The following is a 576,716-nucleotide window of genomic DNA, read 5'->3' on the forward strand; positions in this document are numbered from 1 at the left end:
GGTTTGTCTAGTCAAGGCTATGGTTTTTCCTGTGGTCATGTATGGATGTGAGAGTTGGACTGTGAAGAAGGCTGAGCACTGAAGAATTGATGCTTTTGAACTGTGGTGTTGGAGAAGACTCTTGAGAGTCCCTTGGACTGCAAGGAGATCTAACCAGTCCATTCTGAAGGAGATCAGCCCTGGGATTTTTTGGAAAGAATGATGCTAAAGCTGAAACTCCAGTACTTTGGCCACCTCGTTCGAAGAGTTGACTCATTGGAAATGACTCTGATGCTGGGAGGCATTGGGGGCAGGAGGAGAAGAGGACAACAGAGGATAAGATGGCTGGATGGCATCACTGACTCGATGGATGTGAGTCTCAGTGAACTCCCGGAGTTGGTGATGGACAGGGAGGCCTGGCGTGCTGCAATTCATGGGGTCGCAAAGAGTCGGACACGACTGAGGGACTTATCTGATCTGATCTGAATGCACTATGGCCCTGCAACACGTTTCAAGGAGCCATGAGTTCTCTAGGTAACAAGTCTAGCTGAAAATGCTCTTGACTCTGCTACCTATAAGATAAGTTTAAGAAGTATATTTACAACATAACATATTAACTGCTACCTTATTTTCTTAAATTATGGCTTTTGTTGATTAGATATTTCCATGAAAGTATTCACTAAGATACATGAATAAAACTAATTTGAAGCAATAAACTGTTTTTTTTTTTTTTTTTTTTTTAAATTAGTAAGTAGTATATAGTATGTTAGTCACTCAGTCATGTCCAACTCTTTGGAACCCATGGACTGTAGCCCACCAGGTTCCTCTGTCCATAGAACTTTCCAGGCAAAAATACTGAAGTGGGTAGCCATTCCCTTCTCCACAGGAATCTTCCCAACCCAGGGTCTGAACCCAGGTCTACTGCAGTGCAGGCAGATTCTTTACTGTCTGAGCCACAAGGGAGTCCCAAGTAGTATATGCTTGTTAGTAAGCATTATATAGGAAAAGTATAGGAAAAATAAAAAAATGCAAATCACCTTTAACACCTTTTAAACCTTATATATAAATTATTGAAAAACAATTGGAAATAAAAATTTATATGTTAGCTATTTTAAGTATGAAACAAAAATGTTATGTATTATTTTACTTATTATCGCATTGTTAACATGTCCTTTGACAGTAAGTGATCTTAGAAGTGAGAATATTTTTTAAAAATATTTTGGATGAAAGATCATAGATTCTACAAATACCCTGTTTAGATATTTAAGTTGTTTTTAATTTTTCTATTCTTATAAATTATGTTACAGCAATCACTCTTTTATAGACAGTATATCTTTCATATATCTATTATATAAATAGGTAGAATTGTAATATGCTTATTTTTCAATTACTCTTTATTTTAAACCATAATTGTCCAAAACTGCAAATCAATCCCTTCCTGCTTGATTTTGTGATTGTTGTATTTATCACCGTGAGTCCTACAAATAATTGTACCACCAAATGAAAATCTTATACATGTTTTCTTATTTAATATTTTGATACTTTTCTTAAGCATTCTTTTATTCCAGCTTAATATGACGTGAGGTTTTTCTTATAATATTGCACTGGCAGGGATTATTTGATGTTTTGTTAGTAAAGGCTACCAGTGAAGTCACTCAGTCGTGTCTGACACTTGGCGACCCAATTCTCCAAGCTGGAATACTGGAGTGGATCACTATTCCTTTCTCCAGGGGATCTTCCCAACCCAGGGATCAAACCCAGGGCTCCCGCATTGCAGGCAGATTCTTTACCAGCTGAGCCAAAAGGGAAGCCCAAGAATACTGAAGAGGGTACCTTATCCCTTCTCCAGTGGATCTTCCTGACCCAGGAACTGAACCAGGCTCTCTTGCATTGCAGGCAGAGTCTTTACCAGCTAAGCCACAAGGGAAGCAATGAAATCTATAGCCATAACTATTGAGAAGCCTGTGTGTGTACATATATATATATATGTGTGTGTGTGTGTGTGTGTGTATGTGTATATATATATATGCATATATATGCATGTGTAGTAAATATTATATAAAATATGTTTCCGTATATACATACTTCAGATGCTTACAAACTCACAGAACATTTCTAATAGCTATTGTTTTATAAATACAAAGATATGATTTCATTATGTACATGGAAACTATTTTATAAATCTAGACATGTTTCTATGTAAATTGTCCTTATATATATATATATATATATGGATGATAACATAAATAACATATTACATGTTTAGGCTTTAATTTTATTTATACCCTATAGTTAGGCAAACACATGCTTATTTTTTAATTCAAATTAATCTATATGAGCTGAAATTGGAATTTAAATTTTAAAATTATACAATTTATAAAACTTTAAATTGTTTTATTTGTTGTTGTTTAGTTGCTATGTTGTTTCCAACTCTTTGCAATCCATGGACTACAGCATGTCAGGCTTCCTTGTCCTTCATTATTTCCCAGAATTACCTCAAACTCATGTCCATGGAGTTGATGATGCCATCCAACTATTTCATTCTCTGTCTCCCCATTCTCCTCCAGCCTTCAGTCTTTCCTAACTTCAGGATCTTTTCCAGTGAGTTGTCTCTTTGTATCAAGTGGCCAAATATTGGAGCTTTAGCTTCAGCATCAGCCCTTCCAATAAATAACAGAGTTGATTTCCTTTAGGATGGACTGGTTGGATCTCCTTGCAGGCCAAAGGACTCTCAAGAGTCTTTTCCAACACCACAGTTCAGAAGCATCTATTCTTTGATGCTCAGCCTTCTTTATGGTCCAACTCTCACATTTAAATATTAGCTAAATTATTGTAATGTTATTTAAATAGTGCATGTATTATTTTAATATGTGTCAATAATTTAAAGCAATTAATGCAATTATTTTCAATGTATTTCTTTATGTGGGATTGAATTTTCTAAATTTTGTGCTTCACACATGGTTTGTGTTTAATTAATACTGGTTTCATTCCTTCTTTTTTTTTTTTTTTTTTTCATTCCTTCTATAGCATAATTTTAAGGCATCTCATTTACATACTTGAGTCTAATAGATGAGCAAATATCTTCACAACTATGGATTTAAAATTTCTACATATCATTTTATGTTTTGGACTAAAAATATTGTATGTTTTGTTTCTGTTTTAAAATTTAATTGGTTGAATTATTCATTTTTAATTAAGTCAATCATACTTTATGAAATGTGTCAGTAACTATTTACACTATTATTCTTTATTGTATTTCTTTGATTAAATTACTTTTTCTTTGAAAGTAAATTTAAGGGCTATCTCAAAGACTAGATTAAAGAACTAAATATTTTAACACAGCTTTCAGCAGTGCATTATTTTTCTTTCCAGGACTAATGCCTTTATTATAGTTTTTGAAACAACTTGTCACTTTTATATTGTTTTGACTCTTTTCAAAATGTATAATTGCAAAAAGTGAGTGAGTGAGTGTTAATCCCTTAGTTGTACCTGACTCTTTGCAACCCCATGGACTGTAGTCCACCAGGCTCTTCTGTCCATGGAATTATCCAGGCAAAAATACTGGAGTGGATTGTCATTCCATTCTTCAAGGACTCTTCCTGAACCAGCAATTGAACCCAGGTCTCCTGTATTGCAGGCAAATTCTTTAACGTCTGAGCCACCAAGGAAACCCCGATGGTAAAGCAATACTCCAATTCTATGAAGTTCTTGTTTACCTAGAAAAAGACAACTCAAGAACTTCCAGGAAGGGAAACTTGTACGGGAGATATCCTTACAACAATTTCTACAATCCATACTAAGAAAAAATTAGTTTCAGGGTCTTAATCTCTAGAATGCTAATATAGCAAATTTCTCTTTGGGAAACTTCCTGGGCGTTCTCAGTCATAGTTGTGTTAGTCCATCATGTCCAAGTCTTTGTGCCCCCATGAGCTGCAGCACTCCAGGCTTCCCTGTCCTTCAGTATCTTCCTGAGTTTGCTCAAATTCAAGTTCACTGAGTCAGTGATGACATCCTACCATCTCATCCTTTGTGTCCCCTTCTCCTCCTGCCCTCAATCTTTTCCATGATTGGGGTCTTTTCCAATGAGTCAACTCTTTGTAGCAGGTGGTCATTTACTGTGAGTGAGTGAAGTCGCTCAGCCGTGTCCAACTCTTTGCGACCCCATGGACTGTAGCCCACCAGGCTCCTCAGTCCATGGAGTTTTCCAGGCAAGAGTACTGGAGTGGGTTGCCATTTCCTTCTCCAGGGGCTCTTGCTGACCCAGGGATCAAACCTGGATTTCACACATTGCAGGCAGATGCTTTTCTGTCTGAGTCACCAGGGAAGCCCAAAGTCTCTCAGAATTGGGAAAGTTATTTACTATATTATGTTGCAATTTAGTTGGTGGCATGCTTTTCTTCTCCAGTAGAATTCAAGTTTCTCAAGAACAGAGAATGTATTTCGTCTTCTTGTATTCCTATGTATTTCTTCAGAAAAGTCCTTAATCTTATCATATTCAAAAAGTGCTGAATAAAGAAATTAATAATTGATTGAAGTAGAAACAACCATGTTTGAGTTAGAAAGGTTTTTCAATGACTCTATGTGCTGATTCTATACTACTTCCAACACATTTTCACTTTGTTGATTAAACAGCCCAAAGAAAGGCAATGCCAAAGAATGCTCAAACTACTGCACAATTGCACTCATCTCACAGGCTAGTAAAGTGATGCTCAAAATTCTCTAAGCCAGGCTTCAGCAATATGTGAACCATGAACTTCCTGATGTTCAAGCTGGTTTTAGAAAAGGCAGAGGAACCAGACATCAAATTGCCAACATGCGCTGGATCATAGAAAAAGCAAGAGAGTTCCAGAAAAACATCTATTTCTGCTTTATTGACTATGCCAAAGCCTTTGACTGTGTCGATCACAAGAAACTGTGGAAAATTCTGAACGAGATGGGAATACCAGACCACCTGATCTGCCTCTTGAGAAATTTGTATGCAGGTCAGGAAGCAACAGTTAGAACTGGACATGGAACAACAGACTGGTTCCAAATAGGAAAAGGAGTACATCAAGGCTGTATATTGTCACCCTGTTTATTTAACTTCTATGCAGAGTACATCATGAGAAACGCTGTGCTGGAAGAGCACGAGCTGGAATCAAGATTGCCGGGAGAAATATCAATAACCTCAAATATGCAGATAACACCACCCTTATGGCAGAAAGTGAAGAGGAAGTAAAAAGCCTCTTGATGAAAGTGAAAGTGGAGAGTGAAAAATTTGACTTAAAGCTCAACATTCAGAAAACGAAAATCATGGCATCTGGTCCCATCACTTCCTGGCAAATGGATGGGAAACAGTGGAAACAGTGTCAGACTTTATTTTTCTGGTCTCCAAAATCACTGCAGATGGTGACTGCAGCCATGAAATTAAGAGACGCTTACTCCTTGGAAGGAAAGTTATGACCAACCTAGATAGCATATTTGAAAGCAGAGACATTACTTTGCCAACAAAGGTCCTTCTAGTCAAGGCTATGGTTTTTCCTGTGGTCATGTATGGATGTGAGAGTTGGACTGTGAAGAAGGCTGAGCACCAAAGAATAGATGCTTTTGAACTGTGGTGTTGGAGAAGACTCTTGAGAGTCCCTTGGACTGCAAGGAGATCCAACCAGTCCATTCTGAAGGAGATCAGCCCTGGGATTTTTTTGGAAGGAATGATGCTAAAGCTGAAACTCCAGTACTTTGGCCACCTCATGCGAAGAGTTGAGTCATTGGAAAAGACTCTGATGCTGGGAGGGATTGGGGGCAGGAGGAGAAGGGGGATGAGATGGCTGGATGGCATCACTGACTCAATGGATGTGAGTCTCAGTGAACTCCGGGAGTTGGTGTTGGACAGGGAGGCCTGGTGTGCTGTGATTCATGGGGTCGCAAAGAGTCAGACATGACTGAGTGACTGATCTGATCTGATTAAACAGCAGGTGTTTGCTTAAAAGGATGAAATGAAATAGCTTGTTGATTTTATTCAAAATGTAAAAAGTTTCAAAATAAAAGGACCATTCACAATTTTAAAGAAAATTTACCTGGAAATAAGAATATTTAGCCTTGGTAGTCTGTGGAGTAGGGGAAACAATGAGAGGAAATTGTAGAATGATGTTTATTTAAAATGCAGAGAAACTTTTGACTAGTATCTACAGGAACATCGGTTTCTAGGGTCATCTAATTTGAAATATTCCATATTTCATCAATGATAACTATTCTCAAATGTCCTTAATGCAAGTATTTTCTCTAAAGGCGACACAATAGATGCTTTCCAGAGAATAATTAATTGCTCTGAGGAGTTATTTCTAGTCCCTCTCTTCTTCCTCACTAAAGTATGAAAAGTCACCTGAAAATTTTCAAAGAGTAGAAGTCACATAAGTTTTACAGTCTTCATAGCTCTATTATAAATAGTGAACCTTTTTCTTTCAGCTAAGAAAACAGAAGATGATGACTTAGAATACTTCTTTGAAATAAGTTGAAGTTCTTGACCACCAAAAGTCCATCTTTCAGTCAAAGTTTAAAGTATGTTTTAGAATATATGCAGGAAAAAAAATAGCAGGTATAGTTAACCTGTCATGGTTTCCCAAGAGAAAAGTTGTGTTTATAGAGTCGTATACTTAGAGTTTGCATTCATGTGAGACTCACAACACAGCAAGAAACAAAGAGTCATTAGGAGATCTTAAATAACCCTGCATTTTATAGTTTCCAAGAACATTGCTTAAAGGCTCAGCTTTCTAGGAACACTTCTTTAATTATTCTCTGATCCTATGACCCAGACTCAGTTTTATGCATATTTCTATATATTAGTATGGAAAACAGTATCATAGAGAACACAAACTCATAGCTTTACCAATCCTGTTCAGCTTCTTTTCAAACCCAGTTTACCACAATTCTAGGTGTATTCTAAATTCCCAGTAACTTAAATATTAACAGAGATAAAATTATAATAAAAAGTATGGGGAAATAATTAAACTATGGGAGAGACAGAAATTTAGAAATATTATTTTCAAATTCAGACCATCAAAGATATATCATTTTCCTCCTATTTTAAGTTCCAGGAGATAAAGTGACTCATTCAAGACCATATTTCTAATCATTTTCAAATGTAGAATACTTTCCTTGTTCAGTTTTTCACAATGCTGTGTTTTCTCTACTTCATTCATGTTTTTTTATTCCATCTATAGACTGACAGCTTTATAAATAGGGAATCTAATCCAGATCAAGCCCTACATGTCACTCAAACTCCCAGTACTTACTTTCCTGGTACTGACTGTAGCAGGACTCAGAACTGACTTTTTATGGAATAATGACAATGAAATTATTAAGATGTGATTCAGGCAGAGAAAAACTTATTTGAATCTTGGGCATGCAGTTAATAGAATCATAATGTTCTGAACTGTATGGGCATAAGAAGGAAAATATTAATGGTAGCAGTCACTTCCATAATTCTTATGAATCAAGCTGATACTTCTATGTATAAGACAAAGATGAAAGTATGTTGTTAAAATTTTTTCATGTATCATGCCTGTTAAGTACAAATGGAAATGTAATGTTAGAAAGAGTGATCTTCTGATTGCCAAAGATTACCAGTTTTATCTGGTTTTATCTGACCAGTTTTATATGACCAAGATAATCACAAAGGTGTGATCACTCACACTCACCTAGAGCTGGACATCCCAGAATGTAAAGTCGGGTGGGCCTTAGGAAACATCACTATGAACAAAGCTAGTGGAGGTGATGGAATTCCAGTTGAGCTATTTCAAATCCTAAAAGACGATGCTGTGAAAGTGCTATACCCAATATGTCAGCATTTTGGAAAACTCAGCAGTGGCCACAGGACTGGAAATGGTCAGTTTTCATTCCAATCCCAAAGAAAGGCAATGCCAAAGAATGCTCAAACTACCGCACAATTGCACTCATCTCACATGCTAGTAAAGAAATGCTTAAAATTCTCCAAGCCAGGCTTCAGTAATATGTGAACCATGAACTTCCTGATGTTCAAGCTGGTTTCAGAAAAGGCAGAGGAACCAGACATCAAATTGCAACATCCGCTGGATCATAGAAAAAGCAAGAGAGTTCCAGAAAAACATCTATTTCTGCTTTATTGACTATGCCAAATCCTTTGACTGTGTGGATCCCAATAAACTGTGGAAAATTCTGAAAGAGGTGGGAATACCAGACCACCTGACCTGCCTCTTGACAAACCTATATACAGGTCAGGAGGCAACAGTTAGAACTGGACATGGAACAGCAGATTGGTTCCAAATAGGAAAAGGAGTACATCAAGGCTGTATATTGTCACCCTGATTATTTAACTTATATGCAGAGTACATCATGAGAAGCATTGGGCTGGAAGAAGCACAAGCTGGTATCAAGATTGCTGGGAGAAATATCAGTCACCTCAGATATGCAGATGAAACCACCCTTATGGCAGACAGTGAAGAGGAACTAAAAAGCCTCTTGAAGAAAGTGAAAGAGGAGAGTGAAAAAGTTGACTTAAAGCTCAACATTCAGAAAACTAAGATCATGGCATCTGGTCTCAACACTTCATGGCAAATAGATGGGGAAATAGTGGAAACAGTGACTGAGTTTATTTTTCTGCAGATGGTGATTGAAGCCATGAAATTAAAAACGTTTACTTCTTGGAAGGAAAATTATGACCAACCTAGACAGCATATTAAAAAGCAGCAGATTAAAAAGCAAAAGATGTTGGCATCATTTTGCCAACAAAGGTCCGTCTAGTCAAGGCTATGGTTTTTCCAGTGGTTATGTATGGATGTGAGAATTGGACTATAAAGAAAGCTGAGCCCTGAAGAATTGATGCTTTTGAACTGTGGTGTTGGAGAAGACTCTTGAGCGTCCCTTGGACTGCAAGGAAATCCCACCAGTCCATTCTAAAGGAGATCAGTCCTGGGTGTTCATTGGTAGGACTGATGTTGAAGATGAAACTCCAATACTTTGTCCACCTGATGTGAAGAGTTGACTCATTTGAAAAGATTTGATGCTGGGAAAGATTGAGGGCAGGAGGAGAAGGGGACAACAGAGGATGAGATGATTGGATGGCATCACAGCCACAATAGACATGGGTTTGGGTGGACTCTGGGAGTCGGTGCTGGACAGGGAGGCCTGGCTTGCTACGGTTCATGTGGTCGCAAAGAATTAGACACGACTGAGCAACTGAACTGAACTGAACTGAACCAGTTTTAGGTAGCACCAAAATCTAAGTACTGTGTCTCTTGGGATCTGTGGGCTTTATTTGGACAGTTAAATGTTTATTAGAAGCTTTAGAATGCCTCCTGCAGCTGACTTCTAGAAATAAGATTAATTAAAGGAAATGACAAGGGGACACTCAGCTCTATTCAAACCAGGCAGTCCCAGAAATAAATATTTTGCAACAGCAGTGCCATCAATATTTTGGGAATACTTAGATATGTGTACTTACATGGCATTTAGTATGTATGTCCTCAAAGAGTATTTGGGGATATAGCCTTAGTAGGTAAGGAATTTTTTTCAAATGATAGGAAAATAGGCTGTAAATTTTCAGAAAGATATAGATTGATATCAGTTGGAGGAATTTGAACGATTTCATAGAGAACATGAAACTTGGTCAAGCTTGAAAGTTAAATAGAGTTTGGATAGATACAATGGTGATTCATTTCAGACAAACGTGGGGGAACACAAATATATAAAAGTCAATACATAAAATATTTTAAGATATATCATATAGACCTATCTCCATAGATGTATAAGTAGTTAGTTAAGAAGGGAGAAGACTGCCATCATTTATAATGTCACATGAAAATTTTATATCATTTCTTTTCAATTACATAGAGTGCTGGAAGAGGAAGAGATTAGGCATAAAATTTGAAACACTATTTGGGAAAGATGGGACCCACAGTAGACGGCTTGACTCTGGGTACTATATATTACTGAAATTTGAGCACATAGTCACCCTAGTCTTCAGTAGTGAGCAGAAAGAGATCACCTTGCAAACTTAGCGAAGCAATACAGTCTCAACAGAAGCTCCATGAGAGAAAAGAGAAGTGAGCCGCGTGCCCAGAGGCTCAGGATTGAAGAGAAAGGGGGTCCTTTGAGATTCACAATGCTCTTGAAGAACTTTTACAAAACAGGGATGCTAATTTTCATTTTGGATTTCCTAGGTGACTCAGCAGTAAAGAATCCACCTGCCACACAGGAGACACAGTTTCCGTCCCTGGGTCTGGAAGATCCCCTGGAGGAGGAAATGGCAACCCACTCCAGTATTCTTGCCTGGGAAATCCCACGGACAGAGGAGCCTGGTGGGCTACAGTCACAAATATCATTCTTTTGAGTCACAAAAGAGTTGGACACAACTTAGTGACTAAGCTACAACATGAAAATATTCAATTTACATGTCATGAAATGTCTCTAACTCTCCAACTGTCCAGTCAAGTCTGCTAGCCACAGAAATTGTGTGATGATGTTTTGAAGAAAAGGAATGTAAAAATATTGATTTCCACAATCAACTTTGTTCGGACCAAAGGAAGAGAATATATGCAAGAATTAAAAGTTCAGTCATATCAGGGGTTGTTTATCTTTGGTTTGGACAGTATCATGGGGTCGTATTTCAGGGAACTTAAATCGTTCAGGTGTTTGCTCTCTTTGCAATTAAAAATTCAAATTGAAGAATTTATGAGAAGAATGATGATACATTTAAAGCAATGTTCCATAGTAATCACAGCTTAGACTTTTGAAAGTTACTTTGAAACTTTCAACAAATAGAAACAAATAGAATAAATAGCTATTATATCTTTACCTTATTTTATTTTCCGGGAAACTATAATGTTTCTATTTTCTTCATTTTTTATTTGAGGAATGTTTCATTGAGCATCCTCTCTATCTAGAGCTTTCCTTTACTGGATAAGCTGGTTTTTCAGTACTTCTACATCTTTCTAATTGTATGATGCTCTGAGTCCCACATGATATTATAGGGCAACTGAATCAAGGTAGAGATGGACATATGTACTGTAGTGTTTAAAACATGTCACAGAGAAATAACCCAAGTTGATGATAACTAAATATGAAATTTTGATGAAAAAATAAAGATTTAAGACAATCATTATAAAAGCAAATAAATAAAAATTGGATTCACAATCTAGCACTAGATATATAAAGATCCCTGGCTCCACTAACTGTAATATATTAAAAATAATGATATGGCTTTTTAATAAGCTTAAGTCTAGTGTTGCCTTTATTAAACTCAATATTAGTAAAAGTAAAATCCATTCTATGAAAATTAAAAAAAAAATTGATGGTTTCTAATTGCTATAAATAATGTATACTCCAGATGTGAACTATTTACAGTTTGCCTAATAAGATACAAACAACTATTGACCATTTAGAAGAAAGCAATTTGAATTAAAATGTGGAAAACTAGTTAGTCATAGAGAAAGTTTACCACACATGTTTAAATCCATGGTTAGGTGCTTTCCTCCATTCTGGCTTTTTGTTTAAACTAGGAAGGAATTGGTTCTGTATTTGTTTGTGGAAAAACTTGCATACCAAACAAATGTAAGCAGATAACAGAAGTTGCACAAAACTTTACAAAGGAAAAAATGTGGGTATTTCCTAATACCAAATGAGTATGAGTTTTAAAAAATTTTAATTAAAAATGAAGATGGACTATATTTTGTATATTCTGTTTCACATGTACTTTATTCACAAAATGTTTGTTAATTCTTGAAAAATGTATATTCCAATTATTTGTTAAATATTCCTTGATGGCTCAGAGGGTAAAGAATCTGCCTGCACTGCAGGAGACACTGGAGACTTGGGTTTGATCCCTGGGTAGAGAAGATCCCCTGGAGATGGGAATGGCTGCCTACTCCAGTATTCTTGCTCGGAGAATCTCATGGACAGAAGAGTCTGGGGGGCTACAGTCCATGGGGTCGCAAAGAGTCTGACATGACTGAGTGACTGAGCACACTCACATACTGATTTAAGCACTGGAGAAATTAACTCAAATAACTTAATGTTTCCAAAAATTGTATAAAGTATTTGACATTTAGTATCTGATATTTATGATATGATAAGATACTCTTATTGTCTTTAATTAATAAACACTGCACTAAAACTTTGCCATTGTAACAACAATTTACCAAAGGACAATATATTGGATATCCCTACAAATCAAAATTTCATCTAATAATCCAAGTTTGGGGATTTACCAATGTACTGGAAACATTTAGACCTATGAAGTGGATACTTTTTATACATAAAGAAGAGTTTCTCAAGAAGAGATATTGTTTTAAAACCAAGGCAGTAGTTATATGGGAAGAATGAAATCCAATACAGAGCAGTGTTAAGATGTCAAGGAAAAAGTATGGTTTAGTGATGTGACATACACCAGAGATTAAGAATATGAAGAGGGGGAAAGGTCACTGGAATTAGCAAGAAGAAAGCCATTTGAGGTCTCTGAAGGATGTTTCAGAAGAATGATGGGCCTGGAATTTAGAGAGCAGGGGCTTTAAGGGGGCATGGATGACAGGACATGGCTGCGTGAGTGTCAATGAATCATGAAAGTGGATAATGGCAATGGAAGGGGGAGCAATTACATGAAAGTGACAACTGAGCCAAGTAAAGGTTTTCTTTCATGACTTTGCAATATCAGTGAAGCCTCAGAATGTTTAAATATACCCAGAGAAGAAGGGCTTAGAGGGAGAGAAAAAAGAAGAGACAGGCTGATGGGGACTCAAAAGGAATGAAGGGATCAGTTCAGCCTAAGGTTGGTCCTGATAAGCTGCTTCAGTCGTGACCGACTCTGTGTGATTCCATAGACGTCAGCCCACCAGGCTCCCCTGTCCCTGGGATTCTCCAGGCAAGAACACTGGAGTGGGTTGCCATTTCCTTCTCCAATGCATGAGAGTGAAAAAGTGAAAGTGAAGTCACTTAGTCGTGTCTGTGTCGCTTAGCGACCCCATGGACTGCAGCCTACCAGGCTCCTCCATCCATGGGATTTTCCAGGCAAGAGTACTGGAGTGGGGTGCCATTGTCCTAAGTGGACATAATCAAGTGTTGAGTAAGAGGAAATATTGAGGATGCTGAACCTAAGAAAAGGATCCTTTTATAAACTGCCTCAAAATCGGGGGCCTAATGAAACTTTGTACGGACAGTTAGGACAGGGTGACTAAAGCACGTGAGTCTTCTCCCTGATGCTGTTTTACTTCCTCTTAAAGTTCTTTGGAAAGTCCTCTGTGATTCACTATATCAATAACTCACCTAATTGCTCCAGGGATGGCATTTAGCATCCTAGCTCCTGAGTGGCTTATGATTCCTCTCATTGCCAAGGTTTTCACTGAAGAGAAAGCAACAAGAAACACTCCCTACAATCCTTTCCCATCTAATCCCACCAAACATAAACCGTCCTTTCCAATGCAAGGGAATCTAATCAGCAGAGAATCGAACATGACATTAAAAGCCTGGTGCCCTCCGCCAGCTATGGGGCTCAAGCTCTGCCTGGACCCCGGGCTAACCCCTGCTCTCCAGCATCAAGGAGAGCATCAAGCTCCTTCCTCTAGCACACTGTGCTTTCAAGCGCCGACACTTCTGTCTGCCTTTGCCATTCCCTTCTCCTGTTTTCTGGGTATCCTTCAGAAATGTGCTTAGTAATGGCATCCTAGAAACTTTTTTTTGGAAGTTTCAATCAGTTACTTATTTGGCATACAAGAACCTTTGTCCCCAACCAGGGATCGAACCTGCGTCCCCTGTATTGGAAGCACAAAGTCTTGACCACTGGACCACCAGGGAAGTCCCCCTGTAACGACGTTTTGACATCTGTTTATTTCCCCTAGACCTACATTTCAGAGGCTGTCAGTTTTCCCATAAGCTTTGCCATCTCCTTGCGATTTGGGCGAAAGGAACACAAATCCATTAAATACATAAAGAATAAGAAATAAGGGGAAAAAAAAGAAAATAATAATTATGACAATGTTAACTGTGCACTAACCACCTACACTTGCCAGGGCTGTATTTATCTATGTATAGCAGATACTGTATTGTTTGTTGTTGTTAGGGTGTTAAGTCATGTCAGACTCTTTGCGACCCAATGGCAGGCATATTCTTTACTCCTGAGCCGTCAGGGAAGCCTAATTATCACATTACTATATAATAATGCAAATAGCAATAAATTAAAAATATGAGTAACATAATTATGTATTTTTATGGTATAAACATGTATGTTTATATGTTAAAACATATGATGTTTTATTGTCTGCTTTGTATGTGAGTCATTGTCTAAGGAGTTTGCATACATTTTAGGCTTTAATCATCACAGTAACCCTATGACATAGAAGTTTGCAGCTTTATTTCACAGTTTAGGAAAATGAACTTGGAAAGGTTAAGAATGTTTGTTCAAAATCAAACAGGTAAGGTTAGGATCAAATTTAAATCCGAATCAAAGCCTGGGTGCTTAATGAATGTTCTACAAGGTCAGTGCAGAGACTTTTTCAGGACATCAGAAACATTATTCAATGTAGAAATATTTAAACTGTTCCTTTCACAGAAATCTGATTCGTGAAATGATTAAACAGCAGTTCTGCTGCAATGATTGTTTTAAAGACAGATTTCATTCTAACACCACTGATTTATTAGGGGACAATCTGAGCGTAACAGAAATTTTACCTGTGCTTATGTACAATTTAATTCATGAGAAACACAATATGAACACAGAAAACGGCACTCAGCAAAACCCAGCGCAATGGAAAACACAAACTGCACACGCCTCAAACATTTATGGGCTTTTCATCCACTTTCAGATAATCCTTCTTCTGTCTTTTCACAGTAATTCATGAGTTGCAGCTCTTTCCAACTGCGCTTCCACACGCATCTGGTCTCTTACAATGCACGGTGCCATATTTATTATACAAATTATGTCTTTCTTGGGGCTTCCCCAGTGGCTCAGTGGTAAAGAATCTGCCTGCAATGCAGGAGCCACAGGAGATGCACGTTTGACCCCTGGGTTTGAAGATCCCCTGGAGGAGGGCATGGCAACCCACTCTAGTATTCTTGCCTGGAGAATCCCATAGACAGAGGAAGATGGTGGGCTACAGTCCATGGAGTTGCAAAGAGTCAGACATGACTGAAGTGACTTAGCACATGTTTCTTAACTATTTAGAATGCATTAGCTATCAGTTTTATTAAGTTCCTAAAGTTTTTTAATGTTTCATCGATGATGTGTTTGAGTGCAGCACCCTGATTCCATTTTTCTCATAAGCCTACTGGGTTTTGTTATGTGATTTTGGACAGCGCAGTGATTTTAGCAACATGTATGGCTCATCATAGCAGAACTGGCTGTACTTCTTGAGTAAGTGATATGCAATGGGCTTGCTTGGGTATATGAGAGACTATTTTTTCCCCCAAAATTAATGGTCATTAGTCAATAGCATAAGCTACAGTGTGGAATTAGGAATGAAAAGTATAAGTAATCATAATACTTTCTATTTTGTTGATACACACTAAGTAAACAGCATACAAAACCAATTATTACTGACGTCTCTGAAAATGAAAGGTTGGCTAACATTGGTGAAAGATGCTATTTCTAAAAACCCACAGTAATTCCCTCCTACTCTGTCAAACTTTTAATTTAATTGTTTGTTTTAAAAGGCCAATGCTGGCATTTTTAATGAAATCTGTTTATTTAAAAAATAACACAGCTGTTGGTCACATGGCAAGTGTTTCATAAAGCAAGATGGGAGAAAACCTGCTAAGATTAAGCTCAGCCTGATCAAGATACCTTCCCCATCAGGTTAGAAGAAAACTTATTATTTAATGGGTAAAGGTCTAATACAATCTATAAGTGTCTATTTTATAGAAGGTCACATTCTGAGAATACTCACAGAATTCACACGTCTGTCAAGAGATACAAATGAGATTTGTATCCAAGTCAAGAAAAATGTACTTAGAATAAGAACATGATCTGCATGATTTCAGCATCTATCAGATTATCCTGTGTCTTTTGTCTTGTTACATCCACAAGATGGCATGAAGGTAGAGATGATGCTTGAAATATCTCACAGCCTATATGACAGAGGCACTGACCAGTCAGATGGATATCAACCCCGTTAAACAATCGTCCCATCCTGGTATGTGCTAGTAAACGTCATCCTCACTGGAAGAAAGGGAAGGGAAATGCATAGTTGGTGAAATAGGTGTCAGATTTCAAGCAAGCGCATACAATTTACCATAGTATATGAAAATCATTTATGTTTTCACAGCACTATATGCTGTTTTACTGCACTCAGGCTTCCTGGGCGGCCCTAGTGGTAAAGAACCTTCCTGCCAGTTCAGGGGACATGAGACATGGATTCCATCCCCGGGTCAGGAAGATTCTTAGAGAAGGGCATGGCTACCCATTCTGATGAATCCTACAGACAGAGGAGCCTGGTGGGCTACAGTCCATGGGGTCACAAAGAGTCAGGCATGACTGAAGCGACTTAGCGCAGGACAGTACAAGCTTTATTTTAAAAACATATTTGTTTTTTCAGGGATAATGTCTTATACTTTTTTAGTATATCTAGAAGGGAATGCTATCCTGATCCATATAATAATGTTTAGAAATGCCAAAGTAATCAAATCAACCATTGGTTGAGTGTTCATTACTCTAAGTGAGAACTGGATTAGATGCTTCATATGCATCACTTCTAATGACTCAAAACTCAGAAGGTAAATGTGAGTGTCCCCATTTTATAGGTAATAAAACTAAGTCCCCAAAAGGCCCATGGACTTGACTTGGGCCACAGTGTCAGAGAGGGATTTAAATCAATGTATGACTGCTCCAAGATCCTGTTAGTTCATGTCCAGCCTAATGCAAATATGTTTCATGTTGGTTGGATTGAATTAAATCTCTTCATTTCAAACTGACCTTCACAAAATCTACATTAGACCTATTTCCCAGATCAAGGGGAATTGTTCCAAGGCTGTCATTTAACACACATAGAGGATGAAACATTAAGAGACAAAAATATCTTTGTTTCTCAAATTGATTTACATATCAAAGCTTCTTGGAGAAGCCTGGAATAAACGGTTAAGTTTCTGGAAACTTATTTAAATCAACGTTCACATTCCTTGGAGAAGTTAACCACAACATTTTAAGGGGAATGTATAAGCATCGCGAGCTGGCACAAGATTCGTTCACATTTGTATGGCCAAACATGGCACCCATTTTTCCCCCATGACCTCACCAGAATTGTGGTGATCACACTGCAGAACTTTCTCATTTTAACGTTGTCATTCATCCTAGCTTTTTTTTTTTTCTTGCCTGGAAACTTTAAAAGTTTAAAGCTATTGCATTTATTCTGTGGACAATGTGCCTGATACAGATGTTTTGCATATGATCCTTTTGAAGTCACATTTCTTAGGAAAGGCCATTTACCTTGAATGACAAGTTATAGAAAAAAAAATGAATAAGCAGTTTTCAAAATACAGTATATAAGGAGGTAGCTTTGTGTGATGATAATAAAAAGAATTGTTTTAAGCCAGAATCCTAGAGAGTAGTCCTCAGCTCAGCTATTTTTTAGACGTGATCTGTTACTCCTATGGTTCAATTTCTACAATAATATAATATATAAAAAGCAAATTATCTCTATACTTTGAAGCACATGAGTTTTACACAAGTAAAAATTATATTAAATGACATACCAAGTTTCTACTAAGTGATGTAACTAACTTCAAAAGAGTTAATACTGTGAGAGTAAAAGTGAAACTATTAACTTTTTATAGTGCAGCTTAAACTACTTAATATAAAAATATAAGAAATTAAAGTTTGACAGTGAAAATGAGTTTAAAGTGTTATTCAAAATCTGGTAATGTATCACACAGAACTATGAAATAAGAAATTTTGGAGAAGAACCAATTCAACTCTTTCCTATTGACACTACAAGTATCTCCATAGGCTGCTATGAAAATATAATGTGTATGTTCTAGATAATGTGCCAAGATTTTGTATTCCATATGTATTATAAATTAGCCTGAAAGCTGAGATTATATCAAAGCTTTAAATATCTATTATATGAGAGTTAGGACATTACAAATTTTCTCATTACTTTGGATTTGTATAGCATATTCATAAAGCTGACTGTAAGAAACAAGATTTATCACCTTATAAAACACATTCAAATAAAAAACATTTTAGGTATTTATATCATTTTATTGTATTAAATTAATGCTTATAAAATAAAATAAGTAATAGTATATTACAAACTAATACATCTTTATTCAGGATTGAATATATATATGCATGTGCAAAGCTATACACATAAATAAGTCTTAAAAACTATAACTACTTTATTAATGTATATAAAAAAAATATTTAAGTTGATACATCAAAACAATATATGGAAGACAGAGTGTAAAAATTTAGAGCAATAATACATATTCAAAATTAAGTTGTTATCAGGTTAAAATAGATTGCTATAAATATAAAATGTTTTGTATAAGTTTCATGTTATACACAAAGCAAGAACCTATAGTAGATACAAAAAACATAAAAATAGGCTTGCTGTGCTGTGCTTAATACCATCCAATGTTTTTTTTACCCCATGGTCTGTAGCCCTCCAGATCCTCTGTCCTTGGAATTCGCCAGGCAAATATTCTGGAGTGAGTTGCCAAGGCCTTTTCTAGGGTATCTTCCCAACCCAGGGATCAAACCTGGTCTCCCACATTGCAGGAGGATTCTTTACCAACTGAGCCACCAGGAAGGCCCATCAATGCTGGAGTGGGTAGCCTATCCCTTCTCCTGGAGATCTTCCTGACCCAGGAATCAAACCAGGGTCTCCTGCATTGCAGGTAGATTCTTTACCAACTGAGCTACCAGGGAAGCCCCCCAAATAGGCTTACCACTACAGAATTTCAAAATCACAAAGAACCAGAGAAGAGATGAAGAAAGGAATTACAAAGTAGTTGGAAAATAATTCACAAAATGGCGATAGTAAGTCCATATCTATCAATTATTAAGTGTGAATAGACTAAATTTTCCTATCAAAGACATATGGTGGCTGAATGGATTAAAAAAACAAGACCAAATTTATATTGCCTACAAAAGATTCACTTCAACTTTTACAGACACAGGCTGAAAGGGATGGGATGGGAAAAGATATTTGATGCAAACAGAAATCAAAAGAAAACAGGGGTAACCATACTTACATCAGACAAAATAGATTCTAAACCAGAGACTATAATAAGAGACAAAGTATGTCATTATATAACAATGAGTCAATTTAACAAGAGTATAAGACATTTGTATATATTTACATATCTAACATAGAAACATCTAAATATATAAAGCAGATAATAAGGTACCTGAAGGAAGAAATTGGCAGAAATACAGTAATAGTAGGAAACTTAAATACTCCACTTTCAAAAATGAAAAGACAATTCTGACATAAAATTAACACAGAAATTTGGACATAACCTATACTTTATACCAGATGGATACACAGATATTTAGAGAGCATCATCAAATAGCGAGAGAATATAAAATCTTCTCAAGCACTAATGGAATATTCTCCAAGGTAAATCATACATTATGCCACAAAATAAGTATTAAGAAATCTAAGAAGACTGAAATCAGATCAATCATCTCTTCTAATTACAGGGATATGAAACTAGAAATCAAATATAAGAAGAAAACTGGAAAATTCACAAACATAAAAATTAAACAGCATGATAGAGAACAACCTATGAGTCAAAGAAGATACACAAAAAGTACCTTGAGACAAATGGAAACGGAAATACAACAAGCCAACCTTTACAGGTTCCAGCAAGAGCGGTTCTAAGAGAGGAGTCTATATTAATAAACACCTACATTAAAAAGCAAGAAAGAACTCAAATATGCAGTCTAACTTAACATCTAAAGGAACTAGGAAAAGCAAAACAAATAAAGCTCAAAGATAGTAGAAGGAAGGAAATATCAAAGAGTGGAAATAAATAAAGGCTAAAAGCACAATAAAAAAATATTAGTGAAATGTGTTGTCATGCAATTGTTAAGCTGTGTCCGACTCTTTGCTACTCCATGTACTGAAGCACTCCAGGCTTCCCCGTCCTTCACCATCTCCTGGAGTTTACTCAAACTCATGTCCATTGTGTTGGTGAAGACATCCAACCATCTCTTCCTCTGGCATCCCCTTCTCCTCCAGCCTTCAATCTTCACCAGCTTCAGGGTCTTTTCAAATGAGTCAGTTCTTCATATCATTCAGTTCAGTCACTCAGGATTGTCCCACCCTTTGCGACCCCATGAACCGTAGCACTCCAGGCCTCCCTGTCCATCACCAACTCCCAGAGTCCACCCAAACCCATGTCCATTGAGTCAGTGATGCCATCTGACCATCTCATCCTCTGTCGTCCCCTTCTCCTTCTGCCCTCAAGCTTTCCCAGCATCAGGGTCTTTTCAAATGCGTCAGCTCTTCGCATCAGGTGACCAAAGTATTGGAGTTTCAGCCTCAACATCAGTCCTACCAATGAACACCCAGGACTGATCTCCTTTAGGATGATGAACTTTAGGATCTCCTTGCAGTCCAAGGGACTGTCAAGAGTCTTCTCCAACACAACAGTTCAAAAGCATCAATTCTTTGGCACTCAGCTTTCTTTATAGTACAACTCTCACATCCATACATGACTACTGGAAAAACCATGGCCTTAACTAGATGGATCTTTGTTGGCAAAATGATGTCTCTGCTTTTTAATATGATGTCTAGGTTGGTCATAACTTTCCTTCCAATGAGTATGCGTCTTTTAATTTCATGGCTGCAATTCACATCATTAGATGTACAAGAAAAAAAAAAGAGAGAGAGAGAAACAGAGAGAAAAAAAGGGGATTCAAATAAATAAAAGTATGTGAAAGAAGAATTATTATAATTCATTCCACAGGGGAAAAAAAAAAGTATCATGCTGCTGCTGCTGCTGCTAAGTCGCTTCAGTCGTGCCCGACTCTGTGCGACCCCATAGACAGCAGCCCACTAGGCTCCTCTGTCCCTGGGATTCTCCAGGCAAGAATACTGGAGTGGGTTGCCATTTCCTTCTCCAATGCATGAAAGTGAAAAGTGAAAGTGAAGTCACTCAGTCGTGCCGGACTCTTAGCGACCCCATGGACTGTAGACTACCAGGCTCCTCAGTCCATGGGATTTTCCAGGCAACAGTACTGGAGTGGGGGTGCCATTGCCTTCTCTAAAAAAGGATCATAAAAGAGTATCAAAAACAGTTATACTCCAATCAATTGGACAGACTAAACAGATTTCTAGAAACATACAAACTACCATGACTAAATCGTGCATGAATATAAAATCTGAACAGGCCAGTTACTTATGAGATTGATTCAGTAATCAAAAACCTCCTGCATATCCACAAGTTTGGAAGCCTCAGAAACCATTCACCTTTCAGGCACCTGTGGTGCCAAAGAAGGTAGTTGGGAGTTTTCATTCTAGTTCTGGTTTCCTGTCCTTGTTTCAAAGATTAAGGAATTAGTCCTCTCCTGATTTCTGTTCCTATCCTGCTCTATCATTTGCCCATCTAAACCATTATGCATGCTCAGTCATATCCTACTCCTTGTGACTTCATGAACTGTAGCCCACCGGGCTCCTCTGTCCGTGGAATTTTCCCAGTGAGAAAACTGGAGTGGGTTGATATTTCCTGCTCCAGGGGATTTTCTTGACCCAGGGATCGAACCCATGTCTCCTGTGTCTCCTGCATTGGCAGGTGGATTCTGTTCACTGAGCTACCTGGGAAGTAATCTAAGCCATTTAGGGGCTGCCTTTTTCTCATACTGGAGAAGGAAATGGCAACCCACTCCAGTATTCTTGCCTGGAGAATCCCATGGATGGAGGAGCTTGGTGGGTTACAGCCCACGGGTTGCAAAGAGTCGGACATGACTCCACTTTCACTTCACTTCACTTTTTCTCATACAGACCCTTTCAATACCTGATCTCCTGGTTTGTATATTGAATATTCCTATGTCTTCAGCATCTTCCCAGAACAATCTCTTCTGGAAGCTTGCCCTAACTGGAACCTCACTCTCTCATAAACAGACTTTTCCCCAAAAGGTGAGGTTGATATTCATTTTGGTTTTAGATTATTACTCTTTTCCCCCTCTTTGCCCAATACAATGTTTATTTGAATTTACTCCATAAACACTCTCCTCCCTGTCTTTTCTTAATTGCTATCATTGACTATGTATTAATCACTCCCTTTCACTGTTGATTTTGTTTTTGCTCCCATCTTCTTTTCCACTGAATATCTTTTGATCATTTTCAAGGACACTAAGACCTTCATGAATAAAGCATTCAAAACTCATTTAGCATCTTGGCATCTCCTCCAAAACCTAACAATTTTAGCCCCTGATTCCCTTGATTATGCCTTAGATTTAATGTGTCAGAAAGCCAGACATAGTTGGATTTTTAATTTCAGATATTCTACTTTGCAGCCAGCATTTCCTATACTTTGGATTCAATTGCTCATTTACTTCCATGCCAAAATTATTTGACCTAACAACAGCTCTGATCCATTTTTCCCCACCCTCATCCATACTCACTGAAGTCTTCAAGAACTTGGTGGATGATCCTCCTTTTAAGTGGAAATTGTATCTATTGGATAGGAACTCCTTTCTCTTTTTGCTATTCCAATTCACGACCGTCTCTTCTTCCTTTGTGATATAACGCTCCCCTTCTGCAGAAATCCATGCGTCCTCTCCTGCTGTACCATGCCCTCCAGATTTTAAGAAACTCAGCTGCTTTGGTTTTATCTTTCAATTTCCTGTACCAGCGTTCCCTTACTTTCAATTGGCTATTCCCATTGCTTCTAAAGAGCTTTTCTAGGGAGTTTCACCTTTAAAAATCCTCAAATCTTTCTGAGGAATTTCATTTTTTTCACAGAATTCCTTTGTAGTCAAACTTTCAGAAAAACCCATCTCTTACTGTATCCTTGGTGCAATTCAATGAGGTTTCTCACCCATATTATTTAATGAAATGGCTTATGAATCCTATAATGTCTTTGCTTAAAGTGACATAATATTTAATTTAAATATATTAAATTATATGTAGTTAGGTTATTTTTCTTTATTTTTTGTCTATATAAATTCTTTCAGGACGTGGAACCAAATCTTTTTTGTTTATGATTATATCCCAGGACTTTGCCTATGAATAAATATTTGTTGAATGAATTAATGAAGTGGCCATATTAGAGAATATCATACAAATAGACAATTTTCATTTAAGTTTAGGATATATATATATTTATAAATGGAAGCAATACAGATTACAATGCTATTAAATCATTTTTATTATTATGGCTATGCTACACAAATGTTATTTTGTGCAAGTCAAGGGAATTTAAAATTTGGCTGTAAATTTAAGATCAATACAATAAAAACATTCTATAACACCTAAATTGTATTATCAATGTTTGTGACATCAAGAAATTACTTGTGGTCTGAATAGGCTTTCTAACAAGAAATACAAAGACCAGTAATCCACATTTCCTTGTTCCATATATGCCCTCAGGCTCCATACTGTCTCTTTCTGGACTTAAAGCCTGAATTTTATATTCATTTCAAATTGGTTTCATTCATTAATATATAACAACTTTACCTAGAAGAAATATAATGTGAGGGCAATTTAAAATTTTCTACTAGTCACATTAAAAAAATAGTTTTAAAAATTGAAATTAATTTTAATTAAATCTTCAATTTAACTAAGTATATGCAAAATATTATTATATCATCTTATAACCAATATAAATTTTTTCATATTTTCATACCAGCTTTTAAAAATCCAGTGAATATTTTATATTCATAGCACTCTCAAGTTGGATACTAAATTTTCATCTAAAATATAGAATTGGATTTAGATTTCATAAAATTTATAGTGAAACAACAGATTCACATTTTCACACATGGTTATAAGTATCCCATTAACTGAAGCGTTATTTTCATATTTAAATTAATTAAAGTCAAACAACAAATTCAGATGACTTTTCATACTAAACCCATTTCTAATGCTCAATAGTCCTATGTCACCAGTGGCTGCCATTTAAGATAGCACAGGTATAAAGAAATAATGGGTCATAATCCAATTACCTTTCCCTATGAGAGCTTATGTACAAGTGAATTGTTTTAGATTTTAAAATATGTATTAACTGCTTAAGGTGTATATGTGTGTATAAACAAACACAGAGTTACTCTAAACATCTGACACAGAGCAACACTCAAGTGGTAGCTTTTATTTCTATATTTTAAATAATTTCTCTTGAGCCTGGTGGAATGACAAACATTATCCTGATTTTATAAAGTGATTATGCAAGAGCTAGATGGTTAAGTTACCTCAAACTTCCACTGACATTTTTTTTTTTTACAAAGTCACTCAACCGAATAACAAGAAAAGCTAGAACGAGACTCCTCCATGTATGCTTTATTATCACTCATTATTACATCCACAGATACCTAATTCCACGTCCACAAGTGTTCATCAAGGGCTGGCTTTGTTCTCCTACGTGCTTATTGCTGTAGTGGACATTAGAGGAAAACATTTAAAACTTTTATTGAGGAAACTTACATATATGACTTGGTCCATTTCAAAAAGTACTTTTTTTTTTTATTAATTTCACTTTCCCTTGATTTATTAGGGGAAAAATCATTGGAAAAGTTGCACTTAAAAATACTTACTTGCTCATTAATGAAAAATGTTTTAAAACAACTTCTTGTGGGAAAAATCCAGTCTAGAAATAGAATACTTTTTTTCATATACCTGAATTGGCAAAAATTAGTTAATAGCAATAAATTGGGTTATAAGTCCAAGGCTGTAAAATGGCCTAAAATTGTGTATTACTATTTTTTTGGAACAGGAAATGGGAGGAGTGTGCTATACTGCCATGGAAAGTTAATACAAAGAAAGACTGAGAATGGGGCTTGGGGCTGCTTTAAGACATAATGTAAAAAAAAAAAAAAAAAAGAAAGAAATATACAGATGGAAAGTGTTTCCATCAATTTGATTAAATTCCTTCTAACATTTTGATTTCTCCTCAACATGTCATTATAAATTTCAGCTATTTATATGTAAATCTAAACATGTCAATAAGAAAGACCTGTATGGGAAGGCAGTAGATAGCCTGATAATACCAATTATTATGGGCTATTGAAAGACTCTCATTTCTAACTTGTCAGGTATGTGAAGAAAGGCAAGATGTTTAACTCTGTGCCATGTCGGGAAAGAAAGCACTGTTTAACTCTTCAGAGTTTGTTTTGGAGTACAGAATGGAATGCGTCCGGTTTGGGTGCAGTGGGATGACTGGAAAATGAGATACTCGAAGAAGCAGATGAAAGAGAGTTGAGGAAAGGAGAAGATACATTTTCTGTGATGTTGCTATGGGTTACAACTTATCCCTTTTAAAGTTCTTTGTGAGTTGTAAGTGGAGACAGGATTTTCTTTAATTTTTTTTGGTAGCTGAGTTGTCCTACTTGGGCTGTTTCAGGCTGAGACAAAACCATGCAGGGTTATTTATATTTGCTCACATTACATTCCAAAGTGTACGGTTCATGGTTTTGAACCTAAAATATCCAGATCCAAATGAAGACCTTCACTGTAAACCTAAGCCAAATACATGTGCCCTGAAACTGCCACGCTGTTGAGCTCCTCAGGAAACAGAGCAGGAATCAATCAGACAGGAGCCACTGCAGTTCTTAGAAAGTGACGTCAGAGACAACGTGCAGATGACACTAAATAGAAAGAAGGATTTTTGTAGAGAAAAAGGAGGCTTATGTGGTATTATGTGGGTTTACTCCACTGATGAAATCTTAAAGCCTTCCTGCGAAACTGTACATTGAAAATGAAGATTTCAGCAACTTCCTAGACACATGCTTTCTTAAGGAATGATAGGCTCTTTGGATGGAAAGGAATGGTGAATGGCTGCTGTGCTGGAATCGGTTTAAGCTTCTTTCAGACCTCGCCACCAAAGAGCAGACACCCTTTACTACTGCGTCTCCCGGAACTTGTGGTCCATCAGCATTCTCGCAGCCCATAGTAGTAGGGTATAATTGCTAATAGAAACTAGAGAAATTCAGTGGATTAAGAGTTATGTGACTCACCAGTAATGAATTAGCCAGTAAGTGCTGATTAATTGGTAGATAATATTAGCATTCCTGACGGGGGAATTTACAATGTTTACCTAAAGCGGAATGGGTTCATCCAAGGGAAAGGCGCCTATTACTGTTATAACCTGCTTTTTAGCAGCAGCTGCCTTCAAGTTACACTATGTACACTTTTTAAACATTTTAGCTTTGCAATTTTCAAGTAAAATTGTATGATTAAGTATAATACATAAAATAGATCACAGCAAACCTGCTCCCTGATTGAAGGGGGAGCAGGAAAGATTGCCTGCTGACCCTTCACTCCGTCTCCTACCCTTGCCCAGCATGGACCCACAGACACCTCCAAAAACTGCTTTGGGATCCAGCTAAGTACATCTTGAAAATCACAGCTCTAAACCATTCCCTTTTACTTTCCTGGATCCCAGCCAGTTGGTGCCAAATTATTAGGCAAAGCCCTAACTTCTCATTTAATAGACTTGTCTTCTGGGAAAGAGTCTATTTTTCATTTGATTACTTTGTGCTTTCACTAACTAAATGTCATTAATAGTTATAAGGTTACACAGTTGCTGAGTGCATGCTATGTGCCTGCCCATCTTCTAAACTCTGATCACAATATGTAATGAGGAGATGCAAGAGACACAGTTTCGATCCCTGTGTCGGGAAGATTCCTTTTAGTAGAAATGGCAATCTGCTCCAGTATTCTTGCCTGGAAAATCTCATGGACAGAGGAGCCTGGTGGGCTATAGTCCGTGGGGTTGCAAAGAGTCGAACACAACTGAGCGACTGAACACAAGTCTGTAAGGTAGGTGTTATTACTATTATTATCATTATTAATTTTCCAGTTTTCCAGATGAGGAAACTAAAGCTGAGGAACATTAAAGAACTTATGCAAATATATTCAAAGCATCGGAATTCAGCCAGGGCTTTGAATCCAGGTCTTCAGGTCTCCAGCAACCTCCTAGATGACCACCAGGTGCAGCTGTCACCTTTGTCATAGTTTGATACTCAGACAGTCCTTCTAAATTTCCAAATTAGAAAATTGATCTCTTCTCCCTATGCTGCTCTTTTTCCACCATTAATTTTATCTGAATATGCTCGTATTTATTCTTGAACATTCAATACAATTAGTCACCATTTTAAATGTAACATCAAGATACGTTAAAAACAACGTGGGTCAAACTGCTAGCTTAGAAGGTGGACGGGTGACTGCCATTTGCCTATCTTGATAAGCTGATGCAGAGAATGCTCCAGACTTTGCTTGGCCAAGGCAGGCATTGTTTGTGTTCAGCTCCATGATCTTTCGCAGGTTTCATGGGGAAAGACAACCATTTAGCAGATTTTTGCAGCCCCAGCAAAGCGTGCTAATCAGGTGCAGGCTGGGCTCCTTTCTGCCAACATGGAAGCAAGGTTTGTGAGTTCTCTGCATTCCGCAGACTCAGTGGAGGGCGCACCTGGTCTTAGTTAATTGGGTGAAGGAGTTTTGCCTGTGAGGTGAAAGGAATTAGTGACAGGTTTCCCATTCTCTCGACCCCCTGAGGTGGGATAAAAAGCATGACTGGCTCCCCCATTTTACAAGACCAGTTGGGGGAAGACATAATTAAGGGAAATATGGTGAGGCATGAGTTTTTCTCTTGTTTGGGGATGATAAAGTTCAAGTAACAAAGTTGGGTTAGCTGGCTTTATGTTTAATATTTAATTAGCCAGCAGTAGAGACAATCAACTAGATCATTTAGCACCACTGGGTTATAAATTTACCATTATGTGATTTAGTTGAGTGATGTTGAATAGGTCTTGTAAAGTTTATTGGAGTTCAAGAAAGGAAACCATCACACCTGGCTAGCTCTGACATAAGGGAAAGTGCCTTGTGGGAGCTGGTTAGACCTTCTAATATGATCAATGGCCTGATGTTACCCAGAAGAAAGAAATAAAAGACTTGACTTGGAAAGTGTGTTAATTCTTTCAGGTTATTTAGTATAATATAATGTACTGTAGAGTGCCCCAGGGTATTGAAAGAGTTAAACTCCCTGGACAAAATGAAGAATTACTCCCTTTTTCCTGGAAAGATCAGGCCTATATGTATAGAGAGAACTTTATTAGCAAGGATATTAAAATTGGTTTCACTGTAAGCGATTTTCCTAGGTTCCATTTCCGTGCCATCTGTCCATTTTTTCCTTACCAGGAAAAGCAATAAAATGTACACATTCACTGAAAAAAATAGAGTTTCATGGTATCCAAGAGACATTAAAATTCTGTCCTCTTGTGGAATATTTCTTGATCATTCAGAATACTGGCCTAACTGATTTCTAATATATCTGTCTCAAGTTATTCATATTTTATGTTAATGGTCACATAGCTAAACCAGGTAAAAACCATGAAGAAAACAAGTCCTATTAATATGAGCAATAATTGTCATTGAGAATACAAAATGTGATTATAGTTTGACATAGGAAGGCAAATCCCAACATATGAAACATGAAATAGGGCTGACCTTGCCTTTGTGGTCAGTTTATATTGAGGGAAAAAAAAATAAAGGCATTGAAATGAATAGGAATTGGGTCCTTCAAAGAAATACTCATAAGTTCCTAGAATTGGGGCCTAGTCACAATAGAAAATCATAGGTAAGAAAGAATCAAAAGATTCAATCAGCCATGACTTTTGACATTGCTTTTTGTTAATAAAACACCACCTCAGTGCAAGTCGATTAGGCCTTGAAACTTTCCCTCCGATATGTACCTCTGCCTGGATTTAAGTTTTGTTATGAAGCATTTTCCTGCACTTGTTTAACCTTCAAACTACTAGTACTTATTTTAAATTGAATAAAAGTTTTCAGTTGTACTTTTAACACCCAATCCAATATTCTCTGGTTTTGTAACAGGATCATATTAAGTACTGCCTCCAAGGAATTTGGCCCAAATGAAGACAGAAATCCGTACACATGTTTGGAGCTGGAGTTTTGACCTCTATATAATTTAGCTATGTCATTTCCTAAAATCTTGTGGGCTGGAATATGTCATCCTGTGATAGTAATAGTATTCTGAACTGAACCCTTTTAATGCACAATCTCAAATCATTTTTCAACGAAATAAAGAGCGTTACATGTGTTATTCAACAAGGGAAAGTCAAGGACGGGAAACTTAACTTTCCTTTCTGAAGCTGTTCTCTGAGTTGGAAATATTTCAAGGATAGTGCTTAAAATAACATAGTATTGATTTTTCTGGGCCATTAGATCACAAGTATTTTATCCAACCGCATGTTTCACACTTTACCAGAATGCGCTGGTATCTTATCTCTGCGGGCCTTTCGGGGTTTTAAAACTCACTCTTATCCATTATCTAATCTGATCTGCCGGACAGCCCTGTGTGCTGGTTGGTTTCTCTGAACCTGTTTTCCCTGGCCTAAGATGAGGATGAGTAGCTTACCTGAGTAGCAGTTACCTGGTCAACTGCTGAGCAAGCACAGGTCCAGAAAACAACTTTCCCTTGCATTGCACCCTCTGCTAGAACACTGAACCTGATGCTTGATTTTTCAGAACAATACTTAGAATACTTGGGTTTTTTAATAACATAGGAATACATGACTGTTGTCAAATATACAGGGAATATGAAGAAAAAAAAGGAATCGTCATCCTCATATGCCTCCATCAAGACAAAAATACTGTCAACGTTTCCTTTCCAATCCCTCAGCTGTACATTGTGGCATAGCTGACACAATGTTATATTTTCATTTCTAAGAGCTAATTATTTCCATGAAAATTATAACATAAGTGTAATACTGAAATATTAAAAACTTTTAAAAAATTCAATGGCAACTGATAACTGAATACATCAACATAGATTTCACTGGTCTATTTTTGGACATATAAAACTGGAGTATGATTACATAAACAGCTTTGTTCATATAGTAGAGAATGAATTTAGCATTGATTGCTTAGAATTTTCTAGAGTTATAGTTTTACAATTATGAAAATAAACATTTTATAGGCTCCTGATTATTAAAAATTCTCCCTAGTACAATAGTCTTTGTTCTCTGAAAGTCTTCATTTAGGTCCCAGTTCTAGCTCTTATTCTTATTAAGGTTAAGCAACTTAATCAAAATACTTAACTACTTTGATCTTTAGTTCTTCCTGTTTAAAGTAGTGATAATCACAGAGATCACAAAAGCCATTGCTTTGAGAGTTAGAAAATACAGATGCAGAACTTAGGATGATGCTGATAAGTATCAAAACATTGCAATAAATAGTATATATTATATAATCCTCTTGCACATATAAAGACAGTTAACATGCATTCCCCTTGATATCTCAGTATTTTCTATTGAATTAAGATATTAAATGGATATTTCATCTGAGTCCCAAGGAAAATAAAATAACATACAGAGGAATACTAAAAGGCATACAAACACTTATAAGTATCTCACCTATATAAAGAGGTAAAAAAAAATTGATATCTGATATAATCTCTCCATTATATCAAATTTACACATTTTTTTAAAAATTTTGATTCATCATTCTCTGTTTCATTCCTTTGCTCATTTTTTCTCGTTTGTTCCATTAGCATAGGAGATACAGACATTAAAAAGATAATAAGACAATATTAGGAACATCTTTGTAGCAAAATTTTTTAAAGTAGTTGAAATGAAAAATCTTATCTAAGTCACTGAAACTGTTTAAAGAAAAACTGAGAAATGAGAAAAAATATTCATCTAGTTTTTAAATAAAGATAGCACATTCTTTGTCAAATGACTTTTTTGCTTTCTCTCTCTCTTTTTGATAATCATCAGTAGTTTTTCAATATTAATCTTACCAAAGAACCAAGTTTTGGTTTTGTTGACTTACTCTTTTATATCTTTTATTTCACTAGTTTCTCCTATTTTTCTCCTAATTAACATTTTGTTACACATTTTTTACTAACTTCCATTTCGGTCAGAATTGTAATCAATATTATAGAAATACAAGGTGCAGAGAGTGTTAAGATCAAATCATATCATCTAATATTCTTAGACAGGAAATCCATGTATAATCTACAAAGTGTTTTTGCGTTGTCATTATTGTTTAGTGGCTAAGTTGAGTCTGACTCTTTTGAGACCCTATGGACTGCAGTCCCACAGGCTCCTCTGTCCATGGGATTTTCTAGGCAAGAAGACTGGAGTGGGTTGCCATTTCCTCCTCCAGGGGATCTTCCCAGGGATCGAACCCAGGTCTCCTGCTTGGCAGGCAGATTCTTTACCAGTGAATAACCTGGTAATATTAACTAATTGTATTAATTAATAAACTAAATGATTGATCTTTATTATTTAAGTTATCATCTGAGCCTGAGCATGTCAAGCACAATTGTAGGTGCAGGAGAAAAAGGAGAAATGACTTTTAATATGCAGAGACTGATAATCTTGGCAGTCTATTATTTCCTCTGACTAAAGGCCATATCTCACTTTAGGAAAAAACACTAAGTGGCTGTGGGTTGGAGGGAACCTTCTCACACAGTCTTTCTGGCAAAATTTTTTACTCATTTGTTTGGCAGAAACTTCGATAGCCTTAAGCAGCCCCATATTCATTGATATAAAAAGTGGCTGTTAGTCCATACTTCTTTACCCACTGGTGCAGCAAAAATTCACAGGCCTCACATAAATGTTAAATCAAAACTCAAATGATATCTGCAATCATGTACTTGGTTTCTGTTTCACCTTGAGTGAATAATCAGCTTCAGGGAACTTCCTTGACTGTCCAGCAGTTAAGATTCCATGCTTCCACAGCAGAAGACACAGGTTCAATTCCTGGGCAGGGGAACTAAGATCCCATATTCTGTGTGGCCCGGCCAAAAAAACAGAAATGTCAGCTTCAGTAATATAATTTTTAACACCATCATTTTTTTTTTTTTTAGTTTTGGAATTTAGATTCATGAATAACTTATTTCTAATGCCATATAGTTATATAAACAAGATTTACACATCTTTGTAATTTTATGGTTTTCAAACTCCTTCCCAAAACATTATAACATGGCATTTACTTGTAAGTAAATGTTTCCTGTTACTTGACTCAATATCTGATTTAGTAAATTCTTCCTCTACTTAATATTTAGGTCTTTCTTATAAGAGATAATAACTACTCATCTTCCTCAAAATACAACACATACTGTATTTCTTGGCATATATTTATTATTGATACAATAACAGCTTTTTTAAAAATCTCACCCCAAATTCTCCCTAAGTTTAGAGGACATTCAGATAATACTCTTATGACGACTTTTCATTCGTGTGTGTGTGTGTGTGATCATAGGTTTCTTTTGAAAGCGGTGGTAGGAAACGGAATGAAAGAATTCACTGTGGAATGTCGGCCCAACTGTGAATGCTAGGATACATATGATAAAGCTGCCTCACTTCCTTCAACTGACCCAAGAGAGTTTCTTCTGTGATAAATGTGGGAACATCTTAATGGACCAGTTTCTAACAACAAAAGAATGTGCCTTATTCTCTATGCCAACATAAGTGCTCAGAATAATCCCATGAACTTTTAAGTACCTTTTAGCTGACCGCCAAAGGCATTTCAAATCCTTGGACGAGAGGATTATAGTATTTTTCAACTCAGCTTCCTACTTAAAATGATGATAGTAATGGTAATGATATTCAGGAATCCCAGTTGACCCATAAAAAAAAAAAAGTTGAAATTATTAATAAAGGGTTAGGTGCTAAAAGATGGAAACTTAAATATGGCTACAAAGGAGAAATATAAACAGAGAAGTCATGATATCATATGAGAAGAAATACAGCTTCTTGCAAACAGGCCGAATTTGTGACAATATGTTTGTTTTTCTTGGTGTCAGTATCTTCAGAAAGCACTTTGCCAAATTTCCATTCTAGATCAAAGAAGGAAAAGAAAGCCACAGAGATAGTAGTAACAAGACTTGGAAGGTTTGCATGATTTCTCTCATGTGAGTTAAGATTATTTTTAAGAGTAGACACAATGAAGCAGATTTGTTATTTTTTTTTAAATGGAAAAGTTCTGCTTTATGCTGAGAGCTAATATTTCTAAGAAGCATTGTTGAATTTGGGCCGTACATATGAGACTGGGGAGGTGTTCCTGTCAGACTCTACACCACATCTTTTTTCTTTTTCCTTCAAACTGTTGAGGTTATGAGGGGCCTGAATACAGTCATGCAAAGAAAAAAAAATTATAGTAATACAATATGTAATAGGAACCAGGATCTTGGGATCCTTTAAGAGTTTGAACTTTTTACCCTTCTAACATTGCTTTTTCCCCCTCTTTCTCAAGATGTCAATCTATCCATTAATCACCACTAAATAATCCTCTGAGGATTATTTATAAAGATGTATGAGTGTATATGTGTGTGGGTTCATTTCCACTTGTGTGAACTGGATAGGTGGAAGACGGCTGAGAAAGCAAATGAAAATAGCAAATATGTTACTAAAATTTAAAGTCCAGACTTGTCTTTCTTATCTTTGTCTTCCCCTCCTTTACTTGGTAGTTTCCTAGTATTTAAATCTGTACCTTTTACTGAGGATGTCTGTCTGCACCATCACCACCACTCCACACATGGCCCATTGACCTCTAACCTTTTTATAACTAGGTAAGAGGGCAAAGGGGCGTCCCTCCTTGGGTCAGCGGTTAAGGATCCACCTGCCATGCAGGAGATGCGCCATGTAGCGCCGGCTACAGCCCGTGGTGTCCCAAGAGTCGGACACGACTGAAGCGACTTAGCACGCAGCGCAGAGGGCAAGAATACACCTGAGTAAAGGGAAAATGCTGTAAACATGTCTGGCACTCTAAATAGCAGTTCACTGGAATATTTGACAATGGGCCACATGCCACTTCCCCTGTCTTAATGTTGCTTGATGAAGTGATGCTTCGCTGGGGCTCACTTTCTTACCCATGCTGAGTCGTTTGAGTCCTGTCTGACTCTGCGACCCCGTGGACTGTAGCCCACCAGGCTCCACTGTCCATGCGATTCTCCAGGCAAGAATACTGGGGTGGGTTGCCATATGCTCCTCCAGAGGGTCTTCCTGAAACAGGGACTGAATCCGTGTCTCCTGCGTCTCCTGCGTTGCAGGCAGAATCTTTACCCACAGAGCCACCTGGGAAGCCCCTATCTTACAGTTCTTCCTTTAATGACAAGATGTCCCCATACTACTTAACTGACTTGCATTATGGAAAGTCTAGGTGGTAGACAACCTGCCTGCCTATGCCGGAGACATAAGATATGCGGCTTAGATCGCTGGGTGGGAAAGATGCCCTGGAGGAGGGTATGGCAACCTACCCCAGTATTCGTGCCTGGAGAATCCCATAGACAGAGGATCCTGGTGGGCTACAGTCCACAGGGTCACAAAGACGTGGACAGGACTGAAGTGACTTAGCACAACACACTGCTTGCCTGAATAAGCCTTTCTTCTCCCTCCTACCTTTCCATTCCTTGCTCCCTCCATGATACTTACACAAATAAGATGGATTTTACAAAATAAAGTAGGGTTAAAGTTTGGATGTTTGTAGTTTAAAATTTGTATATTTGTTATCTGGAAGGTGGTAGACATTTCTTTGTGTGTTTTACAATCTCTAATTATCATACTCATTTGATCCTTCAAATGCTAATTTTCACATGTGGGTTTTATTAACTTTTTTGTATTTTAAGTTCCCAACTTTGTTCAAGACATTTTGAAGCATTAATTTTTGACCTGGTTTATAGTTGTAATGCTTTACTTGCCAGAGGGGGAAAAAAATGACAAGCTTGAATTTTAGCATACAAACTAGATTTTTAAGTGTGATAAAAATTTCTTTAAAAGGTTTACTCTTATTAAGTTCCCAGTAACCTTAACAGTAAACACTTCTATGTTACCTTTCTGCATATATTCTTGACTCTCAAATTAAAAATTGAAATGAATCATAACTAAGTATTGCTATGAGGAAGGCATTATTTTTTTTTTAAACAATGTGCTCTCAGAAATGTTGGACAATCTCTGGAAACCTGTATTACGGTGAATCAATAACAGTATCTCATTTCTCACTCAATGAAACTTCTTTTCATTTTGGTGTTTTGTTGGTATTAAGGAATTAACCTTAAATTTGTCCTTTAATCTCAGTGATGGTTTCAGTTCAGTTCAGTTCAGTTGCTCAGTCGTGTCCGACTCTTTGCGACCCCATGAACCGCAGCACACCAGGTTTCCCTGTCCATCACCAACTCCCAGAGTTTACCCAAACTCATGTCCATTGAGTTGGTGATGCCATCCAACCATCTCATCCTCTGTTGTTCCCTTCTCCCCCTGCCTTCAATCTTTCCCAGCATCAGGGTCTTTTCAAATGAGTCAGCTCTTTTCATCAGCTGGCCAAAGTATTGGAGTTTCAGCTTCAGTGTCAGTCCTTCCAATGAATATTCAAGTCTGATTTCCATTAAGATGGACTGGCTGGATCTCCTTGCAGTCCAAGGGACACTCAAGAGTCTTCTTCAACACCACAGTTCAAAAGCATAAATTCTTCAGCACTCAGCTTTCTTTATCGTCCAACTCTCATATCCATACATGACTATTGGAAAACTATAGCCTTGACTAGATGGACCTTTGTTGGCAAAGTAATGTCTCTGCTTTTTAATATGCTATCTAGGTTGGTCATAATTTTCCTTCCAAGGAGTAAGCGTCTTTTAATTTCATGGCTGCAGTCACCATCTGCAGTGATTTTGGAGCCCCAAAAAACAAAGTCAGCCACTATTTCCCCATCTATTTGCCATAAAGTGATGGGACCAGAGGATGAGATGGCTGGATGGTATCACTGACTTGATGGACATGAGTTTGAGTGAACTCCGGGAGATGGTGATGGACAGGGAGGCCTGGCGTGCTGCGATTCATGGGGTCGCAAGGAGTCGGAGATGACTGAGCAACTGAACTGAACTGAACTGATGGGACCAGATGCCATGATGTTAGGTTTCTGAATGTTGAGCTTTAAGGCCAACTTTTTCACTCTCCTCTTTCACTTTCTTCAAGAGGCTTTTTAGTTCTTCACTTTCTGCCATAAGGGTGTTGTCATCTGCATATCTAAGGTTATTGATATTTCTCCTGGAAATCTTGATTCCAGCTTGTGCTTCTTCCAGCCCAGTATTTCTCACGATGTACTCTGCATATAAGTTAAATAAGCAGGGTAACAATATACAGCCTTGGTTTATACCCTATCGAAACAGTTTATCCTCAAAAGGTATACAGCACTTAATTATATCTTTTCATATTCACAAAACTAGCTTATTAGATAAACATCCCTTAAGCATATGAAGCCTCAATCATAGATTGAGGAAAAATAATAAAAATAAAGATCTACAAATTGTCAAGAGTTATGGATAAAAAAAGTGTTATTCAATTTGCTAAATTTAAAGCAACAAGAAAAGATGGTCATGTTGTTATCATTCTCAAATTGCAGTAAATATTGAGCTTACTGCAATTTTCTGACTATTTCAACTCCTAGCTACTACTGCTAAGTCGCTTCAGTCGTGTCTGACTCTGTCTGACCCCATAGACGGAAGCCCACTAGGCTCCCCCGTCCCTGGGATTCTCCAGGCAAGACACTGGAGTGGGTTGCCATTTCCTTCTCCAATGCATGAAAGCAAAAAGTGAAAGTGAAGTCGTTCAGTCCTGCCCGACTCTTAGCGACCCCATGGACTGCAGCCTACCAGGCTCCTCCATCCATGGTATTTCCCAAGCAAGAGTACTGGAGTGGGGTGCCATTGCCTTCTCCTCAACTCCTTAACTGTAATAATTAAAAAAATAAAATCTTCATATGCTGTGTAAATCACGTTGCTCAGTCATGTCTGACTCTTTGCCACCCAGTAGACTGTAACCTGCCAGGCTCCTCTGTCAATGGGATTCTTCAGGCAAGAATATTGGAGTGTGTAGCCCTTCCCGTCTCCAGGGATCTTTCTGACCCAGGAATTGAACCTGGGTCTCCTGCACTGCAAAAAAATTCTTTATCAACTAGTTGTAGCTATATACCCCAATCATCAATATGAAACCTGGTTTTGATATTAGGACCAGTTATTTTAAGTGGCCTCATACTATTTTAATGATTCAGTCCAGTTCATTCACTTAGTCGTGTTTGACTCTTTGCGACCCAATGGACTGCAGCACACCAGGCTTCCCTACACCAATCATTTTAATGATTAGAGATGTAATTTTTATCTGATTTCCAGGGAAGTAAATAATAAGGGAGTGAAATGATGAAAGTAATATATCTGTCTTGAAATCAGAAGTGTTAAAATGTTTAACTCTATAAAGCAATATAATTTGAAATCAAATATAATAATAAAAAAATCAGTTATAGCATATGTGGCTTCTGGATTGCATTCATAGATTCATTTTATGCATGAAACTATCCTCTTAAGTTTACAAATACATCTTGGGACTGGTGGACATCCACTAGAGCCTTACTTCCTTTGTCTTCTTTCTAATCAAATAAAAAAAAATAGCAGATAAATAAATGGAAAATATGAATGAGCTTCCCTCATAGCTCAGTTGGTAAAGAATATCTGCCTGCAATGTAGGAGATACAGAATGTGTGGGTTCAGTCCCTGGGTCAGGAAGATCCCTTGGAGAAGGAAATAGCAACCCGCTCCAGTATTCTTGCCTGGAGAATCCCATAGACAGAGCCTGGGAAGCTGTAGTCCCTGGGGTCGCAAGAGTCAGACAAGACTTAGTGACTAAACCACCATGACTGAAGATATTAGCTTTGGCTTTAGTATGGATATTTAGACTATAATTTCCTGGTTTTGCCCTCTTCCACACTAGTTTTGTTATTTGGGGATTATTGCAAATGCATAAAATTATACATTATTTAAACACATATGAACATAATTGACTTATAGAAGCAAGGGAAGGAAATAGATCACCAGCTTTGCATCAGTATGTTCCAATACCTACATTCTGTTGTATTCTATTTTTCCCTCTGGATAGACAGATCTCAACAGCCTGAAGAGAAGCATGTAGAGCTAATCATTTTAAGGGCATATTGTGCAATTGTGCATAGTCACATTTTCTTGAAATATACATTATTAGGAAAAGTATGCTGGTGGCGAATATTCAAGAGATTTAAGTTCTAGAGCAAAGGAATTCCCTGTTGGTCTAGTGGTTAGAATTCTGTGTTCTAAATGCCTAGGGCTTGGGTTCAATTCATTGACAGAAAACTAAGATCCCACAAGTTGTGGCATGGCCAAAAATAAAATATGTTCTAAAGTAACACTCCTGGACTTTACCTTGTTGATAATAGATAACTGTTTATATGATTATATTTTACTCTTAGGGTATAAAGCATTTTTTTATATACCCTTAGAAAATGATAAACAAATAATTAAGGCTGATTTCAATTATCTATTTCAATGAGCATACTACCTACATTCAGATCAGATCAGTCGCTCAGTCGTGTACAACTCTTTGCGACCCCATGAATCGTAGCATGCCAGGCCTCCCTGTCCATCACCAACTCCAGGAGTTCACTCAGACTCACGTTCATCGAGTCAGTGATGCCATCCAGCCATCTCATCCTCTGTCGTCCCCTTCTCCTCCTGCCCCCAATCCCTCCCAGCATCAGAGTCTTTTCCAATGAGTCAACTCTTCACATGAGGTGGCCAAAGTACTGGAGTTTCAGCTTTAGCATCATTCCTTCCAAAGAAATCCCAGGGCTGATCTCCTTCAGAATGAACTGGTTGGATCTCCTTGCAGTCCAAGGGACTCTCAAGAGTCTTCTCCAGTACCACAGTTCAAAAGCATCAATTCTTCAGCGCTCAGCCTTCTTCACAGTCCAACTCTCACATCCATACATGTTAGAAACTGACAAAAATACTTAAAGTACTTAATACTAAAAAACATATCTGTAATTGTAAGCATTCTTTACGGAATAAATAAATACGATAGTGCTCGATCACAAATAAAGAATTGCATCCACAATCTATATGATTTTTCTACATACAAACAGCCTTCAAATCTATAAACAAATTATCAGAAGTAATGATAGAATTTAGCAAGATAGGTAGATAGAAATCATAATCCAAAAACAACAAAAAAATTTCAATTGCATTTATATTTGAGCAAAAACTGAAGTAATTAAACATCATTTCATAATTTTTAAATTCTGTCGATTCAAACTCATGTCCATCGAGTTGGTGATCCCATCCAATCATCTCATTTCTGTCATCCCCTTTTCCTCCCTACTATAAGTTCAGTATCTACAAGTTCAGTAGGCCAATTCTAAATTGTATATGGAATAGCAAAAGTCCAAGCATAGTAAATATTTATTAAGTAATAAGAAAAATGTGACAGGCTTAGTCTTACTATATTCCAATGAGTATAATAAAGCCATAGTACTTTAAAGGTATGTTATTGACTCAGTTCAGTTCAGTTCAGTTAGTCACTCAGTCATGTCCAACTCTTTCCAACCCCATGGACTGCAGTGCACCAGGCTTCCCTGTCCATCACCAACTCCCGGAGTTTACTCAAACTCATGTGCATTGAATCGGTGATGCCACACAAACATCTCATCCTCTGTCGTCCACTATCCTCCCACCTTCAATCTTTCCCAGCATCAGGGTCTTTTCCAATCAGTCAGTTCTACCCATCAGATGGCCAAAGTATTGGAGATTCAGTTTTAGAATCAGTCCTTCCAGTTAATATTCAGGACTTATTTCCTTTAGGACTGACTGGTTGGATTTTCCTGCAGTCCAAAGGATGAGTCAAGAGTTTTCTCCAAAAACACAGTTCAAAGGCATCAGTTTTTATATCTGTGTCTCTTTTGCTGTCTCACATATTGGGTCATTGTTACCATCTTTCTAAATTTCATATATATGCATTAATATACTGTATTGATGTTTTTCTTTCTGACTTACTTCACTCTGTATAATAGGCTCCAATTTCATCCACCTCCATTAGAACTGATTCAAATGCATTCTTTTTAATAGCTGAGTAATAGTCCATTGTGTATATGTACACAGCTTTCTTATCCATTCATCTGCTGATGGACATCTAGGTTGCTTCCATGTCCTAGCTATTGTAAACCGTGCTGCAATGAACATTGGGGTATACATGTCTCTTTCAAGTCTGGTTTCTTCAGTGTGTATGCCCAACATAAACCACTACAATATTGTAAAGTAATTAGCTTCCAACTAAAATAAATTAATTAATTTTAAAAAAGCATTAATTCTTAGGCACTCAGCTTTCTTTATAGTCCAACTCTCTCATCCATACATGACTACTGGAAAAACCATAGCCTTGACTAGATGGACCTTTGTTGGCAAAGCAATATCTCTGCTTTTTAATATACTTTATAGATTGGTCATAGCTTTTCTTCCAAGGAACAAGTGTCTTTTAATTTCATGGCTGCAGTCACCATCTGCAGTGATTTTGGAGCCCAAGAAAACAGAGTCTCTCACTGTTTCCATTGTTTCCCCATCTATTTGCCATGAAGTGATGGGACCAGATGCCATGATCTTAGTTTTCTGAATGTTGAATATAATTTGATCAATAAAAGGAATAGAAGAAAGCTTAGAAACACAATCCATATGCATACTGAAACTTGAAGTATGAAAAAATGGCATTGTAGATCACAGAAAAACAATGAATTTTATTGTAATAACTTTGTGTAATAAAAGATGGAACTAGACTTAACATGGTGGTCATTTTACAATATATAAAAATACTGAATCACTATGTTGAACACCTGAAACTATTATAATATTATGCATCAATTACAATTCAATTAAAATGAATTATTTACTTTAAAAAGGACAAATCACAAAATTATATGAAAAAATGTAATTAGATTTGAAATTCATATCATACACAGAAATTTCAGACAGTTTTATGAAAAGCAAAGTTTAAAATTTTCGAAGAAAACCTTTAAAAAGTTCATGAATTTTAGGTAGAGAATAAGTTTAAAGGAAACATTGATTAATTTTACTAATTAAAATTAGGATCTTGACTTTGCTAATAGATTCTACCAAACAAATGAGAAAATAAATCACGTGTTTATAATGTTTATAGACTAAATATAAAAAGGATCAATATTCAGAACATGTAACATTTTCTACTATCAATAACAACAACAAAAACTACAACTGAATAGAAGAGGGGGAAAGTAGAGCAGATAATTAACAGAAGAAATAGCAAATGTCAATTAGCAATAAAAAGCATGTCAGGTTATTACTTTGTGATATCCCATTCAAAGCCTCCAGGTTAGCAAAAATCAAAGTCTGAAAATACCAAACCTTTTGACAGTATAGTGCAATGCATATTCATAAATTGCTGAGATTAGTACTTAAAAACAGAAACTATATAGTAATTTTGAAGATATATATATATATATATATATATATATATATGCAGCAATTATACTCTCATTCACTAATATGGACTAGAGAAAATCATTCATATGTACTGAATCACATGGAAAATTATTATTAGAAGCATTATTATAACTGAAAAAAAATAGAAGTCCAGCAAAATAATGTTGATTAATGAATTATAATACATTCACTAAATAGAATATTTTAAAGCAGTGAAAATAAATTAGAGCTATGTGTGCAAATGGAGCTTCCCAGGTGGCTGTAGTGGTAAAGAACTCACCTGCCAATGCAGGAGATACGAGACGCAGGTTCTATCCCTGTGTTGGGAAGATCCCTTGCAGGAGGTCATGGCAACCCACTTCAGTATGCTTTCTTGGAGAATCCCATGGAGAGAGGAGCCTGCTGGGCTACTGTCCACGGGGTCTTAAAGATTCGGATGTGGCTGAAGTGACTTAGTACATACATGGGTAAAAACATGTATAGGTCTTTAAAACTTAACATTGAATAGAAAAAGAATATTATAGAAAAGTAAATACAATCTAATTCCAGTTGTATAAAGTGCAAGTAGAACTGAACAATATGGCAGGGCTAGTTTAGATAGAGGAATTGGGAAGGGAATGAACACATAGGAAAAACAGAATTCTAAACATTCTCCCATTTAACTATTATTTTTTATAATTTTTACTTTAATTTTTCCATTAAAATTAATATAAATATATATGTTATGTATAATCTTTCTGTGCTTTAAATTATACTAATATAAATTTCAGAGTTAGCATTAACTCTCCTCCACCCCACTCTCCAATATGAGCACAGATGGGTGTTAATGTTGTAAAATGTGGAAGCAAACGTTAGTTTGTCACTTACTAGCTGTGTTAACTAAAAGAGGATATACAACATTTTGATAGATAAATGTAATATTACTTTCCTGCAGTGTTTGATAGGAAAACAAAATAGAATTTATATAATGCATGTAGCAGAGTGCTTCCAATATAACAAATGCTCAACTTCAGTTATATAATTTTAAAATTCCTTGGTGATACATTATACAAAGCTATTTTAAACTAGCTTACAACTTTGGTGAGATCAAATATTTTGAAGATCATTTTAAAGTGAGATTTGAAATACACTGCAGGTTGACATTGGTAGGCAAGGAGAGGAAGAACTTTCATCATGAGAAAGTAAATGTATTAGAAGATCTGAAATGAAATAAAGCAGAAAAGAGGGATGGAAAAATGGAGGAAAGAAGATTCCTGATTCAAGAGAAGATAGATATGAAATTTCAAAATCATAAGTTTGATTGAAAAGGAAGGCCTAACACAAAAAATAGTAAGAAAAGATGTTTGGGACCTGGTTGAGAAACTGGGTCGAATTCATGGCAGTAGAGAGAGTGGGACTTGGGCATAGTCTTTTGCTTTAGACTAGAATGTCCCCAAACCTGCAGCACAGCTCTAATTCGTGAGTCAATCACTGGGATGCTCCAAGACAGTCATTACTGAGGATATCACAGATGGCAGAGTGTACAGCATGATGCAGACAGTACCTCCAACAGGTGGTGCAGGAAAAACTGGGTGGCTGCACACAAAAGGGTGAAATTAAAACAGTTTCTCACATCACATATAAAAATAAACTCAGAATGGATTAAAGAGTTACGTGTAAGATCTGAAACCAACTCTGACACAAATTGCAGCCATTGTTTTTTGCATCTAGCTCTTAAGGCAAAAGAAATAAAAATACAATTAAACAAATGGAACTAATTAAATTTAAAAGTTTTGCATAGCAAAGAAAACCAACAAAATGAAAAGATTACCTGCTGAATAGGAGAAAATATGTGCAAATGATATGACTGATAAGGGATCAATATCCAAAACATAAAAACAGCTCATACGACTCAATGTGAAACAAACAAAAAAGGATTTAAAAATGGGCAAAAGAGATGAATATTTCTCAAAAGAAGACACGTAGATTGTCATCAGACAAATGAAAAGATGTTCAACATTGCTCATCATCAAGAATTGCAAATCAAAACCATAATGAGCTATCAGAATAGTAACATTAAAAAAGTCTGTAAATAGCAAATGCTGGTGAAAATGTGAAGAAAATGGAACTCCTGTACAGTGTTGGTGAGGATGCAATTTGGTGCAGTCATTATGGAAAACAGTATGGAGTCTCTTCAAATAACTAAAAATAGAACTACCATTTGTCCCAGCAGTTCCACTCCTGGGTATATATCGAAAAAATATAAAAACAATAATTTGGAAATGTATATGTGCCCCAATGTTCATGCTAAGCTATGCTAAGTCGCTTCAGTCATGTCCGCCTCTGTGCGACCCAATGGATGGCAGCCCACCAGGCTTCCTCGTCCCTGGGATTCTCCAGGCAAGAATACTGGAGTGGGTTGCCATTTCCTCCTTCAATACATGAAAGTGAAAAGTGAAAGTGAAGTCGCTCAGTCGTGTCTGACCCTCAGCGACGCCATGGACTGCAGCCTACCAGGCTCCTCCATCCATGGGATTTTCCAGGCAAGAGTACTGGAGTAGGGTGACCAATGTTCATAGCAGCATTATTTACAATAGCCACGATATGGAAGCTAGTGTTCACTGAAAAATGAATGGGTAAAGAAGATATGGCCTATATAAATATGGCATATTACATAAGCTATTTTCAACAAGATGCATGAATCCAGAGGATACTATGCTTAGTGAAACAAGTCAGAGAAAGACGAGCAGTGGATGTTATCACTTGCCCATGGAATCTAAAAATAAAGTGAGTCTATATCACATACAGAAGTGAGTCTATATCGCATACAGAAACAGACTCTATAGAGAATAAAATTGTGGTTATCAATGGGGAGAGGAAAAGAGGAGGGCCAAAACAGGTTTAGACAATTAAGAGGTACAAAATACTGTGTATAAAATAAATAAGCAGTGAGCGTATATTTTATGGCACAAGGAATATAGTGATTATTTTATAAAACTTTAAATGGAGCACAGTTTATAAAAATATTGAATAATTTTGTTACATACCTTAACTAATATAATATTGCAAATAAAAAATAGAAGCTAACAAGAAATCAAAACTTTATTGGAACAGGTACACACAGTCGTTATTTTCTAAATGTTTTTCAAATGTTTTTTCCTTCCTCCATCCTTCCCCCCACTCACTATTGCTCTCTCTCTTCATCTTTCTATATGAACTATTAACTAATTTTGACATTTGATGTTAAAGACTAGTTAAATGTTGATTCTCCCAGGGACAGAGGAGCCTAGTGGGCTGCCGTCTATGGGGTCGCACAGAGTCGGACACGACTGAAGCGACTTAGAGCAGCAGCAGCAATATTATTTGGGGAAAATAATTTATACTTAAAAATATGAGTGGAAAGTGCAATCAAATATTTCAATGAGCTTGGATATTTCAAAATTCAGAAGTTGCATATTATATATCATATATATAATCATATTTTATTTTGCATATTTTCCAGAAAGTTAATTGAATATAGTATTTGAACTTTATACTTTGCTTACCCCGTGCTTACTGATTTTAAATTGTTGATGCTAATTAACTAAAAATTTCTTAAAATGATTTGGTGTCTATTGTTTTCTTGTGATACTCTTAAAAAGTAGGGTTTGAAGCCAGTACTACAGTTCATGTAGCTTATTAGGGAGGGGTTTGGAAAAGGCGGGAATGAGGGGAGTAGAGAGTGAGACAGGGAAATAGACAAGCCAGTGTGAAGTCCTGTTGTTCTGAGCTGCAAGGATGTGGCTTCTCCAGGACCTTCTACACAAGTAAGTCTGGAAAAGAGGGACTTTTTCCTCTGTGGAAGAGAATAACTGGAGAATCTCTCCATCTGCTCCCAGTCCCCACTGACTACATGTGATCCCTGGATGGTGTTAATTCTCCCATTCCTAGCTGCACTTAGGTTTGAATTAGATGATTTTGTTTTGGAGAAAGCTCTGAAGCAGAATGTGAAAAGATTACAAATTTTGCTAGAGAAGTGACCCTTCTGGAGTTTAGAGCAGAAATGTCTCTTTCAGTATACATTATATATATATATATATATATATATATATATATATATATATATACACAGAGTAGAACTGCCTCTTGTAATATATATATGCATATATATATATATATATATATATATATATATATAATATAATAAATCCCAATTTTAGTACCAAGACATGCAGCTATTTGATTGCAACTGTAAAGTTATATAACATACAAACTAGAACAGACTCAAAAATTTTACTGTTAACACTGAATAAGTTATATTACCTAATCATGTAAAATAATGAAGATTGTCTTTGCTTTCATGTTTTCCTGTAATTCTCTATCTCAGCCTAAATCTGTTACTTTTTAGTTATATTTTAAAAATAAACAACATTGCTAATTTAACTACTTTGACACCTTGCTAAACAAAATATCTCTATGGAACAGAAAAGAGCTTGTGGCTTTTTTAAGTGTCTGCAAATGTAAAATAAGAAGCAAGTTACCCTCGTGAGGTTAGTTCCAGCAGCATGAGATCATAGTAAAGTGCCTAGTCACAAGATCACACGTCAAGAAATCCAAAATGCTTTACAAGTTACAGAGCTGGTTTCCAAGACTTGTGTTGGGGACCCATGAAGCAAAGAAATAGAAAAGATACTATTTTGAATAGTGCCTGTGTCCACGATATAACCACATGTATTCAGAGAATGAAGAAAATATATATTGTACTGGATAGAGACCATGAAAAGAAACACTAGGAAGAATGTTTATTTTTATCATGGACATATCAAAACAAAATACTTAGGACAAATATTCAAGCGGAAACAAATATTTTAAAAATAGGACTGTATGAAAAGACTCATAACTGTGTGCATCATACACAGAGGCAGAATACAAAGTCAAGAGCCATGACCAACAACCGCATAGGTGAAGCCAAACCTCAGCATTGCCTGCGGCAGACCAAAGCTGTGCCTTTGACTTGCTTGGTCCACACCAAGCTATTTGAACATTCTACCATAGCACACTAGTTTTTCTAATACAGAGAGAAGCATGTTCTATGTCACAGGTTGCTCTGAAGATTCAGTAAATTAGTATTAATAATATTAGCCACATTATTAGTGGTAAATATTCATCATAATAGTAAATTAATATTAAGATGATCCAGGATTTTTTTTTTGTTTATATTGTTAATAACACTTATTTACTGACAAAAGTGTCTTGCCTTGGGAGAGAAATTATATTGTTTCATTCATTAACATTTATTCTGAGAAGTCTGAGGTTTAAATAATCCATTTTTAATTTTAATAATCTATTTTTAATTCATCTCTAGATTCAGATGTATATTAAATTATATTAGAAGATGATAATTCTAATAGAGTTCAGGTGACTATATTTCTTCAGCTTTGTGCAAAGTATTAGAATATCACTTGCTTTTGTTACATATGAAGTGCTTTTGCTAAGTAAAAAAAAAAAAATTACCAAAAGTTTATGAGCTAAGAATTTTTAAAATGTCTTTGTAATTAGTGTGACTAATGATCATTTTGCACATTGATAAGGAATAATTATTGGTTAGCCAAAGCAACTAATTGAAGAGAAAGTTTGAACACCTTAAATAAATATATCTTTATTGTAAAAACTACATGAAAAATATTACCATGTATTGATATAGCTTATGCACTTTAAGCAAAAACATAACTTCAGAAGAGTATGGTTAGAATGCTCATTAATATTATTTAATGAGTCTTCTAATTTTAATTATTAAGAATAATTATAAAACTTAATAGACAATATTTTATCAATATTTTGAAATTCGTGATATGAAACCATTTGAGTTTCACATCCATTTTCATAGCGATAAGAAATTTCAGCATTTTATTTTAACAGCATAAAAGGAAGAGTGATGGTTTTAAAGAATGAATATATATTTGGAGCACAATTTAGAGACTTAGTACTCTGAAATCTTGTTAATACTTACAGATAAATTTCCTTCAATTGGCATAAAGAAATCATAAACTTTCTTTTGCCATTTGCTACCACCTACATGTGTGAATAAAATTTCCTGTTGAAGAAGGTATCTGAAAAACCTGGAGCAACCATTGAGTGTTGATCAATTTTCAGGTTAAAATCTGGGAAAATAAAATGTTCACAGAAGCCAATTCATGTTTCTATTTTAAAGCTTTTTAATATATCCTGTTTAAATTTTCAAAGAATTAAAAAGTTAACTTTTTTCATATTTCTTTTATTTTGTGTATCTTTTACTTATGCAAAATAAGAACACTTCATTCTTTCATGGAGCCCCAGAGGCACGCAATGTCTTTCATTTGTCCTGCTATGTGTACAGGTACCATTTCTCTGTGTATCATGATATGAAAAAGTCAGGGAAGCAATTCATTTGTTAGCAATGGCAATGAAGGTCAATTGTTTGAGAGTGATAAGATAAAAATATCAGATACATATGTAGCTGCATGCAGTTTGGATTGAAAGATGGAGACTTGGATTGTGCCAAAAATGATCAGTGATGAGGTAAGGAGAATTCTTAAACTAGTGGAACACTTGTGGGAACAAAAGAGAGAAGGAATCCAAGAGTCTTGGAAAAAGAGCAACCCCGTGGGAGACTGAAAGTATAAGTTCTCTAAGGTTTCAACGTTGTGTTAGGATACCTTGTTATGATAATCATGAATATGAACAATTCTGTCTTGGCACTATTCCTAGATGTCTATTTTTATGCTTAAATTCCATTTATCATATGTCTTTTTTCAGTCACTAAGTCATGTCTGACTCTTTGTGACCCAATGGACTGCAGCACTCCAGGCTTCCCTGTCCTTCCCCATCTCCCAGAGTTTATTCAAACTCATGTCCATGGAGTCTATGATGCCATCATCATCTAATCCTCTATCACTCCCTTCTCCTCCTGCACTCAATCTCTCCCAACATCAGTGTCTTTTCCAATGAATCAGTTCTTCAAATCAGGTGGCCAAGTACTGGAGCTTCAGCTTCAGCATCAGTCCTTCCAATGAATATTCAGGGTTGATTTCCTTTAGGATTGACTGTTTTAATCTCCTTGAGGTCTAAGGGTCTCTCAAGAGTCTTCTCCAGCACCAGAATTCAAAAGTATCAATTCTTTGGCACTCAGCCTTCTTTATGGTCCAACTCTCATGTCCCTACATGACTACTGGAAAAACCATAGCTTTGTCTATAAAGACCTTTGTTGGCAAAGCGATGTCTCTGCTTTTAATTTGCTGTCTAGGTTTGTCATAGCTTTTCTTTCAAGAAGCAAGTGTCTTAATTTTGTGGCTGCAGGCACTGTCCACAGTGATTTTGGAGTCCAGGATAATAAAATCTGCCACTGTTTCCAATTTTTTCCCATCTATTTGTCATGAAGTGATGGAATCAGATTCCATGATCTTAGTTTTTTGAATGCTGAGTTTTAAGCCAGCTTTTTCACTTCTCTTTTACCTTCATCAAGAAGTTCTTTAGTTCCTCTTTACTTTCTGCCATTAGAGTGGCATCGCCTGTATATCTTATTGTTAATACTTCTCCTGGCAATCTTGAGTCCAACTTGTGATTTGTCCAGCCCAGCATTTCGTGTGATGTACTCTGTATATAATTTTAGCAAATCTGTGCACCTAAATTCTGCCAGTACTCTTGGTGACTGGGAATTCTGAGTAGTGCTAGAAAAGTGTGCCATGCACAGTGAATGCAATTCATTGACTCTATATATCATCATAATTTAGCCCTTTATGTCAATCAGGTTTAAGGTGTGACAGATTCAGTGTGGCCACTCGCAGGATCACCTTTCATCCCTTTACAAATTTCCATTTCTTTTGTAGTACATTCAAGCATGATTGAAAAGATTTCTTTTCCTTCCAAAGAAATGAATTGACTCTCAAGAAATTTCATAAAACAGAACTGCAGAAAGTATAAAGTTTACCTTGAGACTTTGTCAAATTCATCTCTAAATTTCTTAAGTGTAAAGCTTGTGGCCTCACAAATAACAGAAACTGCATGTTTGCCAAGATTCCTGAAACCACAATTTAAGAATGTGAAAATTTTCTGATGAGGAATGAGAAGGCCAGTATTTGATCTTGAGATCCATCATGTACTAAACTTATATTTACAGGATTTCTCTCTGAATCTTTTCTTATCAAGTGTAAAATGGACATAAAGATTTAAGCCTTCTTTACATCTCATAGAATTTTTATACTGACCAATTGTCATAGAACATTTCAGAGTGCACTTTAAACTAACAAGAGCTTTATGAACATAGTGGAAGTACATATTAAATAATAAATGCCATGATCATTTCTTTCTTGTCAGATTGATTTGGTGTGAGAGATTTATATGGTAAGTAGTTTATTTTTAAACAGCATGGCTTCTCTGCTCTAAACTTACACAGCAAGGAGTTAAATCCCTGTATTTTTAACTTCACAAAAACTCAGTTTGTTGTTTGGACAATCTAAAGGAGCTTGTCAAATAAAAGGGAGTAGGCATCCATATAACATATAACTCAAGGTTACAAAAACAAAGTCACTTAAGAGATGTTTCTCCTGCCTCAGTTTTAGCCAAATCTCTGGATTAGGACTTGAACCTAAAATTAAGTCTGATAACGAATATGGTTTATTGGTAACATGGATAGTAAAACTCTCAGCTTGTGAGGCATTTGTGAATCAGTAAAATAACATATTTCAGATAACATAGTCCAGTGAAAAAGCCAAAACACCCTCCTTGCCACAACCTTCGGCAACTGTAAAACACAATCTGCAATAACAGTTAAACATTACAGTTCTCTGGGGATGTATATACCAATATATAAAAGTAAATGGGTCACTGGCTTTCCAAATGGGGTTTGCCTTTTGGAAAAGCAAAGCTACAAACTAGGAAACGTGCTAGCGAAGGGATCAGTCTATGCACGGGCACTGATGCACTGGAGTTTCTGTTTTGTTTGCCCAGAAGAAGGTATAACCTGGTATCACACAAGTGGCACCAATGTCTCTGTTATTAACTTATGGGGAGCAGAGGACTAAGTGACAGTAGCTTTATTAGAAATAATAAAGTTCCTTTCTTCTGGAGTAAGTTCTATAATTTAGTGTTATATGAGAATTTCAGGTTCACGATGATGTCAAGAAGTGTATCTTTGCTGAGACTTCCCCAGTGGCCCAGAGATTAAGAATCTGCCTTTCAATGAAGGGCAGGAAGGTTCCATTCCTGGTTCAGGGAATTAAGATCCCACATGGCACTGTGCAACTGAGCCTGTCTACCACAACTGACTCAACACAGCCAAAAATAAATTAATAAAATACATCTTCAAATAATAATAAAGTACACAGTTCAGTTCAGTTCAGTTCAGTCACTCAGTCATGTCTGACTCTTTGTGACCCCATGAATCACAACACACCAGGCCTCCCTGTCCATCACCAACCCCCGGGTTCACTCAAACTCATGTCCATCGAGTCGGTGATGCCATCCAGCCATCTCATCCTCAGTCATCCCCTTCTCCTCCTGCTCCCAGCATCAGGGTCTTCTCAATGAGTCAACTCTTTGCATCAGGTGGCCAAAGTATTGGAGTTTCAGCATCAGCATCAGTCCTTCCAATGAACACCCAGGACTGATCTCCTTTAGGATGGACTGGTTGGATCTCCTTGCAGTCCAATGGACTCTCAAGAGTCTTCTCCAACACCACAGTTCAGAAGCATCAATTCTTTGGCACTCAGCTTTCTTCACAGTCCAACTCTCACATCCATACCTGACCACTGGAAAAACCATAGCCGTGACTAGACGGACCTTTGTTGGCAAAGTAATATCTCTACATTTCAATATGTTATCTAGGTTGGTCATAACTTTCCTTCCAAGGTATAAGTGTCTTTTAATTTCATGGCTGCAGTCACCATCTGCAGTGATTTTAGAGCCCAGAAAAATAAAGTCTGGCACTGTTTCCACTGTTTCCCCATCTATCTGCCATGAAGTGATGGGACCAGATGCCATGATCTTAGTTTTCTGAATGTTGAGCTTTAAGCCAACTTTTTCACTCTCCACTTTCACGTTCATCAACAGGCTTTTTAGTTCCTCTTCACTGTCTGCCATAAGGGTGGTGTCATCTGCATATCTGAGGTTATTGATATTTCTCCATGCAATCTTGATTCCAGCTTGTGCTTCTTCCAGCCCAGCGTTTCTCATGATGTACTCTGCATATAAGTTAAATAAACAGGGTGACAATATACAGCCTTGATGTATTCCTTTTCTTATTTGGAACCAGTGTGCTGTTCCATGTCCAGTTCTAACTGTCACTTCCTGAACTTCATAAAGTTTCTCGAGAGGCAGGTCAGGTGGTCTGGTATTTCCATCTCTTTCAGAATTTTCCACAACACAGTCAAAGATTTTTGGCAGAGTCAATAAAGCAGAAATAGATGTTTTTCTGGAACTCTCTTGCTTTTTCGAAGACCTAGTAGATGTTGGTAATTTGATCTCTGGTTCCTCTGCCTTTTCTAAAACCAGCTTGAACATCAGGAAGTTCACGGTTCACGTACTGCTGAAGCCTTGGAGAATTTTGAGCATTACTTTACTAGTGTTTAAGATGAGTGCAATTGTGTGGTAGTTTGAGCATTCTTTGGCATTGCCTTTCTTTGGGATTGGAATGAAAACTGACCTTTTCCAGTCCTGTGGCCACTGCTAAGTTTTCCAAATTTGCTGGCATATTGACTGCAGCACTTTCACAGCATCATCTTTCAGGATTTGAAATAGCTCAACTGGAATGCCATCACCTCCACTAGCTTTGTTCATAGTGATGCCTTCTAAGGCCCGCTTGACATCTCCTTCCAGGATGTCTGGCTCTAGGTGAGTGATCATACCATTGTGATTCTCTGGGTCATTAAGATCTTTTTTGTGCAATTCTTCTGTGTATTCTTGCCACCTCGTCTTAATATCTTCTGCTTCTGTTAGGTCCATACCATTTCTGTCCTTTATCGGGCCCATCTTTGCATGAAATGTTCCCTTGGTATCTGTAATTTTCTTGAAGAGATCTCTAGTCTTTCCCATTCTGTTGTTTTCCTCTATTTCTTTGCACTGATCGCTGAGGAAGGCTTTCTTATCTCTTCTTGCTATTCCTTGGAACTCTGCATTCAGATGCTTATATCTTTCCTTTTCTCCTTTGCTTTTCACTTCTCTTCTTTTCAGAGCTATTTGTAAGGCCTCTCCAGATAGCCATTTTGCTTTTTTGCATTTCTTTTCCATGGGGATGGTCTTGATCCCTGTCTCCTGTACAATGTCACGAACCTCCATCCATAGTTCATCAGGCACTCTATCAGATCTAGGCCCTTAAATCTATTTCTCACTTCCACTGTATAATCATAAGGGATTTGATTTATGTCATACCTGAATATGGTTTTCTTGGTTTTCCCCACTTTCTTCAATTTAAGTCTGAATTTGGCAATAAGGAGTTCATGATCTGAGCCACAGTCAGCTCCTGGTTTGTTTGTTTGTTTGTTTTTGCTGACTGTATAGAGCTTCTCCATCTTTGGCTGCAAAGAATATAATCAATCTCATTTCAGTATTGACCATCTGGAGGTATCTACATGTAGAGTCTTCTCTTGTGTTGTTGGAAGAGGGTGTTTGCTATGACCAGTGCGTTCTCTTGGCAAAACTCTATTAGCCTTTGCCCTGCTTCATTCCGTACTCCAATGCCACAGTTCAATGGGTTTAAAAAAAGTATATATTTTTTCTGTATATTTCTTACTGGGAAAATAATTTGATTTTTATTTGTCATTATTTTAATGCTTGAAGGTTTATGTTCCTTTGTGGGTACAAGCTAAGTGTCTTCAGTTGTGTCCACCTGTTTGTGACCATGAACTGTGTCCTGCCAGACTCCTCTGTCCATGGGATTCTCCAGGCAAGAATACTGGAGTGGGTTGCCATGCCCCTCTCCAGGGCATCTTCCCAACCCAGGGATTGAACCTGCTTCTTCTGCGACTCCTGCATTATAGGCAGATTCTTTACCACTGAGACACTGGGGAAGCCATTATGTTCCTTAAGAAAATACCAAACACAGTAATGGTACATCATCAACCACAGATCCTAACTATGGATTATCAGTTGGAATATACAATATGTCAAGTTATTTTCTCCAGTGTTACCTATAACATAAGGTTATAATCCTAGTATCCCAAGAATAGCATAGAGAAGGATTCACACCATAGCTCTTGACTTGCATATGAAAGAGAAACCTCAAATCTGTGTAAACATTGCTGAGAGACAAAGGGAAGAGAGAGTGACAAGTTCATTTGGCACCCACCTGGACAATGGAGTATCAAAGTGCCATATGGTCGTTACTAAACCAATAATTATATCTTTACCATTGAATTTGGTACTTAACCATATACAGGCTTATTTTCACTTATATACATATATCCCTAGGGCTTCCAGCTGATGCTTATAGGACCAAATGGCCTAAAATCAATTGTCAAATATGAATGTCTTTTTACTTGCTCACAATGACACCAGCTGATCTAAGCACCCAGCTCTGCCATGAGAAACATCTTCAAGTTCCTCAATAATAAGATATGAATCTGCTCATGTTCTCAGATTTGTTTGACAAGACCCCTCCTGACTGCCTCTTCTGTCATTATAGAGCAGTGTTGATACTTCATCAGCAGAAGCATAGTACAGGCTGTCACTAAGATTTTTCTCCAGGATGAAGACTCATGTGTCTTCCTAGGGGCCAGTGTTTCAGACATGTTCTCTTTCCTCTAGCTGAAAATCCAAAGCCCTTTATTAAAAAAAAAAAAGATAGAAATTCTAAGAGACACATTGAGAGCCACCGCCTTATCATTCTCTAAATGCTATGTCACAATTTAAGCTCAATTGAAACACCCTGATTTACCAGAATCCTCCCTTTTTCTTCCTCTTCTACCTTCACCCTTTACTTTTTTCTTTCAAGATTTGATTTCCTACATTCAACTGGGCAAGGAACTTAAAAAATAAAATGAATCATATCTATAGGCATATTCAAAGTTTCTACCTTGTAGGAAGATAAGCTCAGAGGAGAAAAATGAGAAATAACGTAGCGCCTAAGACCACTGAGAAATGGACATTTAAAAACATTTCCGTAGTACGTTTGTTAACAAAATATCTTTACTACCTTAGACAATGTCCATTAATGAGTGTGAATTGTGCCTGATTAATAGTGACCTGAGTGTGTAATGTGAGTTTTCCCCAGAGAATTGTAACTTACCATTTCACAAAGGACATTCATTACGGTGATGATTTTCCTTATGGGGACAGAGTTTGAGAAAAGGCAGTAAATCTAATTGCCCCAAAACTTTCCCATATTTCACTGCATGCCAAAAGACATCACATCCCACCAATAATAATAATAATAAAGAAAGAAGAGAAAGAGAAAAGCAAAACTAATTCAGTAGAGTAATGTTTCATTTATTTTAATTTGTAAAAGAAAAACATTAATAAGAATGTGACATAGAAGCCTAGGAGGAAGTTTCCAGATAAAAGCATTTTGGCTAATATTTGAAAAAGAGGAAGACTTCTTGAGAGCTGTAATATTTCCAGCCCTAAGGGAACCTAAAGGTTTTTAGAAAACAAACATGTACAATGCCTCTCATAGGTTTAACAGCTACTTGAATGAAAAAGTAGGTTCAACAACGATGAAAAGGACAAGAGATTCAAACAATAATGAAAAGTTAGGTGGGGAGGGGGAAACCTTATTTTTTATCATATAGCAATGAACTTGTAATGTACTAGTAAATCTATCCTTGAAAGAAAATTATTAGTCACTTGAAAGAAAAAGTATTAGTCACTCAGTCATGTTCGACTCTTTGTGATCCCGTGGACTGTAGACAGCCAGACTCCTCTGTCCATGGAATTCTCCAGGCAAGAATACTAGAACAGGTTGCCCTTCCCTTCTCCTGGGATCCTTCCGACCCAGGGATTGAAACTGGGTCTCCCACATTGCGGGCAGATTCTTTACCATCTGTGCCACCAAGGACATGAATGATAAATCTAACAGTTTATGTAAAAGGATATAGTTCAGTTCAGTTGCTCAATCATGTCTGATTCTTTGAGATCTCATGGACTGCTGCACGCCAGGCCTCCCTGTCCAACGCCAACACCAGGAGTTTACTCAAATTCATGTCCACTGAGTTGGTGATGCCATCCAGCCATTTCACCTCCATCGTCCCTTCTCCTCCTGCCTTCAATCTTTCCCAACATCATGGTCTTTTCAAATGAATCAGTTCTTCACATCAAGTGGCCAAAGTATTGAAATTTCAATTTCAGCATCAGTCCTTCCAATGAATATTCAGGATTGATTTCCTTTAGCATGGACTGGTTGGATCTCCTTGCAGTTCAAGGGACTCTCAAGAGTCTTCTCCAACACCACAGTTCAAAAGCATCAATTCTTCGGTGTTCAGCGTTCTTTATAGTCCAACTGTCACATCCATATATGACTACTGGAAAAACCATAGCTTTGACTAGACAGACTTTAGATGACAAAGTAATGTCTCTGCTTTTTAATATGCTGTCTAGGTTGGTCATAACTTTCCTTCCATAGAGTGAGAGTCTTTTAATTTCATGGCTGCAATCATCATTTTGGAACCCAAAAAAATAAAGTCTGACACTGTTTCCCCATCTATTTCCCATGAAGTGATGGGACTAGATGCCATGATCTTTGTTTTCTGAATGTTGAATTTTAGTAAAAGGAAAAGGATTAAGATAACAATTTGCAAAGAATTAGTAAAATAGAATCATTTGAGATAATCAATATATGTATTTTAATAAGACAAGGAAATCAGAAAGGAAAGAGGAAAGAAAAGCTAAAGAATAATACGTATACAAGCTGGCTATAGGCACCCATGAAAAAATAGGATAATCTGGGTTAAATGCTGTCCTTAGGATACCTTATGTTTACAGGTCATAGCAATTATTTGCAAGTAACAACTCCTTTAGGTACCTGTATATATGCACTACTGTCTGCCATCATGGCAGGCAAATGTGAGTTTCACTCATCTGTGCATTTCTGAGCCCTGGAAGATACTCCCAAGTATTATTACACTGGCTCCCAGTTACCTCCCTTTGAACAGGGATGTCTGCCTTTCGTTACCCATTGTATCCTTAATCCTGTTCACAGTAGACATTCCATAAATATTTATGGAATAAGTAAAGAAGTGAATGAATCCTGGAATTCAGAGGAGTGGGCCATAAATGCCTGCATTAGTAATAAGACATGAAACCTAAGAAGGCTCATAAAATTAACTGAGTAACCTGTAATGTATAAATCTTGGTACTGTCCTGGTAGTGGACACTACCCATTTTAACAAGTAAAGATGAAAAACAAAGGAAATCAGTCTGTTAGTGTCCACCATATGCCCCACCACTTTATTGTCTCTTATGTTAAGAACAAATTAATATATAAATGAATAATTTAATTCCTACCTGAGCACTTTCTTCTCTCTACGAACGTCTTATACCAAAATTACATCATGGCTAGTGTGTATCTATGAATCTGTGCGAAATATCAGACCATCTTCCTAGAAGTCAAGCAAAAATATGATGAAACAAATAGGATTTGGAGGTGTAGATGAATGCCTGCAGGGGAGGAAAAGAGGTAAACGTCAATCTCCCTTATGCTAAAAACAAACCAAACTTCTGGGTGAGATTGATTGAATTATGAATCAACAAGTGAACAGACAAAAACCCAGCAAATACAGCTTGTAACATTGAACACTCAGTTCATTCCTTGTTTCCCTATTGAGTAGATCCCAAAACTTACAACATCAGCCTCTCGTGTCACAGTGTACCCAGCTGGCAGTCTGCTGGTCAGAAACAGAAGAGTGTGCACAAAGCTATCAATTCTCAGTTATACTATCCTCTTCCTCTCTTCCCTCCCCTCATCTATCTCATTCCTTTCTTGTCTCTGTGGATCAAACTGCAGCACATACACTTAGCAACTGACATAATTTTATTATTGATCCATTGACTTTAAGTACTGGGGCTACAGCTCCATTAGTAGCAGCAACTGGGTACTCCTCTGAGCCCAGTATTCAGAAGAGGAGACACTTTAGCCTTGACATGTAAATTGCTCAGAGGGAGGCAAGAGACTGCTGTATCCATTACTCCCATTATTGGACAATTTGTCAGCAACTCAGAAAGCAGAGCAGCTCTATTACAAGTCAAAGGAGACATAAGATCGTCCCCAAGGCAAGAGAAGAGGAGATGAATTGAAAGAAATTGATTTATTACTGGAGGCCAAATGACAAAATTATGAAGCAAAGGGAGTCCTACAGTCCTCCAACTGTAGGGACTGGGGAGGAAAAAAGTATGTGCATGCCCATAAATAGTGTATCTATGGAAATTTATTTTGTTTCATCCTCTATGTGTATATGTGTGTATTTTAATCTCCAAAGCATTGTTATAGAACTGGTATCAATGAAGGAGAAATTTGAAAGAAGTTTTTTTGATTCAGTAACTAAAGAAGTAGGTAAGATGCTTTTAGTTTGATCTTTAACAACAATGGCTACCAGCAGAATATCAGAGAGAATGAATAAAAATGTCCTGCTAAGAAGGTAACACACACACACACACACCATCACACACACCTGGAATAACCCAGTTGTTGTTACACTGAAATGCAAATTCTCTTCTCTTTATAAAGGAGCTCCTGTCTGCAAACTAGTCTGCTTGCTCACTCCTTGTTTTATCTGGCACTGGTCCCTGAACAAAAATCAATCTCCAATTCGTTTTAATGTTTAGTACTAAATCTAGAAACCGAATCCAAACATGGGAGTCTCATATTTATTATGGAAACTCTTTTATCTGGCTGGAGGGCAACCTTCTAATCAAGGGAATGAATAAACAGTCATTTACTTACTTTCAGGGAATAGAGGAGACAGCTCAATCTTCTTGAAGCCCAAGCAAACCAAAGGGGCTTCAAATTTGTAAGTCAAAGTATTAGCAGCTTGCTAATCTAGCTTGGCAATTATTAAGATGTAAAAAATTTAGAATTACTCTGTTTACCGATGGAGGTTACAGGTAGGAGCAGAACTACTTGATTTTCTTTCTTTGTGGAAGAAAAATTTCTAGTAATTGAGACAAATGCTTTTGGGACATGTATTCACTGAAGCTTTCATTGTTGATGTTTAGTCTTTAAATCCTGCATGACTCTTGTAATCCCAGGTACTATAGCCCACCAGGCTCCTCTGTCCATGGGATTTCCCAGACAAGAGTACTGGAGTGGGTTGCCCTTTCTTTCTCCAGAGGATCTTCCTGACCCAGGGATTGAACCTGCATCTTCTGCTTGGCAGGCGGACTCTTTACCACTAAGCCACCTGGGAAACCCCATGAAGTTTTTATACATATATATATATATATATATTCACTACCTAAAAATTGAGAGCGATGAGAGTTATGTTTTATTCAGTGGGAAATTTTAGGACTTCAAGCCCAGAAGACAGCATATCAACTAACCCTGAGAGAACTGCTCCAAGGAGGTGAGGGGAGGAACAAGGTTATATAGAAGTTTTACAACAAAGGACAGGTGCTGAGCATCAAAAGATTATTGTTCATGAAATGGAATAAGATATCCCAAGTTAAGGAATTCAGCATTTTCCTATATATGGGAAGATGCAAGTGTCAACTCACTGAAGTCATTACTTTCATAAATAGCTCAGCTATCTAGGGCCAGTGTCCTGTGTTTTTCCACATCCTGAGCTTCCTTGGGGGTCACCATAGGGAGTGACTGCAGCCCTGATGTCGGTGAGCTTGTAGGTATTTTTCCCCTTCCTGAGTGTCCCTAGGGCTCAGGGACTCACAATGGAGGGCTGGAATTACAGATGACTGTGACATCCTTGTTTACTGATATGGCAGGAAATATTCCATTTCTCTCTCTCTCAGGAAAGTATGTATATTTTAATGATTCTCAAATGTTCCAAAAAGTAAATAAGAAATTCAGAAACCTAAACAACAAAAGGATTTATAGTGTTACTTCATTGTATGTTCAGAGGTATGGTGTTCTGGTCCAGTTTAGTTCAGTTCATATGCTCAGTTGTGTCCGACTCTTTGCGACCCCATGAACTGCAGCACACTAGGCCTCCCTGTCCATCACCAACTCCAGGAGTCCACCCATACCCATGTCCATCGAGTCGGTGATGCCATCCAATCATCTCTTCCTCTGTTGTCTCCTTCTCCTCCTGTCTTCAATCTTTCCTAGCATCAGGGTCTTGTCAAATGAGTCAGTTCTTCGCATCAGGTGGTCAAAGTACTGGAGTTTCAGCTTTAGCATCAGTCCTTCCAATGAATATTTAGGACTGATCTCCTTTAGGAGGGACTGGTTGGATCTCCTTGCAGTCCAAGGGATTCTCAAGAGTCTTATCCAACACCACAGTTCAAAAGCATCAATTCTTCAGTGCTCAGCTTTCTTTGTAGTCCAGTTCTCACATCCATATATGACCACTGGAAAAACCATAGCCTTGACAAGATGGACCTGTGTTGGCAAAGTAATGTCTCTGCTTTTTAACATGCTGTCTATGTTGGTCATAACTTTCCTTCCAAGGAGCAAGTGTCTTTTAATTTTATGGCTGCAGTCACCATCTGCAGTGATTTTGGAGCCCAGAAAAATAAAGTCAGCCACTGTTTTCACTGTTTCCCCATTTCCCATGAAGTGATGGGACAGATGCCATGATAGTTGTTTTCTAAATATTGAGCTTTAAGCCAACTTTTTCACTCTCCTCTTTCACTTTCATCAAGAGGCTCTTTAGTTCGTCTTCACTTTCTGCCATGAGGGTGGTGTCATCTGCATATCTGAGGTGATTGATATTTCTCCCAGCAATCTTGATTCCAGCTTGTGCTTCTTCCAATCCAGTGTTTCTCATGATGTACTCTGCGTATAAGTTAAATAAGTAGGGTGACAATATACAGCCTTGATGTACTCCTTTTCCTATTTGGAACCAGTCTGTTGTTCCATGTCCAGTTCTAACTGTTGCTTCCTGACCTGCATATAGGTTTCTCAAGAGGCAGGTCAGGTGGTCTGGTATTCCCATCTCTTTCAGAATTTTCCACAGTTTATTGTTATCCACACAGTCAAAGGCTTTGGCATAGTCAATAAAGCAGAAATAGATGTTTTTCTGAAACTCTCTCGCTTTTTCGATGATCCAGCGGATGTTGACAACTTGATCTCTGGTTCCTCTACCTTTTCTAAAAGCAGCTGGAACATCTGGAAGCTCATGGTTCATATATTGCTGAAGTCTGACTTGGAGAATTTTGAGCAACACTTTACTAGCATGTGAGATGAGTGCAATTGTGTGGTAGGTTGAGCATTCTTTGGCATTGCCTTTCTTTGGGATTGGAATGAAAACTGACCTTTTCCAGTCCTGTGGGCACTGCTGAGTTTTCCAAATTTGCTGGCATATTGAGTGCAGCACTTTCACAATATTGTGTTTCAGGATTTGAAATAGCTCCATTGGAATTCCATCACCTCCACTAGCTCTGTTCATAGTGATGCTTCCTAAGGCCCACTTGACATCTCATTTCAGGATGTCTGGCTCTAGGTGAGTATCACACATTGTGATTATCTGGGTCATGAAGATCTTTTTTGTACAGTTCTTCTGTGTATTCTTGCCATCTCTTCTTAATATCTTCTGTTTCTGTTAGGTCCCTACCATTTCTGTCCTTTATCGAGTCCATCTTTGCATGAAATGTTCCTTTGATATCTCTAATTTTCTTGAAGAGATCTCTAGTCTTTCCCATTCTATTGTTTTCCTCTATCTCTTTGCATTGATCGCTGAGGAAGGCTTTCTTATCTCTCCTTGCTATTCTTTGGAACTCTGCATTCAAATGGATATCTTTCCTTTTCTCCTTTGTTTTTTGCTTCTCTTCTTTTCACAGCTATTTGTAAGGCCTCCTCTGACAGCCATTTTTGCTTTTCTGCATTTCTTTTTCTTTGGGATGATCTTGATTCCTATCTCCTGTACAATGTCATGAACATCCCTCCGTAGTTCATCCGGCACTCTGTCTATCAGATCTAGTCCCCTAAATCTATTCTCACATCCACTGTATAAGGGATTTGATTTAGGTCATACCTGAATGGTCTATTAGTTTTCTCCACTTTCTTCAAAAAAAGAAAAAATGAAAAAGTAAAGTATTGGTTGGTGTCTTCCCATCCAGAATGAGTAATGTCACACACACACACACACACACACACACACACACACACACACACACTGTGAGTCCTGGGTAAATCCAAAAGAAACATTTCTTATGTTTGCATCTTCATTACAGCCATTTCTTTATCCATATCAGTAGCCTCATTTGTGTAAACTTATTCACCTAAATTCAAATTGAATGAAGTAGAAAGGACTCTTATTCATATAGCACAGAAGATGTGAATTTGTATATTTACTGTGGTAGACACTGAGGAAATAGCATGCTTTGATGCGACCAATTGGACAGCCAGCTTTTTGACTTGAAGGTTCTTTCTGACATGGCTTTTATTTATGTGGCCATTTCACAAACCTAAATCAAACTAGTTCCACATTATTCTTACCTTCTCTGTCTTCTCAGATGTATTTCACTCAATGAAGCTGAAGGAGAAGTGGTGCTGGAAGGAAGATGTCTGTTTCATGCATAATCTGATAATGAAATAAATTCTAAAACTGGATGGCTTAGAAGGCACTAGAAGAAAATATAATCAAATGTTCCTGAAATGTCATGGTAAAGAAGAATGAGAAACAAAGCTTCAAGTTTAGAAGGCAAAATGGAGAAAAAAATGGTAGTACTGATGAATGGAAGAATAAAGTATTCCATAAACAAGTGTAGAGGTAAATAAACTTGGAAAATATTTGCAACATATGTTACTAATGTGGCATTGATACCTTTCATAGAATTTAAGCTCTTTAAAATTGTCTTTTTTTTTTTAAGATGGGTATCTCTACTATTATGTTTTCTATAGGATTATTATCTATGATTTCGATATACAGTAGAGGTCCTGCTGAAATCCTGAAATTGAAAAATCAAAAGTCACCTCCTAGAAAGTAGACAGGGAAACGTGGCAAGAATGAATATTATCAGTGCTATAGTTTAACACTGTTCTGGTTATGATAGCTAGAGTACAATGTATACAGATATCAAATAACCACAAGACACACTTTAAGTATCTTATACATGTATTTGTCAGTTTTACCTATTTATAAATCTGAAATTTTAAAAATCCTGTGAAATTTATTGTTTTTGTTTAGTCACTAAATCGTGTCTGACTCCTCAGTGTCAAGGACTGTAGCCTGCCAGGCTCCTCTGTCCATGGGATTTCCCAGTCAAGAATACTGGAGTGGGTTGCCATTTCCTTCTCCAGGGGATCTTCCCAACCCAGGGATCTAGCCCACAGCTCCTGCATTACAGGAGGATTCTTTCCTGCTGGGCCACCAGGGAAGCCCAAGGTGAAATGTATGCATAGTATTAGAAAACAATGCCTTTTATGATAATGCTCTTTGTTCCTTTGACTAATAGTTTGTGAAATTGAGTTTCTGGATCTCCACTGTGTGCAATGGCATAAGATATTCCCTAGTGGGAGTGTTCAGTCATGTCCCACTCTGCTATCCTGCGGGGTGTAGACCACAGGGCTCCTTTGTCCGTGGGATTTCCCAGCTAAGAATACTGGAGTGTATTGTCATTTCCTCTTCCAGGTGATCTTCCTGACCGAATCCGTGTCTTCCACATTGGCAGGAGGATTCTTTGCCACTGAGCCACTCTAGTAAAATACTTTACAACTCTATAGTGGTGCTCGCAGAAGCAAAACAGGAAGGGAAAATGAAAACCTGGTGAGGAATATTACTCTCCCTTCCAAAGTTCCACTGAAACTGAGTTGCCACCAGGTGACTTGTGGATCATCTCAGGGCATTGCAGCACATCGGCGTCTCAGAACCGGTCACGGCCAGTGCTTTTATGCACCCAGCAGTGGGACTTATCAAGTCCATCATAGCAAATGGTAAGTCCATGTTTTTGAGCCCATACGTAACTTTCACTGCTGCCACTATAGATATTTTGTTTATGTAGCCTTTGAACAAGCGGTTGAGTTGCTGGAGGAAATGAACTTAAATTCATAGAAGTACATACTGTCTATGGGTTTATGGAAAGTATTCTCTGCAGCTAGGGTCCACATGCAGATGTGTGTGTGTGTCTACCATTCAAATGAAACACAATTCTGAAATTCCTATTCAGAGCCCATTATGGCCTTCTGTTATACTGTTCCTTATCCTGAACATCCAGCCAAACATCAGTCATTGATCATGTCCTAATGTAAATCCAGGCCTGGGTGAGTATCTCTATGTAGAACAAATGGGCAGTGAAACATTCTGCTTAATATTCTGCCAGCTGGAAGGATCTTTCCCTTGTCTTTCAAGAGCAGCCTTGAGAGAGCTGGACTACTTCAGGAGTCATCTGCATGTACAGTCACCAGACCCAGCTTATTTTGTTTTGCAGTCTGCCGGGGACCAGCCCCGGCTGATCCAGGGTATTCGAAGGAGAGACGGCGTAGGCGAGGATCAGGATACAATAGCTTAATTAAATATTAATTAAAGATATAAAGAGTAATAGAATAAGGATAGCTCAGTAGGAAAATTCAGTGGAGAAAAGAGGCTGAGTAGCTTGGTTTACGCGGGAGACCAATAAAACTTCAAGACAAGAAGTTTGCACCACTTACGTAGGCCGCAGGCGTCCTTCCGTTCTCCCGAAGGAGAGGAGACACTGAGGCCTCCCCGGTCGGATCTTAGAAGCCCAGGCATAATTAGTAAGCATGGTGGGTTCCGCGCTCCAGATGGAGACTCAACCAGAGTGAGAGAGAGAGCGACATGGGGAGACCAGTATTTCGAGAAACTGATCCCAATTCTTTATTTTCCATGGTCTACTTTTATACACTGAGATGTTATGCAAAAGTCACGCGGGGTCAGCAGTCCTGACTTTTATCAAAGTCAGGTGCTTCATACAAATGTATACAGAGGTCTTAGGGGTGTTACATCATCTTCTGGCCAGGGGGGCCTGCTGACAATTTACGACCCTCTCCTTGTGACAGCGGTCAGTCAATCAGGACACTTATTTCTCCAGGGCTGATTAGTCTCAAAACAGACGCCACCCAAATAAGGTTACATTCCTACAGGGTGAGGGTGTAGTGGGTTTTAGTTAAGGAAAGAATTTACTTAGCCTAAGGTCTAACGTGATTAATATCAAAGGTTAATACTTATTCCTTCTATATATTCATTAATGTGTGTAAGGGCAGGGGATATGGAGACTTAGCAACAAACATTGGCTCAACAAATGAAAAACCCTTCACCAATACAATTTCTAATCAGCCCGTTATACTTATACTAATAGTTTTCTAACTTCTCTAAAGAACCCGTTTTTAGAGGGTTTAAAGCATCTTGTGCCTCTCACGGTTGGGAGGCTGTGAGCAATCACATGTGGCCGGACGAGCCTGTCAGGCAGGCTAGAGAACCTTCAGAGGAGTTTGTAGGTTAAAACACTCTTATCACGCCCAGGAATTATTATAAACTGGAGCTCTAAGTTAACTCCTTCTCCGAAAGAGGTGGTGGGGGACAGCCCCCTGTAAAGTCAGAGATGTAGGAAAGAGCACAAAGTAGTAAAGTAGGCAGGCTCTGGTTATGGGGGTAGATGCTCGAGGAGTTCCAGGGGGACTCCTGAGGCTCGATCCCGCCTTTGCGTATGTCGAGCCTCCTTCCTCATGACCTTTGTCACGGGCGGAGTACCTCACTCTGGCCCCCAACAGCAGTCGACTGTGAAGTCAGAGGAACTCCCTTGTAGATTTAGGAGGATATCAAGCAGGCAGTAACAGTGCTGCAGGTGGATACACAGGACGTTGGCTTCTCACGGAATGCCTTCTCTTTCAGGCTTGTCACCTCTGGGAAGAAGTGCCGGAGAGCAGGGAATGGATCTCCAATACTCATGAGGCTGTCAATGCTGTCTGCCTCAAACTTGGTTGAATCTCTTTTAGTCCCTTTCCCTCTTTATATTTCTTTATTCTCCTTCTAAGCAATGTGGCTTTTCTTTTCTTTTTTTTTTTTTAGTGAGTTTAAGCATTAAAAATCACACAGGTTATTTGGGAAGATAAGACCAATTTAGCAAACTTGGGGTTTTCCCTCAACCACACAGCTTCCTTTAAGACAAGAAAGAAAAGTCAATTATCTGCTTATACAGGACCAGAGAAAGTGAGAAAATATACAGAAGGAAACTTTAAAAAGGAAAAGGAAAGCAAAAGAAAAGAAAACAAAAAACTACAGGAGCAAGGAAGAAAACAGAAGAAGAGAAATTTTTTAAAATTACATTAAGCAGTATAACAAAACTTATTTGGCCACTTGTATTTTTATCCTTGTAAGTATAGCCATATTGCATTCCAAAGATGGTAGAACCAGAAAGAATCAACATTTAGCTATTTTTTTATTGTGTTACAATATAATTTCATCAACTGAGTGACACTATCCTGATGCACATACCGCTACATATGGCCTCTCATGTTGGGTCATGATACAGGTGTGAACTACCTGGTTTTTCCATTATGAATCAGCTATTTGCAAAACTATGAGACACTGAGAGAGCACCTGCAGAGAGACTCCTCCCAATTGTCAAGGCTTTTTAACCCCCTTCCTAAACATTTTTTCTTCTTCTCTCCTTAGTTACATCACGGTTTTCCAGGCCTCTTTGTTTAATGAAAGAAAACGTTCTGAACGGATTCACCCTGAACTGCTAGATGAGTTAATATTTATTTCTTTTCTGCACATGGCTAGAAAAGATAAGGCTTAGTCTAAAGTAAATAATGTTTACCGAATGGTAGAATTCACACACCACTGTGGTACTTGACAATGGCAGTAAGACTCAACTACATACTCTGAAGCCATTATCTGTTAGAAAGATGTGTTGAAAAGTCAAGTTCCTGGCAGAAGAGAAAGCTCCGTCTATTAAGCAATGATTCCCAGCAAGAGTTTCTCCAAGCTGTTAAATAGGTTTGGCTCTTTGAAAGCCTTCTTATAGTCCATTAGGCAGTGTGAGCATTCCCAGAGGAATAATGTTCACTGATGATCAATCGCATTGTTGATACAATTAAGATCCCCACAGCTAGGGACTTTAAATACCTATCGTTTTTTTTTTTGTCATTTCCTGAAATCCTGCTCTTTTTTTGTATTTTTCTAAGCGTAAGGTTCATGAAAAGGTGAATGTTAATCACAACATTTGAGAAAAATCCCTTAGCTCATAATGTGCCATGAATATGTGAAAAATAGGCTTAAACCACTGCCAAAAATGTTTTTTTGTGACTTTTTAGTTAATTATGATAACTTCCAGAAAAGAAAAAAGGGTAACTTTGAACTTCATGCCCTTTGTAAGTAAACTTGAGTCAGAAAATCTTGCTCTTATAAATTTTAACATTTTGCATTTTCATATTTATTAAATCATAACTTTGATTCAGTATTATTGTTTAGCATTTTACTATAGCAAAGAGTCTGGATAAATCCATACTTCATAAAAATCAGGGGATTTTTAATGTCTGAGGTACTTAAGTACTCAACTTGTAATTAATTAAAATAATTTGTCCAAATAAATAAAAGGAATGCACAGGGTGTCTATTTTTACATAATCTCCCTTTACTTTAAAATCTATTCACAATAGTACAACATCAATTTAATTTTCATAAACTGCCAAAGAAAATATGTCAAAAGTGATAATTCTTTTCAAAAACAGCAAAAGCACATGCTCAATAGTATTTGCATTTTAAATACTGAATATTCTATTTGTTTGGGTCAATAATTTGTCTTTTAAAGGGATTAAGATATTTAATTATGTTGATGAAATAACCTTATAAGAATGCATCTGACTAAGTAACAATTTTCAAAATAAAAATGATTAAATTGTGAGCTTTTCAACCTAACAAAGGCCATATTTATTTTAAAAAATTGTTTTTATATTCTCCAGGGGAAGCTTTGCTTAATATATGGAATTAAACTAATGTCAGCACAATTCCAAAATCAGTTATAATTTTTGCTTTAAATAAATTTTGAAAGTATGTGTGTAATATATTTACAGATTTTGGGTAATTGATTTAATTCTACTCTGGAAGTAAACTTCTAGTAAAGATAGCTTGTTTGTCCTTAGGTGGAAATTAGTTGAATGCATAATTTTTGCCAGCTTTTCAACAACTGTTTGGGCATTAGGTTAGACAACTTATCAAATGCTTAACTGTCCCAGGCTTCACAAAGGCTTTGGCTACTTCAAGGGAAAAACAAATACAGTAACACATGAAGGATAATCCATTACCCATTTTAGTCTATTGTTCTGGCTTTTGTAGGCTCACTCCTTGCCAACACCAACATAAAGGAACTTGAGGTCACCAGTGAAGTGCTGACAGGGAACAAATTGCCATTCTTAGTACCAGCGTGTACCCCTGTTTGTTTGCATACAAGGGTCCTATTCTGCCTCTTTCATGATGATTTCAAACCTAAGGTGGAATATAGGCTAAAAATACTGGAACGTGTGCAAAGAAGACACACCTTCAAAACAGTAATAAGCACAAAGCAAGTGTCCTACAGATGCATGAAAAATTATGTCTTTATTTGTTCGATATACCGTTGATATCTATTCTTATATGATATTCATCATACAAATATTATCACTAACTATTCACAATGCAGAGAAACAGTTCTTCTTTCTCAAGCCACACCTTTCTTTGCCTAGCATCGCCTCCCTCTTCAAAATCTGACATTTGATCTACTGACCTACTTTGCTGTTGCCATGTATGCAACATACCTATCCTTGGTTCTTCAGGAAGTATTTGGATTTGCTTAAAACCAGTTCAGAGAGAACTGTCATGGATCTCGTGGGTAAGATTAATTTTAGAGCCTGCTGGCCTCTTGGCCAAGTTTATTACTACTAATAAATCACACTTGGGCCACCCACCCGCTCTGTCTTCTCTCTTTTTCAGTGGTGTCCGGCAATCTTCTTTAGCCCTCGCTGTCATGATGTTCAAGATTTAAAAGGTCTTGCTCCTGCCTGATCCACTTTGAGAACTCCCATTAATTTCAGTGTACAGGTTCATACCTACACAGAATTCATCAAAAGATTTTAAAGTGTTAGCACAAGCTGTCAAGTTAATGGAATTTAAGCAGACTTCACATACAGGGAATTTAACAATATACAAATTAAGAAAAACAAATCCAGTCCTTGAGGATATCTTCTTCATATATATGTAAATTTTAAAGCAGTATTATATCATTTTGAGGCTTTTCTTTCATTAAAATTTCTAGTTATATGATGTGGCATCCTGTATTACATGAGGATTTCTTGTTTGTTTGTTTGAAGTACCGATAAATCTACAAAACTTTAGACTGTAAAGGAGATGGCAGTTTCTTTAGAATGTCATAAAGTAGTGTCAACGTTAGCAGCCTATACAACTCTGACTTGTTCCCTTTTCTGTTCATCAAGTTTTTAAACCATGTCTCCTTTCTAACTCCTAACATATTCTTAGAAAGGACATTTTGCCAGCCTGGACTTACAAATGTCAAGATAGTATCAGATACAATAATCACATATCCTTTATTTTTTTAAAATCTGCTGTTTTGGGTTGCCAATTCACCTTTTCCTTATTTTAGAAAGATCAATTGAAATCCAAATACTTTGGTCTCAAATTCATTAATTAAAACTCTTGCTTGCCTATGCTAAATCTACTCTGTTCATTTTTATAAGAGCAACCAGATACTATTTAAGCTAAACTAGCAGCCTCTTGATGACCACAACCACAAAATTAACAAATGCTTGCTCCTTGGAAGAAAATCTATGACAAACTTAGACAGCATGTTAAAAAGCAGAGACATTGCTTTACTGACAAAGGTCTGTATAATCAAAGCTATGTTTTTTACAATATTCATGTAGGGATATGAGACGTGGCCCATAAAGAAGGCTATGTGCCAAAGAATTAATGTTTTCAAATGGTGGTACTGGAGAGGACTCTTGAGAGTCTGTTGGACAGCAAGGAGATCCAACCAGTCCATCCTAAAGGAAATCAGTCCTGAATATCCATTGGAAGGACTAATGCTGAAACTGACTAATAATTTGGCCACCTGGTGTGAAGAGCTGACTGCTGATGCTGGGAAAGATTGAGGGCAAGAGGAAAAAGGGGCGACAGAAGATGAGATGTTTGGATGACATCATCAACCCAATGGAGCTGTGTTTGAGCAAACTCCGGAAGACAGTGAAGGACAGGGAAGCCTGGTGTGCTGAAGTTCATGGGGTCGCAAAGAGTTGGACACAACTGACTGACTGAACAACAACAAAAGCAGTATATTCAAAGAAGATAGCCACTCACCTCACTTTCTTTCCGCTTCTTCAACTCTAGAAGAGCCATCTTAGTGAATCTGACATACAATTCTTTTTTTCCAGTGATTGTGTGCAGATGACCTATGACCCACTGGTGCAGACAAAACTGGGGATAGGCTGATAGAGGTATTTGTGAATATTATAAGAAGGAGAGAGAACAGTGTGAAAGGAAGCAAACCTCTTTCCTTTCTTCTTGTCCTTCCCACTCGGGCATCTTCCTTCCTTGCTGGAAGCTTCTTAGTTGCTCTGGCTGTCTTCCAGCCATGGATGGAAGCACTGGAAATGTAGGAATAACAAATGGAGGAAAGCAGGCTTTCACATCCTCTACCTGGGGGCTTAGCCAGTCCAAGGAGGCTTCTGCTGTTGCAGGTCTTGCTATGCAATTTATTTGTTTGTGTTGTTTTATTGAAACCAAAAACATGATTGTTGATTCAAGGATATAAGCTTTACAGATCAACTAAGAACTGAGATAGTAAATGCCTCTATAGAGAAGCCCTCTGTGGGAAACTTTTGAATGTTTATGAAGCATAATGTAGGAGAAGCAGAGTGCTAAGAAATTAACTTTTCTCACAATACGTGAAGGCTGTTCTCCCAGAAGTCTATGACACAGGAGAACTATTCAAGTTGTGGCAGTCTAACATACAGAATCACTCACCCTCCTCCTGTGTGATGTGCCAGAAATTTGACTCATGCCTTGATTTTAAAATTCACCATGCATTTTTGTAAAGAATAATATCCATTGGTCTTCCTTGCTTGTCCATAAGCCAATTGATATTTTTATATTAGAAGCAGATTTCTTTTGGAATATAATCAAATGCTGTTGAATAGGCAGCAGGAAAAAGTATATATACAATGTATGAAAATATTTAAATATATATCTATATATATGAAAAATTATTATGTTTATGTATTTATGTCTAAATACACATGTCTATCTATCTATCTATAATTTTTTACATGCTTTCCCACCTAAATTTTAATCAGTCATAAGACAGGGCAGTAGATAATGTCTACAATTAATTAGGCATTTATAAACATATAGGCTATACATATGATACATATTTCAGTATTAGTGCTGAAAAGCTACTCTATCTTTTCTCAGAATTTGGTGAAGAGGGTTGAATATCTACATTACTTTGATAACCATCACAGGTATTTCTGGTGACTAGTTTTGAGAACTGCTTGACCTGACAATAGGAAATAGAGACCCAATGACAACCTGCATCCAGAGAGTCTGAAGTGCTGCCACTTTAGATTGTATTAATTGAAACATAAAAGTGCCCAATAAGAAGCGTCATTCTTTCCAGTGTATCAGATGAATTCTATTGCAAATAACAACAGATTCATCAGCTTCAAATGGCCTTCCAACTAGCCTCAGGATTCTTCTTATTTTCTTTATCATCTTGTTAGTTCCATATCATTTTCACTCCACATGGACTTAAATGTCTCAGTTTAGTGGCTTTCCAATTGAGAAAGTGCAATATTCAGAGCTATCAAAAGCAGGTCATTTCAGGGGTATGGCTGTTGGAAGGTTTCACTTATATTCCTCTAATCACTGAAGTATCAATGAGAGTGACTCCATGCTCAAGTGCCAGGAATCCTTCATCACTCTCCAAGACTGAGTCTATTCAGGGCAAAGCGAACTGAAACCCTGTCAGAGAAGAAAATAAGAGAGCTCATTATCATGATATTTGTCTCTGCTGCATCTAACTTGTCTTTGCAGATGGACCTGATTCATCAATTCTTTATACTCTTGTTCATGTTAGTTGTTTGAGATCATTTTTAGAATAAGGGCTTCAATGAAGGCCCTTGAGGATTATTCAAATAAATGGAAAGCTTTGGTTAAAATATTTTCTGCAAATACAGTAGATCCCTTTTATCTGCAGGGGATAGGTTCCAAGACCCCCATGTATGCCTGAAATCAGCACTGAACCGGGTATATACTGTTGTTTTTTTTTTTTTTCCCCCTATATATACCCAAGAATTGAACCTGGGTTGCCTGCATTGCAGGCAGATTCTTTACTGTTTGCGCAACCAGGAAAGCCTCATACAAACATACTTATGAAAAAGTTTAATTTATAAATTAGGCAACGTAAGCAATTAACAACAATAACTAATAATACAATAGAACAAATATAACACTACATTGCAATAAAGTTTACTTGAATGTGCTCTCTTTCTCAAAAATATCCTTTGTGTAAATGTAATGTTTTCACTAATCACTTATCCTCAGGGGGCGCAGAGGTAAAGAATCCACCTGCCAGTGCAGGAGACACAAGAGACACGGGTTCAATCCCTGGGTCAGGAGGATCCCTCGGAGTAGGAATTGGCCACCCACTCCAGTATTCTGGCTGGAGGATTCCAGGGACAGAGAAGCCTGGAGGGTTACAGTCCAAGAGGTTGCAGAGGGTCAGACACGACTGAGCACACAACTACAAGCACTGCTATGGTAGAGAGGTCGTAATTTTGCAGTTTGAGTTGTGACAGCAAAACTGGCATGAATTTCTTTTTCCTTGTTCACAATTTATTAGAAGATTAATTCTTATCATAGATCTTAGCAATGCCAGGATGCAATATTTGTCCTTATTAAGCAGAGAACTTTCATCTTTTCACTTAAAGTACTTTACAGCTTCTCTTTGGCTTATCTGAATTGCCAGTATCAGTACTCTAGTGGTTTAGGGTCATTATTAAATAAAATAAAGGTTTCTTGAACACAAGCACTGAGATAACACAAGAGTCCATCTGAAAATCAAAACAGCTACTCAGTGGCTAAGGCGAAGGACACCTAGACAAAGGGATGACCCTTATTCCGGATGGAGCAGAGCATCCCAGCACGAGATTTCATCAAGCTACTCAGAATGGTGTGGAATTTAAAACGCAGGAATTGCTTATTTCTGAAAATTTCCATTGAATATCTTCAGCTTGTAGTTTATAGGTGCATAACTGAAACCGGGGTAAGGGAAATTTTCGATAAGTGGGGACTTCTGTAAGGGTGGAACAGCTAAGCAATTTAAATGCAGGTAAACCAAGGAAGGCAGCTTTGTATGTGAAAGATACGGAGTCACTGGAATTAAATTGCTGGCAAATTAAGTTATTTATATTTTTCCAAGCTTCCATTCTTTATCTACAAAGCAGGTGAAAAGATATTTTTTGTTTTAAAGACAAAAAGTCTAACTACAAAAAAGTCCTTGGAAGGTGGTAAGTAAGAACACCATAGAAGTCAGCCAGTATCACTGTAATTATTAACACTTACTATGTTTTAAAATGATTTAGTACGAGTTCTTCAGGAAATGTGACTATCATTTGTTATCACTAAATTAATGTAGAAACCTAAATCTCAGTTCAGTTAAGTCGCTCAGTCATGTCCAGCTCTTTGCCACTCCATGAATCATAGCATGCCAGGCCTCCCTGTCCATCACCAACTCCCGGAGTCCACACAAACCCATGTCCATTGAGTTGGTGATGCCATCCAACCATCTCATCTTCTGTCATCCCCTTTTCCTCCTGCCCCCAATCCCTTCCAGCATCAGAGTCTTTTCCAATGAGTCAACTCTTTGCATGAGGTGGCCAAAGTATTGGAGTTTCAGCTTTAGCATCAGTCCTTCCAATGAACACTCAGGACTTATCTCCTTTAGAATGGACTACTTGGATCTCCTTGCAGTCCAAGGGACTCTCAAGAGTCTTCTCCAACACCACAGTTCAAAAGCATCAATTCTTCAGTGCTCAGCTTTCTTCACAGTCCAACTCTCACATCCATACATGACCACAGGAAAAACCATAGCCTTGACTAGACGAACCTTTGTTGGCAAAGTAATGTCTCTGCTTTTCAACATGCTATCTAGGTTGTCATAACTTTCCTTCCAAGGAGTAAGCGTCTTTTAATTTCATGGCTGCAATCACCATCTGCAGTGATTTTGGAGCCCAGAAAAATAAAGTCAGACACTGTTTTCCCATCTTTTTCCCATGAAGTGATGGGACCATATGCCATGATCTTAGTTTTCTGAATGTTGAGCTTTAAGTCAACTTTTTCACTCTCCACTTTCATTTTCATCAAGAGGCTTTTTAGTTCCATTTCACATTATGCCATAAAGGTGGTGTCATCTGCATATCTGAGGTTATTGATATTTCTCCCAGCAATCTTGATTCCAGCTTTAATCTAAAGAGACAAAATTAATTAGCATAAGATAGAAATAACAAAAGAATAACATATGAGCTAGGTAATTTTATCTGTTCTTGAAGAGTTCATCAAAAGTTCAACCATTATTCTGTAACATCATTAATGATTTGAATTCTCTGATAATCATTTTTTGGTGTTAAATAATTACTTTATGCTTCTATTTTACTCAAAATTGCTAATACACTTAGTAAAGTGTATTATTTTTTGAACTGTGGGGCACAGAAATATATGGAGAAAGATTGCCTAACCTCACAGTTTATAAACTTATAAAAAGCCTAAGTAATGGTTTTTATTTTTAGCAAAGTAAGTAAATAAATAAATAATAGGAGAGGCAAAAGTTAGATACAAACATGATAGAAGGCTTAGTGGGATTTCTCCCACAATTCAAAGAATCACAAAAGAAAAAGCAAATACTAGTGATGAATTAACTATGAATTGGATTCTTAGTAAGAGATAATTATATAGGGGATATTGTAGAAGATTTTGAATGATTAGGATTTGTACAACCATATTTGAGGTATGATTACAGGTCAGACAGAAAGATATGTGTGAGGATTAATAACTTCTGTAGTCACAAAAGCCCTTCCCATGTTCACTGAAACCAGACACAAAGGGCAAGAACAAGTCCAGCAAACTTGACTCAGGCTAGATCATAGGAACCCATCAAGGGTTAAGAGAAATGTTTACAGGGTAGTTTAAAGTCAGATCAGATCAGTTGCTCAGTCGTGTCAACTCTTTGCGACCCCATGAATCCCAGCACGACAGGCCTCCCTGTCCATCACCAACTCCCGGAGTTCACTCAGACTCACGTCCATTGAGTCAGTGATGCCATCAAGCCATCTCATCGTCTGTCATCCCCTTCTCCTCTTGCTCCCGATCCCTCCCAGCATCAGAGTCTTTTCCAATGAGTCAACTCTTCGCATGAGGTGGCCAAAGTATTGGAGTTTCAGCTTTAGCATCAGTCCTTCCAAAGAAATCCCAGGGCTGATCTCCTTCAGAATGGACTGGTTGGATCTCCTTGCAGTCCAAGGGACTCTTAAGAGTCTTCTCCAACACCACAGTTCAAAAGCATCAATTCTTCGGCACTCAGCCTTCTTCACAGTCCAACTCTCACATCCATACATGACCACAGGAAAAACCATAGCCTTGACTAGACGAATCTTTGTTGGCAAAGTAATGTCTCTGCTTTTGAATATGCTATCTAGGTTGGTCATAACTTTCCTTCCAAGGAGTAAGTGTCTTTTAATGTCATGGCTGCAGTCACCATCTGCAGTGATTTTGGAGCCCCCCCAAAATAAAGTCTGACACTGTTTCCACTGTTTCGCCATCTATTTCCCATGAAGTGATGAGACCAGATGCCATGATCTTCGTTTTCTGAATGTTGAGCTTTAAGCCAACTTTTTCACTCTCTACTTTCACTTTCATCAAGAGGCTTTTTAGTTCCTCTTCACTTTCTGCCATAAGGGTGGTGTCATCTGCATATCTGAGGTTATTGATATTTCTCCCAGCAATCTTGATTCCAGTTTGTGTTTCTTTCAGTCCAGCGTTTCTCATGATGTACTCTGCATATAAGTTAAATAAACAGGGTGACAATATACAGCCTTGATGTACTCCTTTTCCTATTTGGAACCAGTCTTCTTTTCACAGCCTTACAAATACCTATGAAAAGAAGAGAAGTGAAAAGCAAAGGAGAAAAGGAAAGATATAAACATTTGAATGCAGAGTTCCAAAGAATAGCAAGAAGAGATAAGAAAGTCTTCTTCAGCGATCAATGCAAAGAAATACAGGAAAACAACAGAATGGGAAAGACTAGAGATCTCTTCAAGAAAATCAGAGATACCAAAGGAACATTTCATGCAAAGATGGGCTCAATAAAGGACAGAAATGGTATGGACCTAACAGAAGCAGATGATATTAAGAAGAGATGGCAAGAATACACAGAAGAACTGTACAAAAATATCTTCACCTCCCAGATAATCACAATGGTGTGATCACTGACCTAGAGCCAGACATCCTGGAATGTGGAGTCAAGTGGGCCTTAGAAAGCATCACTACGAACAAAGCTAGTGGAGGCAATAGAATTCCAGTTGAGCTATTTCAAATCCTGAAAGATGATGCTGTGAAAGTGCTGCACTCAATATGCCAGCAAATTTGGAAAACTCAGCAGTGCCCACAGGACTGGAAAAGGTCAGTTTTCATTCCAATCCCAAAGAAAGGCAATGCCAAAAAATGCTCAAACTATCACACAATTGCAGTCATCTCACAGGCTAGTAAAGTAATGCTCAAAATTCTCCAAGCCAGGCTTCAGCAATATGTGAACCGTGAACTTCCTGATGTTCAAGCTGGTTTTAGAAAAGGGGGAGGAACCAGAGATCAAATTGCCAACATCCGCTGGATCATAGAAAAAAGCAAGAGAGTTCCAGAAAAACATCTATTTCTGCTTTATTGACTATGCCAAAGCCTTTGACTGTGTGGATCACAATAAACTGTGGAAAATTCTGAAAGAGATGGGAATACCAGACCACCTGATCTGCCTCTTGAGAAATTTGTATGCAGGTCAGGAAGTAACAGTTAGAACTGGACATGGGACAACAGACTGGTTCCAAATAGGAAAAGGAGTTTGTCAAGGCTGTATATTGTCACCCTGTTTATTTAACTTATATGCAGAGTAGTTTAAAGTACCCTTTGTCAAAAAATAATGACAAGTTTACAAGCTGATATGCATGCTAAAGAAGAGACACACAGTTTAAAGAGTACATAAACTGAACTACCTAAAAAATTTGAAAACTAAAAGGCAAGTTAGAAATTTGAAAAAAAAAAATTAACATATATAGCAGACACATTTCAGAATAAGTAGCTTTTAGAAATCAATAAGAACAACAAATTTTAAAAACTGCTTGGAAAGACAAAAGCTAAGTTTATCAATGAAAAAGTCATCAGATAAGCCATAAATATACAAATAACCACAAGAAAAAAATCAAGCTACAGAATAAACAAATAATGTAAAATAAAACGGTATAAGATAACTATCAAGTTGACAAAAATTTTTTTAATGACAATGAAGGTCCACAAAAAGGGGAATGTCACACACATTTAATGTAAGATGAACAGGTTAGGTAGGAAAATGAATTTGTTCTTTTTGAAACAAAAATGATATGTATCAACTGGCTCAACATTTTGCTCCTAGTCTGAGCAACACTGTATATACAAATTCATTCTAAGCAAATTATTATGTGTGCCCAAGAATGTTCATTATATTGTTACTTAATATATAAACTTGGAATTGTGTACAGTGGGTTTGAGGCAGGGCCATCAAGTATGATGTTACAGAAAGCAGCATTTTCCATAAACTATGATTCAAATACATAGTTTAGAACTTTTCAAAACAGTGGTTCTGATCTGAGACATTATTTATACAAATTATTGAAATATATAATGCAAAAGTAGGATTATATTTATAATCTAAAATTGATAATATGAAAATATATTAATAATGCATTAAATGAAAAAAGCAGCTTATAAAATAATATATATGCAAAATGCAAAAGTAAAGACAAATACACATAAATAAAGCAAACACACTATGAAAGTTTAAAAGTAGACCAAATAGCTATTTTTTTAAGATATAAGTGGTATATTTGTTGTTACATTTTTCTGCAAAATGAACATTTTATTCATGTTTCTTATGAGAACTACAAATGGATAAGGAGAGAGACAGCATAAACAATAAAATATTTAATTTTTTCTTATTACATTAAGGATAATATATGGAATGTATATGGCATATATATGGGATTAGGGAAAAATCACTTGGAATGGAAATAAGGATGTGGAGAACTTATAATAAGATGTTCTCTGGTGAACTAAAAGGAGTATGTAGATTTGAAAATCTGCAGATATAACTTATAATGTAAGGTTGTGAGGTTTTCCATAAAATATTCAAAAAATTCATTGAACTCCAAAGGCTAGAGGAAAACTTCAATCTATAAAGGTTTTTAAGAAAGTCTGTATACTTATATGTTGTCAGGCCAGCTTGGGTGAATACATTAAGTCTATTTACATTTTTAGAAGAAATGGAATTAGAATTTTGCATTCTTTGTTGCCTGAAAGGTTGACACTGCAAGTTCACCCCTCTGTCTGCGGACAAGAAGTTCTTGTTCAATCCAATCAGAGTCCAAGTTCTAATACCTTTGATGTAGTGGTGTCACTGAGGTGGAGACACTCATTCAATAAAATTCCCCGAGGGGATTCAATTAGTCTTCTCAGAAAACCCAAATGAAATTCAAAGAAGAATTCTCTAATTGTAAATTTAAATCCTACTGACAGGCTCCTCAACTATGAGAGGTCTTGGTTCTTGTGTTTTAAGATCATCACACTCACACTCAGTCTTCGAGTTCTTGTCTCAAAGCATTCGATTGTCTCTTGGAGTTAACTGTATTTGAATGGACATTTTTATAAGGTGATTACCTAAGGATCTTCTCTCCAGGCCTCACCTCAGAGACGCACACACACAACAGATCCCAGACAGTTTGAGTTTTCTTAATTCTAACAGCTACATTTCAGGGGGGCGGTGGGGGAGGAGGGCACGAAGAGGGGGAGGAAATGCAGAACAAACTCCTCTTTCAAGTGTGGAGAAATATTGCAGTGAAAACTTATTTTTGATCTTTCTCTTTACAAGTGCTGAAATCTTTTATTTTTTAATGGTGATAGTAAAACCTGAGCAGGAACACAAATTAATTTTATCATGGAGGAAATTACCTTGATCTTAGAGTAGTGTTCAATATACTATCAGGCAAGTGACCCTGGAGATATGGGACAGAAACGTTGAACAGGCTAAATTAAAATGCTAGCATTGGGTGGTTTATTAAAGCTATCTGAAACATATGCTGTGAGAATCTCAAGAAAGTGCATGGGGCAAGCTAGCACATGTAAAATACTTTACAGACAGAGGAGCAGGATGATAGGAATCCTGGGATGTACACTGTTCTCATATATATGAGAAGGTATCCTTTCTAGTAGACTAGAAGAGGATGCTTGGGGCCAACAAATTACAAGAGGTCTACCTGAGGGTTTCAAGCCCAAGGTGACGTGGTCATACCTATAGCTCACCAGTTAGCTGGCTGAGCAGCTCTGGACTTCACGCGCCTGTTGGGGAGAGGACGTCTAAGACGTCCTGATTATGATGCATCACATGTGCTTCTTGTGGATTTGCTAGATCATAAGTGTTCAATACTTTGGTCAGCTCATGTATGTTTAATCCCTGGTCACCATTTAGCGTCTCTTACATCTGGAGCCTTATATATCTTAAGATTATTTTGTATTCTATGTATATTAGGTATCATTTTTTTCCTTTCATCCTTTTCTGTGTTCACATAGATGCCCTACTCAGCATCTGCTTTATCTGTTCAAATTCATCTTATGAGTTTCATCAGATCTATCTGTTTTTTTTTTTCCTCAACAGCAAGCTTGAATGTTGTCAGGCAATACAACATATGCACATTATGGATTAAAAATCATATTTTTATTTCTAAATGTTGAAATATAACACAATTTTTCTTAAAAAAATCTAAGAAAACCCTTAAAATATAAGGGAACCATATTATACTGTAATCTTTTTTTTTTTTTTTTTTAAGTTGGCCACACCACATGGTTTTGGAATCTTAGCTCCCTGAACAGGAATCAAACCCAGACCATTGTCAGTAACAGTGTGTATCCCTAACCATTAGCTTCCCTGATAGCTCAGATAGTAAACAATTTGCCTACAGTGCAGGAGACCCAAGCTTGATCCCTGGGTGGGGAAGATCCCCTGGGGAAAGGAATGACTATTCACTCCAGTGTTCTTGCCTAGAGAATTCCATGGACAGAGAAGCCTGTGATCCACAAGGTCATAAAGGGTCAGATATGACCCAGCGACTTACAAACCACTGGACAGCCAGGGAGTTCCCCATACTATAGCTGTTATAGCTCAGTTCTTTCTTAATTGCTTTCTGCTAGACAATAGAATATCATCTGGTGGAAAAAAAAAAAACAACGTTGCCAGAAAGTATACAAATTCTCATTAATTTGGTAAGTTTATATGACTCATCTGAACAATTCCTACAGTTATATATACATGCATATATACATGCATACAAATATAAATATGGAAGTGGGTTATTCAGAGCTGCTTTCAGATGTCAGTTTAATCATGCCTTTTTTCCAGGCTTTACAAAGTAATGCAATAAGGCTCACATTATGCAGATCACAAACGTATCAGCTAAGGGTGAATGGGGGAAATGTCAGAATACACTGAAAATGATTATCTGTATACCTCTACAAACATTCTCATAGCAACACCATACACAGTTTTAGAAGTGCTATATTTTAAAAAATATAATAAAATGAAAGAGCATGTGCTTGGACCCACAGTGATAATGAAGTCAGAAGGGTTCTGGTGTTGAAAACACCGAGGTCCAGGATTTATATTAAGAAGATGCAAAAAAAAAAAAGTCCATGATCTTAAACAATAGAAAAAATTCCAATGATATTATACGATATGTAGTGGATATGTAACTATGTCATCTTCATGTTTGAATATTTACATAATCAAGTTAACCAAAAATCTTCCCTTTTTGTATTTCAATAATGAACCTGAGGGATGCCTTTGAATGCAACTGCAGTTCAGTTCAGTCACTCATTATGTCTGACTCTTTGCAACCCCTTGGACTGAAGCACACCAGGCTTCCCTGTATAGCACTAACTCCTGGAGCTTGCTCAAACTCATGTCCATCAAATCAATGATGCCATCCAGAAAAATAAGCTTAAAATCTAACAACAAAGCTGTTTTAAGTGTAATATGTGATCATTATAGAACTTAATAATAATTAAAAAAAATAATACTTATCAAAAAAGTGTCACCATGCATTATAACTGTCAGTGTTTCACGGTATTTCCTAAACCTTTTTCTGAACATACTTACATTTGCATAATTAGTATCAAATGTATATTTACATACATATGTATGTGTACATATGTACTCACTTCTCAGCAAGTAAAACAACTAATAATTAAGTACATTTTATGCAAAGACAAGGCCTGTACACCACCCCAAGAAAAGAAAAGCAACAGGAAAATGGTTTAATTAACACTTTAATACTGTAAAAAATATTGCAAAACTCCATTTAATAATTTATGTAAGCAAAACAGTGCTGCCTTCGTAAATTTATCACTACCAATATGATTTGATTAATATTTTTTTCTGGATAACTTTATATTATACGCTGGGCAAACAAAAGTTATATTAAAATTTTACTAAAAGTGGGAAAATAAGTACCAATATATTTCAAAATATATTGGCAAATAAATGAGGAAACAGTGGAAACAGTGACAGACTTTATTTGCGGGGGCTCCAAAATCACTGCAGATGGTGACTGCAGCCATGAAATTAAAAGACACTTGCTCCTTGGAAAAAAAGTTATGACCAACCTAGACAGTATATTAAAAAGTATAGATATTACTTTGCCAACAAAGTCTGTCTAGTCAAAGCTATGGTTTTTCCAGTAGTCATGTATGGATGCGAGAGTTGGATTATAAAAAAAGCTGAGTGCCAAAGAATTGATGCTTTTGAACTGTGGTTTTGGAGAAGACTCCTGAGAGTCCCTTGGACTGCAAGGAGATCCAACCAGTCCATCCTAAAAGAAATCAGTCCTGAATATCCATTGGAAGGAATGATGCTGAAGCTGAAACTCCAATACGTGGACCACCTGATGTGATGAACTGACTCATTTGAGAAAACCCTGATGCTGGGAAAGATTGAAGTGGGAGGAGAAGGGGATGACAAGATGAGATGGTTGGATGGTGTTACTGACTCGATGGACATGAGTCAGTAAACTCCAGAAGTTGGTGATGGACAGGAAGGCGTGGTTTGCTGTAGTCCATGGAGTCACAAAGAGTCAGACACGACTGAGCAACTGAACTGATATTTCAAAAAAATTATACTAGATACTTCCAGAAAATTCCAGTAAATAAAACTGCTACTGATAAGACATGTTCTGTATCTACATGTTAGATATATTTTTAAAAAGTATTAGAAAATATCCTGCAACCTCAAGCAGTTACATCAGTCTCACCAAAATTCAAATAAAAACTTTATTGTTTTAATTTTAACCACAAATCAAGTAATAGCAACTCTGAGTCCCTCTATATTAGTAATTAGATCCTTCTTTGATTCCACTTTTTTCTTGTTCCAAACTGTTAGCCTCATGCTATACATCCACTTTTGTCCCTGAAGTGTGTAAAAAGTGCCTAGAATTCTCAGTATCTTCCAAAAACATGCCAATATATACTTCATTATGGGAGGTATAAATATCAACAAACATTTAGCTGCTCAAAAATAAATACTTATATTTTCAAACTGACAACACATGCGATTTGGGTGTAAAACAGAAAGGATGTATGAAGTGTAAGTATCATCCCATTTCCATTCAGGAGTCTAGAATAATCAGTATATCCAGGTCAAGGATTACTCTCTCTGGCTTTTGGCCATGAAGCAGTTCTGAACATCATTAAACCACATAGTTCCTAGCACGACTTCCAGTGTCTGCTTTAAGAAGGTTCAGAGATGAAAAAATTCAAACCGGGGTCTCAGAGGCAGAAAGGGCAGAGAGAGCTGTGACCAATGATTCACCAATGATTCAAGTGGCTATGCCTGCTTGTCAGTCACTGACTGAGTATCAAGAATTGCCCTCACATATATTCAGAAGGACTCACAATCTGGATGTTTAATTAGCCTTTCAAGTCTGCAGGATTGTGTTTAAAACTGCACAGGACTTCCTCAAAGTTTTCTAAAGAAGAAGGAATTTTTCTTATAAATATGGAAGGTATAAATCACCTGTAATGCTTTCTAAAGAACACCTCCAACAAATGCTACTGTAATTCCAAAGTGATATTTCCAGTAATAAAGTACTTGACAAATGAACCAGGTTGAAACATTCAGTCTGCTTAGAATGTCAGGAAGTTAAAAGTGAGATGTACTCATTTGGTTTGCTCACAGAAAAACAACAAACATTTATCTCCAGGTATGACACATTCATTGGTCCAACTCTCTTTCATGCCAGGCCACACCCCCATCTAGGTGTTGAAAGGTCATTAGTGAAAAGAAATAGAAACATTCCCACCGATTAATGATACTGAAGAATGGGCAACTCCTCTTTACCTCTATCTTTCAGTGAAAGCAAATATTCAAACTAGGAATTTGTGGACCAAGAGTAAAAAGAAAGACCTAGTTAGAAGCATAAACTGAAATTAGAGTGGTTCAGTTCCCAAAGTACTCATATATGGCTACACACAAATCATGAAACCTTGAGAAAATGTAGAATTATGCAAATATCCAGAATCTGTACCCAGATTCCGTAAATGAGATAATTAAATGAGTCTATTGTTGAGTCTCTTTCTTCCTGTTTCTTTCTTTAAAAGAGCTTCAGTCCATACTAAGTCGCTCAATCAGCTTTAGCTGTTATGTCTAAAGTTGCTAGTGTTGAATTTTTTAGTGTTAATGTTGTTTATACTGCTTATATTCATAAGTGTCGTTTATGTTGAATTACATGGTTTTGCATGTTTGGAAAGCTGTGCTTTAGGGAATGGATTAGTTTCATTCTGCTGTCCAGTTTTTACAATCTAAATAAGCTCTGAAACAAGAAACATAATATAAACCTTCAGGAAATATGAGTAGACAGAACCAACATACCAACATACTGATGACTGGAGCCAACCTGATCTTAAATTGATGTGTCATGTGATTATTTTAATATTTTTTAATTGAAGTATAGTTGATATACAGCACTATACAAGTTGCAGGTGAACAGCATATTAATTCACAATTTTAAGATTATACCCCTTTTGTAGTTATCATAAAATATTGGCTATATGCCATGTGTTGTATAATACAGCATATAGCTTACTTTATACCTAAGAGTTTATTCCTCCTAAACTCTTGCCAGCCTCCTCTCACCTTCTCCTTAATTCTTGTTGTTGTTTATTTGCTAAGCTGTGTCTGACTCTTTGCAATCCCATGGACTGCAGAATGTCATGCTTCTTTGTCCTCCACTCTCTCCCGGAGTTTGCTCAAACTCATGTCTGTTAAGTCAGTGATGCCATCTAATCATCTCATCCTCTGTTGTCCCCTTCTCTTCCTGCCTTCAATCTTTCCCAGCATCAGAGTCTTTTCCAATGAGTGGCCAAAGTACTGGAGCTTCAGATTCATCATCAGTTTTCCCAATAAATATGCAGGGTTGACTTCCTTTAGAATTGACCGGTAGGATCTCCTTGCAGTTGAAGGGACTCTCAAGAGTCTTCTCCAACACCACAGTTCAAAAGCATCAATTCTTCAGCACTCAGCCTTCTTTATGGTCCAACTCTCACATCTGTACATGACTACTGGAAAACCTTTGCTTTGACTAGACAGACCTTTGTTGGCAAAGTAATGTCTTATTTTTAATATGCTGTCTAAGTTTATGAAAGCTTTTCCTCCAAGGAGCAACTGTCTTTCACTTTCATGGCTGCAGTCACCATCCACAGGGATTTCGGAGCCCAAGAAAATAAAGTCATTCAGTGTTTCCATTTTTTCCCCTTTTATTTGCCATGCAGTGATGGGATTGAATGCCATGATCATAGTTTTATGAGTGTTAAGCTTCAAGCCAGCTTTTTGACTCTTCTCTTTCACCCGCATCAAGAGGCTCCTCAATTCCTCTTCATTTTCTGCCATTCAAGTCGTATCATCTGCAAAACTGCGATTGTTATTTCTCCCAGCAGTATTGATTCCAGCTTGTGATTCATCCAGCCTGGCATTTTGCATGATGTGCTTTGCATATAAGCTAAATAATGAGAGTAACAATATACCACCTGGTTATACTCCTTTCCCAAGTTTCAAACAGTTGCTCCATGTCCAGTTCTAATTGTTGCTTCTTTATACATTCATATGTTGATGGACACTTCATGCTTCCATATCTTGGCTATTGTAAATAAGGATGCTATGAACATTGGGCTGCATGCATCTTTTTGAAATTTTTTTTGTGTTTTTTTCAGATATATGATCAGGAGTGAAATAGACGTTTTCCAAAGAGGAAAAGCAGATGGCCAACAGGCATATGAAAAGATGCTCTACATCATTAGTCATTGTAGAAATGCAAATCAGAATCACAAAAAGATATCACCTCACAGCTATCAGAATGCCTATCATCAAAAGGAACACAAATAGCGAAAGTTGGGGAGGATGTGGAGTAAAGGGAACTCATGCATTGTAGATGGGAATGCAAATTGGTATAGCCACTAAGGAAAAGATTATAAGGGTTTCTCATTATTCCAAAAATAAAACTACCTTATGACCCAGCATTTCCACTCCTGATCATTTCAATCTTTACAAATATAGGTATACAAAAGTCTAAGAGAGTCTGGTATTGAGTCAGGAACTATGCTTATGTATACTCTATTAGTTGTCGAGAAAATGGCAATCCTTTATGTTGGTCTTTTTTATAAATACTAGTATTGAATCATTACAACTCAAGGTAATTGAAGACTCACAGTTACAATCAAGGCTCAAAGAGCAAAGGCGCAGATGACTAATCATCATTGCTGTACAGGACAGTTACATTCTGTCCTGTTGTCAGCATGAAAAAAAGCACCAGACTATGAGTAATATTTACACATTTATTATTTTTATTGAGTGCTTTCCTAAGATTTGGCTTTATATTAGTAGTTAATAATGTTGGGGGAAATATGGATGGTACAGTTTCCCATCAATCAGCTTATAAACTTGTTAGAAGAAGGTGTGTTTAAGAGACTGACATCATACCTATTTCAGGAAAAGAAAATTGAAATGTCATTGTTTACTGGCCAAAGAACACGTCTCTGCTGTGTTTTTAAAAATTTTTACTGGGATAAATTAAACTGTTTAAGAATATATTATCAAAGGTAGTGTGTGTGTTTGCTGTGCTCAGTCATGTCTTACTCTTTTGCAACCCCATGTACTGTAACCCACCAGGCTTCTCTGCCCATGGGATTCTCAAGGAAAGAATACTGGAGTGGGTTGTCATCTTTTCTTCCAGGGGATCTTCCTGACCTAGGGATCCGACCTGTGTCTCTTGCATCTCCTGCATTTGCAGGGGCATTCTTTACCACTATCCTACCTGGGAGGCCATCAAAGGTTTTGGATTTATAAAATGGCTAGAATGATTTAATACAGAATCTATTTTAAAGCAGGAAGAGATGCTAAATAAAATATTTAAAAATGTGTGTGTGTGTATATATATATATATATATAAATATATATATATATAAATATATATGCATGCTGATAAATAAAAGGGTAAAAGTGGAAGTAGTGAGTGATGGATTTCCTCTTCTTCGGATCCAAAGTGACTGCAGATTGTGACTGAAGCCATGAAATTACAAGGCAATTTCTTCCTGGTGAAAGGTTGTTGTTGAATCACGCAAATACACCAGGATTCTTGGCCCCCGGAGGAGAAGAATTCAATCTGGGGCCAAAGACGAGGCTTGATCGCTCAGAGCTTTTGTGTAATAAAGTTTTATTGAAGTATAAAGGAGATAGAGAAAGCTTCTGACATAGGCATCGGAAGGGGGTAGAAAGAGTACCCACTTGCTAGTGTTAACAATGAGGTTATATAATCCAAAGAATGTCTGGAGGTTGTAAAGACCTCATCAGACCTACTCCCATAATTTACATTTTAAGATAACAGAAGGTTGAATCCAAAGACTGTCCTTAGGCAGGGTACATTATTGTTATATAATCCTAAGGAATGTGGAGAAAGAAAAAAAGTTTGTCCTTTCTTCCTCCTTGTGAATTCCAGACCCCTCTTTCCTTGGGGACCCCTAGACTCCCTATCAACCTGCGTAGGAACTGACTCTCTCACTGGCAGGAAGGAGATGACAAACTTAGACAGCGTGTTGAAGAGCAGAGACATGATTCTGCCGACAAAGGTCCACATAGTCAAGGCATGGTCTGCCCAGTGGTCACCTACAGTTGTGAGAGATGAACAGTAAAGAAGGCAGAACACCAAAGAATTTATGTCTTAGAACTGTGGTGCTTGAGAAGACTCCTGAAAGTTCCTTGGATAGCTAGGAGATCAAACAAGTCCATCTTAAGAGAGATCAACCCTGAATATTCACTGGAAGCACAGATGTTGAAGTTGAAGTTCCAGTGTTTTAGTCAGCTGATGCGAACAGATGACCCATTGAAAAAGTCCCTGATGCTGAGAAAGATTGAGGGCAGAAGGAGAAGAGGGTGTCAGAGGATGAGATGGCTGGACGGCATCACTGATGCAATGAACATAAACTTGGGCAAACTCCAGGACATGATGAGGGACAGAGACAAATGGTGTGCTGAAATCCATGGGGATTCAAAGAGTAGAACATAACTGGGCAACTCAACACCAACAACAAAATATGCAGGCATGTATCTCCTGCATTGGCAGTCAGGTTCTTTACCACCAGCATCACCTAGGAAAAACCAAGTTTGAAAGTAAGAATTATGTCTTCAAGTACAAGAAACAAAAAAGAAATCTCATGGCCAGAGCAGATAATGTTCAATATGAGCAAGTGGGAATCTAGGGTTTTTATCAATCTCAAAACTAGGCTCACTAAGCTATGGATATAATTGTTGCTATTGTGTACACATTCAACTTTAAGCAGCCTTTTTCATGCTTTATGACTTAATTTTATTTTGAGATTAGATAAAACATTTTCATGATTCAAAAGTCAAAATTATTTTAAAAAAGGGCCATGCCAAAGAATGGTCAAACTACCACACAACTGTACTCATCTCACACTCTAGTAAAGTAATGCCCAAAATTCTCCGAGCCAGGCTTCAACAGTACACGAACCATGGACTTCCAGATACTCAAGCTGGTTTTAGAAAAGGCAGAAGAACCAAAGATCAAATTGCCAACATCTGCTGGATCATTGAAAAAGCAAGAGAGTTACAAAAAAAAAAAACACAACACATCTGTTTCTGCTTCGTTAACTATACCAAAGCCTTTGACTGTGTGGATCACAATAAACTGTGGAAAATTCTTCAAGAGATGGGAATACCAGACCACCTGACCTGCCTCTTGAGAAACCTATATGCAGGTCAGGAAGCAACAGCTAGAACTGAACATGGAACAACAGACTGGTTCCAAATAGGAAAAGGAGTTCATCAAGGCTGTATATTGTCACCCTGTTTATTTAACTTCTATGCAGAGTACATCATGAGAAATGATGGGCTGGATGAAGCACAAGCTGGAATCAAGATTGCCAGGAGAAATATCAGTCACCTCAGATATGCAGATGACACCACCCTTATGGCAGAAAGTGAAGAGGAACTAAAAAGCCTCTTGATGAAAGTGAAAGAGGATATTGGAAAAGTTTGCTGAAATCTCAACATTCAGAAAACTAAGATCATGGCATCTGGTCCCATCACTTCATGGGAAATAGATGGCGAAACAGTACAAACAGTATTAGGCTTTATTTTTCTGGGCTCCAAAATCACTGCAGATGGTGATTGCAGCCATGAAAGTAAAAGACACTTACTCTTTGGAAGGAAAGTTATAACCAACCTATATAGCATATTCAAAAGCAGAGACATTCCTTTGCCAACAAAGGTCCATCTAGTCAAGGCTATGGTTTTTCCAGTGGTCATGTATGGATATGAGAGTTGAACTATGAAGAAAGCTGAGCACTGAAGAATTGATGCTTTTGAACTGTGGTGTTGGAGAAAACTCTTGAGAGTCCCTTGGACTGCAAGGAGATCCAACCAGTCCATCCTAAAGGAGATCAGTCCTGGGTGTTCATTGGAAGGACTGATGCTGAAGCTAAAACTCCAATACTTTGGCCACCTGATGAGAAGAGTAGACTCATTTGAAAAGACTCTGATGCTGGGAGGGATTGGGGGCAAGAGGAGAAGGGGACGACAGAGGATGAGATGGCTGAATGACATCACCGACTCAATGGACATGAGTTTGGGTGAAATCCAGGAGTTGGTGATGGACAGGGTGGCCAGGCGTGCTGTGGTTCATGGGGTCACAAAGAGTCAGACAGGCCTGAGAGACTGATCTGAACTGAGTCCTCACTCTCTTCCCTATGCCACTCTACTGCCACAGGTAACTGTTTTCAACCATTTCAATAGTCATTGACTTACACTTCCTACGTGTATGTATGCATATACATAGACAGTTGCCCTTTGAACAACATGGTTATAACCTGCAGGGATCCATTTATCCTCGGATTTTTTTCAATAGTAGATACTACAGTACTACATGATCTGTGGTTGGTTGAATCCAAGGTCCTAGGGACAAGAGTAACCAGGGATATAGAGCCACATATACTCTGTCAAGTTATAGACAGATCTTCAGTTGTGAGTAAGTTGGTACCCCAAACTCCCATGTTGTTGAAGGGTCAACTGTATATATGCATATATATATATATATACACACATATACATATATATACACACACACACACACACACATATATATATATATATATACAGTGTATGTATATGTATATATTATTTGTGTGTATACACACACATGCATGCACATTTGATATGCATGGCCTTTATGTACACACACATGTGTTTGTGTGTATATATGATATGAAACATATTATATAAGTATCTGTTCTATTTTCTGAAATGCTTTCTCATTATTGGTGTTGAATTTTGTAAAAGTCATGTTCAGTGTCTATGAAGATAATTATATTTTTTCTGCATATCAACTGATGTGGTGAATTATATTATAAATTTCCCAATACAGAAATGTCATTGAATCAATACTGAAAATATTCCACTTTGTCATTCTATATTAATTTTATTATTACATTATTATTATTATGTTGCATTGATATTTATAAGTAAATCTGGTGTTTAGTTTTCATTTTAGTGAGCTACTTTGATCAGTTTTTAGTTTCAAAGCTATCCGTATTTTAAAATTGCTAATTTTCTGTCTTTTCCTATAATCTGGATTTACTTCAAATCATTTAGTCTTTGAAAGTTTGGTAAAATTCCTATGTGAATCCACCTATACTCCTCGTATTTTTATAACTGTGGAGTTCTATGATAATTTTATCCATTTGTTCTGTAGATTTTTTTTTCTAGAACATCATTCATTTCAAGTAGGCTTACATATGCATTTATAAACAACTTTATTTTATCTTAAATCTCTCATATACAGAATCTCATATGTCCAAACAATTTTAAAAGAGACATGAGCTGTTTTCCATATTTGTTTGTTAGGAATTTAAAATCTTAGAGGATATTATTTTTCAAATTATATTTATTGATTTTAAATTTCATATTTGAACATCATTTTTTGATTTTGGACACAAAGGCACACATTAAAAAATCACTTTGGAAAAGATTTAGGATTTAAAATAAGCTTCTACAAGTCCATTCAATAACTGCCAAATATCTTACTAAGCTGAAAGAAGAAAACTATAGGTCTGTATATTTATTCAGGGATCCTGACATTACCCAGAGGGCTACAAAACAGTTTTATTATAACACTGAAAATATGACTGTCTTTCCCTAATATTGTGTTAGAGATTGAAAACAGAATGACAGAGACCTTCCATGCTGAGGAAACGCTTGTAACTAATATTCATGTTAGACACCTGAGCCTGTCAGAATGGGGATGTTTTCAGAGCAATAGGATTGATATTGCAAACTATATGTCTACATACAGATGAAAAGGGCAACATAACGGATTCAGTGGTGTTATAATAGTTGGCAAAGTCCACTACATGAAGAAGTCATGTGCTGCCTTTTGTAAAATCTGGAGAAATGCTTAAGTTACCTGATTCAAATAAAGCACATAGAAAGTTAGAGGGATTTAGAAAGACACGAATGAGGCAGGGAGAAAAGAATAAAGAGAAACATTCATAAAAATCATGCAATTGCTCTCCAGTTCCTCTTGCTGCCTTTGCAAAGTTCTCCCAAGAAAAAAATAAGAATGTTACTCAACATAGGTAGGGCCACACTGTGCCCATCCCGAAAAGAAGAAAGGAGGAGCTCCTCCCATTATTTAATAGCCTGACAAATACTGTGGCAGAGTCTCCAAATCTAACAGGGTGGTTGTTGCTGTTGTTTAGTCGCTAAGTTTTGTCCACCTCTTTGCGACCCCATGGACCGTAGCCTGCCAGGCTCCTCTGTCCATGGGATTTCCCAGGCAAGAATACTAGAGTGGATTGTTACTTTCTTCCCAGGAGATCTTCCTGACCCAGGGATTGAACTCACGTCTCCTGCATTGCAAGTGGATTCTTGAGTGATGAACCACTGGGGAAGGTGAATAGAGTGGTTCAAGAGCCACAAGTTGAAGCTGGTTTAAGGAGACGGCCTGATTTACTACACATTCTGTTCTTGCTGGAAAACAAAAGCACCAAAGCCCTGCAAAATCTCAAGGGATGAAGTCTACAGAAACATGGAGCTCCTGAAAAGACGTGCTCCAGGTAGGATGCATCTCCAGGAAAGCAGCTGATGTTTGTGATTCTCACTCTAAGCTATACTTACGTATTTAAATGTATTGAGTCTTCCATCGAGAATTCAAAAATTTTCACATCACAAGAAGAGAGTTTACTTCATTACAACAAGTTTTCCTAACTAGCCAAAAGCTGTTAGTACTTGCTAAGATGCTTGCTCAGATAGCTTGGTATAAAAAAAAAAAACAAAAAACAAAAAACTGAACCCCCAAAGAGAAGGTGGCGCCCTCCTGAGTTGCCATCAAAATGAACAATAAAAGGGGTCATCTTTAACTCAGACCTGGACAGTCTCTCTCTCACACCCCTTTATCTTGCCTCTTTTTCATATGGAAAAAATATGTTGATGATTGCTCCTGCCTGTATTCTTCAAAGGGAGGGGGAGCTAAAACCTCATCCTTCAACACCTCCTTCACCCCAAAGGCATTCATTTATCTTTTTTCCCCTGAATTCTTTTCCTTTGGCATTCCCTTTGGGTCACTCTTTAACCTTTTCTTTGCCACCCATATGATTTAAGCAGTGTTCTAACATCCTCTGCAATCCTTGTTTAAGAATGTGTTTTGGTGCATTGAGTTTTAACTTTTTAAAATGTTTTTTATTTCATAAGACAGTGTTAGTACATTATTTGTGAGTATAGCACAACATGTGAAAAACTTTGCATCTATTCCTTCTTACCATGGACTCTAGCCCGCCAGAGTCCTCTCTTCATGTAATTCTCCACACAAGAATAGAGTGAGTTGTCATTCTCTTTTCCAAGGGATCTTCCTAACCCAGGGATTGAACCAGGTCTCCTGCATTACAGGTGGATTCTTGACTGTCTGAGTCACTAGGGATATCCATTCCTTCTTATACCTTGTGCCAAAGCTAAGAGCCAACCATTGATGGTGGTCTGCCATCCACTTAACAGGCATTTTACAACTAAAGGAGTTATAATGACTCCTTATGAAGGCTAAGTGAGGTTTTTCATGCAAAAATGTAAACCATTATTCTTGTGCTTTAAATAGAGGTCATCTTGTGAAAAGGAGATTTCCAAAACTGTAACAGAAGACAGGCTATAGTAAACATTTTGAGTCTAATTGGCTATAAGCATATAAGCATTTATAAAAAAGACAATATTTACTTGCTTGAGTAATCAGAGGAAATATCCTTAAGAAGTTGGTACAGCTATACCTGAAAAACATTGCTCTTTGTTTCCAGGCAAAGGCAAAAAAGTGAATGTTGCAATAAAGCCAATCACACAATTTTTGTTTTTGCTTTTCCTAGCACATATAGCATTGATGTTTATACTATATTTTAGTCTATTAAGTGTGCAGTAGCAATATGTCTTTAAAAATGCATACCTTAATTAAAAAATACTCCATTGCTAAATAGTATTAGCCATCATCTGAACATTTAGCAGGTCATGGTAATGATATCCAAGATCAGTGATCACAGCTCTCTGTAACAGATATAACAATAAGGACAAAGTCTGTAATAGTGCAAGAAATACCAAGCTGTGACACAGGGAGGAGAAGTGAGCAAATACTCATGGGAAAATGGTGCTGATAAACATACTTTATTTGGAGTTACATAAGCTTCAATTTGTAAAACAATGCAATATCTGTGAAAGCAATTAAGCAAAAAGGAGTCAAGTGCAGTATGCCTGTACATTCAAACAGATTCTATAAATCAAGATGGAAAAGAGATTTTCTAAATTTTTGAACAGTAAGCTGCCAAAATGGAACAAATATTGATTTTACCAGGTACTATATAGGCACATGTTTTGGTTAAATATTATTATCAACCCTATGAAGTGGCATAAATAATTTTGTATTGTATCAGGCTGAGTACAGATGTGAGCATTGAACCATAAAGAAGGCTTAGCACTGAAGAATTGATGCTTTCAATCTGTGGTGCCGGAGAAGACTCTTGAGAGTCCTTTGGACAACAAGGAGATCCAACCAGTCCATCTTAAAGGAAATCAACACTGAATATTCATTGGAAGGACTGCTGAAGCTGAAACTCCAATATTTTGGCTGCCAGATGTGAAGAGCCGACTTGTTGGAAAAGACCCTGATGTTGGGAAAGATTTAGGGCAGGAGGAAAAGGGGGCAACAGAGGATGAGATGGTTGGATGTCATCACTGACTCAGTGGACATGAGGTTGAGCAAACTCTGGGAGATATTACAGAATAGAGAAGCCTGGCATGCTGCATCCATGGGGTCACAAAGAGTTGGACACAACTTAGCGAATGAATAACAAGATGAGGCAAAGGGGATACCTGACATATAAGGTGTCAATTCCTAATAACCAACGGGCTTATTATTTGAAGTTGGTCAATGTGTGTGTGCTAGTCGCTCAGTCATATCCAAGTCCTCGTGACCCCATGGACTGTAACTTGACAGGCTCCTCTATCCATAGGATTTCCCAGGCAAGAATACTGGAGTAGACTGCCATTCCTTTCTTCACGGGATCTTCCCAACCCAGGGATCAAATCCATGTCTTATGTCTCTTGCATCACAGGCAGATTTTTTCCATCTGAACCACTATGGAAGCCCAAGTCAGTATTATTCACTATCTGTTTTTTTAACCAGCACCATGATATTTGGTTTTCCTCGTCTAAGCCTTCAGAACTGAAATAACTTCATATGTCTAGGAAAAGGACCAAGTGGGCAAAATAAAATCCATGAAAGACAATAGGATAATGGATTATATTTTGAAAAAACAATACAGCTATTTTGCACATTTCGCTCTGATATTAAGAGACTTTTATTGAGCAGGACTGCCATCACCCTCTGAATTAGGAACACATCATGTGATTTTCAAGAGCAAGCTGCACAGTTGCTTTAGGAGTGGGAAGGATTCTGACAGTGATTTTTTAGCCTTGTCTGTCTTTTACTGAAGTGTGTATTTCCTGTTTTCACAGAGAAAGAGAATGACATTTCCTCTTTTTATACATTTATTTGTCATCAGTTATATTTAAGGTTAATTTACCTTGAGAGCTGAGGAATCATATCTTCTGTAAGAAGAAAAGAATAAAAAAGGATTCTACATAGTTTTGCTATTTTCACAAGGAAATCAGCAAAAAAGCAAAGCTTTCCTTATATCAGTTTCATGGAAGAAAAGAAAAGTAGAAAATTTGAAGCTGTTGTATAAAATATTGAAGGAAATGTTCATAACTAGTTATTTGTGTTATTGTTGGACAGATGATCAAGGATGTCAAATTTAAACTAATAGAAGTTCAATTTTTTATATCCATTTGTGAATTATTTGTGAAGTTTGAGCAAAGAGAGCATTTTTTTTCTTTTTCTTCCTAGCAACGTATCAGCCCTAGAATGAATGGATTTCTGCCCAGACACAAGTGGGTCATTCAGCTGGTCAACAAGGATGCTTCTTATGAGAGCAGATTTTTTATGGGGACAGCTGTCTAGCAGGAAGTATATTGCCATGTGTTCTTTTTGAATTTAGCAAAAGACTGTCAAATATTCCTAGTAATGACCCACTTAATTTTATAGAGGGTACTTTTACATAAAAGTGTATTAATAATAAATATGGATTTAGAATTGAAATTACTATAAGTTGGTTTCAGACAGACTGAAAAATAAATATATACTATGTAATAAATGACAGCATTTATGTATTCACGTGAGCTGACTTCTATTCACTCCAAAGAAGCAAGTAACATTGAATGTAACTTCAGTTCCTAGAATCTCAGAATCCAAACCTGAAAAATACACACTTTACAACCATCCCATGGAAGAAATGTTTTCTGCTGGTAAAGGCAGATGGAGTAATAGAGTCATTTTTCCTTAGCTTGGTAAGAACCTTGCAAGAAGCAGCTTTTCTTAAGCTGTGGGGATATTTAACTCTCCAGTTTCTTTGAGGGGTAAGCATTGACTTTTAAAAATATGAAGTAGTTTACTGTGGTCTCACCAATGAGCAATGGCTATTGGGGGGAATGGACCCATCTCTTATTCGCAGTGGTTTCTAGTTCTTTAGGAAATCTAAGTTGAAGCTGTCATAGTATGGATATTAGCCTTCATATTATCCTAATATTTTATCCTAATATAGGGGCCTCCCAGGTGGCACTAGTGGTAAAGAACCCAGCTATGCATGCAGGAGACGTAAGAGATGCGGGTTTGATCCCTGGGCTGGGAAGATCTCCTGGAGTAGAGCATGGACACCTACTCCAATATTCTTTCCTGGAGAATCCTGTGGACAGGGGAGCTTGGAAAGGCTATGGTCCATAGGGTCATGAAGAGCTGGACATGACTGAAGTGACTTAGCACGCATCCTAACATAACTGATATCAGCAGTAAATACTAGCAAATCATTGGTATGGATTTGTTGAACTCCATGGTGGTAACAGAATCATCTACCGTGAAGAAGAAACAGATTCTCAACTTGCTATTTATTGCCATTCAAGAGTTTACACAGCTACTCATTTGAGATGAAGTGCCTGGGCATGCTCCTATCCCAGTGGAGTCACAGACCCACATTTATACCATGCAATACATCAGCTCACTGGCCTGACTTTGATTCAGGTTTTGATCCTTGGTCACTTTTAAAATTCTGTTAGCCATGAAGATGTGCTTTTAAAAATGTTAGAAGCGTGTGATAATATGGACTCTGAGTTTTATATCTTGTGGTCAGTTCTCAGATTCTAAAAAATGTTCTCAAGGGACAACAGTAGTGAAAACCAACGAACATATCAGTTGATGGTGTTAATTAGCCAAACATTGGCCATATACATCTCCCTCTTTCTGCTGTTCTCTCTTCTCCCTGATCAAGTCTATGAGTTCTTCATTTCCTGGCTAGTTCCATACAGTGATAGACCTTAATGCCCGAAATAGCCTGATGTAATTGGAAGGGAATAGGAGCTCTTTGCTACAGAGGGATCCAAGTTTTAGGCCAAGGGCCCATGATAAAGACAGATATCATTAGTGCTTTGGTGATATACAGTTTGGTGGACTGATCTGAGTATACTGCTCATAGGGTATACCATCACTACTTGCTTGACATTTTCTGTTTTAGAAAAAAAAAAAAAAATACCCTGACCTGGGAAACTTCAGAGTCCCAGGCAAACAGAGATGGTTGTTCACTCTAATTCTGAGTCTGGTCTATTAAATTTCAAAGGTATTTCATTTAGCTTCTGAAGAGTACAGCAGAGAAAGTCATCAGATCCTGCTGCAACTGATAGTTCTATGAAATACTGGCCCTTGGTTTCAGTGAAAGTGATTTCCAGTTGAAATGGGTCTGGCTTATGTCTTCCAGAACAAGACTGAATGGATAAGGTATTTTGCTAACAGAGATTCTTATTAATGAGTGAGATAAATAGAGATATAGCTATCTAATAAATCAAACAATAGAATGCTTGCTGTAGAGTAAAACTATGTAAATACAATGATGGCAAATAACACTAGTCTCAGAAAGATTTCTTAGTAACTAGCAATGGAGAAGGAAATGGCAGCCCACTCCAGTGGTCTTGCCTGGAGAATCCCAGGGACGGGGGAGCATGGTGAGCTGCCATCTATGGGGTCGCACAGAGTAGGACAAGACTGAAGCGACTTAGCAGCAACAGCAGCAGCAGCAGCAGCAATTGTAGTATGAAACAGTATTATATCGACATGTGATAGATGAGTTACTAATTCAAATTGCATGATGGTGATTGATAAGTTTGATGATAATCATGATTTTGAATCATTCAAATTTTCTTGCTTTCATAAAATATATTCTATCAATCAACTGAAATGGTTTCATTTGTTTAATTTTTGCTGTCTTTTTTTAAGGCTTTGAAAAAACCAAGAGATATGAGATACTCTCACTGATTTTCTCTTCACTCGTCATAGCCTAGAGAATTCTCCTGCTCTTTGGCAAAAATGTATTTACCATGTACTTTATTTTTGATCTTAAGAGAGTCTTGGTCTTCCCTGGTGGCTCAGACAGTAAAGAATCAGACTGTAATGCAGAAGACCTGGGTTTGATCCCTGGGTCGGGAAGTTATCCTGGAGAAAGCAATGGCAACCACTCCAGAATTATTGCCTGGAGAATTCCGTAGACAGAGGAGTCTGGCAAGCAACAGTCCATGGGGTCCCTAAGAATCGGACACAACTGAGTGACTAACAGTTTACTTTCAAGATGGTCTTATTTTTTATTTTCTTGTTTGTTTGCTTATTTTTAATCTTGAGAAAATACAGTATCTTGAATTTTTTACAGTAAAAAGCATATGATTTTTCTTAATGTTCTTATAGTTTTAAACTTTTTTCTAAAACCATTGTATTTTCTGTTCTTTATTTTATGCCTATATACAGAAATATAGCTTGAAAATGCAAGTTGCTCAAGAAACACTTAGAGCTGAAGTGTTTCTTACTTGGTTGAAGCCATATAAATTATTAAACATATCAAGGTGATGTTTAATAACTGAATAAAGATTACTTTGGTCATTTTGAGAAGTAGAAAAATACAATGCATTGAAAGGTAGGAGACATATATTCTTCTTCCAGATTGTATGAATATAAGCTATAGTACTTTACTATTTCCTCTCTGTTGAGAAATCTCTACTGCTGTTTTATTGTTTAAATAATAACCTAAAACAAGTAATATGTTAATATAAAATTCATGACAATTCCATTTGAAGGAAGCAAGGATTACCAATTTTAGAGAAGCTACATGCCATCACATAAGAGGTACAAGTACACATTGTACTGTCAGAGTGTGTAGATTTCAAACATAACTCTGCTACTACTGACCAGCAGCTCTATGGACTTTGGGAAAATGTTCAACCTCATTGTGCCTTAATTTTCTATCTTACAAACGAGTGTAAGCCTATCTCATAGGGCTCTTATGAGAATCAAAGCAAGTTAGTAAATGTAAAATACTTAGAATGGCACAGGCATAAGAAGAACTATATCTGCTAGTTACTATATCTATCATTTTGACTTATATCTCTCTTTACATTACAGTATTTTTGCCTCAAAAATCCCTTGAACTGGGGAACCTGGTGGGCTACAGTCCATAGGGTTGCAAAGAGTCAGACATGACTGAGCAAACCGGAAGTCAGAGATGGCCTGTTACATAACATGGAATATGTATGCCAAGAGTATGTGCATCTCCTACCTTTTTACCATGAAATTAAAAGACGTTTGCTCATTGGAAGAAAAGTTATGACCAACATAGACAGCATATTAAAAAGCAGAGACATTACTTTGTCAACAAAGGTCCATCTAGTCAAAGCTATGGTTTTTCCATTAGTCATGTATGGATGTGAGAGTTGGACTATAAAGAAAGCTGGGCACCAAATAATTTATGCTTTTGAACTGTGGTGTCGGAGAAGACTCTTGAGAGTCCCTTGGACTGCAAGGAGATCCAATCAGTCAGTCCTAAAGGAAATCAGTCCTGAATATTCATTGAAATGACTGATGCTGAAGCTGAACCTCCAGTACTTTGGCCACCTGATGCGAAGAACTGACTCATTGGAAAAGACCCTGATGCTGAGAAAGATTGAAGGTGGAAGGAGAAGGAGAAGACAGAGGATGAGATGGTTGGATGGCATCACCGACTCTATGGCCATGAGTTTGAGCAAGCCCTGGGAGTTGGTGATGGACAGGGAAGCCTGGCATGCTGCAGTCCATGGGGTTGCAAAGAGTCAGACATGACTGAATGACTGAACTGAACTGAACTGAAGTAAACTACATTTTTACATCCTTTGCTATGAGTTACAGAAATGCAGTACACAAAGCTGTTTATAAAATATCTTTAAAAGATAAAAGCAAATATCTTATTGTTTAATTATTTAAGAACTGTCTTCCAGTTACCATTATTAATGTAATAAATTTATTTTATTCACTAGGATCCAAACATGATTCTTTAATACAGTGACAAAAGGAGAATTATAACCAGTTGCTCTTTGTTGGTCAACAACTTGGTAAGCAGTGACTCAAGGAACAGACAGATCCCAAAGTATAAGCAAGTTGTCAACAAACGTATGCATCTGTGTGTGTGTGTCTGAATATAGCATTTTCCTTTTTTCAAGATGGAACACTTGTATGCCACTCAAATTTTTTGCTTGCTTGTCGTCATGTCTAAATATATAAATTAGTTTTATGCTTTCATTATATTTTTATTAATGACCACTATTTTTCCATCTGTAAAACAGAGATAATACCTGTTTCATAAAACTAATGGTTGAAAAGTTTGAAAGGGGTAATAAACATGAAGCAGCTTGGACAGAAACTGGCCTAAGAACAAATTTCCTCACCCATCTCCCAGTAAAAGTTCAGGACCTTTGGTTTATTGACTTGGGAACTCACTCCAGTATTTTAGAACCCACTGTGATCTTTAAGACCTTATTAAAATGTTCCCATTTTCTTCACACAAACATGGAAATTTGTTTTTAGACCACACTCAACTTTGAATTCCCATCAGGATTACTTTGAAAAGAAAAAATAATTGTACCTTGAACTTGCCTCAAAATTTGCTTCTGCTTTCTGCTTTTAACACTTTCTTCCCTCCATTTTCTTTATTTTCTATTAATAAAATATTCACAATACTCCTATTATTAGAAACAAAATTCTTAGATTTTCTGAAAAGTCACATCAGAGTGAATCCAGATTTAAGGAATTTGAAAAAGTGAGTTAGTCACTCAGTTATGTCTGACTCTTTGCAACCCCATGGGCTGTAGCGCACAAGGCTCCTCTCCCCATGGAATTCTCCAGGCAAGAATACTGGAATGGGTGGCTATCCCCTTATCAAGGGGGCCTACCCAACTGGGTCCCCCTCATTGTAGGCTGATTCTTTACCATCTGAGCCACCAGGGAAGGCCCAAGAAATTTGAATCCAGATATAAAAGATGTGCAAAAAAGATCCAGTGTTAGTAGAAGGACAGCAGCATTTAGATATGGGAGCCTTTCATTTTAGACCAATTAAATGCACACACAAGAAAACTTTCTACTAATATTATCTATGTCATAAAATTAATATATGAAACTTCCATTCCTACAAGATTCAACCTTCTGCTCTTACATGATCTTGTAGAAGGAAAATGATATTTAAAAAAAAAAAGTGTAGCTATCTAGAATTCATATTACAGAAAACTTAATCACAAAGTAAGTTATTTGTGTATCTTTGGTAGATAAATCAAAATCAAATAATCTTTTTGTAAAAGAAAATTTGCTAAATTCCTGCTGTTCTTGAGTGATCACCTCTCTGCTAACCATTTCTATCCACTAAGAGAATGTTTGTGAACTTAACGAGTGTTTAAGAGTAAAAAATAGCCTTTTATAGACACACACACTTCAAGTTAACTGAAATATTCTATCATCCAGAAAACAAACTCTGAATGGGCATACTTGGACGTTGTTGAAAGTTCTTGTTTTGACTACTTGAACTTTTCTAAGCAGTTGAATCAATGTTCCATAGCAGCATTTCTGTGGCACAACCTGGTTTTCTTCACGTTCAACTCAAAAGATATACCCTACTTACATTTAAATCTTGTTAAAAGATACATAACTCCCTGCTTAATGTTGTTTGCATAACAATTCTACTTTGTTCTGATGATGGTTTGTTATGTGCTAAGAACATGGTTTAAAGTTACTTCAACTCTTGGAGGAGCCTGGAAGGCTGCAGTCCATAGGGTCGCTGAGAGTCGGACACGACTGAGCGACCTCGCTTTCACTTTTCACTTTCATGCATTGGAGAAGGAAATGGCAACCCACTCCGGTGTTCTTGCCTGGAGAATCCCAGGGATGCGGAAGCCTGGTGGGCTGCCGTCTATGGGATCACACAGAGTCAGACACGACTGAAATGACTTAGCAATAGCAATAGCAATAGCAACTCTGTGGTGGTGAGTTGGGTTCAACTTCAGTATAGAGACAGATTGAAATGTGATTTTTTCCCCACATGCTAATAGTCACATTCCATCAGAGTTTTATTATTGTCACTGCTTCATTCCAGGAATAAAAGCAATTCACATTGCAATGGTGAATGGAATTGTTTCCTTAATTAATTCCATTCACCATTGCAACGAAAAGAATAAAATACTTAGGAATATATCTACCTAAAGAAACCAAAGACCTATATATAGAAAACTATAAAACACTGGTGAAAGAAATCAAAGAGGACACTAATAGATGGAGAAATATACCATGTTCATGGGTTGGAAGAATCAACATAGTGAAAATGAGTATACTACCCAAAGCAATTTATAGATTCAATGCAATCCCTATCAAGCTACCAACAGTATTCTTCACAGAGCTAGAACAAATAATTTCACAATTTGTATGGAAATACAAAAAACCTCGAATAGCCAAAGCTATCTTGAGAAAGAAGAATGGAACTGGAGGAATCAACCTGCCTGACTTCAGGCTCTACTACAAAGCCACAGTCATCAAGACAGTATGGTTCTGGCACAAAGACAGAAATATAGATAAATGGAACAAAATAGAAAGCCCAGAGATAAATCCACACACATATGGACACCTTATCTTTGACAAAGGAAGCAAGAATATACAATGGATTAAAGACAATCTCTTTAACAAGTGGTGCTGGGAAAACTGGTCAACCACTTGTAAAATAATGAAACTAGAGCACTTTCTAACACCATACACAAAAATAAACTCAAAATGGATTAAAGATCTAAATGTAAGACCAGAAACTATAAAACTCCTAGAGGAGAACATAGGAAAAACACTCTCTGACATACATCACAGCAGGATCCTCTATGACCCACCTCCCAGAATATTGGAAATAAAAGCAAAAATAAACAAATGGGACCTAATTAAACTTAAAACCTTCTGCACAACAAAGGAAACTATAAGCAAGGTGAAAAGATAACCTTCAGAATGGGAGAAAATAATAGCAAATGAAGCAACTGACAAACAACTAATCTCAAAAATTTACAAGCAACTCCTACAACTCAATTCCAGAAAAATAAATGACCCAATCAAAAAATTGGCCAAAGAACTAAATAGACATTTCTCCAAAGAAGACATCCAGATGGCTAACAAACACATGAAAAGATGCTCAACATCACTCATTATCAGAGAAATGCAAATCAAAACCACTATGAGGTACCATTTCACACCAGTCAGAATGGCTGCCATCCAAAAGTCTACAAGCAATAAATGCTGGAGAGGGTGTGGAGAAAAGGGAACCCTCTTACACTGTTGGTGGGAATGCAAACTAGTACACCACTATGGAGAACAGTGTGGAGATTCCTTAAAAAACTGGACATAGAACTGCCTTATGATCCAGCAACCCCACTGCTGGGCATACACACTGAGGAAACCAGAAGGGAAAGAGACACGTGTACCCCAATGTTCATCGCAGCACTGTTTATGATAGCCAGGACATGGAAGCAACCTAGATGCCCATCAGCAGATGAATGGATAAGAAAGCTGTGGTACATATACACAATGGAGTATTACTCAGCCATTAAAAAGAAAACATTTGAATCAGTTCTAATGAGGTGGATGAAACTGGAGCCTATTATACAGAGTGAAGTAAGCCAGAAAGAAAAACACCAATACAGTATACTAATGCATATATATGGAATTTAGAAAGATGGTAACAATAAGACTGTATACGAGACAGCAAAAGAGACACTGATGTGTAGAACAGTCTTTTGGACTCTGTGGGGGAGGGAGAGGGTGGGATGATTTGGGAGAATGGCATTACAATATGTATAATATCATATATGAAATGAGTCTCCAGTCCAGGTTCGATGCACGATACTGGATGCTTGGGGCTAGTGCACTGGGACGACCCAGAGGGATGGTATGCGGAGGGAGGAGGGAGGGGGGTTAAGGATGGGGAACACATGTATACCTGTGGCGGATTCATTTTTATATATGGCAAAACCAATACAATATTGTAAAGTTAAAAAATAAAATAAAATTAAAAAAAAAAGCAAACAATATTAAAAAAAATGGAAGAAAACAAATGGGGGTGTGGGAGGAAAAGGAGAAGAGCAAACAAAACACTCACCATAAAACTTTTCTGGTGTAGCTGGTTGACAATCTAGAAGTCACGTGTATGATACTTTTCATCAAGAACAGCAACTGTGCTTTTTGGCTTGTTACACTCATGTTTTGGGCTTCCCTGACAGCTCAGCTGGTAAAGAATTCACCTGGAATGCCGAAGATCTGGGTTCAATTCCTGAGTTAGGAAGATCCACTGGAGAAGGGATAGGCTACTGACTCCAGTATTCTTGGGCTTCCCTTATGCCTCAGCTGGCAAAGAATCCGCCTGCAATGTGGGAGACCTGGGTTCAATCCCTGAGTTGGGAAGATCCCCTGGAGAAGGGAAAGGCTACCCACTCCAGTACTCTGGCCTAGAGAATTCCATAGATTGTATAGTCCATGGGGTCACAAGGAGTTGGACACAACTGAATGACTTTAACTTCACCCTCATGTTTTCTTTGAAAACAGGTTTCAAGAGGTGTAATACTATGAAACTATTTATTGGGAGTCAGTTGAAATTCAGTTTATTAATTGAAAGCATACATATTCTTCTACATATTGAGAGGGTCCTTTTTCCATTTTCTTCTTTATGCATTATTTAAAATATATAAAGAAGGATGAAGGGATATAAACCCTTTAGTTTTCTGTTCAAAAAACCCCACTTTTGTCATATCTATAATCTTCATGGGAAAAGGAAAAAGATAGGTAGAAGTTGGAATCATATTTTTGCATCATAGAATCCCTTGCTCTGCGTTGAGTCTCAGAAATTACTTTAGAACTTATTAAAATCAGTAGATTTGAATGATCTCATTCCTTACCAAAGACAATGAACAAACCAGAGAAGAAATAAGAATTGAATTAAGCTGAGACCATGAACAAGGCCACATACACATTAATTTCATTTCTAATTAGCTCATCCTCTCTGAGTCGCAAAATAAACTGTTCTGCTTATTTATTTTCAGAAATGGGATTTCAGTTGTTTTGATGTTCATAAAATAAACTGGTGGCTCTGATGGTAAAGAATCTGCCTGTAATGATGGATATCCAAGTTTGATCCCTGGTTCTGGATGATCCCCCAGAGAAGAGAGTGGCCCACTCCAGTATTCTTTCCTGGAGGGCTAGAGGGCTACCATCTACGGGATCACAGAGTCGGACATAACTGAGTGACTAACGCACGCACATGGGGTTTTGTTTTGGTTTCACTTTGGGCCTAGCAAGGTATTATTTTGGGCCTAGCACAATAGCAAACAAATCTATTACCTGATTATGACCTCAGTAAACTACACTTATAATATATGTGGAAAAATAAGGTTAACAAACAGAACAAGTGGATAAAAACTGAACATCTGTTGAGTAATGTTGGTTAAAAGGAGTTTATGAGTTTACCAATAGTTGAGATCAATGTGCTTTAATATAGCAGAAAAAAAAAAAAAAGGAGATGTGTCCTTAAAATGAACTGGATTATAAGCAGAGTTTGACATAAAACACAGGATCAGGTGTTGATCTGAATGGGTAGACAAAGAAGCATGCTGGAGAAGGATTATTAATATTTAGGTAGAGCATGTTCCAATTGTAGGAAACTTTCCCTCTGATTATACTCCAAAAGTTAAAAGGAGATATTTGGGGAGAAAAATAAACTACTTTCTCTTTGGGATTACACAAGCAGACATGGGTTGGATTTTCTGAACAGAACCTAAATAACTAGAAATTTTAGTGGATAAAACAAACCTACTTGGCACTTGTGAAATGTTATAGTGAATCTTGTGCAAAAGAAAAATATACAGATGATAATCATGTGTGCATGATCCCAGTGCTCAAGACAAAATTTCCCTCTTTCCAAATTCTCAAAGGAAAGCAAATGAGAAAATGTATCAGCATGACTTCATTGCTTCATTGTAGTCAAAATCCTAAATAACAGTCCACTGTAGCATTTTAAAAATCAAATCTTTGCAAAGTTTGGGATCTTTTCCTAACATTACTACTAAATTCATCAGAGCACACCTAGCACCTCTCTTTGGCATGCAGTGTGCCCGGCAGTGTGGCCAAGAACCACTTTTTTGTGTGTGCTAATGTCATATGTCACATTTTGTGCAGCTGTCAAGTTCATAAGGTGGTTGGAATGAGAAGAATTTCATACTGTGATGTTCCTTTGCCAGTCAGAGACAGACTATACCCTACACGGAGCTATACATACAATCTCTTTAGTGTAAAATAACTAAGAGAAAGATGTGGGAGAACTCAAGGAGATCAAATTTTTATCAAAACACAGAGCCTTCCTAGGATTACATCTTGAAAGCAGTTATTTATTCCCAGCAATTAAGAAAAAATGGCGGGGAAGGAGTATAAGCAAATACCCCATCACAATGTACTAAGAAAAGAAATTTGTGTTTCACTGGTAAGTCAAAAGGACAGAGACAAGATAATTCAGTGCCTTGGATTGACATCGACCTGCAAAATAAGCTTTGTTTGGCTATGACAATAGAAAATTCAGGCTCCCCTGATGGTTCAGATGGTAAAGAATCCACTTGCAATGCAGGAGACCTGAGACTGATCCCTGGATAGAGAAGATCCCCTGGAGAAGGGAATGGCAACTCACTCTAGTATTCTTGTCTGGAGAATCCCACGAACAGAGGAGACTGGTGGGCTACAGTCCATGGGGTTGCAAAGAGTCTGATGTGACTTATTGACTAAATACATACATATAGAAAATTCACAGATTATGAGATTGTTTTATTTTTAATCTCAAGAAAGACAGCTAAATTGTAGTGAGGGTCTTTAGAATCTTGCTACTCAAAGAGAAGTCCATGGACCAGGACAAGAGCATTAATGAAAGAGATGGTTGGAAAGACAGACTGCCAAGAGTCTCTCAATACCTTCTGAATTTGTGTCTGCATCTTCAATAAATTTATCAGGTCAGTTATAAATTTTAAATACACCTACTTTAGAGGAGTAGGGGGCCTAAGAAGTGTGATTTACGTGATAGATGGTTTATGAGAACAGAAATCCTTAACAGAAAAAGAAGAGTTCTGAAAATTAAGTGGAATCATTAGGACTTTTCAGACGAACATGCCAGAATCCTCCAAGGGGCATTCAGAAGCTATTGTTTGGGTGACTGAGAAGGAAAGATCTGCAAGCTTCATAGGTTCACTGAAGACAAGTGAAGCACAGAAGAATTAAATGTACAAATTTATAAGTCAGATGTCAAAAAGTGTTAACCATAATATCAAGAGGTAACAATAATACCTATGAGTTCATCAGTCAGACATCAAACAAGAGGTAACAGTATATCCTGCTGGAGATATTAGTGCTAGAGAAGACTCCTGAAAGTCCCTTGGACAGCAAGGAGATCAAGCCAGTCAATCTTAAGGGAGAGCAACCCTGAATATTCATTGGAAAGACTAATGCTGAAGCTCCAGTATTTTGGTCATCTGATGGGAACAGGTGACTCATTGGATAAGTCCCTGATGGAGGCAGAAGGAAAGGGGTGACAGAGGATGAGATGGCTGGATGGCATCACCAATGCAATGAACGTGAACTTGGGCAAACTCCGGGAGATGGTGAGACACAGGGAGGCCTGTAGTGCTGCAGTCCCTGGGGTCACAAAGTATTGGATAGGACTGGGTGACTGAACAGCAAAAACAACAGCAATTACAATGGCAATGCAGGCAGCTACAGGGCATTTCCTGTAGTAAACTGAAGCAGATGTAAAGAGTTTTAGGTGAAAATTTGGGAGTCCCTGTCACTACTTTATTCAACAAATTTCTTTTAATATTATATGCTCTGGGCATTATGGTAGTTGTTATTTGTTAAGCAAGACCAAATCTACACCCTCCAGAAATGTAAAAGGCATTTGTTTTTAGGTCAGGGAAGCCATCAAAACCACAACATGGAAAACTCACCTGGAATAGAAATCCTATACAGGCTTCTAGAAGGCTTCCCTGATGGCACAGACAACACCAAATCTCCCTGCAAAGGAGGAAATCCAGGTTTGATCCCTGGGTTGGGAAGATTCTCTAAGGGAATGGCAACCCACTCCAATATTCTTGCCAGCAAAATCCCATGGACAGAGGAGCCTGGTGGGCTACAGACATGGGGTCTCAAAGAGTCAGAGATGACTGAGCTGCTAACATTTGGGCTTCCCTGGTGGCTCAGTCAGTTAGGAATCTGCCTGCAGTGCAGAAAATCTGGGTTCAGTCCCTGGATTGAGAGGATCCTCTGGGGAAGAGAATGGCAACCCACTCCATTATTCTTGCCTGGAGAATTCTTTGTTGAACAGAAGAACCTAGTGGGTTACAGTCTAAGGGGTTGAACAGGCTTCTGGGCACATGGCAAAGAGGATTTGTGAATCCCTTAGGGCACACATTTTTGAAAGAACAAGGCCACACCTGTGATATATAAATTATAATTGTGCCCCCATGCACACCTTGTATATTTGTATTTAGTTTGGCCGGGCTTCCCAGGTGGCTCAGTGGTAAAGAATCCACTTGCCAAGCAGGAGAAATGGGTTCCATCTTTTGGTTGAGAAGATCTACTGCAGAAAGGTATGGCAACTCACTCCAGTATTCTTGCTTGGAAAATCCCATGGACAGAGGACACTGGTGGGCCTCAGTTCATGGGGTCACAAAGAGTTGGGCATGACTTAGTGACCAAACAACAACAATTCAGTTTCACCATGCTGATTTGAGTCTTATCATCATTAGTTTTAGTTGTTTCCAAATCTGTATGTCAGAAATCAAAACCCAACCCCTAAGCTTTGGTAACTGCTAAGAGTGACCCCAGCAGCGATGGTTCTAATCTAGTCTTCCTGCATATTCCATTAGACAGAGTGAAATCTTTACTCACACTGGTCCTATAGGATTCCCTCTCCCAGAGATCTGACCTTGAGAATAAGAGGGAGCTGCAAGAAGGGCCAGACCTTGGAGACACTGTAAACTTGAAGATTTTGTGTGTGTGTGTGGGGGGAGCACCTTCCACCACACGTGTGGAGGGAAGAGAGTGGTCTGCAGAGAGAGAATGAAAGCTGAGAGCAGGAAGGAGCAGACACTGGAAATCCTGCAGCCTTTCTAATCCTGCTTCAATTCTTCCTTCAAGTTTGGCTTCACTCCATGCTTCTTGATTCCAAAAGAGAAACTCATCTTATGATGAATTTCCTCTCTTAAACTGTTTAGGTTAATCCCTTACATTATTCATTAGCTTTGCTTTTACTTGCAACAAAAGGCACCTTAACAAAGCCAATGACTAGCTGGAATGATGTTAAATCAGGTGACAGGGCCTCTAGGTAGAAAACCAGTACTGACCCCTTGGTAATGTTGAAGTAAACTTCCTCTTTAAAGATGAAGCTGTTATTAACTTTGACTGAATATATCAGGCTGTAAAATTTTACAGTCTGTGTTCACATTTGATAGTGGCTTCATGACTACCTCTCAACTCATTTGCAATTGATCAACATGAGGAAACCCACTTCCTTGAATGCTGCTCTTGGATGGTACAGGCCCAGAGTTTTGGAAATCTCTCTTTGCATCACAACTTGAGGGGCTATGTAAAGAGTGCATAATCTCAGCCTCATTCCAGTTACATTGAGTCAAAATTTTGAAGTATATTCTTTAACATGTCTATTAGATTATTCTGATTCAGATAATTCAGAGAACTTGTTTCTAAAAACATATTTTAAACTGTGGTTCTTCATTCAGAACTGGTCACAACATTATTTTGAGAAGCATGTTCAAGATAAACATGCTGAGTACCACCTCATACCTGCTGAACCAGAAATTTGGCCATCATCTATTTGCACAAGATCCCTAGGTAATATTGAAGCCTGCTTCTAGCTAAGAATGGAAGATTTGAGGCACTCAAGGGTAATTGATTCAGTTCTACCTTGAAGGTCGCCCCCTTCCATTGAGATCTATTTACTCTGCGACACCAACAGTATTTTATTTCAGTGTTCAGTTTCAGTGTTTAAATTTGTTCAAGTCTGAACTAGTCAGACTATAGCTACGTTCACCTAATTTAAGATAAGCATTTAAAACCCTGCCCTTCCTTTATCCTCTGATTACAGGTGCATTTTTTTCTAATTTGAAGGCTTGCCTACTACTGCAATTTCAATGGCAAATAGCTGGAGATGGAATTGACTTTAAATACACTCTTCATTTATTTACTTTTCAGTATGTCCAAGTTCTAAAGGCCAGAAATCCAGACTTCTCCAAACTAAAAGAAAATTGTATTCCTTCTGTCTTATTTCAGCCACTTGTTTGTTAGAATTTACATATCTCAAAATATAAACAAATTTTCTTTATATCAGATACTCAGATCAGAGCAAGAGATAAAAATCCACAAGCTTTGCTTTGCATAATTTAGCCTTTTTAAAAGTTTCCTGAGGACTACCAGGGTGGACTTCAGGGAATATACAATATGCACCAATTTCTGGAAATCTGTAAAGTTCACTGCCATTTGTATGCATAAATGGATATACCCTCTGTGGCTTTCTATTAGCACCTCAACCCATTGGCTTTTGGATAATGTAGTTTCAGTCATTTTTTTTAGAATTGACCTTTGAGGAGTTCCTGCTATAGATCTAACCTATAAGTCCATTATGAGAGGAATGGATAAAGAAGATGTGGTACATATATACAATGAAATATCATTTAGCCATTGGAGAAGGAAATGGCAACCCACTCCAGTATTTTGCTTGGACAGAAGAGTCTGGTGGGCTATAGTCCATGGGGTCACAAGAGTCAGATATGACTTAGCAACTAAACCAAACCGTTATTCACCCATGAAAACGAACAACATTGGGTCACTTGTAGAGACATTGGACCTAAAGACTGTCATGCAGAGTAAAGTAAATCAGAAATAGAAAAACACGTAGTTTATATTAACGAATATATGTGGAATCCGAAAAAAATTGTATAGATGATCTTGATTGCAAAGCTGAAATAGAGACACAGAATATCGAACAAAGAATCAATACCAGGGGAAAGGGGTGAGGATGGGATGAATTGGGACATTGGGACTGACATATATGCACTACTATGTATAAAATAGACAACTAATGAGAACCTACTGTGTAGCACAGGGAACTCTACTCAGTGATCTGCGATGGCCTAAAAGGGATGGGAATGAAAAAAGAGGGTCTGTATGCATTCTGATTCGTATTCATATTATGAATCATCCATATAACTGATTCACTTCACTGTACAGAAGCAACTAACACAACATTGTAAAGCAGATCAGATCAGATCAGTTACTCAGTCGTGTCCTACTCTTTGTGACCACATGAATCGCAGCACGCCAGGCCTCCCTGTCCATCACCAACTCCCAGAGTTCACTCAGACTTACGTCCATCAAGTCAGTGATGCCATCCAGCCATCTCATCCTCTGTCGTCTCCTTCTCCTCCTGCCCCCAATCCCTCCCAGCATCAGAGTCTTTTCCAATGAGTTAACTCTTCGCATGAGGTGGCCAAAGTACTGGAGTTTCAGCTTCAGCATCATTCCTTCCAAAGAAATCCCAGGGCTGATCTCCTTCAGAATGGACTGGTTGGATCTCCTTGCAGTCCAAGGGACTCTCAAGAGTCTTCTCCAACACCACAGTTCAAAAGCATCAATTCTTCGGCACTCAGCCTTCTTCACAGTCCAACTCTCACATCCATACATGACCACTGGAAAAACCATAGCCTTGACTAGACGGACCTTTGTTGGCAAAGTAATGTCTCTGCTTTTGAATATGCTATCTAGGTTGGTCATATCTTTCCTTCCAAGGAGTAAGCGTCTTTTAATTTCATGGCTGCAATCACCATCTGCAGTGATTTTGGAGCCCCAAAAAATAAAGTCTGACACTCTTTCCGCTGTTTCCCCATCTATTTCTCATGAAGTGGTAGGACCGGGTGCCATGATCTTCGTTTTCTGAATGTTGAGCTTGAAACCAACTTTTTCACTCTCCACTTTCCCTTTCATCAAGAGGCTTTTTATTTCCTCTTCACTTTCTGCCATAAGGGTGGTGTCATCTGCATATCTGAGGTTATTGATATTTCTCCTGGCAATCTTGATTCCAGCTTGTGTTTCTTCCAGTCCAGCATTTCTCATGATGTACTCTGCATGTAAGTTAAATAAACAGGGTGACAATATACAGCCTTGACGAACTCCTTTTCCTATTTGGAACCAGTCTGTTGTTCCATGTCCAGTTTGAACTGTTGCTTCCTGACCTGCGTACAGGTTTCTCAAGAGGCAGGTCAGGTGGTCTGGTATTCCCATCTCTTTCAGAATTTTCCACCGTTTATTGTGATCCACACAGTCAAAGGCTTTGGCATAGTCAATAAAGCAGAAATAGATGTTTTTCTGGAAATCTCTTGCTTTTTCCATGATCCAGCGAATGTTGGCAATTTGATCTCTGGTTCCTCTGCCTTTTCTAAAGCCACCTTGAACATCAGGAAGTTTACGGTTCACATATTGCTGAAGCCTGGCTTGCAGAATTTTGAGCATTACTTTACTCGCGTGTGAGATGAATGCAATGTGCGGTAGTTTGAGCATTCTTTGGCATTGTCTTTCTTTGGGATTGGAATGAAAACTGACCTTTTCCAGTCCTGTGGCCACTGCTGAGTTTTCCAAATTTGCTGGCATATTGAGTGCAGCACTTTCACAGCATCATCTTTCAGGATTTGGAATAGCTCAACTGGAATTCCATCACCTCCACTAGCTTTGTTCGTAGTGATGCTCTCCAAGGCCCACTTGACTTCACATTCCAGGATGTCTGGCTCTAGGTCAGTGATCACACCATCGTGATTATCTGGGCCGTGAAGATCTTTTTTGTACCGTTCTTCTGTGTACTCTTGCCATCTCTTCTTAATATCTTCTGCTTCTGTTAGGTCCAGACCATGAACTCCTTATTGTAAAGCAACTATACTCCAATAAATTTTCTTAAAAAGTAGTAAAAGCAACACAAGGATATGTACAGTTGACCATTTAACAACACAGACTTGAACTGTATGGGTCCATTTATATACAAATTCTTTTGAAGAGTAAATACGACCATAATACATAAGTGAAAACACCCTGATGCTGGAAAAGATTGGAGGTGGGAGAAGAAGGGGACCACAGAAGATGAGATGGTTGGATGGCATCACTAATTCAATGGACATGAGTTTGAGTAAACTCCAGGAGTGGGTGTTGGACAGGGAGGCCTGGCATGCTGCAGTCCATGGGGTCGCAAAGAGTCAGACACGACTGAGTGAGTGAACTGAACTGAACTGAACATAAGTGAATCTGTGAATGCAGAACTTAGGATATGGAGGAACCATGGGGCCAACTGTGAGCTATATGCTGATTTTCAACTGTGCTGAGTGTCAGTTCCCCTAACCCTGACACTGTTCAAGGGCCACCTGTATATACTTGCACATATGTAAGTGTGTGTTATATATATTTGTGGATGTGGGTTTTTCCAGCATTTTGTATTATGATCAAAACCAAAGAAAGAAAGAAATGAACAAGAAATAGCTGACCTACCAGTGAAGACGGATGAGTTGAACATTTTAGTATAATAGCTTGATGAAACAGTCCTGTGGCCACTGCTGAGTTTTCCAAATTTGCTGGCATATTGAGTGCAGCACTTTTACAGCATCATCTTTCAGGATTTGAAAGAGCTCCACTGGAATTCCATCACCTCCATTAGCTTTGTTCATAGTGATGCTTTCTAAGGCTCACTTGACTTCACATTCCAGGATGTCTGGCTCTAAGTCAGTGATCACACCATAGTGATTATCTGGGTCGTGAAGATCTTTTTTGTACAGTTCTTTTGTGTATTCCTGCCACTTCTTCTTAATATCTTTTGCTTCTGTTAGTTTCATACCATTTCTGTCCTTTATTGAGCCCATCTTTGCATGAAATGTGCCCTTGGTATCTCTAATTTTCTTGAAGAGATCTCTAGTCTTTCCCATTCTGTTGTTTTCCTCTGTTTCTTTGCATTGATTGCTGAGGAAGGCTTTCTTATCTCTTCTTGCTATTCCTTGGAACTCTGCATTCAGATGCTTATATCTTTCCTTTTCTCCTTTGCTTTTCACTTCTCTTCTTTTCACAGCTATTTGTAAGGCCTCCCCAGACAGCCATTTTGCTTTTTTGCATTTCTTTTCCATGGGGATGGTCTTGATCCCTGTCTCCTGTTCAATTTCACGAACCTCCGTTCATAGTTCATCAGGCACTCTACCTATCAGATCCAGCCCCTTAAATCTATTTCTCACTTCCACTGTATAACCAGGGATTTGATTTAGGTCATACCTGAATGGTCTAGTGGTTTTCCCTACTTTCTTCAATTTAAGTCTGAATTTGGCAATAAGAAGTTCATGATCTGAGCCACAGTCAGTTCCTGGTCTTGTTTGTGTTGACTGTATAGAGCTTCTTTATCTTTGGCTGCAAAGAATATAATCAGTCTGATTTCAGTGTTGACCATCTGGTGATGTCCAGGTGTAGAATCTTGTCTTGTGTTGTTGGAAGAGGGTGTTTGCTATGACCAGTGCATTTTCTTGGCAAAACTCTGTTAGTCTTTGCCCTGCTTCATTCCATATTCCAAGGCCAAATTTGCCTGTTACTCCAGGTGTTTCTTGACTTCCTACTTTTGCATTCCAGTCCCCTATAATGAAAAGGACATCTTTTTTGGCTGTTAGTTCTCAAAGATCTTGTAGGTCTTCATAAAACCATTCAACTTCAGCTTCTTCAGCATTACTGGTTGGGGCATAGACTTGGATTACTGTGATATTGAATGGTTTGCCTTGGAAACGAACAGAGATCATTCTGTTGTTTTTGAGATTGCATCCAAGTACTGCATTTCAGATTCTTTTGTTGACCATGATGGCTACTCCATTTCTTCTAAGGGAATCCTGCCCGCAGTAATAGATATAATGGTCATCTGAGTTAAATTCACCCATTCCAGTCCATTTTGGTTTGCTGATTCCTAGAATGTTGATGTTCACTCTTGCCATCTCCTGTTTGACCACTTTCAATTTGGCTTGATTCATGGACCTAACATTCCAGATTCCTATGCAATATTGCTCTTTACAGCATCGGACCTTGCTTCTATCACCAGTTTTAGAAACAGCAGAGGAACCAGAGATCAAATTGCCAACATCTGCTGGATCATCGAAAAAGCAAGAGAGTTTCAGAAAAACATCTATTTCTACTTTATTGACTATGCCAAAGCCTTTAACTGTGTGGATCACAATAAACGGTGGAAAATTCTGTAAGAGATGGGAATACCAGACCACCTGACCTGCCTCTCAAAAAACCTGTATGCAGGTCAGGAAGTGACAGTTAGAACTGGACATAGAACAACAGACTGGTTCCAAATAGGAAAAGGAGTACATCAAGGCTGTATTGTCACCCTGTTTATTTAACTTCTATGCAGAGTACATCATGAGAAACACTGGGCTGGAAGAAGCACAAGATGGAATCACGATTGACAGCAGAAATAACAATAACCTCAGATATGCAGATGACACCACCCTTATGGCAGAAAGTGAAGAACTAAAGAGCCTCTTGATGAAAGTGAAAGAGGAGAGTGAAAAAGTTGGCTTAAAGCTCAACATTCAGAAAACTAAGATCATGGCGTCTGTTCCCATCAGTTCATGAGAAATAGATGGTGAAACAGTGGAAACAATGTCAGACTTTATTTTTGGGGCTCCAAAATCACTGCAGATGGTGATTGCATCCATGAAATTAAAAGATGCTTACTCCTTGGAAGAAAAGTTATGACCAACCTAGATAACATGTTCAAAAGCAGAGACATTACTTTGCCAACACATCTCCATCAAGGCTGTGGTTTTTCCAGTGGTCATGTATGGATGTGAGAGTTGGACTGTGTAGAAATGTGACCACTGAAGAATTGATGCTTTTGAATTGTGGTGTTCGAGAAAACTTGAGAGTCCCTTGGACTGCAAGGAGATCCAACCAGTCCATTCTAAAGGAGTGATATCAGTCCTGGGTGTTCTTTGGAAGGACTGATGCTAAAGCTGAATCTCCAATACTTTGCCCACCTCATGCAAAGAGTTGACTCATTGGAAAAGACTCTGATGCTGGGAGAGATTGCGGGCAGGAGGAGAAGGGGACAACAGAGGATGAGATGGCTGGATGGCATCACCGATTCAATGGACATGAGTTTGAGTGAACTCTGGGAATTGGTGATGGAAAGGGAGGCCTGGCGTGCTGCAGTTCATGGGGTCGCAAAGAGTCGGACACGACTGAGCAACTGAACTGAAGTGAACTGAAGCACATAGGCCTCATGCCTCTCCCGTACTTCAGTTTACCCAGCTGCAGAAATTTATATATATACGGCACCCCACTCCAGTAGTCTTGCCTGGAAAATCCCATGGATGGAGGAGCTTGGTAGGCTGAAGTCTATGGGGTCGCTAAGAGTCGGGCATGACTGAGTGACTTCAGTTTCATTTTTTACTTTCATGCCTTGGAGAAGGAAATGGCAACCCACTCCAGTATTCTTTCCTGGAGAATCCCAGGGACAGAGGAGCCTAGTGGGCTGCTGTCTATGGGGTCGTACAGAGTTGGACACGATTGAAGCGAATTAGCAGCAGTATATATATATATATATATATAAAATAAGGATGGTAATAGTATTTATTTTATATGTTTGTTTGGCTTCCCTGGTAGCTCAGATGGTAAGGAACCCTCTAGCAATGCAGGAGATGGGGTTTGATCCCTGGGTTGGTAAGATCCCCTGGAGAAGGACACGGCAACCCACTGCAGTAATCTTGTCTGGAGAATCCCATGACCAGAGGAGCCAGAATATGGACTACAGTTCATGGACTCACTAAGAGTTGGACATGTCTGAGCGATTAACACTTTCACTTTATCTGTTTGTTATGGAATTAAAACTCGTAGATCAGATAGAAGGGAATCTATGTACGATGTGTATACTGCATTGGTCAGGATTCACCAGAGAAACAGATCTAATAGGATGGGAACACACCAACAGGGCTATTTATGATAAGAGACTGGCCCAAGTGATGCGGCGGCTGAGGCGTGCAAACCCACTGCCCTTTGGAGCAGGCCTGATAAGCAGGCTCCACCCACATGTCTAGGGCTCATCCTAGGAAGCTGTGACCTTTGGCCGACTCCTTCCTGGTGCCTCAGCTGGCACCCAGTGGCATCTGCCCTCCGCCTGGGACTTCTGTTCTAGGGTCACTTCACTCCTTTGCTCAATCTCTTACAAGTTCTCGGAGTAATTAAGGGTGTCCTATGTCTCCAGGCTCTTCCCAGGCCTGAAGTATCTGGGAATTTGGGCTCTTCAGTGGAGCAGCCAGTGCCACTGAGGCTGATGGTGCTGATGCTGACTTTGCCAGGTTGGCTCAAGGTGGTCAGAGGTGGTCACTTGCACGAGAAGCACATGGCAGGTGTGGTAGCCAGTGACACCTCCCTCTTCTGCAAGGCGGTGGCTGGGCGACCCTTGTGCAGCCCACCTGTGACCCTGTTCTCTGTGGCAGGTTGGAGACCCAGTATTGCAGACAACTTCAGAAGGCAGTCTGCTGGAGAATGCCCACTCAGTTGGGAAGGCCTATCTTTCTGTTTTATTCGGATCTCTAAAGGGTTAGATGAGGCCCACCCACATTACAGAGGGCCATCTCTACTCAAAGTTCACTGATTTCAATGCTAATCTCACACAAGAATGCCCTCCAAGTTGGCATACAACATTTACCATCACTCATGTTAAATACACATCGGATATTCTTTAATGTCACTCTCCTCTCAGTAAGCTAATGCCTTGGCCATGAAGAGGAGGCAGTTAGAAGGGTAACTGAGGTTTCTTTTCAAAATCAGGAGGAAATGAAAGACTGAGCTTCCAGAAGAAAAAACAAAAAAAGGTAAGGGATAGGACTTCAAGATTGGAATTAAAAAAAAAAAAAAAAACCTGGAAAAGGTTTTAAAAATCTAGAAATTTAGATTTGAGATTTTAGAATAAAAATAGAAGCAACTGAGAGGGAAGCATTATTACCAAAAATCTAGAAATTTAGATTTGAGATTTTAGAATAAAAATAGAAGCAACTGAGAGGGAAGCATTATTACCAGGAAGAAACCAGTGAACACATTTATTGAAGCTTGAGGGGGCAGGAATTACACTGTAGCAAGAGCTTGCCAGTGAGGCTGTTATTTGTCATTCATTTCAGCCCTCCTTGGACTCCTTATAAGATAAGACTTCTGGTCAAGGCCAATAAAAATATTAAGATTAGGATAACATGAACAATTTCATGGAATTGCAGAATAAAAAATGTCCTTTGAAATTAACATGGCAATTTCTGCATCAAATTCTGTCTTCACTAATCAACTGTAAATAACCATCTAATACAGTTCTGAAAATCAATATCATATGTTCATCATAGGAATTTAACACAGTGTATGGAATTAACAGACATTGTTGACTGTGGATAGAACGTGTAAGTGACCATTCGATATTATGAGTGATGCTTCTCGCCAGCAACATTTTCCCCGTGAATTCAGAAGCACAGACCCAATGCCTGCATTTTTCTCAGTTCCACACTTTGCATGAAGTTAGGCATAATGATAGTCGATCAAAGAATCTGTTGAATTCCTGAGGTAAAGCTGCCACAGTCTCTTAATTAGTATCTCTTTGCACAGCTCTTTCTGCAAATATGTATTAAAACTTTCCCCCTTATCGCATATGTGTTGCAAATTAATAGTTAGCAACTTCTCTCATGCCTGGAATTAAAATATATATCAAAGAGACTTGGTATTGAAATAGCAGAACGTCTAGCCAAATGCCCTGCTATCAATATGAAATACTGTTTCTGGGAGTATGTTCAGGCTGTGAAGATATTTATGAAGGAGACAACAAAAAATAATAGCCCTACTCTAAGTTAGGATAAAGAATATTATCTGGAGATTGGTTCTAGCTAAGAACTCCTCTCTGGAAATTTATATGAATGATTGAGTGAGTGTCTATCATGTGTTGTATACAAATTAATGCTGAGTTTTCAGAAAACATTATATCCATAACTAATTATTGCATGCTACATGTGATACACTTACATTTCATAAAACAATATGTGTAAACCAAAGCAAACAGCAAGGCGTTTTTGTTTTTTTTTTTTTAGCAATTTTTTCTTTTAAGATTTTTTGATGTGGGCCTTTTTTAAAGTCTTTACTGAACTTGTTACAATACTGCTTCTGTTTTATATTGTGGGTTTTTGGTTGCAAGACATGTGGGATCTTAGCTGCCTGATCAGGGATTGAACTTGCACCCCTTACATTAGAAGGCAAAGTCTTAACGATTGGGTGGCCAGGGAGGTCCCCAGTAAAGTGCTTTAAAAATGTGCATCCTCTTGAAATTTAATCCTCACTAAAGTCCCTGAAGCATCATTTTTTTCTCCAGCACTGAATGAGGAAACTGAGTCTTACAGACATTAATATCTTTTTCATCACTCCCCAGGTCTATCTACTTCCAAGGCCTGTGTATATCCCACTAGGCACAAGGTCAGAAAAATTCAAACCAAATTTGGTTTGCCATGTGTCTTTGTAAATAACGTTCATTCATTTACTCATCTGCAACTGCTTTTACACTACAAGGGCAGTCTCCTAGCTGCAACACAGATTCACGTGTACAGTGGCTGGCCTTGCCACATATATTTACTATCTGACCCTGAACAGAAAAGTTGTCAGAATCATGCACTAGACTGTGCCATCTGCTTCATGTGTGGGCTATTTTCAACCCCCAAAAATATCACTAGACCTTTCACTTGAGGCCATCAGTAAAGACAAAGAAATAAGACACAAGCCTCTATTTCAGTTATAATTGCTCAAACATCTGATGAATAAAGTTTATCCTTTTCTTCCCTGGGTTTTTGTTGTCAACAGAAGAAAGCAACTTTAATGAACTTAAATTGAAACACGTTTTTGGATAAGTTAATAGCTCCAGAATCAAAAGAAAGACCACAGAACAAAGCTTTTGAAAGTCAACAGCAGTGAACTGTGCCAAAGCCCTGGTCTCAAGAATCTTCTGCTTGGCCTGCTGTCATTCTGGAGGACTCCCAGGCAGCTCTCAGGTATGAACATTGCTTCTCCTCTCCATAGGACAGGCAGCAGGAGAAAATTCCCCAAACAATTCAAGGTTTAAGGCTTAGGCAGAGCATCTGAATATTCATATTTGGACAAGGTGACTCTTTAGTCACCAGGAGTACACACAAAGACTATGAATGTACATCACCATTTCCATCAGTGTCTAAAGATGGCTCCTCAAATCTGAGACCTATCCCAGTGCTGAGCTGAAAATTCAGTGCACGTGTGCTCAGTCGCTCAGTTGTGTCTGAGTCTTTGCCACCCCATGGATGGTAGCCCTCCAGGTTCCTCTGTCTATGGGATTCTCCAGGCAAGAATACTGGATTGAGTTGCCGTTTTCTCCTCTAGGGAATCTTCTAGACCCACAGATCGAAACTGCATCTCCTGCGCCTCCTGAATCAGAGGTGTATTCTTCACCACTGAGCCATCTGGGAAGTCCCATTCCCAGGGGTATCAGAGTACGTTCAGGAACAAGCATATCGCCTTCACTTGCACGTGGTTGCATATTACCATATTAGCTCCCTTCTGTGCTTATGTTTCATAATCCATTGAAAGTGAAAGTGAAAAGTGAAACTGAAGTCACTCAGTCGTGACCGACTCTTTCCAACCCCATGGACTGAAGCCCTCCAGGCTCCTCTGTCCATGGGATTCTCCAGACAAGAATACTGGAGTGGGTTGCCATTGCCTTCTCCAGGCAATCTTCCCGACCTAGGATCTTCCTGGGTCTTCCTGATCCAGGGATTGAACCTGGGTCCCCTGCACTGCAGGCAGACTCCTTACCATCTGAGCCACAAGGGGCTCAGTGTCTTCATTTTGGACATTAGGTTGCTTCAGGACATGCTCCCTTCACCTTGTTCCTTTTGCCAGAACTACCTTTAAACGATTACTCCATATTCGCTTGGCCATCACCCTAGTGGTGCCACTGGTCACCTCAGGGCCATGCTGCAGTGGTTCCACTCAAGCTGCTGCCTGCACTGCTAACCTCCCAGCTTTGTAGCATCCACTTACTGCTCCCTCTGGCTGCTGCTTTGGGATAGTTTGCTCCTAAAACCAGACAGCGTATTAAAAAGCAGAACCATTATTATGCCTATGAAAGTTGGTAAAGTCAAAGCTGTGGTTTTTCATGTATGGATATGAGTGTTGAACCATCGAGAAGGCTGAGCACTGAAGATTTGAAGTCTTCGAACTGTGATGCCGGAGAAGACTCTTGAGAGTCCTTTGGACTGCAAGGAGATCAAACCAGTCAATCCTAAAGGAAATAAACATTGAATGCTCATTGAAAGGACTGATGCTAAAGCTGAAACTCCAATGTTTGGCTACCTAATTCGAAGAACTGACTCATTGGAAAAGACCCTGATGTTGGGAAAGACTGAAGGCAGGAGGAGAAGGGGATGACAGAGGATGAGATGGTTGGATGGCATCACCGACTAAATGGACATGAGTTTGAGCAAGCTCTGAAAGATGGTAAAGGACAGAGCAGCCTGGCGTGCTGCAGTCCCTGAGGTCACAAAGCAACTAGCGTGACTGAGCGACTGAGCAACAACAGCAATACTTCTTTTTTCTGTTACCAAAGGTGACCATGGCTCATCTTCCCTCTCCCAACCCACTTTAAATCAGTAGGGAAAAAGAAATTATCTTAGTATAAAGTTTTTAAATTAAATAGCAAGCACCTACATATTGAGATTTAAAACTCGTAGCTTCCATATGCAACTTATTTTTTCTCCCTATATTGTGCACACTGTGTTCAGTGGCTAGACTTGTTTTGGTTCAAATAATGACGAGTATGTGACACTCAGATCCATTATTATATGCTGATCCTTAAGCTCTGTGTTTGATTCCAACTTGTATTGGCTTCTCTCCCCCCACTCCAAAAAAAAAAAAAAAAAAAGAATTCTTTTCAGAAGATCCTGTGATCCCCTCTTGAAAATCCCCCCTTATCATTAAGCTTCAAGTCCTGGAAAGTGTCTGAACACAAATAAAAACCCAATCTGCTGTACTCCACGTTCTTTCACTGGAAGTCTCCTTTGTCTCTCTGTAGATTAGTTAATTCAAATACACACAAGATGAGGAAAAAATTCCAAATCACTCTCCAATCACCATTCTCTGTTCCCTCAGTCAGGAAATTCTTAAAATCTCATAGTTACATTTCTCTTCTTTAAAGCTGGAATTCTTTCTCTCCAGACTTTTCAACACAAACAAAAGATTTACAATCTTTTCCATCTTTTATCTCTTCCTTCCACTTACTCAGAAATGAAGATTAAGAATTAAAAAGATAGCTAATCCTTAGAGACTTTACTGTATGCCAGGAATTCTTTTATACTCCACATATGACCATTTGAACCCTCACTACAGCATAACTTACGAACTAGGTGCTGTTATCACTAACCCCATTTTACAGATGGAAAAGTTAAAGCACACTGAGGGTATGTGTGACATAACAGTACATATTTGGTCTCTTGTCCCGGGTTCTGGGTAATAGTCTTCATCCCCATCTCCTGGTGCATAGCTCTTAAAATTTATTGTTACTCTGAAGCCCTGTATCTTTTTGTATATTAAGGACATGACTGCCAGCTCTGGGTTCCTGGATAGCTTCACACCTGGGTTGGGTGCCAGGGAAACTAACCAGTGATTATAGGGTTGGAACTTGCTGCACCCCCACTCCCAACTTCCAGGAGAGGAGAAAATGTGGAGTTTGAATTAATCATCAATGGCCAATGGTTTAGTCAGTCATACCTAAAAATTAAACCACGGTAAAAATCCTAAATGACAGGACACAGAAAGCTTCATTAGAAGGACTGATGATGAAGCTGAAGCTCCAATACTTTGGCCACTTAACGCAAAGAGCCAACTCATTGGAGAAGACCCTGATTCTGGGAAAGATTGAGGGCAAAAGGAGATGGGGACAGCAGAGGATGAGATGGCTATATAGCATCACTGACTGAGGGACATGAGTTTGAGCAAACTACAGGACATGGTGATGGACACAGAAGCCTGGCATGCTGCCATCCATGGGGTCACGAAGACTAGGACAGTATTTAGTGACTGAACAAAAAAAAAGCTTCTAGGTGGTGAGCATGGGGAAGTGGTGAGAGGTGGGCATGTCTGGAGAGGACATGGACACGCTGCGCCCCTTCCCCATACTTTATCTCATGCATTTCTCCCATCTGGCTCTTCCTGAGTTGTATCTTTTTTCTTTTTTTCAAAATATTTATATTCAAAATTTTTTTGTTTCTTTTTTAGTCAAAGTATAGTTGATGTGCAATATTTTATGTTACAAGTAACATAAACATGTACAATATACTAAGTCACTAGTTTTAAAGGTTATATTCCGCTCAGAGTTATTACAACATATTAGCTATATTCTCTGTGTTGTATAATATATCCTTGGAGCTTATTTATATTCCACATAATAGTTTGTACCTCTTAATCCTTTTCACCTGTTTTGCCACTGCCCTTCCCTCTCTCCACTGCTAACCACTAGTTTGTTTTTTTTTATCTGTGAGTCTGTTTCTTTTTGGTTATATTCACTGGTGGTTGTTTTTTTTTTTTTTTTTTTTAATTTCACATAGAAGTGATATAGTACAGTGCTTGTCTTTGTCTGTCTGACTTATTCCATTTAGTATAATACACTCCAGATCCATTCATGTTGTTGCAAATGGCGGAATTTTCATTCTTTTTGTGCCCAAGTAGTATTCGATCAAATATTCAATACAGTAGTATTCGATAAAGGACAGAAATGGTATGGACCTAACAGAAGCAGAAGATATTAAGAAGAGGTGTCAAGAATACACAGAAGAACTGTACAAAAAAGATCTTCAAGACCCAGATAATCATGATGGTGTGATCACTCACCTAGAGCCAGATATCCTGGAATGTGAAGTCAAGTGGGCCTTAGAAAGCATCACTATGAAGAAAGCTAGTGGAGGTGACGGCATTCCAGTTGAGCTATTTCAAATCCTGAAAGATGATGCTGTGAAAGTGCTGCACTCAATATGCCAGCAAATTTGGAAAGCTCAGCAGTGGCCACAGGACTGGAAAAGGTCAGTTTTCATTCCACCCCCAAAGAAAGGCAATGCCAAAGAATGTTCGAACTACCGCACAATTGCACTCATCTCACATGCTAGTAAAGTAATGCTCAAATATCTCTAAGCCAGGTTTTAGCAATATGTGAACCATGAACTTCCAGATGTTGAAGCTGGTTTTAGAAAAGGCAGAGGAACCAGAGATCAAATTGCCAACATCTGCAGGATCATCGAAAAAGCAAGAGAGTTCCAGAAAAACATCTATTTCTGCTTTATTGACTATGCCAAAGCCTTTGACTATGTGGATCACAATAAACGGTGGAAAATTCTGAAAGAGATGGGAATACCAGACCACCTGACCTGCCTCTTGAGAAACCTGTACGCAGGTCAGGAAGCAACAGTTAGAACTGGACATGAAACAACAGACTGGTTCCAAATAGGAAAAGGAGTACGTCAAGGCTGTATTGTCACCCTGTTTATTTAATTCTATGCAGAGTACATCATGAGAAATGCTGGACTGGAAGAAGCACAAGCTGGAATCAAGACTGCCAGGAGAAATATCAATAACCTCAGATATGTTGATGACACCACCCTTATGGCAGAAAGTGAAGAAGAACTAAAGAGCCTCTTGATGAAAGTGAAAGAGGAGAGTGAAAAAGTTGGCTTAAAACTCAACATTCAGAAAACATAGATCATGGCATCTGTTCCCTTCAGTTCATGGGAAATAGATGGCGAAACAGTGGAAACAGTGTCAGACTTTATTTTTGGGGGCTCCAAAATCACTGCAGATGGTGACTGCAGCCATGAAATTAAAAGACGCTTACTCTTTGGAAGGAAAGTTATGACCAAACTAGATAGCATATTCAAAAGCAGAGACATTACTTTGCCAACAAAGGTCTGTCTAGTCAAGGCTACGGTTTTTCCTGTGGTCATGTATGGATGTGAGAGTTGGACTGTGAAGAAAGCTGAGTGTCAAAGAATCGATGCTTTTGAACTGTGGTGTTGGAGAGGACTCTTGAGAGTTCCTTGGACTGCAAGAAGATCCAACCAGTCCATTCTGATGGAGATCAGCCCTGGGTGTTCTTTGGAAGGAATGATGCTAATGCTGAAACTCCAGTACTTTGGCCACCTCATGCGAAGAGTTGACTCATTGGAAAAGACTCTGATGCTGGGAGGGATTGGGGGCAGGAGGAGAAGGGGACAACAGAAGATGAGATGGCTGGATGGCATCACTGACTCTATGGACGTGAGTCTGAGTGAACTCTGGGAGTTGGTGATGGACAGGAAGGCCTGGTATGCTGCGATTCATGGGGTCACAAATAGTCGGACATGACTGAGCGACTGAACTGAACTGAGTATTCCACTGTATTAGTATATTTATATCTTATCTTCTTTAGCCATTCACCTGTATATTGGAAATCATAAATAATGGTGCTATGAACATTGGCGAGCTTTTTGAATTAGTGCTTTTTTTTCAGAAATATACCCAGACATTGAACTGCTGGATCATATGGTAGCTCTAATTTTAGGTTTTTGAGAAAATTCCATATTGTTTTTCATAATGACTACAGTAATTTACCCTCTTACTAACAGTGCACTAGAGTTCCCTTTTCTCCACATTCTCAACAACATTTGTTATCTGTGTTCTTTTTGATGATAGCCATTGTGACAGTTGGGAAGTAATATCTCATTGTGGTTTAATTTGTGTTTCTCTGATTACTAGTATTGAGCATCTTTCCATGTGCCTATTGGCCATTTGTATGTCTTCTTTGAAAAAATATCTAATCAGGTCTTCTGCCCACATTTTTAATTGGTTGTGTTGAGTTGCGGCTTTCCAGGTGGAATTAGTGGTGAGAACCTGCCTACCAATGCTGGAGACACAGGAAACACGTATTTGATCCCAGGGTCAGGAAGATTCCCCTGGCATAAGAAATGGCAACCCACTCCAATATTTTTGTCTGGAAAACTCCATGGACAGGGAAAACTGGTGGGCTATCATCCATGAGGCCTCAAAGAATCAGATGCATCTGAACACATACACACACACCCCCATACACAAGAGCTCTTTATATATTTGGATATTGACTTATCTGTCACATCATTTGAAAATATTTTCTTCCATTCAGTAGGTTGTCTTTTCTTTTTATCTATGGGCTCCCTTAGTTGTGCAGAAGCTTTTATGTTTAATTAGGTCTATTGTCTGTTTTGGGGTTTATTTCCTTTGTTTTGTAGATATATATCCAAAAAAATATTGCCACCATTTATGACAAAATGGTGGGTTATATCTTTTTATAATAAAGAAGTGATAAAATAAGTAAACTATCTTCCTGAGTTTGGTGAGCCATCTCGACTTGAGTGAGTCATCCAGCAAATTATAGAACCTGATAAGGGAATTGTGGCAACATCTGATTCATATCCAATTCAGACAAAAGCTGTGGGTGACCAAAGAATCTATTTATTGTGGTTGGTATCTGAGGGTAGGGTGGAGGCATGGATGCCTTGTGGCATGTGTAATGTGAGATCTCAAGGTAGGCAGTATCAGAATTGAGTTGAATTGTAGGGCACTCTGTTGTTGTATACAGAGACTTAGAGAATTGCTTGTCATGGGGAAACCTCAACATAGTTAGTGGCCAGAGTATTGAGAGTTGTTGTTGTTCAGTTGCTAAATCGTGTCTGACTCTGCCACCTCACGAACTACAGCATGACAAGCTTCCCTATTCTTTACTATCTCCCAGAGGTTGGTCATGCTCATGTCCACTGAGTCAATGATGCCATCCAACCATTTTATCCTCTGCCACTCCCTTCTCCTTTTGCCCTCAATCTCCCAGCATCAGGGTCTTTTCTAATGAGTCAGCTCTTCATATCAGGTGGCCAAAGTACTGGAATTTCAGCTTTAGCATCAGTCCTTCCAATGAATATTCAGGGTTGATTTTCTTTAGAATTGACTGTTTTGACCTCCTTGCTGTCCAAGGGACTCTCAAGAGTCTTCTCCAGCATCACAGTTCGAAAGCATCAATTCTTTGGCACTCAGCTTTCTCGATGGTCCAATGCTCATATCCATAAGTGACTATTGGAAAAACCATACCTTTGACTATACGGACTTTGTCAGCAAAGTGATATCTTTGCTTTTTAATACATTGTATAGATTTGTCATAACTTTTCTTCCAAGGAGCAAGAGTGTTTTAATTCTGTGGCTGAAGTCACCATTTGCAGTGCCTTTGGAGCCCAAGAAAATAAAATCTGTCACTATTTCCACTTTTTCCCCATCTATTTGCCATGAAGTGATGGATCAGATGTCATGATCTTAATTTTTTTGAATACTGAATCTTACGCCAGCTTTTTCACTCTCCTCTTTCACCTTCCTCAAGAGGTTCTGTAGTTCCTCTTTGCTTTCTGCCATTGAAGTTGTATCATCTGCATATCCAAGGTTGTTGATATTTCTCCCAACAATCCCGCTTCCATCCAGAGATTCATCCAGCCTGGCATTTCTCATGATGTCCTCTGCATATACTCCCCTGGTGACTCAGATGGTAAAGACTCTGTCTGCAATGAGACAGACCTGGGTTTGATCCCTGGCTCAGGGAAATCTCCTGGAGAAGGAAATGGAAACCCACCCCAGTATTCTTGCCTGGAGAATCCCATGAACAGAAGAGCCCCGAGTGCTGCAGTCCATGGGGTTGCAAAGAGTCAGACATGACTGAGCAACTAACAGTATACTATACTCTGCATATAAGTTCAGTAAGCAAGGTGGCAACATACAGTATTGAGAGTAGACTATGTAAAAAGTGTCAAGAGAAAAACAATTTGAGTGTTTTTCTTTCAGCATCAGATCAGATCAGATCAGTCGCTCAGTTTTCAGCATGGCACCATTTAAAGTCACGCTGTTAGTATATAATGGAGTTAGAAATTGAACTCATATAGTCTGACTACAGAGTGTAAAAACTATATTTACTCTTTAATAGTAGGTGATTCTCAAAGGCAGCTAAAGTTTATTTTTCAATTCCTTACTTAATTCACTATGACTTACTCCTTTTTCTTAATATTAGTGATGAGGATGTAACTGTTTTAATATTTTCATATGTTCAGTAATCAGTAAAGGATACTTCATAGCTATTTGATAAGTGCTCTGATTTATATTATTATTATTACTTTTATATGTTTTTATTTATATACAGGAATATTCTAAAATAAATTTCATTTCAACTAAATCTCATTGTTCTCCTTGAGCATTGAATTCTCAATGAATTCTCTAGAACATTCTTTTTCTCAATAAATATTTGTTGAATATATATTAATTAATTAGTACCAGTTGCTGTGCTATATGCTAAGGTTAAAAGGTAAAATAAGATCTGATTCTTGGCCATGTGACATAGACATATAGAAAACAGTGTAATCGAGTAAATGCTAGTATGGGTAAATTCAGAATGCTAGAAACATGGAAAAATGATTGCATATTTGGCTTCAATGGCATTTAGAGAAGCAGAGATTTTAAAGGTTGAATCATAGAGCTTTAGTTTCTATATGTGCACATACATATTCCAGTTTTTCTTTCCTGTTCCAAGACGATCCTGCTAATGGTACCTATAATCTCCGAGAATAACTAAAGAAAGATGGATTTGCTCTGATAATCTGTACAAATTGAAATATAATGGGTCAGTGTGTTGACTGTTTAGTATCTGTAGCCACAGTCTTAGGTTTTTTTGATCTTTGCAGCAAAGACTAATTGTCCTTTAATAGCCATAGAAAGGCTCTCTTCCATAGAGAATGTTCTAACATCTATTTCAGCTTGATTCACACTTAAGCTTTGTTATCTGTCCCTGCCATCGATACTTGCCTGCCTGACTTAATGTTGGGTGTTTTCTCAGCCCACCCTGGCTTCAGTTAAAGCTAATGCTTCCTCCTCTCTTGGCCAAGACACATTCTCATATACCACATTCTGTTATTACATCTTGTCCAAAAACATTCTGTTAATTCATTTTCAAGGGAGGGACCTCTACCGAGTAATTTCTGTGTGCTGCAGAAAATAAAGAAGAAAACAAAGTTCTGGTTTTTGTTCTCAAATATTTGAAATATGACTAAAAAGACAAAATTTCTGTTCAGTAAAAATCTGCAGAGCAATGCAAGATAATAAGTAGTCAGGTAGTAACATGTATGGAACAGTTAATAAGTGTTATAAGGAAAGCTTTTCATCACATCATAATCAAACCATTGAAAACTAAAGACAAAGGAAAAAACCTTGAAAACAACCAGAAGGAAGGCACTAGCTATATGCGGAAAATACTTTGAATATCAGTGGTTTTCTTATAGAAAACCAGAGTCAGAAGGAAATGGCATGACATGTATAAAGGGCTGAGTTGAAATTAAAGAAAAATAAGCCTAGAATTCAATATTATGCAAAAATATCCTTTGGAAATAAAATAAATAAGAGAGTTCATTGCCACGAGACATGATCACAAATAATTGATAAAGGAACTTCTTCAAGCAGTAAGGTAGTGATTCCAGAATGAAACTTGAAACCTCAAAAAAGAAGGAAGAGGAGCAGAAATGGTTGAGTATCTGGTAAATCTGATAAATTATTCTTATTCTCATAAATTCCTTAAAATTTTATTGACAGTTGCAAGTAAAGGTGAAAATATTTACTCATGGAACTGATAATGTACATATATGTAATATATGAGACCACTGTAACATAAAGGAGAGAAAGTAATTAAAAAAAACAGACTATATACGATTTTTACATTCCACTTTAAATGGTTAAACAGTGATTCTAAGCAGAATATGGAAAGTATGATTTTCATATTATAACTAGAGCAACCACAAAAATAACTATTCAAAGAGACGAAGTATAAAAAAGTACTAAAAAACTAAAATAAAACACAAAAAGTTCAAATAATCCCCAGGAAAGCATTAGGATGAAAAAACACAGAATAGTAAGAGAAAAACAAGTAATAAGATGGCACCCCTCAATCCAAACATATCAAATATTACATTAAATATAAATGATCTAAACATATCAATTAAAATAATTAAATTAAAATTTTAACTTTAATTTTTAAAGTTAATTAACATTAAATTAAAAATTAATTTAAAAATTAAAAATAAATTAAAAGACAGAAGGTGACAGAAAGGATTAAAATGGCTCCATTATATTTTTGTATACAAGAAACTCACTTCAGATACAATTATATAATAGGATAAAAATTAAAAGATAAAGAATACATACCATACAGATTCTCATGAAAATTTTCAGTGGCTACATTAATATCAAACAAATTAGACTTCAGAACAAGCGCTATTACTAGAAACAGAGAGGGATTATTGCAGCATTATAAAGGACTCAATTCACAAAGGACAGAATAGTCACAAACAATAAATGTGTATGCACCTCACAGCAGAAGCTCCAAATACCTGAAGCAATCTGACAAAATCACTGCACAAGACTTTGACAGTTTCTATAAAGTGAAACAAATTTAAACAGGACCCAACAATCCCACTCTTAAGTATTTATCCTAGAGAAATAAAATTTTATGTTCACATGAAAACCTGTACAAGGCTGTTTATGCCAACTCTATTCATAATCTCCCCAAACTGGAAACAATCCAATTTGACTAACACAAGTGAATGGATGAACAATCTGTGTACATCCATAAGGTGAAATACCAATCAGTATTTAAAAAGAATGAGCTGCTGATACACAACAGCTTGGATGAATCCCAAATGCATTACGCTCAAATGTTACACACTGCATGATTCCTCTTCTATGTCATTCTTGAAAAGATCAAGTATAAGTAATGAGGAACTCATCATTGGTTCATAGAGTTTGGAGGGAGGGAGAAGATATGAATGTAAAGTGAGAGCACAGGAAAGTTCTGGGAGGTGATGAAACTGTTTTAGATCCTAATTTTAATGATGATTTAATATGAATTTATACATATGTTAAAATTCATAGAAATATACACAAAATTAAATTAATTTCACTAAATGATCAGTTCAGTTCAGTCACTCAGTCGTGTCCGACTCTTTGCAACCCCGTGGACTGCGGCACGCCAGGCCTCCCTGTCCATCACCAACTGCCGTAGCTTACTCAGACTCATGTCCACTGAGATAGTGATGCCATCCAACCATCTCATCCTCTGTCGTCCCCTTCTCCTTCCACCTTCAATCTTCCCCAGCATCAGGGGCTTTTCAAAAGGGTCAGTTCTTCACATCACTATATGATAAATTAAAATAATAAATTAATAAAAGAAAATTCTAAGCACTGCTTTCAGACTTTTTCCAAACTTCTCAAGTTCATAGATTATTCCACCCATACATATACATTAAGGACCCATTATTTCAAATACATAGCTTCATTTTCTATGCCTAGATTCTTTTATGCTCTACCTGACAAATTTTGAAGTAAGTTTGGGGTACCTTTTGGAGAAAGGGAAAGTTTTGTAAAATAATTTTTCAGTCATGGGATGCTGGTAATGTTTAACATTCTGATCATGATGGTATTTACATGGGTGGGTACATTTTCTCTAAATTCATCAAGCATAAATTTAGAGAAAATGTAATGCATAAGAAAAGTTTGAAATGAAAAGCTTAAAACAAAATCAAAACTCTCTTATCCAGTATTTAAAACCTATGCAAAATATTAATTCTCCTGAAGTCTTCCCTGGTCTCCTGGAGAGCAATATGGCCATGCCTATGTCTCAGTTGTAAAACTTAATATATTTTATGATAATTACTCATGTGTGTGTGTGTATGTGTATGCAAACACACATGTATGTGTGTGTTTCCTTCACTGTCCAGACTGGAAATAGAACACTGACTCTTTCAGTTCTTGGCACTCTGCAAGCACATGTCTGTTACCAACAAGCATATATTCAGTGAAAATTGGAAAGAAAAAAAATGTGCAGAATCACTATGTCTAGGAATGGTCCACATTGGCCCTGGTTTCTTTCTCCTGGCATCTTACTGCTAGCCATTCTTTCCTAGCTTGAGCATATCAGAAGCTACATTATCAAAATAAGTACTTTATTCCCTTTCATTCTTTGCTTGACTACCAATAACACTTTGATCCACTTTTTAATGCAATGGAACCTGTCCCAGCCATATGAGAAATGCAGAGATGTGTCCTAGCAGAGGTACTTCCTAAGATTCTTGAGATGATATAAATGTTAGAGAGAAACAAAATGATCCAGTGCATCAGGAACTTTATGGGCAGAGTCACTGTAATACCTTAAGTTCTTTGCATTCTATGGCTTTCTTTAGAATAGACTTTTATTTTAAATGGTGAGTGGAATCTTGAGAAAAATAATTTATTACATATAATCATACCTGGAGGGTGAAATCATTGTGAACTAGTGTTGATAGGCTACGGCTTTGGTGAGACTATTGTAGTTGGTGCTACTACATAATTCTACTGGAAAATTTGGGTATGGATTTAACTTGCCTGCCCTTCCCTACTATTGATTTATGGTCATGATTACACTCTATAATATTTACTGTACTCATTTGGTGGTTTTAAGACCAATGATCGTGTTGACAATATTAATTTCAGTTGATATAGACAGTTTTAATTTCAATATTTGAATTTAACAGAGATGAACATTATATGTACTATTGTGGGCAAGAACCCTTAGAAGAAATAGAGTGACCATCATAGTCAAAAAAAAAAAAAAAATAGTTCAAAATAAAGTACTTGGATGCAATCTCAAAAACAATAGAATGATCTCTTTTTGTTTCCAAGACAAACTATTCAGTATCACAGTAATCCAAGTCTATGCCCCAACCAGTAATGCTAAAGAAGCTGAAGTTGGATAGTTCTATGAAAACATACAAAATTGTCTAGAACTAACACCCAAAAAATATGTCCTTTTTATTATAGGGGACTGGAATGTAAAAGTCATGAAATTAAAAGAGGCTTACTCCTTGGAAAGAAAGTTATGACCAACCTAGATAGCATATTCAAAAGCAGAGACATTACTTTGCCAACAAAGGTCCGTCTAGTCAAGGCTATGGTTTTTCCTGTGGTCATGTATGGATGTGAGAGTTGGACTGTGAAGAAAGCGAGCGCCGAACAACTGATGCTTTTGAACTGTGGTGTTGGAGAAGACTCTTGAGAGTCCCTTGGACTGCAAGGAGATCCAGCCAGTCCTTTCTAAAGGATATCAGTCCTGGGTATTCTTTGGAAGAATGATGCTGAAGCTGAAACTCCAGTACTTTGGCCACTTCATGCGAAGAGTTGACTCATTGGAAAAGACTCTGATGCTGGGAGAGATTGGGGACAGGAGGAGAAGGGGACGACAGAGGATGAGATGGCTGGATGGCATCACCGACTCGATGGATGTGAGTTTGAGTGAACTTTGGGAGTTGGTGATGGACAAAGAGGCCTGACATGCTGCGATTCATGGGGTGGCAAAGAGTCAGACACAACTGAGTGACTGAACTAAACTGGAATGCAAAATAGGAGTCAAGAGCTACCTGGAGTAACAGGCAAATTTGGCCTTAGATTACAGAATGAAGCAGGGCCAAAGGCTAACAGAGTTTTGCCAAGAGAACGCACTGGTCAGAGCAAAACCCTCTAGCAACAACACAAGAGAAGACTCTACACATAGACATCACCGAATCAGTTCAGTTCCATTCAGTTGCTTAGTCATGTCCAACTTTTTGTAACCCCATGAACCGCAGCACGCCAGGCCCCTGTCCATCACCAACTGCTGGAGTCTACCCAAACCCATGTCCATTGAGTCAGTGATGCCATCCAACCATCTCATCCTCTGTTGTCCCCTGCTCCTGCCTTCAATCTTTCCCAGCATCAGGGTCTTTTCAAATGAGTCAGCTCTTCACAGCAGGTGGCAAAAGTATTAGAGTTTCAGCTTCAACGTCAATCTTTCCAATGAACAGTCAGGACTGATCTCCTTTTGGATGGGCTGGTTGAATCTCTTTGCAGTCCAAGGGACTCTCAAGAGTCTTCTCCAACATCACAGTTCAAATGCATCACCGAATAGTCAATACTAAAATCAGATTGATTATATTATTTGCAGCCAAAGATGGAGCAGCTCTGTACAGTCAGCAAAAACAAGCCTGGGAGCTGACTGTCTCTCAGATCATGAACTTCTTATTGCCAAATTCATTCTTAAACTGAAGTAGGGAAATCCACTAGACCATTCAGGAATGACCTAAATCAAATCCCTTATGATTATACAGTGGAAGTGAGAAATACATTGAAGGGATTAGACCTGATAGAGTGCCTGAAGAGCTATGGACAGAGGTTCCTGACATTGTACAGGAGGCAGTGATCAATGAAATACCCAAGAAAAAGAAATGCAAAGAGGCAAAATGTCTGTCTGAGGAGGCCTTACAAATAGCTGAGAAAAGAAGAGAAGCTAAAAGAAAAGGAAAAAAGGAAAGATATACCCATTTCAGTGCAAAGTCCCAAAGAATAGCAAAGAGAGAGAAAAAAAAAAAAAAGCCTTCCTCAGCAATCATTGCAAAGAAATAGAGGAAAACAGGAGAATGGGAAAGACTAGAGATCTCTTCCAGAAAATTAGAAATACCAAGGAAACATTTCATGCAAAGATGGGCTCAATAAAGAACAGAAATGGTATGGACCTAACAGAAACAGAAGATATTAAGAAGACATGGCAAAAATACACAGAAGAACTATACTCAAAAGATCTTCACGACCCAGATAATCATGATGGTGTGATCACTCACCTAGAGCCAGACATCCTGGAATATGAAGTCAAGTGGGCCTTAGAAAGCATTACTATGAACAAAGCTAGTGGAGGTGATGGAATTCCAGTTGAGCTATTTCAAATCCTCAAAGATGATACTGTGAAGTACTGCATTCAATATGCCAGCAAATCTGGAAAACTCAGCAGTGGCCACAGGACTTGAAAAGGTCAGTTTTCATTTCAATCCCAAAGAAAAGCAATGCCAAAGAATGTTTGAACTACCACACAATTGAACTCATCTCACACACTAGCAAAGTAATGCTCAGAATTCTCCAAAACAGGCTTCAACAGTACATGAACTATGAAATTCCAGATGTTCAAGTTGGTTTTAAAAAAGGCAGAAGAACCAGAGATCAAATTGCCAACATCCGCTGAATCACATTAAAAGCAAGAGAGTTCCAGAAAAACTGCTACTTTTGCTTTATCAACTATGCCAAAGGCTTTGACTATGTAGATCACAACAAACTGTGGAAAATTCTTCAAGAGATGGGAATACAAGACCACCTGACCTGTCTCTTGAGAAATCTGTATGCAGGTGAGGAAGCAACAGTTAGAACTGGATATAGAACAATCAGATCAGATCAGATCAGTCGCTTAGTCATGTCCGACTGCTTGCAACCCCATGAATCGCAGCACGCCAGGCCTCCCTGTCCATCACCAACTCCCAGGGTTCACCCAGACTCACGTCCATTGAGTCAGTGATGCCATCCAGCCATCTCATCCTCTGTCATCCCCTTCTCCTCTTGCCCCCAATCCCTCCCAGCATCAGAGTCTTTTCCAATGAGTCAACTCTTCGCATGGGGTGGCCAAAGTACTAGAGTTTCAGCTTTAACATCATTCCTTCCAAAGAAATCCCAGGGCTGATCTCCTTCAGAATGGACTGGTTGGATCTCCTTGCAGTCCAAGGGACTCTCAAGAGTCTTCTCCAACACCACAGTTCAAAAGCATCAATTCTTCGGCACTCAGCCTTCTTCACAGTCCGACTCTCACATCCATACATGACCACAGGAAAAACCATAGCCTTGACTAGACAAACCTTTGTTGGCAAAGTAATGTCTCTGCTTTTGAATATGCTATCTAGGTTGGTCATAATTTTCCTTCCAAGAAGTAAGTGTCTTTTAATTTCATGGCTGCAGTCACCATCTGCAGTGATTTTGGAGCACAAAAATATAAAGTCTGACACTGTTTCCCCATCTATTTGCTATGAAATGATGGGACCGGATGCCATGATCTTCGTTTTCTGAATGTTGAGCTTGAAACCAACTTTTTCACTCTCCACTTTCACTTTCATCAAGAGGCTTTTTAGTTCCTCTTCACTGTCTGCCATAAGGGTGGTGTCATCTGCATATCTGAGGTTCTTGATATTTCTCCCAGCAATCTTGATTCCAGCTTGTGTTTCTTCCAGTCCAGCATTTCTCATGATGTACTCTGCATATAAGTTAAATAAGCAGGGGGACAATATACAGCCTTGACGTACTCCTTTTCCTATTTGGAACCAGTCTGTTGTTGCATGTCCAGTTCGAACTGTTGCTTCCTGACCTGCATACAAATTTCTCAAGAGGCAGATCAGGTGTTCTGGTATTCCCTTCTCTTTCAGAATTTTCCACAGTTTATTGTGATCCACACAGTCAAAGGCTTTGGCATAGTCAATAAAGCAGAAATAGATGTTTTTCTGGAACTCTCTTGCTTTTTCCATGATCCAGCGGATGTTGGCAATTTGATCTCTGGTTCCTCTGCCTTTTCTAAAACCAGCTTGAACATCAGGAAGTTCACGGTTCACATATTGCTGAAGCCTGGCATGGAGAATTTTGAGCATTACTTTACTAGTGCGTGAGATGAGTGCAATTGTATGGTAGTTTGAGCATTCTTTGGCATTGTCTTTCTTTGGGATTGGAATGAAAACTGACCTTTTCCAGTCCTGTGGCCACTCCTGAGTTTTCCAAATTTGCTGGCATATTGAGTGCACCACTTTCACAGCATCATCTTTCAGGATTTGAAATAGCTCAACTGGAATTCTATCGCCTCCACTAGTTTTGTTCATAGTGATGCTTTCTAAGGCCCACTTGACTTCACACTGCAGGATGTCTGGCTCTAGGTCAGTGATCACACCATTGTGATTATCTTGGTTGTTAAGATCTTTTTTGTACAGTTCTTCTGTGTACTCTTGCCATCTCTTCTTAATATCTTCTGCTTCTGTTAGGTCCATACCATTTCTGTCCTTTATCGAGCCCATCTTTGCATGAAATGTTCCTTTCGTATCTCTGATTTTCTTGAAGAGATCTCTAGTCTTTCCCATTCTGTTGTTTTCCTCTATTTCTTTGCATTGATCGCTGAGGAAGGCTTTCTTATCTCTTCTTGCTATTCTTTGAAACTCTGCATTCAGATGCTTATATCTTTCCTTTTCTCCTTTGCTTTTTGCTTCTCTTCTTTTCACAGCTTTTTTTAAGGCCTCCCCAGACAGCCATTTTGCTTTTTTGCATTTCTTTTCCATGGGGATGGTCTTGATCCCTGTGTCCTGTACAATGACACGAACCTCATTCCATAGTTTATCAGGCACTCTATCTATCAGATCTAGGCCCTTAAATCTATTTCTCACTTCCACTGTATAATCATAAGGGATTTGATTTAGGTCATACCTGAATGATCTAGTGGTTTTCCCTACTTTCTTCAATTTAAGTCTGAATTTGGCAATAAGGAGTTCATGGTCTGAGCCACAGTCAGCTCCTGGTCTTGTTTGTGTTGACTGTATAGAGCTTCCTCATCTTTGGCTGCAAAGAATATAATCAATCTGATTTCGGTGTTGACCATCTCGTGATGTCCATTTGTAGAGTCTTCTCTTGTGTTGTTGGAAGAGGGTGTTTGTTATGACCAGTGCATTTTCTTGGCAAAACTCTATTAGTCTTTGCCCTGCTTCATTCCATATTCCAAGGCCAAATTTGCCTGTTACTATAGGTGTTTCTTGACTTCCTACTTTTGCATTCCAGTCCCCTATAATGAAAAAGACATCTTTTTTCAGTGTTAGTTCTAAAAGGTCTTGTAGGTCTTCATAGAAACGTTCAACTTCAGCTTCTTCAGCATTACTGGTTGGGGCATAGACTTGGATTACTGTGATATTGAATGGTTTGCCTTGGAAATGAACAGAGATCATTCTGTCATTTTTGAGATTGCATCCAAGTACTGCGTTTTGGACTCTTTTGTTGACCATGATGGCTACTCCATTTCTTCTGAGGGATTCCTGCCCACGGTAGTAGATATAATGGTCATCTGAGTTAAATTCACCCATTCTAGTCCATTTCAGTTCGCTGATTCCTAGATTGTCAACATTCACTCTTGCCATCTCTTGCTTGACCACTTCCAATTTGCCTTGATTCATGGACTTGACATTCCAGGTTCCTATGCAGTATTGCTCTTTACAGCATCAGACCTTGCTTCTATCACCAGGCACATCCACAGCTGGGTATTCTTTTTGCTTTGGCTCCATCCCTTATTTCTTTCTGGAGTTATTTCTCCACTGATCTCCAGTAGCATATTGGGCACCTACTGACCTGGGGAGTTCCTCTTTCACTATCCTATCATTTTGCCTTTTCATACTGTTCATGGGGTTCTCAAGGCAAGAATACTGAAGTGGTTTGCCATTCCCTTCTCCAGTGGACCACATTCTGTCAGATCTCTCCACCATGACCCGCCCATTGGGTTCCCCCATGGGCATGGCTTAGTTTCATTGAGTTAGACAAGGCTGTGGTCCTAGTGTGATTAGATTGACTAGTTTTCTGTGCATATGGTTTCAGTATGTTTGCCCTCTGATGCCCTCTTGCAACACCTACCATCTTACTTGGGTTTCTTGTACCTTGGAAGAGAGGTATCTCCTCACCACCACCCTTCCTGACCTTCAACGTGGGATAGCTCCTCTAGCTTATTTAACTTAAATGCAAATTATATCATGTGATATGCCTGGCTGGATGAAGCACAAGCTGGAATCAAGATTGCTGGGAGAAATGTCAATAACTTCACATATGCAGATGATACCACCCTTATGGCAGAAAATAAAGAACTAAAGAGTCTCTTGATAAAAGTGAAAGAAGAGACTGAAAAAGTTGGCTTAAAATTCAACATTCCATAAAACTAAGATCATGCCATCTGGTCCTATCACTTTATGGCAAACAGATGGTGACTTCAGCCATGAAATTAAAAGACTCTTGCTCCTTGGAAGAAAAGCTATGACAAACTTAGACAACATATTAAAAAGCAGAGACATTACTTTGCTGACAAAGGTCTATCTAGTCAAAGCTATGATTTTTCCAGTAGTCATGTATGGATGTGAGAGCTGGGCTATAAAGAAAGATAAGTGCTGAAGAATTGATGTTTTTGAACTGTGGTGTTGGAGAAGACTCTTGAGAGTCCCTCGGACTGCTAGGGGATCCAACCAGTCCATCCTAAAGGAGATCAGTCCTAGTGTTCATTGGAAGGACTTATGTTGAAGCTGAAACTCCAACACTTTGGCCACCTAATACGAAGAACTAACTCATTAGATAAAACCCTGTTGCTGGGAAAGATTGAAGCCAGGAGGAGAAGGGGACTACAGAGGATGAGGTAGTTGGATGGCATCACTGACTCAGTGGACATGAGTTTGAGTAGGTTCCTGGAGTTGGTGATGGGCAGGGAAGACTGGAGTGCTACAGTCCACGGAGGCACAAAGAGTTGGACACTACTGAGCAACTGAACTGAACTGACCCCAGAAAATCACTATGTAGATGTGACCTCAGTTGAAAATGAAGAAGAAATGGGTTTGTAGAAAGCTATGTGTTTCTTCCCTTGTCCACAGGGAGGGAGAAAAGAGTTGATTTGTGGCAATTCTACTATTTGCATCAGAAATGGTTCCCTTTGACCTTTAAGTTCTATGCATCTACAATTTAATTTCCATGGAATAAACTTTTATTTTGACTCTCTCTATATAATAACAACAACAACAACAAAAATCAAAAGGATAAACTTTTTCAAATGAATGTCGACTCCCATCAACCTAAAAAGATCAGGTTAAAATGTATTAAACTTCCAAAGAATCTGAGCTATTTCAATAAATTTGATGAGTCGCAAACTGTAAATTTACAACAGAGGCTAGACTCATAATAGCCCTCAAGCCTTGATGGAATGCCTACAGTCAGTTGAGTCGCTCAGTTGTGTCTGATTTTTTGCGATCCCATGAATCACAGCAAGCCAAGCCTCCCTGTCCACCACCAACTCCCGGAGTCCACCCAAACCCATGTCCATCAAGTCAGTGATTCCATCCAGCCTTCTCATCCTCTGTCATCCCCTTCTCCTCCTGCCCTCAATCCTTCCCATCATCAAGGTCTTTTCCAATGAGTCAACTCTTTGTATAAGGTGGCCAAAGTATTGGAGTTTCAGCTTCAACATCAGTCCCCCCAATGAACACCCAGGACTGATCTCCTTTAGGATGGACTGGCTGGATCTTCTTGAAGTCCAGGGGACTCTCAAGAGTCTTCTCCAACACCACAGTTCAAAAGCATCAATTCTTTGGCACTCAGCTTTCCTCACTGTCCAACTCTCACATCCATATATGACTACTGGAAAAACCATAGCCTTGACTAGATGGACCTTTGTTGGCAAAGTAACGTCTCTGCTTTTAAATATGCCATCTAGGTTGGTCATAACTTTCCTTCCAAGGATGGAATGGCTACAAATTATGTAAAATTCTAAGCAGTTGAGAAATTCCATGCAGAGAGCAAGGACATGCCTTAAGATGGAATCACCTGTTTTTGTGTGTTAAAAAAAAAGAAGATGAAAATAAACGCTACTAAACTGGTTATAATGTATACTTTTTTTTAAATGATTGCTTAAAAGGAATAATAATTAGAATAATAATACTGAGCTTTTAGAAAATGTTTTTTATCTTCAAAGCATTTCACAAAATATATGTGGTTAATCCTGGTACCTAAAAGCAACTTGCTGAAATATTTTGCTTTACAGCAGATGCATTTCAGAAGATTTTGACTCATCTTTACATTTTCTTGGATGTAGCTCTTTATGTTTAAAAAAAAACAGTGGCTGCAGAAAATAAAATCTACCAAAGCCTTGCTTTTTAATGCAAATAAGCTTCTTTCTATTCTTCCTACAGGAAAGAAATGTTCAGTTAAAACTGACTATAAGCCCAATTCTGTTGAATCTTTGTAAGAAGGGTCATTTTGTATAGGACTGTGGTTCAACTGTTCTCTGTCTCCACTCAGGTCCAAACAAATAGAAATAGGCTTAAACGGCAAAGGGCTAAGTAAATATATTTTTAGATATATTTACTAATGTACAAGAATTCAATTCACTTAAGATAAAAATCTTTACTGAAAGTAGTCATTTAGTGGAAACTGAGCTGGAAGTTATTATTTTGATGGCATAGGATCCTTTTTCCAACTGCTTCTGGAAAAGCATTTTCAGATACAGCCAGCGTTGACCTTCCAGGAGAACACACAAATGTTAAGTGGAAGAATCAGGGTGGGCCTGCCTGCAGCAGACTCTGGGGTGGCAGGTGAACTGCCAGGTACCTCTGCTCGGGGTCGCATTCCCCTGCATTTAGTGAGACTCAGAGTTAATGCCTGTCTTCCAAACTGTATAGCAATACAAGACGCCAGCCCAGCACTCCTTTTCATTGGTTCCTTTCTCTCTTTTAATTTAAAAAGATGACAACAGCAATGAATGTTAATTGTTGAAAAATTAAATTTAGGGAGATAAATAGGGCAGAAAGAAAAGCGAAAATCTCCCTTTCCTCTATCACAGATGATGTTACTAAATTCTTCTGAACCTTCCCAGCACACCGATAACTTATTTAACAAAAACAAAGGTTCTTACTATACTTATATAAGCTAATATTTTACAAAACCTGGTATATAGCCTTATAACTTTTCATGAAAATATAAATTTATACACCACTGTTCTAATTGTTATAGGCATTTTATTTAATATCATTTACTAAATATAATGATTCTCAAATTTACCATCTCATAAAAATCACCTGGAGAACTGCTTAAAATATACAGTGATATATCCCTATTCCAGATGTACTGCATTAGAGAATCTCTAGGAAAGTGTCTTAAGAATCTTTATTTTAAACCAAGTTTTCCAGGTTATTTGAGAAACAGTGATTGAAGTTGTGTCTTGTGTTTCATTTAATTCCCATTAAAAAAATAAAAGAAAAGCTATTCAATATTTTACCTCTTCATCATGTTCTAGCCTAATTGTTTCCTTAATTTAAATTCAAAGAGATAGAATTACTCTCTCACACAGTACGGACATTTAAAAGCTTTTAGCATATATTGCCAAAGTATTCTTAATCAGGCTATCATACTTTATGTCTGCAACTACACATGTTATCAGAGCGGTTGCCAGGATCAAGGTAATTGGATGAAGGATGTCTGTATATATTCCCCCTGTGCTTCCAGAACAGGTAACGAGAAGGCCCTTCCATCCTCAACTCAACTGTAAGCTTTAACCTCTGCAGCTAGTCAAATCTGGGGAATGAATTCTAAGCAAGGCCAATTCATTTTGCATAAAGTGTCAGATATGTAAATTAGAAAAGGATTCTTTGTTTACTCCCCTCTTTTCCAAAATGTTAAAACTTTACATACTCAATGGTAAAGAATATGCCTGCAATGCAGGAGACAAAGGAGTCACAGACTCAGTCCTTGGGTAGGGAAGATCCCCTGGAGGAGGAAATAGCAACGCGCTTCAATATTCTTGCCTGGAAAATCCCATGGACAGAGGAATCTGGGGAGCTACAGTCTGTTGAGTCACAAAGAGTCAGGCATGACTGAGCATACAGGCACACAGTAGAATTTTGAAAAGTGTGACAATTCTTCTGAATCAAGCATCCTTTAAATTTGGTTACTGGTTAAGTAATATGGGGCAATTATTTAAAAAACAGATGTCCAGACTCACCTGAATCAGTGAAGGAGGTTTCTGGAAATTTGCATTTTTCTAAAACTCCATAGATATTTCCCATGCAGAACCAGGAGAGAAGACCTCTGCTGACCCACACTCCCAGTTTTGTAGATGGGAAAAACAGCCCAGGATAGTTCATTGTGGGACCTATGACGATACAAGTGAGTGACAAAGCTGTGATTAGAAACCACATTCCTGTCAGTGGATATATTGTGTTTTCTGGTACTTAACTGTATCTACGATTAGGTCTATGGATTTGTCAAAAAAAAATAGACACTCATTAAAATTATAAAAATGAAAGCTACTGTTTTACAAATTCATTTATACTTAGCTATATAAAATTTGATAAAGTAGCTAACCCTGGGTTAATAACCAATAAAATAGCACTTAACCTAATGCTTTTAGGTTTTATAATAAATATAGCTTACCTATTAAAGGAAAATAAATGTGAATATTTCAGAAGTTTATCCAAATATAAAATGTTTCACGTAACTGCTCATTTGTTTCTCCAAAGATCTCCTGTTTAAACTTTGTCCTTTGTCAATTTTTCTGAAGGTCTGTGAGAAAGCCTCATTGCTGTGCTAATGGTCCTTAAAGATTTTCTTTTCTAGTTATCCAAGTTCTTTCTCTAAACCTGAGCACACGCACCGATAGTGGAGACACCAAGAACAGGCAGAAAGAAGGGAACAGGAGGGCTTTAGAAGGGCATCCGATGCATGAAACATCAGTGTGTAAGTCTAAAATCTTGAAGTTTCTCTATTCTTGATTATGAAATGAGCTTATTCCAAGTGCAGGATCCCTGCTTTGCTTATTCTTCCTTATCTTTTATACTTTAAAATGTGTGTGACTCTAGACTGAATTATATTGCTTACGGTTTCCTAAACAAATATGTGTAATTTTTGCTCCAAGAAAACTCTAAAGTTACATTTAATCTGCATGAGCAATTTGACCCATTCACTTAGGATTACTCAGGTGAAACCTCTTTCTATTGATATATATCTCATTAATGTTATGGAATTTAGTTGCATTTCAATTTCGAGCCAATATTTCCATTACCTTTATCTTTCTCAAAAGATGACTCTTCCGAATTGGAATTTTTCATGGTTGACATCACTTGACAACCTACCATGCTCTTTCTGAGTGATATGAATGGGAATAAATAGCATTTTTTTTTTTAACACTGCAAAATGCCTCTTCAATGTTTTTTTGAGGAGAAACCAGTTTATTGTATGAATTTTCCAAAATTTAACTTGAGGGCATTGTGTTTTAATTTATTCAAGTTCAACTTTAAAAGAAAAATACTTTTATCAAGATTGCATGTGCTTGTGTGTGTGTATGTGTGTATATATAAACAGTATCAAGAAAAGAAACAACTTACTAAAGGAACTGATCCTTTATAGATGCATGTTTAATAATCATTAATAATTATTCTTACATATAGTATCTACTTCAGATAAATACATATGTACACATGAATTTGTGTATAAATGTAGGCAGGTAGAGTTTGCTAGTCATTGAAACTGAAATAAAATATTTTGAACACCTAGCAGAAACAGCTGTATCCAATTATCTAATTGCTCAAGCCTCTTAAATTCATTAAGTTAAAAACTGATTTCCCCTTTACCCCATCACAACAAAATTTACTTCTTGAGTTGTCAGTTTCCATAAAGACTATCATTATTGTTCACCAACTTCCCCAACACATGGAGAGTCATCAAGTACCTAAGATTTTAATGCTTAAGTTTCTCTCAAGGCTAGATTTTTAACTAATTGCATTCCATTGAGTATAAGTTTTATGGGATATTAATAGGTGTTAACCCCAAAAAGGAGGAAGAGGAGAAGGACGAAAAGAAAAAGAAAACATTCTGGGGTTGCTACATTTGGAGAATATTACATCATGCAATAAAATCCAAAATTCATTGAATCATAGAAAATGCAAGAGAGTTCCAGAAAAACACCTACTTCTGCTTTATTGACTATGCCAAATCCTTTGATTATGTGGATCACAATAAACTGTGGGAAATCCTTCAAGAGATGGGAATACAAGACCACCTTACCTGTCTCCTGGCAAATCTGTATGCAGGTTAAGATGCAACAGTTAGAACCAGACATGGAACAACAGACTGGTTCCAAATTGGGAAAGGATTACGTCAAGGTTGTATATTGTTACCCTGCTTATTTAACTTATATGCAGAGTACATCATGCAAAATGCCAGACTAGATGAAGCACAAGCTGGAATCAAGATTGCCAGGAGAAATATCAATAACCTCAGATAAGCAGATGACACCACCCTTAAGGCAGAAAGACAAGAGTAACTAGAGAGCTTTTTGATGAAGTTGAAAGAGGAGAGTGAAAACATCTGGCTTAAAACTCAACACTCAAAAAATGAAGCAAATAGATGGGGAAACAATGGACACAGTGAGAGACTTTTTTGGGGGGATTTGGGGTCCAAAATCACTGCAGATGGTGACTACAGCCATGAAAATAAAAGACGCTTGCTCCTTGGAAGAAAAGCTATGATCAACCTAGACAGCATATTAAAAAGCACAGACATATTACTTTTCTGACAAAAGTCTGTATAGTCAAAGCTATGGTTTTTCCAGTAGTCATGTATGGATGTGAGAGTTAGACCATAAAGAAGGCTGAGGGCAAACAAAATGATGCTTTCAAACTGTAGTGCTGGAGAAGATTCTTGAGAGTCCCTTGGACTGCAAGGAGATCCAACCAGTCAATCCTAAAGGAAAACAACCCTGAATATTCATAGGAAGGACTAATACTCAAGCTGAAGCTTCAACTTTTGACCACGTGATGTGAAGAGCTGATTCACTAGAAAAGACCTTGATGCTGGGAAAGACTGGGGCAGGAGGAGAAGGGGCAACAGAGGATGAGATGGTTGGATGTCATCACCGACTCAATGGACATGAATTGAGCAAGCTCTGGGAGATGGTGATGGACAGGAAGCCTGGTCTGCTGCAGTCCATGGGGTCACAAAGAGTCAGACACAACTGAGGGACTGAACAACAATCCAAGGATTTCTTTTAAATTTTGAAAAATATTCCTTCAGTTCAGTTCAGTTCAGTCACTCAGTCATGTCTGACTCTTTGTGACCCCATGAATCACAGCACGCCAGGCCTGCCTGTCCATCACCAACTCCCAGAGTCCACCCAAACCCATGTCCATCGAGTCGGTGATGCCATCCAGCCATCTCATCCTCTGTCATCCCCTTCTCCTTCTGCTTTCACTCTTTCCCAGCATCAGGGTCTTTTCAAATGAGTCAGCTCTTCTCATCAGGTGGCCAAAGTACTGGAGTTTCAGCTTCAACATCAGTCTTTCCAATGAACACCCAGGACTGATCTGACTGGCTGGATCTTGCAGTCCAAGCGACTCTCAAGAGTCTTCTCCAACACTACAGTTCAATAGCATCAATTCTTCGGTGCTGAGCTTTCTTCACAGTCCAACTCTCACATCCATACATGACCACAGGAAAAACCATAGGCTTGACTAGATGGACCTTTGTTGGCAAAGTAATGTCTCTGCTTTTGAATATGCTGTCTAGGTTGTTCATAACCTTCTTTCCAAGGAGTAAGTGTCTTTTAATTTCATGGCTGCAATCACCATCTGCAGTGATTTTGGTGCCCAGAAAAATAAAGTCAGCCACTGTTTCCACTGTTTCTCCATTTGCCATGAAGTGCTGGGCCTGAATGCCATGATCTTAGTTTTCTGGATGTTGAGCTTAACCCAACTTTTCACTCTCCTCTTTCACTTTCATCAAGAGGCTCTTCAGTTCTTCTTCACTTTCTGCCATAAGGGTGGTGTCATCAACATATCTGAGGTTATTGATATTTCTCCCAGCAATCTTGATTCCAGCTTGTGCTTCTTCCAGCCCAACATTTCTCATGATGTACTCTGCATAGAAATTAAATAAGCAGGGTGACAATATACAGCCTTGACATACTCCTTTTCCTATTTGGAACAAGTCTGTTGTTTCATGTCCAGTTCTAACTGTTGCTTCCTGACCTGCATACAGGTTTCTCAAGAGGCAGATCAGGTGGTCTGGTATTCCCATCTCTTTCAGAATTTTCCATAATTTATTGTGATCCACACAGTCAAAGGCTTTGGCATAGTCAATAAAGCAGAAATAGATGTTTTTTTTGAACTCTCCTACTTTTTCTATGATCCAGCAGATGTTGGCAATTTGATCTCTGGTTCCTCTGTCTTCTAAAACCAACTTGAAATCTGGAAGCTCACAGTTCATGTATTGCTGAAGCCTGGCTTGGAGCTCCCCATCAAAACTCATAAGATGACTAACCTCTCTCTCTTTTCCCTAAAAACCTTTTTGGTGTTATATTTTCTCATTTACATAATGAGACCCTGGTAGAAATAAAAATCAAGTCTAATTAGAAGTAAGCCAGCCTATGGTGGACTCTGGTCAAGTTATGGGTCTGAATTCTCCACATCTTAAAGACACCAATAATTTTGAGAACTTCTGCTGTTGACTAGTTTCAATGGATCTATTCGAGTGCTGCTGTCTTTAGGCATAATTGTTTTTCCAGATTTCCCTTGCAGTTTGCCAATTAATATGCCGTCACAGATTCCCTTCTGCACTCTGGGCCACACTTGGCTTTGTGCATTAGGTTCTGTGGTGTCGTTTCTTTTTCTTTTAAGAAGAACCCTTCTACAAACAGCCTACGCAGCTCAGTGAGCTTCCCTATGAATTTCAGGTGTGTATTTGAGGAATTTTTCCAGTTATACATTGGCTATACCATCTATCAGATGATCAGTGGTGGTAATCAAAGAGAGACCAAATAAAAGTATTGATTACTTATTTTACTGGTAGAGATTCTGTTATTCTTCAGTACTCATTCTTTCCTTCAATTAATTGAACTTTTCATTTTTTAGCTAAATACAAAGATTCTGAGGAACTGGACCATTTCCTTACTTCTTTTACACCTGGATTTTGTCATCTGATTTAGTTCTTGCCAAAGAGTAAAAATGAAAATGCCATGTGAGAACCCTTCTTATGACAAAAAACAGATGCATACGCTTTGTCTCCAATCCTGTATCCCATCATATTCTTGCTGGATAGAAATCAGATGAACTGGTGGGAGTTCTGGCCACCTTGGACTGTGGAGGCAAACACAGGGATAGAAGTTATACATGACAAGGAAACAAGAAAGAATAAGCCTGGGTCTCTGATTTCATTAGCATCATAGCAGTTTGGACTTTGTCAACAAGAAGAAAAGTAAGCTTTTATTTTTGCTACAGTTCAGTCATCCAGTTATGTCCAACTCTTTGTGACCCCATGGACTATAGCATGACAGGCTTCTCTGTCCATCACTGACTCTTAGAGCTTGCTCAAACTCATGTTCATTGAGTTGGTGATGCCATCCAACCATCTCATCCTCTGTCGTCCCCTTCTCCTGCCGCCTTCAATCTTCCCCAGCATCAGGGTCTTTTCTAATGAGTCAGTTCTTTGTTCACATCAGGTGGGCAAAGTATTGGTTTAGGCAACATTATTTGAAGATTTCTTATAATTTGCATTTATAACTAAACTTGATACACATAACAATCCAAAATATTTTCAGAAAATAATATTAAAGATGACATATATGAATGGAAGAAAACAGTTATGGAAGAAAGAGGAAAATTTCCATTCCCTATGCCTCACTATCACATTTTAGATTTTGATATGATCATTAATTTTAAGGTTGTATGAAAAGGGAAGTAAAGAGAAAATTATTTTTTGGTCATTCACTTTGTGTTATGCCTGTGAACTATGTCTTATATTACTTCTCTTTCAATAGCAAACACAAGTTTCTCTTGCAAAATAAATAACACATTGTACTACTGAAATCAACCTGTATTTTTATGGTAACATAATAAGTTTAACAAATCTCCACTATTGTGTTTTCATAGCTTTTCCCTAAAATTTTCTTATATTTGAGAATTATAAAATCTTCAAGGTAAAAAAAATCTTTGTCTACAGAATAAAATATTGGTTTAGATGATCTCTAAATGATTAAGCAATAAACACTGGTTAAAAATTTAGAGCACTTGACTCCATTTTATTATTGCATTTCTTTTCATGATTGTATAAAATATTAGAGCTAGAAGGAAATGTATAAACATCTAGGCAACTTTGAAATAACTTTGTTACCTGTAAGCAGTTGTAGTGATCTCTAGCTGATTTGTGTAGTCCAACTTATTTTTCTGGATGCATAGATTTCTTAAGAGGTATTAGTTTTTCCATATCTATCATGGTATGTGTCCTAGGCTTCATAGATTTGATGTTATTAATAATAACAAATTGAAAGTCACTCAACAAGTCTATGATGCTAAGACCTCTGAGTTACAGATTTGTTTAAATCTAATACAGCAATGCCCTTAGATAATTATATTTCTCACTAATTCATCTGCTGGCTTCCACTCTTGCCCCTGTAGTCTATACTCAACAGAGTGGTCATAGAAATACAATTAAAGCTGAAATCCACCATGTCATTTCTCTTCTAAAAATTTTCAAATGGCCCCTAAATTCAAAGGCAAACCCAAAGTCCATCGTAGGCTCATAAGATTCTACATTCTCAGTCCCCTCCATCACCCTGCAGTCTTCTTCTTTTACTGGTCCCCCCTCACTTGTGCAGCTCCAGGTTTACTAGTTTTCTCATCATTCTGTGAACCAAAGAGTTGGAGCCCCCAAAACTTTTCTGTCACTCTGGACGGCTCTCCCTCAGACATTCAGGTTAAGCGCTCTTTTACTTCCTTCAGGGTCTGTTCTAACACCAGCTTCTCAACACATAAAATATAATCCCTCATGTTCTTGGTTTTCCATTACCTTCTACTGTTTTCCCCATTGTTTTATAACCATTGTTGTTGTTCAGTTGCTAAGTCTTGCCTGACTCTGCATCGCCGTGGACTATAGCACACAGGTCTCCCTGTTCCTCACTGTGTCCTGAAGTCTGCCCAAGTGCATATCCATGGAATGGGTGACACCATGCTACCATCTCATCCTCTGCTGATCTCTTCCCCTTTTGCCTTCAATCTTTCCCAGCATCAGGGTCTTTTCCAATGAGTCAGTTCTTCATATCAGGTGGCCAAAGTATTGGAGTTTCAGCTTCAGTCCTTCCAATGAATATTCAGGACTGATTTCCTTTAGGACTGACTGGTTTGATATCTTTGCTGCCCAAGGGACTCTCAAGGGTCTTCTCCAGCACCACAAATCAAAAACATCATAATCATATGCTATAATCATAAAGTATACAAATTAACCCTTACTATTATTATTGTCCATCTCCTGCCTACTAAAAAAGTAATTTCCATGGGAATACAAATTTATATTTATTTGGTTTCCTGTGTGTCCATTCTTAGAACAGTAAGTTCTGTCTCTCTCCCTCTCTTTCATGCTCTATATAAATTCATCCCCAGTCTTAAGCTTCTGTGTAGAACTTGGTTTTAGTGAAGAAACTTTTAGAAAAGAAGTCTCAGTACATTTTGTATCTAAACTCTTAGAACAGAGCTTGTTAATTTTAGTAGACATCGCCTTGTGAGCTACAGTATCTAAAAATTGAGAGTGGGAGCATCCTGTAATTAAATGAGGAGAGATGCAAAAGAACTCATTGACTTATTTCCATAATTTCTCTCTCTTTTCTAGACAATGTATTTATTCTGTGTTCTAAGAATCTCTTGAAATGATTTTTTTCCCCTCAGTTACTTCCTGTCAATTCCCAGGTCAGTACTCTTGGTCACACCAATATTATATTGTGTCACCATATGTCCCCATAGCATCGTTCTGTTCCTTGAGCCAGCCATAACCATCCTATCTTACTGAGAACACTGTCTCATCAAGCCTTCTAAGGGTCTACCCTCGGTCTGTTTGGCTCAATATGACATTCCTATTGACAAGCACAGTTTTGCATATAGAATGCATGACAAATAAACATTGATTAAATGAATGGACCTCAGATCTGCAGATGACACCACCCTTATGGCAGAAAATGAAGAAGAAGTAAAGAGCCTCCTGATGAAAGTGAAAGACGAGAATGAAAAAGTTGGTTTAAAACTCAACATTCAGAAAACTAATATCATGGCGTTTGGTCCTATCACTTCATGGTAAATATATAGGGAAACAATGGAAACAGTGCAAGACTTTATTTTGGGGGCTCCAAAATCACTGCTGATGGTAACTGTAGCCATGAAATAAAAAGATGCTTGCTACTTGGAAGAAAAGCTATGACCAACATAGACAGCATATTAAAAAGTAGAGACATTACTTTGCCAACAAAAGTTCTAGTTGAAGCTATGTTTTTTCCAGTAGTTGTGTATGGATGTGAGTTGGCCTATAAAGAAAGTTGAGTGTTGGAGAATTAATACTTTCGAACTGTGGTGCTGGTGAAGACTCTTGAGAGTCCTTTGGACTGTAGGCGATGAAACCAATCCATCCTAAAGGAAATCAGTCCTGAATATTCTTTGGAAGGACTGATGCTGAATCTCCAATACTTTGGCCACCTGATGCAAAGAACTGCTTTATTGGAAAAGACCCTGATGCTGGGAAAGATTGAAGGTGGGAGGAGAAGGGGAGGACAGAGGATGAGATGGTTGGATGGCATCACCAACTCAATGGACATGAGTTTGAGTAAGCTCCAGGATTTGGTGATGGACAGGGAGGTCTGGCGTGCTGCATTCCATGGGGTTGCAAAGAGCGGGACATGACTGAGTCACTGAACTGAAATGAAATGAATGAAACTCTTACAAATAAACCTTTATTATTGTCTACCATCTGCTCCTTTTGACTTCAGTTTCTTCCTTGTTTCTTTCACCCAACATTATGCAGAAGCATCTTTTTTCTAAAGTGTAAATAGCATCCATTTTGCTTTCTTGCTTACTACCATTTACTGCCCACAGGAGGAATCCAGGTCCTTTAAATGCCTCCATATGATCCCAGACTTCCTTTACGGATTTCCCTCTAGTGATTCCATTCTACATCTCATATACTGTGGTCCAAGATGAAGCAGCATTTCTTTGAAAATGTCTATCCTTCATTTCCAAGCCTTTACACATTCTTTTGCCTCTGCCTGGAAGGTGGTCTAGTTATCTCCTAACCACAGTCAACTTGGTTTTGCAGGACCTTTGTGGTCAACTGATGGCAAACCTAGATAACATATTAAAAAACAGAGAAATCTTTTTGTCAACAAAGGTTTGTATAGTCAAACTTAGGGTTTTTTTTCCAGTAGTCATGTACAGTTGTGAGAGCTGTGCCATAAAGAAGACTGAGTGCCAAACAATCGATGCTTTTTTTTTCCAATTGTAGTGCTGAAGAAGACTCTTGAGAATCCCTTACACTGCACAGAGTTCAAGCCAATCAACCCTAAAATAAATCAACCCCAAAACTGAAGTCAGATGCAAACAGCCGACTCACTGAAAAAGACCCTGGTGCTGGGAAAGATTAAAAGCAACATATGAAGCGGGTGACAGAGGATGAGATGGTTAGATAGCATCATGGACCCAATGGCCAAGAATTTGAGCAAACTCTGGGAGATAGTGAAGGACAAGGAAGCCTTATGTGCTGCAGTCCATGAGATTGCAAAGAATCAGACCCAACTTAGTGACTGAACAACAAAAACAGACTTATTTATCTTGATTTTTGCTGTTTCACCCATTTAGAAGCCAATGAGGGCAGAGATTACTCATATCCATCCTTACTGTTGTATCCTTACTGGCTAAAACAGTATCTGGCACATAACCTATACACTACAAATGTTCACTGAATGAAGAGTGTAATCTGGTCTATTTGTCTACTGCCTCAACTAAGTAAGGAGCTCCTTTTGAAGGGAAGTGAGGATAGAACGGCTTATTTACTTCTCAATCCTTTCATCTAGCACATCATCACACATGACATACAATGAATAATGCATGGCATTTCTTTCATTTCATCAATGAAGTCCATATTCAAGACCCCTCCACCTTATTCATTTTATAGACTGTGTTTTCCATCATTACATTTTGTGTAGTTGTAATCATCTTTTTTTGTGATGTTTTATTGGATTTTCAAAGCACTAGGTGGAAGGGAGAAATTTTCATTTTCCTTTCAAAGTCAGGGAGATTAAGACACATTAGAAATAAGACCCATATTTAAGTCAGTGACATGGTTAGTATTGGAATCCAAAATGTACTTAGCCTAGAATCCCCTGAGTTACCCTTGTTTCAACGAATTACCCTTGGATAAATGTATTAGAGGAAAAATAAATCCTTTGGTTTTCATCAGGGAATCTATTTATTGATATCTGTCCTTTTCAAAGACAGAGGCATATGTAGGTTTTTTCTTTTTAATTAATTTATTTTTTATTGAAGGATAATTGCTTTACAGAATTTTGCTATTTTCTGAAATTTGTTTTCTTAAAGCAGAAAAGGAGAAAAAGTTCTCACTATAAATCTTTGACAATTAAGTTCATTTAAGAAGGCATGACAACTGGATGTCATTTTCTCAATTCAAATCACCTTAAGTTGTATTTAAAGAAAACAAAAGTGCACTTGTGAATGGATTCAATTCAAACATTTGGGGGCATATTTCAAAAGTTTCTTAGCAAGGAGAAACATAAAGATAGGAAATTAATGTTTATGAAAAGGGCCTAAAAACTTAGCACTCATTTCAGAACATCTTTTTTATGTGGGAGTCTGCTCAGAAGTCTTTTTTAAGTAAATATTTATGAAAAAACTCTCAAATTCCTAGATAAAAAAGCCTATTTATCCATAAAGCAAGAATCTTCATTTTGTGTGCACTGTTGCAGCATGGCAAGTGTAAGAAATGGGGAGAAGTTTGAAGTCAAAGGGGAATAGTTAGATTATTACAATCATTTAGGTGTTTAGCTTCATTCAGGCAAAATGTATTCATCATCCATATTGTTCATACGTATACCATGATAAGCAAAACAGACCCAGGCTGGGCCAGTAGAGGGCTTGGTGAAACTGACCTGCAATCCTAATAAGGTCTGATGGACATGATTCAAGGAAAGAAAATGTGTCACGGGCATACATGGTGGCAGGACCTAACATATGTCCCTAGACATTTGTTTCTTAACATATTTGAACCTTAGTGAAATGAAATGTTTAGCAGAGCTTTTCCATTTTGTATGCCTTTATCTGAAATGTAAATGGACACTTTAAAGTGACAAAACATTAAAATGCTAAATTAGACAAACACACACATGCACATATACACAAAGCAACTAAAAACAAATCTCTTATAACCTGGTTCTTTATTCAATACTTTTAATCCTGGCCCATTCAAGGTTTATCTAGTCATTGCTTCCAAAGTTGGGGGTAAAACCATGCATGAACTAATTAGCTTTAATGTAGGGAAAAAAATGAAATGAGATGGGCAACACCAGGAAAATTTTATTTAAAAAACATACTGTGACTTGTAACGTTTTGCTTCAAAATATTTTTATGTGAATTAGAAATAAACCAGCAAATGAAAGACACTTTATATTCTTCTCACTGTAGTCACTTTGGTCATTTCTAATTGATTCACCATGGACAATAAAAATTGAAAGGCTCAGTTTTGCTAGTGCCTCTCACTGATAATTTATTCTGCTCCCCACCAAAACCGAATTATTTTAGCTTACACACAGTTATAAAATGCCTTTTATGTTTGCATAATATTTTATTATAACCAATTTCCTCCCCTCTTTCAGTAAAGTCTAAATTTGGATGAACATTCTAAAACTTCTCCCATTACACATAAAAGCTTTTAAAACACAGTTTCCATTTAAAAGAATATTTTTTTTCCCCTTTGTAAGGGAGTAAGTTTGCATAGCTAATAGTGCAGAAATTCAGGGGAAAATAATTTAAATTTGCCTTGAAGAAATACCTTTAATTTTTTTCTTTTTCATTCTTGAACTTTTTGCTTCTTAAAAATTTGATGAAGCTGATCTTCTTGATAATGGGGATTAGATTTACAATTGTCCCTTTTGGTACATAGCAAAGACCCTTCCCTTCATCCAGAACACTCATTAATCACCCTTCCCTTCCCCTGTCCATGTCAGACTAGTTCTCCCCTAATCTTTCTGCTTTCTCAAGATCTTTGGTAGTCTCCTTATCTGTAGATTTTTCCTGTATGGCTGTCACCTAGTTGAACGCCTGCACAGGGTAAGTGCTCAATAAATAGTGGGTGAAAAGTAAAGATATAAATACCTGATGTTCTTATAATTTGAAATGATAACTACCTTTATTATTAGATGCATTGGTTTTTCAATTGATCTTTTATTTTTTTATTGGAGTATTATTGCTTTAGAATGCTGTATTTCTGCTGTACAATGAGATGAATCAGTTATATGCATACATATATCCCATCCCTCTTGGACTCAACTTCCACCCTCCCATTCCAACCCTATATGTCATCATACAGCACTGTGCTGAGTTCCCTGTGCTTTATAGCAGGTTTAACCGATATCTTTCATAAGACTAGAGCCCTCCAGCTTCTCCTTCCTAAGTTATTACCTGGAGTTACTCACAAGCAGAAATGAGAATCAAGAAGCATGTTTTTAATATACCTTTCTTTCATTATCTTAGTGTCTTGATTTACTACTTTCCAGAGCTACTGTGCTCTACGTTATTCTACTTCAGTCCCATTCTTTTCCTTAAAAAAAACTGTCTTACAATTCTTGAATTTCTCAATGTCTCAGTAGAACATTGATTATTTCATGTAGGACCTGCTATATGAATGTTGGGTTTTGGAAAAAAAAAAAAAAAGCAAAGACTTTGAACACAAATCTGGGCCTTTGACATATAACCTCTATAAACTTTGTCTACATCTATAAAATGGTGATAATTACAGAAATTCTGCAAGATTGCTGTGACTAGTAAAGGAGTAATGCATGTAAAGTGTCTAGAACAGTTCAGTCTTCTACAGTAGGTAATTGCTAAATGAAATTACTATTTTTATTATTAAAACTATCATCACCTAGAAAAGAATATTAAACTGATATCACCCTGTAAATTTGTTTTAAGAAGGTACTAAAATATCTTTACACAATTAAGTAACTGAATAGATGACCAAGACAGTCCTAGTTAATTGAGCGGGACTTTTGTGATTCCTAACGAATCCGAACGTATTAACACATACTCTATTCCAGCTTTTCTTAATCATAAAGCGTCCTTTATTTCCAACAGAACCTTTAAAACATTATATCCATTACTCAATATCTATCATCTGATTTACCTCTATTACCACATGGCAGAGATAGTTGAAGGAATATTTTTTTGTATTTCATTTGAAATTAAAGGGATTGAGGAATAAAAGGATATTCTGTAGCATCAAGCCTGCTCAAACCATAACATATCAAATAGCTTAAATAAGCAAGTTTCAATAGTACATTTGAAGGAAGCAACAAGATCAAACACAGCATTCTTCACTCCTGACGTTACAAGTACAGATGGATATGCTGCTGTCATGGGCACAGGCTTCCAAGTCTCCCATAGACTTACCTAAGATATAGAAAATATTTATTCTTGAGAGGGAAATCATAGATAGAAAATTCATTTTAATCTTGCAAATATTTAGTAAATCAAAATCTTTGCTGTAGTACTCATTGCTCCAAAAATTACCAATAATACCTAAAGAGCACTTGAGATTTACAGTTTGAAAAGATTTTCTATTTTAAATTAATGAAGTTTAGAAGACGAAATTGTAGAAGGAAATGGCAACCCACTCCAGTGTTCTTGCCTGGAGAATCCCAGGGACGGGGAAGCCTGGTGGGCTGCCATCTATGGGGTCACACAGAGTTGGACACGACTGAAGTGACTTAGCAGCAGCAGAAGAAGAAATATGTAGGAATGGAATAATCATCAATCATAGATAAATTAAATTAAAAAATTATACTGGATTTAAAAAAAATAATAAAACTACAACTAAACCACACCATTTACTGACATAGTTTAAATACAATTATACAAATATGTTGAAAGTAAAAGAGCAAACAATGTTATATGTCTACAACCCCATGTATCAGAGAAAGTAGGCTTTAAAGAAAAGCAATTATCAAAGCAAAAGTAAGAAATTACATATTGATTAAACAGTCAATTGACTTATATGCATGCATCTAATAATAAAGTTTCCAAAAACAGATTGTATGAATTTGCAGGGAGAGAGCAAATTAGCCAAGATGGCACATTCAGATGCTCTCACCTCTTGTTTTATAAATGATGACTATGTAACAGTTGGGATCATTCACAGCACTGCGCATGCACGGCCCGAGGTTCTCTCTTTGTCATGGGCTAGGCAGCACGCTCCTGTAAGCTTCACCACAAAAGCTCCCGCGGCTGCTGCATTGGGCGACACTGGAGTGACGTCATGATTATGTTATATGAGGTTATGTTATGGCTCTGTTGTGGTTACGTTGAGGGCTTCCCTGGTGGGCAAAGAGTCTTACTGCCAATGCAGGAGACTCGGGTTCAATCCCTGTGTCAGGAAGATCCCCTGGAAAAGGAAATGATAACCCTCTCCAGTATTCTTGCATGGAGAATCCCATGGACAGAGGAGCCTGGCAGGCTATTGTCCATGGGGTTGCAGGAGTCGGAAAAAACTTAGCAGATATCATGACTGCAGCGTCAGCCAGGAGAGAGACTTTGTTATGGCTGCAGTGCCAGCCAGGAGGGAATAAACACCTCTGCAGTTCCTACAGCTCCTCCCCCTCTTCTTCCAGCCTCTTTAACTCGGGTTTTGCCACCCCTGGGTTCAGCAAACAGTGCAGACAGCACGAACAGCAAGAACAACTGGAGTCTCAAACAGGATCCGCGTTACAGAATTGAAAAAGTAAAACAGTAAGAATAATCTTATTAATAAACTTTACCCAAGACCTAAGGAGATCCAACCAGTCCCTCCTAAAGGAGATTAGTCCTGGGTGTTCATTGGAAGGACTGATGTTGAAACTGAAACTCCAATACTTTGGCCACCTGATGCGAAGAGCCGACTCATTTGAAAAGACCCGGATGCTGGGAAAGATTGAGGGCCGGAGGAGAAGGGGACGACAGAGGATAAGATGGTTGGATGGCATCACCGACTTAATGGACATGGGTTTGGGTGGACTCTGGGAGTTGGTGATGGACAGGGAGGCCTGGCATGCTGTGTTTAAAACTGCATTTACCAATAAATGTATAACTTATAGGCATATTTTAAAAGAAGAAAACCTATAAGCCAATGATCTGAGGATTCACCTCAAGAAGTGAGAAAGTGCACAGCAAAGTAAACCCCAAGAGATGAAGGTGAATGTATTATTAAGAGAATTCTAGGTCTGCATAACACATTACCACAAACTGGGCAGCTTAAAACAACAGACGTGCATTTTCTCACTGTTCAAAAGGCCAGAAATCTCAAATCCAAGTATGGACAAGAGTGCCTCTTTCTAAGGGGTTCAGAGTTAAAAACTGTTCCATGCTCTCCCCTGGTGTTCAGGGGTTGCAAGAAACGCTTGTCATTCCTTGCGTTGGAGCCTCATAATTCCAATCTCCACCTCTGTTGTCACGTTGGAGTCTTCCCTTGTGTCTCTCTGTGTCTTCTTATAAGAATGCCTGTCACATCAGGTTAAAGGTCCACTCTATCATGCTGTCATCTTGACTTACATCTTACTTATATCTGCAAGACCCTCTATCTAAATCAAATCACATTCACCAGTATCAAGGACTGGGACATGAACATATCATTAGGAGGGACATATAATCCGACTCGAAACAGAAGGAAATTACTAAAAAACAGACCTTAAAGAATGTTTAACAAAACACAAACACACACACACACATAGAAAATTATCAAAGCCAAAAGTTGGGTTTTGAAAGAATCAGATCAGATCAGATCAGTCGCTCAGTCGTGTCCGACTCTTTGCGACCCCATGAATCGCAGCATGCCAGGCCTCCCTGTCCATCACCAGCTCCCAGAGTTTATCCACACTCATGTGCATCGAGTCAGTGATGCCATCCAGCCATCTCATCCTCTGTCGTCCCCTTCTCCTCCTGCCCCCAATCCCTCCCAGCATCAGAGTCTTTTCCAGTGAGTCAGCTCTTCGCACGAGGTGATATAACAAAGCACTAATAGGGCTCATAGATAGCCAAGAAGGTTGATAAGAAACATACACACTTTAATTAAAGTTGGAAGAACCTATTTTTTTTTCTTTTCCTAAATATATACTAAGCAAAAATGAAGATGAAAAATAAAAATGAGATCACTGTGATGTAGCTGAAAGAACTGGGTTTAGAAAGTATAGGATGAAGGAGTCGCATCTCAGACCCATGATTTATGAACAGTGTGAACTTAGAATAATCACTGAAATTTCAGGAATTTATCTATTTTTTCTCATTTGTGAAATGTGAGGAAAGAAGCATAACATCTCACAGTATTGGTTTTAATAGTAAACATAAATTACAACATCTTATAAATGTGAGTGGTAGCAAATAAACTTTTAACTGTGATGACTAGACCTACACTTCCAATTTGTCAATTATTTCCCTCCGATTATTAAGATACTGTCTAAATTACTACGTCATAATTCCAAAAGTTCCTTCTTAGAAAAATTTTGGTTACAAAGTAACTCTTTAATTTTTATTCTTGATTTTAGAATTCTTGCCAAAATTCGTATCATCACATTTAACTTTGATTTTAAGAATAAATACATTTCTATTTGCCTTTTATCTCCCTTCAATTTAGTGTATAAAACAATATCAAAATAGCATTTAATTAAAATAATCTTTTCATGTAAAACATTCTTAAAGAGAGAGAGGGAAAAAAACTAATTGTGACTAAACACAGGCTGAACTTATGGATAGAACACGGTCTGAATCTGATTCCTCAAATGATAGTTTTATTTTCACAAAGTATTTCGAGAACACATTCATTTGGGAAAAGATATGTTTTCCATTGAGATTTAGAAAAATAAACAAAGACATAATTCTTTACCCTAACCGCTGTATATGGTTAAGAAAAGTCCTCAACCAAGCATGTGAAAACATTGTTCTACAGCGTGGTTGCAAATAAAATGGCAAGAAAAACCACAGCAGGAGGTGATTTATATCGTGCGGAACAAGTCCAGGTCCACCCAGGGCCATAGTTTAAGCTCTCCGTGGCCATAAACGGACCCGTTGTGCTCCCATGCTGGGGTTCCGCATGAGGAGCAGGAGTTTCTGACTGCAGAGACCTGCTGAGCCCTCCTCCTGTGAACCGCTCGTCTTCTTACCTGAGCCCGTGGCCCAGGAGAAGGCAGGGAGGCATTCATGCTCAGTAAAAGTCAACCAAAAATCCCGGTGGCCTTTCTACTGCTGAGGATCTTCAGAGGCTGCTTCCAAGGCCTGTGACAGGAAAAACGAAGCACAACTCTTCCAACTAACTCATGCTATTTATACAGGGGAAATTTTTTGCCATGACTCCCAAAGGCCATCAGCCGGTGCTGTGATCAGTGTGACCTGAGGATCCATACAGTTCTCTTTGCTTTCTTAGATACGAATGCAGAACTTTGCCTTCCTATTCAAATACATCCAGAGCATTTTACTTGATGACCTCCTTCTTAAGGTTGAATAAGATAATATATTTATTTTAGTTTTGAGTATATTAAAAATAGCTAAATGACAGTTTAAAATTAATAAAAATATTGATCAGCTTCCCAGGTGGAGCAGTGGTCAAGAATTTGCCTGCCAATACGGGAGATGCAAGAGACACAGGTTTGATTCCCGGGTTGGGCAGATTCCCTGGAATAGCAATGGCAACCCACTCCAGTAGTCTTCCCTGGAAAATTCCATGGACACAGGAACCTGGCAGGCAACAGTCCATGAGCTAAGACAGACACGGCTGAGCAAACGCACACGTGCTCATCTTACATGACACGACCATATTTTCAGTTGTCACAATTTACCTCTAATAAAGCTTACCTCTATTACATTAACCAGATTTTTGTACTCTGCTTTAAAGCAGAGAGTGCCAACTTTGCTTTTATTCCTACATTTCATGTTTTTTTTTTTTTTTTTCCTGAAAGGTTATCTCTCCTTTGGTCATTTAATGTCTGAGACATCATTTTAAGATCATTTTGTCTTTTGTTTTTCAATAGCTCCTACTATGGCACCTAAAGACAATTGGCAAATAATGCATGAGAGTTGTGTAAATAAATGAAACTTAGTATTAGATATTTTGCATTTTTAACAAGGTCTAGTCTAGTACAACGTGAAATTAATCGGAAAATATTTTTTGTTGTAGGTACTCTAACATCACTTTTAAACATGTTTCTAAAACATTTCCATAGAGAATCACTTAACTGAGAAAGGATTTATATATATATATAAATATATATATGTATATATTCCAAATAATTTATATATATATAATATAAATTCTATATAAATTCTAAAGATTTATATTCAAAAACTTATACATACATATAACTTTAGAATATAAAGCCCATATACATATAATATAAAGTCCATATGTATATATGCTTATGTATACATACATATGGGCTTCCCTTGGAGAAGGCAATGAAACCCCACTCCAGTACTTTTGCCTGGAAAATCCCATGGATGGAGGAACCTGGTAGGCTGCAGTCCATGGGGTCACTAAGAGTCGGACACGACTGAAGTGACTTAGCAGCAGCAGCAGCAGCAGCAGCATGGGCTTCCCTGGTGGCTCAGTGGTAAAGAATCTACCTGCCAATGCAGGACACATGGGCTTGATCCTTGGGTCGAGAAGATTCCCAGGAGAAGGAAATGTCTTGACTGCAAAATCTCATGGACAGAGGATCCTGGTGGGCTACAGTTGATGGAATTACAAAAGAGCTGGACATGATAGTGATTAAACAACAGCATACATATACAACACACACATCCATTCTCCACTCATCTCCAGTAGCATATTGGGCACCTGCTGACCTGGGGAGTTCCTCTTTCAGTATCCTATCATTTTGCCTTTTCATACTGTTCATGGGATTCTCAAGGCAAGAATATTGAAGTGGTTTGCCATTCCCTTCTCCAGTGGACCACATTCTGTCAGACCCCTCCACCATGACCCACCTGTCTTGGGTGGCCCCACGTGGCATGGCTTAGTTTCACTGAGTTAGACAAGGCTGTGGTCCATGTGATCAGAACTTTTTGACTAGTTTTGACTAGTTTTCTGTGATGGTGGTTTCAGTGTGTCTGGCCTCTGATGCCCTCTCACAACACCTACCATCTCACTTAGGTTTCTCTTACCTTGGACATGGGGTATCTCTTCATGGCTGCTCCAGCAAAGCACAGTCACTGTTCCTTACCTTGGATGAGGGGTATCTCCTCACAGCCTCCCCTCCTGACCTTGAACGTGGAGCAGCTCCTCTCAGCCTTCCTGTGCCCACACAGCCGCCACTCCTTGGACGTGGGGAATACCAGAACACCTGACCTGCCTCTTGAGAAACCTGTATGCAGGTCAGGAAGCAATAGTTAGAACTGGACATGGAACAACAGACTGGTTCCAATAGGAAAAGGAGTACGTCAAGGCTGTATATTTTCACCCTACTTATTTAACTTATATGCAGAGTACATCATGAGAAATGCGGGGCTGGAGGAAGCACAAGCTGGAATCAAGATTGCCGGGAAAAATATCAATAACCTCAGATATGCAGATGACACCACCCTTATGGCAGAAAGTGAAGAGGAACTCAAAAGCCTCTTGATGAAAGTGAAAGAGGAGAGTGAAAAAGTTGGCTTACAGCTCAACATTCAGAAAACAAATATCTTGGCATCTGGTCCCATAACTTCATGGGAAATAGATGGGGAAACAGTGGAAACAGTGTCAGACTTTATTTTTGGGGGCTCCAAAATCACTCCAGATGGCAATTGCTGCCATGAAATTAAAAGACGCTTACTCCTTGGAAGGAAAGTTATGACCAACCTAGATAGCGTATTCAAAAGCAGAGACATTATTTTGCCAACAAAGGTCCATCTAGTCAAGGCTATGGTTTTTCCAGTGGTCATGTATGGATGTGAGAGTTGGACTGTGAAGAAGGCTGAGCACTGAAGAATTGATGCTTTTGAACTGTGATGTTGGAAAAGACTCTTGAGAGGTCCTTGGACTGCAAGGAGATTCAACCAGTTCATCCTAAAGGAGACCAGTCCTGAGTGTTCACTGGAAGGACTGATGCTAAAGCTGAAACTCCAATACTTTGGCCACCTCATGCGAAGAGTTGACTCATCAGAAAAGACCCTGATGCTGGGAGTGATTTGTGGCAGGAGGAAAAGGGGACGACAGAGGATGAGATGGTTGGATGGCATCACCGACTCAATGGACATGAGTTTGAGTGAACTCTGGGAATTGGTGATGGATAGGGAGGCCTGGCATGCTGTGATTCATGGGTCACAAAGAATCAGACATGACTGAGAGACTGAACTGAATTGACCTGATACATATATATATGTATATATATACATACCCCATAGTCTAGGAGTATATTCTAAATTCTGCAATGAGGGAACAATTTCTTTGAAATTTTATGATTTATTGTGTATCTGTACTCAAATTTTTTTTTTAATTTCTTTAGCTGAAAGCATATTAATAAATAATCAAAGGTCTTATAGGAGAAACATTTTTATTTTATGTATAAACACAGTATTTGGTTAAAGATCAATAAAATAAGTAGCTCACCATGAATGCAAGGAAATTAAAAATTAAAGTTCTTTTAAAAATGAGCACACATGCTATTTACTAAGAGCCTGTTTCTGTTAGGAGTACATCTATAGCTGTCTTTTGAGGCAGGTACTGTGATTATGTCAATTTCACAGATAAAAATCTGAGGCATATGGAGGTTAGGTAAGCTACCAAGATTAACCTGAATATTGTAAAGTGGCAACTATAATCACAGTTTAAGCCTTAACTGCTGTGCTTTACCTTCCAGTAATATAAATAAGGTCAGAGATAACAAATGAAACTTGAAACATAAAATGTTCTGCTATTGTAAATACAAATGTGATTTTAATTTGAATTTTATTAATTTTTAAAGTTTGGTTCGCATTTAATTTGCACTTTTATAGTTTGGTAAAGACGTAAAGATTTATATCTAGTGTTGTGTCTCTATATATTTAAGTAATATAAAAAATATTGTGAGCAAATATGTATCTATATTTTTCCTTTTAAATAAATCCACATATTTCTTGGTTCTGAAAAACAGCTGCCTGCATACACTTTTAAGCCACTTGACATGTCAAAAGTAAAAGTTACATGCCGTGTCTACTACTATGGTTTGTTTCTGTATATTTTTCATTTTATTCCATTTTTTGCTTCTAAGTCATAGGCATTGATGCTATATTTAACTCATAAAGACTTATGACAGCTATATTTCATGCAGATTATACCTTGTAAGAGAAAATAAGCTCCATTTTTGTTTAATGCTTTCTGCCTTGACTTCTACTGTGTGTGGAATTACAACTCTCACCACCCCTTCCCTTCCCCACCTTGTATGCTTTTGTCTAATATGACTTTTGACTATCCTTTTTATTTTCCATGATATGTTGTTAGATGTATTTTTTTGCTTTTGTAAGAAACATACAGTTGACTTTCGATTTCAGTCCACACAGAGGCTGTGCACTGACAGGGGTGCCGGCCTTCGTCCCTTTGCGCCATAGCGGACGTCTTTGCTCATCTCTGTATCACTCTGCCCAGGTGTCGTTTATAGTTTTGCTCCCTTGGTTTCTACAGCCTGACTTACGTATTATGTTCTCTTTGATGTTAAATTCTAAGTTGACTCAGAAAGAATCCAAATTCGGTTTCATAAACAAGAACAGAAGCAGTAAATGTTGAAAGCAAGATGATGACCCTCCTTTTTTCCTCTGACCTCCCTGTGTGAATGACTCATTTATCTAAATAAGTTTACAGGTGTGGATAAGGGAGGTGGGGGAAATTCCATGTGCTTTTGAGGCTTTGAAGTACTTGGAGAAATTGAGTCTTCATTATGTCTTATTGTCAGGCTTTTCCCCTGGGCAGAGTGGAGCAAATGTGACATTTATCTGAGAGTCTTTCCTGATAAATGCAGGATAGAAAATCTCCCTGTCCATTTTCTGGCGGCATTGATAGGCAAACTGCTCCCAGAGTATTGGCATGTTCTCTTTTGTTTTCATCAGGAAAGGACTGATGACAAAGCGAGGCAACCTCACATGTGTCCTCAGAGAAATTTCATCTCTGTAGCCTGATTCCTCTTAGCCTATTGGCATTAAGTGCCATGATTTCATCCCAACCCATGACTGCATCACTGTTGCAGAAATCCCAACAACTTCATCTAAAAGGTTTCTTAAAACAGTACCCTTGGAAAAATTATCATATCAAACAAAAACCCATCAGGAAAAAATCTCACAATCCATTTAAAGGGATTTAAGGGAATTAAACTAAGCTACATAATGAGAACAAGAATGTTCTATTTAGGCAGAACTAATAAGAGAAAAAAAGAGGAAATGTTCCATCTGTAAGAATTTATTCAAGGTTTCGAGAAACATGCTTATAATATTTAGAACTGATATTGCTGCAAGTGAAAGAAATGCACATCACCTGGTGTCAGAAAGTTAGAATTTAAGTACAGACTAGTATGGCTAATTCAGGTGCTCAGATTGCATCACCAGACGTCAATGTCTTTTCACTGTGGACTTTAAATGTTAACTTAATTTCCAGGTAATATCATTGCAGGTTGATCTGACCAAATTCCAGGTGTTTAACCCACTGGTTTCAAACCCAAGAAAAAAACATCTATTAACTAACAGACTTAGAAAATATAAAGATTAAGCATTGAGATTCAGTGAATTAATCTGGATTCTCTGTACTTCCAAGAGACAGAAGTTCCGGGACAAGGTGAATTGACAGATAATGAGGAGGACAAATCCCTCAGAAAGCCCACTGTCCTCTCACCAGAAGAAGAGGTAAGCAGAAGTCCTTCCTATAGTTTTAAAACCTATGGCATGAGTTCTTATAAATTATTTTAGTATTATTTTAATTGGGGGATAATTGCTCCACATTACTGTGTTGGCTTATGCCATGCAGCAGTGTGAATCAGCCATAAGTATACATGTGCCCTCACTCTTAAACCTTCCCTCCACGCCCCAGCCTGTCCTGGTTGTCACAGAGCACCATGCTGAGCTCCCTACAGCAGCTTCCCATTGGCTATCTATTTGACATATGGTAATGTATAAATTTCAGTGCTACGCTCTCAATTCATCCCACCCTCTCTGTGTCCAAAGTCTGCTCTCTATGTCTTCATCTCTATTCCTGCCCTTCAAATATGTTCATAAGTACCTTTTTTCTAGATTCAATATATGTTTTCATATATGATATTTGTTTTTCTCTTTCTGACTTACTTCACTCTGTGTAACAGGGTCTAGATTCATCTACCTCACCAGAACTGACTCAAATGTGTGTGAGTGTGTGTGTTTATAGCTCAGTAATATTTCATTGTATATATGTACCATACTTTATCCATTCATCTGTCGATGGACACCTAGGTTGCTTCCATGTCCTAGCTATTGCTAAGTAGTGCTGCAATGAACATGCGGATACATGTGTTTTTTTCAACAATGGTTTTCTCAGGGTGTATACACAGTAATGAGATTTCTGGACCATCTGTCAGTTTAATGCCTAGTTTTTTCAGGAATCTCCATACTGTTTGCCATAGTGTATCAATTTACATTCTTATCAACTGTGCCAGAGTGTTCCCTTTTCTCCACATGCTCCTCTTTAGCATTTCCTATTAGTAGATTTTCTGATGATGTTCATTCTGACTGGGGTGAGGTAATACTTCATCGTAGTTTTGATTTACATTTCTCTAATAATAAGTGATGTTGAGCATCTTTTCATGTGTTTGTTGGCCACCTGCTATTTTGTTAATATTATTAATTATTGTGTAATAGGGAATAACAAGTCTGACTTCATATCGAATCCCTTTCTTTAATCTTCGTATTCTATTGCTTTTGCTACAAGTTAATCACTGAAGGAATGTTGCTTACAAGCTTAAACTATACATAATGGCTGATCTCTGGGAACCATTCTTTACATATCTGCCATGTAAAGAATGTTAAGCTAAAATAACTTTATTTAGTCCATAGGAAACATCCTGACCAGGCCCACCTGTGAATGGCTGCAAGGAAGGAAGAAATTAACACATCCTTTCAGGAGTCTGATCAGAACCAGGACTGTATCCCCTCCCCTTTTAGTATAAAGGAAGCTTGAATTCTAACTCAGAAATGATGGCTCTCTGGGACATGGGTATACCATCTTATCAGTCTGCTGACTTTCCAAATAAAGTCACTCTTCCTTGCCCCAGCAACTGTCTCTTGATTTATTGGCCTGCTTTGTGGTGAACAATGCAAGCTTGGACTCAGTACCAACTGTATTATATAACTTCTTTTAACGAATTATCATTGGTATTTCCACTGTGACTTTTATTCCTATTTTTATTACTTATTTCATTGTTTAACTGATTTAAATGCCCACCAGTAGTCCTTTCATTTCACTTTGTTTGCCACTTTATATTATTATTTGCAGTTCTCACTTTCGCAACCTAGAGTAGGAATCCAACATTTTTAAAGGGATTTTGAAGATGATATATTCCCTGAAGCCTTTTTATTAAGCAAATATTTCTGTTACAGTTTTGTGGAACGTAAACTAACTTCAACATAATATTTATGCACCAAGTATATATTTCTTACACTATCCTACCTTACAACACTATGGAGGAAAAATAAGGGATGAAGTAATTCTGCCTTTTACCTTGTTTTAGCTGATTGGATCGAGGGGGATATTAGTTACCAGCTTGCCAGTGACCAGTGGCATTTCTTCATTAACGCTGGAAACAAAAGATTGTGGGCAGCTACTGGGGTAAGCTGTCATGAAGGTCACATAAAAGTTGGGTCCAGGGTCAGAGCCACGGCATAGCCAAGTGACACTGACTCCAAAGCTGTTGAAAAACAAAAACTATGACTATAAAATAGAAACTAACTGGTACAGAAAAAAAGAAAAAAGGCTGATGTGGATCCAGGAGAATTAAATACATGGTTGTCTTGTTTCTGGATATATTTCAAGTTTGGAAATGTGCAGCTTCAGTACTTTTCCATGAGATTTTTGTGTTGAGTCTTATAGTTCAAAAAGGTACTTGACTATAACAATGAGTCATTTTGGCTTAAACATCGTAGGCTTTTCTCATTATTTTCTGCCATCTAGTATTGCAGAGTCAAAGCTGAGATCAGCCTGATTATGTTGTATACATTACTATAATTTTTATCGACCTGAATTTTCATGCAAACTCTTTTTGCCTGTTAAAATGTATATGTTTTCCAAAGTGTATCAAGGTTGAATCTCTTTTTAGTTTATCATACTGAAATATATGGCAATTTTAAAATGTGTTCCTCTGTTATTTCATTTTTTTCTTGTTACTTTAGCTACAAGCATGATTATTACCTTTAAACCATATGTTCTGATCTCTTCTTCCTGTGCACATATGATTACCAATCTAAGAATGTCTTGTCTTTACACCATAGCTATTACTTTAAGTTACTTTTATTTGCATTCTAGGAAAGTGTTTCATGATTACACATCATGGTTTTAATTATTTCAGTGTCAAATTTTCTCTTTAAAGCTGTCAATGTTGTTTAAAGTTTTCTTATCATGATTTTAGTTTTATTACCATATCACAACTAAAATGTATTTTACAATTAAAATACTGTGCTCTGGAGAGGAACTTGGAGAGTATAGTTAATCAAAAAGTTAGAGAGAAGAAGAGACAGTTAAACAATAATGATGAATAGACTATGTTTACTTGTACAGAAATCAAGAAGCACTTATAATATCTAAAATTTCTAACATGTCTCTGTTCAGTCAGTATTATATTTTCTAAACTTGCAATCTACCTATTTTTGACTCTCCAAACTAAGAACTCTTTGACACATAAGCAAAAGCAGTTTTTGGTTATAATCACTTGATCTCTGGAATGAAGCTTGAATTTTTAGTGATGATGCTCAAGCATAACACACCACATTCCAGATGACCAAAATATTGTGCAAAATGAGTAATCAAATCACTTAATGTCATTAACATAGATTCAGAAAACACACACATATCAGCATCCTAAATACAGTTGACTCTTGAACAGCACAGATTTGAACTTCATGGATCCACTTATAATGGATTGTTTTCAGTGACTACACATATGCACTGTGAATATACTTTCTCATCCTTATGACTGTCTTAACCACATTTTATTTAGCTACTTTATTGTAAGAATACAATATATAATACATATTTGTTGTTGTTCAATATACAACATATGTGTTAATTGATTTTAATGTTATCTGTGAGGCTGCCAGTCAACACTAAGTTATTGGTAGTTAAGTCTGGGGGAAGTCAAGTTATGTGTGGATTTTTAACTGTGTGGGTGTGAAAAAAAGTGAAAGTGAAGGTCGTTCAGTTGTGTCTGACTCTTTGTGACTCCATGGACTGTAGTCCATGGAATTCTCCAGGCCAGAATGCTGGAGTGGGTAGCTTTTCCCTTTTCCAGGGGATCTTCCCAACCCAGGGATTGAACCCAGGTCTCCCACATTGCAGGTGGATTCTTTACCAGTTGAACAACAAGGGAAATCCAAGAATACTGGAGTGGGTAGCCTATCCCTTCTCCAGCGGATCTTCCTGACCCAGGAATTGAACCAGGGTCTTCTGCACTGCAGGCGGATTCTTTACCAATGTGCTCTCTGGAAAGCCCTGTGGGTGGAGTGAGCACCTCTAATTCTTCAAGGTGTTCAAAGGTCAACTCTATATGTTATTCAAACTCATTCTAAGTATACAGATGTGTAATAAAAGAAAAAATACATATGAAATAGCAACAACAAATATGTGGTCATAACTCAGTGAGTTCACAGTTTACAGGTGTAGAGTGATAAAACTAGCTTTAATGTTATCTTGTTGTTTAGTCACTAAGTCGTGTCCAACTCTTGTTATCCCATGGAATGCAGTCTACCGGGATCCTCTGTCCATGGGATTTCCCAGACAAGAATACTGGAGTGGGTTGCCATGTCCTTCTCCAAGGGATCTTCCCGACCCAGGGATCAAACCATTGTCTCCTGCATTGGCAGGCAGATTCTTTACCCCTGAGCCACCAAGGAAGCCAAAGTTATCTTCAAAATGGTAAACTGGAAATAGGAACAGAGAATGATAGGCGTACAGGATGAGGAAGATGCATTAAGGACGGGACATTATCTTCTGAAACAGTAAGCGGTTTACCGTGTGCTGTCTCTAAGGTCTTGACCTCTTCCATTACTAGTCCCTTTAATTATTCGGCGAGTGGTAAGTATACTTTCATTGTGTGTAAATGTTTACATGATCTCCAAAGTGTGATGAAATTGAGTTTCTGAAACTCTTGACTAGGAAGCGTCTAGGGCAAGATGGTACTCCTGGTCTGTGGCTCAGATAAGAATCTGGGATCTGTAAAATCCACATTATGGATTTATGCTAGTAAATTCAGAGGGTAGAGACTGCATTCCTCACCCACAGGCTTTCCATTTGTCAGCTCTGACAAGGACTGATCAACATATCCAATTTGCCTTCCTTCTAGGATTCTTATTTTAATCCAGAGAGAGATGCTGGTGTACAAGTGAGTGAATAATATAAACTGCGTGTATCTTAATTTGCTGATACCTGCTTGAACAATTTTATCTTTTTCATCTCAAGTTAATCAGTATGAGTAAGAATTAAGTGTGTGTAAACATGTTAAAGAGCGGAAAGAAATATAAAACTTATAATGGGAAGCCATTCCAGTAGCTGCATTAGAGAAATGAGGAGACACAATCAAGAGTAGAAATATCACAAGATAGAAGAGGAAATTACAACATGTGAATGCTGGCAGGCAGAGATGCACATATATAATACATGTGCATAAAATTTATTTGGAAAGTTACTACACCTTTTTCCTTCTGTGTAGTTACAATGTTTGTGTGGTTTATTGTATTTGGTGACTTTTTCTTAAGTTTCTAAGAAATCAATGTACTTTTTACAACAAATGCTATAAAGAGAAGTGGGTACAATAATGCGAATTTACATTCAAATTCTTACCCTTTTACTTACAGATTAGATAACCTAGGAGAATTTAACTTTTAAAGTAAACATTCTTATAGGATGTCCCTGGTGGTCCAGTGGTTAAAAATCCGCCTGCCAATCAGTGCAGGAAACAAGAGTTCAATCACTGGTCCTTGAAGCTCCCACATGCCACTGAGCAACTGAAGCCTGTGCATCCAGCTTGCTGAGCCCGTGCTCCGGGGCCCGCAAGTACTGAACTCTGCATATCCAGAGCTTACGCTCTGCAACCAGAGAAGCCACTGCAACCAGAAGCCCATGCATCGCATGGAAGACCCAGCACAGCCATAAACAACTAAGTGAAAATAAAGATTCTCAGACTTACGTCACAGGAAGAATTCTTTGAAATATTTCCTGTACAGTAACTAACAATACAGCTGGTAAATAAGAGGTAATCAATAGTTTTTTTTCTAAACAGAAATACACACATATCCTCACCACCACCCTCTCCACACACAAGCACACACCCAGATTTCCACTTCTCATTCCAAAAATCTCCTTTCCTATCTGACTTTCATCACTACGTGAAACCACTGCCATATGGAGAACTAACGCAGCTGGGAGAACTGCATTCTGATGCCTGCTCTTCTGCTTTAAAGCCATATTAAAATTTTAAAGGCATGTATTTGAATGATGCATATATTTGAATGATGTGGAGTCTTTGAGGTAAAGATGGTACTTTCAATGCAAGCAAGATAATCAAATCTCATCATGGAATCCTTTGATCTTTAATTCAAAAGAAAGGATTATTTTCTCTGTATTAGGGTGATAAAGACTCAAAGACATCCCCTTACACAGTAGTAACATGAAGAGGAGTCATAGAAGCAAAGGTGGTTAAATAGATAGGTTGGTAGGTAGTTGGCTAGATAGATGCTGAAATTAAAATTCTCATGAACACAGTTCCATATATATATATATGAGAATAATGAGAATTTTAATATATATATATATATATATTAGAGGAGAGTATCCAAATACAGCTCTATTCCAGAGCAGAGTTTGAGTATTCTGCAATAAAAAGCTGATTAAGTTTCTTATGGATACAAATGGCCCCAACTTAAGACGGTTTGACTTAGAATTTTTCAACTTCATGACGGTGTTAGAGTCCTATGAATTCAGTAGAAACCTTACTTCAGATCCTGAATTTTGATTTTCCCCTGCTCTTTGGATGTGTGTCCAGCATTCTCTCAAGATACTGGTCAGTGGCCTTGAACTAGAGCTACTGGTCAGCTATGTGATCACAATATTAAGCAGCTGATACACTGACAACCATTCTGTACCCACAGGAGCATTCTATTTTCCACTTTCAGTAGAGTATTCAATAAATTACATGAGATATTCAGCACTTTATTATAAAATAGACTTCGTGTTAGATGATTTTGCCCACTGTAGGCTAGTGTGCAAGTGTTCTGAGCACATTTAAGATAGGCAAGGCTAAACTCTGATATCCAGTAGGTTAAACACATTAAATTCACTTTCAGAAGATATTTCCAACTTATGATGGGTCTGTTGGGACCTAACCCCAAAGTAAGTGGAAAAAGAATGTGTACTATGCTGATTAAGCAATATCTGCCTCAAATCTTTTTGTTTCACACTTTGTTGCTGAAAAAGTGTACATATGCAAATACGCATATGTAAGCATATATATATATATATATAATATTTATGGCTCAGTCTAATATTTTAAATAAAAGTTTAAAACTTGAGACCTCTAAAAAGATAACATATCATTGTTATAAAAAACAGGTCTTAATTCCTTATATAGAAACTGAAATCTAAGTCTAGAAGTTACCATAATTATGTGACAATTTCCTAAAATCCAATAATCCCCTCATGTTCCCACCAAAGTTTGAAAACTGTGCTTTTTTTCTTGGAACACGAATCTTCTTCCAGAAAGCAAAAATCGTGACTAAATACAATTCAGATAAGTAAGAATTCATGAGAGCTTTATGCTTTTTACAGTTACTTTGAATTAAGGCAAAAGGGGCATCTGCCATAAGAACCATGGGTCGGGACACAATGCCCCAAAGCAAGGAGTGATATTCTGAGAACGGTGGGAGATCTTGTCAGAGAGTTGGTGTAAACACACTTCCTGATTCATGGTGTTCATCAAATGCTTCTCTTCCTTCTTCCACAAACTCAGTGTCCTCCTACCAAGTGAGTCATCAGATTCTATTCTGTTCCTAACTGATAAACAATAAACAACATAAGAACAACAGGTCTTTAGGCTGCTTTGAGCAGACACCAGACATCCCCAGCTTAAATACACAAGGCTCAAGGCTGGCAGATACTTACAAGGCCACGTCTTTATGGAAGTTGAATCAAAAGCAGAACCCAGAGCGGGTGGGGAGACCCTCTTGAAATTCTCACAGAAAAATGTTTCTTTTCTCAGCAGAGCGCTTAGCTTTTTACCATGGTTTCTTTCCGGCATGAATTCTTAAAATTCCCTTAATCTTCCTAAACCATTTAAAAAACATCATTTATTTAAATCTTCAAACTTGTCAGAGCAGGAAGTACTGTAAAGATATGTATGAAGGAAGTAGGAAGAGAAGTGTAGTGTGTGTGTGTGTGTGTGTGTGTGTGTACTTACGCTTGCGAGGGTAGCAAGTATGGAGAAGGGTCATCTGGTAAATGAAAAGCATGCAATTCAGAATGAAAGCTCCTGTCTTCTGCTTTTAAGTGGGAATATTTTACCATTGATCAGAGATGTCCATCTCCTAGACACGGGCCTTCCTTGCAATGTTAACACAAAGAAACTGGGTGTGTTGGTAGCTCAGTTGTGTCCGACTCTTTGTGACCCCATGCCTTCCAACATTAACATAAAGGAACTGGGACAGAAAAAAATCTAATGAGGATTTCAATTCTGAAATTCTAGGCTCCAAACATACAGATCTACAATAAACACCAGTGAAAACATGAGTCTGAATATACTGCAGGAGATAGGGAACGACAGGGGAGCCTGACGTGCCATGAGGTCACAAAGAGTCAGATGCAACTTAAAAACAGAACAGCAACAAAAGAGCATTTGACCACTAAGGTCTTCCAACAACTGATATCCTAGTATTTTCTGGTAATAAACAATGTATTAGCTCCTGTCTGAAGTGAACCAGATCATAGGGCTTGGGCAACTGTGCTTGCTGGAAACACACACCTTACTGCACACTGTTCTACTCTGTCCTACCCTATAATTATTTTTAAACAATACTGATGCAATATTTGGGCATCAAAGAAAATATAGACAAGCATTTTTAATCTGAGAGCCTTTACAAGCCTCCTTCCTTCCAGGGATCTGCACTTAGCTGAGGAGGAAGATCAAGACATGGAATGATGGAATTCCATCAACTGGTAGAATATGAAGAGTAGGAGATTCAGGGTAGAAATTTGGAACCAGAGAGACCATGGGTTGAATTTTGTTCTGCCACTCACTGCATGTGAGTTTGCCCAAGTTTGCTCATAGGGTTGCTATTGGGATTCTGTGAAATAATCTTTGCATATTGTTTCTTTACTTTCATGATCCTTGTAGATAGCAGAACAAGACCAAAATTTCTTGAATTAAATCAGCAAGAAATCCAACAAACAAAAAACAACCTTGTCTCCTCTACTCTCTGTATTTTCAGCAAATGCAAGTTTTACTGGACACATTGAACAGGCATGATAGCAAAGTAGAGCAGTTGGAACTTCCGATGGTAAAGAGCTAGAAGAGGAAAAAAGAATTATCAGGACCTTTTCACTCTAAATTCAATCAATACAGGTGATTCAATTTTCTTTATGGAAATACACACACACACACACCCATACAATACAAAGAATTTAATTCTGGTGAAAGCAAATATATGAGTCTTTTGCAAACTGATGGTCTCTCTGGAAGTTTTTACAAATGTTCTTCATTTTATCACTGTAGAAACCACAAGAGTAATTTTAAAGAAGGAAGCAAGGATTGACTAGACACACAGGTACTCTTAGATCTTGCAGTAATATACTAAGTGCTATTTTAATACATCAGAGCGTTAGCCACATGAGAAGGAGATTCTTGAATGCAAAATGACCAAGTGAAATAGAAATAAATAAAAGCTAACAGGACTTTAAAGACAATAAGGGATAAAATATCCTGTCCCGTTTATAGGTTTTATACATGTATGGTTATTTTATTCTTTTGTTAAGTAAAAGTTTTAAAAGCTGAGATAAAAACTGTTCTCCTATTTAGGGATCACTTCTCTTTTATCATCTGAAAGACACAGAAAGTAATGCTTAGCATCTGAGTTGCTCCTTTATTTAACATTGTAGAGTCTTCTCTGCAGAGTAGAAAAGCTTCTGTAAGCAACCTTAAAAATGAGGCTTTTGAGATCTCTTACCCACTGCAGTTTAGTTGGGATTCTCTGGTCTTTTAAGAGGTATGCTTCATGTCTTTGCATGTTATGTTGATCACAGTTTAATGGAGGAAAAAATTTGGTTTGATCCTCAAAGCTTCCATAGACTGCTCTGTCAAGCTGGGAAGCATATGAGTGCATAAATCTCTTGAACTTCAAGTTGGAGATCATGCAACCCCTCTAGGTTGCCATTGCAAGAAGTATATATAATGCATGTATATATAACACATAATGGGTGGTAGCAAAGTAGCCATCCTATATAATCTATTTGCTTTAATAGCTGAGGTCTCACACAAAAAATAAGCAGGAAAAAAACTATACTAAGTGCCTGTCATTTGGTATATTTTGGCATTATTTCAAAAACGTCTGTATAACAACAATAACAAAACATCTGATAGCTAATCCTATTTCCTCAGGTAAGTGATTGTGGCTATCCATTGCAGTCTATCTGCTCAGACTTGCAGGCACTGAATCATTTTAAGTTGAAAAATATGTTGAATGCTATAGTAATTCTTCTGTTCATTGATGTTTCTCCAGTACCCATAGTAATACTGAGAACAGAATAGGCATCCAACAAATATTTGAAAATTCATATATGTTAATACCTAATTTTTATAATCTTCCTTAATGCAGACTCTAAAACAAGCAAACCTAGTTAGATTTAATTCCTAGGTCTGACATTACCTTGGGCAAGTTACTGAATTTCACCAAGATTTCATTTCCTTATCTATAAAAAATGAAAACAAACCTCATCTCTTACGAACTGCATATAAATAAGTGGTGCTGTCCCAACTCAGTCATGGCCAACTCTTTGTGACTCCATGGACTGTAGCTTGCCAGACTCCTCTGTCCATGGGATTTTCCAGGCAAGAGTACTGGAGTGGGTTGCCATTTCCTTCTCCAGGGGATCTTCCCAACCCAGGGATTGCACCTGTGTCTCCTGCATTGGCAGGTGGATTCTTTACCACTGAGCCACTTGGGAAGCACAAATAAGTTAAATAATATCAAGCATTCCCACAGTACTTAAGAAAACAGTAAATCATCAGTAAGTTAATATTATTCCTTGCCTTTTTAACACTGTGTTGTCATCATCTGTCATTAAGTTAAATATTACTATTTGTCTTTTTAGCATCGTGTTGTCACCTATTAAATACATTATAATAAATATCAGATATAGATCAATATTTGTTTTTCTGGAAACAAAAAAGAAAAATAAGGAAAAACTACCTTTAACATGAAATTTTGATAAGATGTTTGCTAGTCTTCCAGTGAAAAGTAATTCAGTGTGTTGGCAAAGTTAATTTTTTGAATGAACACAAGTCAATATTTCTACAGAGAAGTAGCAGCACAACCTGATCCTCTCTAATGAATCACAACAAAAGAAAAAGTAGGAAATTTCAAAGTTGTACATTCAAACATCCTACTAGCATTTCCTCCAAGAAACAGTGATAGTTGTATAAGGAATTTTTTTAGAGTCTAGATAACCTCAAAATCTTTCCAGCACACGCTTGAGAGCCCACACAAAAGATACAGCTTATTTGTTATGAATGCTTAGCCTTATTTATCCAACTGGAGAATCTCTGGGATCTGATTATTTCCTGTAATCTTGTTTGTTCTGCAGTTAAGATCCTTAACTCTTAGGCAGAATATACAGAATCTTTTCCGAAATGTACTAGTGTTTGTCAAAATAATTCCAAATCTTTAATGTTAACTTTCCTTTTCTCTGATCAGTTTTGGTGTGTTTATATGAGCATCAGCTCACTAGCTTAAAATTAAATTACTTGTCTCAAGTTTTCATTTTTAAAATAATTGTTTGCTGACTTCTTGCATTTTGTACTTTACTCTTAGATGATCAATCACAGTGACAGGCAGGGACTTTTTCATCACCCTGGAGTACTTTGAACAATCAATTAAACAAGAACATAAATAGCAGAGCATGCTAGAATGTGTTTAAGTGTTTTCTTTTTTAAGTCAATGTGAATCATCTGATTGTTCATATAATGTGACTGTGTATTTTAAGGAAATAATTCATTTCCTGTTGCCTGCATTTCGCTATTCATTTTGAAGGCTGGAAATGGTAATAACTGACTTGCTTTCTTTAAGTTGAAGTCAGAACGATCACACTTGCAAGTGCAACAGTTCATGAAGAATGAACAATTTTTGTTAGTTGAGTTCTAAATTGATCAAGTGGAGACATAGTACATTTTAGTCCTATGCCAATGGACATTTATTTAGTCAGTCAGCCATCTTCAAATTTATCAGGCCCACGTTATGCCACCATATTTAAATTTACCATCCTTTTAGGAGAAATCATATCAGCACATTAAACATAGACATTTTCTTTTCTTTTTTTTTTTTTTTTGCAAACTTACTTGTAGAGGCATAGTCACAAAGTCTGAACTACATTGCTAATTTATCCTAGTTGATAAAGTCTTTCTGCTCTTTGTTAAAGGACTTGAAATTTGAACTTGCATCCATATTGTAACAAGATCCCCGAGTCTATCTTAATTCCCCAAGCATATATACTTCTCCCCAAAGCATTATCATTTAAAGAAAATAGTTTAACCCAGTGAGTTGCTTATATTTCAGACCCTGAAGTATTAAGTATGAGAACTTTCAAATCCAAGCTTCTGTGAATGGATTTTTACGCTATTTTGAGTCATAAGTGGCTATATATTGAGACTCAGCGTCTTGCCCCTTTTCCGTGTGTTTTTATGTAAATGCATTCTAAGCCTAATGTGTTTATAACTAATATTAAATGCCATGTGTTGGTCTTCTGTGCCATAATTAAGTACATCCATGCCTTCCGAATTTCTCTGGCAGCCATCTCCGTGTTCACTGTCCTCCAATCAGCTTCTGCAAATGTAACCACTTAAATCTGATCCCACTGTCTGAACCAGTTACTCAGATAAAAGGCAGCCAAGATCTAAGCCCTGCTCCGTGTGGGAGCCTCTTAGTGCGTTCCTCCAGAGTGGACATGGTTCCTCTTACTAGGAGTGTCTGTTCTTTGTTTCTTTCACTCATTCTTTATCTACTCCCATGTCTCCTCCTGGATTCTTGCAAGCTCTGTCTTAAGCAGGAACCAATTATGCAGAATTTAACCAAAGGCTTTCTGAAATTCAAACAGTCATAACATATGTACTGTCATTCTCAACACTGCTGGTACCACTTCAGATTGGAAAGGATGTTAAATAGGCAGATCTGTTTCTTAAAACTACATTTATCATTTCTGTCTTAGGCCCTGGGTTAAAAAATACCCATTACTGAGTCAACTTACTTTTTAAATTCTCAGTTATTAAGTATGTATTTGTGCTGTATGATGCTCAATGAAATTAACCAGATTTCTAAAAGCTTTACTCAATGGCTTTTCTTTGAATCACCTTTAGGCCAATGGACAATTCTGCTTTGTTCATTTTCCTTCAGAGCAAAAATGTGATATCAGCATGTAAGTCATGCAAAATTCTTACCAGCATGTGATGTCAGCATTTAAAAACCATTTAAAAAGTTCTGATACAGGTTTATATATTTACAGGACTCTCCAGGTTTTACTTATGACTACTCTTAGAAATAAGCTGGAGACTGGTATTAATACATGTTCTTCAATACAAGCTTAAGTATTGTATTAAGCTTGTTCCGTGGCACCCCATTATTCTATCAATGAATGCACAGTTACAGTTCATTTCATTCTTCACCATAGCACAAAGGCTTTATTTGGAATCATTATGGTGACTAAATTTTCTCGAGTTTGATTCAGGGACAGGAGTTGCAAGTGAGTGTCTTTTGGCATTGAGTATCCAACAGATTTCCCAACTACTGGCCAAGAGCATTGGTGAGCGCTTGATATGACTCTATGAACCCGAGAGACAGTGTCATATTTATTTTCATCTTCAAACAATCTTTTCAGTTGGTGTTAATTGATCTATTTTTCTCAGGTGAAAAAATTAAGATTTGAAAAAGTCCTAGCCATCCACATAAAGTCATACAGACAAACCATCAGAGCCTGCACGCAAACATCAGAATTATCTAAATTTGAACTACATTCTGAGCCAGTGAATATACACCACTCCAGAGAACATCAGTACAGACACACACACACATACATACATGCATGTGCATTTAAAGAAATCTCATTCATGAACTCCAGAGCAAGAACTCTGGCATTGAAATATGTATAATATCATATATGGAATGAGTCGTCAGTCCAGGTTCAATGCACGATACTGGATGCTTGGGGCTGGTGCACTAGGGCGACCCAGAGGGATGGTATGGGGAGTGGGGAGGGAGGAGGGTTCAGGATGGGAACACGTGTATACCTGTGGTGGATTCATTTTGATATTTGGCAAAACCAATACAATATTGTAAAGTTTAAAAATAAAATAAAATTTAAAAAAAAATAAATAAAAATTAAAAAAAATAAAATTAAAATAAATAAATAAAGTTGAAGGACATCTTGAGATTTGTTCTGAGTTGGCTACTATGTTTTAGTGGGAAAGGGAAGGCAATTAGAAATGAGGGCAGAAACTCAATCATAGGAATTATCATTGGTTTTCACCGGACAATAGGTTGAAACTTTTTTCCCAGGATGTAAATATTTTGGGGCTTGCAAACCATGATATAGTCTCTATTGAAACTATTCCATGAAGCAGTTGTAGCAAAAGTCAGCCACTGACCAGAGTAAATGAATAGGTGTGACCTGCTATGGCTCCCAGCGCTGACCCCTAGGCGAGAATACACAACATACTGTATTTTGTAATCAGGATGCAGGAGAAGGCACAGGAGCAAAGTCATCACATTAAACTTATTTCATAGATACTATGTTAAGTCCCTCAATCATGCTTTATGGACAGACTTTATTAAGAATAAAGACTTCACAAGGGAGCTCTGTTAGAACCAGCAAAGACCATGCCATGGCAACTAGGCTTCCATTATGGTGATGAAAACAGGTATCTGTGTTTTTGGCTATCTGAAGGGTAAAAAGAAGAGTGAACTTTGATGAATATAGAGCTTCTCATCTACTAACAGTATAACATTTGGTGTGAGCGTTTGGTAGTGACAAGTTCTGGAAGAAATTAGTCACACAGTTGCAAGAATCATTATTAGATTTTTGGAAGAAAGATAACCTGAATGTAATGTTCAAGGAAAGGATCCCACGTGGAGATGCAGAAGGTTGAATGGAAATATTAAAAATTAGACTGTGAAATGGTGTTTGACAGCAGGCCTTTAAAATGGACAAATTATAGAAAAAAAATTGATGTAAGACCCATACAACAGTAAGTTAAGAACAGTTATGATTAACAAAGGATTTGAATCACTTCTCTGGATTTCATCAAATAAGTAGCTCTATAAATAAGATACACCTTTTGAGTAAGTTATTTCAAGTGATACACTTAAAAAATATATGCATTTGGTCTTGTCCCTTTCAAAATACAGGTCAAGAATGAAGCACTTTGAGGTAGGAGAGGAAGACCAATGGGATTATCCTCATGTGACATTCACACATAAAAAACGTCCATGTGGCAAAGCTATTACCTAACAGCAGTCTCTAGAAACAGCTTCATAAAACCCCATCTTACATTTCCATTTCTGTGACCTCTTCCCCCTTTTCACCAAAGCAGACCTCTGCATGAATTAACTGTTGGTCAAGTAGTTGTGAATACCTTATAGGTTTCTCATTAGATTTAATTACTCCTCAAATATTGACTTTTGCCAGGACAGCTTCTGCATAATATGAATCCATAATGCATGGAAAAAAGCAGAGACATTGCCAACAAAGGTCTGTAAAGTCCAAGTTATGGTTTTTCCAGTGGTCATGTATGGATGTGAGAGCTGGACCATAAAGAAAGCTGAGCGCTGAAGAATGGATGCTTTTGAACTGTGGTGTTGGAGAAGACTCTTGAGAGTCCCTTGGACAGCAAGGAGATCCAACCAGTCCATTCTGAAGGAGATCAGCCCTGGGTGTTCTTTGGAAGGAATGACGCTGCAGCTGAAAGTCCAGTACTTTGGCCACCTCATGCGAAGAGTTGACTTATTGGAAAAGACTCTGATGCTGGGAGGGATTGGGGGCAGGAGGAGAAGGGGGTGACAGAGGATGAGATGGCTGGATGCCATGACCGACTCGATGGACGTGAGCTTGAGTGAACTCCGGGAGTTGGTGATGGACAGGGAGGCCTGGCGCGCTGCAATTCATGGGGTCACAAAGAGTTGGACATGATTGAGCGACTGAACTGAACTGAGTGACTGAACTGAACTGAACTGAATGCAGGAAAGGGATGATATTCCTAACATTTGCCTGACTTGACATTTATACACATAAAACCATTCAGAATTATTATTTTTGCGTGTGTGGGAGCTTAGTTTTATGAGAACATACAGATGTTTCCATTTCACCTAGAGAAAAAATATTTGCTATATAATATTAAAGATAGGACTTAATTAAACCCATCAGATGATAAAGAAACAATGCTACACTTCACATGACTTAACTGAAGCTTTGTCCTTGACCCTTTCCCCTACTCCCCCAGCACCCTGTGGGTTTCTTCCATGGCCTTTCCCCTCTTTGAAGTCAGTGGGGGCACTGAGCTTACAAAAGTCACCCAGAGTACAGAGGTGCACGAGGAGAAGGCTGTTTGACTTTCTGCCCTGGCAACGATGATGGGGTGGGTGAATTAGTAAGCAGAAAGAAAAAATTCTAACCTTGGTTCCAAATGCAAAGCAAGCATTTTTTTCTTTCTTTTTTTGAAGTTCAATATTGTTTTCTTTACTTTTTCTTTTTTTAATATTTTGTGTTTTTACCTTTGCCCTTCCTGTTTCCAACAGAGGTTGGAAGTACTTAAAACTCTTCAGAAAGCATGTTCTGTTGATATTTCTAACAGGGACTGGAACAGAATGTATGACTTATGAACTTCTCCCCCTTTGATGCAGTGTCACTGAGGCTGGAAGTGCAAAGCATGAATGTATCAGGCTTACATTAGCTCTCAGGGGACTGCCAAGATCAAGGAGTCACTGATGGGGATTTCAAAAGATGAATAACCCAGCAGACTCCTTCAGTGTGCATTAACACTCTCAATTAGGGGAGGGCATTAGCCGTGCTTTTCTTAAAGCAGAGATATTTAATGCACTTCTTTAATTGTACATGAGTTTCCACAAGTACCATTTCTTAAAATGCTTTGAAACCTCACAAAGAAAGACATTTTATAAACTCTTAATATAATGGCCCAGCACTACATCTTAATTACCTGTTAGTATTTATTAAACATAAAATTACTATTTTATTAAAATAAAAACTGATTGTCAATTAGAGAAACTTAATATATTACTACTTTGGCTAGTTAATAAGTTAATATCAACCTCTCCCTTACTTTTCAACAGATGAATAAAAATTTAATTACTGTATATTAAAAATTTCTGGGTAGTTTACTTTTATTGCACTATAGGATTTACTTTCTCTTTTAATTTTCTTTGAATTTTGGGGCCTACATCAATCCACCTGGTAACTTTTCTACCACATCACACAAAGACATTTCCCTTGGTTCTATGCCTGACCTGATAGATGGATTTTGACTATAACCAACTGAATTTATTGCAATTCCGTAGATGTTAATTGAACACTGTTCACATGTAAGAAATGAGGCTAAACCTTTTAGGGAATAGAGAAAGAGGCCCTAATGTGACCAACTGTGCTGATTTGCCCAGAACTGAGGGGCACCTGGGGATTGGACTTTCAGTGCTAAAACTGGAAAACTTCTAGGCAAACCAAGACAGGCATTTTACCCTAACTGAAGTCCTCTCGTTAGGAAACTTTCTCAAGTAGAAAAAGAAAATGAAATAAAAAATATATGATGTCATATTAACCTTTATTAGATGGCCAGCAATACAAATAGGTATATATTGGTTCTAAGTGACCAGAAAAGATGCTACTACAGTAGTTTTTGTTAATATTGATAATAATAATAATCATGACTTTACCATATCTTATTTTAATATAAAACTTCATAGAATATATGATACTTATGGTGCTGTCAGAATTCTGAAGTTCTGAGCAGTTTTAAAAGCTGCATTAAGTTCTCCTTAACTTAGGGCTAGAAATTTCCTGATGCTAGAAATGATAAACACTGAGATTATAAGTTCCCTATGCAATTCTCTTGGTACTGTTGCATGAGACACACAAGTTAATGCATCAGATAACAACTCATAAGATATTTCCATCTTACATATAGAAATACTGAGGCATAGGGCTAAGTAAGTGGTCCAAGTATGAAAGTATAAATGGTAGCCAGGATGTGAACGTCCCCAGTCTAGCTTCAAAGCCCAAGGTCATAACCATAATTACTACCTGCCTTCCTGCAGCAGCACTTGACTTTGGTGTTACAGTTCTTATTATTCAATTTAATTGAAACTTAATAATAAAGAGGGTTATCCCACTCCGATTGCTAGCACAGCGGTGAGGTTAGGTTTGAACAAGCTTTCTATAGCAATATTCACTCAATCAACATGAATACGAGCAAACTTCAGGAGACAGGAGAGGAGAGAGGAGCTTGGCATGCTACAGTCTGTGGGGTTGCAAAGAGTTGGACCTGACTTAGAGACTAAACAACAACAAGCCTAACGTCAACCCATATAACAGAATTTATTCACTCACCAAGTTATAAACCAAGTGGAGTCAGGGAATCAAAGGAATAAGGGGAAAATGGTCACTTCCTTGGCACTTACACTCTAACAGGGAGAGGAAATGTAAGTTTCGATTTGTTTTCTTTCGGATTCATTTATTATTTTTTTAAAAAAGCTGTGGTATCAAACAGATGTAAGCTTCATTTGAACAAGGAAAAAATACATAAGTAAACAAAGGGTTTCCACTCCAAAGCAGGTGAGCAAGATTTAGTGTTCCATCTATGCGATGTGCCTGGGCTTCCCCGGTGGCACAGATGGTAAAGAGTCTACCTGCAATGCAAGAGACCCAGGTTCAATCCCTGGGTCAGGAAGATCCCCTGGAGAAGCTAATGGCTACTCACTCCAGTATTCTTGCCTAGAGAATTCCACAGATAGGGGTTCTAGCAAGCTAGAGCCCAAGGGGTTACAAAGAGTTGCACATGACTGAGTGATTAACACTTTCACATTTTCACTCCTCAGTACCCATTCCCCTTCATCATTCAAGGGGAGGGGTGAGCTGGAACTGGGTTCTAACCAGTGTGGCTTAGGAATCATTGCTAGGGATTCTAAGGCTATAGTATCTGTGGTCACATCTGGGTAAATTAATGGAGAAAGACTCACAAATCTGGTGGGATTTGATGTGGGCCTTAAATCATAAGTAGCATTTCTCTGATTTTACTTAGGAAAGTAGTTTTATTTTGTGGGATGGTCAACAAGAAAAGCCAGCCATTTAACAAAATCAGGACATTTGTACTGAGAAATCAAGACCGAAAATGGTGTGAGGTTATAAAATGTCTTCCTTATAGATTTCCTGAAGAAAGAAAATAGCTAAAACAGGTAAATCAAAAGGAAGAAGCTGAATAGTCCTCAAGATAGTCTCAGTGATGGTGAAATTTTACTCTCACTGGGATGTAAAATGACAGTCACACAAGTCTTTTCACAACTTAAGTATAAATAATATCGATACCCTTAAACTATTAGAAAAATTTTTAAAATCGGTCAGATTTCATCTTATTATTTTAAAGAATTATAGAGTCCTATCAAACTACTTAGGATATCTAGATGGGAATCCACTTAAATGTATATAAAGAAAAAATAATGCAAAATACAGCTAAATTCTATGCCAAATTGGTGACATTTGCAGACTTCTGCAAGCTTTCAGAAGTAGGTAATGTGGTGGCATGGATATTTGTATCCTGACTACTTCTTTATTTAAATGACAAAGTCTCCATTACACACTCTAAAAACCAAGGTGTGCCATTCAAATCCCAATTTATGTATCTGGTCATTATCCAACCATAATCATCAGAACAGAAAAGCCAAGGATTTTAGGATGAATTATTATATCTAATTGAGTTCTATTTATTAATTTGAAGAAGATTAAATTAAGTAGAGAAGTACTTAAGAGAATTTAACTTGGATATCAATAATCTGATTTCAGAATATGCTGTACATATTTGACAATTTGAGAATTTGGCTAATCAGGATAAATGTTAATACTTGCAATTCCTTTTTAAGATGTGTTAAGTGACCAGTCAGGGCTTGGCTGGTGGCTCAGCTGGTAAAAAAAGAAACCTGCCTGCCAATGCAAGAGATACAAAAGATGGAAGTTTGATCCCTGGGTCAAGAAGATCCCTGGAGAAGCAAGCGGCAACCCATTCCAGTATTGTAGCCTGGGAAATCTACTGGACAGAGCAGGATGCTGTCCATGGGGTCACAAGAGTTGGACATGAATGAGCACTCTGGGGCCCGGTGATTAGTCTAACCCACTCCTGTATTCTTGCCTGGAGAGTCTCATGGACATAGGGCTGCTCAGAGTTGGACACAATTGAAGCAACAGCATGCCACAGCAAGTGATTAGTTTTGCAACTTTACATTGAAGTCCAGTAAAGTTTATACATATTAACAAATTATTTAAGAGAATACCATATTTCTGACGACTTCCCTGGTGGCTCAGATGGTAAAGAATTTGCCTGGAATGCAGCAGGCCTGGGGTTCATTCCCTGGGTCAGGAAGGAAGAACCCCTGGAGAAGGGAGTGGCTACCCACTCCAGTATTCTTTCCTGGTGAATCCCATGGACAGGTCAGTCTGGCAGGCTACAGACCATGGGGTCACAAAGAATTGACATGACTGAGCAACTAACAATTTTCACTTTCATATATATATTACATCTATTTAATTTACAAGATTTAATTTAGTATTTGGGACAGTTTATAGTCACTTGAATAATTTAAGTTCCTTAAAAGAAACTATAATCAATCTATAAATACTTTTCAAAATGAGAAGTATATTTAACAATTTTGTAAATTGGAAAAAAAAAAACTGTATTAAGGCATCTTAAGAGTGATTATTATCATTTGCCATACTTACTAATAGAGATGAAAAATAAAGCAGAACAAAAAACTAAGTTTAGGCTATGTAATATCAGTAAATTCTGAAAGAGATGGGAATACCAGACCACCTGATCTGCCTCTTGAGAAATTTTTATGCAGGTCAGGAAGCAACAGTTAGAACTGGACATGAAACAACAGACTGGTTCCAAATAGGAAAAGGAGTTCATCAAGGCTGTATATTGTCACCCTGTTTATTTAACTTATATGCAGAGTACATCATGAGAAACGCTGGACTGGAAGAAACACAAGCTGGAATCAAGACTGCTGGGAGAAATATCAATAACCTCAGATATGCAGATGACACCACCCTTATGGCAGAAAGTGAAGAGGAAATAAAAAGCCTCTTGATGAAAGGGAAAGTGGAGAGTGAAAAAGTTGACTTAAAGATCAACATTCAGAAAACAAAGATTATGGCATCTGGTCCCATCACTTCATGGGAAATAGATGGGGAAACAGTGGAAACAGTGTCAGACTTTATTTTTCTGGGCTCCAAAATCACTGCAGATGGTGACTTCAGCCGTGAAATTAAAAGATGCTTACTCCTTGGAAGGAAAGTTATGACCAACCTAGATAGCATATTCAAAAGCAGAGACATTACTTTGCCAACAAAGGTCTGTCTAGTCAAGGCTATGGTTTTTCCTGTGGTCATGTATGGATGTGAGAGTTGGACTGTGAAGAAGGCTGAGCACCGAAGAATTGCTGCTTTTGAACTGTGGTGTTGGAGAAGACTCTTGAGAGTCCCTTGGATTGCAAGGAGATCCAACCAGTCCATTCTGAAGGAGATCAGCCCTGGGATTTCTTTGGAAGGAATGATGCTAAAGCTGAAACTCTAGTACTTTGGCCACCTCATGCAAAGAGTTGACTCATTGGAAAAGACTCTGATGCTGGGAGGGATTGGGGGCAAGAGGAGAAGGGGACGACAGAGGATGAGATGGCTGGATGGCATCACTGACTCGATGGATGTGAGTCTGAGTGAACTCCGGGAGTTGGTGATGGACAGGGAGGCCTGGCGTGCTGCAATTCATGGGGTCGCAAAGAGTCGGACATGACTGAGTGACTGATCTGATCTGATCTGAATATCAGCAAATTTGATGTTGAATATTTATAGCAAAATGCGAACAGAAAATCCTCCCTGAGAACATCAATACTTATATTGGCACTAGGTAGGTGAACTGAATTCACTATAAATAAAAATACTTTCTGTGATAACTTAATAATCATGGAACAATTTAGAGATGGAGAGGTAGTTGCACTAAATAAATAAATAAAATGAATCGAAAGCTACTCTGCGATTGGACACTCCCAGATGACTGAGGGAAAGTTGATATTTTACCAGGTGTCATGCTGAGTTCTCAAGTGTCTTAGGCTTTGGACAATAAGGAATTGGAATTCTGGGGAAGTCAGGCTGAATATTGCTACAGGGAAGAAGTTTCTAAGGCTTAATGGACCCCTCCGCACCCTGCATAATGAGCGTCATTAACTGTCTTTCATAATTCTCATGCCACCTCTAAAAACAAAGTGATTGAGATATTTCACACGGTAATTAAGAAGTGGATGATGATTCTGGCTTTAATTTCATCTGACTGAAAAGTTATGGCACTCAAAACTGAAAGTAAGGGGGGGCCGAGTAGCTAACACTGCATTCGCGCTCAGCCTCAGGTGAGGAGCGGGGTTGGGTGAGGGCTGGTGTCTGCGGCTCATGTTGCCGTCATCCGTTACTCCTCACGGCGGCCAGCGGAGCCGTACTCTGTGATATTATGAATGATGGAATGGGCTCCTATCATTTTAAACTCGGTTGATAAGGAGATATATTGGGCTGGTTTTACTCAATAGCTCCGGAGCCCTCATCGCCTAATGGTATAATTTGACAGGCAAATTTGAAAGCCATTTTATTTCCTCCATAGTTTGGATCCCTCCGGAGGCAAACAAACCACACACTTTCGGCCTCCGCAGAGGCAAAAGTCCTCATTTGTGAGAGCCACATCAAGGCACCGGTTGGGGGTTTTCTTCAAAATGAAACATTTGCGGCCAGTTGACATTGCAGAAGGTTGGGTCGAGCAAACTGTATCAAGAGGGAAGTGTTTGCTGACAGTTTGACAAAAGTACATGTTGCTTTTGCTTTACCAGCGGAGAGGTTAGGCGTTACACTACCACTCCCAACGAGACCTTGGGGTATTGCCTAACTATCCATTCACAGCTTTCACGGTGATGAATGAGGTCTTAGCAGATGCCTTGCAGAGAGGGTTAAAGAAGAATAGATTCCTCATATGTCTGCCCTTTCCCCCTCAGATTGGCCCAGGCAGATGCTTAGAGACAGAATGGTCTGGGCAGTTTAATGAAACCCATCTGCTTTGGCAGTTAACAGAAAAGTCTTTCAGAAGCTCTTGGAAAGCAAAAGCAATTTAATTTTAAAAAGTCATATATAAGCATATGTTATTATATATTTTACACACACATATGCACATATAGCAAAATACGTACTTATTTACTCCAAGGATAAAGCTTTCATTTTCTGCAATCCCAGTTGGATGGATATATAGCTGTATCTACGTCCCTGACTACACAGTTTTGACATCAATATATGGTTGTGTTGATTGAACATAAAGGAAACTGAACCAATGCAAATCCAAAACATTTTTGTTAGGTTTGCAAAACAGCATAGGGAATTTTATAGCAAAACTTAATTTATTGAAAATATCTGAATATTCTGACAGCATGAGGTATCGAAATCATACTGAATGCTTCCTTTCTCACAATGCCTTCAAGACTGGTTTTCACATACATCTGAAATTGAAAAAGAAGGGGTAAAATCATTATTTCAGCCCACATCAAAAATCACAGGTGATGTCTAAAAGAGATTTATTCTATACACAGTAGATGTGACACCCTTTTATGCCATGTGAACTATTTTTGTTTGAATTCGGCTTACATAGAAAGTTATTTAGTTAAAAACATTTTCACTCATGTTCAGAATTGAGTATATTGTAAAATATAGATAAACATATATATTCATCATGTATACATATTTCCTCATGAAAGAATAAAACATCCAGAGAAATACTAGTGAAATTAAAAAAGCAAAAAGCATTAGTTTTGTTTAGTATTTACATATTGAAACTTACAAATTTTTGATACTTCATGACATTTTTTAAATAGTTACCAATAATGTGCCACTGCTGCCAGGCAAATAATATTTTTTTATAAAGAGAAATATAATGAGTTGATATATTGTAAATAAATTGAAATTTTAGGGAAGAGCTCTTAAACCAATTCTTATTTTATTAAATTTATTTTTTATTGAAAATATTCTTCATATAATGAAAGTCTTTTATGAAAAATGTTCAGTCCTTTCAAAATCATGGGAAACATTTTTCAAATATTTATGAAGGGTAACTAGGAGGCTAGCCTGGGGGTTATTTAATTTATAGCAAATACATAATTTTTAACTATTAAATGATATGCTTATTTTTCTTTATGAAGAAACAACTCATCAGTTTTAGAACATGAAATTTCATCTGCATTAAAGCATTAAAAAACAGTTTAATACCAAATAATTGAATTGAGAATTTCCATGCTAAGACAATTTGAATAGAAATAAATTATAAAAACTTAAGAGACCAAGCTGCTGCTGCTTAGTCACTTCAGTCTTATCTGACTCTCTGCAGCCCTATGAACTGTAGCCTGCCAGGCTCCTCTGTCCATGGGATTCTCCAGGCAAAAAGACTAGAGCGGGTTGCCATGCCCTCCTCCAAGAGATCTTCCTGACCCAGGGATTGAACTGGGGTTTCCTGCATTGCAGGCAGATTCTTTACTGCTGAGCCACCAGAGAAGCCCTCGGTTATCATAATATTTGTTTAAAACGGTGGTTCTTAAATTTTAGAATGCACCAGAATCACCTAGAAGGCTTTATAAGCAGACTGCTGCGCTCCACCCTGAATTTCTGATTCAGCTGGTCTGCAGTGGAACCAACCACATGCCTTTTCTACAAGTTCCCAGGTGATGCTAAAGCTGCTTGACCGAGGGCTATGCTCTGAGAACTGCATGCTTATGCTATCAATTTGATCTTTGAATGTGAATTCACTGCTACTAATAAAAGAATAAATATATGAAATGATAAGAAAGGAAATGTTCATAAAGAACTTTAGAAAGAAAGGAAAATGTTAATCATAAAGAAAGGAAAATGTTCTTTCCTCTGTTTGAAAATTGGCTTTTTTTTTTTGTTTGTTTTATTTTTTTGGTTTATTTATCTTCTTTTTGCTTGCCCAGCAACCCAAAAAGGAACCAGGAAATTGGAGGGGGAAACATAAAGAGGCCATGTATTTATATTTATAGCCATTGACCTTGAAGAGTTTTCCAAATCTCACTCAGCCTTCTTAAGTCGTGAAGCATTCTTTTCCATTGCTGTGACTTACTGAGATGTAATGGTAATTTTATATGGATATTGTATTGTATCCTTTATAAATTTTTATCATCACTTTACAACAGAACACACTTTGTATTATAGTGATAGAATGCCTTGCAAAAGCTCTCCTTTTTTTTTTTTTTTAAACTTAAGCAAGCATTATTTGTCTAAATTTGTTGGGACACTCTTAGCTCTCTAATTTGTTTCTGTTATAAATTAATATAAATGTAAACAGCCCTGGTGTTTCCTCTTCATGACAGGGATTTGTTGGGATAGTCACAGGAGGCTTTACTCTGCAAGTCTTGCAATAATTGCTTGCTGCTTCACTACCTGGGGCATCAAAACGAGGCATCATGTTTGGATAATAAGGACGTGCTTTCATATCTGGTCCACAAACCGGCGTAGCCTCCTTCTCAAATAAGAGCAAACGTGAGCCCCTTCTTCCTGCTTCTTCTCTGATGGCATCTGAACTTGAGCCCCATCACAAGAGGGTGGTTTTCGGAAACCTTGGGTCCTAGCCTAGCTCTCACAACATAGACACTCAACGGGAGGAGACAATATAAGAAGACCAAGCATCCTTTTTACATATTTCTTTCTTTAAAATGACCATCTTTTTCCATGTCCACCTCCCCTCTTTCTGGAAGAAGACTGATTTGATACACTCCCAGAGACTCATGCGTTGTCTGGGGATGCCCCTCAACATCTCAGAGATGTAGTTTCCTTCCTTGGGTGGCTCTGCGTGCACTCTCGCATGGTTTACAAATTCAAAAGGGAAAGAGTCCGTGGTGCCAAGTAAAAGCAATTCAATCATAATCAGAGCTTAAAAAAAAAAAAAAAAAAAAAAACTTGTTTGCAGTTAAAGCTCTTTGTGCTTCTTCAGCATCAGGCATAACCCCCAATGCCTAGTTATAGCAGGTACAAATCTCACTATACAACCAATGCCTAGAAAGAAAAAAAAGGCCAGTCTATAAAAAAGTTCACTCACTTTTAATTTACAGAATGTCTCACTGACTGCCTTTAAAATATTTTGTAAGCTGGTGAAGTTTGACAACATAGTTAAAGATGCTAAGTTCCTCATTGGCCTTATACATTAACTCCTGGCCCCAGGAAACACAATGGGGTTTTGAGGGAGTGTTTTGTATTAGAAAGTTTGTATTCATTCAGAAAGAATCTCCCCAAATTTTTCTTCCCAAAAATATATTTTAAAAGATTCTGGCAAATGATCATATCATTCAATATGTGTCATAGAGTGGTAGTTGGTCTGTACATTTCCCCCATGGATTCTCTTGTCATTTCGGTCCTTTGATGAAGTGCAGTTAAAGTCTCAGCAACTGTCGACACTTAATAGGAGAGAAGAGCATTTTGAGAGACCCAAAATTTTCACCATTGGGTCTATTTAGGGAGGCTGCACAGAGCCCTTGTTCCCATAATCTCCTACTGATTTCCAATGCAAATACTGCCAGCCAGGCTCATGGCCACAGGATTTAGTTGCTCACTTCACTGAAAACCATGTCAATGCAAATTCAGAGGATAAACCAGCATGCAAATCCCCAAGGCCTCAGCAAGTTATAATTCAGCCACAGTATTAGCAAAACAAGATAGCAATTATGCAAGAAATCAGCTGAAAGGTTATTTTTAATTTAAAAATTTTGCATCTTCACAGCTGGGAAAAATGAAACCCTGCCTCTTCTTTCTTGTAAAACCCACCCAGTAGAAGCCAAAAGGCATACGGTACATGATCACAGGCATGTTGTAAGATGAGTCACACATACACACACATGTCAACCTACAGTTACACAGACCGTTTCAGGAAGGGTAAAGAGACTAATGATGAGATTCAATTGTTTTATTTTCTGCCATTTTTTTAAAAAACTCATCTTTCAAAGATCAGAGCATAATTGCTGTCCAGTAATGAAAGAGAGATGTTTTAAGGTAATTAGCTGTCGGCAATTTTTTCACCCTCATTTTTGAACTTATCTCTGGTCTGACAATTTCTCTTCAATTCCACTTCTAGGTGCTGTTGCAAAGGTCACTTCAGCTGAGACAGGCAAAGACAGAGGTTCTATTTTTTCTATCAGTGTTAGGACGTATTTTCTGTTCAGAAAAGACCAGTGGTAATTTATGACTGGTAGAGCTATTTGGCATGATGGTAAGAAGTTTGCCTGCAATGCAGGAGACCTGGGTCAAGGGAAGATCCCCTGGAGAAAGGCATGACAACCGACTCCAGTATTCTTGCCTGCAGAATCCTATGGACAGAGAAGCCTGGCGGGCTACAATCCATGTGGTCACAAAGAGTCAGACATGATTGAGTGACCCTCACTTTCACTCACTTTTCTCAGTTTATTTCATCTAGGTCTGGAGAAATGTGCATGCGCTGTTTCTCTAAGAAGGCAGCTGTCTCCTGTACAAGATTCCCTCGGCACCCTGCATTACTCATGAGTTGGGAGCAAGCTAACCACGTGTCCCATTGCAGTAGTTTCAGGAGCCAGAAAGACAGGCACCGTTTTGGAAGGGGGAGAAAGGGTAGTTGTGTGGCTCCAATTAGGAATGGCTGGAGTTTAGGAAGGCAGAGAGCGGGCTTGAGAACTAAGGGTCATCAGCCTGGGTGAGAGTGCTGGGTAAACAGACAAGTTACTAAACTTTCGGATCCCCAGGTATTCTGCCCGAGGTGCCTAACTCCTGTTTCTCAATGTATGCCCAGTGTTGACATCACCCCAAAATCTCTGAATGAAAACCCCCTTTCAAGCAAAGTTCCCAGGTGATTGTAGTCATGTTAAAATTTGACAGTTCACTTCAATACCATACAGCAAGCCTCCCATAAATGATAACGTTATTAATTTACTTAGTACCGACTGTGCCCCTGATCCTATGGTGGGTTCAGTGGCTATAAGAGAAGCCAGAAACAAACATTGGCTTTTACTCCTGTAGTAGGAAAGACAGAATCTCCTAAATGAAAAGCCTAACTGCAGATTGAGATAAGTGATCTACAGGCATTGAAGGCAGCCTTATGACCGTAAGAAATTTACTTCAGCAGTGGTGTCACAGTAGCTATGTGTTGATTCTTAAAGTTTAACTCTGTTCACAGAGATCCCCTGTCATTCCTTCTTTCCCAGAGCATTTTGATCTTCAGATCTTATGTGCTAACCAGTTTTGTGCTTCTGAATGTACATTAGATCCCGTTAGGGTTAAACGTTCTCTTTCTCCTCCTTGGCATCCAGTCCTGGACTTCCAAACAACTGAACGCCCTGCATTAACTCAGCAGACAAATCACTCACTTTCTTTCCCAATAGAGATCTCTTGGAAAAGGGTATTTAGCCTGGTAGGGGCGACTGATCTCTTCACTATTCGGCACAGCTAGTGGAGCGTCTGCAGCAGCTCATAGGATTCTGAAAGGTCAAGCCCCCTCGCTGGACATGTTATATTATAGTCATTACTTTCCCTTGGTTTTCCTCCTTTAAGTACTGTTCTCAGGCTCCACTGAGTCTTGACCTGCCCACCTAGGACTGCTGATTCCTGAGTTACCATATCAAGAGTAATAGCTCAGCCACACAAAATTGCAATGAATGGAGAGACCCAGAGGGACCAAAACTCCAAAACAGGAAAATAGAAAAGAAGGAAGAATCTCAAAACTGCCAACCCTTGATACAAAAAGTATTGGTATTACAACAGTGACTGAGACTTATGGATCTTAATTACCACATCACAATATGTGTCTTCCAAAAACACTTGAATATTGCCATTAACTAATACTTACAGAGCACAGAGCATCTTATCTTGTTGGGGCTTGTTCACTCTGTTCAGCCACTTACCTTTAAAAGCAAATCTGACCAAATTGCTCTCCACTTACAGAGTTTTGAGAATTTCTGTTAGGGACATCCTTAGGGGTCCAGGGTTTAAGACTGAATTTCCACTGCAGGGGTGCAGGTTCAATCCCTGGTCAGGAAATTAAGATCCCTAATGCAGGAAAACTTGGACAATAAATGAATAATAAATAGGGTTTCCCAGGTGGCACAATGGTTAAAGAAGCAGCCTGTCAATGCAGGAGGTGCAAGAGATGCTGTCTAATCCCTGGGTCGGGAAGATCCCCTTGAGTAGGAAATGGTAACCCACTCCTTGGGAAATCCCAAGGACAGAGGAGCCTGGAAGGGTCACAAAAAGTCAGACACAACTGAGCACAAAACAGACAGGCAGAAATAATAATTAAGTCAAAGTCTCAATCAACTGGGAAATTCTGTAATTTAAAAAAACAGTTTCTATTAAGCAATGTGAACAAGGTTCAGTTGCCTACAAGTCCCATCATCTACCGTGGCCCTTTCACCTTGGATCGTATGCACCTACCATGTAGAGGACAGAGATTTCCAATATGTCTTATTACTCTGTAAATCTGAGTCTTTTATCACACTTATTCTTTGGTATGAAATCTACTTATTCCATTCTCTTCTTTTTTCTTCGAGAGTTATTCATATCTTCTTGGTGAGGTCTTCCCTGACTTCCTGAAAAAGAGTAATTAATTAGAAATTCCCAATAATGTTTCCATTAACACTTTTTTTACTCTTTATTTTTTTACACAACATACCATACACAAATATTTTTGAGTTTTTGCATGATTTTATATTATATTGTAGCCTCAAAAGCATATATCTAGACTTTTGAGTTGTTTATTCCCAGAGGATAATATAGGTGCTGAAGCATAGCATGCTCTTGGGGAAAATGTGTTCAGAACATCAGGCATGAACACTTGTGTCCATTTTAATAAATGAATGAATGAAGGAACAGGGGTTATGAACTGCTTCCATCTACAATTGAAAACAGAACAAAATTAAAGGCCAGATTCTTGCATATTGCTTGTTTTGTAATCGGTGCCGAAATATCTGTGAAATCAACAAGAAAACCTTATGGAGGCAGACAGAAAGACAAACTTGTGAGCTCTGAAATTGTCTCTTTTGCCAACAACAACCACACAAGTATACCAGGTAGGTACATTTCAAATCTTTCAGATCCAATGTCACATTAGGAAAATATTTTTTTATTAGTGGATCAACTTCTGTGGTTAAAGAGCAATTTGTAAATATTATCTTTTCAACTCAACTAATGTAGACAGGCTGCAAACATTACACTTATGCTCCAGAAGAGAGGCCAAGGGAGTGTGTGTGTGTGTGTGTGCGCGTGTGTGCGTGCATGTGTGCATGTCTGTTTGTCTTTGTGTGTATGTGTTGTGAACGGAAATCAACCTTTACTATGCTGAGTTTTCTCCAGCCTGTCTCTCTCAGAGCCTTGCTAGATTACATGAAATTTACCAAGACGGTCAGGCAGAGATCCAGATCAATCATTTAAATGACTCTCCTTCCAGGCTTCACACACTCTGTTTGTATAATCCTAGACACTAGTCAACAACACAATTTATCTCTATTTCTTTCTCTATCTCTTTAAAGAATCTTTTTTGATATGGGTCATTTTTAAAGTCCCCATTGAATGTGTTACAGCATTGCTTCTGTTCTCTGTTTTGGCTCCTTGGCCCCAAAGGACGTGGGGTCCTAGCTCCCAAACCAGGGATCAAACTTGTACCCCCTGCACTGGTGACGTCTCAACCACAGGACTGCCAGGGAAGTCCCTCCTTCTCCATTCCCGTATCAGTCTCCCTCTTCTCCTTTCCATGTGTGGCTTTCTACAATACTTCTTGTTCCCTGAATTGGGGAACAAACTAAAAAGTATAAACCATGTATTCTTCTCTCAGGGAGTTTGCAATTTAATGGATTACTAAAACTTGTTCCCTGTTTCAGTCATTGCTTCTTGATACATGACAATAATCACACACTCCAAGCTGCACGACAGAAATGCAAGTGTCAACATGGTCCTTATTATGTGAGAAGGGCTCCAAGGAATCACCTTCTGTGTGTCCTTAAACCCTTCAACAGAAGGACCTCATCTTAGCTTATCCAATCTCATTTCTTGTTATGTTTCAAAGGACTCCAGTTATTCTGTGGGCCTTATATTCTCACACTCACACAGCTCCTAATTCAGCTTTAACTCTAGTTCTTTTTTCTGCATATTCTACTTTCTCTACATACTCAAATTCTGCCCCTCTTTCGTGATGCATACCTCATCCCCACAAATAAACTTATTTCCTGATGATTCTTTCTATCCCTGAAGTTCTGGTAAATATTACAAAGGTTAGCATATAATTGCATATTGATTTATAGTGTTCTCTATTTGTTCGATGTATGCACACTTTATTTCCCCAAGGATGATCTAAGTTTACAGACTTTTACAAATATCATATCTTAAATTAGTTTGTATTCTCCAAAGGCTGAATAACACTTCTCGCTTAGGAGTTGGGATTGAAGCATGTTCATTGAATTTTCCTTTGCTTATTACATCATTTGCTCACAGCTCCACACCTTCATTCATATACTTCTCTATGCCTGGGGTTTCCTCTCTCTACCTCCAACCTTATAAGCACCAACTTGTTTGTCAAGACCCAGGGTATTGAAGTATTTCTCCTTGGACATCCCCAAAATTAATTTGCTTTACTTATATCCTCCTATGATACTATACACAGTACTCTACTTTAGCTGTAATTACATACCCTTACAATGTTAACATTTATAAACTTATCAAATTCATTGCTATCTGTATTAGGTTGAAAAATGACCCCCCCAAAGATGTCCACCTCCTAATCCCTGTAACTTGGGAATGTTACCTTATAAGGCAAAACACACACACACACACACACACACACACACACACACACACACACACACAGGAGGGGTGAGGTCTTGAAGATGTAATTAAATTAAAGATCTTGAGATGAAAAGTTTACACTCAGACTTAGAGAATATCTTTATACTTTTTCTTATTTTTTTCTATAACTTATATGGAATGTTGTAATCTTTAAAAGTTTTAGTTGTAATAAATAATGAAGTCAAATCTTTATGTTTAAATCAAATTTGAATACATTTAGCACAGTGTTTGACATTTTTATACCAGCTGTATTGCAGTGTTGATTCACTTAGCAGCCTATATTCTAAAACTTGGGAGGTTTTCTCATAAAGTAATTTATAACTCACAAAAATACCCTAGACTATCCAGGTGAGCTCTAACTCCATTTGTATCTATCCTTTAAGGAGGAGATAGTAGGGAATTGTAACACATATAAAGGAGAGTGTGTGCATGCGTGCTCAGTTGTGTCTGACTCTTTGCAACCGTAGGTACTGTAGCCTGCCAGGCTCCTCTGTTCACAGAACTTTCCAGGCAAGAATACTGGAGTTGGTTGTCATTTCTTCCTCCAGGGAATCTTCCTGACCCAGGGGTTAAACCTGAGTTTCCTGTGTTTTCTTCATTGCATGTGTATTCTTTACCACTGAGCCACTTGGGAAGCCAGGAGTAGGTGATGTGTATGCAGAGCAGATATTTGAAGATACTGATCTCAAAGACTGGAAGGACCCATCCAAAAGCCAAGGAACGACAGAAGCTATCAGAAACTGGGAGAGACAGGAAAGGGTTCTCCCCTAGCATCTTCAGATAGACCGTGTCCCCCGACACGGATTCCAGCCCAGGGATACTGACTTCAGACTTGTGACCTCTGAGAATATGAAAGACTAAATTTTTGTTCTTGAAAGCCATCTGGGTTGTGGTATTAATAATGTTACACTCGCTGTGGGAAACTAACAGGCCATCTCTTAAATTGCTCAAACTGTTTCTGATTCTTTTCTCTCTGCCCTACCTTTAGCACTATACTCTCTGCATAAAAATGCACATAAATGCTTACTGAGTTCCTACTAGGTGCAGGTGTGATGCTACATACTTGGGAATGTCGCCACAGTGAGGATTTTAAAGGCTGCATTTACTCTGATGATGTGTTACTTGTTAATATATCTAAACTGAAACTTTCCCTGAAAGTCCAGATTTGAATATCCAACTGCTTGTTGGACTTCTCCACTTGCATTTCCAAATGGTGCCTAAACTCTAAAGTCAAAGACACATAACTTTTGATAGATTCACTCCAGTTGTGTTCTCTGGATGTCACACTTCTGCTTTACTCTAATTTCCCACATCACTAACCAAGCTGCATAAAGTAAAAGCTTTTTTTCCTCTTCCCTCACCCTCCACGTCCAACCCATCTCAACAAATCCTCTTGTCCCTGCCTCCAAATTATATCCCATTTTCATTCATCTCTGTCATCACCACCATCACACATATCTATAGCCCTAAGTACAATAGTAGTCTCTGAAATGATATTCTTGCTCCTTCTGTTGTTCTTACTCCCTTTAATTCTGCATTCATTTTCCAGTATGTTCTTTTAAAAGAACAAAACAGGGAATTCCTTTTCGGTCAGATGGTGAAAGCTCAGTCCTTTCACTGCTACGAGCCCAGGTTTGATCCCTGGTTGGGGAATTAAGAACACATCCCTTCGTGGAATGGCCAAAAAAACAACAACAGCAAACCAGTTTGTCTCCTACCTAAAAACCCTCTAGTGCTTTACTCTTGCTCTCTTAGCTCAGGCTGCTATTATAAAATACCACAGACCTGAAGGCTTATCAACACAAGTTCTAGAGGTTGGGAAGTCCAAGGTGAAGGTATCGGCCAATCCTGTGTCTGAAAAAGGTTTTGTTTGTGTCTGCACAAGGTTGTCGCCTTGCTAAATCTTCACACAGTGGAAAGCAAGCAAGCTAGTTCTCTGTCCTCTTCTGCTGCTGCTGCTAAGTCACTTCAGTCGTGTCCGACTCTGTGTGACCCCACAGACGGCAGCCCACCAGGTTCTCCCGTCCCTGGGATTCTCCAGGCAAGAACACTGGAGCGGGTTGCCATTTCCTTCTCCAATGCATGGAAGTGAAAAGTGAAAGGGAAGTTGCTCAGTCGTGTCTGACCCTCAGTGACCCCATGGGCTGCAGCCTTCCAGGCTCCTCCATCCGTGGGATTTTCCAGGCAAGAGTACTGGAGTGGGGTGCCATTGCCTTCTCCGTGTCCTCTTCTGATGAGGGCACTAATCCCATTCATGAAGACTCCACCCTCAATTACCTCCCTAAGTACTCACCTCCAAATACTATCATATTAGGGGTTAGATTTCAACATATGGATTTTGAGGAGACAAAACGGCTCAGTTCATAACTGCATTTCAAATAAATCTCCAAATTGTTACCTCATTGCATGAAACGTATGTCTCAGATTTCATTCCCTGCCACTTTCTAGTTTGTTCATTATGCTCTAACACATGGCTTCATTTTATTTATTTTTTTAAATTTTATTTTATTTTTAAACTTTACATAATTGTATTAGTTTTGCCAAATATCATTTTAGATTTTCAGATAAATCTCACTTATACTTTAGCATCCTTACAATGGGCCTTGCATTTTCTGACTGAAATGGTGTATTTCCTCAGAATCATTTGCGGTCACATTATCATCATCTTTTAAATCCTAATGTTTAAAAGTTAACTGGTCCCTCTTCGGTACAAGAGCCAATTATACATCTTTGCACCATATTTGGCATGTTCATTTGCATATCACCCCTCGTTAAGATGTAAGCTTCATGGTAGAGGAAAACCCTCTCACTTTCACTTATCTCTATCACCAAGATCTAAATCAGTGTTAGAATGTCCGTGTTTAGCATAGAATGGTTTCTCAATAAAAATATCTATTGGAAAAATGGAATGAAAATATAGGAGACCATTGTTGTTACTGTTTAGTTGCTAAATTATGTCCAACTCTTGTGCCTCCATGGATTGTAGCCTGCCAGGCTCCTCTGTCTATGGGATTTCCCAGGGAAGAAAACTGGAGTGGGTTGCCATTTCCTTCTCCAGAGGATCTTCCCCACCCAGGGATCAAACCCAAATTTCCTGCATTGGTAGGTGAATTGTCTACTGCTGAGTCACCAGGGAAGCCCATAGAAGCCCATTAGCCATAATCAATTAATGCATAATCTACAAATTTGAATCTGAAAAGTATTCACATGTTACCAGTCTGGGTTACAGTGGGGGACCTTCAGCGGGAACTTACAAAATTATTTCAAGACTGCATTTCTTTGCCTCAGTTCGTATCGGAAGAACAGTGAAAACTATAGCCCAAAGCAGAGGAGGCCGTCTGTCTTTTAGGAAGTAACGTCTCCTTCTGCATGTCTTCAGTTTCAGGTTACACTGCTGTCTACCTCTACTTTTCCTTGTGCCCGGCTGGTCCTGCAAACCAGGCCTTCTGCCAATACTGCCACCTGAAGATGCTCTCTTATTTATCTGATTTTCTTGGCTGCTCGAATTTATCTGATGACCTTCACAACTCACAGTGGCAATCACCACGATGACTTCCCTGTGTTCATATTTTTGAAGATAACTGTCTAACATAAGCCAGGCCGCTGACTGCTCATTTCTCCACTCTGTGACAGTTTTCCACACTCACGCTGCTCCAGGTGAGCTCCTGCTCTTACAGAAAGTCTGTACCATGTTTCTCTGTCTTTTTGAATCCCTTCTAAGGGGATCTTGCCTCCTAGTCTGTCTGCTCACAAGAGGATCAGAGCTAATTACCAGTCTCATGTCTGCTTGTATGGAAGACATGGAAGTTTGTAAATTTGGCCTAATAATTATTTAATCATAGGACTTCCCCAGTGGCTCAGTGGTAAAGAAACCGCCTGCAATGCAGGAGACACAGGAGATGCGGGTTCGATCCCTGGGTCAGGAAGATCCCCTGGAGGAGGATATGGCCACCCTCTCCAGCATTCTTGTCTGAAAAATTCTATGGACAGAGTAGCCTGACAGGATACAGTTCATGGAGTCACAAAGAGAAGGACACAACTGAGCAACTGGACATACATTATTTAATTATTTTTAGGAAGCTTTTAAACAAAAAATATTATTATCTATGTATTCCTTTATTCCAACCTTGTTTACTTACTAGACCCAGTTTCTTTAAATACAAATTAATCACATGAGATATGACAAGTAAAAATGCTCAGTAAATGGAAGATACCACCATAGCTGGTGTTATCATTAAACAATTAACAAGGGAAAACCTAAGTTCTATTCTAATTTTTATATATCTTTCTGCAAATGCTCTGCAAATACAGTGAACTTTAACTGTGTAAAAAATCGTTTTTCATTTTCTCTCAGGGTGCCACAGCAATGATTTGAAAACAGAATATTCTGTTAGTCAAGAAATGATTCTTGTACATGATGTCAAACATCAGCTTTCATTTAATTACCTGATCAATATGCCTTTTGAAGTCATGCATGCATCATCTCACGTGCAGATTAAGATCATAGTTTGTGCCTACAGAAGGAGAGGAGGGCGAAAAGCAGTATCCAGCATGTGATAGCAATTTCCCTTTGATCACGTCAAAAGGAAGATTTGTATAAAAGACGGACTTGGTAGTTTACAAAGCACATTCTCTCGATTTGTGAATATAGTCTGTATTTATGTCCTTCATATTATAACACTGAAATATATTAACTACATCAATAAAATCTTATTTTTTCATACATAAACTGTATTTCAAAATAACATATGGGGTCAACAGTTCCTCTGGTTACTTTTGATTAATAAAGAAACTTTCATAACACATTCCTCAGAGTAAATTATATGTTTCAGGTCCATACCTTGAAATCTCTAAATTCCAAAAAAAGAAAGAAATCAGCTCTCAATTTCTAGGGATTAGTCTTCAAAAAATGACATTAAAGAGTTATATAAAAATAGGAATATATTTCAAAAATGATAACAAAAAAATCCAAGGGAGATGAGGTGAATAATTAGCAATAGGAAATATTGGAATTTCAAAATATAATGAATTAAATATCAGAAGAGATGAAATTTCCACTCACATTGATTTCAAAGGGATGTTTCTGAATTATGTCTTATCTTTGCTTTAAGAGTCGGCCATCAGCCACTGTCAGTGTTTAAAGGCTAAAGCTATCCTTCTAAACTCCGTCTGGGTGGATCTTAGCCCTTTGCCTCTGCCTCTGGATCTTAGACATTTCTCCACTAGGAGGGTGCCGTGGAATTCTAGAAATCCTTCAGGGCATAATACTGTCAGTCATGCAAGGAAACTTCTTCAAGCAAAACTATGATTTATTCTGCCCTCTTAGCTTAAGTTTTTCCATAGTCCTCCAGGGTCTTCCATAATTCTATACATCAAAGGCAGGACAAACCTATAATTTTGACAGCTGTGTTATTTCATTTCTAACCAAACACACTTTTTTTTCAAGGATGAGAAACAAAATAAGTTCATATTGTTTTTAAAAGGAGAATTGACATGCTTGGCTATGAAATATATAAGTCCCTCCATCCTGACATAGTATGGAGGGCAGCCGGGAGCAGTCATCTTCACCCCAACCACTGGAACTCACCCCATCACACTGCTGAGTTGCCAGAAGTTTCCCTCTGGTCTCACAGTTATTCTGGGTTGAAAAACTCTGTGGAAAGAATATTGTAGAGTGGTTAGGTGGGTAACCAGGCAATTAGCTGCCATGCTGCTCGCTGGATCAGGGATGGAGTTCCCACTCACAGGAAGACTGAGTGGTGAAGTCAGGAGAGGAAGTAACATTTTCAAGTAAACCAAGCAGAGATCTAGCAAGGACTCTGCACATTCAAATACAGCTCTGATTTCTTTGCAGTGGTTTTTTGACCAGCTCAATCCCAGTGACAGTCAAGCATCACACACCTGGACAATTCTCCCAGCTCAAACACCAACTCTTTCGTTTTCCCAATATCACCCATTGGATGTCTCACATTGCCATTACTCCTTTCTTTTGAAATACTATTATTCTTTTTATTATTGTTCCTCTCATAATACACATAAAAGGCATATTAGGAAGAGACCGTTCACTCATAACAACAACAACAATGAAAAAAAATAACATGCAGAATCAATAGCAATATAAATTAGTGTTCTCTTTTCCACAAGAAAAATGGGACTCTGACTTTAGAAATAACTCAGTCTGGTGTTTCCTCCCAGGAAAAGAAAGGATATGTTCACATTTATTGCAGGGGAAAAATACCTCTATAAGCAGATGATCCCTAAGGCAACAATGGAGAAAACAAGCAAACTAACAAAAACCAACTGACATTTCCAAGCAATTACATTTAAAAAATTGAATTTTCAGATCCTGTTGTATCTGTCTGGACAACCTCAAGCCTGAGTAATTTTTTAAACCATTCAGACTGAACTCTAGTCAAATTTTAAATTTTAATCAATAATAGTCATGAGACCACAGGTCTTGAACCTAAAAACATTTTCATTCTCGAAATCCATTACAATTCAAAGCCTTTCTTCTGCTGGTTCTATTAACTTGTAGTCCAAATTGTCATTTATTTTTTCAATCTTTTGGTACTGATGAAAGTTTCAAACATATCCTTTTCACATTTCTTCACATAAAAAGTGCCCACAAAATTGATTTAATATTCCTAACATGCATTCTTTTATCAAATGCTAAAGCTAAATGTCTGTATGCAGGTCAAGAAGCAACAGTTAGAACCCGACGTGGAACAACAGCCTGGTTCCAAATCGGGAAAGTATGTCAAAGCCGTATATTGTCACCCTGCTTATTTAACTTATATGCAGAGTACCTTATGTGAAATGCCAGGCTAGATGAAGCACAAGCTGGAATCAAGATTTCTGGGAGAAATATTAATAACCTCAGATATGCAGATGACACCACCCTTATGGCAGAAAGTAAAGAAGAATTAAAGAGCCTCTTGATGAAAGTAAAAGAGGAGAGTGAAAAAATTGGCTTAAAACTCAACATTCAAAAAGGAAAGATAATGGCATCCAGTCCCACCACTTCATGGCAAATAGATGGAGAAACAGTGGAAACACTGACAGACTTTATTTTTGGTTTCCAAAATCTCTGCAGATGGTGATTGCAGCCGTGAAATTAAAAGACCCTTGCTCCATGGAAGAAAAGCTATGACAACCTAGACAGCATATATTAAAAAGCAGAGACATTACTTTGCTGACAAAGGTCCATCTAGTTAAAGCTATGGCTTTTCCAATAGTCATGTATGGATGTGAGAGCTGAACTATAAAGAAAGCTGAGCGCCGAAGAATTGATGCTTTTGAACTGTGGTGTTGGAGCAGAGTCTTGAGAGTCCCTTGGACTGCATGGAGAGCAACCAGTCCATCCTAAAGGAAATCAATCCTGAATATTCATTGGAAGGACTGATGTTGAAGCTGAAACTCCAGTACTTTGGCCACCTGATGGGAAGAGTGACTCATTTGAAAAGCCCCTGATTCTGGGAAAGATTGAAGGCAGGAGGAGAAGGTGATAACAGAGGATGAGATGGTTGGATGGCCTCACCAACTCAATGGACATGAGTCTGAGTAAACTCCAGGTGTTGGTGATGGACAGGGAGGCCTGGCATGCTGTAGTCCATGGGGTTGCAAAAAGTCAGACAGGACTGAGCAACTGAACTGAAAGCTAAATGTCAAAGATATATAGCAAAATCAAATATGAATGAGTATAGCAATAGTTGAACGTGAAAGTTTTAGTTGCTCTACTGTTTGTAATCCCAAGGATGCCTGTGCTTATGGAATTCTCTAGGCAAGAATACTGGAGTGCATTGACATTCCCTTCTCCAGGGCATCTTGTCAACTCAGGGACAGATCTTTACAACCTGATTCACGAGGGAAGTCCATAAAATCAGTTCAGTGAAGTAGCTCAGTCATGTCCGACTCTTTGCGACCCCATGGACTGTAGCCTACCAGGCTCCTCTGTCCATGGGATTCTCCAAGCAAGAATACTGGAGTGGGTTGCCATTTTCTTCTCTAGGGATATTCCCAACCCAGGGATCGAACCTGGGTCTCCCACATTGCAGGCAGACAGTTTATCCTCTGAGCCACCACGGAAGCCCAATATAACTAATAGAAGTCAAAATTATCAATCCCATTGCATTCTGCCATGCTAACATTTTCTCATTTTTTACTTATGTCTGTGCATGCTAAGTTGCTTCAATCATGTTCAACTCTGTGACCTTATGGACTGCAGCCTGCCAGCCTCCTCTACTCTTCAGGCAAGTAATAGAGGGAGTGTGTTGCCATGCCCTCCTCCAGGGGGCCTTCCTGATCCAAGGATCGAACTCACTTTTGTTACCTCTCCTGCATTGGCAGGTGGGTTCTTTACCACTAGCACTAGCTGGGAAGCACCATTTCTATGCATACAACCCCCAAAATAACAAACGTGAGATTTTTAAATGTTTGCTTTATAATTTTATATATAATGAGTCTGCAAAGGAAATAAAACTATATATTGCGTTACAAGAAATAGACTTTGTGGAAGTGAAGTCTAGAAGCTCAGTTGCTGTTTGTGTAAAGAGCTTCTGGGTGACATAAGAGCATTGGACTAAATGATTTCTGTGTTTCCTTCCAGCTCTTGGGGTCTCTGATTATTATTAGGCATTTTGTTCATGTTTCTTTTTGGAGACTAGGGACACCATTTTCAGTTGGTGTGGTCTGTCTGTTTTCTCAGTTCAATTTATTCACCTTGTAAAAAGACACCATAACCGTACTGCCTTCACACCAGGAGTTTCTGTGAAAACACAGCACGTGGGAGTACTTTATGGACTAGAAACATTTTGCAAATCATGATGGTAGTTCTACATTCCATGCCATAAACTGGTACCAGAAAGCCAAATTTAGGGGTGAAAGTGTGTGGCCTTTACAGTCTAACTCAGACTGTCTTTATCGCCCCAATGCCACTGAGTCTGGTACCTAACTTTGAAAACAGGGATTCAGGTATCTACTTTATGAGATTATTGTGAGATAAAAGATGTACAGCTCTCATCACAAGAGCATGCACGTGATAAGCACTTAGTAAATGCCAGTGATGATTTTTGAGTACCCCTAGCTCTGTTGGGCATGCTTCTGGGCAGTGATCATGAAACAAAATTTAAGAGATAATAAATTTTAAAAAATTAATTGTAAGAATTTATTAGAGTGGCTATTTGCCAGAGATTGTTCAGTATCCCAAAAGGGGTTATTGTTGTTGTTCAGTTCCTAACTTGTGTCTGATTCTTTGCGACCTCATGGACTGCAGCACACCAGGCTCCCCTGTCCTCCACTCTCTGGGAGTTTTCTCAAATTCATGTCTATTGAGTCAGGGATACTGTCTAAACATCTCATCCTCTGCTGCCCTCTTCTCCTTTTGCCTTCAGTCTTTCCCAGCATCAGGATCTTTTCCAATGAGTCAGCTCTTCACATCAGGTGGTCAAGGCAGAAGTAAATAAAAGTTCTTTCTTTCTTCCTCTTTTCAAATGGGAAAGAACAGTATATAGAGGTCTTTGATCACCATTCTCAAGATACAGATACATTCTTTTAGGAGAGATGAAGATTGTATACTATTAACAGCCCATCAGACTTTTTTCCCTCACACTGTGCTTCCAAATACTAGCATTCCACAGGTGTTAAACAGGCGTCATGTGAGAAACGATCCTTTGATTTAATAAGTGAGAGGATGCTAAGTTAGACAAGGTTAAAAACATTTCTTTTCTGTACGTTTTTTCAGATATGTTAATTAAATGATGTGCATTATAAATTCTTGGAAAGGGAAAACAGTATACAGTGGTTTTAAACTACTTTTGGTTAAAATTATGTCATTAATTTGACTACTTATCACTGTTTCATTCATTGCCTGACATCTATTAACAGTATATACTCAGTCACTCTTATTTGAATGAATAAGTAAGACCCAGGCAGGATGAAGGGTAGAAAAGGCACTCAGACTAGCACTTGTTAAAAAGTGTCTTATTTTTGCAGCTCACAACACCTGAACAAGAAAATAGGCATATCTTCTGGGGAATTCCCAGGTGGCACTAGTGGTAAAGAGCCCACGTGATGATGCAGGAGACACAAGAGACATGTGTTCAATCCCTGAGTCAGGAAGATTCCTAGGAGGTGGGCATGGCAACCACACTCCAGGATTCTTGCTTGGGAAACCCCAAGGACAGATGAGTCTGGTGGGCTACAGTTCCTAGGGTCACAAAGAGCTGGACAGGACTGAAGTGACTTAGCACGCACGCAAGGTTAAAAACAAAAACACATCTTGACTAGAATATTAGTTTTAGTTGAGAATGGCGGTTTCGGGTGAGTAGATTTTCTATGATCTAGTTGACTTGCTACCCTTTAATAGCAAGAGCATCATGGATTGAGGGGAGGGAGTTCTTGGTTTCAGCTACAATTGCTTTATTTATGATAAATTATCACCCTTATCTTAGGACAAGTATACAAACATTATTAGTGATTAATGAAATAACCTACACAGCCCTTTAAATTATCCAGGCATCAGATACGATTCTGTGATCCTCTAATGCAGGAAATTGGAAGAAGTAGGCTACACTCAAGCTGAAGCAATCTTTCTTTCTGTTTGTTGTACATTTAATGGCCTTTAATTTCATCTGAAGTCATCCTGTTCCCATGATCTGGAAAACATCTGCATGGGGCACGCAGAAGGCTTTTCACGACATCTTCTGGACTCTTGAACAGAGTGCTGAGCGCCCTCTGAGAGTCCTTCATTCACGCTGCAGCGGACCCATCACTCTTGGCAGCGTTTCTTCTCCCCCTCCACACCGGGCAATTGCTTACACAGCATCAAGCCACTCTCGCCTTTACACCTTCTAATGTTTCCCTTTTGCCCTCAAATAAAGTTCAGACTTGCTTGCATGGCTTATGAGGCACTTCATAGTTATCTCCTAGACCCATCTCCCTACCTCACTTACTATGCCCCAGCTATACTGGATGTCTTTCAATGTCCCGAGTAAATGGATTTTTATCTCATCTCTGTATATCTGTCAGTGCTGTTCCCTCTGCCCAGAGCGGTCTGTTTCCCACACCCTGCTTCCTCCTCCTCTTTCAGGTCTCTTTCGATTGAGCCTCCAACAGAGACTCCACGTTGACTTCCTTCTAATTGGTAAGGAGCCCCTTCTATGAGTTTCAAAAGCATTCTGTTCTTCCTCCTAGAATCCATTTACCACACTGCATTCCAAACTGCAAGTGTACTTATATGTTCCTCTCATTAGATTTGCCTATTTTTTTTTACCTTTTTATCCATAGTCAATACCTGCTGCAGAGCAGTTTAATGTTTTGTTAAAAATATTTGTTGAAAGAAGGAATAAAAAATAATGTAGACATCATGTATCCTTTTAATAAATAATGGAGTACAGTGCCTATCTGTGTACTGGTTAAAATTTGGTAAACGTGGTGGGCAAAGTCCACAAATAAATATGTAACATAGAAAAAGCTCTTGGTGAATGCTTATAATAATAACAAATGTTCTGCAGAGGGAAATAGTGGTTGAGATGAGGATATGGTGTAGAATATCGAGCTATGCAACATCAACCTGGAAAAACAGCAAAATGTATTTTCAGAAAACAGGTACATTAAAAAAAAAGGCAAATTTCAAATCAAGAGAAGCCTTGAATTTGTTCAGAAGAACAAAGGGAATATAGTATTGAAGACGAATAAATAGTTTATGGTGTTTATTGATATAGGTTAATTGTAAGATATTAATATTATCATGCTATCTGATTACCAAAATACTATCCCTCTTCATCTTGGACACATGGTTAGACATTTTCCAGCCTCCCTTATTTTTAGGGATAACTGTACTGCTCCATGTTGCTCATGGACTAGGGGTAAACATGTCTCTTTCTGCTCCCGCAGGCTGAATGCACACTAGCATAAGAGGGTCATGGAGCCACGGCAAACAGCGAGCTGGGCTTCTAAATCCCTGGGGGGTTAAAATCTGCCTCTTGACCAAGAACACACACTTCAGGCTGATATGTGAACAAGAAATATTTTCTACATTCTAAATTTTAGAACAGTATGGTACAAATATTATTATAAACTTCAGGGTTTTTTTATTTTCAACTGCATACATTTTATATTTTCTTATTCAGACATCACAAAGACTTTACTTTTATTAAAGAAGTTAAGGTTACCAGGCTTTCTCTGCATATACAATTGACAGTACTTTTATTTTGTTTATATTTCTTAGGGGCTATACATTATCCAGAAGGAAAGAGAAGAAATAAACAACACTTAGAATATATAGATGTATTCATAGATAAATGTATACACACAGATGTAGTATAGATATCAATAGAGACTTTCAAGTAAATGTTAAAACTACATAATGATTTTAATATCCATTCAAGTAGTACCGAGATCTTACCATAAAGAAGTATATTGGAGACTTTAGCTGTCACACTTGGTAATCTACTTGGAATGTTCACCATCCTGAATTGATAATCCTAGACTGATCATTTCACCTAAGCCTGCAGAACCTTCCCTCCCTCCAACAGCTTTGCTAAACTCATCCAACTCTGAAGAATATAGCACTCATTATTTAAATCATTCCCCAGTGTACTAATAAAGTACATGATTTTATATGAGTATATGGCAGTGGGAACTTAAGTACTAACTGCTGTCCACTTTCACATTCTATATCATTTTAACACATAGAGGTGTTTAATTGGATTTGAAAGGATGATTTTTTCTCTATTAGGTTAAAGCACTTACATCTACTTGGCGTGCTTTGGAGGTGGGGGATTAGGAGTCCTGTAGAGATTAATTGCCATTGGAGCCTAGACTAATCCCTTGAAAAATCTAAACAGTACCAAGAAAAAAGGGAGAACTATAAAGTCCAAGCAGTTGAGTCTGGGCTGGAAAACTCAATTCTGCTAGTTTTTTTAAGATTAGGGAAAAAACAAACAAACAAACAAACAAACAAACAAAACAGAGAAACTGGAGAATATACATATAAAAAATAGGAATGGCTAATACTTAGCGAAAATATTCACACTTGAATTTGAACATCATATCAACTAGGCCAAAGCCGAGCTAGGGAAGACAAGCAAATCAGTGAAGAGGTCACATACTAAAAAAAAAAAAAAAAAAACTAAGTAAATAAATTAAAAATGTGATTTTTGTTCATTTGGATTTGTGACTATTCCATTCCCAAATCCTGACATAATGTTTACCATAGAAATGTCATTCAGGGATTTCCCTGGTGGTCCAGTGAGTAAGACTCCATGCATCCGATGCAGGGGGCCAGGGTTCGAGTCCTGGTCAGGGAATTTATATCCCACATGCCACAACTTCTTAAAGGCCCACGTGCCACAAGTAAAACCTGGTATAGCCAACTACATTTTTTAAAAATCAGAAAAAAAATAAAGAAATATAGTACAGCATCTGGTTGTAGTAGCATAGGTCAATGCAGAGTTCAGAACAGAACTGAACTAATGGTCTTATTGTTTGCTTGTTATATTTTAGAATATGCCTCACATGTTCAAATCGTTCTTGTTACTTAAAGAGCAGCTGAAATTCACTGTCTTTATGATTAGCAAGGTCGTGAAAATTATATAAAGCATACTACTACTACTATTACTAAGTCACTTCAGTCATGTCTGACTCTGTGCGACCCCACAGACAGCAGCCCACCAAGCTCCCCCGTCCCTGGGATTCTCCAGGCAAGAACACTGGAGTGGGTTGCCATTATATATATAAAAATTATATAAAGCATCCAAGGAGAGGGAGATTTTTTCCTAAATTCAAGCTACAGAAACTGATTAGAAATATAATCCCATCTATGTCCATACACAAAAATTTAATCAGAATAACACCCTAGCATCAGGGGTATAATTTTTTCACTTATTCAACTTAAAGATATGAGGGGCATAATTCTCCTAATAAGATAACAGTATATATCAACAAAATACAAAAGGCCCACTTTATTGCTGTGCAATTACGATAAACTCACTTTTTATTAATCTCCCACCTGAGGCACAGCAATAATTACTGATGTTATAGTACCCTCTCATTTAATAATTGAGGCAGCTGTCATACATATAAAGATGCCAGGAAAGATGCAAACATTCTTGTAACCTTGCTTATTAGCTTTGACAAGTATTCTTTTGCTGTAAGATTGCCACCATCACATTAGATATGATTAGATGAAAAAATAATTTCCATTTGAATGGTACGATCTATGTTCTTTCTTTATTAAAAGCACACAGAAAACTCAAAATGTACAATTGTGTTTGAATAGTTATTCATGGAATACAAGGCAGAGTTTACTTAAAAAAAAAAAAAAAAAAACTCAGTCCCTATTTTTACATCTCAATGTGCTGAAATGTACTGGGATTGAACATCTGTTAGAAGAGTTAGATAGGGACCTTGCAGCATTCTTCTCTCTTCTAAACTAGCTCACTGGCACTTAAAACAGAACTAAATAAGCTGGCTTGATTTGCTTTTGTCCCAGGAGGAGGATAAATTCTGATTACCCCTTTGAGAATGAGGCAAATTTGATCTGTCTGCAGCTAGGAAGTGAAGGCTACACACCATTCAGAAATTGTAATTCAGGTTCATGCTGCAAATACAGAAGAAGATGCGAAATAGAAATCTAAAAGCTTACTCACTGAATCTGAGGGACATTCATTTGGAAACAATAGCTAGAAACAGGAAGAGAGATAATATATTTCCATATTTGCACAAATGAGCTTTCAAAGTAGGTGCAGAAATGAAATGAATGATGTAAAAGAAAATTGCAGACAGCTATGACATGGGGATGAAATGAGTAGGGACCTTAGCAGGTAAATAAGAATAAGATGTCCTACTCTGGGCAAAGATATTAACATGTGCCTGTTGTCTACATCACAATCAAATGAATGGAATACATAGAACCTTTGACCTCTAAACTCTAAACTCAGTGAGGATTATTCCTGAATTCAGCATGTCAAAGCACTAGGAGAAAATAAAATGTAGTAGAATAAAGCCACCTCTTACAAATGCAAAATCTCAATTCTATGTTAGGCTTTTTCTTAAACTAACTTTTAGGTAAAAACTATCTGCTTCAAAAAGAAGACAAAATAAGATTAGAAATTTGAAATCCAAAGGCCATAGAACCTGCAACAGGCCAGTGGAAATCTCAAGTTTAGTCTTCTTGACATCTTTGCAAACGATAAGTGCTTCAGTTCAGTTCGGTCGCTCAGTCTTGTCCGACTCTTGAGACCCCATGAACCGCAGCATGCCAGGCCTCCCTGTCCATCACCAACTGCTGGAATCTACCCAAATCCATGTCCATTGAGTCGGTGATGCCATCCAACCATCTCATCCTTTGTTGTCCCCTTCTCCTCCTGCCCTCAATCCCTCCCAGCATCAGGGTCTTTTCCAATGAGTCAGCTCTTCGCATCAGGTGGCCAAAGTATTGGAGTTTCAGCTTCAGCATCAGTCCCAGGACTGATCTCCTTTAGGATGTTCTGGTTGGATTTCCTTGCAGTCCAAGGGACTTGCAAGAGCCTTTTCCAACACCACAGTTCAAAAGCACCAATTCTTTGGTGCTCAGCTTTCTTTATAGTCCAACTCTCACATCCATACATGACCACTGGAAAAACCACAGCCTTGACTAGACGGACCTTTGTTGGCAAAGTAATGTCTCTGCTTACTTTCTACCAATTTTGTAGTATATTTGTCTTATGATAGACTCCTATATCTATTTAATATTTTTATATTATTCTTATGCTAATGTTCCTTGTACATGGTTTTCTTCTCAGAATTTTGCTTATTTTATTTAAGTAATATCAATAAAAGTTGTGCTAATGAATGGTTTTATGGCAATAACATTTTTCTCAGGCTCAACTTTAAAACATGGGTTGCTCTTTGTGCCAAGTCACTTCAGTCATGACTGATTCTTTGCAACCCCATGGACTACAGCCCACCAGGCTCCTCTGTCCATGGGATTTTCCAGGCAATAATACTGGAGTGGGTTGCCATGCCCTCCTCCTGGGGGTCTTCACCACCCAGGGATCGAACACATCTCATGTCTCCAGCATTTGACAGGCGGGTTTTTTACCACTAGTGCCACCTGAGAAGCCTTAAGTTGCTCTTTAGTTGAATATTATAGTGAATTCTTTTGTAGCAAAAGTTGCCTCAAGTTTATCTTGTATGTAAGTTCAGATTTGTATATTCTAGGTTTGTTTAAAAATATTTCTATTGTGGTTGTAGACTTTGTATTGGTAGAGATCCAGGTCTTATAATTATCTCTGTATAGGATAGACCAAAGCCTTGTGTCTTGAAGGCTGGCCACAAAGCAACAGTCACAGCATTCCCTGGAAGCTGTTAGAAATTCAGAATCACAGGTCACACTCCAGGCCTAATAAATGAAAACCTATATTTTGATAAGATCCTCTATTGATCATATGCTCATTTGCTTTTGAGAAGCACTGTACCAGTCTGAAGAATTCTCTGTGTAACTTATTTAAAGATACATATGGTGCTAGGATGGCAGTGATTTTGATGGCATAGTGATGCAAAGATGGTGGCTCCTGGTGGTAATGTGATCACAGCAGTGGTTTTGGTGGCAGCAATGGAGTTGATGGAGGTGGTATCAACTTCCTTCCCTGGTCCCTCTGTGTAAAAGAAAGACCACTTCTATCACTTCGACATGAAAAGATCGTTAGAGAAATAATTAATGAAAATGAGAAAATTGTATTTACCAGAGACCTTATGGGGGGAATTTTATGCCTTTGTGGAGAAAATACTGATAAATTACTTGAAAGAGAGAAAAGGTTCCCAATGTTTATGCCAGAGAAGGAATAGAAAGGGTAGCTCTTGGTAACAGAGAATCTGAGGGCCAGAACTGAACCTGACACAGTATAGTAAGCTCTTCCCTTTTACCTTTAATAAATCTCCCAAATAAGACTCAGTTGCTTCCCTGAAGAAATGCTGAACATATTTGATTACTGTAGTCCTCAAGTGTGGATCCATTGCTAGGTTTCCCACTTTCCTGTAAGAGTTATTAACTTGTGTGATATGTCTTTATGATCCATCTCAGCCCAAATTACCATGAATATTTGGACTTGAAAACTTTTCAAGAGTTTTCTTCCTCTATCGTGTTTCTTCCTCTATAAAGGAACATAATACAGGAACACTGAACGCTTTGAAAGGGAGGGTGAAAGTAAGACCCTGGCTTTTGGATAACTTTTCATAAGCAATCAGCTCATCCCCTTTATCTTTTTAGGTCTGCGGCATTTCTAGGATGGCTTACTAACTCAATTGGATTAAGGTCGGGGGACCTGTAAAGAAAACGCAATCTGCACTTATTTCTGTGTTATCATCTCCCTCTGCCACACATACCATTGTTACTGTAAAAATGATGTGCTGGGAAGCAACTTCCATCAAAAGCTGTGTCGTGCGCTGTGAAGAGCTCTGAACGTGGCCCTCACCCCAAGCCCACCCCCAGTTGGAACGCCTTCCTTGGCTATCAACGCGAAGCTGTGATGTGTTTAGGAGGTCAGTGGGAGAGCCTAAAGCAGCATATTAAAATTGTAATTGCAGCTATTCTGTCCAGGAAGTTTCCCCGTTTGTCATTTATGAAGGATATGATAACAGATGTCCACAGGCCTTCTGCAACTCAGGTCTTCTTAAAACTCTGTGTGGACTATCACGTTTAGAAGGCAAAAGTTGCTGCAGCATCACCTCTTTAAGAGTAAAAAGAGAAAATCAGATTAAAATAAAATTGTCTTTATTTCAAAATTAAAAACAAATACAAACACCTGAAAAGGTGGGAGAATGCTATGTTTATCCTAGAAAGCCATAACTCATACCATCTTTAGGGGAAAATATTTCAGGGGGGGTTAATGTTCACAGTGCCTGTCTAAGGCAGGAAATTGAACTAAGTCTCTAGAGTCCCACTGTCAATCCATCAGGATAAATAAGAGGCTGCAATCCAGCATGTTCCAGATGAGAAGCAGGCCCGAGGCAGCTTCTGCCATATTTCATTAGCAAGCTTTCTGATCACTGGGTTATACCTAAGGAAAAACATGTATGTCACATAATGCAATGAAGACCAAAACAGGTGGTCAGAAAGAGAAAAGAATGCTCAGTCACAGTCTTCTGACTTCCGTAATTATGTGAAAAGATAAAATTAGAATAAAATATAGTCTATAATGAGTTAATATATTAACAAAATGTTTGACATTTTGTTTTCCAGTGTCAATGGATTAGAACATTTTAGTTAGAAATTTTTTTTTTCATTTCATAATCATTCATAATGTACCCTGTAAAATATATGTACTTACATTAAATACTTAGGGGGAGGCAGCAATAAAGGATCATAATCTTTGAGTCTTTCCAGTAGCAGAAGGGATTTGCTGTATAAAGTCTCCACTGAGATATCCACGCATTTGGCTCTAATCCCATGAAGCTCCCAGGTCCCTGCAGAAAACTCTTAAATAGATATTTTACTTGGCTATAATAGGTAAATCTTTGGTATCCTACTCATTTTTTTAAGTCCAAGTTTTATATGTGTGTGTTCAATATGGACAATATTTGCAAACATACTATTACAGTTATAGTATTACTGTATGTAGACTTATTGTGAGAAATAAATTAGCGGTGCTATTTGAAAAATCACATTTTAAGCTGCAAAATGTTGTTTAGTTTTATAAAACAAGTACAAAACCACACTGGATATTTCAGAGGAAGCCACATTCCAGTGAAAAAGCAGAGCAATAAATGGAGACCAGTTGTGTTCACATATATGGGGCAACCAACAGAATGCTAGAAGAACATTTAGAAATGTACATTGGGGACATATTACTAAGCCACAAATGCAAATGTCTGATGGTTTCTGAATTGTGTTAAAAGGAAATAAGCTAGTGATCACTGGCAAAATAGAGCTTATTAAAATAACTTTCAAGGGGCTACAAACTGACTTAGGAAAAAACACCCAGAAGTAGAAACGAAACAGTAAGTGGAACAGATATTGTAAAGAAGGCAGCCTCAGTGCAGTAAAGATCAAAAAGGGTAAATGGGATTTTTGTCTAAACAAGGGTACCTAAAACACAAAAGAAAGCTAAAAAGAAAAGATACAGATGAGATTTTCATTTCTAACCTCAAATTTTCCTGAGTATATTTCTAATGATTTTATTTTTTCTATTGATAAGAATTCCCAGTGACTGCCTGACACAGAAGTTCTAAGATATACACACACACGTAAGGCAATTAAATTTTAACAACTGGAAAAATTGTGCTGAAAGGACTGTTAATAATATAATAAAATACTTGAGTTTTTCTCATCCTCTGTGTGGTCCTCTGAACTGAAAATATTTGATGTGTTCTAAAAGACCACCCAGAGTTTCAATTCTTGCTTTTCTGACTGCTTCCTTAATACTGTTTACTTTTTCTTCAGTTTTTCCTGCTGTATTTGAATTTGGAATCCTTATATGTCTAAACATCACCATAAATTGGGACTCATTGAATAAAACGGCAGAGGTGTATATAAAAAAGCCAATTCTACAGGAGCCAAATTTTAATACAGTGCATAATTGAATGTAACAATAATCTATAAAGTATCATCTACAAATACGTTGTGTACCATTTATTGTACATCTTGATAATAACTTCTAAGTTTTTTAAAGTAATCATAGCAACCGATGTTAAAATCAACTCAGCCACAAATGATAAAGGACTCCACTGATCATTCTAGAGGTAAATTAATTAAGGATAACATACTCCCTTGGGGCTTCCCTGGTGGCTCACTGGTAAAGAGTTCGCCTGTGAATTCAGGAGATGTGGATGTGATCCCTGGTCAACAAGATACCCTGAAGAAGGAAATGGTAACCCACTCCAGTATTCTTGCCTGGGAAATCCCATGGACAGAAGAACCTGGCAGGCCACAGTCAATGGAGTCACAAAAGAGTCCAACATGACTTAGTGGCAAAACAACAACAGAACATACTTTATCTCCCTAAAGACAAAATAGAAATATTCACAACTACCTATCATAACTGGCAAAATCTTCAAGATATTTTCTAGACTGACTACTATCCAAAACCTAGTCAGTTGTTTAGCAACAAGAACATCACTAAGGTACAATATTTTCTTAATATAAAAGTGCCAATTAGTCCAATTCTGTTGTGTTATAGGTGCTTTAAGACTCCAGTATAAAGAATCTGAATTTGTCTCAATTTATCAAACAAATCAGCAAATGAAACCTTTGCAGTAGCTAAGGATTATGTTTGTGTCCTTACTTATAAATTCCCACTTCTGTGATACAGAAAATTGTTTCTATAACTCATTGAAATAGAGTTTAGTAATACATACTTGTCAGGACTACTGTAAATCTAGATAGAACCAACCAGCAATTTTCTTCTATTTTCAATTCTTTTGTTAAATATCTGATTTTTGAAGCTGAAGCCAGTAGCTTTAGAGAAAAAACAACTTTTAAAGACAAGTTTTAGACTCAGCTAATTTATATGCTTCTACTAATTTCCATGTGATAACAAATATATGATTTCAATTTTAATAAGAGATTTGAGAGTCTGGAAATTTTGTTTCTTCTGTATTTAAGTGTTATTCTGAGTTCTTTTCAGCATAGAGTTAAGCATTTCATAAGTACCAAATGTTGCTCTTGAGCACCCTAATTAACACATGCAAATTCCAATTGAGAAAACTTCATATTTTTATGAACTGAAATGCCTTTTTTTTTTTTTTTTAATTAAGAGAGAATGAAATCTTCCCAACTCAACTTAACCAATGTGAATTTAGTCTCAGGGAAAATGTACAAACAAATGTTTTTAAGATTTAACTTTTTCCAAAGGAAAATAAATTCTCTTATGTTAGTGTTAAAATTGGTGAGCAAGGGTGGACATGCTCTACTACATCCAACCAGTAAGAGAGTGTGAATCTGTTTATCACACTTGTGCTAAAATTGACAGGAACATGAATCAGAAATTAGAGGTTGATGTAGTTCCTTAATTGTTGCTTGTTATAATACCTACCTTTTTCATGAATTTTTTTTTAAAGAACAAAAATAGAAATAATAAAACAACAACAACAACTTTTCGTTCTAAAGTTTATCTCACACAAAACAACTCTACATTTTTGTTTGGTTTTGTTTTTATTTTTGGAGTAGGTCAGGAGTATTTTTGGAGTAGGTCAGTATTTTGGTCAGGAGGGGTCAAGGAGGAGCCCATGTTTGGCAACATGAACTCATCATGAAGGAAAGAGAATTTCTAGTTCGGTTATTCTCATCCTTCACTGCAGGCTGCTCCTGCCCAGAGTAGGCAGAGGCAGGAGCCTGGAGGTGGAGGGAGACGAGTGAGGGGAGAGGACGCTAGACTATCTCTTCCCCACTTCCTGTCCTCAGGTAGCTCTTCTGGGCGTGATTCCATCTTCCCTAAGGTCACAGCTCCCATTGTACAGGCCAGGGCATGGCCTCAGCTTCCAGTTCCAGTGGTGCTTTTCTCCTACTCTGTCCCACCAGTCAAGGCAGGGTGGTAACTTCCTGAGGTCACCTCAATATCTTTTGTTGACTTGTAGGATATGTTATAACTTGGTTAACCAATTTCAGTCCTGATTTAACTACTCAAATAATTTCTGTTCCCTTGCCAGACTCTACATAGAGCACTTTTCACATGTCTAATTTTTGATCTTGTCATTTCAGTATTACCTTATATGCTGTAACTCTCACAGGCTGGATTTCCATTATGTTTCTAATAGTAGTTAATTAACACTAAAGTGTTCCTTTATTACATCAATTGACATGAAAATCTTGGTGCTTGATATTTTATTTTAAAATTATGGTGGCATTATGACTCATTTACTCTAGATACTGGAGTTTTACAAATTATGCTTTATGCCTATATTTTAGGAAAGTTTAGCCTAAATAAATAATTCAAATGTATTGAGTCCTTCATTCTTCACCTTAGAGAATGGTGCCTGAGAGGTGATCCCTTAGGAGTCTTGTATTCAGTCAGGAATTTCAGTGATTCTAATACTTTGGCCACCTGATGTGAAGAGCCAACTCATGAGAAAAGACCCTGATGCTGGGAAAGATTGAAGGCAGGAGAGAGGGAGACAACAAAGGATGAGATGGTTGGACAGCATCACTGACTTGATGGACATGAGTTTGAGCAAGCTCTGGGAGTTGGTCATGGACAGGAAAGCCTGGTGTGCTGCAGTCCATGGGGATGCAAAGAGTCGGGCATGACTGATTATAACAATGCAGATTATAAGACTGACTAAATCTTCTCCCTAGAAATATCTGATTTATCTCAAAGAAACTCTAGTGCAAGGTGGATGGAATAACTCAAATAAACATAAACTTACAGGTGACTTAATCTTACAGAATATTTTCATGATCATTTCTATGCTGGTTTCCCAGTTCAGTTCAGTTCCGTCACTCAGTCGTGTCCAACTCTTTATGACCCCATGAGCTGCAGCATGCTAGGCCTCCCTATCCATCACCAACTCCCGGAGTCCACCCAAACCCATGTCCATTCAGTCGATGATGCCATCCAACCATCTCATCCTCTGTTGTCCCCTTCTCCTCCTGCCTTCAAACTTTCCCAGCATCAGGGTCTTTTCCAGTGAGTCAACTCTTCTCATGAGGTGGCCAAAGTACTGGAGTTTCAGTTTCAACATCATTCCTTCCAAAGAAATCCCAGGACTGATCTCCTTTATGATGGACTGGGTGGATCTCCTTGCTGTCCAAGAGACTCTCAAGAGTCTTCTCCAATACCACAGTTCAAAAGCATCAAAATTCTTTGGCACTCAGCTTTCTTTATAGTCCAATTCTCACATCCATACATCACTATTGGAAAAACAATCGCCTTGACTAGATGGGCCTTTGTTGACAAAGTAATATCTCTGCTTTTTAATATGCTGTCTAGGCTGGTCATAACTTTCCTTCCAAGGAGTAAGCGTCTTTTAATTTCATGGCTGCAGTCATCATCTGCAGTGATTTTGGAGCCCCCAAAAACAAAGTCAGCCACTGTTTCCACTGTTTCCCCATCTATTTGCCATGAAGTGATGGAACTGGATGCCATTATCTTAGTTTTCTGAATGTTGAGCTTTAAGCCAACTTTTTCACTCTCCTTTTTCACTGTCATTAAGAAGCTCTTTAGTTTGTCTTCACTTTCTGCCATAAGGGTGGTGTCATCTGCATATCTGAGGTTATTGATATTTCTCCTGGCAATCTTGATTCCAGCTTGTGCTTCCTCCAGCCCAGCATTTCTCATGATGTACTCTGCATATAAGTTAAATAAGCAGGTGGACAATATACTGCCTTGACGTATTCCTTTTCCTATTTGGAACCAGTTTGTTGTTCCATGTCCAGTTCTAACTGTTGCTTCCTGACCTGTAGGAAGGTTTCTCAAGAGGCAGGTCAGGTGGTCTGGTATTCCTATCTCTTTCAGAATTGTCCACAGTTTATTCTGATCCACACAGTCAAAAGCTTTGACATAATCAATAAAGCAGAAATAGATATTTTTCTGGATGCTTTTTTGATGATCCAGAGGATGTTGGCAATTTGATCTCTGGTTCCTCTACCTTTTCTAAAACCAGCTTGAACATCTGGAAGTTCATGGTTCACCTATTGCTGAAGCCTGGCTTGGAGAATTTTCAGCATTACTTTACTAGCGTGTGAGATGAGTGCAGTTGTGAGGTAGTTTGAACATTCTTTGGCATTGCCTTTCTTTGGGATTGGAATGAAGGTTTCCTAGTAAATGTTGCTATATAAGAAAGAATTGAAATAGTAGGAAAGAGCTAAGTGAAATCAACTATTGGCAGCTACTGTTATCTGAAAGAGGAAAGAAAAATAGAAAGGAAGAAGCGAGGAAAGAAGGAAGGAGGGAAAAGGTTAGAAAACTTTTAAAAAACCAAAGACAAACTAATCCAACTAATATCTATATATTGACAGATTAATCTAGACAAATCACAACACAAAATATTTTAACTACACTATGGGTTCTGCCTGGTGTTGGTTATCAGTCAATTCAGTGTAAGAATTATATTCTTACATACTTACTTTTCTCAATTTATATGAAACAGAATATCTTAATTCAGAATGCTCTTTCAGAACATAACAACACGTGAATAAAATGATACTACTTTGAGATGGTTGATGAAAGGCAGCAGGATGACACGCAGAGGTACTTGGTATGTTTGTATGTGCGTGAATCATCTAACATTTATCCAGACTGATAAAATTTTATGCTAAATAGTTTAAAGGAATTGAAGGATCCTATTTCAAATACATTAAAAAATCAGTATGATAAAGAAAAAAAACTACTGATATAAAATTACCCAATGCAAATATACCCATATGTGTTCAACATAAGTAAGCCTCATCAACATAAGTTTTGCTACTGATAGCCCAGAAAGAAGGAAATCAGACGGTTTGAAAATAAAATTTATAGAAATGAGATATCAAAACATAGCACCCTTTCAAAAAGCAGATTATTTCTCTTTGCTATCTATTGTAACACTCTATTCATTAAACCTTCTATTGCATCATGGGATAATACTGAATATGAAATATAACACATTTTATAGCAAATATACTATGAGACTTGTAATGGCAAAACTGTTCTTGTTCAAAAGCAGGACATCCATGAATTAGTGTAACATGTGGCAGAGTGAATACTCAAAAAAAGTTAGCAAAATTAAACTTTCCCACATTGTTAGTGATTACACAGGAATTATTATACTTTTTGTATTACTGTAGTAAACTGTATTTGTATAGTTTGATGTTTTCAATGAGGTTGTGCAATATGCCCTGATTGTCAGTATTTATAAACTCGATTTTAGATACAATGCATTTTAAGTTCTAACACCTCACAATTGGACTTCAAAATCTGCTAACAGAGCAATATCCTCTAATTTAACTGTTATGTGAAAACCAGAAGAGACATTAATGTACCAATTTGGCTGCAAATGGAATAAAAGAAAATATTTTTCTCTAAAATTTGGGCCTATAGGAGTATCAAAGATTCAGATCCAACATAAATAAGCTTACAATGAAGATCACCAACCCACAAGGATATTAGTCACGATAAGTGAGAGCAACAAAATACTAAAGGTCAGTTTAAAATATTGAAATGACCAGCTACAGGCTCTAATATATGAAATGTTTAATATAATAAAGATATAACTACAAAAACAACCAAATGAAAACGAGTATGCAGAGGAACAAAAGTTTTAGTATGTTAATGATGAGTGTGAAAAAAAAAAAGCTTCAATGCTCAATGCATGGGTTAACAGATTCAGGTTAAGAGAGAATTCATGAATTGGGAAAAGATGTAAAGAATTTATTTAGAAAGCAGTGAAGAGAATCAGAGTTATATATATATATATATATATATATATATATATATATAGCTTTAAGAGTTAGCAAGAATAGAATGAGCTTTAAAATATACAATAAGGACATAACAGTTTTTTCAGGTTGAAATTGGCAATTAAGTCCATGTAAAACATGTAGACTTTAATCTAGTACTATGTTCACTTTGAAGACCTAGAAAGAACACCAAAAAAAAGATGTCCAATTCATCATAGGCGATTGGAATGCACAAGTTGGAAGTCAAGAGATATCTGGAATAACAGGCAAGTTTGGCCTTGGAGTACAAAATGAAGCAGGGAAAAGGCTAACAGAATTCTGCCAAGAGAATGCACTGGTCATAGCAAACACCCTTTTTCAACAACACAAGAGACAACTTTACACAGGCACATCACCAGATGGTCAATGTTGAAATCAGATTGATTGCATTCTTTATAGCCTACAATGGAGAAGTTGTATACAGTCAGCAAAAACAAGACCTGGAGCTGACTGTTGCTCAGATCATCAGCTTCTCCTAGTAAAATTCTGGCTTAAACTAAAGAAAGTAAGGAAAACCACTAAGCCAGCCAGGTATGACTAAATCAAACCCCCTATGACCATCAGTGGAGGTGACTAATAGATTCAAGGGATTAGATCTAGTGAACAGAATGCCTGAAGAAATATGGTCTGAAATGCTGTACAGGAGGCAATGAACAAAACCATCCCAAAGCAAGAAGGCAAAGTGGTTGTTTGAGGAGGCTTTACAAATAGCTGAACAAAGAAGAGAAGCTAAAAGCAAGGGAGAAAGGGAAAGGCACACTCAACTAAGTGCAAAGTTCCAGAAAATACCAAGGAGAGACAAGAAGGGCTTCTTCAGTGAACAGTGCAAAGAAATAGAGGAAAGCTAAGGAAGGGGAAAGACTAGAGATCTCATCAAGAAAATCGGAAATATCCAGGGAATAATATTTCATTCAAAGATGGGCACAATAAAGGACAGAAACACTAAAGATATAATAGAAGCAGAAGAGATCAAGAAGAGATGGACAGAATATACAAAACTGTACAAAAAAGATCTTAATGACCCAGAGAGCCACAATGGTGTGATTACTCACCCAGAGCCAGATATTCTGGTGTGTGAAGTCAAGCAGGTTTTAGGAAGAACTGCTGTCAATAAAGATAGAATTTCAGCAAAGCCATTTAAAATCCTAAAAGATGATGCTATCAACATGCTGCACTCAATGTCAGCAAATTTGGAGAATCCAGCAGTAGCCACAGGACTGGAAAAATTCATTCCTTATCCCAGTTCCCAAGAAAAGCAGTACTAGAGCACGTTCAAACCACCAGACAACTGTGCTCATCTTGCATGTTAGTAAGGTTATGCTCAAAATCCTGCATACAAGGCTTTAGCATTATGTGAACCAAGAAATTCCAGATGTACAACCTGTGTTTAGATAAATCAAAGGAACCAGAGATCAATTTGCCAACATTCGCTGGATCATAGACAAGGTATGGAAATTCCAGAAAAAAAAAAAAAATCTACCTCTGTTTCATTCACTATGCTGAAACCTTAGACTGTGTGGATTATAACAAACTGTGGAGAACTCTTAAAGAGATGGGAATACCGGACCACCCTACCTGACTCCTGAGAAACCTGTATGCAGGTCAAGAAGCAAGTTAGAATCTTGTGTAGAAAAATTGACTGGTTCTGGATTGAGAAAGGAGTATGACAAGGCTGTTTATTGTCATCTTGTTTATTTAACTTATACAAAGAGCACATCATGAAAAATGCCAGGCTGAATGTGTTACAAGCTGGCATCAAGATTGCTGGGAAAAGTATCAACAACTTCAGATATGCAGATGATGCCTCTCTAATGTCAGAAAGTGAAGAGGAACTAAAGAACCTCTTAAAGAGGGTGGAGGAGAGTGAAAAAAATCTGGCTTACAACTAGCTATTAAAAAAAAAACTAAGATCATGGCATCCAGATCCATCACTTCATGGCAAATAGAAGGGAGAAACGTGGAAGCAGTCACAGATTTCCTCTTCTTGGGCTCTAAAGTCACTGCAGATGGTGACTACAGTCATGAAATTAGATGATTGTTTCTTGGCAGGAAAGCTGTGACAAACCTAGACAGTGTGTTAAAAAGCAAAGACAATACTACAAAGGTCCATATAGTCAAGATTGTGGTCTTTCCAGTAGTCATGTGTAGTTATGAGAGCTAGATCATAAAGATGGCTGAGCACCAAATAATTGATGCTTTTGAACTGTGGTGCTGGAGAAGACTCTTGAGAGTCTCTTGGACTGCAAGGAGATCAAACCAGTCAATCTTAAAGGAAATGAACCCTGAGTACTCACTGGAAGGACTGAAGCGGCAATAATTTGGCCACATGATGTGAAGAGTGATTCACTGGAAAAGACCCTGATGTCAGGAAAGATCGAATGCAGAAGAAGAGGGTGACACTAGATGAGATGGCTGGATGGCATCGCCAATGCAATGGACAGGAACTTGGGCAAACTCTGGGAGATGCTGAGGAACAGGGAAGTCTGGTGTGCTACAGTCCATGGGGTCACAAAGGGTCAGACGTGACTTGGTGAGTGGACAACAACAATGAAGCAACAACTTGGCAGCATAGCATCTTCTTGAGGCTGAAGGCACCAGAGCTACTCAAGTACCACGGAAAGTGGGGGCCACGTAGCAGTTATATCCTCTATTTCCCACTCACGTTACATATCATTCTAGTCACACAGGTCCTGACTTTTATGCCAGTGTTCCTGTAGTTCAAATAAAGGATCGTAACAGTCACCATTTTGTTAACTCTTTTACTTGCAAAATAACAATGCTAATGACAAGGAGGTTATTCTCAAGCAGGTTTCTATCAGCAAGAGCCTGATAAGAACCGTTCATGTATTTAATTGAAATTTCAAAAGAAATACCTTTTTTTTTAAAGAATGGGAAAGAAAAGTTTGGAAGGTAAAACAGCAAAAAAAAAAAAAATGCTTTACAAAACTAAATGAAGGACTAACTCAGAATTTATGAAACTGTCATTATTACAAGCAAGATAAATTAAAAGAAAAGAACAGCTAGAGATATCATGAAGCCCTGAAATAAAGAAATTTTAGAGAATAAGTAAATATTTTAAACAGCTAGAGGAGGAAACAATTCTCTGGAAACATTTCAGAGCAATCAAATGACTATATAAGAATGAGTCTACATCTGGGCTATTTTATATTTTATTTAATCTACCCGTTCACTTTGGTTTATAATAATTCTTGAGCTCAGGTCTGTACAGGGTCTAACTCTGCTTTTTCTTGTAAAGATGGATTTTAAAATTCTTTATTAATTTTGAAATTGGTTTGTCACTTTCTACCAGAAAAAATATATCACTGAGGTTTTTGAGCCCCTTTTTTAACTTATATTTTTAAAAGGTTATTCTGGTTTGCTTGTAGGGAACAGATTAGAGGGAAGAATAGAGTGGAGCCCCGTTTGGAGGTTACCACAGTGGTCCGAAAGAAGTTGATGAAGCATGATACAAAGGGTAGCACTGAGAGGGATACAAGTGAATGGCTTCCACTTAGGTCTTACAGTATTCAGAGATGGAGACTCGAGAGCATGGTTTAGGGCATTTGTGAATGTAAGTCAAAAGTGATGTCATGGGTGGAGATGTACATTTTGGAGTCACTAGACATATAAATGAAATCTGCATGAATCGGATATGATTATATAAAAGCAGCATGATAATTTAATAATTTATTATATAAATAATTAATTATATATAATAAATAATTATATTTATTATATAATAAATATTATATATAATAAATATAATAATAAATAATTAATAATTATTATTAAATTATTGGGGAAAGAGTGTTACATGCTATTTTGGGGGATGATAAGAGGCTAAATGAATTAATCTGCAAAGTAACCTTAGAGTTGGGTTTAAAGGCATGATCATCTGTAATTATAATGTTCTTTCCTTCAATCACCTCATTCTGTGAACCTGTTTAATCAGTCTGGGTGTATAATAAGCCAAGATGTCATATATACTTCGTGAATACATTTTACTAAGGGTGGAAATCAGTGCTAACTGAGTTGGAAACCTGAAGTGGTAATGGGTGGGGTGGGTGGCTAATCCTTAAATTAAAAGAATCATATTAAAGATGTAAAATTGGCTTCAGCTGAGCTAAAACCGCCAGGGCCTGAATTATAGAATCTCTCCTGTGTGTGTGTGTGTGTGTGTGTGTGTGTGTGTGTGAACAATAACAGTTGGAAGCCATTCTCTGCTTCATCCAGGAAAATAACATGCTGAAAATGTTAGCTCTAACAGTTTCCCAAGATGTAAGTAAGCATTTACAGAAAAAAGACTGAAAATTCAGTCATTTCATAAAATAGATTCATTTCTAAAATATTCAAGAAGAGAAAGAGACTAACCCCCTTTGACCCTTTCTAAAAAGCTGTTTATATGAGTGTCACTTGACAAGGAAGTAGAAATTATTAGCCATAAAATATTCATTCATTAGACATAAATTATATGAGCATGTCCCACATACACTATACAAATTCCTGCTTAAGGACCTCATGTGTAAACAATCCAATTAATAAACCTTGCTCCAATACCTTCCCATTTCCTAAGCTCCTAACAATTGTGAAGCCCATAATAAACATCATTTTTATGATCCTTCTACCTGCATATCTCATAAATGTCACCCATCATAGGAACAATCTCAAAGAGAGGGCATTCTTAATAAATAATACTGCAGGTCAGGTATTTTTCTAGTCCATTGGGCTGAAGTTCTGAGGGAAAGAAAGAAGTTTAATAGAGCTATGTTCTCTTAGACATTCATAAAGGCCAAGAATAAATCCACAATAATTACACTTTGGGGAGCTGTAAAGAAACACTTTGGTGCATATAAGGTCTACAGTTATAGAAGTGCCACTGAGATACCATATCCTGTTTGGAGAATTATTCAGTCACAGAATCTTTCCACACAGATGTCCCCAATAAATTATGAGTGTCATACCTTGTCTTTGAGTAATATCCCTGAAAATAAGTTAAAAAATATATGGAGGAAACTCACGGAGTTGAGGAGATAAAAAGAAAAAAAAGAAATAGTTTTGAAGGTGGATGAGTCAGCACAGGTTACACTGATAGACAGTCTATCATTTTAAGCAGACTATTAAAAATAATGCTTATTTTGTTTCTGGAGTGTACACAAGTCTGTGTACAATGCAGTGACACTTTCAAGAGAAGTAATAAGCCGGACTTGTATTCTGAGAGTCTACAACTTATTTAGGAAGCCCAAGATAAGACAAAGATAAAAATTCAAAACAACATAGGCAGTACCCTAATCTTTGAGTATGCAGCCGACTAATGGAGGTCTACTCCATAAACAACCTCTCCTAATTTCTTTATAAAAGAATCATAATTTATAGTTATTCTGTACTGTAACATGCCCTGTTGAAATATCCACCTTCTCAGACTATCTAGAAACTGAGAGTACCCATTTGGCTGATTTCTATTCATTGAGATATATACAAAAGCATCCTACATGGGTATCAAAGCAAGCCACTGTTTCAGTGATGAAAATGAGTAGATTCAGTTAGCAGCAGCATTTGGCCATTTGCTCTTTCTCTTCTCCCTGCCTGAAATGTAGAGCAGACTAAGAAGACAGGATGGAAAAATCAAAGAAACCTGCTACCCAAATGGCATTGTAAGCCATCATCTCAGCTATGGTGAGTCTACCTTTATTTAGACTTCTCATCATGCTAGGAAATGTAATTGTCTATTTGGTTAAAATTCAGATTGCTGAATCTACTCCTAACTGATAAATGTCATTAAAGTCAATACGTGAATCGTGACATTAATTGAAACTTCAGATTTGCTGAGCACTATCTCATTAATTTCTCACAACAACCTTACTGGCTTAAGTGGCAAATCCATTTTTCCAGAAGAGGAATCTGAGGCTCATGGAGCTTGTGTCTGTTCTGGGATCACACAGGTAGTTCATGGTATTTGTATTAGTATTTGTACCTACTTGCTTGACTGTATTACCGTACTTTATCAATTCAATAATAATAGAGGTTTCCTTCATATCTATTACCTAAATAATGCTACTTTCTGTTTTGTTTTAAATTTTTGCTTGTGTGGTTCTCATAATTCCATGAAATATTTAAACTGCAATATGTTACCTGAAGCTCACAATTGCATAATGGAAGTAAGATAATTTTTGCTATTCGTCTTCTACAGCCGTGGAAGTTGAGTTTAGAAGGTGACGAACCTGCTGAAGAAAGGGAAGGCAGAAGAATATGCAAATTTCATCCAGCTTTAACATGTCACCAAACCTTACATGGGTTACTTGAAATCCGTGCTTTTATAGGTCTCGTTTAGCAATTAACTCTTTACTTGCTCTCCTCGTTCCCAAGTAAAGATCTCTCTCCAAACCTGAAAATAGCTTGTTTAGGAAACTGAGTCTGTACTCTGAGGATCCAGCATCATGTTGGTTCCCTCAGAGACTCCTACAGAATACTGAAAAGGAGATTAAAGAGAGCTTTTCCTAGCAAGGACCTTTGGACCTCATGCCAAACGTATACCCCAAACTGATGAAATACGGCGGGGGGCGGGGGGCTCATCTGTGTGTATCTAACTACTGAATTCTGTGACACACTTAGATGCTTAGACAGAAAGTAGTGAGGACTGCAATGGTGCCAGCCAAACGTGCAGATAAAGGGGCCGGGTGATATCTGAGCACTGTCTCAGTTATGTCTAGGACTTTTCAAGGGGAGTCTGACGCCTGCTGGTGGTCTGCCTCACTTTTTCCACCTTGCCAAGTATGCTCAGTGGATTTGGAAAATGAAATATTTATGCACCATGTTAAGACCTGCCAGTCTGATGACCACTGTACCCCCTACGGAGGCACAATGTTGAATAAACGGGAAGGCTTTTATGCTGCCAACCTGCTGGGCGCCTTTCTCCAAGCCTGAGTCAACACACAGCAATGGTTACATGATATATTTGAATGCTTAGAGGATAGGGGTTATTTTTACCAGATTTATTAGGCAAGGATGTCTTTAAGGTCTTCCAACTTTTTGCATATATAATACTATATTACTCTAATTCAATAATCATTGATACATGCATTCTATTTAAAATCTAGATTAAATGAATGTTACCAAGAGGATCTAAATTTTGTGTTACTATAAATGCATTGGGAAAGCCCAATTTCACATAGTTAGAATAATTTAAAGCATGTACAAGCTTAAAGTAAGACAGACAGTTTGTATGAAGTGCCTGTGCTCCTTGGTCATTGCTTTAGTTTTTCCTTTTTTACTTTTTAAGAAAACATGTCTTTTCTGTTGTTTCTCAGTGGGCATCAAGAGCATCTGGAGTCAGTTACATTTATTTATGTTCTATTCTAACCAAAATGGCTTAGCTGAAAAGTATTTCAAAATTTATTTAAGGAAAAATAAAACTGACTTTAGACTCACATGCCAACTTTTAGCCCAGAGCAAAGTGTCTTGGCTGATTCCTAAATGAAATGGAAACACTGACAGACTCTTTATCCTGGCAGGGTTATAAGGATAACAGGTAAATACAATAGTTTGAGCTAATAATAGGTAACATTTTCCAGGTTTTGCAATTAAAGGTCCCTCACCACAAACAAGCTTTATAAAGTTCCTCCAAGAAAAGTTTGTTTATAAGATAAAAAAACTAAAAATTCAGCCAATTTTCCATTGCAATAAAATATGACTCTTTTTTTGGTTGTTTTCATATTGTTAGTTTCCCTTTGTATGTTTCACATTATTAAAATATGTGCTTTTGGATATTAGTCCTCTATTTAAAAGCAACTCTATAGGCATCAATAAAATGAGGGCATATAATTAGATATTATTAAATTTCCTTTTAGTGCAAGTTAGGTGTTTATTAAATCTTTTAAAAATTAATATTTTTATGAAATATCCCTTATCTCATTGGTTTCCCATATTACTTCAACTTATGATTCTTTAGTGTTTGTATTTAATTGCAATTTTGAACATGCTGGCATTGTAGTTTGTATTTATTTTGAAACGGTCTCATATTATTGTTTGTTTGTTTGGTTTGGCTTTAATTATTAATGTTTCTCAAGAAGAAATATTTAAAACCAGGCACGGGGTTGACTACATGGATTTCGGAGAGAAGAACAGTGTTTAGATCCTGGCTCCGACACTTCTGAGCTTTCCAATTGTCGGCACTGTTTGAATTTTTGAAATGGGAACTAAAATAGTAGCTAAATCAAAGGGTAAGTCTGGACATGGAAAGAGATAAGGGGCTTAGCAGAACTCCTGGCTCATGGCAAATGCTCTATAAAGCTTAGCTGTAATCATTTACTGTGCAGTTTATTTTTTGTCGGAATAGCATATAGGACAATTTCCCCTCATCAGGCACCGGTTAGCCAACTGCTATGAATGCAAGTGTTTATCACCAGTTATACCGAGCTACTGGTATTGTTACGAATTTCCATGCACATGAGGGTCCGTTTCTGGACCCTCTATTCTATTTAATTGATTAAACTTCTCTGTGCTTCTGCCGACAAACACTGTATTATTATGGCTTTATAAGATACTTTGAAATTTAATTTTACAAGTATCTGAGGTTGTTTGTTTTAAAGAGTGTGTGGGCTCTTACGTGCCTATTTACTTCTTTACATATATGTTACAATCTACATGGTCAAGTTCTATGAAGAATCCCATTATAACATGCACTGAGAATTCACAGACTATATAAATCAACCTGATAGAATTGGTGTCTTTTGCAATTTGATTATTTCATTGTTGATTGTTGATATTTGATGCTTTATTTCTTATTTGATGTTGTTGTCTTCTATTTATTTATATAAATACATGTATTTGGTTGGTGCAAACAAAACTGTGGTTTCAATTGTGAATTTTGTTATTGTATATACATACATATTTATTCATAAATGCATGTGTATGCACACATATCTCCAGTACTCTTGCCTAGAGAATTCCATGGACAGAGGAGCCTGGTGGGCTGCTGCTGTCCATGGAGTTGCACAGAGTTGGACTCAACTGAAGCGACTTAGCATGCATGCATGCATGCATTGGAGAAGGAAATGGCAACCCACTCCAGTGTTCTTGCCTGGAGAATTCCAGGGACAGAGGAGCCTGATGGGCTGCTGTCTATGGGGTCGCACAGAGTCGGACGTGACTGAAGTGACTTAGCAGCAGCAGCATGCACGTGTATATTCTTCTTTATAACTTCAAATAATATTTCTGTATGTTTTTTCATATGGATCATTTATGAAAGATTATTCTATTCATGTATGTATTTTTCTAAAAGTAATGCGTGGAATTAGATTTCCTATTTGTTGCTGTGAGTAGAAATTTAATAAATACCACTATTAATTCTAAATAAAATTATGTGGAGATTTTTGCTGTTTTGTGTGAGCAGTTATACTTTTTGCAATATTTATAATGTTTAGTAAAAACTGAATAAGAATGAATGGGAAGCATAATTTTCTTATTCCTGATTTTAAGAGAAAAGCCTATTATTTTAAAGCCTATTATTTCATTGCTATGTCTGTGATGTCTATGTTTAGTGGATATCTTTAATCTAGTTAAGAAAGTTTTCTATTTTTGCTTTGTTTCTTTTAAAAAAGAAGTGTAGAATTTTATGACTTGTATCTTTGCAGATATTGAAACTTATGGTCTTTAATCATGTAATTTGGTGAAATATATTTATACATTTTTCTAATATTCATTTACATTCATTTCTGAAATTGTTTCCTTGAACACACACTTAAAGAGAAGTTAGTATATATAAGTACTAGTCTGTGTATGAGGGCTTCAGTTCAGTTCAGTCGCTCAGTCTTGTCCGACTCTTTGCAACCCCATGGACTGCAGCACGCCAGGCCTCCCTGTCCATCACCAATTCCTGGAGTTTACTCAAATGCATGTTCTTTGAGTCCATGATGCCATCCAGCCATCTCATCCTCTATCCTACTCCTTCTGGTTTCAGTCATTCCCAGCATCAGGGTCTTTTCCAATAAGTCAGTTCTTCTCATCAGGTGGCCAAAGTATTGGGGGTTTCAGCTTCAGTCTCAGTCCTTCCAATGAATATTCAGGATTGATTTCCTTCAGGATGGACTGGTTGGATCTCCTCGCAGTCCAAGGGACTCTCAAGAGTCTTTTGCAACACCACAGTTCAAAAGCATCAATTCTTTGGTGCTCAGCTTTCTTTATGGTCCAGCTCTCACATCCATACATGACTACTGGAAAAACCAAAGCTTCGACTACACGGACAATTGTTGGCAAAGTAATGATTGTGCTTTTAAATATGCTATGTTGGTCATAACTTTTCTTCCAAGGAGCATGCATCTTTTAATTTCAGGGCTGTAGTCACCATCTGCAGTGATTTTGGAGCCCAAGAAAAATTGTTTCCCCATCTATTTGCCATGAGGTGATGGGATCAGATGCTGTGATCTTATTTTTCTGAATGTTGAGCTTTAAGTCCACTTTTTCACTCTCCTCTTTCACTTTCATCAAGAGACTCCTTAGTTCTTCCCTTTCTGCTGTAAGGGTGGTGTTACCTGCATATCTGAGGTTATTGATATTTCTCTCGACTATCTTGATTTCAGCTTGTGCTTCCTCCAGCCCAGTGTTTCTCATGATGTACTCTGCATATAAGTTAAATAAGCAGGGTGACAATATACAGCCCTGACGTACTCCTTTTCTGATTTGCAACAAGTCTGTTGTTCCATGTCCAGTGCTAACTGTTGCTTCCTCACCTGCAAACAGATTTTTCAGGAGGCAGGTCAGGTGGTCTGGTATTCCCATCTCTTTCAGAATTTTCCAGTTTGTTTTGATCCACACAGTCAAAAGCTTTGGCATTGTCAATAAAGCAGAAATAGATGTTTTTCTGGAACTCTCTCAATTCTTCGATGATCCAACAGATGATGGCAATTTGATCTCTGATTCCTCTGCCTTTTCTAAAACCAGCTTGAACATCTGGAAGTCCATGGTTCGTGTACTGTTGAAGCCTGGCTGGGAGAATTTTGAGCATTACTTTACTATCGTGTGAGATGAATGCAATTGTGTGGTAGTTTGAGCCTTCTCTGGCATTGCCTTTCTTTGGGATTGGAATGAAAACTGACCTTTTCCAGTCCTGTGGCCACTGCTGAGTTTTCCAAATTTGCTGGCATATTGAGTGCAGCACTTTCACAGCATCATCTTTGAGGATTTGAAATAGCTCAACTGGAATTCCATCACCTCCACTAGCTTTGTTCATAGTAATGCTTTCTAAGGCCCACTTGACTTCATATTCCAGGATGTCTGATCACACCATCATGATTATCTTGGTCATGAAGATCTTTTTTGTACAGTTCTTCTGTGCATTCTTGCCACCTCTCCTTAATATCTTCTGCTTCTGTTAGGTCCATACCATTTCTGTCTTTATTGTGCCCATCTTTGCATGACATGTTCCCCTGGTATCTCTAATTTTCTTGAAAAGATCTTTAGTCTTTCCCATTCTACTGTTTTCTTCTATTTCTATTGTTTTCCTCTATTTGTTCCTGAGGGCTTATCAATAAACAAAATGGACATTCCTTAACAGAGCTCACATTGATTCCAATTTTTTTAAACTTGAATAAGTCACACATTATAATACTAAGTACAATGAAGAAAAACCACAAAACTAATTTATCATCAACACATTGTATCATATATAATTTTTGTTCTGAATTTTTTAACCAGTATTTTGTTTAGGATATCTGTGAGCTCATGAATGAGGTTGACCTATTATTTTTCCTTTATTAGAGGGTTTTTGAGTGGATGAGATTTTATGAACCTTATAAAATGTGTTGTGGAGCTCTTTTAAATTTATTTTTGTATTGTATTACTTGCACAAATGACATACAAACAATTTTTATATGTTTTCTCCAATCAAGTAATGAACAATATTTCCCAAAATATATTTATTTATTCACAAAATGTGCAAAATGATTATCTCCTCTGTATGTCTTATATCATGGATTATAGTAATTCAGTAATACTTAGCATTTCTTAATTCAACGGATGTTATGGCATTGCATCTGTTCTTATTTTAAGCATTTTATTTTTATGTATCAATGCATAAAACAAAGAGAAATATTTTCTGGTATCAGTATTTATATTCTTCATAAAATTCTGGCAGAATTTTATCAAATTTAATTGTGATTTCTGCCAAGAAAATTCCCATCCTCACATTATTTTTGGAATGATCATCTCAATGCTAGACATGGCCTTGCCAAAAACAGAATCATGTAGATTATGCATTTAAAAACAGCATTTTGCTCTCATTTTCATGTAATTTTGTTACACAGAAAGGCAGCTATTAATATTTTTAAAACCATATTCCAATGTAATATCTTTCAGTCTACTGAAAATGCACATTTAAATTCTTGTTACAATGAATATATGATAAAACTATTAATCTTTACATACACTCTCATTTTTTAATCAACTATGTTCCATCTCTAAAAGATTTTCAGCTTAATAAAATTTAATAAAAATAATTGGAAGCAGAGCAAAGTAACTAGGATCTGATCACTTTTTCAACATATGTGAGAAAACTTAGTTATACATGTCTAAAAACTTTTAGACAGTTAAAAGATTGTGGTTAAAATAGATGATTTTCAAAAAAAGTGACCAATAATATAATATTGAAATTTCAAGTTTCATGTCATTTTATCTGAGTCAGCCACAGCATATTTATATTAATGGAGTCTTTAGGATAGTCTCTCTTTTCGTTTTTCCTGAAATTCATCTAGGATGACTGACATGTACATAACTTTAGACACATCCCGTCCTGTTAGTGGAGTATCTTCTGCTATATAATGGCCAAATTAGTAACTCTGAAGTCATTTCCTGTTTCCAGGCATTTTGCCTATTTTCTCAATAAATTTACTCACTTATTCAAATCACTGTTACTTTATTTTCATGTCTAATCACTTTCTGTTTTTTCCTGATAATTCTTTAAACATATATTTCTTTAACCGAAAGAACATTATACAGCAAAAGCACTTAACATAGAATTTGAAAAGAAAATTTAAATATGATCAACCTCACTAAAAAAATGTTATAATATTTAAATCTGTACTCATGAAATTTCTATTTCATCGAATAAATGCTTGGTATAATAAAATTAGTGGATCATTACACATTAATTTCTAATTTATTACTACACTCAAATTTTTGATTTATTAATTGCAAATGAAAATTAATTTCTACTTACCAATTCATACTACCACAAAAGTAACTCTAGATTTAAATTAAGAATTTGACAATATCATTCCAACACATGAAATAAATAGACCATATGACTGCATATCTAATGGCATACGCAGCCACTGTATTAATTCAAATAGAAGCTTTAAATAACCATTAACAGGCTTATTAGATTTTAAGTTTTCAATTAATTTTATTTTAAATATTTTTAAAATGTGGCAGATTTTCAATGGAGTTATACTATGCAAGTTATGCCTTTTTCTTGTAAATAGAAACAAAACAAAATATACTCTCACAATAGAACAAGACATTTTATTTTCTTCTGTTGACAAGTGTCCTAATGTACTGACTTATAAGAAAAAATACTGTATTTTCCAGAAAATTTTTATAATAAATGTACAAGTTCTCCATCTTTGGATTTAGCAAAATTATTACAAAACCAATTCCAAAGTAATGAAGAGGGCTATGATCTACTTAGCTGATTCTGCAGTGCGGTACACACCCATATGTAACCTGACATGAGCAGCTTGCCATGATGATTCATAGATGGTCTCTGCTGACAAATCCATCTACACTATTTCAGAAAAGTAGCCGATGAAATTTTCAATCTTCTGAATATATCATCAGAGTTATTTTGCATTGTTCTCTTTAATTTAGTTAAGCCACTCTCTTCCACTAACTTATAAAATCCAAACATCGCTTGTTTTCTCAAATTAAGAAAGAGATAGTCTTGTTTGGTTTCAATTGCAGAATCAAAGCACTTTAAAAACAAATGAAGCTAGTGTCTCAAAACTCAGAACTATGTGGTTTCATATGGCTCACTGATCCAATGCCATAACTTAATATAAAGTTTCATTTACTGAGCAGATGGCCACTAATGTTGTAGATGTGTTTATACATGCAATAGAACACACTGGTACACAGAGAATAAGCATGTCAGTATCCCTCTTGCCAAAGTAAAAGCTTTTTTTTTTTTCCTGGACCAAGAGAAAATTATTTGATCAAGTTAGCCCTGAGCAGCCTTGCTGGTTAAAATCCTGAAGTTACTATGAAAAGGACATCAGATTGTCAGTGGGGGTGAGGATTGAGAATGAAATTGCTGGTTCAGGACTGGAGGTATATTTAATAGCTTTTTCCTTTCTCATGTTCCATTTTTACTAACATGTCCTTCATAATCATTCAGTATGTCATTCAGCTTTGGGATTGGCATGCATGATGTGAAATGTATTTGCATTAACAAGAGGAGCAAAATAAAATATGAACAAAGAGCAACACAAAAAATGATGGCAAAGATAAACCAGCACTATGCCATAGAAAAGAAAGCTGATGTGTGGGTGTCAGTGTTAGTCCTTCAGTCGTGTCCGACTCTTTGCAATGCCATGGACTGTGGCCCACCAGGCTCCTACATCCACCATGGGATTTTCCAGGCAAGAATACTGGAGTGGGTTGCCATTTCCTTCTCGAGAGGATTTTCCCAACCCAGGGATCAAACCTGGGTCTCACACATTGCAGGCAGACTCTACGGTCTGAGTCAGCAGGGAAGCAAGATGGATATACTATTAGAGACAAAAACATTCAAGTCAACAAGATGTTATAGTAAACACATATACGTTGTTCAGTTGCTAAGTCATGTTCAGCTCTTTGTGATCCACAGACTGCAGCATGTCAGGCTTCCCTGTCCTTCACTATCTCCTGAACTTTGCTCAAACTCACACCCTTGAATCAGTGATGCCATCCAACTAACTCATCCTCTGTCATCCCCTTCATTTCCTGCCTTCAATCTTTCCCAGCATCAGGGTCTTTTCCAATGAGTCAGTTCTTCACATCAGGTGGTCAAAGTATTGGAGCTTCAGCTTCAGCATCAGTCTTTCCAATGACTATTCAGGGTTGATTTCCTTTAGAATTGATTGGAATGATCTCCTTGCTTGCCTCCTTGCTGATCTTTTCCAGCACCATAATTTGAAAGTATCAATTTTTCAGCACTCAGCCTTTTTTATAGTTCAACTCTCACTTCCATACATGACTACTGGAAAAATCATAGTTTTGACTATACATCACTTTTGTTGGCAAAGTGATGTCTCTAGGTTTTAATATGATGTCTAGGTTTGTCATAATTTTTCTTCCAAGGACCAAACATCTTTTAATTTCATGACTGTAGTCAATAACTGCAGTGATTTTGGAGCCCAAGAAAATAAAGTCTGGAATTGTCTTCATTGTTTCCCCATCTATTTGCCATGAGGTGATAGGACTGGATGTCATGATCTTAGTTTTTTGAAAGCTGACTTTTTAGCCTGCTTTTCCACTGTCTTCTTTCACATTCATCAGTTCAGTTCAGTTCAGCTCAGTTGCTCAGTTGTGTCCAATTATTTGCGACCCCACGAACCGCAGCATGCTAGGCCTCCCTGTTCATCACCAACTTCCGGAATTCACCCAAACCCATATCCATTGAGTCGCTGATGCCATCCAACCATCTCATCCTCTGTCGTCCCCTTCTCCTCCTGCTCTCAGTCTTTCCCAGCATCAGGGTCTTTTCAAATGAGTCAACTCTTCACATGACGTAGCCAAAGTATTGGAGTTTCAGATTCAGCATCAGTCCTTCCAATGAACACCAAGGACTGATCTCCTTTAGGATGGACTGGTTGGATCTCCTTGCAGTCCAAGGGACTCTCAAGAGTTTTCTCCAACACCACAGTTCAAAGGCATCAATTCTTCAGCGCTCAGCTTTCTTTATAGTCCAACTCTCACATCCATACATGACAACTGGAAAAACCGTAGCCTTGACTAGGCGGACCGTTGTTGACAAAGTAACGTCTCTGCTTTTTTGTATGTTGTCCAGGTTGGTCATAACTTTCCTTCCAAGGAGTAAGTGTCTTTTAATTTCATGGCTACAATCACCATCTGCAGTGATTTTGGAACTCAGAACAATAAAATCAGCCACTGTTTCACCATTTATTTGCCATGAAGTGATGGGACCAGATGCCACGTTCATCAGGAGGCTCCTAAAATTAAAACTAATAAATAACCTCACTCAAAATGCTACAATAAAGAAACTGGTAAATCCACTATTGGAGTGAGATATTTAAACAGATTTTCAGAGGTTATTCACAGGAGGAAAAAAAATTACATTTTAATAAGATTATAGGAGATCTGAACAGCAAAATTGGAATTTGATATTATATATATACAGACAAACATGCTCCAAAGAAAGAGAATACCCCTATGCTTCAGATCATACATGCAACATTTTAAAAAATTGATGTTATTGTAGGTCACAAATCTTCAATACATTCAGAAGAATTAGAATCATGTACAGTACGACTTGGAGAAGGCAATGGCAGCCCACTCCAATACTCTTGCCTGGAAAGTCCCATAGGTGGAGGAGCCTGGTAGGCTGCAGTCCATGGGGTCACTTGGAGTCAGACAAGACTGAGCTACTTCACTTTCCCTTTTAACTTTCATGCATTGGAGAAGGAAATGGCAACCCACTCCAGTGTTCTTGCCTGGAATCCCAGGGATGGGGGAGCCTGGTGGGCTGCCATCTATGGGGTCGCACAGAGTCGGACACAACTGAAGCGACTTAGCAGCAGCAGAGTATGACTGCTGTACTCTACTGGCCTTGAAATGAAAATCAATAACCAATATATGTGAAAAAATATTTATGTTGGAAAATGTATAAATGTTGTTCTGAATAATTCATGTATCATAGAAGAAATAATACTAAAAACTTGAAAATATTTAGGACTGAAATGTTTTAAAAGCATTTCCTATGAAAGTATATGACACAATTCAAATGATACTTAGAGGAAAATGTATGTTATCTACATCTTTTAGTAGAAAAGAAGTATAGTAGCTAGTTCTGCTACATGTGGGGTGGCTTTAACAAAAGAAATTTACTTTCTCATCTTGAGAAAATGTTAGCATGCTTAGTTTCCCCTGAAGTATCTCTCCTTGACTTTCAAATGGCAACCTTCTTGTCTCGCCCTTACAAGGTCTTTCTTCCCTGTATGTGTCTCTTCTGTGAGTACAAAAACCTCTTCTTATAAGGATACCATTCAGACTGAATAGTGCTAGTTTTTCAGTCATGTCTGACTCTGAGACCCTCTGAACTGTAGCCCATCAGGTTCCTGTCTGTGGAATTCCCTAGGCAAGAATACTGAAGTGGGTATCCATTCTCTTCTCCAGGGAATCTTCCCAACCCAGGGATTGAATTAAGGTCTTCTGCATTGCATGCAGATTCTTTACAGTCTGAGCTACCAGGGAAGTCCTCAGATTGAATAAGACCTTCCCTAATGGCTTAATTTTAAGTTACTCACCACTTTAAAGGCCTTATCTCCAAAATACAGTCACATTGTGAGGTACTGTGGGTTGGGGTTTCAACATATGAATTTGGTGGGAATATTAATGCAATTCAGTTTAAAATAAGAACATCTGTTTATTAACGATTAATGTGTCATATATAAGGGGCTTCCTTGGTGGTTCAGTATTACAGAATCTGCCTGATGTATATAATTACAAAACAATCAATAATACAACCAAAATAAGCAGAATTAAAGACAATAAAGAAAGGGGAAAAAAGTGGGACATAATACCAGAGACACATGAGAGGAAATCAAAAAAGACAAAAGATAAATTTTTGCAAAGACTAAAGAAGCAAAAATAAATAAACATATAGAATGACTGTTCAAAAAATACAGATGGCCCAAATAAATAATATACTCAACCTTCTACACCTGCAGGTTCTACATTCTTGAATTCAACCAAACTTAGATCAAAAATATATTTGAAGAATTACAGAACGTTCCAAAATAAAAGTTGAATATGCCACTCTGGCAACTGTTTACATAGCATTTACATTGTGTTAGTTATTATAGTGTTCTGGAGAAGGCGATGGCACCCACTCCAGCACTCTTGCCTGGAAAATTCCGTGGATGGAAGAGCCTGATGGGCTGCAGTCTATGGGGTCGCTAAGAGTCGGACACGACTGAGCAACTTCACTTTCCCTTTTCACTTTCATGCATTGGAGAAGGAAATGGCAACCCACTCCAGTGTTCTTGACTGGAGAATCCTAGGGATGGGGGAACCTGGTGGGCTGCCATCTATGGGGTTGCACAGAGTTGGACACAACTGAAGCAACTTAGCAGCAGCAGCAGAGATATTTGAAGGGTACAGGAGGATTTGTGGAGGTTACATGCAATTGCTATTCCATTTCATATAAGGGCCTTAAGCATCTGTGAATTTCGTTATCCTCAAGAGTCCTGAAACCAATTTCTATGAATACAAAGACCTGGCTATTACTAAGAATGAAGAAAAAAAGAGGAACAAAAAGTTATAAGGAGCTTCTTCCACCCAAGAACTTCGGTAAACTTCTGTTCACCTCAGCTCAGTCACTCAGTGATATCCAACTCTTTTAGACCCCATGGACTGTAGCAAGCCAGGTCTCCCTGTCCATCACCAACTCCCAGAGTTTACTCAGACTCATGTCCATTGTGTTGGTGATGCCATCCAACCATCTCATCCTCTGTCATCCCCTTCTCTTCCTGCCCTCAATATTTTCCAGCATCAGGGTCTTTTCCAATGAGTCAGTTCTTCTCATGAGGTGGCCAAAGTACTGGAGTTTCAGCTTCAACCTCAGTCCTTCCAATGAACACAAAGGACTGATCTCCTTTAGGATGGACTGATTGGATCTCCTTGCAGTCCAAGGGACTCTCAAGAGTGTCCTCCAATAGCACAGTTCAAAAGCATCAATTTTTTAGAGCTCATCTTTCTTTACAGTCCAACTCTCACATCCATAGATGACCCCTGGAAAAACCATAGCCTTGACTAGACAGACCTTTGTAGGTAAAATAATGTCTCTGCTTTTTAATATTGATGTCTAGTTTGGTCATAGCTTTCCTTCCAAGGAGTAAGTGTCCTTTAATTTCATGGCTGAAGTCATTGTCTGCAGTTATGTTGGAGCCTAAGAAAATAAAATCTCTCACCATTTCCTTTGTTTCTCCATCTATTTGCCATGAAGTGATGAGACCAAATGCCATGATCTTAGTTTTTTGAACGTTGAGTCTTAAGTCAGCTTTTTTACTCTCCTCTTTCACTTTCATCAAGAGTCTCTTTTGTTCCTCTTTGCTTTCTGCCACAAGGGTGGTATCATCTGCACTGTCTCCTACTAATTATCACTGAGGTTATATCTCTACATTTAAGTGAATCACTGCCTTCACTGGATAACTAGTTTAGATATTCCTACTAGCTTATTCCCAAACAAGTAAGTTATTGTAATACATTGTAAGATCTTATGTGTCACTATTTTAAACTAATTAGAGATAAGATAAAAGTAGTGTCTTTTTAAACAGCTCTAAACTCAGAGTTTGTCTTCTGCCTCCTGTAGTGTTGACTTCCCTGGTGGCTCAGATGGTAAAGCATCTGCCTACAATGCGGGAGACCTGGGTTCGATCCCTGGGTTGGGAAGATCTCCTGGAGAAGGAAGTGGAAACCCACTCCAGTATTCTTGCCTGGAAAATCCCATGGACGGAGGAACCTGGTAGGCTACTGTCCATGGGGTCGCAAAGAGTCGGACACGACTGAGCAACATTTACTTTACTTCGTGTAGTGTTGACAATTCCTATTTCCAAAGCCTCCCTTCCAAATATCCTCTTCAATTTTATGGATTAATAGAAAACTATCTCTTGATAAACACATCCCCCAGTTCTTCAGAGTGGAGAACAATTTCTTTCTCACTCCCTTCATAACTCATAGCCTGGGGGTGGGATAAGTGTCGGTTTTCCTTCCTTCTACATTTCAGTATCACTTTTTTTTTCCTCTTTCAATACCTCCAGCTCTTTTGAACTGAATATCATCCAATAAGAGCAACTGCTGTCCTTTCTTGCTCTAATTCTTTGACTTCCTTGATGTACTCTCTTGCTGAAGTTGTCATCACTGGGCTCCTAGTCAACTTTCTCCATCTTTGCTCTTACTACCATTCTTGGTGACGTCAACATATCTGATGCCCTGAATAATCCAAACAACACTCAGGGCTTAAATTTCCTTGACCTCCTCATGTCCAGTTGTCTATTAAAAGTGTTAAAGTGTTTATTGCTCAGTCCCTTCTGACTCTTTGTAATCAGTGGGACTGTAGCCCACCAGGTTCCTTTGTCCATGGGATTCTCCAAACAAGAATACCGGAGTGGGTAGCCCTTCCCTTCTCCAGGGGATCTTCCCAAACCAGGGATTGAACCAGGGTCTCCCACATTGCAAGTAGATTCTTTATCATCTGAGCCACCATGTTCAGCCCCCCTGGTCTATTGCTTCATCTTAATTTGACCATTATCAGGGCCTAGCATTGATTTTTTCATTGCTACCTTACTTTTGAAGTTTCAAATCTAATATTGAATTTTCTCACACCATCTCCGTCTCTTCAGGTGGCCTACTTTCCTCTTTTGCAACAATCCTTTTGCCCGATTGAGAAGCTTTCTCCACTGGTCTGCCCTAGTCTTTCTATCAACCATCCTCTCATGGTCATTAATTTCATTCTTTACTCAGATTAGATTCTGTGGAATATAATTTTAAAAATCCCTTGAAAATATTCCCAAGTCCCTTGACCCTTTTTGCTTCTGCTGTTCTTACCTGAAAACAGTAAATCTCTTTAAACACCTACATTTCTGGATCTGTACTTAAGCAATAATACATGGCTAGGGGTAATGTAAATCTAAGTTTACCAATCACAATTTAAACGTACCATCTCAAATACTGAGTATGCAATCTTGCTCCATTCTATTCTGTTTATACTGCATCTAGTGAAATAATCATTTTATACCTTCTACTCTCTCCTAAAATCTAAAATGTTACACCCCTCCTCCCACCAATTCAAAGCAATTGGAAGGGATCTATTTTACTTTATTCTTATTTTACAATCTTACTTGCATCTCATCTCACATTCTCTGTCTCTTCATTACAAAAGATGACAATTTGACAAGCTAGTCAAATTCCAAACTTTTCACTGGACTCTGTATTCCTTTCCTTCTAGCTTTATCACAGTCTTTTTGCTATTATTCCATTTCTCATCTACATCATGATTTTCTCCATTTCTACTGATTCATTCTCAGTGGCATATAAACACGCTCTAAGATTCAGCATTTTAAAAAGTGGCAACACAACTCTATATATGTTTAAACTCCGTTATATCTCTGATCCTCTTCCCAGTAAAACCTTTTAAAGTATGGACTATGATTGTTGCTCTACTATTTTTTCTTTCTGTTTCCCTTCCTCTTGATCCAACCAGATTTCCACATCCAACACACTGAAACTATACTAATTGAGATTCTCAGTAATCTGAATGCTGTCATATTTGAAAAGCAATTCTTTATCCTCATCATCTTTTTCTTCTCAGCAACTTTTTGATGTAGATACCCCTTTTCTATTTCTTCAACCACACTCTCTTGCATTTAGAGACACCGAACACTTCCATTTTTCTTAACTTTCGGCATCTTTCCGTCTTCTTTGTCTTGCACCTTCCAAAACTTCATCTTCTGTAGTCTAAATTATTTAAACCATCTCAGAACATTTTGATTCATCTTTAACGACTACATAATCTATTCATGCAGATCATCTACAATAATCTTGTTTGGAATATAAATTGTGCCATATCATTTCCCTACTAAAATTGCTTCCAATTACACATGAAGTTTAAGCCTTCTGTAAGGGTTTTGTCTAAGGGATGCTTGGCCAGATTTTATGACTTCCTCCAATTTTCCTCATCAATATCTCGGTATGAGGCTTCTCTGGTGGTTCAGACAGTAACTGCCTGCAATGCAGGATTCCTAGGTTTGATCTCTGTGTCAGGGAGATCCCCTGGAGAAGGAAAGGGCTACCCACTCATTATTCTTGCTTGGAGAATTCCACAGACGGAGGAGCCTAGTGGGCCACGGTCCAGGGGGTCACAAAGAGTTGAACGTGACTGAGCGACTCAGACACATGAGTATTTTTGGTTTAATCAATCATGCCAGATTTGTCCCTGCCTTATATCCTTTTCACTTTCCAGATGTCTCCAGCCTGGAAGCTTCCTCATCATAGCTTTGCCAGTCCAGCTTGTTTTCTATTTCAACCATAAGCTGTAATATTGCTGCTTCACAGACATCTCTTCTGAACATCCAAAGTAAACCAGCCTCTTCCCTCACCTAGACTGCACTACTACTCCATTTTCTGATCTTCTAATAGTTACTACTATTTCATAACATCTCATTTAAGATTCTTAACAATTTCCTGAGGTAAATATCATTGCTGTACTTATATGCATGACAAAATCATGATTCAGTTGCATAAATGAATTATCTAAGCTGAATATTTAAGCCTCAGGGCTCTTTTTGCCCCTAAGTCATTGTCATTAAAATTTGCCTGACTGATGCTGCAAATTAGATCACATGAAATTGCATACAAACTCACACACACGCACACGCACACACACACACACACACACACACAACACTGGCAGTTTGTCTTTTACTGTATGTCAACTAGCTTTAAGCCAATCTACTTCATCAGGAAAGTATGGGACAATGCATCCTGTCTTTGTAAATAGGAGAAAAGTTCAAACTTTGATCAGAACATTGTCAGTAATTATAATTTCTGGTTACTACTCTTTCAGACTTCAGCTACGTAACTCTCTTAAATGGTTGGGTTAAATCATTAACCCCACCTACACTGACTGGAGCTAGAGTTAGACAGTTGAAACACAGACCAAATTCTTCATGCTAATGTTCACATTCTTTGAAACTGCTTGAGTGTGGTCACCCAGGGTCCTGAGTATTCTATTAGTTGAAAAACGCATGTATGTGTGTATTTATAATATTGGGAGGTGGGGGGCAAGAAGATAAAGTCATGTGAAGAATTCAAAAGACCTCAACAATTTAGAAAACAATAATTATTTAAACAGGAATACATGGTTTCTCACACCATGTGTAAAACATTAAAAGGAGAAAGAAGAAAAGAGAATGATAATGGGTGTTGTGTTACAATGCAAGTATAAAATGTCTTGTTTCAAGAACACTTTTAGCAAAAATAAAAGGTGTTCTTGGTACAAACTTTCTAATTACTAATTGTGTTTATTTCTGCTTGTATTCGTGTTAAACACATTTTAAAATTTTAAAATATTCACAGTTGAATGCACAAATACTTACCAGCTCATGGTCTCTACAAATTACAAAAATGCTTTAGTGCGTCATATAGTTTAAATGGGTAGCATGCAACAATCTTTAGCCCTTTCAAAATAAATAAAATTTAATTCACCTTAAAGGTAGTTAAAGGGTTATGGGTTTTTTTGTTTGTTTGCTTTGGTGATTTTGTTCTCTGTTGTTTTTGCTTTAATAGTCACCTCTCTTTCTATTGGAAAAGTTCTTGCAGATTTTTTTTTCATATCAACTATTAGAAAATGTGGCAAACAGCCTTCTAAAATAGTTTACAGTGACTCATGTCTTCTATTACTAATGTCCTTGTCTAATATCTACCTGTTAAGGGCAGGCTGAGCCTAGTAGCTAGCTTTAAACAACCTGAAAATGGCAAATGTGACCGGGTATCACTTCCAAGATCAGACTACAAAAGCCAAAGACTTCTGTCTTGCTGGCAGTCATTCTTTTGCATGTACTCCCTCTGCTTATTCACTCTGATGAAGAATGCTTCCATGTGGTGAGATACTGGGAGCGACCTCTGGACAATAGGGAGGGAGAAACTTAGGCTCTCATTCCAGTAGCCTAAGAGGAACTGAAGTCTTCCAAAAACCAGCTACGCCTTCTTGAAAGTATATCCTTTCCTATTGGAGCCTTTAGATGAGATGGTAGCCTAGACTGTAGCCTTGACTGCAGACTTATGAGAGACTCTAAAGCTAAGATGTGCCTTGATTCCTGGAGTACAGCATCTATGAGATAATAAATGTGTTATACTTAAGCCAGTGTATTTTAGAGTAAATTGGTATGCAGCAATAAATAACACAGATAAAAACTTAATCAAAGAATAATGTGACTTCACTATTTCTATGACCAATCATAGCCAAAGTTGGGTTTTGTCTACTCCATCAACTCAGAGTCCATTTCAATCTACCCAGATAACCACAATGGTGTGGTCATTCACCTAGAGCCAGACATTCTGGAGTAGGAAGTCAAGTGTGCCTTAGGAAGCATTATTATGAACAAAGCTAGAGGAGGTGATGGAATTCCAGCTATGCTATTTAAAAACCTAAAAGATGATGCTGTTAAAGTGTGACACTCAATATGTCAGCAAATTTGGAAAACTTGGCAGTGGCCACAGGACTGGAAAAAGTCAGTTTTCATTTCAATTTCAAAGAAGGGCAATGCCAAAGAATGTTCAAACTAGCAGACGATTGTGTTCATATCACACACAATCCTTAGTTAGTAAGGTTACACTCAAAATCCTTCAAACTAGGCTTTGAACCAAGAATGTGAACAGAGAATTTCCAGATGTACAATCTGGGTTTTAAAAAGACAGAGGAACCAGAGATCAAATTGCCAACATTTGTTAAATCATAGAGAAAACAAGGGAATTCCAGAAAAGCATTTCCTTCTGCTTCATTGACTACATGAAAGCCTTTGACTGTATGGATCACAACAAACTGTAGAAAATTCTTCAAGAGATGAGAATTCCAGACCACCTTACCTGTCTCTTGAGAAATCTGTATTTGGAACAAGAAGAAGCAGAATCTTACATGGAACAACTGACTGGTTCAAAATTGGGGAAAGGGTACACCAAGGTATATTGTTACTGTGCTTATTTAACTTATATGCAGAGTAAATCATGCAAAATGCTGGGCTGGATGAATCACAAGGTGGAATCAAGATTGCTGGGAGAAATATCAACAAACTCAGATATGCAGATGACACCACTCTAAAGACAAAAAGTGAAGAGGAACTAAAGAGTCTTTTGATGAGGGTGAAAGAAGAGAATGAAAGAGCTGGCTTAAAACTGAACATTCATAATACTAAGATCACAGCATACAGTCCCATCACTTCATGGCAAATAGAAGGAGAAAATGTGGAAGCAGTGACAGATTTTGTTTTCTTGGGCTTCAAAATCATGGTAGATAGTGACTGCAGCCATAAAATTAAAGACGTGGGCTTCTTGGAAGGAAAGCTATGACAAGGGTAGACAGAGTATTAAAAAGCAAAAACAACACTTTGTCAGCAAAATCTATATAGTCAAAGTTATGGTTTTTCTAGTAGTCATGGATGGATGTGAGAGTTGGATAATAAAGAAGGCTGAGCACCGAAGAAAGGATGTTTTTGAATTGTGGTGCTAGAGAAGACTCTTGAGAGTCCCTTGGACCATAAGGTGATCGAACTGCTGCTACTGCTGCTAAGTCGATTCAGTTGTGTCTGACTCTGTGCGACCCCATAGACAGAAGCCCACCAGGCTCCCCCATCCCTGGGATTCTCCAGGCAAGAACACTGGAGTGGGTTGCCATTTCCTTTTCCAATGCATGAAAGTGAAAAGTGAAAGTGAAGTCGCTCAGTCGTGTCCGACTCTTAGCGACCCCATGGACTGCAGCCTAGCAGGCTCCTCCATCCATGGAATTTTCCAGGCAAGAGTACTGGAGTGAGGTGCCATTGCCTTCTCCGAAGGTGATCAAACTAGTCAATCCTAAAGGAACTCAATCCTGAATATTCATTGGAAGAACTGACAATGATGCTGAAGCTAAAGCTCCAACATTTTGGCTATCTGATGTGAAAAGCTGACCCACTGGAAAAGACCTTGAGGATGAGAAAGATTGAGGGCAAGAGGAGAAGGGGGCAACAGAGGATGAGATTGTTGGATGGTATTACTGACTCAATGGATGTGAGTTTGAGCAAGCTCTGGGATAGAGTGAAGGACAGGGAAGCCTGGCATGCTGCAGTCCATGAGCTTGCAAAGAGTTGGACATGACTTAACAACTCAACAACAACAGTCATGCTCTCATTTCCATTTCAATCCCCATTAACATTTACTTAAAATATTTCCATGTTTCCTAAGAGCTGTGTCCATCTCCAGACTGGTAGGTTCCATTCCAGTTTCTATACCAGCACTTCCCTAACTAATGCTTTCATGAACTTTCTGAAGGGAAAATTTATTTTATCAAATTAATTTAAGTTAGGCAGGGTTTTTTATGCTCCTCTGGTGAGTCATAACTGAAGTTGTAATATTTTCATATATATTTATTCACAAAAACAATTCTTAAATTATTTTGACACCAAGACTGAACTTTTTCTTCTATAGTTTTTTTTCTTTTAAACATTGGTAATATTTTATGGGATTAAATTGTACAAAATAAGAAAGCAAAAACATGTTTGATAAAAAACAATCCAAACTTCTGAAAGAATAATTTTCTTAAATGCACATTAAATCATGGCACTGACTTGTTTAAAACACATGTTTTTAGTCTTATGTTGCCTATAGAATAAGGTACAGAGAAAGAATGCAAATGAACACATGAATGGCCTGCCTCAGCCTGTGTCAGCTTTTCTCTGAGTTCTTTTTCTGACTCGATACTCTAATCTTCCATGCCAGCCTTACTAAACTCCAGTTAGTTTGCTAGCTGTTTCTTGGACTCAAGATTACTAGCTTCCATTCACATGTCTTCCAAGAGGAGACAGAACTCTTATCTGTATGCCTACCCCTGTTCCCCCAGTGTTCTGACAACTATAACTTATTTTTTCTAATCAGGTCAAATCATTTAATTTATAAAGCATTTACATAGCATAAAGGCTCTAGAAAACTGATTTGTTTCATTTCTGAGCAGGTTCTTCAAAAGTGGCACACATTTCAGGACAAATATTTACAGAAGTTAAAGGACATTGTATTTTCCTTCAGTATCCTTATTCCGCTGTTGGTGAAATCATTTCAGGTTTAATTACACTGAGAGTTTCTCTTTTCTTTTCTCTTCATTTCTTTTCTCTCTCAATTCCACTATCCCCTGCCCACAATACTTCTATCATTTTATTATATGTACTTCTTTGCCTATTTCTACTTGTGATAGACAATTGTCTTGAAGTCAGTAATGAGACATCCATTTTTGCACCTTCACAGTGTTTTAATAAACAATTAATGCTCAAATAACACAACATTAATTCATTCACTCCCTTACATCTTCAGTAAACTTTGATTTCTAAAATAAAAATCTCCCTGGTTTCCTTTCTGCAAGTGTATTGTTTACTTCCATATTTTATAATTGGATGCATAAATTGTTACATTTAAGAGTCTTAGTTCCCTACTGTCCTGTTTGGTCTTCCTTGTTATTTCCAGAGTGCTCTGATGTGATCGCCAGAGTGACTGACCTTGGTGATGTATTCTTCTTATAGGAATAAGAATAGCAACCTCTGCAATGACTTTATTTCATAAATTCATGAAAATGTTAAATATCTATGACTTGAATACCAGCAGGGCATAACAAATATCAATAAATACAAATACAAGAAATTTACATACATCATGTTTTGTTGACCACTGGCATTCATGTGTAGTTTTCACAAGTAAATTCTTTATCTAGTGTATGGATACATATTGTTAAAAATAATGATACTGCCTAGGCTATAAATTTTAAAATATATACATAAAAATAGAATTTGATGAAAATTTAGTGGGATAAATACTCATAACTATAAATATACTTTATTTATAGCTTTGATGACATCAATATTCATGAATTGTGAAACTATTTGAATTTTTATTATCTTACTAAATATCATGGATCTGAGAAAAAGACTGCAATGGCTATTGAAAATGTTGATTTTATACAATAGAACACAATATCATATGCTTTTCTTAAATAAATTTTATTATTTAAACCTCTATATGTAGTCCATGCTTCATCAAAATTTCATTTATTTTATTTTTTAACCAAAAGTAATTGCATTCAAAAGTAATTGTGGTTGCACACCCTGAATTTTAAATCAGGGTATGCAATTGCTCAAACACATCTTTATTAATCTTAATAGGAACCAATGCAATCAATACATTTTTGCCAATAAGAAATATGTTTGTTTATTCCTGTAGCATAAAAATAAGTGCTTTGGGATTTGACAGAGTCTTGGAAAGCATTTTCTGTATCCTGGTGGTTGTGGAACTATTTTGTCTTCAAAAAGTTGTCAAGATGCTTGAATAGCAGTAGCTGGCTGGCAAGAGGTCAGGTGAATATGGCAGATAAGGCAAAACTTCATACCCAAATTCATTCAACTTTTTTTTTTTTTAATTTCATTTTGTTTTTAAACTTTACATAATTGTATTAGTTTTGCCAAATATCAAAATGAAGTTGTGTGATGTGCAGTAGAATGCTGTCCTGGAAAAGAATTGGGTCCTTTCTGCTGACCAGTGCCAGCTGCAGACATTGTAGTCTTATGGGCATCTAACCGATTTGCCGAGCATAGTTCTCAGTTGTAATGGTTTCACTGGATTCAGAAAGTTGTAGTGGATCAGACCAGCAACAGACCACCAAACGGTGGCCATGACCACTCTCTGCTGTGGGAAGTGCTTTGGAGCTTCTTCTTGGTCCAACCACTGAGCTGGTCATCATTGCTTTTCAGATAAAATCCACGTTTCATCACAAGTCACAATCCAATTGAGAAATGGTTCATTGGTTTTTTGCATAGAATAAGAGAAGATGACACTTCAAAATGATGACTTTTTTTTTTTTTTCCAATCATCTCATTAGGCTTTTCCACCTTTCCAATTTGCTTCAAATGCTGAATAGAATGGTTGATGTTGAGTTTGGGGGCAACTTCTTGTGTAGCTGTAAGATGATCAGCTTCAATGATGGCTCTCAATTGGTTCTTGTCAACTTCCAATGGCCGGTCACTATGCTCCTCATCTTCAAGGCACTTGTCTCTTTTGCAGAAGGTTTTGAACCACCACTGCACTATATGTCCATTAGCAGTTCCTGGACCAAATGCATTGCTGATGTGAATTGTCTCCACTGCTTTATGATCCATTTTGAACTTGAATAAGAAGATCACTTGAATTTGCTTTTTTGTCTAACATCATTCCAATAGTCTAAAGTATATATAAAATAAACAGCAAGTATTAATTCATTAGTGAAAAGTATAAAGCAAGAAATGCACATTAAAATGATCTATAATGAAACCACGTTTATTTAAGAGTGTATTCCAATATCAAATGTCAAATTTCAACAATGCAAAACTGCAATTACTTTTGCACCAACCTAATACATACTCTTACATAAGCAGGAATAAAATTAGAACATGAGTAGAATCAGGAGCAAAAAGCTATTCACTCTTATGCTATTTCTATTCATATCCTGTTGCTGCATAATTTGCTAGGAAATTTTGACCAGTGTGTTTCTCTTGGAAAAACTGTTAGTCTTTGCCCTGCTTCATTTTGTACTCCAAGGCCAAATCTGTTATTCCAGGTATCTCTTGACTTTCTACTTTTGTATTCCAGTCCCCTATGATGAAAAGGACATCTTTCTGGGGTGTTATAGAAGGTCTTGTAGGTCTACATGTATGAATGTGAGAGTTGGACTATAAAGTAAGCTGAGTGCCAAAGAATTGATGCTTTTGAACTATGGTTCTGGAGAAGACTCTTGAGAGTCCCTTGGACTGCAAGGAGATCCAACCAGTCCCTCCTAAAGGAAATCAGTCCTGAATATTCATTGGAAGGACTGATGCTGAAGCTGAAACTCCAGTGCTTCAGCTACCTGATGCAGAGTGGACTCATTTGAAAAGACCCTGATGCTGGGAAAGATTGAAGGCAGGAGGAGAAGGTGATGATAGAGGATGAGATGGTTGGATGGCATCACTGACTTGATGGACATGAGTTTGAACAAGCTACAGGAGTTGGTGATGGACAGGGAAGCCTGGCGTGCTGCAGTCCATGGGGTTGTAATCATTTTGACAGAGCTGAGCAACTGAACTGAACTGAACCAAACAGAAGGGTAATTCCAGCAGAGCACAGGTAACAAGGGCTTCAGCGAGATGAGAACACACAAAAAAGGAGTAAAACTGACTAACATAGCTGGAATCTGAATAATTGGCGCTTCACTCTCTCTCCCATTGTAAGCAACCAGAAAAGCAGACAATGTACAAAATGATTGTTTCAACAGATGACAGAGAACAGATTCCTTAAGAGGAGGAGACAAAAGGCAACTTCTAAAATTATTTGACTTTTGCTTGATGATATTTACCAGACCTTAAAGGAAATCAGTCCTGAATATTCACTGGAAGGACTGATGCCTAACCTGAAATTCCAATACTTTGGCCACCTGATGCAAAGAACTGACTTATTGGAAAAGATCCTGATATGGGAAAGATTGAAGGCAGGAGGAGAAGGCAACAACAGAGGATGTGATGGTTGGATGGCGTCACTGACTCAATGGACATGAGTTTGAGCAAGCTCTGGGATTTGGTGATGGACAGGGAAGCCTGGCATGCTGTGTCATGGGGTCGCAAAGAGTCGGGCATGACTGAGCGACTGAACTGAACTGAACGAGGAAATGTTTATAGAACAGGACTAAGTTTTCAAAATCATGATTTTGATATTTTTCCTCCACTTTCAGAATACATTTTAACTGAACTGTTTTCAGTTTTATAAAACTATTTTTATACAACTTATGACAGCAACGTTCCTAGCTTATTGCAATAAGTGTCTGGCATGTGGAAAACCTTCTCTGATGTAAATGAATAAATTGTGCTGCCACATCATATCAAAGAGAAATAATCTAGTGGGACCCTGTCATTTAGGTCTTCTTAGCATCACTGATTCCTTATTTTAGAAATGACAGCCCACATTTTTGGCCAAATAGTCTCCCTTCTGCATTTGCACTATTCTTTATTCGCTTATCACAATGTCCTACTGGCATCGTTTTGGACAGATAACCCAAGTCAATTGTAAAACAACATCCTCTACACCATAAGAATGGAAAACATGAGTGGTCATGTAACTCCAGCATGTTAACCTGAGTCCCGCTTTGGAAGTTTCCTTACTGAAGGTGAGAGTGAGGCTTCTTTCTTTTCTCTGGTTGAGAGCTTCCAGTAGTCGTGTCAACTACTTGGAGATGGCCAATGGAACTAGGCCAGTTCATCTACAGAATAGGAGATGAGATGGGGAGAAAGAATTACATACAAACAATATCCTTCCTGAGAAAGACTGAAGGCAAAAGGAGAAGGGGGGTGGCAGAGGATGAGATGGTTAGATAGTATCACTGACTCAATGGACATGAATTTGAGCAAACTTTGGGAGACAGGGAAGCCTGGCATGCTGCAGTCCATGAGGACACAAAGAGTTGGACATGATTGAGTGACTGAAAGCAACAACAATATCCTTCAGCTCACAAGATCCAGTCATACATTTCCTGTTTAGTTGCTAAGTTTTGTCCTATTCTTTTGCGAACCTGTAGTCATTTATGGGGAGAAGGCAATGGCACCCCACTCCAGTACTCTTGCCTGGAAAATCCCATGGACGGAGGAGCCTGGTAGGCTGCAGTCCATGGGGTTGTTAAGAGTTGGGCACGACTGAGTGACTTCCCTTTCACTTTTCACTTTCATGCATTGGAGAAGGAAATAGCAACCCACTCCAGTATTCTTGCCTGGAGAATCCCAGGGACAGAGGAGCCTAGTGGGCTGCTATCTATGGGGTTGCACAGAGTTGGACACGACTGAAGTGACTTAGCAGCAGCAGCAGCAGTCATGTATGGATGTGAGAGTTGGATTATGAAGAAAGCTGAGCACTGAAGAATTGATGCCTTTGAACTGTGGTGTTGGAGAAGACTCTTGAGAGTCCCTTGGACTGCAAGGAGATCCAACCAGTCCATCCTAAAGGAGATAAGTCCTGGGTGTTCATTGGAAGTACTGATGCTAAAGCTGAAACTCCAACACTTTGGCCACCTCATGTGAAGAGTTGACTCATTAGAAAAGACTCTGATGCTGGGAGGGATTGGGAGCAGGAGGAGAAGGGCACGACAGAGGAGAGATGGCTGAATGGCATCACCAACTCAATGGGCATGAGTTTGGGTAAACTCCGGGAGTTGGTGATGGACAGGGGGACCTGGTGTGCTGCAATTCATGGGGTCGAAAAGAGTCAGACATGACTGAGCGACTGAACTGAACTGAGACTGTAGCCTGCCAACCTCCTCTGTCCATGGGACTTTCTAGGCAAAAATACTGAAATGGGTTGCATTTCTTTCTCCAGAGGATCTTCCCAACCCAGGGATCAAACCTGAATTTCCTGTATTGGCAAGTGGGTTCTTTACTACTGAGTCACAGGACCAAAAGCAATAATATCCTTCAGCTTACCAGATCCAGTCATACATACTTGGGGCAAAATTTACCCATAGCCTTGCCAGGTTCATGAACCACTGTATTTCTTTAATAAAATTACTTTTTAAAATTGACTGTAATTTCAATTTCTCATTCGCAACCAAAAGATGTCTTACTAAAATAAAAGGGATGTCTTGGGAGAAATGATTAAGAGTTGAGGGTGGGCATGTAAGAGAAGTGGGTGGGTGACTTAACAAGATGAATGTGTTAGACAAAGTTAGAATTCATTAACTTTGCAAATATCTATTCAAATAATTAAAGAAAACATTATATAAATAGTCCGAAAGGAGAATACATTTAAACTGGCTCAAATTTGACATGAGTCAAGGTGGTATCTCAGATTACTTGCACCTTAGAGATCTTATGTTATCATTATGACTGGGGGAAGCCTTTTCATGTGTTTCAGTACAGTTACAATTTTGATGTGTCTGCATATATTTTAAATCTAATGCAAATCATATAAACATAATACGTGAAAGAATTGAGAAATCTTTGCTTCATAAAACTATGTGGATAAGCCCTAGAAGTTGGATAAATGAAATGGAGTTAATATGAACAGATCTAAAGGAGTCTAAGGGGGTTCCTGGTGGTTCAGTGGTAAAGAACCCACCTGCCAATGCAGGAGATGTGGGTTTGATCCCTGGGTCAGGAAAATTTCTGGGGAAGGAAATGACAACCCACTCCAGTATTCTTGTCTAGGAAATCCCACGGACAGAAAAGTCTGGTGGGTTACAGTCCAAGGAGTAGCAGAGGGTCAGACCCAACTTGGTGACTGATCACACACACAATGGAGTATAAAGTAAGTAACACTGAATTGCACTCTGCTGCTGTTGCTGCTAAGTCACTTCAGTCGTGTCTGACTCAGTGTGACCCCATTGATGGCAGCCCACCAGGCTACCCATCCCTGGGATTCTCCAGGCAAGAACACTGGAGTGGGTTGCCATTTCCTTCCCAATGCATGAAAGTGAAAGTGAAGCCACTCAGTCAACTCTTAGCGACCCCATGGCCTGCAGCCTACCAGGCTCCTCCATCCACGGGATTTTCCAGGCAAGAGTACTGGAGTGGGGTGCCATTGCCTTCTCCGGAATTGCACTCTAGTCTCAGTTTATTTCTGAAATATTTTTAATTTAGATGCTCTTTCAGTTTTCAGTTACCATAAATAATGCTGGGAACAAGCAACCAAACAAGTAGCCCTTCTGCTCTCAGATATGCTAATCATGCCCCTGAGGTCAGCTGTTGGTACCTTCATTGGTTTGACTGATATTAACTGGCTCTATCACAGATCAAGGGCTTTGGCTAGGATAACATGGCTTTTTTCAGAACTATCTCTCCATCTCCAGCAGGCTAATCTGTGTTGATGCTCATACTGGCCAGCTACTGATAGAGAGGGGAGAGAAAGAAGTGGTGAGGGAGAGAAGAAAAGCATGTATTCTCACATTCTCTTTGGAATTACTCTCAGAATTGTCACAATATCCTCTACTCTGCATTTCACTGGACAAAACAGCACCTCACCAGCTTCAATAAGAAAGAAAATGGACTTCGCCTTTAATGGCAGAAGTTGCAAAGTGACATTGCAAAGGGCAGATATATAGGAGAGCGGAGAACTGGGGTCATTTCTGAAGACATGGGAGGGTCAGCAGATCTACAGAGATAACCTGGGAGAGAGTGTGTGTTTCTGTGTGTGTTCCAGTTTCTTAATTTCTAAATGCATCACTCTATGCACTTTCCAAGTGGCATAAAGTCATTATTGCCCAGGGATTATATTCAACCCTGGATTTCACTCAGTAGTTTTATAGGAAAATGAGTCTGGTTCATGTTAAAGTCATGAATTATTTCAAATTTAAGTAAAAATAATCTCCAAATTCTAACGAAGATGCAACTTATTTTGCTCCAGAGAATTATATATTTATTCATAAGAATCAGTTCCCATCTATTTCCGGAAGAGAAGATAAAAGTCTTAGTAAAAATTCTGAAAGTGAAAGTCATTCAATCATGTCTGACTCTTTGGGACCCCATGGTCTATACAGTTCATGAAATTCTCCAGGCCAGAATACTGGAGTGGGTAGCCTTTCCCTTCTCTAGGGGATATTCCCAACCCAGGGATCAAACTGGGGTCTCCTACATTGTGGGCAGATCCTTTACCAACTAAGCTTAATTGCCTGGATAAAGTGAATTTTTTAGACAAATTTTTAGGTTAAAGAAAAAATTATCACAGAGGGAAAGTAAATAATGCAAGCATCACATTATCCATCTGCAGCACTGGATGTTATAAAATAGCAGGATAACATCAAAATACTACTGAGACAAAATGACTGTACCTAAGAATCCTATTACTAATAGAGTATTGATGTCTCTATACATGGACATCACCAAGTGGTCAATCCTGAAATCATATTAATTATGTTTGCAGCCAAAGATAGATAAGCTCTAGATCATTAGTATAAATAAGACCTAGAGCTGACTGTGGCTCAGATCTTGGTCTTATTACTGCAAAATTCAGGCTTCAGTTGAAGAAAGTAGGAAAAAAGCCCCACTAGGCCATTCAGGTCTGACCTCAATAAAATCCCTTATGTGTACACACTGGAGGTGACAAGCAGATTCAAGGGATTAGATCTGGTAGACAGAGTCCCTGAAGAATTATGAATGGAGGTTAGTAATATTGTATAGGAGGCAGTGACCAAAACCACTCCAAAGAAAAATCCATGTTAAACCTCTTGAATTTGTACCAGAGATCCATTAAAGCATTCATTATGTTTCAATATTTCTCTTTCTATTCTTCACTTTGGATACTTTTTGATCTATATTTTTCTATTCTGTCTTCAAGAGCAGTCATTAATTCTTCTGCTATATCCAACATGTATTAGTCTTATTCAATAACTTTTCTTCCAGATTTTGGTTCCCTATAAGTTCCATTTTGGTTTTTATATATATTTTATTTTCCTTCTGTTATGTTGACATTCTCCTTTAAATCTTTGCACATATTTATAATCAATTTTTAAAGATATTTTTCTGCTGATTCTATTCTCTTTATCATATTTGGTTCTGCCCCAGTAAACAGAGTTTCTTCTGGTTATGGGTACCATTTTTTCCTTTTTGTCATATATACATATATTTGAATGAAGGGCACCGTGATTGTTACATTGCTTATTGTTTGGATTTTGATGTCTGCTTCATAATGAATTGAAGTCTGTTTTTATAAGGCCTTTATGTTTCTTGTAGATCAATGTGGTCCTTTTAAGATTCATTATTAAGCCTAGTTACAGTAGCATTAAATAGCCTTTATTCTAGAGCTAAATAGTCTTTTTTAAAAGGTGATCTTTTTGGGGTATCTACGAATAGTTCTAATTTATCAACAAGGCCTCTCTACTTTAGCTAAATGGATAGGAAACATTTTCCCAACTCTGTGTGGGTTCTGGGAATGTTTATCTTTTTCCTTTCCACCTCCACACATATCTTCATGTGACCGTAAGGGGATCCCTATGCAGATTTCTGAAGCTCTTTCTCTGAGTAGCTCCATCTGCTATAGTATTTGAGTTTGCAAATTCTAGCCACCTCTGCTTCCTTGACCTCTCATTTTTGTATGGCTGATGCATTCACCTTCAAATTTATTTGCCTTTAGTGTAGACTGAGAAGTGCTTCCAGGCAGAAAGCCAAGGGGATTGTAGAACTCACTTTGTTTTATCTTTTTCCAGAGATCACAGTCTTATTGGCTTGTTGTGTAGTGCCTGAAAATCTTGTCTAATTTTCTCTTTATTCATGACACATGGACTAGTTCAATAATGATGACTCTATCATAGCTGGACCATAAAGTCTCAGCATTTATTTTCAATGTAATGTGATAGGAGTATCTTGGCATTAATCTTATAAACTTTATATAAGTTATAAAAGTTTCTGCCTTTTTCTTGCTGTTCTCACGGCCTAATATTATGCTTGACATAGAGTTGGCCCTTAGTATATATTTGTTGAATGTGGGTGTGCACGCTCAGCTGTTCAGTTGTGTCCGACTTTCTACAATCCTTTGGACTATAGCCCACCAGGGTCCTCTGTCCATGGGATTTTTCAGGCAAAAATATTTGCTGAATAAATTATTTTAAAAAAATACTTATAAGAAAAAAGCAAAAATTCTTCACAAAAAGGACAACTGTTGCTTCAATGAATCAGTTGAAGAAACGTCTGAAATTCAAGTATGTATACTATTTTGCTTATTATTAATGGAATTGTTTATGGGAGAGTGACATGCATTATAATATGTAAAATATTTATATTAAGACCAGCGCTCTTGATAAGGAGTTTCAGCCACCAAGTGACATTTATACTATCAATCTAAATGTGTGTGAGTCCGAGAGTCTTAAGAAAATTGTTTAATTTTTAAACCATCATTAAAGGCTTATAATTACCTATTTTACCTAAGGACTTCCCTGGTGGTTCAGTGGTAAAGAATCTACCTGCTATTGCAGAAGACATGGGTTCAATCCCTCGGTTGGGAAGATCCCCTGGAGAAAGAAATGGCACTCCAGTATTCTTAAGTGGGAAGTATCATGGACAGAAGATGCTGGCAGGTGACAGTTCATAAGGAGTCCGACCTGACTAGGGACCAAACGACAACAAAATTTTATCTAAAGTGGGTAGAAATGCTCAAATACTCTCACTTCAATATGCCATACATAGTCACCATTGGTCTACATCTGCCCCAGATGAAACTGTCCTGTTTTATGCTTCAATCTCTAAGTTACCAAAGTTGGTCTCCCTGATAGAATAACCCTATCCAGCATATGAATACCATTTTGTTACAACTGCCAATTTCCAATTTAACCCTAAGAAACCTGGGAAACTCACATCAGAAATGGTTTCTTTGACTTCTGGGAACAATTCAACATTTGGCCACCATTATAGGAACCATTGCTAATTTATGTTCTAATTAACTTCCCAAGCCCATAATGATGGCTTGTTTTATTCTTTTTGAATCTCCACTCAATTGTTTGCTTTTAAGGATTGCTTGGCTTAACAGGGTAAGGAGCTAAAACTTAATTTTACTTCAGATAAATTGGTAATAAATATATCCTGTTAAGAAAACATTCTAAGAAAAGCAAAAGAAAATCCATGAACCTCAACTAGTAAGTATGCTGTAGAGGAAATTCCTATAATCAAGGATTTAAGCAAGCCAGCCACCAATTATAAATTTAGTTCCCACAGGGGGCAAACCATTTAAGATACTAAAGCCGTTCAGCTTTAAGACATATGGTTTCAACTTTTGATGCAAATCTAAAGGTGAAGCATTCAATTTGAATAAAAAAAGAACAAAAGATGTTTAAATTCAAAACTGTTCTTTGAAATAAAGTTACCATCTTTATTGTTTCTTTTATTTTATATTGTCCATGACTTTTTGCATATTCTTATAGAATTACAGAACTTTGAATGCAAGAGAATCTATAGAAATTATGCAGCACACATGTTCCCACTCAGGGTGCTTCTTGAAATTACAGATTTTGGGGCCTATCTCACAGAGATTATAATTCAATTTATCAGAAATGGTCCCATAATCTGGTTTGAAAAAATACATATAACTGAGTAGGAGCACTAATATAGATTAATTTTTCATTTTACAAATAACAAAACTAAGACCCAGAACAATTAACTGATTAGCTCAGTCTCTATGAAAGTTAGTAACAAAAGAAAAAGAAAAAAAGAAAAATGTGATTATTATCCTGGAATGTTGTATTCTACTCTAGAGTTTTTTCCATTGCTGAATAATCATTTTTTTCCCAAAAGGAAAAATAATATTTATATATTATTAAGTGGTAGAGATCCTTGAAACTCTCTCCTAAGTTTATGTCCCTTATGAAGCTATACTTTCTCTCCAGGGGATCTCATCCACTGTCACAGTGTTATTCCATATCTTTCTTTCACATCTGCCTCCAAAATTCTAGAACTACATCTTCAATTGCTTAAGTAACCTTTTTATTTTAATCAACTTCAAACAAAGCACGTGTAAAACTCAAACTTTTATTAATATGCAGCCAACCTTATCTGTCATTGTTCTCTATATCAGAAGTCACACTATCCATATACCCAGTTAAGCAAGTTAGAAGCCTGAGAGAGATTCCATATACTCTTTTCGGTTTATTGTCACACCCAACATTATCCTGTTTACAATTTTTCTAAGTATTGTTAAATTAATGAAACAAGGAAGCCAATAGACTCAAGTGGTTCCTATACCTTAGCAGTGTATGTAAGCACACCCAAACTCAAGCCTGTAAGTGCCTCAAGGTTAAGAAACCAAAATCTAAAGCCAATCAGAATAAACTTAAATTGATCATAATCTAGCTCCCAGACTTTGGGATGCCCCAAATAAATAAAGTAATCCTGCTATAATCAATCAGCATTTACCCAGGATAACTTCTTAATTCCTATTCATTATAGTCAACAACCCTCTCCCTTTGTACAACTCTTCAAAGCTCCTCTCTACTTCTTTAGACCAGATGCTTCTCTATTCATGATTCACTAAACAAAGCCAACTAGATCTGAAATGTAAATGTCTGTAAATTTTTTAACAGTGTTTAGCAAGTTTGTTCAGACCTTCCTAAGGCAGGACATAGATGGGTCCCCTCCCCCAACTCCCAGGGTGAGCTGTTGGAGTTTGTTTCCTGTGGATCAATTCTCCAAGATCAAAATAGCAGGACAATCAAGAGAGGACATTGGGCCCTGCCTGGGTATGAGGTAAAAGACCACATATTTCTCATTCTCTAAGTCAAGGAGACCTTCCTGACTACATATGCACAGAAAGATTCCTTGGAGGTAAAAAACGGAGGGGGAACTGTTAGGGGAAGCACACTGACTGAAACTGCCCACCCTGGCCAGGCACCGCAGTAACCATCTGCATGAGTTGCTTTATGACAGGAGGTCCTGGTAAGGAACATGGAACTAATAAGCCACCACCAACAGGAAGAGTTCAGGAAAGGTCAAAAGGAGACACCACATGTCCGACCACCTCCCAGAATCCTTCCTGCTGGCATCCATCTTGGCTGAACAAGGCATGTACCACCAGGAAGGACTCTGAGTCAGAATGATTGGCTAAAGACAATCCAGAAGCTAATCCCATCACATAAAACCCAAGACCATAAAAGAAGTGGCAGAGCAGTTCTCCCGGGTTCCCTTCCTTTACTGCTCTCCACCCAGGTGCCCTTTCCCAATAAAAGCTTTTGCTTTGTTAGCACATGTGTCTCCTCGGACAATTCATTATGAGTGTTAGGCAAGAGCCCAGTTTTGGGCCCTGGAAGGGGTCCCCTTTCCTGCAACAGAATTACCCTGTACTAACTGATGGCAATCTACCCATGAGCCTCTTCACCAGAATCCATCTAAGAGATGTGCACGCACACATAGGGGGACCCAGAAATATATGAAAGATGGACACAGAATTAAGCAAAGCGAGATGGCTGGCAAAAGGAAACCCAGAAGAAAAGCCCCATAAAAATGATTCCAAATGTCAGGAGAGCGAAACTCTCTCTCTGAATTCACTCATGTGTCTAGCCACACAAACTGTTCTCTTTTTCCTACTAATAGACACTTATTTCACTACTCTTCATCTTTGTGGAAATTCTTTTTGGCAAAGCTGAAGGGCTAGAGCCACTGGTCACTGGCCACTGGCCCAGGGCTAGGATTCAGCTCTCTCATTGCCACAGTCCCATCTCAGTCTCTGGACAGGATCGGAAACTCTACATCAAGTCTCTACCGGCCTAGTCTACCTGAGATCATTCCAAGCTAAGATCATTTTACTCATAGACAGCAGCAAGTGCTTTGGAAATGACTGCCTTCAGTGTTCCCTTCTTCCAATCATTCTTCACATTGTTGAAGATAAATCTTCTGAAAATGCAAATCTGATCATGTCAAATGCTACAATGTCTTCTGGTTGTCCTTGAGATAGATCCTAAAAATGTCACACTAGTTTATGTGGCCCCACTTAATTTATGCATACTTTCAACCTCAATATAATGCAGTCCTGTTTTTTGCTCTCTCTGTCCCAGTCATATCGGGACAATTTTTTGATCATCAAACAGGATTTAATAGAATTATAATTGTATTTGAGGAATAAAACTAATTTCCTCTTGTTAAATATTAATATGAAACTAACATAATTTAATTTGCCATTATTTACTTTATTCTCATTAATATCATTTGTAAGTTACCCTTGTTCTTGAACTGATATTTATTTTTTATATAAAGAGATAATCTAAATTCTAGTTGCACTGTTTTAACACTACTGGCACACTCAAATAGAAGATACTGTTTTTAAAAGATTATTTTAAAATAAGATTTGTTGATTTAACAAAAGTTCTTGAAAGAATGAAAAGAAAATTTAGAAAAACAACTTCATGTATTATACTAGTCTATTACAAACTTTACAAAACCATTAGTTTAGTTCATCTTAATAGTATGCAATAAAATAGTATGCAATTTGTCATTGAAAAATATTTGTCAATATACTATTTAAAACATTTAACTAACATTTATCAGGCTTCCCTGGTGGCTCAGACAGTAAAGAATCTGCCTGCAATGCAGGAGACCTGAGTTTTATTCCTGGGTTGGGAAGATCCTCTGGAGGAAGACATGGCAACCCACTCCAGTATTCTTGCCTGGAGAATCTCCCCATGGACAAAGGAGCCTGGCAGGCTACAGTCCACAGGGTCACAGACATGACTGAGCGACTAAGCACATAGCAGACATCAGCACACAACATTTAATGGTGGTGTATTAGCTTCTAGTGAATATAATAATTCCTACTAAAACTAAGTATTGTCAGTTGGAGTAGTAATGGTGTTGATATATAAAATGTACTGAATACTTCCTAATGCCTAAGGCTATGATACACAGTTTACATGGTTTATCTTGCTGGATCCTCATAACTATATCCAGATAGTTAATCCTATTCATTGGGTAAGTATATTAAAAATGCCTGTAGAATAGTAAGCGTTGCTATTGTTTGGTATTTATCTCTTTTGAGAGATGAGAAAAACTGCAGCACAGAACAGGTACGTTTTGGCCTATGGTTTAGCGAGGATTATTTCTTAGGTCTTCTAACTTCCAATGTTCTTTCCACAGATTTTTAACAAAGAAACACAAGCATGACATAAACTCTGACATTTACTTTTATCTTTGAAACTTGTTTTTCCCTTCTAGAAGCTTCCCCTTCTCCAGATGGCATCATCAGAACATGGCCCTGACCATTTTGAAGAGGACAGATGTTCCAGGATGTCAATGAAAGGTGTGTCCCTGGATAACAATTGTTAAAGTCCCAGAAATGGGTGCATGACCTAAAACACAGCACGTCAGAACCCTTTTACAGCATTAACTACGGATATTGGAAATGAGTTTGTCTTTCCTTCTGTGACTGCAGGTGCTGAGAACTTTGTGACTCTGGAGTGTCTAGGGGCTTTTTCATAGTATCCTGGCTAGCTTGTTTGAGAATTCAGCCAGTAAAAATAAAAGCTGTTTAAAATGATAGAGAGGTTTAATCCTGATGACAATTTTGGAATGTGTGTGGAGGGGGATGGGACAGTCTTTTTCTTAAACCTGTATGAGTTACATTTCAGTCTCTTTAATAGAAGCTCGGGTTAAAACACAGTTCCTTAAATAAAAATGGAATTGAAACAGATTCTTGTGGTTACATTTCTGAAATCGTCATACAATTTTCAGTTTATCCATTTCCCTATCTTTCCTCCTATCCTTCATCATGTCCTGTATTACTGTAGTCTTCTTTTCATCCCTTTTCTCCTTCCTTCCCTCCCTTTATACATGCCTTCTTTCTTTGTTGGTTTCCTCTTTTCTTTCTAATTTGAGGGGGCCCGATAAGTTACATCCATCTTTCCCAGGCCCAAGTTGTGGCACAGATCAGAGGCAGAGGGGGCAGCTGGATAAAGACAAATTCCTTTTAACTTTTGCAGGATTCTGTTTGCTGATATCCTGTAAAAGTTTTTGTATCTGTACTCCTGAGGGCTATTGAAGAAAGCTGTATTGTTTCATTGTTGCAATGCCTTTGTCTATAATCCTGAACTCCTAAACAAATTAAAAATGATCCCTGATCTTTTATTTTCTCAAAGTTCAGTTCAGTTCAGTTCAGTCGCTCAGTCGTGTTCGACTCTTGATGCCATCCAAACATCTCATCCTCTGTCGTCCCCTTCTCCTCCTGCCCTCAGTCTTTCCCAGCATCAGGGTCTTTTCCAATGAGTCACCTCTTCGTATCAGGTGGCCAAAGTATTGTAGCTTCAGCTTCAGCATCAGTCCTTCCAATGAACACTCAGGATTGATCTCCTTCAGGATGGACTGGTTGGATCTCCTTGCAGTCCAAGGGACTCTTAAGAGTCTTCTCCAACACCACGTTTCAAAAGCATCAATTCTTCAGCACTCAGCTTTCTTTATAGTCCAAATCTCACATCCTTACATGACTACTCAAAGAGATTCCTTAAATATATGATAGAATTAATCAGGTAAAACTCTCTGGGCTTAGACTTGTCGGAAAGTGTTTAATTATAAATTTTAATTATCTAAGTTTTTCTGGAGTACTCACGTCTTCTTCTGTCATTTTTCATAATGTGTGTCTTTCAAGAAATATGTCCACTTCATCCACATGGTCGAATATATCGCCATGTATTGTCCACAATATAAGTTTATCGTCTTTATAACATGTTTATACAATCTGTAGTATTTGCCCATTGTTTAACGCCCAGCTTAATATCCATAATTAGCACAGCTCTCCATTTTTTTTTGACTATTTTGTTGGTCCTCAACAATAGCCAGCTTTTGGTTTCATTGATTTTCTTTATTTTCTGCCCAATTTCTTTATTTCAGGTTTCTGTTCTGGTTTTTGTCTCCTTTCTTCTACTTTCTTTGAGTTTAATTTGCTCTTCTTTTCCTAGGTTAAGGTAGAGCTTAGATGACTGATTTCAAAACTTTCTTTTCCAATAAATAAATAAATAAAATAATTCATTTCTCCCTAAGCAATGCTTTCTTTGCATACTTCAAATTTTACATTTGGAGTTTTTATAAATGTTTTATAAAAACATTTAATACTTTTATTTGTATTTTTTTTGGTTCTGAGAGTTATAGGATTGTTGCTTACTTTCTGTATATTCATTGCATTTGTTTCAAGAAGTTCTACTATTGATCTGCAATGTAACACTAAGTAATTTCAATTATTTGAAATTTATTGAGACTTGCTCTATGGTCTAGAATACAGTTCAGAATATAGTCTAATATGTATATCCTTCAGTTGTTTGGTATGGTACACTATAAAAATTTTGATATAAAGTTGGAGAGCAAAATTCACATTTTCTCTCCATGTGTTCTCATAATTCTCAAAATGTCTAACTAAAATGGAATATTTATTTTTCTCTTGTGTTCCATAATTTTTGGTTTATCTTTCAAATTGTTCTTATTAGATCATACCTATTTCATATCATTTGTTCATAAATTGATCATTTTTTCATTATAATGTATACCTCTTTATCTCTAGTAAAATTATTTCTCTGAGCCAACTTTATTCTATACAGCTATAACTGCTATATCAATGTAATAATCATATTTTCCATTTTATGTCTATTTCATCATTTTACTTCTAATTTATATTGTTATTTTTATTTAAAATATAAACATGTCATATATTGGGTTGCTTATAGATAGGGTATAGTCTGATCCTGCATTTTATTCATTCTGACAATTTTCACTACATAATGTTTTAGGTCATTTAGATGCATTATAATTATAAATATGCTTGGATTTAATTCTACCATCTTGATATTGGTATCATGCATCTTTCCTTAATATTTCTTTTCCTGTATTATTTTGAAATTATTTTATCAACTTTTCATTGCATTTCACTCTTCTTTTAGCTGTGTGTATGTGTGGTTCCTCATAGATTTAAAACACATTTCACCCATCACATTCATAGTTGTATATGTCCCATCCTTCTTATATTACCATTATTCAATTTATTTTTATGTATTTTAAAACTCCACCAATAAATTGTCGTTAGTTTTCTTAAACCGGTCTGTTCTCAGAAATATTAAAACAAGCAAACAATCAAAAAATCTCAAGTGTAACACATGCTGTCTATGCTGTAGTGAAAGTGAAAGTTGCCCAGTCGGGTCCAAGTCTTTGTGACCCCATTGACTACACAGTCCATGGAATTCTCCAGGCCAGAACACTGGAGTGGGTAGCCTTTCCCTTCTTCAGGGGAGTTTTCCAACCCAGGGGTCGAACCCAGATCTCCTGGATTGCAGGCTGGTTCTTTACCAACGAAGCTATCAGGGGAGCCCCCAAGCTATCAGGGAAGCTCTGTGGTGTACTGTGTTTAATTCCAGGTTCCCATGAGGCTCCACCTCCTTTCAGAAGGAAGAACTTCCGTTTACAGTAGTTGTAGTACAAATCTGATGGAATCAAAATCTTATGTGTATTTGGCTTAATATGTATTTTACTTTTTTATAATTAAACTTCTTTATTTTTAATTGAAGGATAATTGCTCTACAATATTCTGTTGGTTATTGCCAAACATCAGCATGAATTGGCCATAGGTATAGCTATGCCATATCAAAATCAGATTGATTATATTCTTTGCAGCCAAAGACAGAAAAGCTTTCTACAGTCAGCAGAAACAAGACCAGGAGCTGACTGTGGCTTAGATCATGAACTCCTTATTGCCAAATTCAGACTGAAATTGAAGAAAGTAGGGAAAACCACTAGACCATTGAGGTATGACCTAAATCAAATCCCTTGTGATTATACAGTGGAAGTGAGAAATAGATTTAAGGGCCTAGATCTGATAGATAGAGTGCCTGATGAACTATGGAATGAGGTTCGTGACATTGTACAGGAGACAGGGATCAAGACCATCCCCATTGAAAAGAAATGCAAAAAAAGCAAAATGGCTGTCTGGGGAGGCCTTACAAATAGCTGTGAAAAGAAGAGAAGCAAAAAGCAAAGGAGAAAAGGAAAGATATAAGCATCTGAATGCAGAGTTAAAAAGAACAGCAAGAAGAGATAAGAAAGCTTTCTTAAGCAATCAATGCAAAGAAATAGAGGAAAACAACAGAATGGGAAAGACTAGAGAACTCTTCAGGAAAAGTAGAAATACTAAGGGAACATTTCATGCAAAGATGGGCTCGATAAAGGACAGAAATGGTATGGACCTAACAGAAGCAGAAGATATTAAGAAGAGAAGGCAAGAATACACAGAAGAACTGTACAAAAAAGAGCTTCATGACCCATATAATCACGATGGTGTGATCACTCACCTAGAGCCAGACATCCTGGAATGTGAAGTCAAGTGGGCCTTAGAAAGCAGCACTATGAACAAAGCTAGTGGAGGTGATGGCATTCCAGTTGAGCTATTCCAAATCCTGAAAGATGATGCTCTGAAAGTGTTGCACACAATATGCCAGCAAATTTGGAAAACTCAGCAGTGGCCACAGGACTGGAAAAGGTCAGTTTTCATTCCAATCCCAAAGAAAGGCAACGCCAAAGAATGCTCAAATTGCACAATTGCACTTATCTCACATGCTAGTAAAGTAATGCTCAAAATTCTCCAAGCCAGGCTTCAGCAATATGTGAACCGTGAACTTCCTGATGTTCAAGCTGGTTTTAGAAAAGGCAGAGGAACCAGAGATCAAATTGCCAACATCTGCTGGATCATCGAAAAAGCAGGAGAGTTCCAGAAAAACATCTATTTCTGCTTTATTGATTATGCCAAAGCCTTTGACTGTGTGGATCACAATAAACTGTGGAAAATTCTGAAAGAGATCGGAATACCATACCACCTGATCTGCCTCTTGAGAAATTTGTATGCAAGTCAGGAAGCAACAGTTAGAACTGGACATGGAACAACAGACTGGTTCCAAATAGGAAAAGGAGTATGTCAAGGCTGTATATTGTCACCCTGCTTATTTAACTTCTATGCACAGTACATCATAAGAAACGCTGGACTGGAAGAAGTACAAGCTGGAATCAAGATTGCCGGGAGAAATATCAATAACCTCAGATATGCAGATGACACCACCCTTATGGCAGAAAGTGAAGAGGAACTAAAAAGCCTCTTGATGAAAGTGAAAGTGTAGAGTGAAAAAGTTGGCTTAAAGCTCAACATTCAGAAAACTAAGATCATGGCATCTGGTCCCACCACTTCATGGGAAATAGATGGGGAAACAGTGGAAATAGCATCAGACTTTATTTTTCTGGGCTCCAAAATCACTGCAGATGGTGACTGCAGCCATGAAAATAAAAGACGCTTACTCCTTGGAAAGAAAGTTATGACCAACCTAGATAGCATATTCAAAAGCAGAGACATTACTTTGCCAACAAAGGTTCGTCTAGTCAAGGCTATGGTTTTTCATGTGGTCATGTATGGATGTGAGTGTTGGACTGTGAAGAAGGCTGAGCGCCGAAGAATTGATGCTTTTGAACTGTGGTGTTGGAGAAGACTCTTGAGAGTCCCTTGGACTGCAAGGAGATCCAACCAGTCCATTCTGAAGGAGATCAGCCCTGGGATTTCTTTGGAAGGAATGATGCTAAAGCTGAAACTCCAGTACTTTGGCCAACTCATGCGAAGAGTTGACTCACTGGAAAAGACTCTGATGCTGGGAGGGATTGCGGGCAGGAGGAGAAGGGGACGACAGAGGATGAGATGGCTGGATGGCATCACTGACTTGATGGACGTGAGTCTGAGTGAATTCTGGGAGTTGGCGATGGACAGGGAGGCCTGGCGTGCTGCGATTCATGGGGTCGCAAAGAGTCGGACATGACTGAGCGACTGAACTGAACTGAATAGCTATCCTGCTCCCTTTTGAACCTCCCTCCCTCCGTGTTTCACTTTTTTACCTTCATACTTGTGTGGTTTTAATGGATTCACATACGCATTTTTGTTCTGCTGTCTTTTGTCAGGCATTGTTTCTTCACACAAGTCATCAGGTACTGTTTTTGTTTTCCATATACATTTTTCTTTTTTCCTCTTGCTTAAGACTTTTTTTCCCCCAAATTCCATCAATTTTACTTTTTTAAGGCTCATGGTATTTTCTTTCTGTTTCTTTTCATTAGGGCTCATGGTGCTTACTTGGTCTGAACAATTACGGTTTTCATTGTCTTTAAAAACACATTTTACATTTATAAGTATTTTTGTCTTTCTTTTTGTAATCCCAAATATGCATATGTCAGACCACTTCACTTTGCAGTCTAATTAACTGAAGACCTTTACATTTTTCTCCAAACCATTCTATTTTCTGTAACTTTTCAATTTGGATGTATTCTATTGTTTCTTTCATGTTCACTTATCTTTTGTTCAGTGTCTTGTAAGCTCTTAAAACAAAATAGTGAATTTTCCATTTTAGATATTCTAGTATTCACTATGGGGCTTCCCAGGTGATGCAGTGGTTAAGAATCTTCCTGTCAATGCAGGAGTTACAAGAGGTGTGGGTTCGATCCCTGGGTCAAGAAGATCCCTGGAGTAGGAAACGGCTACCCACTCCAATATTCTTGCCTAGAAAATATCCAGGACAGAGGAGCCTGGCAGGCTACAGACTTAAGGGCTGCAAAGAGTCGGACACAAATGAGCATGCCCGCAACATAGAAATTCCACTCCATTCTTTATCAGTTTCTATTTTCCTCACATTATACTTTTGTTTTGCATAGCTTTCTTAAACATATTTATAATAGCCATCTTAAAGTCCTAATATGCTAATTTTGTCATTTCTGTACTTCTGAGCCTATTTCTACTGACTAAAGTTTGCCATGGTTCCTAGTTACAGTTTTTTCTTTATTCATAAATCCAGCATTTGAATGCCATTAAAGGTCATTACATTTTACTTATAGGTACACATAATATCACATTTGAGTATGTGGCTAATTCTATTCACTGAAAGAAAATGTTCTACACAAGTGCTTCCCAAAATAGCTGTGGTTAAAGATCAGGTTCCTTTTTCTCTTTTTATTATTTTTGAGTCCTTCACAGATAAGTACTTTTGTAAAATAAAGTGAAAATGAAATACTAGGGGAAAAAGGAATAAAAAAGATATACAAAGGACAAGATAGAATTGAGTAGTTCTAGCATAGTTCTGAAATTGTTGGCTTTTATCTCTTCAATATCGTCTTTTCTCTTCTCACTATCTTAACTCTTTCTGTAGCTCCAATTGAACATGTATTGTTTACTCATGTATTCATTGTCTTTTTCCTTCTCTTTTACATTTTGTATTTGATTTTAATATCCAGTATTTTTCACTTCCCTGGTGGCTCAGACAGTAAAGTGTCTGCCTACAAAGTGGGAGACCGGGGTTCAGTCCCTGGGTCTGAAAGATCCTCTGGAGAAGGCAATGGCAACCACTCCAGTACTCTCGCCTGGAAAATCCCATCAACAGAGGAGCATAGTAGGCTCCTACAGTCCATGAGGTCACAAAGAGCTGGACACGACTGAGCGACGTCACTGACTCTCTCACTCACTCATCCGGTATTTTACTCGTCTATCCACATTGTCTGTCAATCTTCTGGATTCCTAGTTTCTATGTCTTTTCTTATGGATTTGTGTTTCTCAGAATGTGAATTATATAAAATCATTTTGAGTTCAATAATTATACTTTATAATACATAACATATTGTAAATATATAAATTTCTTCCTTCAGAAATAATTTAAATTAGTCTCTGTTACGTGCCTGGATTCACTGTCCATCTAAATACAACTGCAAAACTTAACCATCACTGGCCTGCCCAGGTGAAAGGCAACTAGCTGTTATATTTTCCATATACAACCCTGGGATTTAGCTTTTGTCTCAACCTGCCAGCTTGCTGAAGAATATGTTCAACTCCTCAATTGCTTTTCCCAATAAGCAAACGAAATCAAAGTTATGTTGTGTGCTGATTTTAACCCTGAGTTCCCCACTTCTATAATTAGGTAGTAATTCCTCACTGTGTTACTATTCTTCAATGCATTGAGAAAGATTTTTCTTAAAAAGTTTATCCAGCTTTCTCTGTTGCATTCAGCCACAAGATCAGTCTCATATATGTAATACACAGTTATTTTAACAGAAATTCTAATCAGTTTTTAGTTGAATGCCCTTCTGATTCCAGGAATTCTGACTCTCCCTAGATCCAGGAGTGGGGAAGATGGCTGGAGCTAAATCAAGTAAGACCTCCATCTCGTTAGCCAGAGTAACTGTCATACCACTGGACACATGACCCACGCTGCTCCAATCAGAACTGTTTGCAGAATCCTTACTGGAAATGCTGAAACAGAAGTATTTGTATCCTATAAATGATGGTGTGTAGTTGTAATGGCTAATTTTATGTATCATTCTGACTGAATCAAAGAATGCCCAGGTATTTGGTTGAACATTATTTCTCAATGTGTCTATGAGGGTATTTCCAGAACTGAACTGGCGAGCTGAATAAAATAGGTGCCCTCCGTCTCTGCCATGTGAATGAGCATCAGCAAATCCCCTGAGGACCTGAATAGAGTGAAAAGTGAAAGAAAGGAGAAGTCACTCTCTGCTTGACAAAATGAGCTGGGATGCCGGTCTTCTCCTGCTCTCAGCCTTTTGGTCTTCAGGCATTCAGATTCAAATTGGAACGTACATCATCAAACCTCTTGCTCTCAAGCCTTTGAACTATCCCATTGGTTTTCTGAGTTCTCTAGCTTGCAGAGGGCAGATCATGGAATTCTCAATTTCCATAATCACATGAGACAATTCCTTATAAGAAAATATATTTTATATATTAATAAATGCACATATTTGCACATACAAGTATTATGACTATATATTTAACATGACTAATATGTTATATATATACATTATAATATACTATAAACAGAACCAATAGATAGATATAGATACATGCATAAATGTCTACTCAAATATAGAGATATAGATACATATTATATAGCTGTATGTATTCCCTGGTGGCTCAGATGGTAAAGAATTCACCAGCAATGTGGGAGACCTGGTTTTGATCCCTGGGTTGAGAAGATCCCCTGGAGAAGGGCACAGTAACCCATCCAGTATTCTTGCCTGGCGAATCCACATGAACAGAGGTGCCTGGTGGGCTACAGTCCATGGGGGTTACAAAGAGCTGGACATCACTGAGCAACTTAGTACAGCACAGCACATATATGTTTATATGTATCACAGTACATGCATCTCTATATGTGTAAATAACATGTCTATATATACTTGTGTATATAAATGCATGCATTTTAAAGACAACACATATGTATGCATGTGTGTGTGTGTTAGTTGCTCATTTGTGTCTGACTCTGTGACTCTGTGGCCTGCCAGGCTCCTCTGTCCATGGACCTCACCAGGCAAGAATATTGGAGTGCGTTGTCATGCCCTTCTCCAGGGGATCTTCCTGAACCAGGAATCGAACCTGGGTCTCCCACATTGCAGGCAGATTCTTTACCATTTGAACTACCTGGGAAGACCATATGTATGCATAATCATATATATACAGAGATACGTGTGGCATTTTTATATCTGTCTATATAGTCTGCATATATGTATCTACAGACATATCTATATATGTTTATATACTACTGTATTTCATATGTACATTAGATATATGCATATGTATGTAGATATATCTATACATACAGACATGGATAGACACACATTATCTATATATTTATATATCTCTATTATAGATATGTATTATAGATATCCATCTATCCTATTGGTTCTGTTTCTCTTGAGAACCCTCACTAATAGCTTTTGATACCAATAATGATTCTAGAGGAACAGAATCTTAAGGATGAGTTTCCTAAATTGCTTCTGCTGCTGCTGCTGCTGCTGCTGCTAAGTCACTTCAGTCGTGTCCGACTCTGTGCGACCCCAGAGACAGCAGCCCACCAGGCTCCCCCATCCCTGGGATTCTCCAGGCGAGAACACTGGAGTGGGTTGCCATTTCCTTCTCCAAGGCATGAAAGTGAAAAGTGAAAGTGAAGCGGCTCAGTCGTGTCCAACCCTCAGGGACCCCATGGACTGCAGCCTACCAGGCTCCTCCGTCCATGGGATTTTCCAGGCAAGAGTACTGGAGTGGGGTGCCATTGCCTTCTCCTAGAGTCTCTGAAATCAGCTTTCTCATGTGATTAGATTTAAATAAACTAAAAATAGAATCACCATGAACCAGTGATACCTTTACTGAACATATACCCAGAGAAAAATCATAATTCATAAAAAGACACACACACCCTATGTTCATTGCAACACTATTTACAACCACCAGGACATGGATCCAACCCACATGTCATCAAAAGAGTGATGGATAGAGAAGATGTGGTACATATATAATAGGATGGAAAATCCCACGGACGGAGGAGCCTGGAGGGCTGCAGTCCATGGGGTCGCTGAGGGTTGGACATGACTGAGTGACTTCACTTTCACTTTTCACTCTCATGCATTGGAGAAGGAAATGGCAACCCACTCCAGTGTTCTTGCCTGGAGAATCCCAGGGACGGGGGAGCCTGGTGGGCTGCCATCTATGGGGTCGCACAGAGTCGGACATGACTGAAGTGACTTAGCAGCAGCAAAAAGAAATGAAATTGGGTCCTTTGTAGAGGCATGGATGGACCTAGAGTTGGTCATACAGAGTGAACTCAGAGAGAGAGAAATGAATATTGTGTATGAACGCATTTATGTGAAATCTAGAAAAATGGTATAGAGACACAGATGTAGAGAACAAACATATGGATACCAAAGGGGGAAGGGGAAATGGAATGAATTGGAAGACTGAGACTGACATATATGCACCACCATGTATAAAACAGACAACAGTTGAGGTCACTACTGTAGAGCACAGGAGCACTACGCAGCGCTCTGTGGTGACTGACGTGGGGAGGAAGTCCAGAAAGGAGGGATGTATGTACACATAAAGCCGATTCACTGTGCTGGACAGCAGAAACTAACACAACGTGGTAAAGCAAGTATACTCTAATCCAAGCTGATTAGAAATAAAGATGTTAATGACTCTATTTCCAGTAGTAAAGAGATTGCTGGTAGCTCATGGTGTCACCTGGCAATGTTGATATGTAAACTACCTTCACTGGATATTCCTAATAAACCATTTCTAAGAAACAAGGTGTTGGATTAGTGTGTATATGATTCTTTGGAACATTTTTGGGGAGTTAAAGTGAATATATTGTTTGGCGGCTTGTTTTTATGTCACTGGACAAAAAAGTGGAAGAGAAGCATGAGGTTAGGGATTCAAATTCCCAATATAAGTATGAATGACCCAAATGCTTCTATGTGTACCTTCCAGGAGGCCCTTCAATATTGTTAAAGCGATTTTGACACAGTGAAAATTTAAAAAAAATGACCCATAGATAAAGCTTAAACTGTAGACGAGAAGTGAAAATTTTTCAAAGAAATAACATCATATCCCAAACAACCTACCTAAAAATAAGAAGTGTGTGATAAAATTTGATTTTTTTGTCATATGAATCAGTTAGTTCCCTTATTTTTTTAGAGTCAATTTACTTGAATTTCTGTATCTTGCTACCCAAGGTATCCTAACAGATTCAATTGTGATGCCCCTGAAATTGAAGGAAGAACACAGGACCCTGTGAAGTTAAATCTTTGACATATACAACAGACAGTAAAGAATGAGTGGTAGCCATCACTAAACACTACAGCAGAGATATCTTGAAAAAAGATCTTTTGATTAGGCTACATTGTCAACAGACTGTCTCTGGAGCAGTCAGTATGAAGGAATCATGAAATTTTGGTATTGTAGTTAGCCTGGATGGATTCATGGTTTAGCCATTATTCACTTTACAGATAAGAAAATAGCATTGCAGAGGATCTAAGTAATTCATCAAGAGTAACAAAACGGGAGTAGGATCCTTATTTTCATTTTTAAAAAAAAATCCATTTTAACTGAAAACAAAACATGACATATTTACTTAATCAGGATTTCTTACATTATTCATTTTCCTTTAAAATCAATGTTAGTCATAGATCTTAAATTTGTTTACATTTGACTTGATTTGCCTCTGTGTATTGCTTTCTCTGTATTCTCACAGTAAGATTTATCACCAGGACCATTCATTCCTTGGCTTGGGCCTCTTAAATGCTCACTATACTGTACATTGATGTGCTTAGATTAGTATCTTCAAATGTCCTTCAGAGTTTGTTCATTTTTCCTACTGTTCACCAGATATCTCCCCCCGCCATGTCTTTTTTTCTCATGGGGAGAAATTCAGCTCAGATTTTCTGCCTTGGGTCCTCCGAGAATCTGTTTCTGGTCTTGGCACATATATAAGGAATTTTATAAAACACTGTCTGCCCTTCAAAGAGAAAGGTGGGTTTAGATTGCAGCCAGCTGCCAAGTAAGAAATTTTAATTTTTTAACAATCAAGAGAAAACAATTCTGTTCTTTTTATTTGTCACTAGTGCTGCCACAGTGGTAGTGAAGTTTATTTTTTTTCCCTAAACTTTTGGAACTATTCTAATTGGTTATCCTGCCATAAAACACTGATTTTTTTAATCTTAATTGGGGGCATCATTTAACTCCCTATTTAGCTATAAATTGCAAGTCTGAGGATCAATTTTATCCTGGTACTAGTCCTTCTGGTGTGCAATGGGCCTGTTGCTCAGCCTGTTTTCTGAGCTGGTGGCCAGCCATCAAATCTCATTTGGCAATTTGAATAACAATCGAGACAAACAAGCATATGACAGAATCTCTATACCACACATTCACTTCTTGGGCCTCAAGGACTGTGAGGTTAGTGATGGATTACAAAATAAATACATAAAAACAAAAACAAGGAGTTAAAACCTGTTTAGTATACAAGCAAAGAAAAGCAAGGGACTAAGGGGAGATGTCAAAAAAGCAAGAGAGTTCCAGAAAAACATCTATTTCTGCTTTATTGACTATGCCAAAGCCTTTGACTGTGTGGATTACAATAAACTGGAAAATTCTGAAACAGATGGAAATACCAGACCACCTGACCTGCCTCTTGAGAAACTTATATGCAGGTCAGGAAGCAACAGTTAGAACTGGCCATGGAACAACAGACTGGTTCCAAATAGGAAAAGGAGTACCTCAAGACCGTATATTGTCACCCTGCTTATTAAACTTCTATGCAGAGTACATCATGAGAAACGCTGGGCTGGAGGAAGCACAAGCTAGAATCAAGATTGCCGGGAGAAATATCAATAACCTCAGATATGCAGATGACACCACCTTTATGGCAGAAAGTGAAGAGGAACTAAAAAGCCTCTTGATGAAAGTGAAAGAGGAGAGTGAAAAAGTTGGCTTAAAGCTCAACATTCAGAAAATGACGATCATGGCATCCGGTCCCATCACTTCATGGGAAATAGATGGGGAAATAGTGGAAACAGTGTCAGACTTTTTTGGGGGGGCTCCAAAATCACTGCAGATGGTGATTGCAGCAATGAAATTAAAAGACGCTTACTCCTTGGAAGGAATGTTATGACCAACCTAGATAGCATATGAAAAGCAGAGACATTACTTTGCCAACAAAGATCCGTCTAGTCAAGGCTATGGTTTTTCCAGTGGTCATGTATGGATGTGAGAGTTGGACTCTGAAGAAAGCTGAGTGCCAAAGAATTGATGCTTTTGAGCTGTGGTGTTGGAGAAGACTCTTGAGAGTCCCTTGGACTGCAAGGAGATCCAACCAGTCCATTCAAAAGGAGATCAGTCCTGGGTGTTCTTTGGAAAGAATGATGCTAAAGCTGAAACTCCAGTACTTTGGCTACCTCATGTGAAGAGTTGACTCATTGGAAAAGACTCTGATGCTGGGAGGGATTGAGGCAGGAGGAGAAGGGGACAGCAGAGGATGAGATGGCTGGATGGCATCACCGACTCGATGGACAAGAGTTTGGGTGAACTCCAGGAGTTGGTTATGGACAGGGAGGACTGGTGTGCTGCAGTCCATGGGGTCACAAAGAGTCAGACATGACTGAGTGACTGAACTGAAGTGAACTAACTGATGAGTAATACTGGACAACACCACCAATAATACTGGACAACAAACCACTAATATTGGATAAACTCTATATGATACTTAAGAAGAAAAATTGAGGCGAAACATTTTTATATAAATAAAATTTCTTAACTCTGTGACTTAGGTGTCACATCTCAGCACATGTATAATCAAATTTGAGGCTGACCTCTTCTTTGTTGCTGTTCAGTTGCTAACTCAAGTCTGACTCTGCAACCCCAGGAACAGAAGTACAGCAGCCTTCCCTGTCCTTCACTTCCTCTTGGATAGTGAAGTTTGGGAGTTTGCCCAAACTCATGCCCATTGCCTCAGTGATGCCATTCAACCATCTCATCCTCTGTGCCCCCTTTTCCTCTTGCCCTCAGTCTTTCCCAGAATCAGAGTCTTTTCCAATGAGTCAACTCTTTGCATCAGGTAGGCAAAATATTGGAGCTTTAGCATTGGTCCTTCCAATGAATATTCAGGGTTGACTTCCTTTAGAATTGACTGGTTTGATCTTTAAGATCTCTTCTTAGGATGATATATACAGAATTTTTTAAGTCTAAGCATATACTCTGTTGGATTGGGAGACACATCACAATCCAAAGGTCCAACATGGACTCAAGAAATGGCTTTTATTCAAGATGTTTGTGGGTTTCCCCACTGGCTCAGATGGTAAAGAATCTGTCTGCAATGTGGGAAACATGGTTCAATCCCTGGGTCAGGAAGATACCCTGGAGACGGGAATGTCAATCCACTCCAGTATTCTTGCCTGGAGAATTCCATGGACAGAGGAGCTTCCTGGGCTACAGTCCATAATGGTCACAAAGAGTTGGACATGACTGAGCAACTAAGACTTTCACTTTCAAGATGTTTGTGACCATTCCCCTTAAGTCATTTGATAACATCAACTTTAAATAAAATGTCAAAAAGAGCACCACAGATGATAAAATGAGCCAGAATTAAAGAGTAGCAAAGAAGACAGTCCTTTTTCAGAATGCTCACAGAGTTTTACCTAGTTCTATGCCAACCCCAAAGAAGTCTGCTGCTGGATCTATCCTTTGAATTCAATGGCTGATTCATTCTCAAAATCACCTTGACTCTGTTTTCTTGTTCACATCTAGATATTATACTTCTTGTTTTCCATTCTCCATACACTGACACTCCTAAAGAGCTAGCCTCTTTGTTTTTTGTTTCCTATATTTTTTTCCTTAAGAAACCATTTTAGATTTCCTGACCTGGTCCATACCATCATCCATCAAGATTGAATATCACTTCAAGGTACCTCTCCCTTCTCTCCTAAACTGATATCTGTATACTCTTTTCACTCTTGCAGATGTGTGTTTAATGTGAGTGTTTATTTTCTAATTTCTGGGCAAAATGTATCAATAATATGTGAAAACTCAGTTCACACAGATGTCAAATCAGTTCAGTTCAGTTCAGTTCTCAGTCATGCCCGACTCTTTGCAACCCCATGGACTGAAGCACACCAGGCTTCCCTGTCCATCTCGAACACCCAGAGCTTGCTCAAACTCATGTCCATAGAGTCAGTGATGCCATCCAACCATCTCATCCTCTGTTATCACACTTCACCTCCTGCTTTCTATCTTTCCCAGTATTAGGGTCATTTCCAGTGAGTCAGTTCTTTGCATCAGGTGGCCAAAGTATTGGAGCTTCAGCCTCAGCATCAGTCCTTCCAGTAAATTTTCAAGACTGATTTATTTAGGATTGAATGTTTTGATCACCTTGCAGTCCAAGGGACTATAAAGAGTTTTCTCCAACACCACTGTTCAAAAGCATCAATTCTTTGGCACTCAGCTTTCTTTATGGTCCAACTCTGATGTTCATACATGACTACGGGAAAAACCATAGCTTTGACTAGATGGACTTTTGTTGGCAAAGTAATGTCTCTGCTTTTTAATATGCTGTCTAGGTTGGTCATAGATTTTCTTCCAAGGAGCAAGAATCTTTTAATTTCATGGCTGCAGTCACCATCTGCAATGATTTTGAAGTCCAAGAAAATAAAGTCAACCACTGTTTCCACTGTTTCTTCATCTATTTGCCATGATGGGACCAGATGATATGACTTTTGTTTTCTGAATGTTGATTTTAAGCTGGTTTTTTCACGCTCCCCTTTCAGTTTCCAAGAGACTCTTTAGTTCCTCTTCACTTTCTGCCATAAGGGTGGTGTCATCTGCATACCTGAGCTTATTGATATTTCTCCCGGCAATCTTGATTCCAGCTTGTGCTTCATCCTGCCTGGCATTTCACATGATGTACTCTGCATATAAGTTAAATAAGCAGGGTGACAATATACAGCCTTGACGTACTCCTTTGGAACCAGTCCATTGTTACACGTCTGGTTCTAACTGTTGCTTCTGGACCTGCATACAGATTTTTCAGGAGTCTGGTAAGGTGGTCTGGTAGTCCCATGCCTTTAAGAATTTTCCATAGTTTGTTGTGATCCACACAGTCAAAAGCTTTGGCACAGTCAATAAAACAGAAATAGATGTTGTTTGTTTGTTTGTTTTTTCCTCAAACTCTCTTGCTTTTTTGATGATCCAAGGGATTTTGGCAATTTGATTTCCGGTTCTTCTGCCTCTTCTATATCCAGCTTGAACATCTGGAATTTCTCAGTTCACATACTGTTGTAGCCTGGCTTGGAGAATTTTGAGCATTGCTTTGCTAGCATTTGAGTTGAGTGCACTTGTGTGGTAGTTTGTACATTCTTTGGCATTGCCTTTCTTTGGGATTGGAATGAAGACTGACCTTTTCCAGTCCTGTGGCCACTGCTGAGTTTTCCAAATTTGCTGGCATATTGAGTGCAGCACTTTCACGGCATCATCTTTTAGGACTTGAAATAGCTCAACTGGAATTCTATCACCTCCACTAGCTTTGTTTGTAGTGATGCTTCCTAAAGCCTACTTGACTTCACATTCCAGAATGTCTGGCTCTAGGTGAGTAATCACACCATCATGGTTATCTGGGTCATTAAGATCTTGTTTGTACAGTTCTTCTGTGTATTCTTGCCGTCTCTTCTTAATATCTTCTGTTTCTGTTAGGTCCATACCATTTCTGTCATTTATTGAGCCCATCTTTGCATGACATATTTCTTTGGTATTTCTAATTTTCTTGAAGCGATACCTAGCCTTGCCCATAATATTGTTTTCCTCCATTTCTTTGCATTGATCACTGAGGAAGGCTTTCTTATCTCTCCTTGCTATTCTTTGGAACTCTGCATTCAAATGGGTATATGTCTCCTTTTCTCCTTTGCGTTTAGCTTTTCTTCTTTTCTCAGCTATTTTTAAGGTGTCCTCAGAGAACCATTTTGCCTTTTTGCATTTCTTTTTCTTGGGGATTTTTTTGATCACTGTTTCTTGTATGAACCTCCATTCATAGTTCTTCAGGCACTCTGTCTATCAGATCTAATCCCTTGAATCTATTTGTCACTTCCACTGAATAATCATAATTGATTTGATTTAGGTCATACCTGAATGGTCTAGTGGTTTTCCCTACTTTCTTCAATTTAAGTCTAAATTTTGCAATAAGGAGTTCATGATCTGGGCCACGGTCAGCTCCTGGTCTTGTTTCTGCTGACTATATAGAGCTTCTCCATCTTCGGCTACAAAGTATATAATCAGCCTAATTTTGGTATTGACCATCTGGTGATGTCCATGTGTAGAGTCGTCCCTTGTGTTGTTGGAAGAGGGTGTTTACTATGATGCAATGCCACCTAGATGTCATAAAAAAGAGACCTTACAGGAAGAGATCTTGAGGCCCTATTCCAGTGAAGCCAGAGCTTCCATATGGGAGTAGAAGATGGAATCCTGGCCAATGGATGTGTTGCTTGTTTTTAATGTGTGGAAGTGCTTCACAGTTCTCCATCTAAACACACTCCCCAGTTAAACTGTGATGCATTACAACAGGGTTTGCATACCTGAGGGGAGAAGAGGACTACTTCCAAAAACAGGGGCAGAGAGTATGATATATGGAGGATTAAGCCATATCTCTTGGGGCCATGGAAACCCACTCCAGTGCCCTTGCCTGGAAAATCCCATGGACTGAGAAACCTGCTAGGCTACAGTCCATGGGGTCGCAAAGAGCTGGACACGACTGAGCGAATGAGTCTGAGTCTTAGGGCCATTAGTACTGGAAGAATACCATTGTGCGATACATGAATTTGCTAAATTAGCCCCAAGATTTGCTCAGCTTCATTAAAAGAACATACTGGTCTGAAATAAGGGAGTCCCTCTGGTGCAGTTTCTACAAGGCCTCATTTAGTAAGACCTCAGTGAGGAAGATTTGAGACTATGCAAGTGGAGGAATTGTTTCCAAATTGAGTTTAACTGGGTGGGAGGTAACTTAATGAAAACAACCCTTTGTCAGCTGCTCTGTGTGTCAGCTGTTGGAGAAAACAGTAACATCATCGAGTTATAGTTTTCTACCCGGTGATTTGGCTGCCTGTGTGAGAGCTTCTGACATGTTTTGAATTCTCAACACAACCCTAGAATCCTGTAAAATCTAGGCTAGGAGCCAAAGAGCCCACAAAAGTCCTTGGCTTGCCCTAGATAAGAAAATAAAGGCTTTTTGAGTAACAACACAAAACAGCTGTTAATCGACTGTGACAATGGATGTGTACCACCTTTTCATGTGTATGAAGGCAGTCACTACAGTGTTTCGTGTGCCCAAACTCTGCCTATGGTTTTCTCTATATTACTGACTGTGGGCAACTGCTAAATGATATACTTTTGTAGCAGCAATTTTACATTTTAATATAAAGGCAAACAGTATTTTTTATAAAACACTCCGGATAGAGGAAAAAAATTGGTTTTAATCTGTATTATTTATTTATTGCTTGTTTTGGGGGGGTGGGAATAACAGTAAATTGCAAGACTCCACGTAACAACTGCATTTCACTATTATAGACATTGTTGGAAACCATCCAGCTATCTTCATCTAGCTTCTGGCTTTAGTCGTCCCATCCTTTATTTATAATTGCATCACACTCATGGCCAAATGGACTTAAGGCCACTTAATCAATTGCTTATAATGTGAAATGAAACAGCTTGGTGAGGATGAATATATGACTCTCAGGTCTTCTCTCCTCCAGGACTCTTTTCATTACTAAAGTATAGTTTCTGGGCAAAGAGGATCAGTCAGACATTGATAAGGACGGCTAGTAACTTGACCTGTGGCTAAAGGTCAATCATGAATCCACTCCAGACATCAGTTTCTTCAAAAAGAACATGAACAGGTTGGACTAGATTATACCTAAAACTCATCACACTTGGAATTGCACCATGTTAAATTTGGGGATCCAACTCCAGACCTTGTTCCTAAATTAGAGTGTATATTTTCTCTTTCCAAGACGTACTGGACTATAATGGTTAGCAAAGGTCATTCCCACCATTCTTAGACTCTCTGATGTGGCTGTGTTCAAAGGCTATTGATAAGCCCTAAACTTCTAAATCTCAAACATCACAAGGAAGGAGCTGAAAACTGCCCTTGTTTCCTGTTCCCCAGCCCAAATCACTAAATGAGATGACTCAACTTCTGAAATCCAGGGATGCAGCAGGGTACTCTTCAATATTTGATTGTTGTTGTCATTGTTTAGTTGCTAAGTCATCTCCAACACTTTTGACTATAGCCCGCTAAGCTTCTCTGTCCATGGGATTCTCCAAGCAAGAATACTGGAGTGAGTTACCATTCTCTCCTCCAGGAGATGTCCCAACCCAGGGACCAAACTCATATCTTCTGTAGCTCCTACATTGCAGGCAGATTCTTTACCACTGAGCCACCAGGGAAGAGCCAATATTTTGTACTTAATTCTTTAATGGAATATTTGTAAGGAGAGTTTAAGAATAAACCCCCATTTCATATAATAAAAAAAAGAATTTTTTTTTTAAATTTAAGTGCTTTTCACTATTCGTGAAATGCAGATAATACAGGTCTTTTTCTACATTATTTGTAGTCAGTGTATGTGTGTGTGTGTGTGTGTTGCCTTCATACATGACTATGGAAAAGTCAAAACTTGCTTAAAACTTTCAAGTTTAACCATATTCAAATATATATTCTAAACCTTATTTGGAAATTTATTCTTGAAAAAGTTCAATATTTTACCTCTTGTCATTAATCCTTAGGCGTCTTGATGTACAAAATTTCTATACTAAAGAAAATAATTTGGTAAACTGAATTATTCAGTTAGTTTAGTGAAAGGTGCATTCGAAATACTAGGTAATTATGAAGCTCCTGTTGGTTTTCAGAAATATATGAGGTATTTAACATCATTAAAGATTATATGGTGCCTATGACCAACCTAGATAGCATATTAAAAAGCAGAGACATTATTTTGCCAACAAAGTTCCATCTAGTCAAGCCTATGGTTTTTCCAGTGGTCATGTATGGAGGTGAGAGTTGAACTATAAAGAAAGCTGAACACAGAAGAATTGATGAGAATTGATGTTTTTGAACTGTGGTGTTGGAAAAGACTCTTGAGAGTCCCTTGGACTTCAGGGAGATCCAACCAGTCCATCCTAAAGGAGACCAGTCCTGGGTGTTCATTGGAAGGACTGATGCTGAGGCTGAAACTCCAATACTTTGGCCACCTGATGCGAAGAGCTGACTCATTTGAAAATACCCTGATGCTGAGAAAGATTGAGGGCAGGAGGAGAAGGGGATGACAGAGGACGAGAGGGCTGGATGGCATCACCGACTGAATGGACATGCGTTTGGGTGGATTCCGGGAGTTGCTGATGGACAGGGAAGCCTGGTGTGCTGTGGTTCATGGGGTCGCAAAGAGTTGGAGATGACTGAGTGACTGAACTGAATTTAACTGAACTTCTAAATCTCAATAGGTAATATTTTGAACCCCTCTTCCAACTCAGAAATATAGATGGTAAATAAATGCCAACAAATAATGTTTTCATTTGTTGCTAATTTTATGGGTAAGTAAAAGAATTTCCTAAAAAGGGCAAAAGAGTTGGCCATGTACATTGTTATTTATTTTAGAAGAATCATCATTAAGCAGTTCATTCATGCATTAAGTGAAAGTGGAAAGTGTAGGAGACCCGGGTTCCATCCCTGGGTTGGAAAATCCCCTGGAGAAGAGAATGGCTACCCACTCCAGGATTCTTGCCTGGAGAATTTCATGAGTAGAGAAGCCTGGAAGGCTAGAGTCCATGGAGTTGCAAAGAGCTGGATATGACTGAGCAACTAACCCTTTCACTTTTCAATTTGCTAATTGCTAAGTTGCTTCAGTCGTGTCTGACTCTGTATGACGCCATAAATGGCAGCCCACCAGGCTCCCCCGTCCCTGGGATCCTCCAGGCAAGAACACTGGAGTGGGTTGCCATTTCCTTCTCCAATGCATGAAAGTGAAAAGTGAAAGTGAAGTTGCTCAGTCGTGTCTGACTCTTAGTGATCCCATGGACTGCAGCGTACCAGGCTCCTCCGTCCATGGGATTTTCCAGGCAAAAGTACTGGAGTGGGGTGCCATTGCCTTCTCCGCACTTTTCAATTACATATATATGATTACCTAGAATCAGAATTCTAAAAAAAAAAAAACTCTGAATTTTCCATTTGACCTTATCACTAAGCTTAAAATCCAACTAGTACTGTACAAATGTATCCAATTTGATATAGGAGACTGGCTATATCTAATTCTATTACATCTCCAAAGTTTGTTTCAGCAATTAATTTATGAAAGGAAAAAATTCTGCTCCGTTTCTCAGTGAAGACTTTAATACCGTCTCTACCTATTTTTTCTATTCGACAGTAATAAAATGAGCTCACTGAATTTATAGAATTTTTTGAGAAGAGATAACATTTCTTGCACCAAAAATGAGTAAAATTGTTGGTGACCATGTGCTGAAGTTTGCTGTCTCTTCCAGGATGCAGCTCTATCATACTCCTCAATTTTTAGACTTAAAATGAAGCTTACGGTGTGTGAGATCACAAGTATGGTAAAGGACACGAAAATACTATGGTCACCCAAGAAAAGCAGTGTATTTTGCATCACATAATGACATTTTTTAAAGACCAAACAGTGATGGGATAGAGAGAGACAGCCAGACACACGCATGCAGAAGAGTAGTAATGATGAGAGAAGGAAAGGGGATGAGAGGAAGGGCAGGAACGCTGGAGACACAAAAAGTGAAAGTGAAAAAAAGTGTTATCACTCAGTCTTGACCAACTCTTTGCAACCCCATGGACTGTAGCCCATCAGGCTCCTCTGTCCATGAAATTCTGCAGGCCAGAATACTGGAGTGGGTAGCCATTTTCTTCTCCAGGAATGGAACCCAGGTCTTCCCAACCCAGGAATGGAACCCAGATCTTCCCAACCAGGAATGGAACCTCGGTCTCCTGCAATGCAGGCAGATTCTTTACCATCTGAGCCACCAGGGAAGCCCAGAGATAGAAGCGGAGAGCAAAAAGACAAACAAAGATAATTGTAAAAATCCTGCTCATCATTTCAGCTACATTTTCTGAAGTTTGTGACTGATTAAACCTCTGCACCGTAATGAATTTAATATCAACAAAAGACTCAACTTTTGTTTTTTGTTTGGCATCTTTGCTGTTTCTTAAAATGCTATCACCTTAGAAAGCCCAAGGTTGAGATTCCTCATGTATTCCCTCTGGCTCCTCTCAAACTGTGATCCTTAAAAAAGAAAAAAAAAGCACATGAGTTAAAAGATTGTTCACCCAGTAGTAAAGTAGGTTGAAGCTTCAAATAGTTAAAGTACATCTAACTTTTAGGAAAGTAGAAGTCTTCCCATTAGTGTCAGTGATGGGTTTGTTCTAATAATTCACCTCGAATTAATGAATTTTTATGTTTACAGGATAAAATAAATTTTGGTTTAACATGAACTGTTTCCTCTTTCTTTTATACCCTGACATCTAATGCTACTGAGCATCACTATGCTCTTTCATTCTAATTAAAGAGAGTCCTCCCCTTAACGATATGTCCCCATTCTTAATGTTTCTATAAGACAATGACATATTCTCTTTGGTTGTGTCTCAAGCCAGAAAGAAAGCCAGTGTTCCACAGTCTTGTTTCCACACATATTTTTCTTCATAGCTATTTATATCCTCATGCCAATCATCAGTTGCAATAGGTATTAAATTTCAAGATGTTTGTAACAACACCACACAAGATTTTATAGTTAATGAAAAAAGTATTTCAATAGCTTATTAAAATATAGTTTATGAGGTTTGTTTTAAAACATTTCCAAAATCACTTTGAAACTTTATTTTCACATATGCTAGGATACATATTTTTAAAGAATCTATGTGAAATGGTTTTTAGGTACACTTGTAAGCATAGCCATATAAATGAGACAAGGAAAAGGAATCAAACTATTTTCCAACTCAGTTGACCATCTGACCACTTACATTTCATGCCATTCATGTGTTGATTTATATATATATATATATATATATAGAGAGAGAGAGAGAGGCATGTATGTATATTCATCCATTTATGCTCATTTAAAGAATGGATCAATTACTCCTTTGTTTTATGTACTCTTTTGAGTCAAGTATTTATATATTCAAGATTATTTGGATTTGCTTTTCAAAATGCTTTGCTATTTTTAATATTCAATGTGTCCTGTTAAAGCAAAGTTTGTTTACAAGGTCATCTTATATCTGAAAAAATAAAAAAAAAACTATAAATGAACTTATTTACAAATCAGAAACAGACTCACAGACTTAGAGAATGAGCTTTCGGTTCTGTAGGACGTGGTGCAGGGGAGCGATAGTTAGGGAGCGTGGGACTGACACGTACACAGTGCCATATTCAAAATGGATAACCAACACGGACCTACCGTATATCACAGGGAACTCTGCTCAGTGTTCTGTAACAGCCTAATTGGAAAAGAATACTGAATCGCTTTGTTGTACAGCTGAAACTGAGAAAACATTTTTAATCAACCGCACTCCAAAACAAAATAAAAAATTAAATAAAACATTTTATTCTTAATTTTTTTTCAGGGACATTGAATGGCCTAGTGGAAAATCATCTTCTGAGTGTTCCAGGGGCTTTTTTAAAATAGAATTTACAAAGATGTTCAGACATCTGCACATTTCTTAGCCTTGGCCATCAGTCAAACATCCAATGACAAATTCCTCTCTGTCTTAAAACCTCTGGAGAATTTCTTTCCCATGTTGGATTTATTTGCTTTTTTTCTTTTTGCTTCTGTAATAGGTATTGCTCTGACTTGGGCTTCCCTTTAGCAGAACCTAGAAACAAAGTGAGGGAAAGCTGTTAAGAGGAAATCTGGATCTGGAATATCTGTGATGCTGAGAGGGGCACAGTGGGAGACAGGAAGCAGGAAAGGAGATGCTTATTAAGTAAGATATCCAAAATGCATTGGTATTTTCAGAGTATTTCCCTGGTGGCTCAGATGGTAAAGAGTCTGTCTGCAATGCAGGAGACCAGGTTCTATCCCTGTGTCGGGAAGATCTCCTGGAGAAGGAAATGGTTACTCACTCCAGTATTCTTGTCTGGAGAATTCCATGGACAGAAGAACCTGGCATGCTAAAGTCCATGGGGTCTCAAAGAGTCAAACACGACTGAGTGACTAACATACTTCTAGCCCATTAAAAAAGAAAAAAGACACTATAACATCTAATTCATTGTCATCTTAAAAACTTTCACAGCATTCCATATATCAAAAACTGATGGTCTTTGGCTCTTTCAATATTAACTGCTATTTCAAATCTTAAAAGATGATGCTGTTAAAGTATGCAATCAATACACCACCAAATTTGGAAAACTCAGCAGTGACCAAAGGCCTGGAAAAGGTCAGTTTACATTCCAATCCAAAAGAATGGCAATGCCAAAGAATGTTCAAACTAATGCACAATTGCACTTATCTCACACACTAGCAAAGTAATGATAAAAATTCTCCAATCCAGGCTTCAACAGTAGATAATCCATGAACTTCCAGATGTTCAACCTGGATTTAGAAAAGGCAGAGGAACCAGAGATCAAATTGCCAACATGCACTGGATCATTGAACAAGCAACAGAGTTCCAGAAAATCATCTACTTCTTTTTCACTGCCTATGCAAAAGTGTTTGACTATGTGAATCACAACAAAATGTGCAAAATTCTTAGAGATGGGAATACAAGACCACCTTACCTGCCTCCTGAGAAATCTGTATGCAGGTCAAGAAGCAAGAGTTAGAACTGAACATGAAACAACAGACTGGTTCCAAATTGGGAACAGAGTACGTCAAGGCTGTATACTGTCACGCTGCTTATTTAACTTTCATGCAGAGTACATCATGAGAAACGCTGGGCTGGAGGAAGCACACGCTGGAATCAAGATTGCTGGGAGAAATATCAATAACCTCGGGTATGCAGATGACACCACCCTTATGGCAGAAAGTGAAGAGGAACTAAAAAGCCTCTTGATGAAAATGAAAGAGGAGAGTGAAAAAGCTGGCTTAAAATTCAACACTCAGAAAACGAACAGCGTGGCATCTGGTCCCATCACTTCATGGCAAATAGATGGGGAAACAACGGCAACAGTGACAGACTTCATTTTTTGTGGTTCCAATCACTGCAGATGGTGACTGCAGCCATGAAATTATAAGACACTTGCTCCTTGGAAGAAAAGCTATGACCAACCTAGATAGCACATTAAAAAACAGAGACATTACTTTGCCAATCAAGGTCTGTCTAGTCAAAGCTATGGTTTTTCCAGTAGTCATGTATGGATGTGAGAGTGGGACCATTAAGAAAGCTGAGCACTGAAAAATGAAGAATTAATGCTTTTGAACTGTGGTGTTGGAGAAGACTCTTAAGAGTCCCTTGGACTGCAAGGTGATTGAGCTATTCAATCCTAAAGAAATCAGTCCTGAATATTCATTGGAAGGGCTGATGCTGAAGCTGAAGCTCCAATTCTTTGGCCATCTGATGTGAAGAACTGACTCATGGGAAAGACACTGATGCTGGGAAAGATAGAAAGCAGGAAGAGAAGGGGATGACAGAGGATGAGATGGTTGGATGGCATCACTGACTCAATGGACATAAATCTGAGCAAGCTTCGGGAGATGGTGATGCACAGGGAAGCCTGGTTGTGCTGCAGTCCATGGGGCTGCAAAGAGTTGGACATGACTGAGTGACTGAACTGAACTGATGCTATCATTAAATTTCCATGCTATCCGCCATTATTGTAAAAAGAACTGGGGCCAAGTGAGCTGGCAATGAGACTTCAACATATTGATTTTTTATTTATCTGTATTGTTTATCCTTTAAAACCCCCTTATACAGATTCATTTGATTGTCAAGATTTATTCAAGAAGCTGGAAATACTGCACTAATTCCAAGAAGGTATAGATAAGAAAATGATATTGCACAGAATGGAAATATTAAGAAATGAAGGAAATAACAGAAAAATGATAGCTATTAATCAACAATACTGAAAAATTGTTCTTTAAAACTATCAAAAAAGTTGATGAATCTTTAGATTAACTACAATGAAAAAAGAGAGATTTCAGAAATTAATAAAATCAAGGATGAATGAGGATGCATTACTGCAGACTTTAGGGAAATATAGAACCTTTTAAGGAAATATTATGAATAAACATGTGCCAGAAAATTAGACTAGAGGAAACATTAATTCTTAGAAAGACACATAGAACCACAATTCATTCAAGAAAAGTTTAAATACATTAAAAAAACTAAAAAAATATAAATTACTATTCAATAAATTTTACTCAAAGAAAAGTTCAGGCTCACACAGGTCTTCTAAGACAAGTCACAACAACCCCATAAGGGAAAACTAACATCAATTCTTTACAAGTCAGTTTAATCAGCAGCAGCAGAAGAAACTCTTCCCAATGCATTCCATGGGGCCAATACTGTTTTGATATCAAATAAAAGGCAAGAAATGAATATATCTTATATAGACATAAATTCTTTGACAAAATACTAGCAAACTAAATGCAGCAATATATAAAAAAGATCATACCAAGACCAATTGAGATTTATCCCAGGAATGCAGTTGGTTCAACATTCAAAAATCAATGTAAAACATATTAATATAATAAATTGCAAAGCCAGATGACAATCTCAATAGATGCATAAAATTCATCTTTCAAGCATTAATGACTTTTCTTGATAAAAAATAAATAAAAAATAGAAAGGAATATTCTCACTGATAAAGGCAATCTATGAAAAACTCACAGGTTTCATAATAATTGTAAAAGACCAACAGCTGTATTTTGATGCTCAGGAATAAGACAAAGATGTCCATTCTCAACACTTTGTAAAATCATAGTGGAAGATGTAGCCAGGAGAGTTGGGCTGAAAATATGAAAAAAAAAAAAAAAAAAGACATCCATAATGAAAAGTAAACAACATATAAATCTGTTTCTCTTCACATATAACATAATATTGGATGTAGAAAATCTTAAGGAATTAGAAAAAAAACTGTTTGTGTTATTAAACAGTTCAGCATGTTTGCACAATATAAGGCTAATACAAAAAATACATTTGATTTCTCTGCAACAGCAAAGATAATGTAAAAATAAGTTTAAGAGAAAAATATATTTATAATAGTATTGAAAATAAATGTTTAGAAATAAACTTAACAAAAAAATGTATAAGACTCATACACAGAAAACTACAAAACATCATTGGGAGAAACTGAAGGTGACTTAGTTAAAAAAACAGGCATTCTGTGTTCAGGAATTAGAAAATCTAATATTGTTAAAATGGTGATACTCTAAAAAAAATAATCTAAAAATGCAACAGTAATCCCGCTCAACACCTATGCTGTCTTTTTTGAAGAAATTGATGTTGATTCTAAAAATGAGAAAAATCTGAAATAGTTGATGCAATCTTGAAGAAGAAGAAAAAAAATAGTTGTAGGAGTCATACTTCACAATTTCAAAGCACAATATAAAACTATAATAGTCCAGACAATATGATACGGTCATAAAAACAGAGATATAGATCAATGGAACAGAACTGGAGTACAGAGATAAAGCTTTCATTTTTGGTCAACTGATTTCAGACAACAATGTCTAAAGTCTAGTTTTAGCAGCAAATAGTGTTGTGTAACTGACAATCCACAGGAAAAGAATACTGTTGGCCCCTTACCTCACAATGTTAACAAAGATTAAATCAAAATTGTTCAAAATCCTATATGCAAGAGTTGGGAGTATATAACTATTAAGTAAACATAAGAATAAATATTCAAGGTCTTCCTTTAGGCAATGTTTTCTTTGATATGACCCAAATCAAATCAATAAAAGAAAAAAAAAGGTGATTAAGCCTTCATCACAATTAAAAAATTTTGTCTTCCAAGGGACACTATTTGAAAAAGTCAAAAGAACTCTTAGGATGGGAGAAAATATTTGCAAATCACTTATCTGAGAAGGGGTTATTACCCAGAAAAATATTTAAAAAGAACCAACTCTTAGAACCCAACAATAAAAAGACATATCCAATTTCTAAAAAATAGAAAAAAGAGTTGACTCCTCTTCTCTGAAGAGTATGTACAAATGTCAATGAGCAGATGAAGAGATGTTCGATACAGTTATTCATCAGGGAAATGCAAATCAAAACCACAGTAAGATACCACTTTACATCCACTTGGATGGTTATAATTAAAAAGCAGGACACTAATGAGTGCTTTGTGGACACGGAGCTCTCAGACTGCTGACAGAAATTCCACATGCTAGCAAGACTATGCTCAAAGTCCTTCAAGCTAGGCTTCAGCAGTAAGTGAATCAAGAACTTCTAGATGCACAAGCTAGATTTAGAAAAGGCAGAGGAACCAGACATCAAATTGCTAACATCTGTTGGATCATAGAAAAATAAAGGGAATTAAAAAAAAAAAGTCTGCTTCATTGACTATGCTAAAGTCTTTGCATGGATCACAACAAACTGTGGAATATTCTTAATGATATAGGAATAGCAGACCACATTACCTGCCTCCTGAAAAATCTGTATGCAGGTCAAGAGGCAACAGTTAGAACTAGACATGGAACAATGGCCTGGTTCCAAATTGGGAAAGGAGTATGTCAAGGCTGTATATTGTCATGCTGCTTATTTAACTTATATGCAGAGTACATCATGTGAAATGCTGGACTGATGAGGTACAAGCTGGAATCAAGATTACCAGGAGAAATATAAACAACCTCAGAAATGCAGATGATATCACCCTATTGGCAGAAAGCAAAGAGGAACTAAAGAGCCTCTTGATAAGATGAAAGAGGAGAGTGAAAAAGCTGATTTAAAATTCAACATTCAGAAAAGAAAATCTGGTCCTATCATTTCTTGGCAAATAGATGGGGGACATCTAGAAACAGTGTCAGATTTCATTTTCTTGGGCTCCAAAATCAATGCAGATGGTGACAGAAGCATGAAATTAAAAGACACGTGCTCCTCAGAAAAATAGCTATGACAAACCTAGACAGTGTATTAAAAAGCAGACATATTTCTTTGCTGACAAAGGTCCGTATAGTCAAACCTATGTTTTTTGCAGTTGTCATATAGGGACGTGAGAGTTGGACCAGAAAGAAGGCTGAATGCCAAAGAATTGATGCTTTCAAACTGTGGTCTGGTGAAGACTCTTGAAAGTCCATTGGATTGCAAGGAGATCAAACCAGTCAATCCTAAAGGAAGTCAACCCCAAATATTCATTGGAAGGGCTGGTGCTGAAACTGAAGCTCCAATATTTTGGCTACCTGATGCGAAGAGTTGACTCACTGAAAAAGACCTTGAGAATGAGAAAGACGGAGGGCAAGAGGAGAAGGGGGCAACAGAGGATGAGATAGTTGGTTGGCATCACTGACTCAATGGACATGAGTTTGAGTAAACACAGGGAGATAGTGAAGAACAGGGAAGCCTGGTGTGCTGCAGTCCATAGGGTGACAAATAGTCAGACATGACTGAGAGACTGAACAACTCGAACAGTGAGTGTTATGTGGATGTGGAGCTCTCAGAACTTTCATATTGCTGATGGAAATATAAAGCGATGCAATCTCTTTGGAGGAGTTTGATGGTTTCTCAAAATATGAAACATAGTGTTACCATATTACTCAGCAATTGTACTCATAAATAACTACTCAAGAGACATGAAAACACCTATGTATACAAAACTTTCATATGAATATTTTTGGTAGCATTACTCATAAAAGCCCAAGAGTGAAAGCAACCTAAAAGTCTATCAATTAGTGAATGGATAAGGAAATTGGAATATTACTCAGCAAAAGAAAGGAATGAAACACCAACAAAAGCTACAGCATGAATGAATCTTGAAAACACTACACTCAGAAAAAGCCAATAATAAAAGACCACATATTGTATGATTTCATGTATATAAAAAAATCTAAAAATGGTAAATGCACAGAAATGCTTTAGGGATGAATGGCTATTACTGCACAATTCTGCTATTACACTAAAAATACTGAAAAGCAACTTTAAAGGAATGGTTTTTATGTAATTTTTTTTAATCTCAAGAAAATTTAATAAAACTTCCCAGATGGCTCAGTGGTAAAGAATTTGCCTGCCAATGCAGAAGCCGCAGGAGGCACAGGTTCCATCCTTGGGTTGGGAAGATCCCCTGGAGAAGGAAATGAGAACCCAGTGTAGTATTTTTGCTGGATAATCAGAGAGTCAGACGCAACTGAGCACACATGCACCACACCCTCATCTCATTTTCTGAAAGATCTTTGCAGATGTGTTGACCTTTCCTAAGCTTCTTGGCTTCAAGGGTACTTATTAAGGGAAATGTCTTAAATTCATGCTTTATTCTAAAGCTGATACAAATAGATAAAAGAACTCCCCTGATTACCATATAATATTGGTTTTATGACAGCAAGATCTGATGTCAGATCTTTCATGTTAGGTGGCTAACCAGAAAAGTCAGAAAGTGAAAATGGTGATTTAAACAAAACCAATCCCAGATTTTGTCATTCTGCAATTATCACTATAGCTTTTGGGAAAAACAATAGAGAAAGCAAGGTTTCAACACTGTATCATTCTAAAGCATTCTAGTCCACCAGGTCCAAAAGCCTTTAATGGGATTGAAGTTTCTACTGCCATTGAGTTTGGACTGATTTGAGATTAGGAAGCAAGTTCTCAAAAAGTATAGATGATCTTCAAATAACTGCTGTCTATGAAAGTATCAGTGGTAAAAAAAATAAATAAATAAAACTTAATTGGTCTATTTATCACTGGTATTTTTACTTATTTATTTATTTTCTTTTTTTGGCTGTGCTGGGTCTTCACTGCCGCATTAGAACATTCTCTAGTTGCGGAGTGATTGGGCTACTCTCCATTGCAGTGCACTGCTTCTCACTGTGGGGCCCTCTCTTGTTGCAGAGCACAGTCTCTAGGGCGCAAGCTCAGTGGTTGTGGAACACAGGCTTACTTGCCTCATGGCATGTGGACTCATCCTAGACCAGGGATCACACCCATGTCCCCTGCATTGGCAGGCAGATTCTTAAACACTGGACCACTGGGGAAGTCCTCATTGGTACTGTTACAATGGAGTGATATTTTTAAAATACGAACTTATTCTCCTAGTCCTAATTTCTATCTCATTCAAAAATTGTTTCTGTCAGTTTTATTAAGATTGGTTTGTTTTTGCATTACAGGACAATCAGTTCAGTTCAGTCACTCAGTCGTGTCCAACTCTTTGTGACCCCCATGGACTGCAGCACTCCAGGCCTCCCTGTCCATCACCAACTCCTGGAGTTTACTCAAACTCATGTCCAGAGGAGGAGCTAAGATGGCAGAGGAGTAGGATGGGGAGAACACTTTCTCCCCCACAAATTCATCAAAAGAACATTTAAACGCTAAGTAAATTCCACAAAATAACTTCTGAATACCGGCAGAGGACATCAGGCACCCAGAAAAGCAACCCAAGTCATTGAAAGGAGGTCGGAAAAAATATAAAAGACAAAAAAAGAGACAAAAGAGGGAGGAACGGAGTTCTGTCCCGGGAAGGGAGTCTTAAAAAGAGAGAAGTTTCCAAACACCAGGAAACCTTCTCACTGCTGAATCTGTGCCGAGCCTTGGAAGCACAGAGGGCAACATAACAGGGAGGAAAAATAAATAAACAATTAAAACCCGCAGATTGTGAGCCCTATGGTAACTCCCCCAGCGGAGAAGCAGCGCAGACGCCTGCACAGGCCACTAGCAAGCAGGGGCTGGGCAAGGAGGTGCAGCGCGGGCTGCATCGCTTAGAGTAAAGATCTGAACTGAATACCCTGAGGGCTATCTGAGTGAAATAATTTGGGCTACCAAACCAGACTGTGGGATATCTACCACGTGAAAAGCCAGCCCTAACCTAAGACACCACCAGGCCCATGCACGGAACAAAGGACTGAATAGAGACAGCCGGCTGCAGACCTTCCCCCTCCGGTGACAGGCAGCCAGAGCCGGAAGGGGGCAATCGCAGCCCCAGAGAGACATTATCTGTAAAACTGTAAGCAGGCTTCTTTGCTAACTAAAACTTCTTGGGGGTCTGGACGGTCAGCATCTGCCTGAGAAGGTGCGCCAGTTGTACACCTAGATAATGGAGCGGCGGGGAAGCGTTAAGTCACAGCAATCGCGCTGGCCAAACACCTCATCACCTGAGCTGCTCAGACCTCGGAAGGGCACAAAACGCAGGCCCAACCAAGTCTGGGCCTCTGAGGACTACCCAAGTGCCTGAACCTGAGCAGCTTGGACCTGGGAGGTGCAGGCAGCCCAGGGCCAGCCACGGATGGTTCCCGGGGGAGCAACCTAGAGCCTGAGTAGCATGGGCAGAGAGGCTACACGTGCCGTGAGCAGGGGTAGACCCAGTGTGGCTGAGGCACTGCGAGCACACGCCAGTGTTATTTGTTTGCAGCATCCCTCCCTACCTCCCCTCAGTGCGACTGAACAAGTGATCCTAAAAAAAAAAAAAAAAAAAAGTGTCCTCCACCGTCCCCTTTGTGTCAGGGCGGAAACCAGACACTGAAGAGACCAGCAAACAGAAGAAGCTATAACAGAGGGAACCGCCTTGGAAGCTACAGGCAATAGATTAAAACCCTGTGGTTAGTACCGACTTCATAGGAAGGGGCCTATAGATCTTGAGAAATATAAGTTGGACTAAGGAACTAGCCAAAAATGAACTGAACCCACAATACTCACAACAAAACCAGAGAAAGTCCTAGATATATTTTTACTATTTTTACGATCATTCTTTATTTTTTTTTTAATTTTTTAAAAAATTTTAAGTCCTCTATTATTCCTTTAATTTTCACTTTTATAACCTATTACTTTGCAAAAAAAGAGACCCTTTTTTTTAAAGCAAACTTCATATATATATATTTTATAATTTTTTGACCTTGTTTTTGTTTTTTTGTTTTGTTTTGTTTTCTTTAACATTGTGTTTTTTAAATTCCAAACTCTACTCTAGATTTTTAATTTTAGCTTTTTCATATTTGTTATCAATTTTGTACCTATAGTTTTTGTATAATTTCAGTGACTTTATTTTTTCTCTGTTTCTTTCTCTTCTTCTTTTATATAACATTGTATATCTGAAAGTCCAAACTCTACTCTAGATTTTTAATTTATGCTTTTTGGTATTTGTTATCAATTTTGTACCTGTATTTTCTTTATAATTTTTGCGACTTTGTTTTTTTTTTTTTTTTTTTTCTGTTTCTTTTTCTTCTTCTTCTTCTTTTTTAACATTGTATTTTTGAAATTCTAAACTCTACTCTAGATTTTTAACTTTTGCTTTTTGGAATTAGTTATTAATTTTGTACCTATATTCTCTTTATAATTTTCGCAACCTTGTTTGTTTTTGTTTGTTCATTTTTTCTCTCTTTCTTTCCCTTTTTCTTTTCTTTAACATCATATTTTTGAAACTCCAAACTCTACTCTAGATTTTTAATTTTTGCTTTTATGTATTTGTTACCAATTTTGTACCTTTAAGAACCCAATCTTCAGTACCCATTTTTCACTATGGAGCAAGATTACTGGCTTGACTGCTCTCTCTCCCTTTGAACTCTCCTTTTTCTCCACCAGGTCGCCTGTGTCTCCTCCCTAATCCCTCTCTACTCTACCCAACTCTGTGAATTTCTGTGTGTTTCAGATTGTGGAGAACACTTAGGGAACTGATTACTGGCTGGATCTGTCTCCCTCCTTTTCATTCCCCCCTTTTATCCTCCTGGCCACCTCTAACTCCTTCCTCCTTCTTCTCTTCTCTGTATAACTCCGTGAACATCCCTGAGCAGTCCAGTTGTGGAGTGCACATAAGGAAGTGATTACTGGCTAGCCCACTCTCTCCTCTATTGATTCCACCTCATCTCATTCGGGTCAGCTCTAACTCCCTCCTCTGTCTTCTCTTCTCCATGTAACGCTGTGAACCTCTCTGGGTGACCCTCACGGTAGAGAAACTTTTCATACAGGCTACCCAAAGTCACCCCAAAACCATAGACATCTCATAACTCATTACTGGACACTTCATTGCACTCCAGAGAAAAGAAATACAGCTCCACCCACCAGAACACCGACACAAGCTTCCCTAACCGAGAAACCTTGACAAGCCACCTGTACAAATCCACACACAGCGAGGAAACGCCACAACAAACAGAACTCCACAAACTGCCAGAATACAGAGAGGACACCCCAAACTCAGCAATTTAAACAAGATGAAGAGACAGAGGAATACCCAGCAGATAAAGGAACAGGATAAATGCCTACCAAACCAAACAAAAGAGGAAGAGATAGGGAATCTACCTGATAAAGAATTCCAAATAATGATAGTGAAATTGATCCAAAATCTTGAAATCAAAATGTTATCACAGATAAATAGCCTGGAGACAAGGATTGAGAAGATGCAAGAAAGGTTTAACAAGGACCTAGAAGAAATACAAAAGAGTCAATATATAATGAATAATGCAATAAATGAAATTAAAAACACTCTGGAGGCAACAAATAGTAGAATAACAGAGGCAGAAGATAGGATTAGTGAATTAGAAGATAGAATGGTAGAAATAAATGAATCAGAGAGGATAAAAGAAAAATGAATTAAAAGAAATGAGGACAATATAGAGACCTCCAGGACAATATTAAACACTACAACATTTGAATAATTGGGGTCCCAGAAGAAGAAGACAAAAAAGAAAGACCATGAGAAAATACTTGAGGAGATAATAGTTGAAAACTTCCCTAAAATGGGGAAGGAAATAATCACCCAAGTCCAAGAAACCCAGAGAGTCCCAAACAGGATAAACCCAAGGCAAAACACCCCAAGACACATATTAATCAAATTAACAAAGATCAAACACAAAGAACAAATATTAAAAGCAGCAAGGGAAAAACAACAAATAACACACAAGGGAATGCCCATAAGGATAACAGCTGATCTTTCAATAGAAACTCTTCAAGCCAGGAGGGAATGGCAAGACATACTTAAAGTGATGAAAGAAAATAACCTACAGCCCAGATTATTGTACCCAGCAAGGATCTCATTCAAGTATGAAGGAGAAATCAAAAGCTTTTCAGACAAGCAAAAGCTGAGAGAATTCAGCACCACCAAACCAGCTCTCCAACAAATACTAAAGGATATTCTCTAGACAGGAAACACAAAAACGGTGTATAAATTTGAACCCAAAACAATAAAGTAAATGGCAACGGGATCATACTTATCAGTAATTACCTTAAACGTAAATGGGTTAAATGCCCCAACCAAAAGACAAAGACTGGCTGAATGGATACAAAAACAAGACCCCTACATATGTTGTCTACAAGAGACCCACCTCAAAACAGGGGACACATACAGACTGAAAGTGAAGGGCTGGAAAAAGATTTTCCATGCAAATAGGGACCAAAAGAAAGCAGGGGTAGCAATACTCATATCAGATAAAATAGACTTTAAAACAAAGGCTGTGAAAAGAGACAACGATGGTCACTACATAATGATCAAAGGATCAATCCAAGAAGAAGATATAACAGTTATAAATATATATGCACCCAACACGGGAGCGCCGCAATATGTAAGACAAATGCTAACAAGTACGAAAGGAGAAATTAACAATAACACAATAATAGTGGGAGACTTTAATACCCCACTCACACCTATGGATAGATCAACTAAACAGAAAATTAACAAGGAAACACAAACTTTAAATGATACAATAGACCAGTTAGACCTAATTGATATCTATAGGACATTTCATCCCAAAACAATGAATTTCACCTTTTTCTCAAGCACACATGAAACCTTCTCCAGGATAGATCACATCCTGGGCCATAAATCTAGCCTTGGTAAATTCAAAAAAATAGAAATCATTCCAAGCATCTTTTCTGACCACAATGCAGTAAGATTAGATCTCAATTACAGGAGAAAAACTATTAAAAATTCCAACATATGGAGGCTGAACAACACACTTCTGAATAACCAACAAATCACAGAAGAAATCAAAAAAGAAATCAAAATTTGCATAGAAATGAAAACACAACAACCCAAAACCTGTGGGACACTGTAAAAGCAGTCCTAAGGGGAAAGTTCATAGCAATACAGGCATACCTCAAGAAACAAGAAAAAAGTCAAATAAATAACCTAACTCTACACTTAAAGCAACTAGAAAAGGAAGAAATGAAGAACCCCAAGGTTAGTAGAAAGAAAGAAATCTTAAAAATTAGGGCAGAAATAAATGCAAAAGAAACAAAAGAGACCATAGCAAAAATCAACAAAGCCAAAAGCTGGTTCTTTGAAAGGATAAATAAAATTGACAAACCATTAGCCAGACTCATTAAGAAACAAAGGGAGAAAAATCAAATCAATAAAATTAGAAATGAAAATGGAGAGATCACAACAGACAACACAGTAATACAAAGGATCATAAGAGACTACTATCAACAATTATATGCCAATAAAATGGACAACGTGGAAGAAATGGACAAATTCTTAGAAAAGTACAACTTTCCAAAACTCGACCAGGAAGAAATAGAAAATCTTAACAGAGCCATCACAAGCACGGAAATTGAAACTGTAATCAGAAATTTCCAGCAAACAAAAGCCCAGGTCCAGATGGCTTCACAGCCGAATTCTACCAAAAATTTAGAGAAGAGCTAACACCTATCCTGCTCAAACTCTTCCAGAAAATTGCAGAGGGAGGTAAACTTCCAAACTCATTCTATGAGGCCACCATCACCCCAATACCAAAACCTGACAAAGATCCCACAAAAAAAGAAAACTACAGGCCAATATCACTGATGAACATAGATGCAAAAATCCTTAACAAAACTCTAGCAATCAGAATCCAACAACACATTAAAAAGATCATACACCATGACCAAGTGGGCTTTATCCCAGGGATGCAAGGATTCTTCAATATCCACAAATCAATCAATGTAATACACCACATTAACAAATTGAAAAATAAAAACGATATGATTATCTCAATAGATGCAGAGAAAGCCTTTGACAAAATTCAACATCCATTTATGATAAAAACTCTCCAGAAAGAAGGAATAGAAGGAACGTACCATATATGACAAACCCACAGCAAACATTATCCTCAATGGTGAAAAATTGAAAGCATTTCCTCTAAAGTCAGGAACAAGACAAGGGTGCCCACTTTCACCATTACTATTCAACATAGTTTTGGAAGTTTTGGCCACAGCAATCAGAGCAGAAAAAGAAATAAAAGGAATTCAAATTGGAAAATAAGAAGTAAAACTCTCACTGTTTGTAGATGACATGATCCTCTACATAGAAAACCCTAAAGACTCCACCAGAAAATTACTAGAACTAATCAATGATTATAGTAAAGTTGCAGGATATAAAATCAACACACAGAAATCCCTTGCATTCCTATACACCAATAATGAGAAAACAGAAAGAGAAATTAAGGAAACAATTCCATTCACCATTGCAACGGAAAGAATAAAATACTTAGGAATATATCTACCTAAAGAAACTAAAGACCTATATATAGAAAACTATAAAACACTGGTGAAAGAAATCAAAGAGGACACTAATAGATGGAGAAATATACCATGTTCATGGATTGGAAGAATCAATATAGTAAAAATGAGTATACTACCCAAAGCAATTTATAGATTCAATGCAATCCCTATCAAGCTACCAACGGTATTCTTCACAGAGCTAGAACAAATAATTTCACAATTTGTATGGAAATACAAAAAAACTCGAATAGCTAAAGCTATCTTGAGAAAGAAGAATGGAACTGGAGTAATCAACCTACCTGACTTCAGGCTCTACTACAAAGCCACAGTCATCAAGACAGTATGGTACTGGCACAAAGACAGAAATATAGATCAATGGAACAAAATAGAAAGCCCAGAGATAAATCCACTCACATATGGACACCTTATCTTTGACAATGGAGGCAAGAATATACAATGGATTAAAGACAATCTCTTTAACAAGTGGTGCTGGGAAAACTGGTCAACCACTTGTAAAAGAATGAAACTAGAACACGTTCTAACACCATACACAAAAATAAACTCAAAATGGATTAAAGATCTCAACGTAAGACCAGAAACTATAAAACTCCTAGAGGAGAACATAGGCAAAACACTCTCCGACATACATCACAGCAGGATCCTCTATGACCCACCTCCCAGAATATTGGAAATAAAAGCAAAAATAAACAAATGGGACCTAATTAAACTTAAAAGCTTCTGCACAACAAAGGAAACTATTAGCAAGGTGAAAAGGCAGCCTTCAGAATGGGAGAAAATAATAGCAAATGAAGCAACTGACAAACAAGTAATCTCAAAAATATACAAGCAACTCATACAGCTCAACTCCAGAAAAATAAATGACCCAATCAAAAAATGGGCCAAAGGACTAAATAGACATTTCTCCAAAGAAGACATACAGATGGCTAACAAACACATGAAAAGATGCTCAACATCACTCATTATCAGAGAAATGCAAATCAAAACCACTATGAGGTACCATTTCACGCCAGTCAGAATGGCTGAGATCCAAAAGTCTACAAGCAATAAATGCTGGAGAGGGTGTGGAGAAAAGGGAACCCTCTTCCACTGTTGGTGGGAATGCAAACTAGTACAGCCACTATGGAGAACAGTGTGGAGATTCCTTAAAAAACTGGAAATAGAACTGCCTTATGATCCAGCAATCCCACAGCTGGGCATACACACTGAGGAAACCAGAAGGGAAAGAGACACATGTACCCCAATGTTCATCGCAGCACTGTTTATAATAGCCAGGACATGGAAGCAACCTAGATGTCCATCAGCAGATGAATGGATAAGAAAGCTGTGGTACATATACACAATGGAGTATTACTCAGCCATTAAAAAGAATTCATTTGAATCAGTTCTAATGAGGTGGATGAAACTGGAGCCTATTATACAGAGTGAAGTAAGCCAGAAAGAAAAACACCAATACAGAAGACTAACACATATATATGAAATTTAGAAAGATGGTAACAATAACCTTGTGTATGAGACAGCAAAAGAGACACTGATGTATAGAACAGTCTTATGGACTCTGTGGGAGAGGGAGAGGGTGGGAAGATTTGGGAGAATAGCATTGAAACATGTATAATATCATGTATGAAACGAGTCGCCAGTCCAGGTTTGATGCACGATACTGGATGCTTGGGGCTGGTGCACTGGGATGACCCAGAGGGATGGTATGGGGAGGGAGGAGGGAGGAGGGTTCAGGATGGGGAACACATGCATACCTGTGGCAGATTCATTTCAATATTTGGCAAAACTAATACAATATTGTAAAGTTTAAAAATAAAATTAAAACTAAAAAAAAAAAAAAGAATATGAATGAACATTAAAAAAAAAAAAACAAAAAAACTCATGTCTATTGAGTCGATGATGCCATCCAGCCATCTCATCCTCTGTTGTCCCCTTCTCCTCCTGCCTTCAATCTTTCCCAGCATCAGGGTCGTTTCAATAGGATATTCCTAAGTTGTGAAAGGGCTTCCCTGGTGGCTTGGTCATAAAAACTCTGCCTGCAGTGTAGGAGCTGCAGGAGATGCAGGTTTGATCCCTGGGTTGGGAAGATCCCCTGGATGAGGGCATGGCATCCATCCCAGCGTTCTTGCCTAGAGAATCCCATGGACAAAGGAGCTTGGTAGGCTCAGTCCATAGGGTCCCAAAGAGTCAGACATGACTGAAGCAACTTCGCATTCATGCATGCATGCAAACTGTGAAAACCTTGGCCCAAGAACCCCAATTCCAGCATGTCCCTGAAAAGACAAAAGGAAAAGTTCGCAAAGCCTTTACTTTCACCCTCTCAGGCATCACCTTCACCGTGCAGCTAATCTAAACCTCTCTGCTGTTTCTCACTCTCATGTGTATCTCTTGTCAGCAAGATCTGCAAATTAGCCTCTAACCATTCAGTTCACATCTTGTAGTGTTTACTGTCTGTCTTTTTTGTCTTTTCTGTACATTAGTTCCTGCCAAATGCTTTCTTTGAAGGGAGAACAAAATAAATTCTGGCCACTAAGAAAGGCCAGACATAATTTCATCTTCAAAATGTTCAAGTGATGAAGTAGTATTTTACTCCTTTTGGGTCATAGTTAGGGAAAGGAGTGGAAAGTTTCCTAGTTCGTATAAACAATCCCATTAACCGCACGAGGAAAGAAGCCTGAATAAACGCATTGCATCTGACGTTCTTAGGAGAGAGTTACACCTTCTAGCTGGGGGCAAACTAAGAATGTGTGTAGTGCAGGTTGTTTTGATTCCTGGCAACCCTTAAACTCCTAGTTTAAAAAAAAAAAATTAAAAACACCTTTGAAGTCTTCAATCCACTATCACTTTGAGCAAATACTATTTTGATGAGCTCAGTGTCAATGAATCATAAACAGAGGGATTATATTTCTAATAAAATACTCATGAGTTTTACAACTTAGATAGCAGCCTCCTTCCTGCTAGTTTGAACCTTGAAGTTCAAAAAAGAAGTGGTTGCAAGTTATGCGCTGATATTAAATTTCTGTTCTTTAGCTAACATTTCAAAAGAAGATAATAGCAGTCATTCTTCTGACTTTGGTTGGAGAAGTTTCACATGGTATTTTTGTTTTATTTATTCTTCCAAAAATGCTGCCAGCAGTCTCGATGAGTATGGCACAGTTGTGTTGAATCTGGGACAGATGTTCAAAGTGAGCACCTCTAAAAAATACATGTTTAGTGATACCAACTACAGTTCCAGTCTCACCAATGAATTTTGTCTGGGGGCGTGGGGAGAAAATGGGAAATCCTATGATTAGAATACCATGATCATAACTCCATAGGTTCCTTGGTGCAAGTCTGCTATTAACTTGCTGGATTGACTGTTTAAACCCAAGAAACATCCTGGCATTCCCCTTTGCTTTGCTTTTTCTGTCACTCAAGCAGAACCTGTCTCAGGTGATGATAATGGAGTGCAAATGTTCTGCTTGCTCTATCCCTGAGTGAGAGAGAGGGAGAGAGAGAGAGGCCATAATGGGATCACAGGAATAAGGATGGATGACAAAACCAAAGCGGGGAGGAGGGGAAGGAGTGAGCACAAGTAATGAGAGTTACAAATTAGCCACTGGAGGAGGCGAAGCAAGCAAGGACAGCTGTGTAACACAGGAGTGCACAGGCACTGCTATCTCATTAGGGTTTATTAGCTGCAAGGAAATGGGGCGTGAGAGAAAGCCACGGCTCTGTGGAAGAGAGGAAGTCCTTCATTTACTATTTGGAGGGGTCGAGTTTCAGCGTTCTCTCAACCTTCCCTTCCTTTCTCCTCTCCTCCTCCCACCCAAGCAACGTTACCGATGCCTGACTTGCAATACTACTCAAGATTCATCGAGCATTTTCATTTTCGTTCTGGAGAAAGCCAACAATGCCTTATGGAGAAGCAAGGAAGAAAACCTTTTCTTCCCGTATTCCGTCGGCATTCTCTTGACTGAAGAACTCTTGGCCCTAAAATAGCTGATCAAGCAGTATTGGTATTCCATGTATAGGAGAAACCATGGGAAATGAGCATTTTTGTGTGGGACTACCTTTATGAGCAGGCTGAGAAGGCAGCTATCACCCTCATGATTTAAGGAGCAATAAAATTTCACTGTGCTCCAAGATAGTTCCTCACATTTAATGTCACCTACTAGAAAGTTGCACATTACTTTTCTTCAGCTTCCTTCTTCCTCTTAAATATGGATGTTTAACTTGAATTCCCTGGATGGTTTCAGGATACCCAAAGCATTTTTACTTGGAAGAAATTTAAACTGTCTTGACCAAAGGGGGGAAAAAAATGGTCAAGGGGAATGGAGTTAGGTGGCTGAGAATCAATACCTTTGTTCACTTTACAGAGGTTTCCGTGGAGGAAGGAATCAATTATCTGTTACTCCATTTGACAGAAGTGGGATTATAGGTTGAGACCTTAAAGGAGGTCCAGTTGGGCTCAACAGGGAATTGTTCCAGTAAAGAGGGGAGTTTCTGATTGTGATGAAGTGAGGCAGAGGTTAGATGCTGCCCACGGTCAGTAATATTGCTTGTATTGGGTAGGAACACTGCCTGTCTCCAGAGACCCCATCCAACCTCTTTATTCTCATCAGTTACGATTTATATGAGTAAACACCTTTCCAATATTTACTCTGCCCTAATATAAACTTCTCTAGCTCTGGAAGAAAAATTCTACTTAGGTTTCAGTTTAAAATCTTGCCATTTAAAACATCTGACCTGGTACTACTTCATTCTGCAGAAGGACACAAAACGGCCTCTGTCACGGACGGAACCACAGCAGTCACCAGAAGCTATTCCGGGGTGGGGGATGGGAGGGATGTCAAAGGCTTCATCCACAGTTTAAAATACTGATATTTGGATGGAAACAACTTTTTCTAAAATGGGAAAATCTCACTATGAGTCCAAGGAAACAAAATCCTCTCTCCCATTGTCATTTTATACCGCATGGCATTTAAAAATTCTGAAGTTAGATTGAGTGTAAAAATACATTATTTGCAAAAAAAAAAAAAAACCTGCAAAGTTAACAATTTTTGATAGGAAAAGATACAATTAATTTAGCAGTCAATATTTTTCTATATGAAGTTGCGAAGTAATATAATGAATTAATAAATCCTTCCATACCATAATCACAAAAACATGATAAATATGAACTGAGAGACAAGGAATAGATATGAAAATGTAGCTACAGAAGTATTGCTGAAGAAATTCTGCTCCAGGTTGAGAATAAAGGGGGAGCGGGTTTGGGGCAACAGGATTTGAGGACATGAAACATGGGACAGTAAAATCTGTTTGGGTGTGATTTGAGCCCAGAAACATCAGCTGACTGAACTCATAAGGAATTCAATAGATTGTATGTTTTTGGTACATCAGTAGCATAATCCTTCTGGAATTCTGGCAAAAGCAAGGTTATTTTAGGTATTATTAAGGAAATTCTTATTTCTGAAAGGAAGACAAAAATCAAAGACAAACTGCTAATACCAAATTTTGGCTAAGATCCAAAGAAAAAGAGATGACTATCTTTGAAGAAAAACTACATCTTTGGCCAAAGTATACGTTAAGTTGATTTAACAAATAAGTTCCTATCATTAACAAGGTTAGAGTGCACACGATTGGAAAAAGTATGATACATACGTAATATTTGGTTTTCTGCTGAACAAAATAGAGAATTGGAGTGATAGCCTGTAATGGGTACCATGCAACTTTCATTGATCTTGAAATATGCAATTTTCAACATGTGCAATTTCATGAAGCTGAGGATATAGGCAGCTTTTGAACATGGTAAGGCTGAGGAAACCACAGTTTGAAATATTTTACATAACAATATGAAATTTACAATGAGTAGCAAAAAGTAGGAGTTAGATGATGAAGCTATGTAAGCACGTCAGGCAAATAGACAATTGCCTACATTTTGACAACAAGGTTAAATCTACTTTACTTGGTAAGGTCTGAGGGTAGAGCGAAAGGAGAGACTAAAGGCTTCATAACATAAAGGCCAAGCTCTGCATTCAGATTTACAGGCTTCAGATTTGCCAGTGACTAGGAGTGTGGTTGGAGAAGGCAATGGCACCCCACTCCAGTACTCTTGCCTGGAAACTCCCATGGACGGAGGAGCCTGGTAGGCTGCAGTCCATGGGGTCTCAAAGAGTCGGACACGACTGAGCGACTTCACTTTCACTTTTCACTTTTCATGCATTGGAGAAGAAAATGGCAACCCACTCCAGTGTTTTTGCCTGGAGAATCCCAGGGGTGGCGGAGCCTGGTGGGCTGCCATCTATGGGGTCGCACAGAGTCGGACATGACTGAAGCGACTTAGCAGCAGCAGCAGCAGCAGCAGGAGTGTGGTTGTACCAAGGAATGGTTACTATCTCTGATTTCTATGAGCTACAGTTTACACACACAAAAAAAAACAAAACAGGCTTCCCTGGTGGCTCAGTGGTGGAAAGTCTACCAATGCAGGAGACACAGGTTCAATCCTTAGATCAGAAGAATCCCACATACTGTGGAGCAACTGGGACTATGTACCATAATTACTGAGTCTGTGCTCTGCAGCCCTGAAGCTGCAACTTCAGAGTGCACGTGTCACAGCTACTGAAGCCCACGTGCTCTAGCCCCTGTGCTCTGAAAGAAGAGCAGCCACCGCAGTGGGGGGCCCATGCAGCACAGCTGGAGAGTGGCCCCCGCTCTCCACAACTAGGAAAAAATGCCTGAACACCAATGAGGACCCAGCACAGCCAAAAATAAATAAATGATAAATAAAATTACACATTAAAAAGGGGCCACATAAGAAGAAAATAACAGCATGATTACCTGCCCATAGAGTTATTACGAAAATCCAGTAGTATGGCAAAGGTGAAAATACTTTCTAAATTATAAAGTGCTATGAAACTGGAAGTGATGATTCATCAATAATCAAATTCATCTACAGATGTTTCCAAAAGTCACCTCCACAAAGATAAGGGGCAGTGTCAAAGCCATGACTGCAAACCTGCCATGGGCTATCATATTCAAAATGAATTTTTTTAGGCCCTAAATATTCTGGGAATTTCTTTCTTTTTTTATCAAAAGAAGATTTCGTGAACCTGTTAATTTAATAACTAGGTCCAGTCTTTTCAAGATTAGTCACTAAAATTTAACAGTACATCACTACTAAAATAAAGACCTTAAGAAGGGCATTTCATTTAAAAGAAATGCAAAAGCTTCAGTGGAGAAATGCAACACCAATAAAAACAAAATGAACTGTTTTGCTAATGGATTTGAGTCTTTATCAATAAATCATGTAACTTCTGTTCTTTAAGATTCAAAAGTAACTGAATTTTTGGTTTGTGATTTAAGCAAAATATGTTGTTAAATCAGAGAAACGATGGTAAAAAATCATTTGTGTCTGCAGAAAATGTCCCTATGGTACAGTTATCTAGCAATATTGAAGGTCGTATTCTGGATGGCATTTCAGGAATGACCATTAAAAACAAAATATATCACTGCTTGTATGATTCAATACAACTTGTTCTGCATGTCTGTCTTAACAACTGTAAGAAATCACATCATTTTTTATTTCCTGGAGTCCTTTAAAACGCAAATTGTTTCTGAGTCTAGTACTTTTCCAGTTCATTGACAACTAAGGCTACGCCATGGAGACGGTTATAATGGACGTCTTAATTCTCTGGGCTTGGATGACTGGCAGGCCCTAGGTGCCCTCATCTGGAGATGACATTCTCCGGGTGGCAGACAGTGGGTCCAGGGTGGATTTCACAGGCAGTTAGGTTGATGGCTCCACAATTGCTTCCTGGTCTGTCACTGGTCTCCCTGTTGATGGCTTTCAATAGGCACTCCAGGCCCCCTTAGGTGTAATTTTTTCTTGACTTGTCTTTGATCCTGAGGTAATGGAGCATTTTATCAATTTTAGTGAATAGAAAAAAATCTTGATCACTTTTTTTTTTTTTGCAGAGATCAACATTCTCAGCTGTTTAGTCAGGGGAAGCAGGGAAAGAGGTGAGGCTGAAGGCCTCCTTCTCTGTCTCTGGATGCTTTTTTATGTTAACCTTTGTAATGCATTCCAGGTGGCAGCATTCCTCTAGACAGCGACCGGAGAAAGTTTTAAATAACACAGCAATGTTCAGTTAACCCCGTTTAGGATGAAAGACCCCTTATCAGAAGTCCGCTGGCAAGGGATTTGGATGTTGAGTTTTTGTAACCGTACCTTTGTTGTCGTATGTGATTTTGGCCATTTCAGAACCCCTTTCTGAGTTTTCATATAAATTATTATAACAGCAGGATATATTTATCCAGTGATCTCCAGGATAAAAGGACAGTGAAATGGGAAGGTCTAGAAAAATCAGTTGCCCTTGATATTGAGTGTTTGCAGACAAGTTACTGTGCTGTGATTTTGTTCATCACAGATAGAAAGAAAGAGAGAATTATTATTTTTTCTAATTTTCAAATTAGAAGCAATTATTAGAAAGCTACACTGGCACAAATTTTAATTAGATTTATCTTTGACTCTTCATTAGCATTCATGAAATTTCAAATTGTGATATGTCTCAGAAGAAATGGAGGAGCAGAATTTATTAAGAGGAAAAGGAGGTAGTTATTTACTTTAAAATATTGCTTATAAAAGCAGGTTAAGAATCTATGCCTGGCCTTTGAAGTGGAATATTCCTTTAAAATATAAAAACCTCTAAAATTCGATGAATACTATTTTGTCCATCTTGTCTCATTTAAGTGCATTAAGTTTTCTGAAGGAAGCCACAATACTGACAATATGCAATAGATTTTTGGAAACAGCCTGACTTCATACTATTTCATCTTCTTATATGCTATATCTTTAAAGGTGTAATACATGTAATTTAATGTTGAATTTAAAAATAACCCCCCCTGCTAACTCTGTATTTATGGAATGCTTACTTGTGAACAATAAATTCAATGTTTGGTACAGAGACTACAGAATTGAATGAAACATTTTTCCTCATAGATTTTCTTTAAATTTTGTCTTCAAAAGCACGTCTACCATGCTATTTCTAAGTCTTCTTTTCTCTGGCTGTTTATACTTTGTTCTGGCTGCTAGAAAATCAAATTAATAGTCCATTACTAACATCTGTCCAGAATTATATTATATGTAATTTTATTATTCTTACCTATTTTAGCTTTATTTTATTTCTGTTCTCATTTCCTCATTGATTTAAATCTAGTTCTCTCATAGGCTTCCTCATATTACATTTTAAAATGAAATGTGGCATCCATAAATAAAAAAAAATACATTGTTTTTCTCTTCCATTGAGTGTCTATAAGGCTGAACTTGCAGGGAGTGTTCAATAAATCAATGTTGATTGATTGATCACAGTCACAAACTCAGTGTTTTTCAGTAAGTATTAGGTTTTATGATTGTTGGTGTCTTGCTATGTATGGTTAGGAAATTCTTTCCAAATATAGGCCTCTCTTTTGTGAAAGGATTGTTCTGCCCTCAGAGTTCCACAGCTGGGACAGTTTTACAAGAACTAAACTGGGACTAAAAATGGGAGGGCACCTCTGTTTCTTTCCTGTAGAGCTCTGTCTTAAAGACAGAATGTGGCCAACAGAATCCCTACACTTTGAATGCTCCAACGTGTTTGCCACACGATGTCACATACTTGCTTCACCAGTACTGATTAAATATTACCAAGGAGAAATATAGTGAGAGAAAGGGATAAGACATTTTGAAGTTTCAATTATAAACCTAAACTACTGTACAATGAAGACAGTTCTGCTCATGAATATGGCAAACAACTCCTACTGCCTGTACTTTGTTGAAAGAGTGAAGGGATAAATTGGACTTTTACAGAAGAGATTCCACCAAACTGATATTTCAGTGTTCTGACTGATGTACACGTATCCTAGAAGCCTTCTTACTGTATCGAGTCGCTACTACTTTCAAGATATTACATTGGATGCTGTTGTTTAGTCACTGAGTCCTATCTGACTCTTTTGGGACTCCGTGGACTATGGCCACCAAGCTTCTCAGTTCATGGGATTTCCCAGGCAAGGATACTGGAGTAGGTTACCATTTCCTTCTCCAGGGGGATCTTCCCAACCCAGGGATTGAACATTTGTCCCTTGAATTGGCAGGCAGATTCTTTACCTCTGAGCCACCTGGGAAGTCCCACTTAATTTACTTCTATATGATGTTTGACACTCTTCATCTGTCATGCCACTTTAGAAAATAACTTCTATGAAGGCAACTGTTCACTAGTGTATCCAAAGTGCCTAGAACATAGCTGATAAACAACAATGGGAAAAACGAATCAGCGTCCTCTCCCACTATGTTCAGTTAGCATTTCTTACAACACTATTTCAAGACAAAAATTTAAGAGATGACAAAGTTAAAACAAACGAAGATGATTCTGCCATGGCAGGCTCTTCAAATTCAAGTGTAGGGTCTATCTGAATTTAGAAAAGTCTAGAAGGAAAGTGTCCACTGTCAATTGTATCAATAGGGGCAAGAATGTAAGCATTGGAATAGGAATGATAAATTAATTCACTTCTTCTGGTTTTGATTCTGTTGGTAAATAATGTAAATGCTAACTGCCAGGATTTTGAGTGAGGAGTCCATGCATGAACTTGTAAAGAGCAAAGTCTGAAACTTTCTAAGAGACATTTGGTTCATTACTAAGACATTTACAGAAACCTGTACAAGTGCCCACTCCCAATGGGAAGAATTTGAGCTGAGAGTCAAGATCAAGTCTTCCTCATATTAGGTCAGAAGCAGCAATTCTGTTCACATCCAGAAAGATGTTTTGTTTCTTGGTCTCAAAGGATAAGAAGCCATGCAGCACAAATATATCCCAGGCTCAGAAAACATATCCCACATAAGGATTCATTCTGAACACAAGGGGCTGGGCATTTCTTTAAAGAAAAAAAAATCAACTATGGTTTTTCCAGTAGTCAGATATGAGATTTGGGTTGTAAATAAGGATGAGTGCTGGAGAATCTATGCCTTGGAATTGTGTGGCTGGAGAAGACTTTTGAGAATCCCTTGGACTGCAGGGAGATCAAGACAGTCAATCTTAAAGGAAATCAATCCTGAATACTATTTGGTGACGGACTGACACTGAAGGTGAAGCTCCAATACTTCGACAACCTGATGCAAAGAACCGACTCATTGGAAAAATCCTTGATGCTAGGAAAGATTGAAGGCAAAAAGAGAAGGGAATGGCAGAGGCTAAGATGGTTAGACAGCATCCTGCACTCAATGGACATGATTTGAGCAAAATTTGGGAGATAATGGAGGACCAAGGAGCCTGGCATGCTACAGTGCATGGGATCGCAAAGAGTCAGACACGAGTTTGCAACCTAACAACAGCAGCAAGAACAAAATATGTAAAATTATTTCAAAAATAAAGTGGATTAATTTATGAAATCAAATAAAATCATCAGAATATATCTCAATAATTGAATAGGTGCAATTAGTCACCCTTCAAGGACAGATTTCTATGCAATGCAAAAAATATTTATATTGCTAAATTATATTAATGTATTCATTCAGACATGCCTATTTAGATTATAGAATCTAATATACAAGTTGAATATGTCTGGTTTGGGTTTTTACTACTTGTTTATCAGGTGTAAATTCTCTCTGGTTTTAAAAGCTACTGGAACTGAAATGGAACTGAGAATATCTGAAAAATATACTTTGAGCTTTTAGTTAGAAATGTCAAATTTATGTTTTGACTAAGTTAATTAAGCAATTTCAGTTTTTAAAATATTTATACAAACGTCAATAATTTTTAAGTTGTGAGTTTAACTGTAAATGAATGAAACAGAGTGGATACAGAATAAAAATATACCAAAAGTATCTGAATCATAATAGCTAAAAGTGTAATTGTTACAATTCTTTGCATACTGAACTATTTTTAAGACTTTCACTTGACAATTAACTGCAATAACAGTACAGTTTACAACTTTAATATGTAATTTTGTCTGAAGTATTAAAGTATTTTAAAGAAAAGTGAGAGGATATCCTAGTAACTTAACAAGGATACCAAATAAGGAAATATTTTGGGTCTTGCACTGCAAAACAGGCAGAGCTTCACATCAACACAGATTAATAGCAGCTATAACTAATATTATACTATGAAATCTGTCTGCTGCATGATGCTATGAAGTTCCTACTATACCAGCAGGGCTTCCCAGCTGGCTGAGTGCAAAGAATCTGCCTGCCAATGCAGGAGACACAGGTGCCATCCCTGTGTTGGGAAGTTTCCCGGGGGAAGGAAATGGCAACCCACTCCAGTACTCTTGCTTGGGAAAACCGTGGACAGAGGAGCCTGGCAGGTGACAGTGCATGGTGTCGCAAAGGAGTTGGATACGACTTGGCGACTAAACAATAACAACAACATCCAAGCAGATCCAGAACGTTTTAAAGGTTGGCAATTTAAAGAATGTTTCCTATCAATCTTTTTTCTTTTTATTTAAAAATAATCTTCTTTAGTTTTATCATTATTCTGCTTATTGAGTCCATAGACAACACTAAATTGTGTACTGATAACTATTTGTGTCATCACTACTTTTGATCACTATTTTTCCAATACCTAGAGTGTAAGGCAGCATGCACTGGCTATTCCTTACATATGTTCATATATTTAAGTAGATACACTACCTGCCAACATCCAGGTTGCTTATGATTTTATATTTTATTGGGGATATTTTGCAACAAAAGTGTGTTTTTTAAATACGTTTAATATTGAGTCAAGTCTAATATCAAGGTAATTTTATGAACATCAGCATTTAGCATAAGCCTCCCTAAAAGTCTTCTTTATTTTATGAAGTAAATATTATGCAATTCTCATGTGTCACAAGAAATGCTAATAGTTCATTATTTTCCTTTGAATTACTTGTCACCAAATTATTAATATTTTTTCAAAGAGAAAGTGAAAATATGTTGAGAAAAAGCAACTGATTCTTTGACTCTATGTAAGTGGACCATAGTTAAAAAGTTTGCTAGCCATTGTTCAAATACTAGCCATTACTGAATTTAGTGATGCATTTTGCCACCGCTGTGTTTTACAGATATTCTCCAGACAGCCTAGCACTCCAGTTGTACCCCAAAATATAACACCAATTCTGCTGTTGAAAATACAAAGTCTGCATCACGGTTCAAGATTCAACATCCAGTAGGCTTTCATGAGCAAGACTTTGAACCTAAGTTCTAGTAAGGCAATTAGGAGAGGAAGAAAAGAGTATCCATCTACAACATTTTTACATGCATTTTAGATCTCACAGCCCTACAATGAGGCTCATGGAACTCAGCTGAGATCCCTTGACTTCTGAAGTAGCCAAGTTTAGAATGGAAGTCAAAATGATTTGACTCAGTGTCCATGTTTTCACTGTACCATGTTACCTCTCTTAAGATGCTCAAACCTTTTGAACACTGACATCCCATGTGAACAAATCCTCCCCTTTATCCCAGTTCCAGTAACTATATCCTCACTTTGCATTTCTGCATAGCAGCCCTGCCTCCTATTTCCATTGCCTGTCCAACTTTTCATAATAAGAACTACAAAAACTAATTAGCCCATAAAGCAGAGAAATTCAGTTAGAAAACAAAACACCCATGATGGAGACCACTCTCTAGGCATTAAGTAGCATCTTCTGTCATCCACAAGGCATCAACGTCATTTAACATGTCATATTAGATCGTATTAGATCAGATCAGTCACTCAGTCGTGTCCGACTCTTTGCGACCCCATGAATTGCAGCACGCCAGGCCTCCCTGTCCATCACCAACTCCCGGAGTTCACTCAGACTCACGTCCATTGAGTCAGTGATGCCATCCAGCCATCTCATCCTTTGTCCTCCCCTTCTCCTCTTGCCCCCAATCCCTCCCAGCATCAGAGTCTTTTCCAATGAGTCAACTCTTTGCATGAGGTGGCCAAAGTACTGGGGTTTCAGCTTTAGCATCATTTCTTCCAAAGAAATCCCAGGGCTGATCTCCTTCAGAATGGACTGGTTGGATCTCCTTGCAGTCCAAGGGACTCTCAAGAGTCTTCTCCAACACCACAGTTCAAAAGCATCAATTCTTTGGCGCTCAGCCTTCTTCACAGTCCATCTCTCACATCCATACATGACCACTGGAAAAACCATAGCCTTGACTAGACGGACCTTTATTGGCAAAGTAATGTCTCTGCTTTTTAATTTGCTATCTAGGTTGGTCATAACTTTCCTTCCAAGGAGTAAGCGTCTTTTAATTTCATGGCTGCAGTCACCATCTGCAGTGATTTTGGATCCCAGAAAAATAAAGTCTGACACTGTTTCCACTGTTTCCCCATCTATTTCCCATGAAGTGTTGGGACCGGATGCCATGATCTTCGTTTTCTGAATGTTGAGCTTGAAGCCAATTTTTTCACTCTCCACTTTCACTTTCATCAAGAGGCTTTTGAGTTCCTCTTCACTTTCTGCCATAACGGTGGTGTCATCTGCATATCAGGTTTAGATAGGGGAATTATTTGGTGAAAAAAATGAAAGTGTTATTAGTCGCTAATCTATGGATGTGAGAGTTGGACTATAAGGAAAGCTGAGTGCCAAAGAATTGATGCTTTTGAACTGTGATGTTGGAGAAAACTCTTGAGAGTCCCTTGGACTGCAAGGAGATCCAACCAGTCCATCCTAAAGGAGATCAGTCCTGGGTGTTCATTGGAGGGACTGATATTGAAGCTGAAACTCCAATACTTTGGCCACCTGATGCAGAGAGCTGAATCATTTGAAAAGACCTTGATGCTGGGAAATATTGAGGGCAGGAGGAGAAGGGTACGACAGAGGATGAGATGGTTGGATGTCATCACCGACTCGATGGACATGGGTTTGGGTGAACACCGGGAGTTGGTGATGGACAGGGAGGCCTGGCGTGCCATGGTTCATGGGGTCGCAAAGAGTCACACATGACTGAACGACTGAACTGAACTGAGTTATGTCTGATTCCTTGCGACTCCATGGACTGTAGCATACCTGGCTTCTCTGTGCATCAAATTCTCTAGGCAAGAATACTGTAGTGGTAACCATTCCCCTATTCAGGGGATATTCCCAACCTGGGATCAAACCCAAGTCTCCTATATTGCAGGCAGATTATTTACCATCTGAGTCACCAGGGAATCACATGTCATGTTAGATGGGGGAATTATTTGGTATCAGGGGTGAAATTAGGTTTGCACCATGCAGCCTAATGTTAGTTAATGTAAAGGAAAAAATAATGAATTTAAAGAGATGCCATATGTCAAACAATAACCCACTCATGCCATGCATTCTACAAACAAACAAGTCTTTTCCAGTTGGTGCCCAAAGTTATTGCAGAAGATTTCAGCATCTCTCCTTGAAGCCCCAGTTTTAAGTCCCTGCAGAGCTTCCGTGTCTGGACAAAGGGAATTTTTCAAGTCCATCCTTAGACTTTCCTGCCCCAGCTGTGAAAATCAATTAGCCCCGGTGAAAGCCGAGCCACGCTATGTTCTCAATAATGAAAAAGGCCAACTGCACACTAGCAATTTTCTCTGTCCTTACAAAGACGAATGGGGACTTTGAATCTTTTTTCACCGTTCCATGGAATTGCCTTTAGCTTCTATTTTGAAAGTTGCCAGACATGCCAGGAGATTAACACAGAAGACTCTCTGGAGCGGCAGGAAAATTATACCATTGCACACCAGTGACATTCGTGACTCCCTCAGGCTGGTATGCAGCCATCAGACAGTCAAAACAAACACCTCCCAAACACACTCCAGAACTCAACTCCCCCTTGCCTCTGCTGCCTTGATAAAAATGGAAATGGCTGATGGTACCTCATCAATTTTAAAGACCCAGCCAGTAGCTCAGATAATGCTTTACGAAAACAACAATAGGAAAATGCTAGAGCAAAGCTGGACAGACAGGAGACCACTGAGATGATAAGTGAGCACTAGGAAATTGCCAGAGGAGCAGGGGTCACTCAACGGGTAAAGAGATCTGAGATTGCACCTTACCATCCTGTTATGGAAGGGTGGCCAATCGGGAGCGGAGGAGGAGTAAGAAGACCCTCTCCACCTAACCTGCACCTCTACCATTATTGCTCATCACCAACCACCTTCTTTGTCAAATAATAACCCCACAGCAAATTCTTCACTTGGCTGAGCAGGGCTTCTCAACCTTAGCACTATCAACATAATGGACTGAATAGCTGTTTGTTGGGGAGTTGGAGGGACCGCTCTGTGCATAATAGGGTGTTTATCAGTGTTTCTGGCCTCTACTCACTAGATGCCAGTGCTCAACCTCTCCAAGTTACCATAATTAGAAATTTTTCCAGTAATTTTCAAATGCATCCGGGGTGACAAAATCACCCTAGCTAAGAATCACTGTTACAGTGATGCTTCCTTTAAGTCCCCAAAGAACAAAAGAATTAGAAGACACAGGGAAAATTCATGCTATTAAAACTGTTGAATATGTAACTAAAATGTCTCCTAGATATACTGGCTCCATATTTATAATGCAATTAATCAAAAAGCAGTGGGCTTTTATTACAAGGTTTTAAATTCACATGGAGACAAAAAGCTAGATAAGCAAGGTTTCATTTTAAAACAATTAAATCAAAGACATTGATTGTTTGGCTATCTATTTTTAAAATATTTTGTCTCACATTATAATCTGCACTTCATTCTTGCATATGTTGTCTCATTTATCTCACAGGTGAGAAAAACAAATTAGTTTTGCATTTTCATTGTGGAACTAGTTGCAATGTGTTTAAGTGACTTGTAAGAGAGAAAATGCCAAGCCATTTAAAATGAAACTATTGCCTTTTTTTTACATGAGAGTCTTTCTTTGTACTTGAAAAATGAGTCGTATTTTGTATCTTAAAGTTAATAAAGTTTAAGTATTTTAATTAAAACTGAATTATAAAGAGTGACTTGATTGAGCTTAGATTCTTCCTTTTCAGCCAAAATTGCTTATTCAATTAAAAGTAATCAACTACCATGAGCAAACCACCACATTCATAGATGATACATATTGTATCATCCATGAAGATATGTAAGACATAGATTAGTAGAGTTTGACAGGGATTATGGTTACTTTTAGTAGTGAGTAGAGGAAATGGCAACCCATTCCAGTGTTCTTGCCTAAAGAATCCCAGGGACGGAGGAGCCTGATGGGCTGCCGTCTATGGGGTTGCACAGAGTCGGACACGATTGAAGCGACTTAGTAGCAGTAGCAGCAGCAGCAGATATTCAGTAGAATGTGGTAGATTGTAGCACTACAAAGCTACAATGGCTACAAATTCCTCCCACTCCTGTATGGACAATAGCCTTGATCTTGCAACTCCTCCAAACAAGGGGTAAAGCATATGTATTTTTCTACTCTCTGAATCTGGACTTGATCATATGACTTGCTTTGTCCAACAAGTCATTAACAAAGAAACGCAAAACTAGAAGCTTGAGTGGGCTTCTACATTGAGACTTGCCCTTCCTTGAAACTCTGCAACCATAACGATGCAAGTGAGCCAAAGAGAGTTTGCTGGATAATGAAAGACACACAGGCAAGCCATTGTTTTCGTCCAAGGTGATATGCCAACTTTTCACCTGTGGAAGAGAACATGCTAGACTGTACAAGCCCAACCATGGACTGACCAGAAAGACAGCATGACTGAGCCCAGACCAAAAGAATCTGCTGTGTGTCCAGTGGATACACAGAATCAGCAAATATTACTTTTTTGGTTTTAACCTACTATGTCTTTGAGGTATTAGTGGCAGAAAAAGCTAACATACGTTCATAAGTAGTAAGCTTTAAACTACATATGTGGGCAAGCAAACTACTACAACCGAGTTGGAGGTCAAAATGAGTCTATCACAGGGTCACACTGCCCTACATTTAAGTGACCTGTGAGAGAAATACAAGTCTTTTCGATGAATTTCTGTAACAGACTGAAGGTAACAGTTGAACAATAGACATTATATTAATTTGGACATATTATATAACTCTTAGGCCGTAATCTTCATCACATCATTATCACCATCATCACCGCTTACTTTGAGACAGATCCAGAGTGTTTTACCAGGCTCATTGCCCTCATCATGGGAAAAAAAAAAAAAGCAAAACTCACTACTTTATTTATTATAAGGGCTTCTCTTGTGGCTTAGGGGTAAAGAATCCACCTGCCGATGCAGGAGAAACAGGTTCCCTAGATTGGGAAGAACCCTGGAGAAAGAAATGGCAGCCCATTCCATATTCTTGCCTGGGAAATCCCTGGACAGAGGACCCTAGCTGGCTATAGTCCATGGGGCTGCAAAAGAATCGGATATGATTCAGTGACTAAACAACACAACAGCAAAGCTATTATAAGGAGGAAATTTGACTCAAGGAGTTTGTCACCTGTTCAGAATCCCATAGCTGATAATTAGTAAAGTTAAGATTTGAAACCAGGCCTTAATAACATCATAGGTGGTGTTCTCAATCACCACTCTCACAATCTTGCTTCATTTGACTTGTGTCTCCTGAAACTGAATTCTATCATATTTTTTCATCCACCAGGTCATTCATTTTCTTAAGCATGAATGGATGCATTCAACAAACTTCAAGTGCATAACATGTGCCAGAAATTATTAACGCAGAATTAACAAGATAGATACTATACCAGCTCCCGTAAAGCTGATGTAACTTACCTACTCTTAGCCTTCCACTTCCTACCTCCTTCACAAACTTCAAGTGCATAATGTGTGCCAGATATTACTAACACAAAATTAACAAGACAGATACTATACCAGCTCCTGTAAAGCTGACGTAACTTACCTACTCTTAGCATTCCAACTCCTACCTCCTTCACACGACCTGTTCTAAAACAATATTCTTTCTCCTTTTTTATAACACATCCATAGAGATTTTCTTTTAGAATCATAACAGGCTTTTATAGCTTGTGTTAAGCCAAGGTGCTCCAGAAAACAGAAACTATGTAGCATGCCATATCATATATATATTATATATGTGCGTGTGTGTGCTGCACTGAGTCGCTCAGTCATGTCTGATTCTTTGTGATCCTGTAGACTGTAGAACCCCAGGCTCCTCTGTCCGTGGGGATTCTCCAGGCAACTCCATACTGGAGTGGGTTGCCATGCTCTCCTCCAGGGCATCTTCCCAACTCAGGGATCAAACCCAGGTTTCCTGCATTGCAGGTAGCCTATTCCTTCCCTAGGGTATCTTCCCAACCCAGGAATGGAACCAGGATCTCCTGCATTGAAGGCGGATTCTTTATCAGCTGAGCTACCCAGGAAGCTACCTGGGAAACCCATATGTATGTATGTGTGTGTGTATGTATATATATATAGTCAGAGAGGAAAGAGAGGAGTAGAGAGACATTTATTATAAGAAAGAGACCTATGTACCATGTAGTTATGTAGGCTGAGAAGTCCCATGCTCGGCCATCTGCAAACTGGAGGCCCAGGTATGCTGGTGTTGTACTTCCATTTCAAACCAGAATAGGAACCGATGGGGGGCAGGGGTTCTAATGGCTTAAGTGTCAGTTTGAGTCCAAAGGGTCCAAACCCAGGAGCACAGATATCTAAGGGCAAGAAAAGATGGCTGTCCCAACTCAGAGAGAGCGAGTTTTCCTCTCCTCCACACTTGTGTTCTGTTCAGGCCCTCACTGGATTGGATGATGCCCGCCCGCATTGGGTGTCTTTATTGTCTATGATTCAAACGTTAATCTTTTTTCCAGAAATATCTTCACAGACACATCCAGAAATGATATTTTACCAGCTGTCTGGGGGTCTCTCGGCCCAGTCAAGTTAACACATGAAGCAAACACCACAGAGCTATGGAGTAACTTCAGACACAATGCAATGTAACCCAAACAGTGATCTGGTTCGGTTAGGAAACGGAATTCTAGGGAGCTTGTAATTCAAACAAAATGAAGCAGGTGTGTGTGTGTGTCTATCCGTGTGCATGTGTGGTATCCACATACACAAGCATCAGGGAACATTTTCTGAGAGAATTTCAAAGGGGAGAATCTTAAGCATCTCACTTAGCAGAGTGAGGGCACACACGCCAGCCATTATTTTTAAAAGTGGAATCCGAGCTATAGATACAGATCTATACTCTGTTCCAGAAGTCATTGGAGGCACGTTTATAAATTTCCTTGAAACCTCCCAGCCACTTGCAATGTGAAGATTTTAAAAGAATGGTAACTTGGGTACATAGCTCCTACTCCAAATTTTGAGCTCTCTACCCTGCCCTCTAACTTATTAAAAGCATCTAGAATGGATAAACAACAAGGTCTTACTGTGTAGCACAGGGAACTATATCCAATCTTCTGGCATAAACCATAATGAAAAAAGTATTAACACACATATACATAATATACACATATATATAATATACATATGTTTAACTGATTCCCTTTGCTATACAGCAGAGATTGGAACAACAATGTATACCAACTACACATCAATAAAAGAGATAACAAAGTAAAAAAAAAAAAAAAAACATCTAGGCAATTTATCTTTAAAGTCATGTCAAGGCATTACCATAAATGTATCTCTAACTCTAGAAAAAAAAAAAAAAAAAAAAAGGATGAAGACAGTAAGTCACAAATGAGCATTCAATACTGGCTAATGTTTTATAAAGGAAGAGTAACTGGTGTATTAACAGTTTAGCATCCTCTTTAGGATATAATATATAATCCATAGTTCCCTGTTATTTAAAGCATAGAATCTGCTTTAATAAAACAGTACTAATGCAGGAACATTTTATAAAACCTCAACATTTTATACTCCACATGTTCTATCAGTGAGTGAGAACACTGATACTCTTGAACACCAGCAACCATACTTCAGATTGAAGACTTATTTAAACCAACAAAGTGTTGTCTTTTACAACAGAAGTGTAACATAAGTGATTTGTGAATTGCAAATTGATCTTCCCTGCTGTGAGCCATAACTAGCTTTAGTTTACACTAGAACAGGCCACATATAAATATGTGACTATAAAAAAATGTCCAGGTCTGGATGACATAATTTACTATTTTGACACAAGCTGTTTCATTTCCCATCCACCGGTAAGTGTTCTATTGTAGTAAACCGAGGAGAATGAATCAAATATGACACAGACTCTAGCTTCTATGGGGAGACTGTGGCAAACCTTGGATAATATATTTCTTTTAAAGCACTTGACAAGCAAAGATTTCCAAGGTCTGTAAATCACTCCAGGGTTGCTAATTGGTACTACAAACATTTCACAGGACGTGTTATAAGAACTGTTTTTCCACTTATGGCTTCATGTGACTAAATGCCTCAGGATATTCAGCAGGTGTTCTGAAGACTCCATAAAGTATCTAGTAGTATAGAACCTTCCAGGTCGGTACAAATCTGACCGGCATCTTCTGAAATACTTTTCTCAGGCCTGGTGCATAAGGGGTGTGTGTGTGTGTGAGAAACCAAGAGACATAAGTGCATACGTGTGTGCTTTTGTGTGTGTGTGCTTGTGTGTGTGTGTGTAAGAAACTGAGATATAAATAGATATACTACCAAGTTTGCTAGAAGCTACATTAATACCATTGTAAATGCTTCATTTCATTTGTTCCTTGCATGTGGACGTGTCTGACAATTTATTGAGTAACCCTTGGTATTTTTAACCTTATATTTTGCAGTTTGAACTTTGTTTCCCCACATTATAAGCACTATTTTAAAAACAAGAACATAGGAATGCTTTTAAGATCTGACCCCACTGCACATCTTTTCCGAGTTTACATAAAATCAGAAAGTAGAGTGCATTGTTGGTTTTCTTTTATTAAAAAAAAATTACTTTCTATGAACTTTCCTGTCAAAAGGTAACATTTAACTCAAACTACACAGAGAGGCATTATTAGCCATTAATAAATTATCAACTCTGAGACAAGGATGGCAAACAAAATATTTGGAGTATGTCTCTAAATAGCAATTAGACAAAACAAAATATTTCTGTTTAATCCAAATTTCTAAGTTGGCTCCATTTGTCCAATTTGATATGGTCTCATTGCATTGTGGTGACTGTTAGCATGTGAAACAGAATTTCAGGAAAATAATGGAATTTTGAAAGACAAATACATATGTTGCTTCACTGTGTATTTTTGCCCATATAAAGTGATTAATAATAATATTTTTCCATCACTCATATTCTATAATTCTACATCCTGCATCCAAAAATGAAAAAAAAAATGTAGAGGATTAAGGAAAAAAACACATAATAGCAGCTTATCATGTAAGTAGTTTGTTAAACCTGAATCTAATTTGAAATATCCAAGTTTGTCCTACACCACTACTTAAAAATATATATATTTAAATTCACATTTTAAGAAAAGATATATTTATCTAAAAGGTATATTTATTCATTTAAAATAAATGCATCTAAGTTTGTATTAATAAATTGAATTGATTTTTGCACAAACATATATAACCAAATACCACATACCAAACAAAAAATGAAGACAATGTTAGCAAGTTCATCCAACAATTTAAAAATTAAAGATGAACCATGAAATGTAAGCCATATATATATATACATTAAGCTAAATTCCACTTTAATATTATTATATATGAAGTCTAGCTTAATAGCTATAACAATCCATCAAAATAAATCTATTAAACATATTTTAACAAAAGACATAGCTATGATCCAGAGAGGGCTTCCCAGGTCGTACCAGAGATAAAGAAACCATGTATCAATGCAAGAGAGGTAAGAGACAGTGGTTTGACCCCTGCATCAGGAGACCCCTTGGAGAAGGAAATGGCAACCCACTCCTGTCTTCTTGCCTGGAGAATCCCATGGACAGAGGAGCCTGGTGGGCTACAGATCATGGGGGTCACAAAGCGTCAGACATGACTGAAGCTATTTATCATGCACACTGTCCAGAGAAGCCCGATTGAGGGCAGGAGGAAAAGGTGAAGGAGGATGAGATGGTTGGATGGCATCATGGATGCAATGGACACGAATCTGAGCAAACTCTGGGAGTTAGTGAAGGGCAGGGAAGCCTAGCGTGCTGCAGTGCGTGAGATCGCAATGAGTCAGACACGACTGAACGACTGAACAACAACATGATCCAGAGAAGTGAAATGATTTGTCAAAGACTGTGTGTGGAAAGGCCAGGATATAAACCTAGGTTAATGTGACAAGAAGTCACAGACTCTGTGAGACTAGTTGAATACCCAGATAGCTTTCCTGGCTTAGACTTGATTGGATTTGCCATAAAATTTGCCACATCTTACTATAACCCTATCTTACGTATTGCACTCAAGACATGTACCAGGAAGACATTTTAGCTGAAAGAGGCTTATTTTCCATAACCTAGACTTTGCTTAGAATTGTAAAAGCATGTCCATTTCAGACACGGAAATACCCTGTCATTTGATGGACTGGAGAATACAAATTGGACACTGGGGAGAAAAATTTTCTAAAAGTGAAAATGGGTAAGTTGGCTGGTGCCAGGAAACTGGAGAAGCTCCTTTGGAGGAAGGAGTTCAAGTAAAAAGGAATTCATTTTTTTTTTTTTCTTTTTTAATTTTAAAGATAATTTTTTTTAAATTTAAAACCATTTGTTTTTCAAGTTTAAGAAGATGTTCAGAAAAAGATAATTCAGGGTATGGCAGCAGATGGGGAATTTGGTTCTGTTATCTTCCTATGGAAAGTCATTTGTCTAGAATGTCCCCAACCCTAGAGATTAAGTTTTCTCTGATAATACGTGCAATAAATTTGGGATTGCAATCTAAGCACATTCTAGAAATATCCACAGGTACCTGGAGAAAGCAAATATCAACTAAATTTCAAGCTCCTTCAGAATGATAATAAACCTGAAACAAGGAAAGCAAAAATAATGAATTTAAATGGCCTACATTTTAATAGCATTCTTTATACCAGACTTGGGAGTTTTATAGGTATTTAAAAAGCCAGTAAACTTATTCAAACATTCCTTATGAATCACAGCAATAAAAAATCACAAAAGTAGCATTTCTATATTTAGTTCAGTTCACTTCAGTCGCTCAGTCGTGTCTGACTCTTTGCGACCCCGTGAACCACAGCACGCCAGGCCTCCCTATCCATCACCAACTCCCAGAGTCCACCCAAACCCATGTCCATCGAGTCGATGATGCCATCTAACCATTGCATCCTCTTTTATTCCCTTCTCCTCCTGCCCTCAATCTTTCCCAACATCAGGGTCTTTTCCAATGCGTCAGTTTTTCGCATCAGGTGGCCAAAGTATTGGAGTTTCAGTTTCAACATCAGTTCTTTCAATGAATATTCAGGACTGATCTCCTGTCGGATGGACTGGTTGGATCTCTGTGCAGTCCAAGGGACTCTCAAGAGTCTTCTCCAAGACCACAGTTCAAAAGCATCAATTCTTTGGTGCTCAGCTTTCTTCACAGTACAACTCTCACATCCATACATGACCACAGGAAAAACCATAGCCTTGACTAGACGGACATTTGTTGGCAAAGTAATGTCTCTGCTTTTTAATATGCTGTCTAGGGTGGTCATAACTTTCCTACCAAGGAGTAAGCGTCTTTTAATTTCATTTCTGCAATCACCATCTGCAATGATATTGGAGCCCAGAAAAACAAAGTCTGACACTGTTTCCCCATCTCTCTGCCATGAAGTGATGGGACCGGATGCCATGATCTTCGTTTTCTGAATGTTGAGCTTGAAGCCAAATTTGTCACTCTCATCAAGAGGCTCTTTAGTTCTTCTTCACTTTCTCCCATAAGGGTGGTGTCATTTGCATATATGAGGTTATTGATATTTCTCCCAGCAATTTTGATTCTAGCTTGTGCTTCTTCCAGCCCAGCATTTCTCATGATGTACTCTGCAAAGAAGTTAAATAAGCAGGGTGACAATATACAACCTTGACGTACTCCTTTTCCTATTTGGAACCAGTCTGTTGTTCCCTGTCCAGTTCTAACTGTTGCTTCCTGACCTGCATACAGGTTTCTCAAGAGGCAGGTCAGGTGGTCTGGTATTCCCATCTCTTTCAGAATTCTCCACAGTTTATTGTGATCCACACAGTCAAAAGCTTTGGTATAGTCAATAAAGCAGAAATAGATGTTTTTCTGGAACTCTCTTGCTTTTTCCATGAGCCAGTGGATGTTGGCAATTTGATCTCTGGTTCCTCTGCCTTTTCTAAAACCAGCTTGAACATCTGGAAGTTCACGGTTCACATATTGCTGAAGCCTGGCTTGGAGAATTTTGAGCATTACTTTACTAGTGTGTGAGATGAGTACAATTGTGTGGTAGTTTGAGCTTTCTTTGGCATTGCCTTTCTTTGGGATTGGAATGAAAACTGACCTTTTCCAGTCCTGTGGCCACTGCTGAGTTTTCCAAATTTGCTGGCATATTGTGTGTAACACTTTCACAGCATCATCTTTTAGGATTTGAAATAGCTCAATTTGAACTCCATCACCTCCACTAGATTTGTTCGTAGTGATGCTTTCTAAGGCCCACTTGACTTCACATTCCAGGATGTCTGGCTCTAGGTCAGTGATCACACCATCGTGATTATCTGGGTCGTGAAGATCTTTTTTGTACAGTCTGTATATTCTTGCCACCTCTTCTTAATATCTTCTGCTTCTGTTAGGGCCCTACCATTTCTGTCCTTTATTGAGCCCATCTTTGCATGAAATGTTCCCTTGGTGTCTCTAATTTTCTTGAAGAGATCTCTAGTCTTTCCCATTCTGTTGTTTTCCTCTATTTTTTTGCATCACTGAGGAAGGCTTTCTTATCTCTTCCAGCTATTCTTTGGAACTCTGCATTCAGATGCTTAGATCTTTCTTTTTCTCCTTTGCTTTTTGCTTCCTTATTGCTTTCTCTTTTTTTGCTTTTCACAGCTATTTGTAAGGCCTCCTCACACAGCCATTTTGCTTTTTTTGCATTTCTTTTTTCTTGGGGGTGTTCTTGATTCCTGTCTCCTGTACAATGTCACAAACCTCCATCCATAGTTCATCAGGCACTCTGTCTATCAGATCTAGTCCCTTAAATCTATTTCTCACTTCAACTGTATAGTCATAAGGGATTTGATTTAGGTCATATCTGAATGGTCTAGTGGTTTTCTCTACTTTCTTCAATTTCAGTCTGAATTTGGCAATAAGGAGTTTATAATCTGAGCCACAGTCAGCTCCTGGTCTTGTTTTTGCTGACTGTATAGAATTTCTCCATCTTTGGCTGCAAAGAATATAATCAATCTGATTTCGGTGTTGACCATCTGGTTATGTCCATGTGTAGAGTCTTCTCTTGTGTTGTTGGAAGAGGGTGTTTGCTGTGACCTGTGAGTTCTCTTGGCAGAACTCTATTAGCCTTTGCCCTGCTTCATTCTGCACTCCAAGGCCAAATTTGCCTAATCACTCCAGGTGTTTCTTGAATTCCTACTTTTGCCTTCTACTCCCCTATAATTCTATATTACCCAGGGTGAGATTATAACTGTATATTCCTTTTACAAACTTTTTACAAATATAGTTAAAGACCACATTTTTGGAAAACCCATACTGTGTTATAGATAGTTAGTATTTAAGCCCTTCTGCAAAGGATTTACTAAGTAATGTGGGATGAGGCACAGAATGTTTTTTATCCCTGAAGCCATCCAGAGTAATGTACATAATTACATATCTAAGAAAATGTCCATTATAATTTATTTTAAAAGAAAAATGCATTTTGTTTCTCTATAAAAAGACAAACATAATGAGCTCCTGAATTTGGATCATGAGGAATACTTACATTTGCACGATCCGGCTTTTCAAAGTGTAGTCCAGGGTCTATATTAATGTTACCTGGGGCGTTATTGCAACTGCAGCTCTTTGAGCTTCATCCTAGACCTATGTAACCACATTCCATTGAGTAGGATCTGTTTTCAGGACGTATAGGTGTATTTATATCATAACGTAAGAATCTCTGTAAGGATAAGATATGGATGAAATGCAGTCTGCTATCTCTTGCAATCACTTTCCCCAAGGTGAAATTAAGGTAATATGGGTATCAATAGGCAAAAATAGGCTTCCCTGGTGACTCAGACAATAAAGAATCTGCCTCCAATGCAGGAGAGCCAGGTTCAAACCCTAGGTCAGAAAGATCCCCTGGAGAAAGCAATGGCTTCCGGCTCCAGTATTCTTGCCTGGAGAATTCCATGAACAGAAGGGCCTGGTGGGCTACAGTCCATATGGTCGCAAGAGTCCCACATGGCAGAGCAACTTAACACTTCACACTCTCCTTACTTTCCTTCCTCCTTACTAAACAAGTTTAAGGCAGAAATATACCAAAAAAAAAAAAAACAAACAAACAAACAAAAAACAACTATATTCTCTCCTTTTGGCTTCACTAGTAGCTCTGATGGTAAAGAGTCTGCCTGCAATGTGGGAGACCCGGTTCAATCACTGGGTTGGGAAGATTCCCCTGGAGAAGGAAATGGCAACCCACTCCAATATTCTTGCCTGGAAAATCCCATGGATGGAGAAGCCTGACAGGTTACAGTCCAAGGGGTCCCAAGGATTCAGACATGACTGAGCAACTTCACTTTCAGGCAAAAATAGTCATGGTGCCTTAAGAGTGCTCCTTACCAACCCTTTCCCATCCTGCTGACCAAAAAGGCAGTGATGATTTCAGTAGTTAATGACTTATTATATCTCATGATGGTCTTGTAACTTCTGCCCCTTTCTGCAACAGTCACTCCTGAGTCAGTTCTCTGCCACTCTCCAACATTTCAGTCCCTGACGATAGGCTTATCTATAATAGCTTTGGGTCATCAGACCCCAAGTGAGACCATGAATAACACAAACTAAAAGATCCAAGGACTGGCAAGTTTGCAAAAATTTGCTCTCTTAGTCTCTCCTGGAATTATAAAGGCTGGAAAGCAATAACATAGGATTTCAAAAAGCTGTGTCTTTCCTGAACTTGCACCTCTGTATTATATGTGATTTTTACATACTTGGGCTTTCTAAAGAGGGCACGATGATAAGTCATCCACATATGGTACACACATTTTTTAAAGAATGTATTTCACTTACTTTAACTCTTTTTGACAGAAAGGAAGGACAATCAAATGATATTCATTATTCAGCAGTGGTTTGATCTCCAAGAGGGCAGTCATTTAAAAGCTGAATGCAGTGTCTTTGTAATTTTCTGTGACATAATCAGCTTATAATACATATGAAGAAACATAGCAACTAGATAATTCATAAACACTAATGATGATGAAATTTAAACCTTTATCTTACAGTGATGCTCCCAGGAATTCTTTATTTATGCATTTAAAAAACATTTATAGAAAGCCTCTTTTATTCCATGCACTATAAGAGGAACTAAGAATAAATTCACTGACTTTTTTGTGTGTGAACCCATAACAGAACACTGCTAAATGGACAAAAGCCCTTTAATACAGGTCACAAACCATGTATCTAGTCCACTAGATTATTTTAGTCCCTCAAGAAGAAATTTGAAATATCATGACAGCATTATACGTAAAAATACTGAGGGGGCTTTAAAATAATTGTTCATGCGATGACATCTCATTTTATCTATTTCACACAACTCAATTTTTATGGCATGTTTTGATATATGTTTTGGACACACAACATGCTTTTGGACACAACTGATAGAATGGGGTTTTTGTGAAATTATAAATGATCCAAAGGGTCATCCAAATGTTATAGCTTATGTAAATCACGAGAGCAACAAGACATTTGTCCTTTGGTTGGGCTAAAGAATGAGTAAAAAAGTGATGGGGATATGGTAAGTAAGAGAGGTCAGAGTTTAGGTGAGTTCTATTTACACAGAAGCCCCTAAGCACACAGAGCTGCCTGAGGTTCTAGAGATCTCTGCTCAGTTCCATGGCGAGGCTACACCTTTTTCTATCGTATTCCTGCTCTTCGTGATTTCTGGTGGTTTGGCTTTGCTTTGCTTCTGCTCACCAAGAGCTGAATAATGGTAACAATAATTTGTAGCCTGGTTCCCTGCTGTCTTTTGTCTCTACCCGTTCAATCAGTGATGTTCATCACTTCAACAGGTGAGTCAGTTGGGGAAAATTGCACGCACTGCTCTGTATAAAAGACTTAAAACATGCGATTAATGAGAACCCACTGGGCAGCACAGGGAGTTCTGCCCGGTGCTCTCTGCTGACCTAAAGGGAGGAAATCCAAAAACAGGCTATGTGTACATACAGCTGGTTCTCATCGCCCTACAGTAACCCAACAGCGAAAAGCAACTGTGAAGTGAGCGTGGAGTGAAAGTGTTAGTCGTTCAGTTGTGTCCGATTCTTTGAGACTCTATGAACGTAGCCCACCAGGCTCCTCTGTCCATGGAATTCTCCAGGCATGAATACTGAAGTGGGTAGCCAATCCTTTCTCCAGGGGATCTTCCTGACCCTGGGATCGAACACTGGTCTCCTGCATTACAGGCAGATATATTCTTTACTGTCTGAGCCACTAGGAAACCCCATAGCTCAATAAAATGTTTTTTTTTTTTTTTTCAAAAGGGAGATAAATAGAAGGGTCCTTGATCCCTGATGATGACAGAGTACCTGCACCAACTTGTCAACGGCTAGCTCAAGAGCTTACGGTAGAGCTCACTTCCTATTTATTTAGATCTTCCTTCATGTGGGTGAATCTCATTTTAATTGATATACTCACCAAAGCCTTATGAAGTTCATTTCTCACTAGATCCCTTTCCCTATCTCTCCCTTTCCCTATGCCAGGAAAAGTCCTATTTGTCTCATGGAATACAGGTTAGATGTAATAGTTTATAAACCTATTGCAGGGGTATTTGCTCTTGAATAATATATATACCTTCAAAGGAAAAGAGTTCTAATGCTATCATATCAGTTAAACAATTACGAATACAGTGATGTATATTGAGGCAAAACGTCTTGGTTTTTTATGACTTGACCATATCTGGTAGCTCCACATGAAAATACAGCATTATACTGTCAGCATTTTCTGTGTCCAGTCACAGCAGATGCCTTCAATGAAATACATGTGAGCCTTTGTCTATTGTGGTGTTTGTATAGTTTCTGGAAGTCCTAAGACTTTTAAGTAATGTGCATTTGATTTTGTCTCTGAAAATGGTTCTTTTTCTCCTTTTTATCAACTTTCCAAAGGCCATGTTAAAAAAAGCTAAGATATCAAAAAGAAGACTGCACGAAGGTGGGAAATTCTGTGATGGACTTTAGTTTGAATGACTTCCTTTCTGATTTTCATCAGCAATGATTTAATTTCTCACCTCTAGGGGAATGCAAGTTAGCAAACTAAAGCAAATTTAACACTTCTGAAAACTGCTGCAAGACCCCCAAGACAGAAAGATTACCCCCAAATTGAATTTAAATAAAAGTAATTAGTTTTATCTTGTTTCTTAACTCATTTACCTCTGCACAGAAATCCTCCTGGAGTTTTGAAACTCATCAGTGATTATCCCTGGAGCTGATCCAATAATGTGAGAATAAATACACCATTAACCAATTACACATAATGACTCCAAGATATGCCAATAGTGGAACAGTTCAGATGATTTATAAGGCTCACTTCCAATAGCCTATTCACAATTCACATCTTTTCTAAAAACCAAATTAAAAGTTAAGCAAAACTTTAGATCTGCCTGCATCCATCTCCTCAAGGTATGAATAAATGAAACTAAGCCATTTATTTAAAAATGTTTGTTTGTCATGTATGGAAATCCTTGAGTGTTGGGAATGAAATATTTACTTGAAACAAGCACCCTCTTACACTGTTGGTGGGAATGCAAACCAGTTCAGCCACTATGGAGAACAGCGTGGAGATTCCTTAAAAAACTGGAAATAGAACTGCCATATGACCCAGCAATCCCACTGTTGGGCATACACACCGAGGAAACCAGAATTGAAAGAGACACATGTACCCCAATGTTCATCACAGCACTGTTTATAATAGCCAGGACATGGAAGCAACCTAGATGTCCATCAGCAGACAAATGGATAAGCAAGCTGTGGTACATATACACAATGGAATATTACTCAGCCATTAAAAAGAAAACATTTGAATCAGTTCTAATGAGGTGGATGAAACTGGAGCCTATTATACAGAGTGAAGTAAGCCAGAAAGAAAAACACCAATACAGTATACTAACACATATATATGGAATTTAGAAAGATGGGAATGATAACCCTGTATGTGAGACAGCAAAAGAGACACAGATGTATAGAACAGTCTTTTCGACTCTGTGGGAGAGGGTGAGGGCAGGATGATATAGGAGAATGACATTGAAACATGTAAAGTATCACATGTGAAACAAATTGCCAGTCCAGGTTCGATGCATGATACAGTGTGCTTGGGGCTGGTGCACTAGGATGACCCAGAGGGATGGTACGGGGAGGGAGGCGGGAGGGGGATTCAGGATGGGGAACACGTGTACACCCGTGGCAGATTCATGTCAATGTATGGTGAAACCAATACAATATTGTAAAGTAAATAAATAAATAAAACTGAGATTAAAAAAAAAAAAAGAAACAAGAGGAGCACAATTTAGAGTTTTGAGTCTTGCTGTCTATTAAGTAAGTCTAGTTATCTGGTCCTGCATGCTAATACAGCACAAAAGCTACTGAATTAAAGGACACCTCTTGAATATCAAAGTTATCAAAAGATCTAAGGAGCTATGCTTTTTCTACTTTCTCTCTCAACATAAACGTTTTCTACTTACTCATATTTCTCAGCTTCATTAAGGTGTGGTTGACAAATAAAATTGTAAGTATTTAGGCTGAATGACATGATGTTTTGATATATATTATGAAATGGTTATTATAATCAAACTAATTAACACATCCATCATCTCATATAGTTACCTTTTGTATGAGTGGTAAGAAGAATTGAGAACTATTCTCAGCATATTTCAAGGGTATAGTCTGTATGTGAGCTAGTCATTCAGTCGTGTCCGACTCTTTGCAATCCCGTGGACTCTAGCCTTCCAGGCTCCTCTGTTCATAGGATTCTCCAGGCAAGAATACTGGAGTGAGTTGCAAGTTCCTTCTCCAAAGGTTATAGTGCACTATTATTATGCTGTATCTTATGTCTGTAGAACTTATTCATTTTCTTACTGTAATATGTACCTTCTGACAATATCTTCCCTTTTTCCCTACCTCCCAGCCCCTCACAAGCACCATTCCACTGAGAAGTTGTGTTTTCAATATTTAACAAAGAAATTGAACCATGTTCCATATGGATCACAATCAAATAATTATTTGATGTACTATCTGATAGAACTATCTTACTCTAAAGTATAAGACAGTATAAAGATAAGTCCTTGCTGTTTCAAAAACGTTTGAGGATTTCTGGAGACTAGAGAGATATTCCTCCAATTGATGATAATCAATCATTTATAAATTATCAATTACTCTCCATACAGAGTGTAAAGGAGAATGGAAGATCAGGCTCTAGATTCACAGAGATTTCATTCACATATGAAGTTCACCAAATTCCATACTGATGAGCTATTGGACTTTGAGTAGGCTATTGGACTTTTAACTTGCTGAATCTTTAATTTTGTATTTGTAAGATGGATATGAACAAAATGGTAGCTTACTGACAGGATTTCTGAGAGGTTCAAAACAGGTAATCCACTCATAGCCCTAACAGACGTAAACAGGTGGTAAGATTTGACAAGTCAATCATTATTATTATATAATGAGGACATACAATTTATTCCTAGTTCTATTTTACAGTTTTTGCTCTACAGATTATTATGTGAGAGATGGGGTGTATATTCTTTTGCTTCTACCAATACTAACAGACTTAATACACTGTACCTCAATCAGCATGGATAATTTCATAACAAAAACAACAACAAATTAATATATCAGAGAAGGCAAGCAAATCATTGACATTTATTGAGTGCCAAGTGCATGCCAAGTTCTGTAATGCAGGAGTCGCCAACCACAGGCCACAGCTGATACTTGTCTCTGGCCTGTGAGGAACTGGGCTGAACAGCAAATGAGCAGCGGGTGAATGAGCAAAGCTTCACCTGTGTTTAAGTCACTCCCCATCTCTTGCATGATAGCTCAAGCTCTGCCTCCTGTCAGATCAATGATGGCATAACAAATGCAATGCACTTGAATCATCCCCAAACTATCCCCCACTCTCTGTCCGTGCAAAAATTGTCTTCCATGAAACTGGTCCCTGGTGCCAAAAAGGTTGCAGACCAGTGCTATAATAGATTGTTTTTATGACTCTTATTTAATTGCAAAACAGCAATATGCAAGATTTTCTCTGTTATATGAAAGCTAGAGCTTAAGCAGAGGTTAATCAAATTATCTGAAGCCACATAGTTAGTAAGTAATACATGACACCTACTCGGGTGTCACATTCTTCTCTGTATTTATTACACTGGGCTGTGCTTCATTGAGTTGGCACAAGAGCAGTGGAAAAAATTTGGGTTGGCCATGGGTGCAGACACTGTATAATTATAGATGCCTATCAAATGCCAAGCCATAAAAACATAATTATTAAAATGATTTACTGCATGAAAAAATGGAGTCACATAAAAAATAATATGCATGCCCTTTTTAGGAGCACAATGCATGAATCATGCAATGTCCTTTTATTATCACTTCAGGGAACGGCTTCCCTGGTGGCTCAGCACCTACAGTTCAGGAGATGCAGGCTAGAAGATCCCCTAGAGAAAGAAATGGAAACACACCCCAGTACTCTTGCCTAGAAAATCCCATGGATAGAGGAGCCCGGTGAATTACAGTCCATGTAGGGGTTGTAGAAGAGTCAGTATGACTTAGCAACTAAACAACAGGAAATGCAGAGAGGACAGGCTCATACCACAAGGCTACAGAGTTGAAAAAAGCAAATGATATGTTGAGAGGAAAGGGATGAAATATAAAACTCCACCAAGATTTCTGACAAAGGACAAGTGGTTAGACTGTTTTGTTTATACAAAATGAGATTTCTGTATGTCTGCAGATATCCTACGCATTTTTCATGTTGTCGGTCTGACAACTGTCAAAAAATAAAAGCATATCCTGTGGAGCTTCATGTCAGCAAAACCAAATACTCTTATAAATTAAAAAAATGCTAAAAGTATTTATTTGTAAAGATTTTAGGTCACACAATCTGTCATAAGCAGAAAACCGGACTACTGTGGTTATTTTGTGAACATACTATCTGAGGGTTGGTTTTCCTGGCATTTGTTTGAGCGCTTAAGCATGCCATCTTTCTGTCTTCCTAACCTGCCATCCTAAGACTGTTAGTCTTTCCCTACTTGGCTTCATGGTAAAAGGGACACACAGCAGCAATGGATAAATCACCCACTCTGAAGGCATAAAAAGTGGACAAGTGAATAAAATCCACCATGTCCTTTTTTATAAGGGAAGTTTTTTTTTTTTTTTAGAACTAAACCCTTCCCATCAGCAGAATGCTGCTTATTTTTCAGAAGCTGGAACTGGGCTAAACACTTATAACAGAAAAGGTCCTGGAAAGGTAATTATTTGGCTTTCCAGTTCCTTCAGAGGAGGTGATAGAGGAAAAGGAGGTTGAAAATGTCTTTTATAGGCCAATTAAGAGAAACTGAAAAAAAGAAAAAAACTGGACAAAAAGCCAGGTTTACTTTGATTAGGCCAATGGATGATGATCTGAGACTGGAATACACAAGCTGGCATGTGGGAGGATTTATGCATGAGGACTGACCTTATGCTAAATCGAGAAGTACATGGCTTCTCTTTTCGATACCCTTGTCTCTTCACTGTGTCTTCATCATCTGACTATGCAGGGTCTATTTTTTTCAAGAAACCCTTATTCCTCTATGCCCATATTTTGCCTTTCTAGCCCCTCAATCACTAGGCCAGCTATATCACAAAAAATGAAGGACCATTAGCAAACCATCCCCACTTCAGAATCTATTTCTGATCTCTGAGACTTGACTTTTTGAATTCTGTGGCTTTAAGAAGCCATTTAGAAAATTATTATTGATGCTCAGCATAGCTTTAGGGAGCTAGTAAATCAGCTAAACAATGTAAAAGTTTATTGGTTCTTTGTATCTGAAGAGCACTGGAATGAAAACATACTGATTTAAGTTTGCAATCAATTCACAAGGAATTTTTATATTTAGACTGGACCATGAAAAGAATACAGCTCGGTTGTCCATATAATTCCCTTGACTTTGCATATTCTACAATGATCATAACAGTTGATTTCTCAATGATTTCAACAGTAGGTATAGATAAGGAAAGAGATTTTGAAGGAATTTTTGTAAACATTTATGAAATTATTATAAAGATTTATGGGATTATTAATTCACTGAATACCTTCTCAGTTTGTCTGCTGGTCATTATTACATATGGCCCTTCAAGAAATTGTATTAATTGACTCAGTGCCATGATTGTGGATGAAATCTCTCCCCAGGAAAGAGGATAGAATGTTTAAGAAAACAGACCAATTCATCTTGGCTGTCAAAACAAGAGATCATGGAATTAATGATGCTAACCTTTTTATTAACATGAACACTCTCACGTGGAACGCGTCTGCTCTAGAGGTCAGAGCATTATGCTGAAATGTCTTCATTCCTCAGACTCATGTTTTGCCTCTTCTCTGTGTCTACCCGGGGAATAAAAGAATGAGAGCACATTCTATCTGGAATTCCTCCTTTGTTATGCAGCCCATCAAACTTGATTAAATGTAGTACAAGATTAGACAATATAGGCCATGGGAAAGCCACCCCTTAAAGGTAATATGGGCTCCCCTTGTTGTACCACAAACACTGTAGCAGCATTTATTAAGACGCCCTTGGTTAATCTGTTAAGAACCAGCAAGTTTTTTTTTCTCCCTCTTTCTTTCATCTCCTATGTGCTCTGTACGTTAAGACCATTAAGGAGGTTTGCAATTATAGCATATTGAATTTCATATACATTTTTATTATTTTTCTTTTCTTCCTCCTTTCTCCCTCTCTCCCTCCACCCCCTTTCTAAGTTTTAAAATTCTTCTTTCATGGTGAAAATCATTTTAACAGACAAATTCCAAAGTTAGAGCACATATTATAACTTAAGGCAATACTCTCAACTCCCATCTCAAAGTTTTGTGTTGTTTTTTTTTTTTCCTTTCATCAAGGTTTAAAACATTTAGCAGTCACTATAGAAGACAGTACTGAGGTTCCTCAAAAAATCTAAAAGAATAGAACTCCCATGAAAAAGTGAAACTTTTAGTAGCTCACTGGTGTCCAGCTCTTTGTGATCCCATGGACTATAGCCCTGTCAGGCTCCTCTGTCCATGGGATTTCACAGACAAGAATACTGGAGTAAGTAGACATTCCCTTCTCCAGGGAATCTTCCCAAGCCAGAGATCAAACCTAGGTCTCCTGCATTGCAGGCAGTTTTTTTTACTACTGACCCACCAGGGAAGCCCCAAGGTAACATAAGATCCAGCAATTCCATTTCTGGGTATTTTTCTCAAAGAAAACAAAAACGCTAACTCAAAATGTGCTCCTGTGTTCACTGAAGTATTATTCACAATAACTAAGAAATGGAAGCCACCTATGTACCTACCAATAAATGACTGGTTAAATCAGACGTGTTATAGATACACCATGGGGTATTATTCCATCATTAAAAAAAAAAAAAAAAAGAATTTGTGACAATGAGGATAGAGTGTTATACTAAGTTCTACTGGTGAGTGTTATACGAAGTTACATGAGTTATACAGAGAAAGACAAATACCGTATGACTTCATGTGTATGTGGGATCCAAAATACAAGAGAAATGAACAAACACAAAACAGAAACATGGCCATAGACACAGAGAACAGGTGGTTGCCAGCAGGGTCGGGGGTGGAAGAGAAGAAGCAAATTAAGAGCTTTTCTTAATTAAGAAAACAGACTTCCAATTACAGAAGACACTGAATCATGGGGATGAAATGCACAGTGTGAAAAATATAGTCAATAATAACATAATATCTTTGTATGGTCGCAGATGGTAACTAGACATCACGATGATCACTTTGTAATGTATATAACCATTGAATCACTATGCTGCACACCTGGCACTAACACAGTGCTGTAGATCAAATTATACTTCAAAGACAAACTCGTAGAAAAATCAGTTTTGTGGTGAGGGGGCATGTGGCGAGAGGAGTCAGATGAAGGAGGTCAAAATGTTCAAATTTCCAGTTATGAATGGGCGCCAGGCATATAAAGTACAATGTGATTAACACTATTAATAATGTAGTATGTAATATATGAGAGATAAGAGAGGAAATCCTGAGTTCTCATCACAAGGAAAAATGCTTTTTTTTTCTTTTATTTTCTATCAGTGTTAAGCTATGAATGTTCATTAAATTTATTACAGTAATGATTTTAGGAGGTATCAAATCATCGTGTTATACACCTCAAACTTACACAGTATTGCATATCAATTGCATGTTAATAAACACGAAAGGAAAAAAAAAAACTAAACATTCTAAACATATTAGCATATCTATAATACATTTTGTATCAAATAATGGTATTTTTTACTTTCATTTTACCTGTTTTAGCATTAGATGAAAGTGAAAGTATTAGCCGCTCAGTCACGTCTGACTCTTTGTGACCCCATGGACTGTATGTAGTCCCCCAGGCTCCTCTGTCCACGGAACTCTCCAGGCAAGACTACTGGAGTGGGTAGCTATTCCCTTCTCCAAGGGACCTTCCTGACCCAGGGGTTGAACCTGGGTCTCCTGCATTGCAGGCAGATTCTTTACTGTCTGAGCCACTAGGGATTAGGATGGATGCAGCCTAAAAGTAGGTAGTGAAAATCTTCCTTAGAGTGATGCATCCATGTTTGAAACAATTATGACCCGTTTTGAAAGTCATCAAATAGGTGAAAGCCACTCCTCACATTCTCACCACTTAGTCCTATGATCTCCTCTCTCCACTATTCTGATATCCACCATGCAGAACCCACATTGTTCAAGGCCATTATTCCTATTGAAAGATAAATAAAAGAAGCTATATTTCATTTCTATAGAAATCAAGATATTTTGTTACATGTTGAGCACTATGTCAGTATTGCACATATCAAGCAAGAGAATTCTGCTCTTGAGAGAGTCTGAAAATTTGCCACTTCTGATTAACAATAAAAGTAAAAAAAAAAAGGAATAAATGAAATCTCCAGGTACAAAAGTAAGAAATACCAGTAGAAGGCAATGGCAACCCACTCCAGTACTCTTGCCTGGAGAATCCCATGGATGGAGGAGCCTGGTGGGCTGCCGTCTATGGGGTCGCACAGAGTTGGACATGATTGAAGTGACTTAGCAGCAGTAGCAGCAGCAAAGAAGTGATGGAAGAAGGGAATCCCATGAGTAATATCTGGATGCAGATTAATAGGATTTCAACAAGAAAAGATAGGAATGTTGAAGCTAAGACATAGGAAACTCCAGAAGGAAGCAGTTAATTGGAACAAATCAAGCAGACAGCCCAGTAATTTTTAAAGTGAATCACTTTAGCAACAATGATTTACTTTCCCTTCAGATAGAAGCAGAAGAATTAGGAATCGAAAATGAGAAAAAAAGACATGTTCAAGGAACCTGGGTATGAAAGGAGATGAACTCAAAGGATGAGGCTAAGAGAATATTTGATGTGGAATAGAGTGTTAGATGTAGAACGGAATGTTCCTTTTAGCTTTTCCCAGGATAGGATTTAAACACTGTTTACAAGCTAAAGGAGTCAATGAAGAGAGAGAGAGAGAGAGAAAAAAAATTGAACAAGAAAAAAGATGTAAGATTTAATGAGCCAGGGTCACCTGGAAGGCAAAAGAGAGTAGGAAGCATAGTAATCATAGAAGAATGTGTCTTATACCAAAGGTGTGAAAAGGAACAGTGATAATTAGGGTGGTTAAATTCAGATGATGGTGAGGGTGAGATCAGAATGTCAAAGAAATTCATGTCCTATGATTTCCAGTTTTGTATGGAGGAAGTTGCCTTAATATTAGTCTTTTCTTCAAGTATGTGACAACTCCATGATTAAGTTTATCACAGCCAGACTTGTTATAATTTTGAGATTATATCAATATTCTTATGCATACTGAATTCATTGTATCTACAGGACATTACAGAATATAAGAGTACCGCAAAAGAGAGTCTATTCCAAAGGAATCAGGCAAAAAATAAAAATCAGAAATACACATGTGAAACATAAATATAAAATTATTGTTTTTCAGTTGCTCAGTACTGTCTGACTCTTTGCGACCCCATGGACTGCAGCACACCAGGCTTCCCTGTCCTTCACCAACTCCCGGAGCTTGCTCAAACTCATGTCCATTGAGTTGATGATGCCATCCCACCATCTCATCCTCTGTCACCAAAATAGTTCTGGTAAAAAATGAATGAATAAATAAATATATATTTATATATATAGGGTAAAAATATCCCAGGATACGTTTATATTAGGTATCAACTGTAAAATAAAGACAATAAATGCAAAACAATTCAAAAAAAGAGCTTATATAGAACTAATATGAGATTAGCATATAATGAGACTTTATCATATAATAGTTGAGGATGAAACTTCTGGAGCACTACTACCTGAGTTTAAACTTATTCTTCCTACTACTTGTAGAATCATGGGGAAGTTACTTAATCTCTCGGAGGTTTCTAGTTATGTATGTTGGTTTCTTGTTCAAGCAAAATAGCTGTAAAAATTCTAGGACTGAATCTCTGCAAAGGAAATCAGAGGAAAAGAGACCATCCCATAATATGGCTCCCTCACATAAAGGAGGGAATAAAATCCCCAGAAAACTCTGATATCTCTTTGACCTCAGTTTGGTCCTGAGAATTTATTATAACTAGAAGAATGCCATGCCCTAGTTGGCTTAAGCCTGACTCCTGAAGTGCAGAGTCCTTAAGTTCACCTCTGATATGTTGGTTTTTATCTCCTTCAGTTGTGATTTCTCTATAATGAATAGAGGCCAAATGATTATTGGAGAAATTATCACATAATCCTTAAACAGGCAGAGTACTTCAAACCTAAGTAAAATGTACAAAATTAGGTTTGCTGATGGCTATGGTCTAAGGTCACAGTTATAGGCTTGATTGATGCCTGGGATATTATGGAAGAATAGAGCAAATTACATTTGGGTAGTTCAGTCAGATTCTTTTTTAGTTCAAGGAGAACATTGAAAGCAGCCCAAGAAGCCAAGCTTAGATTCAGTATGATGATAAATATAAACACTATCTTCAATATGATAAACTCTGGTTCAATCTTCATATTTTCTTTGGTCTTGAACCAAGAGACTGTCACATTTCATGAGTAGCTTGCATTAGCTTCAATCCATCTGGATCTAAATGAATATGAACAATCTGCTCTCGTAGTTTCCTCAGAATAGTTTGCTTTCATTTTCCCTAAATATTAACCCTGGAACCATGGAAAGGTTCCTCTCAAGGGTTTCAATTCACTGTGACAAAGATTCTACTGTACAGAAAGATAAAAGTGGAGTTTGTATGGATTAAAGGTATCACTTTATGAATACTGAAATGGACTTTTAAGGTAATGAGTCATCTTGTGGAGGACTTTAGCTGTTCTAGTTCTCTCTTTATGGCTCATTCTTTTACTAAATGCAATTTACAAAATCATCCTCACAATCCTCACAATTTTTCAAGGAAAACATAAGTTAAACTGAGTCTCAACCTCTCAGTGGGACTGACTTTCTCCATATATACTAAAGACAGGATCATTGAAGGTAGTGTAAGATGCCAAGAACTTTTTTTCCATTCATAAATCTTCATCATTAAAAAAAAAACACCAGTTCTTTATATATATCACCCTTTTAGCAAGAAATCTATCATAAAGTCCTTTATCACAATGTTGATGGAAGATTTTCATAGCAAATATTTTTGTCACAAGATGAATTCAACATGCCAACTATCATGAAATGTTTTGGCATTTATACAGTGCTTTTTCAGTGTATTTGTTGAGTAAGTGGTATCATCTGTTTCCTCTGCCAAGTACCTATGTGGTAACTTGTGTCATTAACAAAATACAAAATCAGTCACCAATCTCTCATCCTCTTCTAATCATATGCAAGGCAGAAGAAATGAAATAGTCATCATGTCAAGAAAAACATCAGACCTGTTTTTTCTTTGAGACAAAAATCTTCCAGGGAGTGAGCCTTCTTAGACTTAGCAGAAAAGTAAATTTAAGTGGAAACATAATAGCCCTGCTCTGCCTTTTGTCATGCTTCGGTGTCCATGGCTTGTGTGACCCTAGAGTTCTAGGCAATAGTATACCAAGCAAAGCCCTTCCAAAGACAAAAATGATGATTGACATTCAAATTAGGCTTAACATTAGCTAGAAAGCAAAAGGAATGAGTTTTGATGAATTATAAAAAATGAACTATAAGTTTATCTGGATCTGAATAAATATTGACTTAGGGGATTTTTCAGATGACTTCTCAACCATTTCTACTAGAACTCTGGCAAGGTATTTTCCTTAGATTTCAATCTTAAATGTTTTTCAAACTTCAGAAACAATTTTAGATCAATCTACATTTAGATTTTATTGTCTTTAGCAAGCTTTATTGGATAATAAGAAAAGTTATTCTCAACATTCCTTTTGTAAAAAAATATTAAAGCATGAAATATGTTAAAAAAGAACATGCAAATATGTCTGGATAGCTTATTCTATTATTTGAACCAGCTTCTATTTCCTGCAGTTTCTGAATAAGTCATCAATGAAGAGAATCATGAATTCTTAATCCTTGAAGTACTTACTTATTTTAATTCAAACTTTACTGAGATATAATTGACATGCAACATCAAGTTTAAAGTTTACAACTTGTTGACTTGATGCACCTATCTACTGCAAAATGATTACCATCATAGGGTTAGGTAATACTTCCATCATGTCATATAATTACATTTATATTATGTGGTGAGATAATTCAAGGTGCAATAACAGCATCTTTCAATATGCAATACAGTGTTATGAGCCTTAATCATCATATCTATTAGATTTCTAGAACTTATTCATATTACAACTGGAAGTTTACACCCTTTCACCAGCTTCTTTCCATAACCCCATCCCTCAGTCCCTGGTACATCTTTCCATAACCCCATCCCTCATTCCCTGGTAACCACCACTCTATTCTGTTTCTGAGTTTGGCCTTTTTAGATTCCATGGATAAATGATCAGTCAGGCAGTCAGTTCAGTTGCTCAATCATGTAAGACTCTTTTAAATTCCATGGACCACAGCACACCAGACCTTCCTATCCATCAACAACTCCCAGAGGTTACTCAAACTCATGTCCATTGAGTTGGTGATGCCATCCAACCATCTCATCCTCTGTCATCCCCTTATCCTCCTGCCTTCAAACTTTCCCAGCATCAGGGTCTTTTCCAATGAGTCAGCTCTTCGCATCAGGTGGCCAAAGGATTGGAGTTTCAGCTTTAGCATCAGTCCTTCCAATGATCACCCAGGACTTATTTCCTTTAGGATGGACTGGTTGGACCTCCTTGCAGTCCAAGGGACTCTCAAGAGTCTTTTCCAACACCACAATTCAAAAGTATCAATTCTTTGCTACTCAGAGTTCTTTAAAGTCCAACTTTCATATCCATACATGACTACTGGAAAAACCATAGCCTTGACTAGATGGACCTTTGTTGGCAAAGTAATGTCTCTATTTTTTACATGCTGTCTAGGTTGGTCATAACTTTCCTTCCAAGGAGTAAGTGTATTTTAATTTCATGGCTACAGTCACCATCTGCAGTGATGTTGGAGCCCAGAAAAATAAAGTCTGTCATGTTTCCACTGTTTCCACCTTTTTCATGTACCTGTTGGACATTTGTATGTGCTCTTTGGAAAATTGCCTATTCAGTTCCTCTGTCCATTTTTTAATTAAGTTATTCTGTTTTGTTTCTACTGAATTTGTAAGTTCTTAATATATTTTGGATATTAACCCCTCATTAAATATATATGATATGCTAATATTTTCTCCCATTCTGCAGGTTGCTTTTTCATTTTGCTGATCATTTCTTTTGCTGAGCAGAAGAAACTTACTTGTTTTTACTTGTGGGGCTGGTGCTTTTACTGTAATACCCCTAAAATCATTGCAAAGACCAATGTGAAGGAGCTTTCCATGTCTGGTCTAGAAGTTCTACAGTTTTAGATCTTATGCATAAGGCATTCATTCATACCAAATTAATTTGTATGAATGGTGTAAGACATAGGTCTAATTTCATTTTTCTGCAGATGGTTAACCATTTTTTCTAACACCATTTATTGAAGAAACTATTCTTTCTTCATTCAGTATTCATAGACACCTTATCAAATATTAGCTGATCATGAAAGTGAGAATTTATTTCTGGGCTGTTGATTCCACTCTGTTGTCCTGTATGTCAACTTTTATGCCAATGCCATACTTAGATTATTATAGATTTCCAGTATATTTTGAGACCAGGAAGTGTGTTTCTTCCAGGTTTATTCTTCTTTCTAATGATTGCTTTGTCTATTTACGGTCTTATGTGACTCCATACAAATTTTAGTGAAAATTGTCGTTGGAATTTTGATAACCATTGCATTGTATCTACAGACGGGTTTTGTAGTATGAGCATTTTAATAATATTAATTCTCCTGACCCATTAACATGGAAAACATGTCCATTTGTTTGTGTATTCTTCTATTTCTTTAATCAAAGCCTTGTACTTTTCAGTATACAAAGAGATTTTTCACCTTTTTGGTTAAATTTATTTCTAAGTATTTACTGTTTATTGATGCCATGTGAGTGGTTATGCTTTATTTCTTTCTTCAGATGTTTTGTTGTTAATATATAGAAATACAACAGATTTGTGTATATTGATTTTATATCTTTAAACTTCACTGAATTTATTAGCTCTAAGAGTTTTTTGGCACTGTGTTTCAAAATTTCTATACATATAAAATCTCACTTGCATCCAAAGATGATTTTTACCTCTTCCTTTCCAAATTGGATGACATTTATTTATTTATCTTTATCACCTAATTTGTCTCATTTGAAATTCCAGAACTATGTTGAATAAGAATGGTGAGAGTAGGTGCTCTTGTCGTCTTCTTGATTTCAGAGGAAAAGCTTTCAACCTTCCACTGTTGAGTATAATGTTGGCTGTGGGTTTGTAATACATAGTCTTTATTTGAGGTGTATTCCTACTATATCCAACTTGTTGAACATTTTCATCAGGAAAGGACATTTTTTTTAATGTTTTCCTAAATCTCTTCAAATAACTGTATGATATCTAACTCCATTTTATTCATTTTGTACATTATACTTATTGAGTTGGATATGTTGAAACATCCTTGCATCACAGTGATAAATCTCACATGATCACGGTGTCTGATCCTTTTCATGTGCTGCAGAATTCAGTTTGTTACTGTTTTATTGTGAATTGGTGCATCCATAGTCATCAAAGATTTTGGTCAACAATTTTCTTTTGTTGTAGTGTCCTTATCTGCCTTCTGTATCAGGGTAATGTGGGTCTCATAAAATTAGTTTGGGAGTCTTCTTCCTCTTAATTTTTGGGAAGAGTTTGAGAAGGGTTGGCATTAATTCTTCTTTAAATATTTGGCAGAATTCACCAGTAAAACTATCTGGTCACAGGTTTTTGTGTGTTGGCAGGTATGTGATTACTGATCTCCTTAATTATCATCAGTACTCTCAGATTTTCAATTTCTTCATGATTAAGTCTTGTTTGCTTGTATATTTCTCAGAATGTATCCATTTCTTCTAAGTTATTCACTTTGTTGACATATAGTTGTCCTTATTAATATTATGACTAAGATCTAGGGTTACTGTTGCTAGAGTTCCTGGGCTCCTGAAGAGCAGTGGAAGGAGGATGTGGGGAGCGATTCAGGTAGATGTTGTCTGCAAATGATGAATATTTATGTGATGAAAGCTGTTAAAATCTGTAGGAGATTCACAAAGGTTATCATCACCAACCTAGACAGCATTAAAAAGCAGAGACATAAAAAAAAAAAAAAAGCAGAGACATTACTTTGTCAACAAAGGTCCATCTAGTCAAGGCTATGGTTTTTCCAGTGGTCATGTATGGATGTGAGAGTTGGACCATAAAGAGAGCTAAGTGCCAAAGAATTGATGCCTTTGAACTACGGTGTTGGAGAAGACTCTTGAGAGTCCCTTGGACTGCAAGGAGATCCAACCAGTCCATACTAAAGGAGATCAGTCCTGGGTGTTCACTGGAAGGACTGATGTTGAAGCTGAAACTCCCAATACTTTGGCCAGCTGATGCAAAGAACTAACTCATTTGAAAAGACTCTGATGCTGGGAAAGATTGAGGGCAGGAGAAGAAGGGGATGCCAGAAGATGAGATGGTTGGATGGCATCACCGACTCAACGGACATGGGTTTGGGTAGACTCCGGGAGTTGGTGATGGACAGAGAGGCCTGGCGTGCTGCGGTTCATGGGGTTGCAAAGAGTCAGACATGGCTAAGTGACTGAACTGAACTGATACTCACCATTCAAGAAGCTAAGATCACAGCATCTGGTCTCATCACTTGATGGCAAATAGATGGAGAAACAATGGAAACAGTGGAAGACTTCATTTTCTTGGGATCCAAAATCACTCCTTATGGTGACTGCAGCCATGAAAATAAAAGATGCTTGCTCCTTGGAAGAAAAGCTATGACCAACATAGACAGCATATTAAAAAGCAGAGGCATTACTTTGCTGACAAAGGTCTGTCTAGTCAAAGCTATGGTTTTTCTAGTAGTCATTTATGGACATGAGAGTTGGACCATGAAGAGAGCTAAGTGCGGAAGAATGGATGTTTTTGAACTGTGGTGTTGGAGAAGACTTTTGAGTGTCCCTTGGACTGAAAGGAGATCCAACCAGTTCATCCTTAAGGAAATCATCCCTGAATATTCATTAGAAGGACTAATGTTGAAGCTGAAGCTCTAATACTTTGGCCACCTGATGTGAAGAGCTTATTCATTGGAAAAGAGCCTAATGCTGGGAAAGAATGAAGGCAGGAGGAGAAGGGGACAACAGAGGATAAGATGGGTGGATGGCATCACTGACTTAATGAAGTTTGAGGAAGTTCCAGGAGTTGGTAAAGGACAGGGAAGCCTGGCATGCTGCATTCCTTGGGGTTGCAAAGATTCGGACATGACTGAGCAACTGAACTGAACTGATACTCACCACTGGTTCCTTCTTCAGTGACAAAATCTTCTGTGTTTATCTGCAGAGTAGATCTCTATGAACCACATTTGCTCCCTCCACATACATGCTAAGTCACTTCAGTTGTGTCCCACTCTTTCAGACCCCATGGACTGTAGCCTGCCAGGCTCCTTTGTCCATGGAGTTTTCCGGCAGGAATATTGAAGTGAATTGCCATGCCCTCCTCCAGGGGATCTTCCTGATTCAGGGATTGAACCCACATCTTCTATGTCTCCTGCATTGGCAGGTGGATTCTTCACCACTATTAATAGCTCCTGCTTCTTTCTAGACAATTTTGTTCCATGCAATTTTATACCATCGGTAGCTTTAGGTATCTACCACCACAGTCAAGATATAAGCAATTCTAGCACAAGAATCCCTCAGGTTTCCTTCTATAACCACACCCTCTTCCCACCTTTCCTAAATGATGGCAACCACTAATCTAGCCTTAATTTATAAAATGTTGTCATTTGAAGAACGGTATAAAAATGGAATCCTAATTATTATATGTATCAGTAGTCCCTCCGTTCATATTTCTGAGTAGCATGCATGGTATGTTTTTACATTTGTTTAACCATTCACCTGTTAAAGGACACCAGTATTGTTCCAGTTTGGGTTTATTAAAGATAAAGTTTTAGTGTAGACAAATCCCTATACACAGATGCTATCATCTCTGTAATGGTTTTCAATTCTCTGGAATAAATGCACAAGAGTACAATTATGGGGTTCTTCAGTAATTCCACAGGGCTTCCCAGGTGGCTCACTGGTAAAGAACCTGCCTGCCAATGCAGGAGCCATGGGGATTTTTTTTTTTTTTCCTGGAAAACCCATGGACAGAGGAGCCTGTTGGTTTATAGTCCATAGGGCCACAAAGAATCGGACAAAACTAAGCAACCAACTGAGCACACACACATGGTAATCCCACACTCTGGTTTTAGGAGCAAATGCCAAAGTGTTTTCCAGAGTGGCTGTACCATTTACATTCCCGTCAGAAATGTGTGAGGGAACCAGTTTCTCCTCATCCTTGTCAGTATTTGGTACTGCTGCCTTTTTTTTTAAAAATTAGCTATTCTGAAGGTGTGTAGTGATACATCATCATGGTTGTATTAGTGTCACTTTGATGGGTAATGGTGCTGAATATATTTTCATGTGCTTGTTTGATATGTTCTTAGATAAAAAAATAAAATAATTCTGTCCAAGTTTTTTTTTTTTTCTTTTTTTTATTCCCCATTTCCTAACTGGGGTTGTTTTCAGTTCAGTTCAGTCGTTCAGTAGTGTACGACTTTTTGTGACCCTGTCCATCACCAACTCCTGGAGCTTGCTCAAACTCATGTCCATAGAGTCAGTGATGCCATCCAACCATCTTATCCTCTGTCATCCCCTTCTTCTGCCTTCAATCTTTCCTAGCATCAGGGTCTTTTCCAATGAGTCAGTTCTCTGCATCAGGTGGCCAAAGTATTGGAGTTTCAGCTTCAACATCGGTCCTTCCAATGAAAATTCGGGGTTGATTTCCTTTAGGATGGACTGGTTGGATTTCCTTGCAGTCTAAGGGACTCTCAAGGGTCTTCTCCAACACCACAGTTCAAAAGCATCAGAACTTCAGTGCTTAGGTTTTTTTATGGTCCAACTCTCACATCCATACATGACTATTGGAGAAATCATAAGCTTTGACTAGATGGACCTTTGTTGGCAAAGTAATGTTTCTGCTCTTTAATATGCTGTCTAGGTTGTTCAAAACTTTTCTTCCAAGGAGCAAGCATCATTTAATTTCATGGCTGCAGTCACCATCTGCAGTGATTTTGGAGCCCTAGAAAACAAAGTCTCTCACTATTTCCATTGTTTCCCCATCTATTTCCCATGAAGTGATGGAATTTCTTTATATATTTCACACACTATACCTCCATATGGCATTAGCTGCCAGTCTGTAGCTTGTCCTATCACACTCTTAACATGGACTTTCACAGAACACTTTGTTTTGATGAGGTTGCTTTTTTTTTTTTTCCCCACACATTGTGTTTTTGGTATTGAGTATCAATCATTTCAATTTTTATATCATTTTAAAAACAAATATCACTTACTTTTAAAAATATCTTTTAAAAATCATTTCTCCCCAAACTTCAGCATCTATAAGAATCATCTCTTAAAAAGACTGACTGCTGGGATCTATTCCTAGAAATTCTGACTCAGTAGGTCTATGATTGGGAGCTGAGGATACATATCTCTAACAAGCTCCCAGATGATGGTGACGCCTTTGGACTATGGACACACTTTGGGTATTAGCGAAAAATTAATTAAAACTAAAAAAATTAATAGCCATGTATGTGTAAAAAAAATTTATAGCCTTTCAGGTTTCAACAGAGTCCATGAAATGGAAAAGTTAGGACTTCAAATGAGATAGAACAAATGAACAAAACATTCTTACAGTCCTTAAGAAATTAATTTCACCACAGACACACACACACAAATCCTGTTTGAAGACTATCTCATCTGTAAGGATCACTTAAGAGAGATAATATGGGGGTCCTTACTAGTGAAGTTCGGAAATAATATAACATGAAAATATTTAAAGAAAGTGAAGTGATGGCTGGTGAGGATATGCTGGTTAATATATTGATTTTTATAGAAAAGTATGATGTTAATCAACTTCTGTGATATCAGAGGCCTTTTGAATACTAAATATTAAAACATTGGAGATTTGTGTTACTTATTTCTAAATTTTACATTATAGAAAACAAAATATATTGATCAAAAAAAAAAAAACAAAAAAACCAGTAAATATCGTTGTTGTTCAGTTTCTAAGTTGTATCCAACACTGCTACCCATAGACTGTAGCACACCAGACTTCTCTGTCCTCTGCCATCTCCCCAAATTTGCTCAAATTCATGTCCACTGAGTCGGTAATGCTATCTAACCATCTCATCCTCTGCCACCCACTTCTCTTTTGTCTTCAGTTCTTCCCAGCATCATGGTGTTTTCCAGTGAGTCGGCTTTTCAAATCAGGTAGCCAAACTGTTAGAGCTTCAACTTCAGCAATAGTCTTTCTAATGAATATTCAGGGTTGATTTACTTTAGGATTGATTGGTTTGATCTCCTTGCAGTCCAAGGGACTCTCAAGACTCTCCTGCAGCACCATATTTCAAAAGCATCCATTCTTTGGCACTCATCCTTCTCTATGTTCCAACTCTCACATCCATACATGACCACTGGAAAAACCACAGCTTTGACGATATGGACCTTTGTTGGCAAAGTGATGTTTCTGTTTTTTAATATGCTCTGCAGTTTTGTCAAAGTTTTCCTTCCAAGGAGCAAATGTCTTTTAATTTCATGTCTGCAGTCAACATCTGCAGTGATTTTGGAGCCCCCCAAAATAAAATCACTCCCTGCTTCCACTTTTCCCCCTTCTATTAATGCTTGTCATGAAATGATGAGACCATATGCTATGAGCTTAATTTTTTGAATGCAGAGTTCTAAGCCAGCTTTTTCACTCTCATTTCACCTTCATCAAGAGGCTCTTTAGTTCCTCTTCACTTCCTGCCATTAGAGTGTTATCATCTGCATATCTGAGGCTGTTCACATTTTTCCCAGCAATCTTGATTCCAGCTTGTGACTCATCCAGCCCAGCATTTCATATGATGTACACTGCATGGAAGTTAAATAAACAGGGTAACAATATACAGCTTTGTTATACTTCTTTCCCAGTTTTGAACCAGTCAGTAGTTCCATGTCTGGTTTTAACTGTTGCTTCTTGACCTGCATACAGGTTTCTCAGGAGACAGGTAAGTTCTATGGTACTCCCATCTCTTTACGAATTTCCCCCAGTTTTTTGTGATGCACATAGTCAAAGGTTTTAGTGTAGTTAGTGAAGCAGATTTTTTTTTCTACAACTCCCTTCCATTTTCCATGATCCAATGAATACTGGCAACTTGATCTCTGTTCCTCTGCCTTTTCTAAATTGAGCTTGTACATCTGGGAATTCTTTGCTCATATACTGCTGAAGCCTGGCTTGAAGGATTTTGAACATAACCTTAATAGCATGTGAAATGAATGCAGTTGTGTGACAGTTTGAACATTTTCAGCATTGCCCTTCTTTGAACCTGGAATGAATACTGACCTTTTCCAATCCTGTGGTCACTGCTGAGTTTTCCAAATTTGCTGACATACTGAGTGCAGGACTTTCACAGCATAATCTTTTAGGATTTGAAATAGCTCAAGTGGAATTCCATCATCTCCACTAGTTTTGTTCTTAGTAATGTTTCCCAAAGTCCACTTGACTTCACACTCCAGGATATTCTGTTCTAGGTTACTGACCACACCATCATGGTTATTTGAGTCATTAAAATCTTACTTGTATAGTTCTTCTGAATACATTTCAGGAACTGAGATCTCCCTTGTCCAATAGTTCCCATTTTCTAAAGCAAAATTTTATAATTGCACATGCATGCTGAAAATCTTTTGCTCTCTTCCATTTCCCAGAAAATCCTTTGCAAATGTTCCAGTGTGGTCTTTGCAGCCTTGCATTAGCTTATCTGTAACTACTTCCTCGGTTTATCTCTCCTACATCTCATTCTAGAACATAAACTCTGGACAGTTCTTAATATCTCTGCTAAGCCTTTACAGAGTCCTTTTTTTTGTCTTTGAAGAACACTTTTCTCTGTAAGTTGGCACTTTGTCACATTCCACTTTTCTTCAATACCCTGCTTCCTTACTGGCTGAGCGAAAAGACTCTTTTGGGCTCAGAGGGTGTCACATACTGGTACGCACAAGTTCATTTTTATCTCTGCCACCAGGAATCTTACTTACTTCATAGTGTAGATGTCAGAAGGGAAAAATCAATATCTGCAATATTGATCATTGTATCTCCACCCCATAGCACAGGACAAAATGAAGAAAAGGTGCTTAATAAGTATTGCCTGAATACATGAATTAATGGAATAGCATATGATTCTTAACTGCTACTGCCTCCTTTCTTAAAGATATCTCTTGAGAAATAACTTCTACCATTTCATACCAGTCAGAATGGCTGCTATACAAAAGTCTACAAGCAATAAATGCTGGAGAGAGTGTGGAGAAAAGGGAACCCTCTTATACTGTTGGTGGGAATGCAAACTAGTTCAGCCACTATGGAGAACAGTGTGGAGATTGCTTAAAAAACTGGAAATAGAACTGCCATATGACCCAGCAATCCCACTGCTGGGCATACACACTGAGGAAACCAGAATTGAAAGAGACACGTGTATCCAATGTTCATTGCGGCACTGTTTATAATAGCCAGGACATGGAAGCAACCTAGATGCCCATCAGCAGATGAATGGATAAGCAAGCTGTGGTACATATACACAATGGAGTGTTACTCAGCCATTAAAAAGAATACATTTGAATACAGTTCTAATGAGGTGGATGAAACTGGAGCCTACTATACAGAGTGAAGTAAGTCAGAAAGAAAAACATCAATAGAATATACTAACACATCTGTATGGAATTTAGAAAGATGGTAATGATAACCCTATATGCAAGAGAGCAAAAGAGAGAAAGATGTATAGAACAGTCTTATGGACTCTGTGGGAGAGGGTGAAGGTGGGATGATTTGGGAGAATGGCATTAAAACATGTATTATATCATATGTGAAATGAATCGCCAGTCCTGGTTCAATGCATGATACAGGATGCTCGGGGCTGGTGCATTGGGATGACCCAGAGGGATGGTATGGGGAGGGAGGTGGGAGGGGGGTTCAGGATGGGGAACACGTGTATGCCTGTGGCAGATTCATGTTGATGTATGGCAAAACCAATACAATATTGTAAAGTAATTAGTCTCCAATTAAAATAAATAAATTTATACAAAAAATAAATAAATACAATAAAATTAATTTAAAAAAGGATATAACAACCCTCAAATATTGGCCTTGATAAATATTATAAATTTGAAATGATGCTAAAAATTACTTATTATCAGCAACACTGAGATGGCAAATTAACCACAAAGCCAATCCTAATCTTCAAATGCTTAAAACCAATGTCTTAACTGTATTTAAGTAATCAAATTATTAAATCATATTATAACCATATGCAGTTGGAAAACATATTATAATCAGACAATGTTATGAATTGTGAAGGTAAAATTCTGAGATATTTATTTGGGATTAGGCAAATGTCTAAAAGAATTAATTAAGCATTCCCTTAAATAAGTAAAAAACACATTATGACTTTTTAAGTAAATTTTTAATTTTTTTTAATATACAGCATGCTGCAGAAAAGAGATCCTTAGACTTCGGCTTGAATATCTGCATTATAAACTACTCTGGATTATATTTTTGGGACATGTATTGCCAATAAAATAATAACTTAAAAATCTATTGGTAAGGAAGCAAATAAAGAATAATTCATTGAAAAAAAAAAAAAAAAACAAAGTCATTTGTTTGCCTAAAGTAGAAGGTAAGAAAACCCAAATAAATGAAACTCTGTGTTTTCTCCCCTTTTATTTATTTTTTCTTTTCTTTAATTTTATTGAAATATAGTTGAATTATAATATTGTCCCAAATTATTTTGTACAGCAAAGGGACTCATTTATACATACATATATATATATATATTATTTTTCATATTATTTTCTGTACATGGCTTTTCATAGAATACTAAATATAGTTCCTTGTTCTTTACAAGCATTCATGTTAAATTGCTTCAGCCACGTCCCACTCTTTGCAGTCCTTGAACTGGGACCCACCAGGCTCCTCTGTCCATGGGACAGGAGTGGGTTGCCATGCCCTCTTCCAGGGGATCCTCCCAATCCAGGGTTGAACTCATATATATATATGACATCTCAGTATCCATTTTTCCGTCAATGGACTTTTAGGCTGTTTCCATGCCCTGTCTGTTGTAAATGATAGTGCTATAAACATAAGAGTGCATGTATCTTTCATACATAAAATTATACTGTTACATGCAACCCAATGGGTGATTTGACATGAGTGAGCAAGAGACACAGGGGCTGTTCCAGAACCCTTTATAATTTACATTATGTGAAGATCGAGATCTGGGCGCGCTCATCTATAGTGAAGGAGAGCAGAACAGCTGTTAATTTTTGTTTGGCAAATGAGAGGGTGGTTGAGCAGAGAATATAGAGTTAGCACTGGTGGTGGTGGTAGCGGGGACTCTATGGTACCTCCGTGTAGTTTTGCTTTGTACTTCTCTAATAATCAGCAATGCTGAACATCTTTTCATGTGCCTGTTGGCCATCTGTACCTCTTCTTCAGAGAAATGTCTCTTTAGGTCTTGTGCCCATTTTCAACGGGATTGTTTGCTTTTCGATGCTTTTGAGTTATATGAGTTGTTCGTATATTTTGGAAATTAAGCCCTTGTCAGTAGCATCATTTGCAAATATTTTCACTCAGTCCATAAATTTTCTCTGTGTTCTGTTTAATGTTTCCTTTGCTGAGCAAAAGGATGCAAGTTTTTGTCCCATTTGCTCACTTTTGTCTGACTCTTTGTGACCCAGTGGACTGTAGCCCACCAGGCTCCTTTGTCCATGGGGATTCCCCAGGTAAGAATGCTGGAGTGGGTTGCCATTACCTCTTCCAGGGGATCTTCCCAACCCAGGAATCCAACCCAGCTCTCCCACATTGAAGGCAGATTCTTTACCATCTGAGCCACCAGGGAAGCCCAACATTTCTTTAGTGTTTATTGTATGCTTTCTACTAGATGCTTCATAACTTTTATATCAATGAATCTTCCCAACTCTAAAAATAAGTTGGAATGGAGTAGACAGAGATTTAGAATGGATGGCGGGCGGCTGCCACCGGCGCACTAGAGCACGGGCGAGAGGAGCTGCCCCACGTCCGAGGTCAGGGGCAGAATCTGGGAGGACCCCATGCCCAAAGGGCGGAGGCCAAGAGGAGTTACCCCACGTCCGAGGTCAGGGGCAGCAGCCGAGAGTGCCAGGCTGCAATGGCGCAGGAACAGCGGAGAGGAGCTACCCAAGTCCAAGGTCAGGGGTGGCAGCCGGGAGGAGCTAACCCACACCCGAGGCCAGGGGCGGCGGCCAGGAAGACCAACCCCACGTCCAAGGAGCGGTGGGTGTGCGGGCGCAGGAGGGGCTAGAGGAGCTACCCCATATTGAAGGTCAGGAAGGATGGCAGTGAGGAGATACCCCTCATCCAAGGTAAGGAGCAATGGCTGTGCTTTGCTGGAGCAGCCATGAAGAGACATCCCATGCCCAAGGTAAGAAACCCAAGTAAGACTGTAGGTGTTGCAAGAGGGCATCATAGGGCAGATACACTGAAACCATACTCACAGAAAACTAGTCAGTCTAATTACACTAGGACCATAGCCTTGTCTGACTCAATGAAACTAAGCCATGCCCATGGGGGAACCCAATGGGCGGGTCATGGTGGAGAGATCTGACAGAATGTGGTCCACTGGAGAAGGGAATGGCAAACCACTTCAGTATTCTTGCCTTGAGAACCCCATGAACAGTATGAAAAGGCAAAATGATAGGATAGTGAAAGAGGAACTCCCCAGGTCAGTAGGTGCCCAATATGCTACTGGAGATCAGTGGAGAAATAACTCCAGAAAGACATAAGGGATAGAGCCAAAGCAAAAACAATACCCAGATGTGGATCTGACTGGTGATAGAAGCAAGGGCTGATGCTGTAAAGAGCAATATTTCATAGGAACCTGGAATGTCAGGTCCATGAATCAAGGCAAATTGGAAGTGGTCAAACAAGAGATGGCAAGAGTGAATGTCGACATTCTAAGAATCAGTGAACTAAAATGGACTGGAATGGGTGAATTTAACTCAGATGACCATTATATCTACTACTGCGGGCAGGAATCCCTCAGAAGAAATGGAGGAGCCATCATGGTCCACAAAAGAGTTCGAAATGCAGTACTTGGATGCAATCTCAAAAATGACAGAATGATCTCTGTTCGTTTCCAAGGCAAACCATTCAATATCAAAGTAATCCAAGTCTATGCCCCAACCAGTAATGCTGAAGAAGCTGAAGTTGAACGGTTCTATGAAGACCTACAAGACCTTTTAGAACTAACACCCAAAAAAGATGTCCGTTTCATTATAGGGGACTGGAATGCAAAAGTAGGAAGTCAAGAAACACCTGGAGTAAAAGGCAAATTTGGCCTTGGAATATGGAATGAAGCAGGGCAAAGACCAATAGAGTTTTGCCAAGAAAATGCACTGGTCATAGCAAACACCCTCTTCCAACAACAGAAGAGAAGACTCTACACATGGACATCACCAGATGGTCAACACTGAAATCAGATTGATTATATTATTTGCAGCAAAAGATGGAGAAGCTTTATACAGTCACAAAAACAAGACCAGGAGCTGACTGTGGCTCAGATCATGAACTCCTTATTACCAAATTCAGACTTAAATTGAAGAAAGTAGGGAAAACCACTAAACCATTCAGATACGACCTAAATCAAATCCCTTATGATTATACAGCAGAAGTGTGAAATAGATTTAAGGGCCTAGATCTGATAGAGTGCCTGATGAACTATGGAATGAGGTCCGTGACATTGTACAGGAGACAGGGATCAAAGAAATGCAAATGAAAAGAAATGCGAAAAAGCAAAATGGCTGTCTGGACCAAAAAAAAAAAAAAAAAAATGGCTGTCTGGGGAGGCCTTATAAATGCTGTGAAAAGAAGAGAAGCAAAAAGCAAAGGAGAAAAGGAAAGATATAAGCATCTGAATGCAGAGTTCCAAAGAATAGCTGGAAGAGATAAGAAAGCCTTCCTCAGCAATTAATGCAAAGAAATAGAGGGAAACAACAGAATGGGAAAGACTAGAGATCTCCTTAAGAAAATTAGAGATACCAAGGGAATATTTTATGCAAAGACGGGCTCAATAAAGGACAGAAATGGTATGGACCTAACAGAAGCAGAAGATACCAAGAAGAGGTGGTAGGAATACACAGAAGAACTGTACAAAAAAGATCTTCACGACCCAGATAATCATGATGGTGTGATCACTGACCTAGAGCCAGACATCCCAGAAAGTGAAGTCAAGTGGGCCTTAGAAAGCATCACTACAAACAAAGCTAGTGGAGGTGATGGAATTCCAGTTGAGCTATTTCAAATCCTAAAACATGATGCTCTGAAAGTGCTGCACTCAAAATGCCAGCAAATTTGGAAAACTCAGCAGTGGCCACAGGACTGGAAAAGGTCAGTTTTCATTCCAATCTCAAAAAAAGGCAATGCCAAAGAATGCTCAAACTATGGCACAATTGCACACATCTCACATGCTAGTAAAGTAATGCTCAAAATTCTCCAAGCCAGGCTTCAGCAATATGTGAACCGTGAACTTCCTGATGTTCAAGCTGGTTTTAGAAAAGGCGGAGGAACCAGAGATCAAATTGCCAACATCTGCTGGATCATGGAAAAAGCAAGAGAGTTCCAGAAAAACATCTATTTCTGCTTTATTGACTATGCCAAAGCCTTTGACTGTGTGGATCACAATAAACTGTGGAAAATTCTGAAAGAGATGGGAATACCAGACCTCCTGACCTGCCTCTTGAGAAATCTGAATGTAGGTCAGGAAACAACAGTTAGAACTGGACATGGAACAACAGACTGGTTCCAAATAGGAAAAGGAGTTCGTCAAGGCTGTATATTGTCACCCTGCTTGCTTAACTTCTATGCAGAGTACATCATGAGAAATGCTGGGCTGGAAGAAACACAAGCTGGAATCAAGATTGCTGGGAGAAATATCAATAACCTCAGATAGGCAGATGACACTACCCTTAGGGCAGAAAGTGAAGAGGAACTAAAAAGCCTCTTGGTGAAAGTGAAAGTGGAGAGTGAAAAAGTGGGCTTAAAGCTCAACATTCAGAAAATGAAGATCATGGCATCTGGTCCCATCAGTTCATGGGAAATAGATGGGGAAACAGCGGAAACAGTGTCAGACTTTATTTTTCTGGGCTCCAAAATCACTGCAGATGGTGACTGCAGCCATGAAATTAAAAGACGCTTACTCCTTGGAAGGAAAGTTCTGTCCAACCTAAATAGCATATTCAAAAGCAGAGACATCACTTTGCCAACAAAGGTCTGTCTAGTTAAGGCTATGGTTTTTCCAGTGGTCATGTATGGATGTGAGAGTTGGACTGTGAAGAAAGCTGAGCACAGAAGAATTGATGCTTTTGAACTGTGGTGTTGGAGAAGACTCTTGAGAGTCCCTTGGACTGCAAGGAGATCCAACCAGTCCATTCTGAAGGAGATCAGCCCTGGGATTTCTTTGAAGGAATGATGCTAAAGCTGAAACTCCAGTATTTTGGCCACCTCATGCGAAGAGTTGACTCATTGGAAAAGACTCTGATGCTGAGAGGGATTGTGGGCAGGAGGAGAAGGGGACGACAGAGGATGAGATGGCTGGATGGCATCACTGACTCGATGGACATGAGTCTGAGTGAACTCTGGGAGTTGGTGATGGACAGGGAGGCCTGGTGTCCTGTGATTCATGGGGTCACAAAGAGTCAGACATGACTGAGCCACTGAATTGAACTGAAGAGATGTTTCCAAGGTCATACATCTGGTGAAGAGTGAAGCAGAGATTCATGCATATATATATAAACTATTCTCCATCCTTTCTTTAAAAGATGATGTTGCATCACAATTACTTTGAATTTTAAAAATCTACAAGCCTCTTATTTGCTTCATTGTGTCCGATTCTTCCTCACTCTACGGACTGCAGCCCGCCAGGCTCCTCTGTCCTTGGGATTCTCCAGGCAAGAATACTGGAATGGGTTGCCATCTCCTCTTCCAGGGGATCCTCCTGATCCAGGGACCAAACCTGTATCCCCTGCATTGTAGGCAGATTTTTCCTACTGAGCCCCTGGGGAAACCCAAAAGCCACATAGGTGAAACTTAATACTTTTTATCAAGTTACAGTCCTTAAAAATTCATATAAAAACTTTAGTAAAAAACAATGATGGAATGGTATCCCTTGGTAGTTCAGTGAGAAAAATATGTTAAAAAAAAAAAAAAAGAAAGAAAAGAAGAGGCAACATGGACAAAGTCAGAAGGATGTGGTGGATGGGACTGATTCACACAGCAGTCTTCTAACTTGTACATGTTTCATAATTCACCTGCTAAGCCTTTTGCTATGTCACTGTAGACACTAAAATGGGTTTTTGTTGATAATGGTGGCCTATGTGGACACAACACATATTAGACCTTAGAATCTCAGCATGTCGTTAATGAACAAGAATTTTGGGTGTCAGAAAGAAATTACAGAAAAAATTACAAAGTATCAATATATTAGTCATGTTATCTCAAAGGTGTCTAAAAGAAATCTTCAACATATTTCCATTGTCTATTTGAGAAGTGCTGATCAGTTCAGTTCAGTTGCTCAGTCATGTCCGACTCTTCAAGACCCCATGAATCGCAGCACGCCAGGCCTCCCTGTCCATCACCAACTCCCGGAGTTCACTCAGACTCACGTCTATCGAGTCAGTGATGCCATCCAGCCATCTCATCCTCTGTCATCCCCTTCTCCTCCTGCCCCCAATCCCTCCCAGCATCAGAGTCTTTTCCAATGAGTCAACTCTTCACATGAGGTGGCCAAAGTACTGGAGTTTCACCTTTAGCATCATTCCCTCCAAAGAAATCCCAGGACTGATCTCCTTCAGAATGGATAGGTTGGATCTCCTTGCAGTCCAAGGGACTCTCAAGAGTCTTCTCCAACACCACAGTTCAAAAGCATCAATTCTTCTGTGCTCAGCTTTCTTCATAGTCCAACTCTCACATCCATACATGACCACTGGAAAAACTGTAGCCTTGACTAGACGGACCTTGTTGGCAAAGTAATGTCTCTGCTTTTGAATATGCTATCTAGGTTGGTCAGAACTTTTCTTCCAAGGAGTAAGCATCTTTTAGTTTCATGGCTGCAGTCACCATCTGCAGCGATTTTGGAGCCCAAAAAAATAAAGTCTGACACTGTTTCCCCATCTATTTCCCATGAAGTGATGAGACTGGATGCCATAATCTTTGTTTTCTGAATGTTGAGCTTTAAGCCACCTTTTTCACTCTCGACTTTCACTTTCATCAAGAGGCTTTTGAGTTCCTGTTCACTTTCTGCCATAAGGTTGGTGTCATCTGCATATCTGAGGTTATTGATATGTCTCCCGACAATCTTGATTCCAGCTCGTGCTTCTTCTAGCCCAGCGTTTCTCCTGATGTACTCTGCCTAGAAGTTAAATAAGCAGGGTGACAGTATACAGTCTTGATGTACTCCTTTTCCTATTCGGAACCAGTCTGTTGTTAGGTGTATTTAAAAGAATTCTGATTGTTGAAAATTTGTGGTCTTTGGTTGGGGAGGGAGGTGGGAGAGGGGTTCATGATTGGGAACACCTGTACACCCGTGGCAGATTCACGTTGATGTATGGCAAAACCAGTACAATATTGTAAATTAAAAAAAAAAAGATTATCCTTTTAGAATTCAAACTTATTGCCATCATAGTAACAACACAGAAGTTGGATAAATTTTATAATAAATCTCTGATCTCTGAGAAATCAAAGACCACATGTTCTTTTATTCTCTGCATTTTCTATAATCAGAAACAGCCTCTGTCAGTCTTTGTTTAGTTTGCTAAATGATATTCAATAAAAATTATAAAGCAATATAATTTAATTTTCAATTAGCTATCTTTTTGGAAGGTAAAAGCAATATAAGACAATTCCTTGAGAAGAATTTGCAGAAAACTCATATCTAAAATACTAAAACTTGCTCAGTGAAATTCATCAAGCAGCTGGCTACAGAAAAATGCCATTTAAATTATGCTTTACTATACAAAAATATTACTCTATTTTAATGTACATAACCGAAAAATAAATGAATGTTATTTTCATATTATTGATTTTGCTATGAGCAGAAAGATGTTTACCAATCTCATTAATTCTTAATCCAAAAACCTCTGAGAAGTACTCCATAGTTTTTAGAATTAAAAAAAAAAAAAAACAGAATACAAGCTGTCTTTTATGTCTTGTTTGTGTCTCATCTTTGCTTCCCAAGTGTGTTGCACTCAGTAGGTGCTTCACAAAAGATTTAATACTGGAGATCAGAAGTTGAGCTAACACAAAAACTGGCATCTGTAGATATTTTCCAGAAAAAGTTAAAGGGCCAATAAAGGTCATGACATTTGGAAACCTTTCACGATGAAGAAATGTTTTTTAGACTGTTCTATACATCAGTGTCTCTTTTGCTGTCTCATACACCGGGTTATTGTTACCATCTTTCTAAATTCCATATATATGCGTTAGTATACTGTATTGATGTTTTTCCTTCTGGCTTACTTCACTCTGTGGGAGGGAGAGGGTGGGAAGATTTGGGACAATGACATTGAAACATGTAAAATATCATGTAAGAAATGAGTTGCCAGTCCAGGTTCAATGCACGATACTAGATGCTTGGGGCTAGTGCACTGGGACGACCCAGAGGGATGGTATGGGGAGGGAGGAGGGAGGAGGGTTCAGGATGGGGAACACATGTATACCTGCGGTGGATTCATTTTGATATTTGACAAAACTAATACAATTATGTAAAGTTTAAAAATAAAATAAAATTTAAAAAAAAAGAAATGTTTTTTAAGGGGGAAAAAAAAAATTCTCTTGTATAACTGCTTCCAAAACAATCATCGTCTTCACAAAGAATTTTTTTTTTATCCTTCTTCAAAACCCCCATTCCAAATTCAATGAAAATTATATTTAAATGTTTCTAAGAAATTTCTCCTGGTTTTCATCAAAATAAAATTTCCCCACTAAGTCAATCTGTGGCATTCCAGGGAATGGACAGAGAAAAGATGCCATTCTTATTCTCCACCAAACTCTTTTTCCAATTCCTAATTTGAAGTATTGGATCTGAATGTATTTGGCGACAGCTCACAAAAGATGAAATCTGTTGGCTGAGAGGTAACATTATCTATTCCAGCTTAACGACAAACACAAGAACATTTCTTTGTGTGGCTGCTATGGAGGAGATATTTTGAGCAGCTGTAGCAGTGTTTGAAATAAAATTAAAAAAAAAATGGAGGTCAAATTTATTCCAGATTAGAGAGCTCAGCATTTGTAATGTTCAAACAACACGCCAGAATGAGCACTAGGGTTCTTATTTGCAATTTCCCACAGTACCAATTAGCATCACCACAGTGGTACTCGCACTGGACTATTTTGGGGCAATGTTAGAGCCAGTCCTTGGGAAACATCTGCCGAATTTGAAACTCACTCCCTAAATCACACCACTTCTAATAATAATAGTTCATAATGATGAGTATTAATAATTAATCATCCCAGCACACACTTTTGAGCACTTATTAGATGTAGGCATTGTGATAAGCATGTTGCTTGCTACACAATTATTCCATGAGTTAGTTACATTAATATCCTTATTTGAAGGATGCGAGACCTGAGGCTGTAAGGGTAAACTGACCTGTCATTTACAGAGATGGTCATGGTGATTTTTTGTGGCATAGATGGGGATACAGCTTAAGAGTTTCTGGTATTTGTATTCTATATACATGTGACTGCCTCACTTGTCCTGAGAGACCCCTTCTCTGAGCTTCTTTGGTATTTCTGGGCAGGCAGCTAACATGATGCTTAATCACAAACTGTTTATGATATTATTATTGTTTTTCCTCATCCAATATTTTCTCTTATGAATCGGACTGGCCAGTAAAGTCATTTAGGCTTTCCTGTAAGATGTTATAAGAAAAGCTGAATGAAACTTTTGGCCAACCCAATATCCATCTATCTTTCTATATATATATTGGCTTCCCAGGCAGTACAGTAGTAAAGAATCCACCTGTCAATACAGGGGATACAGGAGTCACAAGTTTGATCCTTGGGTTGGGAAGATACTCTGGAGAAGGAAATGGGAACCCACTCCAGTATTCTTACCTAGAGAATTCCACGGGCAGAGGAGCCTGGCATGGGGTCGCAAAGAGTTGGACACAACTGAGCACGCATGTATATATATATATATATATATATATATATATATATATATATATATACACACAATATATATATAATATAATAAATATAATATGTAACATAAGCAACATGCCAGATAAATACTACTGAAAACAACTGTTGCTGTTCTTAGAATATAGAGTAATAGCAACAAGAGGAAAAATAAACAACTAAGTTTTAAGGATTATGACTTGATATCATATACCATGTGCTTCATTATATAAACAATAGTAAAAATGCATCATGTCTTTTACTGTCCAGAACTCCATCTCCCTCCTAAATGCACCATTATTTCCTTTGGGGAAGCTATTTCCCCCTCAGTTGGCATTCTTTCCTATTGAGAATCATCCTCCTTCACACCTTCCACGGAGTCAGTTACCTGAGACTTTACATCTTCCCTGTGGCCCAGACAGTAAAGAATCTGCCTGCAGTGTAGGAGACCGAGGTTCAATCCCTGGGTCAGGAAGATCCCCTGAAGAAGGGAATGGCAAACCACTCCACTATTCTTGCCTGGAGAATTTCTTGGACAGAGGAGCCTGGTGGGCTACAGTCCAGTCCAGCTCAGTTTAGTTCAGTCACTCAGTCGTGTCTGACTCTGCAATCCCATGGACTGCAGCATGCCCGGCTTCCCTGTCCATCACCAACTCCCGGGCTACAGTCCAAGGGGTTGCAAAGAGTCAGACACAACAGAGGGACTAACTCTTTCGCTTTCAAACTTTATGTCTTGAAGGTTCCTGCAGCAGCCAGGAAGCCAGAATCCGCACAGCCTGTCCTCCTGCTCCATAGTCCTTCAGAGGTCAGACTTAGGGTCTCCCATCTCCAAGCCTACTGTTCCAATCTCTCAGTGACCTTCTGGAATGCTAACTTTTTAAGAAGTCCCGTTCTGTTTAAATCAGTCACAGTGAAGCCTGAACTCCTGCCATGGCCATGCTAGTTGTGGGCATCAGGCTCACCTTTTGACTCTTGTCAAGTCCTGAGTCACAGATGGACACAGATAGAGGATACCTCCTGACAGAGAATGTGACCATGTCTCCTTGTCACAAGCTTGCTGTTAACTGGGGAAGTGGGAGAGAAAAAGAATCAGACGAGGCACAGTAAGAGTGCTTCTTAAATTTTCTTATGAGCCCCAAATTTTTAAAAGGCATATATGAATTAGAGAATTAGTTGGGAGTCGAAGATGTATTTTAAAGCAGTTGAGTTAGTCTCTAATTCTCACATGTGCTTTAAAAATTTGAGCTTAGGAATCAGAGGATCTATGCTCAAGGTAAAGAACTGTCACTTATTCCAGGACAAGAAATTGGAAAGTCTTACTACCACATGAGTGCACTTCATAATCTTTACAATCAGTGGTAGACCCATCTTTTATCTAACACTCTAGTAACCTTATTATTCATTTTGAATATAACTTGAAGAAATCAGAATGTGTTTGTACCAATTAAAGATAAATGTATATTCATGAAATATGTTGTTTTTTAAAAGAAATGCTTATATTTCTTCAATATAATTATTCAACTAAGAAATACATTTTAACACAATACAAAATGAGCACACTTGTTTGTACTACAAGTATCCCCCTGCATACCAATAATGAATGTCTGTTACAAAGAGTTCCAAATGACTTTCATTGATAACAACATTTTATTCTGAGATGCTTTAAATAGTACCCTATTGATTGATCACAATTTTCTGTTTCTCAGCAACCTTTAACTTGTTATAATAAAATATTTGACTCATGTGAAAGAATTTTAAACTACACATATATAAGATGTGAAATAAGTAAGTGAAAAAGTTGGCTTAAAGCTCAATATTCAGAAAACTAAGATCATGGCATCTGGTCCCATCAGTTCATGGGAAATAGATGGGGCAACAGCGGAAACAGTGTCAGACTTTATTTTTCTGGGCTCCAAAATCACTGCAGATGGTGACTGCAGCCATGAAATTAAAAGACGCTTACTCCTTGGAAGGAAAGTTCTGTCCAACCTAAATAGCATATTCAAAAGCAGAGACATCACTTTGCCAACAAATGTCCGTCTAGTCAAGGCTATGGTTTTTCCAGTGGTCATGTATGGATGTGAGAGTTGGACTATGAAGAAAGCTGAGCACCAAAGAATTGATGCTTTTGAACTGTGGTGTTGGAGAAGACTCTTGAGAGTCCCTTGGACTGCAAGGAGATCCAACCAGTCCATCCTAAAGGAGATTAGTCCTGAGTGTTCACTGGAAGGACAGATGTTGAAGCTGAAACTCCAATACTTTGGCCACCTGATGATAAGAGCTGACTCATTGGAAAAGACACTGATGTTGGGAAAGATTGAGAGCAGGAGGAGAAGGGGGCGACAAACAATGAGATGGTTGGATGGCATCACCAACTCAATGGACATGGGTTTGGGTGGACCCCGGGAGTTGGTGATGGACAGGGAGGCTTGGCGTGCTGCAGTTCATGGGGTTGCAAAGAGTGGGACACAACTGAGCAACTGAACTGAACTAAGATGTTTCTGCTGGAGAGTTTAAAGAGAAATGTTAAATCAGGTTTTGTCTAATGATCACATATTCTGAATCAGCATGATCTCAGTTGAGATTTTTTTTTCCTGAAAATTTATTAATTTGTTTTGATTTCTTTTAGAAGTAAAAAATCACATAGTTTACAAAAGTGATTGTTTTAATATTATTTAATATTGTACCTGCTCATAATCTGATACTGTAGATTACTCAATAAGATAATTTGTAGGAAAGTCGAGTTAATCAGCCTTTAAAGAAGGCCAAAGTATACTGTATATACTAAGAAAGTGCCATAGCTTCCCCAAAGTTCAGTAAATTCCAGGTACCCGATGCAATGTACCTGTGATCACTGCAGCAACACACGTTTCTTAGGGATCATTTGATTTCATTAAAGGTCATTTTTCAACGATTTATGTTTGAAACTAAATGATGTATCTTTATTCACAGAGGAGCACTTTCTGCAAGCTATTAAGTGAATCCTCTATTTAACAGATATATATCTTTGAAAAGTATACTGTCATCCCTAGGAAAATACAAGAAATCAATTCAAGTCAATTATCATGTTCAGTAAGTTTTTATTAAGGCTTACTTTGTACTGGTTTAAAATAAAGACTCAAATATGCCAGGCTACAGTGCCCCTGTATTCAGTGAGTCTACTTTTTTCCTATTTGAGAACCACACAGGCTTTTAAATACCTTCAGTTCAGTTCAGCTCAGTCCAGTCACTCAGTTGTGTCTGACTCTTTATGACCCCACAAACTGAAGCACGTCAGGCCTCCCTGTCCATCACCAACTCCCAGGGTTTACCCAAATTCATATCCACTGAGTCAGTGATGCCATCCAACCATCTCATCCTCGGTCATCCCCTTCTCCTCTTGCCCTCAATCTTTCCCAGCATCAGAGTCTTTTCAAATGAGTCAGCTCTTCACATCAGATGACCAAATTATTGGAGTTTCAGCATCAGGCCTTCCAATGAACACCCAGGACTGGTCTCCTTTAGAATGGACTGGTTGGATCTCCTTGCAATCCAAGGGACTCTCAAGAGTCTTCTCCAACAGTGAGGTAATGAAGGGAATGGTTAATGTGAACTGGCAAGTTAAGATAAACTTCATGGATAAGGGACTCATGGAAGTATATTTTGAATGGGTAGAAATGCCATAAGAAAAGACCAAGTATAAGAAGAAAAATCAGTAAAGACACAAACGCATTAAAAACAAAACAAAAACTTCTGCTTACTAGGGAGGCAAGGCAGGTCAAAGATGACAAATGATGAGGTAGATGAGCTAATTTTAATAAAATAATTTTATGTCACAAAAAAACTAAAGTGTATACCTTAAAAAAGCATTAACTCTTTTTATATGTAGAAGTTTAGAGAGAGAGAGTTCAATTTGTTGAAGATCTTTAAGGCAGAGCTTTTTAATCTAGTTGGTGAAATGGAGTGTTAAGGGTGTCTGTGAACCCTCAAAACTGTAGGTAAAATTTATGTTTGAATTTTTCTACTTGGTCTGTGACTCCTCAAAATTGTAAATATTGCTGTAAGACAGTCCAGAACCCATAAACGGGGAAATATTTTCCCAATTTCAGTAAATTAAATGTCTATCAAGTTACTGGATAAAATCAGAAATCTGAGAGCAAATCTTGTCACTATTTTATAAATCATTATTTTATTTTCAAAATATGAAATCTTCATATGTCTATCTCTACCAATGTTATTTGAAACCATTTTCTTCTTATCTGGATTAATTCAATCGTATCCTTAATGGCTTTATCTCTTAATTATCAATTCTCCAGTGTAATCTTTAAGAATATAAATCAGCTCTCAGCTCTATCTTTCTTGAAAATCCTTCAGTAAGCCCAGTGGTAAATCCACACACCTATGGACACCTTATATTTGATGAAGAAGGCAAAAATATACAATAGAGAAAAGACCATCTCTTTAACAAGTGGTGCTGGGCAAACTGGTCAACCACCTGTAAAAGAATGAAACTAGAACATTTTCTAACACCATATACAAAAATAAACTTAAAATTGATTAAGGATCTAAATGTAAGAGCAGAAACTATAAAACTCCTAGAAGAAAACATAGGCAAAACACTCTGTGACATAAATCACAGCAAGATCCTCTATGACCCATCTCCTAGAGTAATGGAAATAAGAGCAAAAATAAACAAAGGGGACCTAATTAAACTTAAAAACTTTATCACAACGAAGGAAACTAGTAAGCAAGGTGAAAAGTCAGCCTTCAGAGTGTGAAAAAATAATAGCAAATGAAGCCACTGACAAAGAATTAAACTCAAAAATATACAAACAGCTCATGAAGCTCAATACCAGAAAAATAAATGATCCAATCAAAAATGGGCCAAAGAACTAAACAGACATTTCTCCAAAGAAGACATACAGATGGCTAACAAACACATGAAAAGATGCTCAACATCACTCATTATCAGAGAAATGCAAATCAAAACCACAAAGAGGTACCATCCTACGCTGGTCAGAATGGCTGCTATCCAAAAATCTACAAGCAATAAATGCTGGAGAGGGTGTGGAGAAAAGTTAACCCTCTTACACTGTTGGTGGAAATGCAAACTAGTACAGCCACTATGGAGAACAGTGTGGAGATTCCTTAAAAAACTGGAAATAGAACTGCCATATGATCCAACAATCCCACTTCTGGGCATACACACTGAGGAAACCAGAATTGAAAGAGACACATGTACCCCAATGTTCATCACAGCACTGTTTACAATAGCCAGGACATGGAAGCAACCTAGATGTCCATCAGCAGATGAATGGATAAGCAAGCTGTGGTACATATACACCATGAATATTATTCAGGTATTAAAAAAAAAAAAAAAACAGATTTGAATCAGTTCTAATGAGGTGGATGAAACTGGAGCCTATTATACAGAGTGAAGTAAGTCAGAAATAAAAACACCAATACAGTATACTAACACATATATATGGAACTTAGAAAGATGGTAATGACGATCGTATATGTGAGACAGCAAAAGAGACACAGATGTAAAGAACAGTCTTTTGGACTCTGTGGGAGAAGGTGAGAATGGGATGGTATGAGAGAATAGCATTGAAACATGTATATTACCATATGTGAATTAGATATGGCCAGTCCAGGTTCGATGCATGAAGATAGGGCACTCAGGACTGGTGCACTGGGATGACCCAGAGGGATGGGATGGGGAGGGAGGTGGAAGGGGGTTCGGGATGGGGGGATACATGTACAGCCATGGCTGATTCATGTCAATGTATGGCAAAAACCACCACAAATTTGTAAAGTAATTAGCCTCCACTTAAAATAAATAAATTAATAAAAAAAATCCTTCACTGTTATTCTTCAAATTACAATACAACTCAAATTTTGCAAAAGGGACTACATACCAATCCTTCCTCTCACCACTCTACTCCTGTTTGTGTTCCAGCTATGCTAATAATTTGAGTTTTCTTTCATTTTCCACACACAGATAGTTTATTATCAAAGCAGGGTCTTTGATATCTTCCCCCGTTAGCACTTTTCCTGGCTTTAATGTTACCTGCTCAGAGACTCTACCCTAAACCGATATCTACATTGCCTTTTGTTATGAATCAGAGCACCTGGTTATTTACCTGTATATTATGCAGTAGAGAGTCTTTTTTATGTTTTTGTTTGTTTTGTTTTTATCTTTTGGCTGTACCAGATGGCAAGTGAAACTTTAGTTCCTTGACCAGGGGTCCAACCTGTTCCCCCTGGACCACACTTGTGTCTGTTTCACCTAAGGGTGGGGGCTAGGTAGGCCCAGGGCATTAGCTACACCAGGTCATATTTCCTTCATCATTGTACACACAACATCTAGCACAATGTCAGCCATCAACTTGATGCTCAAAAATGTGTACTTGAAACAATCAATAAGCTTGCCTTCCCCCAATTTATAGGGAATGCACATTAGGAGACCACATCATCCACTCGTAAAGTGTAAAATATTTCATATTTGTAAGAGTTGAGCAGCCAGTTTTAAGCCAATAGTTATCAGAGGAGTGTACGCATGCATGCTCTGTTGTGTTCAACTCTGCAACCTCATGGACTGTAGCCTGCCAGGTTCCTCTGTCAATAGAATTTTCCAGGCAAGAATAGTGGAGTGGGTTGTCAGAAGAATAAAGAGGCTAAAATTCCTAGGATTTTCACCAATATGTGTGATAAACCAAATAAAAGGTGCCTCAGAATGTTCTTGACCTGATCCCTGAAATTGTGAATTTGATGGTAAAAGAGATTTAGAAGATTTGGTTAACAGGAGGGACCTTGAGATGGGGAAATTATCCTGTATTATTATTAATGTTCAGATGTGATCAAAAAGATCTTTAAAAATGGAGGCAGAAGAGGACAGAGGGAAATGTGACCTCAGAAGAATGGTGAAAGAGATGCATGTTGCTAGATTTAAAGATTTAGAAAGGGGCAATGAGTCACTAAAAGGTGGAAAAGGCAAGGAAATAAATTCTTTTCTAAAACCTTCAGAAAGGAACGCAGACTCCCACCACCACCACATCTTGATTTGAGTTGAATGAGACCTTCATCTGACTTCTATCCACCATAATTAAATGATTTTAAAAAAATGCATTTTTAAGCTTCTAAGGCTTTCCTGATAGCTCACTGGTAAAGAATCCACACATTTAAAACTAGGAACATCATTTTGCTGACAAAGGTCCATATAGTCTAGCTACGGTTTTTCCAGTAGTCATGTATGGATATGAGAGTTGGACTATAAACAAAGTTGAGCACTGAAGAATTGATGCTTTTGAACTGTGGCATTGGAGAAGACTCTTGAGAGTTCCTTGGACTGCAAGGAAATCAAACCAGTCCATCCTAAAGGAAATCAGTCCTGAATATTCATTGGAAGGACTAATGCTGAAGCTGAAGCTCCAATACTTTGGCCACCTGATGTGAAGAACTGACTCATTAGAAGAGACCCTGATGCTGGGAAAGACTGAAGGCGGGAGGAGAAGGGGATGACATAGGATGAGCTGGTTGGATAGCATCATGGATTCAACAGACATGAATCTGAGAAAACTCCAGGAGATAGTGCAGGAGACAGGAGCCAGCTGTGCTACATCCATGGGGTCACAAAGGGTCGGATATGACTTAGCAACAGAACAACAATAATAAAGTGTGTAGTAGACTGTTACAGCAGCAATTAAAAAAAGAAAGCACCACCTTTAATTAAATACATTCTGGGTAGTCCTTTATTATTATATACAGCAATTCCTGAAACTTTTCTCAGGCTCTCAATGTAAAAGTATCCGATACAGCTCACATCCTTCTAAAGATCTAGTGAGTCTTGTATGTTTTTTCATGGTGTGACAGGTCACACCATGTTCACACTAGTGTGTCATTAGCTGATTACTATTCATATGTCTACTTATAAGCAGTTAGCTTTCAGGTTAAATTAAATGGTTTAAAAGGGAGAGAGACATCGGGTGAAATTCTGAGCACCTGTCCCTTTCAGAGACACCGTGCTTTATCACCAGGCCACTGCCCTCAAGAGTGACACCCTCAGGGTTCCGTCACAGCACTGTGTATATTTTGTTAAAAGTGAAACCTCTGGGTCTAAGGCAAAGAGGATATTGGCAATTAGTTTGCTCTATTTTCCTTATTTTGTTCTTTCTTAAAAAAAAAAAAAAAAAAAACTAATTTCTCTCCTTTGGTTTGTTAGGCTTGACAGAATAAACTTTAATGGGGGGAAAAAATCATACAAATGTACTTCCTTGCCTTTTCTTTCAAGTAGGAAATCTTCTGACCTCTCTCAGAGATATTTCCTCCATGGTAAAAGAGCATAGAATATAGACCTTAATTTACTGTACTGAAAGAGATATTTCACTGAAGTTTCATCTGCAACTCCCCTTTCCTAAAGTACTAAATTCTTGATAGCGCCTTTCCTTTCAAGACCTGTGAGCCATTGAACACAGCCAGTGCATCTGTAAAATGAAATTCTGTGGTCTGAATTAAAAGGGACTTTGGGAAGCTTCTAAGTTAACCCCCAGAAGGGCTTCTAAAACTTTTTCATTCAATTACATTGAGCGGGGTGGAGATGATTCTAAAGCCACAGCCTGATACTTCTAAGCTTACATTTACCTTAAAAATTCATTAAAACTTACTTTTCTGCCAGTATAAATGTATGTCTACTTTGATATATATTTATTATTATTTGTGTTTACCTCCAACCCACCCAAAACTTATGTTTAATAGTGTCTAAGAACGTCCATTACATCTATCCTCCATTTCTTAATGTATTATTGAATTATTCAATTTGAGAAATTTTCTTATACTGATACATATCATGAACTCTCATAGGTAGTATGCACAAATGAATCAGTTGTGTAAATCTAGCCCCAAAATATAATTAGAAGACAATCTGAAGCATGCCATTGATGTTACAAAGGAAGAACTCTTAGGGCTGAATCATTCTCTATCTTCACGGGGCTCAGATTTGAATGCAAATAATTTTCAGGAGGGCAGCATATAAATGTATTTGGATACTATGTATAGTTCTATGAAAAGCATAATGCATGTTACTATGGTTGCATTTTTTGGAATTAGAGATGGGATGCAGATACAATTTGAACAGGATGCTGAGGAAGGAAAGGAGTACCTAGTGGTTTAGCAGAGTGGGGCTGGCTGTTCAGGCCTGAGAAAGTGAGGGAGCCATTTTAGTTCAGATGGTTAAGCACCTGGGGATGTGTGTTCTCACACTTCTGCCTGTATCAGAACTGCCTGGAGGTTTTGTTCTTGGCCTCCATCCCCAGGATTTCTGATTCAGTAGATCTGAGGCAGGGCTGAAACTGTGCATTTCTAATGAGTGCTTAGGTGAGGCTGGTGTTGCTTTTCCAGAGACAACTCTTTGAGGACAACTGAGCTCTTAGAGGAACTGAGCAAACAAATTTGTCTGTTTCTTTTTTTTTTTTTTTGGTTTCAACCATTAATTCGAGAGCTCCCAGGAGGGAAAAACCAGATGTACTACTGACAGATAAAATACTGCTTTTCTAATCAAAGGTATAGATTTGTGTCACATTAAGTGGCATGAAATGACCCTTTAAGATACATGTAAGTATCAGTAACATGGACACAGGGTTAAAATAATAATAGGGAGGCTGTTTAATCATTTTTAAATAGTTATTTTAAACATTGTTGAAATAGTTTAATGTTTGATGCCTGTAACATTTCAAATTACTCTATGCATAAGTAAGGCACTCTATTTCCTAGTCTTTTTCAGAAATGATAATAGCTATTTATTCTTTTAACAGTCTTGTTTAAATGATACATACTTTTAATGATACTTTAGTTATTTTGAATTCTTTGGAATACATATTTTATCAGCTTTCTCCTTTCACAGCGTCTGAATTGTCATGTGGACAGATTCTATTGTTTTTGGTCTTTACAAAGATTATTTTCCAGGTGAAGTGGTTTTGTCCAAGAAATGACATATCTTAATTCCTGTCTTGTTCACTATTTTAAAAGTCAGTGGAGGAATATATTTCAAAGCTTTGGTTTCTCAGGATATACTGGGTTGGCCAAAAAATTCCTTTGGGATTTTTTTTTCTGTAAGATGTTATGGAAAAACCCGAATGAACTTTTTGGCCAACCAAATACATCTCCTAAGTGGTAGCTACAAAATGCTAAGCTCTGATTTAAATCTTTTCCAGTGTTTAGCCAGGACAGGACATTACACAGAGAGAAAAGGTCCATCCTGAAGATTAGTTCATGATTGTCAGCTCTTCCTGTTTTCCAAAGCCTCTTACACAACTCACAGCGGTGACTCTGTTTCCCTCATGCCTTCAACGGAAGAGATTTACATCAAGGTGCAGGCTCACTCCTCTGGGCATCTCTCAGGTAACTGGAGGAATGAAGTCCCTAAGGAAGAAACTGTCCCAAGAGCTTAACCCACTCACAATGATCTGTCATAACAAACTGCCAGTAAAATTTGTTAGCAAAGAAGACAGAGGAATGACGTATTGTGAAAAAGAAAGTAAGAAATGCTGCCTTTTCCACTTCCCCATTCCTAGCCTTCAATCTTCAAAAGCAATACTAAAATACAGTTATTAATTTTATCTGGTACCTAGAAACAACCTAAAGCATATTTGGACTCAGAAAAGCTATGATAGAATATTAAAAGTTTATTTGATTTCAGAGTCCTGGTATGTACATGTATAAGTAGTCATGTACACTCAGATTTATGGAATTAGGGACAAGAAACAATTTTGTAAATGTCAGCTTCCTCAGACTCTATTGATTTGGTCTTCTCTAGGTAATTTTTGCTATCTTTCCTTTAATCAGTTTCCTTGTCAATATTTTTTTATCAGAATAAATTAATTCTTTCTTTTTTGTGAGTGATACTGCCATCTTGTTCCCAAACTTAAAAGTTATTAACTGCATGCATATGTCTGGAAGTTGATATAGTCACATGCTGCTGCTGTTGCAAAGTCACTTCAGTCATGTCAGACTCTGTTTGACCCCATAGACGGCAGCCCACCAGACTCCACCATCCCTGGGATTCTCCAGGCAAGAACACTGTAGTGGGTTGCCATTTCCTTCTCCAATGCATGAAAGTGCAAAGTGAAAGTGAAGTCGCTCAGTCTTATCTGACTCTTCACGACCCCATGGACTGCAGCCTACCAGGCTCCTCCACCCATGAGATTTTTCCAGGCAAGAGTACTGGAGTGGGGTACCATTGCCTTCTCCAGATATAGTCACGTACGTCAATCTAATTACCATATGATGTTGGCATAAGACTTTCTTCTGAGCACAGAAGTTCTTCATGTTTCTGTTACAGATAATATTCTTTTATAAAGAGAAAGAGAGGAGATTTTAAAATATTTTATGTTTGGGGGCAGAGAATATGCTATTTAGAATTGCTGTTGCACGACTGTGTGGCAGAACCAAGGAACACGTGTTGGAGACAGAGTGGAAGGTGGCTAACACGTGTTTTCCTCTGATGATGCCCCCAAAATTCATTTTAGATAAAATCCAAATATAGTCACAGCCATTTCCAAAGCTTCAAATTTCTAGTTATTTTAGTTTTACATTTCAACTGAATTTCATGCAATTCTAAACTACTGGAGATTCAAAAAGTACATCCTATGTCGAATCTGTGGCTGTGAGGTTGACAACTAATTATATACATTCAAGGAGTTTATGCAGTTCAAATATCTGATAGTAGGTGTACAAAATGTAGAAACGGTAGAGTAACAGAACGGTTAGTTAGAGATCTGCTGCTGCACAATGTAGAAACGATAGAGTAACAGAACAGTTAGTTAGAGACCTGCTGCTGTACGTGTGACCCTTAAGTCTCTGAGTAATTGTATAAGCAAGGTCTAAGAGAGAAATGAGAGAGAGACCAAAATACACTTTGTTCCAGTACTTTATATAATCCAAATTAAAATAAGATTGCCTTAGTATAAGATTCAGCTTACCTATGTAATCTTATTCTAATGTGTTAAAACCCCAGGTTTGTTGCTCCCTGTCATTATATCTGTAAATACTAAGTTTGTAACAATTTTCAGAAATTTTGTTCTTAATATGCAAGGTAATTAAAAACTTTTTTCTTTATTAACTTCATTAATTTCTTTCAGCTTTTACTGAATTTTGGTGGGTAGTTCAATCTCAATGAGCACACTAAAGACAGCCCTCTATAATTTAAAATTTATTGTTTGAAATCATCAGCCTGAATTCAGTCCTTTGTTTTGGTTAATATAAGATATAAATTGTGAATAACAAATCATACCAAAATGTTATTAGAGTTTTTCATGCTTTATTTTCAAACAGTAAATGAACAAAACCACAAGAGGAAGCAGAAAAAATAATGAAGTTCCTGTTATCTAACAACTGCTAGTAAAATAGACTGTTCCTTTGCAGAAATCAAAAGTGCCATTTATAGTTTTGTCTCAGTCGTTGAATGTTGATTATTAAGTATTCTGGGGAAAATATTTCTTGTATATCAGACTGGATTCTAGTTCATTGGCTATATAAGTAGTGACTTTATCTAAGATATATGTGATTAATGATGTAATTTACTCAGACTACAGAGAAACAATCCAAAAGACAGAAGAAAAATCAAGCTTTCAGCCACAAATGATGTATGATGGTCTTCTGATTTGAATATGAAAGGTAACTCCCCATAAAATATTTATTTAAGGTCTCCCAGATTAACTGTTTTGATAGAAATGACTGATCTATTTTAATAAACTAGATCAATTCATCCTAACAACCAATTTTAATTGTTTTTTTTACTTTGATCATTAATTAGAGAATGATTTATATGGCACAGCCAAGACACAATCATAAAAACAAATGCATTCTTCACAAGTAAACTTTTAAAATGCATCTAAGATCTAAAATAACATAAAACTGTTACCTACCCTTCCCCACACTTTCTATATTGTATTTCATTAACTTTTGTGCTGGCTTAATGTAAAATTCCAATGAGAATGTGAAATTAATGATATCACACTTATTTTTAATTTTAGTCTTCAGGTTTTGTTTTCTACATTATAGATTGAAAGTGAAGTGGCTCAGTTATGTCCGACTCTTTGCCACCCCATGGACTATATAGTCCACGGAATTCTCCAGGCCAGAATACTGGATTGGGGAGCGTTTCCCTTCTCCAGGGGATATTTCCAATCCAGGAATCAAACCGGGGTCTCCTGCATTTCAGATTTTTTTTTTTTTTTTTACCAGTTGAGCTACCAGGGAAGCCCACTTGATTATACAAACAAAATCGTATAAAATTTCACACATCTGCAAACTAACATGTGCATGTGTGAGTGAGAAGGAAGGAACTGAGAGAAAACTTATTTTTAGGGAAACTAACAAAATTTTTTATACAGACCCCTCTTGTTTACCAAAACGTGTTAAGTTAAAAGTTCCTTCTACAGAAGAAACTATCAAAACTATCTAAAACTTCTAGAAAAAGAGGTTGGACAAGTTTTACACATCTTCCCACAAACAGTGAGTGCCTACCAAAAGAAATATGTAAGAGGTATTTTGATGTCAATCAAAAATTATCACACACCTTTCAGATCGATAAAGCTGGATTTTAGTTTAGTTGCCAGTTCTTCTTAATTACCAGTGTACCTAGACAGGAAAGTGTCTATTCTGACAGAGTAGGCAGCAGCGCTTTCTTTGTCAGCATGAGCACAGGGAGAACTGGCCAGATCACTGAACACACACAAACCCTAATTCCCTGCAAAGCGGTTCAGTAACACTGCACATTCAATACAGATTCAGGAATGAGTTTCCTCTAAAATTTCCCCTCCCATCACAGACATTCTTAGTTGAATTTGATACCTGAATGGTACTACCATTCCAGAACATCAGTAAGTTCAGAATCAACTGCTGTAATCCTAGAACTGGTGATAATAATGTAAAATCTGGTGTCTAGGATTCCTTCTTTCAAAGATTCCCTCATCCCCACCTCAACCTTCCCTCCCCCAGACACTTGGCCTAAATTAAATTCATATTATTCTAGTTCTTCTATTTTTTTGATTTCTTCCACTGATGATAATGCATAACCAATTCCAGGAATGATGCCCTAAATTTTAGTCCAAATTCTGAAATTTAGCGCTTACCAATGGTTGGGACTGAGCCTCTTAGCAAATTTCTCCTTACCACATGGGCCATTCAAAACAGGACCTGCCAATACAATATTGTAAAGTTAAATAAAACAAAATTAAAAAAAAAAAAAGGAAAAAAAAAACAGGACCTGACTTTTAACAACTACAAAAACCTCGAGACAGTTACCTGAATTCAAATAACATATTTTATCCTCTACATGTTTCTCTTTTGACATGTCTTAGGAAATGGCTGTATTTCATTTACTTTGAAACAGGCTAGAGGGGAAGAAGATTTAGATGTAAAAGCAAGAGTCAAGAGCTGAGAATATGTAACAGTATCAGTAAAAATTCAGGGGTTTTCCTACATAAAGTTAAGCAAAATACTCTTTGTATGCTTTTCATTAGAGTATTTTCTAATTAAAAATATATATATATTTTTTACTTTCAAAAATTCAGGAAATTCTGGCTTGACTCTAAAACTTAGAGATGAAGGGGAAGGGAGTGAAATATAGCCTGGCTGATTACATATAAGTAATGAAGACAAAGAACTAAGAGCTTCCTTCAAGTGGAAGGTAAAACTTCTGGAAAAGAGATTGGACAAGCTATACACATACACACCTACCTACAAAGAATGACTGCCTCTTCCTTCCCTTCAGGTAAGATACTGTCCAAAAGATCAGTGTTTGCCTTTTGATGGTGAGAGTCCCCTAAACATCTAATAAGAAATGACATTATCAGAATATAAAAGTGCTATTTATTTGTTTCATTGTTTTTAACTAATTTAAAACACAATCATCTTTTCCTTCTGCTTATCTGTTAGTTTCATTTTGTTGATAGCTAAATCAAAGACAAATATGAAATCAAATTATATTCTGGTTAAAAGTGTAGCTTCAAATAAAATTCATGTATGTGATAATTGACACTTAGTGGCATTTGGAGAAGAAATGAGCTGTTTCCAGCTCATACTGATTAGGTGGAAATAATAGATACTATATCAGCACACTAGCCCTAAATAAAATGGATTTCTCACATAGTCTCATTTTGAAAATGGTAATAAATGACTTTTCAAGTTTTGTGATACACAGGATACTACTAATGATACATAGATTACAAGGGAATGGGGAAAAGAAGAGATAATGGCCCCTTTGGTCAGCATCACACCAGACGAGTTTGTTAATAGGAGACTGACATTTATGACACTATAAATTTAAAGAGATGGATAATTTGTAACTACAAGTTTCGTTAAAGATTTATCTTTGAAGTTTATCAATTGATGTTGGATGTCATCCCATATATTTTTTTTTTACAAATCCCTATGAGTAGATTTAGTAACAATAGTATATATAGTAGATCATCACCATTTACAAAAGAGAAAACTGATGCTTTGAGACATTCAGCTGTTTTTTAGGCTAATGTGGATACAATATGCACTTAGCGGAACTGGAGAGGTTTCAGACTCTAGGCTCCTTTCTTTGTGTCCCCTCTGGGTGGAAGGGAATAAACGTGACAGCAGTGAGCATCAGACATTCTCTCGACCCGCTGCTTCTGAACTCCTACAGCAACCGCCATCTGCTTGAGAAACTTTTTAAGACTATAAACATTGTGTGTGTCATATCTAGGTATGAATATTAATGAAACATATATTTATTTAGCATATTACCAAATTCAGCCTTAAATTGAAGAAAGTACGGAAAACCACTAGACCATTCAGGTATGACCTAAATCAAATCCCTTATGATTATACAGTGGAAGTGAGAAATAGATTTAAGGGACTAGATTTGATAGATAGAGTGCCTGATGAATTATGGACGGAGGTTCGTGACATTGTACAGGAGACAGGGATCAAGACCATCCCCATGGAAAAGAAATGCAAAAAAGCAAAATGGCTGTCTGGGGAGGCATTACAAATAGCTGTGAAAAGAAGAGAAGAAAAAAGCAAAGGAGAAAAGGGAAGATATAAGCATCTGAATGCAGAGTTCCAAAGAATAGCTGGAAGAGATATGAAAGCCTTCCTCAGCGATCAATGCAAAGAAATAGAGGGAAACAACAGAATGGGAAAGACTAGAGAGCTCTTCAAGAAAATTAGAGATACCAAGGGAACATTTCATGCAAAGATGGGCTCGATAAAGAACAGAAATGTATGGACCTAACACAAACAGAAGATACTAAGAAGAGGTGGCAAGAATACACAGAAGAACTGTACAAAAAAAGATCTTCATGACCCAGATAATCACGATGGTTTAATCACTCATCTAGAGCCAGACGTCCTGGAATGTGAAGTCAAGTGGGCGTTAGAAAGCATCACTATGAACAAAGCTAGTGGAGGAGATGGAATTCCAGTTGAGCTATTTCAAATCCTGAAAGATGATGCTGTGAAGGTGCTGCACTCAATATGCCAGCAAATTTGGAAAACTCAGCAGTGGCCACAGGACTGGAAAAGGTCAGTTTTCATTCCAATCCCAAAGAAAGGCAATGCCAAAGAATGCTCAAACTACCACACAATTTCACTCATCTCACACGCTAGTAAAGTAATGCTCAAAATTCTCCAAGCCAGGCTTCAGCAATATGTGAACCGTGAACTTCCTTATGTTCAAGCTGGTTTTAGAAAAGGCAGAGGAACCAGAGATCAAATTACCAACATCCACTGGCTCATGGAAAAAGCAAGAGAGTTCCAGAAAAACATCTATTTCTGCTTTATTGACTATACCAAAGCCTTTGACTGTGTGGACCACAATTAACTGTGGAAAATTCTGAAAGAGATTGGAATACCAGACCACCTGACCTGCCTCTTGAGAAATCTGTATGCAGGTCAGGAAGCAACAGTTAGAACTGGACATGGAACAACAGACTGGTTCCAAATAGGAAAAGGAGTACGTCAAGGCTGTATATTGTCACCCTGATTATTTAACTTACATGCAGAGTACATCATGAGAAACGCTGGGCTGGAAGAAACACAAGCTGGAATCAAGATTGCCGGGAGAAATATCAATAACGTCAGATATGCAGATGACACCACCCTTAGGGCAGAAAGTGAAGAGGAACTAAAAAGCCTCTTGATGAAAGTGAAAGAGGAGAGTGAAAAAGTTGGCTTAAAACTCAACATTCAGAAAATGAAGATCATGGCATCTGGTCCCATCACTTCATGGGAAATAGATGGGGAAACAGTGGAAACAGTGTCAGACTTGAATTTTTTGGGCTCCAAAATCACTGCAGATGGTGACTGCAGCCATGAAATTAAAAGATGCTTACTCCTTGGAAGGAAAGTTATGACCAACCTAGATAGCATATTCAAAAGCAGAGTCATTAATTTGCCAACAAAAGTCCATCTAGTCAAGGCTATGGTTTTTCCTGTGGTCATGTATGGATGTGAGAGTTGGACTGTGAAGAAGGCTGAGCGCCAAAGAATTGATGCTTTTGAATTGTGGTGTTGGAGAAGACTCTTGAGAGTCCCTTGGACTGCAAAGAGATCTGGATTTCTTTGGAAGGAATGATGCTAAAGGTGAAACTCCGGTACTTTGGCCACCTCATGTGAAGAGTTGACTCCTTGGAAAAGACTCTGATGCTGGGAGGGATTGGGGGCAGGAGGAGAAGGGGATGACAGAGGATGAGATGGCTGGATGGCATCACTGACTCAATGGACGTGAGTCTGAATGAACTCTGGGAGTTGGTGATGGACAGGGAGGCCTGGTGTGCTGCGATTCATGGGGTTGCAAAGAGTCGGACACAACTGAGTGATGGAACTGAACTGAATTGATGCTGTGCAAGACACAGGAAAGTTCAAAAAAAAATAAAGAATGATTTGTTCCTGTCCTCAATCAGCTCTCCCTATAGTAAGGAAGATTAAAAAAAAAATACAAAACATGGGTGGGTGGAAAGAAATCTGGTGAGCAAAATCTGGAGAAAAATCCATTTGCTGTATGAATCAGATGATGAAGACAGATCCTCCAAATAAGCAAGACAAAGAAGGTTTACTAGAGATAAAACATCATAACTGTATTTTTAAAAATTAAAAAAAAACATGGAATTGAAAAAAGCAAAAAATGATAAACATGAAATACAATGACCATGGTACTTTCAGGCTGAGGGAATGACAAAAATATCATAGGAACAGGAATATGAGAATAATTTACATGGAATGTAGAATATATGAAGGAAGATAATGGTAACTAAAATTGGAAGGACTGGTAAAGAATGTATGTCATTGTATTAATACATGTTTATAGGTGCATATCACTTCATGGTAAATAGATGGGGAAACAATGGAAACAGTCACAGAATTTATTTTCTTGGGCTCCAAAATCACTGCAGATGGTGACTTCAGTCATGAAATTAAAAGACTCTTGCTCCTTGGAATAAACCAATGACAAACTTAGACAGTATGTTAAAAAGCAGAGATATCACTTTGCTGACAAAGGTCTGTATGTCAATGCTACAGTTTTTCCAGTAGTCATGTGCAGTTGTGAGCTTTGGACCATAAAGAAAGCTGAGCACTGAAGAATTGATGCTTTCGAACTGTGGTGCTGGAGAAGATTCTTGAGAGTCCCTTGAACAGCAAGATCAAACCAGTTAATCCTAATGGAAATCAACCCCAAATGTTCATTGGAATGACTGATACTGAAGCTGAATCTCCAATAAATACTTTGGCCACCTGATGTGAAGAGCCAACTCACTGGAAAAGGTGCTGATGCTGGGAAAGACTGAAGGCAGGAGGAGAAGGGGACAACAGAGTATGAGATGGTTGAATGGAAACACTGACTCAATGGGCATTAGTTTGAGAGAACTCTGGGAGATCATGAAGAACAGGAAAGGCTGGCATGCTGCAGTCCAAGTCCATGGAGTCGCATAGAGTCATACACACTTAGCAATTGAACAACAAAGGCAATGACCAGTCCATACTAGACAAGAAGGATAGTGAGGGGAAAAGAGGTTTGCAAACTGCTGTCAGGACAAGTTAAGCACATTTAAGGACTGACTAGGCATCTGGACCCACCACTTCATGGGAAATGGATGAGGAAACAGTGGAAACAGTGTCAGACTTTATTTTTGGGGGCTCCAAAATGTTCATTGGAAGGACTGATGCTGAATTGAAACTCCAGTACTTTGGCCACCTCATGCGAAGAGTTGACTCATTGGAAAAGACTCTGATGCTAGGAGGGATTGGGGGCAGGAGGAGAAGGGGACAACAGAGGATGAGATGGCTGGATGGCATCACCGACTCGATGGACATGAATTCGGGTGAACTGTGGGAGTGAGGCCTGGAGTGCTGCAATTCATGGGGTCGCAAAGAGTTGTACATGACTGAGTGACGGAACTGAACTGAGACATCAGGAGAAAGGGGAAAGTGTTACAATGACAGATTTTTCCACTCTAGTTGACTAAAATAATACAGTTGCCTTTAATCAGAACAGAAAACCCCATGGAAATTGTAACTGGAACAGAAATTGAATTCCATTTTTAAGAAATCTAACAGCAGAAGTATCTTACAGTCAAGAGAATAGAAAGAATATTTTTAGATATGGGATTTTTCCCATATTTGGGAAATTTGATGGATTCATTCAAAATTGTATAGGAAAAACTCTTGTGTTTCCCTTTACTGTTTCACAAATACTACACTCATAGGTCATCTGACACCAGATTCATGGGTTAATTCCCATAGCAGTTGGTTCTTGGATACAAGCTGAGTAACCATGCAATTCTAACCCTATCTACCTGGATTTAGCATGAGATTCCCACAAATTAAGTGTTCGATCTCAGAAGACCGCCCTTCTGGATGACAATTGCTAGTAACAGGTTGTTGCCACTACTTCTGAACAACCAACTATGAACTGGGGTTCCCACAACTTCCCAGTTTTCCATAATGTGCCAGTATATTTGGCAGAACTTAGTGAAATAATTACTTACGTTAATTTATCATACAATAAAGAGGGCTTCTTTGGTGACTCAGACAGTAAAGAATCTGCCTGTGATGCAAAAAGACTCAAGGGATCAACCCAGGTTTGATCCCTGGGTTGGGAAGATCCCCTGGAGAAGGGAATGCCTACCCACTCCAGTATTCTTGCCTGGAGAATCCCATGAACAGAGCCTGGTAGCCTACAGTGTATGGGGTTTCAGAGTCGGACATGATTGAACAACTAACACACAAACATATAATAAAGAATATGATAAAAGATACAGGTGAACAGCAGAGGAAGAGCTCCACAGAGCAAGTTCCCTAGGAAGTTGAGTGTAACATCCTCCCCGCACCTACATGTGTTCCCCAATCGGGAAATATCATGGAGGCGTAATTCATCATTAACTCAGGCTCCAGCACCTCTCCCTCTACTAGAAGATGGGGGTGGGGCTGAAAATATCATGTGTCTAATCTTGACTTGGTCTGATGATCATTTTGCATCCTGAATCTATCCAGGAGCCTACCGAGAGCTGCCTCATTAGAGCAAAAGTCATTCTCATCACCTGGGAAATCCCAAAGGATTTAGGATCTCCGTGTCAGGAACTCAAGTCAAAGACTAAATTTTAGAATAAAAGATGCTCCAAATGCTCTTGCTGCTGCTGCTAAGTCGCTTCAGTTGTATCCGACTCTGTGCGACCCCATAGACGGCAGACCACCAGGCTCCCCCGTCCCTGGGATTCTCAAGGCAAGAACACTGGAGCGGGTTGCCATTTCTTTCTCCAATGCATGAAAGTAAAAAGTGAAAGTGAAGTCGCTCACTCGTGTCTGACTCTTCGAGACCCCATGAACTGCAGCCTACCAGGCTCCTCCATCCATGGGATTTTCCAGGCAAGAGTACTGGAGTGGGTTGCCATTGCCTTCTCCACCAAATCCTCTTACCACTTAGGAAATTGCAAGAGTTTTAGGATCCTTGTTCTATGATATTTTTCTATCATTTTACAATTATCTATTAATATTTTTTCTTAAAATGAAGATATTTTGATTAGATGACTAGAGAAAAAGAAATTCTGAATTCTTAATAGGGTCAGGGAAAAGTATTATCCAAGTTGTCCTACGGAGAAGACCTGGTTATGTTAATTGATCTTTTTATTGACAGACTTAAAGTAAATGCATCATTTATCTAATAGTTGATTGATGACTTTGCATTCCAAATCGAAAAGAAATATTTCTCACATTCCAACGCACTCCCATCTCTAATTTAAAGCATAAAGTGTACTTAATTTTTTACCAATGTGCCAAATGGGGCTTATCAGAACATGACTTTTGGGATCCATGCCATGGGGCCCTCTTATAAGTGAAAAAGCTTTATAATGAGGTACTTCTGCTGCTGTTGCTGCCAGGAATAAGTTCTTCAGTGAGGACTAAGCAGACAGGCATTATGCCAAATTTAACACCACTTCAAATCATATTTGGACTAGCCTTTAGGGATGGAATTGATTTTCTGTAACAAAGTTTTACCACCACTGAGAATATTCAAAAGAAACCACTGTAAGCAATTCTAAAAAAGGAAATTCCTGAACTGCTTTGTGTGATGACAACCTGATTGGAATAAATATAGAGTCTCCCATGATGACTATTTTGAAGGATCAAATATTCCTTGGACAAAGAATTTCCAATACTTTTAATAAAAAGTTTATTTTATGATTTTATTTATATATATATATGCATGTAAATGCAAAGCTTTTGGGACACACACAAACTCACTCACCCCTGAAGACACACTATTTTATTTGATATTTAGCAGATATCATATTATTTTTTCAAATGTTTTTAAGACTAAAACACATCTTTCCCAGTATGCGACCCCATGTGAATTTTAAAGAGTACAAAGTCCAACTTTGATTCATTTACACTTTTACTCAGCAAAATGTCATGCCATGAGAGATGACTGAAGTGCAAAAGACAGCTGGGTATTTCTCTGTTCTCTGGCTTCTCAGACACAGAACAACAACCTTAGCTAATTATAAACAAAACTATCTCCTTGTAAGATTTAGATCAATTCAAAGCTGAGGCGGGGAAATGTTCTCTTCAGTGTGCTCTATGTTGAGAGGGGAAAAAGAAAGAAAAAAAACTAGGGAATATCAGAACTGAAGAGTCATTTAGGTTCATGCCCTTAACTGCCAGATGAAATAAACAAGAAAACCAGGCAAGAGGAAGATAGAGGGCTTTAGGCTTTGCAGCCAAAGCCACTTTTAGCTTTGGGCCAGAACTAAAAGTGAATTCTCTGCTGCAAAGTCCAGTTCTTCTTTCCACTGGCTAATAATGACCTTTCAAGAAGTCTGTTTCTTTACATGAACAAATACACACCTATATAGAAGGAGAGGACTAGTTTGTGTGCATATATATGTGTATATATATATGAGTGTGGGCTTCCCTGGTGGCTCAGTAGTAAAGAATCCACCTGCCAGTTCATGAGACATGGGTTCAGTCCCTGAATCGAGAAGAACCCTGGAAGAAGGAAATGGCAACCCACTCCAGTATTCTTGTCTGGGAAATCACATGGGCAGAGCAGCCTTGTGGGCTACAGTCCATGGGGTTGCAAAGAGTCAAACACAATTTAGTGACTAAACAACAACAACGATGTATCAGTGTGTGTGTTTGTGTGTACACTTATGTGTGTGTGTATAGATAGATAAATAGACATGTTCACAGATGGACTAACTTTTAAGGGTGAAACTGATTTTCTGGAACTAAGTATTACCACCTCTGAGACTATTCACAAGAAAATACTTTAGGCCTTGTAAGCAATTTCCTATATACTTATAATTTATATAATGTTCTTATGACTCATATGATGTTCATCTAACTCATGTAATATTAGCGTTTCATATATATGAATATAAAATAAACTTTGAAAATAATATTCTTTGAATTTTTGCTCAAATCATATTAAAATTCAAATCTTAATGAGCTACGTCCTAAGCCAAAAACGTTTTATGAGGGAGCAGGAGGTAAGTGTATACGTGAAAATTTAAATGGTATAGCTATAATTTTTCTTTCAAAAAAGAATAAAATGTGGCATTTTGGTCAACATTAGTGTTTTTGTCTTGAATGACTGTTTTTACCTGTCTATACAATTATCTACACAGACACATGGACTTGTTTATAGATCAAGCCTAGTGAAATGAAGTCGCTCAGTTGTGTTCGACTCTTTGCGACCCCATGGACTGTAGCCTACTAGGCTTCTCCATCCATGGGATTTTCCAGGCAAGAATACTGGAGTGGGTTGCCATTTCCTTCTCCAAGATCAAGCCTAAGGTTAATGCTAAAGACGACCTAAATATTAACAGATTTATAATCTAAATTTGTTTCACTTCTAAGCACAATGATTTTCCAAATTTTATTGCAATCTCATTTTTTTTAAACTGAAATCATTGGTATCTGTCTATAGAAAGGAACATGCTTGAATTCCTTGGATAGGTAAGAATACAACTCTCAGGGAGACAAAGCATTAGCCATAGACAGAATTTATCAGAACTACTGGTTTTGGTAAATCACAAGGTAGGTATTACTAACTAGAATAAAACCACATAGCTTATCAGTGAAAGAATTCCCAGCAGTTTCTCTTTTGATCATTGGTGGATTAGAACAGTCTCATGCTCTCTCCCCCTCCCCCTAAAATAGAGATCATAGTAACAGTTCTCACTGAGTCTGTCTATGAGAAAGGCAGAGAGAGTGCTCTCTGAAGTCTTTCCTGGCTTTTGCATTTCTATTTTAGTAAAATATGATTTTGAAACTTCACTTGGTAATTTATTACTAATTAAGAGCACAGCTTTTAGAATGTGGTTGCTAAGTCACTTCAGTCATGTCCGACTCTGTGCGACCCCATAGAGGGCAGCCCACCAGGCTCCCCCGTCCCTGGGATTCTCCAGGCAAGAACACTGGAGTGGGTTGCCATTTCCTTCTCCAATGCATGAAAGTGAAAAGTGAAAGTGAAGTTGCTCAGTCGTGTTCGACTCTTCGCGACCCCATGGACTGCAACCTACCAGGCTCCTCTGTCCATGGGATTTTCCAGGCAAGAGTACTGGAGTGGGGTGCCATTGCCTTCTCTGAGAATGAGGTTGAGTTTGTTTTAAATTCTGGCTTGCGACTTATTAGCTAAATAATAAGTTTTGATTCAGTGCTAGACATTGTGCTAGACTCTGAAGGTACAAAGACATGCACACTGACCACACAGCAGCCTTCCAGAGCTTCCACTCAGTGGAAGCGTGCCCCCAAGGTGTCACAGAAATTATTGTAAAATTACAATTGGGATGAATATGACAGAAGAGAGCTCTTCATGGAACAGGGACATATAGTGCAGGGAAGATGGGTTCATTACCAATGAGCTGAGATATGGTACTCAAACAGGAGTTACCCAGTAAAGGAGAGGAAATACTATTAGGCTTTAGGTAACAACCACAAAGGCCCCCAAAGTACAAAGAGCACTGGCTTGTACGTGAACAGAAAGGACACCAGGGTGCCCGAGGTAGCAGGCATGCTTTGTAAAACACACATATTTTCAAACAGAACAGATTCACACATTACAACTGTTCTCTCTGCAATGTACATTATTTAAAAATTTTAAAGATCATAAATATCTTTCATATCCATTCATAATAATTATAGTATCTACATCATTCATTTTAATCATTGTCTTGGGTTCCATTAGGTTTAGCACCATAATTTAACTGCTCTACTATTTATAAAAATTTAGGGTATTTTCTATTTTTAAAATGACAATAATGCATCAGTGAATGTTCCTACACCTATATTTTAATTCAATCATGTTGATATTTCATTAAGATTGTTTCAGACTCTTGCTTGTAATTATACTCTGACACAGACAAAATTGCCTGTGCCCTCCTGGGAATTTTGGTTTAATGAGAGGCAAATAGTCACATGAATAAGTTCATAATTAAAATATTGGTAAACATTCTGAAGGGAAGTAAAGCATGCTAGGCAGCTGGGGTACCTGATATCAACAGGCACAACAGATCAGGAATGGCCTCGTCTATGCTGAGACAGAGCAATAGAAGTTAGCTGTGTGAGACTGGGATATGTGAGAATTCAGAGAAGGGAGAAAGACCATCTTCTCCATACTTACAGTGGCTGAAGACTTGAACAGGAGGTCAATGGGTTTGAGGAATATGTATATCTGGACCATTCCCTAATGAGAATACCAGGAAACCAAAAGGAGAGGAGTAGGGCTTAGCTATGTGAAACCTTATGGTTGTACCTTATTCTTTGTGCAATGCAATTATCAGTCTTGTTTTATCTTCTTCCTGCCCCTTTTGAATAAAGTTGACTCACTGGGCAACCATCTTGTAAGTACTCTGCATCCTTTCCACATTTACACTTTTTTTAAGCCACCCACTTACAAAGACCACAGGCTACACAAAATAAGTGTAAACAGTGGGGAAAAAAAAAGTGGGGGGAAACAGTGAGAGACTCTATTTTTTGGAGCTCCAAAATCACTGCAGATAGTGACTGAAGCCATAAAATCAAAAGACGCTTGCACCTTGGAAGAAAAGTTATGACCAACCTAGACAGCATATTAAAAAGCAGAGACATTACTTTGCCAACAAAGGTCTGTCTAGTCAAAGCTAAGGTTTTTCCACTAGTCATGTATGGATGTGAGAGTTGGACCATAAAGGAAGCTGAGTGCCGAAGAATTGATGCTATTGAACTGTGGTGTTGGAGAAGACTCTTGAGAGTCTCTTGGACAGCAAGGAGATCCAACCAGTCCATCTTAAAGGAAATCTGTCCTGAATATTCATTGGAAGGATTGATGTTGAAGCTGAAATTCCAATACTTTGTCCACCTGATGTGAAGAACTGACTCATTGGAAAAGTCCCTGTTGCTGGCAAAGACTGAAGGCAGGAGAAGGGGACAACAGAGGATGAGATGGTTTGGATGTCATCACCGACTCAATGGACATGAGTCTGAGTAGACTCCAGGAGTTGGCAGTGAACAGGGAGGCCTGGTGTGCTGTGGTCCATGGGGTCGCAAAGAGTCGAACACGACTGAGTGACTGGACTAAACTGAACTGAACTGAACAGAAAATAATCAATGGGGAACTGGAGAGCTTAAAAAGACAGAAAAAAATAAAAAAGAAACCACAAAACCCTAATGCTTTGCACCACCTATGTAAGTTCTGGTCTAGTCAGTTCAGTCCAAGGCAAATCCAAGACATCAGTATTATTTTTTAAAGTTCCTTGAGTATAGAATCATTTGAGAACTAAGGTTTTAAGGCAGTGATTCTGAAACTATAATATGTGAATTACTTCAGTTCAGTTCAGTTGCTTAGTCGTGTCCGACTCTTTGCGACCCCATGAATCACAGTACGCCAGGCCTCCCTGTCCATCACCAACTCCCAGAGTTCACTCAGACTCACGTCCATCGAGTCAGTGATGCCATCCAGCCATCTCATCCTCTGTCGTCCCTTTCTCCTCCTGCCCCCAATCCCTCCCAGTGTCAGAGTCTTTTCCAATGAGTCAACTCTTCGCATGAGGTGGCCAAAGTACTGGAGTTTCAGCTTTAGCATCATTCCTTCCAAAGAACACCCAGGGCTGATCGTCTTTAGAATGGACTGGTTGGATCTCCTTGTAGTCCAAGGAACTCTCAGGAGTCTTCTCCAACACCACACTTCAAAAGCATCAATTCTTTGGCGCTCAGCCTTCTTCACAGTCCAATTCTCACATCCATACATGACCACTGGAAAAACCATAGCCTTGACTAGACAGACCTTTGTTGGAAAAGTAATGTCTCTGTTTTTGACTATGCTATCTAGGTTGGTCATAACTTTCCTTCCAAGGAGTAAGTGTCCTTTAATTTCATGGCTGCAGTCACCATCTGCAGTGATTTTGGAGCCCCCAAAATTCAAGTCTGACACTGTTTCCACTGTTTCCGCATCTATTTGCCATGAAGTGATGGGACCAGATGCCATAATCTTCGTTTTCTGAATGTTGAGCTTTAAGCCAACTTTTTCACTCTCCACTTTCATTTTCATCAAGAGGCTTTTGAGTTCCTCTTCACTTTCTGCCCTAAGAGTGGTGTCATCTGCATATCTGAGGTTATTGCTATTTCTCCCAGCAATCTTGATTCTAGATTATGTAAAAATCTTGTTAAAAAGCAAACACTGACCAGTAGGTTTGGGGTGGGCCTGAGGTCATGCTTTCCTGACATGGTCCCAGTGATGCTGAAGCTGCTGGAACAAGGACCACACTCTAAGCAGCAAAGACCTAAAGGACTCAAAGTCAGGCTCATGGTCATGGAATCAATCATCCTTCTAATCCCAGCTGGGGAGTAGGAGGCAGGGGAAAGATGATACTGGTGTCTGGAGACCTAAATTTTATGTATCTATAATTAATAAAAACCTATGAATTAAGTCCCTTGCACAGCAAGAAGATCAAACCAGTCACTCCTAAAGAAAATTAGCCCCGAATATCCATTGAAAAGATTGATGCTGAAGTTGAAACTCCAACAGTTTGGCCACCTGATGTGAAGAGTAGATTCAGCACACCAGGCTTCCCTGTCCTTCACTATCTCCCAGAGTTTGCTCAAACTTCTGTCCATTGAGTTGATGATAATGCCATCCAACCATCTCATCCTCTCTCATCCCTTTCTCCTCCAGAGGATGAGATGGTTGGATGGCATCATCATTAACTCAATGGATATGATTTTGAGCAAACTCTGGGAAATAGTGAAGGGCAGGGAAGCCTGGCATGCTGTAGTCCATGGGGTTGCAAAGAGTCAGAGACAACTGAGTACTGAACAACAACAACAAATGATTTATAAGCCTAATTTATAATTTTTAAATTTATGACTTTTGTCCAAATCACTTTATTTTGCATACAAACCGAAAAAATATGTACACCAAAGGTCTCTCTAGGAGAACAAGCTAGACAGATATTTGAACATATTTCATTATTGTTGTTGTTTAGTCATTGAGTTGTGTCCAGCTCTTTTTGTGACTCCATGGACTGGAGCCCACTAGGCTCCTCTGTCCATGGGATTTCCCAGGCAAGAATACTGGAGTGGGTTGCATTTTATTACTATTACTACAACTACTGCCACTAAATGCAATTACTGTCATCGTAGCATTCAATTATTGAGAATCTCTTATGTACCAGACACAGGGTTAGGTGCTTTGCCCATATACTGATCCCAGTTTTATTATCTCTATTTTACAGAGGAATAATCTGGCCTGCCTGGGTTAAGCTGTTTATAAACTATTTAGAATTTTACTAATATATTTTATCATTCTTATATTCTTGGGAGGGCCTGTGGATCGCTTTGTTTTAACTCTCTGCTGGTTCTTTTGATCCCTCACTTTTTCCTGTGTGTGTTGTCGCTCAGTCGTGTCCAACGCTTTGCTACCCCTGGTACTGTAGCCCACCAGGCTGCTCTGTCCTTGGGATTCTCCTGGAAGAATAACAGAGTGGGTTGCCTTTTCCCAAGCTGGGATCGAACCTGGGTTTCCTGTGTTTCCTGCATTGCAGGCAGATTCTTTACCCCTGAGCCATCACGGAAGCCCTTTCTGTTCTTGGTAATTTCAATTGTCCAACCTGAAGTTACCTTTCACTGAGGAAGTAGGGACAAAATGTACCTAAGTAAATGCTTCTTAGAAGAAAAATAATCCTCTGTTCACTTCCATGTTCTGTGTGTGAACAGGCATATATACGATGCATTAAGATTTAGTTCCGACTCTTTTCCCTGCTATTAGCCTCACAGGTGTGACCTTTACATTATATTCTGCCTTTCTGGAATTATCCAGAGAAATCATTTAACTATTTTACACCACAGTTCAAGAGCTAAACCTTTTCATCTCAAACAACAATTTAGAGAGAGAACCCAACATATACATATAATGCTGTGATTTATTCTATATTTACTGAAATGTAATATTAGCTTAATTCTGGTCTTTTTATCAGTTTAAATGTATACATTTAAGTTTCTAATGCATCTTTTTTTTAATATTGTCATTTAAGAAAATAAAATGATAGTACTCATACATACATCACATAAAAAAGCCAAATAAAGAAAATGTGGACCTTTGGGATTTTTTTCCCTTTCCTTTTGACCTGGTTTGCAGGTGTGCTTGTGGTATTCAAATTTTTGTGGTCTTGGCATGTCTTCAGAGCATAGAGAATTACTGTTCTGTGGAACTGGAAGTACAAATGTAATTAACATTCTTGTTTTACAGTATTAGTGATAGCTGAGAATTTATGATTTTTATTTTAGGTGTGAAACTATACTGTAAAATAGTTTTTAGATGGAGATGTGCAAAGAAATCTCTAGTTCCTATAAGAGATGTTCTATAACATCTCTTATATAGTTGCTATAAGAGATGTTCTTAATACTTTACATATTAATGTATTTTCCTAAGGATTGAATGTCTTCCTCTTTGTTTATGATCTAAACCATAAATATCTTTTCACTCAGCATGGTATTATATCACTCCCTGTCCCCTCCATCCTCTTCCTGATTTCACACAACTACAGATGTATGAGAAAAATAAAAACTACTAAAAATATGAGAGAGGTGAGTAAATGCTCACCTCTCAGACTCAGAGGGTATCAAATCTTCAAGCGATGACAAGAAATAACCGGTCAACTTTCTCTGCCTCTATGTGTTTTGCAATACCGAGATTATTCAAAAGTATTTCAAGAGAGACTTAATTGTCCACTTGTTTGTTAGGGCATTTAAAAGTTCATTAGCCAAAAATGCACACTTCTTGTGAATTTATTTTGTATTGATACCAGAAATGTTTCTGAAAATAGAGTGTTGTTTCTCATAAATCTCAACAGAATTTCGCACATAAAGTCAGAGAGAGAGAGACACGGTGGGGAAGAAGAGGAGAGGAGAGAGGAAAACGAGGTCACACACTAAACATCATTTGAGAATTAAGCACATTTCATAGCACAATCTGAAAATGCTGAAAGATGAGAATGCAATTCTGAAGAAATGATAGGAATTTCAACCTGCTAAATACTTTTAGCATGCTTGAGCATGGTGAGAGTAAATCAAGGAAGAAATTACGAGGGGGAAACTACACTGAAATCACACCTATTCTCTTTAATTTAGGATACATGTTTTGATGTTAATCTGGACAGAGATCCCTGTCTTTTGGAGTAAAAATCATTGTTGGTTCTCTTTCGGGGACTTTTGAAGATCACATGGCAAATAACAGATAGAAACAAAGAGTCTCTGTTTTCAGCAAGCTTTCAGCAAAGTCTCAATACCAGGGAATGGAAAAGTATTTCTGCTGACCATTTCATTCAATACACTTGATCAACAAGTCAATCATGTGATTTTCTCAGGCAAAAGTCAAGGCATAACTCATGGGTGGAAGCTTGTGAGTCACAGGCTCAGGTTGTAGAAGCAACACAAGAAGGAGAAAGAGGTGCTGGACAGAGATCAGGGTGAAAGGAGCTGAGGCAAAGGAAGAGCAGAACGCTTCTACCAAGAAATTAGGAAAACTGGAAGGGTCATCCAGGCAAGAAGATAGAACACATCTGACAGGTATCTCAGAAAGCAACCACGAGATTCTAGCTGAAGAGTGCAGAATGTAGAGGAAACAAGGGCTTAGAATAAAGCCAATGGGAAATGCAAATACTAAAAAAAAAAAAAGATGTTTTTGGAGGACTATATCATTTTTCAAAATCAGTCCAAAAAGATGATATAGCATAAGTGTGATAATTTGTGTCATCCATCCTTCTTGCCCCTGAAAATCTGAGAACACTTGCAAATTGTAACTTATATATAGTGGCAACTTGTAACTTATATATGGTGGCAACTTGCTGCATGATGCAGAGAACCCAAATCTGGTGCTTGGTGGCCATCTACAAGGGTGGGAAGGGGTGGGAGGAGAAACGGGGATCCAAGAAGGAGGAAACATATGCGTGCCTGAGGGTGATTCATGTTGATGTACTGCACAAACCAATACAATATTGTAAATCAATTATCCTCCAATTAAAAACAAAATAAAATTTTAAAAAATATTGCTATTTTTATATTAGTGTTTTCATCACCATCATCATGAATATAATTACACTGAGTCCCTATTATTTTGAAATATTTTCTAAATCATGATGTACCTATAATGAAATGCATTCACTAATCTGTATTAACTGTATATTGAAAGTGAAACTAAATTTCTTGGTCCTCTGCACAGTATTAATATTTCCATTGTAATCTGCTAACATCTTCAGTCTGGGACATTTTAGAGCAGACTGTTCAGGAAGAAGAGTTAGGGGCCAATTTAACTCAGGGCTTGGCTTCAAAATCAGGCCATTATATGAGATTTGGAAATTAATAAACAAAACCTTCTGCATGGAGAAGTTGAGGTGGGGATGGAGGTGATGGGGAAGAGAGAAGAGCACTTTGCATAATCTGGCTGCCTAAGTAGCTCGGCGCAAAACAAGGGAGAAATTTGCTAGCATATGGACAGCAAAATCCAGCAATATTTGAGGGATACAAAGAGCCTTGCTGAATTGTCAGTCTTTTCATTATGCACATTGTTAAAGGGACACTGAATTTTAAAACTAAAACAGTGTATTTGTATGCCACCTTTATCACTTGATCACACTCTATATTAATGTTCTATGATCTGGACAACTAAAAGGGAAATTTTTTTTCTTAGTTTTCACTTTACTTCAAATAATTTTCAAGAGGCAGTACTTAACCAAGACCAGCTGTATCCTCAAGTCCCAATCATTATTATGAAATCATTTCTAAGAGTGCTTTGATTACTTTAATGTGGTTTAATTTTGAACATTCTAGTAAAACCTTATATAGCACACAAATGGAAAAGCCTCGTCAGTCTTAAAAAAGTCTTTAGAGCACATTTTTTCCTTTCTTTCCTTGTTCATTCATATTGAAGTTCCTGAATTCATTTAGGGCATTTTCCAGAAAATAACTTTTTTTTGAGATCTCTATGCACATAAAACATGCAATCAGATGTCTTTTATTCAGCAAATTCATGTTAGGCATACTCTTTTAAGCTGGAACTCTCTGATAATGGTATGAGAGTATAAAATAATATATTTTCTTTTTTAATTGTAAGGGGAATTGGAAAGTGGGGGAGTCATCTTATGATCAATCCACGTCTATCAGAGATCCATACTTTCTGACATACTTAGTGTCAATTGGCCAAAAAAAAAAAAAAATTATCTTTGTTTCTCCTTAAATACATGGGAAGAAAGGACAGCATGATATAGGGAAAGGATCTACATTTGGAGCTAGGTTGGGGCCTAATCAATAGGGGTTGATTCTACATCATGGGAAAGTTATTTATCTGATCTGTAATTCCTTCCTCTATAAAATGGGGATAACTCCAACATTTTGAGGTGATTCTGAATATTAGAAAATGAGTAAGTAATAACAGTATATTAGTATTTATAATTCATTGGGCAGATAGTGATGAATATCATCTGGATAAGAAAGTTAAAACGCAGAAAATAAAATTCCAATAAAAGGAACGTGTAATTGTATTATCAAATAATCCCTTTAAATAGTGCTTTATTTCAGGCTAAACAAGCTTGTATCATCTGATTCACTCATAACTGATCCTGAACTATCCAGGATTGCATGCTAGCTTCATCAAAGTCATCATTTCTTCTCGAGAACTCACTAAATACATTTTATTTTTTTCACAAGGTATGTTAGTCACAGTTTGTGCAAGTTCACAGCCCTCTTAGTCACTCTCTTGAGTATAACCCCATTAAAGGGACAATGTGGGCCACCAGATCAAAGGCACTACCTGTGGAGCACCATGGAAAGAGAAATAAATGCCTGGTCAGGGAGTGAACGGTTACCACCTGCCACAGCAGAATCTCCTCATAACAGAAGTGTGATCTTGCGATATAATTAGAAATACGTATTTGGTCTTTGTCCCCAGTTCCTGGCACAGAGTGCCAAAACTCCTGAATGATAGGGCTGAGAGAAATGGTTTCTTTTTTTTAAAACTCATAATAAGCCTCTTTCCATTATACATAAACTTATGCTAAAAGGTGACTCTTGATAACTTCAAGATGGGGGCTGGTTGCCAGAGGAATTAAGGATATGATTAGATGGTTGGAACTTCTGGCCCCATATCACAACCTCTGGGCATGGACGAAGGGGTGGGGATTTAGTTAATTACCTACGGCCAATGATTTAACCAATCATGCATATGTTGATACCTCCATAAAACCCTAAAGGGAGGAATCTAACGGGCTTCCAGGCTGATGAGGCCATTCACATGCTGGGAGGGTAGTGCAGCCTATACTGCACAAAGACTGATGCTCTTGCACTCAGGACACTTCCAGACCTCACTCTAGCTATGTGCCGCGTTATCTGGTTGTTCTTTTTGCTGCCTTTACAATAGCCTTTATAATCAACCACTAATAGGAAGTAAGTTACATGAGTTCTGTGAGTCATTATAACAAATTATAAAACCTGAGGACGGGATCATGGGAATCCCTGATTTGCGGTCAAATTGGACAGAAGTGTAGTCACCTCAGGAACCATCGCTGTGACTGGCGTCTGAAATGGGAGGCAGCCTTATCAGACCGAGCCGTTAATTTGCTGGGTCTGCACTAAGTCTGGGTAGTTAGCATCAGAATTGAATTAAGTTGTGGGACACCCAGTTGGTGTCTGCTGGGAATTAGATAATTGCTTTGTGTGGAAAACTCACACATTTGTAGTCAGAAATATTGTGAGGAGAGAAACAACTTTAAGAGGTTTTGCAGTTAACCTTGGAGAAGGAAATGACAACCCACTCCAGTATTCTTGCCTGAAGAACTCCATGGACTGAGGAGCCTGGTGGGCTACAGTCCATAGGGTCGCAAAGAGTGGGACGTGACTGAGTGACTAACGCTATAGTTAACCTAGGATTCACTTTTTTTTTCTTTTTCTTTAAAACGTACATAATTGACTTGTCTTGTAAGTGGTACAGCATCTGAGTTATTTATTAAGAACATCCTCTAGATCAGGTTTAAGATGTTCCTTTTATTAAGTAATGAGGGTTTTTGTTTTGTTTTGTTTTTAAAGTAGTCCCCAGAAAGCTGTGGGCTTCTCTGGTAGCTCAGCTGATGAAAGAATCCACCTGCAAAGCAGGTGACCCTGCTTTGGAAGATCCCTGGAGAAGGGAGGCTACCCACTCCGGTATCCATGGGCTTCCTTGGTGGCCCAGATGGTAAAGAATCCACCTGCAACGTGAAAGATCTAGGTTCAATCCCTGGGTTGGAAAGATCCCCTCGAGGAGGGCATGTCAACCCACTCCAGTATTCTTGCCAGGAGAATCCCCATGGATAGAGGAGCCTGGCAGGCTACAGTCCATGGGGTCTCACGGAGTTGGATATGACTGAGAGACTAAGCACACAACAGCACAGCAAAAAGCTGCATGAATTTCTTAAGGGACAGTATTTTGTTATGGAGCATTGGATCATAAAACCAAGTACCTTCTTCAAAAGAACAAGTGACCCCACCCTTAGCTTCAGACCGCAGCTAAACTGAGAGCACCAATTTCATACATAAGTGACATATTCTGGCTCAGAAAAGATGAAGTTGATTGAATTCTCAAGATTTTGACCTGAAAATGCAGAGATGATGAAAAACTACTAGTTGCAATGGAAACTAAAAGAGTGACAAGCAGAGGTGGTGTCACAGCCATGAGACTGCATGAAAGCCAAACTTACCAAGAAGCAGTGGCCACAGGACTGGAAACGGTCAGTTTTCATTCCAATCCGAAAGAAAGGCAATGCCAAAGAATGCTCAAACTACCGCACAATTGCACTCATCTCACATGCTAGTAAAGTAATGCTCAAAATAATCCAAACCAGGCTTCAGCAATATGTGAACTGTGAACTTCCAGATGTTCAACCTGGTTTTAGAAAAGGCAGAGGAACCACAGATCAAATTGCCAACATCCGCTGGATCATTGAAAAAGCAAGAGAGTTCCAGAAAAACATCTATTTCTGCTTTATTGACTATGCCAAAGCCTTTGTGTGGATCACAATAAACTGTGGAAAATTCTGAAAGAGATGGGAATACCAGACCACCTGATCTGCCTCTTGAGAAATTTGTATGCAAGTCAGGAAGCAACAGTTAGAACTGGACATGGAACAACAGACTGGTTCCAAATAGGAAAAGGAATACGTCACGGTTGTATATTGTTACCCTACTTATTTAACTTATATGCAGAATACATCATGAGAAATGCTGGGCTGGAAGAAACACAAGCTGGAATCAAGATTGCCAGGAGAAATATCAATAACCTCAGATATGCAGATGACACCACCCTTATGGCAGAAAGTGAAGAGGAACTAAAAAGCCTCTTGATGAAAGTGAAAGAGGAGAGTGAAGAAGTTGGTTTAAAGCTCAACATTCAGAAAACTAAGACCATGGCATCCAGTCCCATCACTTCATGGGAAATAGATGGGGAAACAGTGGAAACAGTGTCAGACTTCATTTTTTGGGCTCCAAAATCACTGGAGATGGTGACTGCAGCCATGAAATTAAAAGACGCTTACTCCTTGGAAGGAAAGTTATGACCAACCTAGATAGCATATACAAAAGCAGAGACATTACTTTGCCAACAAAGGTCTGTCTAGTCAAGGCTATGGTTTTTCCAGTGGTCATGTATGGATGTGAAAGTTGGACTGTGAAGAAAGCTGAGCGCTTAAGAATTGATGCTTTTGAACTGTGGTGTTGGAGAAGACTCTTGAGAGTCCCTTGGACTGCAAGGAGATCCAACCAGTCCATCCTAAAGGAGATCAGTCCTGGGTGTTCATTGGAAGGAATGATGTTGAAGCTGAAACTCCAGTACTTTGGCTACCTCATGCGAAGAGTTGATTCATTGGAATAAGACTCTGATGCTGGGAGGGATTGGGGGCAGCAGCAGAAGGGGACAACAGAGGATGAGGTGGCAGGATGGCATCACTGAGTTGATGGACAAGAGTTTGGGTGAACTCCGGGATTTGGTAATGGACAGGGAGGCCTGACATACTGCGATTCATGGTGTCGCAAAGAGTTGGACACAACTGAGTGACTGAACTGAACTGAACTTATGTGGCCATGTCCTGGGGTGGGGGTGGGTGATAACAGGGGACCATTACATAGGCCATCAATCTCCACCGGCTAGGTTTCAGACTTGGGATGGACCTCGTTATTGGGACACTTTTTTTCAAATTTACCCTACCCATAGTGGGTAACTTACACAATTAATTTACTAAGAGATTACACTGTTTTCTTAGTCTAATCAAGATAACCTTGATGACAAACAGAAATTGTACAGTGAAAGATGCTGAAAAGAATATGCTCATGAATCTGGAGTAAAGGAACAGAAGCAAACATTCAGCGTATCTGGACTAGTTGTTTTCTGATGAACCCTTAAATGAAGACGCACAATTTCTTTTGATGCTATTCCTATAATTGTGTTGGTTCATTCCTTTCCTCAAAGTGCATCCAGTCCTCCATAAAGATCAGCTGAATAGATTCCTGATTTCTAATCACAGTTTATTTTTCCACATAAACATTCAATAATTTTCACGTATTGTTTTACTTTAGCTACATGAAACTTTGTCCCCTACTATGAAAATAACCCTGATGCTGGGAAAGATTGAAGGCAGGAGGAGAAGGGGATGACAGAGGATTAGATGGTTGGATGGCATCACTGACTCAAGGGACATGAGTTTGAGCAAGTTTAGGGGGCTGGTGATGGACAGGGAAGCCTGGCATGCTGCAGGCCATAGGGGGTGGCAAAGAGTCGGACACGACTGAGCAACTGAACTGAATTGATGAAAATAACATAGTTAGAATATTCATCTTCAATGTTTTCCAGTAATTGCTCCATCTCTTTTGTGTGTGTGTATGCCTGTGTGTAGGAGAGCAAACTAATTCGCTCCCATCCAGGGAATTAATATGTGTTTTAAACAATTCACCTTCTATGATGGCTTTTGTAGTCCTATAATATAAAATCCATTATCTTCCTATCCAGCTAATTCATCAACCAACTTATGCAAACATGAGCCTTAGCTTAATGGAGCAATGACACTGACAACAGGGTTAAGTTTTAAGACTTGGTCAAACCCAGAGAATAATATGTGATTCAAAGGAATTTAAATTCTAAGTTAGCTTAAATCATTTTGCTATTAACAAAAGACTTAACTAGGAAAAAAAAGTCTACTCTTTAGTTCAAAACCATTAAGAGATTTTTGAGGCTCTAAAAATACAGAGGATCATCAGTTTCTACATTTACTTCCACATTTGCAAAGGGATAAGCTAGACAAGACAGGCCTAGAAGATGTCTTAAAATCTAAAACATAGTGATATTCCATATGTTTTATAGAACAAACATCAATTAAAGCAAAGCATTTCTATGAAATGATTATTTGAAAAAAACCCAGAGAACTAATAGTACCTATCATTACCATGCTTTATCCATTGTTTTAGTAAATATATGATGAAGCACATATTATGTTCACTGTTGCATAATTATAACACAAAATAGATTCATGTGAAAGCAGAAATTCTGAATTTCACTAGAAATAGAAAATTATATATAAGAGCTTGTCAGATGAAATTATATATATTGTCTTTCAAGTGAACATATAATATGCATTTACAAAACACAGGACATAAAATTTACCATCTTTATTCAATGTAACATAAAATTTAAATAATCTTCAGTCCTAGAGTGTAACAAATCGGGTACACACATCCCAAAGCTTACAAAGGAGATGCAGTGAGAGAAGGGAAGATATCTGATACTTGCACAGTCTCTCTTTCACTTTCTTTCTCTCTCATTCTTTCATAAACAACTCCCTCCCCAAAACACACAAATGTATGCACACAGATGGACACTAACATCAGTGGCATATCCCATAGCCTTTGATCAACTATCAAATCATCAAATTTGTCAATTCTGACATCAAAGTGTTTAAGGGCCAGGATGCCGTTCCACAAAGCGAACAAGTTAACTGTGCTTGCTAACTATCGTTTTTCTTCAGTACAGAAGCATGATATCTAACTTTAAGCTAATTCACAAAATGAAAAGGTTCATTGGGTTATAGAAGAAGGCAGACACAACTTGGTGACTAAATGACAACTTAAACATGATTCTGCAAAAATTGAACATTGACTACTGTAACGATAAAGTATATATTAGGAAAAAACAATAAAAATAGCAAAACATCACTTCCTCCAGAATGAACTCTTCTTCAATTTAATTAGAATCTATACAAAGAAGATGGCCAAAAACTTTCAAAATTATTGAGATGGCTATTTAAAGTAAAGATTCATTATCTTTACTGTAAACAATAAAAAGATATTCTCTTTATGTATTTTTATGTCTTTAATAGTATGAGGTCATCATAATGAGTATTATATATAATTTATTTTAAATGAGAATAAAAATATTCAGTATCTTCAAAACAAATAATTTTATGCTATTAATAAAGGTGATATATTTTAAAAATATTCTTCCACACATCCTTAGAGGAAGACACTAAATAAATGAAATGTGCACTAGAAGAGGGCATGGCAACCCATGCAAAGATTATATACAGTAGTCCACATGGAACTCACTCCAGTGTTCTTGCCTGGAGAATCCCAGGGATGGGGGAGCCTGGTGGGCTGCCATCTATGGGGTGGCAGAGAGTCACACATGACTGAAGTGACTTAGCACCAGCAGCAGCAGTCCACATGGGCCTCATGACCACAGATATGACTATTAATCTCCATGTCTCACTCAACACATCCTAAGACCTAAGACCTTGCAAGATTCATAAACAGGTCCATTATTCTAAAGGGTGTGTGTGTGTGTGTGTGTGTGTGTGTGTGTGTGTGCGTGCATTTTTCAGTCAAGATTTCCTGGACATGAAGTTTCCTACTACCAACCACCTCCCCCTAATCCCCACCACTTGCTCACCAGATCTGCCATTTTTATGAGGTTGTTTCTTAAAACAATTGGAGTTATTTAGAAGTAGGGAAAGAGAGATGAGGAAATGTGGCAAATTAGTAGAGGTTTTTATAAGGCCTTCCATGAAAAGGACATAAACACAGCATATGAAATTCTAGAAACACTAAAAGAAACATAGACATATGCAAAAAAAACAAAATGAAAATATGCCCAGGATGAAGTCTTACAGTGCTCTGAAACTTGTTCCTTAGAAGCAAGCTTCATTCTATAAAGGGTACAGTAGAACTCACTACTTTTGTCTATCTGCAAAAGAGCGGGTCTAATGATAACATATGTTGAATGTCCAACTGTCAATATTTTTTTTATAAGTATGGTCATTGTCTTTGGGGAAAAATAAAGACAGAGGATTTTACAGTGCATAATATTACCTGAAATGAAACAATTAGAACAATTTTGGCATAGCCTAGAGAGTAGAAGTCAGAGGCAAATACCAAAATGAACTAATAATTAAGTATTCACCGACACTGTAATATGCTCAACACTAATTACGTGTGTGAAGTTGCAGGGCAAGTATAACAGTTGACCTCTGCAATGCATGAGCTTATACTCTGTCAGGCAGATGATGACCAAGACTCTGATGATGATGGTGGAAATGCTGATATATGTCTCATCTGAACTGCATGCTGAGCACTCTGATAAGTACTTTTCAAACAGAAAGTAACTGCTCCCAATGAGCTGATTAGTTAGCTAAAGTTACACAAATGAAGAAACCAAGGCATATAAAAATCAATTTAAGTATTATTCTAAGCTAAAGAATTATCAATTAAAACAGTATTTCTCACCAGCTATAACTGGAAGCCTGTGCTTTTAACCACTGCTACACTATATTGATTAGCATGAAAAATAATAAAAGTCCTTGTTCCCATCATACAATACATCTGGTAACATATTGACTGCTAAAAATGTTGAAAAGATGAATATTGTTATGACCCAGAGGTAGATCCTTGAGGGAACGTTTCATAAATGCTATGAGCCAGCCTCTCAATGATGACTATGATTTGAACCAGCAGAGGACAGAAACCAGAGCATACTATACTGAGAAACAAAGAAACAATGGAAGGCTATAGACATAGAATTGATGAGGTATGTAAGAGACAGCGGGCTCCCTGGTGGCTCAGCGGTAAAGAATCCACCTGCATTGCAGGAGTCACAGGAAACATGAGTTCGATCCCTGGGTCAGAAAGATCCCCTGGAGGAGGGCATGGCAACGCTCTTCAGTATTCTTGCCTGGAGAATCCCATGGACAGAGGAGCCTGGAGGGCTACAGTCCATAGGGTCACAAAGAGTCAGACACAACCGAAGTAATTTAGCACACAGCACATGCGCATGCAAGGGACCAAAAGGAGGATCAGCTCAGTTCTGTCGTCCCCTTCTCCTCCTGCCTTCAGGGCAGCATCAGGGTCTTTTCTCATGAGTCAGTTCTTCTTCACATCAGGTGGCCAAAGTATAGGAGCTTCAGCTTCAGCATCAGTCCTTCCAATGAATATTAAGGACTGATTTCCTTTAGGATGGACTGGTTGGATCTCCTTGCAGTCCAAGGGACTCTGAAGACTCTTCTCCAACACCACAGTTCAAAAGCATCAATACTTTGGTGCTCAGCTTTCTTTTAAAGTGTCAGTTGCTCAATCATGTCCAATTTTTGCGACCCCATAGATTGTAGCCTGCCAGGCTCCTCTGTCCATGGAATTTTCCTAGCAAGTACACTGAAGTGGAAAGCCATTCCTTGTTCCAGGGGATCTTCCCGAACTAGGGATCGAACTCTGGTCTCCTGCACTGCAGGCGGATTATTTACCATCTGAGCCAGCAGGGAAGCCCAATTTTCTTTATGGTCCAACAATACGGTAAAATAAATAATAAGACTGATCTTAAATAAATGTTTTAAATCTCTACATTGCAGATTATTGCTACCAGAAGACTTGTAAATGGGTTGAATATTTACTTTATCCCAATGGAATTCTATTTAAAAAGTTCAGCTTAAATGCTGGTAGCTATACTAGTAAGAAAGAAAATTTTCTATAGTAAGAACTGACTCATTTTTTTTTATCTCCAGTAACTATAATTTTCACTAAAATGTAATATTATCTGCTATACCATGTTTTCTTAAGGAGTAAAGTCCCCTTGAGAATATTAGACATTTCTGAAAAAGTTCAGATACCAGTAGCGTGATAGAATTTAGACCTCATTTTAGCAAACAGAAGTTGAAAATTTCAATGCCATTTTATCAACCTGAAATAGATAATGACCTTTATCACTAGGGAATATTTGGAAAGAAGATGCAAGTGAGTTAGTATTGTGAATCTACTTCTAAAGAGCATTTTATTTTTGATATGTACAGTATTTTAGTTTAATAACCGTTACACGCTTTGCCTCTCTTCACTTGTCTTAGTCTAAAAAAAGTTCTAAATTATAAAGGAACAGAAAATAAGCATTATGGCTTGAGGACTTGAGTTGTGAGGAAAAAAATCACTCAAAAAAAATGGGGATGGAAGCAATGTTTCCATGTGAACCAAGGCTGAGACAGATGTGCTAGCCGACATGTTTTCTTTTTGTGTGGCCTAAAATTTTTAAATTCAGTTTTGGGCATGAAAAGACAAGTAAAAAGTTACTCTTTTTATTTTATAAAAGATGTCTTCATTACAAATGTAATATTGTCTTTTTCACAAAGGTTTTATTTTCTATCTAACTCCTTGTTATTGTTTAAATATGCACAAGAACAATATTTATCATATATTTAGTTAAGCTAAAAATATATTTGTCACATTTCCTACAAATCTTAAAGAAAAATTAAACATTTTAAAGTGTATAAAAACAGTCTCCCATTGTAATGTCGAGGGGCAGTCAACTGGACCTTCAGTGCTGCCTCAGATCACACTGCATCTGGCTAGGTCAGTTCAGTTCAGTTCAGTCGCTCAGTCACGTCCGACTCTGAGACCCCGTGAATCACAGCATGCCTGGCCTCCCTATCCATCACCAACTCCTGGAGTTCACTCACACTCATGTCCATTGAGTTGGTGATGCCATCCAGCCATCTCATCCTCTGTCATCCCCTTCTCATCCTGCCCCTAATCCCTCCCAGCATCAAGGTCTTTTCCAATGAGTCAACTCTTCGCATGAGGTGGCCAAAGTACTGGAGTTTCAGCTTTAGCATCATTCCTTCCAAAGAACACCCAGGACTGATCTCCTTTAGGATGGACTGGTTGGATCTCCTTGCAGTCCAAGGGACTCTCAAGAGTCTTCTCCAACACCACAGTTCAAAAGCATCAATTCTTTGGTGCTCAGCCTTCTTCACAGTCCAACTCTCACAGCCATACATGACCACTGGAAAAACCATAGCCTTGACTAGACAGACCTTTGTTGGCAAAGTAATGTCTCTGCTTTTGAATATGCTATCTAGGTTAGTCATAACTTTCCTTCCAAGGAGTAAGCGTCTTTTAATTTCATGGCTGCAATCACCATCTGCAGTGATTTTGGAGCCCCCAAATATGAAGTCTGACACTGTTTCCACTGTTTCCCCATCTATTCACCATAAAGTGATGGGACCAGATGCCATAATCTTCGTTTTCTGAATGTTGAGCTTGAAGCCAACTTTTTCACTCACCTCTTTTACTTCATCAAGAGGCTTTTTAGTTCCTCTTCACTTTCTGCCCTAAGGGTGGTGTCATCTGCATATCTGAGGTTATTGATATTTCTCCCAGCAATCTTGATTCCAGCTTGTGTTTCTTCCAGTCCAGCGTTTCTCATGATGTACTCTGCATGTAAGTTAAATAAGCAGGGTGACAATGTACAGCCTTGACATACTCCTTTTCTTATTTGGAACCAGTCTGTTGTTGCATGTCCAGTTTTAACAGTTGCTTCCTCACCTGCATATAGGTTTCTCAAGAGGCAGGTCAGGTGGTCTGGTATTCCCATCTCTTTCAGAATTTTCCACAGTTTATTATGGAAAATAGGTCCACAATTTTCAGGACCTTTCAAATTCTAATATGAAAATGAATCATCCAGATTTTTCATTTTCTAACACACTTCCAGGTGTAACTGATGAGGCTGACCTTTTCACCTCAAGTTAGTTAGTGAGGCTCTAGAACAGGGATCTCTATCCTTGCACTACTGGCATTTTGAACTTAATAAATATTTTGTGAGGGGTCTGTCCTGTGCAGTGTAGGATGTTTCACAATATCTCTAGCTTGCAGCAACCAAAATATCGCTCTGCTGCTCTGTGCCCAGTTGCTCAGTCATGTCCAACTCTTTGCGACTCCATGGATTGTGACCTGCCAGGCTCCTCTGTCCAGGGGGATTATCCAGGCAAGACTGGGTTGCCATGCCCTCTGGAGTGTGTTGCCATGCCCTCCTCCAGGGGATGTTCCCAGCTCAGGGACAGAACCCAGGTCTCCCAGGTTGCAGGCAGATTTTCTACCATCTGAACCACCAGGAAGTCCTAGGTTTTGCCAAGTGTAACCTGGCCAGGGCAGAGATGAAGGATAAAACCATTTTGAGTTGAGAACCACTGTTCTTGTTAATTCATTCACCCTTTTCCCAGACCAGTGGCTTCTCTTTGGAGTATGCACATCCCAGGGAGTACCCAAAGCTTTATTCCATGACATGAACAAGTTTCAGAAAATCAGTTTGAGACAGAGAACTTCCATATGCGCTCTTCTCTGAACTGGTCTAAAGCACGCCTGCAGTGTAGGCATCAGCCAATTTCCTCTTTCCTATTCTATTCACAGTTATCATCTATCACTTGATAGAAGGTCCATCTCACAACCATCCGGAATCTTACTATGGTACATTGCTCCATGTATAAAAACTGTGGGACATCAAACGAAAGGATGATTTCAGCATTTGGAACCTTGGTAACAAGAAGCCTCCTGTAATTAGGGCACCTCGCTGGACACATGCATTGATCTTTCCCACACTCCTCTGTTAAGGACAAAACGCGCTGATTAGAAACAACGTACTTTGGCTACCAGTGATGTATTTTGAAATCAGATATATTGAAAAACCTATATTGTAAAATGATCCAGCAGAAGTACTGGCAATTTTTATTTAACTACCTCTCTCTTCCTTGCCCTTGCTACTCTCAAAGGGGGGGGGGGGGGGGGAAAAAAAAAATCACACCGAACAGTGTCCTATATGATAAAAACAGACAGTTTTGCAAGAAATTGAAGGTCTCAGTGCCTTGCTCATCAAAAGAACAAATTCATGGCAAGACTTACACCTTATATCTATTTATCATAGAATTAGGATTTACAGTGATATGAATGTCACAAAGATATGCATTAACAGTACGATTTGAATTAAAATAAGTAAAAAATTCTGAAAGACAAATCTAAGTTGGCCATTTGGTTAGAAAATGACAACTTAATTTTCCAGGTATCAATAGCTCTGACAGACATGTTTTGCAAACTGAATGAACTAAAGCTACAGTTGAAAAGTTTTGATGAAAATATGCTTAGAACACATTTTAAAATAAAAACACTATATCAAAAATTATTGTACTAGCGAACAGTGTCTATAGAATAAAACATTCAGAATTTTGCAGTCCTTTATGATTATATAGATTCGACAGAAGTATCCCTACATGAAAAAGTAATGTGTGTTTTGGTCACTAAGTCATGTCCAACTCTTGCCATCCCATGGACTGTGTCTGCCAGGCTCCTCTGTCCATGGGATTCTCCAGGCAAGAATACTGGAGTGGGTTGCCATTTCCTTCTCTAGGGTATCTTCCCAATGCAGGAATCAAACCCAGGTCTCCTGCATTGCAGGCAGATGATTTACCAACTGAGCTACGAGGGAAGCCCTGAGAAGGTAATAGGCATAACTAATTGTCATTTCATAAATGTTGGTAAACCTTTCTAAGGGGGTTTCCAGGTGGCACTCATGGTCAAGAACTTGCCAGCCAACATAGGAGACATAAGAGACATGGTTTTCATCCCTGGATTGGGAAGATCCCCTGGAGAAGGAAACGGCAACCCACTTCACTCTTCTTGCCTGGGAAATCCCATGGACAGAGGAGCCTGGTGGGCTACAGTCCATGGGGTCACAAAGAGTCAGACATGACTGAGTGACTGAGCACAGTACAAACCTCTGTAAGAATTATTTCCTAAGCACTGAAACAAGCACTGAAAAAAGAAATAACGAATAGTTCGGAGGGAAAACTGCAAGTTTTGTGAATGTGTGTGTAACTCTTGAATTGCACCAAAATGAAAGGAGGGCCTAGTTGAGTTGTCAGCTGATAGATTACTACAAGTAATTCTTAATGATTTAAATTTATTTGATAGTTGGGACATATTTGAAAGGAAGTAAAAAACATGCTTGTTTTGTGAACACTGTTTCTTAGGATTCATAAGCACATGAAATGTAATTGATGATGAACCCCAGATGATTATATAAATGAAGCAATATATAGCCACACAGATATATGAACTTTGATGCAAAAAGTTCATCTATCTTATTAAAAACGCATTGTTGGTAACACTTTGTATATCTGTGGTGATGAGAGAAAATTCACTGCTGGGAGCTCTCTTCAAGAAAGAACTTTTTGTTGAACTGCAAGGCTCACAGTCATAGGAAAACCTCAGCACCAGCATCTCTGTGAACTGATGCTTCAGCTCCCCAGCCACAGCCAGGCTCTTCCTGGACAGCCCTCTATCAGTGACTATGTGCCGAGTGATCACTGTGCTCGGCTGCTGCTCAAGGCAAGATTTCTCTAATGGGAGAATTTTGCCCTGTAGCCTCTGCTGGGTTGGCAAGACTTTGTCAGATGTGCATGGCAGTTTGAGACTGTCCCACTCACTCTCTTTCCACTCTCTTTTAATTTTTGCATGGGTATCCATTTTCCCACCCCTACCTCACCCTCTGTCAGTTCAGTTCAGTTCAGTCACTCAGTCGTGTCCAACTCTTTGTGACCCCATGGATGGCAGCATGCCAGGCCTCCCTGTCCATCGTCAACTCCCGGCGTTTATCCAAACTCATGTCCATCGAGTTGGTGATGCTATCCAACCATCTCTTCCTCTGTTGTCCCTTTCTCCTCTTGCCTTCAATCTTTCCCAGTATCAGGGTCTTTTCCAATGAGTCAGCTCTTTGCATCAGGTGGCCAAAATATTGGAGTTCAGCTTCGACATCAGTCCTCACCCTCAATAAGCCTCCTACAAATCTAACTTAGTTATGCTGTGTGGTGTGCACTCCCAGAAGGATCTAACAAATGTTTAATAGCTATGCACATCTGTAACTGGGCTTCCCAGGTGGGCAGAGGTAAAGAACCTGCTAGCCAATGCAGGACACATAAGAGACAGGGATTTGATCCCTGGGTCAGAAAGATCGCCTGGAGAAAAAAGTGGCAACCTACTCCAGTATTCTTGCCTGGAGAATCGCATGGACAGAGGAACCTGGCGGGCTATGGTCCATGTGGTCAAAGGAGCCAGACATGACTTAACAAGCAACAACAGCACCTATAACTCTATATAATAATATTATATATAATAATTGCATCATATGTTGTTACATTAATTATTGAGTACAAATACTTTTAAAGTTGTTTCACAATAAAAGAAATTTCTAAACTCTTGTCTTCTAACACATTACATGCTGTAAAAGTCTATTTGTATACCTCATTTTCTTACAGAGAAGTATAATAAGATGAGTAATAAAAGATTTCAAGCATAAATATATCTCCTTAGGCTCAAATTCTGGAACTCCATTTCAAGAAGAAAAGAAGACAAAGTTAACATTTCTGAGAGAGAAAATCTGTTCATATTATATTTTTGAATGGATAATGGTGAGTTTAAAATACTTAATTTAGGTTCCATTACATGCATCTTAAAAGTGATGCAAAACCTTAATTGAAAAGTATCAATAATTACAATATGCCAGAAAGTATCTAACATTTAAATACATGGTGAAAAATTGCAGATATTAATTTTTAAATGCTTGTGAAGAATAATATTTCTCAAAATTCATTTACAAGGTAAAAGAGGCTAAGCAACAATTTGAACTACTGTCATAGGTGATTGTTGTCTTTCAAAATCACTGGTTCCTCCTGCTACTTTCCCCATTATCTGATAAACTTGCTTCCAACTTCACTGATTAAAAAAAAATGCCACCAGGAGAAAATTTCCCCCACTCCTTCCATTCCTCTATCTACTTCTCAGAAGCTGTGGCACATGTATCTGGCCTTCAGTTCAGTTCAGTTCAGCCACTCAGTCGTGTCCGACTCTTTGTGACCCCATACATGCAGCAGGCCGGGCCTCCCTTTCCATCACCAACTCCTGGAGCTAACTCAAACTTATGTTCATCGAGTCAGTGATGCCATCCAGCCATCTCAGTCTCTGTCATCCCCTTCTCCTCTTCTCCTCCTGCCTTCCATCTTTCCCAGCATCAGGGTCTTTTCTAATGGGTCAGTTCTTCTTCACAACAGGTGGCCAAAGTACTAGAGCTTCAGCTTTAGCATCAGTCCTTCCAATGAATATTCAGGGTTGATTTCCTTTAGAATTGACTGGTTTGATCTCCTTGCAGTTCAAGGGACTCTCAAGAGTCTTTGCAAACACTACAGTTCAAAAGCATCAATTCTTTGGCGCTCAGCTTTCTTTATAGTCCAAATCTCACATCCATGCATGACTACTGGAGAAACCATAGCTTTGACTAGATGGACCTTTGTTGGCAAAGTAATGTCTCTGCTTTTTAATATGCTGCCTAGGTTGGTCATGGCTTTTCTTCCAAGCAGCAAGCATCTTTTAATTTCATGGGTGCACTAACCTTCTGCAGTGATTCTGGAGCTCAAGAGTATAAATCTGTCACTGTTTCCATTGTTTCCCCATCTATTTGCCATGAAGTGATGGGACTGGATGTCATGATCTTAGTTTTTTAAATGTTGAGATTTAAGCCAGCTTTTTCTCTCTCCTCTTTCACTTTCTTCAAGAGGCTCTTCAATTCCTCTTTACTTTCTGCCATAAGGGTGGTATCATCTGCGTATCTGAGATTATTGATATTTCTCCAGGCAAACTTGGAAAAGAGTACATCAAGGCTGTATATTGTCACTCTGCTTATTTAACTTATATGCAGAGTACATCATGCAAAATGCCAGGCTAGATGAAGCACAAGCTGGAATCAAGATTGCTGGGAGATATATCTGGCCATAATACTCTTGTGATTATGGATGGGGTGTACCTTCTCGTTCTCTTAACTAAGCCCACCCCCTCCATTTATGCAGAAGCAACAAACTTCAAATATTCAAAATTTCCAAGTTCCATCCAATGATTCTTTTCTTTTTTTTTCCCATTAAAAAAAAAAGAAAAACAACCTCTCTCTATCACACATGCCACTCCAGCCACCATCTCATTTCTCTGCTCCCTTAATATTCCACTCAGCCTTTCAGCACCAGCCTTCACCAAGGCTGTTGTTGTCTAGGCCTCTAATGAGCTGCTAAGCCCACTTGTCAGTTCTGAATCATCAGTATTTAATCCATCAGCACCATCTGACACAACTGATCCTTCCCTCCTCTTCAGACACTCTTCACTTGCTTCTAGGCCAACAGACTCCCCTGTGCCAGTGACTTCTTCTCTGTTCCCTCTGCTTATGTCCCCTGATTTTATAAATTTTTAAAAGTTGGAGTGACCCACAGAACACTTGCAAACCTCTCTTCTCCTGTCTATTCTTACTAGCTTGGAGAGCTGTCATCCAGACTCAAGAATTTAAATAAGCTGAAGAGTCCCACTTTGAAATCTCCAGCCTGGACTTTCCTTCTGACTAAAGAATTACACATCCTAATTCCTATGAACTGTCTCCAGTTGACTGTCTGAGGAGCACAGCATAGGTAACAGATCACAGAGAACTTGGATCAGCTCCATGAATAACACCCCATTTTAAATGTATCAACCATGATTTCTCTACTTCCAAAATATGTCCAGAATCTCATGACTTTCATATACTATGACCTGGATCCAATCAGTCATTATCTTTTGCCAAGATTTTGCAATGGTCTCTGCCACAGTTCTCTGGCCATCTAGTACTTAACACAGTATTCAGAATTAGCTTATAGGAACAGAATTTAGATCATGGTTTAAATCCTCCAATACCTTCCCATCTAGCTCAGAATAAAGGCCAAAGGCTCTATAAGCATCAACAAGACTCCATAGAGCCCAACCTCCATCCCCACCCTATTCATCTCTCTGATTTCATCACATGATACCACCTGTCTTGCTCAGTCAGTTCAGTCACATTGGCCTCCTAGCCACGTCAGGCATGCATCCTTTAGGACATTTTCAATCACTGTTTTTTGCCTGAAATAGTCTACTTCTAGATACCTGTAAGATTCCCATCTTCTTCTCATTCAGGTCTATAAATGTCACTTTTACAAAGAGAAATTTATTGGTCACCATATTAAAGTTTCAGCAACTCTCAACACCTTCATTGTACGTCCTAACCTCTTCCTTATGTATATGTACGCTCAGTCACTCAGTCGTGTCCGACTCGTGGCCCCATGGAGTGTAGACTGCCAGGATCCTCTGCTCATGGGATTTTCTAGGCAAGAATACTGGAGTGGGTTGCCATTTTCTTCTCCAGGAGATCTTCTCAACCCAGGGATCTAACCCACATCTGTGTATCTTGTGCTGGCAGGTGAAGTCTTGACCACCGAGCCACCTGAGAAGCCCTCAACCTCTTCCTTGGTTCAGATTTTTTCATGTTATCAATCTCCTGCAATGCAGGAGGCCCAGGTTCAGTTCTTAGGTCGGGAAGATTCCCTGGAGAAGCGAATGGCAACCCACTCCAGTATTCTTGCCTGGAGAATTCCATGGACAGAGGTGTCCGGCAGACTACAGTCCATGGGGTCACAAAGAGTCACACAAGACGGAGCAGCCAACACATTCATCACCTTCATGGTACACCCTAGTCTCTTCCTTGCTTCAGATTTTTTCATATTACTGTTCTCATCTAATATTTCAATATTTTATTAATATCTTTATTCATATGCCCTTATTTTAGAATGGAATAACCGTGAAGACAAAGATGTCTGTATCTTTTCCCACAATATTGGGAGAGTCTTGTACTGCACAGGGAAAGCAACAGCATCAGCCTCTCAGTCGTGTCCGACTCTTTGCAACCCCACAGACTGCAGCCCACCAGGCTCCTCTGTCCATGGGGCTCTCGAGACAAGAATACTGGAGCGGGTTGCCATGCCCTTCTCCAGGGGATCTTCCTCATCCAGGGATCGAACCTGGTCTCTGTAAACTCTTTACTGTCTGAGCCACCAGGGAAGCCAGTGTTCTCTTTAAATGTCTGTTCCGTAAATTCATAAATAAAAATCAGACAAAGAGAGCCAAAAGTGAAAACTTTTTATTTCCTTGTGAGAATTTCACTTATAGAAATCTCCTTGATTGGATCAGATGACCCAAGCCAACCATGGGGATTTTATTTAATTATTTATTTAGTGGCCTTGCTACATGGCTTGCAGGGTCTTATTTCTGTGACCAAGGATGGAATGCAGGCCCTCAGCAGTGAAAGAGCAGAATCCTAACCACTGGACCAGCAGGGAATCCCAACTGTGGGGAATTTAAAACTATTGATTTCAACTACTGTCTTTTTTTCATGAACCAAATACATGAATAAATTATGTGAATATTACATATTAAATGAATATTCTTGGTCTGTTGGAGATAAAGATAAAATAAATGAAATAAATCCAATTGAAACAAAATAATATTGAATTCATACTTGGTTTGTAGACTATTTTTGTTTCTCTAACTGAACTCATTTTAAGATTGCATAGGCAAAATATCAGTTTCCCTATAGAATTAACTTACTGTATAACTTTGCTGTATAAATGTTAACCTTTGCTGTGTGTCTGGAACTAGTTTAAGTAGTTTTAGGACAATGGAAGATGAAATCAGAGAGATAAAGTATATTGACCTCCTGCTCACTCAAAATTCAATTTAATTTCCTTGTAAATAATCTCTGTTGAGAGGAAGTGATGGCAGAAATGTCTGTGAATCTCCAATAAAATGAGTAACAGTATGTAGTTATTAAAAAAAAAAAAAAAAACTACTTCTCCATTGAAATAATTTAGACACCTCTCACCTAAAATGCGGTTTAACACTGGGCACCATAAAGAATCACTTAATGAATTTCAAGATATATTGCAAGGGCCCTAGAATAGAATGAGCGATAGATGCCTGGATTTACCACATTCCACCAACTTTTCATTAAATTTAAAGAATCTGTTTGTAACCGAAATGCTATTGATTTTGAAATAATGTCACAAGAAGCAATTTTTTCACTTGTGTTGTTTCTTGTATTTGCTTCAAAAAGTTGGGACACAGAAAGTAAACCCTTTAAGAAGTAGATATAGCTGAGTCAACATTTGTACAGGGTACATTGTTCTAAGCCCCGAGTGAGAGAAAGAAAACATAAAATTCTTGTCATTAAGTTCTTGAGAACATTCCAGTGAACAGTGGCTGACTTCTAAACACCACAGGACAAAATTTCAGGATTGTAAGAGATAATAAGCTGCTACCATAGGGAGATGCAATTTTTTGAAAGTGACTACAGAGCCAAACTCCCTCACTGCCATTTGGGAGATGAGTGCATGGAAGAGGAGAGAGGGAAGGAGTACATCAAGGTATATTGTAACCCTGCTTGTTTAACTTACATGCAGAGTCCATCATACGAAATGAGGACTGGATGAAGCACAAGCTGGAATTGGGATTGCCGGGAGAAATACCAATAACCTCAGATACGGAGATGACACCGCCCTTATGGCAGAAAGTGAAGAAGAACTAAAGAGCCTATTGATGAAGCTGAAAGAGAACAGTGAAAAAGCTGGTTTAAAACTCAACATTCAAAAAACTAAGACCATGGGATCCAGTCTAATCACTTCATAGCAAATAGATGGGGAAAAAAAGGAAACAATGACAGACTTTATTTTCTTGGGTTCCAAAATCACTCTGGACAGTGACTGTAGACATGAAATTAAAAGATACTTGCTCCTTGGAAGGAAAGCTATGTCAAAACTAAACAACATGGTAAAAAACGGAGACGTTGCTTTGCCGACAAAGTTCTGCAGAGTCAGAGCTATGGTTTTTTCAGTAGTCATGTGTAGATGTGAGAGTTGGACCATAAAGAAGACTGAGTGCTGAAGAACTGATGATTTTGAACTGTGGTGCTGGACATTCTTGAGAGTCCCTTGGACTACAAGGAGATCAGACCAGTCAATCCTAAAGGAAATCAGTCCTGAATATTCACTGGAAGGACTGATGCTGAAGCTGAAGCTCCAATAGTTTGGCCACCTGATGCAAAGAACTGACTCACTGGAAAAGACCCTGATGCTGGGAAAGACTGGAGGCGGGAGAAGTGGGCAACAAAGGATGAAATAATTGGATGGCATCATTGACTCAATTGACAGGAGTTTGAGGAAATTTAGGGAGACAGTGACGGAGAAGGGAACGGCAAGCCACTCCAGTGTTCTTGCCTGGAGAATCCCAGCAATGGGGGAGACTGGTGGGCTGCCGTCTATGGGGTCGCACAGAGTTGGACACGACTGAAGCGACTTAGTAGCAGCAGCAGCAAGGAGACAGTGAAGGATAGGATGGTCTGGCATGCTGAAGTCCATGGTGTCCCAAAGAATTGGACATGACCAAGCCACTGAAGAGGGCTTCCCTAATAGCTCAGTTGGTAAAGAATCTGCCTGCAATGCAGGAGACCCCTGTCTGATTCCTGGGTCATGAAGATCCGCTGAAAAAGGGATAGGCTACCCATTCCAGTATTCTTGGGCTTCCCTTGTGGCTCAGCTGGTAAAGAACCACTGAACAACAAAAAATATATAGTTGTAAAATAATACAATCAGTGACACTAAAAATGAATGAGGAATATTATTTGATTCATCTAGGAAAAGGTGAGTTGAGGCATTCATAAGTGTGTGTGTTTTTTTTTAAATTTATGATATATTTTTTTAAGATCGCCAGTGGAAGCAATAGTCTTCAGCCATTATCCAAGTGCTCATTCTGAAGTTCATCATGTCAACTGTGGCTTTCTTATGAAGTGTTAAGTTTATAAAGGAAAAAAAATAGTTCTTTGTATTTGAAGAAACTAAAAAGAGAAATTATATTTGACTACCATTAAGTTGCATCTGAGCCCTTTTTGATTGGGACTAAGCAGACTAAATATTGTGAGCTTTATTTAAAAAAAAAAAGACTGTTTTCAACATTGCCTTAAGTCTTATAACCCATAAACATATATGATATTCCATCAATATTTTGATTAGGAAAGACCTTTTTCTGACCACTGGCAACTTGTCAGAAGAAACATGCTAAATCTTCAATTATTCATCCTAATTTGATGTTTGAGTGTCAGTCACATGGCTAACATTCAAACAGTTTCTTTTTGTCTCATGTAAAGCCTACTTTTAAAGCACTGAAGTAATTTTAGTTAGAATTAAATTGAAATATGGATTTTCAGAGGTGAAACATGTTTTTCCTTGAGAGATTTCTCTGAGATGGTAAACCGGACTGTACTAGGAGTCAGATTTCTTGTTTTTCCTTCTCTTTGTCAATATGGATTTTAAGAAGTGGTGGACTGGAATACAAAGGATTTAACTGAACATCAGAACCAGTCTTCACATTGGAGGATAAATCCACAGGAACACGTCATGAAGAAAGTCAGTGAGAACCACAGAAGCTGGTGCTCTTGTGCTGAAGTTTGTTTTGTTTGTGTTTCATTTTTATTTTGCCTTATTTCTTTAAGAAAAAAGATATTAGAAGAGTAAAGTGGTCTAAGTTTCAGGAAAACAGTCAAAAACAAAGGAGTAGCCAGAATAGTTCACAAGAAAGAAAGACGAAATGAGCAAGTAATCAAGAAAGCAAATAGCAAATGGTTTGTAAAAACGTCTTTATATTAAGGATGGTACCTCCTCAACCTCAGATATGCAGATGTTAGCACTCTAAAGACAGAAAGTAAAGAACTATAGAGCCTCTTGATGAGGGTGGAAGAGGAGTTAAAATGCTGGCTTAAAACTCAATGTGAAACAAACTGAGATCATGACATCTGGTCCCATCACTTCATGACAAATAGAAGGGTAAAAAGTGGAAACAGTGACAGATTTTATTTTCTTGGGCTCCCAAATCACTGTGCACAGTGACTACAGTCATGAAATTGAAAGATGTTTGCTCCTTGGGAGGAGACTTATGACAAACCTCTACAAGGTATTGAAAACCAGAGATATCACTTTGCCAACAAAGCTCTGTATAACAAAGGCTATGGTTTTTCCAACAGATAGTCATGTAAGGATGTGAGAGTTGAACCATAAAGAAGGCTGAGCATCAAAGAATCGATGTTTTTGAATTGTGGCACTAGAAAAGATTCTTGAGAGTCCCTTGACCTGCAAGGAAATCAAAACTAATCAATCCTAAAGGAAATCAACCCTGAATGTTCATTGGAAGGTCTGATGCTGAAGTTCCAATGCTTTGGGCACCTGATGTGAAGAGTCAACTCATTGGAAAAGACCCTGATGCTGGGAAAGATTAAGGGCAAGAGAAGTGGGTGACAGAGGATGAGATGGTTAGATGGCATCACTGACTCAATGGACATGAGTTTGAGCAAACCGCAGGAGATAGTGAAGGACAGGGAAGCCTGGTGTGCTTCAGTTCATGGGGTTACAAAGAGTCGGACATGACTTAGTGACTGAACAAGAATGACAAACTCTATCCATAAATGTATTTGTTATGTAAGACACATTATTCTTATAACTTCCCAAATCCATCTTTTCCCAGATCTTACTAGCACATAGGCACAAATGGGCCACATTAATGTTAAGGTAAGTCAGGTGGCCCTTTGTCCTGACATGGGCAGTGCCCAACACTCATGCCTCCCTTTGTCACTTAGTCAAAAATCAATGAAGCTGTTTAGTTGCTCAGTCATGTCTGACTCTTTGTGACCCCATGGACTGTAGCCCACCAGGCTCCTCTATCCATGGGATTTCCCAGGCAAGAATACTGATGTGGGTTGCCACTTCTTTCTCCAGAGGATCTTCTTTACCATCAGTAAAAGGCGGTATCACTTCTTTTCTAGCTTCAGTGGCAAAGTTTGGGCTTCAAGACAGTCTCCGCAAAAATTTTTATACCATTATGTGTAACGATAAAATCCTCTTTTGTTTCTTATTAATTAAGGATTTAGAAGTTCCATATTTGTTCAAAATAAAGGGAGCTGCAATTAATGTACATTATTTTGGGGGGAAGACCTGGGAAAATAAATGTCATACAAGCTAGCAAGAGTTCACAAAGTTCCATTTACTAAAATGTGGTATTTACCTAATTCCTGAGCAGAGAAATGGAGCAGTAATTAAGAAGTTACAGAAATAGTACCAACTAAGGGGAGTTAATCCAGTGAACCAAGTGTTTAGGTAATAAACCACTAACTCTTCTTTCTTCTCTCCCTTCATCTTCTATTTTAAACTCGAAATGGCTCCCAGTCAGGTACCTCATAATTTAGCCTGGCCTCTGCTGTTTTTCAGTAACTTTGATGACAAGTGGCCGTATAGACAATTTTGTTGGCCAGGTGGTTCTGCAACAATTCTGGTTCACTTATTTGGGTTCACATTACAAGTGAGCTTTTTAAAATCATCTTATATGATATACATTTCATAGAAAGAATGGGCAAAGACTAATGGCTAATTTAGATAGATGAAAAATTATACTCAAAGGACCCCATATAAAGATGGCATGCAGGAACAAACTAAAAGAAGAGGAAATAAATGATCATATTGAAATAGATCATGAAGGAATTCAAAGCCCCAAAAATTGGGCTTTGGAAATTACTGCCTTGATTGACAGGGAGGGAGGCTGTGATGTCCATGGAAGGGACTTAAGACCGTAAAGTTGGACAGGGCTCTGAAAGGAGCAAGAAGGAACATGGATTACTGATAAGAACTGTGTCACGATCTGTATGTCACAAATTTATTATGCTTTTCTGAAATTAAGCTGCTAGTTGTCACGTGAGGTACTTCAGTCCAACAGGCCTGGGTGCTGGGAGAAGTGAGGTTGCTGCTTTGTGGCCAGGCAGGTTTTCTCATTCTGACAATGGTTAATGAAGCTGCCTCCGTTCTCAATCTGAATTAGGGCTCAAATTACTTTACCTCTAAAGAGCGATGCATGCTGGACGGAGAGACAAGAGTAACACTATTTTTTACCTATGATGATTCATTAAAATAACATTTACTTATCCTGTCCCCTGGAGGAGGAAATGGCAACCTGCTCCGGCATTCTTGCCTAGAAAATACCAGGGGCAGGAGGATCCTGGAGGGCTACAGTCCATGGGGTTGCAAAGAGTTGGACATGACTGAGTAATTGAACACATGTGTATTTATCTTATATGACAATCAGGAAAAGTAATGTATAAGATTTTAGTAACATTTTATAATTTTACATGTTATATGCTCTCTAAAAATGTTCTAACTTTCCTTCTCAAGATCTTACTACTCAATAAAAATGTGCAAATGTAATATTAACCCATAACTCCCAGGAAATGCCTGATCATGGACACTACAGACACTCTTCTCTATCAAGGCACATGATATTGAGTACTGCATTGCCGTATACCAAAAGGAAAATGCCAATGTATAATCCAGAAACAACAAGAGTTTAGTGGCTGTGGGACTGATATCTGTACAGCACATTGCTGTACATCAGAATTTTATAGAACCTCTAGGCAAAAAAAAAAAAAAAAAAAAAAAAACAGCTAATAAATCTGTTCCTATTCTAGTATAGAATATAAAGACCTGAAGCCTTCTGGGGGGAGGAAAAGGCATTGCATAAACATTAGAGCATGTTAATAACTTTCTTGTGCACATGTCTGCCACATGTTTATGTACAAAGAAATTTTTAAACTACAGAACTGATTCAGACATTAAAAATGTCATATTTTTATTGTTGCTTATTGTAAAAGGTAATACATATTTTTTGCAGATATTTGGAAAACACAAAAAAGGAGAAAAATATCTCAGGCCCTGATCTACTTTCAGACACCACCATTGTTGTCTATTTTCTAGAGAGTTGGCTTTCTTAAATATCCTCTCACTGAGACTAATCCTGATTTGAATAAGTGTCACCTGAAGCTGGAGGTATCCATACAGCTCTTATTCACTCTCCCTCCCTCTGGGGTACCACCATTCTATTAATAAACCAGTCCACATAGGTCCAAAAGAATATTCTTAACATGCTCTTCATGGCTAGTTCACTCTCTTGGCCTTGGCTTAAATATTGAAGGATGGAGATATAGAAAGGGAAGCCATGAAAAAGAAGGAGGAGTATCTTTGTTGGTAATTTGTTTTTCAAAAAGATCATAAGAGGCTGTTTACATTATGGCAACCTCTGACTTGAACAGATGGTTCTGTGAGATGTTGTAAGCAATGAATTTGATTATTCACCAAAGCACAGGCCTAAGTAGACCAAGGTGTGACATTTCTGGGCCAATTGGCTTCATTTAGCAATGGCAAACGCCCCATCTCATGGTCATAAACTTCACCCTGACATCTAGAGAAAAGTCTTTCAAACATCTGCTGCAATTCCAAAGGAAGCTGAGGGGAATGATAGATGCAAAAGTATATATTTGATCAAAAACACAAATCCCACTTCATTGTTGGCAAAGGACTTTCCCATGTAGATTGGGCTGGATACATATAGAAGGGAATGCCTTTACTGGTGCAGTATTTTGAGGATAACAGAAGATGGAAGCATAGAAATAGAAGGAGAAATAGCAAGCATCATTAATTCCATGACAAAAAATTAAAAATACATATACCAGACTGAGATCTACTAAGCAACAGCTTCAAACACAGCTTGGGGGTCAGAAGAACTTCTTGGAATTGTGTGATGAGACTCTACCTGCTGCAGGTGAAGGACAGACCGAGATGCAAAATTCTCAGTCTAGCAGATCCATGCCAGAGTCAGGGGCCAATAAGGAGGGAGAAACATGCTAAAACTAAATATAGGGATACCTGAAAAAGAGAGCTCTGCACAGTCAAGAACCTTGAATCCTCACTTTTTAAACACCCTCTGGACCTGTGGGGAGTCGGGTGTTGAAAGAAATAGCCCTTCCTTCTGCTCGGTGATTATACAAAAGCCTCCAAAGGGCCAATGCCTTATAAGAAAATGCTTGTCCTCTTAGGGATCTGCTCCCACCATGCCTCGAGGCCACATACTCATAATCAGTGCCACAGCTAGGCAAGCTCAACTGCAGACTCACTGGGTCTGTTACATAAAGGGAGATATTGTTTGCCAAAGGAGATGTAGGACTGGAGGCATGTACCCCCAGGAACCCAGAGGGTAACTTAGGACTGAGTCCTGAGGGACCTGGTTCAAAGCAAGTGGAGAGAGTAGTACGTAAAGCAATAAGGGAAACTGACATGTGGTCACTCAGTACCCTGGCAAGAGTCTTATGCTATAATTCACATACTATTGGGATGGATGGTTCATGCTGCTTAGCAGGCTGGTCAGTCACCTGGCTGAAAGAGCACAAGAGACTCTGAGACAAGGAGATCTGGGAAAGAGGCACGTGGGCACAAAGGGTGAGTTTCCTTTTACTAAACATCACTCCCTGAATAAACGACAGAGATGCAGGTTTAATATCAGTGCCCATCTGACAACATTCACTGCAGAAGTGGCACTAACCAGGTGGACAGAAAACTCGGTGAACAAACGCAAGCCAGCTCCTTTACTTGTTTAACCACTGACTGCAGAGTGGACGAGTTGGTGATGCACAGGGAGGCCTGGCCTGCTGATGTTCATGGGGTCGCAGAGAGTTGGACACGACTGAGCGACTGAACTGAACTGAACTGCACAGCGAACTTCGGGTAAGATGGTAGAGATTATAAGAGATGTTCACACTATCACACTATCACACTCATATACATACGAAGAAGAATAATCGCAACAGAGACTTCCCTGGTGGCACACAGGTTGAGAATCCACCTTGCAATGCAGTGGGTGTGAGTTCGATCCCTGGTCTGGTAACTAAGATCCCGTTTGCTGCAGAGAAAATAAGCCCTTGCGCCACAGCTACAGATCCCTCATGCTCTGGAGTCTGTGGGCCACAACGAAGATGTGCCAACGCAGCCAAATAAATAAATAACAACAGTAATTAAAAATAAGAGCAAGGAGGAAATGTTTAGAGATGATAAGCTTATGGCATAAATTGTAGTGATAGTTCCACAGGTCTATACTTATCTCTAAATTTATCAAGTTGCATATATTAAATATGTATGCCTTTTTTAAAATGTCAATCATATCTCAATAAAGTGGCATTAAAACAAGAGTATGCATGGTAACAGAGATGAAGACTACACATGTGTTCAAAAACACGAGGAACCTCTCACCAGGTCTGAGATGCTATATGGGAAGCAGAAAATTTCAGGACGTTATTGCCTCTCCTATAGTTAACACCCTTATCTCCATCTTCCACACATCTCTCCATATTTATAAAAGTGTTTTGGGACTTTGCTGGTGGTTCACTGGTTAAGACTCTATAGTCCCAGTGCAGGGGGTGCTGTTTTGATCCCTGATCAAGGAACTAAGTTACCACATGCTGTATAACACAGCCAAATAAATAAATAAAGTACCTTTACAATTCGACAATAAAAAGATAACTCACAAAAAACATGTCCAATTGAGTTTAAGATCCATGGAGTGTACAGGCTGAGCCTCTGTTGATGTATTATTCGTGAAAGCTAATTCTCAGCTTAACTTTCAATATTTTGCTAACTCCTACAACCTTAACCTGAATCTGTACCATAAAATAAGCCTCAGGTTACCTGTGCTTTTAGTTTTTTCTTTGATAATGTAACGTTTCATAAGGCTCAGAATTTCTCTGTCATAAGATACATTTGTGTTGAAAGTGTCTGCTATATTTCTGTCTGAGACAATAAATTGAAGAAGATGACCATGGGCCCTATCTTCGAATCTATACAAAGAATGAAGCATGCTGAGAAGGTGGAGAGTCTGTTTTTACTGATTGTCATCATTCTGTAAAGATGTCATCTCCCCTCCCACTTCTGTCCCATGTGGATTTTATCACAGCCTCTACCTTTCATTAAATGAGACCCCTGCTCTGTGGCCTTTATGTCCTAAAACGCATCAGCCAAGGTCAAGACTAAACAGAAATAAGGACAAAGAAACAATAAAAAAAAATAGCATTCCCTGGATCTACTCTCCTTGAACTAGATACTGAAAGAGTATCTTGATCAAAGCAATAATTTTGGAAGACTGGAAACTAGGAGGTAATTATGTTTTCTTTAGAGATTAATTATAAGATAAATGCAGAAATCTAGTCTTCTAATATAAATGAAGGGAAAGCTTCATTTTTTGAGGTGCAGAACAAAAATAAAGAATTTGCAGACCAACTCTTAAAGTAAGAATGAAGCAGATCAGAAGAAACTGCCTCTGATGCTGGGAAAGATTGAAGGCAAAAGGAGCAGGGGATGGCAGAGGATGAGATGGTTGGATGGCATCACCAACTCAATGGACACGAGTTTGAGCAAACTCCAGGAGACAGTGAAGGACAGAGAAGCCTGGCGTGCTGCAGTTTGTGGGTTTGCAAAAGGCCGGACAGTACTTAGCGGCTGAACAACCACCACCACCGAGTCCCGTGCTGGTCAGTGGACAACTTTTGGGCTGAGCATCTATAATTCAACTCAAAATTGACACTACCTACTCTGGCAGCACCAGAGTCCACAGGTTAAGGGTTAAGTCCTACCAGACTGCCTTTCCTTGCTCCCTTCAGAAGCCAGTCTCATGCCCAGATTGTTACTTGTATCTCGGACTGAATGGCTGTAAATCAGAGGTTCACAAGACCCCTTCTTATGTTCAGTTACTTCACTATAGTGACTCACGGAATTCAGGGAAACATTTTACTTACTAGATCACTGGCTTATTACAAAATACATATACATTCAGTAACAGTCAGATGGGAGAGATGCATAGATATATGGGGAAAGGGCTGGAAGCTTCCATGTCCTCTGGGAGGGTGTCATTCTTGCCCATCTCCACATGTTCATCAATCCAGAGTCTCTCCAAACCCTGTCCCTTTGGGTTTTTATGAAGGTTTCATTGCATAGGCATGACTGACTATAAGACTGGCCACTGGCTACTGATTTGACCACTGCCCCTCTTTCCTCCCTGGAGGTAAGATGTGACACTGAATGTTCCAACTCACCAATCACGTGGTTAGTTCTACTGGCAACCAGCCCCCATCCTTAGGTGTGGTCCAAAAGCCATCTCATTAGCAAAGTAAAAGACATCTTTAGGATTCTCCTTACTTTGGGAATTCCAAGTGTTTCTGTGCCAGAAACAGGGATGCAGTCCAAATATATACTTCCTAGTATAAATCACAGTATCACATCTGCCTCCTATTATCCTCTCCTGGAAATTACCATTTTTTAGCTTATAAAAAGATTCACAAAAATCCCCAAACCAAGCAAATACATGCTTTTTTGTATATTACTGTGCCTTGTTCCAACAAACTTCACCAATCTAACTTTTCATTTAAGTACATCTAGATGTTCAGATCAGATCAGTCGCTCAGTCGTGTCCAACTCTTTGTGACCCCATGAATGGCAACACGCCAGGCCTCCCTGTCCATCAGCAACTCCCGGAGTTCACCCAGACTCACGTCCATTGAGTCAGTGATGCCATCCAGCCATCTCATCCCCTGGCATCCCCTCCTCCTCTTGCCCCCAGTCCCTCCCAGCATCAGAGTCTTTTCCAATGAGTCAACTCTTCGCATGAGGTGGCCAAAGTACTGGAGTTTCAGCTTTAGCATCATTCCCTCCAAAGAAATCCCAGGGCTGATCTCCTTCAGAATGGACTGGTTGGATCTCCTTGCAGTCCAAGGGACTCTCAAGAGTCTTCTCCAACACCACAGTTCAAAAGCATCAATTCTTTGGCACTCAGCTTTCTTCATAGTCCAACTCTCACATCCATACATAAACACAGGAAAACCATAGCCTTGACTAGACGAACCTTTGTTGGCAAAGTAATGTCTCTGCTTTTGAATATGCTATCTAGGTTGGTCATAACTTTCCTTCCGAGGAGTAAGCGTCTTTTAATTTCTTGGCTGCAGTCACCATCTGTAGTGATTTTGGAGCCCAGAAAAATAAAGTCTGACACTGTTTCCACTGTTTCCCCATCTATTTGCCATGAAGTGATGGGACCGGATGCCATGATCTTCGTTTTCTGAATGTTGAGCTTTAAGCCAACTTTTTCACTCTCCTCTTTCACTTTCATCAAGAGGCTTCTTAGTTCCTCTTCACTTTAGATGTTAGTGTTCAGCAAAATACCATTCATTTGGGAAGGGAAATGTCATTAGACGGTGCTATGGTTTCAATTGCTTCCCCCAAATATTCATATACTGAGGTCCTAATTCTCAGTATCTCAGAATGTAACTGATTTGGATACAGGGTCTTTCAAGTGGTTGTTGTTTAGTTGCTCAGTCGTGTCCAACTCTTTGCGACCTGTGGACCGTAGCCCACCAGGCCTCTCTGTTCATGGGATATTCTAGGCAAGAATACTGGAGTTGGTTGCCATACCTTCCTCCAGGGGATCTTCCTTATCCAGGGATTGAACTTGATTATCCTGCATTGGCAGGCAGATTCTTACCACTGAGCCATCTGGGAAGCCCCTTTCAAGTGGTTATTTAAGGTTAAATGAGGCCCCTAATCGAATATAACAGATATTTTATACAAAGAGAAGATTAGGACACAGACAAGACTGTGTGAAGACAAAAGGAGAAGATAGGCACCTATAAGACAAGGAGAGAACCCTCAAAATGAAATCAACCCTGCCAGTACCTTGATCTCACTTGGACTTCTAGCCTCCAGAAAGGTGAGAAATGCAGGTGTGTTTTTAAGCCACTGGATCTATGGTGCTTTGTTAAAGCAACCCTAGTGAACTAACGTATTCAAAAAAGTCGTATGTTTCCAGACATTTGTTACTTTTCATAAAAATGTACATTAAGGGAGGTTAATTAGGATAAAGTTAATGATACTTTCATGTCAGCAATTATACTATTAAAGCCAGTATATATCTCCAGAGCTCTATTAACCTGCTAAAGTCAGAATAGAAAATATTTCATAAATGAGGTAAAATCTTATACAAGTTAAGTGTTGATCCAAAGTCACAGGTTCAGAGAGTGCAATTGCCAGGACCAGAACTGAGGTCTTCTGATTACATGCCCGGTGCTAAATCACAGAATAAAGGCATTATTATAGAACTGGTCTCACCACAAACAACCAAGAAACCACTCCCAAATGACAAATTAACAGTCTACTTTTCACTTAAGAATCATCCCAGTAAGAATAATTAACATGTTTCCCATCTGTGGAATTTTTTTTGGAAGCCACGCATTTCTAAAGAAAATTTTGATTAATCATTTATAACTTAGATATGAAACTCTGTATTTGGACTGCTTGCTTAATATACCACATGATTCTTGATGGATTTGTAACTGCTTCTTGGGAAACTAGTAAGCACAGTGGCCAATAAATGTGTGAAGCTGTGAAGTGAGAGATATTGAGAAAACTGAGTCTATACAACATGATGCCTAAAGGAAAATGGAGAAGATCATTTATAAATTAAGTATACCAATGACGAGATTGCAGAGTCTGGAAAAGATATCCTACTCTATCATATTAAACTATTCTTTCATCTTACCTGATATATTAAGAATCTGAACCTACTGAATTCAGCATATAATGCTTGAAAATATTTAACAGATTAAGATATATTTTAGTTAAATAAAACAAAACTCAGCAGCTCCATTCTAATAAAAAGAAGGCATTTGTGCACAATGGTTTTCATTGGAATGTCAATTCACCATCATGATCAGTGCAAATCGTCACTTTGATCTGTCCTATGTAAACTAGAGGGATGAACAGTAATACAGATTCTGGCATCTACACTGATGATCAATAAATCAAACAATCTATTATTATCTAGGTCTTAAAATATTTAAATTTCTGATACAATTTTGAGTCATGCTAAGTAATATATGCCAACTAATCAATAGATGCAAATACATAATTAATGTTCCTTTCTTCCCTTCTCTCTGCTAGTTTCCAAAAGAATGAATTAATAGGATTGTTTCCATTTAATTTTTCCATACTTATAAGGGTTAATATTTCTATGTTTTGAAAAAGTACAGAAGGAAAAAAAAAGCTGCAAAACTTATAAATAACTGTAAATATACCACCTGTCTTCAAAGAAAAGATTTTCCTTTGGGTGAATTTAAGTCATTCATTTGCTTTTATCATAATGCATGGCCATCATTATCTACTCAGTCATGCACATTCTAATCATGACAGGATGAGGTGTCAGCAGCTACATAAATATGAATATTCTACTCATAATCAAAATTGCAATATAATGACTAACATCATGCCTAAAGGGGAAGGCAAGACTTCCAAAAAAAGATCCATGAGAAGATTTGGTTCCGTCATGTTTTAACTAGAAAGCAGAGGTTATTTCTGAGGAGATCAGCCTTAATCATGCTAAAGTATTTGCAATCAGCATTAGACTATTTTCGCAGGCCTAGAACTGAATATTGCAAAATGCTGACCTCAAAGCACACTTGTTTTATCTTTACAAGACCAATTGGCTCTCATTTTAATTCGGTGAACTATTTCACAGTGTTGGCGATTTTTAATGAACAACTCCAAAGAACAGACTTATAAAAATGGCATTTTCTTTTCTTCTGACTGTATTAACTTAAATAACTAATGTGAGAAAATAGTACATAATTTAAAAAAAAGAAGTCCTCCCTATTTACATGGCATTTTAACTGCAGGGTTAACAATCAACAAGTTCACCATAATCTTATTCCCAACAAATGTGGAACAACCTAAATCTCCACAGGAGTGCAACAAATAAATACAGAGTATATATTATGTGATAACACTGCATCACTACAATATGTATTAACTAACAAATCTTAATAAATTGGGAATATGTTTACAATAAAATGCAATGAGAGAAATGAAGGAAATCCTATATAAATACAGGATCAATCATGTATGGCAAATGCATTGAAAATACACCAAAAATATCTTCAAAGTGGTGTTTCTTCATCAGGATAAGAGTGATTTTGCTATCTCTTGCAACATTTCCATATTTTTCAAACTTTTTACAGTGGCCATGTAGTACTTACATAATCAGAAAATGTCTCTTTTGATTTACAGTTTGTCTAGGTATTCTTGGTCATGGTCCATTTAAATCACCGAGGCACCACTGAGTTAAACATGTCCTATACTCTTTCATGCCATATACCCTTCCACGCCCTGGCAAAATTCCAATCCCTCTGAAAACACACTGTGCTTCACCCCACTTTCAGAGGCTTCATTCTTTTTATTTCGTATGCAAAGCACAAATGTAGGAAGGGGCAAGCTTTATCAGAGCCAGATCAGCATCAATGGCTTTATGCTATTCTCTTATAGTGTCTTTTTTGTTTGTGAATTCTCACTAATTACATGACATCTCTTGACAGCAAGTAACAAGAGGAAGACTATGGCCATGCAACGTAAGAATCAGCCAGGCACTGAAGGAGCTTGATATACTGGAAGGTGATGCCAAGAAGCAAGTTGGGCTTGAACCTTGTCCAGGCAATTATTCAGTTGGTACAGCCTTTAAACTCCCTGAGTCTGATTGCTTTGCATCATATTGGGAAAATATCTATATTCTATGCATTATTTCAGACTTATCTCCACATACACAACACTGAGCAACTTCATTTCCTACTCCGGAGCAATCGCTCCCAAAGTGAAAGTGAAAGTCGCTCAGTCCTTTGCAACGCCACAGACTATACAGTCCACGGAATTCTCCAGGCCAGAATACTGGAGTGGGTAGTGTTCCCTTCTCCAGGGGATCTGCCCAACCCAGAGACTGAATCTAGGTCTCCCACATTGCAGGCGGATTCTTTACTAGCTGAGCCACAAGGGACGCCCACAGCCCTGACAAGTGCAACGCTAACATTTTGTAGTTGAGAAATATGAGACCAATTTCTTGCCTTTTTTCCTGCAACTGTGACGCAGAGAATAGTTACTCAATATTAATGAAATCAGACTTTCTGACTTCCCTCTGCTTAATTTTGTCTTTAAAAATCAACATAATTAGTTTTGTCTTTTACCAAATATTACCAGCTTTCCCTTCATGTTTGATGACTCATTCTGTCCTAAATCTATGACTGTGAGTAAATGATTTCAAAGTTATTAATCTGATGAAGCCAAATAGTAATCAATGCAGGAAAAAAAAGAAACAAAGACAAAAAAGGCAAGAGGATTCCAACTGAAATTTGACAACAATGACTATATGAAGTATTCCAGCTTCTTGAATTGGTTAACGAGGAAATGCACTGGGAAAAATGTTTCAGAAGCAAATTGATTAGGCATCTCACAGAATAAACGATGTGACTGTTGGAAATTTAAAGGTCAAGAGTAAACTCTGGGTGTGCATTTCAACTCCCTACGTGTACCATATAAGAGGTTTTTTCAATTGCATGTTAGATCAAACAAACTTCTAGCAGAGGAGGGGAGGACTGTTAGGACTTGATTAGAAAGAGGTATAACAGATGTAATATGAAAGTATTTGTATTGAGCCATCTATCATAAGATTACAAGTGAGCATAGCAGGAAGTTCACATGTTGGGAGCATTTTCCCCACTACTCCTAACTTTTAGTCAAAACTCTACTGGAAAATCATTGTTATTTCCCATTCTTTCTATAACACTCCTTCAACATGTTGGGGAGCGGTACAATCGGTAATATCCCTTACTTTCTCTGTAGTCTCACCTAGGATATCTTATATTCTTATGTTCATTGCCCCCTCAATTTACCTAGTCCTAGTTCTTTTCTTCTGAATGTGGTTGAATTGTCTTTTAGACTTCTCCATTTGGGCATCTAATAGACATCTTAAATTTAACTCAGTCCCTACCTGACAAAGCAATCATGATCTCATATTTACCAAGTCTTTCTGATCTTAGTGATAGGTGATAACTCTCATCAACTGCTAAAGCCAATTCCTAAAGCCATCCTTAGTTGTCTCTTTCTCTTCTATGACACAGTTCTATTCATTTTTTTCTTTGTTAAATTAACTTATTTATTTTAATTGGAGGCTAATTACTTTACAATATTGTAGTGGTGTTTGCTATACATTGACATGAGTCAGCCATGGGTGTTCATGTGTCCCTATCCTGAACCCCCCTCCCACCTCCCTCCCCATCCTATCCCTCAGGGTCGTCCCAGTGCACTGGCTTTGAAATTTAAAAGGTATCCCAATTCTAAACACTTCTCCCCATCTCCATTATTGAGGGTGCAAAACATTTGGAGACATTCTTACCAGATATCAGTTTTAAAGGGCTGTTGTTGGTCAGCCACTTAGTTGTGTCCAACTCTTTTACTACCCCAGGGACTGTAGCCCCCCAGGCTCCTCCTTCCATGGGGATATCCAGACAAGAATACTGGAGTGAGTTGCCATTTCCTTCTCCAGGGGATCTTCCTGGATCAGGAGTTGAACCCAAGTCTGCTCCACTGGCAGGCAGATTATTTACCAATGAGCCACCTGGGAAGTACAGTTTGACAGTTTAAATCAGTTCATTTACCCTTAGGTTTCTCAGAGCTTTTAATATGGAAATATTCATCAAGAATTTCATAGAGGGTGATATAGTATCAATGATATTGAAAACCTATTTGAACAGGAATCCTCTTTGAGGTGAATTGCACATAGGTTTAGGAAACATTACCATGACTAAAATGCTTAAACTTTACATTTGTTGACACTTCCTATTTCAAGATGCTTATTCTTTCAGCTTCGTTGTTGTTTTCACAGCTGTAATTGTTCTTTAGGGCTTCCCTGGTGGCTCAGTCAGTAAAGACTCTGCCTGTAATGCAAGAAACTAGGTTTGATTCCTAGGTCAGGAAGATCCCCTGGAGGAGGAAATGGCAACCCACTCCAGTATTCTTGCCTGCAGAATCCCATGGACAGAGGAGCCTGGCGGGCTACAGTCCCTGGGGTGCCAAGAGTCGGACATAACTTAGCAACTAAACCATTGTTCTTTATGTTGGATCTTTTCATCTTCCCAAACTCTAAACATTGAACTATTCTTTTACTTCTTTAAATTCCTTTTTCTAATTCCACAAGTGATTATTGCACTCTCATGGTTTTAAACACATCAATACATTAAGATATCACTAAGTCTATCTCATAACTACCCCTTATTGCCTACTGAACATCTTCTCTGGATACATAAGAAACATTCCCAAGCTAACTCTTTATTTGCCCCCACCCCACTAGCTTTGTCTTGGCTTGCTATTTTAATAAATGGCAGCCTCATTTTTCTAGCAATTTAGGCCAAAGAAACATTTGGGGTCATCCTTGACTACCTGCTTCTTTTCTCATGCCACATAACTTAATTATCAGTTACCACTGGCATTCATCTCTGTTAAGGCCATTAATTCATACCATTGAAATACCACAAACCATATTCCTCCTCCGTCTAACGCCTTCCATTGGCTCCTTATCTCACTCAGAATAAAAACTTTTACTAGGCCTAAAAGCTCTTACACACTTTCTCCTAGAATAATTATCTTGCCTCATGTCCCTATCACCTCCTCTTCTCTCATTAATTCTTAACTGAGAAGTTCTCTTTGCTGGTCATAAGCCATGCTAACGTGCTCCTACCTCAAGGCCTTTGAACGTAGTTCCTTCTGTGTTAAGTAGTTGGAACACTGACCATCAGAGAAGTCTTCCTTAATCAGCCTGTCTGAAATAGTACTTTACTTTCCCCATCACTTCATCTCTTTATTTTGCTTTACTTTTGAAAAATACTACTATGATGATTAATTTTATGTGTCCTCTTGGGTGGTTACAGTGCCCAGCTGTTTGGTAAACACGAGTCTAGTTGTTGCTGTGAATGTATCTTACAGATGTGACTAATATCTAAAGCCAGCTGACTTTAAGTGAAGGAGATTACTCTTGATAATGTAGGTGGACCTCATCTAATTACCAGAAGCCTTGGGAGCAAAACATGAGTTTTCCTGGAGAAAAAAGATTTCTGCTATAAGTCAAGAACATAGAATCAGAGTGCCCTATGGACTTCAGTCCCAGCCTGCAATATCAACACCTACCTGAATTTCCTGCCCTACCAATAGTCTTGCCAGACCCCACAATCAAGTGAGCCAATCCCTTAAAATATTTAAGGGATATAAAAATCTTCTTAAAAATCCCTTAAAATCTTCTTCTTCACACACAACACACACACACACACACACACACATGCACACCCCATTGGTTCTATTTCTCTGGAGAACCTTGACAGATATAACTACTTATTACCACCTGCTGTATTATGTGTTCCTTTGTTATTATTATCTTTTCCTACATCACTAGAATATAAATTTGTGAGACAAGAACTTCATTTCTTTGGGGCATTATTCTTTATCATCTTCTACAAATGTACCAGCAATATAAAAGGCCCTCATAAAATGTGTATTGAATGAATAAGTGAAGGTTATTTTGTGAACAACTTAAATCAGGGTAATCAAATCAAAATAAGAGCAAAACAGAACATCAAGTCACCATGAAGTTACTACTGCATTATCTGTTGTGCAACTTTCACAAGCATTTCCAGGAAATGATCTATGTATGTCCAAATGCATAGTGTAAAAATAACCAGAAATATCACCCTGTGTATCTTCTTATTTAGCCCCATAATCTTTTATGTAGCTAATAAGTTCCAAGAATTTTCACATTTGTGACATTTAATATTCACAAACATCATACAAGCTTTGAAATTATATTGGAATTTAAATATAAGAAAACCAAGGCTCAAAACGGGTAATGGGGTGAAACATAATTTTGCTGAAGGGAGGAGTAGAATGCTGCATTTAATAAAGAGTCAAATTGAAAAACATAGTTTGTTATTATACCAAATGTAGATAATCAGAAGTAACAAGTATTCACCACTCTTTTATTAAATTTCCAATGCAGTTGCATGTAGTCTGCCATGATTCATCTTTTTACAAAACAATAATAATATTATGGGTTGGGGAGGTTGTAAAGAGCTACTTCAAGCAATTTATATGACAGCACCTATCATAATTTATAACAGATGTAGAATTTGAAAATTATCAAGTTTGAATCCTTCAAATTCATTCTTGAATTTAAAAGCCAAAGCATAAGCCATGAATTTTAAATTGACACAAGACTATGAAAATGGAATACACTTATGGACATTTTGAGTTGATATACATACAAGAGCAAAATCTGAAAAATATTTCTTAGTAGATACCCTGATGTCACTAAGAATATAATTAGCCACTGTGCCAAGGTTACTTCTATGTGAGATTTATTTGTATTCTGTCCTAAAAATGTAAAGTTTATATGAAGTTTCCATGTGACCTTCTAACTTTACTACAATGATTTATTGTGATGTATCATTTAAAGCTAAGAAAACAGCTTTAGATATTTTATAGAAATGTTATTCATTCATTTACATTTGTTGTAGAAAGTTCAATTTTATTCTGCTTAGCTTACTATGAATTCACTGATTATGTTATGATAAACTCAACAAGAATGAAACCTGGTAGTAAACACCTATATTTTTTCATGTACCTATTTTTGGAAGAGTTAAAAAAATAATGGGGCTTCCCTGGTGATCCAGCAGTTAAGACTCCACACTTCCATTGGAGGGTTTGATCCCTGGTTAGGGAACTAAGATTCCACATGCCACGAGGTGCAGCCAAAAAAGAAACTATATATATAACGGCAATGACATGTCCATAGCCCATCACCAAGTTCTGACTTTTCCTTGATTGTTCCTACCACTTTATGTGGTGGATGCTCAGTAAATCTGAATTAAATGTGAATTACCTTAAAATCTGAGTTCACTGTCTCAAAGGAAAAGATTCATAGTTTAAAATAAGGCACTTAAATTATGCTTTGTTAGCAGTCTATAAAAACCATACATATATATGAGGGTTTATCTTAATCACCCCGATAATTTTCTTCACATCAGCACTGTAATTTGGATGTGTTTTCAAAAATCCAACTAGCCCACTGCAAGAATTGATAGCTTGTTTGATTGAAAATTTGATTGCTTGACATTTTACAAATGATGGTGTTCGGAGTCAGGAATTTATCAAATGGCTGCATTTTCCTCATAAGATTTGAGGATTTTTGGAAAACATTTCACTATCTCCATCATTCAAAGGAAAACAGTGTGTTTGCCTTTCATGACCAAAGCATTTACTTTTCTGAAAATGTTTTCACCCAAGGAAAAGGTTTTCATTTAGAAATGTAAACATTTTGGCTATTAGGGTGGCACCGAATAAAAGATTCCTTGATCGCTTGAAATGAGCCATTTAGCAGCCCTTGCCAATGCAGACAGCCAGTGTGCCACAGTGTGTCAAAGCAGCCCACCTCACTGGTGCTCTGTAAATCACACCAGGGATTCGGGTAAATTAAATTGGTTTCTTCACTAGGAACCAGATGTTGCACCTCCACTGAGTTTTACTTGGGAAAACAATGCACTATTAAGTGACTATGAGCCATGCAATGAGGAAGAAATATTGCACCTGGCTGTCAAAAGCTATACCAAGTCTCAACCTGCAGCAACAGAAAGTCTTCAAGGCAATACTCAGTCCCCGTTGACTGGAATCTGAAATCTAGATTCCAAATATTCTAAATTTCAAGGATGCTTGATAAACTATCAAAAGCAAGTTAGGTCAAAAGCATCTCTAGTAGAGTTAAGAAATAGATTGATGTGTCTAACATAAAACAGGATGTGCGTGTGGTGTGTGTGTATGTGTGTGTGTGTGTGGCAAAAAGATCATATCAAAAAAAAAAAAAAAAAAACGACTATTGAAATCAAAGACCTAACTCAGCCAGTGCGTTCAGATTCTAGATGCAAAAGTAATTGAACTGTAGAAAAAAAAAAAAAAAGAGAGAGAAAGCAAGAGAAGGGAGTTAGGCAGAGGAAAGAATGAAGGGAAACAAAGATAAGAAGAAACAGAGGAGGAAAGGGGGGAAAGAAAAGCAGGGGAGGGGGAGTAAAGAAAGAAGAAAAAAGGAACTTATCATGTAGAAGTTGAAAATATATTTATCAAGACTGCTGCTGCCGCTGCTGCTGCTAAGTCGCTTCAGTCATGTCCGACTCTGTGCGACCCTAACGTCAACTATAAATTGTCACTTGCCATCTCCCTATCTACCTCTGCAAGGATTAAGCTACACGCTGCTGCAGCTACTGACCTTCAATACCCCTTGAAAGGAGGAGAGTATACCTGAGACACTCTGTGCCCAGGGAAAAACTGGCAAGACAGGTCCTCAGATACTTAGATGTTTTCCTCTCTAACTAATTGTAAGAGCCCAGTTCTTGTATCTCCTCAAATCTAGAGAAGTGCCAAAATCCTTCATGGTGATGACTGTTCCTTGTGACTAGCAGAAGCTTCATGAGACTAGCAGGAATTTTCTACAAAAAATTCAGTGCTTGATTGCATGTATTCCCCCTTCACCCAAATCTTTATATAAACTTTATATCTTTATATAAACTTTATATAAACTTTATATCTTTATATAAACTTTATATCTTTATATAATCTTTGTACCTTTATATAATGTTTCTTTATATCTCTATACAATTTTTATATCTTTAATCTTTACATGCACACCATCTTTTCTCCCCACCTCTTTGGAGCAGTTTCTCGGAGCTATCTGAAATGCTGTCTCCCAAGCTGTAGTCCCCATTTTGCCCCAAACAAAATGTGACTTGCACCTTGAACGTTGAGCATTTTCTTTAGGTCGAAATTAACATATGTCTAAGACCTCCCACATCGTGGCTATGAATAACTGCACTTTTCACTCAACCACAGGACTCCAAATTATTTAAGAACACCCCAGTTTTTCTGAGCATCCTCAAATGAGGGGCCCAGATGAGCAAATAGCTTGCCTGCTGCAGTCACCACACAGCAGCCCACAGCCTCTGCCCTGTTCTTCACCTTTGACTCGTGTGTCTACTTGTCCCTGATATGCCTGTGCAGCCAAATGCTGGAAACTCCCTGCCACTGCCCATTACACGTCCTCCTGCCTTTATCCTAAGGACGCTAACCCATGTGGCATAAGGAATCTTCCACGTATCCGAAAGTGTCCCAGAGTACTAGAAGTACACGGTACGATGGTTTACAGGAAAGAATAGGAGAATGACCTCTTCTCTAAGTTCCCTATTTCATGGGAGTTGACACAGGCACAGGTGGCGATTACCGTTGCTGACATAATCTTCCTTACGTCAGCTTTTGTTCTTTCTTCTCTGCTGCAGGAAACCGAGCCTAACCCAAGACGGCCATGAAACACACAGTTTTCCACGTTTTATTCCAGGTTCCTCGACTAGCATTATCTCCCAACTCTGAACTCTTTCCCTTTCCAAATTTGAAAAGAAAACATGTCCTCATGTGCCAAATACAGACACAGGTGAAAAGATGTCCACGGGCCAGCAAGTTTGCACTAATACAACCCTAGATCAGGTAACTCCTTACATACACGAAAGTGAAAGTTTAGTCACTCAGCTGGTCTGACTCTTTGCCACCCCATGAACCATAGCGTACGAGGCTCCTCCACTGATGGAATCCTCCAGGCAAGAATGCTGGAGTGGGTAGTCATTCCCTTCTCCAGGGGATCTTCCTGACCAGGGATAAAACCAGAGTCCCCTACATTACAGGCAGGTTCTTTATTGTCTGAGCCCACCAGGGATGCCTTTCCTGCATACTTAATATATAAATACATACATATTTTATATCTAACTGTACATGTTTTTCCTGGTGGCTCAGCGGTAAAGAATCTGCCTACAAATGCAGGAGGCATGGGTTCAATCCCTGAGTCAGGAATACCCCCCGGAGAAGGAAATGGCAATCCACTCTAGCATTCTTGTCTGAGAAATCCCATTGACAGAGGAATCTGGCAGTCTACAGTCCATGGAGTCACAAGGAGTTGGACACAATTTATCGACTGAACAACAACAGCAATGGATGTATTTATATAATGTGCAACCAGCTCCCATTTTTATGTTATAATATCAGTCATATAATAAGCTTTTTTCCAAATCACCTACATCATAAAATTTGTAATTTCTCTAAAATACCCTCACTGCATTTTATGGAAGGAGGAAAAAGACATTTCAGACAAATTACCCATTTTTTTTAAAGGAAAGGTATTGACAATCAACATTTCAGAAATATTTTTATTTGATAGCTTCACTGAGTTCACCGATTGTTTTGCTGAGTGTACTATCAACTGCTGAATTTTAAAATTGCCCTAAAATTGTACATAATAGTTTAAAATAAACATGTATTATATTGTACTCTTTGTTTGGTTCGGGACGTCAAAGGCAATTTTGCTGAGTGGTTGGGGTTTAGATTCTTTCATGAGACTGCAGTCAAGGTGTTGGTCAGAGCTGCAGTCATCTAAGGCACGACTAGAATTGGAAGATATGCTTCCAAAATGGTCCATTCACATGGCGGTTGGCAGGAAGCCTCCTTTTCTTGCCAAATGTCCTCTCCACAGGACTGGCCCAGCATCCCTGACATTCATTCAACATGGCACCGTCTTCTCCAGGAGGAATGTAGCCAAGAGAGAGCAATAAGGACATGATAATGCTTCTTACACCCTTGTCTCAGAAGTCAGACACCGTCATTTCTCTCACATTCTCTTTACTAGAAGTTAGTAAGTTACTAAGTCCAGCCCGTATCCTAAAATAGGGGAGTTCAGTTGCACCTCTTGAGAAAAGGAGTATCCAGGACTTCTGTACATGTTTAAAAATCACCTTAAGAGGAATACATGAGGCACTTAACAAAAGCTCAAGAAAAGATACGGCCAAGATTAGATGAATCTGGGTCCCCTTAACTGGAGATCCAGATTAAGAAGAAACTGTTCTTTGAGAGGAAGAGGAAAACATCTTAAGGTATAACAGCATCATTTGACTAATATCTGTGTTGGATCTGTGTAGGTTTTAGCCTGTTTCAAGGTCTTCCTAAAATTACAGTAGAGACAGACAGACTTCATTCTCAACCCTTTAGTCCTTTGCATTGTTGTTAATATGTCCGCGATTCCTTTTCTAGTAAATGATGAGAAACTCTCTTATTTCAACAGTGGTGCCTGCACTGGCAGATGGCACTTTGGAGTGGACTGAACAAACCGCTTATAAGAGGCATGAGAATGGCATACACGATTTTCTTATGGGGAAGCCGTAACATTACAGCCCGAACCACACTGCCGTTGGCATGGCAGTTCAAAGTACTCAAATGGACTAGAGGAACATTAGAAGACAAATGAATATGTTACAATAAATTACATTATGATAAAAATCTGTTTCAGCATTACATCTTAGGGATCCGTCAATGTAACAGCAACACAAAAATAAGCTATTTCATTTTTCCTTCCCTGAGATTAGCAGTTGAATATGCAGGTGGCAGGATGGATAATAGACACCTGGTTTAGCAGAAGCGAGTGGCAACAGTGGCAGCAGGGGCAGCACATTTGTATAACATTAGCAATTCAGCTCCAAGTATCAGATTAGCACAGTATTAGACTCATTCATCGGAATATGCTCGGAGGCCAACACTTTCTCAGCAAAACTTTCAATGAATTTTAAGCAAAATAATATGGTATTTGTCACTGTATGTATCAAAATATGCCATCCAATGATATTAAAATAATATTATGTTCAGCCATAACCCTCATGTAATTTACAAAATCAAAAATTCATTTGAGTCATGGATCAAACGGAGCATTCTAAAATGGCAGCCCAACTGCTGTTATCCCAACTTTAGACGCTCATGGAAAATCTTTCAATGTCAGCATTTAAGAGAAACTCTGGCTTCTGTCTATTCTAATTCAACTTCTAAAGTATTTAAATTGTGACTTGTTTTCCATTTGTCACTCAAATATCACCTATGAGGTATATAAAATGATTCATTACCCAATTCAACTATACCAAACCAGTGTCTAGTCTTTCTTCTTCTGCCAAATAAGTGAGGCATCCTATTGATAGAGTTGGTAGGAACGTCCATTTTAAAATAACTTCTTTGAGTTTAATATTTAAACTTTACTTATGAGGATATGGTTACAGTAGTGCCAGTGTTTTATTTTTCCACAAAACCTCATGATGTTTGCTTTCGCCTTGTAACAGATCACACTCAATCCTGGTGAATTAAAACTACCACCATGTTTGACTCACAGTTCTTTGGGTGGACTGGATGATTCTTCTGGACTGAGCCAGCTCAGCTGACCATGACCATGTGTCTGTGGTTGTCTGACGGGTCAGCTGGAGGATGAACAATCTAGGATGGTGTCACACCTGCACACCTGGCAGATGACAGCCAGTCACTTGAGACAACAGGGAGGAGGGTGGAGAGCCTACCTACAGGGATTTCATTTTGCACCCGAGGGAGCAGTATATTAAACACAGGGCGGGAAATGTTTGTTGAGGCATGTTCATATATTGTTCCACAGCCTTCCACACACACACCAGGGATGCCCCATGCACTATTTAGAGATTATAAGAGTACTTCACAGGGTTATTTTAAGGGAGTCATGACCCAGAGCAACACCCATTATAGTCCTTCCTTTAAAATTAATGGAAGTACATCATAATACACTGTCTAGCCCCATGGAAATAATGAAAGAAGGCTTTATAAAATTCAGTCCACTGGCCCCCCTCTCACTCCACTCCCTCTGAACCCTGACATCCAATCCACCACCCTCTAACTCTCTGTTGTCTCTGGAATCCACACCTCACTATCAGAAACACAAATGTCAGTTTAATCTCTTTATGTTACACATGTGTCCAATATTTCAGATCACACTTGCCAACATTAGTGTGAAATATCTACTTATGATTACATTTGGAAGATAGGGATTCAATCCTCCTCTGATTATCTACTACAACAGTAGTGTGATTGAAAAACTACATGCCAAGAAAAATTATCTAACTTATGGTGCACGTTCAAAGGGAAAAAGAAAAATATTTGTTATTCCACAAGGAGGATGAGTCCACTTCTACAAAATCATAAAGATCAAAATTTTAATTTGTCTAGGGTAATTATTTTATTTGCATTAAAAAAATCAAGCATACCCCCATTTTAATTCAGTTTGGCTTGTTTTAAGAAATTGAAAACAGCACTTTGAGTTTATATTTATAGCTCTGTTACTTTAAGATGAATACATTTCAATGATGAATAAAGACCAGTAAATTTTTGAGCCTTGAATCTTATTTTATATGTCTTGGGAGGCAATAAATGTTCTTTGAACCAACATTGTTGGTGAAAAAAAAAAACATAAGAAAACTTTTGTCTTCTTTTTATTTTTCCCATTCTTTCTACTGTTGTCCCTATAACATTATTTCTTACTCTCCTCCTCACAAAACACCACAAACAAACATGGTATAGAAATTATTCATAATTACACAAACAAATCATTTCCTTCTGTTTTTCTGTAGACTAAAATAATAACTCATCAAGAACAGCTTATGCAAGCAGTTCTTTGCAGGGCTCAAAGACTCATGTCTACTAAATGATGATGATTTCACTATATCATGTAGAAATCCATTTCCAATTGTGCAGTGTTGGTATATTAATTACTAGTTGCTCCGTTTTAGAAAAAAAAAAAAGGAAGCAGCCATCAAGTATGCCCAAAATATATTAATGATATCTCTATGTAATATATATTTTCATGTTTATTGGCATTTATTCATTTGACAAATATATATTAGTAGTATTAATCTTGTGCTTAGTCACTCCATTGTGTTCAACTCTTTGTGACCCGTTGGGCTGTAGCCCACCAGGCTTCTCTGTCCATGGGGTTTTTCAAGAATACTGGAGTAGTTGCCAATACCTTCTGCACAGACTCTTCCAAACCCATGGATTGAAGCCATGTCTCCTGCACTGCAGGCAGATGCTTTACCTGCTGAACCATCAGGGAAGCCCCGATATGCCTTGCAATTAATCTCACTATATTCCAAGTACTCTGCTAGAAATTTGTAATAAAACATTATATAAGATACAATAGGAGAGACAAGCTTATTAAAGAAAACTATGAAGGCAGAAAAGACAAGCCACTTTACTATTGCTAAGGCTCAGGAGCATCAGAGAAGATCCTACAGAGGTGATGAGTGTAAATAGGGAACAAATGGAAGGTTTAAAGGTTTACAAAGAGAGGAATAAACAGTAAATGAGATAGAACTGTGTCTAAACCCAGAGGTGTGAAAGGCCTTCATGCAATCTGGACCCAGTAAGTGTTTTGATTCTGTAGAATCCTAGGTCCTTGTATAGTTACAACAGGGAATGAGGTACAGAACATTCAGTTCAGTTCAGTTCAGTTCAGTCACTCAGTCATGTCTGACTCCTTGCAACTCCATGGGCTGCAGCACCCCAGGTCTCCCTGTCCATCACCAACTCCTGAAGCTCTCTCAAACTCATGTCCATCGAGTTGGTGATGCCATCCAACCATCTCATCCTCTGTTGTCCACTTCTCCTCCAGTCCTCAATCTTTCCCATCATCGGGATCGTTCCCAATGAGTCAGTTCTTCACATCAGGTGGCCAAAGTACTGGAGTTTCAGCTTCAGCATCAGTCCTTCCATGAATATTCAGGACTGATTTCCTTTAGGATGGACTGGTTGGATCTCCTTGCAGTCCATGGGACTCTCAAAGTATTGGCAAGGGCCAATTGCTGAAGAACAGTTTTATGCTGGATTAAATAGTTTAACATTAACCTTGAACATATCAAGTACCCATAAAGAGTATTAAGAGAGATGTGGATGAGGAAAATTAATTTGGAAGCAGCATAGAATCTGGATTGATCAATGAAGAAATGATATAGAAAGCTCCCCTAAGTGAACACTGGGACGAATTTTACATTGCAGGAGGGTAGAATGGGCTCTACAAACACAGAAAGTAGAACAAACAATGTTCCTAAATAGGAGTCCCAAGAGTTGGACTAGGGAGACCCCAAAAGTACAGGGAGACCACACTGCAAGTTTGATCAGTTTTTACATAATTGTGCCTAAGGCAATGTTATCCAATTTTTAGTCTCCATTCACAGTCAGAAATACAGTCATTTTAACTTATGAGCCATACACAAGTCTCTGTGACTCTCCATTGCCTAGCCCCTACCCCTTGCATACACCTCTATGTTCAGAAGCCTTTACAAAACCATTACCCATAGTCAATGACATGCACTGTGAAATTGTCAATTCTTTCATATCTATTTCATTTAGAAATGATAGATAAGATCACCTAAACTGACTGTACAACCTTCTGCATGGTGATCAGCAATTTGAACAACACTAGTTTAGAAAATAAGAGAGTTTGAATCACTTGAGTTTGTGGTTGCCTGTGTCCAGGTCCAGCCAAGTGCATGCTGACTTGAAAGACTGCTATAAAACAGCTCTGGAGCAATTAAGACAGAACTTGCCCAGTCAGCTGCACTCGATACCCAAGAAAAGTCACCGGTTTCTGAATTAATTCTATTCTATCTCTAGCTACTTTATCAGCCACTACTGAGGTATCAGTGGTTCCAACAACATATTTTCTGTAACTAATAAATCTTCCCTGGGCATATCCGAGCACTGTATTTTACAATGGGTTAGCAGTAATTATAGAGTTACTGTTACATGAATTGGATGGAGTTCTAATTGATCTTTTATCAAACACTATTTTTTATTTATATCACTTGAAAAACATCCCCAAATGCATTATATATGCATATATATGATATTTTCAATACTAAGCAATTGATGCTTTTGAACTATGGTGTTGGAGAAGACTCTTGAGAGTCCCTTGGACTGCAAGGAGATCCAACCAGTCCATTCTAAGGGAGATCAGTCCTGGGTGTTCGTTGAAAGGACTGATGCTAAAGCTGAAACTCCAGTACTTTGGCCACCTCATGTGAAGAGTTGACTCATTGGAAAAGACTGATGCTGAAAGGGATTGGGGGCAGGAGGAAAAGGGGACGATAGAGGATGAGATGGCTGGATGGCATCACCGACTCGATGGACATGAGTTTGAGTGAACTCCGGGAGATGGTGATGGACAGGGAGACCTGTCATGCTGTGATTCATGGGGTCGCAAAGAGTCGGACATGACTGAGCGACTGAACTTAACTGAACTGAACTGAAGCAATATATGTCATTATCACTCCCAAAACCACAAAGATTAATTTTTACCAAGCAATCTCACTCCACTAATACTTTTTTATTCTTTTCTTTTTGAAATGTTTCAAATAACACTCTAATATGAATCAGTTTCTTCTTGTACCATGAGTTATACTGGAACATTTGGAGATATTTATCCTTTATCCATAGGCTTCCCAGGTGGCGCCAGTGTTAAAGAACCTGCCTGCCAATGCTGGAGATTCAAAAAATGTAGGTTGGATTCCTGAGTTGAGAAGATTCCCTGGAGAAGGAAACAGCAACCCACTCCAGTATTCTTGCCTGGGAAATCCCACAGACAGAGGAGCCTGGTGGGCTACAGTCCAGGGGGTCGCAAAGAGCCAGACATGACTGAGCTGCACACACACATCCTTTATTTAGCTTTGCTGTATCCACAACTGTCTGTGTGTACACCTGAAAGTGAGTCTTACAAGCCTTTTTCAACCTGTTTCCTTAAAAATACAAGTGATAGTTTTTGTTGTTGTTTTTTAGACCAACTGAAATTTCAGTAAAACAAAATCCAGGCAAACAGAAGTTTTTTGTTTTTTGGGTTTTTTTTTTTTTTTTTTGCCTGCTAAAAGCCTTTTACAACTTAGACTTTGGAGATTGAAGCTTCATTTAAGAACTATTTCTTGAACACCTGTGGTAAGGCAGGTGCTATGCCAGATGTGAGGAGTGTTGAGCAAAACAGACACAGTTGCTTCCCTCATGGAGCTTTCAGTCTCGGAAGAGTTAGGTAGCAAATAAGTAGTTACAAGTTGCCCAGGACTCTGATCAGGAGAGAGACCAGCTCATGCATTTGGTGGGCCTCAACTTGACTGGAGATTTCCCTGGTGGCTCGGTGGTAAAGTGTCTGCCTACAATGTGGGAGGCCTAGGTTCAATCCCTGGGTCAGGAAGAACCCCTGGAGAAGGAAATGGCAACCCACTCCAGTACTCTTGCCTGGAAAATCCCATGGATGGAGGAGCCTGGTAGGCTACAGTCCATGAGGTCACAAAGAGTTGGACACGACTGAGTGACTTCACTCACTCACAGAGTAGAAAGCTTCCATTCCACTTCATAAAAAAAAAACAACAAAAAAACAGTATCACTCGATGCTCTGTGGTGACCTAAACAGGAAGGAAATCCAAAGAAGAGGGGATATATGTATACATACAGCTGATTTACTTTGCTGTACAGTAGAAACTAATGTAACATTGCTAAGTAAGTATTGTGCATGCATGCTCAGCCATGTCTGACTCTTTGCAACCCAATGGATTGTAGCCCATTAGGCTCTTCTGTCTATGGAATTTTCCAAGCAAGATCAGTGGAGTGGGTTGCCACTTCCTGCTCCAGGGAATCTTTCCAATCAAGGGATCAAACCCATGTCTCTTGTGTCTTCTGAACTGGCAGGCAAAGTCTTTTACCACCGCACCACCTGGTAGATGATAAGTAACCATACGCCAAATTTATATATATATATATATATAACCTACATATTTATAAATATTTGTAGTAAAATTCCTTAATATTTACAAATAACCAACCCTTCTCAGGAGAAGGCAATGGCACCCCACTCTAGTACTCTTGCCTGGAAAATTCCATGGACAGGGAAGCCTGGTGGGCTGCAGTCTATGGGGTCGCTAAGAGTCAGACATGACTAAGTGACTTCACTTTCACTTTTCACTTTCATGCATTGGAGAAGGAAATGGCAACCCACTCCAGTGTTCTTGCCTGGAGAACCCCAGGGACGGGGGAGCCTCATGGGCTGCCGTCTATGGGGTCGCACAGAGTCAGACATGACTGAAGTGACTTAGCAGCAGCAGCAGCAGCAGCAACTCTTCTCAATCTCACCTATCCCATCATACACATATATTTAGTTGGTTAGTCGATTAGAGAACTCAATATGATTTAAACTATGTTTATTCAAAAACTGATTTTATTCTTTTAATTAATATAGTCTCATAATTCACAGTATGAATTTATAATCAGGCCCCTGAAAACTTTATGTCCCATCTTGGCCTAACCTGCTTAGGCTAATTAGTATTAAATTTTAATTTTCTAATTAATGATAAGCTAAATTTCCTTCTTTGTTAAAAATGGAGATAATGAGAGTATCACCTTATGGAGTCATCATGAGAACTGAATAATCCAGAACTTTTCACATAGCAAGGATTTATTAAATGTGAGCTATAGTTATTTCAGCAGAAATGTGTGACCTCAGTGCTTTGACATAATAAGCTTCTAACTACATCACCTTCCATCTCTCAACCTGTGCTCTTAACCTTCCATCTCTCAACACTGAAAAGCTTGACTGAACTGCTGGAGTTCCATGAAGGCTGGGGATGGGCTTCATCATTTTGTTAACCATTTGCAATCCTTTTAAGTATATCATTACCTATTGTCATAATTTATTTATTATAGATTTCATAAGTGTAGTTTTATAAATATAGTTACTATATTAAGGTTATAATCAAGATATACAATGTGTTCTCTCATCGTCTTCATTCTTTATCATCCTCAGGAAGTAAAAAAGTTTCAAATCAGCAAATCCCCACCAAAATGTAATTAATTAATTAAAGCAAACTGTCCCAATGTATTACTTTCCATAGCTTTGCACACTGAAAACCATTTGGACTTACACAACAGTATTTTCCGAAACAGGGGAACAAAGATTCAAAAATGAAAAATGATAATAATAAAAAAATCCATGATACTGGTTTAAATTCTTCAAGGTCTTTGATTCTGCTCTGCGTAATCACTACAAGGCCAAAAACAATATGTCTGTATAACTGTACTATCACGACAGTTTGATTTGGAATATTGTAAATTTCAGGAATACCTCCACTTTAATTATTATCTTATATGCCTAGAAAAAAATTGTTGTTGGGGCTAAAGGAATTTCTTAGCAAATAGTCCACTCCCACCTCCTGGCCTCATGTTCTTTTCCTCTATCATCATAGGTAGTGACTCATTTGGTTAATTGTACCACAAACAGAACGTCAATTACAGCTTGAGTCTCAGTTTTCAAAGCAAAAGGCTCTGTAGGTTGTTTCAGAAGCACTGGCACTGCAGCGCTGCCAGAGAGGAGCTCAAGGAGAGGCCCACAGGAAGACACTGGACAGGAGGGCAGGGTGGTGGGGGGGTGGCTTTAGCTTCTCTGTAAATATAAACCCAGAGCCAAATTATATTAGTGGACATTGAACAAAATTGTCCAGACCTTTCCAAACCCACTTGCATTTCCTCTTAATTTAAAAAGACATTCTTTACCATGTGGACTAGTATTTCCAAGTGAAAGTGAAAAGTCGCTCTGTTGTGTCCGACCCTTTGCGACCCCATGGACTAGATTCTCCAGGCCAGAATACTGGAGTGGGAAGCTTTTCCCTTCTCCAGGGGATCTTCCCAACCAAGGGATCGAACCCAGGTCTCCTGCATTGCAGGCAGATTCTTTACCAACTGAGCTATTAGGGAAGCCCAAGGGAAAAATACTTGGAAAAAATTATTTCCAAATATTTATACTTAATGTCACATATTCTCATTTTAGATAAAACCTGGAATTTTTTCCTCAGATTTTGATTCTAAAAATTTGTGAATTCAGCCAGCCTGAGTTCAAGGACTGACTAGTTCCAGGAATGTAGCCAGTTTTGCCATGTCTCAGGGTCTCAGGGTTCAATCCTTTCTCCTATAAAGAGAAACATTAGACTTTATCTTACAGGCTTGTTGGAAGATACAAATGAGGAAGTAGATATCTTATTTAGGACCTCCCAGGCGAGTCAGTGGTAAAGAATCCGCTTGCCAATTCAAGAGACGCAGAAGAATTGGGTTCGATCACCAAGTTGGGAAAATCCCCTGTAGGAAGAAATGGTAACCCACTCCAGTATTTTTGCCTGAAAAATTGCATGGACAGAAGAGTCTGGCAGGCTACTGTCCATGGGGGTCACAAAGTCGGACATAACTGAGTGAGCATGCAATTCTTGTTTAAGAGTACACAAATAATAACTACAGAAAAATATGAAGAAGTTTTTTTTTTTCATTTACAATCTCAATAACTGATTATGCATTTTTAACTGTCACTTCCACAGTCTCTTTAATGCTGCAGAGCAGCATCCTCTTTCCCATCTTACATCCTGTGTCCTGTGCACTTCTTCTGCACATCTTTCCAATGTTTTATCGTCTCAAAATGCAAAAACCAGGATTGCCCACACCATCACAGGTGTCTGCGTGTAACCCATCTCTTGCCCTGAAGGTGATGCTTGATTGGCATTCCAGTGCCTTTCCTGACAACATCTCATGCTGTGTTGTCCCACTTACATAGTTATGGAAGATGAAAGGACTGGGAAAAATTGTGCCCGTTTTAAAACACATTCCTTAATCCACTCTGCTGGGCCATGGTATGGAATGATAGAGAAGGACAACATAGGTGAGAAGGCAGACTCAGCAGCTGCAAGGCAAATGCTACAAGCATGATCCACGGGCCAAGAACAGGAATCAATACGTCAGAGGCCTCTTTCTACACATACAGCTGAGCTGTTTCACTCTTCGCTTTACACTACGCTGGCTGACACTAAGCCTTATCAGGGACTGTTCTGCTCACTGACCCAGGTACTTAAGATACGTTTATAATCTATTCTTATGTGACTGACTCTGCATTTCTGAAAAGCAATAAGGTCAAGTATAAACTCAGAGATTTCACTCAGTTGCCAGCCTACCCACTTTAAAAAGTATTTCTTAGTATGTATCGTCAGTGTTTATAATTGCCCTTAGAGATAAACACGACACTTTTGCTATTCCATATTGAAATCAATTGTCTCCATAAAAAATCAACAAATGAAAACTATCCATTCCAGGAATAGCAATTTTTATAATGTGCCTGCAAGGAAGAGCATTATAGTGCATTTTTCAAGTATGACCAGATCATGTATCCCACTTCACCTTTAGCTGTACAAGAACACACCTACTCCAAACCTTGCAAAGTAGCTTAGATCGAAGAACCTTCCCTTGAGGAAAGGCTGTGGCCACCTGCGTGAATGAGTCATATTTACATTAGGGCTTGCAGAATTGGTTAAGTCGCTATAATTGCAAGAAGGTAGGCTTTGTCATCAAACTTGCCCAGGATTGACTCTCAGCTAAGGACTTAATGTGTGTGTGTGCGAGTTCAGTCATGTCCGACTCTGACCCTTTGGACAGTAACCCACCAGGCTCCTCTGTCCATTGGCTTTTCCAGGCAAGAATACTGGAGTGGGTTGCCATTTCCTCCTCCAGGGGATCTTCCCAACCCACAGACTGAACCCGAATCTCCTGTGTCTCCTGCATCACAAGCAGATTCTTTACCCACTAAGCCATCGGGGAAGCCCCAAGTATTTTTCAGATGATTATTTTAGAAAGTTAGGAACATCTCTGGTCATTTTCCACATTAACATTACCAGGTATACCATATCGTTAAACAATTATTTTTAAATAACTTTCTTCTCTTTTCCTGTAAGTTTTTAACATTTTTTAAAAAGATTTATTTGATGTGGACCATATTTAAAGTCTTTACTGAATTTGTTACAATACTGCTTCTGTCTTTTTTTGTTTGTTTGTTTGTTTGTTTTTTCGTCAGGAGGTATGTGGGATCTTAGTTCCTCCCACCAGGAATTGAACTTGCAGCTCCTGCCTTGAAAGGTGAAGTCTTAACCACTGAACTGCCAGGGAAGTTTCCCTATGAGGCTTTTTTTAACCAAGCCTGCTTACTTGCACTATTTTTTCCCCAGCAACTCATCCATAATCATTTCCTCAGGAGTCTCTAAAGTTTGCCTTCCTGCTTGTATAGATTTTTCTCTATTCTTCAATTTATATAGATTTTTCTCCATACTTCAATTTGTTGGCAATTTGTTAACTTGTTCCCTCTTTCAGGAGCACTTTCTGATTCCTCAGCTTCTGTCTGCTTTGCTGCATTACTTGAAACTTGTGTTGGCAATTTCTCTGAGATCCTTGCCCTGGTGGTCGCCCTCCTACCATGAGGAGGCCCTAGACAAACCACCCTGCCCAAGCCCTGCTTAAGGACTAGCTTTGCTCTGAGTTTATTAGCATCTTTCCCACAAGTTTCTTGAGTGATAGGGCAAAATGCAGTATCTACAGCAAAAGCCAAGAGGTGTGCCACGTGGCAGCCCTGTCAAAGTCAGGGCTTGAGTCTGCAACTGATTTCTCTGATAGAGTCCCTGCCCTCAGTAGTGACAACTTTATGAACATAGATAATTTTTTAAGAATTCTGAGAGGAGAGCCTGGATGAACCCTGAGCTTCATAGCTGATAGCTTTTCTATCCTTAAAATGGTTCATTTCGATCAAATCAGACTTGACCAGGTCTCAGATTCAACTATATTTCATGTGGGTGCTAGTCTTCCTATGAATGCTTTAGAGAAAACTGGTTTAAGTTTGCAGCAAATCTTACAGCTTGCTGCTGCTGCAAAGTCGCTTCAGTCGTGTCCGACTCTCTGCGACCCCATAGATGGCCTCCTACCAGGCTCCTCTGTCCCTGGGATTCTCCAGGCAAGAACACTGGAGTGGGTTGCCATTTCCTTCTCCAATGCATGAAAGTGAAAAGTGAAAGTGATGTCGCTCAGTCGTGTCCGACTCTTAGCAACCCCATGGACTGCAGCCTACCAGGCTCCTCCATCCATGGGATTTTCCAGGCAAGCTTGATTTCCCTCTTTAATACTGTCCATGGCCACTCCCCCACTGCAGACATTAGAGTCAGTTTTGCCCTGCACAACTCAGGGGGCAAAACCGATACACCCTTGGCCAATCGCCTTGGCATGGCCAGTGAAGCCGTTTTCTTCATGATCTGTCCTGATCTACCCCTCCAGCTTCAGTGCCTCCCACTTGTCTTCAACTTACACACTGCACTTGTGCATAATGAATTGTTTTTATCCTAAAGACGCCATGGTCTAATGTTCTGTGGCCTTGTAGACACGGCTTATACTTTAGGGAACGTTGCTACCATCTTATCTGCTATTTCCACTCAATCTTTAAGTTTGAGTCTCCTCCCCTCTGGAGATTTTGTCTGGAGTTAATAGTTTTCCTCTCCTCCCTGATCGTCTTCTACTTATATTTTCTTCTGGCTTAGTGGGTTTGTCTGTCTCCTCTCTGGACTTTAAAGACCTTTGGGAGCAGCCTGTGCTGTGTTCATCTCTGACTCACCGTTCTTGACAAGGACGTGGCCCAAGGAAATTCTAAAAGGGTTCATATGGCAGACTCAGAAAACATGTTCCCTTTGTTCCATTGCTCGTTCCAGCCTTCTGTCACTTACACACTGTGCTACGTGGTCCAATTGCTTAACCTTTCTGTGCCAAACTTTTTTCAACAGTAAGTGAAGTTTGCAACAGTGTCCATCATACAGCGTAATTGTAACTAGTAAAGGACTTAATGCATGAAACATGCCTATAAGGTTGGGTTAGTCACTCAGTCCAGGAGTTAATATATGTAACATACCTATAAAGGTGTGTGTGTGTATTAGGCACTCAGTCAAGGACTTACTACATGTAATATGTCTATAAACGTGTGTATGTTAGTCCGTCAGTCATGTCCAACTCTTTGTGACACCATGGAATGTAACCTGCCAGGCTCCTCTGTCTATGGGATTCTCCAGGAAAGAATACTCGAGTGGGTTGCCGTTCCCTTCTCCAAGGGATCTTCCCAACCCAGGAATCGAAGCCAGGTCTCCTGTATTGAAGGTAGATTATTTACCATCTGAGCAACCAAGGAGGTGGTAAGTGATAAACATACGTGAAATATTAGATATTAATGTTATATTGGTATAATCACTATGGTTATTGTATTATTGTCTCTTTCATGATATTGCCAACAAGTAGTTCTCAAAATTTGGGATGCTAGATAAATGCTTTTAAAACCCAGAATGCTAGACTTCAGGGTCCTGGGCTCTGCATTCTTACAAATAATTCCACATTTTTTAAACACCTTTCCAGCACTGTGATAATTCTGGAAGAGGTCATAAAATGTCGAGTAATCCTAAGATTCTAAACTGTCACATAAAGATTTTAGTATTCCTTACGGTGATTAATACGCACACACAAAAAAACATACATACCATCACCTTTAGCTACTGAAATTAAGGCAAACTATTTTTTTCCTAGACTATCCTCAGTGTCAGAAATGTGTATATACCTAAAATTCATTATCTTTCTTTACCATATTAGGCTGTTTAAAACTCTACTTTTGCTGTCTAGCATTTATAACATTAACAATATCTCATATGTTTATTTGAAGCACTCTGCAATTTAAAATCCACTTGCTTCATGATTTTTGTACATCTTTTACAGATAAATCTAGTCATTCAAACAACAAAGCAAAATTAATTTTACAGTAGTGATGTTGAAATACACAAGGAAAGACCAATAAAAATCTGTATCTTGCAAGTTTTCTTGCACTGTAGGTCAAATAATAAACTATCCTCCCCAGTATCTGCATTGTAGTTGAAGTTCTAGAAAATTCTATCTTCACCATTTATTATACTCAAGGCAGGTGTTATTTGCTCTAAAAACTTGAACATGCTGTATTACTAAGTGTGTATAAGGGAGAGTAGATTTGTAAAGCCAACAATTTGGAACAACTTCAGACAAAATTTCAATTGATTTTTATTTGGAGTGTAAAATTCAGGATAAAACTCAACACATTCCTTCTGGACTATACGGACAATAGCTAAAGAGTTTTTAAAGTCACATTTGAATGTGTCCATTCCTGTTGTGTGCTTATAGGAATACTCAGTAAATAATTACTTTAATAAAAAATGGGGTTAAGAAAAAATATAAGTTCAACATCATGACAGAGAAGTATTTTTAAAGTATGTATTTCTGTAATAAGATCTTTTTGAGTCTAAAATAGCAGTCCCAGGCCATAATGTTCTTCTTTGAGACTGTCTATGATAGCCATAAGGTGGAAACAATGAGAAATCAGGGAATTACAGCACATGTTAAAAGCATCCTTACTAGGAAGGGATAGTTCAGACTTAACATTAAGCTACAATTCTCCCTATTCTGTATATTCTGTACTTCACTTTTAAATTCTCCATTTAATACCAAGAGACACATTCAAATACCCAACAGATATGAAATACAAGATATAATGCTTACTTGGAAGTAGAACAAGTTAACTTTCAAGACAGTTGGTTACATTATGTTTGGTATCCTGTTTTAGGTTTCATCTTATTTGGCTTTTGCTCCTGAAAGTGTATAATATGACAATCTATAAGATTCCTTTTCCTCTTCAATACGTATGTTTTCTGCGTCTGCTATGTGCCCAGCACTGTTCTCGGTGCTGGGACAAGAGAGAGCCAAAGGCTTGACCATCACGGAGCTTACATTCTGGCCCTGGGAACAGACATCCATGTTAAAATGAATGAATATATTTCAGACACAGTGAAAAATGCTAGGAAGCAAACGAATTCAGGTCAACAGCATGGCTGAAGGGTAGCAGGCAATATGTATCTGGGAAAGGTGAAACAGGGCCATCCAGAGAAACTACACTTTATCACAGACAACAGCGAAGGAATTTGTCTTGCAACTGTCTGTGAGGAGCGCTTTAAGCAAAGGAACAAGCAGGCACGAAGGCCAGGAAGGAGGAGCATGTTTACTAAGTTCACACTGTTGACTTTTCTATTTGCTGCCTCCAGACACTCTACCTACTTTGAAACTTAGAAAGATTAATCACCTTCTAGCTTTTCAGCCTCTGTCTCAAAGGGCTAAGTTTTATTTTCTTTTTTTTTTTTGTCTTGTACTAATTTTCTAAAAAAAAAAAAAAAAAAAAACAATTACAAAAGCAGTACATGACTTCTGGTAAAAAATTAAAATTATATAGCAAAAGCTTCCCTCTCCAATCTCCTGTCTTACAAATAACCACTTTAGCTACTTTTCATATCCCATTATTTTTCATTATGTTTTCTTTGCATTTACATATATACTTACACATAAAACAATCTGTGTGTGGGAATTTTGTATGTATTTTGGCATATGTGTATACACACACACACACACACACACACACACACACACACACACCAGGGCTTCTCTGGTGGCTCAGACAGTAAACAGTCTAAGCCCACAATATGAGATAGCCAGCTTCCAATCCCTGGATCGGGAAGATTCCCTGGAAAATGAAATGGCAACCCACTCCAGTATTCTTGCCTGGAGAATTCCATGGACAGAGGAGCCTGGTGGGCTACAGTCCACGGGGTCGCAAAGTCAGACACAACTGAGCAACTAACACACATATATACACCCTAGAATTACCACTCTTTTCTACTCATAGTCAGAAACAAAAAATAAGTCCACAGCTCAACCCTTATTATTTCTACCTTCTTTGCTTAAACACTGAATTCACCATAGTGAGTTTAGTCCGAATAGCTACTATAATTGAATTCTTAATTACATCTACCACCAACAAAATGTATTCTGAGTCTGTCATCACTGTGATCCTTCTCTGTTTATCTTACTTTTTGACTCAAGCTGCTAAGTATCTAATGTTCACAATGCTGCAGGTAGCATGACCTCATGAACACATGACTTCACTGGCTACGACTTTCTTTCTCTTTTCTAGTAAATTCTGCCCTATATTGGCATCTCTGGCTGCATTATTTCTATAATCGACCCAAAGCAGTCAGTTTTGTTTTATTCTGATGGTTACAGGCTTGAGAAAAACCAAAGTAATTTTATATCTTTTGTTTGCTTGGCTCTTTGAACTGCCCAGGGCTTTGCAAAACAATTTTAAAATATAGTTATGATGGTTTTCTCAAAGTACATTTTAAAATTTCTCATAAATGGCTTTTTGGATTGTTCCACTGGACTAATACAGAGAACCAAAAATAAAAGAACCATTTTTTTTCACTTCCATGAGGCAAAAAAAAGTTTTAAGTTTCAGTAGGCCAAAGGACTTTAAAAGTTATTTGCTTTTTTTAAAATTTTCTTTTCATGAGCAACTTACAAAAGGGCTCCACCAATATTCACAATTATGCTTACAATTTTCTTCCCACAACTAATTGAAGATACAAAACTCGCACCCACAAGCAGCCACAATGACCACAGAATGACAATGGAGTGGCCTATGGTCAGCAGTGATTCATTATGCCTGAAATGTTTGCAATTAAACTTAATGGAGGGGAAACAGACCTCTCTTTATAAGCGGTCGTCTCCTTTTTCCCATTGATTCAACCACAGTATTAAACACATATAAGAATATATTGTCTCTAAAATTCACAATTTGATTGAAGTGTCTGTTAACTCAAGTTAACACAAACAAACTCAACTATCTGTTTTTAGCAGTATTTTGTGAAATAAATAATTGTTGTTGATTTAGATTTTCCAAATGTTAATATAGATCAGAGTCAAGAAAATCAGAATGAAGGTACAGGGCATTAAAAGGAAGCTATAATTATCTAAACACACTATGGCAAAAGCAAATTCCAAAATATCATTGAAGATCCCATAAAATATTTTTTTAAAGCCTGTAAATAGAGTTGCTGTGATCAGACATTTCCCTCCCATACATACTTTAAAGAATAGGAGACTGAAAGAAAACAAAACCAATAAAGTAAAATATCCATAAACACCATCAGGAAATCATCAATTAAACTGACCCTAATAAGTTGTTTAATAAGGCTTTATACTAACAAAGATCCCATTAAACCACAGAATGAACAAACACCACATCACTGTCGCCAGTCCCTTTACCTCTTTTATTTCCTGTCATACACAAGCTAGAAAGAACACAGAATATACTTGACTATAACCTGTCTAGATTTGTTAAGTGAACAAACTTTCCTTCAAACCCAGATCACACCCAAATAAAACTTCCCATTCTACTGACCCAAATGTAAGGACATGCAAAAATGTCAATCTCTTCAGCCCATTGTTGGATTCTCATTGATACCAACCTTAAAGTCTTCTAAGAATTCAGAATGAATTTAGACTAAGTTATTTCCAGAATGTAGAATAAGAGTCTGCCACTATATAATTGTGGAATCAGGCTCCAAAGAACAGAATAGAATATATAATCAGAAAATTACTGAGTTCTCTGAAAAAGCAAAAAAAAAAAATAAATAAAAAATAATATGGAAGTGTTCAATTCCTCTTGCAAATATGCAAGAGTAATTTTCTGCAGTTGAATTTAGGATTCTTTAATCATTTAAGTGCCTAGCATGATATTTGAAATATTTTACTCATAAAATTCTGTTGGTTTTTAGAATTTTAAATGTACATTTTGTTACTTAATGAGAATGTTATGGTGTAAACATCTTAAGATATTCAAGACACAATAGTTTATAAGGCTGAGATTTTATATAAAAGCAACACAAATTCCGCTAGCCAGTAGGAGGAGTCAGAACGGATCTCTAGATCTTCTGAAATTACATTCTTTTATTCTCTCTTCTTCCTTTGCTATTTTGTTGTTCTATTCTAACTATATTTCTACCATTTATTTGCTTTTTCAACCTGTATTCACCCAAGACGCATATTTTGTACTAAGGCATTTTTCCGGGCACTTACCTGGATACAAAAGGAAAATAAGACAAAAATTTCCCATTATATTTTAATGCAAACAAAGGAATTATATACTGTGATATGTTAGAAGGTCCTAAGTGTCAGGCAGAAAACTAAATCAAGAGTTTGGACAGAGGGTAATTGTAATTATAATTACGGGTATGGGCACTCTTTGTCCCAAGGGACCGAAAGATTAGTTAGCTCCACTAAGAATGACTGAACATCCTCTGTGGTCATAGGCCCAAGCTCAAGCAAGATCCATTTCATCTTTACAAGCACACAGACATGGATATTTATCCCACACAACTGTTAATTACATGTGGCTTTTCCCATGATTAATTAAATGTGGCCTTGACCTTTGTCTTTTCTTTGCTTCAAGTTACAGTCTTTGCACCAAGTCAAACCATTTTTTTTTTTTAAATAGATTCTTCATCTCCCTTCGGAACTCCTGGTGGTATTCAATTACATTTTTCAATTTTCTTGTTTTGCTCCTTTTACTGTGAGACATGCAGCGCTAACGTGAATTCCCTATCTGAAAAATTATCCATTTTCTTATCCAATCTTCTGTAATTGACAGGTTGTCCCATTGTGCAACACAATACATGGTTTTACAAAGTATACCTTGTCTACCAAGGCATTCATAGGGCTGGAACAGAAATCAGGTATCATCTCAAATAATTATTCTCAACTCTGGCTTGATTTTTGCATCACCTGGGTAACTAAAAATATTGATGCCTGGACCTGGAATGCCTACCACACGTTTCATTTCAATTGTCTGAGCTAGGACTCAGGCATCGGATTGTTAAAAATCTCCGTAGGTTCTTCTACTGTTCAGTCAAGGACTACAAGAAACTGGAATGAGCCTTTTTGTTCAACCTGAGTCAGTATCACTGGCATAAAGTGGGAGACTTTTAGAAATGCAGAATCTCAGGCCCCATCCCAGAACTACTGAGTCTGGGATTTTTTTTAATTTTTTATTTTGTATTAGGGTATAGCCAATTAACAACACTGTGATAGTTTCAAGTGAAAAACGAAGAGACTCAGCCCTACATACATGAGTATCCATTCTCCCCCAAACTCCCCTCCCATCCAGGCTGCCACATAACACTGAGCAGAGTTCCCTCTGCTCTATAGTAGCCCCTTTTTGGTTATCCATTTTAAATATAGCAGTGTGTACATGTCCATTCCAAACTCCATAGCTATCCCTTACCCATGTCAGACTCACAGACTTAGAGAATGAACTTATGGTTGCCGGAGGGGAAGGGTGAGGGAAAGAACCTGCATTTTCAACAAGATCCTAGGTGATCTTTATGCATACTAAAGGTAAAGGAGCATTGCCCTAGATACACATTTTCATCTTGCAGATAAGGTAATTAGGAGAAATCATTTGCCCTGCCCGCGGTTGGTACAGCAAACTAGGGGAGGGTTTTGAGGTGTGAACCCAGGTGTTAGGTGTCTCCATCGTGAGCTGCCCGTCTTGGCTACATATGGCCCTCAGTACAAAGAACTGTCAGTTATTGTAAGTGACTGCAACCATGATGCAAATGGGAAAAAAAAAAAAAATCCCTCCATGGATTAATTAAGGAAAGAAGAATATATATTATTTTTAAATAAGAATTATAAAATACTTTAAAATAAAAATCACTTTTTAGAGCAAAAGGACTTGAGTAATTAATACTGATAATGTGTTCCTACTTTAATGAATATATATAAATTTACTTGTCATAAAGATCTTGTAGAAACCTTTAGAAATATATATACCAGTCAAGCAATACATTTTCTCAAGGAGACTGCCCTATGGTATTTCTTTTGCTTTGTTTTACTTGGTTAATCCTTTTATCAAAAACTGAACAAAAGTAAACTTTTTATAGACATTAAGTATCATAAATTCTAAGATAGTAAAATTAGCTTTAATGTGATTTTCCCATTCAGAAAAGCAATTTGATTGATGTCAAAACATTTAAATATGGTTAGAGCATATAGAATGTTCTAAAAACAAAACAAAACTTTTCTTTTTAACTAAAGAAAATGCCTAGAAGAATTTGCAACCTAATCTGTACCCATTCAGCTATTCATTACCAAACGCAAAGACCTTTGAGCCAAAAGCACACTTTATTAAAAAAAGATTGGCTTAAACAATTTTTGTGTGGACATTTCAGTTTCTTAATCTTTATGGAAGAATATGGCTACATCTCCCCTATTACCATAAATATTTTCCTATCAGGTAAAATATTTAAACATCTATTTTCAAAGAGTAGAAACTGTATATTTAAGTTAAGCAAAATCATTTAAAATGAGGTAGTTCTCATATTTATCATAATTCAAAACTACAATAAAAAGTCCTCATGTGGAGTTACAGTGTTGTGTTCTACTACATACTAGTATCTTTTAAAAAATTTTGAATCATTATTAATTTAAGTAAGTAATTATTTGGGTCCTTATTGACTAAGATTTTATTCCCCCCTCAAGGAAGCTTGGGGCTTTCCAGGTGGCACAGAGGTAAAGAATTCACCTGCTGTGCAGGAGACACAGGAGACATGGGTTTGATCCCTGGGTTGGGAAGATCACCCAGAGAAGGAAATGGCAACCCACTCCTATATTCTTGCCTGGGAGATCCTACAGACAGAGGAGGCTGGCGGGCTACAATCTATGGGGTCGCAAAGAGTTGGACACAACTTAGTAACTAACAGCAGCAGCAGCAATGAACCTTGAGAAATAATTGTTTTCTAAGCTAGTGTCATTTGTCTTATTTGAGCTAGTAACTATCTTCATTGATTTTGGATGAACTACCTCCTTAGCTGTTACACTTATGCCAAATTAATTTCACATCAAGAATATCTCCCTAAAAGTATATCTTTCACCCATATCCTTTACTACAGGTTTATATGATTTTTATCATAATTTACTCTCCACTCAACCCTTATAAGATTTTCTTTCTCATTCTCACAATCGGGATATATTGTACTGTTTGAATCTACAAATCCCATTAAACTATTTCTAAGTCACAGGCTGCAAATCAGAACTGGCTGTGCTGAATTCAGAACAAGAATAAAATGCCCCAAAGGGGAAAAAAAAAAAAGACACTTCAAGAGATAATGAACAGAGCTTCCTACTTAGGAAATGCTTGAAATCCAAAACTTGAAATTGAGATCCAAATGTTGTTGCAAACATTTTGAAAATAAAAGTGCACACACTTTTGATATTTAAGATGTTAATTTAAAAATAACTTGAAAGGGCCTTTCCTCAATTTGGCCTGTGCTAACTACAGAAAATAGAAAAAGAAGAAAAGGGAATCAGATCTATAAATGGAGAGAGAAAAACAGATTTTCGGAGAAAGGGAGAGAGGAGAAAGGAGGCCGTTGAGCAGGTAACATTTCAAACCTGGAAAAATACAGTAGTTAGAAGCATATATTAACAAGGACAAATGTCCTTTGATTGCTGTGAGTGGAAGAAACAGGGGTGCTTTAAACATCCCGGCTTATATATAATGACCCACACAAACTTCATTAAAAGAACATTACAGCTGTTTCAGGAAATTCACAGTTCAGGGTGAAATATACCATATGTCCGCGATACCTACGCACAGCAGGGTGCATGGAGATAGCTATTAGGCTGACTCCCTGTTGTGCCCAGGTACTGCATGACATATGGCGCCTTTCACCCTTGACTAACATTTCCTTCCTTGCATTGTTTCCTGCAGTAAGTTGAATGTCTTCTGAATATTGTTTCCCGGTCTAAGGATTGAGTTTTCATCGACCACTATCCCCCATGACAACACACATATATGCATTCATATATGTATGTTGACATTCCAAGTGTTGGCTGTCGGGGAAAGTTTACTACTATGTTGACATAAGCATTTATTAAACTTTAGTCCTCAATGAATACGGTCAAAAGATATATTTATATTCCTTAGCATATCTTCTGTAGGGGAAAAAAATCACAAGGACAATGAGCTTCTCCTTGTGCAGAGAGATTTTTCTCTGGGTAACCTATTGTACTTGGCAATACATCACCATACATCATCTAATCAATCTGGGAACAAGTTTAACATAAAACAATGACAATATTGTTGTAGGTGGGCTGCAAAATGGAACAAGGTGTTATCTCTAAACTAAAGAAGGAAATGTTATAGATAATGAGAGAGGGGGGAAAAATGTGGTTAACCAAGAAGGACTCTTAGGAATGAAATACAAGAAATTCAGCATTTTCTTCACCATCTGAAGCAAATGTATTTTCTGAAGTTCATCCTAATATTCAGGGGCTTTCCTGGTGCTCAGAGGTAAAGAATCCACTTGCAATGCAGGAGACACAGGAGATGCGAGATTCAATTCCTGGGTTGGGAAGATCCAATATGCAAACATACTTCTGACCAAATTTATTGAGGACTAAAGTTTAATATAATGCTTATGTCAAAATAATAGTCAACTTCCTCCCCCTCCGACAGTCAGCGTTTGATCAAATGTCTACATTCGATGAATATTCAGGTAAGAAATATTGTATAATCCTACTTGCTATCCCCAGTGTGTAAGACTCGGCTAGAACACTTTTGTTCATTATTTCCATTAATTCTTTTTTTTCCCCATTTGTTTAACTGAAGTATAGTTGATTTAAATATTTTAGGCATATAGCAAAGTTATACACATACATACACATGTTCTTTTTTACATTATATTTCCTTATAGGTTATTATAAATGATACTGAATATAGGTACCTGTGTTATACACTAGGTTCTTGCTATCTATTTTAAATATACTAGTATCTATCTATTAATAAAGAGAAGGAAATGGCAACCCACTCCAGTACTCTTGCCTGGAAAATTCCATGGATGGAGGAGCCTGTTAGGCTACAGTCCACGGGGTCGCAAAGAGTCGGACATGGCTGAGCGACTTCACTTTATTTCTATAGTTTCTTTTGGAGAAGAAAATGACAACCCACTCCAGTGTTCTTGCCTGGAGAATCCCGTGGACAGAAGGGCCTGGTGGGCTACAGTCTATGGGGTTGCAGAGAGTCCGACACGACTAAACAACACACACACACACACACACACACACACACATGCCTGTTAACAGCAAATTCCTAATGGATCTCTCCCCTTCCCTTTCCCGTTTGATTCTGTAAGTTTGTTTTCTCTGTCTGTGAGCCTATTTCTGCTTTGTAATAAGTTCTTTTGTATTACTGTCTATAGGACTGTCTATGTTGCTGCAAATGGCATTATTTCATTCTTTTTTATGGCTAATATTCCATTGTGTGTGTGCACATAAACATATCATATATATGTATAGCATATTTTCTTTATCCATTCATCTGGTGATGGACACAGGTTGTTTGTGTGTCTTGTCTACAATAAATTGTACTGCTATGAACATTGTGGGGGCATGTTTCTTTTTGAATTAGAGTTTTCATCTTTTCCAGATAAATTACCAGTACTGGGATTGCTGGGTCTTCACCAGTATTCTTATTTGTAGATTTTTTAATGATGGCCATTCTGACCACTGTGAAGTGACACCTCACGGAAGCTTTGATTTGCATTTTTCTAAAAATTAGTGATAGTGAGCATTTTTTCATGTGTTTGTTGGCAATATGGATGCCTCCTTTGGTGAAATGTCTATTTAGGTCTTCTTCTCATTTTTTGATTGGGTTGTTTGTTTTTGCTATTGAGCTATATAAGATGATTGTATATTTGGAAATCTATCCCTTGTTGATCATGCTGTTTGAAAGTGTTTTCTCCCACCGTGTAAGTTGTCTCATTTCGTATATGGTTTCCTTTGCTGTGAAGACCTTTTTAACGTTTAATTAAGTTTCACTTATTTTTGTTTTTATTTCCATTATTCTAGGAGATGAATCCAAAAATATGGCTGTGATATATGTCAAAGAGTGTTCTGACTATGCTTTTCTCTAGGAGTGTTATAATATCCAGTTTTACATTTAAATCCTGACTTCAGTTTATTTTTGTATATGGTGTTAGAGAATGCTCTAATTTAATTCTTTGACATGTATCTGTCTAGTATTCCCAGCACTATTTATTGAAGAGATTCTCTTTTCTCTGTTGGATATTCTTGCCACCATTTTATAGATTAATTGACCATATGTGTGTGAATTTATTTCTGAGCTTTCTAAATTGCTCCACTGATCTACGTGTCTGTTTTTGCACGAGTTACACACTTTTCTGATCGGTATAGCTTTGTAGTATAGTATGCACTCAGGGAATGTGCTTCCTTAAGCCCCATTCTTCTTTGTCGAGACTGTTTTGGCTATTTGAGTTCTTTTGTGTTTCCATACAAATTTTCTTTTTTTTTTCTGTTGTTTCAGTTCTGTGAAAAATGCCATGGGTAAATTTATAGGCAATCTGTAGATTGCCTTGGGTAGTATGGTCATTTTAACAATATTGATTCATTCAGCCTAAGCATATTCAGGTTTTTTTTTTTTTTTTTCATCAGTGTCTTATAGTTTTTTGGAGTACATACAGGTCTTTTGCCTCCTTTAAGCACGCCAGCATACTTTTGGTCTCTTTTTCTCACAATAGGGAGATTTGTATAAAGAGATAAGACATAAGATACATTTAACCTGCATTTTAAGAAAGTACATTTATTATATTTTTAATCCCAAGGCCTTTGGAAATAACAAAATAGGTACCACCAACCATATTTCACTCATTTTGGTTGGTTAAAAGGAAAACAAAACCTAAAATGCTTCAGCCTTCTTCCCTCGCTTATGCAATGACTTAATCCTCACTCATTTTTCTCTCACCAAATCCCCAAGACACAGCACTGAGTAGAGAAAAGTATAGAGAAAAGGGAAAAGATGGCAAGGAAAGAAATTGAAGAATAAGAAAAAATTAGACCAATGGGAGAGGTCAAAAAAGGCACCACATATCTTCAGGGGGATGTAACTGCTGGGCCACTGAATTCTGTGTATGACATGCCACCCTGCGCTTGGTCACTCAGGGAAAAGGCTCGCCAACACCTAATGTGAACTAAGAACATATCATCTGTGTGTTTAAAGCAGAGTCCTGGTGGGGATGGAACACAAGGCAGCTTATAGCAGAACAAAGACATGAACCCGGAGGAAAAGGAATCTGCTGGAGTTGAAGTTCTGCTAATTTCTTCTCATTGTGTGGTCTTGGCCAGTTTACCTGACCTGACCTTCAATTGCTTATGAAGACTCCTTCATTGAAAGAATCATACTTAAGTAGAGTACCGTGGGAAGACTGAGATCGCCCACATGAAAAGCATATTGAAATGCATTATGCATACGTTCGGCAAGTCCTCCAATCTCGCAGCTCAGCAGCAGTGAGGTGAAAAGCTTCTGAGACACCATTTCCTATGAGCTGGTGAAGTTTTCCAGCTGGGGTGCAAAGGCTTTTGCCAGGATTGGCCCAGAGTGTTTGCTGAGAAAAAATTAAAATGAAAATAGCCTAAGTTTATTTAACTATCTTAACTTTCCAAAAAATGTATTTCTTTCATGTCATATATGATTTATTCCTAAACTACCAGGAATCTTTTAAACCAGATATTCTCCCCACTTTCTGAGCATGCCCCAGTCATGAGAAATCAGACATCCTACTTAAAACAATCTGCTTGTTGCTGAGAAAGAATTAGAGCCCAATCAGCTTATTCTCAGTCCAGAGAAGTTTCAATCTGTACTTTAGACTGAGTGTGTGTTAGTCATTCAGTCGTGTTCAACTCCTTGTGATCCCATGGATGATATCTCACCAGGTTCCTCTCTCCATATGATTCCCCAGGCGAGAGTACTGGAGCGGGTTGCCATGCCCTTCTCCAGGGGATCTTCCCAACCCAGGAATTGAACCTGGGTCTCCTGTATTGCAGGCAGATTTTTAAATGTCTAGGCCACTAGGGAAGCCCTCAGACTTAGTAAGTTCACTTCAGTTACTCAGACATGTCTGATTCTTTGTGACCCCATGCACTGCAGCATGCCAGGGTTCCCTGCCCATCACCAACTCTCGGAGCCTACTCAAATCAATGCCTGTTGAGTCGGCAATACCATCCAACCGCCCCATCCTCTACCATCCCCCCTCCTCCCACTTGGAATCTTTCCCAACATCAGGGTCTTTTCTAATTAGTCCGTTCTTGCCATCAGGTGGCCAAAGTATTGGAGCTTCAGCATCAGTCCTTCCTGTGAATATTCAGGACTGATTTTCTTTAAGATTGACTGGCTGGATCTCCTTGCAGTCCAAGGGACTCTCAAGAGTCTTCTCCAACACAACAATTCAAAAGCATCAATTCTTCAGTGCTCAGTTTTCTTTATGGTCCAACTCTCACATACATACATGACTATTGGAAAAACCATAGCTTTGACTAGATGAACCTTTGACTAGATGACTTACGGACCTTTGTCAGTAAGTAATACCTCTGTTTTTAATATGCTGTCTAGGGTGTCATAGCTTTCCTTCCAAGGAGCAAGTGTCTTTTAATTTCATGGCTGCTGTCACACTCTGTAGTGATTTTGGAGCCCAAGAAAATAAAGTCTCTCACAGTTACCACTGTTTCCCCATCTATTCACCATGAAGGGATGGGACTGGATGCTATGATCTTTGTTTTTTGAATGTTTAGCTTTAAGCCAACTTTTCCATTCTCCTCTTTCATCTTCATCAAGGGGCTCTTTAGTTCCTCTTCACTTTCTGCCATAAGGGTGGTGTCATCTGCATGTCTGAGGTGATTGATATTTCTCCCAGCAATCTTGATTCCAGCTTGTGCTTCATCCAACCAGGCATTTCGCATGATATACTCTGCATATACGTTAAATAAGCAGGGTGACAATATACAGCCTTGACTTACTCCTTTTCCTATTTGGAAACAGTCTGTTGTTCCATGTCCAGTTCTAACTGTTGCTTCCTGACCTGAATACAGATTTCTCAGGAGGCAGAACAGGTGGTCTGGTATTCCCATCTTTTTAAGAATTTTCCACAGTTTGTTGTGATCCACACAGTCAAAGGCTTTGGCATAGTCAATAAAGCAGAAGTAGATGTTATTCTGGAATTGCTTTTTCTATGACCCAACAGATGTTGGCAATTTGATCTCTGGTTCCTCTGCCTTTTCTAAATCCGGCTTGATCCTCTGGAAGTTCTCAATGCACGTAATGTTAAAGCCTGGCTTGAAGAATTTTGAGCATTAATTTACTAGTATGTGAGATAAGTGCAATTGTGTGGTAGTCTGAGCATTCTTTGGCATTGCCTTTCTTTGGGATTTGGATGACAACAGACCTCTTCTAATCTTGTGGCCACTGCTGGGTTTTCCAAGTTCACTGGCATATTGAGTGCAGCACTTTAACAACATCATCTTTTAGGATCTGAGATAGCTCAGCTGGAATTCTATCATGTCCACTAGCTTTGTTCATAGTGATACTTTCTAACACCCAATTGACTTCACACTCCAGGATGCCTGGCTCTAGGCGAGTGATCACACCATCGTGGTTATCTGGGTCATTATGATCTTTTTTTTGTATAATTTTTCTGTGTATTGTTGTCAGCTTTTCTTAATATCTTCTGCTTCTGTTAGGTCCATACTGTTTCTGTCCTTTTTTAGAATGTGCCATTTTCTTTATAGAAAAGAGAGATGACTTAAGCTGCAGCTTGTCCCCCTTGGGGTTAGGGAGCTGTATTTGAGTCATGGGTATAGAAATTTATCAACCTCACTTTTGCCAAATTGTCCATTCAATAACTGTCAAGTTTCATTTCTGTCTTTCACTTGAGGTGTTTAGAGGCAGGTGAGTTCTACATCTCCTCTTTTTAGCAGCCTGATTATCAAAAGGTATGTAAGCCTAGCCTATGGTAAAGTAAGGGACAAAACATGTCAGAGGCTAAAATAACAGTCTTATATCCATGGCATGGCAGGTCTGACCTTGTCCTTGTCATTTTTATTTGGGGACCAAGACTGACAGATAACAACTAAAGGGAGCACTGCCAGAGGCCATGGCAGAGGGCAAAGGGGAAGAACCCGAGAAGTCTTCTAGTGGCACTTTGATGCTCAGGCAGGAACTGCCTCTCACAACGTACTAACCACAAACACCAAGATGCAACATCCCATGAAAGATGAAGAGTCAGAGGAATGTGCTGCAAAGCATTAATAACTCCCTTTGTATTTCACAATGAAAGCAGGCCTCAGAAAAATTTCCCACACAGGCAAACATGTATTAGCAATCAACCACAAAGTCAGTCATATGTCTATTTATTTGCTTATCATATTTTTTTGTAAAGCCCAATTTTCATTTGGGTTTTTCTACACTTTTTGGCCAATCCAATAGAGTCCAGTCAGAAGACATAGTCCTGCATGCTGTAGGAAGAACACAGGAAATGACTCTCCAGACCTGGTCAAAAGGTTTTTAGTTTGCTGAGCTGGCTGGATTATCTGAGCTACAGAACCCAAATAATTATGGTGGTAGGGCCGTGACATATCTTGAACCTTATCCGTTTCATCTATAAAAAGTAATTTCTAGCAAACTATATACTAATTAACAAAACATTTGGTGTCAGTTTCAATAAGGAGTTTGAAAAACCTGAATAGTCACCTCTGGCAGTAGAGTTCTATTTAGTAAATCAAATGCTGACTGACTGTCCCTTGCTGCAAAACAAGTCACCTTACAGCTCAATAGCATACAAAAATAAACATGTATCTCTCATGCTTCTAGCATGTGCAGCTCATGGGGGTGAGTCTTTCACCAGTCTGTGAGTTGGCTCTGCTCCACACATCTCCCCTCTTTCTCCTAGGAGTAACAGACTTCCAGGAATGTTCTTCTCTAACTAAGGCAGAAGCACAAGAACTCAACCAGAAACATGCAAGGAGTCCTGAAACCCAAGCTCAGAACTGGTACACATCCATCACTGGGCCTAAGCAAGTCCCACAGCTGAAATGTGTAAGTCGCTCAGTCATGCCTAACTCTTTGTGATCCCGTGGACTGTTGCCTGCCAGGGTCCTCTGTCCATGAAGTTCTCTAGGCAAGGTTAGGATCAAAAGGTAGGAAAGTTCCAGGAGGGCATTTCAAAGTAACATGGAATTGAGAAGGGGTATTGAACTCAGGTCTCCTGCATTGCAGGCAGTCGCTTTACCCTCTGAGCCACCAAGGAAGCCCTACAGAATAATTCCAGGGCTTCCCTGGTAGCTCAGTTGGGAAAGAATCCTCCTGCAATGCAGGAGACTCCAGTTCGATTCCTGGGTCAGGAAGATTCCCTGGAGAAGGAAAAGGCTAAGCACTCCAGTACTCTTAGGCTTCCCTGGTGGCTCAGAGGGTTATGGAATTTAGAAAGATGGTAACAATAACCCTGTGTACAAGACAGCAAAAGAGACACTGATGTATAGATCAGTCTTATGGACTCTGTGGGAGAGGGAGAGGGTGGGGAGATTTGGGAGAATGGCATTGAAACATGTATAATATCATGTATGAAACGAGTCGCCAGTCCAGGTTCGATGCACGATACTGGATGCTTGGAACTGGTGCACTGGGACAACCCAGAGGGAGGGTATGGGGAGGGAGGAGGGAGGAGGGTTCAGGATGGGGAACACAGGTATACCTGTGGCGGATTCATTTCGATATTTGGCAAAACTAATACAATATTGTAAAGTTTAAAAATAAAATAAAATTAAAAAAAAAAAAAAAGGAATCTCCCTGCGATGAAGCAGATCTTGGTTCAGTCCCTGGGTTGGGAAGATCCTCTGGAAGAAGGAATGACAACCCACTCAGTATTCTTGCTTGGAGAATCCCCATGAACAGAGTGGGCTATAATCCCTGGGGTCACAGAGTCAGACATGACTGAGACACTAAGCACAACACAGCACAGAATAACTGCAGTGATGACCGCACACTCCTGTCGCTGCTGCTAAGTCACTTGAGTCGTGTCCAACTCTGTGTGACCCCATAGATGGCAGCCCACCAGGCTCCCCCGTCCCTGGGATTCTCCAGGCAAGAACACTGGAGTGGGTTGCCATTTCCTTCTCCAATGGAGGAAAGTGAAAAGTGAAAGGGAAGTTGCTCAGTCCTTTCTGATTCTTCGTGATCCCATGGACTACAGCCCACCAGGCTCCTCCCTCCATGGGATTTTCAAGGCAAGAGTATTGGAGTGGGGTGCCATCGCCTTCTCCTACAGAACAAATAAAAATTGACTCACATATTCATACATCACTTTGCTTTTCATTCCAGTTTTCAAATTTCAAAATCCCACTGCTTACAGTGGGTTCTGATTTGTGCAGAACCCCATCACATGACTCCTAGCTGGGGTCTCTGACAATTACTGCTTTAGTAAAAATCAGTATTTTCTGATAGCTCTAAAGTGTACTAGGCAGAACAAAGGAAAGGAATTAGATCATTCTTCCAGCAGCTTGAAGCAGAATAAGGCATCAAGATAAAGGACTTAATTCTACAGCTATTCTGAGTTAAGATCAAAGACAGTCAATTCTTCAGAACATGAAACAAAAAGGTGATATGACATTTTGTCCCCTTCATGTATAAAATTATACAGATGACTCACATTTGTTTGACCATATACCTGTAGTTTATGCTTTACAGAGCCTGGGCTAATAGAAAAGAAAAATTGATTCCCTGTGAGATGTTTAAAAATCAGTGGGTTGGAATGTTGCTCCGAGTACATAAGTTTCACAAAGAATAAAAAGGTTCTGAAGAGAATTTTAGCTTCGTCTGATATCTGGTCATATTGTAACCATAAAAGTCTGTTTGTAGGGAGAAGGGTCTGGGGAGTGACAAAGTGCTATGTTCTCCTGATCAGGAAGTCCCAGAATAAGCTTGAATAATCCACGGGAAAACTACAAGATGTATCGTTATTTTCTCTGAATTTTATTAAAGCAATTTTAAAGTTTATTGGCAGCAGATAAAAGGTGGTATTACAACCTGGTTCGTGTTGGTTTCTGCCACATAAAGGAGATCTAACACTGATTTTGTGCAGGAAGCATATGCCCCCTTAATTACACAGAGCATTAAGTTACTAACAGGAGAATCGAGACCCATATGGCTCTTTAGGATCAGCAGTCAGAAGGTAACAGAGAGTAGGATTTCCGTGCTTTCTAACTAACAGAGATGCTGTGCAACAGAAGTTTCTTTTATAACTAGAAACCAGTGCAGAATTTCATCTTTTAACTCGGCTCATTCAAAAGCTTTTTACATTGTTCTAAGAATGGCTGTGGTACTGTAACACCCACTTAGATCGTTTTGACCCAGTCTGTCATATCTGTGGATTAGCACTTACTGGACTGCATCATGATGTCACCGTTCATCTACTCACAGAAGCGTGGGCTCTTCTAGGTCAAGGGCTCCAGCTTAGGCAGTTGAGTTTATTTGTCCTCAATCTGAACACACTCTTCCTTAAGACTGAGTCATCTTTGATGTCTCTAAAGACTGGATGAGGTTTATCCCAAAGCTCTCATTATGTTACTATAGAGAAAGTTAACATGTAGAAATAATGAAAAAAATGTGAATATTATTTTCTTCTTATATATAATAGATCTTGATGATGAAAGATAATAAGTGACCAGAACGTGAGTGCTGTTTAGAGGGTGAAAAGGAACCAAGTGGTTTTATTTTGAAGTTGATGTTGATCCCAGGATAGGATTTTTGAGACCTATTTTTCAAAGATGACTTTAATAGATCATTTTAACTTCTAAGTCATGAGATTCTCAAAGGTGCAATATTGAAACTTTTTTTTACAACTTTAAAATAATGTTTATAATACCCGCGTGTTTATGGTCCTTATGAAGATGCAGCTACAAGAAAGATGACCCTTAATAGATAAAGGACAAAGTAAGGGGATCTAAACCATTATATTCCCTAACACACACACATCTTTCACTTCATTCTTTAAAACTGTTTCATTAAGTTCAATGAGGTATCAGAAAGACCTACTCATGCTTTTATCTTATTTATGGTGCTTCATGGAAAAATCAGATTTTCTTTAGTTCTGAAACATCAGAATTACATTTTCAAGTAAAGGAAAGGATTTAAAGGGATATCACTACTTCTTCAAACAAATAATAATATACATAATTTTAAATTATTATTTATCAAAGTTACTATATTAAGCAGCCTTTTTCAACTCAAAGTGTATCATGGGTCATTGAACATAATGATAATCATAATTTAATACATGTGAAGTAAGAGAATGGATAATGACTAAAAGTGAAATTAAATCAACAGTTCTTTGAAATAAATGTGTAATTTAATTTAAAATAAATGTGTAATTACTGTATCATTAAAATAAATGTTATATATTTGTAAAAATTGTGTATGTGTGCCCTATATACACACAAGAAGATAATGTTTAATAGGCATATAATTTTGGAGATTGCTTATAACAATTTTGATTCTGTCTCATCTCAAGGATCCACTTATTAGTTTAGTTGAATGTGAGATGCCTAAGAATGTAATACAAAGACATCATTTTGTTCACATGTGGGAATTTGTTGATTACATTTTACTAACCTTTGCCAAATGTGATTACAACACTACGTGGTTCCATTTCACTGAGTTTTGTTATGAAAAATTTTTCTGAAACGTATTGCCACTTTACACCAGCCACTGGGAAACAAGCCCGGGAATCTCAGTGCACACCTGCGTGTGCTGCATTTATATATATATACTGGAGAATAAAACTTCAAGGGCAGTGTACAGCCATGGTGCCTTTGCCTGTGGTCCCCAAACTGGATAAGTCCCAAGGAGTAGGAGATTAGGGAGAAGGTAAAGAGTTACAATGAGTACATGTGGAAAGTGTCTTCTCACTTGTAAAGAAATAAGCACACTTTTAAATTATTCTCATTGTTCTTTAAGGTAAGAAATATATTCCTCAGTTTTATTTTGTTCTCGAATTCATTTTCTCAATTAAAACAAAAATAGGCCTTGGAAATTTAAGTAATTAAAAGACAATAATAAAACCAAATAAGCAAAGAACAGAAAGTTTACGCTACATTTACCATAATAATTGAATCTTCTAGATGCTATGGAATACATAAAAAAAAAATTTTGTTGTACAAAAGTCTCCATAATCTGTTCTGATCCCAGTGCTACATTCTTGCTAATACATGCCATATCCTGCATTTTGGCTGGACTGCACCAGACTGCAAGCAGTCATCAAAACCGGTGTCCTTATTCCACCTTCACAACGGATGTGCCTGGAACTTTCCTGGTAACTTCCTACTCATATTTTCAACCCCAAATCAAATGACCCCATGGAACAAAACCCATCCAGGCTTTTGTGGGCACCAGTCCCTGCCCCTCAGCATATGGTAGCACAAGCCCCCTCTGCTATCGCTCCTGTGACATGTAAAAGTCAAAATTATTCACCATTCTCTTAGACTGCAAGACTGTAAATGTAAAGAAATGTTATATTTACTTTTTAACAGACCTTTTGTTGTTGCTGTTGAGGGGCTAAGTTATGTCTGACTCTCTTCCGACCCCACGGATTGTGGCCTGCCAGGCCTCTCTGTCCATGGAATTTTCGAGGCAGGAGTACTGGAATGAGTAGCCATTTCCTTCTTCAGGGAAATCTTCCCGACCAACTCAGGGATCAAACCTGCATCTCCTGTGTCTCCTGCACTGGCATTACCACTGAGCTACTTGGGAAGCAACAGACCCTTCAGAAACCTCATTAAGCAACATGTTCGATACCAAATTTAACAATTTAACCATTTAAATTTTAAAAGTGTAGAAACTTTCTAACTCTTCTAGTCTAATACAAAGCCATATTTTTAAAAGGAAAGGTGTCTTTAAATCTACATACAAGTGGCATAATCAGATTATCGTATTGTGCTGTACAAGATCATTTTAATGTAGTGGAATTGATATTTATCTCTCTAATGTAAAGCGCCAGCTTCACTCAGCCTATAAAATCCCTGAGAATATAGTTCATACCATAGAACTCTGGGACTCAACAAACCAACTCCAGTAACCAACAAAAACAAACATCAATAAATGCTTGATTATGTCTATGTTAACAAATGGCAACTGGCATATATTCCCTAATTATTATGTAACATAAATAATTGTATGATTTTTTTTCTCTTTTTCGGATGCCTTAATGTTCTCTAGTTTGGTAAACTGTCACAGAGTACTTATTCCTTTTGTCTAAATTCCCTTCCTAGCCATTTTGCTGAGAATATTTTACATACCTTTGAAGATTCAGCTTACCCTTTCCCAAGTAAACTCTCGCACACCATTTCCATCCCTCCACCCCAAGCTAAGTTAAACACTTCCAACTCTATGTTTACACCAAACTTAATAAACAATAATGCAAAATGTACAGCTCACTGAATTATCACTGGTATCTCAAAATATGATACCTTTACTTGAAAAGTGCCACACAATCTTCATGTGTATATCCCCGCATTTTCTGATAGAACTCTGCATATAGTAATGTGAAAGTGAAAGTCGCTCAGTCACGTCCGACTCTTCGCGACCCCGTGGATTATGCAGTCCATGGAATTCTCCAGGCCAGAATACTGGAGTGGGTAGCCTTTCCCGTCTCCAGGGGATCTTCCCGACCCAGGGATTGAACCCAGGTCTCCTGCATTGGAGGCGGATTCTTTACCAGCTGAGCCACCAGGGAAGCCCATAGTGGATTCTCAATAAATATTTTGCACATAGTAGATTCCCGACAAAAGTGGATTTAATGAACTAATGAGTGAATGAATGGTGTTAAAGACAAGCACACACACCAAATCAGGGTGCTGTGGTCCTTTCTGTGGCATGAGTGTGCAAGCAGAAAACTGTGAGCAAGATCAAATGTATAAATGCTGCTTCTAAACCATTTGATCACTGCATACTGCCTGACTCTTAAGCACAAGTTGAAGTCCACTGAACACTGTAGGAACTCAATAAATAATAAAAAAGGATGAAAAGGCTATTTTACTAAATTGACTACTTATTCTAAACCTTGATCTTTTTGAGAAAAACACACTCACATCAAAGTAAATATCACTGACATAATTAAAATTCAAAGATCAAAAATATATTCAGTTATTATACCATACGTTATTAGGATACAAATACCCTTGCTTGCATGATGTGCTATAGAAACTGGGAAGAGAGCTCACATTTGCATACCAATGTGTAAGTCACCAAAAGGAACAGTTATAGAAAGGTATCTTTACCTACTATAAGAGGAAAAAGGGAAATTCTTTGAAGCCATATTGTTTGATTAGAAGTCAAGAAATAGTTGAATAAAAATGCAATGCAGTTTCCTTAATACACTTACTATAAAAAAGACGTCTTTAAATGTGGCCCAATTGCTAGCTTATCTTTAATCAACTTGTAACACAGGTCATAACAGAAATTAAAATAAATTCTTTAGTATTGGCTTAAATGTGAGGTCTCAAATACATGGTCAGCAAACTATGACTTACAGAAATACATATATCTGTTCTGTTAACATCACGCAGTTTTAAAGAGCCCTGAAATTAGTCAGACGACAATACAAGTAGTCAAACCCCTACTGCCTTGTAATGTGTGGTTACATCCACTCCTCCCTGACATAAATCTGAATTTGTGACCATTGACTTAAAACGCTACTTTTGTTTCTTTTTTAAAAAAACAGTGATCAAAGGACTTCACTGGTGGTCCGGTGGCTAAAACTTCATGCTCCCAGTACACGTGGCTCAGGTAGCATTCCTGGTCAGGGAAATGGATCCCTTAAGCCTCAACTAAAGAAATCGCATGCCGCAACTAAAGACCCCACATGCTGCTGGGACCATTGAAGATCCTGTGCACCACAAGCAAGACCTGGTGCAGCCAAATATTTAAAAAAAAAAAAAAAATCTGTGATCAAAGAAGAGACCTGTTTCATCTTTTCTGCTTCGTCTTCTTCCTCTGCTTGACTCTTAAATGTTGCAATTGTGCACAACAGTCCTGGAGGCTCTTTTCTTCTCCCTTTATACTTTTTACATTTAAGTATCCTTTCAAAGCCAATGACCACAAATGGATTTCTCAGTCTAAGACCTCTCTTTAGATCTCAAAACTACATACCCTACTTCATTCTTGTATTCCTTTTGAAAACCTTTTATGTATTTGGAACGTCAGTCAGTTTAGTTCAGTTCAGTCGCTCAGTCATGTCCGACTCTTTGCCACCCCATGAATGGCAGCATGCCAGGCTTCCCTATCACCAACTCCCAGAGTTTACCCAAACTCATGTCCATTGAGTCGGTGATGCCATCCAGCCATCTCATCCTCTGTCATCCCCTTCTCCTCCTGCCCCCAATCCCTCCCAGCATCAGGGTCTTTTCCAATGAGTCAAGTCTTTGCATCAGGTGGCCAAAGTATTGGGAGTTTCAGCTTCAGCATCAGTCCTTCCAATGAACACCCAGGACTGATCTCCTTTAGGATGGACTGGTTGGATCTTCTTGCAGTCCAAGGGACTCTCCAGAGTCTTCTCCAACACCACAGTTCAAAAGCATCAATTCTTCAGCACTCAGCTTTCTTCACAGTCCAACTCTCACATCCATACATGACCACTGAAAAACCATAGCCTTGACTAGATGGACCTTTGTTGGCAAAGTAATGTCTCTGCTTTTGAATATGCTATCTAGGTTGGTCATAACTTTCCAAGGAGTTCTGTGTCTTTTAATTTCATGGCTGCAGTGACCATCTGCAGTGATTTTGGGGCCCCAAAAAATAAAGTCTGACACTGTTTCCCCATCTATTTCCCATCAAGTGATGGGACCAGATGCCATGATCTTAGTTTTCTGAATGTTGAGCTTTAAGCCAACTTTTTCACTCTCCTCTTTTATTTTCATCAAGAGGCTTTTGAATTCCTCTTCACTTTCTGCCATAAGGGTGGTGTCATCTGCATATCTGAGGTTATTGATGTTTCTCCTGGCAATCTTGATTCCAGCTTGTGCTTCTTCCAGCCCAGCGTTTCTCATGAGGTACTCTGCATATAAGCTAAACAAGCAGGGTGACAATATACAGCCTTTTTGTACTCCTTTTCCTGTTTAGAACCAGTCTGTTGTTCCGTGTCCAGTTCTAACTGGACCTGCTTCCTGACCTGCATACAGATTTCTCAAGAGGCAGGTCAGGTGGTCTGGTATTCCCATCTCTTTCAGAACTGTCCACAGTTTATTGTGATCCACACAGTCTTTGGCATAGTCAATAAAGCAGAAATAGATGTTTTTCTGGAACTCTCTTGCTTTTTCCATGATCCAGCAGATGTTGGCAATTTGATCTCTGATTCCTCTGCCTTTGCTAAAACCAGCTTGAACATCTGGAAGTTCACCGTTCACGTATTGCTGAAGCCCAGCTTGGAGAATTTTGAGCATTACTTTTCTAGTGTGTGAGATGAGTGCAATTGTGTGGTAGTTTGAGCATTCTTTGGCATTGTCTTTCTTTGGGATTGGAATGAATACTGACTTTTTCCAGTCCTGTGGCTACTGCTGAGTTTTCCAAATTTGCTGGCATATTGAAAGCATATTACAGAGAGTAAAACACTTTACACAAAGTCTAATAATTTAAATATGAATCTCAAATTTGAAAAAATACATATGTGTGTGTGTGCATGTGTGTGTGTGTGTTTATCTTCACAAAAGTGCCAAGTTAGTGTCTAGACTTAGCCAAGCTGGAATGTGAAATTAACCACAGCAGTCTCCATCCCTACCACCGTTCTAGGCAATTGGTAAACCAACCAAATAGCTACTTTACTTTCAATCTCCTGGCCTGTAGGCCAACTTACACACTGCTGTCAGAATTATCCTTTTTGAAATACAGATTGGGTCACGTCACTCTTTTCTATTTTATATATCAAAGTGGTTTTCAGCCAAGTTACAAAGATGTGAAGCCATTACAGGCACTTCTGGTCTGGTCCCGCCAACCTTATCAGCACTTATTCCATTTTCTCCCTTGGAGTCCAAACTCTTAACTCTATTAACCCTCTCTCAGATCTTAGAATGCTTTATACTTCCTTCCTTCCTTCAAATACACCTCTTTTTCTTAGAATGTTCCTCCCTCAACACTTCAGCTGATGAATTCTTTGTCTTCCAGGAGTTGTTCAAATGTGACTTCTCCAGCCAAAAGGCTATCCTTCATATCTTTCATTATAGCATGCATGTCTCTTGCCAGCATTATCACAGCCTTTCAGAATTATATCCTTCACTAATGGAATTGCTTGAGGTCCATCACCACACAAACAGGCCTCTGTGAGCCAACACCTTCCCCCACTGCCACAACATAGTCAATTCTGTGTGGGGGGGGAAAAAAAAAAAGACTTTCTCTATTTGGTTCATTCTGATATACTTGTTATTTGGCACAATATCCTGCGTGTAACACTCAAGAATGGCCATTGAATGAATCAGCAGGTAACTAAGAGAATGAATGAATATCATTGTCTTATGTGGTTAAAATCCTTAGGCAAAAATAAATGTTTTATAGGAAGCTAGTTATCCTTTTTACATAGGAGAATTCTGGAAAATATTATAATAGCCATTTCTTTCCATAATGTACTACATTTGCATCTATATGTTCCAGCTGTATCATACCTCTTTTTACCAGATAAGAAACTGATGTGAAAAGACTGTCCGCTGTCCAACGCGACAGAAGAAATTCAAATACAAAACAACAAAATCATTGAACACAATTTTAACAGTCAACAAACAACACAGAAAGCAACCTGAAAATGGTTAATATTTATTTTAAATGATAAAACTTTAGCTAAGATATGGCCAAGTATGTCAGTAGAATATAACTGAATTCTGGAGGGTGAAAGTCCTGAGCGGTGTATTTCTGCATGCCCTGTCCTTCAGATAGCCTTAGGCTCACCAATGTGTGGCCATGTTCAAATAAAGCCTATTATGTGGCATAGAAATAGGAAGGAAACACTTCTCATTTCTATTTTAATATAAGCTTTAACAACTTAAGTAAAACTTAAAAGCACATCAGTACATACTTTCCCTTGTTCATCCTGAAGTTACATATTAAGCAAAAAGATTCTTTACATATGTTTTCTCCACACTTCTTTGTTCATGTCAATCAGGTTATATAGACTTTGACAAATTTTTCCCTCAATTCTAAACAGAATGGGTTCAGAGTTTACGGATAAATTTTATCAGGGCTCAGATTCCACTCAGGGAGACAAAAATAGGCTTTTTGACTTAGTTTGGAGCAATTACTTGCCAATGTTTATCTCAATCCATCTCTAACAGTTTAGTTAAAAGTACAGTTTTAAAATGTATAGTATATTTTATTACATCTCAAGATTGGAAGGAGCAATAGTCTCAACAACAAACACAGATATTTCCAAACTAGGAATCATTCGCTCTTTTTTGTGTTTACAAATGCTTTGTTGGCTAATGTTGAACTTCTTATTGTAAACATTCCTGAATAATGCAGTGGCAAGATCTTATTTGAGCTGTTTATCTCTGTTAAACTTTGTGTTTTTCTCCTCGTCCATTACAACCAAAAGTCAACTTTTTCGTACTCCCTTGCCTCAGAGCTATAAGGAAAATAGCAGAAACTACTTATAGACTTATTTTTTTCCTTTGTAAATACCTGGTTTCACTGATAAGAGTAATCACTGTCTCAGGAGAAGACATAACAAGAGGAAATCCTTTTGGAAACTGGAGAAGAAGAGAGCAATTCCCTCCTGGTGTAGGAAGAGTATAAGGTGCCCAGTGGTCTGAACTGTATTTTTCAAAGTCATGAGACCTTTGGTTGCAGGGAGCCTCAAACTCTGGTTGAGACTCCAAGGTCTCAGAGAAATTCTTTCTGGTGCCCACAGGGAGACTAAACTCAGTCCTAAAGCTTGCAGCCTGGCTAACATATCACCAAGAATGGCACAGACATTTCAAAACTCAAACTCAAAAACATAGAGAAAACATGAGCTGACATACTCCCACTACAGATGTTATATTGTGAAGTTGAAGACAGCGGTTTTAATTAATAGATGGTGGTTTAAAATCTTAAAGGAAACAATGCTACAGATCTTGGCTGTGAAGTGAAGCGAAAGTCACTCAGTCCTGTCCAACTCTGTGAGACCCCATGGACTATACAGTCCATGGAATTCTCCAGGCTGGAATACTGGAGTGGGTAGCCTTTCCCTTTTCCAGGAGATCTTCCCAACCCAGGGATTGAACCCAGGTCTCCTGCATTGGAGGAGGATTCTTTACCAGCTGAGCCACAAGGGAAGGTGAATAAAACTGGAATGGGTTGCCTATCCCTTCTCCAGGGAATCTTCCTGACCCAAGAATCGAACTGGGGTCTCCTGCACTGCAGGTGGATTCTTTACCAACTGGGCTATCAGGGAAGCCCCACAGATCTTGGCTGTCTAACCACAATGACATTAAAACCCAGACTGTACCTAAATAATCCTATATTGGGCTTCCTTCATAGCTCAGTCGGTAAAGAATTTGCCTGCAATGCAGAAGACCTGTGTTTGACTCCTGGGTCAGGAAAGATCCCCTGGAGAAGGAAATGGAAAAACACTCCAGGATTCTCACCTGGAGAATCTCATGGACAGAGAAGCCTGGCAGGCTACAGTCCATGGGATCACAAGAGTCAGATACAACTTAGTGACTAAAGCCTGAAACCATGAAACATCCTATATTGGAATAGAAAGTTTGTATGTATGTTTGTATATATGTGTTATATATATGTAATTAGAGAGTTTGTATAATCCTGACCAGATTAGAGATTAGGCATCTACAGAATAACCAATCTAGAGAATTTATTTTTACTACCTCTATTGATCAAAATAAATGAAATCACCTGACCTTGAATCCATGTGACCCACAAACAGAAGACATTACAAAATTAAATTTACTCATGAACATGACAAATAGGTCAAATGTGACCCAAATATGATCTGCATGTCTATTTTTTCTGTGTTTTGGTTAGGGAAAATGATAAATCTTAAATTAATTATACTAAGTGAAATAGCCCTTAAGTCCCGGAACACTTTTCTTTAAGGTATACATACTTCTAGATGTATTTTACTTGGACAGATCTTTTTTTTTTGGCAAGTTCATGGTAAGCACTCAATAAATACACACTGAAAAAATGAATTAATAATATTGGTAATAAATGGTCATCATAAAATATCCAAATGCCTTGGAAATAGAGAAATTACGAAAACATTTCTTCATTCCTCTTAGAGGAAAGTGCTACTGAGTTAATGTTCATCTTTCCAGTCCTTTCCAAACTTTCATATAAACATACAGATGTTCATGTAAACATAATCTAAATGAGTTCACGCTACAGATTTTCTATAACTTGTTGAACTGTATCCCCCACAAGATAAATTGAAATCTTAAATTCCAGTGTGTATGAAGTCACCTTACAAAGAAATAGGGTCTTTGCAGATGTAATCAAGTTAAAATGAGGTCATCAGGGTGGGCATTAATACAATGCTGCTGCTGTTGCTGCTGCTAAGTCCCTTCAGTCGTGTCCGACTCTGTGCAACCCCATAGATGGCAGCCCACCAGGCTCCCCTGTCCCTGGGATTCTCCAGGCAACAACACTGGAGTGGGTTGCCATTTCCTTCTCCAATGCAGGAAAGTGAAAAGGGAAAGTGAAGTTGCTCAGTCGCGCCTGACTCTTAGCGACCCCATAGATTGCAGCCCACCAGGCTCCCCCGTCCCTGGGATTCTCCAGGCAAGAACACTGGAGTGGGTTGCCATTTCCTTCTCCAAATCCAATGCTAGCGGTAAAGAAACAGAGCTACAGAGACACACAAAGAGAACGCCAGGTGATTAAAGAGGCAGAGACTGGAGTGATGCCTACGAAACAAAGATTGCTGGTGCTATCTAAGCAGGCGGAGGCAAGGAAGAATTCCCCTAAAGGGGGTGAGGGAGCGTGGTCCTGACTACATATTGATTTTGGAGACTTCAGAACTGTGAGCAAATAAAATACCTGTTCTTTTAAGCCACCTCATTGTGTAGATTTGTTATGGTAATCCTGGAAAGCTAATGTCCTTGTTTTTCACTAATAGAAATTTTTAGACATCATTTCTAGTTTCCATAATAGTGTATATAGTTATTCTCTATTTATTGTGTAATTACACTTACTGTAATGCATTTTAACACAGTCTTTTGCTCAAAGTTAGCGACTGGCAAGCACTTCTTTTTTTTTTTTTTTTGGCAAGCACTTCTTAAGGTTTCTTTGGGACATGCTTTGCTCATGGTGAAAGTACTTGAATATAAAATGCTGCAAACATAAATCAAAATTCCCAAGACACATACAGGTACAGAGATACATAAAGAGAATGCCAAAGATATACAAAATGTCCTCCTAAACACTTATTTCAATAATGCTGTGAACTTATAGTACTTGGATTTCTTTTCACCTTGAAATTTAAAATACTGCATTAGATCAGCCTATCACTAGGAAGTTATTTATGGATAGAAATAATTCTTTCCCTTTCACTTTGCCTCCCTCTCTTTCCTTCTTTCATTCCTTATATTTTTTTCATTAAAGTGTAATATACAGGTCATAAGGGTACCACTGAAAGAATTTCTATGAACAAACACAGCCATATAATAAGAACATAGATCAAGAAAGGGTATCTTATCAGCACTCCAGGAACCACTGTCTTGTTTCTCTTTAGTTACTGCCCCCATCAGTCCCAATTTGGGATTTTATCTGTTGTTAATCAAAAATTGGAGAAGGAAATGGCAACCCACTCCAGTATTCTGGAAAATCCCATGGACAGAGGAAGCTGGTGGGCTTGCAACATGGGGTCGCAAAAGTAGGAGAGGATTAGCAACTAAACCATCAACCAGCCAAAACTTCCATGTAATTAAGTCTCACCATAACCTCAGTATATCTAAGTGTTCCAACTTCTAATCCACCCACCCTACTGGGTCCTGCTTAATTTTCCAACTCATTTTCCGTCCTTTGTCACCTCCTGGTCTTCACTGCAGCCGCACAGAATCACCACAAGCTCAGGAACCCATGTTGCCCGTCATTCTCATGAATCACCATCACGCCTGTTATTCTTTTCATCTTAAAACACCAATTTGATGCTCAGCTTACCTCCATCCCATTCTGTCGTTTCTGTCTCACCAGATGGTACAGATCTTTGAACATCACCTCCCCCCTACCTCTTTCTGTTCCTTCCCCATGATTTTGTCAAGGGCCCCTTCTAAGTTCTTGAGCCTACCTTATCAGTGTTGTAACACTCACCACACTGGAAGAAAATTGCCTGGTTCCTTCTGCTGACACCTAACACTCTCAAAGGACTATCAGAATAACCTGTTGATCGAACAAAGCCAAGGTTAACTGGTACATTGCGGTAGGGGAGAACACCAAATTTACCTACTATGCTTTACTTACCTGTGTTTCAGAATGTTGGGGGTCCGGAGCAGATATGTATTTCATTTTGGAATCTGTGTGCAAGTAGTTAAAGAGGAAATGGATCAGGACTGGAGAGAGTTTGGAATATAATCCTTTAAGATTGGTGGACGCAGAGACAGGAAGACCTACTCCCGAGTCTTAAAAAGGAGATTCTTATTTAGTAAGTGCTCTTTTTGCCCAGATGAGCAACGTGCAATCCTGAGACTGTTTGCTTGTCGCTCAAAAGAGTTATCTCCATCAAACAAAGGGTTTCAGGAATTTCTTGAAGCAGAGTAAAGTCTTATTTTGCTCTGCTTCCTTGGTGGCTCAGTTGATAAAGGATCTGCCTGCAATGTGGAAGGCCTGGGTTTGATCCCTGGGTTGGGAACATAAGCTGAAGACAGGAAAGGCTACCCACTCCAGGATTCTAGACTGGATAATTCAACAGACTGTATAGTCCATGGGGTTGCAAAGAGTCAGACACGACTGAGTAATTTTCATTTTGCTTCACTTTCTTCAACAGCAAGACGGTTGGGGGGACTTTTCTGGTGGTCCAGTGGTTAAGAATCTACCTGCCAATGCAGAAGACCTGGGTTCAGTCCCTGGGTTAGGAAGATCTGCTGGAGAAGGGAAAGGCTACCCACTGCAGTATTCTGGCCTGGAGAATTCCACAGACTGTATAGTCCCTTGGGTCACAAAGAGTCGGACACAACTGAGGACTCTCTCTTTTACTAGCGTTTATCTAACTAATCCTGATCCTGCCCAGGCGGCTAGTCAGGTGCCCTGGCGGTGCGATCCCTCCAGGAACGGTGCGGCCCCTCCCACGCTGTGATCACAAAGGCAGATGTCGTCTCCTCAGCGTCTCAGGCTCAGTACCTGCAGCGCTGTGGGTTCTCTGCTTTTCCCTCCGGTTCTGAATTCTGCATTGTGTCTCTTTTCTGGCGAGGTTTCCCACACCCTCCTTTTCCCATGAAATGGCAACCCACTCCAGTACTCTTGCCTGGAAAATCCCATGGACAGAGGAGCCTGGTGGGCTGCAGTCCATGGGGTCGCAGAGTCGGACACGACTGAGCGACTTCACTTTCACTTTTCACTTTCCTGCATTGGAGAAGGCAATGGCACCCCACTCCAGTGTTCTTGCCTGGAGAATCCCAGGGACAGGGGAGCCTGGTGGGCTACCGTCTGTGGGGTTGCACAGAGTCGGACACAACTGAAGCGATGCAGCAGCAGCAACAGCAGTCTTTTTCTCTTCCCGTCGCTCCTCGAGGTTTGTGGTAGCAGGAACCGATGGATGCACTTTGGTTTGACTCTAAGCAGATAACGTGTTGTTACCTCAGTGTCTTTCAACCAAGTGACTGGAAAGTGTGGGCAGCACACCACAGCACTTCATGCCCTGAACTGTTGTTATCAGTCCGGTTGTTATTAATCACTTAGTCGTGTCGGACTCTTTGAGATGCCATGGACTGTAACCCACCAGGCTCTTCTGTCCATGGGATTCTCCAAGCAAGAATCCTGGAGTGAGTTGCCATGTCCTTCTCCAGGAGATCTTCCCGACCCAGGGATCAAACCCGGGTCTCCTCCTTCATTGATACCTTCCTCTGAATTCCAGTATTACTTTATATCTCCACTAGTCAGTTGTCATCTGTTTTCTAACAACTTGTGTACACATTCTACCTTGTCGGCAGTGGTGGTGGTGTGGTCACTCAATTGTGTCTGACTCTGTGACCCCATGGACTGTAGCCCACCAGGCTCCTCTGTCCATGGAATTCTCCAGGCAAGAATACTGGAGTGGGTTGTCATGCCCTCCTCCAGGGGATCTTCCCAACCCAGGGATTGAACCCTGCTCTACTGCAATGCAAGTGGATTCTTTACCATCTGAGCCACCAGGGAGGATGAGAGGAGGGGGTTAAAGGTTTGATTAGAATGGGTTGGACAGACCGGAGGAGGGAACTAATTGGGCTGAACTTGGGACTGAACAGCAGCCGCAAGATGCTGCACGAGACTTAATGAGTTAGCTCTTTTGATCCCAATAAATGCAGATACAGAAACTTTTATTAGACTGGCTTACAGAGGCGGCCTCTGCAGGTAACGCACAAGTGGCAGGGCCCAGGTTTCAGCCAGCTTCCAGGCTCCTCCCCCACTTCTTCCCTCTTTCTTTTTCCCTTCCTCCCTCCCTGGCTTCCTTCTCTCTTTCCTTCCTTTCTTTCTCTCCCTCTCTCTTTTTTCCTTCTTTCCTTCCTTTCTTTTCTCTTAAGATTAAAATAGCTAAATTGTTGGCCTCTTTATTGATTTCAGCTCATATATTTGGCTTGAAAAAACATGCAATGCATAGTTTCATTGAAGAACTAATTATCTTCTTCCAAAGACAAAAGTAGAACAGGAAACTAAAATATTCTTCCAGTCTCTAAATGCTCATTAGGGAGTCAACTTCCATGGTGCCTGGCACAGGACAGTCTGAAGAGTTGGCCCCACAGAATAGATTCATGTAAGCAAAACCAAAAATATGCTATGTGTCTCTCTTACAAGACTCTTACAAGACTCTGAAGTCACATAACTAACAAGTCCTTGTTCAGTTGTTAAGTCATGTCCGACTCTTTGCTGCTCTATGGCCTGTAGCTCCCTAGGCCCCTCTGTCCTATGGGATTTTCCAAGCAAAAATACTGGAGTGGGCTGTCACTTCTTTCTCCAAGGGATCTTCCTGACCCAGGGATGGAACCTGGGTCTCCTGCATTGCAGGCAGATTCTTTACCACTGAGCCACCAGGGAAGCCCACCTAATTATCACACTTATTTTTTAAATCATCTGCGTGCTTCTCCTTAGAATCATATCCAGAAAATCTAGAAACAGCTCCAAATTAGAATGTGGCCCAAGTGCTAAGGCTGCCTATGGCTCTTGCTACAAAATAGTTTCAGTCTAATTTGAAAGTCTGCAAAGAATGACAGAAATTAACAGATTCTGCATGATTTGAAGCAGACTTCCGGGAAGGACCTGGAGAGCCAAGAAATCCACATGCTTGCTTGGTGGCATGTCTCAAGGAGGCAAAGACAAGACTATTCTGGATATTCTGCCACACTGACATAGAACAGAGAATGAAGAGGAAGGTGACGGCGTCCACAGTCAAGCTATGTTGAGGCAGGTGTCTTAGGCACCCTTCCTCTCACTTTCAAACTCATGGTCCTTGAGAGCAGGCATCTATGTAGTCCACCATGACAGGTCTACACTCACTGCTCACGGGAGTAACTACCTAGAGACTGGCATACTGAGTGAAGTAAGTCAGAGAAAGAGAAATAAGGTATGGTGTGCCTTGTGTGGAATCTAAAAAGAAGTGATACAAAAGAACTTATGAAACAGAAATGGACTCACAGGCTTACAGAAAGAACACATGCTTGTCAAGGGGAAGGGCTAGTTAGGGAGTTTGGGATCCACGTGTACACACTGCTATATATAAAATGGGTAACCCGGCTTCTATGGTGTCTTAGTGGTAAAGACTCCTCCTGCCAACGCAGGAGCCACAGGTTCAATCTCTGGTCTGGGAAGATCCCACATGCTACAGAGCAGCTAAGCCCGTGTGCCACAACTATCGAACCTGTGCTCTAGAACCTGGGAACGGAAGCAAGAGAAGCCACCACAAGGAAAGGCCCACATACCACAATGAGAGTAACCCCAACTCATCACAATTAAAGAAAAGCCTGTGCAGCAACAGAGACCCAGCAGAGCCAAAAGTAAATAAATAAATAAAATTAAGTTAAATAAATAAAATAATATAAATTATACATTATACCATTATATATTTATTTTATTATATAAAATTATATAAAAAATAAAATTAAAATGGATAACCAACAAGGACCGACTACGTAGCACAGGGAGCTCTGTTCAATGTTATGTGGCAGTCTGGTTGGGAGAGGAGTTTGGGTGAGGATGAATACATGTGTATGTATGGCTGAGCACTCTGCTGTGCATCTGAAACTACCACAGCATTGTTATCCAAGTATACTCCAATATGAAATAAAAAAGCTAAAAAAATACAAATATTAACACTCGAAGGAAGCAGGGTGTGAAGTGAACAGAGGCTCCAATGAGCTATAAATTAACCTGAAAACCTTTACTGAGAAGCATTGTCAGGATCTACCCCCGCCCTCAGAAGTGTTGAGCTCAGGGAAATGGGGTTAATGGTGAAAATTGAGAAAACCAAGATTAAAGCTCAGAATAAGAGCCATTGCTGTGGAGACAGTAGGTTGAAGGGAGCTGCCTAGATGTCAGAGATCAACAGCAAGCATGAGCGGCAGATAAGCCAACGCCAGCAAGGAAGGATGTAGCAGCTGAGGGTCACCACCTCCCAGAACATACCAAAGTCACGCACATTTTCAAAGGTCCAAACACAGCCACCACTCTGTGGAGAAGGCTGGACCTGGAATCCAGAGCATACTGATCTCAATGGACAGCTTCTTTGACTTTTTCTGTTGCAGACAGTGCTCAAGCTTTAACACATTCTTGGGGCTTTGCCCTAGAAATTCATATGGCAACAGGACCACATTTGACAACTGCTAAGGACGTCAGCTTTCCCCATAAGGAAGAATTCCCCTTCTGTTCTAAATCCTTCATGATCAAAACTTTTAAAACCCCAGCTGGCTACATTTCAAGTAATGAAGATTTTTGAGACCCTTAACTGGGATACGGAGACTCCAGAGAGAATGATTAATTTTAGGATTTCTATTTCTCATAGTTTCAGAGAAAAAGTTTCAAGAACCAAAGTTCTTATTTCAAGAAACTACATATATTTGTTACTTTCCACAACAAATACGAGCACCAAAATTTGAGCAGTGAGTAATACAGTAGAAATGGGCATGGATGAAGAACAGTTTTCTGTAGTTTTATTAAAAATGCATACTAACCTGGATTAAAATTACAGAGCTATCAGTCCTCTTGTTTCAAAGAATGTGTTGAATGCCAGCTGAGTTCAGAGGAAAAGATTACCTATTTTCCTCTCTGCTGAGCTCTAATGTTGCATTGCTTGCCAGGTGCAGGAGCGCCTTGATCTGTCCCTGAGGAATGAAGAACAGGCCACAGATGGAAGTTAGACACCCAACCTGGGTCCCAGGATGGCTCAGAATCAACTCAAATTGTCCCCAACACTGGAATCCAATGTTCTGCAAGTTACGGTTGTCAGTGCTCACAGCTCAGCACCTTTCTTACCTCCAGTTGGGTATAACAGAAGCAAATTAAAAAACACAATACACAAAAGCCAGAAAGGCCACACAGAAGTCAGTCAACCTCATGCAGCAGAAGAGATGAAGCCAGATACTTGATGTGATTAGATAACTGTCTCAGGTAAAGAGATTTGTTTAAGCTGTTATGTCAATTACCTGACTATGTAGAAATGATTCTGTGCCAAGGAGCTCAGCCAGAGTTAACAAGACATTAATCTATTAATTCAGACTAAACATTAAGACTGAGTTTGACTCTAAGACCTGATATTTTGATTTGTGCAACGAGGCAGGAGTTCTGTTGTAATTTCTTCAATAATGCTAAATTTGACTACATTGACTAAAGGGACTAACATTTCTAATCCAATAAGTCAGTTGTATAACTAAGATTTTAAAGTTGTTGTTTTTTTTTAATTTTTAAAAACCTACATAACAGCAAAATTTGAACTTCTACAATAGCAGATGTGTCATTTTCAATCCCTTATTTATGAAACTGACCTACATACACAAAATATTAGACAATTTCTCCATAAAAATGGTTCAGGCTCTATTTTGCCTGAATAAAAAGTTTAAAACTGTGTCTCAAAATTTCTCAGATATTTGGAATATCTCTGCTCTCTCAATTTTGGATTTTTAAGGATATAAAAGTAATCAAAGTATTCTTCCATTAATACCTCATAATGTCAATATATTTTGTATTATGTGAGCCTTCTATAATGTCAAGAATTTTCCAAAGCTTCAGCTAAGTAAAATAACCCTATGCGGGAATTTTTATTTTTTTAATTCTCCAATTTAGAAGGACGATTTGGGGAAAGAGACTATTCCTGCCTAATCACACTGTAATTAAAAATTACTTTCTAGAATAACTGATCCTTTTGATACTTTTATCTCTTTCTTCCTAGTAGAAGAAGTAATAGTAGAAGTAGTATACCCATGAGGTGGAAAGCAGACTTTGAAAGTCATCAGGTTTAATTAATCTACAGAACAAATGTAAATGCGACTCCAAATTCTCCTTAAATTAAGAGAAACTTTGACCTAAACTAAATCTCTGCCCCCACCCAGCCACCCCCACCACTCCCGCCTTAATCAAAATATAGTCGTGGGGGCTTTTTTGGTGGCTCAGTTGTAAAGAATCTGACTGCCAATGCAGGAAACACAGATTCAATCCCTGATCCGGAAAGAGTTCACGTCCTCAGCGGCAACTAAGCCTGTGCACCACGATTACTGAGCCTGCGCTCTGGAACCCTGGGAGCTGGAACTACGGAAGCCCGAGTGCCCTGAAGCCTGTGCTCCACAGTAGGAGAAACCGCTGAAGGAGAAACCTGTGCACTGCAACTGGAGAGGAGCCCCTTCTCGCCACAACTAAAGAAGAGCTTGCACGCGAAAGGAAGACCCAGCAAAGCCAAAGATAAAATAAATAAACATTAAAACAATTTCTAAATACAGTTTGTATCAGTTGGTGGAGCCATGATGGAAACAAATTTCAGAAGCGTAATTGAAAATGACAAGGAAACAGGTAATTGTTCAAAGAGGTCATCTAGAGTACAGGACCAGTAGTATATCTGTGAACTGGATCTGGGCAAGCCAATCAAAATCAAAGGCGCTTCACGCCCTTCCCTGTAATTGGAAGGTACATTCTGTCCACTATTTCCACAGCGGGAGCTGGACCCAGCCTTAGAAAGTAAGATGTTGTTGAGAGCATTGGGACAGAACATACGACTGAACAGAGTTAACACTTCCATATAAACAAGATTCTGGGTAGTGGGCTTGAGATCTACTCATGTTGTAGCTGCCTAAGACAATTCTCCTATGTAAGTTCTCTTCAAGAAAATTAGAGGTACCAAAGGACATTTCATGCAAAGATGGGTTCGATAAAGGACAGAAATGGTATGGACCTAACAGAAGAAGAAATTAAGAAGAGGTGGCAACAGTACACAGAAGAACTGTACAAAAAAGATCTTCACTACGCAGATAATCAGGATGGTGTGATCACTCACCTAGAGCCTGACATCCTGGAATGTGAAGTCAAATGGGCCTTATAAAGCATCACTAAGAACAAAGCTAGTGGAGGTGATGGCATTGCAGTTGAGCTATTCCAAATCCTGAAAGATGATGCTGTGAAAGTGCTGCACTCAATATGCCAGCAAATTTGGAAAACTCAGCAGTGGCCACAGGACTGGAAAAGGTTAGTTTTCATTCCAATCCCAAAGAAAGGCAATACCAAAGAATGCTCAAACTACCACACAATTGCACTCATCTCACACGCTAGTAAAGTAATGCTCAAAATTCTCCAAGCCAGGCTTCAGTAATACGTGAACCGTGAACTTCCTGATGTTCAAGCTAGTTTTAGAAAGGCAGAAGAACCAGAGATCAAATTGCCAACATCTGCTGGATCATGGAAAAAGCAAGAGAGTTCCAGAAAAACATCTATTTCTGCTTTATTGACTATGCCAAAGCCTTTGACTGTGTGGATCACAATAAACTGTGGACAATTCTGAAAGAGATGGGAACACCAGACGACCTGACCTGCCTCTTGTAGGTATGCAGGTCAGGAAGCAACAGTTAGAACTGGACATGGAACAACAAACTGGTTCCAAATAGGAAAAGGAGTACATCAAGGCTGTATATTGTCACCCTGCTTATTTAACTTATATGCAGAGTACATCATGAGAAATGCTGGGCTGGAAGAAGCACAAGCTAGAATCAAGATTGTTGGGAGAAATATCAATAACCTGGATATGCAGATGACACCACTCTTATGGCAGAAAGTGAAAAGGAACTAAAAAGCCTCTTGATGAAGGTGAAAGAGGAGAGTGAAAAAGTTGGCTTAAAGCTCAACATTCAGAAAATGAAGATCATGGCATCTGGTCCCATCACTTCATGGGAAATAGATGGGAAACAGTGAAAACAGTGTCAGACTTTATTTTGGGGGGCTACAAAATCACTGCAGATGGTGACTGCAGCCATGAAATTAAAAGACGCTTACTCTTTGAAAGATAAGTTATGACCAACCTAGATAGCATATTGAAAAGCAGAGACATTACTTTGCCAACAAAGTTCCGTCTAGTCAAGGCTATGGTTTTTCCAGTGGTCATGTATGGATGTGAGAGTTGGACTGTGAAGAAAGCTGAGCACCAAAGAATTGATGCTTTTGAACTGTGGTGTTGGAGAAGACTCTTGAGAGTCCCTTGGACTGCAAGGAGATCCAACCAGTCCATTCTGAAGGAGATCAGCCCTGGGATTTCTTTGGAAGGAATGATGCTAAAATTGAAACTCCAATACTTTGGCCACCTCATGGGAAGAGTTGACTCATTGGAAAAGACTCTGATGCTGGGAGGGATTGGGGGAAGGAGGAGAAAGGGATGACAGAGGATGAGATGGCTGGATGACATCACTGACTCGATGGACGTGAGTCTGAGTGAACTCCAGGAGTTGGTGATGGACAGGGAGGCCTGGCATGCTGCGATTCATGGGGTCACAAAGAGTCAGAGACAACTGAGCGACTGAACTGAACTGAACTGAAGCTCCCTTGCTAATTGAACCTCCCACCTATCAGATTGGAGTGGCTGCCTCTTTCTTTGGCGTCTCCTTGCCCTCCGTGTACAGGGTCTGGTTTCACCCAGGGAACTTCCAGGGATGAGAACCAACAGTGATTAACTCCAACTGTACCTAACTGTACCTCAATACAAAATATTTTACCATAGTGTGTGTGTGTTAGTTGCTCAGTTGTGTCTGACTCTTTGTGACCCCATGGACAGACCAGACTGGTGAGCTACAGTACATGGGATTCTCCAGGGAAGAATACTAGAGTAGATTCCCATTCCCTTCTCCAGGGGACCTTCCCAATCTAAGGATCGAACCCAGGTCACCCGCATTGCAGGCAGATTTTTTACCTTTACCATCTGAGCCACCAGGGAAGCCCCTTTTACCATAGGCATGAGCCTAAATAACACACTAGTATTTTGGGAGTTTTGTTGCTGCTGCAGCTGCTGTTGCTAAGTCGCTTCAGTCGTGTCCGACTCTGTGCCACTCCATAGACGGCAGTGCACCAGGCTCCCCCGTCCCTTTAATGACTGCAATTAACATTGTTTGTGTTGTTTAGTCCATAAACTGTGTCCAACTCTTTGCCACCTCATGGACTATAGCTTGCCAGGCTCCTCTGTCCATGGGATTTTCCAGGCAAGAATACTGGAATGGGTTGCCGTTTTCTTCTCCAGGGGATCTTTGCGACCTGGGGCTCAAACCTGTGTCTCCTGCATTGACAGGCAGATTCTATACCACTAAGCCCCCAGGGAAGCCCACAATTAACATAAAGATATCCAAATTACTTCTGAACTTTTTTTTTTCCTTTTTTAATCTCAGGAGACAGACTGATTTTAGTACACCTCTTAGATCCCAATCTCTCACACATTTTTATCAGATGCACTTATTATTAGTACCTGGATAATAAAGGTACTGTCTGATTGACCATACCAAAGGATATTTAGTAACACTTCATCAAACTACAATTCTTCCCTCAAAACTTCCAACCTATTTACAACATTGCCATCCACTACTTGTGATTTAGGCAGGAGCTGTCCTACAGAGAATGCCCATGAGTGGCCCCGCTTTCATCCTTGCATAAGCGTATGCCTTCTGCTCTGGTCTCCTGAGGTCTTTAGAAAAAGCCAAATAATAATCACATACACCACCTTCCTCTTAATTAAAAATTCAGCTAATTAGTTCGTTCCCTAAACTACAGAGCCAGGAAAGTGAAAGTCGCTCAGTGATGTCTGACTCTTTGCGGCCAGAATTCTCCAGGTCAGAATACTGGAGTAGGTAGCTCTTCCCTTCTCCAGGGGATCTTCCCAACTCAGGGATCGAACCCAGGCAGATTTTTTACCAGCTGAGCCACCAGGGAAGCCCTGGAAGTAGGTCTTAATTCAAGACATAGACTATCATGAATTAATAAGTTTTTATATAAGCAAAATGTATAATTCACACCCACACTCACCCCAGCCACTGGGTGTTGGCACATGAGCCAATTCTCATCTAATGGCAACATGAAATATTTGACAAACTATTCTGCTTTGTCAGCCCCATTCTCATTTTGCTATGCTACAAAAATCTCAATATATTAATCCTACCCCCTCTGATTTGGAAAGGAAACATCTACTCCTAGCTAAGTGCAAAAATTTCCGAAAGCAATCCTTCAGAATGTATTTTATTATGAGTGAGCACAAACCTCTACATTTGATTAAACTAAAAGTTGAACACACTGATATAAATTATTACAGAACACAGGGAGGGGTCGTAAAAGCTAGCAAGAATCATCAGATTATAGAAATGACTTTATAAGAGACATGATTCTCTCTTCTGCTTTAAATGTATCTTTTATATACATATATGTAAGCATGAATATGACTTTTCAAGTTTATTGCAGGAAACATCTATTCCTCTCAGTTCTGATTTTTTTTTTTTTTTTAAATTCCTGATATTTTCACATTTCCTTTTGCCTTTGTTTTGGCATTTTGCTCTCTGGAGCCATTACTCAAAGTGATACTTAATAGCCAAATAAGAAAGCAACATGTTTCAGTAATGCACATGACTGCTTAATGATGCAAAATCATCTTAATTCCCTCTCCTTGGGTTTTATTTTCCTTTAGGGGGCAACAATTCTAAAGGCTTAACTCTGTCTCAGCTGGTGAAAGTTGAATTGCCCTGCTGAGTGCTGTGGCATTTTTTTCTCTCTTCTGTTGGTCTGAGGAATAAAATCCCTAATGCTCTTTTGAGAGGGAACCGTTTGAAAAGTGTTAGTGGTTTGCTTCCAAAATTTTGTTGCTTGGAGAATTGAGCTAAACACAAGGGGACAGATAGGCTGCTGTTTCCAAGACCTCTTAAAAGACATAAAATCACACCAAATGATATGTCATTTTACAGATTTCTCCCTTTAACACCGTTTTCCCAAAGGCTGACCTGCTAGTTAAATCAGGAGAGAGGAAGTAGGGCTGATCACTCGAAATAGAAGAGGAAGGATCCCAGAGAGCCCTAGAGTGCTGAATTCCAGGTTTATTATCAAAGAATGAGTAATGTGTGCACCGCAGCATGAGTGGCCGCAGAGTCACCTTTATATAAATATCCAAGCTGCTCAGGCTCCAAGCCCCATGTGTTATACAGTCACCCCCCGCCCCCGCCCCCGCCCTGCCCTTCCCACCATGGCTCTTAGGTTCCAGATAATTCCCAAGTTCCCTAACAGTGCTTGATTCAATGCTTGCAATCACTCTACGGCTGCTGAAGTGGGGATTCTGACATGCTTACCGAGACCAGACTCTGAAAACTCAATCCTGCGTCTTTTCCCCAGCAGAGTCGGGTGTTTCCAAATGTCTTACATCCTCCAAGAAATACAGAGTCGACGAGAAAAGGGGGCTAGTTCCTAAAGCTCCAGTCCTCTGGTTGTTATGAATCTCTGATCAGATCTCAAGCTCTCTCCCACTCCCTGAAGAAACCTGATGTCTTGCTTAATTGATTATCTCCCCCACTGGTGCTGGTGATCTTCTGGGGAAATGATGCTTTCTGCAGGATCACTTGGATAAAATTAAACTCTTCCTTAATCATCACCATTTTGCCCGAAGTGTGAAACAAACTCAACCGCTGAGATCATGGAAATGCTTCCTGATAAGGTCTTTCTAAGTCCCAAAGACTTAAGGGGCATTTTTTGGCTGGGTGGCTCAGATGGTAAAGAATCTGCATGCAATTCAAGAGACCTGGGTTCAATCCCTGGTTTGGAAAGATTCCCTGGAGGAGGGCATGGCAACCCACTCCAGTATTCTTGCCTGGAAAATCCCATGGACAGAGGAGCCTGGCAGGCTACAGTCCATGGGGTCGCTGTGAGTCAGACATGACTGAGCGACTAAGCCGCAGCATAGCACTAAGTACCACACTCCCACACCCACCCCCAGCCCCACTCCACCAGCATCAACTACAGTTCCTTAGAGAAATTAGGTGCAGAGTGCAGTTTAAAGTCTACACTACTGACTTGTTATTTAGTCACTCTGTCAAGACGATTCTTTTGTGGCCCCATGGTATGTACCCCTGCCAGGCTCCTCTGTCCGTGGAATTTTCCAGGCAAGAATACTGGAGTGGGTTACCATTTCCTTCTCCAGGGCCTCTTCCAAACCCAGGGATTGAACCTGGTTCTCCCGCATTGCAGGTAGATTCTTTACCACCTGAGCCACCAAGGAAGGCTGACTGTCTGCCAGACTGCTCAAATTCATGACCATTGAGTCAGTGATGCTTTCTAACATCTCATCTTCAGCTGCCCCCTTCTCATTTTGCCTTCAGCCTTTCCCAGCATCAGGGTCTTTTACATTGAATCAGCTATTAACATCAGGTGGCCCAAGTATTGGAGCTTCAGTGTCAGCCATCAGTCCTTCCAATGAATATGCACGGTTGATTCCCTTTAGGATTGACTGGTTTGATCTCCTTGCAGTTCAACATAAAACTGTTTTCTTTCTTCTCTGGTCTTTCTTGCAAACTGTCCCTGTGTCTTCTGTCTGCTATTCAGCACCACAGGGTACCACGAAGTCACTCGGCCAGTGTAGACCCTCCCAGGCTTCCTGGACCTGGTCTTGGCTGTGATCCCAGGATGCTTAGAGCAGCACACTGCTCTCAGGGTTGTTCCCACAGCTGAAGGACTGATGCTCTGGGTGGGGACAAAGCAGATCCAATCTCCCCTTCCCAGGGCCACCTTCCCAAGCTGTATCTGAGTGACCACCAAATGGTTGCAATCTCTAGTAGGGGTATACCCTCAGATAAAAACTGATAAAAAGAATCACTCTCCACCCACAGTCACTGAGTAAAAACTTCCAGCCCTGGAAAAAGATGACTATAGCCATCTCTCATTGTGAATGAGAAGGACCCTATGAGGCTTTCCTGAGACAAGATTTCTCCCCTGCCCCCATATCATCTGCTCTAACTAATAGTATTTGGTGCAAATTCTCTGAGTTGTTTTGCTGATGTGAATTCCTCCCCTTCTCAGATGGAAGATGTTAACTACTTGATGACCAAGAGCACAGGGCTCAGGCCTCCTGGAGGTAAGGACAGACAGGGAAACACCCTGTTCCCTCATGATCAGCTAGTCAGATAATTTTGCACAATCTGATCATGTACCCTGGGAACCCACCCTCCAACTTGGCCTTAAAAAATGCTTTGCCAAACACTTCAGGGAGGTCCTAGCTTTTTAGGGCACAAGCCACCTTGTCTCTGTTCATGGCCTTGCAGTAAAACTTTCTGTGCTTCAAACTCTGACAATACAGTTTGCTTGACCTCACTGTGCATCAGGCACATGAACTTGAGTTGATATCATCCCAAGATGTGGCAGGGTACCCATGTCTGATCCATACCTGCCCTCCCTGTGCCTAATACAGGACCCTGTGGGGTGAGGGTAGGGCAACAGAGAAAGAGCTGGCCATTGAGCAGAAGCAAGGAGGGGGAAGCCAGGTGATCAGGACTGATGAGTCCAAGAGTCAAAGGATATTCCTTAAGGATGTGGGGAGACAGTGTAGGCCAAGCAAACATTCAAAGATAAATTTATTTTAAGTATCAGGACTGTAGCCAGAGATCACTAAACACAAGCCAGGGCCCTTCTGAGTATAACAGCCCAAGGCAAATGCATGGGTCCTGTGCCCTTGAAATAAGCCTCCCTTAATCTGGTATTCTCTATTCTCTTGGCCAAACTCAGCAATGCCAGTTCAGCCTCTCTGGGATAGTCAGAGTGGGACCGAGCAGATTTGCTTTGACAATTTGGGAAATGTTAGTCATGCGAAATAGTGTTTACAAGTCTGTGTTTCCATGCACCAACAGCTCAGTAAGGAATAAAATCGACATGCTGATCTGATTTTCATCTACCTGAGTTCCCTCTCATCCTTGTTCCTACTCCTGCTCACTCTCCCTCAATGAATTATGGACTCTATGTGTCCTTCTGAGAGCAAGATATCCACAGGGAGTGGTTCTTCTCCCCGCTGCTCCATGGCACACATCCCCTCTGGGGATCTCCCAAGTGTAGGGAGACCTCCTCTGGCCCAAGGTTGCTTATCGCCAGGAAGACAAGCATGTCTATTCCAGGGTCTGATTAGCTTTCACACAAAGCTGCATCCTTCATCTTAGCCTTTCTTAGTAATTACACATTTATTTTGTTGTTGTTCCGTTTCTTTATAAGCAATTTACAGCTGGCCAAGGGAAAGTAGAGCTGTTTATTGGATCCTCTTAGATTCCCTTGTAGCTCAGTTGGAAAAGAATCTGCCTGCAATGCGGGAGACCTGTGTTTGATTCCTAGGTTGGAAAGATCCCTGGAGAAAGAAATGGCAACCCACTTCAGTATTCTTGCCCTTGGAAATCCCATGAACAGAGAAGCCTGGGAGACTACTGTCCATGGGGTTGCAAGATTCGGACACAACTTAGCAACTAAAAACCAAGATACTCCAAAACACACATGAGATTTTCCTCAATCATTCATCCTTGGCCTGACCTTCCTGTGACTTTTGATACTTGAGGATTGGGTGCTCCCTGTGGATGGATGGAGGCTTCTCCAACATCTGAATTTCAGAAACCTGTCTCATCTTCCTTCAATTCCTTTTCTGAGTTTTCCTTCTCATTTTCAGCCAAAACTTTTCCTTTGCTTATTTCATAAAGACTCTCTTTCCCAGCATTCTCTCTTCAGCATTTTATCATTATACTCCCTCTCTTTAAGAGCCATGACCACCGATACACCAATGATTCTCTAACTTCCTTCCCTAGCTTGACATTTCCTACAAAGTTCAAAGCTAGTATATTAGTCTTTATTAAATATCTGTGTCTGGATAGGAAAGTCTTCTAGAAAATCTATGGTATTGAGTGAACTAATCCTGTTTTCCTTTTTAAATTGGCTCCTCCTTTTATACCCTCAACAAGATGAAGAGCTAATGCATACATGCAGTGTTCCCAAGCCAGAAGCCCTAACCTCTGAGATTCCCATGTGATATTCCTTTCTACTCTTAGCACATTCACCAAGTAACCAAATCCTGTAAGTAGTGCATTCTGTATATTTTATTTTGTTTTTTAGTATGATCCTTTCTCTCAGTTCCCTTTATCTCAGATCATCATTATTACATAAATGTACACTAAGAAATTTTCCTTATTTAAGAGATTTGTGTAGAGAAGCAAAAGTTTCCATCAGAAGATATTCATTGATCAATCAACTGCAAAATCAATATATTCTCTAGGTTTATATCTGCTTAAACAAGTTTCTTTCTCTATAATTTATATTGTCTCCTTTGAAGAATTCATCTTTCCATGTTTACAGTAATTGCGAATATCTGGCTATACAACATAAATTATACCATGCAAATTGATTTCAAAATTATGTTGCTTACTTTGCAAAAGAAGAAAGATTCAACAGAATAGATGAAAGTGTTGAAGAAGATCTCAAATGTCAAAACAATCACAAGGTATTAGGCAGACTGTGTACTGCACAATTGCAGGGGAGGGGTGGCATTGTCCATGTGATGATCATAATTGTGCGTTTATTATGAAAAAACTATGTTTAGGAAGGAATACTTTTCCTTCTTCTTTTTTTCTAATCCAACAATAGTTTCTGTGTAGTCAGGAAGTAGAACTGCAAATCATACACATGGCCATTTCAAGTGAGAATTGAGTAGGCTTTCATCACTTAGCAATTAGGTAAAGTGAAAGTGAAAGTCACTTAGTCATGTCCGACTCTTTGTCGCCAGAATTCCCCAGGCAAGAATACTGGAGTAAGTAGCTCTTCCCTTCTCCAGGGGATCTTCCCAACCCAGGGATCGAACCCAGGTCTCCCACACTGTGGGCGGATTCTTTACCAGCTGAGGCACAAGGGAATCCCATCAATTATGTAAGATATAATCAGTAGGGATTAAAATGGTGTGCATATCAAAGAATTAAGATAAATACCTTGGAAAAAGTAATAAAACTCTCAAATATATTTACAAATTTGGCCCTCTTTGAAGTTAATGATATTAAAGTCAAATATACATTTCAGGACCCAAAATATTAGTTATATAATTTTATAAGAAAAAGTATGCAATAAGTATTAAAACTTCTAGTTCCTTTTTACTTATAAGAATCCCCATATAACTTAAAAATAAAACCTGACTGTGATTTAATATAAGCCAAAGTAAACTTTTTTTCACAATGTTACTTTTATCTTTTAAGATAAAACCATCATGAAAAAATGTGTTCCATTATTTACATGACATTTAAATTACATATTTAGTGAGTCAACACAAAATAGCAATCTGCTTAGATTATTTGTCATTGGCTGAGAAAGACTTACCATACTTATCTAGCCCCACACAATGTCTCTAAAAGGGAAATCCAACAAGGCACTCATTGCTTAAGTTCCTTCACTGGCTCATAAATGCTCTGTGGGTGCATTTTAAGTCCCAGTAAAGTTCTCCATCTTTTTTCACTATTCCAAGTCTTATCTTCAGGCTCATATCTTGTAACTTAACCTCAGTTCAATTCAGTTCAGTCGCTCAGTCGTGTCCGACTCTTTGGGACCCCATGAATCGCAGCACACCAGGCCTCCCTGTCCATCACCAACTCCTGGAGTTCACTCAAACTCATGTCCATCGAGTCGGTGCCCTACCTCAAAAGTACCACCACACCACTTATTTAGTCCTCAACACCTCAACAATTGAGATCTCCTCATGGCTCCTAGAATGAATCATACTGAATCAAGCTGGCATTTAGCCATGTAATTTCTTCTTCTTTGACTACTTTTTCTCACCTAAGATCGTTTAATTTTCATCCTTCAAAATCATGCTGATGGTTTCACTTGCTCTGAGAAGCTTTCTTTGACAAACTGCAGGCCAAACTCCTCACTTTGTAACCTCTCAAGAAAGAATGGTGCTCAATCTTCGCAGGAGCATCTGCAGTCAGCACGTACGTCTTTTGCTGCGTTCAGCACCTTGTATTTCAAATCTCTCCTTAAACGTGTGAGCATCTAGAAAAAAGACACTGTATCTGTACACTGTGGTACCCATAAGAGAAATAAGGGGGCTTCCCAGGTGGCACTAGTGGTAAAGAACTCTCTTGCCAATGCAGGAGCGATAAGAAATGTGAGTTTGACCCCTGGGTCTGGAAGATCCCCTAGAGGAAGACATGGCAACCCACTCCAGTATTCTTGCCTGGAGAATCTCCACGAACAGAGAAGCCTGGAGGGCCACAGTCTATGGGGTCACAAAGAGTCAGACACAACTGAAGTGACCTAGCATGCATGCACACAAAAAAATAGGAACATTCGACAAAATGTTAGTCTTTCAAAATGGATCGAAACTGGCACAGGTCAAAGGAAGGGCCTTACCATTGTTTTCCCTTCAGTTCTTCAGATCCTGTGTGTGAGGCTCCCTATAATGAGTGGACTGAGAGATTCCAAGGTACAAAGGTCTCTATAAACTTGGAACTAGGAAAGACTGCTTCTTCGTTTTTGTTTGTTTTAAATTTTTATTGGAGTATCGTTGATTTACAGTGTTATGTTAGTTTCAGGTGTACAACAAAATGAATCAGTGTTACATGTACAGAAAACCACTGCTTTTTTTTTGGATTATTTTCCCATATATAGGCCATTGCAGAATAGTGAGTAGAGTTCCCTGTGCTATACAGCAGATTCTTATTCGTTATTTATATCATATGGAATAGTGCGTTTATGTCAATCCATCTCCTTATTTATTGCCCCCCCTTCTCCCATACCCTCTGGTAAACATGAATTTGTTTTCTACAGCTGTTTGATTTTACTCCTTTTTGTTGTTGTTGTTGCTGCAGCTTTTTTTTTTTTTTTTTTTATTGGAGTATAGTTGCTTTACAGTGCTCCCTGGCAGTACAGTGGTCGAGGCTGCCTCTTGAAATGGATGAAAGCTTTATTTCCTGGCTACCCACAGACCACATCCTTAACAGACCACAAAACCTCCTTGTTGTTTTATTTTGCTCTTTTAAAAGATAATAGTTAACATATTTTCCCATCCAACTTTGTGTTGTCTAAACAATATAAGATATTACAAATTTGATATTTTCAATGGTAAATAAGAAAATCACAATACAAGTTACTTACATTTTTGGCACTCATAACTTCATGACTTTATTTTTTGATATCTGTGGAATATCAAGGGAAAACTATTTCTTGCCTACTTTCTCCATCTGTGAAAGTTTTTCCCCTGTTTTTTATTATTTTAGCACAGTCACAACTGAGAATTCAATGTATAACCAATTATTTTCAAAAAAGAAAAGATGTAAAACTAAAATTGGATACACCCATCACCTTGGGCAGATACCCTAAACAATAACAACTTATGTCTATGGCCTGGAGGCAGAGAAGGAGTCCGAAAAATGAGTTAAGGTCAAATCTTACACTTAGTCTAAGAAAACTTTCAGAAACATAAAAGAATAGGAGGCAATCCCAGAATTTCATCACAGGTGTTAGTTGAGCTGTCTAAAAATGGAAATGAGCTTCTGAGATGGATGATTTCAACTGGTCAAATAGGTGAGTAGTCAACCATATTATAGCTGATATGTGATAGGTCACAGACACTGCTGGGAGCCCAAAAAAAGTTTCTCAATCCCTATGGGAGGTAAATATTTGAAGAATAGTAAAGCTATAGCTAAGAATGAAATCGGGCATTAAGCAATTCAATAAAACAATAATTCAGATCCAGAAATCAAAGAAAAATTCAAGTTAGGTTAAGGGTTGGGTTACTGGATATAGAATAATTTTGTAAAACCAAACTAAGTTAGGGTCAGAAAAATTTCAAGAGTAATGTGCTTACATACTAGGGATGGGATACGGATGGGGAATTAGAAAGCTACTTAAATATCTTTTACCACAGGGTATAAATTACTCTAAATCTTGATCCCCTAGCTGACACTTTTAGGTATATAAGATGTGAGCTGTAAAAAGCCTGTGGAAGAGACATATAAGAGAAAATTCAAAACTTAAATTTAAGGTGAATATGACATCAGACATTATTCAAGCACAGGGAACAGGGTAGTTTAAAGCAGAGATATTAAAATTTGAAGAACATCTTAATCATCTGCAAATCATTTTCATTTAACTCAATAAACTTTAAGCAGATTGAAATTTATTGGCTCAGCATTTCCAGACAAAGGATAAAAATGATGTACAGAAGATGACGGATCTAGTTGGTACCCAAGAGCAAGGAGGACCAATGACTTTAACACCTCTGAGACTCTCTGCTTCCTCCATCTTTCATCTGGGCTTTCCTCTGGCTGTCAGCTGGCATACAACCCTCACAGTAGTGGGGAAGCAGACTCACAGCCCCTCTTGAGTTTTGCACCTCCATCTACAGCTTCTGCTATCAGTAGAGAAAGAACATACTTTGTCAGGTTCTGACTGATTTGAAATAGCCTGAAAATGCCTTGAATTGACTAATCTTGAGTTAGGCAATGATTCTTGGACTAATGGGAAGAGAGAGCCAAGGTAAAGCTATGATGGGCTGAATTGTCTCCCCCACAAATTCACATGTTAACATTCTAACCCTAGTTCCTGAGAGTGTGAATGCACTTGGAAATAGGGCCCTTACAGAGGGAACTAGGTAAACATGGTGTCATCAAGGTGGGTCAAAATCCAAACATGATGAATATTCTTATAGGAAGGGGGAGTCTGGACACAGATATGCTGGGAGAGATTGAAGGCAGGAGGAGAAGGGCACAACACTGGACGAGATGGTTGGATGGCATCACCGATTCATGGGCATGAGTCTGAGCAAACTCCAGGAGATGGTGAAGGACAGGGAAGCCTGAAGTGCTGCAGTCCATGGGAACGCAAAGAGTTAGACATGACTGAGCTACTGAACAAAAAACAAAAACAAAAATACAGAAAGAAGGCCATGTGGGGACACAGGAAGAAGACAGCCATCTACAAGCCAAGAAGAGAAGTCCCAGAGGAAACCAACCCTTCTCACACCTTGATCTCAGACTTCTAGCCTCCCAAACTGTGAGAAAATGGAAAAAAAAAATAATAATAAAAGTTAAGCCATGCAGCCTATAGTACTTTGTTATGGCAGCCCTTGGTAAATGAATTCAGAAACAGAGCAGGGGTCCTCTAGAGCATCAGCACCTTACTCCAGAGCCTGCCATCAGTACAGAGTATACTCTGCCATGTCCTGTTTTTATGTGCCCTGGCAAAGGCTTCCCACTGACTACACCCGAGTCAGTTAATAATCTTGGACTAATGCAGAGATAGACACAGAGCATTGTTTGGGCTGGTTGCCTCCGCCTGGACTAGTCAACTGTGGTTAAAGAACTACAGGCAAACAGGAAGTCAACTTCCATTGGATTGGTGGAGTTGTGTTTGTAGAATAATTCAGAGGAAAAGTGGTACTGTTTCAAGAGGAATAAGGGTTTGGAATGTTAAAAAAAATATATATGTAAATTCACTGTAACAGTTTTCCAAAAATTCCAAGACTAGACATTCGAGTTTCTGATTCTTTGCATGAATACATCTAAATATTTAAAAGTTTGACAGATGATTCTGGTAATAAACTAGTTTATGAATCACTAATTTTTAGTCAAGATAGAGTGTTTTTATGACCTTTGGACTACAAAGCAGTCTTTAACATTGTTTTTCTTTTTTTTGGCATGACTAGCCAAGAATATATGAATTCCAGGTTAACAATGATAGGTTAATTCCCAGGCAGAAAGGTAAAAATGATGAAGCTTCACAATGAAACATGTAAGACACCTTTGAAAATGGCTCTACATGGTTGGTGTTGAGATGTGTAGAAAAAACATCTTGATTTTTCTTTGAATTTGACTGTACCTGACTTCTATCTTTGACAGGAATCTAAGTTGGACAGACATTGGACAAACTACCATAAGAAAAAGAAAATAGGTAAACAAAAGCATACAAAAACATTTTTTTCCCACATCATAGAATGTACAGGATAGCCATAGACTGTGATAAAGCACCAACAAATGGATTTAAATCTTGAAGCTATTGCTAAAATTTAAGCCAAAATTGCTGGAATATATGTCTTGGGCATTTCACCACTTAATAATAGCTGAATTGAGTTTCTGGATAAATTCATGCAGAGCACTATAATCATTTGTTTTTAGTAAGAAAACATGTTTGATTGAACTATTTTTACATATGTTGGGCAGAGATATTTTTTCTCTTCTTTTCATGCTGAGTTTAATCATTCATTTTATTCCTACCTTTTTACTTATGAATATTTTATGTATTTATGATAAGAAAATATTAGGGACTTAAACACTGAGAACAAAATAAATGAAAAGAACTTCACGTTAAGATATCTCTGTCCATGGGGATTCTCCAGGCAAGAATACTGGAGTGGGTTGCCATGTCCTCCTCCAGAGGATCTTCCCAACCCAGGGACCACACCCACTGCAGGCGGTTTCTTTACCATTTGAGCCACCCAGGGAAGCCCAAGAATACTGGAGTGGATTGTCATGCCCTCCTCCAGAGGATCTTCTCAACCCAGGAATCGAACCAGGTTCTCTTCCATTCCACGAGGATTCTTTACCAGATGAGTTACCAGGGAGGCCCAAGGACAATGCTAATCCAAAATAAAAAATGAGTAATGGGGGCAATGACAAAGAAGAGATGCAGAAATTCTGCATCAGCAGAGTGGGCACTGCTATAAAGTGGTATGAGAACCTTTCTTACAGCTAGTGAGATGTCAGTCATGAAGAAATACAGAAGATTGATGAACTATACTCCCCAACGATGTGAAGCAACTAGCTACTAGCTATAAGAAATAAAGATGAATCTGAGGTCATTTGCATTATGTTGAAGGTTTACTGATGTCTGCTTCCAGGGTGGCTCTGTGGAAAAGAATCTGCCTGCCAGTGCAGGAAACGCAAGAGACACAGGTTTGATCCCTGGGTCGGGCAGATCCCCTGGAGGAGGGCATGGCAACCCTCTCCAGTATTCTTGCCTGGAGAATCCCATGGACAGAGGAGCCTGGTAGACTATAGTCCATGAGGTCACAAAGAGTCAAATAAAACTGAGCAACTGAGCCCACTCACAAGCAATGTTAGTCTGCGTGTGTGTTTGCTCAGTTGCCTCAGTCATGCCCAACTCTCTGTGACACCATGGACCATAGCCCACCAGGCTCCTCTGTCCATGGGATTCTCTAGGCAAGAATACTGGAGTGGGTTGCCATGTACTCCTCCATGGGCTTTCCCTGACCTAGGGATCAAACCTGCAACTCCTGTATCACCTGCATTGCAGGCAGGTTCTTTACCCACTGAGCCACCTGGGAAGTCCCAACATAAGCCACTAAGGCAAAACGGCCTTTTCATTCATTCTTGGTGCCAGTAAGAGGGAGATAGAAGGTTTTATAAACAGGCTCTCTACCAGCAGTTCAGTTCAGTCACTCCATCATGTCTGACTCTTTGCAACCCCATGAACCACAGCACGCCAGGCCTCCGTGTCCATCACCAATTCCCAGAGTTCACCCAAACCCATGTCCACTGAGTCAGTGATGCCATCCAACCATCTCATCCTCTGTCATCCCCTTCCCCTCCTGCCCTCTATCTTTCCCAGCATCAGGGTCTTTTCAAATGAGTCAGCTCTTCACATCAGGTGGCCAAAGTATTGGAGTTTCAGCTTCAGCATCAGTCCTTCCAAAGTACACCCAGGACTGATCTCCTTTAGAATGGAGAATGGATCTCCTTTAGAATGGATCTCCGTGCAGTCCAACGGACCTTCAAGAGTCTTCTCCAGTACCACAGTTCAAAAACATCAATTCTTCAGCATTTAGCTTTCTTTATAGTTCAACTCTCACATCCATACATGACCACTGGAAAAACCATAGCCTTGAGTAGAAGGACCTTTGTTGACAAAGTAATGTCTCTGCTTTGCAATACACTGTCTAGGTTGGTTATAACTTTCCTTCCAAGGAGTAAGTGTCTTTTAATTTCATGGCTGCAATCACCATCTGCAGTGATTTTGGAGCCCCCCAAAATAAAGTCAGCCACTGTTTCCACTGTTTCCCCATCTATTTGCCATGAAGTGATGAGACTGGATGCCATGACCTTAGTTTTCTGAATGATGAGCTTTAAGCCAACCTTTTCACTCTCCTCTTTCACTTTCATCAAGAGGCTTTTGAGTTCCTCTTCACTTTCTGCCATAAGGTTGTTGTCATCTGCATATCTGAGGTTATTGATATTTCTCCCAGAAATCTTGATTCCAGCCTGTGTTTCCTCCAGCCCAGCGCTTCTCATGATGTACTCTGCATAGAAGTTAAATAAGCAGGGTGACAATATACAGCCTTGATGTACTCCTTTTCCTATTTGGAACCAGTCTGTTGTTCCATGTCCAGTTCTAACTGTTGCTTCCTGACCTGCATACAGGTTTCTCAAAAGGCAGGTCAGGTTGTCTGGTGTTCCCATCTCTTTCAGAATTTTCCACAGTTTATTGTGATCCACACAATCAAAGGCTTATAGATACAATTTTTGATGGGAAGGAAGAACTTGGCCTGAAGCAAAGTCCGTGTTAAGGAAGGAAGGATGACAACTGTATGCACCAGTCTTGCCTGATTTTTAAAACAATGCCAGCTACTTTGGGGGCTCTGAATGTAATGGCTTCAGTTATCAACTCATAAGTGTATCAGTGGATGATAAATGAATGAATGCATAGATAAATTTGGAAGCATCATACCGGATTATGAAGCCTTAGGCAGCAATCTTGAAATCATAGGAGGAAGGAGATATTTCAGCTTTGCTTTGGAAGAGTAGTGAGCAGCTGGCTGAACAGATGTTCTTTGAAGAATCAGATTTGGATTTCTAGTCCAAGCATAAGCTGAGGATTGGAATAACAGGCTCTTGGCAAAGTAAAGCTCAAGAGAATGTGGTTGAGCATGTTTATCCAAAAACCAGCTGCCTTGCTCACCAGGGCACTGTGTCCAGAGGGGAAGTCTGTCTTGATAAAAGAGTACAAACCATCATGATAGACCATTGTCATGCTCAGACTTCATATCCATGGTTCAGTTATAACAAAGTCACAGACAAGCTTACACCTTGCAGAGGTTTTGCATATTGTTGGAGGTAAAGATTTGAAGTAATAGCCCTTTAAGTTGCTGAGCATTTATCCTATGAGTGAGTCTAGATCCCTTGGGAGCCAATATCTCAAAAGGACTTCATTTCCCTACTTCCAGGAAGCAGAAAACATTGCGTTCTCATCCGTTATTCATGAATTCATAGTCTAGGGAATAAGAGTCCAAATGTTCTTCCATCATATCCCATCAAGTCTTAAAGGAAATTTACCATTATTTTTCTTCAGATACTTATGAAATGCCTGCATGTGTCTGTGCATGCCATGTCACTTCAGTCTTGTCTGACTCTTTAGGACCCTAAGGACTGTAGCTTGCCAGGCTCCTCTGCCCATGGGATTTCCCAAGCAAGAATACTGGAGTGGGTTGCCATTTCCTTCTCCAGGGGATGTTTCCGACCCAGGGATCAGACCTGCATCTCCTGCATGGGCAGGCAGATTCTTTACCACTGAGATACCTGGAAAGCCCAATGGTGTGCTACATACAGGCTAAAATAAGTGTAGTAGACATTTGAAATTAAAGGACTATTAAAGACAGATAAAATATTGCACTTCTGGAATGGGACTTTTTTTTTTTTTTTTCCTGGGAGCAATAAGAAAGATGATATGATGAAAATAACATTTAGCCAGCTTTCAAGAATAGGTAAAATTTGACCTCATGGAAATAATAATAATGGAAACAGTTATTTACTGAGCTATCCCTTCATGGCAATCATTGTCCTAGACAGTGAGGTAGATACCTGCATTATTTAGAATAAGCTAAGATGCTATAATAAGGAGAAAACAAATATTCACTTTCCTAAAGACTAAGAATTTTCTACCACTTTGCTATATCACATGATTTTCATCATTACATTAGCCATTACGTCTCAATAATAACTTTAAAATCCGTACGTGGTTCAGTTAGTCTACTTGTGCTGGTTTTTCTATGTGGGAAAAATATTTACTTATCATGTCTGTTTATCCATGTCATGAGATAAACTCTTTCATTAAGGTGGTGCTGTAAGAATGGAGAGGTGGGGAAGGTATAAATTCATCATCTTTTTAAAATCCAAATCTGAGGCTAAATACAATGAAGGGGATAAAGAAGAGAGAGAAGAAATATGATTGCAATGTCTTAGAACATTAGAGATACATTGATAAAACTGTCAAAAAATAAGCAAGCACGGAAGACCTTTTTTAATACATAATATTTTCTTAGTAAATCAAACCTAAATTGTGAATAAACATATGTTTCTGTAAACAAACATAAATGGATAAGTGGAGAGGGTTGATAGATTAGTAACAAAGATAAAATAACTTTTAAAAGATGAAATTGAGGCGCTAGGTAGTTATGTACTTTCAAATGTGGTTCTCCTTTATTAGGAAAAGATTCTAAAAAAAATCCAAAAAAGAGAGGATATATGTATACATGGAGCTGATTCACGATGAATACAACACTATAAATCAACTATACTGCAATAAAAATAATTTTAAAAATTAAAAAAAGAAAAAAAAAAGATAAATTGTCCAAAACATTGAAGTTTCCCACTTGCAATTGTTCTAATTCAGTATTGCCAGAACTTTGTCAATTTTCTTCACTAAAACTAGAGCCTCGACCCTAAATAAACTGCTTTTAATTTTTGCAATTTTGAATGCATCCTTTTAGAGTGGAGCCAATTTTACCAAATAGCTGAGAACTTTGGTCCTAATTAATCAGTTGAAATGGAAACTTTAGAAGTCTGTATTTGATATTCTCTTAATGGCTATGTAGGGATCGAAAATAAAACATAACTGAAGCAAATCACTACAAAATTAGAACCCAGTAGTGACATTTCTAAACTACAAAACAGCTCAAGGAAGAATATAAAAGGGGGAAAAACATACAAGCTTTGAATTCTGTATTTTGAATGTCAAAAGTGATTTCAGTCATCTTCTCACTGCCCTTTCAAGAAGCAATCAAAAAATGACATCAGACTCTGGGAAATTTGGAGGATCTAAAGTGACTCTTAATTCTACAATTTACAGTTTTCATTGCTTTAAGACTATCTTCTTTAACAGCAGTTACGGAACTGGAGGACTGAGTTCCAAAGGATCCTGACATAAGACTAGCTGTACTGTAATCTTTCAGAAAGTTTGAGAGAGTCACTTTTAGAAACTTCTAACAGATCCTAAAAAATCAACAATATATGTCACTATTGAATTTAGAGTTCTGAACCATTAAATTTAGGTAAAACACTTATGCCTTAAATTCAGGAGGCCACCGATTGGGGTGGTGGGGTGGTGGAAAGCAATAAAAAGGAATTTTAAAACCAAAGCAAAAAGCATATTAGATGAAAGAGCAGGGATCCAAAGTTAAATGTTAATTCCCTGGTCCCTATCCCCAGGGGCGAAGCAAATGTGTTTCCATAGTTTCAAAACAACTAGTTGAAAAGTGAATAACTGATTTTCTTTGCAAATGTGCAGGTAAAATCATTTAAACTAAAGTTTACTCCTCCAATTCTTTCACCTTTAAATAGGTAATTAGTGTATATAAGTAGACCTCCCTGGTGGCTCAGATGGTGAAGCATCTGTCTACAGTTTGGGAGACCCAGATTCGATCCCTGGGTCAGGAAGATCCCCTGGAGAAGGAAATGGAAACCCACTCCAGTACTATTGCCTGGAAAATCCCATGGACAGAGGAGCCTGGTGGGCTACACTCCATGGGGTCACAGAGTCAGACACGACTGAGTGACTTCACTTTCATTTTCTTTCACTTTGTATAAAAGTAGAGACAGAGAAATTAAAATGATGATACAGGCATATATGACTAACCAATGAATTAATGAAACTGAGAACTGAGAAAGAAAGGCAGAAGTTCAAAAGCATGCCTGAGAAACGTAGAGGGTCAGAGAGCCAAGAAAAACAGAGCACATAAAATTACAGCTGGTAATAATGAATCATGAGAGGCCCTATCTTTTAGTGCATTTTTAAAATCTAGTCACACTCGTTCAATAAGGTGAAATAGTAACTGATATTGACAACTTTGAACCAATGGGTGGAAGGATGCTGTGTCTGTCAAATAAAATGATTCAAAGCAGAATTAAAGTTAAGCTGAGTGAGAGAGAGAATGAGCAAAAAAGTTGGAAAGGAGATCCCTAAGTGAATGTAGAAAGTGGCATTATACACTGCCTGCAAAATGAGGACAGATGAAGATTAATGGTCTGCAGATATTCTGCCCGTGCTTTTTCAGAAGATGGTTTTGCTTTATTTATCTTGGCTGCCACAAAGAAGTAAGGCTCAGCCATACACAGACGTATCCCACATGGCAGTAGAAAGCATCTGTTTTCAGAAATAACTGTACTCATGTTAGAGAAGCATATTATCTACATATATATGGTGGATAGAAATTTCAAGGTAATTATGTTTCTTAATGTTAATCTATACCATTTGTATGACACATTGTGGTTTTGTACTTCCCTTGGTTCTTTTAGACAAATCTCTTCTCACATTAAAAAGAATCTCAGATGTTTACACATCACAGAATCATGACATGTGGTTCTGTGTCTATAAATGCTGTCATAGGGGATCATTAACAGATTCTATAATGATTACCCTGCTGAAGTGAGCTACCAGTTAAAAATGGATAATATGAATCTGTTATCCTGAATCCATAAAATGATTATCACCCAGACCCTGCAGAATATAGTTGATGAGAAAAACAGACTAGCTCTGTCTTGCAAAATGCTGATTCCAGCATGGTCTTAGTCTAAACACTATATACTAGGAGTAAAAATAATAAATTTGAATACATTTATAAAGCAGATATCTCAAAGTTGAATAGTATTCTATTTATTATTTTAAGCCCATTCAAAATATGCTGAAGATAACTATTCAATACATCATGTGTGTATTGCTTTACAGTTAACAAAATATTCACATTAAATGCAATTCATTTAATCTTAAAAAATTCTTCTAAATAGGAATTATTATCTTTAATATTTGTTGGATAAAAAAACTAAAATTGGTCAAGAGTACTGAAACAGTTTCAGCTAAAATGTGGAGAAGTTGAAATTTGAACCAAATTTCTCTAATTCCATTAATGAAGTCCATTAATGAAGCTGAGTAAAATCTGAGTGCTTACCATTGGCAAGGTACAATGCTGTGCTCAGCTTATAACATCATGATGGAACTAAAAGAGTCCCTCCCCCCATGAAAAGTTTGACTCAGCAAGCAAGTTTCTAGACAGCTATTTAAATAAAATTTTGAAAAGATCCACAAAAGACAAAAACAAAAACACCAGTACTATATCAAGTGACCTATCTTAATTTGGTAAGTTTAAAAAAAAAAAAGATTTTCTTGAAAAAGTAAGCCAAAGTAGGCACCTTATAAGTTATTTAGAAGAAAAATGATTGTCTATTAAGGCTGTGGAGATGCCACATGGAGAGTCCCCACATTTGGTGTAAATATGACTCATGTGAAGGATGAAAGGCGGCTCATGCCAAAGGACTAATGAGAGAAGGGCATGTTTGGTGCCAGCTGAGGCGGGTGATGTTGGCAGGGCCAGATCTCAGTGGACAGCCACTGAAAAGCTTTGCTTAAGGAAGTGATACAGTGGTAAGATCAGATTTTGCTGCAAAGCAGAGAATGAATGCAAGTGGAATACAAATGGAGATAGACACCTTTAAAAATGTGCAAAAGGTCTAAAGAGATACCTCATTGTCGAATATTATAGATTACAAATAGCATATGAAAATATGCTTATCATCATATGTCATTAGGGAATTGTAACTTTAACCATCAAAGAGATACTACTACATACCCACTGGAATGGCCAAAATCTGAAACACTATCAAATCAACCATATCAACCATATCTAACCATATCAAATACTGGCAAGAATGTGGCATAACAGAAACTCTCAATCACTGCTGGGAGGAATGCAAAATGGTACCACCACATGGGAAGATAATTTGTCAATTTGTTACAAAACTAAGCATATCCTCACCATAAGATTCAGCAAGAGCACTTCTTAGTATGCACCCCAGTGAATTAAAAGCTCGTGCCTATACAATATTTGCACATGGAAGTTTATAGCAACTGTATTCATAACTATCAAAACCTGAAAACAACCAAGATGCCCTTCAGTAGATAAATAAGGGATAAATAAACTGTAATAGTTATTGACAATAGAATATTATTCTATGTTTAAAAAATGAACTATCAAGATATGAAAACATGAAGTAAGCTTAAATGCACATTGCTAAGTGAAAGAAGACAATCTGAACCAGCTACATATTGTAAGAGTGCGACCATAGGACATTCTGGAAAAGTCAAAATTAGAGACAGTGAAAAAACAAGAGAGGAGGAACATTTAGAAGGCTGGAATCACAGCACGATCAGAAGTGACAGTGACCTGAAATGTTGTGCCCATATAGGGCAGTAAATTATCTATCATACATAAAACCATCTAGACATACTCCTCTAATAGCACTGCAAAGAGTTTGAAAAATTACCTTACTGGCATGAAAAACAATTGTGATTAAGTCATTATCTACTTTAAAAAAAAATGTTTGTTAATTTGGTCACACCACATGGGGTCTCTTATCTCCCTGACCAGGGTCAAACCCTCAGCACTTGCATTGGAAGCACAGAGTCTTAACCACTGACATCCAGGGAATTTCCCAGTCATTATTTACTTTAAAATCCCACTACTTCCCATCTCATGCCCTGTCATCCCCTTCTCCTGCCTTCAATCTTTCCCAGCATCAGGGTCTTTTCTAATGAATCAGTTCTTCCCATCAGGTGACCGAAGTATTGGAGCTTCAGCATCAGTCCTTTCAATGAATATTAAGGATTGATTTCCTTTAGGATTGACTGGTTTGATCTCCTTGCTGCCCAAGGGACTCTCTAGAGTCTTCTCCAACACCACAGTTTAAAAGTATCAAATCTTCAGTGCTCAGCTTTCTTTATGGTCAAGCCCTCACATGCATACATGACTACTGGAAAAACCATAGCTTTGACTAAATGGCCCTTAGTCAACCAAGTAATATCCCTGCTTTTTAATATGCTGTTTAGGATCTACATTAAATCGTTCCATATATCAGCATGTACTACTACAGTTCTAGAATAGAGGCTGATAAACTACAGGCCATGAAACAAGTCTTGTCCAATCCTTGTTTGTATAAATAAAGTTTTATTGGAACACAGGCACATGCATTCCTTTACATGTGGATGCTTTTGTGCAACAACAGCTGAGTTGAGTTATGATAGTGACTGTCAGGTCTCAAAAGCTAAAATATTTATTATCTGACTCGTTACAGAAAAGGTTTGCTGAGCTGAATATAGTTTCTGAAATCAATTTACCAGGGTTTCAGTTCTGTTATGTCACGTGTTAGATAGGTCATCTGGAGCAAATGATTTGGCTTTTCTATTTCTTAGTTGGAGAAGGCAATGGCAACCCACTCCAGTCCCCTTGCCTGGAAAATCCCATGGGAAGTCAGGATGCGGAACACGTGTACACCTGTGGCGGATGCATGTTGATGTATGGCAAAACCAATACACTATTGTAAAGTAAAAATAATAATAATAATAAACATATAAGAAGATAAAAAAATAAAACAAAAGTGAGGATAATAAAATCAAAGAGTTAATATAGTAGAGATGCTATAGAAATAAATGATTAAAGTTTGCAAGGTAAATTATATGTGATAAGTTGTGAAAATACGGCTATATCTGTACCATTAATAGGGATGATATTTTAGTATTTTATTTTTCCTAATAGAAAAATGGGCTAGGGTGGTAGAATTACAAATCACTGAAGTACATGTAAATGCTCAGCATAGTGCCTGGTGCGAGGTAAGATTTCAGTAAATGTTGACCTGCTAGTAGTATATATAATTTCTTTGAATAATCATTTATTTCTGGGGGGCTCCAAAATCACTGCAGATGCTGACTGCAGCCATGAAATTAAAAGACATTTGCTCCTTGGATGAAAATCTATAACTAACCTAGACAGCATATTGAAAAGCAGAGACACTACTTTGCCAACAAATGTCCATCTAGTCAAAGCTATGTTTTTTTCCAATAGTCATGTATGGATATGAGAGTTGGGCTATAAAGAAAGCTGAGTGTTGAACAATTGATGCTTTTGAATTGTGATGTTGGAGAAGACGCTTGAGGAGATCCAACCAGTTCATCCTAAAGGAAATCAGTCCTGAATATTCACTGGAAGGACTGAAGCTGAAACTCCAATACTTTGGCCACATGATGTGAAGAACTGATTCTTTGGAAAAGATCCTGATGCTGGGAAAGATTGAAGGCGGGAGCAGAAGGGGGCGATAGAGGATGAGATGGTTGGATGGCATCACCAACGTGATGGACATGAGTTTGAGTAGGCTCCAGGAGTTGGTGATGGACAGGGAAGCCTGGCGTGCTGCATTCCATGGGGTCGCAAAGAGTAGGACACAACTGAGCGACTGAACTGAACTGAATCAGTATAAACTTCTGGAACTTTCTTCCAAGTGCTTTTATTTTTAGCTTATACTAGCTGAGACAGCATTCATTTGTACGTTTACTGAGCTCCCCAGGTGACAGTAGTGGTAAGGAGCCCGCCCGCCAATGCAGGGAACGAAAGAGATGTGGGTGTGATCCCTGGGTCAGGAAGATTTCTTGGGATAGGAAATGGAACCCCTCCAGTATTCTTCCTGGGAGAATCCCATGGACAGAGGAACCTCCTAGGCTCTCGTCCGTGGGGTCCCAAAAATCAGAACATTACTGAGTGTCTGAGCACTGTATGTTTATTAGTCACAAGTGAAGAGTGACATTATATTTGCACAGAAGTTTATGGACAATGTGATTGTAAACCAATTAACTCCAGGTTACTGTGTTACATCTTTTTATAAGAAGGTCGCTTCAGTCGTGTCCGACTCTGTGCGACCCCATAGACGGCAGCCCACCAGTCTCCCCCATCCCTGGGATTCTCCAGGCAAGAACCCTGGAGTGGGTTGCCATTTCCTTCTCCAATACATGAAAGTGAAAAGTGAAAGTGAAATTGCTCAGTTGTGTCCGACTCCTAGCGACCCCATGGGCTGCAGCCTACCAGGCTCCTCCGTCCATGGGATTTGCCAGGCAAGAGTACTGGAGTGGGGTGCCATTGCCTTCTCCGAACTTATTTGGGGCCTATTTGGTATGAAGGTCAGACATTCTCTACAGTTTATCCTACACCTGCCTGGTGGGGGAGGAAAAAGCAACAGCTAGAGACAGAGTAATCAAGACTGGAGATTCTTGAGATGATATAAAACTCTTTTCAGCCAAACAACACAGCACTAAGTTAGGCTTCAGTTCAGTGCAGACACTTTCTTATTCCAAGCTGCTGAAAGTGACTGACAGCTCAGTCACATCTCAATCTTAAAATTCCTTAATCTTGAAATTATTAAATAAAAACTGGGAAAAACTCTATGCGTCTAATATCCAAAGAGTTGTCTAAAAACACAGCAAGCCCTTCATGGAATCAAGATACACTTGTCTAGTTCAGTTTTACAATGGTTTCACACAGGGGAACACTAAAGCTTTTGCTCACGTTATTTTTTCCACCTGGAGTGCCCTGTCTATAAATTCCTCATGGCCAAATTTTATTTGTGGTTCAAGGCTACTACATCTGGGAAGCATTTCCTGATAAGCCTCTCATTCTATTCAGAATACTAAAACTTTCATTGAATCATTTCTGATTTGTTTTTGAATACATAAAACATAATATATAGAATGCATATAATAAACTCTATATTATATGCTATATAGAAGCATATATGGATACTCATATATACATATATATGAGTATATATGTATGTATATATATATATGTTTTCCAATAATTCTACTGAGAGGGAAGAAGGAGAAGAAGAACTTGCCCCCTGATGCCAAGAAATTTATTTTAACTTAGATTCCAAAAATGTGACCTCTGGAAGTTCATCATCCCATCTCCAGATTAATCTCAGGAGTCCGAATGTCCATCAGGTTTTCTCTTCTTGGCCATATGCTTTTAGTCCAGCTTCTGCAAATCACATTGCATGCCATCTTGAATAGTGAATTCAGCTTTTGGATACTTCCCCACTATTCAACCACATTGTGTATTTGTAAGTTTTACTGTGTGTTGTTCTTTTTCTTTGTTTTGGATGATCTTGAGAGAGTCATGAAGGAAGTTCACGTGGCACTTGGGCTTCTGCAGTTTTGACATCTTCTTTAGCTCTGTATGGTGTGAAATTTGGACTGTGAAGAAAGCTGAGTGACGAAGAATTGATGCTTTTGAACTGTGGTGTTGGAGAAGACTCTTGAGAGTCCCTTGGACTGCAAGGAGATCCAACCAGTCCATTCTAAAGAGATCAGTCCTGGGTGTTCTTTAGAAGGAATAATGCTAAAGCTGAAACTATAGTACTTTGGCCACCTCATGCAAAGAGTTGACTCATTGGAAAAGACTCTGATACTGGGAGAGATTGGGGGCAGGAAGAGAAGGGGACAACAGAGGGTGAGATAGCTGGATGGCATCACCGACTCGATGGACATGAGTTTGGGTGAACTCCGGGAGTTGGTGATGGACAGGGAGGCCTGGTGTGCTGCAATTCATGGGGTCGCAAAGAGTCATACACTACTGAGTGACTGAACTGGACTGAACTTAGCTCTGTCTCCTCCCATCCTCTTCTGCTGAGATTGTCCCTGAGAAATCCACGTTCTTCTCATTCTATTATTCAAATCCACTTGTCTTTTTTTTTTTCACAGTTGATATATAAAATTCAAGGTTTAATTTCCAAGAGCCCAGCAAAAGAAAGGACCCTTCTACTAAAAGGATTCAAGCCGACTCCCATCTAAAAAATAATCACGTATATAGAGGTGAATGATGCCTAGTCACCACACCATTCTGCCTGTAACAGTCACATAAATGCATTCAGGTTTAAGAGATCATCATGTCTTTCACCAACACAAGAACAACTCATCTAGAACTGTAGCTGTCAATCTCTCAGTGTTTGTGGGTTGACTTTCACAGGCAAAATAAATGAACAAAGTTAATAAACTAATTGCAGATTCCTCAAAGTCAAGTAACAGCTGCGCATCTATCATCCTAACACATTGATCGGCTCACGGGGCTACCTTATAAACTTTTGATGTGGCCAAATATAGAACTAAATTTTTGGAGAGCATTATTTGTGTTACTAGACACATTTTTGGATATTCTGTGAATGTTTATAGATCAAATAAACTTGTATTGCCCTTGCACACTGGGGGATTTCACTGAGCTTCATTATTCAGTTCTTTGTGTTAAGAAGGATATAAACAGAATAACACCCTACTGCCCTAAATGTTATCAAGTATGTGCCCCTTGTGTTAAATCGTTTGTCATTTATAATAATCCAATCTTAGAAAAATACCACATAATAAAAGCTAATTGTGCTGTTACTGGTGATATTAATGTTGTCTGAGTCAGAGGAGGGAGATGAATTACTTCATAGGGAGAAACAGTAACGCCCAAGTGGATGGAAGACTAAGATAAAATGACCCCAGGTTTAAGTTCTTAGAAGAATGGCATTTCAAAGTATGAATCTGGTTTCCTGTGGGATCATTAGAGTTAGCTAGAGACTTTATTTTTTTAACTGTCTTTATTTGAGGTTAATAAAACAGTAATTCATATGAATCATTAAATTGTGTTTCTAGAAAGTTAAGTCAAATTGTGGAAGGAGTGGCTTTCTCAAAGATGTAACGTTATTTACTCTGTCAAAGTACCTTGCTGGTGGGGGTGGGGGAGTGTAGACGATCTAGCATGGACACAGCGGTGGCGTCCTACTCCCATCGAGTGTGCATGTCATCTCCATATAGAAATACTGGGAGCCGAGGCTAAGCACATGTCAATCGTTTGGTAGAAAAATGAAATCAGTCAAGCCAATCAGGCTTAGTCTCTCGGTTTGCAAGGGCTTCCCTGGTGGCTCAGCTGGTAGAGAATCTGCCTGCAATGCAGGAGACCTGGGTTCCATCCCTGGGTTGGAAAGATGCCCTGGAGGAAAGCATGGCAACCCACTCTGAAAATCAAGGCTCAGGAGAAGGAGGAAGGAACCAAGAACTGAAGTGAGACCAAGGAGTGTAGATGATCTTCATTCTCCATCTCATGGTCCCTGTGAAAAGGCCTGATATTCTGCACCTCTATTATAGGCACTGGGCTTCACACTTGTGATTCATTTTCTCCTTTAAAGCTCAGCACACCCCCTTGAGATGGACATTATTAATGTCCTCTTTATGTAATGGAACTGTGTTATAAGAAGTTAGTTACTCCAAATCATGTGACTAGAGAATAGCTTAGTACAAATTTCAATGTAGGTTTTAAAGGCTGTTTTCAATGCCAGTAGGGTCTGAGTGGTGTATGAGAATATAAATGGGAGGCTTATTATTCATAGCAGATTCAGAAAACAAAAAACAACAGTTTAGTCTATGCCCGAAAAGAGGGAAAAAATAGGTAATGCAATTTTAAAGACTGATCATGCTTTTGAAAGAAACAAAAGTTATTGACTGACATTATCTCAATTGATGCTCACAATAATTCTATGAGTCAATTGTATAATCAAAAACTTACCATTGAGGAAAATCAAGCTGAGAAAACTTAAATAACAGCACAAATTTATGATTTTGTTTATCCTGAAGCCATTCAATCCAGAACTGCAAAACCCAAGACATTATTTATCACATGGGGATCATTTACTTGTTTATCATTAAAGACAAAACCACATAATAATATAAGCACAAATCCTTCTAAAAGTGATTGAAATAGTGACTATGCCCAAGAATTTATTGTTTATCTATTGGTTGGGTGTTTGGCCTTAAAACAGATAATCGGATGGTTAATAAGACACTATTGTTACTGCTCTGAAGGAAAGAATAATTTTTGTACAAATAAAATAATGGAAAGACAAATAATTCAAAACCCAGATAATTTCTGAATGTAGTAGGAAAGGTTAGAAGGTCTGGCTAAACATACAAAAGATGGTATTCTAGGTGAAAAAAAATTAGCCAAAGCAATTTGCAGAGTGAACCATTGCATGAGAAGATGGACTCTACTGGGCATTTGATAAATCTTAGCTTATAAGTATAAGTTCTAAAAAAAAAAAAAAGAAAGGATAAGCAATTTAAGAGGATCTTAAATGGGCATTTCACGAAGTTTATAACTGATCTGCTAGGCAATGTGTTGCAAAGAGTCGAACACGACTGAGCGACTTCACTTTCACTTTTCACTTTCATGCATTGGAGAGGGAAATGGCAACCCACTCCAGCATTCTTGCCTGGAGAATCCCAGGGACGGGGGAGCCTCATGGGCTGCCGTCTATGGGGTCGCACAGAGTCGGACACGACTGAAGCGACTTAGCAGCAGCAGCGGCAGCTAGGCAATGTATAAGTGCAGTATAAGATATATACAGAGATTCTTTAAAATACATATTAAGACCTTGAGAGCACCAGGTTCCTGTAGCTTTCCTTGTAAATTCTGTTGAAATTGGCCTGGGGAATAACACAGTTGCTTGAATTAAAAATGAGCTAAAAGATCATAAGTAAAAGATAATGACTAATAGGCTGTAGAGCCTTCTGGGGGAAATACCTAGTGGACCTCTTCAGGTTTGGTACTAATGATCTGTAAGAAAGTACAGACAGCATGTTAATGAAATTTTCTGATAACATTAAATTGGGAGAGGCTGGAACATAATTCAGATCAGAAAAATAATTGTTATAGAAAAGACTATGAGGAAGTTAGGAACATGAAGGAGATAATAAAATGGCATCCAGTGATACTAAATTCTAAGTAGTATATCATAAGACAGATTTTTAAAGTAGCGAAGGTAGAGGACATCAATGAGAGGCTAACTACGTTGGAAGCTAAGCGTGTAAGGTGGACTGTCTCTAAGACACATGGGCATAGTCATTTCTATATGACTCAGAAAGAGTACTGAGACCACGGTTCTTAGAAAAGAAATATTTTTTTGGTGCATGAAGGCCTATTATTTGTGTTAGAAACCACTGAAAGCAACGAGTAGGTCACTGGAACAGGGGGCGTCAGATTTATCATCTAGAGTGTTTCTTTCTGGTCAAATGTACGCATAAATTCATTCCAGGCAGGTAAAATGAGAACACCAGCTTTCAGAAAAAAATTTTTTGTGCTCAAAGAGAGAATTATGGCCTGCCTGAAGAGTGAAGTATCATAAACATAACTGAGACTCCATATTATGAAAAATTGAAACCTAAAAAGAGAGAAAAATAACTAGGCTCGTTTAAGAGGTAAAAGAAATAAAATGTTTTTCTCCGAAAGCCCTTAAGAACAAAAGTTACATCATGTTAGTTTCAACTTGAAAGGCTTTCTTTTTAACTAGACTTTATTTTGAGGTTTCTCCCAATACTAATAACTACAATGACAAGCATTAACAAGCAACTCCTTTTTCACATACAAGGAAATATTTTATTATTAACAACAGTCTTGTTTAGAAATCTTGACTTAGGATAGCACTGTAACTAAAAATAAAGATTCTGAATCCAAATTTGAGGTCAAACCTTGGCTCAACAGTTATTTAGTTACGTTATTTGGGGCATGTAATTGAACATGTATTGCTCAATGTTCTTATCTATACTCTAGTATAACTAGTTACCTCAAAGATTCAGTAAGAATTTTGGGATTAAATAGGATTTACTTGGGGATTAAAAGAGAAAATACATATAAGACATTTAGCATAATTTCTCAAGTAATATAGATATTCTGTGATATTTATTAAGAATAAAATCAACAAATACTATATTTGGAAGAGATTTTCGTGATTATAAGTCCAACTTCCCCAATTTAGAGATGAAGAATATTAGAATACAACAACTGAATCTTAGAATTCAACCACTCCCTTAAGATTACAGAGATAGTTTTGACAGAATAGGAGTAGCATTCAGGTATTATAATTTCTTATCCAGAGAAATCATGCAGGTTTACTATGACAATTTCCAGGGATTTATATAGAAAATTTTGAAAGTTATGAAATGCATGGATTTTATTTTCTCTCATGGATTCCACTTACTATCTTCTGTGGCATTTCCCAGAAATAAACAACTCAATAGTACAGTAAAGAGTCTAATTAAAACCTCAATTAAGGCATTAGCCCAGGGACAATACTGTTGTCCACAATGCAATATATATTATACATTGAAATCAGTTCAGTTCAATACAGTTCAGTTGCTCAGTCATGTCTGACGCTTTGTGAGCTCATGGACTACAGCACACCAGGCCTCCCTGTCCATCACCAATTCCTGAAACCTACTCATACTCACGTAGGTGATGCCATCAGCCATCTCATCCTCTGTCATCCCCTTCCCCTCCTGTCCTCAATCTTTCCAAGCATCAGGGACTTTTCCAATGAGTTGGTTCTTTGCATTGTATAGCCAAAGTATTGGAGTTTCAGCTTCAGCATCAGTCATTCCAATGAATAACCAGGACTGATTTCCTTTAGGATTGACTCGTTGGATCTCCTTACTGTCCAAGGGACTATCAAGAGTCTTCTCCAACACCACAGTTCAAAATCATCAATTCTTCGGTGCTCAGCTTTCTTTATAGTCCAACTCTCACAACCATATATGACAACTGGAAAAACCATAGCCTTGACTAGACAGACCTTTGTTGGCAAAGTAATGCCTCTGCTTTTTAATAACCTGTCTAGATTGGTCATAACTTTTCTTCCAAGGAGCAAGTGTCTTTTAACCTCATGGCTGCAGTCACCATCTGCTGTGATTTTTGGAACTCTCTTGCTTTTTCGATGATCCAGTGGATGTTGGCAATTTGATCTCTGGTTCCTCTCTCTTTCCTAAAGACAGCTTGAACATCTGGAGTTTCATGATTCACGAACTGCTGAAGACTGGCTTAGAGAATTTTGAGCATTACTTTGCTACTGTGTGAGATGAGTGCAATTGTACAGTAGTTTGAACATTCTTTGTCATTACCTTTCTTTGGGATTGGAATAAAAACTGACCTTTTCCAGTCCTGTGGCCACTGCTGAGTTTTCCAAATTTGCTGGCATATTGAGTGCAGCACTTTCACAGCATCATCTTTCAGGATTTGAAATAGCTCAGCTGAAATTCCATCACCTGCACTAGCTTTGTTCATAGTGACACTTCCTAAGGCCCACTTGACTTCACATTCCAGGATGTCTGGCTCTAGGTGAGTGATCACACCATTGTGGTTATCTGGATCATGAAGATCTTTTTTGTATAGTTTTTCTGTGTATTCTGGCTACCTTTTCTTAATATCTTCTGCTTCTGTTATGTCCATACACTTTCCGTCCTTTATTGTGCTCATCGTTGCATGAAATATTCCCTTGTTATCTCTAATTTTCTTGAATAGATCTCTAGTCTTTCCCATTCTATTGTTTTCCTCTATTTTTTTGCACTGATCACTGAGAAAGGCTTTCTTATCTCTCCTTGCTATTCTTTGGAACTCAGCATTCAAAGGGGTATACCTTTCCTTTTCTTCTTTGCTTTTCACTTCTCTTCTTTTCTCAGCTATTTGTAAGGCCTCATCAGAAAACCATTTTGCCTTTTTGCATTTATTTTTTGGGGGATGGTTTGATCACTGCCTCCTGTACAACATCACGACCCTTGAATCCATTTCTCACTTCCACTGTAAAATCATAAGGGATTTGACTTAGGTCATACCTGAATGGTCTAGTGATTTCCCCTACTTTCTTCAATTTAAATCTGAATTTGGCAATAAGGAGTTCATGATCTGAGCCACAGTCAGCTCCAAGTCTTGTTTTTGCTGACTGTATAGAGCTTCTCCATCTTTAGCTGCAAAGATTATAACCAATCTGATTTTATATTTAATGTATTATATATAAATCATATTTATATATATTGAAATAGCAGCCAGAAATGGTGTTCAGACCCCCTAGCTAGAACATTTAGGTCAATTATATGGTACATGATTCAAGAGAGACAAGGCGACTAAGGGTTCAGACTCCTTGAGCTTGAAGATCTGAATCAATTTCTCAGTCAAGCAACACACATCCAATGAACTACTGATAGAAATCAAAGGGAATCTAGAAAGGAGATAGAGATGGGTAATGAAGACTATCAATCATGGAAAGCTGCTTCTTCACTAAAGCTCATGCATTCATATTTGTAGAGACCTTGAAGGGGTTTCTAATGCCTAGTGAGGTTAACGAAGACATCAAAAAATGTGTTTTGGAAGAAGAGGCTTCCAACTCCAATAGCTTCTCTTGATTTGATAAACAGACTTCCATGGAAGCTACTCAACTCTAATTTGTACAATTTCAGAAATCATACTCCTAAGAAGTTAACATCCCAGGGCCAAAACTGAATGGCAGCCAATGGATGAATAATTAATCTTTCCTCCCTTAAGACTAGACTGCCCTGTGATGTATTTCAGGACTTCCCTCAGATTAAGGAAAGTGCATTCTTTAGAGGTAGCAATTCAGTAATGTAGTGAATCTTTCCCTGTCCCTCCGCTCCATGTTCACTTTTACTTCCTTAATCCCACTTACCATTCATTGCTCGTGTTTAAGTAACTGATTCAACTTTCTAGAGATCCCAAGCTAAGATAATATCTAAAAGCAAACTCCAACATATGAATGAAACCCCCTCCTTCCTCAATCTTCTCTCTAAATATTCACTTTGTATCTGAATATCTTCTCAATATTTTCAGTTCAGTTCAGTCGCTCAGTCATGTTCCAACTCTTTGTGACCCCATGGACTACAGCACGCCAGGCCTCCCTGCCCATCACCAATTCCCAGAGTTTACTCAAACTCATGTCCATCGAGTCAGTGATGCCATCCAACCATCTCATGCTCTGCTGTTCCCTTCTTCTCCCACCTTCAAACTTTCCCAGCATCAGGGTCTTTTCCAATAAGTCAGTTCTTTGCATCATGTGGCCAAAGTATTGGAGTTTCAGCTTCAAAATCAGTCCTTCCAATGAATATTCAGGACTGATTTCCTTTAAGATGGACTCTCAAGGGTCTTCTCCAACACCACAGTTCAAAAGCATCAGTTCTTCTGTTCTCAACATTCTTTATAGTCCAAGTCTCACATCCATACATGACCATTGGAAAAACCATAGCCTTGACTAGACAGACCTTTGTTGGCAAAGTAATGTCTCTGCTTTTTAATATGCTGTCTAGGTGGGTCATAGCTTTTCTTCCAAGGAGCAAGTGTCTAATTTCATGGCTGCAGTTACCATCTGCAGTGATTTGGGAGCCTCCCCCCACCCCCCACCCCAAATAAAGTCTGCCACTGTTTCAGCTGTTTTCTCATCTATTTGCCATGAAGTGATGGGACCAGATGCCATGATCTTAGTTTTCTGAATGTTGAGCTTTAGGCCAGCTTTTTAAGCCTCCTCTTTCACTTTCATCAGAAGGCTTTTAGTTCCTCTTCACTTTCTGCCATAAGGGTGGTGTCATCTGCATATCTGAGGTTATTGATATTTCTCCCAGAAATCTTGATTCCAGCTTGTGCTTTTTCCAGCCCAGTGTTTCTCACCATGTACTCTGCATATAAGTTAAATAAGCAGGGTGACAATATACAGCCTTGACGTACTCCTTTTCCTATTTGGAACCAGTCTGTTGTTCCATGTCCAGTTCTAACTGTTGCTTCCTGACCTGCATATAGGTTTCTCAAGAGGCAGGTCAGGTGGTCTGGTATTCCTATCTCCTTCAGAATTTTCCACAGTTTATTGTGATCCACACAGTCAAAGGCTTTGACTGATCCGCAAAGTCAAAGGGCCAATACTTTATTATATTTTAAATACATTCAGAATTATAATCACTAGTATGAAACTGATCTGAGAAATAATTACATTTTATTGAATGATGAAGTATCCTCATAATTAATCGTTCTGTTTTTATCCTGCCTCCAATAATTTACTTTCAATCATAGTGAAAACTTGAGAATTTTATTTGTTTCACTCCTCTCATTAAAGCTCTCAAATGTCTTTCCATGTCACACAAATAAAGGCAAAAAGGCTTTCAGTGGCTCATATTTATCCACATTTATAACTTCGACTTCTTTCTCTGCTGTTTTCCCCTAGATCACTCCAGGCCAACCAGTTTGGCCATCCTGTTTTCCTTTGAGTCATCCAAACACAGGCCTCTCTCGGGACCTTTGCAGTCCTCTCAGTGCAGAAATACAGACGGCTATGACTTCCCTTAGAGAACCACATGCCTTGCTCCCCTGCTCCCTTCAAGTTCCCCCACATATACTACTTCTTAGTTATAATCCAGATTCCTTCCTGTCAATTTGGCATCCCCTACTATGCCAAAGCCTTTGACTGTGTGGATCACAATAAACTGTGGAAAATTCTGAAAGTTATGGGAATACCAGACCACCTGACCTGCCTCTTGAGAAACCTATATGCAGGTCAGGAAACAACAGTTAGTACTGGACATGGTACAACAGACTGGTTCCAAATAGGAAAAGGAGTACGTCAAGGCTGTATATTGTCACCCTGCTTACTTAACTTATATGCAGAGTACATCATGAGAAACGCTGGGCTGGAAGAAGCACAAGCTGGAATTAAGATTTCTGGGAGAAATATCAATAACCTCAGATATGCAGATGACACCACCCTTATGGCAGAAAGTGAAGAGGAACTCAAAAACCTCTTGATGAAAGTGAAAGTGGAGAGTGAAAAAGTTGGCTTAAAGCTCAACATTCACAAAACAAAGATCATGGCATCTGGTCCCATCACTTCATGGGAAATAGATGGGGAAACAGTGGAAACAGTGTCAGACTTTATTTTTTTGGGCTCCAAAATCACTGCAGATGGTGACTGCAGCCATGAAATTAAAAGAAGCTTACTTCTTGGAAGAAAAGTTATGACCAAACTAGATAGCATATTCAAAAGCAGAGACATTACTTTGCCAGCAAAGGTCCATCTAGTCAAGGCTATGGTTTTTCCAGTGGTCATGTATTGATGTGAGAGTTGGACTGTGATAAAAGCTGAGTGCCGAAGAATTGATGCTTTCGAACTGTGGTGTTGGAGAAGACTCTTGAGAGTCCCTTGGACTGCAAGGAGATCCATCCAGTCCATTCTAAAGATCAGTCCTGGGATTTCTTTGGAAGGAATGATGCTGAAGCTGAAACTCCAGTACTTTGGCCACCTCATGCGAAGAGTTGACTCATTGGAAAAGACTCTGATGCTGGGAGGGATTAGGGGCAGGAGGAGAAGGGGACGACAGAGGATGAGATGGCTGGATGGCATCACTGACTCGATGGACGTGAGTCTGAGTGAACTCCGGGAGTTGGTGATGGACAGGGAGGCCTGGCATGCTGCGATTCATGGGGTCACAAAGAGTTGGACACGACTGAGTGACTGAACTGACTGACCTTCATCCCTTCTTTATCTTCTCCAAAACATTTATTACTGTCTAAGGCAGACTGGCTGTCAAAGGTGGCCATAGTAATCTATACCATCGTTATACTGCATGGCCAGTTTCAATGATACTTGATATTTTCTTTCATCAAAAGAGGGAATCTACCTCTCCATTCCCTGAATCTGGGTTAGCCTTATGATTTACTTTAACCAAAAGAGTGTTATCGAGGTGATCTTGTGAGAACTCCAAACCTAGGCTTACAAGGACTTCACACCTTCAGTTTCTGTGTTCTAGAGCATTGCCCTGGGTTCACCATGTGAAGAAGCCCACTTTAGCCTGCTGGAGGTTGAGAAATCTTATGAAACACAGGCAAACTTTGCAAAATAAAACCCCTAGATCGGATAACAACAGCCAACACCAAATGCAATTTGTGTGACTGAAGCCATTTTAGACCAAAAAGCCTCAACTGAACCACTAGATGGCTGTGGCTGTACGACTGACCTCAGGGAAGTCTAGTAGAAGAACCGTCCATCCATCCATAGAGAATGGTTTAGAAAACTTGTGTTGTACGTACAGTCTTAATTTGCTCAAAGTCTCCAGTGCTAAAATATCCACTTAAATAATTCCAGAATCATTTTGTTTTTAATTTGGATTCATCTGGGATGTATTTTATAGAATACCAAGCTTTCCCCATATTGCCTGAACAGCTATATCAAGTGAATGTTGATGAAATTAATCATCTGAGAAATTATGTCATCTTCAGTCTGTCACTGAGGTGGAACATTTTGTTTTGATGAGCAAATCCATAACCATTTGGATCAAAAAGAATTGAAATATATTCACCAGTTACACTCCCATTGATTAGAGACAGGGATAATAAGTGGGTAAATAGTTATTGATCTTAGACTTCCAATTAGGCATTTAGGCTGTCAGTCCTTGGAGAAAATCTAGAAATGTGCTCAATTTTCCAGGAATTTCCAAACTTGTTTCTTACACCTAGATTGATAAAGCATGTGATGCTTGCAAAATCATTCAGATTTTAATGGGTTTGGTCTTGTGAATTCAGATATGTTTACCTCTAGTAGATAAAATGAAATCTTCTTTATTGAATCCTAGCTGCACTAAAATATTCAGAAAAATATGTTTAATCAGTCATGTACCACTTACAGACAGTACATTAGAGCTATGGCCCACGTAATTGAAAGGACAGTGGTGATGTCATGTAGCAGCCTTGGGGCATGCACATTCCTATTAGTATCCTATTATTGTCATCATTTGAATGTCTGTTATACTTAGCACTGAAGTTACAAGTTGAAACTCTATTCCCTATAGAACATAATTTCTCCTTCTTTTTTCATTTTATAGAAGCTTATAGCTGAGCCTGAGCTTTCAGGCCATTTAAATTATTCCTTTATTTCTCTAGGTAGATTTTGTCAAATCATATATTTGCAATTAGTACCAAAGAGCAATTTTCCCTCAAGAAGAATGTTTCCCTAGACTCAGAAATGTGTATGCAATACTTGTATTATGGAATCTACAAATAAGAAAATGAAATACTCTGTCCTGTAAGTTGTATATGTTTCTAAGAAGGGATGAAATATAGAGGCAGTGACCTGATACCAAAAATATCCAATTATAGATTAAATTTTGGTAGAAAGAGTCAACATTAGAAACTCAATTTATCAATTATTACCCAGGGGAGATAGTTAAAGTCTCATCAGGCAAATCTTAAAAAGCTAGTGAAGACTTACATGAAAAGATGCTCAACATCACTCATTATCAGAGAAATGCAAATCAAAACCACTATGAGGTACCATTTCACACCAGTCAGAATGGCTGTGATCCAAAAGTCTACAAGCAATAAATGCTGGAGAGGGTGTGGAGAAAAGGGAACCCTCTTACACTGTTAGTGGGAATGCAACCTAGTATAGCCACTATGGAGAACAGTGTGGAGATTCCTTAAAAAACTGGAAATAGAACTGCCTTATGATCCAGCAATCCCACTGCTGGGCATACACACTGAGGAAACCAGAAGGGAAAGAGACACATGTACCCCAATGTTCATCGCAGCACTGTTTATAATAGCCAGGACATGGAAGCAACCTAGATGTCCATCAGCAGATGAATGGATAAGAAAGCAATGGTACATATACACAATGGAGTATTACTCAGCCATTAAAAAGAATTCATTTGAATCAGTTCTAATGAGGTGGATGAAACTGGAGCCTATTATACAGAGTGAAGTAAGACAGAAAGAAAAACACCAATACAGTATGCTATCACATATATATGGAATTTAGAAAGATGGTAACAATAACCCTGTATACGAGACAGCAAAAGAGACACTGATGTATAGAACAGTCTTTTGGACTCTGTGGGAGAGGGAGAGGGTGGGATGATTTGGGAGAATGGCATTGAAATATGTATAATATCATATATGGAACGAGTCACCAGTCCAGGTTCGATGCACGATACTGGATGCTTGGGGCTGGTGCACTGGGACGACCCAGAGGGATGGTATGGGGAGGGAGGAGGGAGGAGGGTTCAGGGTGGGGAACACATGTATACCTGTGGCGGATTCATTTTGATATTTGGCAAAACCAATACGATATTGTGAAGTTTCAAAATAAAATAAAATTTAATAGAAAAAATTCCATTTTGACCAAAAGGAACATAACAGAGCATTGCTGATTTTTCCTTTTCCTCCACTCTCAATCTAGGGAAAAAGCAGGGAAAGAAAAACTAGAAATTCAGTATTTAGGCAAAATAATAATCATAATGATTTCTACAGAGTCCTTAATAAAGACATAGTAACTTTAAGAATTTTTGTCTGTTTAGATTTAGGAATAAATTAATCCACCAGAGCTTGGGCAAAAGTTCATCTTTGGTACCATTAATGGCACACTCCTAAATGTAGCAACATGACATGTTAGGAATCTCCTACATAAAAAACACAGTTTTTATATTAATGGCAGAAACAGCTGGAGGAGTAAAAGGCCTTGGCTTGGTTGTATAATTTTTCAGTCTAAAATTGCACCTACCTTCTTTGTATAAATAGCCATTTGTATTTCACATAAAGCTGCCAGCTGCATGGTCAATAAATACAACTTCATTATCTTTGCAAAGTATCCCTTGAATCAGGACTGCACAGAGGCATAATCCTTAGAACAGGTCAATAATACATGGTATCAAAGCCAGGTGTAACTGTCAGTTTTACTACCCTCCCCTGGTAGACCCATTTGGATGGTTAAATTTAAATCATAGGGGGAAGTAAACTCTGTTTCTAACTACATATAGCAAAATATATGTGTATCAGAAATATCTTGCATATTTGCAAATGCTGGTATACTAATATGTATACAAGCAGCCAGAAACCTGTATGCAGGTCAGGAAGCAACAGTTAGAACTGGACATGGAACAACAGACTGGTTCCAAATAGGAAAAGGAGTACGTCAAGGCTGTATATTGTTACCCTGCTTATTTAACTTCTATGCAGAGTACATCATGAGAAACGCTGGGCTGGAAGAAGCACAAGCTGGAATCAAGATGGCTGGAAGAAATATCTATAACCTCAGATATGCAGATGACACCACCCTTATGGCAGAAAATGAAGAGGAACTAAAAAGCCTCTTGATGAAAGTGAAAGAGAAGAGTGAAAAAGTTGGCTTAAAGCTCAACATTCAGAAAACTAAGATCATGGCATCTGGTCCCATCACTTCATGGGAATTAGATGGGGAAACAGTGGAAACAGTGTCAGACTTTATTTTGGAGGGCTCCAAAATCACTGCAGATTGCAATTGTAGCCATGAAATTAAAAGATGCTTACTCCTTGGAAGGAAAGTTATGACCAACAATAGATAGCATATTGAAAAGCAGAGACATTACTTTGCCAACAAAGGTCCGTCTAGTCAAGGCTATGGTTTTTCCAGTGGTCATGTATGGATGTGAGAGTTGGACTATGAAGAAAGCTGAGCACTGAAGAATTGATGGTTTTGAACTGTGGTGTTGGAGAAGACTCTTGAGAGTCCCTTGGACTGCAAGGAGATCCAACCAGTCCATCCTAAAGGAGATCAGTCCTGGGTGTTCTTTGGAAGGACTGATGCTAAAGCTGAAACTCCAATACTTTGGCCACCTCATGGGGAGAGTTGACTCATTGGAAAAGACGCTGATGCTGGGAGAGATTGGAGGCAGGAGGAGAAGGGGATGACAGAGGATGAGATGGCTGGATGGCATCACTGACTCGATGGACATTAGTTTGGGTGAACTCCAGGAGTTGGTGATGGACAGGGAGGCCTGGCATGCTGCAGTTCATGGGGTTGCAAAGAGTCAGACACGACTGTGTGACTGAACTGAATTCAACTGAAGCAGCCCCAGGCATCAGTTGGTTTCAGATAATTAACCAGCAGCATTAACTATGGATTTTATATGAATATATCTATAGATAAACCTTTCTTATTTCAAATGAAGTGAAGTGAAAGTTCTCAGTTGTGTCTAACTCTTTGTGAAGTCATGGGCTGTAGCTCTTCAGTCTCCTCTGTCCATGAAATTCTCCAGGGAGGACTACTGGACTGCATAGCCATTCTCTTCTCCAGAGGCTCTTCCTGACCCAGGGATCAATCCTGTGTCTCCTGCATTGGAAGTAGATTCTTTACCATCTGAGCCATCAGAGTGAAGACCAAGTCCATTTCAGATGGAAAATTTCTTTTTTGTGACCAAGTTTCTTCTCTGCTGGGCATTTAGAAGACTTAAAATCTTGGCCCCTCTGTGTATTTTGCAAACCCATTATTCCAGTGCTTAAAAGGTTGGCACTGAAAATGTTAAAATGAATCAGATCCACAGTAAAAAGAAACTCTGCCAAATGGTAGGTTTTCGCGAATATTGCATTTGATTGATAAAGACAGCAATAGTAAAGGCCACCACAGGCTAAGGATGTATAAAATATCAGGTACCGTGCTCAGAGCTTTACAGATATCATCTGGTTTTGTCACAAGAATCCTACTCAGTGGGTAGTTTTGTCATTTGCCCATTTCACAGCTAAATTCACAGGGACAGGAACTTTTCTCAAGGCAACACAGGAGTTAGTACTAGAGCTATCCTTTGAATCTCAGCACTGCAGTTTATAAAATGAGTCCAAGGTTTCTGGTACTGTTTCCTTCTCTCATTATTTGTGCTCATTTAACCAATGTTTGCTGAGTACTTACTCGGTTAAGGTTGAGCACTCATGGACCTAGGCTGAGGACCTGGAGCCTGGCTACAAGCCTAGACCAGCGCAAGGACAGAGAATTGCTTCTATCTCAAGTGCCAACTCTGATTAACTGTCAAGAGCGGTCTGAAAAAATGTGTTAAGAATTCCATAGTTGAGGTCAGGTCAGCAAGGAGCAATGGGGGAGGGGCAGATGAGCAATGTCTATGATGCATGAGGGGAGATGGGGACAGTAAAGGTCACCAGTATTTGACTTTCCTGAGCTAAGGGATAACAAAAGAATAGCAGAAATACTCAGAAGTGAGTGGTCAAATGGACTTGAGAAAATAGAAAACCGGAATACTTTAGGATCGATATTAAAGCAATGTGGAGCTTCATTAATAGAAAGAGATACAGACAGAACATGGTGTGCAGGTCAAGAGTGAGCAAAGGCAGGCAAAGAAGGAATCAGATGCTAGACAGAAAGATGTGCAGCTGTTCAACAGGATAGTTGAAGGGCAGTCAGAAAAATGGAAAACCGAGTATCCCAGACAAATAATATAAGTAAGTTCATCTTTTTATTAAACTCTGTATTTATTTTTACTTATCTATTTGTTTTGGGCTGCATTGGGCCTTTGCTGTTGGGTGCAGGCTCTCTCTAGCTGTGGTAAGCGGGGGTTACTCCCTAGTAGAAGTGCACACATCTTTTATGGTGGTGGCTTCTCTTGTTGAGGAGCACAAGATTCTAGAGCTTGGGCTCAATAGTCGTGGCACCCGGCTTAATTGTCCCCTTGGCATTTGAAATCTTTCCTGACCAGGGATCAAACCTGTATCATCTGCATTGGTAGGCGGATTTTTAACCACTGGACCACAGGGAAGTCTATAAGTTCCTTTTCATGAGAAAGATTGTGGATAACTAAGCTGGAATACCTGCTGCAGCTCCAGAGGCACAAACTATCACTCCATGATTTACCTGGGCTGAGAGGTCAGAGGGTACCCTGGACAGAGGTGGAAAGAATGGGGAGAGGTGTAGCCCGGCTTTGTAGCTGAGACCTATCTTAATAATCCCCAACTAGTCTGGCTAAAAAGGTGGCTCTAGCTCAGCAGAGGCCACCTTTATGCTCTCCCAGGCCTGCTTTTTGACTACACAGCCTCCTGTTTTTTGCATCTGTTTTGGTAATGCACTGCTCCCCACTCCCAAGCAGATATCTGAATTGACAGCTGTTAATCCCACTTCAGGAGAAATAAATCTTGCCAGGGCTGGCAATGAGCAGGTGCATTTCCACTCACCTGGATCAAACCAGAGTCTCCCAAGAGAATACAATTTGTGCACACAGCCCTTATCCCCCTTGGCAACTGGAGGATTTAGCCCAAATTGTAGTACCTAGAGCCTACAGTTTGAGTCAAGTGGCCTGGAAGAGAGATAAGCACACACTTCTGAAATGCATGCAGTAACTAGCTCCGAACAGCATAAAATATTCAACTCAGAATGATGAATTTTAATTTTATTTCAAAAGCCTTTTCAAAGGGAAGGTGTCAGAGCTTAACACTTGCTACTGGGTTTACCATAAATGGCTAGCTGCCAATTAGAATCTGTTTTCCAATCATTTGTGATCTCATATATGAAAATGAATTATGTGGTTCAAGAAGAAATAAAATCTATAATCCTCTGTACTGTGCTGAAATACTAAATCACGATAAAGGGGTGAGAGGTGAAGGTGAACGCTTTGTTGATTTACACAGAAATAGCAAGCGTGTAGCTCAACGAGATCTCAACTCAGCTGGGAAAGCATTTGGCTCATCTTGTTATGGAAAATAAAAACAAAAACGTGGATTTCTAAAAGCTTTAATGAGCTTCCCAGGTGGCTCAGTGATAAAGAATTCGCCTGCCACAGGTGATGCGCGTTCAACCCCTGGGTCGGGAAGATCCCCTGGAGAAGGAAATGGCAACCCACTCCAATCTCATGGACAGAAGCGCCTGACAGGCCATAGTATAAGGGGTCACAAAGGAGCTGGGCACGAGTTAAGTGCCTAAACAGCAACAAACAAGGGTGAGGCTTAGGATCTAGAAGACCAAGTCAAATTATGTTCCTGGACAGGAGGACTAAGATGATCAGCCTAGCAGAGAGGCAAGAGTGGTGGGAGGAAATGCGAAAGGATGCACTCATATCTTGGCAAATGCGTCATTGTACCAACAGGACCCAGGAACCTGAGCAAAGCCTAGCATTTTTTGTGTGTGTGGGGGGCAGGTATCCAGTAGAATGGGACAGCTGATTTTGTACCTCAGCACAATGCATTCTAAGACAGCTTTATTACTCATTATGGCCACTTGGCTAGGCATAATGAGTGACACCAAGATCATTTGAATAGAAAGCCCCTGGGACTCTTTGCAGTTTGCATTCTGTAGTCTAGGGTTTTTGAGGGCTTATTTTAGCCTTGGACACTCTTATGGATCAAATCATGCTCCCCCCGCCCCCCAATATGTTGAAGTTCTGACTCCCAGTACCTGTGCATGAAACTTTATTTGGAAATAGAATTTTTGCAGATACAATCAAGTTACAATGAAGACATGGTAAATTAGAGTGGGCTCTTAATCCAGTATGGCCTGTGGTCACCTAAGAAAAGGGAAATATGGAAACATACAGAAACACATAAGGGGAGAATGTCACATACCAACTGGAAGTGGAGGTTGACATGTTTACAGCTGCAAGGCAAGGAACATAAGAGGTGTCCAGCAGCTGGAGGACACGAGGAAAAATCTTTCTTTAGAGCTTCAGAAGGACCATGGCCCTGTTGGCAACTTGATTTCAGTCTTCTCACCCCCCAGCTGTTTCCAGATGTGAGTGAGATAATACACTGTTGTTGTTTTAAGTCATCATGCTTGTGGTACTTTGTTACAGCAGGCCTAGGAAGCTGATACAGTTATCCTTATTCTAATAAAATATACTCAGAACCTTGAAGTATTGAAAAAACAAGTAGATACAAAGTTTATCTGGTGGAAGCTGAGATGAAAAGTCACAATTCATACCTGAAATATTCCTAGTCTATTGAATACTATAAAAATTAGGACTTCTCTGAGAGATGTTTAACTCTCTTGAGAGTGTGAATTAACACATGCTAAGCCTTTTTTTTTTAATTAAAAAATATACTTATCTCATGGGTATTCATCTAAATGATTTTCCATTAAGTGAAGGTACCCGTATCATGAGCATTCAGATCAAGCATTATGATATCCCTTGTACTCCCAGAATCCCCTCATGTTCCCTTTAGCAACCCAAATGACATCTCCTCTCTTGGCTGCTTACTATCAAGTCCTTTTTTTTTTTTTTTGGAGGTTAATTGCTTTAAAATATTGTGTTGTTTTCTGCCATACCTCAACCTGACTCAGAGAGGATACACATGTCCCCTCCCTCCTGAATCCCCCTCCTGGCTCCCTCCCCATCCCACCCATCTAACTCATCACAGAGCACTGGGTTGAGCTCCCCATGTCACACAACAAATTCACTACCTTGTTCTTTTTGTTTTTGAAATAATGTGTCTCTTTTTTAATATAAAGTTATTTATTTTAATTGGAGGCTAATTACTTTACAATCTTAAAACACTTAAAACAATTTTGGAGCCAGGGCTATTCTCTTTTTTTTAAAAAATGCAACTGAATCCCTGCCAACTTTCTTAAGTATCCAATAACTTTTGTTGTTTCTCATAATACTTAGAAAAGTTGATGTTAACCAGCTTGAGAAGTGAAGTATTAGTTGCTCAGTTGTGTCCAGCTCTTTGTGACCTCATGGACTATAGCCCACCAGGCTCCTCTGTCCATGGAATTCTCCAGGCAAGAATATAAGAGTGGGTAGCCATTCCCTTCTTCAAGGGATCTTCTTGACTGTGGGATTGAACCTGGGTCTCCTGCATTACAGGCAGATTCTTTACTGTCTAAGCTACCAAGGGTAGCTAGCCTGTGGCAATATCCAATTCACCTGTAAATTTAGTTAAAAATATAAAAACTGCAAATAAGAAGTTTTAAATTATCTAATGCAATTGTACCCTTTTTTCTTTCTTTTTAAATTATTCAAACCTGCAATAGTTTGTGCCTGTGTAATTCAAAGAACTTGCTATCTGACTCTCTTTTTAAGAGTCAGGGCATATTTCAAAAACACTTTTTAACTTCCAGCTTGATATTTTTAGAATACTTTGCCTATGAGGAAGTTATATGTAAATTATAAGGAATGAATCTAAATAATTAATTTTCATTTATTTTTATGTACTCTCTCATCTAGATGAAAGCTGAATATGTATAAACAAAGTAATGTTATTATTGTATCTCCGTCTTTTCACCAAACTGATGAGGTGACTTCTAAAACCATCCAGTGTTTGAATTGTGTTCATTTTGTATCAAGTATTGTTCTAAGTGACTTTACATATTTTAAATTACTTAACCTCATAAGAATACAATGAGATAGGATGGTTATTATTCACAGCCTACCACAGAGGATACAGGTCACAGAGAGTTTGAGTTGATTCCCCAAGCTCACAGATGCATGGAGCTCAGATTCACACCCAGGCTCACTAGCAGTTGAAGTCCATAGTCATCTTATTAGACAAGCCTTGAACAGAGAGGCATGCAATGATAATGTCATAGAAATAAAGGCAAGGGAAAATATTTAAAAAATCAGCCATAACATTCCATGCATTTCTCAGGTTGAGCTCTAAAACATTTTTCTTTGAGGCTCTTCAGAAGAAACACACTAACAAACCAAGCAAGCCAAAACCAGTCAGCTGCAAAGATCTCACAGAGACCATTTCTTTTTTAAATTGAAAAGAATAGCAGCTTTTCAAAACACCTTCCAAATATTGAATTTGAGAATTAATTCTTCAAATTATAAATGCATTCATGCTTTGACCCAGCCATCCTGCTCTAGGGGATTTATCTAACTGGTAGACATACATGCATACAGAAATGATTCATGAAAGCTAACCACAGAAGTATTGGACTTAATAGAAAGGGGCTGAAAATAGCTCAAACGTCTGTTTCTAGGGACTAGTTAGAGACAGTGCATCCTATGTGTGATGCCAGAAGGGCAAAAAATATGTCTTTAAATAAGATGAAATGTTCATATCATAATATATAGCATAATACACTGTAAATAGATCAAGAAACTAAATATAACTTTGGCTTTCCAGGTGGTGCTAGTGGTGAAGAACACACCTGCCAATGCAGGAGATGTCAGAGACAAGGGTTTGATCCCTGAGTTGGAAAGATCCCCTTGAGGAGAGCATGGTAACCCACTCCAGTATTCTTGCCTGGAGAATCACATGGACAGAGGAGCCTGGCGGGCTACAGTCTACAGTGTCACAAAAAATCAGACATGACACGACTGAAGTGACTTAGCCTGCATGCAAGTATGCCTACTTATATGTATAAGAAGATACACTGGAAGGATTCATAAAATTCAGAAAGGACAAGTCTTCTTTCTCAACCATGATACATTGACAAATACCATTGATTCTGCTCTCAAAACAGACCACGAATCTGACTACTTCTAACAACCTCTTACTACCAGTACTATGGTCCAAACCATCATTATCTCATGCCTGGACAATTATAATAGCTTCCACCCTTGAACCTTAAAACCATTTTAACGTGGGAGCCAGAGGGATCCTCTTAAAAGGATGTGTCACTGCTCCGCTTGAAACCCTCCCAAGTCAGAGTGAAAATCAACACATATTATGACTAGCAAAGCTTTATATGATTTAACCTTAAGTTCCTGCTCTATTTTCTACTAATCTTCCCTTAGTTCACTTACGGGGACCCCATCCCTCTATCTGGAATTAGGAAGATACTCATTAATTTAAAAAAAAAAAACAGTGAAAATAATGAAAAATTTTCTCTGCAATGAAAACATTCAATTGCCTATTATTAGATGCTCTTATACCAACTTCTACCTAGTGGCTGTATTTGCTGCTGCTGCTAAGTCGCTTCAGTCGTTCCAACTCTGTGCGACCCCATAGATGGCCTCCCACCAGGCTCCCCTGTCCCTGGGATTCTCCAGGCAAGAATACTGGAGTGGGTTGCCATTTCCTTCTCCAATGCATGAAAGTGAAAAGTGAAAGTGAAGTCGCTCAGTCGTGTCCGACTCTAGCGACCCCATGGACTGCAGCCTACCAGGCTCCTTCATCCATGGGATTTTCTAGGCAAAAGTACTGGAGTGGTGTGCCATTGCCTTCTCTGGCTGTATTTAATAAACCAGAAATAAAAGAAACTTGCCTCTGAAAGTATAAAAACAATGGAATCCAAAAAAATTAAATTGAATAAATAACTGTATTCCAAATTCACGGTGGTATATTTATTTACTTTTAAAAATTAATTATATCAGAAACATCATCTATAAGTGTAGTCACTACCTTGGATTATTAATCCAAGATCATTCTTAAGAATCCAAAAGTTTTTTGTTTTGTTTTGTTATTTTTTACTATCAAGACTAGGAAACAGATTTATGGTGGTGTTGCTAATACTTTCATTTCTTTCAAGAATATCTTTCACCTAATGGTAGTGGGGTGGAGATAAATAGGCTTCCAAGTTTGATACTTGACCCTTCATTCATAAGCATAAATACCAGAATTTGTGCTGTTTGGAAACTGGAGAAATAATCAATGTCAGATGAATTTGTCCCAAGAGCCCATTTATACTGGAACTTCATTTGTAAACTGAAGTTGATCTCATTCAGATTACAGTTATGTACTGCTTATTGCAATTACATCTTCCAGCATGCTGATAGGTGGTTTATTTCTTTTCCTTCAAAGAATAGGTGCCAAGACAAAAAGTCAAGACCATACCAGAAGAGTGTGTTTCATGCGGTGCTCTTGGAAGATCAGAGGTCATTCATTTTTACGATCATTCCCAGGACTCCTTTTATTCAAGAACTGAAGAATAATAAATTAACTTGTCTAGAAACTATTGGATCTAGTGATTAATTTAACTGGCTGGTTTGAATTAATGAACCTGTTTACAAGTCTTGGAACTTTTGCAATTAAAAAAAGGGAAAAAAAGGGGGAAAAAAAACCTGTCAAATTGGGATCTTTACATGTACAAAGGACACAGTCCTACTGAGTATATTTTTTTCCCCTTGATGAAACTGTAGTCCAAGTGGAAGGACCAGAGATCTCCCTGTGCCTGTTCATCTCCTAAACCAAGACTACTGGTCCTTCCTCTGCTGATGGCAAATGACCACATCCACTTTGCATGTGCCATTTAAATCTCTCTGTTGGACCAGGACATTTCATTCCTCTCAAGCCTCTTTAGGTTGCATTAAGTTGCCATCTTCCACATTAACATTCCTTGCTGAGAAAGAAATGTCAGGAGTGTCAATTCCAGTGTGGCAGAGGCTCCTCTGGTAATTGCTTAAAACAATGGAAGAGAAGATAAACGACTGTAACATAATTCAGAGGTCAGTGGACAGAACACACAGGAAAGACCAGTTTAACATTCACAGTCCCTCGAGTCTTTGAATTCCTTCATTTACACTGTGATGGTGTGTTTACTGGTCTTTTGATTTCAGCTCTCAGGGGCCTGGATGGTGACTGTGGCCATGAAATTAAGACTCTTGCTCTTTGGAAGAAAAGCTATGACAAATTTGTATGTGTTAGTCACTCAGTCATGTTCAACTCTTTGCAACTCCATGGGCTGATAATAGCCTACCAGACTCCTCTGTCCATGGGATTCTCCAGGCAAGAATACTGGAGTGGGTTGCCATTTCCTTCTCTGGGGGATCTTTCCAATCCAGGGATTGAACCTGTGTCTCCCACATTGCAGGCAGATTCTTTATCATCTGAGCAACCAGGGAAGTCCATATGACAAACCAAGACAGCATATTAAAAAGAAGAGACATCACTTTGCCAACAAAGGTCTACATAGTCAAAGCTATGGTTTTTCTAGTAGTCATGTATGGATGTGAGAATTGGACCATAAAGAAGGCTGAGCACTGAGGAACTGATGCTTTCAAACTGTGGTGCTGGACAAGACTCTTGAGCATCCCTTGGACTGCAAGGAGATAAAACCAGTCAATCCTAAAGGAAATCAACCCTAAATATTCATTAGAAGAATTGATGCTGAAGCTGAAGCTTCAATACTTTGGCCACTTGGTGCAAAGAATTGGCTTATTAGAAAAGACCTTGATGCTGGGAAGGATTGTGGAAAGGAGGAGAAGGGAGCATCAGAGGATGAAAGGATGGGATGGCATCGGCGACTCAATGGACATGAGTTTGGGCAAACTCCAAGAGACAGAGAAGGGCAGGGAAGCCTGGAGTGCTGCCCTCCATGGGGTTGCCAAGAGTCGGATATGACCTAGCAACTGAACAGCAACAGCAAAACCATAGGCCAAGCTTGGGTGTAAATTTCTATCATTTGACAGAAAACCCTTTCATCCACAGCTGGTTCCCTACATGCACACATGGGAGGCAAAGTCGCTGGCGTGAGACGCCACTAAAGTTAATTTGGCTTCATGTAAAATGATGGTCTGTTTTGGCGTATCTGTCAAAATGTAAAACAGATATGATCTCTTTTGCCAAGAAGTTCCACTTCAAAGGATGCATTCTTCAGATATTCTGGTACAAGATCCCAAAGATGTATATGCACTGTCTTCACTGAAGACATCTTCACTGAAGACTGAAGCATTTTTTGATGATAGCAAAGGCCTGAAGACAAAAGTTGATCGTTAAGGAACAGGTTTAACCAATCACAACATAATTGCAAGCAATCTCTGAGAAATATGAGACAAATCTGTACATACTGTGGGTAGCAGGGTGCTCATGATGATTTTTTACGAGACAATAAAAGTTAAAAAGAGTACAAAAAACGCATTTACATTTTATCATTAATGTTACATATTTGCTGTATATTAGCAGTGCTAGCAATGGCTACCTCACTCTGAGAAAGGGTGAATGTGTTCGTTGGTCAGTCATGTCTGGCTCTTTCTGGTCCCCTGGACTGTAACCCCCCAGGGTCCTCTGCCCATGGAATTTTCCAGGCAAGAATACTGGAATGAGTACCCATTCCCTCCTCCAGGCCTCCTCCTGACCTAGGGATCCACCTGGTATCTCTTATGTCTCATGCATTGACAGACGGGTTTACCACTAGCATTGCCTGGGAAGCCTCAAGAAGAAAAGCTTCCCTGACTAGGAATCAAACCTGGGCCGCTGCAGTGGGAGTGCTGAATGCTAACCACTAGGCCACCAGGGAGCATCAACCCTCACTCTAGTAGTGGGATTATGAGCGTAGGAATCTTTTATTTTATATATGCTCTTTAAAATTTTTTTAATTAATTAATTTATTTTAATTGGAGGCTAATTACTTTACAATATTGTAGTGGTTTTTGCCATACATTGACATGAGTTAGCCATGGATGTATCTATGCTTTTTATTTTTATGCTCTTTATTTTTATTTATGTATGCTCTTTATTATGTATTTGATTTTGACAAAGATAGGAACTCATTTCCTATTATTTATTTAAAAAACTCAAATGATGATAAAAATAGGATAAAATTATACCCACTTTTTCATAGTTTAGGAGGCATGAAATGTCTTCTTCTTATATTTTATCCCTAGACCTAAGTTTCTCATCCTTTACCTTGCGCACTCCTATGTCAGTGGCACATCTTTGTGAGACAGGAGATTTCTCTGGGTTTAGGGGTGCATTCTTGGACTCTGAATAGACTAAGCAGCTTGATCTCTTACTGTTGGCCTCCTAGGAAGTCTGCTTTAAGTAACAGAGCTATCCAACTCGAGGGGCCAATCTCTCTGAGATCACTTGGATACATCAAAACTGGTTGAAAAAAATGCATATATGACACATGAAAAAAATTGTTATGGGGTGATAAGTTTATTTAGGAAAGGATTAACTCCTGCAAAAATGCTTCAGGCAAGTAATTGAAGTCCATACCACGCAACTGAACATGTGAAGTATTAACATGGTAAATGGATCATTTTCTAGTGAAGGTGAGTGCAGAAACCCAGGGACTGTGGCTGCGTACAGTCTATAGAAAGAGATTCAGCTCCCAGTGGATCTGAAGAACAAGTATGCCAGGAGTGCAGTTCTGGAATCAGGCTTCTTGACTTACTATCCACATAATAAGAGCCAATAATTGTAAAGTTACTGTGAGCATCAAATAAGTGGATGTCTTGTAAAGCATTTAGAAGCATGTGGTTTAGTAAACTGACGTTATCACCATTATTTTATCATTACTAAAATTGTAACAAACCCAGAATCCAGTGAATATATTATCTAATCTCAGTCATTTATTCAATTAACAAAAAATCAAATCTCATTGACTGAAAGACTCGTTATTGATTCATCTGAATGTTTTCCATATAGTATAAATATACACTTAAAAACATGACCAAAGATCTCCATATGAGTTTTCTAAAACCTATGAAAATTTTTAATAAGTAAACATTTTCACACAATAGTTTGGTATCCAGAAAAATATATTCTGGCAGTCATTTCAGATGCTTTTTCTTAAAGAAAACTTTGTTGAAAAACATTTACTTATGTTATCTTGGTTGTGGATTGATTGCCAGAATCTGCTTCCCAGGTGGCTCAATGATAAAGAATCTCCCTGCAGTTGCAGGAAATGAGGATTTGATCCTTGCATCAGGATGATCCCCAGGAAGAGGAAATGGCAACCCACTCCAGTATTCTTGCCTGGAGAATCCCATACACAAAGGAGCCTTGTGGAGTACGGTTCATGGGATTGCAAAAATCAGACATGACTGAGTGCGCACACACACACACACACACACACACACACACACATCCTTATCAGAGAAGACTTTGCAATATCGTTTGCCTTTCTGCCTACTTTAGAATAGCCCAGGATGGGCTGCAGTAATAAATAAACCATAAAATCTCATTGGCTTATCATAATAAAGATTTATGTCTTGCTTGTGCTACCATGAGTGAAAATTTCCCACAGTTTCAGCTGCTGATTGTAGAACAATTGGTTTCTAAAATCTTGGGGGAGGGATCTTAAGGAACATTCAAGATGTTTCAAAAAGTGAGATAAGACTGAAATCAGTCTGTATTATTTTGGCCACATTCCATTTACCCAAATTCAGGGAAACAGGTCAAGCCTCACCATATAGGAAGCCGGAGAATGAACTTGGCTTGTCTTAGGCACAGCAAGCAAAGCAAAAAACTCAGGACCTTGTCTCTGTCAAACAAGCCACATACACAAATGACGTGGAATTCTGCACATGGGTGAGCCTCAAAACTAAGAAGCAGAGCCATCTTACTTATGACTCGAGCAGGGTCTGGCACCCAGCCGTAGCTCCAAGAATACTGGTGGATTAATTGATGTACAACCATATCATTATTTTAAGCTAATCAAGGTTGAGCTGATTATTTCCAGTACCGACTGATTATGAAAAGTTCCTCTTCTTCAGGAATTCCTTCCTCAGGGATGATTTTTTACTTTTGGAAACAATCAATTACATTTAGTCTTACTTGCATTTCGTTGTTCATTTTTGATTGTATTAAATTCTTATGCATGTGTGGTCGGTCATTCAGTTCTGTTTCACTCTTTGCAATCCATCCACTGTAGCCTTCCAGGCTCCTCCGTCCATGGGATTTTCCAGGCAACAGTACCGGAGTAGGTTGGCATTCTCTTCTCCAGAGTATCTTCCCAATGAGGGATGGAACCCACGTCTCTTGTGTCTCCTGCATTGGCAGGTGGATTCTTTACCATGAGCTCCAACAAGGCCTTGAAATGATGTTTCCTCTTACTCTGATTTCCAGGAAGCAATACAGGTTTCCCACTTGGGGAGTAATAGATACATTTCGTTTAAAATACATGTGTTAAAACCAAGAAAACTATGTATGATATAATCCATATATCTAATCATTTAGAGGTACAAATACAGAGGGGTGATTGTGTTCCTCAAATAACTGAAGACTGGAAGCTGTATGTCTAAAAAGCATGAAGTCAAGTTATGTATTAGTCAAAAATTTAAAATGATGTTGATGCTTCTATGTAACCATTAGAGAGAAAGTAGTTCATTTGGAATAGAGCCAATATCAAATATGGCAGATGAATTCAAACTCATTTCACAACTCTGCTCAGTATTATGTAAGCCACTGGCCTAAATTTATATGTTTTATTCGGAGTTGGCCATTGTTTAAGCTAATGGGGCTAACTCTGAAATACAGTGAATAAAAACAATATATAAATTCACTTATTCTCCCTGTTGACCCTCAGCAGGTCAAGTATTTAGCACTCCCAGAGTTTTTATTTGTGTATGTATGTTAATGAAATGCCCCTTAAATGGGAATGAAAAAATACCACCCTCAAGGAATCATATTTCAAGTTAAATAGATTTAATAACTACTCACAAAAATTTTGTTGAGGGCCATACACTATGGAACAGTTATTCAATATAACACTGAGATACCATAAATAATATATAGTATTGTAATTGAGGATAAATGTTGGTTTTCAACAAATGTTTATTATCGGACTGGCATATGCTAGATGCTAGAATTACAGAAAAAAAGAAGTATTACATTTCAAACGGGGCTTCCCAAGTGGCTCAGTGGTAAAGAATCTGCCTGCCAATTCAGGAGACATGGCTTCAATCCCTGGGTCAGAAAAATCCTCTAGAGAAGGAAATTAGCAACTCACTCCAGTATTTTTGTCTGGGAAATCCCATGGACAGAGGAGCCTGGCAGGCTACAGTCCATGGAGTCACGGAAGAGTTGGGCACAACTTAGCAGCTAAGAAACACCACCACCCTTCAAATAAAGGGGGTGACACCCATGTACAAATAGATATGCTAAGTGGCAGAGAGCAGTGTCCACTAATCATACTGGGCAACATGGAAGGACTATCTAAAGCTATTTTCAGGAGGATGGGTGGGGATGTAGATTCAGAGAGAGAAATTTAGGATTGCACTCTGTTAAGAATGAATAAGCCTTTTCAAGGTATTCCAGAAGAGTATAACTATTATAGATAGAATACCACCAATGCACAAAGGTAGGATATTTGAAAAACCCAAATACCTCAGTATAGCTGGAGGTAGGAATAGGATAAGAAATAGTCAGAAATAGAATCACAGATGTACAGAACAAACTTATTGATACCAGGGGGGGTGGGGGACGGTGGGATGAATTGGGGGGCTGGGAGTGACATATATACACCACTATGTATAAAATAGGTAACTAATGAGAACCTACTGTAGAGCCCAGAGAACTCTGCTCAAAGCCCTGTGGTGACATAAATGGGAAGAAGACTAAAAGAAAGGAGATATGTGTACACACATAACTGGTTCACTTTGCCGTACAGCAGAAATGCACACAACACCGTAAAGCAGCTGTACGCCAACAAAAATTTAAAAACAATAAAAGAAAATAAGACAGGAATAGAGCCAGTTATGTAATTTGCATAGCCTAGTGCAAAGCAGAAATGCTGCTGGGAATGTGTGGGACAGGAGAATGGAGTCTTCTGTTTACGCAGGGTCTGCTACCCCATCCTTCCAAGAGATTAAAAACAGCATTCTGGAATATACTGCAAGTTCTGGGTACCTGGATTGGGGTGGTTGCAAGACTCGCATCAACTCATCTGCCAAGTCAACTGGGAACATGCCTGGGTGCTGTTTGCACAGATGGGACAGTCAAGTCTGCCCTCAGTGCCATCAGGAGTGTGTTGCATCCCTACCCTTCTCTACGCTCCCTACACTCATATCCAAGACAAAGCTGGGGCCAAAGCCAGAGAGAATGAAGTGCAAGCCTGGCTCCATTGTTGAACCCAGGTATCATTCCCAGCTGAGCGTAACAGGTCAGTATGTCGGTGTGTGAAAGGGGAGGCTGACAATCTCTTCTGAAGGTGGGGGAGAGGTCAGACCATGTGCAAGCCTACTATCCACGCCCCTGGCACATGGTTCATTATTCCACTGAACTCCACCTACAAAAGCAAATTCCAAGATAAAATTAGTAAGCATTTGAAGATCACAAGCGCATAGCATTAAGCTGCTCTGGCCACAGGCTCTGGAACCTGTATTTGGACAGCAGAAAAATTAGACTGATTAGAAATAAAAGCTGCCGTTGTTTTCATGCTAATGTCTTTGGGTTTTATATTAGAGATACATGATTGGTATTAAAGGATTCTGTTTGATAGAAAGGACAAGTGATAGTACTATAGCCATTGAAAAGAAGTATAAAATAAGAGTCAGGGACATTGTGGAGTTCTCAAATTAAAAATGTTATTTCTCCTTGGAAGAAAAGCTATAACAAACCTAGACAGCATAGCAAAAAGCACACATTACTCTGCCAAATAAGGTCTGTATAGTCAAAGCTATGGTTTTTCCAGTAGTCGCATATGGGTGTAAGAGTTGGACCATAAAGAAGACTGAGCACCGAAGAACTGATGCTTTTGAACTGTGGTGCTGGAGAAGACTCTTGAGAGCCCCTTGGACAACAAGGAGATCCAACCAGTCAATTTTAAAGGAAATCAACCCTGAATATTCATTGGAAGGACTGATGCTGAAGCTGAAGCTCCAATACTTTGGCTACCTGATGCGAAGAATTGACTCATTGGAAAAGACCCTGATGCTGGGAAAGATTGAAGGCAGGAAGAGAAGGGGATGACTGAGGATGAGTTGGTTGGATGACATCACCAACTCAATGGACATGATTTGAGCAAGCTCTGGGAAATGGTGAAGGATAGGAATGCCTGGTGTGCTGCAGTCCATGGGGTCACACAAAGTCAGACATGATTTAGTGCTGAACAATAGCAACAAAAATTTTAAACTTTAATTTTATGACCTAATGAAGCTCCCAATCACTATGTTAGGTCATGGTTTTATTGGGTCATAGTAGTAGAAGAATCTAATGATTTGATTTAAAATTCTGAAAAGCTGATTCTTTAAGGATTGGATTTCTTTCCTATATCTAATAAAAAATGAGGACATGAATATCAGTACAAAATGAATAAAGTACAAAATCTCAGTGCATCACTGTCTTCTTATAAGATGGTATTTGCAGTGGAGATTAGGTTTAAAGTCATTCTGTTACAAAATGTCTACAAAACAACCTTGTTGGAAACCAATAAATGGGCTGCATTAAAACCACAGGATAATGTGCCATATGTGGCTTAAAAATTGTCTCCTGGAAAGTACAGACGAATGCCTCTCCAGAATTTTACAAAAGCAAGGTCATGATATTGTCAAACAGCTAACTTGATAGAAATTTCAGCACATTTGAAGCACAATTGCTTCAAATGTATATACCAAATTATCTTCATTGAGCCAGTCACCTACCCTTTCTAGCACTTAATTTTTTTTTTTTTTCCCAAACAGGGCTGCAGTGATTTTCTTGCAGACTTACTGTCATAATATTTATAAAATCTTCTGAGCCAGATGTAGCTTATAGAATTTCAAGTTTAATTTAACACATCATACAAACAGATAAAATGATTTCATATCCCATAGAAAAATACAGAAGGAAGTCAAATACATGTTTCAGGACCATGAGCTTCTCTAAGCAAATTTTGTATGGGCTCTGTGGCCTATTTCAGTTCAGTTTAGTCCAGTTTCTCAGTCGTGTCCTACTCTTTGAGACCCCATGGACCTCAGCACACAAGCCACCCTGTCCATCACCAACTCACAGAGTTAACTCAAACTCATGTCCACTGAGTCAGTAATGCAATCCAACCATCTCACCCTCTGTTGTCCCCTTCTCCTCCCGCCCTCAATCTTTCCTAGCATCAGGGTATTTTCCAATGAGTCAGGTTTTCGCATTGGGTGGTCGAAGTATTGGAGTGTCAGCTTCAGCATCAGTCCTTCCAATGAACACGAAGGACTGATCTCCTCTAGGATGGACTGGTTGGACCTCCTTGCAGTCCAAGAGAGTCTCAACACCACAGTTCAAAAGCATCAATTCTTTGGTGCTCAGCTTTCTTCACAGTCCAACTCTCACATCCATACATGACTACTGGAAAAACCATAGCCTTGACTAGGTGGAACTTTGAAGATAATGTCTCTGCTTTTTAATATGCTGTCTGGGTTAGTCATATGGAGAAGGCAATGGCACCCCACTCCAGCACTCTTGCCTGGAAAATCCCATGGATGGAGGAGCCTGGTAGGCTGCAGTCCATGGGGTCGTGAAGAGTCAGACACGAATGAGCGACTTCACTTTCACTTTTCACTTTCATGCATTGAAGAAGGAAATGGCAACCCACTCCAGTATTCTTGCCTGGAGAATCCCAGGGACAGGGGAGCCTGGTGGGCTGCCGTCTGTGGGGTTGCACAGAGTCGGACACGACTGAAGCGACTTAGGAGCAGCAGCAGCAGGTTAGTCATAACTTTCCTTCCAAGGAATAAGTGTCTTTTAATTTCATGGCTGCAATCACCATCTGCAGTGATTTTTGAGCCCCCCAAAAATAAAGTCATCCACTGTTTCCACTATTTACCCATTTATTTGCCATGAATTGATGGGGCTGGATGCCATGATCTTAGTTTTTCTGAATGTTGAGCTTTAAGCGAACCTTTTCACTCTCCTCTTTCACTTTCATCAAGAGGCTCTTTAGTTCTTCACTTTCTGCCATAAGGGTGGTGTCATCTGCATATCTGAAGTTATTAATGTTTCTCCTGGCAATCTTAATTCCAGCTTGTGCTTCATCCAGTCCAGCATTTCTCATGATGTACTCTGCATATAAGTTAAATAAGCAGGGTGACAATATACAGCCTTCACATACTCCTTTTCCTATTTGGAACCAGTCTGTTGTTCCATGTCTAGTTCTAACTGTTGCTTCCTGACCTGCATACAGGTTTCTCAAGAGGCAGGTCAGGTGGTCTAGTATTCCCATCATTTTCAGAATTTTCCACAGTTTATTGTGATCCACACAGTCAAAAGCTTTGGCACAGTCAATAAAGCAAAAATAGATGTTTTTCTGGAACTCTCTCGCTTTCCCAATGATCCGTCAAATGTTGGTAGTTTGATCTCTGGTTCCTCTGCCTTTTCTAAAACCAGCTTGAACATCTGGAAGTTCATGGTTCGTGTACTGCGGAATCTTGACAGGGGAATTTTGAGCATTACTTTACTAGTATGTGAGATGAGTGCAACTGTGCAGTAGTTTGAGCATTCTTTGGCATTGCCTTTCTTTGGGATTGGAATGAAAAAAACAAACTTTTCCATTTCTGTGGCCACTACTGAGTTTTCCAAATTTGCTGGCATATTGTGTGCAGCACTTTCAAAGCATCATCTTTTAGAATTTGAAATAGCTCAGCTGGAATTCCATCACCTTCACTAGCTTTGTTTGTAGTGATACTTTCTAAGGCCCACTTGACTTCACATTCCAGGATGTCTGGCTCTAGGTGAGTGATCACACCAATCTGATTATCTGGGTCATGAAGATCTTTTTTGTACAGATCTTCTGTGTATTCTTGCCACCACTTAATATCTCTGCTTCTCTTCAGTCCATACCATTTCTGTCCTTTATCGAGCCCATCTTTGCATGAAATGTTCCCTTCATATCTCTCATTTTCTTGAAGAGATCTCCAGTCTTTCCCATTCTATTTTTTTCCTCTATTTCTTTGCACTGGTCACTGAGGAAGGCTTTCTTATCTCTCCTTGCTATTCTTTGGAACTTTGCATTCAAATGGGGATATCTTTCCTTTTCTCCTTTGCTTTTGGCTCCTCTTCTTTTCACAGCTATTTGTAAGGCCTCCTCAGACAGTCATTTTGCCTTTTTGCGTTTCTTTTTCTTGGGGATGGTCTTGATCTCTGTCTCCTGTACAGTATAGATTTTGTATAGATTTCTGTACAATATAGAATTCATATAGATTTTAACAATTATGTTAATATAAGCCCACAAAATAAATTTCATTACTTTAAATCTAAACCTGATTACATGAAATGTATAGCAGATTCCTGTACCCTAATTGCTCCATAGATTTTTATATTCAGTATCACATATTTTCTTTCTGTGCTTTTTCCATTCTTCCTACACTGATCCTACCTCAGCTGGTGGACATGTCTTCATGACTTCCCAGCATTCTGGTCTACCAGAGTTAGTTAATTCCTACCTACCTGTCAAGATACAACTTAAATGTAAGCTGTCACAAAAACCTTTACTGATCCTTCTAGGCAAAGCAAATAATTTCTTTCTCTTTCTGCTACTCTGCTCTTTACCTGTGTCTGTAATAGTAACTATATTTTTTATTTCAATTTATTTGTTAATGTACTACGTGCCCTCATTAATGGGAAATTTCCTAAATTGAATGACTACTGTCATACTCATCTAATGTCTCTATAACATAACAGAATGCTTAGTCCACACTTGAAAACTAATATAAAGGAGGGAATAAATGAATCAGTTACTTTTGTGACTATATAATCTTTATTCACATCAACCCTTATCTTAATTTGTTTCAAGTATATTTATGTTTGCCTTTCAATTTTGATTTGATATAATTACTTTGATATACTTAGATTTTCCTTTCAAAAATCTGTATTATTTTATTATATTTTTATTATTATATTATATTAATATAGTATATTATTTATATATAATATAGTATTATTTATATATATTATATTATGCTATTTATCCCAAGAGCTTATGAATGTTATCCCATTATACTCTTGACCCAGATAGGACAGTGTCTCAATACTTTTCTATACATTTCCAGTTGGGCTAAATTTATTTTTATTTACTTTTTTTAGCTCCTTATAAGCACTGTGCTAATCGAATTGTGGTGCTGGAGAAGACTCTTGAGAGTGCCTTGGACTGCAAGGAAATCAAACCAATCAATTCTAAAGAAAATTAGCCTTGCATATTTATTGGAAAGACTGATGCTGAAGCTCCAACAATTTGGCCACCTGATGTGAAGAGTTGAAAAAGACTGTGATGCTGGGAAAGATTAAAGGTAAAAGAAGAAGGGCGTGGCAGAGGACAAGTGGTTAGATAGCATCACTGACTTAATGGACATGAATCTGAGCAAACTCTGGGAGGCAGTGGAGGACAGAGGAGTCTGGCATGTTGCAGTGCATGGGGTTGCAAAGACTCAAACAGAGCTTAACAACTGAACAACAGTTATTTGCACTAAATCCATGTAGTTGAGAATTGTCACTCACTAAGTATCTAAATGAATGAATAAATGATGCAGTAGTCAAACCAATGTCAAATGCTTTACTTGTTAAGTACATTATAGCTGCTTTAGACAAAAAGACTCTCAAGAGTGATTAAAATCACAATTACAATATTATCCTATTGAAAAATATAAGCCCTTTGACAGTTATTATCTTTATGATATAATTTGCTGGATAGAATTTCAGAAACAATGCACCTATCTATACAAGAGACTGTTATGTGATATATTAATTTTTCTGCTTTATATTACCTTTAATTACACAAATGATACATGACTATTATTTCTTGCAAAATTTATCCCCCACACTGCAAAATCTTCTTTGAATACCCCCTCAAAAATCTATCCTCTTTACCTCCTCGAGATGTAGCTCCTGGCAAGTTGCATATTTCTTAGTTTATCTAGATAAGATGTACACACTTGGTTATGTTCAATTAAACTCTTTACATGTATGTATCTGTCACTTTGCCGTGAGACAAAGAAAGAAGTAAACATTAAATTCCATTAATGGAGGAAGAAGACATCCAATCTTAAATGTGTCTTTTCTTTGAGCACATAGGGAAAATCATAAAACCTGCTGGTTGTGATTTGAAATCCTGTTTTTAAAAGCCCACTTCATTTCTAATTATATCTATCAGATAAAAGAATCCAGCTGTTTATGTTTTGTGATAGCTTGCTTGGATGTAGTCCAAAAGGTGAAGTGGGTGAGTTTACAATCTCCTAGCAGCACACTGAAGCAGCGTGGCTCAGCAGGAGCAATGGTTAAGTGTGCTTGTTTTGCTTTATTCAAACACTAGCATCTTTTGCATTGTGAGGGGGACCTCTCGGGAGCCAGGGACAGCTCTGGTTTACATTGCCAAGTCTCCTTCCTCCCCACACCCTGCCCTCAGACATCCTCAGAACCTCTTCCACCAGGGACTCCTCAGCCTTAATTGGGGGAACAATGGGGCTTTTCAGAAGGAGCCACTTACCCCAGCAGCCCTGCTTGCTCTTTTATGGCTTCTGTGTGAGCTGGACTGATTACCCAGCGAGCATATACTATACCTTGTCAGATTGCTTATTAAGGAGGCTGGAGCTTGATTTGTAAAGAATGCGAAGAATACCTCCAGTCTTGACTGTTGCATAATACAGTTCCTCTGGGCACACTTTACAAAAGACTCGAGGTGAGACCAGTACCAGGTTGCATTTAGGCAGAACGAGAAGGCTTGGGGCATTGTGATGAAGTGCTTTCAACATTTCACAGTTTAACATAATTGATTTCTAACAGGAGCTTTCTGTCCTGAAGTCTTTTCAGTCAAGAGAGCTATCAAAGAACTTGGGTCACTTACATCTCTATTTAAAAGGCAGATTTTATTCCAAATATTAACCCTGGGGATAACTAAACAACTAAAAGATATATAAACAAGTCATGAGACCAGCAAGGTACCTGTGGTAGTTATGCTTAGGATGAATTTTACAGAATGTGTGTATATCTAGGCACATACATACACACACACAGAAGAATGTGTATATATATATATATATATATATATATATATATATTTACAGTTGACTCTAGAACAACATGGAGTGCTGACCCTCCAAGGAGTGAAAAATTACCTGTAGGTTATAGTCACCTATCCCTATCCTCTGCATCAGTGGATTCAACCGACTGGGGGTGACATATTGGGCAATATCTGCTTATTAGTGCACCACACAGTTCGGACATGTGTTGTTCAAGGGCCAACTATATTTGGAAAATATATCTTCTATTATTCACCAATTTGTACAGGAGGAGATGAACATTATCCAGCTTTTATTTCATTATTTACAAAAGTGAAATACTTGAGGGCACATAAGAAAGATAAGTGGTAGGTGTATGATTTATCATCTATCAGCATAGGCACATACTTGTATACATTTATCTGTTTTAAATGAAAACAAAGAGTTCAGGGTAAAGATGGAATTCCTAAGAATTTGGGACTATTATTTCAGATTTTGATATTAGTTCTTGGGTGTGGCCTTCAGCATGAATTTTTCTTCTCTTCACAACTCCTCAACTGTAAAATGGAATCCAAATGTTCAGTAGAGGTTGGCAAGTTGTGCAGGAATCACTAAATATGGCTTCTATAAAAGAAGAGATTTTCACTCATAAAAACTCCTAAGTGCCACACTTAATAAACATTTTATTTACTATTCCATTTCTCCTAAGCAAATAAAAAGATATCAGGTAAACACTCATCTGACATCAGTCTTGACAAGCCTCTTCCTACTGATTTATAATGTTGTATGTTTTAAAATGCATTTGGAAAATTAGGTTATTTTGCACACTCAGGCATTTTATTTTGCAGCTGGAGACTCTAAAACGTTCAGTTTTCATATCTTTTAGACATTGGAGTGGGACAATCAGTGGAACTGATATTTCTGGAACTCAGATGGAAGCTCAACTAAAGATATTTGATTAAACTTAATGAAACAGAATTTAAGGAGTATTTTGTGCTCTTGCAGGGATTTTTACTGCCTATTAATTTTTCAAAAATTGTTAATTCTAAAATTTTGGGGGAAAGTATGAAACACTATTCTAGCAAAAAGTCAGTAGATATTTTTATTATCTACTTGTATTTATTATCAATATAGAATCTGTTGTTATTTTACTATGTCAAATATTACAGATATGTTTTGGATACCAGCTACCACATTACTGTAATGAATTCTAAGAAACTTAAATAATTGTCTAGTCTTTTTTTACCTAACCAGAAGAATGCTCAGTCATGTAGAAAACTAATCATGTTACATTCAGAAGAAAGAAAGTAATCAAGATTCAATATCATGATTTATCTCTGTATTCATTTGAACTCTCCAGATAACAATCTGTATTCAGAAACAATATATATACTAGACAATATAGAATTTATTATTCAGAAAACATAGATACTAGTTATGGATTTTTTCCTAGATTTGTGATTTTATATAAACTACTTAATTCTCCAAATGCCTTGATTCTTTGTCTTTAAAATGGAGCCTAAATTAAACTATATTAAAACTAATACTAGGTCATTTTCTCCCCAGTTGATTAATAAAATGAACCTGATAGATTTAAGAGAAGGTCCAAAAAGAGATAAATGAGACTGACTTTCATTTTAAAACATTTTAGAGAATAAGCAGAACACTAGGTTGGCTTTCCAGGTGGCACTGGTGGTAAAGAAATGGCCTGTCAGTGCAGAAGATGTGGGTTCCATCCCTCGAGCAGGAATGTCCCCCAAAGGAGGGCATGGCAAGCCACTCCAGCTTGCTTGCCTGGAGAACCCCATGGACAGAGGTAACTGGCAAACTACAGTCCATAGGGTCGCAAAGAGTTGGACATGCCTGAAGCAACTTAGCATGCATGCAGAACACTAAATAAAAAGAGAAAACTTTAGAAAGTATATATAGGATTAAAAAAAAAAAAAAAAGGCAGATTAAAGCCATTAAAGTAACAGCAAACTTCTCAATACCAATAACAGAATCCAGAAGTCAGGTAACATCTTCAGAATGCCCAAACAGGGCCATTTTCAACTTATAATTCTGCTCAACTATCACTCAAAATAACAATATAGTAAAAATATGTTATGCAAAGTTAGACTGAGAGAATATGACTAAAAGGTCACTATTAAAATAACTTTAAAGAAGTTCAAAAGAAGGAAATTAAACTAGAATGAAAGAATGAGATAGTAAGAGCAGTAATGAACAAAGAAGCTTGTAAATGTAGGAGTAAAATTTGAAAGAAAATCAGACTTCAGGTCTCAGCTATTTTTGAAATGATTAAGTATAGTTGATTTACAAACCTGTATTAATTTCAAGTATACAGTATACTGATTCAGTTATTTTTTCAGATTATATTTCATTATAGGCTATTACAAGATATTGAATATAATTATATGTCATACAGTAAATCTTTGTTGCTCATGTATTTTATATATAGTAGCTTTTATCATCGGTAACCCTGCACTCCTAATTTTTCCTTCCTTCCCTCTCCCTTTTAGTAACCACACTTTTTTTTAATGTCTGTGAATCTGTTTCTGTTTGGTTTCATCTTTGACATGTAGAGATCATCACTCCTGTGCGAACAACAAGAAAAAGCAGAAGAAACCAAATATCGGTAATTTTCTTGGGTTCATCATAAAACTGAGATCGCAGAATGGACCTACCACCCTAAGCCATGATGAGAGGCCAATTCCCAAAGTTACAGCCACAGTCAGCTTACCCCGGGAAGAAGTCACTATGCCATAAGCGAGTAGGAAGAAAGAAGTCTGTCACTAAGTGGTGACCGACTCTTTTGAGACTGTGTGGACTGTAGCCAAGATCCATGGAATTTCCCAGGCAAGAATACTGGAGCAGGTGGCCATTTCCGTCTCCAGGGGATCTTCCTGACCCAGGGATTGAACTCTCATCTCCTGGTTGGTAAGGATATTCTTTACCAATGAGCCACTAGCAAAGCCCCACACTAGTAGGAATGATGATTTAAATGTCAATCTTGAGTTGTTGGAGGAAGACTGCAGATTAATGTGAGTGAGACACTCCCAGAAACTGAAGTTTTAGAGAAACCAAGACACTTTCATGAGTTCACCATCAGGAACTCCGTCAACTTTAACAGTAAAGATCCCGGCAAAAGCCCCTTATGACTTTGGTAGTGAGAGGGGATGAATGATCCTACTTAATGGTAGGAAACAGTATGTATTCCCTTAAGCCTGGGAATGAGGCAAAGATGTTATCTCTTACCTCTAATATTTTGGTATCCAACTAAATGTTCCGATTAGTGCAAGAAGACAGGAAAGGAAATAAGGGTACCATTGAAAAGGAGAAATAAAAAAAAAACTGTCTTTATAAAAAGATTTATATATAAATTCCCAAGAATAGATACACATAGTAAACACATTACACATGCAAACTCCTATGACTAATAAATAATATAGCAAAATCACTGCTTTCCCATATATGGCAACACCTGGCATTTGGAATTACAATAACATTATTATTTTCAAATGATAAGCCCCCCAATTAAATATTTAGGCTTCCCTGGTGGCTCAGATGGTACAGAATCCACCTGCAATGCAGGAGACCTGGGTTTGATTCCTGATTTAGGAAAACCCCCTGGAGGAGGGCATGGCAACCCACTACAGTATTCTTGCCTGGAGAATCCCCATGGACAGAGGAGCCTGGCAGGCTACAGTTCATGGGGTCACACAGAGTTGTACACAACTGAGAGATTAAGCACAGCACAATTAAATACTTATGTGCAAATCAAACAAAGTATGTAAAAAAACTGTATGTGGAACATTCTCATGAAATAAATCAAATGAAATAAAATCTGTCTGTGAAAAAATTCTCAGGAAAGAACTCCAGATAATGAAAGCTTACAATCCATGCTCATAGATTAGAAGATGCAATGTTGTTAAAATTTCAATTGTTCCCAAATGGATCTAAAGATTTAATGTAATTCCAATAAAAATATCAGCAAGATATTTTGTAGATGTTGACAAACTAGTTTAAAATTCAGATGGAAAAACAGAAGACCTAGAATAATTGCTATGATATCAAAGAATGAAGTTGGAAGATTCAACTTATCCAATTTCAAAACTTAGTGGAAAAGCACAATGATCAAGAAGTTATGGTATTAGGGAAAGCATAAACAAACATGTAGATCAATAGACAAGAATACAGCCCAGAAACAGACCTACGCAAACATAGTCAACTAGTTTTGAAAGAAGAGCAAAGACTATCCAATGGAGAAAGTATAGTCATTTTAATAAACAGTGCTGACAAGTGGACTTCCCAGGTGGCGCTATATGTAAGAAAAAATGAACCTAGACGCAGAACCAATAGCTTTCACAAAAATTAACTCAAAGTGGATTGTAGACTTAAAAGTGAAAAAGAAAACAAAGTAGAATACCTATGCGCACTTGGGTCTCACGTGGAATTCTTAGATATACCATCAATAAGCACAATATATGTCAGAAATAATTGATAAGTTGGGCTTAATTAAAATTAAAAACTTTGACTCTGCAAATATTGTTAAGAGAAAGAAAGGATAAGCTATAGGCTGGAGAGCAACTGGTGAAGGTTTGAGTCAATAGCTATAAGCAAACCCTCTAAAATAGGGTAGCAAACTCCACATCAATCCCGATTATTGTTGAGATGAATATTCATCTTTATAAATCAAAGTTTATGAAAGTCTTCCAGAAAATATAAAAAGAGAGATCATTCACTTTGTTCTAGGAGACTCATAATATTAATAGCAAAGTCAGATTAGGATATACACCAAAAAATTGGCCAATATTAGTAAGCTAAATCTAGAATTATATATAAAATATAATACATCATAACTAAGCTAAGTTCTTCACTTAAAGGTAAAAGTAATTTCACTTTACAACATTGTTGATGAAAGATACTCTGAAAACAAAACGAAACAAAAAGAAAGGAATAGAAAGTAACATCTTTAACCTTACTGTCCAAATATTTCAAAATAAATGATTAAATGTTAGTGTAATATCCTCAAAATATACATATAGTTTACCTTATATATATGTGTGTGTGTGTGCCTGCTCAGTTGTGGCCAATTCTTTGTGACTTCATGGACTGTAGACTGCCAGACTCCTCTGTCAATGGGATTCTCCAGGCAAGAATACTGGACTGGGTTGCCATTTCCTCCTCCAGGGGATCTTCCTGATCAAAATATCCAAGGATAGAATCTGCATCTCCTGCATTGGCAGGTGGGTTCTTTACCATTGAGCCATTTGAGAAGTCCACGACATGTATGTATACATATGTATGTATTTAGTATTTATTTATACCTGCTTAAGAAGGCAATGGCACCCCACTCCAGTATTCTTGCCTGGAAAATCCCATGGACGGAGGAGCCTGGTGGGCTGCAGTCCATGGGGTCACAAAGAGTCGGACACAACTGAGCGACTTCACCTTCACTTTTCACTTTCATACATTGGAGAAGGAAATGGCAACCCACTCCAGTGTTCTTGCCTAGAGAATCCCAGGGATGAGGGAGCCTGGTGGGCTGCTGTCTCTGGGGTTGCACAGAGTTGGACACAACTGAAGCGACTTAGCAGCTAACACTAGAGATCTCTTCAAGAAAATTAGAGATACCAAGGGAACATTTCATGCAAAGATGGGCTCGATAAAGGACAGAAATGGTATGGACCTAACAGAAGCAGAAGATTTTAAGAAAAGGTGGCAAGAATACACAGAAGAACTGTACAAAAAAGATCTTCATGACCCAGATAATCATGATGGTGTGATCACTCACCTAGAGCCAGACACATTCCTGGAATGTGAAGTCAAGTGGGCCTTAGAAAGCAGCACTATGAACAAAGCTAGTGGAGGTGATGGCATTCCAGTTGAGCTATTTCAAATCCTGAAAGATGATGCTGTGAAAGTGCTGCACTCAATATGCCAGCAAATTTGGAAAACTCAGCAGTGGCCACACGACTGGAAAAGGTCAGTTTTCATTCCAATCCCAAAGAAAGGCAATGCCAAAGAATGCTCAAACTACCACACAACTGCACTCATTTCACACGCTAGTAAAGTAATGCTGAAAATTCTCCAAGCCAGGCTTCAGCAATACATGAACCATGAACTTCCAGATGTTCAAGTTGGTTTTAAAAAAGGCAGAAGAACCAGAGATCAAATTGCCAACATCCACTGGATCATGGAAAAAGCAAGAGAGTTCCAGAAAAACATCTATTTCTGCTTTATTGACTATGCCAAAGACTTTTACTGTGTGGATCACAATAAACTGTGGAGAATTCTGAAAGAGATGGGAATACCAGACCACCTGACCTGCCTCTTGAGAAATCTGTATGCAGGTCAGGAAGCAGGTCCAGTTAGAACTGGACATGGAACAAGAGACTGGTTCCAAATAGGAAAAGGAGTACATCAAGGCTGTGTATTTTCACCCTGTTTATTTAACTTATATGCAGAGTACATCATGAGAAACGCTGGGCTGGAAGAAGCACAAGCTGGAATCAAGATTGCCAGGAGAAATATCAATAACCTCAGATATGCAGATGACACCACCCTTATGGCAGAAAGTGAAGAGGAACTAAAAAGCCTCTTGATGAAAGTGAAAGTGTAGAGTGAAAAAGTTGGCTTAAAGCTCAACATTCAGAAAACTAAAATCATGGCATCTGGTCCCATCACTTCATGGGAAATAGATGGGGAAACAGTGGAAACAGTGTCAGACTTTATTTTTCTGGGCTCCAAAATCACTGCAGATGGTGACTGCAGCCATGAAATTAAAAGATGCTTACTCCTTGGAAGAAAAGTTATAACCAACCTAGATAGCATATTGAAAAGCAGAGACGTTGTTTTGCCAACAAAGGTTTGTCTAGTCAAGGATATGGTTTTCCCTGTGGTCATGTATGGATGTGAGAGATGGACTGTGAAGAAAGCTGAGCACCGAAGAATTGATGCTTTTGAAGTGTGGTGTTGGAGAAGACTCTTGAGAGTCCCTTGGACTGCAAGGAGATCCAACCAGTTCATTCTGAAGGAGATCAGCCTTGGGATTTCTTTGGAGGGAATGATGCTGAAGCTGAAACTCCAGTACTTTGGCCACCTCATGCGAAGAGTTGACTCATTGGAAAAGACTCTGATGCTGGGTGGGATTGGGGGCAGGAGGAGAAGAGGACGACAGAGGATGAGGTGGCTGGATGGCATCACTGACTCAATGGACGTGAGTCTGAGTGAACTCTGGGAGCTGGTGATGGACAGATCTGACGTGCTGCGATTCATGGGGTCGCAAAGAGTCAGACACAACTGAGTGACTGAACTGAACTGAACTGAACACTACTTTATGGTATAGCTAATATTTACAGAGCAGGCAGTAAAGGAAAACAAGGAAAAGAAGCAAAAGAAATAGCTTTTGGAGAGAAATAACAACAGTGTAACTTATAATTAGTGATATGTTATCCTAAACAAATTCTAATAGTTATAAGAAAAATCTAATCCATTTTATTTTGCAGTCCCTTAACTGAAACACTTAGATCCATATGCTTCAGAATTAAAAAGTTTTGAATTTTAAACAAATAAAAAGGTGCATAACCATATATTATATAGCATTTTCAGCAGATTGTTAGCAGCATCCCTTAATCAAATATATTAATACTTTTTCATTGAGACTGATGAATAGTTACTTTAATTAAGACAAAGGCTGAAATAGCTTCATATCTGTTCGCATCAGATTTGGCCTTGAAATAAGATTGGGTGCCAAACTTATTTAAATTTTTTTTGAGTTTTCAGAGCTTTCAGAATCTCAAAATTACCATAAGTGGTTATGAATTTATTGCAAGAAGGGAGCTCAGCACAATGCTATACAATTGCTAAATGCAAAAAAAAAAAAAACCCCACAAATACATTCTTATATACTAGCAAAAAGTTAGAAAATAGAATTGTAAAAATTATTTAAAATCAAAGCATATGAAATGTCTAAGGATAAATCAAAAATATATTACCAACACAGAAAAAAATTATAAAAATTTAATGATGTATAAAATAATGTTCAAGTTCATTGACAAACATCATACTTAATGCAAAGACTCTTAAATTACACTATGAATTCCATAAACTAGCAGTACAAATCCAATATTTTTTTTAAAAAGAACATAATGAGTAAATTCTAATTTTATATGTAAAAGCAACAGGCTTTGAACAGATAAATTTATTTTGAAATAGGCAGGAAACAGTGTGGACTCAGTGGAGCAAATCACAAGATTTGAAGTTGGAGTAGTTAAGAGGCATATAAATTGACAAATGGTGCAGAGTAGAGATCCCGGAAACCACATCCGCATATGAGATAAATGCGAACTTATAAGCAGGTAAGAAAACATGACCTATTCAAACAATAGTGTGAGAAAAATTGCTTATCAATATGAAAAAACATAAACTTAACCTCATAACACCATCCACATGTTAAGTAGAAAATTTTACATGCAAAAAGTATTTTAAACACTAAGGAAAGATATATGATCATATATTTACAGCTGTAGAGGTAAGAAAATATTTTATTATTTAAATAAAATAAAATATTTTATTAGTCTGGTACAAAATGTGTAATGTAATAGGGTAGAATATAACTGCTTTAAAATTAATTTTTTCTGAATTTAAACCCTATGAGCAAAGTTAAAGACTAAACTGAAAATTGAGAGTAGTTATTCTGTATGTGACTCATAAAAGATTAATATTCATAATATCAAACATCTTTACAAATCATTAAGAACAAAAGAAACAACTAAACGTATGAGGAAATAATATAAAGGGTTAACTTAAAGAGGAATGGCCAACATATAAGAACATATCTATTTGCATAGAAATTTGCAAAAGTTAAAGGCAAACAATGACATAATGTTTCATATTCAATACATTGGCAAACACTGAGAATTCTGATACCAATTTTAGTATGAATTGAAGAAGCAGTAATTCATGCTATAAAAATGTTATAAACACTTCAATAGTAAATATTTAGTAAAATTAAGAAGGTGAGGACTTCCCTGGTGGTCCAATGCCTGCCAATACAGAGGACACAGGTCAAGTTCAGGTCTGGAAAAAAAATCCCACATGCCTTGAAGCAGCTAAATCCATGCACCGCAACTTCTGAGCCCGAGTTCTAGCATGTGAGCACTGCAGTGCATCTCAGCAGAGTATCCCGCACTTCCCACAGCTAGAAAAAGCCCGCACACAGCGACTATTAATAAGATCCAGAAAGGCAACAAACAGCCAGCACAGTCAATAGACAAACAAATAGATAAATATTTTTAAAAAGAATGTGAATCATTTGTGACTTGTATCAGATTCTGTTTCTAGCATGAAACAAATGGATGGACAAGAAAGCAGCTTAAAAAGTGATGATAGGAGGGAGGAGCCAAGATGGCGGAGGAGTAGGACGGGGAGAACACTTTCTCCCCCACAAATTCATCAAAAGAGCATTTAAACGTTGAGTAAATTCCACAAAACAACTTCTGAATGCCGGCAGAGGACATCAGGCACCCAGAAAAGCAACCCAACTCTTCGAAAGGAGGTAGGAAAAAATATAAAAGACAAAAAAAAGACAAAAGAGGGAGGGATGGAGTTCCGTCCCGGGAAGGGAGTCTTAAAAAGAGAGAAGTTTCCAAACACCAGGAAACCTTCTCACTGCCGAATCTGTGCCGAGCTTTGGAAGCACTGAGGGCAACATAACAGGGAGAAAAAATAAACAATTAAAACTCGCAGATTGTGAGCCCTACGGTAACTCCCCCAGCGGAGAAGCAGCGCAGACGCCTGCATCTGCCATTAGCAAGCGGGGGCTGGGCAGGGAGGCACGGCGAGGGCTGCATCGCTGAGAGTAAGAATCTGGCCTGAATACCCTGAGCGCTATCTGAGCGAAATAATTTGGGCTAGCAAACCAGACTGTGGGATATCTACCACGCGAAAAGGCAGCCCCAACCTAAGACACTGCCAGGCCCGCGCACGGAACAAAGGACTGAACAGAGATAGCCGGCTGCAGACCTTCTCCCTCCGGTGACAGGCAGCCAGAGCTGGAAGGGGGCAATCGCAGCCCCAGAGAGACATTATCTATAAAACTGTAAGCAGGCTTCTTTGCTAACTAAAACTTCTCGGGGGTCTGGATGGTCAACATCTGCCTGAGACGGTGCGCCAGTTTTACACCCAGATAACTGAGTGGCGGGGAGGCGATAAGTCACAGCACTGGCGTTCTCCAAACACCTCATCACCTGAGCTGCTTGGACCTGGGAAGAGCACAAAATGCAGGCCCAACTGAGTCAGCGCCTCTGAGGACTACCCGAGTGCCTGAACCTGAGCGGCTTGGACCTGGGAGGTGCAGGCAGCCCAGGGCCGGCCTCAGATTGTTCTCGGCGAACAACCTAGAGCCCGAGCAGTGTGGGCAGGGAGGCTACACGCGCCGTGAGTGGGGGCAGACGCAGTGTGGCTGAGGCACTGCGAGCGCATGCCAGTGTTATTTGTTTGCAGCATCCCTCCCTCCCTCCCCACAGCAGGACTGAACAAGTGAGCCTAAAAAAAAAAAAAAAAAAAGTGTCCTCCACCATCCCCTTTGTGTCAGGGCGGAAGCCAGACACTGAAGAGACCAGCAAACAGAAGAAGTTATAACAGAGGGAAACGCCTTGGAAGCTACGGGCAGTAGATTAAAACCCCGTGGTTCCTACGGACTACATAGGAAGGGGACTATAGAACTTGAGAAATATAAGTCCGACCAAGGAACTAGCCAAAAATGAACTGAACCCACAATACAACAAAACCAGAGAAAGTCTAAGATATATTTTTACTATTTTTACCATTTATTCTTTCTTTCTTTCTTTTTTTAATTAAAAAAAAAAATTTTAAGTCCTCTATTGTTCCTTTAATTTTCACTTTTATAACCTATTACTTTGCAAAAAAAAAAAGACCGTATTTTTTTCTTCTTCAGCAAACTTCATATATATATATTTTATAATTTTTTGACCTTGTTTTTTTTTTGTTGTTGTTGTTTTTTCTTCTTTTCTTTAACATTGTATTTTTGAAATTCCAAACTCTACTCTAGTTTTTCAATTTTAGCTTTTTGGTATATGTTATCAATTTTGTACCTACAGGTTTTTTTTATAATTTCTGTGACTTTTTTTTTTTTTTTTTCTGTTTCATTCTCTTCTTCTTTTATATAACATTGTATATCTGAAATTCCAAACTCTAGATTTTTAATTTATGCTTTTTGGTATTTGATATCAAATTTGTACCTGTATTTTCTTTATAATTTTTGTGACATTGTTTTTGTTTGTTTGTTTTCTCTCTTTATGTTTCTTCTTCCTTTTTTTTAACATTGTATTTTTGAAATTCCAAACTCTTCTCTAGATTTTTAATTTTTGCTTTTTGGTATTAGTTATCAATTTTGTACCTGTATTTTCTTTATAATTTTCACGACCTTGTTTGTTTTTCTTTGTTCGTTTTTTCTCTTTCTTTTCCTTCTTCTTTTCTTTAACATCGTATTTTTGAAATTCCAAACTCTACTCTAGATTTTTAATTTTTGCTTTTATATATTTGTTACCAATTTTGTACCTTTAAGAACCCAATCCTTCAGGACCCATTTTTCACTAGGGAGCGAGATTACTGGCTTGACTGCTCTCTCTCCCTTTGGACTCTCCTTTTTCTCCACCAGGTCGCCTGTGTCTCCTCCCTAACCCCTCTCTACTCTACCCAACTCTGTGAGTTTATGTGTGTTCCAGATGGTGGAGAACACTTAGGGAACTGATTACTGGCTGGATCTGTCTCCCTCCTTTTCATTCCCGCCTTTTATCCCTCTGGCCACCTCTGTCTCCTTCCTCCTTCTTCTCTTCTCTGTATAACTCCGTGAACATCTCTGAGTGGTCCAGTTGTAGAGTGCACATAAGGAAGTGACTACTGGCTACCCCACTCTCTCCACTATTGATTCCACCTCATCTCATTTGGGTCACCTCTAACCCCCTCTTCCCTATTTTCTCCATGTAACACTGTGAACCTCTCTGAGTGACCCTCACAGTAGAGAAACTTTTCATCTTTAACGTAGATGTTTTATCAATGGTGCTGTATAGAAGGAGAAGTTTTGAAACTACTGTAAAAATAAGACCGATAACCGGAAGCAGGAGACTTAAGTCCAAACCCTGACTCCAGGGAACTCCTGACTCCAAGGAACATTAATTGACAGGAGCTCATCAAACGCCTCCATACCGACACTGAAGCCAAGCACCACACAAGGGCCAACAAGTTCCAGGGCAAGACATACCAAGCAAATTCTCCAGCAACAAAGGAGCACAGCCCTGAGCTTCAAGATACAAGCTGCCCAAAGTCACCCCAAAACCATAGACATATCATAACTCATTACTGGACATTTCATTGCACTCCAGAAAGAAGAAATACAGCTCCACCCACCAGAACACCGACACAAGCTTCCCTAACCAGGAAACCTTGACAAGCCACCTGTACAAACCCACACACAGCGAGGAAAAGCCACAATAAAGAGAACTCCACAACCTGCCAGAATATAGAAAGGACACCCCAAACTCAGCAATTTAAACAAGATGAAGAGACAGAGGAATACCCAGCAGATAAAGGAACAGGATAAATGCCCACCAAACCAAACAAAAGAGGAAGAGATAGGGAATCTACCTGATAAAGAATTCCGAATAATGATAGTGAAATTGATCCAAAATTTTGAAATTAAAATGGAATCACAGATAAATAGCCTGGAGACAAGGATTGAGAAGATGCAAGAAAGGTTTAACAAGGACCTAGAAGAAATAAAAAAGAGTCAATATATAGTGAATAATGCAATAAATGAAATTAAAAACACTCTGGAGGCAACAAATAGTAGAATAACAGAGGCAGAAGATAGGATTAGTGAATTAGAAGATAGAATGGTAGAAATAAATGAATCAGAGAGGATAAAAGAAAAACGAATTAAAAGAAATGAGGACAATCTCAGAGACCTCCAGGACAATATTAAACGCTACAACATTCAAATCATAGGGGTTCCAGAAGAAGAAGACAAAAAGAAAGACCATGAGAAAATACTTGAGGAGATAATAGTTGAAAACTTCCCTAAAATGGGGAAGGAAATAATCACCCAAGTCCAAGAAACCCAGAGAGTCCCAAACAGGATAAACCCAAGGCGAAATACCCCAAGACACATATTAATCAAATTAACAAAGATCAAACACAAAGAACAAATATTAAAAGCAGCAAGGGAAAAACAACAAATAACACACAAGGGAATTCCCGTAAGGATAACAGCTGACCTTTCAATAGAAACTCTTCAAGCCAGGAGGGAATGGCAAGACATACTTAAAATGATGAAAGAAAATAACCTGCAGCCCAGATTATTGTACCCAGCAAGGATTTCATTCAAATATGAAGGAGAAATCAAAAGCTTTTCAGACAAGAAAAAGCTGAGAGAATTCTGCACCACCAAACCAGCTCTCCAGCAAATACTAAAGGATATTCTCTAGACAGGAAGCACAAAAACGGTGTATAAGTTTGAACCCAAAACAATAAAGTAAATGGCAATGGGATCATACTTATCACTAATTACCTTAAACGTAAATGGGTTGAATGCCCCAACCAAAAGACAAAGACTGGCTGAATGGATACAAAAACAAGACCCCTACATATGTTGTCTACAAGAGACCCACCTCAAAACAGGGGACACATACAGACTGAAAGTGAAGGGCTGGAAAAAGATTTTCCATGCAAATAGGGACCAAAAGAAAGCAGGAGTAGCAATACTCATATCAGATAAAATAGACTTTAAAACAAAGGCTGTGAAAAGAGACAAAGAAGGTCACTACATAATGATCAAAGGATCAATCCAAGAAGAAGATATAACAATTATAAATATATATGCACCCAACACGGGAGCACCGCAGTATGTAAGACAAATGCTAACAAGTATGAAAGGAGAAATTAACAATAACACAATTATAGTGGGAGACTTTAATACCCCACTCACACCTATGGATAGATCAACTAAACAGAAAATTAACAAGGAAACACAAACTTTAAATGATACAATAGACCAGTTAGACCTAATTGATATCTATAGGACATTTCATCCCAAAACAATGAATTTCACCTGTTTCTCAAGTGCACATGGAACCTTCTCCAGGATAGATCACATCCTGGGCCATAAAGCTAGCCTTGGTAAATTCAAAAAAATAGAAATCATTCCAAGCATCTTTTCTGACCACAATGCAGTAAGATTAGATCGCAATTACAGGAGAAAAACGATTAAAAATTCCAATATATGGAGACTGAACAACACGCTGCTGAATAACCAACAAACCACAGAAGAAATAAAAAAAGAAATCAAAATTTGCATAGAAACGAATGAAAATGAAAACACAACAACCCAAAACCTGTGGGACACGGTAAAAGCAGTCCTAAGGGGAAAGTTCATAGCAATACAGGCACACCTCAAGAAACAAGAAAAAAGTCAAATAACCTAACTCTACACCTAAGGCAACTAGAAAAGGAAGAAATGAAGAACCCCAGGGTTAGTAGAAGGAAAGAAATCTTAAAAATTAGAGCAGAAATAAATGCAAAAGAAACAAAAGAGACCATAGCGAAAATCAACAAAACCAAAAGCTGGTTCTTTGAAAGGATAAATAAAATTGACAAACCATTAGCCAGACTCATCAAGAAACAAAGGGGGAAAAATCAAATCAATAAAATTAGAAACGAAAATGGAGAGATCACAACAGACAACACAGAAATACAAAGGATCATAAAAGACTACTATCAACAATTATATGCCAATAAAATGGACAACGTGGAAGAAATGGACAAATTCTTAGAAAAGTACAACTTTCCAAAACTGGACCAGGAAGAAATAGAAAATCTTAACAGACCCATCACAAGCACGGAAATTGAAACTGTAATCAAAAATCTTCCAGCAAACAAAAGCCCAGGTCCAGATGGCTTCACAGCTGAATTCTACCAAAAATTTAGAGAAGAGCTAACACCTATCCTGCTCAAACTCTTCCAGAAAATTGCAAAGGAAGGTAAACTTCCAAACTCATTCTATGAGGCCACCATCACCCTAATACCAAAACCTGACAAAGATCCCACAAAGAAAGAAAACTACAGGCCAATATCACTGATGAACATAGATGCAAAAATCCTTAACAAAATTCTAGCAACCAGAATCCAACAACACATTAAAAAGATCATACACCATGACCAAGTGGGTTTTATCCCAGGGATGCAAGGATTCTTCAATATCCGCAAATCAATCCATATAATACACCACGTTAACAAATTGAAAAATAAAAACCATATGATGATCTCAATAGATGCAGAGAAAGCCTTTGACAAAATTCAACACCCATTTATGATAAAAACTCTCCAGAAAGCAGGAATAGAAGGAACATACCTCAACATAATAAAAGCTATATATGACAAACCCACAGCAAACATTATCCTCAATGGTGAAAAATTGGAAGCATTTCCTCTAAAGTCAGGAACAAGACAAGGGTGCCCACTTTCACCATTACTATTCAACATAGTTTTGGAAGTTTTGGCCACAGCAATCAGAGCAGAAAAAGAAATAAAAGGAATCCAAATTGGAAAAGAAGAAGTAAAACTCTCACTATTTGCAGATGACATGATCCTCTACATAGAAAACCCTAAAGACTCCACCAGAAAATTACTAGAACTAATCAATGACTATAGCAAATTTGCAGGATACAAAATCAACACACAGAAATCCCTTGCATTCCTATACACTAATAATGAGAAAACAGAAAGAGAAATTAAGGAAAAAATTCCATTCACCATTGCAACAGAAAGAATAAAATACTTAGGAATATATCTACCTAAAGAAACTAAAGACCTATATATAAAAAACTATAAAACACTGGTGAAAGAAATCAAAGAGGACACTAATAGATGGAGAAATATACTATGTTCATGGATTGGAAGAATCAATATAGTGAAAATGAGTATACTACCCAAAGCAATTTATAGATTCAATGCAATCCCTATCAAGCTACCAACAGTATTCTTCACAGAGCTAGAACAAATAATTTCACAATTTGTATGGAAATACAAAAAACCTCGAATAGCCAAAGCGATCTTGAGAAAGAAGAATGGAACTGGAGGAATTAACCTACCTGACTTCAGGCTCTACTACAAAGCCACAGTTATCAAGACAGTATGGTACTGGCACAAAGACAGAAATATAGATCAATGGAACAAAATAGAAATCCCAGAGATAAATCCACGCACATATGGACACCTTATCTTTGACAAAGGAGGCAAGAATATACAATGGATTAAAGACAATCTCTTTAACAAGTGGTGCTGGGAAAACTGGTCAACCACTTGTAAAAGAATGAAACTAGAACACTTTCTAACACCATACACAAAAATAAACTCAAAATGGATCAAAGATCTAAACATAAGACCAGAAACTATAAAACTCCTAGAGGAGAACATAGGCAAAACACTCTCTGACATACATCACAGCAGGATCCTCTATGACCCACCTCCCAGAATATTGGAAACAAAAGCAAAAATAAACAAATGGGACCTAATTAACCTTAAAAGCTTCTGCACATCAAAGGAAACTATCAGCAAGGTGAAAAGACAGCCTTCAGAATGGGAGAAAATAATAGCAAATGAAGCAACTGACAAACAACTAATCTCAAAAATATATAAGCAACTCCTACAGCTCAACTCCAGAAAAATAAATGACCCAATCAAAAAATGGCCCAAGGATCTAAATAGACATTTCTCCAAAGAAGACATACAGATGGCTAACAAACACATGAAAAGATGCTCAACATCACTCATTATCAGAGAAATGCAAATCAAGACCATTATGAGGTACCATTTCACACCAGTCAGAATGGCTGCGATCCAAAAGTCTACAAGCAATAAATGCTGGAGAGGGTGTGGAGAAAAGGGAACCCTCTTACACTGTTGGTGGGAATGCAAACTAGTACAGCCACTATGGAGAACAGTGCAGAGATTCCTTAAAAAACTGGAAATAGAACTGCCTTATGATCCAGCAATCCCACTGCTGGGCATACACACTGAGGAAACCAGAAGGGAAAGAGACACGTGTACCCCAATGTTCATCGCAGCACTGTTTATAATAGCCAGGACATGGAAGCAACCTAGATGCCCATCAGCAGATGAATGGATAAGAAAGTGGTGGTACATATACACAATGGAGTATTACTCAGCCATTAAAAAGAATTCATTTGAATCAGTTCTAATGAGGTGGATGAAACTGGAGCCTATTATACAGAGTGAAGTAAGCCAGAAGGAAAAACACCCATACAGTATACTAACGCATATATATGGAATTTAGAAAGATGATAACAATAACCCAGTGTACGAGACAGCAAAAGAGACACTGATGTATGGAACAGTCTTATGTACTCTGTGGGAGAGGGAGAGGGTGGGAAGATTTGGGAGAATGGCATTGAAACATGTAAAATATCATGTATGAAACGAGATGCCAGTCCAGGTTCAATGCACAATACTGGATGCTTGGGGCTAGTGCACTGGGATGACCCAGAGGGATGGTATGGGGAGGGAGGAGGGTTCAGGATGGGGACCACATGTATACCTGTGATGGATTCATTTTGATATTTGGCAAAACTAATACAATTATGTAAAGTTTTAAAATAAAATTAAAAAAAACACTAAATGATAAAAAAAAAAGTGATGATAGAGGTATTAGAAACAATGGGTTAGTTACAAACATCTGAACATATGAACATATAAACAACAGAAGAATGGAATTGGTATATCCTTAAAACAGAATACCATGCAGCAATTCAAATGAATATACTAGAACTCAGTTATATTATGGTTAAAATGGAAAAAATGGTTGTTGAATGAATAAAAGATATTTAGAAAGATGCATGCATGAGAATGAGTAACAGCGTAAGACCATCATAATATTTAATCTGTTCTCTCTTTTTTTTTAAACTATTTTCAACAATTGTATATTACTTAAGCTTCTCCTTCTTAGAGTTTGCCGTTCTTATGGGTTATGTAATGCTTTGGTCTGAATGTTAGTGCTTCCAGAATTCAAGAGTTGGAATCTTAATGCCTAATGTGATGGTGTTAGGAGGTGAGGTCTTTGAAGGTGCTGGGTTCGTACAGAGTCGGACACCACTGAAGCGACTTAGCAGCACAGCAGCAGCAGGTCACAAGAACAGAATCCTCATGCATGCGATTAGTGTTCTTATGAGAGTCCCAAAGCTTTTCTGCCCCTTCCACCCTGTGAGGACACCGTGAGAAGTCCGAGACCAAGGAAAGGGCCCTCCCTTGACTATTCAAGCCCTCTCATCTTAGACTTCCAGTCTCCAGAACCATTTAATTTCCCAGTCTGATATTTTGTTATCATTGCTCAAACAGGCTGAGGTATGCAAGTTTATATTTTTCATCAAACCTGGAAATATTCAGCTGTTATTTTAAAAACATATATATTTTAAATTCTTCCCTCTACTCTACTCCTGTCCTCGGGAATCTCCAATTCTACACATGTAAGACTGCTGTTGTTCCCCAGCTCACTCTGCTTCTGTTCAATTTGGCCCCATTTATTTTTCTCTCTGTGCTTCATTTTCAATGTTTTCTAAATGCATAGTAGTCAGTTGGATCATCCCTGATAGCTCAGTTGGTAAAGAATCTTCCTGCAATGCAGGAGACCCCGGTTTGATTCCTGGGTCAGGAAGATCCCCTGGAGAAGGGATAGGCTATCCACTCTAGTATTCTTGGGCTTCCCTGGTGGCTCAGCTGGTGAAGAATCCGCCTGCAATGTGGGGAACCTGGGTTCGATCCCTGGCTTGGGAAGATCTCCTAGAGAAGAGAAAGGCTACCCACTCCAGTATTCTGGCCTGGAGAATTCCAGACTGCTATTGTTCCCCAGCTCACTCTGCTTCTGTTCAATTTGGCTCCATTTATTTCATCTCTCTGTGCTTCATTTTAAATGTTTTCTAAATGCATAGTAGTGGATTAGTTTAGCTTCTTTGAGGTATTCTGAACCAAGTCTTAGCAGAAATGGAAAAAAAAGAGACAAAGTTTAAGAAGGCATCAGTGTCTGTGATCATTTCCACTGACAACTTCCTCAGGACCTTGCTTTCATGCTCAGCTCTGCCTCAGTGGGAACCAAAAAAGCACATGTGTTAACACCGCCTGCTGTTGAGGACATCGCTCTTGGTTGACGTGTCACTCCCCTTTTCTTGTAGACACATGATCTCTGTTAACTGGTTTGGAGGAAGTGGTAGGAATTGAATTCTCTATGAGCACTGAACTCTCCACAGAAGCAGGACCACTGCCCTTTAGCTGTTGTTGCTGTTCAGTTGCCAAGTCACGTCCAACTCTGCGACCCTGTGGACAGCAGAATGCCAGGCTTCCTTGTCTTTCACCATCTCCTGGAGTTTGCCCAGGTTCGTGTCCACTGAATCGGTGATGCTATCCAACCATCTCATCCTAAACCTCAGGAAGAATATCCTGCTCAATTCTTGGTTGTACTATTTGCAAAAGGTCATTCTGAAGACTGTCCTCAAATTTAGATACAAATTGCCAATGCCCAGAGGAGTTCTGTTTTTTTGAAAATTAAGGTTACCAGAGAATATTCAAAAAAAATTTACAGATATTAAAATTATATGGGTTAATAGTTTATTTTTCTCTAATAGGCATTGGCAGTGTTTCCATTTTTGAATACTATTTAAAGGAAACCAGATTAATGGACATTAATTCAAATATTCACTTTAAACATGAAAATTTTAACATTGACTAGCTAAGACAGGAGTCAGTTTCCAATCCTTAGTCTTCTCAGAATTAGAAATTGGAAGTAATTAATAGTTATTATACAATAATAATTGATCCCATGGTACACATACCCTTCCCCTGCAACTCATTAAAATAAAAACACTTAATTTGATACTCAACTAAAATACCACTCAGCTAACAAGATGTAGCATTATTTACTGCTTTTATAGTCATTAAATGTGGCAGAATACTAAATATCTTACAGGACCATCTGGTAATCCTTTAATCATTGAACCCTCAGCTTTATTTATGTAAATCTCAATTTGGGCCTATGTTGCTTAGATTTCATGAGTTTAGTTTACCTTTGATGATTAAGTAACTTAATTATTTGGTTACTCTGTTATGTTTTACATTCTAAATAACCATGGACTAATTAGAGTACATTAGAATCTAACACTTTATATTCCAAATGCACTTATGTAAAAAAATCAATACAGAAACCAATTTCTTTCTAAATATTTAAAATATTCCCATATCATCTTGTAATATGAAAAGCTGATTTTGAAATAATGCAAAGCAATGAAAGTCAAAATGAGTTTTATATAAAATTACATAGTTCATATTATTGTCTGCTTCTTCATTCATCACAAAATATGCTATCATCCTTTGAATTCATCACAAACTTATGAAGAAGACTGTATTATCCCTAATTTGCAGATAAAAAAGTGATACCCAAAGAGGTTAAGTCACTTGCCTGGGTTATTAAGTGATCTAGTCAAGGTTGAAATTTTTGCCTATTTTATTCCAACCATTATTCATTGTACCATTATTCTTTTCTTTACTTTTTCATAGTTAGTATACAAATGCATTTTAATTTCTGGAAATTTTAAGGGAAAGGAATGCCATCTTTTTCTTGGGTTAAAATAAGGGTTGCATTGCTAAACTGCTCTCAGCTGAAGATGTCAAAGCAATAGGAAGAGGAGATGGAGGAAAAAGAGGAGGGAAAATCAGGAACAGAAAGAATAGGAGCAAGAAGATGACTTCTTCCATCACATCACCCATACCCCCATTTTATTCTTATCTCCAAATTAACACATTTGTCTCTCCTTTTATTTTTTTGAGTATTTATTTATTTTATTTTATTTTTTAACTTTACAATATTGTATTGGTTTTGCCATATATCAACATGAATCCGCCACAGGTATGTCTCTCCTTTTAAAACTAGGTGACTGTTTTCTATTGGCCTAGCCTACTGATAACCAGTGTTGTGGCTGGACTGCCCCTGGGGTTCTTATGACTGTAAGATAACCTCAGTAAAAATCCTCAGGGAACTTTGGGAAAAACACAAACAAGCAAAAAGTCTGTTAGTCACAGGTCCTGCAGAGCAGTGGCAAACCAGGGGCCCCACAGTGAGGTGTTGGAGAGAGGGCGGTGGGAGAATGAGCTTTAGGTTCTGCTTTTGTTGGGGTCAAGGGAAGCGGGGATTTAAAAGGCAGGAAGAGAAAAAACCAAGTGGCCTGAATGGTCACTTACAGAAATCCACCAAGATCTCTAAACCAAAAGAGGGAGCCCCTGGGGACAGGGGCTTGGGGTGAGGCGTGGTGGGTTGTGCTGTGGTCAACTTTTTATCTAGTCCTGTAGCTGGCTGTGTGTCTATTAAGAGACAAGCCATTTTGAAGTAGATGACTTGACACTTGTATTACAAAAAAAGAAAAAAAAAAAACAAATTTCAGGGCTTACACTACAGTGTCATAGCTTAATAGTCAATGTTTATTTTCACCAATTTATTTTTGTATTGTTTTGAATCCATACTAGTTGTTTTGTACTGGGCTGACCACACATAGTGAGGTCATGAAACTTTAAAGTTTGCATCCTAAAGCAAAGTTCCCTGGGGTGATGTAATGTACTGATTTGAAAACAGAAAGGACTTATCCTGGAAACCCTGATAGTATTTCCCAGAGTACTGCTAAATTATGTATGTACTAGGATCCTGAAAGTACTACTCTCTGTTTTTCTTTCTTCATTATAGGATAATAGTGAGTCGAACTTATGTAAGTTGACAGAATAACAATTATCAATAGCAAATTTACAATTTCTTATCACATCACATATCAACATACTTTGCAAATATAATTTTATATGATTCTATTTTTTTCTTAGTATAGACCTTACAATATCTCTTTTGGGCAATACAGGAAAAAAAGTGCATAGGTGCACTAATCTGAATAGTTTAGAACAGCTTTTCATTTCTTGATTTCTGTTTCAAGTTCTTCTGGGAATATGTGACTAATCCAAGTCACAGAATAAACCAACTAAAATAAAAGGTAAGTGAATATCTAATCCTATGCTTTCTCTTATGCATTGCTATTGCTGCTCAGTCGCTTCAGTCGTGTCCAACTCTGTGACCCCAGAGACGGCAGCCCATCAGGCTCCCCCGTCCCTGGGATTCTCCAGGCAAGAACACTGGAGTGGGTTGTCATTTTCTTCTCCAGTTCGTGAAAGTGAAAAGTGAAAGTGAAGTCACTCAGTCGTGTCCGACTCCTAGCGACCCCATGGACTGTAGCCTACCAGGCTCCTCTGTCCATGAGATTTTCCAAGCAAAGTACTGGAGTGGGGTGCCATTGCCTTCTCTAAAGCATTAGTTTACCGTAACTGAATATTCTAGAGTTAAAAGTTACCACTAGGCAGATATCACTTATAAAGAAAAGTTAAATACCTATCTGGAATACTAACAAGCCAATATCTTAGAGGAGGAAGGACTCAAATCATTTCCATGAACTTGACCTAAGACTGAGACAAATCTCTCAGGACAAAGACTATGAAGTATGAAACCTGACAATCTGTTATACTGCCAATTTAGAAAATAATCTCATCCCCTACTGATTCACTGCCAACTTGTCATGTTGCAAAATTTCCTCTTATTCTGTCAGATCATTCAGCATAACCATTGTTTTCCCTCAGTCTTCCAGACTTTGGGGACAGAGATTAGAGGAAGGCTGCTTCTTTTTTGTTAGGAATCTTTTATTTCTCCTTAGAAAAATAAAGTTGTGAAATAGAATCCAGGAGCTGAAAGGTACCCAAGTGTATTCTCAGTCATCTTTTGCTGCAGGAGCAGACAGTTTTCCAAACTCCATGAAAAAGAATACAAGTTTTGTTAAATTGAAAATCACTTAATTGGTAGAATGTGGTTGAGAATCTAGGTTTTCTTCAGGATTGCTGTCTTTCCTTTACAATAATATTTATTATTATATCACAATCTTGCAGTCAGTTCTATATACACCCGACTCTACAACTAGATCCTAAAGTGCGAATATTCTTGAATGTCAGACACTCCCTCACACTATTTGCAATGATTTTTGCATCAGTGGGGTGCATTTTTTAAAAAGGAATGTTTAGGGAATGGGCTGTGATTTGTCACTCATATCTGACGCTTTCCAATCCCATGGACCCCATTTTCCAGGCAAGAATACTGAAGTGGGTTGCCATGCCCTCCTCCAGGGGATCCTCCCAACCCAGGGATCAAATCCAGGTCTCCTCCATTGCAGGAGGATATGTTTTTACAATCTGAGCAAACAATGAAGCCCACAGATCTTTTTAAAAAATGGTCAGTTCAGTTTAGTTCAGTTCAGTCACTCAGTCATGTCCAACTCTTTGTGACCCCATGGACGGTAGCACAGCAGGCCTCCCTGTCCACCACCAACACCTAGAGCTTGCTCAAAGTCATGTACATCCAGTCAGTGATGCCATCCAACCATCTCATCTTCTGTCATCCCCTTCTCCTCCTGCCTTTAAACTTTTCCAGCATCAGGGTCTTTTCCAATGAGTCAGTTCTTCGCATCAGGTGGCCAAAGTATTGGAGCTTCAGCTTCACCATCAGTCTTTCCAATGAATATTCAGAACTGATTTCCTTTAGGATTGATTGGTTGGATCTCCTTGCAGCCCGAGGAACTCTGAAGAATCTTCTCCAACACCACAGTTCAAAAGCATCAATTCTTCTGCTCTCAGCTTTCTTTAGTCCAACTCTCACATCCATACATGACTACTGGAAAAAACATAGCTTTGAGTAAATGGACCTTTATTGGCAAAGTAATGTCTCTGCTTTTTTAATATGCTGTCTAGTTTGTCATAGCTTTTCTATCAAGGAGCAAGCATCTTTTAATTTCATGGCTGCAGTCACTATCTGCCGTGATTTTGGAGCCCAGGAAAATAAAGTCTCTTACTGTTTCCATTGTTTCCCCATCTATTTGCCATGAAGTGATGGGACCAGATGCCATGATCTTAGTTTTATGAATGTTGAGTTTTAAGCCAACTTTTTTACTCTCCTCTCACTTTCATCAAGAGGCTCTATAGTTCTTCACTTTTTGCCATAAGGGTGGTGTCATCTGCATATCTGAGGTTAGTGATATTTCTCCCAGCAATCTTGATTCCAGCTTGTGCTTCTTCCAGTCCAACATTTCTCATGATGTACTCTGCATATAATTGAAATAAGCAGGGTGACAATATATAGCCTTGAGGTACTCCTTTCTCAATTTGAAATCATATTTGGAACAATTGTTCCTTATCTGGTTCTAACAGTTGCTTCTTGACCTGCATACAGATTTCTCAAGAGGCAGGTAAGTTGGTCTGGTAGTCCCATCTCTTTAAGAATTTTCTACATTTTCTTTGGATCCACACAGTCAAAGACTTTGGTGTAGTGAATAAAGCAGCCATAGATGATTTTCTGGAACTCTCATGCTTTTTCTGTCATCCAGCAAATGTTGGACATTTGATCTCTGGTTCCTCTGCCTTTTCTAAAACCAGCTTGAACATCTGGAAGTTCTCAGTTCATGTACTGTTGAATCCTCACTTGGAGAATTTTGAGCATTACTTTGCTAGCATGTGAGATGAGTGCAACTGTGCTGTAGTTTGAACATTCTTTGGCCTTGCCTTTCTTTGAGATTGGAGTGAAAACTGACTTTTTCCAGTCTTGTGATCACTGCCGAGTTTTCCAAATTTGCTGACATATTGAGTGCAGCACTTTCACAGCATCATCTTCTAGGATTTTCTGCAGGAAATTGGGACACATCAAGTCGATCTATCATCCAAATACACCCTTTGCAGAATACAGTCTGTGATAATCTTTCTTACAAGTAAGCCTTGCCCGAGGAGGTTGGAGTGAGAAGGCAGGGAGAGCATATGTACTGCAATCACCCGCATATGCCGTAGTCTACATCAGCAAAGATATTCTCTCTTAGGGTCACGGTCTTTGTGACTTTATATTTTATAATACATGAGCATCCATGCCACTGATATCTCTAATACTGGAAGAGGGAGAGGGAGTAAAAGAAACAAAGAGTTTGTGTGTATATGCACATTTATGTTTATATTTCTGATAGATTGTGAGTTCTTTGAATGAGGAGATCATAGTGTGTTAGTCAGGGCTCTGAAAGTGAAAGTGAAAGTGAAGTCGTTCAGTCGTGTTCAATTCTTTGCCACCCCATGGGCAGTAGCCTGCACCAGGCTCTGCCATCCACGGGATTTTCTAGGCAAGAGTACTGGAGTGGGTTGCCATTTCCTTCTCCAGGGAATCTTCCTGACCGAGGGATCGAACCCAGGTCTCCCGCATTGTAGACAGATGCTTTACCATCTGAGCCACCAGGGAAGTCCAAGTCAGGGCTCTAGAAAGAAGCAAAATCAATAAAGTGTATGTAAGTTTGTGTACATGTGGAGAAAGAGAAAGAGAACTGGTACATGCGATTCATTCATGGGATCCCACAAGGCCAACACACACAGAGCAGGTCAGATGGCTAGAAGCCTGGGGAAGAGTTGGTGTTGAAGCTTGAGTGCCAAGGCAGTCTAACGGAAGCAAACTACGTGTGCATCCATAGATGGAATGCAAAAGAAATG

Source organism: Bos indicus, chromosome 10 (genome assembly GCF_029378745.1).
Source record: "Bos indicus isolate NIAB-ARS_2022 breed Sahiwal x Tharparkar chromosome 10, NIAB-ARS_B.indTharparkar_mat_pri_1.0, whole genome shotgun sequence".
NCBI lineage: Eukaryota > Metazoa > Chordata > Mammalia > Artiodactyla > Bovidae > Bos > Bos indicus.